The 576716-nt window shown below is 36.3% G+C and overlaps 29 protein-coding genes, 3 long non-coding RNA genes, 2 other non-coding genes and 1 pseudogene across 60 annotated transcripts in view; 17 read left to right on the top strand and 18 right to left on the bottom strand.

The window, feature by feature from the left end:
* Positions 1-36949, bottom strand: part of LOC128678573 (uncharacterized) — a 227160-nt gene extending 190211 nt beyond the window's left edge. For all 5 annotated transcript variants that reach the window (XM_053760182.1, XM_053760185.1, XM_053760183.1 and 2 more), the window contains exon 1: positions 36705-36949. The gene's annotated coding sequence lies outside the window, so the exon portion shown is untranslated. The remainder of the gene's footprint in view (positions 1-36704) is intronic.
* LOC128678574 (uncharacterized) lies at positions 32461-36395 on the top strand. The gene is made up of 2 exons (XM_053760188.1): positions 32461-32708; positions 33838-36395. Exon 2 carries the CDS (start codon positions 33928-33930, stop codon positions 36187-36189), a length of 2262 nt encoding a protein of 753 aa, XP_053616163.1. The 5' UTR covers positions 32461-32708; positions 33838-33927; the 3' UTR covers positions 36190-36395.
* A 13418-nt stretch (positions 36950-50367) lies between the features above and the next one.
* On the top strand, positions 50368-54350 carry LOC128678591 (uncharacterized). The gene is made up of 3 exons (XM_053760210.2): positions 50368-50680; positions 51463-51647; positions 53605-54350. The coding sequence occupies exons 1-3, from the start codon at positions 50512-50514 to the stop codon at positions 53947-53949; spliced, it is 699 nt and encodes a 232-aa protein (XP_053616185.1). The 5' UTR covers positions 50368-50511; the 3' UTR covers positions 53950-54350.
* A 3271-nt stretch (positions 54351-57621) lies between these two features.
* Positions 57622-59541, bottom strand: LOC128678587 (uncharacterized). The gene is made up of 2 exons (XM_053760205.2): positions 58981-59541; positions 57622-58658 (listed from the first exon to the last, which is right to left on the bottom strand). The coding sequence occupies exons 1-2, from the start codon at positions 59308-59310 to the stop codon at positions 58056-58058; spliced, it is 933 nt and encodes a 310-aa protein (XP_053616180.1). The 5' UTR covers positions 59311-59541; the 3' UTR covers positions 57622-58055.
* A 2823-nt stretch (positions 59542-62364) lies between these two features.
* Positions 62365-63923, bottom strand: LOC128678576 (uncharacterized). The gene has a single exon (XM_053760191.2). The coding sequence runs from the start codon at positions 63921-63923 to the stop codon at positions 62550-62552; it is 1374 nt and encodes a 457-aa protein (XP_053616166.1). The 3' UTR covers positions 62365-62549.
* An 8914-nt stretch (positions 63924-72837) lies between these two features.
* LOC128678593 (uncharacterized) lies at positions 72838-73757 on the bottom strand (the record flags this gene model as incomplete). Its single annotated transcript, XM_053760213.2, has 1 exon — positions 72838-73757. A coding segment is annotated over one exon (861 nt), but the record flags the coding sequence as incomplete, so codon positions are not given.
* A 2345-nt stretch (positions 73758-76102) lies between these two features.
* LOC128678580 (uncharacterized) lies at positions 76103-78433 on the top strand. The gene is made up of 2 exons (XM_053760196.1): positions 76103-76540; positions 77363-78433. The coding sequence occupies exons 1-2, from the start codon at positions 76103-76105 to the stop codon at positions 78170-78172; spliced, it is 1248 nt and encodes a 415-aa protein (XP_053616171.1). The 3' UTR covers positions 78173-78433.
* LOC128678585 (uncharacterized) lies at positions 76536-81112 on the bottom strand. The gene is made up of 3 exons (XM_053760203.2): positions 78452-81112; positions 78186-78286; positions 76536-77279 (listed from the first exon to the last, which is right to left on the bottom strand). Exons 1-3 carry the CDS (start codon positions 78732-78734, stop codon positions 76671-76673), a joined length of 993 nt encoding a protein of 330 aa, XP_053616178.1. The 5' UTR covers positions 78735-81112; the 3' UTR covers positions 76536-76670.
* A 28266-nt stretch (positions 81113-109378) lies between these two features.
* LOC135309927 (uncharacterized) lies at positions 109379-118590 on the top strand. 2 transcript variants are annotated; one of them, XR_010370190.1, is made up of 3 exons: positions 109379-109772; positions 109901-117011; positions 118391-118590. XR_010370190.1 is itself a non-coding variant. In XM_064436614.1 (2 exons), the coding sequence occupies exons 1-2, from the start codon at positions 109420-109422 to the stop codon at positions 110772-110774; spliced, it is 1227 nt and encodes a 408-aa protein (XP_064292684.1). In that variant the 5' UTR covers positions 109379-109419; the 3' UTR covers positions 110775-114630. The 2 variants fall into 2 exon arrangements, 1 of the variants encoding a protein (XP_064292684.1); XM_064436614.1 differs by lacking the exon at positions 118391-118590 and having other exon boundaries at positions 109901-114630.
* A 550-nt stretch (positions 118591-119140) lies between these two features.
* On the top strand, positions 119141-152242 carry LOC128678915 (putative nuclease HARBI1; the record flags this gene model as incomplete). The annotated part of the gene is given in 8 exon segments (XM_053760826.1): positions 119141-119170; positions 119246-119398; positions 124293-124336; positions 124400-124484; positions 124486-124533; positions 124625-124760; positions 124832-124979; positions 151624-152242. Coding segments are annotated over 8 exon segments (924 nt in total), but the record flags the coding sequence as incomplete, so codon positions are not given.
* Positions 130991-136478, bottom strand: LOC128678586 (transcription factor Adf-1-like). Its single transcript, XM_053760204.2, has 2 exons — positions 136044-136478; positions 130991-134747 (listed from the first exon to the last, which is right to left on the bottom strand). Exons 1-2 carry the CDS (start codon positions 136261-136263, stop codon positions 134035-134037), a joined length of 933 nt encoding a protein of 310 aa, XP_053616179.1. The 5' UTR covers positions 136264-136478; the 3' UTR covers positions 130991-134034.
* On the top strand, positions 139156-147600 carry LOC135309931 (uncharacterized protein). The gene is made up of 3 exons (XM_064436626.1): positions 139156-144098; positions 144189-144367; positions 147547-147600. Exons 1-3 carry the CDS (start codon positions 140099-140101, stop codon positions 147598-147600), a joined length of 4233 nt encoding a protein of 1410 aa, XP_064292696.1. The 5' UTR covers positions 139156-140098.
* A 1418-nt stretch (positions 152243-153660) lies between the features above and the next one.
* LOC128678914 (uncharacterized) lies at positions 153661-154386 on the bottom strand. Its single transcript, XM_053760825.1, has one exon. The coding sequence runs from the start codon at positions 154384-154386 to the stop codon at positions 153661-153663; it is 726 nt and encodes a 241-aa protein (XP_053616800.1).
* Positions 154387-158553: 4167 nt separating this feature from the next.
* On the top strand, positions 158554-164210 carry LOC128678913 (uncharacterized). Its single transcript, XM_053760824.2, has 2 exons — positions 158554-162169; positions 163534-164210. Exons 1-2 carry the CDS (start codon positions 161998-162000, stop codon positions 164208-164210), a joined length of 849 nt encoding a protein of 282 aa, XP_053616799.1. The 5' UTR covers positions 158554-161997.
* Positions 162126-163561, bottom strand: LOC128678588 (uncharacterized). The gene has a single exon (XM_053760207.2). It carries the CDS (start codon positions 163485-163487, stop codon positions 162585-162587), a length of 903 nt encoding a protein of 300 aa, XP_053616182.1. The 5' UTR covers positions 163488-163561; the 3' UTR covers positions 162126-162584.
* A 4558-nt stretch (positions 164211-168768) lies between the features above and the next one.
* Positions 168769-172145, bottom strand: LOC135309928 (uncharacterized). The gene is made up of 2 exons (XR_010370191.1): positions 171301-172145; positions 168769-170447 (listed from the first exon to the last, which is right to left on the bottom strand). It is a non-coding gene; the product is annotated as an uncharacterized LOC135309928 (long non-coding RNA).
* LOC128678589 (uncharacterized) lies at positions 169306-171007 on the top strand. The gene is made up of 2 exons (XR_010370192.1): positions 169306-169443; positions 170496-171007. It is a non-coding gene; the product is annotated as an uncharacterized LOC128678589 (long non-coding RNA).
* Positions 172146-195742: 23597 nt separating the features above from the next.
* On the top strand, positions 195743-197379 carry LOC128678594 (uncharacterized; annotated as a pseudogene).
* Positions 197380-202468: 5089 nt separating this feature from the next.
* Positions 202469-205572, bottom strand: LOC128678616 (uncharacterized). The gene is made up of 3 exons (XM_053760251.2): positions 205354-205572; positions 203566-203799; positions 202469-202732 (listed from the first exon to the last, which is right to left on the bottom strand). Exons 1-3 carry the CDS (start codon positions 205541-205543, stop codon positions 202539-202541), a joined length of 618 nt encoding a protein of 205 aa, XP_053616226.1. The 5' UTR covers positions 205544-205572; the 3' UTR covers positions 202469-202538.
* A 541-nt stretch (positions 205573-206113) lies between these two features.
* On the bottom strand, positions 206114-255054 carry Mtmr6 (Myotubularin related protein 6). 3 transcript variants are annotated; one of them, XM_053760249.2, is made up of 18 exons: positions 254790-255054; positions 222367-222483; positions 218847-219009; positions 218208-218365; positions 217343-217515; positions 216637-216724; positions 216036-216168; positions 215735-215810; positions 214995-215151; positions 213751-213894; positions 212711-212817; positions 211929-212057; positions 211266-211389; positions 210663-210799; positions 209864-209969; positions 208972-209106; positions 207854-208013; positions 206114-207018 (listed from the first exon to the last, which is right to left on the bottom strand). In XM_053760249.2, exons 1-18 carry the CDS (start codon positions 254811-254813, stop codon positions 206996-206998), a joined length of 2154 nt encoding a protein of 717 aa, XP_053616224.1. In that variant the 5' UTR covers positions 254814-255054; the 3' UTR covers positions 206114-206995. The 3 variants fall into 3 exon arrangements, with proteins under 3 accessions (XP_053616224.1, XP_053616223.1, XP_053616225.1); XM_053760248.2 differs by lacking the exon at positions 254790-255054 and adding an exon at positions 252348-252658; XM_053760250.2 differs by lacking the exons at positions 207854-208013; positions 254790-255054 and adding an exon at positions 252348-252657.
* Positions 255055-257122: 2068 nt separating this feature from the next.
* LOC128678812 (toll-interacting protein-like) lies at positions 257123-265307 on the top strand. Its single transcript, XM_053760635.2, has 8 exons — positions 257123-257319; positions 257890-258003; positions 258630-258705; positions 259158-259269; positions 260001-260115; positions 260881-260967; positions 261571-261747; positions 262287-265307. The coding sequence occupies exons 1-8, from the start codon at positions 257272-257274 to the stop codon at positions 262395-262397; spliced, it is 840 nt and encodes a 279-aa protein (XP_053616610.1). The 5' UTR covers positions 257123-257271; the 3' UTR covers positions 262398-265307.
* A 348-nt stretch (positions 265308-265655) lies between these two features.
* Dbp45A (DEAD box protein 45A) lies at positions 265656-274350 on the bottom strand. The gene is made up of 9 exons (XM_053760632.2): positions 274049-274350; positions 273755-273948; positions 273093-273304; positions 270420-270555; positions 269857-270032; positions 269306-269533; positions 268669-268796; positions 267357-267510; positions 265656-265989 (listed from the first exon to the last, which is right to left on the bottom strand). The coding sequence occupies exons 1-9, from the start codon at positions 274122-274124 to the stop codon at positions 265671-265673; spliced, it is 1623 nt and encodes a 540-aa protein (XP_053616607.1). The 5' UTR covers positions 274125-274350; the 3' UTR covers positions 265656-265670.
* A 5392-nt stretch (positions 274351-279742) lies between these two features.
* On the top strand, positions 279743-300779 carry l(2)k09913 (lethal (2) k09913). The gene is made up of 8 exons (XM_053760633.2): positions 279743-280104; positions 281584-281678; positions 287495-287637; positions 290778-290943; positions 293504-293634; positions 294188-294325; positions 297720-297897; positions 298471-300779. Exons 2-8 carry the CDS (start codon positions 281607-281609, stop codon positions 298609-298611), a joined length of 969 nt encoding a protein of 322 aa, XP_053616608.1. The 5' UTR covers positions 279743-280104; positions 281584-281606; the 3' UTR covers positions 298612-300779.
* A 1399-nt stretch (positions 300780-302178) lies between these two features.
* TRNAW-CCA (transfer RNA tryptophan (anticodon CCA)) lies at positions 302179-302250 on the top strand. Its single transcript has one exon. It is a non-coding gene; the product is annotated as a tRNA-Trp (tRNA).
* Positions 302251-302384: 134 nt separating this feature from the next.
* On the bottom strand, positions 302385-340879 carry Ubr1 (Ubr1 ubiquitin ligase). 3 transcript variants are annotated; one of them, XM_053760150.1, is made up of 29 exons: positions 340476-340879; positions 338340-338438; positions 328062-328210; positions 325872-326033; positions 325022-325176; positions 324590-324732; positions 323905-324001; positions 323648-323790; positions 322451-322564; positions 321514-321770; positions 320784-320962; positions 320231-320425; positions 319612-319798; positions 319079-319264; positions 318237-318385; positions 317632-317797; positions 316492-316606; positions 315903-316114; positions 315080-315246; positions 314562-314737; positions 313979-314067; positions 313235-313362; positions 312472-312582; positions 311473-311705; positions 309781-310030; positions 308749-308934; positions 306656-307657; positions 305158-305331; positions 302385-305073 (listed from the first exon to the last, which is right to left on the bottom strand). In XM_053760150.1, exons 2-29 carry the CDS (start codon positions 338426-338428, stop codon positions 304927-304929), a joined length of 5361 nt encoding a protein of 1786 aa, XP_053616125.1. In that variant the 5' UTR covers positions 338429-338438; positions 340476-340879; the 3' UTR covers positions 302385-304926. The 3 variants fall into 3 exon arrangements, with proteins under 3 accessions (XP_053616125.1, XP_053616124.1, XP_053616126.1); XM_053760149.1 differs by having other exon boundaries at positions 340481-340879; XM_053760151.1 differs by having other exon boundaries at positions 322451-322543; positions 340481-340879.
* Positions 340880-341618: 739 nt separating this feature from the next.
* On the bottom strand, positions 341619-347903 carry LOC128678799 (uncharacterized protein). 2 transcript variants are annotated; one of them, XM_053760608.2, is made up of 6 exons: positions 347389-347902; positions 346436-346576; positions 345797-345916; positions 344583-344843; positions 343982-344173; positions 341619-343233 (listed from the first exon to the last, which is right to left on the bottom strand). In XM_053760608.2, exons 1-6 carry the CDS (start codon positions 347806-347808, stop codon positions 343045-343047), a joined length of 1323 nt encoding a protein of 440 aa, XP_053616583.1. In that variant the 5' UTR covers positions 347809-347902; the 3' UTR covers positions 341619-343044. The 2 variants fall into 2 exon arrangements, with proteins under 2 accessions (XP_053616583.1, XP_053616585.1); XM_053760610.2 differs by having other exon boundaries at positions 343100-343233; positions 343954-344173; positions 347389-347903.
* A 278-nt stretch (positions 347904-348181) lies between these two features.
* LOC128678798 (uncharacterized protein) lies at positions 348182-356329 on the top strand. Its single transcript, XM_053760607.1, has 11 exons — positions 348182-348684; positions 348872-348997; positions 349300-349566; positions 350005-350172; positions 351066-351228; positions 351635-351812; positions 352867-353029; positions 353520-353625; positions 354327-354491; positions 355107-355206; positions 355617-356329. Exons 1-11 carry the CDS (start codon positions 348417-348419, stop codon positions 356181-356183), a joined length of 2271 nt encoding a protein of 756 aa, XP_053616582.1. The 5' UTR covers positions 348182-348416; the 3' UTR covers positions 356184-356329.
* A 387-nt stretch (positions 356330-356716) lies between these two features.
* On the bottom strand, positions 356717-361773 carry LOC128678800 (uncharacterized). The gene is made up of 8 exons (XM_053760611.2): positions 361545-361773; positions 360921-361012; positions 360434-360564; positions 359874-360039; positions 359581-359708; positions 358911-359048; positions 357951-358128; positions 356717-357660 (listed from the first exon to the last, which is right to left on the bottom strand). The coding sequence occupies exons 2-8, from the start codon at positions 360981-360983 to the stop codon at positions 357511-357513; spliced, it is 954 nt and encodes a 317-aa protein (XP_053616586.1). The 5' UTR covers positions 360984-361012; positions 361545-361773; the 3' UTR covers positions 356717-357510.
* A 1029-nt stretch (positions 361774-362802) lies between these two features.
* Positions 362803-426076, bottom strand: Sbf (SET domain binding factor). Its single transcript, XM_053760606.2, has 41 exons — positions 425568-426076; positions 419922-420007; positions 419194-419349; positions 402599-402715; positions 401805-402024; positions 400963-401204; positions 400314-400564; positions 399739-399930; positions 398990-399098; positions 397912-398048; positions 397125-397236; positions 396477-396661; positions 392128-392263; positions 390794-390915; positions 390056-390150; positions 389207-389369; positions 388813-388918; positions 387855-387989; positions 386232-386412; positions 385478-385620; positions 384478-384635; positions 383819-383973; positions 381712-381895; positions 380929-381060; positions 380657-380762; positions 380211-380344; positions 379452-379591; positions 378653-378750; positions 377565-377668; positions 376916-377051; positions 376252-376434; positions 375374-375544; positions 374703-374867; positions 374038-374177; positions 373492-373639; positions 372518-372718; positions 370996-371128; positions 370315-370441; positions 369710-369789; positions 369241-369323; positions 362803-368964 (listed from the first exon to the last, which is right to left on the bottom strand). Exons 1-41 carry the CDS (start codon positions 425620-425622, stop codon positions 368872-368874), a joined length of 5814 nt encoding a protein of 1937 aa, XP_053616581.1. The 5' UTR covers positions 425623-426076; the 3' UTR covers positions 362803-368871.
* On the top strand, positions 393732-395875 carry LOC128678801 (uncharacterized). 2 transcript variants are annotated; one of them, XR_010370185.1, is made up of 4 exons: positions 393732-393890; positions 394167-394322; positions 394900-395064; positions 395670-395875. It is a non-coding gene; the product is annotated as an uncharacterized LOC128678801 (long non-coding RNA). The 2 variants fall into 2 exon arrangements; XR_008405686.2 differs by having other exon boundaries at positions 393765-393894.
* Positions 426077-426422: 346 nt separating the features above from the next.
* Positions 426423-432217, top strand: LOC128678778 (ras-related protein Rab-33B-like). The gene is made up of 5 exons (XM_053760570.1): positions 426423-426723; positions 427273-427392; positions 428031-428180; positions 429490-429603; positions 429992-432217. Exons 1-5 carry the CDS (start codon positions 426529-426531, stop codon positions 430064-430066), a joined length of 654 nt encoding a protein of 217 aa, XP_053616545.1. The 5' UTR covers positions 426423-426528; the 3' UTR covers positions 430067-432217.
* TRNAT-AGU (transfer RNA threonine (anticodon AGU)) lies at positions 428631-428704 on the top strand. The gene has a single exon. It is a non-coding gene; the product is annotated as a tRNA-Thr (tRNA).
* Positions 432218-432551: 334 nt separating the features above from the next.
* On the bottom strand, positions 432552-531441 carry Synd (Syndapin). 13 transcript variants are annotated; one of them, XM_053760807.2, is made up of 13 exons: positions 531168-531441; positions 519452-519524; positions 491729-491973; positions 485292-485440; positions 467935-468123; positions 446324-446341; positions 443519-443745; positions 442869-442989; positions 438382-438483; positions 436328-436479; positions 435756-435890; positions 434938-435140; positions 432552-434463 (listed from the first exon to the last, which is right to left on the bottom strand). In XM_053760807.2, exons 3-13 carry the CDS (start codon positions 491943-491945, stop codon positions 434351-434353), a joined length of 1626 nt encoding a protein of 541 aa, XP_053616782.1. In that variant the 5' UTR covers positions 491946-491973; positions 519452-519524; positions 531168-531441; the 3' UTR covers positions 432552-434350. The 13 variants fall into 13 exon arrangements, with proteins under 13 accessions (XP_053616782.1, XP_053616783.1, XP_053616780.1 ...); XM_053760808.1 differs by lacking the exons at positions 519452-519524; positions 531168-531441 and adding an exon at positions 509776-509779; XM_053760805.2 differs by lacking the exons at positions 519452-519524; positions 531168-531441 and adding an exon at positions 504367-504606.
* Positions 531442-534661: 3220 nt separating this feature from the next.
* On the bottom strand, positions 534662-568585 carry LOC128678624 (uncharacterized protein). Its single transcript, XM_053760269.1, has 28 exons — positions 568413-568585; positions 567991-568192; positions 562018-562128; positions 560626-560703; positions 560394-560498; positions 559761-559887; positions 558503-558663; positions 557960-558113; positions 557000-557126; positions 556651-556756; positions 555504-555627; positions 554734-554825; positions 554239-554374; positions 553526-553692; positions 552428-552542; positions 550267-550401; positions 549656-549825; positions 548910-549085; positions 548226-548362; positions 547850-547987; positions 546914-547085; positions 546164-546278; positions 545476-545610; positions 541455-541589; positions 540869-541012; positions 539899-540209; positions 539011-539122; positions 534662-538112 (listed from the first exon to the last, which is right to left on the bottom strand). Exons 1-28 carry the CDS (start codon positions 568454-568456, stop codon positions 538083-538085), a joined length of 3759 nt encoding a protein of 1252 aa, XP_053616244.1. The 5' UTR covers positions 568457-568585; the 3' UTR covers positions 534662-538082.
* Positions 568586-568857: 272 nt separating this feature from the next.
* On the top strand, positions 568858-572074 carry LOC128678806 (cilia- and flagella-associated protein 97-like). 4 transcript variants are annotated; one of them, XM_053760626.2, is made up of 4 exons: positions 568858-569018; positions 569826-570274; positions 570633-570855; positions 571923-572074. In XM_053760626.2, exons 2-4 carry the CDS (start codon positions 569841-569843, stop codon positions 571977-571979), a joined length of 714 nt encoding a protein of 237 aa, XP_053616601.1. In that variant the 5' UTR covers positions 568858-569018; positions 569826-569840; the 3' UTR covers positions 571980-572074. The 4 variants fall into 4 exon arrangements, with proteins under 4 accessions (XP_053616601.1, XP_053616602.1, XP_053616600.1 ...); XM_053760627.2 differs by having other exon boundaries at positions 568858-569047; XM_053760625.1 differs by lacking the exon at positions 568858-569018 and adding an exon at positions 569056-569215.
* The last annotated feature ends 4642 nt before the right edge of the window (positions 572075-576716 follow it).

The following is a 576716-nucleotide window of genomic DNA, read 5'->3' as shown; positions in this document are numbered from 1 at the left end:
CTCATCATAATTCATTGTGTTCGCGAGGTCTATGTGCAAGAGCTACATACTATTGCTCTTTGCGCTACATTGTCCTCCGTCACGTTGACGTCTGTTGACATAAACATTGTCTGAAGTTTCGACGTAGGTACATTAACACACGTCAATATAAAAACAATGGAACTCCAACGTGCTGCGTCGTCGCAACGGAGCGCGACGTGTCAATGATGGCTCTAGTTTATACGCAGTTCATTTTATTTTTTCTATTCTGACGCGTATTTTATGCTATTAGGTACTAATGCGACGTGGAAAATTTCAATTTGAAAACTTCAAGTGACAATAGGTAGGTGAAATTTAACATGCAATATTTGATTACAGACAAACATCGAGATAGCCAAAACGTGATATCTATTGTCACATTGCTTTTTAGGGTTCCGTAACCAAATGGCAAAAACGGAGCTGTCCGTCCGTCCGTATGTTACAACCACTTTTTTTCCGAAACTATACTGTTAAAACTTGGTAAGTAGATGTATTCTGTGAACCGCATTAAGATTTTACACAAAAATAGAAAAAAAACATTAAATTTTGAGGTCCCCATTATTTTATCAAACCCATACGTGTGGGGTATCTATATGGATAGCTTGGTCTTCAAAAATGATATTGACGTTTCCAAAGTAGTAAAACGTATGTCCCCTGTAACTTCTAAAATAAGAGAATGAAAAAACTCAAAAAATATATGATGTACATTACTATGTAGACTTCCACGGAAAATTGGTTTGAACGATATCTAGTAAGTACTTTTTTTTATACGTCATAAATCGTAAACCGCAATACGGAACCCTTCACGGGCGAGTCCGACTCACACTTGGCCCCTTTTTTGTTCTTGTACTTTGCTGTATATATTGTGAATTGTGAAATTATATTTATATTTCAAATATAAAATATAAATATAATTCATTGTATAAATTCCAGTCGAAGCGTTCGCGATTTCCGACAATTTTTTTCAGCTGTAAGGGCACAGATATAAGAACATTACAAGGTAATTTAATTATTAATGTGGGTTAGGGGTGGTTTCAGGGCTTCCCCATGTAGATTCGAAAATGGATACTTCTATTTTAATTTTTCCCCAGACACCACAGGACCACACACTTCGGTTTGAACCCTATTAACCGTTGGATATGATAGAATATTTCAGTTTAGAAATTATTATTAACTAGCTTCGCCCGCGTGAATTTTTCCGGGATAAAAGGTACCATATAATATATCATTCTCTATACTTAAAACTACACGTATGGAAATATATATATATATATATATATATATATATATATACTTCTATTTTAATTTTTCCTCAGACGGTTCACTTTTACTGCCACAGGACTACACCTTATTACAATAAGGTACTTACAATACGATACATAGTGGGCCGGGTCGTGAGGTTCCCTCTATTACGGTTGAGCTACGCGATGGCTGACCCATGCGTCAACTCGTGAACGGGTACTGCCAGAGGGAACTGGCCATCTCGTTTCTCATATATTTTTATGTAAGTTAATTGTGTTTCACATCGATATATATATGTATATTATAATCATCACTCGGATCACAATCATAACCTGTTTTGATATACCTTTTGACTATGTACATTATGTACTTTTATATATTATTAGAAAAAAACATTGTAAGAAATAATAATGGTAAGCCGATCTGGCATGATAGGGACCAACACTGTTCAAATGAGTTTCTTTCGGCATTTCTTCTCAGCAGTGGTCGTTCCGAAATGCCAGTAGTTTGTAGCTTGTGAGAAATAACTATAAATATAAAATTTGACGAGAAAAAGTGCCTGCGAAGGTCTGAATTTCTGAATAAATGATTTGAATTTGAATAGGTTACATATTATATTACATAGGTTAATTACAACTAACTTATGTAACTGTTAATAAATGGAAACGAAGCTTTTAAATAAAATAAGAAATAAAATTGGAGAAAACTGTATGAATTTTTGTATTTCTTCAATGACAAGCAACAAAACAAGTGAAGGTATAAAAACCCACAAACAATTAAAAGAAAATATTAAGAAAGAGGCTAAACTTAACAGTAACGTTTTGTCTACAACTAGATATTATTAATAAAAACATTATTCTCTGATTATTTAGCATCGGAATATTTATTCTTTGTATTGTCTCATTCTTTCAATGTCAAATACTGAAAAGAGAGACGGGGCTAAAGAAAACCCACTAGAGAATTAAATGTTTATTAATAAAGCGGTTAGACCGCTGCGGCAGCGCTGACATTACAACAACAATTTTTAAAAATGACAAAGGCAAGAATTAGATTTACTATATGACTTTGAAATAATTGATCTGTACTGTGGTTGGTTATGTCGATTTTACGAATGATTCCCAAAATCATGGAAATGATAACATCCTCAACGAATAACCATCGGCGGATCGCAATGACAGCGCGGCCGCAGCTGTCGAACCACCTAAGATACTGTATATATATAATGGATGTAAATAAAAGCATTGCTCCGTTTTGATATGAAAAAGGACAAACATATTACGAACATAAACACTTTAACATTTATAATGATGATAATGTCAATGCCAATTTCAGTGGTGACGTCGACAACTTCTACGATTTGCACACATTTATATCAGTATGAATCAAATCGTTTATTCAGAAATTAGGCCTTGTGGGGGTGGTTCGCAGAGAGTTTCGACCGCTGGGGCTGCGCGGTCATTACAATCCGTAAAGTTTCTTGAGGAAATAATCATTTCCAAAATCATATAATTGACATTACTGCAGTACAGAGTAATTAATGTAAAGTAATATAGTAAAACTCATTCTTGACTTTGTTAAAATTTGAAAAATCGGTCGAAACGGTATGCGAACCACCCCAGGCACTTTTTCACGTCATATTCTAAATTAAATAATATTTATCAAAGCTACAAACAACCAGTAATATGGATAAGTATTAAGAACTATTCTTTAGAGCCGTGTGTCTCAAGTCTAAGTAAAATATTAATGCAGGACCGCATTGCGGGTGGAAGCCTTCGGACAATGCTTACAGGGACGTGATACGCTTGTGAATGGACTACAGGTTCGAATCCAAGAACCACGACCTTATTAGCTCGGTTTGAACCCACTTTCTCATCCTTCCGTGTTGCCGGTTACATTTGGAGCTGTGACGCCCCAAATCCCAGAATGTCAGTACAAAAATACCCATAAAAAAATTTAGATTTGGCTATTATTTTACAAGCGGACGCCTGCCTTACGTCAACACTCTTAAGAAATGTCTATATGTCCCTTAGTCGCCTCGTACGATATCCACGGGTGGATAAGGATTCCTATTCTAGGGCGGGACCACACACTTCGGTTTGAACCCTATTAACCGTGTTAGATATGGTAGAAGATTTCAGATGAAAAATTATTATTAACTAGCTTTTGCCCGCGGCATCGCCCGCGTAATTTTTTCCGGGATGAAATGCCCTTCTCCATACTTCAAACTACATGTATGCAAAATTTCAAAAAGATTGGATGAGTAGATAGAACGTGAAGAAGTAACAAAAAAAAACAAAATTACTATCGCTTTCATAAGTTTAGTTAGTATTAGTATAAGATATAACATTTTCAGGCGTTAGGCAAGACATCTCTATTTTCTTTTCCACTTTTCATGGTCTTCAACATCATTAGCCAGCTCCCCCAGAGACAGAATGTTGGTACATCTAGAAAACTAAAAAAATAATTTGTAACCAAAGAAAAAAAGTTATAATTCTCAAGGTTGGGTTGCTCCAGTCATTTTTATTGTCTTTAACTTTTTAACCTGCGCAGAAAAACGCAAAGTACGTAATTTTATCTAAACGTCAGCGACGCGTAGGTTAAAGTTAACGTTAACTTACACAACCCACCCAAAAACGTTACATGTATTAAAGTATTTAATCCAATTAACATAATAATCTACAAATCGATCGGTAACACGGGAAGTTTTTAAAATAAGCCTATTAAAAAAAGTTTAAGCGCTAAACTTCAACAAAGGCAATACTTACGGCCATTATACACGGGCTACTGGACAAAACTCAGATTTTCGGATATTTTTATACTTTCAAACTCGTTGTGACTGTAAAGTTTTTCGTTTAGAACGCTCAGCGGACGCGTGCTGACAAAATAATGAAAACACACAACCCTTAACTGTCAAACCTAAAAACTAAATCTTAAAATTATTATTTATTTTTTGTTCTCTTTAATAAAATGGACTTTTTACAAATGTAGTTTTACACCATGAAAAACATAATTAAAAATATATTTCCGACACTGACACAAATAAAACAAAGAATAAATTGCAGCGTTAAAACTCAAATTTAAATCATACATTTTGTCGAGCACGTCTGTCTGATCGAGACAGGGTTCGTCCAGACATTTGGCAATTTTGTTTACAGCGGTGACCATAAATATTCCCACCTGTGTCCTCCTTATTTTGTACACACAGGAAAATTCTTTGCAAAAGGTACACTTAGTAAAAACATTCAGAGGGGAAAACCCTTAGGTTTAAAGCCAAATTGAACGTAGGTAAGTATTTATAATAATTAAATAATTCCTAATTTCCACAGTGGTCAATTTTGATGTGGCAAATCAAAATTTGCAGTAGTAATTTTTATACATAACTTATAACAACGTTTAAGTCTTTAAAATAATTTATTATATGTAAAATTACAATCTTGAGGCAAGAAAAGCTACACATAATTTAAATGAATAAATATGAAGACGATTATTATGATTGGTTTTCAGATTTAAGATTAGATTAAAAATTCGGGTGCTTTTTACGGAATATATACGAACATGTCTGACAGAAAGGGCAAAGAGGATATATTCCAAAGATCCCACAACAAAGAATACAATGTTTTTTTTTTTAATTTACCATTAGTGTTGTGTACAGTCTCCATTGGATATACAAATTAAAAAGATATACAGATTTATGTTAATTAGAATGTTAAGTTCTATGTGATTGTACCTTATTAAATTAAATAAAATGAAATAAATAAAATAAAAATAAATACAATACTTATAGGTACACAACAGTGCGAACTGGAGAAACTGGAAACGCGAACCCTGGGTTCCAACGCTAGACGGCTGCAGATGAAACCGGGAGAACGTTTAAAGAAGAACGATAAATTCGTAAATAATTTCGGTCGTTCTCACAAAAAAGAGTCACGTTTTATTTTGAAAACTAAACATCTAAATTACGTGTATAATTAAGGTAGATAAAAATGCTATTTCACAAAACACACTTGGTACTTAATGAAAATAAATTGATATGATAATTATACACGAAAAATAACGAAATTACTTTAGATTACGCGTTGATTATGGTGTTGACAGATTTTGATTAATGGCTGAAAGATGAGACGGCCCTTTTAAATATACGTGTCATAGCAATATTGAGTCATTAATTACAGTAATGTGTCTCGTGTAATTCATTTTTAATCCACTAATTACTAATCTTTGACCACCATGTTGTAAAAATCGAATGGAAGCAAAGTTTTACAGGAAAGCTAACGACAACGCTTTAAATTAATTCTGAAACTAGCGGCCCCTGCCGGATTCGCCCGGTTAAAACCATAAAATATACCCCGAAACCTTCCTCAGGAATCAAACTATATATCATTGCTATAACAAAAATATATATAGTAAAGTGCTCGCCTCTGAACCGAGAGGTCCCGGGTTCGAACCCCGGTCGGGTCATGATGGAAAATGATCTTTTTCTGATTGGCCCGGGTCTTGGATGTTTATCTATATATGTATTTGTTATAAAATATAGTATCGTTGAGTTAGTAACACAACACAAGTCTCACAACAAGTCTCGAACTTACTTTAGGGCTAGTTCAATCTGTGTGATTTGTCCTAATATATTTATATTTAATGCTATTTGGGAACACACAAGTTAAGACAAAATTATTAGGTAGATATGCAAAAAGGGATAAATTATATATAATAAATCATATATTATACGAGTAAACAGTTTAAATATATAGCTTGCGACTACATGTTTAAATACATATAAAGCTGGCCACTACTTATACTTTACAATTTTTATTACGTTTAAAATTTCTCATGTAGGCGCTATCAAAATTTTAGACCACAATGATCTATTTTCCGCTGCTCGCTCACATTCGAACCTTAGACCACATCATGGCTTTGTTTTGTTTTTCTCTGCGGATTAGTATCCAGGGCCACGTCCCGTCGCAATTGGGCCTCTGTGCTATCGAAGTGGTTTTTTTTCTTTGACGTCCGACTGTTTTAAAGCCTTTTTTGATCTTTTGTTAGACTTCGGATGCGACGATACGAGGGTTAAAGCGATAGTCCGGAATCGAGAGATTGTTCCTGATACCAAATATTTATTCAGAAATTTGATATTCACTGACACTTTTTCACGTCATATTTTATATACTGGCGGTCGGTCCCGGCTTCGCTCGGATAAAAACATAATGAATTACACACCTGCCTCAGCAATTACACTATCTAAATCGATAGATTTATCGAATACAGCTTATGGAATCATAAATAATAATAATCATTATTTAATAACTTGTATTGTACTATTCGATATTTGATTGGAATCTCCATTAAAGTTAATAAAAAAAAAAAACTTATGTTTGGAGAATCCGCTCTATCACAGCTAACACTTATACGTAACTTATATATCCAAAAGCTTAATTATAGCGTATGTGCAAACTGATGTCTTATATCCGCAACTACCCACCTATCTAATAGTTTTCTCGTGTCATCCCACGCAACGTTAAAACATGTTATCATGTGACCACCGATCTCTGTCAGATTCAATACGATAAAACCGAATGAATGTCACACAAAATCTATTAGATCCCGTTGGGTGTCACTAGGCTCGTGTCCACAGATATATATCAGGATAGACGACACATGTATCGAAGTTCTCGGAAATTTCCTAGAGTGAATAGTTAGGGACAGAATTTTTCTCGAGTGAAAATTAATTAACCAATACCCCATTACCTATATAAATATTTATTTATTTTCTTTAATGGAAACACTATGTACCTACCCTACACGAGTTTTTTAAACTTTAGCGCTTTGAACACATAACTGCATATGGAACCTATATTAACGTCTGCGACATTAAATAAAAAAGGTTCGTGTTAAGTCCCGTTAATCTATACTTATATACTTATTTATACTATTATTATAAAGATCATTTGTGAGTATGCGTGACTTTGTGAGTTTGTGTGTTTGACGCGGGTAATCTCCGAAACTACCGAACCTATTTCAAAATGAAAAATAAAACTAAAATACAATGTATTGTATTGGAAAAGATTTAGTTTTATTTCAGCAAATGGCAGGAAATTGAATAAAAAAGCCTTTGAGAGAAGCAATTACACGTCACATGTAAAACACAAACGGAATAACGGAGTTGCGGGTAAAATATATTTTTTTTATATTCACTTTTTCATTAAAAAAAAATTAGTACCAAACGGGAGTAATTCTCTTCTTTGATGCAGGGATTTTCTATGTTGTTCGCTGTGCATTTTGGGTGATTAGTGAATTTTAGTTTTGGTGAGAAAAGAAGCGGTGGTGGTGTAATGGTTAAGACGCTCGCCTGTGGATCGAAAGGTCCCAGGTTCGAATCCTATTCGTGCCACACGAGTTTGTATACCAATCTGACTCATATATCGTAGTTTCATCGACCACCACTTGCTTTTGGTGAAGGAAAACATCGTAAGGAAACCTACACACTGGTTGATTCTTATAACTTGTGAAATGGAGAAGGCAATGGCAAACCACTTTATTAATAATGCTAAGAAAGGTGTTGTGTGTGCTTCATTCGACGTAATAACCACGACCCTCAGCCATGAGAAATACGACTATGAAGAAGAAGAGAAAAATACGTGTTTTCAGAATATTTCAAAATCAAAATACAAATCATTTATTCAGAAATTAGGCCTTCACAGGAAACAAGCAGACCACTGCTGAGAAGAAATGCTGAAAGAAACCCATTCAAACAGTGTTGGTCCCTATTATGCCAGAAGGGCTTACCATGTACGTTATTATATTAATAATCCATAAAGCTCGCTTTTTGGAGAGATTTGGAAACCTGAATAACCTTTTTGCAGCTGTGGAAGAAACTGAAAAAGCAAAAGAGAGATAATTTATTTTATGATGTTGCCCGGGACTTCGCTCCCGTGGGAGATAAAATATAGCCTATAACAATCTTGGATAATGTATCTTTGTAATGGTTAAAGTTTTAGAAATCTGTTCGGTAGTTTCGGCGATTACCCGATTATCAAACATAAAAACTTTCAAACTAACAAACGGTAAGCGTTGGTTATAATAATAGTATAAATATTTAACTTACTATCACAAAAGCATGTAAAAGACCGACTCGAATATTATAAATGCGAAAGTTTGTGAGGATATATCTGTGTATGTATGTTTCTTACTCTTTCACGCAAAATCTACTACACTGATTGTAACACGGGTAGAACCTGGAATAACATACAGGTTACATTTTATCCCGAAAATCCGCCCTAGTATTATAAATGCGAAAGTCTGTCTATCTGTTCCGCTTTCACGGCTAATTCGCTAAACAGATTTTGATAAAATTTGGTATGCATATAGTTAAAGACCCATTCAAACATAGGCTACCTTTTTTTCAAGAATCAATCCCCAACTTACTATAAAGTGGTGAAAGTACTTGTACTTTACTCACGCGGGCGAAGCCAGATTAGTTTAGTTCTCTATTTAAACAGATCACACACAGCCATCCACACATTTTAAAACAGATTTCTTTAGGTAAAACCCCAACGAAACCCCAACACCCTTTTAAAAGTAAAGGGCCACCACAATAAGGGCCCAATCCCTTAAGATCTAATCGAGGGCCATGCCCTGACCCGCACTATTCACCGTGCGACCCCCACATCTGGTGTTGTTAACCCTCGTAAGAAAAATTGTCATACACAACAAATAACAATTTACAATGCTTAAATACTTTTTACATTAGACTAATATCGAAATTATGTGCGTGTGGTCTGAGGGCTCACTTCTTGAAATTATATGAAATTATGCTTGGGATTTAGTGAACATTCCAAAAGAGTTGTGAAAATTGGATCTACACGCATATTCGGGGCTGTGAAGCCACGAAGCTAGGAAAATAAGGCTGAGATTTTACTACTGGTCGCCTGCCTGAGGACCAGACGTCAATACTCCCTAGGAATACTATTGGTGCCAAACAGATACTATAGATACAGAGCCAAGACTATAAATACATATATTAGGACAAATCACACAGATTGAGCCAGCCCCAAAGTAAGTTCGAGACTTGTGTTATGGGATACTAACTCGATGACTTTATATTTTATAACAAATATATAGATAAACATCCAATATCCGGGCCAATCAGAAAAAAATCATTTTCCATCATGACCCGACCGGCGATCGAACTCGGGACCTCTAGGTTCAGATTGCCTCTGTACTTTACCACTGCGTCACCGAGGTCGTCCTAAGACGATGTGTTCCTTCTATAGACCTTGCAATACCCGTAGATGTCGTGTCTCATACAACATGGAGTGGTCCTGTTTTAGGGCGGAAACCACACGTCACACTTCTATTCTAATCATAATACTACGAGCGTTATATAGAAAAGAGCTTTGTTTTGTTTGTCAAAACGACTAAACCAATTTTGTTGATATTTGGAAAAGAGACAGTATTTCTAGATCTTCAAATGTGCCTTTTTATTACTATACCGATCTATCATAAATAAATAGCTAAAAAGACTTTAAACAAAAATTGAAGACAAATCGAATATAATTATTAAATCTTGAATAAATTAATAATATTATAATATAAATCGTTACTGTAATAAAATAATAATAATAATTTTTATATAATATTTTTTAACTAATAACAACACAATCGGCCAAGTGTGAGTCGGACTCACCCACGAACGGTTCCGTATCGTTATATATATAAAAACGGCAAAAAAACTGTTAAATATTGATTTTATTCTATTTTCAGTATTTGTTGTTATAACGGCAATATAAATACATCATGTGTGAACATTTCAAATGTCTAATTATCACGAGAAACAGCCTGGTGACTGACAGACAGGCGGACAGACGGACAGCGAAGTCTTAAGTAACATGGGCCAGTTTTACCCTTTGGATATGGAGCCTTTAACTACACTATATCTAATACAGATAAGAATCCATTAAACGTAGAAAACATAAATTGAAGCCATTACTAAGTTATCACAGTGTATGGTTACAATTATTAGTAGTATAAACATCTTCCAACAGTTACGAAACTGTGCTTAAGCCGGCGTCCTAAGTGAGCGACGACACGCTATACGACGCAATGCAACGTTTTTCATGTCAAATGAAAATCATAAAATCTTTATTAAACTGAATGATATATACACTTATTACCGTGTGTCTAAGTGGTCACGGTGACAACATACATAGGCCACAAGTACCTATCTATGTATCCCTTTTTTTATTATGAAGCGTGTCTTTTCATTGGTTGTTGTTTCTTAATTATCTTCAAAGCCTTTAAAATGTCCGCGGATGAGAGATGAGAGACGAAAGTGGTCTATGAAAACCATATTTCACAGTCTGGTCAATAATTTTGCATGTACCTATTGTCCTCAACATGTCATCATATAATTTCTTACGCATCCTTGCAACGTTGGCATCCACATTAAAAATTATCTTCTAAAATAACTATGTACTATTGATATTATGATTTTAAAATATCCAAATTCCGGTTTCTAGGCCCATCTGATAGCTCCCTATTTCATTTCTGCTCTGAATAACAATCACTTTTGGTATTTTGTTGGACCTTTCTTTAAGTCACAGGCGGGATCCAACGACTAGACCTCCGCCACTTCAATAAACACACATTCTTGTACACCCACCGCGCTGCATCACGCTTTCGACGTTCAACTGGGACGCCAAGAAACGAATCGCTCGTAGCCGATCGTAATATAAACATCTGCGAGCGGCTACCAAGCTACGCCTAACAAATGTATTCATCCCAGCCATTACCGTAGCACGTGTGGCGCTTCGTAGCCGCTGCTACGATTTTAGGCGCAACGATTTGTAGCGGTTTTAAGCTTTTTTTAATAAGCGAGTGTAGCTCCTATTTGAAAAGTAAATTAATTCAAGTTAAATAAACTACTATACTAAATTCAAGTGCCCGGGTCACTGGATCAATGAGAACTTATCTGATGACATGGACAATGATAGGGAACGCAGAGCATTGTCGGTAAGGGGCAATATACTGTCCCGTAGGTTTGCACGTTGCTCACGCGAAGATCACACTTTTTAAAAACCACACGTGCAGCCTATGGTGTAAGTATACCAAAAAAGCCTACAATGCTCTGCGGGTCCAGTATAACAACAGCTTCAGGGGTCTGTTGGGGCTGCACTGGCGCTGCAGTGCCTCGGGAATGTTTGCCGAGCGCAGCACAGACGGCTTCCAAGCGGTGCTTCGTAAAAGGACTGCTTCCTTGTTGTCACGGGTAAGGTGCAGTGCCAACACACTCCTGAGGGTGTTGTCGGAAAGGTAGGATAGCCCATTTCTGAAGTACTGGTCATCCGTTTTTTTGACGTGACAACGTCTTAAATTAGGTTGCGGCTGGGAGTCACTTATGAAAAAGTGTAACGCCCGGTAACGTTACGATGAGTCACCGAACGAGAGAGAGGCCCGCCGAATGCCTTGCGTCTCTCTCCCACTCAACTATGATCGGTCTGCCGCGCGCGTAAAAAGACGTTGTCACGTAAAATCTTCGCCCGTAAAACCGACTTTACAGGCAACCATTTTTTTTTAATTTTAATTTTTACTAACATAGTTATTTAAGTCTCTTACTAATATAATATGGACTTGTATTGTACATTGTGCAGTCTGAAATAAATATTTTCATTTCATTTCATTTTGTTTTAATGTGACACATAACTAACTGCACACTAGCGCCACCATCACATTATTACCAATTTCTTTTGTTTATTAGCGAAAACTAAAAAATCTCTCTTTTTAAACATTAGATAAAGGAATTTATTGCGAAGTATTATAGTTTTCCATAACGCAATGTACTCATATTCTACTATGAAGATTTTAATGGCCACCGTTTTCGGTTTAGTGAACTGTGACAATTACGTTATAATACTTTGAAACAAATTCCTTTATCTGGTGTAGAATAATTTGGAAAGAGGATTTTTTTTTAGTTTTCGCTAATAAACAAAAGAAATTGGTAATAATGTGATGGTGGCGCTAGCGTGCAGTAATGTATCACCTTAACGTAAACTTTTTTTACAATAATACATTGTTATTGTATGTACCTTATGAATTGAAATAAATAAATAAAATAAATATATTAGCACAAATCACACAGATTGAGCTAGCCCCAAAGTAAGTTCGAGACTTGTGTTATGGGATACTAAATCAACGATACTATATTTTATAACAAATACATATATAGATAAACAACCAAGACCAATGCCAATCAGCAAAAGATCATTTTCCATCATGACCCGACCGGGTATCGAACCCAGGACCTCTCGGTTCAATGGCAAGAACTTTACCACTGCGCCACCGAGGTCGTCACTAACAATTGGACGGCTAACTGGAAGGGCTAACACGAGACTAGATCATGAGAATGGAGGCCTTTGCCCTGAATTCTACAGGAGGGAATCTTTCTGTGAGAAAAAAAAAATTAAAATAACTATTAGTTAGTACTTGTCATTAACTTGTTTCCAAGTAAGTACTTGTAATCTCTGAGCTGAACCACTGACAGAAGGACAGACATAAATAAATACTACGGAACTATTAAAAAAAGCAAGTCTTTGATCGTGCCCGATTTAATTATTTTTTTTTCATTTCATTTCAGTTCTCTCTTTCACTCAATGGTCATTGATATAATTTGCCTGCTATTATGACTTGAAAAGACGAATGACTGTTAGCGACGAGGGTGTAATAATAAAAAAAAGAAAAGGCCACAATTACAATTACGAAAAGATTTAATCTCTAAAATAAATCGTAGAATATTTCAAACTCTACTCAACATTTTGATGCAGACCTGTGAATTGGTCCCTTGCTCTCATCATTATGTAACGTAAGTAGAATGAATTATTTATTTACAGACAGACGGCACTGCTCAAAGCTAAATTTAGGAAGTTATATTTCTCTGATGTAATTTTAGGTCATTTTTGAATACATTCAATTTCAAATTTTGTATAAAGTGTATATTCCATATGTGATGTCATTTTAATAGATATTACTAACATTATTACATACAAAATTTTTATATTACATTTAAATTAAACTAAAACTAATTATTTATTTATTTCTTACTTATAAAAAAAAGGGTGGCATTTTCATATTATTATATAATTTTACTTAAGCTACATTTAAGGGTTATGAAACTATTTTTACTTTTAAAAATGCCAAAAAAACATCAAACAGAATTTAACCCAATCACAATTTATCATTGTAATATTATTACATAGAATTATTTCCAACCATTAAAGGAATGAACACAAAAGCGAAGTGAATGCAAAGGTCACCTAATCATTATCACCATATGACCTTTAAAAAAAACATCAAACATCGCACACGCATTCCAAAAACCACTTACGTCTGAAAAGAATAAGGTCCAAATTGAAAAGACATGTAATCTTGCGTAACGAGCACATACATTTGAAATTCGAATAGGTTTTATTTCTTTTTTATACCTCGCCTCGCTTAGTTGTCTTTTTGGCAGGTTGCCAGTATGCAAGAACATCTCTTTGCATGACATTATATTTTTTAACGTAAGAGAAACAATGGACATACAGCCAAATCTGATGTAGGTAGCGACTTGGGTGAGTATCAAGATTTTGTATGCTATTTTGCAGATGTGTAAATATTTTATATTTTTTAGTAAATCGAGTGTGTCACCGAATAAAATGTCTGTTTAAAAATTGAAGAAACCCTCAAGAAGTCGATTGCACCATAGATAGCTTCTATAGACAGACATACAGATACGCAGACACGCTAAACTTATAACTCCCATTCGTCTATCGTCGGGGGGTTAAAAACTATGATGTCTGCCTGACCAATGTCTTAACACAAACACACGGCGGCGTGCATGTTAAAGTTAACGTTAAAATTGACCGTTTATAGATCAACTAGTTATAGTTACCGTTGTCCCTCTATAAATTTTCTCGTCACGTACCGTGCCGTGGTCCATAACCGTAACGGTCCGATGGTTCAATCGTAAAATATTATAACCTTAAAATATTGCAGACATATTAAATGATTGCTTACGGTTATGTTACGATTCCGGTTAACGGCTTCGGTTTATGCTGGTTTCAATGCGTCGAGTTTTATCGTTAGCCAATTGAAAATCGATTAGTCATTTTTGGGGTTGCAAGATATTTTGCGCCGATCCCTAATAGTTTCATGGTTTTAATCCCAAATTCACATGTCACTTCCGATCACACATTGACATTTTTATTTTAAGGTTTCAGGGCGTCACAGCCCGCTGTCAATGACGTCCCGAAGCCAGGGTTCAGCGAAAAACAAACCTTAAAATTTGAAGATACCTGTCTGTCGCCAACCCTCTTTGAGAATGCTGTAGTGGCCTATTCGGTTTCAGGGCTTTTATCCTTCTTTAGTCACCTCGTACAAAATCAGAGGACAATGTTGTGGTCATATTCTAGGACGGGAACCACAAGCCACTATTAAGAAAATTTAGAATATTTCGTTATTTTTTTATGTAATTAAAGAAACCTTATAAGAAACATATTAAGTTTATACATTTTAACTTCTACTTTTAAAGCAAAACCACCTAGTTTTGATCGAAGCAGTTAATAACTGTGTGACTGCCAGTCATAGAATTTAAAATAACGAGACTATAGAAGTGTCATAGACACGATTTTGTAGCTTCTTGACATAAGCCATATAGCATTTCAAATTAAAAAATAAAGACAAAATCTCTCTCTCCCTTCAGATCGTTTCCCTCTCCTACTAAGCGTCGAAGCCCAGCTCAAAGGACATATTGGCATATTGAGAAACTCCCAAACTTAGTACCTTCTTCTTCAAAACGTAATGATATGGGAAGACACAATAGGTCTTTTATTAAATATACCACCTAAAACATACTGAAAATACTGAATTTCATGTGTCATAATTTAAAAAACCAGTCATGTTTACGGAATCCGCCAAAATTGAAACTGTTCGTCGACAGTGTGGAGCTGGCATAATAAAGACTTCACAACTTCTATCACACAACAAACAAGTTTATGTTAGATATTTACATTAAATAAAAGTTTGCTACCTAGCGCTTCTTTTAGCTTTAAATTACAAATTCTAAGCAGCCGACCTACATTCTTTAGGAGTAGTGGTGACTGGTACCAGCCTTGATTGGAACTGTTATGGATTTAAATATAAGTATATATTTTTTTAGATCATGGAGCTGAAAAGAAAGACAATTTATTTAATTTAAACCTTAACGAAACCCCTCACTCCGAAGTTGTTGGCATCTCATCTGCTCAGAATAGCTACCGGTTTCCAAACGGCTGTACGCACAGCCAGTATATTCTCAATTATATTATCTTTCAAATAAAAAAAAAACTAGATCAAAATCGCTTCAGCCGTTTGACTGCGCCGAAGCCACGGACGGACATACAGATACACAGACACGATAAACTTGTAAGCCATTCTGTCGACGGAGGTTAAAAAATACGCGAAGGTTGAGTTGAATCGGAGAAGTTATTTGTAAACAAATAAATAGACAATTTGATATCCTGTTCATCATCATATCAAGTGTGTTATTGCTAACACTGGTGTCAGATTTCATACAAGTCTGACATAACTTTTACGACTACTTACCGCCATCTAGTGGCAGATAGTCGCATACACACTAGGGAATTAAATTATCCTATTAGCTAACAAAAATAACCAGTCAAGTACGAGTTGAACTCGCTTGAAAATGGTTCCGTATTTTAATTATATACGTCGAGATAAGGATCCCAAAGAATACATAATCTTTGTAAATAGGTCTTTTTTTTTTCAAAGTAAATATACTTGGTACATGAAACCCTCGATAAGTGGAGCATCCCACAACATAAATATCTCGTAAAAATGACATTGAAACATATGGAGAGCACAGAAGAGACGATTTTTAGATACTGCAATTGCGTTTTATAATCTTACTTTCTACATGAATTGATTTATTTTTTTACTGATTTATTTTAAATTAAATGCATGTTAAAAGCTTGTATATTGACTGGTACGTATGAAGACTATATAGCGTGTTTTTAAAGTCTTCTCCTTTTCAGCATCACTCAAGCAAATATTTTATGTAGGCCTCCTTCAGATACCAACAGTTTTCCCTGTTCTGAGCAGTTAAGACTCAGTTGATGCCCGCTGTCTTTCTGATGTTGTCTTTCCATCTCATCGTCTTGTTGCTAAACGTGTTCTGCCCGATCGTCTCCACTCTTACTTTCGTCTGCACCACGAGTCAGCTTTTGTGGATATATGACCAGTCCCAGGTTCGAATCCTACTCATGCCACATGAGTTTGTATACCAATCTGACTCATGTATAGTAGTTTTCATCGACCACCACTTGCTTCCGGTGAAGGAAAACATCGTGAGGAAACCTGCACACTGGTTGATTATTATTAACTTGTGTGTGAAATGGAGAAGGTAATGGCAAACCACATCCTGAATAACACCAAGAAAGTTGTTGTGTGTGTTTCATTCCACGTAATGACCACGACCCTCGGCCATGAGGAATACGACTATGAAGAGAGACTATTTTAAGAGTTTTCCTCGTGATTCCCACGAAGACTGGAAAGACCTGACTTTTTACGACTTACGAAGTCGCTTCAAAAGTCAATTGTACAACATACACACATCTAAACTTTCTCATCGTACTAGTTTGTGAGGATGTATGTTTGTTACTCTTTCACGCAAAATCTACTGGACGGATTGTAATGAAATTTGGTACATGGGTAGAACATAACCTGAAATGAGATATAGAGTACGTTTTTCTAGAAATTCCCACGGGAGCGAAGCCCCGGGGCGCAACATGGGATGTGATTTCTGTAATATTTTTATTTTTATTCTTAGTTTGAGCTCTCGCCTCCTAATAATAATTTTGGTGCCCTTTATATGCCTTTGTAGTTTGTAAGCAATTTCGTAAAATTGGTGGGGCCGCTGTTGTCTTCGTATTGATGGAATAAAAGTAAGGATTTTTCGGGACAAAAATGAGGAAATTGCATGTCAACTATTTTGATAATTCCTCCTGTAGGCGGAACATGTTTCTTTTATATTTTTTCGCTACGAAAAATACAAAATTTGGTATATTCTATATATTATGCAATATGCCGAATGACGGATCAACACTATTTAATACATCAATCATATCACCTTGGACAAACAAAATATTTCGACACAGAACGCTTCAAAAATACGAAGTTTATGTCATTGAAAACATGTACATACATACATGCATACATTGCAAGTTAAATAAAAGCTTAAAAAGCAGTGGTAACCAAGTGGTTAAGACAGTCCACCTGTCTCTAGGTCTACTCAATCCAGGTATAATAGGCTAGTTGACAATTTTTTGTTTTGATAACTATTCGAAGGCCCTTATATTACGGAAAAAAAATCTGTCGTATTGTCATTACGTATCTTAGATGCTTTCGAAGATATGATTTAAAAAATCACATATTTCGTGGACACGTCCAAAAGATCCATACAAAATGACATGTAGGAGTGACGTCACAACGTGCTAAAATGTCCGCCAAGAAAGCTATGTTTGCTCGACAGCTACATTAAATATTACGTTTATGGTGACGACTTCTTAATAAAAGTTGTGATAAATATTTTACTTTTTATGATGGTTAAATTTATTTTTATAATTTCATCCTTTTGAAGCTGCATTGTTACAATCTATGAATTATCATAATGATCCTATATATATATATCTATTTTATCTAGATTATACATATTTTTTACAATTCTCTGACCTTGTCAACTAAGTACCATATTGTAAATATCACTTAAATACAATGAAGAATACAAATCGCGCCAAATATTTATTTAGTGTCAATTAATAACCCACTCCATGATCAAGTTATCTAACCGTCAAAACTGACTTGCGCTTCTGGATTTCAGAAATCGGACACTGTTTCTGCTTTCTGATTGTATAATTTTGTATCGACATCGATAAGTATCCAATGCCCAACGTTAATTAACAAAATTTTGAATCTGTTAATTGGCACTCGCTAATTGGGAATTTGGGATTACGTTATTATTTTCAATGTTGTAGTTTTAAATAGTTAAAACGTATAATTCGTCAAGGGTATATGCGTGCCAATGGTCTCACAACGGTGGTGGAGCAATTGTGCCACGCTATAAGCGTGGCACAATTGCTCCACCGTCCTCCGTTGCGTCGACGCAGCGCGTTGCCACTCCGTTGTGTTACATATATTTTGACATTGACGCACGGCGAAGCTCCATACAATGTGTGTCGACGTAGCGCAGCACGATTTTACGCAACGGAGCAATGGGCCAGGCCCTAAGCCGATGGGAAAGAGAAAAGGGAAACTGGCAGCCAATAATACCTTTTATATCATCAAATGTATTTTCGAATGCAGAATCATAAAATAAATATTTATACCTAGTTTCCAAAATCCTAATTAAAAGGCAATCTCTTTAAAATATACATATAATTCTAGCGGCTCGCTGGAAAATAAATAAATATATTAGGACGAATCACACAGATTGAGCTAGCCCCAAAGTATGTTCGAGACTTGTGTTATGGGATACTAACTTAACAATACTATATTTTATAACAAATACTATATAATCAGAAAAAGATCATTTTCCATCATGACCCGACCAGGGATCGAACCAGGGACCTCTCGGTTCAGTGGCAAGAACTTTACCACTGCGCCACCGGGGTCGTCCATAAAAAAAATATTCTACAAAATAAAATTGTCTAATCACATATAAAAACATCACAGATAAAAAGTTTTCCCTTGAAATAACGTAAAGTCATTCCGTAACAAAAATCCGAGTCACTCAACTAGTTAAACTTGTAAGTGTTAAGGGTCCTTAAAGAACAGTTAATTACAAAAGATTGGTTCCCTTCGACTTTATCGACTCCATTCCTTTGTTATTTTAAGGAATTCAAGATTTAACAAAAATAAATTGCGAGGGAGGGGCGGGGGTGGCGGGGAGTTATAATTTTAACATGTCTATACATATATCTATGTATGTATGTCCATGGCATCGTAGAGCCAAACGGGAGAACCAATATTGATCTATTTTTTTAATTTATAATCGAGTAGAAAGATTTTATAATCGAGTATTCTTAACTATGTCATATGTGTATAAGGAAATACGGGTCATAACAGAAAATCATTTTTTAAATTATTTGTTTTAAGGTTATAATCTAATCGCCATATTTTTTGACAGATCATGTCAAGATAGATAAAGAATTTTATCACATTGTCATTTTCCATTACACAACTGCTTGCTCGCCCCTGCTTCCAGTAACCAACCACTGCATGGAATTCCATCTCACGCAAATATTGTCGAATGAACGACATTATTACACCCGATTAGTTCTTGGGGCAATTGAAATTAATAAACACCCAAACAATTTCAATCTTGACGGCGGACACAAGATAGCAGCTGCGTGGAATCCAGTGGTAGCAAAAACAAAACCTCGTTTGAACACGTTTACAACACGTCTGCGTTATAGAATAAGGACACTGTCAGTGTGTATTGTGACGGTATTTGGCGGATAATTAATATGGCGGTAGAAGAAGATTCTACCGGGCAGACGTTGTCGCCGTAGCTCGCTGAGTCAGTCGCCCAGTGACCACGGACCTTTGTAACAAGCTCCGAAACGTCTGGGAAATGAAAAAAGGTATGTGCGCGTTTCATACCTGTTATTTAGTATATAATTATGCAACGCGAAAGTTTAAAAGCAGTTTCACAACACAGTAAAGGATTCCAGGAATAGAGGAAGACGTAAGAAGAAATGGATGGAGTGTATCAAGAATAGTATGAACAGGAGAGGGGTGTCAATCGATATGGCGAATGACAGAACGAAATGAAAGGACTTATATACTGTGCCGACCCCACATGAGTGGATAAGGTTAAGAAGAAGAAGACACTACACAGTTGTAAATTAAAATCGGTGGCGGCCAAATCCGTGGCGTAAGCCAAAAGTAACAAATGTATTAATAAATAATTTCCCTACTAATCAACAACTTAAGCTCCCATTTAGCGTCAAATGTTCTAATTCGATGGATAATTTGTTTTCCCCTTGAAGGAATGTTTAATTTCCACGCAAGTAGCAATGTCTTACTGTTGGTTTTCGATGTATTTTCTTTCTAATAGCATAGTATGTATGGCACCGAAAATTTACAACAAAATTCCAAATCAATATAAAAGCTTAAATTTAAATCTATTTAAAAAGCACCTCAAGTCTTTATTAACTGATAAATGTTATTATACTTTAAATGATTTCTTTAATGATAGACTCGGATAGAATTTAGGGCTAGTATAGTACATTATAGTTTGTTTTGGATTTGTAGTGGATAGCATGCTCCTCTTTATTTAATTATATTTGCATACCTATATTCGGTAAAACGTGTAGGTCTAATTCATTTTGACCATTTGTACTCATGTTTTTGGCAAATAAATGTTTTCTTTCTTTCTTTCTTTCTAGACTCGTCATTCAGTCTCTGGTCCTCTAGTTTCCTTTTCCAACGCTGGAACTTCTTTCCACTTCTTACTTTAAACCTTCGCATATTCACCAGCTCACTTTGCTATTTACATCTATCTCACCATCGAGTCTATTCGCAATGAGACGCGGCTAACCAATCACAGCGCACCATTGTGACACAACGACCACGCGGCAATTTGAATGGTTCGTTGCGTCTCCTTTCGAATCGATTCGATAGTCTGCAAACAGTGAAATGAAAACTCTCACTTCGCCCTCTGAATATTTTTTTAAGGTTTGCGCTGTCATAACTCTCGTAAGATTCTCACTTTCATCTCACTATTAAAAATCGACCAATAGTATCGACATTGTCTTACGAAAACATTTGTCAAGACGGAGGTGTGACAAGGGATAGGGTCCCAAAACAATCTAATATTTTGCACCGGTCACTTCACCGAAGTACCTTTTTATAGTACAATTTTATTAAAACGACGTCCTAGAACAAGATTGATTCTCAATTTGATTGATTCAAAAGTGTTATTCTACCCGTAGATAAAAAGTGTTATTCTACCCGTGTACTAAATTTCATAACAATCCGTAAAGTAGATTTCGCGTGAAAGACAAATACATCCTGACAAACTTTCGCATTTATAATATTAGAAGGATTAATAGGATTTTTAAACCCGTTATAAGTTTAACGTGTATATCTGTCTGTGTCGTCGTAGCTCCCAAACGGATAAACCGATTTTCGTTTAGTTTTTTTGTGTTATAGATAATTTTATCCCGGGTGTTCTTAGCCATGTTTCATGAAAATCGGTTCAACCGTTCAAAAGTTGTAGCGAAATGAATATTGAAAGTCGGGATTTGTCTAACAAATATACTTGTTAGGAATGTGACGACCATAGATAAAAGAAAACTGTAGAAAGAATACCACGGAAATAGATATACAGAAAACATAGATATCAATCAATAACTTTTCAAATTTATATAGGTATAGATGTTGCCCGGGGCTTCGCTCCCGTGGGAATTTCGAGATGAAATATATTCTATAGCAATCTTGGATATTGTATACCTTTCTAATGGTGAAAGAATTTTTGAAATCGGTTCGGTAGTTTCGGAAATTACCCGCCTCAAATATACAAACCCACAAACGCTTACCTCTTTCGAGTAATAGTATAGATTTAGCTTCCAACAAGTTTTAATAAAATACATTTTCAATTCGTTTAAATCGTCCGAAAATCGAACGCCAAAGCATACAAAAAATACACTACAGAGAATCAAACTATAACAATCGTATCTAGGATGGGAAAAGTTATATGAATCGTGACGTCACGCCATCCCGCCATTTTCGATACATATCTCATTCAAACTCAATACAGCTTATGAAATTTAACACCTCGGTCATAGATTTATGTCATCCTAGATACCGCGTGCCTTGCGATCGAAGCTTGCCCAATACTTCTACTACGCCGGCTCCACCCTGTCGTCGAACAGTATGCTAAACTTTCGCGGATTCGATATATATATACATATAATAAAAGCACTCATATTAACTACGCAATGTTCGCGCATTCGCGTCGGCATGTGTCTGAGTTCGGCGACAGTGTGGAGCTACCATTACATTTGCACATTACTAGTGCAAAATATTATATTGCTCTTAAATTTCTGTACTTTTTAATTTTATTATGTACAATAAAGTTATTTCAATTAAACAAACAGATGTGAAACCAATGGTTACCATGCCGGACTGCTACGTCTGAGGTCTCAGGTTCGATACTCGGTCAGGTTAAGATGGAAAATGATCTTTTTCTGATTGACTTCGGATTTCGTTGTTTATATATGTTACAAAATATGTACTTATAGTTAGTTGAGTTAGTATCATATAATCAATCTGTATGTTCTGTTCATATTTATTTATTTATACTTGTGCGTCAAAATTCAACTACTGCGCTTCATTTTAATATGTAGTTGCTGAAGGCCACAGTTGGGTAGTTAGGTCGCGGGTAATGTATTTAAAGACCCGAGGTCAAACGTAGGTAATCTATGTTTGACCTCGAGTCTTTAAAATTTCTATTGTTTAAAATTTCATCAAAATCGGCCCAGCGCATTTGTAATATAAGTATGGATTGTATATTTCTGTGCAATTATTACACGTGCATGGGTTCTTTGAATATGCGGTGTCTACCTTTATTTAAATCAGTGCTCAAGAGTATCGATTTCAACATGAATGAAATAGCATTGCTTTATTATGATCAAATCAAATCATTTATTGCTTCCTTAATGTATCATACAGACAGGTCTTTGTTTACAATATATAGTAACAATGAAGGAGCCTAACGGGCGCTGCAATGGGAGAAGGGCTTATATATTTTCATCAAGTGTATTTATTTATTTATTATTTATTTTAGATGTTGTCGCGTGTTTATTTCATTTTATGTATGTTTATATTTAGGTATATTATTATATTTATTTACGATATATGTGTCATAATAAGTTAGTTAATTAATAATGTCAAAAATTTTGTGAGTAACAAATATATTTTTGTTTTTTTTTTTTTGCGTTTACGATGTAAATTTGTCATCTAAATATTCATTGATTGTATAGTAACATTTATGGTCAACAATTCTTTAAGATGTTGCAGGAACAATTTAGTGTCTTCTTTATCGTATAAAGTTTTTACATGACTAGGGGGCTAGATGAATGGTGCTGATCAATATATGTTAATGCAATAGTCTAGCTAGAGACATTAATGACACACTAATAGTGTGGATATTACGTCTTCTACCATAAAACGGAGACCAGACATAGTTAAATGGGTATATATTTGAGTTCTAAAGGATCCGAACAGAATATAAAATACCTAGCTATTGCCCGTGGCTACGCACGTGTAAGTTTCCCACGGGAACATTAATTTTTCCATAATGGAAGGTACGTCCTTCCCCATACTTTAAAATACATATGTGCAAAATTTCAAGACGATCGCTTGAGCAGATAAACTGTCATAGTCGTATTCCTCATGGCTGAGGGTCGTGGTTATTACGTGGAATGAAACACATACAATAACTCTCTTGGCATTATTAATGGAGTGGTTTGCCATTGCCCTCTCCATTTCACACACAAGTTAATAAGAACCAACCAGTGTGCAGGTTTCCTCACGATGTTTTCCTTCACCGGAAGATAGTGGTGGTCGATGAAAACTACTTACTATACATGAGTCAGATTGGTATACAAACTCATGTGGCACGAGTGGGATTCTAACCTGGGACCTTTCGATCCACAGGCGGGCGTCTGAACCATTACACCACCACCGCTTCTAATAAAGTGTGAAGAAGTAACAAACATACTAACCTACTTTCGCATTTATAATATTAGTTAGGATTAAAAATATATCTGTTCCCCTAAGGTTCTTGTGGATCAGACCGGAACTGTCTGTCCGGCTGTCTATCTGACATGCTTTCGCGGTTAAAGTATTGGGCCGATTTCGATGAAATTTGGAATAGGCATAGTTAATGACTATGATTCAGTCCCGAACCGAGGACATGCGGAATAAGGGAAGAGTGAGACGATTTACATTAAAAAATGTTGACTTAGTAATAACTTTTCTTTTTGTAGGTTTTTTTTCGTAGAAATAATAAATATCGCGTCGGCAAAATCAAATCGATTCGAGTGAAAACATTTTTTTTATTGTTGCTACCCAACTGCCGTCAAATTGAGTGTATTTCGTGGCGAACCGTTTTCCGAATGCCGATTTTCCCCCCAATAAAACCTCTGAAGTGTACAAACAATAGACGTCGACGCCGACCAAAAAACGGATATTAGGTTAGAATTTTTTAAATTACATTTTCACATATGGGAGAAGGTCTGTGAGGTGCATCATGTTATTTTACAACAGTATTTTTCTCTATATTTTGACGACCTCAGTGGCGCAGTGGTAAGATTCTTGCCACTGAACCGAGAGGTCCCGGGTTCGATCCCCGGTCGGGTCATGATGGAAAATGATCTTTTTCTGATTGGCCCGGGTCTTGGATGTTTATCTATATATGTATTTATTATAAAATATAGTATCGTTGAGTTAGTATACCATAACACAAGTCTCGAACTTACTTTGGGGCTAGCGCAATCTGTGTGATTTGTCCTAATATATTTATTATTTATTATTATTATTTATATTTGTTTTATTACAGACACGGACAGCCATGCAGACACACAGACACGTTAAACTTTATAACTACTTCCTTATAACTACCCTCCTTATGTAGTCGCGGGTTAAAAAGAAAGTGTGCAGACCAACGATTAATTTCAAACCCAGATAATTTCGACCACAAGCAAAACTTCACCTCCAAGGGCCATTAAAGTTTTACAAGCCAAATTCGGTAGCATTACGCCTGTCCACACTAAATATTTTGTTACACATAACTCGGTTTAGATGTCTTGACGCACGTCTCAGTTTCGCAAAATGTAATCGTGACATTTTTGTGTTGCGGCAAATTGTATCGGGTGCGGTTGACATACATACTTTAGTAGAAATTTGAAAATAAAGTGGTCTACGTTTTATTTAACTATTTGCACAATGCACAGCCAATTCCATCAATATCGGTTTAGCTGTTTAGCTGTGAAAGCCATCAAAATCGGTCCGAAAAGTGTACCTAACACACAGGCTAAGTATCGCTTTTATAATATTAATATGAATATGGATAGTATTGGAGTATGGATAATTCGTAAAACCAAAAATTTTATGTCCTTGTAAGGATTTACTTATTAGGTATATGGGTAAAACTTAATTTTGGGACGTTATTTTGCCGTTATTTATAGACTCTGAGAAGAAATGACCAATGACATTCTGCGAAAATGACGTTTTGCGAAAGTTACACTTGCGTAAAAGACATTTTGAAGAAACTACGGAAGACGTGTGAAAATGACATTATGCAAAAGAAAAGTAATCAAACATTTTTCACCATGACATTTTGCGACAGTGATGTTTAGCGTCAAGACACTAGTCCTCAATGTTTGATGGTATCTCGTAAACTCCGAATCTACCAGGTAAGTACATAAAGCTAACCAAATTAATTGCAAATTCGCCTTTATACCCGCCACATAAAGATCAAACTTGATATACAGTTGACTCTACCAGGTTTTCACAGAATTCCATTCTTTGTGTATCTGAAATTTTTGGATTAGGCTAACTTAGTTTAAACATTGTATATTCATAGGGAATTTTATGTGAAATTTGAGCTAAATGCAGTTCCTGCGAACGGAAAGGTTCCAGGTTCGAATCCTACGTGTGTCACGTGAGTTGGTGACAATTGTACCATCTAGACAATAAAATGGGGAAAGCAACGAAAATCTATAAATATTGTCAATGAAATCGAATATATTATATATTTATATATTGGGACAAATCACACACATTGAGCTAGCTCCAAAGTAAGTTCGAGACAAACATTCAAGACCCGTGCCAATCAGAAAAAGATCATTTTCCATCATGACCCGACAGGGAATCGAACCCTGGACCTGTCAATTCAGAGGCAAGGACTTTACTACTGGGCCACGGAGGTCGTCATGATAAGCATGAACAAGATGGTGCATTCGTGACATGTCTGACATGTCAAGGGTTGTGGTCCAGAATTATGAGACGCAATAGATTCGTGTAGAGATCCGTTTGGATTTGAGAATTTCAAGTTCCCAAAAAATTTCTGAACACCTGCTAAATGTATTTAATTCCTTTTATCTTTAGAAACGCTAAGCGAAGTTAATTTTACGAATGCTAATTGCATTTTGTGTCAAAGATTTTCGGAATATTTCCTTTAGAAAGGAATCCTTTCAGCGAAAACCACGGGTATTTAACAAAGTTTCAAACGTCGGCTCGACCGGTCCATTCCCATTGGACCATCAACATTCGCCCCTTAAAGAAAAAGTGGCTCTCATTGCACCTTTATATTAGTCCCTAATGAACATTTTAAAGTATTCAGTGGATATCAGCCCTGAATGGGCACTTCAAATCGTATTCAAGGCGTGTGGTTCCCGACCTATAATGGGACGACTCCAATATCCTCCTAAAGGTTGACATAGGTACGAGGAGAGCAATGGACATAAATAAAGCCTTGATCGCTGAAGAACAACAACTACATTCCCAAAAAATGTGTATTTTAGGCAGGTCATAAAACCAAAGCGAACTTAAACTTTTTATGCTTTGTGCCTGTAGAAGCAACCAAAAACGCTAACAACAACCAATAACAAAATCTAATTATATTTTTTTCTAATCACGGTGTAGAATGAATACTTATGCTATCCAAAAGTAAGTTGAAGTGGAAAATATTACACAAACAGAAATGCATTTTTTTATGAAACTATCTGCTGCAAAACTAATGTAAAAATGGCCAATTTGAGCTGTTTATTTTTCAAGACCCTCGTTGCAGGAAACGCTGCGGTGAAGTGTATTGCGCCGCCGCTTCTTCTTCATCTGCGCTTTGACAGAGGCTGGTAGATTTAGTTTTAAGTAGGTACATTTTTGCGTCAATAAGTGATGTGTATCATAAAGAATTTTGAATTTGAAAATGGGATCAGATCTTCGTGGTCTTAGCTGAACATAATTTCGGGAATACGCAGAAAGTGAGAGTGAAAGTAATTATAAGGTCGAATTATAAAAATCTAATAAGTACAAAAGCACTTTGCATACTTAAATTGCCGTGCCTCAAGGTCGGCAAGTCCAATCAACTCTATGGTTTTTTGACAGTAATTCTTTTCAAAATGGCCGCAAAATATTTTCCCGCGTGTTACGACTCCCAATTATATTACGTTGCATGCTAATTACTTAAGTTTTCATGTCGTCACGCAAGCTATAAGGGTTTCAGTAGACGTACTAGTTTTTTTTTAAGCACAAGCAAACATTACGTAGCCTATTTAATGTGTCTCAAATAATCTGTAATTGTTAAATATTATTAAAGTGGTTCTGTAAGTTCTGTTTAGACACTATTGGTGTAAGTTTACAGCGTGTCGCCTTTTAAGAGTGTGTATTGTATACACTGAAAAAAATCTGATCTTATCAAGTGCGTTTTTGACTTGTTTAAAAAATTGTGATTACGATATTAATAAAAAAATTGTACGACTTAATAAATTCGGAATGATTCCATTTCCTAAGTACACTGATACATTTCGTTGCTTTGTTAAAAGTATTAAGATGTTTGATAACATAAATAAAATATTTGATTGAAAATTTCTTAATCATTATAGTTTTTAAAACTATCAAGTATAGATTAATATAATAATAAAATTGTTAAAGGCAATCAAATTGCTTTGATTGTATTTATTTAGTACCTTGATCCAAACAATCATTTAACTTTATTGATCTAGTCATGAAACTTTATCAATTTGATAAACTGTTTTGATAAAAAAAAAACTTAGGCTAGCAGTGTTGCCACCCCGGTTATTTAAATTCGCCAATGTTTCGAAACTGGAAAGCAGGTGATTGCGGCGGTGGCGGCACTATTATGTCTTTTACAAAAATTTCATTATTGACGCAAGCTTTGTTATTATTATCGTCATGTACTGTCGTCCAAAGTATAGTTACATTCCATATTTCATCCATAGCTTAATGTGACACTGGGATGTGGCTCCGATATGTAAGATTTGAACTACAACATATTAAAAAAATCAAATAGCTTTATTCAAGTAAAAACATAAGTACTACATACTATTATCTTCTATTTTCAAAGTACTTTTTAATAAATCAGACCAAATCTCCAAAATAAACAATTTTATCTTAATTTCTACTAATATATTCATAAAGTATACTGCCAATATAGAAATAGTTAAACTAAAAAAGTTGAACATAAATATGAAAATCAACAATATAAAACCTACCGACATTTGAAACCTTTTACTGTATATATTTTAAGAGTGCACCGAGCGCACACTAGCGCCACCATCATATTTTTATCAATTTCTTTCTAATAAAAGCAAAATTGAAAAATATATAAAAAAATTAGATAAAAAAAAAACATACTGATGGTACAACAAATATAATGAGATATATTTTATATATACTGTCAACATAGTCTATTCATGTGTAGTTTATTTGTTTATTATTATTAATTGCTGCTAATTTTTGTTGATGATATTATTAAGTTGCGATTGAACTCAAATACCTATAAAAAATATAATCTAACTGAGTTAACAATTTTACCTATTGTCTCTTGATTCTTGACAAGTTCATCAACAGATTAAGCCTGGTTATTTGGTCCATTATATGTGAACATTTAGATCACTGATAAAATGTTGTAACTATTTCAGGTTATCGGAAACTTTAATGCTTTACAAGAACAAGAAATACAAACTATAATTATACCACCAAAAATAGTTTCTCCTGGCAAACCAGAAAGAGTCCCTCTAAACAAAATTGTCACAGTTAATGTAAGTATAGAATGTAACTACAATTATTATACATCATTATATATTATATTAATACATTATTTAATTAATCAATGCAAGTAGTATATATAGGTATCATTTTTTTAAACTAGTTTAAACAACCTTTTTTTTTTTATTATTTTAGGTTGAGTTAATGCAACTATTGAAAGATAACTTTGAAGCAACATGCTTGATACAATATGTTGGGTGATGTTTACCAAATGCTAGAAACCTCTTGGCTGTGGTGATAGCCAAAAACATATTAAAATTAAACAAACAAAGAATTTGGCCATAACAGGAGCAATTTACAATAAATGGTGCGGCGACATCAAAGCTCTGTTCCCAACTGAAAGAGCAAGCACCCACTATACCTGCCTGTGTAACTGTTCAAGGAGTATCTATTCAGTTTCGAGAAAAATTAGTAATAGTAAAATAGTAGCCAAGTATTAAAAACAAGGCGCAAATAAAAAAAAAATTTGGAGTACTCGAGAAAAGATCATCTACTCCTGGTTTTTCTACATCTGAATCTAATTCAACTTCTCAATCTGAATCTGTCATACCTGAAAATTACACATCACTTGAAAGTCTTACATGGCTAGAACACAGCTCATCACCCTGGTCTCTAGTACAACTAAAATGGAATGAAACATCACAGTCTAGAGAACTATACTTAAAAGGGCCACATGAATCTATTGAAGACTATATAAAAAAATATCCTGCTTTACAAAAGCCTCAAGGTCACACTTTGGTAACTATATATATTATCGTATGATGTATTTTTTAGATATTTGCTTTAATTTGATACTAAATGTTTCTATTTCATATTTTTAGCTTTTGGATGATTTCAAGAGAATATACCCTGCACATCAGGATAATTTATATTTAAATTTCCCACTTGTAAAAGAAAGTTTAATTAAATTACTGGATGATCCAAGGACACATACCATTCTGAGACACTACAGCTATCAAAATGTGAGATTTTATTTATAATTTAAATTATATAATGATTATTGAATTTAGTAGATATCTACAAAACTGTATAGTTATAACTAGTGGCCCGTCCCGGCTTTGCTTGCGTAAAAACATAATAAATTACACACCTAAACTTACCTCAGGAATCACACTATCTATTGGTTAACACCATATGAAAATCTGTTTTAAGTTTACAGACATACGGATACGGATATACAGACAGACGCCGCCCGAGGACTTTAGGACTTTTTTTCATAATATGTAGTTTCATAAGGTTAAGGAATATATATATATATATATATATATATATATGTATATATTTCGGGTTTCGCTTGAAAAAACAGCACAAATTTGCACATCTTTACCCAGGCCCCTAATTTTATTAAAATATTTAAAGGCTGTTATTTTATCTCTAAGATTCAACAACAACCAACATATCCCAATAAAATATAATCAAATGTTTTTCTCTTTTATCAGATCGTTTTCCTAGTTACTTCCTCAGCCCTAGATCGACAGACCCAAGAGTCCACTAAGACATTCAGCATTCTTATTGGACAACATAAAAATCAGATGTTTTTTCTAAAGTCGCAAGTCGCATGTGTACAAAGTTAAGACAATATATAAAATGTTTTCTTTGCTTAAATATTTTAAACCGTCTACATTTTAATTTATTTTTTTCACAAAGAAATGTTACCTTTCAGACTGTTAAGTGCTATCCTAACAAACTGTTGAACTCTGTTCGGTTTATTTTTGTGTCATTAAGATGTTTAACGGTTTATTTTTGATTCTAGCACAAAATAAAATCGTCGGTTAAACGTTTAAATTCAAACAAACAACAATTTAAATATTCCATGTACTTATTATAATCTTTTTCTCTTTATGAGATTTCATCCTCGGTGGCGCAGTAAAGTGGTAAAGTTCTTGCCACTGAACCGAGAGGTCCCGGGTTGATCCCCGGTCGGGTCATGATGGAAAATGATCTTTTTCTGATTGGCCCGGGTCTTGGATGTTTATCTATATATGTATTTGTTATAAAATATAGTATCGTTGAGTTAGTATCCCATAACACAAGTCTCGAACTTACTTTGGAGCTAGCTCAATCTGTGTGATTTGTCCTAATATATTTATTTATTATTATTTATTTATTTATTTTCATTCTTTATAACACCACATTACTACATGCCTAGTAATAAATCAAATTCGCTTCCCGCTGTCTGTCTGTCCTTATTCTTAGATCTTTAAAACTACGCAACGGATAGTGTAGTTCCTGAAGTAGATTTATGTGTGTAATTTACTATGGTTTTACACGAGCGAAGTCTGGACGCTAGTATAATTAAAACTAAAAAGTAACCTAAAGGCCGCCTATTGTACATCTTTTTAGTTCCTTTTTCTAAATAAATTATGTCTCGTATCTCTTTTTTTTGGTGCAATGAAGTTATTTTACTTACTATGTCACTCTCCTCTCCACCCTTACAACTTCTTCTTGACCATTTTCCACTCATGTGTGATCGGCGCAGTACAATAACTTTTTATATTTAGCTCTGTCACTGTCACTTGCTACCTTCCTATTTATACTTTACTAGATTTTGTCTACAAATTTGTATACGAGTAAAAATCCGTTTCCCGTGGGAATTTCAGGAAATCCCTTCTTAATGATATGTGGGAGTGTTGGAAATAACTTTCATACACTGTCCTAGGAACCTGCACACCAAATTTCCGCTTTCCACGCCCAGTAGGTTCGGCTACGCGTTGTCTGTCAGTCAGTTAACTCAGTAACGCAAGGGTTTTATATAGATATTGACGCAATCACTTCTTGAGTTTTCTTCAAATGTCTCCGCAAAAAATCGAGTTAATTAATTGATCCGTTTTACGTGAAATACAAACAAAGCGACAAATTAATCACATTTTTAACATTACTACGGAAATATGTCTAGCACTGATAAAGTTAACAGTCGATATGTCTATGAAGAGTAACTATCTAAGTACACAAATTTGAATATTATAGCTGTCAATTCCGGTAATAGCGATACGAAAAATGAAAATAATGACTGTTCAACTCAGTAATAACCACACTCCATAAAGCTGAAAATTGTTTTAAGTGCCAACTTTTGAAACTACCGACTGTGGTGTTAGAAAACGTATGATTTTACAGCTATTTTCACACATAATACTATCAAGAAGCTAACTGACGTACCTATTCCTCAGCAAATTATAATATAATTAGGTTTGTAAAAAAATCCTTAATCGTTCTTTTAAAAATTAATAGGTCTCAATTAGTTATTTTGTTTTTGACATTAGAAAAACAACTATTTTTCTAATGTCAAAAACAAAATGTTACTTAGGGTGAATCGACCGGTTCACCGATCACCACCCGCTCTCGATCACTTTTACAAAAAACCTCTAAAATAACCGTATTACCGCGCGTGAAGTGTTAATTTTGCATATAAAGGGATGATACATCTATCCTTTTCATTTGTATCTGTTGTCTCTATAGCCAAATACGTTATTTTTCGATCAGTGAGCTGACGAAATTGATCCAGTGCGCTTGCGTGGTTGTTACCGCCAAATCTTAAGAAAAAAATAGTGGGACGTGAACATTGAATCGTGAGTAAAACATGTTTTTAATACAGTTTAAGCTTTGCTGTTATGTTTGTGGTGTTGAAATATAGTCATATTTCCTCCTTATGTAGAAATTTAACAAAAAAAGTGAATAATTTACTATAATATAAGGTGATCGCCATGAGACATTGAGAAACTAAGCTTCTTTTATTTTACGATCTGGTGATCGTAAGGGGGCGATTTTGGTCTTATCTTTATTGAGCTTTTGTAGTATCTTGCATGGTGTTGCCGGGAATATTAACATTTACTTTGTTCCATCGTAACATGTTTACTTTATAGATCAGATGGCGATCGGCTTAAAATGAAAAATAATCATAAAATTATATGCTTTTTACTAATGACAAACCAAGTGATCGAGAAACAGCCTGTTCACGATATTTTATTTTTTCTATAGGAAAATATCAGTTTTAAGTGATCGTATACTGGTCAGTTACCGTTTGGAAACAATTTTTGTTTAGTTTAGAATTATTTTTAGTGATCGACAATTGAATACTTTACGACCACTCGCAAGTACTAGCTGCACATGCGATCAAAAACAGACTGGATCGCGATCCTTACATAAACAAGGTGATCCGAAAATGGTCTGTTGTTGACTATTATTTGTTTCTTACAAAAAAAAACCTTTTTTGTGATCGTATTTCAACTGAATAGCGATCATCGTTATTTTTTAAAACAATTTTACGTTTAATTTGTAGGCGGTTATTGGAAATTCGTATTGAACGTTGCGAAATTCTGTATAAAGTTACAAGAATTTCGCACCCACTCACTTTAGTACAATTCCTGACTTTCTCGCATAGCAAATAACACTAACTTGGGTTTAATGCTTGGTGTGTATTGCATGATTTTTATGCTTATTGCAGATGGAACCAAAATCGAAATCTAAAAATATGAAGCCGAAAAGGAGAGAAAAATTGGTATGATGATTACATTAAAATCAATATTTTCAAAAATTCTATGAACATACCATTCTTTACATAAAAATTAATATCCCGTTTACAAGAGCATAAGGGCTCTAAAGACATCAATATATCATTGTCACAAGCAAAATATACTGAATTATATGTAAAATATTGGCAAAAGTGATGCTAATTTATATTCATTTTCTATTCTTTAGGTGGGTGTGTCGAAAAAAACAAACAGGCGTCTTTTTTCATACAGAGAGGAAGATCTTACAAATGCCATAGAATCTATAAAAAATAAGATAATGGGTTATAGAGAAGCCTGTCGATTTTATGGCGTGCCATTTGCCACAGTGCATGATCGTCTTAGCGGTAAAGTAGCAATCGACAAAAAACCAAAAGTTGGTCCAAATCCTGTCTTAGGAGTGGAAGGAGAGGCAAAACTCACTAAATGGATTCTGGATATGGCAAAATGTGGGTTTCCTATAAGTAAACAAGGGCTGCTAGAGAGTGTATCGAAAATTATAGCAAAAACTGGTATCAAGACTCCATTTAAATATGGAATGCCAGGAGATACTTGGTATCAAAAATTTCTTAAGCGGCATCCAGAAATAAGCATTCGTGAACCCGAAGGTATTAATAATGCAAGAGCTGCCATAACTGAGAACCGCATCAGACATTGGTTCAAAGATCTGCGAAATTACATTATGTCTATTGATGCGATGGATATATTTGAAGATCCAGATAGAATCTTCAATGGTGATGAAACAGGGTTTTCCCTATGCCCAAAAAGTGGCAAAGTTTTAGGACCAAAAGGTTACAAAAACTTATTCATAATTAAAAAAAATAATGAAAAAGAAAATATAACGGTCTTATTGGTATTTTCAGCAAGTGGAAAATTGTGCCCACCGTTAGTAATTTTTCCATATGTAAGACCCCCAAAAGCATTGGTCAACAATATGCCCGAGTCATGGGTTCTTGGTCGTTCTGAGAGTGGCTGGATGAAAAGTGATGTATTCTTTGAATACGTCACCAATGATTATAATGATTGGCTGATAAAAAATAACGTTAAGAAGCCCATTCTCTTATTTATTGATGGACATAAATCGCACATGACTTATGCTTTGAGTGAATTTTGTGAAGCAAATGATATAATTCTATACGCATTGCCACCAAATAGTACTCATATGCTCCAACCGGCTGATGTTAGTGTATTCAGACCACTAAAACAGAATTGGAAAAATATAGTTAAAAAATCAGACCAAGCTGTAACAAAATTCAATTTTTGCTCCATTTTAAATAATACCCTGTCACAAACTGAGCTAAAAGACGCTATCAGAAATGGGTTCAGAAAGTGTGGCCTATACCCGGTAAATGAAGATAATGTTGATTACACAAAATGTGTAAAGGATACACAACTAAGAGTAGAGAAAGAGAGAAGAGAGAAAAATTCAAGATCGAATAAGAAAACTACAGCGACTGCAAAAGAGTTTGATGCAGCAATGAAAGTAATATCAATAATTAAAAATGAACTGTCGGAACGTAATATAGATTCAGAAGTCGTTTTAAAAGAGATAGAAATTTCTAAAGCAACATATCTCCAAAATAGGCGTTCTAAATCAAAGACGCCTCGAAATTCTGCGGCCTCAGATCTTAGTACATCCATTCTGCCTATTGAGATGTTAGCAATGTTTGACGAACCTGAAACAAATATGGTAAAAGATGATGAAGATCCTCAAGCTGCAGCACCAAATCAACTTACAACTAATATGACAACAGACATCACTCCAGAAAACTTAAGCTTTGAAGAAACTGAAACCAAAGAAGAGCAAGGTGTTTCACAACTTTTCAAAAGTACTGATCTCGACCATTCGAATTTGCTTGCTTCTAATGAAAATATAACTTTACCTGACCCAGGTTCATATATTTCATTAAATAACATATCAGTAATCCCTCTTGATGAGATAGAGATATCTCATCAAGCGCAATCCACACAATTATTGATAACTGAAAATGAAAACCAATGCTATACATTGAACGTAACAGCAGATATTCATAATGATAACAATGAAAATAACAATGAGACACCAATGCCGATAATTGATAAACTGTTATCCTTCGATGAAGTCTTTGAGCACCACCTACATTTCCCAGAGCCAAAGGCATCCCCAAAAACAGTAATCCGTCAAGTTAAGTTGTCAAGCGCAATTTCATCACAAGCCTGGCGAGACTACTACAAAAAAAAAGATGAAGAAAAAGAAAATATTCAATTACAGAAAAAGCTTAAACAACAATTGAAGGAGGAAGAAAAGAAAAAGAAAGCAGATGAAAAGGAGAAGAAGAAGAAAAAGAAGGTTTTATCAAAAAAGAATATTAATAAAAAAGATACTTTGTTATGCAGTGAATGTGCTGAAGAATTAATTAGTGACGTTGAAGATGATTTGGAAAAAAATATAGGCTGCGATGTATGCATTCGCTGGTTCCACTTAAAATGCACAGAAATGCGCGAAAAATCTTATTTTGAAGCAGCTCTAACGACCTATAAATGTTCATTTTGTCAAAATTAATAACTTTTTTTTTCAATAAATAATACAATACGATTTCGACTTTCATTTCATTGCCCTAGAGTTCCTTTTTGAGTGGTTTTTAATGATCGTAAACAGGCGCAAACTGTTGAACGTAAACTGACGAAAAGCGATCGTGAACTAAAAAAAACACACTTTTCGATTATTTGTAAATTTAAAAATAATAGATAAATAGAATTATTTATGAAGATGGGTTTATTAAATAATTTGTAAGTTTTTTTATGCATAAAACACAATATCTAGTTTGTAATGCATCATTTTTTCAAGTTATGACGTTTTAAAATCGAAACATCGACTAACTGATCGTAAACCGGTGGATTCACCCTATATGAATTTGAAATTAAAAAGCATTTCTAAAATAATCTCGTAATTAATAAGTGATCAATTAAAGTGAGATTTGATTATTCAAATACTTTTATAAATTTTATTTTTTACCTAGTCGAATAGCCAATTCTTTTCCATAGTCACTTCAACAAATGAATTAAAAGAATACCCACCTTCAATTTCCGCAAAATCACCGTACAGTTTTACACTCACAGCACAACACTATCACGCACTTAATAATATAACAGTAGAACACCACAATCAAAATTTCAATTTAAAAAGTTAACGCCACCAACGAAAACTGTTGCCGCGTTCGAAATCCAAAATTGACTTTCCACTATTTTATTTTTTTATTTTCTACGTGACTACGGCGACGACTCGCGGAAAGCCCAGAGGAGCACGACACAACCTCCCTTCCAGCCAGCACGCAAGTTACTGCCGTAGAGATACCTACAACACGCCATCCTGTCACGCTAGGCGTATGCGAAAATACCACAATATTTTCATGGGTTAATAAAGGAAATATGCATGCATGAATACGTTGTCTAATAATGTGCCTATTGATACAAAATGTAAATATAACAGCGGAATTTAGAACCATTTTTAATTGATTACAGTTTTCGGGGATATTGGTAGTTTGGTAATTACTCTTTCAGGCTGGATGGAATAAAATTGACTTGACTGATGAAATTTAGTGATAATAAAAATAGTTAAACTTGAAAAAATATATATTTTCATGCAATTTTTTTCAGGAATGATGGCTGGGGATAAAGTGGTGCTAATTCCATAATTTTAAAAATAAAACACATTTTTTTTCTTCTTACTTGTGTTCCTCATGACTAAAGACCGTGGTCATTTATTTACGTGGAACGTAACACACACAACGACTTCCTCGGCAATATTAATGGAGTGGTATGCCATTGCGCACTCTAGCTAAATAAATCATCAACTGTAATATAGAGTGCAGGTTTCCTCACGATGTTTTCCTTCACCGGAAGCAAGTAGTGGCCTATTACAATTAATATACATACATACATACATAAGTCAAATTTGTATACAAACTTAGGTATATGACTACGAGGATTGGAACCTAGGCCCCCTCGGTTATATCACGTTCATAAACAAACCTTCCATCACTTTTTAAATTTATCAAAACGACATTGAATCGATTTCTTAAAGTCTTCATTTGTTGTCGGGTTGTTGTTAGCACTGGTGTCAGATTTTAGTCAAGTCGCCTAAATCTGTACCTACTTACTATTATTGTAAAGAGGTAAGCGTTTGTGACTTTGTGAGTTTGCATGTTTGAGATACAGGTTAAACGAACTCTCCGAAACTACCGAACCGATTTCAAAAAAATCTTTCGCCATTAGAAAGGTACATTATCCTACATTGCTATAGGCTATATTTTATCTCAAAATTCCCACGATACAAACTCAAACTCACAAACGCTTACCTCTTTATAATAATAGTATAGATAAAGTATAATATAAATTATACATAAATAAATACTTGCATGCAAAAACTGAGAGAATTCTCCTTAATCCATTTCGGTGCTTGCCCTGGGCCCAGTATATAATCGGTACGCCACTGCATGATGCCAATAATCCAAGTTTCCGAGTTCGGTCGCAGGTCAGCCCTTAGGCTAATGAACTAACTTCAGAATCTTGGCTATTGCCGACAGCTTGACCGTGTGTTAAATGCATTTTGCTGAGCAAATCTCAACTAATCAAAATCCCAATACTAATTAATATTACAAATGTGAAAGTAAGTTTGTTAGTTCGTTTGTTACCTCTCAAGCGTTATATACTCAGCCAATCGTCTTGAAATTTAGCATACATATAGTTTTAAGTACGGGGAAGGACATAGGGTACCTTTCACCCCAGAAAAATATTTTTTTCCCGTGGAATTTGAAAAAAAACTGTTTTCAATTATAGGTGGCGCAAAATGCTAATAAAATAAACTTTGCAATAAAAACACTAGATGGCGCTGTGTGTATTTTAAAAACGCTATGGATATTTTATTTAAACTATCCCAATCCCATATTAGAAGAAATAACTAGCCCCGAAAGCATAAGTTTTAGTTGCTTATATAATATATAAATAAAAAATATATTGTTAATTGACATATTTGGAGAAAAGTCTGAGGTGAAATATGTTGCGCCGCTTCTTCTTCACCTGCGCGTAGAAAGTTTTACGTAATAAACAAAACCAAACCAAGTAAATATGAGTACAAACGCTCTGACAACTTCTGTAGACAATGCGAAGTGGAGAAATTGTAGGAAATTGGACCCTGGGCTCCGACGCTCTACATCGCAGGAAGAAATCGGGATAACGCTAATATAAAAGAGGAAACCAAACGTAGCTCAAAGCCCAAAGCCAAAGTTTAGTTCTTTTTAAAGGCGAAAGAATTCAATTCTTATAGCTTACTCTTAGATTTACTAGGATTTAAATTTTGTGGGCTTAAATTTTATTCTCATTATGCTTCGCCTCTTGCACAGCACTGAATTCCACGTACGCACTAATGACCGAAGTTTGTTGGCAACTCTATAGGGTTGCCACTAAAGAATCTGATGATTTTGAAGCAAGAAAATAAAATCTTGTATCGTGTAAAATACAAATACAATTTTATTTCTTCTCTGGGAGGTAAGTACACACTTACACATATCGTGACCATACCATCTTAACGACGTACATATTATAAAAATAATTATCTTTTTATATAATTTAAATTAAATTAGGCCTTTGATTCAAATATAATAAATAGTTATTAATTGTCATTATCATATCAACTACACGTTGTGGCGTCATTGATTTTAGGACTGCTCCTAATTTTAAAAAATCCGTCCAAGAACCCAAGACAAAGACCAAGACAAGGTTCTCGAAAAAATTCTATTTTGAAAACTTGTCATCATCATCATCATCTGCAGCCCTCCGTGACCCACTGCTGGGCATAGGCCTCCTTCCGTCTCCGCCAACCATCTCTGGCCTGGGTCGTCCCCATCAGACCCCAGTTGTTGACAGCAATTTCCTTTACATCGTCGACCCATCTAGCCACCGGATGTCCTACCCTCCGTTTTCCAGTTCTGGGGTACCACTCAGTTACAGCTTTACTCCACCTTCCATCATTCCTTCTAGCCAGGTGCACAGCCCAATTCCATTTTAACGTCGCGACTCTGGAGATCACGTCTTGAACTTTCCTTCGACGACGTATCTCCAGGTTGCGAACTCGATCTTGTAATTTGATGCCGAGCATGGCTCGTTCCATGGCCCTTACACTTACTTGTCAATTACAAAAAAATTAATCCCTATGCCTGCTACACTCTATTGACGTATTCCGACGTCACTAAAATTTTGCTAACTTATAGTGTACTAGATGTAGCCCGGGGCTTCGCTACCGTGGGAATTTTGAGATCAAATATAGCCTATAGCAATCTCGGATAATGTACCTTTACTATGGTGAAATAATATTTGAAATCGTTTCGGTACTTTCGGATCTTACAAACTTACTTACCTCAAACATGCAAACTCACAAACGCTTACCTCTTTATAATAATATATAGTCTTCACTGTCAATATTTTCGGTTAGTTGGCAACCCTGGTATAGGGCCGGCTCCGTGACGTCAATTAAACGTGATAGTTCAGAACTTACGAAGCCTTTGATGCGGTAGGCCCTGCGTTTTTGTGTTTGCTATGTGTATTATGTAGGTGAAAGTGGCTCGAGATAGGATACCTGGTTCATCCCGGAAAAATAACTGTTCCTGTGCGGGAAAATCACGCGGGCAAGTAATCAATGAACCATAAAAAATAGCCACTGACACATATATTTTGTGTCCCTTATTGAAAATTTCATTATTTATTCCCAAAATAATATGAGGTTAGGAATTTACCCGCCCTCATGTTGATAATATTTTGTCTCTAAATATGGCATTTTAACGTTTCTCTCCACGGTTTGGGGTTGGCAAAGGAATTCGAGCTCGCACAGCCAGGCTGTACTCATTTTAAAGTACCCTTTGTCGAGAAACTCACATAGTGTTTACAAATTGTTATCCATATACAGACGTCTAAAATATTATACTTACATGTAAAAAACATTTCAAGTGCTTTTTGTAGTGTGGTAGGTATGTAAACTCCGGTATTTTTTTACGAGTCGTATCAATAAACAATCTTATATGTTTCTATATATTAGGTAGGACAAATCACACAGATTGAGATAGCCCCAAAATAAGTTCGAGACTTGTGATATGGGATACTAACTCAACGATACTACTTATATTTTATAATAAATACATATATAGATAAACATCCAAGTCCCGGGCCAATCAGAAAAAGATCATTTTCCATCATGACTTGACCGGGGATCGAATCCAGGACCTCTCGATTGAGAGGCAAGCACTTTTACCACTGTGCCACCGAGGTCGTCAAATTCTTACAGTATATGTTGATGAAAATAAAGAAAATATTAGTAAAAACCTATACATTATATGAAAAACATTTATTAGCCACGAAAGTAATTTTTTAAAAAGTCTATTTTAATTTGAATTGTTGTAAAATCGTAAAAAACAGACATGTAAGAAAAAAAACTGACTTTAGATAGTTCGCTCCTCAGATGGAGCCGCAGGAAACAATTAGCTAGCCTTTGGAAATAAAATTTATGTTTTCATAAAATAGGTACCTACACAAAATCAAAATAGAAAATACAACTGGCCAGTGTCTGACAGTCAAATATTTATTAATCTGAATTCAAATCTTTGTGTCTACCAATTCGTCAACGGATATTAAAAAATCGGTTATTCAATATGAGACCATACAAAGCTTATGGTCAATGGTTACAGTTTAGAAATAGTTTTTGTATTCAGCTTGAATAGAGCAGTTTTAGAATTACAGTTAAATTGAAATAACGTTTACGCTTTTATACCGCCTTCATATTACAGGAGCCATACACCCATTGATATATTCGATCGAACATCACTCTGGAATAGGGCGCAAATATTTTTATTTATTTATTTAATTTTTGAAAATGGCAAAATCTCGGCTCGGTCTAATATCAACGTCTAATGCCTGCTCCACACTTTAGTCGAACTGTTTGCCAAACTTTGTAGGATTCGTTATACATTGCTGGTTTTTCATTGCGGTAAATAAAAACACTCGTACTAACTACGCAATGTTCACGCATTCGCGTCGGCATATCTCCGAGTTAGGCGACTGTATAGAGCTGGCATAAAAAATAGAATTTACGCCACGGCAACTAGAAAATGATCTTTTTCTGATTGACCCGGGTCTTGGATGTTTATCAATATATGTATTTGTTATAAAATATAGTATCGTTGAGTTAGTATCCCATAACACAAGTCTCGAACTTACTTTGGGGCTAACTCGATCTGTGTGATTTGTCCTAATATATTTATATTTATTTTAAAGACGCTCAGTTACGAGAGAATAGTTTCCTCACGATGCTATATATGTTCAAATCCAGCAAACTCACACAAGTGTTCAGACCCGTGTGGTCTAATTTAGAATAACCCTAAAAATCGAAGCACCTAAATGCAAAACGCACGTTCGGCAAAGTATATCCCAACTCAAAATGGCAGCTATCATTTGGCCGCATTACCACGTTATCGCGCTCTTTATGTCTTCCTGTTCCGGCGATGGAGTTATACATACGGACAGATGTTGCTATCATATGCATATTGGAGATTTGGAGGTACGCTTTGTTGATTTCAGCGGTATTGGATCAGAAAATGGAAAATTACGAGGATTTTCTGAATATGCTAGTTGGCTGTATGTTTTTTACACTACTGCCCCAAAAAAGGAGTGTTATGTTTTATGTATGTAAGTGCGGTTACCTACGAGAGGTCTGGTTGATTTTACGCTGAGAAAATTAGCCTCTCTATCCAACTTGGTAATGCAGCCAGCGTACTTAGCACGATGCATGACAGGCATTTTTTAGATTTTTAATTTTAAAGATTACTTATAAAGAGGAAATTATTTGTAATTTTGTTTTTTGTTTGTAATGAATACTGGGCCGATTTTGATGAAATTTGACACGGAGTTAGACGAAACCATCCAGGGGTGACATAGGCTGCTTTTATTTTATTTTTATTTTTTACGGGTTTTACCCGAGTGAAGCCGGGGTGGGCCTCTACTTTGAGTATATGTCTGTTTAGGATTTAGCTTGGTTTGATTCGGCTTTATTAAGTAACAAAATATATTATTTGTTTATCTATTATTATGAGACACAAACAGGTTTTAACATTGACATGCATCGAGCGTGGAAAGTCCATACGTTCTTTCTTTCTTTCTTTCTTTCTTTCTTTCTTTGTCTTTGAAAAAAAAAATCCGGAATAATCGAGCTGGGCCCTAAACTTCTAGCCTGCGTTGTCGCCACAACTTACACTCTGACACAGCGTCGCATCGTGGCGGCGTGTTCACTCGCTAAGCTAGAACGCCATGATTGATTAGACTTTACCAATCGAACAGAATGTCGCAATCACCACACGAGGAATTGAGGAAACTTGCCCATTTCATCGCCAAATGAGTTTACTTTACTTAACTAAGTCGCTGACGCCTTGGCTCAGTTAATTTGATTTGTTGATAACTCTATTCTTTGTTTTGTAGTACATAGGAATTGCTAAATTTATTTTAGACAGGTAACGTAACCATGATCCCCTTCTAGAATGGGAACACTCCATATCCGTCTTACGAGGCGACTTAAGGGACACATGGCCTAGCCAAAATTAACATTCCCAGAGACAGAGCCATTCGAATCCAAGCAGACATGGATAGTACCTACTAATTCCATGGACAAGGCAGCGTGAAATTCTTCAAAATTATTTTAAAACTGTCACTTCGGTTTGAAGTGACAATTTAAACCAATTCTTCTAGAGTTTGTTTCAATTTTCACTTCAAATCATATGTAGATATTTTAGTGTGACACATTTGTAACAAAAAAAATCTTATTTAAAAAAAAAAACATTGGCATTCTAAAAAATGCCAGTAAGGCATGTTGACTTACAAAAATTAAAAACTTATTTTTTGTAAAAAAAAAATACAAAACGTTCGAAGACAACAATGTATTTGTCATAACTTTTCTGAAGTTAAAATACTACACGAGATTTCGGTGGCGATGATATAAGTAAATAAGGGATTTCCATTTCACTTCTCACTATCGAAGTGAGACAGCTCAGCGAACCACCAATCACATTGCAGTGTGGTTGTCGTTGCGTCACAATGGCGCACTGTTATTGGTTCGCTGCGTCTCACTTCGAATCGATTGGATGGTGAGAAGTGAAATGCAAACCCGCACTAAGCCCTCTGATGGTGCACCCAGGATCGGATTACAACGACTGCATATACTCTCCAACTGCATTTATTTATTTATAGCTTGTGTACAGTCGACCGCACGTCAAGTTACCCAGCCTTGTCTGCTCTCTCTCTCTTTCCTCTTTACGTTTTCCCATTCACTTCCGCCGTTTTACAGAATCGAAGCCAACTGCCCGCTTTCTTACTTTTTCGTCTCCACTTCGCACGGTCGTCGGCATCCCTAGTTGTCAGACTATTGGCACGCATATCATCCTTGATGACATCAAGCCAGCACTTCTTGGGTTTGCCCCTTCTGCCAGCCATAGACAAACATTTCGTTCCCTGCCTAATTTTCTTGTTTACGCAAGGTAAGGCCATACCCCATTTCATCGGACGACCGTCGATAATAACAATAAATAAATAATAAAATCTTTATTCAAGTATCTTAATAACTATGTTACAATAGCACATGTATAAAAACAATACAAAAATAAATGTTGCCAAAGCAAGGGTGAAAATCACCCTGTGTTTCAGGAGTTTAAAAGCTAAAACATGTGTAATAAACTAGTATGAAAATCAATAAAAATATAAACATTATTAAAGTGTAAATATATAATAAACTGATTTAAATAATAGAAAAATGTAAAAAAAATCGATGGATCAACGCTGACATAGAAATTCTATAACATGTCTCATATTCGACGTACGTCAACGTCAAAACTCAAGTCGGCCTATACAAAACAACGGAGCCACAACATGCTGCGGGGTGGCAACGGAACACGACTGAGCTTGGCCATGGCTCTATTAGCGGCGAATGGATCGATAGATTTGGATAGCTTGATGTGCTGTCGACTGTACACGAGCAATCCCGTATGACGTCTCTTCCGGAGCACTATCCTTTCTATTTTGAAGTTGGTAAAGTGATAGTTCATACCCAACGGCTTTCATCGAACGCTTCCATATTGAAAGGTGTCTGAGTAGAAATAAAAAATTCAAACTACAGTGCTAAAGCCATATTGCAAGTTAAGCACATAAAAACCGTATGTAAAGTTAAGAGAAACGTCTACTTGTACCAGCCACACGTCCGTACAAAATGAGAAAACATTTAAATATCAACCTTTAAATATCATCTTAATGATTTTTATTAAGTTATTAAACACCTTAAAATAATAGGTTTATAGGTTTTCCTTCTTTCGGGTTTTACTTAGATTTTCAAGTTTTCAAAATTTGCAACAGATTCTAATCTATTGGCAGATGAAAATCACTATTTTTACCGAAGTAGCCGTTCGTTTTTTGTGATCTTCGAAGATCCCGTTCGTATTATAAAAAAAACTATTTAAAAAAAAAACTTAAAAGCTAGCCCCAAAGTATGTCCGAGACTTGTGTTATGGGATACTATATTTTATAACAAATACATAGATAAAATCCAAGACCCGGGCCAATCAGATAAAGATCGTTTTCCATCACGAGCCGACCGGGGATCGAACCTGGGACCTCTCGATTCAATGGCAAGAACTTTACCACCGCGCCACCGAGGTCGTCTAATTGTATGTGTATTGTGAAGGTTGGCGACATATTTTATATGGTATGGTATTTTATATGGTATAAATATATGTAATTTAGCCATAGCCAGTTAGCGAAACAAATATTTTTTTTTAATGCCAAATTACACAGCATAAATAAGACACGAATGAACATTGCATAATTTGTATGAGAGCTTTTATTTAATTATTTATTTACGCCAAAATTTCGCGAGCTGTTTGCCGATAGTGTAAAGCCGGCGCGGTACTATGTGAAGTGGTTACCCTACACGCCTACAGCACGTCTCATTAGAGTACTATTGTGTGCGATAATGACGACAGGAGACGGGTGACATACTTATGTTTACAGAGCAACATATCTTTAAAGCTTACAATACCTATCCTTATATATACCTTTTGCAAGCTGAATTAGGTCTACTTTCGGTTAGCAGATAAAAATTATACATGTAGTTTCAAAATCGTTGCAATATGTAGCCTATGTTTGACCTCAGGTCATTTATTGTGTCTATTACAAACTTCATCAAAATCGGCCTAACGATTTAGCCATGAAAGCATTACAGACACATAGACTTTTCCTTTTATGATATTTATAAAAAAAATATATTAAAAAACTATATGAGAATATAGACTTTTTTATAGTATCACCCTTTTTGTCTGATACACATAGTTCCGACCAGAGACGGCGTAATAGATTACATTTGTAATCTGCTTGAAATTGTAAATCACATTAAAATTAATCAGATTAAAATAAATTGAGATTACTTTTATTCGGAAATCAGATCAAAAGTAATCTAATTACATTCAATCTAGATTTTTTCCAGAGATTACAAGATTCATTTTGAGATTTTAGATAAAGCATCGTCCTATCAAATGTCCTAATATTTTCCCTCTTGTGGTAACTGTACTTCTTATTCAATAAGAATGAAATCCCTTGTTATATATATATATACCCATTTACATTCGGCTCTCCTTCCCATAGATCACTTTGTAAAGAAATAAAGGTCGTTTCAAAGACTAATAAAAACGTATCGTGTTAATACAACATCGTAGGGTTGCCAGATGCCAGAGTCACTACGTCGCCCTCGGATACGTCGTGCGTGGCGACTAAGAGACAAAGCCTTACCGGCTGATAGGCAACAATAGCATTCTCAAAGAGGGTTGACGTCAGGCGTTGGCGGCCGGTTGTATATTCATAGACAAATCTTCCTGGGACTAGACAAATCCTTCCAGCGCTACTGGTACAACTAAGGTACACAAACATTGCCAATGGATGTAAAAAGTGCCAATTTTCAATATTGTTCCTGATTTACGATCAAACATACCTTCTACGCAATCGTAGTATGAGTTTAAAGGAAGAATTTAGTGGATTATCCTGAAAGTAATAACACTATTTTAGGTTATGTTCTGCATTATTTGGTCAACTGTGGTCATAAACGGATATAACTTGATTTTGACTGAAGATCTTACCTGTATGAAGTCAATATTTTAATAAGTCTTCACTGAAGTGTTCCGAGCTTCTTTTCGACCGTTTACTGACTCGAAAGTTTTACAGCGTGAGGCGTATTCCATAGTTTACGAAGTTTTTTTATCTTATAGAAAACGATTTTTCCCAATATTTCGGCACCCGAATATGCTACATTGTTGTATATTTTCGCAAACGAATGCTTGCATAATTAAAGGATTAATAAAGTACTCTAAAATAAACGTTTTAATCGACATAGCAAAAGGCGGCAAAGCTTCTGTGTACCTACCTAACATACAGTGCCGTACTCTGGCGGGATAAATGTGCAGTAATACTCCATACTGTATAAAAAAACTGTCATAGCGTGTGTCACACGCATTTAAGACCCCTAGAACGAAAAATATTGTTTTCATTCTATATTATTTTTATGTAAAAAAACTTACTTTTGTGTTAATTTTTGACGTTAATAAATGATGTATTATATCATCCTAATTTAATAATGATAATGACCAGATTCAACCTGGGACCTTTGCTCTGACCGCCTGCGATGATGACAAGGTCACTGGTGTCATAAAATGGCCGCTCCAATTTCTGTCCTGGGTCCTGGCAACCCTATAGCCTCGTGATTTATAGTCTGTACAAAAAATACACGGCGATATTAAATCGTAGGTTCGGTAGGTGCGGCTAAGTTGTCAACGGTACCAACTTTGGTTGGGTGATTAATAACGTGGACTTGTTGTTAAATTTGCCACGTCACGGATTATTTTGGACGAAATACAGCCTAATGATCGGACGGCGATGTGTGGCATGAGGACTAGCTGCGGTCTGGGTATGTCGATAGCTAATTTTTTGACATTTAGGTTTGAGTACCGTCAAATTTGACGTTGATTTTAAACGGCGCGCCGCTGACATTTAGACAGAATGGCGTAAGTACTTTCATTTTTCTGCGCAGGTTAAAATTAACCTTAAAACACTCTTAAATTATGCATACTTCCATATTAATCTATATCCATACTTCCATACTAATAATATAAAGAGAAAAGATTTGTTTTTTGTTTGTAATCCGATTTTGATGAATTTGGCCCAGAGGTAGACAAAACCTTCAGGAGTACTATAGACTAGGTACTTATATTTACTCGAGCGAAGCCGGAACGGAAAGCTAGTGACTTTGTAATTAATGCACAATCATCCACTTATATGTATAAAACCTACATTTGTTAATTCTTTCGTCTTTGGAGAAAATGTTGCGATGAATTTCGTTTCGCTCTGGAAGTCAGAAGTAGACTTGGTTATATGTAAATTTGTGACATCAATGAGTGATGCATATCATCCTAGAATTATGAAGAAAGTTAAATTAAATTTTAATTTAATGAACTGAACGTTCACATGCAATGCGGGCATGTGAACACACCGTGCTAAGTAATATTTTATTTATGGATTTTCGAAAAATTTATGTAGGTATGAATGAATCTGAATATTAAACACAATATATTTAGCGACTCTTGGAATCTTCAAAAAATAATGATAAAAACGTATGTAGATAGATACTATAAATACATAGTATTTTGTACAACGAACTTTACATAAATAAAATAACATCTCACCTGACATTATGACCTTTTAAATGAACCACAACGCGCGCTCAATGATCAAAGAGAAATACGCTTACTTTACTGGCTTCCTGTTCTGTTATGCTGGCTCCACACTGTCGATAAACAGTTTGCCAAACTTTGCCGGATTCAGTATACATTGCTGGTTTTTTGTTGCAGTAAATAAAATCACTCGTAGTAACTATGCAATGTCGCCTGAGGAATGTATCTGAGTTCGGCATTACACGTTTCCGTCTTATTTCGCGGAATCGCTCCTACATATTTCAGAATACATGTTATTTAAAAAGAAGATGGCGGCTATCGAAAGTAATTATAATCTCATTAATACTAGTCTCCGTGTCACAAAACTTTTTCAGCGTGTGGAAAGTCCAAAATGGACGACGACGTCGCAACGGAAACGGAAGTTATAAACCAGCGCGAGCTTTCGATAAGCTTAATGTCATGCCGCTGGTAATGCGATGTGTTACACACATACCTACATACAAACTTAAATGTGATCACTTCACATAGGTACATTATAAACTATTTTCAGAATTTTAGATTAATTAGAAGTTAGTAAATGAGCTATGATTCAAATTGTACTTATACTGAGTCTAAACACTTATTATTTATTTCGGATGAAATATATCTCATAAGTACTAATATTACATTTGCAAAACATGTGTGTGTTTGTTACTCTTTCACGCGAAATCTACTGGATTGATTGTTATGAAATTTTGTACACGAGTTTCTACTCGTACAGTACTTTTTATCCCGAAATTCCCTCGAGAACGAAGCCCCATGGCTTTATTATATGTATAGATAATAAATCTTACCATGTAGAGAAGTAGTCGTTCTTTTGTATAATATTGTTAGCGAGTTCGGCGATAATGTGGAGCCGGCGTTATTAAAAACGCCATCTACACTATTACTATGCAAACAAAACAAAGTTTGACCAACACAAAGCAGAACTAGTGCTTTCAGTGAAGCATTGTTATTTATTTACCATGTTTGATAGATGGCGGATATGACTAATTCTAATCATGGATCTAGATACTTCGAGTACACCTACTAATTCCATGATTCTAGGCAGTGTTGCCAGATCTCCTGATTTTCTCAAAAATATCTTTTCGTTTTTCGTGATTATCTTGCATTTTTTTAACTCTTTAAATAAACATGTTATTCGTACCTATGTAATATTCAATAACTGATATTCTTTTATAGTTTTTTTTTGCGTTTTATCTTAGATGAGATTTATGACTTTATTCCACAGATATTAGAATATATATGCCTTATTCGTATTATTAATAAAATTATTATAATTACATTTGAGAGTTCTGGTTTTTCTATTTACTTTATTTATAATTTTTTAGAAAAATAATTCATGTATGTTTGAATTTAAAAAATGCCAAAGATATCGAATCTAATTTATCTGAGTATCAAATCAATTCTAAGTGAGACGCAGCAAACCAATCACATTGCAGTGTGGTTGTCGTTGCGTCACAATGGTCGCGGTTACAATATAAAAACTTAAAACCTATAGAAAACAACGGAGCACGACGGAGTGGTATGTACCTACGTTGAAAAATCTTAATCAACAATTTTCTCGATACTGAAGCGACATAAATAACTTAACGGTCGAAGTTCAATTGCTTCCTAGCTCCATCAAAGAGTAAATTAATATATGAGCTCCAAACTGTCGCCGAACTCAGGCACATGCCGACGTGAATGCGTGAATATTGCATAGTTAAGAATTAGTGCTTTTATTTACTGTAATGACAAACCAGCAATGTATAACGAAACTGCCAAAGCTTGGCAAACTGTGGACAAACTGCCGCGCCGCGCCCCGTGCTGACCCTTTGTCTCCACATCCTCATCTCGATTTTTTAATATAGGATCTGGCAACACTAACTAAACAAAATGAATGACAGAAATGAATGCCAGAAAATCATTCATTCCATTCCATTCATACGTATACAATGCAATTTTTAATTTCTGTCCAATTTGTATCTAATCGTTGTTTTTACAATAAAGGACTGCTATTTTGAGTTTGCATTATCTCAGTGCTAATTGTCAAAATAAACTTGATAATGCCGCGTAGACTTTGTTATTGGACGCGTAAGTTAGAGCTGGACCTGGTCGAATTTGTTCAACAAAGAGATTTCATTTGGAGACCCCTGGGGAATACAAATCACCAAATACAACAGAAATACAAAGCGTACGCTGAATTTGCAGCTAAATTGGGTGTTGGTTACACAGGTAAATCTATCTTGACGATGTTAACAAATGGTTGTTAATCCTATTGTATGGTTGCGCCTTAGAATAGGACTCGATCCCCGGTCGGGTCATGATGGAAAATGATCTTTTTTTGATTGGTCCGGGTCTTGGATGTTTATAAAATATAGTATCGTTAAGTTAACACAACCTTACTTTAGGGCTAGCTCAATCTATGTGATTTGTCGTCCTAATATTTATTTATTGCTGAAAGGCAACAATAACGTCTCTTTGTTGTTGGTTGAGGTCAGTTGCAAAATCTTATCCGCATCCGAACCAATAAAAACATTAAAGTTAATGGTAACAGGCACTAGGGCATTACAGTCCAAACAGTAGCAGCAAAAATGGCTCACAGTTGGGAACAAATGAACATTCCATTCGTACAAGCTTTTATTCAGTTCCACCATGTCTTCTGCTTGTAGTCAAATCATGCAATAAAAGCTATGTCTAAAAAGATTTTTTTTGTAAAATTTAAAACCTTTTTTTTAACATGAATTCTATTTAAAAAAGAAACCTATTCCTAATAGCTATATAACATATATAGGGACAAATCACACAGAATATTTTATAACAAATATATATATAAATATCCAGGACATGGGCCAATCAGAAAAAGATAATTTTCCATCATGACCTGACCGGGGTTCGAACCCGGGACCTCGCGACTCAGAGGCAAGCACTTTACCATTGCACCATGGAGGTTATCAAAATCAAGTCCACTTGCAATGTTATAGGAAATAACTATTAATTCTTCTGTTTTGCTTAAGCAAGATCAGTTCGAGACCGGTGGGTGAACATACGGAGTACATTTCATCACAACCTGAGACGAGTGGAGAAATCAAAGAAAACTGCCCGTAGTCCAGCCGAAGTGTATGTCCCATCATGGCCGCTTTGGCAACCTCTGCAGTTCCTCCGAGAGGCTCCTAGGAAAGAAGAAGTCGGAAATTATGAGGTAATTTAAAAATAATAAAAATATAGTTGAATGGGTGGTTCGCAGAGCGTTTCGACTGCTGCGGCTACGCGGTCATTACAATCCGTCAATTTTGTTGACTCATTTCCAAAATCAATCATTCATAAAATTTACATTACTTCAGTACAGAGAAATTAATGTACTCATCACTAAACTCATTCTTGTCTTTGTTAAAATTTTAAAAATTGTAATGACACCGCGACCGACCCGAATATCCATATCCTCACATAATATTAAAAAAGTCCTCTCTGTCTGTGTTTTCACCAATAGATAGTGTTTCCTGAGAGAGGTGGTAATAAGTATCTATTGGTAGTAGGTAATACATACCTATATAATTTATTATGGTTTTACCCGAGTGAAGCACTTGTTTCACTATAAATATGTAAGTGGTGAATGTTTGTTCTTTTTCGACGTCATAACAGAATGTCATGTGTGTGGAGATAATTAGAAGGGTGGAGAGCGACATGGCTATTTTTAACCGCAGGCGAAGCCGCGAACAAAAGCAAGTGTAATATTATAGGGGCTATGACGCTCAAAGCCCAGTACAGCGTAAAAATAAACTTTAAAATTTTTAAGATCTTGCTATGATTTTACAGCCAGCCGCCTGCCTTACTTTAACCCTCCTTAAGAATGATATTGTTGCCTATCAGTTCCGAAGGCTTTGTGTCCCTTGGTCGCCTCGTTCTACATCCACGGGTGGACATGGAGTGGTCCTATTCTAGGGCGGGACCACACGCCACGTGTTTTTATTACTCAATGCATATTTAATACCTACATTGTCGTCAATAATTTGTATGCTCGTATTTCAAATGCTGGCTCCACACTCGTCGAACAGTTTACCAAACTTTGGAGGGATCGACATACATTGCTGGTTTTTCATTGCGTTCAATAAAATATCTCATAAAAATGACGCAATGTTCACGCATTCTGCGACATTGTGGAGCTGGGAAAAGAAACGTGAAAACAGCACATTCCGTCGAAATGTACAATCGTTCAAGTTCCATTGCATAGATCATTATACCGCGGTAATAGGAACGAATTTGCAATACATGTGGTTTGCTGTTGACAGTACACATTTACGATACGAGTCAAATCACGTAGGCACCATTTTGTTATGTAATATTTGTACCGAACGTGCAAAAAAGGAATGTTAAGTTTTCATGGTGTATTTCAACACTTTTGGATGCTAATGTTTCGTATACATAGCCTAGATCATAAATTAGAATACATATATAATTAGGTTATTGAGATTCCTAATATCATAGACAGAGAAAGTTTTTTTTTTTACAAAAATGTCTATTTTGATTGAAGCTTGTTTCGACATTTATCAGAGATCTTATTTCATTCAACATGTGACAAAAAATATGTCCGTGCAGTGAACGGTTGAGGAGTTACCTCGTCGTAAGCCGATCCCGGGTTCACCATCTGGTCATGCATTATTACTATCATTAGTATAAAATAAAGTAGCTTCCCGCTGTGTGTCTGTCCCTTATGCTTAGATCTTTAAAACTACGCAACGGATTTTGATGCGGTTTTTTTTTATAAACAGAGCGATCCAAGAGGAAGGTTTATATATGTACTAGCTGCGCCCCGGGACTTCGCTCCCGTGGGAATTTCGCGATAAAATGTACCCTATGTGTTCCTTCCAGGTCAAATGTCATAACAATCGGTCCAGTAAATAATGCGTGAATGAATAACAAACTTACTTTCGCATTTATAATATTATTAGGGATAGTTAGTTGGGATATATAACACGTCATAACATGTCGGCATTGTTAAACGAAACGCGTTGAATGAAACGAAGCTCTCTGACTGTTTTTGTAATGGTAAATTTCAATTTTTAAGTGTGTTTATGGTAAAATATGCCTATGCTCAGCAGTGGGAAGAAAAGAGCTGAGATTAGTATAATGTGTTATGGTGCATATTTAAAATGTTTCAGAATTACGGCCATCCAGAGCATTACGAAAGCAGAGTCCAGGTTAAAGAAGAATTGGCCCCAGATTCCGGAGTGCTGTGTTTACGACAGAGAGGCGAGAGGACGAACCGACCTAGGCATAAAGACCACAATAACAAAGTGAACAAGTGTAAAAGGGTACTAGATGATTTAGTAAAAGCTATGGAACCGCTAGTTAAACTTCCCAGGAGTCCTCAGGAGAGTCAACATTACTGGTTTTTCGGTAAACACGTGACGGAGAGGTTGAATTCGATGAGCGAGAGAGATGCAGAATGTGCCAGTCGTGATATTTTAATGTATTTGGATAGCTTGTCTCAAGTGCCAGAATGAATTATTATATGGAACATATGGGTCTACTCAAGTGGTGAGCGGTATATATATTTTTTTATATTACTGCAATGCTTTCACGATAACCAAGGTTTGCTTGTCAAGATGATACAGCGCCGTTGAATTGGGACGGACACAACGTACATCGCTAACTTATATGTGAGCTTTGTAACGACCCTAGGAAAAATGAGTAATGTAGCACGAATCCGAATTTTGAGTGTGCTGTTTTACCTGGCCACATGCTATGGTCAGGAATCGGTGGACAGCCAGAGTGAGATGGAATGAGCATTTATCAGCAGTGTATATCAGACAAAAGCAAATGTGAAAGCAACACAGTTCTATAATGTTTTGTTTAGTTGATAATTTAAAATTGAATATAAAAAACTCATAACAACCTTTATATATTTCAATGTATTTTTTTATTATTATTGTTGTAGCCAATTAGACATCTTCTTCATAGTCGTATTCCTCATGGCTGGGGGCCGTGGTAATTACGTGGAATGAAAAATTTCTTTGCATTATTAATGGAATGTTTGTTTGTTTGTGTGTTGGTATGCTATATATTTTGAGATAAATATTAAAGCAATAAATTAAAAACGTTAGGTCTTTCTAATTTATTATGTAATAACAATGGAATGGACATACGACAAAAAAACCCTAGCCTTTAAAAAAAATACACAGAGGGGAATAAAAATAACTACCCATATCTTTTAATTTATTGTTCCGATTTCTATTTACGAAGATAATTTTTTTTTAAGATTAAATTTGTTTCCGGAAGTGACGTAACTCGAAAAAAAAAACAGTTTGTTAAACGATGTCAGTGTCACTTTGATTAATTTTCAGAAATATATATTTATATGACTGGAATATGTGCAACGAAAACAAACAGTAAATAAAAAGTTTTACTTAAATTTCGTCAATACGATCCTCGCAAATATCCAAACTTGCCTTTGACACATCAGAGCGACCTGCTACACACCAAGCTTTACGATTCACGAAGGGAACCTTATAAAAATGTTTGGTGTCCTCGTCGATTTATTTTTACATGTTGAAACAAAGCAATATTGCAATTTCCTTTTGATTCTGATGACGGTCTAACAAAACAATTATAATTAATTTACGAAACAAACAAAAAGAGTGTTATAATAGTTGAGTTTTATTTCTCTATATTTCCCGTGGATTGACGTGACTTATTGATAAGATCATAACATACTTTCAATTACGAAATCAATTCAATACGACAAAAAATTAATGGTTAAAATAAAAATATCGTTTGTCTAAATCTACAAACGATATTTTTTATAACGATATTTTTTTTATTTCGTAATTGAAAGTGTGTTATGGTCTTATCAATAAGTCATGTCAATCAAATATTCGTGTCAATATTTATTTGAAAAATGTCGACACGATAGATGATACGATTTGCCCATCTCTAGCAACTGTCGTTCCATCCGACGTAGTATAAATAGTGCGTCATGGTGGAGGGGGTCAGTCCGCCTTTAGAAGAATTCCTTGTGTGGTGGTTTCTGTCTGTTAATATTCGAAATTTAAACTTTATTTTTTTTATCCTGCCAGTGATATTTGTGTTTTGTTTTCTGCATTGCATTGAGTGAGTTGAAAAATATTAGTTTTACAATGAATTTCTTTATACGCAAAGTCAATTAAAAGTGTCTTCAAATATTCAGTTTTGTTGTATTCAAATGGTTTGTAAACGTGATCTATAGATGACCTACATCGAATATCCAAAGAATGTGATTTATTTTTCTTGTAGTCGCTTTTTTTCGGACAGATATTACAATTTGTAATTGATTTCTGCCATTCAGTGACAAAACTTGGTTCGTTTGGATGGTGGTGGTGTCAGTCATTCTTGTCGAGTCGGAATGGCTATTTAAACTGTGTTTGACCAAATTAACTTACCATTGATAATGTGAAAGTTACTCCTTGGTGATACAGTCGTTTGATTTATCTAATTAATCCACAGGAAGTGAAAGTCTTAGTACCCAATATATTTTGGTATTTTATTCTAACTGAAAGGGTATATCGAATTTTGGAAAAATGTGAATAGACAGAAGTTGTAATTTTCTGTGGTGTACTAAGAGTTCCATTGTTTTCATATATGTATAAGAGAAAAAAAAATACCAAAAAATCTGGCATATTGGTATTTTTTGAAATGATACATTCAAAAGAATGAATTTTCTATTTATCTTCGGTATTTAGCCTTCTTGAAGTCGGTCGAGAAATATTATCCATATTCTGCAAAAAATTAAAGCGGTCTACACACCAAAGCCGCTGACCCGGCGGCACAGCCCGGCGGCTTAGTGCCGGCGGGTTAACCCGGCGGCTTCAGAATGTCCAAGCCGAACGACTTTGCCGGCGGCAATACCGGCGGCACGACAGCCGCGGCATGTGGTGTTCTAGTAATTGCCAAATAGTCGTAGAGATTGGACGTGTGTGTTGCGAATAATTCAGAAGTAGTATTTTCAGATTGACATGGAGGAGGACGATAACAGTGATTTAATAATAGCAGTTTGTGGAGTTATTATCGGTGGATCCCTCAACACACGAAAGTGTTGGGTTAGGCCAAGTTTAATGAGTCGCAATAAATACAGTACTTGTCAAAGATTAAGTGATTTAAGGGAAGACGACTTGGTTCTATACAAACCCATTTCTTTTAAGACTTTCCTGTCATTAACCAGTACCGACTTTGAATATTTACTGAATATTGTTGGACACAAAATAGCTAAACAAGACACAAATTACAGAAAAGCAGTTTCACCAGTAGAAAGATTGTCAATAACGTTAAAATACCTAAGCTCAGGAAATTCTTTTAGTAGCCTGTGCGACGTCTTTAAAGTATCTCCTCAACTAATTTCAAGCATTATTCCTGAAGTATGTGATGCTTTAGTTGAAGGACTTTCAGATTATGTGAAAATTCCAAGGAGTCAGGAAGGATGGAGAGAAATTGCAGATGAATATTTAAAAAGATGGCAAATACCCAATTGTCTTGGGTCAATGGATGGGAAACATAAAACTTCAATGTCCCCCAAAAAGTGGAAGTGATTATATAAACTATAAAAAATATTTCAGTATTGTGCTCTTTGCTTTGGTAGATGCTGATTACAACTTTTTGTACGCTAATGTGGGATGTCAGGGTCGGATTTCAGATGGTGGGGTTTTTAATAATTCAGCATTATGTCGATTGTTAAATGATAATGAATTGAATATACCACATAAAACCCCTTTACCCGGAAGGAATCTACCAGTACCGTATTTTTTTTTGGGTGATGACGCGTTTCCTCTGCAACCCCATATTATAAAGGCTTATGATGGTAATCACACAATGGGATCATCTAAGAGGGTTTTTAACTATCGCGTATGTCGAGGGCGAAGAGTAGTTGAAAACGTGTTTGGGCAGTTAACACACAAATTTAAGATTTTTCATAGACCTATTCAGCTAATCCCAGAAAAAGCTACTACTGTAACTTTGGCGTGTATACATTTATTTAATTATATCAAACGAACCGCTGCAACTCAGCAAAATGAATACGATACTGAAAATAATCAAGGAGAAATCTTTCCCGGTGAATGGCGTAGACATCTTGAAAACGACAGTTGCTTAGATAATATGTCAGGAGAGTCAGGAGAAGACAATCAAACCTCGGATACTACAGTGACCGCTGAGGATACAAGAGTGGAGTTGACTCATTATTTTCTTTCTAGTGTCGGAGGATTAGAATGGCAATATAACCAATAACTCAACTCATATAATCAATATTATTTTTAATCATTAAAGTAGTTCCATGTATTATCCATTAAATCTAAAATCGTAAATTACACAGTGAGATACACTTTTATTGTGATTCGTATAATAAAATTTTAAACAAAATAAGAAATGTGTTTTTGTAAACCAATAACATGATATTAACTATTGGTAGAAGTGTCACTAAACTAAAATTAAAACCTTGCTATTCCTTACGCACATATGTCAAGCTCTACTCGTGTGAAGGGAATAGTCAACACTAATTTTAAATTTAACTTTAATGGGGCTACCTATAGCTACCTTTATTATACCAAAAAGAAAATTAAATATTTATAACATATTTTGAAGATTACTTTATAACACTATCAGAAGGATTTAGAGCTAGGTATTCTTCAGCAAATGTTTCTAGTGACGAAGGTTGAATTGTTTGTGGATCTGAGTTTGTTTGGGCAGAGTATTCAGAAGAAGTTAAGTTATTTGTAGAAGGGCTTACAACCGCCTGTTGTAGTGAAGATGCTGTATAGTATCCTGGATGACTGTGTGAACTAGAAACACTACTTGGTCTTGCAAAATCCGTAAATGTATCGGATCTATATCCAGTTTCGGCTTCAAATATTATATTGTTGATCCGATGTCTCACAATAGCTTTCATTTGTCGATCCATTTGTCTTAACTGACCCGCAATATAATCTCCAAATAAACCATCCTCATCTTTTGTCACATTTGGTCGTTGGGAGACATTCTTCATAATATTCAATGCTTCGGATATCAACTCTTTATTAGGGTTGATTTTAGGACGTTTATTTCGTTGCCAAGTTGTATTTTCTGGCGACATCTGTGGTAAATCATTATGATTTGATTGTGAATCTCCTGGTGACATCTGTGGTAAATCATTTTGATTTGATTGTGATTCTCGTCTCGATTGTGAATCGTGGCTCGTCGACGGTGTGTCCTGCGAAAAAAGACGAAAAAGACTGACGTTTTACTTTAATTTAATAAAAAATAAATAAGTATCTCTAGTCAAAATCAACATTTATTGTGTATTTTTTTATTATGGATTTTATTAAAGGCACTGAATAAGTCTTCAACATTTCAATTACTTTTTTTTCAAACACATTTTTTTTACCTGAGTGGCAACTATTTTGCCAATGCCCGGGAAAGGGTTAAAATGTAAATACCAAGATACACTAATAAATAAACTAATATTATAATTATATGTCTATGGGGCCCTAGTTGCCTGATTATAAATAAAAAAAATATATATCTTTACTTACAGTATCGGTGGTTCCAGTAGGCACATTTTTGTTCCGCAGAAAATTTAGTGATTTGTAGGCAAACCATTTACTATGATAAATACCATCAGTACCCGCACCAGACTTATTTGAATTATCTTCTTTTTTTTTCTCTCGGTAATAATGACTAGTTAAATTTTTTATCTTTCTCTCGATTTCCGGAACATCAGTAGCAAATTCACTGGCAATTTCATTAAATGCGTCGTAACGCTTTGGCCGGCTTTTGTAGTCACGGTTTTTTGGGTTCCATAATATTTCTTTTAAATGATAGAGGTCTATTAGTTTTATAACTGTTGCATCGTCCCACTCCATATTGGTTAGTTGATAAAAATAAAAGTGCCGACACTTCACAACAACAGAGAATGAATAAGTGATACGTCACTACTCTATGAAAGCCGGCGGGCAACTGACTGAGTGAGTGGAGAGGGATGCCGTCGGCATCGGCATGCTGCCCCGCCGGCTTGCCCGCGCGGGCGCAAGCCGGCGGCATGATTGTACAAAATAAGGCCGGCGGGTTGGGCCGGCGATCCGTGCCGCCGGGTCAGCGGCTTTGGTGTGTAGACCGCTTTAAGCGAACATAAAATTAAACGTTCAAATAAACTACCGTATTTTAACAATTTCGATCGACCCTGAATTTTAATAGCTTTTTCGTCGATTTTATTTTGTTGTTTGGTGGTTTGTCGTTGTTGTGGTCTATACAGAATGTTACGAAATATTCAAATGATTTCGGTTTCTTCGATAAATACAACGATACAAACATATAGTTCAAACGCGGATTGCGCTATGTTGCCTGGTATCGAGGTGTGATCGTGTTTCTCATAGCAATTTTTGCCGAGAGGGCATTGGTTCCTAGTCTCATAGTGCTTGGAAATATAATCTTATAATCTTATAATCTGTCAAAAAAAAAAAAAAACAAAGTATGGGTAAACAATATTGCGTTAAATTAGACTCGATATTGTTTGCCCAAAAAAATTAAAAATATTTTTTTGTTTAAGAATAATCGTATGGATTCTAAAGTGAATGAATTGATGGTCAGAAAACGGAGCGAAATGTCAGATTTGGATGGATATATTGTGTTATTTGAAAGTAAGAATAAATTTTTGAATATGTAATAATTATGTTCAAAAATTAATTCGATATCAAGTTGTGGTTTATTGTTGCTGGTTCAATTGTTGTTTTATATTTTTTTTATTAGCCTATTGATGTGTCCCACTGCTGGGCAAAGGCCCCTTTTTCCACAAATCTTGTCAAGGGCAGTCTGTTGCCACACCTGCAGGAATTGTTTATAAATGTTAAAAAATAATACAAAAATACAATCAAAAAAATATTGTTTTCGAACGTTTTATTACTAAATACTAATGTTGGTAATAAGCCGTTTTGATAATAAAAAAAATGTGCAATAAAAATGGTTTTCGCATTAAAAATTGTAGGTTTTTCTGTTGTCAAAAAATATAGTAAATTATAAGGATATGCTGTATTTTATATATTGTTTTACAAGGTCCTTAATAAAATGGTCCTAGTTTCTTGTTGATTGAATGTTTTCGTTTGTCATAGAATTATTTGAAAATAAATTTGAACAATCAGTATTTTGTTGAGTGAACTAAATAAAATTGTTGAAAAACAACGGGTCCTCGGTGTTTTGACGTTTTGAATCATATTAATTTGCTCGTTCTGATGGCTCGCTGTTGATCCCATGTTGAATGTTGATGGTACGGATGTGTTGGAGAATGCGTACTGCCTCTAAGCATTTATATTTGTACCCTAAATCTTACTACAAGGCGTTGCCCTATCGGAGTTGAATTTTTTCTCTGGGAAAAAGTTATCCAAATTTCGAAAAAAATGGTAATCTGTTGGAGCAAGGTCCGGGGATTACGGTGGATGTCTTAGACATTCCAATTGAAGCTCCTCTAATTTGGTAGCCGTCTGTTGTGCAGTGTGTGGTCTAGCGTTGTCGTGAGCAGCAGTGGGCGTGGAGCGATTGACCAGCCTCTGTTGTTAGCAGCTAGCTTTTCCATCATAGTTTGCAATTGCTGACAATAGACGTCTGCCGTTGTTGAGTAGCCTTAGTCCGGAAAGTGGGACTTGTATGTAAACAACAAAGTGCGTTTTTACTTAATAGATTTCATTAAAGTTATAGGTACATATACAAAGAATTACATAATAATATAACTAAAGATGTTATTCTGTCCGCGGTCTAGGGACTACATGTAACGCTGACGTTACATCAACCCTCTTTTTTTTTTTTAAATAAACATTGTCCAAAAAACAAAATTTAAAAGAAAATTACCAAAAATAATACATATTTTCAATAAAATTATACAAAAAATATGCGTTGTGCACTGAGTGAGTAGACAACAATGCGCTGGCTTGCAATTTAACTAGGTCGACAATTCTTACGGTCAGCGAGGAGGTAATGAATGTAATACTCGTGTGAGCAAAACATTTTATAACTATATAAATAATTATTGAAATTCTTTTATTACTATGTATATGTAATAATTATTGAAATTAGTTTTGAGAAATATTTGTTACAATATGCTGATAAAATGGAGAATAACATTTTGAAGATATAAAAATACATTATCAGATAATTGGCCAATTGAGCCTTAAAAAAGTTTTTAGGTATTATTGTATACATATGAAAAATAAAATAAAATTACACTTTACCGAACACTATACACACTGATTAAACTGCACCTGTGGCTGTTGAACGGTTTTGTTCACCTGGCTCAACGTGGCCGCTTCTCTCATCTTCCTCAATAATTGAGATGGCTTCTGATCTCCGAGGTTCATTTGTGCTAGTCTTTTGTGAGCGCACCTGCGGTTCCACAACCGCAGGTGCTAGCTTCATAGCAGCTTATAAGGCGCTCCTTTATAGTGACGTATTTGTTATCGGCTGTTTATACGTCGAAGAAACGTCCGAGTGTTTCTGGTAAACAGCCGCAATAAGCTGTCTGTAGGTACCGATTGAGCTAAGTAAATTTTTTTAAAGTTTTAAATTTATTCAGATTTTTAATTTTTATCGAATTCCAAAGATCCTGTTGCGGGATATGCAACGAGACACAAAGTTGGTATAGTAGAACCGCCTAAATGAGTCCTCGCCCGCGGAGTACAAGGGGCGCGGGGGTACGACGACGAAGGGGAACGAAAGAGGTGCGGGCGGCGGTCGAGCGTAGCGTGTAATACAAGAGGCGAAATGTTACTGGACATTTCTTGAGATATGTGAAGTCATAGTGGTTAGCGGCAAACAGGTGAAGATTTTTATTAAAAAATTAATAATGGCTATACAAAATTTGAATGAAACAACTGTAAACTATACAACGTGTTCCTTTTGTTATCCCATATCTCCATGGTATCAACGAGACCACGTACATGAATTAAATAGCATAAGCATTTTTCGATTATTGTTATTTTCAAATTTTTATTTTTCATACAAAACAATTCGATAAAAATGTGATTTTATGATATATAGGTATGATATGTAGGTAAAAAAAAGGTAATAAAGTTATGTATGTAATATTTATTTATGCAAAATTTATCAAAATTATAAATCAATCACTTATGTCCATAATATCAGTATCACTGGAACTTGATTCTTCACTTTCGAAACAGCCATCATCAGAATCATCAGAATCGTCTTGCACATTAATAATAAAATCAACAACTTCATCTAGTGCTCCATCATGTTTGCAATATTCGTCTTCGATTTTAATCACGTGTTTAACACAATTCTCCCATTTCTCTTTGGGATATTCAGCAAATAATCTCTCTAATATTTCTTTTTTCTGGTCCAAATTAGAGTCGATACTTTTTTGTGCTAATTGTCCTTTGATATCACCCCAGACCAACTCAATGGGGTTCAGGTCTGGGTGATATGGAGGCAAACGCAATACTTCGTGTCCGTTTCTTTTCAATACCTCGTCAATTTTGTAAATATCTTCTGTGAAATGGCTTTTAATTAATTTATATAAGTCATCTTTTCTAAGTTTTTCATCAAAAGGCACGTTATGTCGTCGTAGCCATTCTTGCATAGTTGGCTTGGTAGAAGCCATAGTTGGCTTTTTCTCTTCTCGAACCGAATGATAAGCTGCGTTGTCCATTACTATGACAGAATTTTGCGGTATATTAGGCATGAGCTTTTCATTTATCCATTTACTGAAATTTGCGAAATTCATAGAATCGTGATAATCACCTGTTTTACATTTGGATTTGAATATCACAAGGGCTCCGTCTACAAATCCAATTTGACCTCCACAATGTACGATGATCAAACGGTCCCCTTTACCAATATGAGATAGAACGCCAAGTTCATCCTTTGATTGCCAACATTTTGAAACGTTATGAGACGCGTTTACATAAGTTTCGTCAAGGTATAAAATATGTCTTCTTTCTCTACGATATTTTTTAATAGTATTTAGGTATTTCCACCTCCACGATGTGATATTTGGCTGTTCGATAAGGAGTTTCCTTTTAGATCCGCATTTCTTAAATTTAAAACCTAGATCATGTAATAATAGCCTTAAATATTCCCTGCCGCAGTGTAATATATTCTCTTCTCTAAGTACAGCGTTCAAAGTTTTCAGAGTAGGTATTTTTTTGAAAATTGTGTAAAACTGAGTGACTTTTCTTCTTACCACTCCTTTTGTGAAATCGTCTATTTCCACTCTTTTTCTACGAACCTGTTTTGGTTTTCTTGGTGATTTAAATCTCTCGTTGTCATTTAATGCTTTCCCTTGTTGTACAATTCTAGATACAGTCTTTTCTGATAATCCAGTAACTTCTGCTACAGTTTTATTTAAAGGTATATCTTGTTTATATTCATCAGAATTTGGGTCGAGTTTCTTTTTTCTAAAATATTCATATACGTTAAACGCCATTTGTTTGCACTGACTATTAATTCTATGTCCGAAAACATTTCGACTCATCTTGAGAATGTAATCTCATGTATAACTTTCACAAGGCGTCCGCAACTGTCAACACGTGTGATCGCTAACCGCGTAGCGAGCGAACTGAGTTTTTACAAGAATGCGCCCGCCGCCCGCACCTCTCTCGGTCCCCTTTGTCGTCGTACCCCCGCGCCCCTTGTACTCCGCGGGCGAGGACTCATTTAGGCGGTTCTACTATAGATGTCTAACTTTATTTTACTTTGTACAATCTTATATACTATGTCTTATCTATCAATAACATTATCTAAAAATCTAAAATCTGTGAGGTATCTTTACTTGCTATCTTACCACGTATCGCTCACGTCTCGAGACTGTGGAGATACGCCACAGTACTCTCCCCTTAAAATAGTTTCACACTGGTTGTGTTCTTCCGTAATTATGTGATGTTTGATGGGTAGTTTGAACGATGAGAGGCTTGTTATATCAATATGTTTCTCTAGGATTCGTCTGACGTCTGAGTCCATCCCTGCGTCCAGAGTACGAATAGACTGTTGGCTTGTGCTAACACAGCGTGCGAGCGTTGTAAGCTCCGTTACTTTATCAATAAACCCGTGACCATGTACAACCCGTACGAATTAACATGAGACTCGGGCCGATGACGTCATACTCGACGTACGGTGTGCAAAAACACGCGTCACGTCACCCGTCGTTACTTATATTTATTTTTGTTTGAAATTGTCGTGATTTGAAAGAAAGTAGAGGATCTGCAGTAAATTTGGAATACTGGTTTGTGTACCCAATAAAAAATACATCAAATGGTTAGAAAATCAATAAACTTTAATAATAGAAACAGTAAATCAAAACGATCAAAAGTCTAAAACAACTGAACTGGATTTTGATAAAATTTAGCACAGAGAAATAGGTCTTCACAAGGGACATGAATATGAATAAACAACGATGAAGTCGCGGACGGCTGCTAATATAATATAAAATCTAGTGACCTCTTCTAAAATCTTGTGGCATCTTCATTCACGGTAAATAATATATATTTTTTTAATATTTCTGAATCAAACTACACCAGAATTCTATAGACGCAAACGGAAACACGTAAAAATAAAAAATGAATTTATCGCTATTTTAAATTTGAATCGTCCCAGGACAACGACGAATAAATTGAGATCAATAAAAAAAAAACCTTAAAATTTGTGGAGCGTGCAGTTTCATTTAAATGCGTTTATTTCACGGTTTGCAGACTTCGGAAAGTAGAACCTCGATTGTGGATCAGTATAGTTATACAAAAAAATTGTAGCAGAAATTTAAAAAAAAGTAAGAACATTATCAAAATTGTAATCAACCTAAAAAACTCCAAAAGCTTCATTTGACTCATATAATTATTAAGTAATAATCAGTCACAATAATCACAGATCAGTGTTAAATATGAACTTAAATTTAAAGTCTTTAAAAGTTATTAATTCTTGCAGTAATCACATATATAAATACCAGACTCATAACCACCACAATCTCCGTGAATCCACATTTCACAAATTAAGCACTTCACCAATTCTTCACCCCTTTTATCCGCACTATATTTTCCATTACAGAAAAAACACTCGGCATCCTCATCAGTTGGGACTGCAGACTAATTTCTCATTGCTATATCTGATGACTCACTTTCTGTAATATTTCTCTCATTTGTGTTTTTTGTTACATTCTTCTTGCCTTTTCCCTTAACATTACATACATAACATTTTCTGTGCTGTCTCCTCCTTTCCCGACTTTCTAAATTGTGCATTCTCAAGGTCTTTCTTATAAGGGGAAATTGAAATTATTGCAGATTTTGCTGGCTTACGGCCTCTCTCGGAGCACTCGGAGCTTCACTAATTCGCCGTAGTCCATATTCAGCACAATATAGTCGCCTAGTAGCAATATATGAACGAGAGTTCTCGTAAAATGCGACGCTTCCCGTCAAAGTAATTCATAGCGACTAAAACTTCATGAGCCCGTCAACACAACGATGTAGGCGCCCCCCCCTCGCCCGCGCTTTTCCTACCCCGCAAAAAAAGTACAACTTTATCTGCATGACCTTTTCCCCGAAGTTCAACGTCATGAGTTCCGCAATACATATGAATTTTCTGCGTTATACCATTGGTATCCGGAAGCACATATAATTTCACGCCATATTTATGTCTCTTCCCTTGTATATACACTTTTTAAACGTCCGCGCCACAAAACAACAGTTCCATCTATAGTTAAATTTTTCGGTGAAACTACAAGAAGCTTCATTAAGCTGTTAAAAAAAGAAATAATAGGCTTTGTAAATCTACTGGGATCGTTGCTATCAAAAGTCAGATTAGGATCCGTGAAACTTAAATTACGTAAAATTAACAAAAATCTATCGCGGCTCATATACTTCGCAAACGGTGCTTTGAATACGGGATTCGTATTCCAGTAATCATTAATTCTACTGATTCTAATGTGGCCCATGTGAAATAAACGTCCTAAAAAGGTATACATCTCGTCAATATTAGTTTCGTGCCACCTAAATATTCTACTTTGGAACTAATTAGTTTCCAACAAAACTTGAACGGCGTGAGTATTTATACTATTTACAAGAGTAGACATAAATGTGACGTTAAATAACAGTAATAAGGGGACGCATCTGTTCCGGCGTTGATGTGAGGCCAAGTGTTGAATGGTAAACGCGGCAACTGGCCCTCAGAGTGGATGTCCCCACCGACTTCCTCCCCCTCACTGATGAAGAACTTGCACCTTCATCCCTATGATAAATAAAAGGAATAATTGTAATTAAATAAAGCAACAAAAATATGAAAGACAGAAAAGCTACAGGAACATGAACAGATTCATATAAATGCAATTTGTGAGTCTATTTTAGACGTACTCTTGCGGCTAGATGAGGAGGAAGAAAGCATAATATATGCAAAAAAAAAGAATATTTAACTACAGACTAATGCCCCGTATTCATGGTAAACATTTGTTTAGCAACAGTTGCTAAACATTGTTGGTGAGCGGCGAGAATGTTGCTAGCAACTATGTTTAAATCAATACAGGTTGTCCACACGCCAGTCTGCCTTAAAATGTTGCCCGAGGAGGTAGTGTTGTTGTGTTCTCTGTATCAGATGTATAGAATCTCTAATAAAAAAAAGAGAAAAAGATGGTGGATTCGAAATTATCTTTTGCAAAGGGAAAATTTGATGAGTGACCTCAGAATGACAGATGGATCATTTTGTAACTTTACGAGAATGTCGAAAAGTGATTTCGAACATCTTCTAGAAATGATTGGTCCATCAATAGCCAAAAGGGAAACAAATATTCGTCAGCCAGTTTCACCTCAAACGAGGCTGGCTATTACATTACGGTATCTTGCAACCGGAGATTCATACAGTTCTCTTTCATACACATTCAGAGTATCAAAATAATTGATTAGCAAAATTATACCAGATGTATGTCAAGAACTAATTAACTCACTAGCAGGATATGTCAAGGTACAAGAACACTATTTGTGTAATCAAGTATTTTATTAATTAAAAAACACAAAAAAAACAGTGTATGCTATTGCGTTGATTCATCACTGAGATAGTTAACTAAGTTTAGTATAGCCGAATCTTCTGTTTCGTCTTGTAATGCATCTAGTCTATTTGTTTCGTGTCTCTCAATTTCCCTTATTTCAGTTTCCTGAACATTATTTGGTGTTGATGATGGATGAGAAGATGCCGTTTGATATCCATATGTATTATATCGTCCCATTTTTAATTCATACAGTATATTATTAATATGGTACTTTGCCTGTGTCACGGCTTGGTCATCTTTAACACTTCTTAATTCAGCAGCAATATATTCACCATATATATCAAATGGATCCTTCTTCTCCTTTTCATCCATCTTTTTTTAGCACTTTTCAAAACCTCTAATATTTCATTTGATTCATCTGTCTTATTTCTTTTCCTCGAAGATGTAGATGTTGTAGCATTCGGCCTTGGTGATTGAGATGGCTCTGACTCCATACCACTTTCAAGTGCATTGTTTTCATCTACCTGTAAATTATTATCTTATTATATATTTATTTATTTTTTAGGTTCCAAGTTCGGAACAAGAATGGAAACAAATAAGTCGTGAATTCGAAATACGATGGAATTTTCCACATTGCATTGGGGCCATTGATGGGAAACACGTTATGATTGTGGCGCCAAATAATTCTGGAAGTGAATACTACAATTATAAAAATCAGTTCAGCATGGTACTTATGGCAATTGCAGATGGCAATTACAACTTTATTTACGCAAATTATGGAGCTAAGGGTCGGTCGTCCGACAGTGGAATATTTCAGTAAACACCGTTTTATAATGCATTGTTAGAAAACTCACTTAAACTGCCACGGCCTGAACCAATAACACAAGGCGGAACAGAAATGCCGTATGTAATTGTAGGTGACAGTGCTTTCGCGCTAACGGAGAACATCATGAAACCATATCCTGGCATTCATGAACGTGGGACCAAAAAGCGTATATTCAATTACAGACTATCAAGAGCTAGGAGGATTATAGAAAATGTTTTTGGCATTTTATGTGTGGTGTTCCGTGTATTCACTAAACCTATTCCGTTAAAACCAGCCAATTGTGAACTCGTGGTAATTGCTTGTGTATATTTACATAACTTCTTAAGACGTAACTCAGTTTCCAGATCCATATATACACCTCCACAAACTTTTGATTTTGAAGACTCTGAAGGTAACCTATTAGAAGGTTCTTGGCGAAGGGAACTAAGTTCGTTTCCTATGATTGATTTGCAAAGACGGGGCAGGCCTGCATCACAATCAGCTCTTTGTATTAGAGAACAGTTTGCCGATTACTTTATAACTCCAGAGGGAAGAGTTCCATGGCAAAATAATGTAGCGTAATTGTAATAATTTTACAGACAATAGTATAAAACAATTATATACAAAAACAACTTACTGTTTTATTCATAGTATCCGTTTCACCAGAAGTAGTTGCACCACATAACAAAAATTCCAATGGCTCGTAATAAATCCATTTACATTTTTCTATTACGCCGCTGCCTGTAGTTTTTTTTGCCGACATCTTTTTTTTCTCTCTAGTAAATTGAGTACGCAGTACATGTATTTTAGTTTCTACGTCTTTTTTGGGTATATTTAGGACTTGAGAAATTTCTTCGAATGCATCGTTCTTTTTGTTTCTATCTTTGTATTCTTTTATAGAACAATCCCATAATAATGGTTTTGATTGAAATAATTATATTAATTGCATTATTTTATCATTGCTCCACACTACTGCCATGTTTATAAACTGTTGCAAACTCGTCCACACACGTCAACAATTGTCGCTAAACTGATGTTTACGCTTGTCGGGCGAGAGCTTGTCAACATGATGCTGTCAACTCTGCAACACGCAGTGTTGCCAGCAACTCCGCAACACGTTGATTCAACTTTGTTGCTAAACAAATGTTTACTCATGGTAAACATACATACGGGGCTTAAGTCGTGGGCGGAAAAACATCGAGTGTGCTTTTGGAATGATGACCCAAAAATTTCAAGTGTTGATGACGCCAATTAAGTAGATGCAAAAATTATGATACAATAAACAATATACAGTAGAATCCGGATATAACGACCTTCAAGGGACCGGCGATACTATGTCGTATTAACCGGATAACGCACAAAACAGTTTTCCTATTTATGTAGTTAAATAAAACATTTCATAGAAATCATAAATGCTTTATTTTGATAGTTCTTAAACATTACAAATTACAAACATAGGTATATAGACATAGGTACATAATGTACTGTAATAAAAATGCGTAAATAAAATACACAAGCACTACAGACAAAGCTCTGTGTTACGAGGGCTGCTATTTATGTATCCGGAACTGGCCAATAATTCTAGAATATTTAAAAAGTAATTACAACATTTGAAAATAGAACTCTTCGGCTAGAGAATAAATATTTTTCAAGTCCCTGTCATTTGTTTTTTTCAATTGGCGCCAATTTTGAAAATAGCTTGTCTTCATTGCCATGGATTTAACTCGTGAACATTTTCGCGCGATGATTTATTATGATTTTCGGCGTGGATTAACTCAAAAACAGTGCATCGAACAACTGATTTTAACTTTTGGAGATGAAGCACCATCGAAAACCACTGTGTATTATTGGTTTAAGGAATTTCAACGTGGACGGTCTATGCTCACGGATGAAATTAAGGAGGGTCGTCCTAAATCGGTAGTGGTACAACAAAATATTGATGCTGTGCGACAATTAGTAATGCAAGATCGTCATGTTACATACCGCGAGATAGAGGCGTCTCTGGGCATTAGTATGACGAGTATACACGCGATATTACACGAACATTTAATTGTTAAAAAAATTTGTTCGCGTTGGATTCCGCACAACTTGAGCGTAGATCAAAAACAGGATCGTGTCGACTGGTGTAAGAAAATGATAAAAAAATACAACCGTGGCACGTCAAAAGCTGTTTATAATATCTACACAGGTGACGAAACCTGGATCTATGCTTATGACCCTGAAACTAAACAGCAGTCAACGGTGTGGGTCTTTCAAGATGAACCGAATCCAACAAAAGTTGTTCGTGCGAGAAGCACTTTAAAGCAAATGGTCGCTTGTTTTTTTGGTATCAACGGACATGTAGCTACAGTGCCACTAGAGAATAGTAGGACGGTTAATTCTGAATGGTACACCACCATTTGTTTGCCAGAAGTCTTTGAAAAAATACGAAAGAACAACCCACAACGCAGAATCATACTTCATCACGACAATGCTAGCTGCCACAAGTCGGCTGAAACAAATAATTTTTTGGAGGGTCAAAAGATTGAATTGACGGGTCATCCGCCGTACAGCCCCGACCTGGCACCCAATGATTTTTATTTATTTCCAAACATTAAAAATAAATTACGTGGTCAACGTTTTTCGAGCCGCGAAGAGGCCGTTGATGCGTTCAAAACACACGTTTTGGACATACCTCAATCAGAATGGAAAAAGTGCTTTGAAAATTGGTTTCATCGTATGCAGAAGTGCATAGATCATCGCGGAGAATACTTCGAGAAACAATAAAACCATATGTAATAATATATGTTTGTTTAATTTTGTTATTCCGGATACATAAATAGCAGCCCTCGTACTAACGTAGAAAGTCTGTTATTTGAGTTTGTTTTTGACAAACTTTTGTTCGGTAGTAAGAATGTCGTACGGCATTGTGAATTCGTGACATCATTGTTTTCATAAGATCATCATCAAAGTTAGTCTGAACAAATACACTGAGTGTTTCTGCAGCCTTCAATGCTTCAGACACACTCAAAGTCGGATGAATCACCTCTGGTTCGCCATCATCACCGTCGCTATCGTTGCTATTCGCGTCGTTGGCGATGATATTTTCCACAATGTTTTCATCAGACGGTTCTTCACAAGTGGCGACAGCATCATCGACACACGCGTATTGTTCAAAGTCCTCATTTGTTATGGGTAACTGATGCAAGGAAATGAACTGAGGCAAGGAAATTTTTCCACTAGGCCCACAAATTCTATAATTTTGCCAGTATTCATCTTGAAAATTTTTTCTATGCTTCCTTTTGTTACGCCAGTACGCTACGACTATCGTAATGACACGAATACCTCACACAATACGCTGCAACACCGCATCGTGTGCGGACTTGTTTGAACATGTTCCTGCTCGTATTGCTCTCGTACTACGCGCGTTCTACGATACGCTTACGATACGACGCCGTGTGCGAAGGGGGTTACTGCAATATTTTTTATACACCATTAGTAATGTCCTTTGTATGGCGAGAAACCAGTGTTGGTTTTGAGTGTGTAATATAATTATTTTTTTTAAATTGGCTGGTCCTCCACATTTTCGTAAATTCTATAAAAAAAATTAATTGTAAAATATTGATATTCAGTACAGCTTGGTAAGAAAGAGTATGGAAAAAATGAGTTCATCCAGATATTCTACACCTGAGAAGACAGGATCTTGGGTTGACGTTCCTGCTATATCAGAATAAGAGGATTGTGATGTCTCGTCACTGCTGCTGTCATCATTGACATGAAAGACTAATCGTTCTATATCGGTGTTCAAAGTTCTGCCTCTCTCGAAATACTCTTTTTCAATTTTCATCACATGTCTGCATGAATTTGCCCAATTTTCAACTGTGATACTTTCAAATTCTTGCTGAGCTGCCATCTACCAAAAACATTTAAAACAAAATTAAAGCTAGTAATACGAGGGCTGCTATTTATGTATCCGGAATAACAAAATTAAACAAACATATATTATTACATATGGTTTTATTGTTTCTCGAAGTATTCTCCGCGATGATCTATGCACTTCTGCATACGATGAAACCAATTTTCAAAGCACTTTTTCCATTCTGATTGAGGTATGTCCAAAACGTGTGTTTTGAACGCATCAAGCCGCGGTTCCACTGCAGCGCACGCTGTGCACGGGCACGCTGCGCACGTATTCATTTGTTTAACAACGTGGGTCAACGTTTCCACCTAACTTAACCTCACGACTATGTCCGACTATAGCACAGCACAGTCTTGACTCATACGCCTTGTGGATACCACGCATTTCGTGAATCTTGTAAAATGACATTGAACTGAGTTTGTTAGACAGTTCGTCAGACGATGAATTCGAAAGTGAGATCGATGATCTATTAATAAGTGAATTGCGAAGGAAAAGAAAAAGAAAACACCGTTTTTGGATAGAAAATCATATTACATTCAGAAATAATCACGGAGAATACAAGACGTTATTTATGACACTAAGTAATGAAAAATTTGAAGATTATTATCGACTATCACGACACCATTTTCAAATTATACATGAAATGATTAAAGAAAAAATTGAAAAAATGGATACTACTTATCGAGAATGTATAAGTTCTGCTGAAAGGCTTGCCATCACCCTGAGGTAAGTCGTATCATATTTTAAAAAGTGAATTCAAACAGTTGTTAAGTGGCTGGCATCAGGCAAGGTGCTGGCTGTTATTATCGGTCAAGTGGCTGACATCATGCAAGATGCTGGCATCAGGCACGGTGCTGGCATCAGGTACGGTGCTGGCATCAGGCAGAGTGCTGGCATCAGGCAGTGTTCTGGTATCAGCCAGTGTGCTGACATCACGTAAGGTGCTGACATCGGGCAAGGGGCTAGCATCAGGTAAATTGGTGGTTTGATAATTTGTGGCACTTGTGTATCCATAAGAAGACGAGGTAGATGGCGTGGAGCAGTAGTAATTATTTACTGAGTCATAGGACAATGCTTCTTCTTCAGCACGAGTAATTGTTTCAAAAATTTCTCGTTGTACTCTCAATTGTAAATACTTTGGAAGATCGCGTGTCTTTTGACAAAGACTAGCGAATAAATCAGTTAATGCATCTCGTGGTCGATTTGAATCAATTTGTCTCATTCTTTCTTCATTTCTTTCTATTCGTCTTTGCTCTCGATTTTTCTCGCGGATCCGAAGAATCTCTGTTATTTCCGTTTGCATGCTGTTCTTCTTTTCAGATTGAATTGTAGACGATGTTGCGAGTGGAGGATCAGGAGGCGGGGCAGGCGATTCAATAGAATCGTTATTCGTATTTGTATCCGAACTGTTTTGAGTATCTTGACTTGTCTCTTGTAACTGACTTGAGTAATTTGAAGAAGTTTCGTTATTTTCTTTTTGTGTCAGTAAAAATTCCATTAAAGCCTCGTACTTCCATGGCTTCAAGTTTTGTGCTGCCTGGCCCGTGGAAGTTTTACGTCGACGCAGAGCTTCTCTATGGCTGTCTCTTAGTTTTTTCCAATGGGATTTCGCTTCTTTACCTTTAATATAAAAATATGTATGTTACAGATACATGGCAACAGGAGATTCATACCAAACCATAGCTTATAGTTACAGAATCGGTAAAACCACTGTAGGAAGGATAATCAATGAAGTTACCGATGCTATATGGGATTGTTTAAAACCATTAGTTCTAGAAGAAATTAAAGATGAACATAAGTGGAGAAAAATTTCTGAAAATTTTCAAATTTCTTGTGACTTTCCTCATTGTGTTGGAGCTATTGACGGCAAACATGTGACAATAAAAGCACCTCCAAACTGTGGTTCAGATTACTTTAACTATCTTAAAGATCACTCGATTGTGCTTTTGGCGGTTGCTGACAGCAAAAAAAAATTCATAATGATAGATATTGGATCTAAAGGAAAATTTAGTGATGGGGGAATATTACGAGAAAGCAACTTTGGACAGAAGTTATATGGTAATAATCTTAATCTTCCACCTGATGAACCACTTGTAGAAGGCGGCATCGAAGTTCCATATGTCTTTATCGGAGATGAAGCATTACCTTTAATGTGTAATTTGATGAGACCATTTCCCCGAGAAAACAATATAACACAAAACAAAAGAATTTTTAATTACCGTCTTTGTCGAGCAAGACGAGTGGTAGAAAATGCATTTGGAATTCTGAGTGTGCGTTGGAGAGTTTACAAAAGACCCTTTGAGTGCAAAGTAGATACCGTCATAAGAGTAGTTAAGGCAACTTGTGTGCTACATAATTATCTAATGGAACATGGTCTCACCTATGATTCAGTAACAAATGCAGATATAACGGCAGCTTCAATTGAAAACCAACTTTTAGACATAAGACACTCGGGGTTTAGAAGTTCCAATGACAGTTTCTTTATAAGAGAAGAATTTTGTTATTATTTTAATCATATTAATGTTTTGAGCTGGCAACAAGCCCGTGTCACAATTTAAAAAGTAATTTGTAAAATTAACTGTAAATTATTATATATTATTAAATAAAGTATTATATAATGTATGTATAATAAATATGTTACCAACTATCTGCATAATCCGGTATGCATGTAAATATTTTATTTTATTATACACAAACAAAAATTTTACTCACCATTTGCCATTTCACATTCCTTGGCTATACGTGCCCAAATCAAATCCTTTTTACCGATATCTCTGTAGGATATATCGTTCATTTTCCATAAACAGGGATGTAGTTTAACTTTTTCTATAAAGTACTCCATAATCAATCCAAAAGCTACGAATCTAAGGCTGATTAATAAAAAGGAACACGGTACTGTCAATACGTGCGTACGCAACAGAGAACAGGAATCGACAAAATGGCGCGGACGTCGCTTCCCCGCCCGTCTCGTCCCCCGCGTACCGCGTGTACAGCGTGCATGGCGTTGCCAACGTTGAGCCATTTGTTCTCACTAGTTCGATTCAGTAGTTCGATCGTCGAACTAGTGAGAATTTTTTTTCTCATTTGTTCGACCGTCGAACTAGTGAGAATGTTTGTTCTCACTAGTTCGATCCGTTAACTTATTATTATTATTAATCGAGAAACAAGAACATTAAGTACCGATATAATAGATATTGGTCACAAATACATACATTGTATAGGTAATTATAAAATGAAAATCTTTTAGGTATATTTTGTAGGTATAATTATTATTTAAGTATTATTATAATATAGTAAACGTCAAAATCACAATGTTGCATAATTAGATTATTTATTGTAAACATAATATTTAGGAACAACTATAGGTATTGTCTTTGGCCAAATACGTAGATGAAAAATATTTTTCTGTCTTGCTTATCTCAACAAGCTTAATCAGAAACTAAAAAGAAACTAAAAAAAATTTCTAAAAAGTGCCCAACACCAATTTCTCCGCATATTAATTGCATTTGCTTATCTCAACAAGCTTAATCAGAAACTAAAAAGAAACTAAAAAAATGACAAAAATGCTTCAAAATTACAAATGTACAAAATTAGGTATAGGTATAGACATAACATTCATAAACATAACTTTGATAAAATATACATGATTAAATATATTTTTCTCTGTCTTACTTATCTCAATAAGCAGAGAGCGAAAAAACTTTGAATTTGTGTATTCCACCAAAGGATATATGTATATTGAACATTATATTAGGTACATTGGTTACGAAATCAAAAAAATAATGTAATAATCAAATACTCAATAGCCGGGTCTACACCAAAAAAGATCCATCGATCCCGCGATCCGCGATCCAGGATCGCGGAGCGTGGATCGTGGATCGTGGATCGTGTTAGGCCGATCCACTTTTGGAAACTTGCGATCCCAAATATGCGCTCCAAGCGATCCTAAGGCGATCCGTGATTCAGCCAGTCTAACTCTTGTACGATATGGAGTCACACGTACAACGGCGGCGTCTTGCCGTTGCAGCAGTAACTTTTATTTTGCTTAAATGCTTGCGCAAAAAATCACAAAAAAGAAAACGACGGTTTTGGGTGAAACAAATTTACAAAAATCGCTTGGAATCTGGGAATCAGCTGTACGCAGAGTTAGTGTCAGATAAAGTTGAACACAATTTTGCAAGAATGAATGCTAATCAATTTGAGATATTGTGTTCATTATTGAATAACAAGCTAAGAAAGAATGATACAAATTATAGAGATGCCATTACTGTGAAGGAAAGATTATTACTAACATTGAGATTTTTAGCAACTGGAGATTCGTATGTCAGTTTGCAGTATCTGTTCCGCATTTCCAAACAGTCTATATCGAAAATTATTCCTGAAGTTTGTGAAGCCATCATTGACCTGTTAAATGATTATGTAAAGGTAAGTAAAACCATACTTTATTACTCAATAAAAAAGTATTGTATTACAATCATAATTTAAAGAAGTAACATGTTTACAATTATTAATTATTTTTTGAAAACATGATATAGGTATATAGGTAGGTACTTATTTAATTCGGTGATGACTGTGGAAGTGAATAATCCTGAGGTTTCTCAAACTGGGACTGCGATGAATTGGAGGCTAGATGAGCAGACGGTGATGTCTGTGGAATTGGAGCTGGATAATTTTGAGGTTGTAGAGACTGGGACTGTGATGAAGTGGATGCTATTGGTGTGCCAGGATATGAATTAGTGTAATATCCATAATTGCTATCCCCATATCTTCCTGTGTCAGCTTGAAAAATAACTTGGCATATAGCATTTTTGACATTAGCTAATGTTACTGCATCATATTTCCGCAATTCAGTAGATATATACTGCCCGAAAGCAATGTAAGAATCAGTTTCCGGTTGTGGTGGCTGAGCACATTGTTGCAGAAGTTGGAAAGCCTCTGAAAGAGTTTCATCTGATATGTCATCTGCATTATTAGAAGTAGTTTTCTTTCTTTTTTTTGTTCTTTTGTTTGTTGTTTGGACACTGGTTTGTGCATTCTGATCATTGTGCTCTCTACTCTGCTCTGTGTGGTGGTTGGCTCTCTCCGGTTGTATGTCACTACTAATGTTACTGTTCTCGTTTTCGCTCACTGTAGTATTAACCCCTTCAGTCGTATCAGATTCTACCTGTAACAACAATTATTATTACTATTTACTGCATATTCTTATTTTCAGCTTTATATTATAATTAAGATCTCCTTTATTTTCAGGTGCCGTCAACTGAAGAAGAATGGCGTACAGTTTCTCAGCAATTCGAGAATAAGTGGAATTTCCCACACGTGATAGGAGCGATGGACGGCAAACACGTCGCTATACAATCGCCTTTCAATAGTGGCAACGACTTTGATAATTACAAATTATTTCCTAGTATTGTTCTTTTTGCATTAGTAGATGCAAATTATAGGTTCTTGTATGTGAATGTTGGGACTAAAGGCAGAATATCAGATGGAGGCGTGTTCAAAAGCACAAATTTATATAAAAAACTTGAAAAAAAAGAGCTAAATATTCCTCCACCGGAGATATTGCAAGTTCCCTATAAAATTGAGGTACCCTATTATATACTAGGTGATAAAGCTTTTCAGCTTAATGATTATACTATGAAACCATACGATGGTACACGGGAAAGGGGTTCTTGTGAAAGAATTTTCAACTACCGACTGTCAAGAGCACGTAGAGTAGTTGAAAACGCGTTTGGAGTACTTAGTTCTGTCTACAGAGTCCTGCGTAAACCTATGCTTTTGGAACCAGAAACTGCGACTAAAGTCGTGCTGGCAACGGTTCATCTATATAACTACTTACGCAGTAATCCTAACTTTATATCGCCAGGAACGTTTGATACAGTACAGGAGAATGGAGATGTAATACCTGGAAGCTGGCGAAATGAACCGCCATCACAATCGCTACAACCGATGGCCGTCGTACCAAGAAGAGCAACAGAAAATGCCACTACATTACGGTCCCACTTAGCAAGACACTTTGTTACAAACCATACAATAGTTTGGCAAAATGAATATCAGTAAACTAATAGCTTACATGTTCCAATGTATCGCGTGTGGTTCCGGGTTCATTTTTATCCGCCATAAAGTCGAAGTCATCATACGCAAACCACTTTGATTTATATGTATCTTGAGCACCTGAAATAAACAAGTTACTCATTAAAATAACCACGTGTATTTCTAACAGCTTAAATGTAAAAAGTGAAATCACGTGAAATCCACAGTAAATATTATGATGTAATTACTTATACTAAAATATATAATTTTAATACCTACAGATAAAAAGTAGCTTTGTTTTCTTACCGGATCCAGTTATACGGCTTTGCTTCTCTCTGTATTTCTCCCTTCTGTAGCCTCCCGCCAGAGATCGCATTTTTTTCTTTAGGTTCTCGATCGACTTATTCCCCATTTCACGAGAAATCTGACGCCAAGCATCATCTCTAACACCTCTATTGGTGTAATTAGAATCTTTGGGATCCCATAAACATTTAAATTCTTTATAAAGCGATATCAAACGGCGACTTTCTGAGATGTCCATGGCGAGGTGGATCGCGCGAACCAACACAACCGTCCACACCGCGCGCATCACGCAACTGAGGCACCTTTGATGCTGGCACAAAAACCGACCGCACACGGATCGCGCGAGGTAGGGAGCGCGCGCTCCAATACGTGCGCATGGATCGCGCGCGGCACGTCTACACCGCCTGCATCTTTGGATCGCGCTGCTGCCGCGCGCGATCGGAGCGCGATGGATCGTCCGGTGTGGACCCGGCTAATTATTTTGTCACATTGAGTCTCAATGTAACTATAATTATCGCATCTTTTCTAAAAAGTGCCCAACACCAATTTCTCCGCATATTAATTGCATTTGAGCATCAATAATGTAATCGTCATTGAATAAATCAGTTTTTCTCCTTTTACAACGTTTGTTTGATGTTGAAGGTCTCTGAAGAATGTCATTTTGATATGAAGACAATAAGGAATCGTCCCGTAAAATATGTAATATTTGCAATAGGTTTACATGCCCTTTCGTTACAAGGTTATTTATTTTATGGTGCCATCCTTCTACTGCATTATTTGTTCGGTGGCGTTCGCCATAAACCGACCAAATTCTATGATAATCACCCTTCATCCAGTATTTATCGAAATAATCTTTAAACTTAATTATAGATTCGCAATTCTTCTTCATTTCGTTTTGAATATACGCCCATCCTGAAACAATTTCATTTTCTGGAAGCAATGCCAAGTTGGCGCATAATGAAATTATTCTTCTGTTGCGTTTGTCTTTAGTTAAACCCAGGGTTTTTGCTTTGCGCCACAAGCTGTTCACGTAATGGTAGTAGCAACCTTTGACTGTAACATTCAATGTTTTCAACGCTTTCATTGTGCCTTCTTCGAAATCTATCGTGACTTTAGCAGGCTTCCACTCTGGAATTTGGGACCCAATTAAATCAAATAAAAGTGAGTAAGCTTTTTTGGTCCTGTGACTCATGAAAGCGTACACCAAAGGGATGACATTCGTGTTATTTGTATCACTGCCGATGTCTCCGTGAATTGTAAAAAGTTGCTGAAAAGGTGTCGGACATGATTTAAAGGTCCCATCCATAAAGATGTGTTTAATTTTTTTTATAATTTCTCGGGCATCATTTGAACAAAACACTAATATTCTCATTTTTTTATGACTGTAATCAGCGAGTAAGAAATCTGAAAAAGTACTAGGAACTTCGACTTCCTCAACAGTCTTTGCATTTATTTTTTTTACGTGTGCTAACTTATTTCTCCTTCTGTAAATGCGTGACTTCATTTCACAAAATTCAGGTACACTCTTAGAAGCTAAATGCAGGCCTTGATTTTTTAATGTAATTAAAGCTCTGTTGTAGACCCTAGGAGCTGGTTCTCTTCCCGTAGCTGCTTCTTCGCAAGCATTATTTAAAATAACATTGATTGTATTTCGTGTTTCATCTGGATTACATTGACCGCAGTGGGGTTTTGATTGTAAATTATTAGTGAAGTCCTTAAACAAAAGCAATGTTTAAAAAATATAGGAATTCATGAATTATTTTGCTTGTACATTAAAACTATTACAAATAAAAATACACATACAACACCTATAATATGTAAATATACGTACAACAATTATCATTATGTACATATAAAATAACCAAGACTTACCATATTCATTGTGACGGAACCGGTACATTTTAAACTTTTATAATTTTTACACCGCCAAATGCTGTGGCCATTTTTGTATTTACGCATAGAATAATATTGATGTCCTTCTAATTGCAGAATCCTTCCACGACCGCTTTTTAATAATTTCACTTCTTTAGACATTATTCCGAAAATATAAACAGTAAAATAAACAGGCACCACGAAATAAACATTGCTACTGCAGAGCTGAACAGCGTAATACTTCCATTTTGCGAAACATCTACCCTCAAAATATAACAAAAAGCATGTACCCTCAAAATAAGACAACAGAACTATGACCACACTCTTTCTGGGGTGGGGCGTTTAGTTAAATATTTATAATACTAAACTTATTATGCACATACCTAAGTGCTATAGGCATAGATGCATTTAAGGAAATATACCAGTGGACGACTTCCGGGTGATATGACAATGATTTGTATTATGTATTTAAACTGTTTGTATTGTTTACTATTAATTTACTTGCAGTCGAATTTTGACGTTTACTATATTATAATAATACTTAAATAATAATTATACCTACAAAATATACCTAAAAGATTTTCATTTTATAATTACCTATACAATGTATGTATTTGTGACCAATATCTATTATATCGGTACTTAATGTTCTTGCTTCTCGATTAATAATAATAATAAGTTAACGGATCGAACTAGTGAGAACAAACATTCTCACTAGTTCGACGGTCGAACAAATGAGAAAAAAAATTCTCACTAGTTCGACGATCGAACTACTGAATCGAACTAGTGAGAACAAATGCGTTGAGCCACGAGCGCGCATATCCTAGCTAGCTACGCGTGTCAATTCGTGCGTAGCGTGTCCGTGGGTTGCAGTGGATACAATCACATATATTTTCTTGCAAAGCGAAGCTTGATGCACGTGCGTAGCCTCTCCGTGCGCTACAGTGGAACCGCGGCTTCATTCCTGTGCCAAACTGCGTGCGTTTTATTGCTACTAGGTTACTACTCCTTCCTTATATTTCCTACCTTCTTTCCTTTTTTTATTAAAGTTTTTTATGTTTTCCTCTTGTACTTGCTGAATTTGCTCTTTTGCTTTTTCTCTAAGTTTTTCTCTTTCTTCTGAATAGCTTTCTCTCTCTTCTTCCAGAAGTAGTTCCAGTTGGCTATCTTATGGACAAAATTTCCTTATGTCGTTTTAAAAATCCCTTCAGCCAGTATCTTCCAGCAAATCCATCCTTAAAAGCGTTTTGAATATTATTTTTTATAGCTAATTGATATGCCAACCGTCGCAAATCTATTCTGCAGGCTTACTCTCGAAATCAATCTCAATCTCAATTTAGTCTCAATGCAATTCCAATCACAATTTTGTTTGTTACTCTTGAAGTCATTACTATTGCGATTGTATTGGCATTGGGATTGTGTCGTAATTGTCGATTCCACTGTACGTCAACCTGTCAGCCACGGAAATAGAACAAATGAATTAACGAAAACTTTAATAAAAATTATAAATTTTAAGTAATTTTAAAGAAAATTATTTATATTCAGAGGTACTTTTATCAAAAATGCTTATTTCTTACTAATAACATATTTTTTAGACAAGAATGATCAAATTTAATTTTTTAATCGGCTTATTTGGCTGTATGAGTTTATTCCTGTGTCTCAACATGTGTAGAGTTTACAAAAAAACTCATAACATAAAACAACCAGCCGACGGCCGGTTACACTTACTTATTAAACCTATACAAAAAGAAATAAATCAATCAGCTGAAGCGGAAAATCCATATTGTAAGTGTTTTAAGTGCTCGGCGCTCTTAAGTTTATGGGACGAAGTTACCAAAAATGAAGTTTAAAGTTGCTACAATATTCACGGCACAACAACGTTGTTTCTTCTTTGTTTACACTCCGAAATCAAGGTACGTATTTTTATTAGTATGTATGTTGTGAATGTTTATTATTAACTAGCGATTTAATGTTGTAAAAGTGATCTTAAAGTAGAATAATATGCTGGGCTAAGGTTAGCTAGCAATGAAATACTTGAGTAAAGTTAAATATCTATCAATGGTTTTGTATTGGGCGGAAAAGAAGTCTGCCTTGAAGAAGCTGTGCAACGAGCTCAGTCCATGAGGCGCACTGGCGGTAGCTTAGATATGGTGCTAGGGCTGTCACTACTCGAACAATAATTAGTGGCAGTCATGGGTGGTGGGTGACTCTCTTGCCACAATGTACCAGAGGAATAGCTGTAGACCCCTTTCCACAAAGTAATGTGAGTAAAATAAAAAAATACATTATATTTGTTTATTCATTATAGTATTGGTCTTTCTTATGGCAAAAGGGCTTGAATTTATTTGTAACAAATGTTTATTTAAATTAAAAAAAAAATACATAAATTATAATAATGATCCGCTGAATTCAACATTGAAATAAAAGTTAAAGGAAAAAATTATAGTAAAATAACAGTAAAAAACAACTAATTCATTTTGCACACAATTGTAATATACATCTATGTGCATGATTCAGTTATGTGATATATAATAACTTCCTTTCTTTTGCAGTCTAGCCCTTCTATATTAATAGACCTGCCATCCACATCACAGGCTGCCACTGAAACCCTGGAAATAGAGCAAGAAATTGTTTTTATACTTCCTGTGAGGATATTCCCAACCAAATATTACTCATTATCACACACCACATGCTGCCCACAATTGTCGCACAAGATTTGCTCTAGCTTCTATACCCCTTTGCAGCTCTATAGAAGCTCCATCTCTTTCTTGTAGTGCAGGTTCTACATCAACAGTTAGGTCTGTATGTTATTAGGGTTCTCATCATCTTCCACTATTAAATGTGCCCGGTTACACATATTGTGGAGCATGCAGCAAGTGTTTATAATTTTTGTTGCTACAACAGGGTAATAATGTAACACTCTATATTTTATGTGTTTATGCAGAACACTCGGGCTGTTTAATGCTGCAGTCACATCCCTCAATGCTCGAGATACTGATTGCTGTGACATGGGAGTACCTAGTATCCCGCCAGTCGCAAAGAATGAAAGTGTTACTAGTATCTGTAAACCAAAACCAATTTATTAAACACAGGTTCTTTTGTGTTTCAGTATCACAAACAAACACATAATTTCAAACAAAATTACCTTGTATTTTTTACCGATATCATTTCTCGTTTTTGGAGTTTGCATCAAGGGTTCAAGTTCTTAGCACAATCCATAAAAAAATGCCTTGGTGACACAATAATTTCACTTAAACTCGTCGTAAGTCATAGCAAGGATTTTATCATTTGTTCTCACTAGTTCGATTCAGTAGTTCGATCGTCGAACTAGTGAGAATTTTTTTTCTCATTTGTTCGACCGTCGAACTAGTGAGAATGTTTGTTCTCACTAGTTCGATCCGTTAACTTATTATTATTATTAATCGAGAAACAAGAACATTAAGTACCGATATAATAGATATTGGTCACAAATACATACATTGTATAGGTAATTATAAAATGAAAATCTTTTAGGTATATTTTGTAGGTATAATTATTATTTAAGTATTATTATAATATAGTAAACGTCAAAATCACAATGTTGCATAATTAGATTATTTATTGTAAACATAATATTTAGGAACAACTATAGGTATTGTCTTTGGCCAAATACGTAGATGAAAAATATTTTTCTGTCTTGCTTATCTCAACAAGCTTAATCAGAAACTAAAAAGAAACTAAAAAAAATTTCTAAAAAGTGCCCAACACCAATTTCTCCGCATATTAATTGCATTTGCTTATCTCAACAAGCTTAATCAGAAACTAAAAAGAAACTAAAAAAATGACAAAAATGCTTCAAAATTACAAATGTACAAAATTAGGTATAGGTATAGACATAACATTCATAAACATAACTTTGATAAAATATACATGATTAAATATATTTTTCTCTGTCTTACTTATCTCAATAAGCAGAGAGCGAAAAAACTTTGAATTTGTGTATTCCACCAAAGGATATATGTATATTGAACATTATATTAGGTACATTGGTTACGAAATCAAAAAAATAATGTAATAATCAAATACTCAATTATTTTGTCACATTGAGTCTCAATGTAACTATAATTATCGCATCTTTTCTAAAAAGTGCCCAACACCAATTTCTCCGCATATTAATTGCATTTGAGCATCAATAATGTAATCGTCATTGAATAAATCAGTTTTTCTCCTTTTACAACGTTTGTTTGATGTTGAAGGTCTCTGAAGAATGTCATTTTGATATGAAGACAATAAGGAATCGTCCCGTAAAATATGTAATATTTGCAATAGGTTTACATGCCCTTTCGTTACAAGGTTATTTATTTTATGGTGCCATCCTTCTACTGCATTATTTGTTCGGTGGCGTTCGCCATAAACCGACCAAATTCTATGATAATCACCCTTCATCCAGTATTTATCGAAATAATCTTTAAACTTAATTATAGATTCGCAATTCTTCTTCATTTCGTTTTGAATATACGCCCATCCTGAAACAATTTCATTTTCTGGAAGCAATGCCAAGTTGGCGCATAATGAAATTATTCTTCTGTTGCGTTTGTCTTTAGTTAAACCCAGGGTTTTTGCTTTGCGCCACAAGCTGTTCACGTAATGGTAGTAGCAACCTTTGACTGTAACATTCAATGTTTTCAACGCTTTCATTGTGCCTTCTTCGAAATCTATCGTGACTTTAGCAGGCTTCCACTCTGGAATTTGGGACCCAATTAAATCAAATAAAAGTGAGTAAGCTTTTTTGGTCCTGTGACTCATGAAAGCGTACACCAAAGGGATGACATTCGTGTTATTTGTATCACTGCCGATGTCTCCGTGAATTGTAAAAAGTTGCTGAAAAGGTGTCGGACATGATTTAAAGGTCCCATCCATAAAGATGTGTTTAATTTTTTTTATAATTTCTCGGGCATCATTTGAACAAAACACTAATATTCTCATTTTTTTATGACTGTAATCAGCGAGTAAGAAATCTGAAAAAGTACTAGGAACTTCGACTTCCTCAACAGTCTTTGCATTTATTTTTTTTACGTGTGCTAACTTATTTCTCCTTCTGTAAATGCGTGACTTCATTTCACAAAATTCAGGTACACTCTTAGAAGCTAAATGCAGGCCTTGATTTTTTAATGTAATTAAAGCTCTGTTGTAGACCCTAGGAGCTGGTTCTCTTCCCGTAGCTGCTTCTTCGCAAGCATTATTTAAAATAACATTGATTGTATTTCGTGTTTCATCTGGATTACATTGACCGCAGTGGGGTTTTGATTGTAAATTATTAGTGAAGTCCTTAAACAAAAGCAATGTTTAAAAAATATAGGAATTCATGAATTATTTTGCTTGTACATTAAAACTATTACAAATAAAAATACACATACAACACCTATAATATGTAAATATACGTACAACAATTATCATTATGTACATATAAAATAACCAAGACTTACCATATTCATTGTGACGGAACCGGTACATTTTAAACTTTTATAATTTTTACACCGCCAAATGCTGTGGCCATTTTTGTATTTACGCATAGAATAATATTGATGTCCTTCTAATTGCAGAATCCTTCCACGACCGCTTTTTAATAATTTCACTTCTTTAGACATTATTCCGAAAATATAAACAGTAAAATAAACAGGCACCACGAAATAAACATTGCTACTGCAGAGCTGAACAGCGTAATACTTCCATTTTGCGAAACATCTACCCTCAAAATATAACAAAAAGCATGTACCCTCAAAATAAGACAACAGAACTATGACCACACTCTTTCTGGGGTGGGGCGTTTAGTTAAATATTTATAATACTAAACTTATTATGCACATACCTAAGTGCTATAGGCATAGATGCATTTAAGGAAATATACCAGTGGACGACTTCCGGGTGATATGACAATGATTTGTATTATGTATTTAAACTGTTTGTATTGTTTACTATTAATTTACTTGCAGTCGAATTTTGACGTTTACTATATTATAATAATACTTAAATAATAATTATACCTACAAAATATACCTAAAAGATTTTCATTTTATAATTACCTATACAATGTATGTATTTGTGACCAATATCTATTATATCGGTACTTAATGTTCTTGCTTCTCGATTAATAATAATAATAAGTTAACGGATCGAACTAGTGAGAACAAACATTCTCACTAGTTCGACGGTCGAACAAATGAGAAAAAAAATTCTCACTAGTTCGACGATCGAACTACTGAATCGAACTAGTGAGAACAAATGGATTTTATCGGCGTATCGAGCATTCCTACGCAAATTACGAGTTTCTCGCAAATCCTTCCTATATAGACATCACTAAGAATTACGCTTTGCAACACCAAACGAACTATTTTATGCATTTTTTAACAGCTAAAATGTTAACTCAATTCTAAAAAAGTTACTCTTTCGCTATTGTTACAATATCCAATAATAACACAATTTCAACGCAATATGGAGCTGCCAAAGTGGCTTCAAGAGTAACGATCTCAAGTTCCAATGAAATTTAGTTCACTCAATATCCGCACCAATGTGGCGCTAGTGTTAATTCAAGAGTGCCAAATGACGTTTCTTGCATTGAGATTGGGATTGTGATTCGAGAGTAAGCCTGCAGGTCAGCCCATAAAATTTATTCTCCATTGTTAATATGTACTCAACCAGCATGTTTTCAATATCTGTATCCAAAACTGGCCTTCGACCAATAACTTTATTCATTACAGATTCAGTCGAGGAGTCATTATCATTAACAAATCGAAAGAGAGTGGACCTGGGAACGTTAAAGTGTTTAGCTGCCTTCAAGTATCCCATTCTCTTTTCTCGAACAGCGATAATCGCAGCGGACATATCCTCCTTCTCCCACTTCTTTCTTTTGCTGTATTTATGGGATGTTGACATTTCTAAAAAAAAAAAACAAGAACTGATATCTTCTTACAAAAAATGTGCATAAAATTTAGAATATTCCAAATTATATTCACTTTCGGTATTTCAAATTAACAACATGACATCTTAACCTAAAATTTCATATCACATTTTTAATTTCAGAAATATTAACAAAATAAAAGTAAAACCATTAACTAACAAGGTCTAAATAACAATTACAATAAAGCTTTTATGTATTATAATAGTAAATGATTATCAATGATTGCTTTCTTACCGAAAAAAGTTTGAAATTTGACGTTTCGCTTCTACGAGGCTGGCAACTGGAATGTCAAGATGGCGGTCGGTTTTTAGTGCTCATTAGCTCCGTATGGCGTGCAACGATAAGTTTACAAGAAGAAAATACAGATGGCACTTATAAAAATAAGGTATCCAAGGTATTCCAACTTACCTGCAGTTACACAGACAGAGGTTAGAGGAACTGCAGCAAATTTGGAATAAGTTTGCTGCAGTTCCTCTAACCTCTGTTATATGACTGACTGACTAACTGTGGTCTGCCCTAAATATTTGCCCATACCAACAATTCGCAGATACGAACCAGTTGCATAAAAAGATAGAGCGCATAATACCTGTAAAAAGTAAATTCATATAGGAAAACTAGGACTTCACTGACTCATAGTGAATTTCTTTCATTATAATAATTAGCACCTTACCTTATGTTCTAAATCAACTCTTATGTTGGATCTTAAGGAGGTTTTATTTTTAGCTCAATACATATTATAATGGAATACAGCTTTAGAGAGACGATACTTCTTTATAAACTCCCTTTTGTGTAAGTCTAGGGGCTTGAAATTTCTCCCCAAATAACTTATAATTTTTATTTCTCTGGGTAAAAAAATAAAAAGCAAAAATATTTTATTTTCTTTAAATAATTATCCAAAAAAAAATTTTTACACAATTGACGAGTTACTTGATAATATAGACATTTTTTAAAGCACTGAATCACCTATTATTATTTTTTAAAATATTTTATATCACGAAGCACAACCAAAACGAGAGGTTTTATATAAGGTTAGTTAGTATTATATTATTGAGGTAAGTGATAAGTAAAACAACCAAAATGTTAAGTTCTTTTTAACTATTAAAATTTTTGATGTATATTCTTCTTATCATTTATCTAATAACTAACATAATCAATCCTCGTAATTTGACAATCTATATCCTTATTAATGTAAACTATTGATTCTTCGTACCAACTGAGTTCGTATTGCTCTGCCCCTAATCAGTAAATCCCTTCCAGTGTCTGCCCTTTCCTCTGGTGCCACAGGTCTTAAAACGTCCTCGACCTCTGAAACTTGTTCAGAATCAGACTCAGGATCAGGAACATTAAATTGAAGGGCCAAGTTGTGCAAAACATTACATGCAGTTATAATTCTTGCACATTTCTCAGGCTTATAATGCAAAGTCCGATCCTTGCTGAGACATCTCCAGCGATTTTTCAATCGTCCAAAGGTGTTTTCAATAACCACCCTTGTTCGACCATGAAAGGAGGTATATTTAGCTTCAGGACTATTCTAGGTTATAGGTGTCATCAGCCAAGGTCTTTGCGGATATCCAGAATCACCTGCAAATGAAAAAAAAATAATATGATAATTAAAATTAACTTTATGAAATCATTTTTTTATTGAAGTTATTTTACCTATATGACTATAATTAATATAATCGTCAATACGCAACTCACCTAGAAGCCATGTATGTTCAAGTCTTTGCATAAATTCATTCACGGCACTATTCTCCCAAATAAATGCATCGTATGTTGCTCCACTATAACGCGAATTAATATTTAAAATTCGCCCATCGCTGTCACATACCTGTGAAAACGTTTTACGGTGAAGCCAAACGAGCGTAATTTTGTGAGTTGTGAGTCGCGTATTTTCATTCACTTATTTTAAGTTCAACTGAATTTCTTGAGTTGAGCTGCCAGACGGACGTAATTTGTTCAGTTACTATCTAGCGTTGGTACGGGGTGTTCGTGTTATCGAATGTGATGGATCCATTAAAAATATTGTGTATTTACGAAGCATGTTCCGAAGATATTTATTCAGAAGACGACGCCAAAAAAAGAAGCTGGGTAAACCCAATTAATAGTAAGAGGCTGATATGTGGACAGTTCCATACTTTATATGAACGATTATGTGCAAATCCAGATATGTTTCAACAGTACTACCACATGCCATTACATGTTTTTCAAGAATTATTACACTATGTAAAACCTGTTATTACTAAATTAGACACTAACATGAGACTAGCCATCAGTCCAGAGGAAAGATTAATAATAACACTCAAGTAAGTTTTTAAAGTATTTTAATAATTATTTTACTTGAATTTAAAGAATTATTAAAACAAAAGGCTTTGCATCTGTTAATATGTTGCATCATGTTCATTTGTCTCATTGGGAAGACTGGCGAGTTCATGTGTTTCACTATTTGTATGTGAATGTGTTGTGTATCCTCTATTGACTGATGTCGGGTAGTATTGATTACTGCTGCTGTGGGAATCGGAAAAGGGAGATGAAAAACCAGGCCAGTTGGATTGTGTGTTCTGTTCTGGTGTGGTGTGGCGTGTAGGGGTGGTAGCGATGGTAAGAAAACACAAGGCTTGAGGACAACCTCTCGGATAAGATTACGATTCTATCTGCCTTTATTCATTATCACATATACTTATATATACTTAATACTACGTGATAGAAAGCTATCAACCTATCTGATGAATTACATACCTATCTGACAATTACTTATCTACATCTATACAGTAATGTTATCTCCACAATAATGTGACGTACGTGACATCACACCACACTGGAATTTGATATTTTACTTTATTTAATGCTTTCATAATTTCCATTCGAAATTCGAAATTTTGTTTTTCTGTCATTTTGGACATCTCCGGCAAGAAAGACAATAAAAAATATCGGTTAGGATCGTTATCATCCCTATCTAACTTATTGAGAAGAGATTCTTGAAATAATGTCAATTGTTTTTTATTTTTGGTTCGGGATGCAGATGGTTGCGATGACACTGTATGCTTTGATGTTGACGGCTGATTTTCGTATGCAGGTGTGTGCATTGACGCTGGTTGGCTAGTAGATGGTTGAGACATGGATGATTCTGCTTCTGTTGGCCCGAATTGTTCACCAGATTAATCATCGTCGTTGTTCTCAGTTATATTGCTATCGTCGTTGTCAGTGTTTGTAGGAGAAGTTACATTTGAAAAAGAGTTTCTTGAAATGTTTGGTAATTTTTAAAAACTGCAATAAATCAAAATACAAGCATGGTTTCTTTTTCTTTGCTGCGCTACCACTTTTTTCTTCATTTTCTTTTTTCTTTTCACGCATGTAATAATCTCTTACGGATTTCCATTTTTTTTTGCAGAAATTGTACTGAAAGTAAAACATCTTTTATTTATATTTCTAGATTTTATTTTATATTTTGTGTATCATAAAAAGGTAACTTGATTTTTTTTGAATTGTGTTAAATTATCATTTTTTTATTTATTTCAGGTATCTTGCTAAAGGTGTCGATTTAAATACAATAAGTGAAGACTTCTTAATTGGGCGTTCTACTGCGAGTGATATCGTCAAACATACCTGTATACAAATATGGAATATACTTCAGCCTCGTGAAATGCCAGAACCAAATGAATCTATTTGGAAATCGAATTCCAAGCTTTTTTATAAGAAAACGAATTTTCCACATTGCGTGGGGGCAATAGATGGAAAACACATAAGAATAAAATCGCCTTCACATAGTGGTTCAAATTACTATAATTATAAGAAATACTTCTCCATCGTGTTAATGGCTGTAGCAGATGCAAACTGTTGTTTTACAGCGATTAATATTGGTGATTATGGAAAAGAATCCGATAACTCTATATTTAGAAAGTCCACATTAGGTCAAAAATTTTTCAGAAACAATTTAAATTTCCCGGAAGATATTAATTTGCCTAATTATACAAATGAACCCCAACCTTTTGTTTTTGTTGGAGATGAAGCGTTTGGTTTACATAGAAATATGATGCGGCCATATCCTAACAGAAACCTAGATAGAAACAAACGTATTTTTAATTATCGTCTTAGTAGAGCGCGAAGATGTGTAGAATGTGCTTTTGGCTTATTAACAAATAAATGGAGGGCACTCCACTCATCAATGCAAATTAACCCTGATTTTGCCATTGATGTAGTTAAAGCAATATGTGTTTTGCACAATTTTGTGCGAAGGAGAGTTGGGGCTAACTTTGACGATGAGTTTCTTAGGTGTCCTTTACAATCTATTCAACCAGTTTCAACCGCAAGAAGGTCGTCGAGTTCTGCTACAGCCACCAGAGATTTTTTTAAAAATTACTTTGTTAGTGAAGTAGGAGCGTTACCCTGGCAAAATCGAATCAATTCTGTATTCTGATCCTTTTCGATCATACTGTTACGTTCAAACTATATAATTTTCAATTTACATACACCAGGTGCAAAATGAGGGGGACGCGACGCCTTCGGGGCCTTCGCCTTTCGCCTTCGGCGAAGCGGCGCCGCCAATGTGCCGATAGACACAAACAACTTTTACTATGTAACAAATTACTCCCGACTCCGAGCTCGGGCGGAGAAGGGGTGTTAGGTTTTTTTCGTAACGGAATTTCTTGATTCGGTCGCCGCGCTCAAAGCCCGCGATAGAAGCTATGCAATAGCTTAAAAACTCACTATCTAATTTTATTTCACCTAATATTTTATATCCTATAACCATCATGTGCTTTAATAACTTTTAGTTTAATGTTCATCTTATATAATTATCACTTGTCCAAATATCTTTTTATATAACGTTAATTTACCCTCAATATTAAAAATAATGTTTAAATATAATTTGTACCTACGAGTATGTAATAATATTTTTTACCCGTACATTGCATAGATCTAACAAAGAAAATTTCATACGTTTCTGCAGGGACAGGGAATCCTGTCCCTGCAGAAACAAAAAATCTGACTGTACACCCTGTACATAATATGTAGATGAATAATATTTTCACATTAATAAAAATACATAGGATAAAAATTCTCACGTTTTTTTTCTTGGTCCTCTTTTGTCAAATTATTCCAATCTTCAAAACAAATCTCACCGACCTCTTGCCATGATTTCTGTTTCAAAAACTTGTCGCTATATGATTTTTCTGATAAATTCCATAGACATGGCCGTTGTTCAACTTCAATAATCATTTTTTCCGTGTCAAACATTTTTGCGAGCGGAAAACGTGTCGACTCCTACGCACTCTGTAATGCAGTGTGTTACCCGATCCCGATCTTCACCCCTCCCCACTTCCCTCGCCCCGCCCGACCGAATTTCCGTCGCGTTTACATGTGTGAGTCGGCAGATAACTCATTTTAAGTCGTCGTTTGGCACAAACGGCCTTTTTGTATGAAACCGAATGCAGCAGAAATTTCGCAACTTATTTTCTGCGACTCATAACTCACAAAATTACGCTCGTTTGGCTTCACCCTTAAGAAAATGTGCAACCTTTGTTGCGCACATCTGCTCATCCACAGATAGCCGTTGATCCATAGGTAGTGTAGAAAACCTTGTTTTGAGGTGTTCAATAACAGGACGAATCTTGAATAATCGGTCATGATCAGCATGGCCAACAGGCTTGTGAAGATCATTGTTTTGAAAATGCAATGAAAGTTTTATTCTTTCAAATTTGTTAACTGGCATAACGCAAGAAACCGGGCCATAACCATAAACAGGATGCCAATATGATCTGGTATTTTGAAATTTTTGCACTGACATGAACAGCAATATACCAAAAAACTTTTGCATATCTAATCCTGTGTATATTATTTTGTTATTAGGATCTTTTTGCATGCCATATAAATCAGTTTCTTCTACAATTTTCTGTATGAAATCATCATTAAAAAAATATTTAAAGCATTGGTAAGGAGTTTCTAGCTGAGCTATTTCAGGTGGAAAAGCTGAGCTACCTAAGAACCTAATATTATCTTTATCAAATTCCATGTTCTTCTTCTTCCAGACAAGTTTCCTTTTATCCAATACGAAATTTAAAACATTACCACTAGGAGAACTATTTTGAATTTCTGTTTCTTCCTGTGGGTCTTCAACAAGAGGTGGGTCTTCTTCATTGACTTGCTGATCATCTTCATTATCATTTTCATCAGCTAATAGATGAAGAAGTTCATCTCTAGTATAGTGTGAATTTGATGGACCTTCTATATCTTTGTTTGCTAAGTTCGTCTAAAACAACAAAACATTTTTATTAAAAATCTAAACTTCTATGAACCAAAATTTTACCATACATCAGGAATGATGGTACTGCATAATGATGTAAAATTACATCATACTAAATCGTCATCATTTTCGACATATTTTCCATGTTTTCGTTACAATCGCAAGTAGATAATAAAATACTCACCTTTTTTCTACTCATTGTAAATATTTTCAAATACTTATGACCATAAAATACCACTAAATAACTTCTTTTTCGCACCGGTACCAACAATTATATTACCGTCCGCTGGAAACCAAATTGTCATTGTCATTTGACATTGACGTTTGTTTTTTTTTTTTCTTAATATTTACTTCCGTTGTATCCACTGATACCTTAAATAATTGCTAGACACAAAAATATCAACAGGGATTACTGATTTGTATTCTTTTTTTACCTGTGAACGGTTTGATAGAAATTTCCATCAAGATGCAATGAAGGGCTAACATAACTCATCGTTACAACTTTATCTGCATGACCTTTTCCCCGAAGTTCAACGTCATGAGTTCCGCAGTACATATATTTTCTGCGTTATACCATTGTTATCCGGAAGCACATATAATTTCACGCCATATTTATGTCTCTTCCCTTGTATATACACTTTTTAAACGTCCGCGCCACAAAACAACAGTTCCATCTATAGTTAAATTTTTCGGTGAAACTACAAGAAGCTTCGTGAACTCTTGCCTCCTGAACTTTTAGGGATGCGTTTTTTTTAATTTGGGACTGCAATCTCCTGGCGTCCTCTTTATCCTCACAGCTCAGCAGGATCTTGCTGTTCCTCGCCTTTCTTACCCTGTCCACTATGACGCCGGTATTTTTAAAGTCCAGCGTCTGTGTGATTACCTCCAGCACTTTCTCTCCCGTATTGGTTGGGTCCGTGCTAGAGATTATCAGAGTGTGGTTGGGGTTCTTTTGTGGCTTTGGTGTTTTAGCCACGGCGGCATAGTCTCTTACTAGCTGTTTGGGCATTGGAGGAGCCGTTGGGATTGCAGCGTTTTTGACTGAGGAGTTGTACCACTCCATAGTTTTTCGGCTGTTTGTGGCTATCTCCGACACCTCCGCCCTTATCGGGTTTAGCATTCCCTCAATTTGGGCAGCGGTGTCGGCGATTGCCAGTTCAGCTCCGAGTCCTGGGCCGGTATTGTTTGCAGAGTTGGAGAGAGCCACATCTTTTACCTCTTCCACACCATCGAGGATCCTCTTTACCTTGGTCATCAGGGGGGCGGTGACCTCTCGGATTTCTTCCCCGATCTCCTCTTTCGAGACTGGTCTGAGGCTTCGGATTTCTCGGAGCATACGCTGTGGTGTGGCGTGTAGGGGTGGTAGCGATGGTAAGAAAACACAAGGCTTGAGGACAACCTCTCGGATAAGATTCCGATTCTATCTGCCTTTATTCATTATCACATATACTTATATATCGATACCTCCTACGTAAAGTATCGTAACTGCATTTCGTCAACTTTACAGCACAGCCGTTTAAAGATCCGCTGCTAGTTTATCCATGATTATTCTGAAAAATGAAATCCTAACTTTTTGAAAATTTGCAAATGAATTAAGAAATGTGTAAGTAATAAACATGTGTACTAGCTTAAATAATATTTGTTCTAGTTTTTGAGAAAAATCACTTAAGACATTTTACGTGGATAATCCTAAGAAGTAAAGAATAGTATGTCGTACTTACTGTGATATAGCGGTCGATAGTCCTGAGGGATAACGGTGTCGCGGAGCTAACTGAAACGCGGGCGTACGTAACAAGCATTTATTCCGGACTGGTTTATAAAATGACATCTCACAACCAAGCTACTTAGACTACCCCCCACCATTTATTATAAACTAACCTACATACATCACATTCCCCCACATCAATCAACCCTTACGTACAAAACCCCTTTGCTACATTTAAACTAACTTAAATCTAAAATATAAAAGTAACATAAAATTTCCCTTAAACTTAATTACATTTTCCTTAACCTACACTGTCGTACAGGACGACTAGGAGGTGGTGTAGTCACCGTTGGCAAGGCGTCCTGGAACTCGGGAGACGCAGGAGCATCCCTCCTGTTCAACCCACTGACTACCGACCCTTTAAGGGGCGTCTCAGCCTTCCCGGCTTCGTCGTTTATCTCCTCCGATTGGGCCGCATCCCCCGCATCCGGCAAGGCTATCTGTGGTTCAGAATTTGTGCTAGACTCGTTTTGGCTGGTATTAAATTCTGTATCAGGGCAAGCGAGCGATGAACGTCCACCCGTCCTCCGTCTCAGTTGATCGATATGCCTATGTAAGACCTCCCCATGCTTATCCCTGATCTTATAGTTACTAGGCCCGACGCACTCGGCCACCTGGCCCGATGCCCACTTCTGTGACTTTAAGTACTGCCTATACCATACGGTTTCATTTGGCCTAAGCTCCCTATTACTTCCTTTTGCCGCTACCTTTTGACGTTGCTGCGCTTCCCTGACTTTACCCTCCCTATTCGGTTTCAGTGCATCTAATTTTGTACGTAACCGTCTGCCTAGTAACAACATAGCCGGGCTTTCCCCAGTTGTCGAGTGCTCAGTATTCCTATAATGCAACAAAAACGTACACAAGGCTTTATCTCTGTCTTGTTTCTCCGCACTAGCTTTTTTAATAACTCTTTTTAACGATTTTACAGCATTTTCCGCTAAACCGTTTGAAGCCGGATGGTACGGTGGCGAAAATATGTGCTCAATACCCTGGCTACTCACAAAATTAGCGAATTCCGCGCTAAAAAACGGCGGTCCGTTGTCTGTAACTATCTGTTTAGGTAAACCCCATCTACTGAATAATTCGCTAATCTTTCCTATAGTCCCAGTTGCCGCTGTGCTAGAAACCTGACAAACTTCTATCCATTTAGACATGGCGTCGACTAAAACCAGGTAAGTTTTGCCAAAAATTGGTCCTAGGAAATCTAAGTGAACTCTAGACCAGGGCCGGTTTGGCCAGGGCCACATTCGCGGGGTCTGGCGCGGCGGCGCGTCCGCCTGCGAGGCACACACCGCGCACTCCCGACACAACCGCTCCACGTCCTCGTCCACCCCCGGCCACCACACATAACTGCGAGCTAAAGCTTTCGATTTTACTATTCCCATATGGGGTTCGTGAATCATGCGTAGTACCCTCTCCCTACACTCGTCCGGTACTACCAGCCTATGACCCCACATAACGCACCCTAACTCTTCGTATAACCCGTCTTTACGATTAAAATACGGCTTCATACTCATAATCTCACAATCCGACGGCCATCCGTCTCGTAAATAACTCAAAACTTTAGCGAGAAGCGGATTACGCGACGTTTTACTTTTAATAACATTATAGTCTAACAATAGTTCCTGTTGAATAAAATGTAAATACGTTTGCTCGGGCGCCGGTGCATTACTAGACGCATGACTCATCTGTTTACCGCCGGCGGCCACAGGTAGCCGCGACAGCCCGTCCGCTCCGTTCTCGTCGGTGCGCACGTACTCGATATCGTACGAATAAGCCGATAATATTATTGCCCAGCGTTGCATCCGACTAGCTACCATGGTAGGTATCCCTGTATGTGGTCCGAGTATCGATACCAAAGGCTTATGGTCGGTGCGTAGGGTAAAACGACGACCGTACAAATATTGGTGGAATTTATTAACAGAAAATATAATAGCAAGTGCTTCCCTATGTATCTGAGAATAATTTCTCTCGGCATCGTTGAGCGTGCGCGATACATAGGCAACCGGGCGCTCGCGGCCGCCGCACCTACTCGGCTGCGAGAGCACGCCCCCCACGCCCCGCGCGCTCGCGTCGCAGGTCACTATGAGCGGCAGACTAGGATCATAGTGCATCAAAACTTCCGCGCTAACCAAAAGTCGTTTAACCTCTGTGAACGCTTGTTCACACTGCTGTGACCAATTCCATGTACAACCTTTTTTAAGTAATTCGTATAAGGGAACTAACTTTGTGCTCATGTTCTTAACGAACTTTGCGTAAAAATTTACTAAACCTAAAAACGAACGCAGCTCTGTTACACAGCTTGGTCGAGGTATTTTGGTAATGGCTTGAATTTTTTCTGGATCCGTTCTTATACCATCCCTATTTAAAATATAACCTAAATAACGTACTTCGTTAACTAAAAATACGCATTTATTACTTTTTAACTTTAGTCCATATTTATGCAACCTACTAAATACAGCTTCAACAGCTTGCAAGTGATCCCTTTTAGTTTGGCCCCCTATTATGACGTCATCTAAAAATACTTCGACGTTAGGGATATTATTTAATAAATTACACATTATTCGTTGAAAAATCCCGGCGCTGGATGCTAAGCCATACACCAGCCTATTATACCTATACAGACCTCTATGGGTATTCACAACGGTGAGATTTTTCGTTTCGTCTAACAAAACCTGATTATAGGCCTGAGATAAATCAATTTTTGAGAAAAACTGTGACCCACTTAACCTTACCAGCAAATCGTCTACTTTTGGCAACGGATAGCGGTCTACCACAAGCGCCGGGTTGACTGTAGCTTTGTAGTCAGCACAAATTCTCAAGGAACCATCAGCCTTGCTTACCGGTACGAGAGGTGAGGCCCACTCGGAGCAGTCGACGGGCTCGATGACGCCGTCGCGCAGCATCTGATCGAGCTGCGCGTCGACGCGGTCGCGCAGCGCGTACGGCAGCGGCCGCGCGCGGTGGAACACCGGTACCGCGCTCTCCCGAACCCTCAGAGTCGCCTTGCCCCCCGTGTATGTGCCCAAACCTCCGCTGAATAATTCCTTATATCTGTTGAACAATTTTTTCAACTCATGATCCATTTGTATATGGCTCTTATCTGCACCTATCATATTATTACAATTTGTAAACATTGGTAACTTTATTTTTAATTCTGATAACCACTGCCGTCCTAACAGTGAGGTCGTCCCTCCATCGATAATAAATAACTCTAAATTATTATGAACACCCTTATAATTCACAGTTGGTCTAATGACACCTAGTGGCTTAAGCTTAGAACCATCGTAAAAGTTTAAAATGACGTTGCTAGCCTCAATCTTTAAATGTTTTAAATATTTATTATAAGTTCCTCGGCTTATACAGGATACAGCCGTACCAGTATCCACTTCCATATAAATTGTATGACCTTCTATGACAACGGGCACACTCACCGCCTTATAATCGTTCAGGCATAAGTGGTGAAAATCCTCCCCGCAACTGTCCAGATTCTCGTCCTCTGGCTCCTCCTCTCCTGCGGCATAGTGTACAGCTGCTCTTCGCCCCTGCCTCTGGTCCGGGCACACACGCCTGAGGTGCCCCACCCGCTTGCACTTGCTACAGGTGTATTGGTTAAATCGACACTCTTCCCGATAATGGCCCACTCCCCCACAGCTATAACATTGTCCACTGTGTGTATCCCGACTGCCACTCCTCGCAATCTTGTTGCCGCTAAGGTTCGCTCCGGCGACCTCCGCCCGCTGCGCTCCCGCTCCTCCATGTGTACCGCGCCCGGCTCGGCCCGCCGCCCGTGGCTCCCGCCGCTGCTTGCCGCTGCTGACCGCCAGAGCATGCACATCCGCCGATAGCTCCCGGCTTGCGGCTCCTGTCGCGTCAACCGCAGCTGCGTCGCGTTCCGCGGCTTCTAATGAGCTGGCTAACTTCACCGCGTTAGTAAACGTGAGCGTGTCATCCTCTGCAAATAACCTCTGCCGGATGAGATCACTCCTCAAGCCGCACACGAATTGATCCCGAAGGTTTTCGTTTAATCCGTCCCCCAGCTTACAATAGCGTGTCAACTTTTTTAATTCCGCCACGTAGCTTGCCACATTCTCGTCCGCCGCTTGCCTTCTCTGCCGAAATCTGAACCGCTCTGCCAGTGCCGACGGGGTCGGTTGGAGGTGATTACGTAATAATCTGACCGCACACTCGTAGCTTAGTTCCGCTGGTTTCTTAGGGCTGGCTAGATTCGATAATAGTTCGTAAGCTTCGTCACCCATTACCGCAATTAAAGTAGGCACTTTGAGTTCATTTTTCACACTGTTCACTGTAAAGTACATCTCGAGCCTGTCCACGTAGGACGACCACGCCCCGTTCTTCACGTCGAACTCCCGCACTTTACCAATCGACATAATTGCGATGTCTAACCTGCACGCGTAAATATTGGTACTAATCCTCGTTCGCCAATGTGATATAGCGGTCGATAGTCCTGAGGGATAACGGTGTCGCGGAGCTAACTGAAACGCGGGCGTACGTAACAAGCATTTATTCCGGACTGGTTTATAAAATGACATCTCACAACCAAGCTACTTAGACTACCCCCCACCATTTATTATAAACTAACCTACATACATCACACTTACCATAATTTACTTTGGACAGTTAACAAAACTATTTCATTTAAGTTATAGATACTATATTCTACGTCGTAAAATTTTGTAAAAAAATATTGTAAATAATAGATAATATATTATACTTTGTTTAATCGGTAAATAATAATATCTTAACTTTAGCAATTTTATTGCAATGAAAGGAAAATAATAAAAGAAATATGAAATCAAACATTTTTATTGATACTATAATGATTTCTTATCATTGTGTCACAATAATTTGAGTACTCAAAGTGCTATAAAATTAAATGTGACATAATCGTTTAAACTCTTACTTTGAGATCCTTCAATACAACTTGTTTATGACCTTATTTATGTATATGAATCAGTCTTATACATTTAAGTTAGGAAATAGGCAAATACCTAATAATTCGTAAATTCTTTAAGATGCAGGAAAAACATTGAACATATTATTGTATCACTAATTTTTGTAATCTCTTACCTACTTTGAGATTCTTTAAAACTTGCTTCTTGAACTGATGTGATTCATAAAGCTCTGTTTCAAGCAATGTCGGTGAAGGTTTGTTTTTATAAATGTCGCATTTATCACATTGGTCCTTCTTAGGAATGTAAAAACTTAGCTTAAAATGTTGGTTAACGATATCACGATATTGCCTTTCAGTATGGGCTTTATCAGAGTATACGTGTTCGTCAAAGCATTCTTTGTATAAGTCAAATAAGCGACGAAAATTTTAAATCACCATCTAAATTAATTACTACTTCTACAATTTATTACTTCTACTTCGCCCGTAATGAGATTCGTAATGAGAGATGGGTTGAATGGACTTGATGTGATCACACACACTTTTAACAACGTCTTCAGTTATCAGCTTCCAAGGATTATCATGGCGTCCACGCTGGTCCATATCTATTAATCCACTAGTAACATCTAGTTTTTCCAAAGCAGTGTAGACAAATTGTTCACTAATAGAGAAAGTATTTAAAAATGTTTTCTTACAAACAATCACAAATTCGTTTTCATCACTTCTGTTTACTTTAAGTCTATAAATTAAAGTAAAATTACTCCCTTGATGTTGTATCTGTGAAAACCCTACGTTTTTCTGTTTCTGCACTAAATAAGCTACATAAGCCCATTGCTTTTCTCTGTCACCTAAATTTCAAAATTGATTAAAAATGGCAATTATTTCAACGTTACTAATTTTCCAAGAACATTTTTGTCTACACTTCTCCAAACACATCGGTTTTATTGTTTTCGCATGCCTAGTGGTACCATCTCGACTCTTATATTCTTGGCCTAAATTTCTTAACGTCTTCCGCTTATTATCAATCCAATCTGCAACATGCCGACGTACCTCGAGAAATCTTCTTTCTTTTTCTGGAACAACTTGGCGTTGATTCGGAAAATGAAGACAATGGAGTGTGACAATGAATGCTTGTGGTGTGGTTAGTAGATAGGTAGTCGGAAATGACTGATAAGGGTTCCTGTAAAGCATTCTCAATATACCAAGGACAGAAGTAATTTTCACAATCGTAGTCTAAATGGTTTGTAGCACAGTTTGGGGAAGGAATAGGTGTAATATTACTATTTGGTATTAGTTTCGGATGAATCTAAAACAATAAATTGTAAAATTAATAATTAAGCACTTATAAATAATATAATTTACTAATGCATTACCAAGGAATTGGCATAGGTTCACCTTCTTGTGCACCATTTACTTTTAAATTAATAAATGTAAGTGCGTCCTCAGGGTGTGCATCAAATTTTTTATAGATTTCCGATATAGGACCTAAAAATAAAAATAACTTAAAAAATCTTCGTTAAATATTCTTATTATAAGAACAGTCCACAAACTGCAAGAAAATGGTAAATAACAATAGGAGTACCAAAAATCAATTTGTTTAAAGAAATAACTTACTATTCCGCGATGTACATTCTTGGACGTTGTTCTCCACCTCTATGTCAGAATCTGATAAAAAACACATCATTTGCTCAATTGCATCTAAATTTATATTTAAATGCAAAGGTAAAAATGCTGAAAAAACAAAATTTGACGATTTTTTGACACGTATAATGTGGTAAGTCACATGCCTTACCGAAGTAATCTATAGGATGTAGTACATACGAAAAAAAAACAATATTAAACGCCGACGTAAAACATCGTATGTACATGTTCCGATATAATACATTTTTATTTTTCCGGTGTAAAATATTGTATGTTACATATACGACATTTATTTTCTAAGTGAAAACGACGTAAAATATACTAAGTATGAAATACTGTATTTTACATCGGCAAAGATAGAGAATTTTACTTTTATTTAAAAAAAACCATTAATTTTACTAACAAAGTACACAACTTATATAGTACAAAATACATAACTTCATTTCTTTCTGGTTCTTCAATCACAGGTGTTGTTTTAACTTGATTTTTTTTTCCGTAATTTGAATTTTCAACTGTGTCTTCATTACGTACCGCATCATTTGTTTTGTCTATTATAATAAAATCAAGGATTCTTTATTCTCTAGACGACATTTTGATTATACTTTAACGAAAAACTTGCAAATCAATGTAAAAAAGAACAATAATAATGAATTTAATTGCTGCGTGACGACCGCACACTCCTCCCGCGTACTGTATGGTAACTGAAACATACGAGGCGCCCGCGCGTGCCTTGCGTCCCCACACCCCCGCGTATTGTGTCGATAGTACAACATACGATTTTATACACGGGCAACATTTATTATACGATATTTTGTAGTCTGATTATCTAGACCTTCTAATAAAAATGTAACATTTTTTATTCTTGCAGTCATTAGTTGTTATGTTTAGAAGTACGAAAATGAAGAAAAGTTAAAAACCGCAAATTGTTGGTTACGACACTCTACGTAGGAGGTATCGATATACTTAATACTACGTGATAGAAAGCTATCAACCTATCTGATGAATTACATACCTATCTGACAATTACTTATCTACATCTATACAGTAATGTTATCTCCACAATAATGTGACGTACGTGACATCACACCACATCACCCTTCCTAATGAAAAAAAAAAATATAAATTTAAATCTTAATATTTTTTTTCATTACAATACAACTTAGTCCTATTTTTATGAATAACATCTAATTTTCCTTTACATTGAATAACAACATTTGACGATTCATCTTTTACGACTACAAATGGTCCATCATAAATACAATCAAGCTTACTACCAGTCTCCTTTCTTACTAAAATTAAATCACCTTCCTTATAATTTAATGGATTTATATTTACATCATAACATTTTTTTCTCCTTATTTTACTAGTTATTACATTTTGTTTTGCCTCGGCTTGCGCTCTTTGCAACCGATACTTAAATTCTAAAGGATAATCATCAAAATTATACAATGGTTCAACAGTCTCACCTTGTAAATTACTTGGTAACTTGCATATTTTCCCAAAAACTAATTCGTAAGGCGTATATTTGGTTACAGTATTTACAGTTGTATTATATGAAAAACACCAATACGGAATCCAGGAACTCCATGCTGATGTATTATTATTCGTCTGTATTCGCAAATATGCACCTAAAGTTTTATGAACATTGTCTAACGATCCTATGCTCTCATGATGATACGCAGTTGATACCGTTTTACTAATCCCTAAAATGTTACATAGCTCTACCATAAGTTTCGAAATAAATTCGGAACCCCTATCTGTAGCAATGATTTTTGGTACCCCATATCTCAAAATAAAATTTTCTGCCAACGCCCTTGCAACCTCCTTTGCAGATTTATTTTTTAAAGGATAAGCCTCTACAAATTTTGTAAGCTCACACTGTAGAGTCAATATGTATACGTTCCCATAGTCATCCCTATCAAGAGGTCCTACTAAATCTAGGTAGATTTTTTCAAAAGACGAAGTTGCGGTGGTTGTTATGGTCATCGGTTCCCTAACATTCCTATGATACTTTTGCTTTTGGCATTTTTTACACTTACGAACATAATTAATGACATCACGTTCTATTGATGGCCAATAAAAATACTTTTTTATATTATTCACCATTCTACGTATTCCTGTATGTCCACTCGTAGGCAGAACATGAAAATCATTCATAACAATCTTCTTCTCATCGTCGTCGTCTATTCTCCGCACACCCGATACTACACAAAATTTAAAATTCTTACTTAAAGTTTTACCGTTTTCCTTTAAATATTTCGCCATTTCCTTTATAATACGATTGTTGCAACAATTTTTTAATATCACCACTTCTTGTTTTCTAAACAAAATGTAACTATATCTTTCGACAACTCGTCTCGCGATGATGCCGATAAAGATTCATAGTTTAAATAAATACTCGAGTTTTCCGGCATATACATTAAATTGCGCGCCTTTGAAACTATTTTCTTACGAGAGCTCTCTAATAACTTTTCCCACTTATCTACACTTATTTGCAGAATTTCAACGTCATCTCCTTGTTTCTTAAAAACTTCTACGATACTAGGGTGATCAGTCCTACTAACCGCAGAGTCTTCCTCACAATTACTTGAACCTTCTAACTGTTTACATTGTGCTCGCGTCATCACAGATATGGTTTTCTCACGCATGGTCTTTAAATCTTCACTTGAAATTATAATCCTAGACAATGCATCCGCTAGCACATTTTCCTTCCCTTTCACATATTCCACAGTAAAATCGTACTCTTCCAAGCACAACCGAAACTTAGTCAACATACTCGATGGATCCGTCATGTTAAATAAATACAAAAGAGGTCGATGATCTGTTTTTACGACAAATTTTCTCCCATATAAATATGGCCTAAAATATTTAACTGACCAAACAATAGCCAACAACTCTTTCTCTATTATAGGATAATTTAATTCACTTTTATTCAAAGCTCTACTAGCATAAGCAACAGGCTTTCCGTTCCCATTGCACAAGACACTACCTACAGCAAATCCTGAACTATCGGTCTGTAATATAAAAGTGTTGTTATCAGAAAAATTTGGATAATCCAAAACTGGAGGATTCATTAATGAGTTTTTTAGTAATAAAAATGACTTCTCGCATTCATCGGTCCAGTCAAACGTCGCATACCTTCCACACATTATTCATTGGAAGAACTATCCTAGCAAAGTTTGGTATGAATTTTCTATAATAATTTGCAAATGCCACAAAACGCTTCACCTCATCACTAGTTGTGGGACGCGGGTAATCTTTTATCGCTAAAACCTTTTCTGGATCTGGTGAAATACCTTCTGATGAAATAATATGCCCCAAATAAAGTATCTGCTTTTTCAAGAACTCGCATTTTGAAGGATTTAACTTAAGGTTCATTTTTCTCAATCGCGAAAAAACTGTCATGAGGTTCCTGTTATGCTGCTCTAAACTCCGTCCAAAAATAATCAGATCGTCAAGGTAAACCAGACATTTATCGTAATTCAACCCAGACATAGCTACAGTCATCATTCTACTGAAAGAACTCGGACTAATCTTCAATCCCATCGGTAACCTACACATTTGATACTGTCCCTTGTCTGTAGTAAACGCTGTATACTTCCTACTGTCTTTTGTAAGATTGCATTGAAAATAAGATTGAGATAAATCACAATGACTAAAGTACACTGCTCCTGATAAAGAATCTAAAATTTCAGTTATATTGGGCAAAGGAAACTTATCATCTTGTATCTTGTCATTTAACTGCCTATAGTCTATAACTACACGCCACCTCTTTTCACCGCTACGATCCGCCTTCTTTGGAACGATCAACACCGGACTAGACCACTCACTAACTGTTTCTTCAACTATACCATTTTCCAGCATCTCCTGCACCTGCCTATCCACCTCTTTTTTCTGCACATATGGTATTCTATATTGCTTCCTATAGACTGGAGCGGCATTTTCTTTCAACCTTATTGACTGTTCATACACGTTTGTGACCGTCAACCTATCTCCCGGTACATGAAATATATCTGGATACTTGGCACATATCTGTTCAATGCTCAATCGCTCTTCCTCATTCAAATACTCAAGTTTAAGCAAAGAAAATATTTCCTTAACACGTTTCACGCTCATTTCCGGTTCCGCGAAACAACAATAATCGTAATCTCTTAACGGATATACTTCCACGTCTGTCATACTGCAAACAACTTCTGAGGAAGTCGTATTCAATATCCTAATGGGTATTATCCCATTCCTAGGTCTAGCTATTACATTAGCCAAAAATACACCCTTCTGCAACTCTTTTCTCACGACCACACAATCGTCCGCTCTATTCACCGGAAAACATTTTACTACTTCACAACGCGGAGGTATATTCAATGAATAACTATAATACTTAAGGGGTATTGAAATCACGCTCCCTTCACGCTCCCTTCACGCTCCCTAAGCGTTAACTTGTTTTCTGAAAAATCTATAATACCGCTATATGTTTGTAAAAAATCTTGACCTATTATACCAACTGACTTACAGGGTAAATCATCGAAAACATAAAATTTATGCAAGAATGAATATTTTCCGCATACTAATTTTAAATTAACATAACCCATAGACCGTAAATTACCACCTACACCATTAATTATTAACTCGTCCTTAACTAACTTATAACACATAGCACTTGATTTTAAGAAACCATTTTTTATGGCTGACAACGATGCCCCCGTGTCTACTAACCATTCCGAATTTATACTACCGACTACAAAGTTAACCCAGTTAATACTATTACAAGCTAAAATATGCTTAGTCTCGAAAAAACTGACTTCTGCTAGACTCGCAATACTTTGGCTTTGACATTGTGCCAGAGTCATGGCCGTCTGACGTATGATCAAAACACGCTACGTTTCTACGATTCTGCTGACCACGTCGACCGCGATATGTAGCATTCCTCACGTCACGACCTTGCGCACCGTTTCTAAAGCCTACGTTAGCATTCTTACTCCTTTGGAATGTACGTTCGACAGCTGTTTTCTGTTGTGCATGATTATTACGCGTATATGTATTGCCACGACCCCTATTACTACTTGAAAAATTATGTGGCCTATACTGACGTTGAAAAGTCATGACCTGTCCCGATGATGTACCATTTTCGTCTTCGGCTACCCTTATTGCGTCTTTTAACAACGTCAAGTTCCTTGCCGTAATAATGGTACCCAAACGTTGGTTGCGAAGTCCGTCTGAGAATTTTTTAACCGCGTATTTTTCATTCAAGGGCCGCAAGACTCTGTAGGCTTCTTGACTATCCCCTGCTTGAGAAATAGTCAAATCCACCATCAATCTCTCTATCTCTGCTCCGAAATCTGCAATAGACTTATTATCTTGCCTAGTACGAGCTAATTTAGCTTGTATCGCAACATCTGATTTTGCCGTTAGAAGATGCTTCTTCATATCAGCCAAAAGACTATCCACTGTCGCGTATTGTGAAGCTAACCGCATCCTAGCCCCCTGTGTTAGACGCGTGGTGAGCACGAACTTTATTAAGAGATCATTATCGAGCCCCTCTAACATAGAACTATACAAACTTATGGCTTCTATTAAATCTTGGGTAACAGTTTCATCACCGTTCATTTTCGGAAGCAAACTAACTGCCGTTTTTAACGAAAACTTTTCCAAATTTCGCGACTCCATCTTTGCTGGTACTTCAGTTTCGCGTTCAAACTTAATTGTTTTTACGTACAAGTCTTCTATTCTACTAATCAACAGTGTCAATTCGTCTGAAAATTTTGATACGCCCGATACTACATTTTTAAACTTGTCGTAAAGGGCCTTTGCTTGACTAAGCTTTGAGTCGAAGTTACTCCCCGTTCGTCTACTAGGTCCTAACTTAACAATAGATTCCCTAATAACCTTAAGTTGAACATAAATTGATGTTAACTCTATTTCCATTTATAACACAACAATGTCTCTATTTTATATATAGTTAACACAAGACCGCACAAAAAATATCACTTCCTTAATTATTATTGCCACTTACTGCTTGCTCATCAGGCTGTCTGCACCACTCGTTGCACTTCTCTCCGGTTCACTTCTTGTCTGATCCATTCAAGATGACATCTTCTGTACAAGTATATGATTCCACCCAATATACCAATAGCGAAACAGGTCGCTATGAACAGGACGGCCGCGCTTACCGCCGAAATATGTTCTTGTATCACCGATGCATCGTTAGACCCACCTGATGCGACTTGGGCTATGACTACCTCTTCCTTGGACGTACTTGTGCCCATGGTGTACTTCAGCAAAACTTTTCTGCGCTTAGTGGAGTCAAAATCACACCGATGTCTCGACGATACTAACCAACAGCTACGCCATCCGTCCGAATGGCAGGGTCGCCATGTGGTGTGGCGTGTAGGGGTGGTAGCGATGGTAAGAAAACACAAGGCTTGAGGACAACCTCTCGGATAAGATTCCGATTCTATCTGCCTTTATTCATTATCACATATACTTATATATACTTAATACTACGTGATAGAAAGCTATCAACCTATCTGATGAATTACATACCTATCTGACAATTACTTATCTACATCTATACAGTAATGTTATCTCCACAATAATGTGACGTACGTGACATCACACCACAACGCTCCATCTCCAGCCTCAGCTCCTTTACCTCCTCCTTTATGCCTTTGAAGGAGGGCTCATCGGTCTCTTCCTGTGTGGGAGATTGGGGAGTTACCTCACTTCGCTCCCTGATGGTGGTGGTGTCAGTCTTTAAATAGTGCACTTCGTGAACTAGTGATCCTACTGTGTTAGTAAGGTCCTGTAGCTTCTCCGACAACTTCTTAGGCTTCGCTGCCCGATTACTCCTCAGGGGGTGGCGCCTTGTAAGTCTGGCGCGTTTCGGCTTTTTGTTTGGCGCTGGTGTGGACTTTTGGCCCATTTCGAGGTGGACGGTCTTCACCGATTTGGTGACCACTCCGTCCATCTCGAAATTTAGCCAGCTCTGTACGTTCTCGATAGAGCTTTGGGTTCCTTTTAGAGATTCCAACATCTCTTTGAGCCTTGCGTCAAACGTTGCCTGTTGGTCCTGGAGGGCTTTTTGATGGGCTCTCTCTACACCCACCAGGTATTTTGTTGCCCTCGTCCGTTCCAACTCCAGGTTCAGGCGGTGCCTGCTTCTGGATTCGGCCAGGGCGAGGACAATCTCAAAGAGATTGCCCATGCACTCCACAGCGGTCGCTCTTAATTCCCTTTTCAGGGTTTTTGAGCTTTCTACCGCGTCCTTCCCCTTCTGGTAGTATGATCTGGCTGCGTCTGTTGCCATGTCTTTGGATACTCCCCTGTGTGGTCCGAGGGGGGGGAGTATGCTCTGCCTTCTTTCGGCAAACTCTTCGCCATGCCATGCCCAGCCTGCCTCTGGCCTCTCCTCCTCCCACGCCACTGGATTGCTCAGCTTCTCTTGCGATTCGCTGGCTTGGCTTGTGGTTCCGGACTCTGGCGAGTCCTCTTCCTGTGCGGAGGTGGTGGAGATCACTATCGAGTAGTGATCTTGTTTTGGGGGAGCATGAGTGGGCATTGGGGGCCAGGCCGCCGCGGCCATGGTCGCCGGTGCTTATGCAAGCGCGACATGTGGACGGCCGAAAAATTTGCAGTCGACTTCCAAGGGTGTGTCAAGATGGACGTGCAGAAGATAATCACGCTAACTGTGCTTGTGTATTTACTACGAAAACGAAAACGGAAGATTTCACGTAAAAGACAGTTTTGGGTGCATCCATTACTTTGCGAGAGAAAGACTAAAGGATTATATTATACTTATTTTTTGGATTTAAAAATGTATGAGAAGAGATTCTTTAATTACATGAGAATGTCAACGAATACTTTTAACCTGTTACTGGATACAATAAAACCAAAAATTACTGGAACTGGTAACAACTATCGGAAATGCATTCCAGCAGAAGAAAAATTAGTAATAACAATAAGGTAAGCTTTTTCTTTTTTAAATACAGAATGTTTAAAAAATACGTGATATATTTTAAAGGGTGTTTCGGAATGTTCATAACATATTACAAAACTAATATTATGTTTATTAATGTGAATTTTATTTTCAGGTATTTGGCTACTGGGTGTTCTTTATCTCATATAAGTCATGAATACCGTATAGGGCTTTCTACAGTATCGGAAATAGTATTTGATGTTTGTGAAGCAATATGGGAGATATTAAAACCAATTGTGATGCCACAATTGACCAGAGATAAGTGGATTCAAACGGCTGAAGGTTTTCAAAAATACGCCCAATTTCCTAATTGCATCGGAGCCATCGACGGCAAGCACATTAGAGTTATCAAACCACAACATTCGGGATCTCTTTATTACAATTACAAGAATTATTTTTCAATCGTGTTACTTGCAATATGTGATGTAAATTATAAATTTCTTTACGTAGATATTGGAGCATACGGCAAATGCAGTGATTCGTCAATTTACAAAGACTCTGTATTTTATCATAGGCTTTTAAATAATGATCTCGATATTCCGAGCAATAACCCCATCAAAGAAAATGGCCAATCAATGCCGTTCGTTTTAGTGGGTGATGAGGCGTTTTCACTATCGGAACATATGATGCGACCGTATGCTGGGAGAAACTTGAATAATGTAAAGACTAATTTTAATTATCGACTATCCCGTGCCCGCCGCTATATTGAATGTACATTTGGAATATTAGCCAATAAATGGCAGATTCTTCACCGACCCCTAAACGTCAAGAAAGAATTTGCAGTTGTGATTATAAAAGCTCTATGTGTGCTTCATAATTTTGTGCGAGAAAGAGACGGAAATGATTTCAAGGACACGTTAACTGTACCAGAGGCTTTATTAGAAATACCTGCATGTTTACCTAATAGAGCAAATAGAACATCAACCGAATATCGAGATATATTCGCAAACTACTTCAGTACCGATGGTCGCTTGCCCTGGCACAATTAACCAATTAATTTGTAAATATATGGGTGCGTACCTACGACGGCTGCTCAGTTTGTACGTTGAGGCACTTGCTCGCCGCGAGCCGCCATTGCGCGCCGTAAACAAAATGGCGTCGAACGCACATGCGGTATGAGTAATCTTTTTAAAAAGTTATTCCAATCATTACGAAAACCTGGGAAATTTTAGCAAATAATTGTCAAAACTCATGTGCAAAGCGAAAAATAGTAGAAATAAAATAGTTATACTTTTGACAATTACCTATTTGCTAAAATTTCTTAGATTTTGAATGAACGGAACAACTTTAAAAAAAATCACTCGTGTCACATATACGTGTCGAATGCTACTACAGCACCTGCTGCGTTTATTGTAGTTCATCGCATTATTAATTTACTTAGGCATAATAAAATAAAATACTAACCAAGTTCTGCCTTTTCTTTATCTTCCATGGATTCACCGCCAAATATATCGACCACTTCAAGCCACAACTGCCGCTTAAAATCTTTATTGGAGTAATCATTTGATGCTAAATCCCATAAACCTCTTCTATTTTCAACTTCAATTATGAACCTTTCCGTGTCGAAATTGGCCATTGTAAAATAATCACTCTGTAGCTAGCTAGCTACACGTCTGGTCGCCGCGGCCGATGCGGTAGCACTGATGAATTTTAATACAGAAGTGATGTTCTCGACGACCACGATTGGTCGCTGGTCGCGTGGCATCAAATTTGACGCCGCGGCCAACGGTGGCCGCTGGTCGCTGGCCGCTAAGTGCGTAGGGGCTATAGCGATTGCCATATAAAGTCCAGAATTCACTGGCCGCCGCGACCAGGTCGCGGCGACCATGGTCGCCAGTGCGTAGGAGGCCTTACACAAACACACAATTGGTCATATGTTAGCTCGCAGGAGAATCCAGCTGATTGTCTTAGCAGAGGTGTGACACCTCACGAGCTAGCTGATCACCCCCTCTGGTGGAGGGGACCAAAAATTTTACATTCAAGTGAGTATAAACCAAATTTTAATTTTTCAATACCACAAGAATTACCTGAGGTCAAGGACTCTTCCACACGCTTGAGCGCTATGGTTTGTGTTTCTACTTCTATTGTTTCTAAAACATTATGTCTGGATTTTCTAGATAAATTTTCGGATATCAATAAGATGCAAAGAGTGATAGCTTATGTCCTACGCTTTTGTCAAAATGTAAGGTCCAAGGGTATTAAAAATAAGCTTAATTATGTAACCAGTCAGGAACTTAACAATTCTTTGTTAATTATTTTAATGTATGAACAACAAAAGTTTCTGAAGCATGATATCCATGCTTTAATGTGTGGTAAGGCCATTGTTAAAGGCAATTTAAAATCTCTTTGTCCTTTTGTTGATGACAGTGGTTTGCTGCGGGTTGGAGGGCGATTGGTCCTTGCTTCCGGTTCTCGGATGAGTAAGAGGTGTTATCGGTGTTCCTAAGATTAAATTGAGTTTCGTGTCGACTTACCAAATATTTACGTACGGAAGGATTGTGTATTGTAACCTCAACATCACTGGATCAAGGTACGACATTGTATACTATCTCACAACGTTAATATCTCATTATAAACACTTCAACAATTTCGGCAAAGGCAATCAACGGAATTATTTAAAAATTGAATCACTTGTTTATATGAAAATAAACCAATTAGAGCAGATAAAACGGAGAAACCACAACCCACAACGCCCACAACCCTTTCGTCACAACCGGCTTTTTCTTTTCTGTCTGTCAAATAAATGAAGTGACTTTGACATATGAATGAAATTGACATAAGAAGTAACATATTGACATGGTATTATAAATATAGATGAATTAAAGAATAAAATTATACAGCCAAGTGGCATAAATGAATGAAATTGACATAAGAAGTAACATATTGACATGGTATTATAAATATAGATGAATTAAAGAATAAAATTATACAGCCAAGTGGCAATTTAATTGACATTAGAATATTTTCATAGGTATAATTACAGTTTTTGTCTTTGAAAATGGATAACATAACCATTAGAAAAAAATTACACAGATCTATATCAGAAACGGACTTAACAAAAATGACGATGGAATGTAATAGCAATATTTTAAATTCTACTATTATGGACACTACTATGTACAGCCTGCAAAATGTAACTACAAATGATACATCTTATGTTGAAGATTTAAAAACAGAATTAGAAACTGTAAGAGAGAAATTATTAATTGCAGACTTGGAAATAGAAAATTTAAATATAGAAAACATTAAAATGAAGCAAAAAATACATGAGCAGGATAAAAAAATGGAATTACTAAAAAAACTTACTATGGGAAAAAAAGCTATGGGATCAATTTTCTCTAAAATAATAGAAAAGGTCATACACAGAAAACTATATAATTTTTTGGAATCACATAATATACTTTCACCCCAACAGTATGGTTTCAGAGAAAAAAAGTCAATTAACATGGCCATTTATGACTTTTTATATAGAGTTATGGCACAGGTTGATAATAGAAAACCGAGTGTTGGTCTATTTATGGATATGTCGAAGGCATTTGATCGTGTTGTGCATGAAATTCTATTGCACAAACTGTGCACTTACGGTATCCGTGGCAACGCGCTCAAACTGATGGAGTCATATCTAAAGGACCGACAACAGATAATTCAAATTGATAAGATTTGTGACAAATCCAAAACAGAACTTAGTTACTACTCACAAGCTAGAAAAGTTACATGTGGCATACCGCAGGGGAGTGTATTAGGTCCACTATTATTTTTAGTATATATTAATGATTTACCTTCAGTAACAGAACATCATGTTACACTTTTTGCTGACGATAGTACCATTTTATTAACAGGGACTGAATCCCATAACATGGAGACTGAAATTATAAAAACATTGACATTAATAACAGAATGGCTAAATAATAATAAATTGAAAATTAACATTGAAAAGACGAAACTAATAAATTTTAAACAAAGACATAATGAAAATTCCAAACTTGACATTACATTCTTGGACCAAACTATTACCGAAACAGAGGTCAATAAATTTTTAGGTTTATATATTGACAATAAACTAAAATGGAAGACGCATCTAGATTACTTACGCAAACGGTTAAATCAATACTCATATGCACTCTCAAGACTACAAAAAATTGTAAATATAAATACTGTTCTAACAGCATATCATGCGTATGTAGTGTCATCATTAAAATATGGAGTCATATTTTGGGGGAACTCAACTGACAAAGAAATGATATTAAAAGCCCAGAAACGTTGCATTAGATCCATTTTCTATTTAAAACCAACTGACTCATGTGTACCATATTTTAAAAAGCATAAGTTGCTTACCCTGCCCTGCATATATATTATCGAATGTGCTCTTGTTGTACACACAAACAAACATTTGTTTTCACATCACACCAGCGCGCGTCATTGTACCAAAGTTATTCAATATGCATGTAAAACAAAACTAATGAGCAATAGTGTATTTGGCAAAGCCCCTTTAATATATAATAAATTGCCGAAATCGCTACAATTGACCATAGATGTGGGTAGTTTCAAAAGAAGCCTCCACGATTTGTTAGTTCAGAAATGTTATTATAATCTTAATCATTTTATGAGTGACAAATTGTAATCTTTATTAATTTAATTAGCTATTATATATTTAATTATTCTGACTGACATTTCTATGATTTAATTTTGATTTAATTTTATTTTAAATAATGTTTTCTAGATTTAATAGGTACTAATATTGACAAGATTATGTACGCCTGCCAGGCAGAAAACAGAGTTCTGTTATATTAACATTTTTATCGAGCCATTGTACCTGTTTTCACGAATAAATGAATTTTGATTTGATTTGATTTGATTTGATTTGCATAATGCTGATGTACCATATTCGCAGAATCATCCAATTATTTTGCCGCGAGATTCGCGCGTCACTAACCTAATAATTCATAGCGAGCACTTGAGGAACCTCCATGCAGGCCCTAAGCTGACTCTGTCATCACTAAGGCAAAGATTCTGGATAATACATGGTCTTAGAGAACTTAAGAAAGTTTTGTACAGGTGTACCATTTGTTTTAGATTAAAAGCAGAAGCTTCTAAGCAATTAATGGGCTCTTTGCCGCCTGATAGGGTGAAAGCATGTCTTTCAAAAAGTCGGTTTAGATTATACTGGTGCAATATCATTGAAAATTGCAAGAGTAAGAAAGCCAATAATCACAAAGGGTTGTATGTTTGCGTGTTTGTATGCTTTTTAACCAAAGCAATCCACTTAGAGCTTGCTTCAGACTTAAAAACAGAGACTTTCATTGCATGTTTTAACAGGTTTATTGCCAGAAGAGGGCTGCCTACTGCCATATACAGCGACAATGCTTCAACCTTCAGATGTGCAGGGAAGCAGTTAGATGATATGTACAAATTACATAATTCTACAGAACATCAAAGATTAGTTTCTCAATTTGCAGCTCAAAAGAGAATTGAATTTCATTACTTACCTTGTTATTCCCCAACGTTTGCCGGTTTAGCCGAAAGCGGTGTGAAAAGTTGTAAGAATTTGTTAAAAAGAGTGTTATTAAAGTCAATTTTAACCTATGAAGAATTGTATACGTAAGAGTTTTATGCCAAATTGAGGCTATCTTAAATAGTAGGCCTCTAATGCCACTATCTAATGATGTAACTGACTTTTCCTGCATTACTCCAGAGCATTTTTTGATAGGTACAGCTTTAAATACATACCCAGATGCAAATGTTACTATGATTACTAGATCTCAATTTTGGAAAATATGTAATGAGATGAAATTAGAATTCTGGAAAAGATGGAGTAAGCATTATTTGAATTTTTTACAATGTCGTCCAAAGTGGCTGACCTCTCAACCAAATGTAAAAATAGGTTCGCTTGTAATACTTAAGGATGATAATTTATCACCAATGTACTGGCCCTTAGCCAGAGTAATTAATACCTATCCTGGTGATGATGGTAGGGTTCGTGTGGTTGAAGTAAAAACTTCAAACGGCCACATACATAGAAGAGCTGTAGTGAAAATATGTGTACTACCGCTTGATAGTGATGATGGCAGCAGCTGTGCCTAGAGGTGTTCCTTACCAATCCCAAGATATGTGTTTACTATCGTAGGGCTAGGCACAGCACCAGCCTTTATGTACAATTTTGTATAAGTATTAATAGTAAATAACTCTTTTCTTATTTTAGTAGAATAAGTTACAGGTAATAGTGTTTTATACAGCAAACATAAGAATGTAAGTTTCTCAACAAAAAAAAATGTTTGCATAGTTTTTAAGACATTTAATGTTTTCAATATGTTATCAATACTGTTCCTATTTATTTAGATATCAGTTAAGTGTCTGATTAAAACCTGTACTCAATAATTTGGTTAAATTTACAATTCATAGTGTATGCGTACATACTACTATTTACAGAAAGTTAAATTGTATTCTATGTACTAAGGTTTAATGTCATTCTATAAAGTGTATATTTATAGTTTGAAAATATTCTCATTGTATCTTTTGTTTGCCCCGGCAATATGTTGGAACATCAACATTAAAAAGTTTTGTTTTTTTTTATATTTCATTTTTTGATTACGGCAACATTGTATCGATTTTTTTCTCTCTTGTTCGTTCTCCCTCCAATAAACGGTCACGTTTCTCCGTAGCTCCTGGATTTTTATTATTACCAGCCTAAAGGTGGTGATAGACGTACGAACTTAAAGTCTGCGGTTTTTAAGATCGCGAACTTACTTGGCTCGACGTCGGCGATACACGCGCCAACTTACTCATACCGTATCGCGATGTCGTCCACTGAAGAAGCTTTGTGTTATTTAGGAATTATATCGTATTACATTTCAAAAACTAAAAACAATAGACGAAGGCGAAAAGTGTGGGTTAAGAACTGGCTTACAAAAAGAGAGCGTTTATCACATGTGAATTTAGTAAGAGAGTTACGTGAAGAGAAGGAAGATTTCCAGAATTATTTCAGAATACCTGAGCCTGTGTATGAAGAACTTTTGTGTGTAGTCACACCAATTATAGCTAAACAGGATACTTGCATGAGAGAAGCTATTTCACCGCATGAACGTTTAAGTGCAACATTACGATTTTTGATAACAGGTGGAACATATAAAGATGTAATGTATTCGTCAGCGATATCGAGACAGTCATTGGGGTACATAATTCCAGAGACATGTGACGCAATCTACTCTGCACTGAAAACATATTTGAAGGTATGTATCATTTATTACATACTTTATAAATAAAATAACTCAGTACAAATAATCAGACTTTATTTTGCAATGGCACATTAACATTAATGCTTAACAAATAAATTTACTCTTGAACATATACAAATGTAACGTACTATTTTATTTATTTTTAGTTATTATTATTAAAGTTTAAATATTCAACCAGGGTGTCCGGAATACTAATAGTTTGCGAGTCTTGTGTCAAGTTAAATGCTTGTGTTTCTTGCAGCTGGACTGGAACAGCTGGCATGTGTATCAATGGTCTTTGGGGTACCTGGACTGGAACTGGATTATGTATACTTGTATTGAATGTTAATTTTTCAAACCGTCCCAAAAAAATAACTTCATTGATGAGCTTTTCAGCTATGCCTTGTTGAATAGCAGTCATGTTGCGGATTTTAATTGCGACATTTTTTCCTATAGCATCATATTCATCATCTGGGTTTTATAATCTTTTACCTATTAACGATATTGTGTCTTCAATTAGCATTGCCGTGTCGCTTACGACGTGCAGATGAAGCAGCAGATGTTGCAGGTGTCGCGGGTGATGACACGTTGAAAATGGTACTCTGTAAATAAAAATGATATCATTTATACTGAATTATGGGTTTTTTTGTTACAGTTCCCGAGTTCAGAAGAAGAATGGCTAGCAATTGCTGAAGAGTTTGAGCGTACATGGCAATTTCCAAATTGTTTAGGAGCCGTCGATGGGAAACATGTAGCTATAGTCCCTCCTGCCGGAGCCGGCTCACTTTTTTTTAATTATAAAGGGTATCACAGTATTGTACTTATGGGAATTGCAAATGCAAATTATGAATTTATTTATGTAGATATTGGAACAAATGGACGTATTTCTGATGGAGGTGTATTACAAAAAACTACATTCTTTCAAAGATTGAATTCCAAGCGCTTAAATCTTCCTAGCCCCAGAAAACCAAGCGGACATTCAGAAGAATTGCCTTATGTATTTATTGGCGACGAGGCTTTTGCTTTGAGGACAGATTTTATGAAACCGTACCCACAAAGGCAATCACAGGCTAGCTCAAGTAAGAGTATGCAGGACTAGAAGAATTATAGAAAATGTTTTTGGAATTCAGACGGCAAGATTCCACATTTTTCTATCGCCTATAAATACCAGTGTGCACAATATTAACAAAATAGTTTTGGCATGTTGTGTATTGCACAATTTTTTAAGGAAAAAAGTAAGACAAGTTTCCAGTCCACATCAGCACTTTGATAGTGAAAATCACGAAAATGGAACTATTGAATTGGGGCTGAGACCACAAAATGGAGAATTACAGTCACTACAACAAACACATCGTCGTAACCCCACTCAAAATGCAAAAATTATCAGAGAAAAGTATGAAACCTACTTTAATACTAGTGGTGCAGTGTCATGGCAACAATGAATGATATAATAATAGTATTTTTACCTGGGTATCATTTTCACTATGTTCAGCATCAAATGTATTTTCATTATCATTAGCTGTCTCCTGTTCGCTGCTGTCTATATTGTCAGTTGATTGTTCACCTGTAATTAAATAAAAACCCTCTAAATTAACTTTTGGTTTTAATGTTCAACATCACAATGTCATTATTGTAATGAAACAAAGTGCTATAATAGGTACTCTATTTTAGGTACCTACCTAATTTAGGCACAGGCATAACAAAGAATACGCACGTATAATATAATAGTGTATAGAGAAATTCTTTAATAAATAATTAAACTTACCTTGGCCTTGATCTTTGAGAAATTCAAGCTGACTGTAATACCATAATTTTGGCACGTATACCTGGTCAGTTCCTGAACCTGTCTTCTTGCTATCTTGCACTTTTTTATGTTCTTTTCGGAACCCAGCCCTTAATGAATTAATTTTTTTCTTGACGTTCTCAATCGTAGCATCTCTTTCTACCTTCCGTATAATTTCTAATAAATTATTGTATGCTTGAAGCTCCAAATTTTTGTCTTTGTAGTCGTTGCTTCTAATTTTCCAAAGACAAGGATTATTTCGGAAAGCTTCTATAAATTCGGTTAGTAGTTCATGCGAATAAGTTCGAAAATCACACATTTTGAGAAATCTCTGAATCAAAATTAACAAAAATTGCAATTTAATGTGGATGCCATAAGCCCAGAAAATAAGGTAGAAATCAGTTACCCATCCATCTACAGTGTGCATACTATACCAACTTTTAATTTATTCAATTTTAACTTCTAGGTTCTAATAGCATTAGCATTTTTTGCTACTGGCTCATATCAGACCATAACTGGCCAATGTAGGGTCCATGGAGTTTCGCAGCCGACCGTGTCACGGGCTATTAAGGAGGTGGTAGGGGTTTTAAATGTTCCTGATATTATAAATAAATATATTCCGTCCGTGACTCTGCCGAAAGCAGACGTGTTATCGTATTTAATTATTGCAAATAAATATCATACGCGCTAATATACATCGTATAGCTGCTAGTGGTCGTGTCAATTTCCTATCAAGACACCTGGCGTACTTACGCATAATAAAATCAGCACTGCACTGCGGGAGCGCCACGGCAACCTACAGCGAGTGCGGCTACCGCACCCTCACCTCCGCGAGAAGAAACGGCTGCGATTTTTCGTCCCGCTCCTACGCTGCATCGCGCGCCGCGTAGCAACTCAAGCGCGACGTAACACCTGCTACGAGCTGTGCTACGTACGAGGCTACGACGACGCGACGTCATCACCTGCCTACGCGCTGTCTACAAATTACGGTGAGCTGCGCTACGAGTGCTACGACAGTGCCCCAGCGGACTGTATCAGATGAGTTGATTTTGTATTGCTACTTGTTGACGGGAAGGTGAGCGCTATTGGCAGACAACGAGTTCTTTTTTAAAATATCATTCTACCAGATTCTACTTTGTGTCTATTTGACTTGTATGTCAGCTATGAATACCTCGATTGAAAAATCGTCTTCTGAACCCGACTTACATGTTACACCGCCGAATTTTGTTGTTAGTCGTAAAAAGAGGGCTAGAACGGATGACTATATAACTGTACCTGAATTTACCTCCTGTAAGGATGACATCATGAAGTCAATGACAGCACTTTTTGCTGCTTCCGATAAGAAGATGAACGAAATGTTAGTGAGTATTAAGGATGTTCAGGGTACTAACCGCGGCATTTTGGACTCAGTTTCCCTATTAGCGGAGCAAAATGAACAGTTAAGAAAAGAAATTGAATCACTAAAACTTCAGGGTAGAGAGGATAGGGAATATATTGCTATACTTGAAAACAAAATTGAGGACCTTCAAATGTCAAATCGTAAACAGAACTTGGAATTGAAAAATGTTCCTCGAAAAGAAAATGAATCGAAGGAGGACTTGGTAGAAATGGTTATCAACTTATCAAAAACTATTGGATGTGAAGTTTCAAAAAAAGACATAAGTGATATTTACAGAGTACGTGGTAAGAAAGATGCTCCCAAGAACTTACCAATTGTGATCGAAACAACGTCAACTTTTGTGAAGACCGACATTATGAGGATGGCGAAAAACTTTAATATAAGAAATAAAACGAAACTCACCGCTAAGCATTTGGGTTTCCGAAAAGATGAGGAAGTCCCTATCTTTATTTCCGAAAATCTGACGAGTAAAGGATCGCGATTACACTTTTTGGCGCGGGACCTAGTGAAGAGTAAAAACTATAAATTTTGTTGGACAGCGTATGGTAAAGTCTACGTCAGAAGAACTGAAAACTCTCCTATCATCATCATAAAGTCGGAAGCTCAATGTCAGGATCTTATGAATGCCACGTGACTAGTACTTATTTTTATTCTATGCTTATTTTGTTCTATTTTTATAATATTTAAATACACTTTTGATTCTGTTTTTAAAAGTAACATGCACACCCACACATACAACATACACACTTGCAACTCTGGTAAATACTATGTAGCACTTGCCACCACTAAAAATACGTCTCAATTACAATTTTTTGAATTTGCTTTGAAATTGATATTTTTTTCTGAGAACAGTCGCTTGAAAATAAAACTGATCTTGGTTAAGTATGGGCTTATTTCATATACTTTTTGTTATGGATAATCGGCTTAATACTATTTCAGATTTGGACAGTCTTGAATTTCCACCTGCTATAAATTGTAACGTCGAAGAATTTCACAATCACTTTCAAATTAAACGTAATGATTTCACTATTATCTCTCAAAATATCCGTAGTGTTTATAGTAATCTCGATGACTTTATCACTAATCTAACTCCTCTTAAATTTACACCAGACGTCATTATTCTCACAGAGTGCAGATTACAACGTGAAGTACCGATTCCAAAGGTAAATAATTATTCTGGAGAACATACTACTGCTTACATTAATCAAAACGACGGTGTAGTTGCATATACAAAAGACTCACTAAAAATGAAAGTCAGAGAAGTGAACTTACAGGACGCATCTTGTTTGCAAATCGACTATCAAAATCATATTGTCCTTGGAGTTTATAGATCTCCGTCAGTTATCAACGCTACACCATTTATTGATTCACTTAGCTCGCATTTGGAAACTATAAAAAGTAACAAAACTATTGTTGTAACTGGTGATATAAACATAGATCTAATAGAACAGGTAAATGAACCTGCTTACAAGCGAAATAATAGACATAATTACCTAAATATGCTTGCTTCTTTTGGTATAACTATGGGTCACAATTTGCCTACTAGACTTGAAGGTTGTCTCGATCACTTCATGATTAAATTAAATAACAATAGTAGTACAACAGCGCAAATTGCGGTCCTAAACACCTCTATAACTGATCATGTAATGATCGCTTTGGCTTTGTCACATATAAAAACGAATACGGTAGCTCCTACAGTTAGAAAGGTTATTGACTATAATGAAGCCCTACAAAGCCTAAAAAAGAAAGACCTTTCCAAACTCTTACTTTGTACTAATCCTAATTTGCTATTGAATCAACTTATTAAATCAATCTCTGACTCATTATTAGAAAATACAAAAACATCCCATATCCCTAAAAGTAAACGTATTCTTAAGCCCTGGATAACACCAGGTGTGCTTCGCTGCATAAGAAATAGGAACAAAATGCAACTAAAAGTTCGAAAAAATCCCAATGACGTAACACTAGCAATCATCTTCAGACGCTACAGAAATTTTTGCAACCAACTAATAAAAAAACTTAAAAGGACATACGAGAGAAACTTATTACATTCATCCGCTAAAAATCCTAAAAACCTATGGAAAAATATAGCTGAGATTACTAATCATAAACAAAACAAATCAGACAACACACATTTACTCAGCATAAAACAAGGACCTAAGGAATCAGTCGACTATATTAATAAACATTTCGCTAATATTGGAAAAGAATTGGCTTCTAGAATATCTCAAACGTCCAATAGCACAGTAGACAGAGGATCGGTTTTAACACACTTTAGTCAACCTAACTCGTTTGTGTTGATGGATACAGATACAGAGGAGGTTGAAAGTATTCTCATGAGTCTAAAATCCTCGAGTGCTCCTGGGTGGGACTCCATACCTACTCACTTTTTGAAACTAGCAAAAAATGAGATAGTACCAGTCTTGACACACATTATTAATCAGTGCTTTGCGGTTGGAGTTTTTCCTGATTCTCTCAAAAAAGCTATCGTAACTCCAGTGTTCAAGAGTGGCGACAGAGACAGTATTAGTAACTATAGGCCAATTTCAGTTTTAAGCGTATTTTCTAAAATCATTGAAAAAATTATGAATAAGCGACTTGTTAGCTATCTTAATAAATACAATATTATATCTGAACGGCAATTTGGATTTAGACAAAATAAATCGACCGAAGATGCCATTTTAACCTTGTCAACGACTTTAGTAGAACAATTAGATAAAGGCAACAAATGCCTTACGGCATTTTTAGACTTGAAAAACGCATTTGATACTGTCTCTGTCCCCATACTTTTACAAAAACTGGAACAAATTGGCATTAGAGGAATCCCTCTAAAACTATTTACAGATTATCTAACTAAACGAAGCCAATGTGTTAAAGTTGGGTTGCACATTAGTGAATCCTCCAGTATTGACTTTGGAGTTCCACAGGGGAGTGTACTTGGACCCACGCTTTTCCTAATCTATATCAACGACTTACTCAACCTTCAATTGACAAATGCCAACATTATTTCATACGCCGATGACACCGCAATCATCTTTTCTGGCAAAACATGGCAATCGGTATCTGTCGATACTCATAAAGGTCTGACAAATGTTGACACATGGCTGAAACAAAACTTATTAACTCTAAATTCTCTTAAAACTAAGTACATGTGTTACACTATTAACAAATCTACTCAACCCCCGCAAGACTTTAGTATAAGCATTCATCACCCTAACTGCACTGATTCCAACATTTTCTCTTGTACGTGTCCTAAAATAGAAAAAACATCTTCTATCAAATATCTCGGTGTGATGTTGGATCAACATCTGACTTGGCATTCACATATAGAAACAACCGCAGGTAGACTACGTAGACTAATTTGGATATTTGTTAAGCTTCGCCATGTTGCATCCAAAAGTCTTCTCAATACGATTTACATAGCTCTTGCTCAATCGGTACTTACATACTGTATTACCGTTTGGGGAGGTGCCACTAAAACAAAATTCTTAGACGTTGAAATAGCCCAAAGGGCCCTGTTAAAGGTGGCTTACTTTAAACCTAAAATGCATCCTACCACAAAACTATACTTGGATTGTAACCTACCGACTGTGCGTAAACTTTACATCCTTCATTCAATTCTAAAACTTCACAAAACACTGACTCCCAATCCATCATATCTATTAAAACGAAGAAAAGTGGCCATAGTGACTACTGGTACGGGCGTCAGGACAGTGTTTGCAAGTAGACAGTATAACAATGAATCAAAACGTATATATAATTTAGTCAATAAAGAAATAGACTTTTATTTGTTACCTAAATTTACTTGTAAGAAACTGATAACTGCTTGGTTGAAGGAAAAGGACTACGAGGAGATCGAAAAATTATTTGAACGTGTTGTGTAATAGGTTTTTGTTAATCTTACTTCCTCTCCTTCTTCTTTGCATGTTCGACTTTCTTTAACTTATTTTTGTCAAAACATTTATTTCGTTAATAGGTACTTTACTATTACTGGCTATGGAAGAGCGTGACCTCCTGATACAGGTGTTTTCACTTAATAGGAGGTCACAATAACATGTAATTGATGTACCAATTTTGTTAAAGAAATAAACATTTTTCATTTTTCATTTTCATTGTGTTCCCTTTGACTCAAGCTGGCCGGGAACAACTAAAGACCCAGTAAGTATATTGTATTATTCTTAAATATGTATGTAGGTATATCAAATAAGTGATTTGTTGCAGGTTTTATTCAAAATTCAATATCCCAGGAGTTGTGGGATGCATAGATGGGACCCATGTCTCAATAATTAAACCCACTGCAAATGAATAGGAAGTTTGTGAATAGGAAGGGTTATCACTCCTTGAATGTACAAATTGTAAGCATGGTCTCCTTACTCTTAAATATTTGTGCTCTTTTAAATGGACTGTTTTAGTCAATGAAAATTAAAATGTATATTTTTATTTCAGATTTGTGATGTGAATCTCAATATAATGAGTGTGGATGCCAGCCACCCTGGCTCAACACATGATAGTGTTATCTGGGGTCAACATCCTCTAAATAATTACATACAGAGGCAATTGGCCTTGGGTGAAAATTTTTTAGGTTTGTATATTTTGTTACAAGTATATAAATATAATTTTAAATACATATTAATTCATTATTTTATTCATCAGGAGATTCAGGCTATGCTTTAAGACCAAGCATGATGACGCCAATATTAAATGCTCTACCTGACACGCCCGAAGAGCACTACTACAACCTTCATGACACAGCTAGAAATACTGTAGAGCGATGTATTGGAGTTCTAAAAGCTCGTTTTAGGTGTGTATACTCAAATTGCTTGTTAAAGTGATTAATGAAATATGTAACGGGCGTGAAAGAAAATACAGGATCGTAGTAAGAAAATAAATATATTACAATGACCAATGCAAACTAGGCGCACTATAGTACAGTGAGCGAGTCACCGCGCGTATAGTAGTCAATACGTTGACGTTGGTATGTACAGTGCAGTGAGTGAATCACCGCGCGTGTACGCTCGCGTAGTGCGGAGTCCGGTTCTAGACTGTCCAGCCCGAAAGGTGAAGCAGCCGAGAGCGCGGTCGCAGCGATACTGGCGGCACGTAGGCAGCCGGCGATCTTTTATAGTGGAGGCGGCCGGCGATAAGGGCGTGTTCGGCGCAGCGCTACAGCGCTGCCGTTAGCAGGCGCGGGCGCTCGATGACGCTTGTTACAGGCTCCCCCTCTGTCTTGGAAGGCGTCCCGACGACAAGGCAGGAAATGGACGTCGAGTGGGTGGTGGTCTTCTTGGGTCTTCCACGTTTTCTTACAGGGTTGCCCTCACCATTGGGCTTCTTGCCTGGTTGTTTAGGGCGTCCTCTCTTTCACAATGGTTGCACAGGTGTCGGTAGTTGAGCTGAATCTCCAACGAATGGGACCAAGTCGGAGGCGTGGTACAAGCCTACTATGACATCAGGGTTTTTTGGATCAGCAACTTCGTAGGAGGCTGGACCATGTCGTTTGGTGATGACATATGGACCATCACGTCGAGGAGCAAATTTAGCACTGACTCCCCTAGAAGCGTTACTCAAAGGATGTGATTTAATCAACACAAGGCACCCAGGGAGGTATTCAGGTGCTGCACGACGATGTTGGTCGACATACTGCTTCTGTCTTTCCTCATTATATTCTTGCACTTCTCTAGCTCTTTGTAGGGTATTTGCTAAAGTTTTAAGTTTTGGGGTGATTTCGGGGATAAAATTTTCGGATAAGAGGACTTGCCGAAAATCAGTCGATACATCATCAGGAGTCCGTAATTCTCTTCCGAATGTCAGATAGGCGGGAGTGAAACTCGTAGATAGGCACTTGGCCGTATTCATCGCGAAACGAATACTGGGAAGTTTTTCAGGCCAATCTCCATGTTGATCTCCGACTAGAATAGCCAACTGAGTCTTCAGATCACGGTTTTTTCGCTCTACGGGATTAGATTCTGGGTGGTAATAAGGGGTGAAGGCATGTTTTATGTTCAACGTATAAGCAACTTGCTGCATGACTGCACTCACAAACTGCGTGCCATTGTCACTTATCATGCGGCGTGGCAATCCATATCGGAGAAATATCTCATTAATCAGTGTCATTGCGCAATTTTCTGCTGTGGCTTTCTCGAGAGCAAATAGCTCAACCCAACGTGTGGCTACGTCTTCCACGATAAAAATCCACATTTTCCCATCGGAGGACACGGGAAGAGGTCCAAAAAGGTCAAATGATATGACTTCAAACCGTTGGTTCATAATAGTGGTCTGCAACAGACCTGCTGGTTTTTGATTTGAGGGCTTGTAACGTTGGCAGTCAATACAATTCTTGGTATAACTGTCTATGTATTTTCTCATGCCACGCCAATGATATCTTTGGGCGATTCTCTGAAAGGTTTTCTCCGAACCGTAGTGGCCCGCTAAGGGATCATCATAGTAAGCTGCTAAAACATTAGCCCACTCCTGTTCCGGTACTACGAGCTGGGCGTCATCGGTATCGGCGTAAGGAGAATGTCTGTACAGAAGTCCATTGTTTACAAAATAGCCCTTATTACTCCAATACTCAGCTTCTTCGTGTTTGTCTGAATGTTCTAATGCTTTGATTATCTTATTTATCTGCTCATCTTTCACTTGTTCAGACCTGATTTCAGATGGGCTTCGTTTAGGGATATCCACTGCAACTATACAGATACTACAAGCTTGCATCGTTTCAGCAGTACACGGCGGCCTTGATAATGAGTCAGCTACTATGTTTGTCTTACCAGGTGTATACTTGACGGTTATGTTGTATGCTTGTAACTGCAGGGCCCACCGAGCGAGTCTTCCTGTAGGTGACTTTAATGACATGAGCCATCTGAGGGCTTGATGGTCGGTAACGATGGTGACGGGTAGACTTTCAATATATCCACGAAATTTAGATACAGCCCAGACGACCGCAAGTGCTTCTCTTTCGGTTGTGGAATAGTTTCGTTCCGAGGCAGTCAAGAGGCGACTGGCGTATTCGACAGGGTGCTCATCTTCACCCTCCCCCTGGACCAGAACAACTCCAATAGCATAACTACTAGCGTCAGTTTTAATGATGTATGGCTTGTTTTCATCTGCTTGTCTGAGTATAGGAGCGGAGGTGAGACGGTTCTTTAACTCATCATAAGCCTTTTGCTGTTCTTCTCCCCATACAAATGTTACACCCTTTTTTGTCAGGCGTGTGAGTGGTTCTGCAATCTTTGCAAAGTCACGGATAAATCTGCGATACCACGAACATGTTTGAAGAAAACTGGTTAGGTGTTTCAAATTGCTTGGTGGAGGGAGATTTTGAATTGCAGATGTTTTTTCAGGATCCACCTGAAGACCCTGCGGGGTGATGTAATGACCTAGGTACTTCATCGATGAACAGCAAAATCGACACTTTTCTCGATTAGCAGTTAGACCAAATTCTCTTAACCCCTCAAAAACTCTTCTTAGGTCTTGTAGGTGTAGATCAAATGTTGGAGAAAATACGGCAAGGTCATCCAAATATGCCAACAAATTTACATCGTTCAAGGTCACACGCATTCTATCGATCAAGCGTTGAAACGTGGCTGGAGCGTTGCGTAAACCAAAAGGCATACGCTTAAATTTGAAGATTCCAAAGGGCGAAATGAACGAAGTCTTGTCTTGATCTTCTTTGCGTACTCCGATCTGCCAGTAGCCTGCTTTCAGGTCAAGAAGTGACATAAACGGCGTTGGTTTTGCTTCATGTAACAGGTCATCAATTCTTGGAAGTGGATATAGATCTGGAGTAGTGATTGAGTTAAGGCGTCTGTAATCCACACAGACGCGGACCTTTCCATTTGACTTCGGAACTAGTACGACTGGCGCAGCCCATGGGGATGCACAGGGTTCAATTATCCCTTCGGCTAACATTGTATTGATTTCTTGTTTGAGGATTTCCTTGCGAGGTGGTGAAAGTCGGTACGGAGGAACTGAGATTGGCGGATGATCCCCTGTCGGTATGGAATGCTCAATATATTTGGTAGGCTTTCGTTTAAATTCAAATACATCCCGGTTTTCTTTCAGGAGTTGATCAAGTTGCTGTTTCTGTTTCATAGAGATTTCAGGCAGTACATCAATTGCATCAATCTTAATGTTCCAATCACTATGGTCAAAGAGACTAGCAGTACGAGGTGATAGTTCAACTTCTTCCCTGTGAACATTTAGTTGGGCGTCGCGAAGCATGAAGTCCAGGTAACTGGGTGAGTACCCGTCGAACAATTTTGTTTTCTTATTTGGTGGTGTACTTCGAAGATCTATAGGGGCAAGCTTATAGGTTACTCCAGAAGTTGTCAGCTGAGGGGTAGGCGTTTTCTTAGCTACTTGAGTACTGTCAACTTCCTCCAACGACACAGTCACTACGGGACCGGGCATTGGTGTGCTTGTGAGCATGGGTTCAGGCGTTTTGTGCACAGGAGACGGGGGTGGAGTTAACGCAGGCGAATCTTGACTCTCAAGCGTGATATTCATCGGAGAGACTGGACTGGGTAACTGAGTGACCTGATTTTGGAAAACGGCGAATTCTTCTGAATAAAGTTCATAAATTATCTCAGGCTCATGAATATAGTTCCAGGTGAACTGAGGTATATTCAGAATAATTCCAGCATCTTGTAAAAACCCAATGCCCAGTAGTGTTTGGTTGTGCTTGGCATCGGGTAAGACGATGAGGGTCGTAATTATTTCTCGTCCATTCAACCGTACTTTAGCTTTGAACGATAGAATCTTTTGATATTTTGTAACTCCATCCGCTAATGTTATGCTCACTGGCCGTTCCTCAAAGGTGTGACCACGTTTGTTCAATTCACAATAGAGAGAATATGATGCAACGCTGGTCTTGGCACAAGTATCCACATATGCTGTACCGTTTACTCCTTCGACATCCAGGAATACCACAGGCCGGGAGCGTGCACCAGTTTGAACATGGAACGAGCAAAATGCAATATTCTCTGGTTTCACTGGTAAGGGTGTTGGCCGACTTTTACAATTCGGGCAATTGCTACGGTAAACCCCAGGAGCGCCACACCCATAGCATGAGAATTTTGGTTGGCTTGGCGAAGGAGCTTGTGTTTGGTGTTCTGCTACATCCTTGGGGCGATCCACAGCAGCACCTTCAGCTCTCTTTTTTTTGCGACATTCCTCTACAGAGTGGCCAAGATTTTTGCAATAGCTGCAACGCACTCTTCCTCCTCTTCCAGGCTTTGCATTTCCCGATGAGGATGATTTGCCTTCATCCCTGTTCATGGCATATTCCTGTAAGGATTGCTCGATGCCGCGAGCTGTTTCTAGTAGCACATCAAAGGTAGGCACTGTATCTCTTGGAATGCGATTTCTAATGTCCAACCGAATCAAGGAGAATATCATGTCGATTTGTTGGCTTTCTGTTAAGGCTGGAGGGGGCAGAGATGAAAAAAGTGACCGTTTCTTCGCAATGAATGCTTCGGTTGTCATATTATGCTCCTGTGCCTCGTGTGTTATCTGGTGGTACACCATATAAGCAGGTCGTCTAGGGGCAAAAGTGTGCCGAAGGCTGCGTATAAAATCATCCCACCGACGTATATTATCCTTCATCCCTTGCCACCAAGTTGCAGCCTCTCCTTTCAGAAGAAGCGGGAGTCCAACAAGTGCATCAGCATCAGTGATCCTTTCCGCGGATTTGTATACCGAGATAGCTGCTACAAAGGCTTCTACGACGTCAGTGTCCCTTTCTCCACTATATGTGATGTTACACGATGCGAAGGAACCCCTCTTGCTATCCATGATGGTGGTCAAAATCCGATGAAATTGATCTTCCGACATCGCCATCCTGGGAATCCTATGTGGGAGCGTTCGAAGTCTTGCAATATAAGATCCTTTACTAGATCCTGGCCCCGCGTTGAGCGCCACGATGTAACGGGCGTGAAAGAAAATACAGGATCGTAGTAAGAAAATAAATATATTACAATGACCAATGCAAACTAGGCGCACTATAGTACAGTGAGCGAGTCACCGCGCGTATAGTAGTCAATACGTTGACGTTGGTATGTACAGTGCAGTGAGTGAATCACCGCGCGTGTACGCTCGCGTAGTGCGGAGTCCGGTTCTAGACTGTCCAGCCCGAAAGGTGAAGCAGCCGAGAGCGCGGTCGCAGCGATACTGGCGGCACGTAGGCAGCCGGCGATCTTTTATAGTGGAGGCGGCCGGCGATAAGGGCGTATTCGGCGCAGCGCTACAGCGCTGCCGTTAGCAGGCGCGGGCGCTCGATGACGCTTGTTACAAATAAAAATACAATTATTTATGTTAAGTTGTGTAATAACAACTATTTTATAATCATTTTAGCTATTTTACTTTTTGGCTCTTCTATTATAATCTCTTTTATTTTTATCTAAAATCATCTCAAGTCTTAAGAAAGAAATTTAAATCAATCTCATCTAAAGAAATTTAAATCAATAACAATAAAATCATATCTTATATGCATCTTTGAAATCACAGTTAAATTACAAATCAGTCTTATTACCTAAAGAAATATAAATCAATAACATTAACAAGCTTTTACAATGAAACATATTTTAAAATATTCATTATTACTTTTTGGTACCTCTATATCCATTGAAATCACAGTCTTATTACCAAAATCAGTCTTATTTAAATAAATTTTAAATCAATAAATTGTTATTAAGCTATGTAATATTAACATATGAAAAATATTTTAATATACTAATATAAGTATTACTTTTTGATACTTCTATTATTTATATTATGCTTGTGCAGTATTCGGGGTGCTCTTCAATAATTTCCTTTTATTAGACGATTAAAATACGTTTATTGGAAAGATTTACAGTAAAACAGAATAATTATATTAAATTTGTGCTATCTCAAGCGCGCGTGGACGAGACAGTTTTTCTAGAGAGATCTACCAGTGGTGGGGCGCGTACAACTGATGATCGATGAAAAAGTTGCCGACTTCTCACTCATAGATGGCGATAGTGGTATCATAAACATGCCCCCGGCCTTGGAAGACTCCGACTTCCAAAGTATGACGTCTTCTGGATTTATTCAACTCTCGGGCTGCAGCGGCAACGGGCAGATCTTGGAGAACGATCTTCTTATTATTCCTGTAGCCGTCCGTATGTCAGCAACACGAGAAACTCCGTCCGCACCAGGATAAGTCTTCACGATCCGTCCCAATTTCCACTTCAGAGGCGGCTGGTTATCATCCTTTATAAGGACCATGCTGTCCATGGCAATATCGTTTTTATTCGTCTTCCATTTAGTCCGCGTCTGGAGCTCAGCTATGTACTCTTTCGACCATCGTTGCCAGAAATGTAAACGAATTTGCTCGATGCGTCGATATCGGTTGAGCGCCGGAGTCGTAGATGTCGCAGCTGCTACGTCGTCGGTGCTAGCAGGAGCAGTCAACGGCCGGCCAATAAGGAAATGACCAGGCGTTAGCGGGTTGAAGTCATAAGGGTCTGAGGAAAGAGGAGACATAGGACGGGAGTTGAGGACAGCCTCGATTTGTGTCAAAACTGTGCTAAACTCCTCATAAGTTAGTTTCGCGTTGCCTACAATGCGTCTAAAATGATACTTAAATAACCTTACCCCACTTTCCCACAGCCCGCCTTGGTGGGGACTAAACGGAGCAATGTACTTAAAATTTATTCCATTACTTGTAGAATAATTTATAATTTTATCCGAATTTTCACTCAAAATTTTAGGGAATTCTTTCTCTGCACCTACAAAATTTCTCCCATTATCAGAGTAAATAGTATCAGGTTTACCTCTTCTACTAATAAAACGCTTTAGAGCTAAAATATAATCGTCAGTAGTGAGACTGGTAACAAGTTCCAAGTGTATAGCTCTAGTAAGAAAACAAATAAATAAACAAACGTACGCTTTAGTTAACTGGGCTCCTCTGCCCTTCCGGTTCAGTATGAACAGTGGCCCACAATAATCACAGCCGGTTGTAATAAATGGAAATCCACCATCCAATCGCTCAGATGGCAAATTTCCCATTATAGGAGATAACATTTTGCCTTTTATTCGCGCACACGTAACACACTCACGAACTATTTTCTTTACTAAGTTCCTAGCACTCAGTGGCCACCAACACTCGCGCAGTGAAGACAATAGCAGCTGTGGACCGGCATGAAGTAAACGTCTATGCTCGTATCTAACCAACAGTAACGTAAAATAATGTTTATTACATAACAACACTGGATGTTTCTTATCGTAGTTGAAATCAGACGAATTTGACAGCCTACCACCGACTCTAATTACTTTACGATCATCTAAAAACAAATTAAGACCTGATAAACGATTCCATTGCGATTTATTTGTTTTTACAGTCGTATTATTCAATAAATTGTCATAAACGTCCGGGAACGATTCGCGTTGTGCACACTTTACTAGCAATGCCTGTGATGCACGCAGCTCGTCCGTGGTTAGAAAACCGGTTTGTTGTTTTGAGACGCTCTGATGTCGGCTGCGAATGTTATCTATAAATCTCAAAACAAATGCACCTATGCGTAAAAGTTTAATATATGACGAATATCTTTTGAATTCAAATAAATCGTTCTCGACTGGAATGCAAACAAAGCTAACTTTAGTAGGAGGCTTTAACTCAGGCAAATCATTTAATTCTACCGACTCATTATTATCACGTATAAAATCTAAACTGAATTCACGAGACTGTAAAAAATACGGTCCGTTCCACCACAAATTATTATCAATTAATAAATTTAAATAAACGCCTCTGGACAATAAATCTGCTGGATTGTCTTTACTAGGTACATGTAGCCACTCAGACTCCTCTGTTATGTTTTTAATTTTTGCTACACGAGTTTGAACAAATGTTTTTAATAAATGTGGAGACATTTGTAACCATCCTAGTACGATAGTCGAGTCAGTCCAGAAGTAAGTTTTAGTGAAGGACAATCTCAACGAATCTACAATATGTTTATACAATTTAGCACCTACATAAGCACCACACAGCTCAAGTCTTGGGATAGTAAGTGACTTTAAAGGTCATAGCTCATTAGAGCCACCCGGCACCCACTCCGCACCGCCTCGTCGCACGGCGTCAACTCGTTGTCGACAGGTGGTCCACGGGTGGACACCGTGTTATCACCAATAAACGTCGCGCGGTCAACCAGTGGACCTCGCATCGTCACCCAGTGGACCCCGCGCTGGCCGCTGGTGGACGCCGCGTGGTCTACCACTGGAGACCGGTTAGTCCAGGAATTTTCGTGTAGTCTGTTAACAATTGGCACTACGTCTACACGTGCGCTTCATAATGTTAAATTTTACAAACCGTGAATTGGCACTCATAGCTGTAGCGCTTGATGCAGAAGAAAATGAAAGACCCAAGAGAAAAAGGAAAGCTTATTGGGTGCACGAAATGTTTAAACAAAGAAAAAAAGAGGGCGAATATTGGACAGCTCGTAGGCATTTGCTAGCCGACGAGAAAAAATTTTTTTCCTACTATCATATGCCGCAAAGTGTGTTTTATAACATACTGTCTCATATTGAAGACTCCATATCTAAGCAAAACACAAGATTCAGAGAAGCGATCACACCCGAAGAGAAATTGGCTGTGACTTTAAAGTAAGTAAATAAAGTTATTACTTTAGTTTTTTTTACCTCTTGGTATGATCCATGTGTCATTTTAATAACAATTTAGTTTTTGACCGGTATATATGTAAGTATGTATGTGTGTATAAGTAAAACAATGTAAGAGTATCTTAAATCAACCTTTATTTTCGTAATATTGACATAATTTTGTCACTAATTAAGTACTTACTAATCACATTTTTAAAAATCAGGTAAATCTTTTTCAGTATTTAAAAATGAGGTAAATTTTTTTCAGTATTAGTCAAGACTGGTGTGTTCACCTCTGTGGCATTCCTTTCTGTATCATAATTCGTTGTAGTACTGTATCCAGAAGGGCCTGCTGTTAAATAATTTCCCGAAGGTCCTGGCGTTGAATAATTATTACTGTCGTAGTAATTATTTCCTTTTTCATTGATTTCTCGGAGTTCCATTTGCGAAACAATATTAAAAATTTGAGATTTCATAATTGCTTTGTTGTATTCATTAAATTTCTTCACCGTTGCAGCTATACCATAAAAAAATTTGTCAATATCATCTTCATTTTTTTCATCTTTTTCTTTTAATATATATTTCATTAACAATGACGATGCAGAAGATCTGTCTTCGTCAAGTACTCTGGGCTTTTTTATATTTGAAAACTTGGATTTCTTTGTAGAGGACTCAGATAATGTTGGACGATCTTCTATTATTGAAATATCCGATTGGCAATCGGGAGCAGACAACTGCGAATCTTCATTGACGGTACTTTCTGTATCATCACTATCTCTGAGTAGTGAAGATACAGTTGCTCTTTCTTTATAAAAGGGTGTCAAAAAATTCATTTCATCCTCGAATTGCCATTTTTTAACTGAGACTGCTGCTTGACCGCTTTTGGTATTTTTTTTCTTAATAGCCCTACGATGAGCTTCCCTTAAATTGGACCACGTTTTCTTGCACATTGGTACTGAAAAAAATAAATAGTCAATTAAATACAATTCACTTTTTTACAGCCTATTTTGTGTAATACAAAATTAAAAACTTCTTTGTTTCAGATATTTGACGAGTGGCACTTCAGTCAGAAATTTATCTACAAGCTTTAGATTAGGCGAAACAACTATTAGGTCAATAATTAAGGAAGTGTGCAAAGCTGTTATTGACAAAATGATGAGTGTTTATATGCCAACGCCTACAGCTGAAGATTGGGAAAAAATTACGGAAGGGTTTAGTGACAGGTGGAATTTCCCAAACTGCATTGGTGCCATAGATGGCAAGCATATAAATATAATAGCTCCACCCAACAGCGGATCGCTCTACTACAACTATAAAAAACATTTTTCGATAGTTCTCTTGGCCATAGTCGATGATAAATACAGATTTACAGTTGTTGACATCGGTGCTTATGGCAAAAACAGCGACGGTGGTATTTTTGCATCTTCAAAAATTGGAAAACGAATTCAAAATAATAGGTTCAATATTCCAAGTGACAAAGCATTGCCCGGGACAAACGTAGCACTTCCACATGTTTTCGTGGGCGATGAGGCATTTCCGTTACAAAAGAACATAATGAGGCCATATTCTCGTTCTCAACAACTATCTCAGGACCAAAAAGAATTTAACAATCGCCTGTCACGCGCACGCAAAGTAGTCGAAGATGCATTCGGAATATTATACCAAAAGTTTGAAATATACAATAAAAATATTCGTTTAAATCCAGACATGGTTGATAATGTTGTTTTGACAACATGTATATTGCATAATGTAATGCGAACTTATAATATCGAAAGTAACGAAGAGTACTGTTCCAGACCCAGGCCAGCGCATCATAACCTGCATCAGGAGGCGTTCAATGATCTACGTCACATTGGTGGAATCACTACTGCTTTTAACATACGTGATTCGTTTGCTGCTTATTTCAAATCATCGGTTGGACAGCTTCCATGGAATACTTAATTTGCTTACTCGTATTATCAATTTTTTTATGAATCACTAATCATCAAATGTCATATATGTGGATCTCTAGTTAATAACGAATTATGTGGTAGTACCTTGTTTCACATAACAACGTTTGAAACAATATGGTCTCTTGTTTGATTTACATTGTAGGTTACATATCATTTTTGTCCATTACTAGCTTGCAATGTTACCAAATTAAAATTAGACTAAATGAACATTATGCAAAACAAGGGACAACCGAATTAAGCACCAATCTGTTGTACTATCTTTTATTTAATATTTTTAATACATAAATAATACCCGTTACCTGTTACCGCTAAGGTGTTGCTTATTTCTGTCCATGCTTCTTCCTTTTTTACATTGTCACTGTACTTCGAGTCACTTAGATCATATAATAAAGTATATTTACGAACTTCTTCGATAAGTTTTTCTTTATTCATTTTAAAAGTAAAAACGATACGTCCGCTTCGTTCGAAAGAAAGGCTGGGAATGAAGGGAGGGTGGGGAGCGGCGCATCGCCAACGCATCGCCCTCGAGTGAATCACTGGCAGGCAGCGCGCGGTCCACTCGTCGGCAACGCGCGATCAACGTGCGGCAAGCATGCGAGTTGCGAGTTGTCACCAAGTGGTCCACTCGCCGCCCGCGCGTGGGCAACTTGCGAGCGAGGCGATCCGGAGTTGATGTAATGAGCGTACATCCATAGAAATCCATACAAACAATATCAACCGCACTAGTTGAGGCGGTGAGGGTCGGGTGCCGGGTGGCTCTAATGAGCTATGACCTTAAAGGTGCGACCTTTGTTTTGGCACAAAGAAGTCTTACTGTGGGATTTGACGAGCCATCGCTATAGGTACGTATATAGGCACATGCACCATATGCATTCGAAGAAGCATCACAGAAAATATGGAGCTCAGTATATTGCCTATCCGTATTTAAAACGCAACGTGGAATTTTTAATTCGCTTAAGCACTTTAATGTACCGATAAAATAATTCCATGATTCGGCAATGTCCTGAGGAACTTCATCATCCCAACTTAGTTTATTAGCCCATAACTTTTGCAATAATATTTTTGCAATTATTATAGATGCTGATAATAATCCTAAGGGGTCATAAATTTGAGCTATGATGGACAACATTTGACGTTTATTCAATTTTGAATTATCTGAATTAAAATCAATTTTCGTAGTGAAGTGTAACTCATCACTATCGCTGTTCCAACCTACGCCTAATGTTTTGTTTTGAGTATGCTCGCCTTCGAAATTCTTTATCGAAGCACATCGTGTGACGTCAGAGTTGAATGTCCACTTGCGGAGTGGGAAGCATCCAGACTGCAGGACTTGGCGTGTTTTCTCACAAATGTCTAGCAAGGTTTTGTAATTATCGTGTCCCGTTATTAGATCGTCAACGAAAAAATCATCATTAATAACGCGAGCAACAAATTTATCTTCACACTCTGAGGCTAGCTGACGAATACAACGCATACTAAGGTACGGGGCTGACGCAGTACCATAAGTCACGCAAGTTAATTGGTAGACCTGTAAAGGATCAGTTGGGTTTTCACGCCAAACTATAAGTTGCAACGACCTTTGATCTGATTGAACCATGACTTGCCTAAACATTTTACAAACATTGGCACAGGCAACATACTTGTACTGACGAAATCTTAATAAAATACCGAATATATCATTTTGAAGTGCTGGACCTGGTAACTGTATATCGTTTAATGATTTATTCGAAGTAGTGACAGCACTAGCATTAAAAACAACGCGTAATTTAGTAGTCACAGCACCTTCCCTATAAACACCGTGGTGTGGTAAAAAATAATTAGGGCTTTTGGGCATATCTATGCGTTCCATATGTCCCAAAGCTTCATATTCACGCATAAATTAGACATACATACGTTTATAATCAGGAGAACGTTCTAATTTGGGACATTCTACTTTTCTACCGACAATCAGACTCGTGTTTTTCTGAATTTGATAAAAAAATTAAAGAGTATATTTTTTCACAAAATATATTTATATTTATTGTTAAGAGATCGAAGATTACAGAAACGCGTGGTGCAGTAACTTTTTATGTTAAATCTTTCATTTATTTCAAGTTTCATCAGTACAGGACCAAAAAATTGACACCTCTGTCACAAAAAGAAAATAAATGTCATTATTATTTAAAATACTTGTTTTTTAGTTTCTTTTTAAATTTGTATAACTAGAATACAAACATTTATCATAATCATACTCGATTTGTGGGATTTTTTATTACAAATACTAAAAAAATAATAATTTAATACCACTTTGTCACATTTTTGCTTTTTACAACAATACATTTTGATATTTTTTAAGTAACTTCAATACTACAATTGAAATTTTGTTAATATACATAGCGCAGACAATATGCAGTAATATAATAAAGCTATTTAGTTATAGTTTCGAATAAACTTAATCTCCATGTTACTTTGATGCTCAATTACAAGAGAGACAAAATCGTGACAGAGTGTGACAAAGTGGTAAATATGAATAAGCCAACATTAAACTTAATCCTTTAACACTTATAAAGCTTTTAAAATGATAACAAAATAAAATGCTTATCTTAAACATGATAATACTTATTACTTGGTATACTTAATCATTATTTGGTATACGTAAAATCAGACTTATCTTTTCTCTTAATCTACTTTTCAAATACTTCTATTGGTTTCTCAAATTCGTAAAAAACACGCTTTCCTCTTTTCACTTCTTTAGGACTAGGAATTATTTTAATCAAGTTTTCAAACATCACATCAGATACATCTGACTTGACTAATTTAAATATTTTTCCAGTGTCATCAACAGTTTTATAAAACATCACCCGAACATCTCCATCTTCATCCACACAACTTTTTGCAACGCCTAAGTAGGTGTAATCGACTTTGCTTTTACTGAGTACTTTTACTAACAGATGTGTACCATTTTTTATTAATAATGGGTGGATGTTGTCTTTAGATATGTCATATGAAGTGCCAGGTTTATGGTGCTTAGCTTCTTTTAAAGTGACAAGAGGCTGATCATCTTCATCTTCCGAAGTAGAAGTATAAACAGTCTCATAAAATTTTTTTGTAGGAGCTCTAATTATGTTCGTTAAATCAGTCAATGGTTCATTCAAATCTGAGGTTGGGCTTTCGTTAACTTCTATTACGCGTTCTGGCAATGGGTAGTAAGTCTTTAAATTGTAGCAATCACAAAATTTGTGGCAAAAACAACTCAATGATCGGTAGCTCAGCACTCCAGGTTCCTGAGACATTAGTTGGTGGACGTCCATAGTACCTTTCAACGGTATAATTTCAGTTGGAATTTCCATTAAAATTTGGGCAATATCGTCTTTCTCAACAAGAAACACCTTTATCTTACTTCGGTCCTTAAGTGCTTCATAAAATTCAAAAGCGTCAGTAATATCGTGTCCACTGGTGTTCAGGATTGATGTTGCACTGGCAACCAACAAAAAAAAAAAGTTTATTTTTGCATTCCTTAATTTAAAATATTTTTTCACAATGACATATACAAGGATTCCCGCCGAATGATTTTTAATATGAAAATTGACAAATTTGTTATTTTTGTTGTAAAATCCAAAAAGGCAATATAATTTCATTGAATGACTGCTACATCTTCGTTTTATTTTTTTGCTGACCAAAGATTTTGGCCATTTGGTCCTTTGAGTCGGATTAATGTTATCGGCAAAAATATGTAGTGGAACACTATTGTACGCGTAAATATAATTGTGGCAACAAATAACGTTGTCGGGCTTCAGACCGCTAATCAGAGATGGTTAAGGAAAGAACGGTCAAGAAGAGGAGCGTTACAGAGTGAGGTATTCGGCGGCCGGGAGTTCGATTCCCGGAGGAAGTAATTGGATGTACTTACGTGCGGCGCAAGGAAGCCAAACTGTTTGGATTCAAGTTTGGTTGTGAGCTGAGGTTGCAACGAGCTAAGCATTAGTGAGTGCAAGTGAAATGTTGTAAGTACAATTGATTTAAGTATTTATTTTTCAACGGAAGTCCAAGAAGTGCTAAAATTTGTAGACAAGAAGTGTTAATAATTGCTAACGTATAGCGTGTCGGATTTTGGCGTGATTTTCCATAAAAATAAACATTTGGACAAAAAAGGTGCTTGGACGTTGTATAATACTTATAAGTATTTAGTGTCTGCCTACCAATATATAATATTTTACTTTGTGTTTTGTAAGATATAGGTAGCTAGCTATAAAGCTGTCATAACTACTATTTAAATTGTATATATATAAAGTTTTTTGAGTGCATTTGTGTGTGTGCATTGCCTTTACGAACTTTAATTTGTTTTTTTATTTAATTTTACAATTTCTAAGTAAAAATGGAGTCCTTATTGGCGCTTCAAAATGATATCAAAAACAAAATCTGCAGAGGCAAAATTAATTATAAAAAAAGCCCTAAGGACCGTATCACAATACCCTACTTAGAAATCAGGTTGGAACAATTAGAGCAGCAGTGGGCACAGTTCCACAGCACACACACTAATTTAATATCTACAGTTAAGGAGTCTGAATTGCAAAATTCTGATTATTATAAAAATAGTATTTATGACGAGGTTGAGGATCAGTACATTGAATACAAAACTGAGTTAAAACAGGCATTATTTCAAATAACCCGATGTACAGGGACAATTACCCAACTAGAATGTGGCAATAGCGGTAACTCAAATACTAAGGTAAAGCTGAAGTTACCCGAAATAAAAATACCCATTTTTACGGGAAAATACACTGAGTGGCAGACGTTCCGCGACCTGTTTCTAGGACTGGTTCATAATAATAATTCCTTAGACGATGCACAGAAATTTTATTATTTAAAAGGGCATTTGAAAGGGGATGCGGAACAGCTGCTACGCAATGTACAAGTTACAGCCGACAGTTACTCCTGTAGTTGGGAAAAATTGGAACGCATGTATAATAATAAAAAATATTTAGCTAGTGGCATATTAAACCGTTTATTAAATCAGAAAGCATTAATTAATGAATCATCTTGTGATATTAAAAACTTGGTCAGTACTACATCCGATTGCTTGGCATCCATGAAAAATTTAGGTGTAGATGTAGCAAGTTGGGACATATTAGTTATACATATAATTAGTCAGAAACTCGATAAAGACACTCGGAAGGCCTGGGAATTGAAAGTGTCGTCAGATCCCTCTGATGCCCTACCTACTTATGAACAGTTTGTTGAGTTTTTGACCGGGCGTTTCCGAGGTTTAGAGTCTTTGGAGCTTAGGTCTAAACCGCAACATGTCCATAAAAGTACATCTCTTCATGTCAGAGAAATCAAAGAATTTAATTGTCCGTATTGTACTGAAAACCATAAGCTAAGTGTATGTAAAAAGTTTAGTAAAATACCTGTTGATTCTCGTCGTAATTTTGTACAGGAAAAAGGTTTTTGTTTCCGTTGTTTACGAGGAAACCACGCTGCCAAGTTTTGTAAATCTATGCATAAATGTCACATTTGTAAAAGTCGACATAATTCATTACTACACCCTAGCGTTGGTTCCGGTTCTTCTATAAATACTGCCAATATTGATACCAGTAAAGAGAAGTCATCCAAAGTAAGTACAGTCCATTGCAATGAAGGTATAATTGGTAGTAATATTGGTACTGCCCAAACAACGGATACTGCTCAGCCACTGGTTTCTTGTGTTTCAACAGGTAGTAAAAAGACAGTTTTATTAGCCACAGCAGTGGTTAAGGCTCAATCAAGAGATGGATCTTATAGATTAATTAGATCTTTAATGGATCAAGGCTCACAGGGTTCCTTTATCACCGAGGCGATGGTTCAATATTTAGGTCTGAAGAAAGTTCCTTCAGAGCACCTCATTACAGGGGTAGGTGGTGATAAAAATATTAAATCTAAGTGTACTGTTACACTTGTGATTCATTCGAGGATTGATCCTAATTTTGAAGTGAAGATTAATGCTCATGTACTCCAGTCTATTACATCATTACTTCCAGTTACAACAGTAACGAAGCTTGAATGGATTAATTGTATTAAGGTAGAATTGGCAGATCCCGATTATTATAAACCAAACAAAATTGACTTATTATTAGGAGCTGAGATATATAGTCAAGTTCTTAAAGATGGTGTGAAGCGAAGTCCTGATGGATCACTAGTAGCTCAGGACACTTCCTTCGGGTGGATTTTATCAGGTTTAATAAATACTGATACCAGTTCAAATATTATTTCACATATTGCTGTTATGCATTCAAATGTTGAAACTGAAGATATTCTAAAGAAATTTTGGGAACTGGAAGCAGAACCTGCAAAAAAGAAGATATTTTCAGAGGAAGAAGTAAAATGTGAAGAATTATTTACAAACACTACACGGCGCGACAGTAATGGTCGTTATATAGTTCGTTTACCTTTTCGAAATTCTGATCCAGTTTGCAAGTATGGGGAATCTAGGTTGATAGCACTGAAGCGGTTGAACAATTTAGAATGTAAACTTTCAAAGAATAAGAAATTGAAGGACGAGTATACTAAAGTTATCCATGAATATTTAGAACTGGGACATATGCAGAAAGTGCCTAAAGAAGATGAAAATAATAAGAATGCAGTTTACTTGCCTCATCATGCAGTAGTCAGGGAGGATAAGGACACTTCAAAGGTAAGGGTTGTGTATGACGCGTCCTGCAAAGGAAGAAATGGAGTATCGCTAAATGATGAATTGATGGTTGGTCCACAGTTACAAGCCGAGCTTCGCCATTTGATAATGCGTTGGAGAATGCATAAGATAAGCATAGTTGCAGATATAATTAAGATGTATCGGCAAGTTTTAGTAGACAGAAGAGATACAGTCTTTCAACGTATACTCTGGAGGGATAAGCCTAACAATGACCTAGAAGAATATGAGCTGATTACAGTTACCTTTGGAACTGCTTCAGCGCCATTTTTAGCAGTACGTGTGTTGCATCAGGTAGCTGACGATGAAGCCATGAATAATGCTATAGCCTTAAAAATAAAAAATGATTTTTATATGGATGATTTAATGACTGGTGCCGAAAATGTAAATAATTGTTACGAGATTTATGAACAAATGAAAGATGTTTTAGGAAAGGCCGGATTTCAATTGCAAAAATGGATTAGTAATAGTGAAGAATTGTTAAATAGAATGAGAAAAGTAAAACAGAATACAGATGAAGAATTAAAAATTAAGGCAGACAATATAGTTAAAATTTTAGGACTTACCTGGGTTCCACGTGCAGATATATTTCAGTATTCAGTTGATCTTCCTCCATTAACCGAACCACTCACAAAAAGAAAGGTTATATCGGATATTTCTCGTCTATTCGATCCTTTGGGATGGTTAGCACCCAGTATTATATTAGCAAAAGTATTGATACAAAAGCTGTGGTTAGCGGGTATTGATTGGGATCAGGCGGTCCCAAAAGATTTATTATCAGAATGGATAACTTATCGTAATAATTTGAATTCATTAAGCGATATTAAGATTCCTCGTTGGATTGCAACAATTTCGAGCAATGACAATGTAGAATTGCATGGTTTTTCGGACGCTTCCAAAATCGCATATGCTGCAGTAGTGTATACAAGAGTGACAAATTCAGCTGGCGAAATTAATGTCCATTTAGTTGCTTCAAAGACGAAGGTAGCGCCTATAAAACAAGTGTCAATACCTAGGTTAGAATTGTGTGGAGCGACACTCTTGGCCAAATTGTTAACAGAAGTTGCAGAAGTTATGAATATACCACATGCTAATATACATGCTTGGACTGATTCAGAAGTTGTGCTTGCATGGCTAAATAGTTACCCATGCCGATGGAAAACATTCGTGGCCAATAGGGTATCGGAGATCTTAGTTACATTGGACACGCATCATTGGTCACACGTTTCGTCGAAGGAAAACCCAGCAGATTGCGCATCAAGAGGAGTATCTCCTGTTGAACTAGGAAAAAATGAGATGTGGTTTCATGGACCTAGATTTCTTAAAGAACTTACGATAAAATATAGAAAACCTGATACTTCTACTAACTTAGAGGAGATCAAAACACACACAACGACATTTGATTCTGATTTGTGGAACAAATATTCGTCATTGACTAGATTGCTTCGAGTAATAGCTTACTGCAGAAGATTTTTATATCTTCGCAAGGGGAATAAACATCCAGATAGTCAACATCTTTCAACCGGTGAATTAGAAGAAGCGCTAGAGATATGTATTAAAAGAAGTCAAGAAGAAGGTTTTCCTGAAGAAAAGGGATATTTAAAAATGAATAAAGAATTTAAACCAAATAAGAGGAATATTAAATCACTGAACCTATTTATAGATTCCAAGGACATTATACGAGTTGGCGGTAGGTTAGAAATGTCGCAACTACAATACAATAAAAAACATCCAATTCTTATGTCAAAGGATTCATTTTTGACTAAACTTTTGATTCAAGATGCACATCAAAAAACATTACACGGTGGTCCTCAATTAATGCTGGCTTATTTGAGAACTAAATATTGGATTTTGGGTGTTAAACATTTAGTCAAGGCTTGTGTAAGAAATTGTGTAAAGTGTATTCGATATTCTGCTAAGGCTAGAACCCAGCTGATGGGGCAGTTACCATCTTCTCGGGTAACTCCAAATCTGAAACCTTTCCTTAAAAGTGGCCTCGATTATGCTGGGCCAATAAACATAAGAGTTTCAAAGGGTCGAGGCAACAAATCCTACAAGGGCTATATCGCATTATTTATTTGCATGGCTACGCGTGCTGTGCACTTGGAAGCGGTTAGTGATTTGACATCGAAGGGATTTTTAGCTGCCTTTAAGAGATTTATTGCTCGACGTGGTCGGTGTACTGAATTGTATAGTGATAACGGCACAAATTTTGTTGGTGCGTCTCGTGAGCTTCGTAGCATGGTCGAAGACGAGATTTCACGCTTAATACCTGAAATATCTGAGTCTCTCGCAAACAACGGAACTATATGGCACTTTATACCACCTAGAGCGCCTAATTTTGGCGGGTTATGGGAGGCTGGAATAAAGGCAACTAAGTATCACATGAAGCGGGTTATCGGAAATTCTACATTAACCTTTGAGGAAATGAGTACGGTACTGACTCAAATTGAGCCAAACAAGCCGTTTGTACTAACCCCAGGGCATTTTTTGGTCGGGGAACCACTGGTTTTGGCACCGGATTATGATTATGCAAAATCAAATGTACAAACATTAAGGAGATGGCAATTGACACAAAAAATGTTACAAAATTACTGGCAACAATGGTCAAAAGATTATTTAAATCAGTTTTTGCAGCGCTACAAATGGCGCAATCATAATCCCGAACCAACGGTAGGTGATGTGGTACTAATAAAGGAGGATGACATGCCTCCAGGAAGATGGCTTCTTGGGAAGGTAGAACACAAACATCCTGGTCCTGATGGTATTACACGTGTGATTACTATACGTACTCAAAGCAACCTTATAAAAAGACCTACTTCTAAAATATGTGTGTTACCTATAACTTCTTAATTTTTGTTTAGAATATATGTTATTTTATGATACTAGAATTGCTAGAATGCTAGTTAAGCAATATTGATATAAGCATTATATAGTTTTTAGTGTTTGAGTTGAGAACAGTTCAGAGTTTTCAAAATGTGTAAATATAATGCATTTCAATAAGTTTATCAAAAAGTTGTAAGATATAAAAAGTAACATTAATTTGATTTAATTATTTACTTGATAAAATAAGATATCATTTACTTAATCAAATTGCATTTCTCAGCAGTATATTTAGTTTGAATTCAGAAAACAAAAGTTGATAAAAAATCGAAGACATTTTTATAATATAGTCTAAATTAAACTTATAAGAAGATTCTTATATATAATAAGAGTATTGCAGCTATAGATTCTAATATTTTATTTTAATATCCAGTTTAATGTAAAATAACTGTCTACTAAAACTGTTTTTATATATTTTCACATTATGCATATTTGTGTATGTCCTTGCATGGTGGGCGGTAATTAAGGACATTCCTTCAGGATGTCCTTGGTGGGCGGTATGTTCAGGATTGATGTTGCACTGGCAACCAACAAAAAAAAAAAGTTTATTTTTGCATTCCTTAATTTAAAATATTTTTTCACAATGACATATACAAGGATTCCCGCCGAATGATTTTTAATATGAAAATTGACAAATTTGTTATTTTTGTTGTAAAATCCAAAAAGGCAATATAATTTCATTGAATGACTGCTACATCTTCGTTTTATTTTTTTGCTGACCAAAGATTTTGGCCAACTGGCGACAAAATTGTCAGCTAAACGTTTAATAGAGCCTCCTATACCGTCAGCAGCTCCCTTGCCGTGACCGGATTCAAAAAAATTCCAGGTTAAGCTTTCAAATCGGTACTGTTCAAAAAATCTTGTTGCAAGAAGATAAAAATTATTTTTTTGTTTGTATTGTGTTGCTGGTCCATCAGAAAAAAAGTGGACTGTTTTAATTAGGGGTAATTCTTTTTGAACCCAATCAAGTACCAAATGCAGGTGTGCCCAAATAGCTGCAGGACCATGATTAAGATCAGAAGACACAGTACAAAAAGAAGTGATACGCTTGTCACTAGTAGAAGTCAAGTAATACATTACTGCGGTATGTAAAGTCACTTGGTTTCGTGAAAAATGCACTGATTGAATTTCCTCGTGGTACTTACAGGTGTAATTTTCGCTGAAATCTATATGTAAAGCAATTTCAGTTTCAGTCAATCCAGTTATACATTGTCGATATGATTTGTACTGATTTCTAATATTGAATACGTGAGATTTAAAAACTGTTAAATTTTCTTCAAATTTCTTAATCAAAATTGTAATCGTAACTTGTTCAGTCCGTTTTATATTTTTACTGATTTTGATTTTCTTTCCGTTCTTCTCAATGATATCTGCTTTTCTAACCCATTGTACCAATTCAACCAATTTCTCCTGGTCGATCATATTACAATAATAGAGTTTCTTTGTTTTACATTCTGTGCATTTTCCTTTCATACATGTTATTGAATTTACATCGCATACAGTTTGTGAGATTATTAGATTCATATCGTTGGTTTTAATAACTTTGTTTTTATAAAGAACAAATTTCATAAAAGTAATATTTGCGTGCAGCTTGCACATGCAAGTTTCGCGGCCATCAATACGAGCTGGTACGACGTAAAACGGTTTATGTTTCGCAAAATAGCTGTAGTAACATTTAACGTCGGGATTCTCTTTTCGAAATGATATGTATAGATTTTTTCTAGTGTCCAGTAAAATCCGTTTTTGCATCTTTTTTTTATGTAAAGTTACAGTCTCGTTTTTCCCAGCTGTAGCTCGTGACACATCATCCCTGAGATAAAAAGAATGAATTTTAGAGATCAATGAAATAATTCTTGGTCGCAATGTATACTTTTTTGATTTTCTTTTTATTCCTAAAGTTTCCTGAAACAGTTTAAGTTTTAGTCCCGAACGGTTAATTACTCTATCTTCTAGGATGGTTTTAAAGCAGTGTCTTGTTTTAAAGTCTTTAATGTTTTTATAACGTTCCTTAATGGCGTTTGTTAAAATACAATATTTTATTTTTTCTTCGTCGGCGCTGACAATCTTATCTTGTTGACTTTTTCTAGTTTTAGTTATATTCTTGTTTTTTTCTTTATTTTTTTGACGTTGAAGTCTTTTCTTGTATTTTCGTATTTTTTTCTGTAATTCTTTTAACTGCTCCTGTAGTTTCAAATTTTGTCTATAAATTTTAGATCTGTCACGTCTTACTTTTCCTCTTCCCCTTTCTCTCGTAGTGGATGAGGCTGGAGTCAATGAACGAGATCGAGGACTTAGAGGAAGTGACCTAGGGCTCGAAGGAACAGGTGTGGAAGCCGGAGTATACATCAGAATGTTCTTCAAAGATTTTTGTATTTCTCTTCTTTTCTTGTTTCTAACTTGCCATTTTCTTTTCATTTGTCTGTGTTCTCTTGGTGTCATATCTTTGACTAGCTTTTTGTGAGCATGATATCTTGCTAAGTCTTTTCGTTTTACTTCTGCAAGTTTTTCGGGATCTTGTTTCCTTTTTTCGCGACATCTTCGCTGCCTCTCTGCCGCAGATAAAACCATTTCTAAATAAATCCTATGATGATGTCACCTTAAATGAATAACATAAATAAATTAATATAAAGAACAAAAAAAACATTGATTAAGAATTGTAGAAACTAAAAAAAGCAAGTTTTTGACGAAGTTTACCCCTCCGTCACGAGTTATACCACTCTGTCACATTATTTTTGTGACAGAGGTGTTTCGTGACAGAGGTGTAAAACAACAGTGTTATTGGACCTCAGCGTTAAACCAATTACGTAACACTCGTAAAAGTAGGTGAATATAAAAAGATACTAGAAAACAATATAATTACCTATATAAATACTAATAAAAATGAGATTTCAAAGTAGTGACTTACGTTACAGAGCGGACGCCGAATAAACACACGCACCTAGTTTCACTAGCGGCGGGCGACTAACTCTGCTCGCGGCCGAATGCGGCGTAAACGCGTGAGGCCGAGAGGGGAGGGGTAACTACTTTGTCGTTTAGCGTTGAAGGTCAAACGGCTACGGCGCGGTTTTTGATTTGTGAAATGCGTGACGGAAGACAGCAACAAAAAACATTACACCTGAACCCAACCCAATATATATTTTTTTTGTTTAATATTATGATCCTTTAAGCATATGATATTCTGATTGGTTTAATGATAATGTATCAGAAGTGCAATTAATAATTTTATATTAAAGGGTTCTATATATTTTTTTTAAGGGAGAGCATGAAGTAACATTACGTAACGCAAAGAGACACATATTATTTGTATGTAAAACACCTCCGTCACATATTTTGTCTACTATGTCACAATAATTTTATAAGAAGTAAAAACACAATAAATAACGGATTTTAGTTTATTAAAATGACTATACGGTCCAGACAAAATGTGTGAAAATAAATTTTGAGGGTCTATAATTTACGACGAATATTGATTTTTTTTTCGAAGGAGACACCTCATTGTCGGTAGAAAAGTAGAACACCCCATTTACGTTCTAATGAAAAAAATCTATTTTTTGCTAACGTATAAGAATCGCCTAACGAGTCAGCTGATTCTTTAAGCGGGATACGTACCGAGAATCTACCGTCAGCCATTCGAATAGTAGTTTTAACAAACAAATCCTCACACAAACGCTCGTCGTTAGTCAGAGGACTACCTGACTGAGGCATTTCTTCTATTTCCCAAAATCGCGTAAGTTGTTCGCTCAGAGTTTGTGACAAATGACAATGTACTTGATTGGTATACAAAATTTTATTGTTGTTTATAGGACCAGAAATAAGCCAACCTAACTTCGAATTTTGTAAGCAGGGACCATTCGATAATTGAATCCTATTTTCGCATAACAAACTCCAAAATAAATCTGCACCAATCAATAAATCGATATCTGAAGGAACACAGAAAGACGGATCAGCAAGCTGAATATTATTTGGCATTCGTATGAGGGCTTCATCAATGCATGTCGTGGGCAAACCGTTTGTTATGCGCTGCAAGACAATACATCTGGCCTTCGCCGTATAATCGCATATTTTTAATTTAAAAGTAATTTCGCATAAATGATTAGAGTGCGACACTGATTGTCCGACACCCGAAATTCGAATAGTGGACTGTATAAGAGGCGCATTAAGACGTTTTCTTAATCTATCTAAAATAAAACTATGTTGACTCCCAGAGTCTAACAGCGCTCGGGCTGTATGCATACGATCATCTTTATCAATCACATCCACTAATGCCGTGCATAACAAAACAGGTTGCAGTGGTAGATCGCCTGCGCATGTGTATGTATTCGAATAGAAGGGATCACCGCCTACTGATAACAGCGCAGCGGTCGGCATTGAGGTAGCCTGGGGAGAACTGGACATGGCGTCACTGTTAACACTGTTTTTATTAGAACTATTAAAGTGGAGTAGACTATTATGTTTGCCCTGACATTGCTTGCATGGGCCAAACGTGCAATCTGAAAGTACATGTCCAGATCGCAAACAATTGCGACATAAATTATTTTTATCTACGAATAAGGACCTGTCTTGTACAGATAAATTCAAAAAATTATAACACATATACAAAGCATGATTACCGTTACATGAAGGACATTTATGACGTTTATTATTATTACTAGTGAATTTATTTTTTGGAATTACTATTATTTGTTGAGACATAACTATGAACTTTATTATTGGCCTGATTGGTTGCATTATTTGTTGGTTTCGATTGCAACTTGTTATGATTAGCACTGATCATGTCCAACATATCCGCTTTATTCCTAAGAAACCTTAGCAAATCATCTAATTTCAACTTTCGTGACGAATTTAAAACAAGAGTGCCCTTATGTTTTTCCCAGTCACTCTCCGTAGCTAAATCGAGCTTCGACACAATTAAATAAATTAATAAGGTATCCCATGTGTCCACAGGCTCCTCTAGTGTCTTCAATGCACGGAGGTTGCGTAACACAGTATCAATAAGTTTGCGAATTAGTGAGGCCGATTCTTGTTTTATATTGGAAAGAGAAAATAACGATTTTATGTGATTATGAACTAGGAGTCTCGCATTATGAAATCTGTTTTCTAGTAACTCCCACGCATGTTGGTAGTTAGACGCAGTAAATTCCAATGCACTAATAACTTGCAAGGCACTTCCACTGAGTGAAGAACGTAAGTAATGAAATTTTTGAATCGCATCTAAATCTGTACGTTTGTGGATCATTGTAATATAGGAATTTCTATATTCAAGCCACTGATCATACTGCCCGTCGAAGGTAGGCAACTTTATCTCGGGAAGTTTAACATGCGCGCGAGGTTTACTCGTATTCGAACTAGACCTAAAATCACTAGAACTGTCCCCAGTCTCATCACTTTCGATTAAGCATTCAGCATTAGCTAAAGCGCTAAAATATAACGACTCAAATGACTCGACATATTCGTTATCGACTGACTCATCTGATAAGCAAAGAATTTCACTATTGATTTTATTAAAATTTTGATAAATATCTATCGCCGCCTGCATTCTAAACTTTATTTCTTTGATTTGAAGCTTAGATGGGCTATTATTTTCAAATAAATCTAAGTATTTAGAAAATTGAGTCAATCTACCTCTCAAGACACCTCTTTGTTTTTTGAGGTCAGAAATATTTGAATTAATCGCTTTTCTTGAGGGAGAAACTGATCGTGCTGAAGGCACAGCTAAATTATCATCACCAGGCATTTTGTGGGCTTGGAAAATAGGGTAAAGTACTCACGATTTAAGCGGGACTGGAACGGCAATCACCCGACACGTCACTAACCGATTCTGAAATTAGCACAAATAACACAGTTTTAACACAATTCGATTGGGGAGGGAAAGATATTCAGAAGGAAACCTAACCGTTTAACTGCTGATCTGGTTCACACGTAGACGTATAGCGTTGACTAGGAGGTCCACGACGTATAGTATTCGCATCGACGTGGTCTTCTCACGATTGAAGAATCCTCTTCGTCATCCGGCCGCAGGATCAATTTTGTGCAGTATTCGGGGTGCTCTTCAATAATTTCCTTTTATTAGACGATTAAAATACGTTTATTGGAAAGATTTACAGTAAAACAGAATAATTATATTAAATTTGTGCTATCTCAAGCGCGCGTGGACGAGACAGTTTTTCTAGAGAGATCTACCAGTGGTGGGGCGCGTACAACTGATGATCGATGAAAAAGTTGCCGACTTCTCACTCATAGATGGCGATAGTGGTATCATAAACAATGCTTCTTTGAAATCACAGTTAAATTACGGATCCTGTATCAATAAATTCTTATCATTAATATTGTAGATGCCTGTTATCTGCTCGTCAACTTCACTACGATACCATCTCAGCCGCGCGCATAGTGAATGCATGTTGTGTTTTACACAATATAGCAAACAAGGCACGCTTGAATGTCCATCCATTGAACAATGACGAAATAGCAGCTGAACTTGCTGCTAATGTTGAGGTGCGCAGGCTTGAAGCAAGGACTGACAGCAACAGGAATCAAAATCAGGAACTTTTAGAAGGCAGGGCAGTCCAACAATCGCTCGTGAACCGTCTGTGTAAAGAGAAACAAAGACGTTAATTAAAAACCTAATTGGTAGTGTACTCACCTGACAATAATTTTATTAAATTTTATCATCATCATAATATTTACCTTTCATTATGCCCTCTAGTTACTACTAATGGTCACTCTCATCACTCGAATCAATTCTAGGTCTCTGAAAAAAAAGTTATGATTAAAAAAACTGGGAACGTGCCCGATGATATATTATAATTAAAATAAAATCAAAGTATATGTAAAGGCAGTTATATATTATACCAAAAAAGATTCTTACTTTTTGAGTATGACGCCCATGCTGTAGTGTAGATGAGCCTGCAGGATCAAATGTAGATGACACTGCATCTGCTAGCTTGTTTATAGCTAGTGCTATTTGCTGCAATGCCTCTACCTTTTTAATCTCTATCTCCATTTGTTTGGTTTGGGCTGCAAGCTTTGCTTCCTCAAGCCTAACAAATGCAGCTCGTGACTCATCCAATGACTCTTCTACTTGTTGCGCTAAAACAAACATTAAAATAATATTTGGAAGTTTTAAGGAAAATTTTGCTAAATAAATTATAATTGTTACTTACTCAACAAGGACCTACGTCTAGCATGAACTCTAGGCCTGTGTCCAGAACGGTGAGGCCTGGGGCCTGGGCTCTGATTGTGTAGGCTCAAGTTGGGGTGTTGAGTCTTGTGGTGTATCATGGTCATGTGGTATATCAGTGCCAGACATTTTATTGACACAGGAAGGTCTGAAGATAGGAATTTGCTCCGTCATATCCTGCTCGTACCTGTATAAAGCAATCTCAGATTCTGAAGTGCGAACGTTAGCGGTTTGTGGTCGGTGAATACTATTAGATCTCTTCCTTCGAATGTTTTTCTAAAGTGCTTCATGGCCGTGTATATGGACAGTAGTTCCCGCTCGTAAGTGCTGTACTTCACTTGAGCGTCGCTGAACTTTTTGGAGAAAAATCCCAAGGACTGCCATTTGCCATTAATTCTTTGCTGTAATACAGCTCCGGCACATGTATCTGAAGCGTCGGTCATCAATGCGAATGATACGTCATTAGAAAAGTACTGCGTTTTTGATGTATTCTTTACATTGGTTGAATGCTTCTATAGCTTCTTCAGTCCAATTAATTTTCGACTTGTCATTCTTCTTTGATTGATGTAAATATTGATTTAATAGTCTTTGATGATCGGCGGCGTTGGGAATATTTTGACGATAAAAATTTATCATCCCCAAAAATCTCCTCAGTTCCTGGACAGTAGTTGGACGAGGATACTTGGTGATAGCTTCAACCTTCTCATTTGGTGGCTTAATTCCATCTGAAGAGACTGAGTAGCCGAGAAAATCAATATTTTCTTGACCAAAAATACATTTTCAACGTTCAACTGCAGGCCATGTTTTTCCAGTCGTTGAAATACTTCTTCCAGGTCTTGCCGATGAGATTCTTCATTTTCTGAAGCCACTAATACGTCATCCAAAAATGAGAATACTGAAAGGCCTCTGAGTACGGAATCGATGTGCCGTTGGAAGGTTTGACCAGAATTAAGTAGGCCAAAACACATTCTTGTAAATTCATAAAGGCCGAAGGTTGTAATTATCGCTGTTTTCTTAATATCTTCTTCATGAATCCTTAGTTGAAAATATGCTTTTTGAAGGCCTAATTTGGAAAATATCTTCTTCCCTTCCAGGTTGTAAGTAAAATCATGCAGACGTGGTATTGGGTAGCGATCTGGTATTGTAATCGCGTTCATCTCCGGTAATCTCCACATGGTCTATATTCTCCGTTTTACTTTGGTGCCATATGGAGTGGACTAGACCATGGACTGCTAGAAGGACGACAGATCTCTTGTTCTATCATCTGCTGGAATTCCTCTTTACCTGGCTTCAGTTTGTGTGGAGGCAACGGTCTTGATTTGGGAAATACTGGTGGTCCATTAGTTTCGATGTGATGTTCAACTTCACTGTTAGAAAGTATCTTCAGAGTGGGTCTAGTAATATCAGGATACTTTGCAAGTAAGTCGTGATATGGCTTGTTCGTGTCGATTGTCCTCAAGCTTCCTTGTGATGCACTATGAATGCTTCCTTGTATGCATAGGTTAGTTTTCCCGTCAATTAATTTCTTCCCTGTCAAGTCGACCATTAAATTATGATGATGAAGAAAGTCTGCGCCCAGTATTGGTCTCTGGACGGCAGCGATGACGAAAGTCCATTTATATGGTCGGCGTAGTCCAAGGTTGAGCAGTACAATTCGTTCACCGTAGGCAGGTATCGACGAACCGTTTGCTGCGTAGAAGTAATTGGTCGGAACATGTTGTTTCTTATCCAACTTGCGGGCAGGTAGTACAGATACATTTGCTCCAGTATCGATGAGAAAGTTGAGTCCCGTTGTACGATCTTTGATAAATAGACGGAAACTTGTTATTTCGTTGACTCCGGATTCCGTCGTAGCCAGAGTCGATGTTAGTTTTCCGATTTTTTTTGAATTCGCACGGCTTCTGACAGCGGTAAGCATCTTTGCCAAATTTTCGGTGAAAGTAGCAAAGTGTATCTACACATTATGACAATCTTTATTCAAAATTTATTTCATTTATTTTGTTTCAATTTAGGAGTGGTAATGAATCACTCATGAAAGTATTGGACAAATTGAAGAGTGAGAGTAAATTGTATTTTGATCAAGTGAAAAAAATACAACACAAACTGGAGGAGGGCCATCGATCATAAAATTTGACCCCGTGCTAGAACAAGTGTGTTCGTGGCTGCACTGGCATCATTGGTATATCTGATTGTGATGCTGACACTGGTACTGAAGTATTTGAGACACCAAAGGTCATATGCATTCAAGATGACAGTAATATATGAGATATCTAGAACTCAGAGATAGATAGAACTCAGAAAGTAGAAATTAATAGAGCAGCCTCTAACAGCGCTCCAGTGCACATGGGCGTGCCTCAATTATTATTGGTCCTTTTCTATTTCTAGTTTATATATATGATCTTCCTTGTCTTGCCCAACAATTGTGTGACCTAATTTTATTTGCTGACGACACGTCACTACTGTTTAAAGTTGATAGAAAAAGTAGAAATTATAACAATGTAGGCAATATTATGTCACTTGTGCTTGAATGGTTTACTAATAACCTGGCTTTAAACACAGACAAGACCAAGTGTATTAAGTTCTCTCTTTCAAACGCACCCCAACTTGATATTCCTTTAGTAGTTAATGGTAAAGTATTAGAATGGGTACACAGTGCCAAGTTCTTGGGCATTACTGTGGATAGTAAGTTTAAGTGGGATAAACATATTGAAATCACGGCCAAAAAACTTAGTTCGGCAGCTTTTGCAGTGAGAAGGATCAGACAGTGTACAAACATCGAAACAGCTAGGCTCGTGTATTACAGCTACTTTCATAGCATAATGTCTGACGGATTATTGTTATGCAGCTGATATAGGAAAAAAATTTGTTTTACAGAAACGAGCAATTCGTTTTATTTATGGGCTTAAGCCACGGGATTCCTTGCGAGAATTATTCAAATCGATAAATATTATGACTGTTGCATCTCAGTACATCTTCGACGTACTTATTTTTGTTAAATCTAACTTACACCTGTATAAAATATTGAGCGATGTTAACAGTGTAATCACTCGTAATAGGCATAAACTTTGTATGAACAGATTCCGACCTAAAAAGGTTAGGCGGTCTTTCGTGGGTCAAAGTGTAAAATTGTTCAATAAACTCCCTGTAGAGGCTATTAACTTGCCAATGCCAAAATTTAAATCATATATTAAAAATGCTTTAATGGCTAATGCTTATTACACAATTAGCGACTATTTAAATGATAAAAAACCTTGGACCCTTCCTAAAACTTCAACCTCTCACACTTGATCTTACTTTTTTATTATTATTTATATATTTTCTTGACATGTTTATTACATATATTTTGACATTCACTTGTAAAACATATACGTGATTTGTGATCTTCAAGTGTCTGAAAGTAACATAGGTATCTATTATGTTAGATTATGGAGATCGAGTATGTCATGCACATTCAAATGGTCAAACCGGTAGCGGCGTCGTGGATCGGGTCGGGAGGTTCCCTCTATTGTGGTTGAGCTTCGCGATGGCTGACTCACGCGTCAACTCGTGAACGGGTGCTGCCGGGGGAACTGGTCAGCTCGATCTTTTATTAAAAGTTTTTGTTTGGTTAATTATATTATATATATATATATATATATATATATATATATATATATATATATATATATATATATATATATATATATATATAAATATATATTGAACTGAAAATAAGAATTTTCTTCTTTTAAAGAATTTTCTTTTTTATTCTTTCAAAGAAACGCAATCCAAATATTTCACTCAGAGCTCTAGAACCGACATCAGCTGCTAGAGCAAGAGCCTTCAATAAACCCCAAGTGATGAAGTTCTTTTCTCTTTTGGAAAAATAAGTGACAGACAATGGGATTCTGCTTCATAGAATTTATAACATGGATGAGTCTGGCCTGAACACCGTTCAGAAGCCCCAAAAGTATTTGCATCTAAAGGGAAAAAGCAGGTCGGTGCTGTGACTAGTGCTGAACGCGGTGAACATTTCACAGTTGTTGCTTGTGCTAAAACGCCATCGGAAATTTTGTTCCGCCCGCATTCATTATTCCGAGAAAGAACCAAAATCAAATCATTTATTCAGAAATTAGGCCTTCACAGGCACTTTTTCACGTCATATTCTAAATTAAATGATGTTTACCAAAGCTACAAACTACTAGCATTTCGGAACGACCACTGCTGAGAAGAAATGCTGAAAGAAACTCATTTGGTCTCTATTATGCCAGAAGGGCTTACCATTTTTTAAATATAAATTTATGTATAATTTTTTATCAGTAATATAACAATGTAAGTACACAATAAAGTACATGGTCAAAAGGTATACTGAAACATATTATGATTGTGATCAAGTGCTGATGATAGGAAAATATATATACCTATATATATATATATATATATATTTATATATATATATATATATATATATATATATATATATATATATATATATATATATATATATATATATATATATATATATATATATATATATATATATATATATAACTGAAAAAAATTATCAACTTTTAGAAATAGAAAAGAAGAAGCTTGAGATTCTTCAGAGGGAAAGTGTCAAAGAAAAAAGCGATGATTTATTGTTTTTTGAGAGTCTTTGCCATATATGGAAAATATTCCATTAAGGCGTAAACTAAGGTTAAGATCGAAGATTCAAGAATTAATTTTGACTGAAATTGAAGCTGTGGAAAATAATATTCAACAATCAGTACCAGTAATGCATATTCCTGTACCGAATACAAATTCTCAATAATCAGTGGAATATGAATTACATATCCCGAATTCATCTGAACAAAATTTAATTCACAATATACTCATGCAAATGGAGAACGATTCTGTTTTGATTAGTTACATAAACAATTACAAATCAAATAATTAAATGCAGAATTGTTTTTTTCCATCTTTCATTACATTTATTGTAAGTATTGAAATAAATAAAAATTATATGTATTTAGTGTTTCACTTACCTTAATATCACGACTAGACGTTCCTCAGCTGATATGCTTTTTCTAAGATGAGTATCCAAATGAGTTAATTTTCCTTTAACTTTGCTGAGAAGTTGATCAAATGTTTCCCTTGTCATACGCAAATATTCGTAAAATTTTTCGTCATAATTACGCAAATGTTTATATAGGAAATTAAACTCCCCGTGACTTGACCGCGACTTATTTATGTCGTGGACCTAACATGATGGATAAGACCGTGATATGGTATATTTTAAAGATGAATTTTCTATAAGCAGCAATTTAAAAGCTTATTTTGAAAGTGACATCTCGTCAACGTGCCGACAAACAAATGACCAACGTGCCTAGCGAACCACCACGCCAACCACCTTCAGTGCGGCCACCATGTATCCTAACAAGTAGCCAGTTAGCAAGCCACTACGCTATAGTTAATTTACTCTTTGCACTACGCTTTGCGTCAAGCAAGCCCCCTGCCTGTGCGGACGTAGCTTTAATGGAGTTTGATTGACATTTGGTTTGACAGAAGTCGTGCCGCGCATCGTCGTCGCTCGTCAATTCGTTTAAACGTAGATTGTATTATTTGGTTCGTTGGCTTTGTTTATCAATAGAATAGTTTCTTTTCATAAAATCAACACATGCGTAGCGTGGTGATTTTGTTCATCATTACGGACTGCAACCGACTGCAAGTCACACCAATTTGTAATACCAGTGTTGAATCGACGATGGCCGAAAAAAGGAAACGCGGGCAAAACATTTCTCTCGAAGAGAAGGATAAACTTGTAAAATTGTTACTTCTCCACAAAGATACAATCTTAAATAAAAAAACCGATGGAGCTACAAATGAAGCAAAGTGTGAAGCTTGGACAGCGGTTACAAATTCATTCAACTCGTCATCTAATATACTCGTATACAGGTACATATATATTTTTGTGTGATAACTACTGGGATATTTCAAAGTTCCATTGGTACCTTTAAATAATTATAATTTTAAGAATGCTTTCAAAGTCATGAAATATATTCATACAACAGTCTTGTAGATAGTACCTATCTACACATTATGACAATCTTTATTCAAAATTTATTTCATTTATTTTGTTTCAATTTAGGAGTGGTAAAGAATCACTCATGAAAGTATTGGACAAATTGAAGAGTGAGAGTAAATTGTATTTTGGTCAAGTGAAAAGAAATACAACACAAACTGGAGGAGGGCCATCGATCATAAAATTTGACCCCGTGCTGGAACAAGTGTGTTCGTGGCTGCACTGGCATCATTGGTATATATGATTGTGATGCTGACACTGGTACTGAAGTATTTGAGACACCAAAGGTCATATGCATTCAAGATGACAGTAATATATGAAAGACATTTGAGGATGTGGATTTAGAAATAAAAATGGACAACTGTCAGGATTTCACTGATACTCCTGTCGTGATTTCTTATTTTTGTTAGTATTTTTAATAATTATACTGGCAACTCCAATAAAATTCAGTAGTAATTACATTTATAATAATGGCAATACAAACTATCACAATGACATGACATGACAGATGTACTGAAATCTACCAATCACAGACTGACGTATTCTCTAAAACAACCAATCGAGAATAATTAGATTCTGATTTTTGGAGGGAAAGTTGTTGTCAAAAGATTAGAGATGGTGCGACGTGATAAAAGTTTTCTAGCCCTCTTTTAGCTCGATTATTGGAGTCATTAGAAATTGTGTACAGTTATAAATCGAATGTTTTGCTTTTGTATATAAGGCGTCGTAAATATTGTGCAATTGTAGAAAATGTATTGACATTAAATGTATTGAGTGCATCTCTTGCGTATCTTTGATAATCTTCGTAATTGTATCGTTTGATATGGTATATCCGTAGTAAAACCCACCTACGTTTGAGTATGTATGTGTTACACTGTTTATAGATCCCTAGCTTTGGAATTCGCAAAACTCCAAAAGAAATTTTGACCGAAGAAAGTGAAGTAAGTTGAAAATTCTTATTGTTGGTGTAGACTTTTCTATATCATCATAGTTCCATATAAAATTATAATAATATTTTCACACTAGCATTTGCCTACAAATTGGTGTGGATGTATAATACTAGCTGTGACACACAGCTCCAAATATACTTTAAAAAGTAGCCTATACTACTCCTGAAGGTTTATTTTTTATATGTGCCAAATATCATCATAATCGGTCACATAGTTTTTGAGTTTATTCATTACAAACATACAAAAATACATTTTTTTTTCTTTTATTAATAGTGTGGATAAGCAGCTTATACTATATAGAATTATAGCTACATATAAATAAACTGTATAGCTGATCCCTGAAGCATTATTTATTAATGAATAATGCTGCATTCATATTTTATTTTTCAGGCGCCAAAATATTTCCACGAGTCCCAGATTAAAAAAAACCCATTGTGGTCACGGAGACGGCCACATATATCAAATTGTAATGAGCGGACTGAAGCTTCGACTTTAGTTTCTTCAAGTATAAGAGATGTATATAAAAAAAAGAAAATATTGAGGATTTAAAAGAACAATTGTTGAGGGAGGAGTTACATTTAAAAAAAAACGCGTGTCAAACTAAAAACTAAACGCAGCTCGGGGAAGGTACGCGGGGAAGGTGCGTCCCGCGCACGCATCCGCCCAGCGACGCGGCCGCAGCTCGCTCTCCCAGACAGAGCCCATCAAGCCGTCGCGTCGGCGCATGTACGCGTTACGTCTGATATTGTATTTATATTAACTATATTGTATTTATATTAACTACTGAAGTATTTACAGGATTAGAACAAAAATTTTAAAAAAGATGGCCTTGTCTGTCCCGCAACCCCGCAACGCACCACCACCCCGCCCCAGTCTTATTCGCGACGCCGACGCACAGCGGATGTAAAGGTTTCGCTCGCTCCGTTCGCTCTGCCCGATCAGTGTTGTTTAAGTTGCGTATCACAATCAAATCACGAAAATGACTGAAGCGTATACCAACCACGAGTTGGTGGAAATGGTGCGCTTGTATGCCATATGTGGTGACAGTTTGCGGCAAGCCGTGAATATGTTTGCGGAAATGTTTCCAAATCAAAGGAGGCCGACCCGCCAGGTTATGCTTGCGGCCACACAGCGATTGAGAGACTTTCGTCAGTTTGACGTCCCAAGACACGCGCAAGCTCGAGGCAGTGTAGGGCTTACTGTAGAGTTGCAGGAATTAATTCTAGACTACTTCGAAGTAGAGCCCCGTGCCAGTACCCGTGAGACAGGACGACACTTCCATGTGAGCCACGTGACAGTGTGGAGACTATTGAAAAGTGAACAGAAACACCCGTTTCACTTAAGAAAAGTACAAGATCTGCTCCCACAGGATAATAATGCACGAATCACATTATGTCGCTGGCTGTTAGACAACCGAAACGCCAACATTTTGTGGACAGACGAAAGTTTGTTCACAAGAGTTGGTGTATTCAATATCCATAATGAGCACTGGTGGAATCGGGATGAAAACCCCAGAAAGATAAAAAGACACTCTTTTCAACACCGATTTGGTTTAAATGTCTGGGCTGGCATAATAGACGGCCATTAAAACTCGGACCTTATTTTATTGAGGGCCATCTTACCGGCTCAACGTACCTGGAGTTGCTGGATCACGTTATAAACGAGATGCTGGATGACGTTCCTCTCGCTTCCCTGCAAAACTTTTATTATCAACAGGATGGTGCTCCTCCACATTTTGCAATCCAAGTGCGTGAATACCTGACCCGCAAGTTCGGTAATAACTGGATCGGGCGTGAAGGTCCAGTAAACTGGCCAGCACGGGCCCCAGACCTAACTCCATTAGATTATTATTTGTGGGGTGATGTTAAACGTTTGGTGTACACTGAAGAAATCAACAGTGTTGAAGTGTTACGCGAACGAATTGTTTCAGCATTCGATAAACTGAAACAGGATTTGTACGTTTTACGAAAACTAAAACGAAATTCTTTACGCCGTGCAAGACTGTGCATTCGTGAAAAAAGTGAGCACTTCGAACAATTACTTAGAAAGATTTTTTTTACTTAGATTAATTTAGTGTTGTAAATAGATGAATCAATTGTAAATAGGATGATTTCAGCTTTTTAACTACGCCAAAAATACCTAATTTATCAAAACAAAAATAAGTTTTAACTTTTTGATCTCTGAAGAAATGAGGGATAATGTAATAAAAAAATAAAACTAATTAATTAAAAATAGGTATTTCTGTCGGTCCTAAGCCCGTAAGGCCTCCTACGCACTGGCGACCATGGTCGCCGCGACCTGGTCGCGGCGGCCAGTGAATTCTGGACTTTATATGGCAATCGCTATAGCCCCTACGCACTTAGCGGCCAGCGACTAGCGGCCACCGTTGGCCGCGGCGTCAAATTTGATGCCACGCGACCAGCGACCAATCGTGGTCGTCGAGAACATCACTTCTGTATTAAAATTCATCAGTGCTACCGCATCGGCCGCGGCGACCAGACGTGTAGCTAGCTAGCTACAGAGTGATTATTTTACAATGGCCAATTTCGACACGGAAAGGTTCATAATTGAAGTTGAAAATAGAAGAGGTTTATGGGATTTTGCATCAAATGATTACTCCAATAAAGATTTTAAGCGGCAGTTGTGGCTTGAAGTGGTCGATATATTTGGCGGTGAATCCATGGAAGATAAAGAAAAGGCAGAACTTGGTTAGTATTTTATTTTATTATGCCTAAGTAAATTAATAATGCGATGAACTACAATAAACGCAGCAGGTGCTGTAGTAGCATTCGACACGTATATGTGACACGAGTGATTTTTTTTAAAGTTGTTCCGTTCATTCAAAATCTAAGAAATTTTAGCAAATAGGTAATTGTCAAAAGTATAACTATTTTATTTCTACTATTTTTCGCTTTGCACATGAGTTTTGACAATTATTTGCTAAAATTTCCCAGGTTTTCGTAATGATTGGAATAACTTTTTAAAAAGATTACTCATACCGCATGTGCGTTCGACGCCATTTTGTTTACGGCGCGCAATGGCGGCTCGCGGCGAGCAAGTGCCTCAACGCACAAACTGAGCAGCCGTCGTAGGTACGCACCCATATATTTACAAATTAATTGGTTAATTGTGCCAGGGCAAGCGACCATCGGTACTGAAGTAGTTTGCGAATATATCTCGATATTCGGTTGATGTTCTATTTGCTCTATTAGGTAAACATGCAGGTATTTCTAATAAAGCCTCTGGTACAGTTAACGTGTCCTTGAAATCATATCCGTCTCTTTCTCGCACAAAATTATGAAGCACACATAGAGCTTTTATAATCACAACTGCAAATTCTTTCTTGACGTTTAGGGGTCGGTGAAGAATCTGCCATTTATTGGCTAATATTCCAAATGTACATTCAATATAGCGGCGGGCACGGGATAGTCGATAATTAAAATTAGTCTTTACATTATTCAAGTTTCTCCCAGCATACGGTCGCATCATATGTTCCGATAGTGAAAACGCCTCATCACCCACTAAAACGAACGGCATTGATTGGCCATTTTCTTTGATGGGGTTATTGCTCGGAATATCGAGATCATTATTTAAAAGCCTATGATAAAATACAGAGTCTTTGTAAATTGACGAATCACTGCATTTGCCGTATGCTCCAATATTTACGTAAAGAAATTTATAATTTACATCACATATTGCAAGTAACACGATTGAAAAATAATTCTTGTAATTGTAATAAAGACATCCCGAATGTTGTGGTTTGATAACTCTAATATGCTTGCCGTCGATGGCTCCGATGCAATTAGGAAATTGGGCGTATTTTTGAAAACCTTCAGCCGTTTGAATCCACTTATCTCTGGTCAATTGTGGCATCACAATTGGTTTTAATATCTCCCATATTGCTTCACAAACATCAAATACTATTTCCGATACTGTAGAAAGCCCTATACGGTATTCATGACTTATATGAGATAAAGAACACCCAGTAGCCAAATACCTGAAAATAAAATTCACATTAATAAACATAATATTAGTTTTGTAATATGTACTACATTTATTTATTGATTTACAGGCATTACTCTCCAAAAAAGATGGAAAAACCTTAGAGACTGTTTCACAAGAGAGCTGCGCCGTCTTAAAGATGTCAAAAGTGGTTCTGCTGCAAAACGTAAATCACAATACACCTATTTCAACCAATTACTGTTTTTGAAATCAGTGCTGGACACAAACGCAACAGAAAATAGTCTCGAAGAGGCAAGTCAAGAAAATGAAAGTGCAAGATCTTCTGATGTTGAGACTCAACAGTCTGCATCAAAGTCGCTTAGAACAAAAAGGAAGAAAAAAATGCCAAACGAAGAATCCGATACAGACCCTCTAATTTCAGTTCTGCATAAGACCATAGCGACTACACAGAATGATTCAAATTGTGACAGACTGTTTCTTTTATCCCTCCTCGAAAGATTTCAAACAATCCCTGCTGCAATGAAGACCAAATCGAAAATGGAAATCATGGAAATTATAGAAAAATACCAACCGAACTGTACACCTACAACAGCGCGCATAAACTATTCAAGTAATTTCAATACTCGTAACGACCAAGAATATGACCCGCATCGACCGAGTTATTCAGGTTATTCTACTACCAACAGGATATCAGATGATTCAAATTACAGCGATACTCATACTCATTATTCTGATATTTCTCAAAATTCAGAAATGATAGACCTATTTCCCAATTTGGATGATTAATTGTTCACAGTTGCCATTTTTTAAGTTATGAAAATACAAATAATTTGATTATCTACTTCAGTTTTTTAATATTTAAAAACATGTTATAAGCAAGCCCTTTTCCTCTCCTTTTCAAAGTCGTAAAGTAGAATACTACTGAACAAATAGTTCATAAATCTTTTAAAGTGGCAAAACCTTGGTCAATGAATTATACAGGTTGTTATGAACATTCCGAAACACCCTTTAAAATATATCACGTATTTTTTAAACATTCTGTATTTAAAAAAGAAAAAGCTTACCTTATTGTTATTACTAATTTTTCTTCTGCTGGAATGCATTTCCCATAGTTGTTACCAGTTCCAGTAATTTTTGGTTTTATTGTATCCAGTAACAGGTTAAAAGTATTCGTTGACATTCTCATGTAATTAAAGAATCTCTTCTCATACATTTTTAAATCCAAAAAATAAGTATAATATAATCCTTTAGTCTTTCTCTCGCAAAGTAATGGATGCACCCAAAACTGTCTTTTACGTGAAATCTTCCGTTTTCGTTTTCGTAGTAAATACACAAGCACAGTTAGCGTGATTATCTTCTGCACGTCCATCTTGACACACCCTTGGAAGTCGACTGCAAATTTTTCGGCCGTCCACATGTCGCGCTTGCATAAGCACCGGCGACCATGGCCGCGGCGGCCTGGCCGCGTCTATGGTCGCCAGTGCGTAGGCAGCCTAAAGTAGGAAGGGAAATCTGATATTATTCATTTACATGCGCTGTTTCGGGTGATTTCGGCCGTGCCAGACTAGAAAAAACTGACATAGCTCTCAAGAGAGAAAAATATCTCAAAATTATTATGGACAACAGAAATTTGCCAGAGGAACTGAGAAAAAATATTATATACTCGTATTTAGATGAGAGCTATTCCATGCCTTAAATAAACTTAAAAAATGCTGGCAGTCAATGGATGTTGGTGGAGTAAAAGAAAATGTGAGCAAAGGCAAGCGGTACATTATTGTACATGCTGGCAGTGAGAAGGGATTTGTTCCGAATGCCTTATTGATTTTCAGCGGGAATAATCAGAATGAGGACCACCACTCTGAAATGAACCATTCCAATTTAGAGAAATTAATCCCAAACCTCACTGAGGCAAGTATTATAGTCATGGACAATGCGCCCTACCACTCAGTGATATTAAATAAGGCACCAACAAGCGCAACAAAAGTTGCAGAAATAAAAGTATGGCTTGAAGACAATGGCGTGCCGTTTGAAGATTCATTGCGCAAGCCGGAGCTTTTAACATTAGTAAAACGCCATAAACAGGCGCCTCTATATGAAATAGATGAGATTTTAGGAGAACATGGTCACACCCATGATTTAAACACATTTGTATTAATTCGGGGGATCGCGAAGCATAAAATCGCATCAAATAAGTAAAGTGTGCTCAACTGATATAAAGGTAAAGGTTCTCTAATTAGCTTTTATTCAGAATATTATTAATTTATTATATGTATTGATATGATTATTTTGTTTTAAATGTTTTTTGTAGATGGCAGCTCAGCAAGAATTTGAGAGTATCACAGTTGCAAATTGGGCAAATTCAGAATGCAGACATGTGATGAAAATTGAAAAAGAGTATTTCGAGAGAGGCAGAACTTTGAACACCGATATAGAACGATTAGTCTTTGATGTCAATGATGACAGCAGCAGTGACGAGACATCACAATCCTCTTATTCTGATATAGCAGGAACGTCAACCCAAGATCCTGTCTTCTCAGGTGTAGAATATCTGGATGAACTCATTTTTTCCATACTCTTTCTTGCCAAGCTGTACTAAATATCAATATTTTACAATTATTTTTTTATAGAATTTACGAAAATGTGGAGGACCAGCCAATTTAAAAAATTTAATTATATTACACACTCAAAACCAATACTGGTTTCTCGCCATACAAAGGACATTACTAATGGTGTATAAAAAATATTGCAGTAACCCCCTTCGCACACGGCGTCGTATCGTAAGCGTATCGTAGAACGCGCGTAGTACGAGAGCAATACGAGCAGGAACATGTTCAAACAAGTCCGCACACGATGCGGTGTTGCAGCGTATTGTGTGAGGTATTCGTGTCATTACGATAGTCGTAGCGTACTGGCGTAACAAAAGGAAGCATAGAAAAATTTTTCAAGATGAATACTGGCAAAATTATAGAATTTGTGGGCCTAGTGGAAAAATTTCCTTGCCGCAGTTCATTTCCTTGCATCAGTTACCCATAACAAATGAGGACTTTGAACAATACGCGTGTGTCGATGATGCTGTCGCCACTTGTGAAGAACCGTCTGATGAAAACATTGTGGAAAATTGTATCATCGCCAACGACGCGAATAGCAACGATAGCGACGGTGATGATGGCGAACCACAGGAGATTCATCCGACTTTGAGTGTGTCTGAAGCATTGAAGGCTGCAGAAACACTCAGTGTATTTGTTCAGACTAACTTTGATGATGATCTTATGAAAACAATGATGTCACGAATTCACAATGCCGTACGACATTCTTACTACCGAACAAAAGTTTGTCAAAAACAAACTCAAATAACAGACTTTCTACGTTAGTAACACAGAGCTTTGTCTGTAGTGCTTGTGTATTTTATTTACGCATTTTTATTACAGTACATTATGTACCTATGTTTGTAACAAACAACCATATTCTGCGGCATCTTTAACTATGACTTCTGATCAGGAGGATGAGCCATTAGTGGCATCACCTCTTGATTACAGAACTGGCAGAGATGATAGTCAACTAAGCAATGACTTGAATGTAAATGAGTAGACTCAGTATAATTGGAATGACAATACAGAATAAATTACGTCTAAAGTTAACCCTACAAACACGTGTACGTACATGTGCTTAGTTATTAGTGGTTCTTATTTTGTCATTTATAATTTTTTCAATAAATAAATATTAAAAATGTTGTAGTTTTACTTACCGTAGAGTTATCATGATTCGCTCTTCTGGGGGTACAGCCTCTCTCATGTTAGTATCATTTTTTAAAAATATTATAGGTGTGGTCCCAAAATATTTCGAAATATTGAAAAGGTATCCTTCCTCATTCGATAAAAACTGCGGAATTTATTATCATTTTCTGACAGTTCACGAGCAGCAACAAACAATCTTTTCTTGTAATTATTTTCTATGTATGGATGGATCCAAAGAGCACGTCGCTTTCTACTTCTAACGAAATCATAAAACAAGAAATCCTCTTCGTCTGAAGAAAAGGTAAGGTCGTCTATAAATTCCTCAAACACATCTGGTACGCTTGACGCCATGATTTCAACTGAGATATTACAAAACGATACGTCTACGCTACGATTCGTTTGCAGAACACTCCGCGTCTCGTACACGTAGCGTAATTACGATACGCGCACGAGACAACTACGCTTACGACCCGTGTGCGAAAAGCCTAAGTTTACTGTCTGTCTTCTTCGAAAGAGAAAGGTCTGCTGAGTACATACAAATCTTATTTCTTTTATCAATTTCCATTTAAGTGAAATATATTATTTGTCTCTCATCAGAACACAAGAATTCTGTTGTCCTACCACAGGGCTTTAGATTCGCTGTATCCACCAGCGGCTGCATGTGGGTGTGGCTACGTAAGGATGTGGTCGGCATATATCCGAGTTCGGCGATATTGTACGAGTACAGCCGGCGTAATACAAAAATAAATACATAAACCTTAGGTATTTATAAAAAGTCCCTGTGGCGTCTGTCTGTCTATATGAACGCAATTGACTCAAAAACTACCGACCGATTATTGTACGGTTTTCGCCAACAAAGTGTGAGTAAAGTTTAGGTGTATAATTTATGGTTTTAGCCAAGGGGATGGGTTGCTAGTATATACAGGGTGATTTTTTATCCAGTGTCCAAATTTTTTCTAGGTATTAAGTACCATTAATACATTGATTATTTGAAAAAAAAAAAACAATATGAAAAATTTCAAATTAGAAATAATTTTCTTGTACAGTAAACGGGCCGGCACTCTTGGATCATGGCCACTCGAGAGGAGGTGGCAGACCGGCATTGGCTCTGGAAATTGAAAACGATATTATAGAGTTTTTTGAAGCTGATCCCAGGGCAAGTACGCGAGATGCCGCACGGCGTTTTGTCCTGAGTCAGTCTTTAGTGTGGAAAGTGCTGAACAGAGTTGGACTATATCCGTACCATTTTCAAAAACTACAGGCTTTATTGCCACCAGACGCCGCACGCCGTCGTACTTTCTGTGAGTGGATACTCTCGCACTCTGAAGCCATAATTTTATGGACAGACGAGGCAATGTTTACCCGTGTTGGTATTTATAATCAACACAACGAGCACTGGTGGTCGTATAACAATGAACATAAAATTAAAGAAAATCACCTCCAACATCGTTTTAGCGTAAATGTGTGAGCCGGGATATTAGGCGACCAGATACTCGGGCCTTACTTCATCGAGGGGCGGCTTACGGGTGGTACATACCTAGATATGCTGCAAGGTGTTATACCGGAGCTAATGGAGGACGTGCCGCTCGCCGTTTTGCATCACAGAGACTTTTATTTCCAGCAGGACGGTGATAAACTAAACGACGACGGTAAAAGTGATAAACTACAAAAGAAGACCAGAGCGTCAACTTCAGGACAAGAAGATAGCGTACCCCACATACGGGGCAAGATGGTTTTTTTTATTTGTCCTTAAAAATATATTATTACAGTAGAATTCATATATAACGACTTCGCTTATAACAACTAATCGGTTTTAGCGACGATAATGTTCACTCAAGTTAGGCCTATAACGCACTAGCGGTTGGCCGCCATGCGGCGTGCCGTTGCGGTAGGCCGCACATCGATTAGTACATGAAACCGCACGATAACGACGCACTGATTTGCGGCCAGCCGTCAACCGCTCCGGTTGTTCCGGAGCTGCGACGAGCCGCGCCGGTTGAATGATGCGGCGCACCGCATCCCCACCACGCACTCGGCGCGGTAGTCGCAAACGCCGCGTCCCGCCCGCCAGTCCGTCGTCGCTTGTTTCACGCGCTAGACGCTACTCGTGCGCGTCATGGATTTTGATACAGAAAAGTTCATTTTAGAAATAAAAGAACGCCCCGCAATATGGGATAGCAAATGCGCTGATTATGCAGACAGAAATAAAAAGTTAAAATGTTGGGAGGAAATGATTAATATATATGCAAAGGAAGATGATACATCGGAAGAAAAGAAAGAACTCGGTAAGTTACGTTATTTATTAATCATGGTTACAATGTTACAATCATCATACCTACTTTTTATTCGCAATTTCCTGCGATTTTGCGGATTAATGCCATTATATTTACTTATATATATTTTTCTTGCCATTCCAATTTACCTTCATGTTCAAAATACTGAGCGAAAGAGTCACGAATTCTTTCAGCGATATTATTACCTATTCGATTATATGTTCTCGGAGTTTCTGGTACATCAGGCGACATGTAACATGTTAAAGTATCTTCATAGTTATAACCGTCTCTGTCTCGAACGTAGTTATGCAAAATGCAACATGCTTTGATGATATCAGTAGCCAAACTAATATCCACATTTAAAGGTCTATGGAATATACGCCACTTATTGCTCAGTATTCCAAACGAACATTCGACATATCGCCGTGCTCTACTATGCCGATAATTATATATTCTCTTAGTAGTGTTTAAATTAGAATTTTTTGGTTTTGCATAAGGTCGCATTAAGTTGGTGGATAAGGGAAAGGCTTCATCGCCTACTAAAACATATGGCATTGGAATAGTATTTACTTGTGATATGGGTACTGATTCTGGTATCTCAAGTTCTCCTGCTATCATTTTTTTGTAAAAGTTAGTGTTGATAAACTGCTGAGTCTCCAAATTTGCCACAAGCACCGACATCTATTGTTATGAATTTGTAGTTACTGTCGCATATAGCCATAAGTATAATGGAAAAGAACTGCTTATAATTGTAGTACATGGATCCACTATGGCACGGCTTTATTACCCGTATGTGTTTCCCATCTATAGCCCCAATGCAATTCGGAAAATTAGCTCTTGTAGAGAAACCCTTTGCAATATCTAGCCATCTTTGTTGAGATGGCTTCGGTAAACAAGATTCTTTTAACAGTAACCATATTGCCGAACATACTTCACGAACAAATTCAGCTATTGTACTCGCACCAATTCGAAATGTGTAATGTAGTTCAGCGAATGTACATCCGGTTGCCAAATATCTAAAAACATAATTATTTTTTTATTAATTTAAATGGTTATTGTTACAGGTAAAGTACTTATGAAAAAATGGCGGAATATTAAAGATAGTTTTGTAAAAGCTTCGAAAAATATGAAAAACATGAAAAGCGGTTCAGGTGCCAAACATAAAAGCCCATATACCTATTATAATATTTTATTATTCTTAAAGGACTCTACTATGGTAAATGAGACAGAGTCAGACATTGCCAACAATCTTTCCCAAGACCATGATGGCCCATATGAAACATCACAGAATTTAGTTAGTCAGAAAAAAAAGAAAAAAAGTAATAATGAAGACGTTATTGGACAACAATTAGTAGCAGTATTGAACAAAAACTTGGAGTATAAAAAAGAAATGGAAAATGACGAAGACAAGTTGTTTTTGTTATCCCTTTTAAGAGAGTTCAAAAAAATTCCAGAATCCAATAAATTGGAAGCGAGATGTGAAATCATAAGAGCTATTAGAAATGCTCAACAACCATCATTTCATTATAGTACGCAATTTGATCGAGGGTATCGAAACCATATGTATGAAAGTGAATATGCTGGAAGAGGATATCAAACACTTGATAGTGACTACACTGGCCGAGGGTATGAGAGTAGACTCAATAATAGAGAACCCACAACTACAGGTTACCAACACCGTCAAAATCTACCAGGTACATCCACGCACTCAATGGATACAACTGAAGAGGCAACTCAGGAATCTGCTAGCCAAGACGACGCTTCGTTGATGTCTGAATTGTTTAATTCACCGTAGATTTTTTGTTAATGTGATTCTATTTCTATGTGCCTTAAATAAATGTGATTCAACTTAATATATTGTTTTCTTACCTGATGGTTATAATGAGCTTTTCTTCCGGGGATATAGATATCCGAAATCGTGTATCCTGGCCACGAATATTTAAATATAGTTTTGTTAATAATTCTTCATACGATTTTACTGACATCCTAGTGTATCCAAAGAACTTATCTTCAAATTTCTTTAGGTTTGAAATAAAAATATTAAACTCTTTGCCGTCATGTCGTGTCACCAATAGAGGATGTATCCAAAATCTATGTTTATTTTTTTGACGATATTTTCTACGATGATATAAATAAATGACTGCCGCAACTTCCTCAACGTCCATCATGTGCAAAATTTCTAGAAGCACTGACGATTGCGGCAGACCGCAGTGAGCCAAGACCATACGGTTAGCCGGAATACGGCGTGCCGTTACGGCTGACCGTATATGCTGCGGCCTGCCGCATCGGCATACCGCATCGCGGCAGGCCGCTAGTGCGTTTTAGCCCTTAGGTTTCGTAGATAGGTACTAAGAGAATATAACCGTTTAGTGCGACTCCGGTTTAAGCGACCAACTGCTTATAGCGACCATTATTTATGATAATACGTCTGGTTAAAACGACACTCGAGCAATGTTTTATTTACCTACGTACTCGCACCCCCGCCCCGCGCGTTTCATCTCTCCTTATTGGCGCACGTAAATCACAGTTAGTGTTTGTCACCTGTTATGATAAGTTCATAAAGCTCGACAAAATGAGTTCAGTGAAGCGAAAGTGTTTTACAATTGAAGAAAAAAGTGCAATATTACACCGATTGGAAGCCGGTGAATCAAATGCAACCATCGCAAAGGAGTTTGGCGTATCTCATTCTACAATATCCACAATAAAAAAGAATAAAGATAAGATTGAGCCGCTCTTTAATGCCAATGTTTTGAAATGCAAACGTGTAAGGACGTGTACTCATGAGCAGGTGGATAAGGCATTGTTACAGTGGTTCAAGCTTCAGCGCGACCGGGGAATACCTGTTAATGGACCCTTGCTACAAGAGAAAGCAAACTTTTTTGCTAGACAGTTAGACGTGCAAAATTTCACGTGTTCCATGAGTTGGATAAACCGTTTTAAAGTAAGACACAATATCGTTAGTGGTAAGATTGCTGGCGAATCTTTGTCAGTTCAACAAAGTGATGTAATCGATTGGCTAGAAAAAGTTTGGCCTACTCTACGTGCACAATTTACAGATGAATAAATTTTTAATGCAGATGAGACCGGGCTGTTTTATAAATTAACGCCGGACAAGACTTTGAAATTTAAAGGTGAAAAATGTAAAGGAGGAAAATTATCAAAGGAAAGAATAACTGTGATGGTGGCAACCAACAGTTAAAAAAAACTTATCATGAACTTACAAAAAAAAAACAAGAAAATCCTGCTGTTAGTTGACAACTGGTTGCTCATCCCCACATAGCAGACTTGAAAAGCATAACTCTGGTGTTTCTGCCTCCAAACACAACATCAGTGTTGCAACCCATGGATCAAGGGATTATTCGAGCTTTGAAAACACATTTTCGTAAAAATCTTGTCCTTAAAATGATCCAGTTTCTAGACGGCTGTCGAAGCGCTAGTTTTGAGAACCCAAAGATTACTGTTCTTGATGCTATTCTAATGATTCAAGATGCCTGGACCCAACTCAAGCAAGGTACGATTTTTAACTGTTACAAACACGCTGGTTTTGTCCGAAGCAACATAGAATGTACCATAACTTCAAACGCAGATGATTTTAACAAAGAAGACGACGTATCGCTAAGTGTTTGGGCAAGGGCTATTGATAGGCATCAGTTACCCATAACAAATGAGGACTTTGAACAATACGCGTGTGTCGATGATGCTGTCGCCACTTGTGAAGAACCGTCTGATGAAAACATTGTGGAAAATTGTATCATCGCCAACGACGCGAATAGCAACGATAGCGACGGTGATGATGGCGAACCAGAGGAGGAGACAGAGGCCTCTTGCCGCCGGGCTCTTGTCGCGTACAGTCGTGTGTCACCCATGTACAACTTAAATCAATATTCAAAATTTGTGATTGGTTAATTCTCAAAATTTCAATTCCTGCTTCCTCTTACGGGCCCTAAGTGCATTGACCCCTCCCTCTGGGCGTGTCGCGAGTGAGATAGTTACAGTTTAACAAGATATCTTAAAAAGTCAGGAGAGGTGTGAAGACCGATTGGTGCTAAACTCGAACCTGGAACGCGCGGGCTGCGCGTGAGAATATCGACCGCTATTCCATCAATACACTGAGTCCGACGTGCGAAATTTGCGTATACTAGTATCTGCTACGAAATCAGCAAGATTTTTACGTCACAGCGCCTACGACACGTCGTCCCCACCACGCTCCGCCGCTACGCCGCGCTACGACACCGTGCTACACATGACGACCATTGCTACGAGCCGCTAGCTGTCTACGACGCGACATTCAAAGACCGCATAGTACATTGTACCTGAGAGTGTGAGCTTTAAGACTGATATTTCTTTGTTGATTCTTTGTTTACTCTCGCACGTCTTGATATTACCTATTTGAAAATGCCGCTTAAACGTACACCTCCAGCCTCCCGCGCTCTCTCGCAGTCCGACCCGGACATTTCGGGCCTTGAGAATAATACTGTATTGGAATGTAATATTACATCTAGAACCAAACGGTTTAGGGCGGAATCTTCATCTCCGGGCATCGAACAAAACAATTTTAAAAGGGAAATGAATGAAGGGAAATCCTTTCATAACAATCAATTGACTTTATTTAATAAAGTTTGTGAAGATATAAAAGAAATTAAGAAGCAAAATCAAAAAATACAATTTACCAATTCAGAAATAATCAAGAACATTGAAGCTATTAGAGAAAGTCAGGAAGGATTGACTCGAAGGGTAGAGTTAATGGAAAAAGAGAAGCAAGATATGGTTATGACCATCGAACAATTGCGAACAGAAGTCAGGGACCTCCAGCTCACCTCCAGACCATCTACTGTCGAGATCAGAAACGTCCCCTGCTCTGAAAATGAAACGACACAAGATATTTTTACTCATATCATCAAGGTCGGTGAGGTGGCTTGTACCAACACCCAGCTGTCTGACATACGGGATGCTTATCGTCTGCCAGCGAAACCAGGCAAACCTAAAACAATCGTCGCTGAATTTTCCACGGTCCCACACAAGAATAATTTTCTGTCGGCCGTTCGTAAGTTTAATCAGTCTCGTGTAAATGAAGAAAAGCTGAATACGTCATTAATAGGCTTGGATGCTAAAAATAGCCCAATTTATGTATCAGATTTCATTGCTGGCAGCAAGCGAAAATTATATTATATATGTCGCGAATTTGCAAAAACCCACAATTACAAATTTTGTTGGGCAGTGAATAATAAAATCTTTTTGCGTAAAAATGAACACGCACATGCTATCAAAATAGACTCTGAAATGAATCTGAAAGATATTGAGATGCAGTGACTAGGCTGCCCCATGTGTGAACTATCTTGTACTTTTTCTGTTTTCTTTTTTATTTTTAAAACATTGTTGTTAGTTTTTCATTATCTACTCTCGGCTTCTGACTCTCTGCTTTTTTGTATTTTTACATGTAATTACACTCATTCAGGTAACTTCACCACACTTACACACACACTATACTTGCACATAAATCACACAACTAATGTACTGTCAATAAATTATAACTGTGAAATCTTGGGTATAACAAATTTGGGTGTAGTTTTCTTCTTGTGTCGAATATACTCATGTCGGTCTTTCGCCTATCCGACTAGTACCTTCCTTGGGCAAGATCACTCTAGTTTCCAGAAACCTTTCTACTGTATTTGTTTATTTACTTTTAATTATGATTTTAGATAATATCAATATTTTATCTTCGGAACTGGAGAACCTTGCCGTATCGAAGGCCTTCACTTGTCGCCCGGAGGAATGTGTTAATTATTTACAACGTGATAATAAAATCATTAGCGTAGTTCATTTAAATATTCGCAGCATAAATCACAATTTCGATGAATTTCAAGCTTTGTTAGCGGCTATGGACATGCCAACAGAAATCATTATTTTGACCGAGTGTTGGCTACCCACAGCACCCTATCTCCCAGATCTTAGTGGCTACAATGCACATCATACCCATAAAAACTTTAATCAAAATAGCGGAATCGTAATATATATAAAAAATAACCTTGACTGTAAGATCTATGAGCCGGATTGCATCAAGGAAGCTAACTGCCTGGTCTGCGAAATCGGTGGGGAAATTGCAATTGTAAGTATATACCGATCGCCATCATATACCAATGCTGATGTCTTTCTAAATAGTCTGAACAACCTGTTCTTGACTCTGTCTCGTTTTCAGATACTTAGCCTCATTGGTGACATAAATATAGATATTAAACAAGACTCAGAAGACTCACATCTGGACGAGTATTTGGATCTTAATGCTAGCCATGGTCTCTTACCCGCCCACAACTTCATCACCAGAGGCATAAAGTGCCTGGATCACGTGATGTTAAGGTCAAAGTTTCCCTCCACTACACTAGTAGTTGATTCACATTTGACCGATCACAAACCTACCATACTTATGGCGAACCTAAAACGAAAACTTTCAGTAATTCCTAACACTCGAATTAAAATAGATCACGATTCCATTAAGGCGGCTATTATGAACACAAATTTTTCACACATTTTTTGCATGCATGACGTTAATGTAGCTGTGAATAGCCTCATAAGCACAATCTCGGCTATTATTAAAACAAATACACGAACAATTAAATTAACACGAACCACCAAAAATATTAAACCCTGGATAACACCTGGCGTCATTAGATGTATCCGTAATCGCGACAGAATGCACAGAAAATTGCAGCGAAACCCCGAAAATGTTATACTCAAGACCACATACACAAGATATAGAAATTTCATAAATAAACTACTCAAAAACTTAAAGACAAATTACTATACACAATTATTGAGCAACACAAAGAACAATATAAAAACAACTTGGAACGCTATCAAAACTATAACGAACACTAAATCTATTAACTCAAACTCAAGACCACTTCTTAATTTGGATGAAAACCCAAATGCTTCTGTTAATCTGGTAAATAACTTTTTTATTAACGCTGGTAAAGATTTGGCCCAAGCTATACAAAATCGTAGTAAACCCTCAAATCCGAGTCATATTCTTCAGTCTGAACGTGACTCCCTTTTTCTTTATGACGTCGACGAAAATGAAATAGACTCAATAATAACCAGCCTCCGCAGTGATTGTGCTGTAGGCTGGGATGGAATATCCGCACGTATCATTCAGTCCTCTCGTAAAATTTTTGTTCCAATCCTTACCCATATATGCCAGTTGGCACTGTCGACAGGTATCTTTCCTGATGCCCTTAAAAAAGCCTTAGTTCACCCGATCCTTAAAACCGGAGATAAACACGTAGTTACTAACTACAGGCCTATATCCATCCTAACTGCATTATCCAAAATCCTTGAAAAGGTACTTAATAAGCGCTTAGTTGCCTTTTTAGAGTCTAAAAAGATAATTGCGGGGAACCAATTCGGATTTAGGAAGGGTGTTAGCACCGAAGATGCTGTCAACTCTCTGCTGGAAACGGTAGTGCAGGGCCTGGATGATAAGGACAGATGCGTCGGACTGTTCCTTGATTTCTCGAAAGCATTCGACACTGTCTCGATTCCATTGCTTTTGAACAAACTGGAGAGGATCGGGGTTCGCGGGCTGGCTTTGTCCATCTTCAGGGATTACTTGCAAGATCGTTTCCAGCAAGTTAAAATAGGAGATTATGTTAGTGACGAGAAGGAGCTGGTTTATGGAGTTCCGCAGGGCTCAATTTTAGGACCAACTCTATTTATAATTTATGTAAATGATCTCTGTAAACTTAATATTCCTTACTGCAATATATTTACTTATGCCGACGACACTGCGTTAATTATTAAGGGTCCAAATTGGAAAGTGGCTTTCGCACGAGCGGAGGAGGCCTTAACTACTATAATGTCCTGGCTTGATGAAAATCTATTAACCCTCAATGTAAGCAAAACTATGTGTATTACTTTTGCCATAAATTCATCTACGCTACCCTCGGTTGAGGAAACTATCATTAAGGCTCATACTTGTGGTGGTCACTCCTCCCACTGCTCTTGTCCTGTTGTAGCTAGAAATGAAGCAATTAAATATTTGGGTGTTTATATAGACCAATTTTTAAACTGGGGAAAACATATTAAAACACTTATACCCAAAATAAGAAAACTTGTATATATATTTCATAAACTCAATATATGTGCTGACAAGAGAACTTTAAAATTGGTTTATTTTGCCTTATGTCAATCGATACTATCTTATTGCATCACGGCATGGGGAGGAGCAGCGAAAACTATATTATTACCGCTGGGGCGTGCACAAAGAGCAGTGCTTAAGGTTATGACTAAAAAATCTTATCGCTACTCTACAAGTCAACTTTACGCCGATACTTTGGTCTTAACCGTGAGACAACTCTTCATCAAACTGACATTGCTCCGCAAACACTCGCTACTTACTTATGACCCATCGCTTCGTACTCGAAAACGTAGACATGACCGTGTTTGCACCATTCTCAAACACAGAACTGCCCTAGCGGCGCGACACTTTAAAGTATTGAGTGGTCGAATCTACAATAAAGCCAACAAGAAGTTAAAATTGTACCCTTGTACCAAACGGGAATGTAAATCTAAAATTCACCAATGGCTATTAACTTTAAATTATCAAGAAACTGAAAACCTTTTGGCAACAGACATTTAACTCACACACACCTAACCTAACCAAACATAATAATAGATTTAAACATACAATTACATGACACAACAGACATATACACTTACACGCATACACATCTCGTATTTATTATTTTAAATGTGAACTGGCAGCTGAGAGCATTTTTGTAGGAATAGTTATATACATTCTTATAATTTTTCTTATTTTTATCTTGTTTAATACTATTGCACGGATTCCCAAAGCACAGAGCAATCTAGATTGGGAATTATTGTACCATATTAAGATATCTTTTTTAAGTTTCTTTTATATACCATGGAACATTTATTACGCTGCTCGCCAATCGAGACACAGGCCCATGCCTAGTTCGATGGCGGGTTTGCTGAAAAATGTCTACCGGTGCTCTTATTTAATTTATTTTGTAACGTAATGTAAGAAACTGACAATAAATACTTTTTATTATTTATTATTATTTATTAAGATTCATCCGACTTTGAGTGTCTGAAGCATTGAAGGCTGCAGAAACACTCAGTGTATTTGTTCAGACTAACTTTGATGATGATCTTATGAAAACAATGATGTCACGAATTCACAATGCCGTACGACATTCTTACTACCGAACAAAAGTTTGTCAAAAACAAACTCAAATAACAGACTTTCTACGTTAGTAACACAGAGCTTTGTCTGTAGTGCTTGTGTATTTTATTTACGCATTGTTATTACAGTACATTATGTACCTATGTTTATATACCTATGTTTGTAATTTGTAATGTTTAAGAACTATCAAAATAAAGCATTTGTGATTTCTATGAAATGTTTTAACTACATAAATAAGAAAACTGTTTTGTGCGTCATCCGGTTAATATGACATAGTAAGGTCGTTATATCCGGATTCTACTGTATACATAAGTTGTAGTTGTTTTTTACACTGAATTTAAAATTTGTCTTGAAAACTTAATTCTCTTTGACAAACTCTATTTATTGCATTTTATTTTTTTTTAAAGACTTTCTTCTATTCTTATCATTTCTTGTTTTTTTTTTTTTGAGACTTGTATATGGTTATTATTTATTAACATTATTTTTAAAACTCAGTCCCTGTCACATAGAATAATGCTAATCTATACTAATTATTATAAAGCTGAAGAGTTTGTTTGAACGCAATTATCTCAGCAACTACCGGACCGATTTCAAAAATTCTTTCACCAATGGATAGCTAAGATCTCCCTGAGTGCTCTAGGCTATGTTTGTACCATGGGCGAAGCCGGGGTGGACCGCTAGTCTTGAAATATTCCTTTACAGACATGTCTAGGGATTCACAATCAAGGTCGTAGCCTTCGTTTCTGGTAATTGTATGATTTTATTAAAAGCAGGTGTAACCAACCTTTTCAGATGCTTAAAATTGCAATTTAATAATACCTAGGCTACATGACTCAATTTTGTTTTGTTTAAATATGGAAACACCTCTAAAAATAAGCCCACTAGTAAAAGAAATACCATGATTACTGAAGAACTCTTTGACATAAAGTCACACTTTTTTGGCGAGTCCAAAACGTTCCATAGAGAAGGCTACCTAGGTGTGACGTCACTTCTAAATAATATGTATTTCGTAGGACACGTGCGTGAACTTTATATGATAACTATGTAAAATATTGTGTTTATGGTATAGGCCTCATAATAAAAGTTGCTTTGATTTTAATAAGTTACCTTATGATAATACAATTTTTTGCTTTTTCTATAGTTTTAAAATGGACTTGCCCAACTAACTTCAAATAATCTTTAATATAAAAATAAATCGCTAAATGTGTTGGTAAGCGCATAACTCAAGAACGCCTGGACCAATTTGGCCAATTCTTTTTTTTTAATATTCTTCGTAGCTCAAGGATGGTTTTTACGGCGAGAAAATGTATGTACCTCGGGCGAAGCCGGGGCGAGCAGCTAGTAGTTACAAAATTAAAAGTGTGATTATTAGTTTCGGTTAGGTAAAAATTTATGTATTATGAAACATTATTTCCAAAACTCTACTCCTGTCATGTAGCCTATTAGTTATGGAAAAATACCACGTGCGGTTCAATATGGCTAATATGAGTCTTATTGCACACGACACTTCATGTCCTAAACAATGGAGGATCCCTGCCGGAGAGATAACAAGTTGCATGTCCCTACGAAGTACCAACAATGTAAAATGACCAGTACGTTTTGTACAATATGGTCCATTTTTGCGTGGACAGATAAGAAAAAGGTCCTAAAAAATTCGAAGGTGAATGTTTTCTTATCTTTTGTGAATTAGTTCTGTTTTGCTATCCTTGGTGATCAGATCTGCGTGCGTATCGATGACATTGAGATCGTATATCTGGGCTTTCGACATTTGTGTTGTGAGGACTGTGTTACTGTGCTCTGATCTTCGTAAAAAAACGACTGCTGCTTGTATAACTGGACTCCGTGATCTGCCAATGTGACGACTCAGCCTGTGTACATAAATCTCTGCTTGCCGTAAACTTCATGGTAACTTATTGGGTAAGTTACTCTTATTGGTACTCTTTTGAACTCCTATAAGAGCACACTATAAGGTAGGTACTCTTTTGAACAGAGTAAACTTTGTTCAAAAGAGTACCTATCTATGTATCCAATGGAGGGATCCTGTTTGTTCTCATGATTAAATTTATCATAATATGGTTTGTCATAAGGCCTTTCTCATAATTTTTCTAACATAATAATTGATTCACATAAAGTTTATTGCTATAATGCTTGTGTAGGCATAATGTTAGTTTATAATAATGAGTTTTGCTGTAAAATAGTATATCATAATGGGTTTGTCATAACAGTTATAGTCATAATCATAGTTTATTATAATTTATTTAGTTCATAAATTCTATTCTAACTCTATTTTAAACCCTTATAAGTGGCTAAAATTTGAATAAGTTTTTTCATAAGATTTTCTAACGAGAAAACGAGAGAATTTTGTTGATGGTTTCCTGAACCTGAAAATGTAAGACATTAACATTTCAATAAGTATTTTCACTTTAAATTACTTAAAAACACTAGTATAGGTTAAGGTGCGGCGGCCCTTGGGCCACCCCTTAGCCGCGAACATAAATAAACTAAATCACTTTAACTTATCACATTCTTCTTATTAACATAGGTAAAAACTTAAATGTTATATGTTATATACTTAATATTATTTTTTTTTTTTTTATTGGATTAAAACAGAATGATTTGGATTAAAACTTTAAGTCTTTTCGAACTCTTCGGAGCCGCCATCCGCCATGGATCCTTTGAATCCAAGTATTAATCTGCCAAGTTCGCCAAAACCTGGACCATCATCGGGTATAAATCCTTTGGAAGCTTGCAGTTCGCCGCAATTCGGTACATCAACTTCTCTGGATCCTTTGAATCCGTATATGATTCTTCCAAGTTCACCAACACCTGGACCATCATCAGCTATAGATCCTTTGGAAGCTTGCAGTTCGCCGCAATTCGGTACATTAACTTCACTGGATCCTTTGAATCCATATATGATTCTTCCAAGTTCACCAACACCTGGACCATCATCCGCTATAGACCCTTTGGAAGCTCGGAGTTCGCCGCAATTCGGTACACCAACCGCATTAGATCCCTTAACCGTAGAATTAGGAAGAATGATGTCTCCACAAGAAACTATGCCATTATACGATATGGAAGGCTTAGATTTTATTGGTGACGAAGAACTATACGGGATTTTGACCGGCAATAACGACGACACATTGGATGAACTTAATAGTGCAGATCCGAACGAAGAAACAAATATTAGCAATTCTTACGAAAATCAACAGGCCGAAGAGGAAGAAGATACTTCTCCAGAAGAGACGACCGGGTGGTATCCGGGTAATCCTACAAATATGTCCAATATAATCTTTACAGGGACAAGTGGTATGTTGCCGCCACATGATGTAAACGTCAAAAGTCCTTTGGACTATTTCTTTTTATTCTTTAATTCTCACTTTATAAATTTAATTCTGGAGTGTACTAATAAGTACGGTAACAAACTAAAAGCAACAGCGACTACTCCACGCGCTCGTTTTCGCAAGTGGACTGATGTAAGTGTAGCCGAATTCAAAACTTTTCTCGGTCTACTATTGCTGATGGGGACAATTAAGCTAAATAGACTAACAGACTATTGGTCAACTCATTATTTGTTTCGTCTATGTGTACGTCAATTTATGTCGAGAGATAGATTTTTTTTAATTTTAAGAGCTTTAAACGTGCAAAATAATGAGAGAACCCAAAGTATATTTAAAATAAAGTCGTTAATTGATTTGTTCAATGACACGATTGATTCGGTATATTATCCATTGAGAGAATTAACTATTGATGAATCTCTTATTTTATGGAAAGGAAGACTTCGTTTTCGTCAATATATTACAGGTAAAGCCCATAGATACGGCATCAAGTTGTACATTTTAGCCGACGCTAACGGAATTATTTTAAAAATTCACGTGTACGCAGGGTCTCAAGATACACAAGTAGGCGGTAAAAATCATATTAAAAAAGTTGTACATCTTCTTATGAAAAAATATATTGAAAAGGGACATTCCTTATATTTAGATAACTTTTATACCAGCGTGGGGTTATCTGAGGAGTTATTGTGTAAAAATACATACGTAACTGGTACCTTAAGAGCAAACCGTATTGGTAATCCAACGGTAGTAAAAAATATAAAATTAAAACCAGGAGAATCGTGTATAGTACACAACTGGAAAAAAATTGTAGTAACCAAATGGCAAGATAAACGGGAGATATTGTTCATAAGTTCGGAACACACAAGTCAATATAAAGCGACTACTAGTCGCCGTGTACGCACCGTCAAATACAAACCGGCCGTACAAATAAAATATAATAAATACATGCGGGCAATAGACCGACATGATCAGATGTTAAGTTATTATTGCTGTGAGCATAAGACCCTGCGCTGGTACAAAAAAGTTATTATACATATAATACAAATATGTCTAGTAAATGGCTTTTTGCTTTTTAACGCAAGAAACAAAGGAAATGAAACAACTTTGTACAAATTTAGAATGGACATAATGGAGAAATTACTGCCAATGCCAAATAGAACAGAACTTTCTCGGTCTCTATCAGAAGGAAAAATACATTTACCTGCCAACTTGCCAAAGAAAAATGGCAATACCCTAAGAAAAAGATGCAGAGTGTGTTATTTGAAAACCAAAAAAAGAGTTTCTGTTTTATTTGGCTGTCCTGATTGCCCCGGATTTCCGGGTCTATGTATTGATAAATGTTTTAGAGAATTTCACAAATATTAGCATACTGTATTGTGATTGTTAAAAATTACAAATTGTGTTATAGAAGATTTTTTAGGTTTTTATAATACTTAACTTGATTGGCAAGAGGCTACTCACTATAATTTGATTTTGCTGATTTTCAAATTTAAAAGTTTAATTAAAAAAAAATACGATCAGTCAGGTACTTATTTTAAAAATACTACTGACAGTACATACTGGTTGTCTACGGACTTCTGAACTATTTTTGTAATCACATGTTCAGTTTACTTTTATAAGAAATGGTCAATAATAATAGAGCAAAATTTGTGAAACACCATTTTTTTTTTGTAAAGGATATTGATTAAAAACTGAATAGGTACTGATTAAAAAAAAAACTTCTTAATCATAAAAATCAATCTGGCACTTTACTTAAAATATCAGTCTCCAGTCTCCTTTAAATGATATACAATCAGTCTTATAATTTAAGAACAATGTCAGTAGAAAAGATTAAGATGATCCGATTTGCATTGAGCGGGATGGCGGGATAGTGTTAAAAATATTGACCATAACTCAATTGTATACGGTTTCATTTAGGTTACTGCAAAAATGTCTGTTACTGAACGAAAACTACATTGATCTATGTATTTCAGTTCGCCAAATGCAAAAATACTTGGAAATATTATTGTGTACTTAAATTTCCCGCTCAAATTGATCGAACCGGCATATGTAACTTTTTTTAAATATATGGTTTTCATTTAAAACCTAGTTTCATTAAAAACTCTTTTCTAATTTTTTTTATATTGTACCTACTTACTAAAATTATTTTCTTATCATATCCAAAATTTGCTGCATTTTTATATTTCTGTCATATGGCTTGAAGCGCAGCAATTCATTTGAAACCAACTGGCCAAAATATTTACATCCATGGATGTCCAAGATAGTTGGGACCTGATCCTCATCTTCCTTATTTTTTTCTATATCCTTTGCACTGCCCGCCATTGTATTTTCTGTGCAAATTGCTCTATCCACCATTACTTTTTCTGTACATGTTGCACTATGTACCATATTTTTTTCTGGGCACATAAAAATATCCTTTGTTTTTATATTTTGTGTAAATTCGAAGTTGTCCCTGTGTAGTAAATACTTTTGCGAATTTGGCTCGAAAATTTCGTCATCAGATTCGCACTGAGTTTCAGTTTCTGTCTCGGGAATGTACTTTCTTTTTCGCCGTAATTCTTAAACAATAATAGGCAATAGGTAATTAGAGTATAATGGCAATATTAAGCAAATTAGGATTTTGAATGACTGAGATTGAAGGCACCCGTCTATTTACTCTTTTTCTTAAAATGTAAAAATCTTATTCCATAGTGCCCTAGTAAACGACTCATAGTATTTTTGGTACTTACATATAAGTTTGATAATTTTTCCTTTGGTAAATTCAGAGAAAAATTGATTACCGCCGAAAGTGGCCACTTTTGGCGGTAATCAATTTCCCTCGGCGGTTTTGAAAGGAAAAAATATGAAACTGCGAAAAATACTATGTGTTATTTACTATGACACTATGGGATTAGATTTTTAAAATATGATACGGAATTTATAGACGAGTGGCGGTAGTTTCGCTGCACTAGTCGTCTTAATGACTTAATGTATCATATGACAACCATACTAGTAGTATTATAAATGCGGAAGTTATCATGCTTGTAATTTTGTGAATTTGGATGTTTGTTCTCAATCACGCTGAAACGGCTGAACTGATTTGGATGAAATTCTGAACGGGAATAGTACAATCAACTTAAGCTTAGACAATGTATTAATTTGAACGCGGGCGAATTGCGGGAAAAAAGCTAGTATTTTTAATAAATATATACCTATTAAGTACTAAATCAAACTTGACAGTTTATCATTACGTAGTGTAAATAAGTTGAAATTTCTTGTGAGCAAAACCAAAACAATAATTACAGAACTAACTTAAAACCTCATTTAGTCAAGCCCACATTCCTATAAAACTATTCAAACCATTAGGACTTAAAAATAAGTTCAAAAGGTTTTGCACACCTTCATTAGAAATGTCACTTACCTTCCATTTTCAAAAATACACTTGTTATGCCACTTATAATCACTTGAAACAACGTTTCTGTATGTTCGCGTTAGATTTCGAATGTCAACTAAAAGTATGTAAGCCTAAAACATGTAAAAACTGGTTGAAATACTGTATTCTTTTCCACATGGCTGAAGACACAGGAGGCGTGTCATGTAATCGTATGGCGCTTGACCCGGCAGCCGTGTCACATAGTTTTTGTTGAACGCCATTAGTAAAAGTTTGCAAAATTAGGCATCGCAATGAATCGGTTCATTAGGTATCTACCTAACAATCAAAGAACAAGGATTTGAATTAGAATTTTTTTCATGAGTGATGTGCTAATAACCCGTCACTATATGTATATGATTTGCAACTCCAAGAAGTCCACTTTTATCTTTATACATTTCTGCGCATTTTTTATACATTTCTGCGCATACATTTATTAATCACATATTCTTTGCTTTGATTCAATACAGAACAGTACAAATTTAATGCAAAAAAAATTGAGATTAATTGTGAATAATCTTTATTTCAGATCAAAATTACAAAGCTGATGTACTTGTGGAACATAATCACAGTGCTGCTACCAAAATTACAAGGAAGAGATTAGCACGAAGTAATTTTTGTATGTATATAGTAATAATGCTTTCACATATTTAATGTTCCGATTTGTATGTTCCATAAATATATTTATTCTACCATTTTTTGACAAAACTTGATAAATACAATAAGCGTATTCTGGTTTTGATTATCCTACCATAAAATTCTAAAATTTGTTTCATTAATTAATTAAAGGACAAATTCACGCGCGTTCAGCAGCGTTCCAAACATTTGACTGAAAAATTACATTTATATTTATTTTTGTATGAATGCAAAAACTAACTTTCAAAAGTAGTAGGACAAAAGTTGTTGTTTATAACAATAAGCTAGTCCCTTGAAGTGGTTTGTAAAATAAAAATAACCTTGTATACAGTGTGGCTATTCAAAGACCAGTACGTCATCCTCTAGAGGATATGAAGTAGTTTATTCTAGGGAGGAAATCACTCTCTGCAAAATAAATATGTAAATAAAATATCAAGTATTGTAGGAAATCATTGATCCCAATTTTTAATGTTGTTTTTTTTTGTCAGGTACTTTTGGGAAGACAACTTTCTCCATTCATACTCATCATCTCCGGAAGAAAGTGCGAAATCTACAAAATGAAATAAGCCGTTTGCGCAAAAAGGGCCAATTATTTAAAGATCGTTTAGCTAATGCAACTAAATTGTCAACCAATATTGAATTTCAACAATTTGTCAAATCTATGACCAAACCTGCCCAATTGCTTTTGAATATGCAAAAACAAACTGGGAAAAATCCAAAAGGAAGAAGATTCTCCATTGAAGAAAAAATCTTAAGTTTGTCTTTATATAAAAAAAGCCCTAAGTGCTATAGACTGCTCAGTAAATACTTTTCACTGCCTTCAAGCAGAACTATGAAGCGCTTAATGAGCCAGATTAAATTAGGCCCTGGCATAAATAATATTTTATTCGAAAAAATAAAGAAAAGTATTACTAATAAGGATATTCCTGATCGTCTCTGTAGCTTAATATTTGACGAAATGGCAATTACGCCAGAAATATTTTATTCGGCGCATAAAGATCAATTAGAAGGTTTTTCAATCAATTCAAATGAAATGTTTACAGACCATGTATTGATCTTTATGATAAAAGGTCTGAAAAGTAATTTTAAACAGCCCATAGCTTACTACTTCACAAATAGTTTAAATAAAAATGAACTAAAACAATGTTTAAAAACAGTTATAGAACATTGTCTTAGATCTAATATTTTAGTAATAAGTACTGTATGTGATCAATGTCCAGTAAATGTTGGTGCTATAACTGAAATGGTTAATGAAACCAAGGCAATGTATTTACGCCATGGAGAAGAATTGCGTCACGATATTATTAGAGTAATGGGCCATAATATCGTTCCACTTCACTTATGACACACACACTTATGACACTCCTCACCTTATTAAGGGCCTAAGAAATAATTTATTATAAAGATTTAATATATGTGACCAATGGTGAGGAAAAAACTATAAAGTGGAACTAATACCAGATGATTAAAGAACCCGACAAATCGTGCGGAGAGCTGCGACTTTTAGATAAAATTACAGAAGAACACATAAATCCCGAAAAAATTAACAAAATGCGCGTTAAATCAGCTACACAGCTTTTCAGCCACAGTGTCGCTGTTGTAGCTGAGCATTTGACCGCGAGGGGAATGTTGCCCATAGAATGTCGTCAAGTTATCGACTTTACGTTATTGATCGATAACTTGTTTGACTCTTTAAATGTCAGCAGTTTCTCCGTACCGAACGGCAAAATCTTTAAAGGTCCTATCAGACGCAATTCAGTTCATCATAAATTATGGAAAAAAGCAAAAATTATATTAAGAACTATGAAGTTTATTAAAAAAGTAAAAGTCGGCCTTGACGTTATTACTTTAATCAGGACCCTTTAGAAAATTTCTTCGGAAATATCAGAAGCTATGGAGTAAGAAATATTGCGCCAAACACTGTCGCGTTTGAAGGTGCCTTCAAGGCCTTGTTAATTAATAATTATAGTACTCCTCACTCTGGAAGAGCAAACTGTGAGGAGGACTTTAACGAGTGCCTTGAAACGTTAGATTTTTTTTTGAAAGAAAAAACTACTAATTCTGCTATTTCCGAAGAAGAAGAAAAAATAATTTTACCACCCGAAATTTGCCTTGACCAAACATATATAAATGATGCAGGTCAAGGCAATTACGTTTGCGGTTGGGTCCTGACTAAATGTTGTAAAAGGTTGTCTGAATTGTAAAAATAAATTGGTAGACTACAGTTCCTCAAATCAGAATAATTCATTTATTAATGCTAAAGCATATAGTGGAAAGATGTGGCTATGTTACCCTAGTAAATCATTAGAAAAATATTTTAAGGATATACAAAACATGGCCACTTATTTCCTTAAAAACGAAGTGCCCAAAAATTGTACAAAAAAACAAATTATTTCGTTATTATTGAATTATTAATAGACGATGACCCATTTACTTGTCCTACACATCAAGATAATTTAAAAAATTGTAACACAACAAGCCCGCCTCAATGACGTCAGCGAGCCGGTTGACCAGCAGCGCGCCGCCAGTGAGACACCACCGCCCCGCCGCACACGTCGCCGAGTAGCCACGCGCATATAAATAGAAATTCTGCGCGTAGCTCGCCAGTCTGCGTTGGCGTGCAATCGGGACGGTTCTCGCATCGACTTAGGTCGGTCACTTACTTGCCCGTTCGTGCGCTCAACATAGGCTGCCCGCGTATGATCGACTGATGTGTTGGTTCGCTAGCGAACTGCATAGCGGGCGATTGTATGCGAAAACTCTAAGACTCCCTATCTTGATAAATTGTTGTATCCCCTTTTCGTAACTTACATTCATATTACACATTGTTAAATAATTTCTTTGTCCTAATAAATGTCTGTTGTTTTATCGTGGGTTTAAGTTAAATATCTCCCCTATTTAGTTTACCCCTCTTACATCTGGCGTCCCAACTGGGGCTTGACTTTGTTGTCACTTTTTTTCCTCTACCCTATTGTAATTTTTTTTTTCTCTTTTCTATTCCTCCGATATAAGTACTTTCTTTTAGTCTTATTTACTTTCTTTCTTTTATTACTTTGTGTAAATATATTTTGCACACATTATTTATTTAACTACCCACATAGATACTTTTGTTTCCAAAATTGATAAAAACTTTTATAATATTTTACCAAGACGAAGTCCTCGTCTTATTTCTAATATGGCTAACGTAAGCTTTTCCGACGGACAGTTCCGTGAACTCCTTGGGGTTTTAGCTACTAGAAATGATCTTACAAGTAGCCCTAAGGGTGGTAGCTTCGCATCGTCCACTGCCCGTTATGATGGTACTCGTGATGCTGCTACAGTCGAAGCTTTTCTTTCTACGATAAGCACCTACAAGAAAATCGAGTCCATATCTGACCAAAGCGCCATTGAAGGACTTACACTCCTATTAGTAGGAGAGGCCGCTGTATGGTGGCTTGGAGTTAAAGACGATATTACCTCTTGGACAGAGGCTATAGCATTGATTCGCACAACGTTTGCACCGAAACGGCCAGCGTATAAGGTGTATGAGGAAATCGTCAGCGTGAAGCAGGAGAACCCAAGAGGCATAGAGTTCTTCGTTGCCAAGAAGAGAGCCCTTATGTCCGAATTGCCGAAGCCAAGCCTTACTTCATCGCAATGCCTAGACCTTCTATATACATCCCTGCACATTGTCATAAGAGACCGTATTCCTAGGGATTCGGTCAACTCATTTGACGAGTTTTTGGTGAAAGCTCGGCAAGTCGAAGAAACTCTCTCTGAACGGTCAAGAGGCAAGCCAAATTTTACTGCACCGCAAACAGGGAAGAGGCCTAGATGCACATATTGCCGATCATATGGTCACTTGGAGAATGTCTGCCGTAAGAAGGAAGCAACCAAAGAAACTTCATCAGAAACGACGACGTCTAAGCAAGAACCGACAGCTAGTTCTTCTAATAAGCCGCTCAATAAAATAACGTGTTACGGATGTGGTGCACCAGGAGTCGTGAGAAGTCGTTGCCAGACCTGTAACAAGAACAAGGTTGGAGCCGTCGATGTCGGATTTTATGCAGTAAATCCCAGCCTGGTTGCAATATCGAGACTGCGACCTACAGTCAATATCAGCATTTGTGGTATTCAAGGACGAGCACATCTAGACTCCGGAGCTAAATTAAGTGTTGCATCGACAACTCTGCATCGAGTGCTAGAGAAGAACGGCGTCAAGTTCATGCTCGAAACAGCCAACATCACACTAGCAGATGGGTTGCGAAGGCGACAAAAGATACGGCGGGCAACGGTTCCGGTAACTTTGGAAGGGCGCACCATTGACACCACCTTTATTGTACTTCCCGAGTCAGCAGACAATAGAACACTCTTAGGAGTTGATTTTATCCAAGATGCAAACATTGTGCTAAACCTGCCACAGTTACTATTTCACTTTTTAGAAAACCCTGGAAAGAAATATAACCTCCTAAATGAGGATGAGGATGTTGCAGCAGTATCTACCGTAGAAGCAGATGTGAACTCAACTGAATCCGTGTTGTCAAAACTCGCTGAGATGACATCATTAGAAAAGATGGTGAGCCCCATGATAATGACTCCATCCCCGACGAAAATCCCGGAAGAGGAAACCGCCATGGCTGACTCATATGGACCTCTTTTCCTAATCAACTCTACTCCTCCGAGTACACCACCAAGATCGTCTGCTACACTCAATGGGTACTCGCCAAGATTCGTCGGATCGCTATTTCGAGATGCACAGATGAATATTAATAACGCCGAAGTAGAATTATCACCACGTAGTAGAAATATGTTTGGTCCGAGCATTGACCTTGCTATGGTTGGGGTAGAAGGTATGAGAAGTCTTACTGAAGACCAAAACATGAAGTTAAACGACCTTCTGCAAAAACATACAGCCGTTTTCACTCCCAACGGACAGCCAGCCAGTTTAGTCGAGCATAGCATTAACACAGGAGATCACAGACCAATAGCAACAGCACCATATCGACTATCAGCTCAACGCAAGGAGATTTTGCGCAAAGAGATCGAGCAAATGCTGGATGAAGGTATTATCACGCCATCAAAATCCCCGTGGGCGGCACCAGTTGTGATGGTCCCCAAGAAGAATGGAGAAGTAAGAGTGTGCGTAGATTATCGCCAGTTAAATAGTGTAACTGTAGCAGATGCATACCCATTACCCAGAATCGATGATTTGCTGCATGAAGCCAAACCTACTCCATACATGTCGTCCTTAGATTTAAAGGCGGGATACTGGCAGATTAAATTAAGAGATGAAGATCAGGAGAAGACTGCCTTCGTGACTCCGTTTGGCCTTTACGAATTTAAAAGAATGCCTTTCGGATTGCGCAATGCTCCCGCTACGTTTCAAAGGTTTATCGACAGATTAAAACTACAATTAGATGGAGTAAATTTACTTGCTTATGACATAATTCTTCTGTCACCCTTCTTTGATCAACATATGCAAGATCTCAACGCCCTGTTTCAGCTTCTGAAAGAACATAATGTCGTCGTCAATAGGAAGAAATGTCGGTTTTGTCAGAACCAAATCACATACCTTGGACATATAATTACGGAAAATGGCTTAAGCACTGACCCGACAAAAATATCAGCCATAACAGAATTACCACCACCAAAGAACGTGCGACAAGTGCAGTCGTTTCTACAAACTTGTTCATGGTATCGCCGATTTGTAGCAAACTTCGCGAAAATTGCTTATCCTCTCACTCAACTGACGAAAAAGGATGCAGCCTGGGTATGGAACGCTGAACAAGAGAACGCTTTTACTGAATTAAAGGAACGTCTAACAAGTGCGCCTATTCTACAACAAGCAGATATCACTAAACCTTTTGTAGTGAAAACAGATGCCAGCGCTTATGCCATTGGGGCTGTTCTGGTCCAGGGGGAGGGACCAGAAGAACACCCGGTAGAATACGCCAGTAGACTGCTGACCAAGGCGGAGAGAAACTATTCTACTACTGAACGAGAAGCATTGGCAGTAGTATGGGCGATATCAAAATTTAGAGGCTACATAGAAGGATCTTCGCTGGTGGTAGCGACTGACCATCAAGCTCTGAGATGGTTAATGTCCATCAAGTCTCCTACAGGGCGACTGGCACGATGGGCCTTACAACTTCAGCCTTATAACCTGAAAATAGAATATGTGCCAGGAAAAACCAATGTTGTCGCCGATAGCCTGTCCAGACCTCCGTGCTCTGAAGAAGTTGAAAATGTGCAGGTCTGCGTGGTCTCTGTTGACTTACCTCGGCGATCGGGAGCAGATATAAGGCTGGAACAACGGAAAGATCCCGAGCTAAAGAAAATCCTGGACGCGCTTGAAAAACCCAAACAAGATGAAGATGGAATATATTGGTCTAACAAGGGATATTTTGTGAATAGCGGCATGTTACATCGCTATCTACAAGACAATGATAAAGACACCGCCCAGTTAGTCATACCTCAGCATGAAACATCGGCTATATTAAAACATTACCACGACCATCCGACAGCTGGTCATTATGGAGCGGAGAAAACTTTTCAACGTATATCTGCAAGATATTACTGGAAAGGAATGAGAAAGGAAATAGAGAAACATGTTAAAAACTGCATCAAATGTTTACGGTATAAACCAAGCAATCTGAAACCTGCCGGTTTATTACAAACCACTCCTATGAACCAAAGATTTGAGACACTATCTTTCGACCTATTTGGACCACTCCCACCTACTACAGACAATATGACTTGGATTTTCATTGTTGAAGATTTTGCTACTCGATGGGTGGAACTATTTGCCTTAGAACAGGCAACGGCCGACGCTTGTGCCACGGTGCTGCTAAATGAAATATTCCTGCGTTACGGAATACCACGACGACTAATTAGTGATAATGGAACACAATTCGTTAGCTCTGTAATGCAAAAACTAACCTTTTGTCTCGATATCAACCATGCATTCATACCAGTTTACCATCCAGAGACAAACCCAGTCGAGAGACGGAATCGAGATTTAAAGACACAGCTTGCAATTCTTGTTGAAGATGATCATCGCTCATGGGCAGAGAAACTTCCTAACATACGTTTTGCCATGAACACGGCAAACTGTCTTAGTACCGGACATACACCCGCATACCTTACCTTCGGTAGGGAATTAAGAACAACAGATGATATCACTCACGATGTCCGCCAAATAGCTTTAAATGAAAACTTCGTTCCCGAAATAACACCTAAACTAATTCTGTTAATAGATGTGTTAAGAAAAGCCAGAGAAGTACAAGAAAACCAGGAAGAACGAAGAAAGAAGTTCACCGATGAACATCGGCGACCAGCCCCTGCGTACCAGCCTGGTGACTTGGTGATGGTGGCTACCAACTTCCTGAGCAACGCAGCGCGCTACCAATCTGCAAAGTTCGCACCGCGAAGGGATGGTCCATACGTCATTCTGCGTCAAAATGGGCCCTGTTCTTATGAAGTCGCTCAACCAACAGAACGTAAACCTCTGGGTATTTATCATGCTTCTGCGCTGAGCCCCTATCAAGGCTCAGCCTCTCCTTTACCTAATCCTGAAAGACCTTTGCGCAGACGGGGCCGCCCGAGAAAGCAAGCCACTACAGCCGAAACAGCAACTGGTCCTCGTGTCGGGCCGCCTACAGGACCAGAGGGGGAGACTGTAACACAACAAGCCCGCCTCAATGACGTCAGCGAGCCGGTTGACCAGCAGCGCGCCGCCAGTGAGACACCACCGCCCCGCCGCACACGTCGCCGAGTAGCCACGCGCATATAAATAGAAATTCTGCGCGTAGCTCGCCAGTCTGCGTTGGCGTGCAATCGGGACGGTTCTCGCATCGACTTAGGTCGGTCACTTACTTGCCCGTTCGTGCGCTCAACATAGGCTGCCCGCGTATGATCGACTGATGTGTTGGTTCGCTAGCGAACTGCATAGCGGGCGATTGTATGCGAAAACTCTAAGACTCCCTATCTTGATAAATTGTTGTATCCCCTTTTCGTAACTTACATTCATATTACACATTGTTAAATAATTTCTTTGTCCTAATAAATGTCTGTTGTTTTATCGTGGGTTTAAGTTAAATATCTCCCCTATTTAGTTTACCCCTCTTACAAAATATATTTCTGAACACCACACTCAATGTAATAATATATAGTTGGTGTCGCAGCGTCAATCGAATTTTGTCCGGAAAATTAAAATATAATGGTGACGATGTAACAAAGACGGCAGCGCAAAAATATTATAACAAACATAAAAATTATAAAAATAGAAAATAAAATTAATTCTGTTTAAATCTGGTTTTTTATTTTACATCTGTAAAGTCTTACTATGCACCTATTCTATTTTTTACCATCATTGTGTTATATTGTTATATGTATTTAACTTGTTTTTAATTTATTAAATCGAAAACAAGGGAAATACCTATAACAATTTAACAATCATATCTCTGGTTATGAAAAGCAAGAAAACATCGTGCTTGTAGTAGTATATTAAATGTATACATACACACACGCACACATACGCATAAAATTAGTTCCCACTCCAAATACCAGATGACGTTAAATCACGTATCAATTCCGTCCTACTTGAATATCCCGCAAGAGGGCTCTCTTTTCCCATATAGTTTTTAATTTACTCTTTGTGTCATATTGAAGCTAAAAACACACTTTGAAACACGTTCCTAAACTGACAGTTCAAGGACTCGGTCAACCTTTCGATATTTTAAACTAAAATCAAGGAAGTATTTAAGACTATCCTTGAATATATGACCCAAATATTTATTTTGCTATTATAGAAATAGACTTGGGTATTTAAGGTCATGATAACCACTTCACAGTACAGGGCCCATGGAAGGTATCTGCTGATATAAACATAACATACCAAAAGATTCAAGGGCTCGCCATGGTGGGAGATATTTCTATACAACTATAAATTTCTTTGGTATGAACATGAGAACCATAGTCAACGTCTATGCAATATCTGTTCCTCTTGAAATATGTTTTTGACAAATCTAAAAACAATATTAGTATCATCTTCACTTATCCTTCTTTTTGGGTGGCCAATTTAACGTCAGAGATTTAAGGACAGCCAGTCAGTAATGCAGATACTCAGATTATTCTTTACAGATAGTTCAACTCAGTTGTGCGCGCGGCCCTATGAGTGCGTGCGCTTGTAAATATACAACTTTTATTCGTGTGGCAGTGACGCGTCAGTCGTCGTCCGAGCAAGACGTGTTCTTATCGGTTTTTCTTACGGGTACAGTCGTTTAGGACAATGTCTAGTTCTTCACGGAGAAAATATTTAAAGAGTCAGGTAAATATTTTCAAAATTTAGATGTAATTAATATTTATTATGATTCTATATACGAAAAATACATCCTTGTTGACGTTTACGTATTACTGTTTAAGACTCGAGAAACTATTGCCAAGGTATACGAATTTCTGAAAATAGATGCGAGAGATATATTGGAACTAGTAAGTGATCCAGTTTGCAGTGCAAGTCCAATTTTGATATCGAAATAAAGTACACATTTAAATAGCGTACTTCGCATTTATAATATTATGGGAGTATGGATATGGATTATTTCAATAGATCTTTCGAGACTGGGCAAGTTGTTTTTTTAAGGCTCAGGTACAAAAATGTTTTATGATAAAATGCTTAATTTGTATATTTTGTTTAAGGTATTTAGCAAAATCCCTGCCAATAAGAAAATATTTCTCTAAAAATGAGTTAAACATGTTTTTGACACTTTTTATGCACAACCAGATAAACTGAAGCAAGATGCTATTTTATTAAAACTTTGCACACCGGTTGCTGTAAAGCGTCGCCGTCGTAATGGTAATTCGAACAATGCGAACCAATTATTTCAAACTAAATTTTACATTTATAGCAAATCAGAAAAGAAGAAGTTACAAGTTTGTCAACGCTATATTTTGACCATTTTCCAAATTACAAAGTACCGGGTACAAAGTATTATGAAAGAGTATTTCCATAATGGAAAACTATTAACCGAAAAAAGAGGAGGCGATCGAGTTTCCATGAAATTCACGGCCAAACGAGAGGCAATTATGGGCTTTATCAATAAAATACCGTGTAAAGAACCACATTATTGTCGCGGAAATACAAAGAGGTGCTATCTTTCTTCAAAGTTATCAATCAATAAGTTATGGAAGAAGTATAATTCTGAAACCGCGTCTGACTTACAGGTAAAAAAATCATATTTCCGAAGAATTTTCACCACAAAATATAATCTTTCGTTTGGCACTCCAAGAACCGATGTATGCGCCACTTGCTTGAAATTCTCTGAGAAAATCAATGTTGAAAAAGACGACAAAGCACGCCTGGACTTAATGGTTGCTCAAAGATTACATAAATTAAAAGCTAAGACATTCTTCGAAAAGGTTAAAGAAGAAAGGATAGGTCTTAAAACATAAAAACCTCAACTTACTTAAAGTTCCAGATCAGCATTATTGCATATTACTTGCGAAATGTCTACCTTTATAATTTCACCGTTACAGTAGGTTCCTCAAAATGCAAGTTACTTCCTGAAAATGTTTTCGCTTATTGTTGAACTGAAGAGAGTTATCCAAAAGTTGCAAATGAAATAGCGTCAGCCATGTACCATCGGCTACAAAATACAGATTGGTCTGGTATCACAAAAGTGCGTTTAATTTCGGATGGGTGTGCGGGCCAAAATAAGAATACTATAATGCTTGCAATGTTATAAAAGTGGTTAACCGAAGCACCACAAAACGTTAAAGAAATAGAGTTCGTATTTCCAGTAGTGGGACATTCCTACGAGGGCTGCTATTTATGTATCCGGAACTGGCCAATAATTCTAGAATATTTAAAAAGTAATTACAACATTTGAAAATAGAACTCTTCGGCTAGAGAATAAATATTTTTCATGTCCCTGTCATTTGTTTTTTTCAATTGGCGCCAATTTTGAAAATAGCTTGTCTTCATTGCCATGGATTTAACTCGTGAACATTTTCGCGCGATGATTTATTATGATTTTCGGCGTGGATTAACTCAAAAACAGTGCATCGAACAACTGATTTTAACTTTTGGAGATGAAGCACCATCGAAAACCACTGTGTATTATTGGTTTAAGGAATTTCAACGTGGACGGTCTATGCTCACGGATGAAATTAAGGAGGGTCGTCCTAAATCGGTAGTGGTACAACAAAATATTGATGCTGTGCGACAATTAGTAATGCAAGATCGTCATGTTACATACCGCGAGATAGAGGCGTCTCTGGGCATTAGTATGACGAGTATACACGCGATATTACACGAACATTTAATTGTTAAAAAAATTTGTTCGCGTTGGATTCCGCACAACTTGAGCGTAGATCAAAAACAGGCTCGTGTCGACTGGTGTAAGAAAATTATAAAAAAATACAACCGTGGCACGTCAAAAGCTGTTTATAATATCTACACAGGTGACGAAACCTGGATCTATGCTTATGACCCTGAAACTAAACAGCAGTCAACGGTGTGGGTCTTTCAAGATGAACCGAATCCAACAAAAGTTGTTCGTGCGAGAAGCACTTTAAAGCAAATGGTCGCTTGTTTTTTTGGTATCAACGGACATGTAGCTACAGTGCCACTAGAGAATAGTAGGACGGTTAATTCTGAATGGTACACCACCATTTGTTTGCCAGAAGTCTTTGAAAAAATACGAAAGAACAACCCACAACGCAGAATCATACTTCATCACGACAATGCTAGCTGCCACAAGTCGGCTGAAACAAATAATTTTTTGGAGGGTCAAAAGATTGAATTGACGGGTCATCCGCCGTACAGCCCCGACCTGGCACCCAATGATTTTTATTTATTTCCAAACATTAAAAATAAATTACGTGGTCAACGTTTTTCGAGCCGCGAAGAGGCCGTTGATGCGTTCAAAACACACGTTTTGGACATACCTCAATCAGAATGGAAAAAGTGCTTTGAAAATTGGTTTCATCGTATGCAGAAGTGCATAGATCATCGCGGAGAATACTTCGAGAAACAATAAAACCATATGTAATAATATATGTTTGTTTAATTTTGTTATTCCGGATACATAAATAGCTCGTATATACCTCCCGATAGTTTTTGCTCAAATTGAAAAGGAAGTAAGACAATAAGTATTTGGATATAATATCTCAATTTAGCACTGTCACTATGCTAAATTGTAATATATAAATCCGGAGCTAATTGTGAAGTTTTTGACTGGAAGACAGCTGCACAAGAAGTGTTTAAGCTTGTTGGAAACTGGCACTTAGTTTAAACTATGCAAACGCTTCATTCTCAGGCGTTCTAAAAGAGCCGGGAATGTATTGATTGGTGGACATCTTCATTATAAGACTGATGATGGAGTGTGTAAAAATGATTGTAAAATAGGGAAAACAACATCCATGCTAAATCCATCTAAAATTAGCCCAACATGTGTTATATCAGATTCAAAAGATATTTTAACACTTTTAAAAAGCTATTGGGGTGACGACTGGCAGAAAAATTAAGAATTATCGTATTTTAAGTTTATGTTAAATGAGTCTACAACTACTGATGAAGAAAGAGAAGTGTGTGAATGTGAGCAATAGAAGACATGAATGTGTGAAAATTACATAATGTTCCACGTTTGTCATCTCTTATTTTTTTATTACTATTTTAAGTTGCATCTCAACATTTTTATTATGTTCCTATTACTTGTCATTTGAAATTAAATACTTTATAACATTAAGTTATTACATTTTATTACCTACGTAGCATTCGTAAATATTTTGCAAAGTATCAAAATATTTATAGTTCATCTACCTAAAAACCAAGCACTGCAAGAACAGCAACATCCATAACGAGTTAAAGCAAAAACAGCAAGATTCAGATATGGGCGCAAAAACAGCAACATCCATAATTAATTGCTATTTATTTCAATTTTTTGACTTTATAATGAAATACCATTGTATTTTTCAACATTTTATACTTATTATTTAACTGCAATGATATACGATTTAAGCATAATAATGGCAATATTCGAACTATTCGAATAATTTCATTCATCGTAATTTTCCAAAACTGGATGTTGCTGCCTTTGCTTTTATATGACTCATTTTGTTAATTTTAGCAGTTCTATGCCACGAAAATATAAAAGGAAGGAATGAGTGTATGTTCTTGGACTAGATAAGACTTAGAGTCAGCTTTCGATGAAACGGCCAAAAAAACAATGGGGATAAACCAAATATCCCGACAATTTGGGATATTTGGTTTATCCCTAAAAATACAACAAGTTAACATTGGGTATGTATTAAAGATGCAATAAACCTGGAAAAGTCGTAGCAAAAAAAGGAGCAAAACTCGTCAACCCAGTCACAGCTGCCGAGAAACGAGAAACTATGACGATCGTTGGGTGTTACAATGCTATTGGTAATTTTCTTCCACCAGTTATTATAATAAAAGGTGTGAATAAAAAACCTGAATTTGAGGATTGACTTCCAATAGGCTAAGTCTTCATGAAAAAAAAGTCAGCTTATATAAACAATGAGCTTTTCTATAAATGATTAACAGAACATTTCATACCTCTTAAGCCACATGGCAGGATTCTACTGATTTTAGATGGACACTCGTCCGTCATAAATAAAAAAAGTACAACACCACCTCTATCCAGACCTTAAACGCAAAACCGCCTTTATGCATATTTCATTAATAAATAAAGAATGAAATATTTGTAATATTTAAAACTGTTTGAACTGAAGCAAAATAAGACACAAATGTTGTCAAATTTCATAAAATACAATATTATACAGTGAATGAATTTCTCAAAGAAGTTTTTGTCCTTTGGTGAAAAGTTAACAAAACCCGATAGTGTATAATTAGCATTTAGTCACCTCCTTTTTACTAACCTTTATGCATTTTTACTATTACTTACATAAACTAGACTCTAACAAGCCCTTTAAGAAAGAACTATGGTCAAAAATATCCCACATCACTTCAACAATAAAAATATCTTGAGCCCTCCGCATCACACCAACCATAACCATTATTGCACTTTCAAACCTCACCACACTACATCTAATCATTGAAGAATGAGATCTATTTTATAAAACACACCACAAGATTAGACATTAATTTGTGAAAAAAGACCAAAACCTAAATCCATCCTGCATATTGCCAAAAATAGATCAGATATCACAGGATGCAGAAATCCGGATATACACAAAGCAAGCATGAAAATGGTGATACCAGCGCTAGCGCCATAATCTATTTGCCTAGTAACAAGATCATCACCCGAAAAGTTAAATTGAATAGTACAACAAAGGATATCAAAGTTTTAGTTTTTTTATATTTGTGTCTTATGTATGTTGTTATTTTGTTTGTATTTATTGCAAATAACTTGTGTGTGTTTTAGTTTACTTCAAATTATTTTATAGTATTCATCACTGAGCTTAGCACTTTATAGACGAGAACCCAAAACACATTGCCAACCCACTGACCATGATCACTGGTCACTGTTGCAGTCAAACCTCTCATCCAATCAAAAACACTTAACAAACGAAATTATTGAATAAAGATTTTCAGTTAAAACTAATTTTGACCAAGTAGTTTTGACTGGAGATCTTTATTCAATAGGGGTTTTGACTGTAAATTAATTTGTAGTTAAAATTATTTTTGACTAATACCTTTAGTCAAAAATATTATTATACTTTATAATTATTTTTTTACACTTTCAAACAAAAGACAATGTTTGCATGATGTAAATGAGTAGTGTTATTCCATCTACTAATTAGGAGTGAAGATAATTAAAGAACACAATTTGGCTGACACAGGGACACCACATTACCAATTATCTTACACCATAAGATCGAAGTGTCGTAAAAGGAACTAACAACACATTTACTTCAAATTAAACTAACACCACGCTACACAATATTATAAGAAAACCTCACTAAAGACCAATTTTTCACTATAACATGGTTATGTTCTTTTCGCAAATCCAAAACGAATTTGGCAACGCCTGGCCATAAAATACGCTTTTATAGATGAATGGGATGCTGAGTTCAATTACTAATGCATGCCACTGCAAACGCATATCTAGCGTTATTGATATCAGACTACCTAGGTATCGCGTGTAGGTTACCTATAAGGTGCTTACAAAATGAAAACGTCTACTTCGACTTTCGACTGTCATGAGTGGCACATTAAATATATCCACAGATTTACAAACATAAGTATATCTGTGAACATATCTCAGACAGATAATTAAAAAAGTATTATGTAGGTACCACATGGAAAATAAAAACAATTCACAAAATTGGATAGAGTAGCTGTAAACCAAACCAAGCACGACACACAATTCGTTGGGTATTCACAAACACAAAAACTCCGAGTAATGTGCACAGAAACAAATGCAACGAGAATCTAATCACTATGTTTCATTATTGCTATTTACAAGAGTAATATCTAAAAAGCATGTAGGTAGCCAAACTAAGCTGCGAGGGAGGCCCTTTTATTTTAATCCATCTATGGCCGAGCCGGCTGGCGCCGCCGGAAAAGTTATGAGAGTGTTGCCATGCCAACAAACAAAAAATATTTATCCCTATATTAGTATAGCTAAGAGCAAGAAGAATAAAAAACGCATTTTACACATTTCGGTAGTTCAAAATGTACCTTCATAAAAGCGGTGAATTCGTACTCTATTCTAGACACAGATTCATATACTAATCTAATTGATGCAAACTCATGCTGCATACACACGCATTTATGTACTTATGCACGTCTTTAAATTAAGTTTGGAACAATTTCTGCCTCCAGGGAAAGAGACGTAATCACTACTCACTGTCATACAAAAATTCGAATTTGGAAAAAAGGAACTAACACTGATATTTATTATTATTTTATACTATATATTACTATTTTTTTTTGTAGTCATAAATATATTCAACTTGATATTAATTATTTGTTCATTTACAATTTATTGTCTATAATATTATGATCTGAAAACGAAATAAACAACTAAGTTAAATTTGAATCTTTGAAAAAAACCTTTCCCATCTCAGACTTTCACCTCTCACACTAATTTTCTTCCTAAATCTGTGAGAAGCCCTAAGTTGGCAACATAATTTTAACATGATTGCAACAATGTTGCAACATGACGACATGTTGATATTACTCACCCATAGACAAGTCGTTTTTTATATTTATTTCATAGGTTTAGAAAGGGTCCTGCGCGCGGATTTATTTATTTGCATTTTAATTTTTATTCCATTATTTATTTCAAGAAAAAGTTTTTCAAAGAATTTATAATTTTGATCTATGTAATTTTGTTAAGTTCAGTATTTCCACAGATATAAAAACACTAGTTACTGTAATGTTCTTATTTACCTATCTGTAAGTATTTCACTTAAGTAGATAGGTATTTATAATGTGATGAGTGGAATACCATGGATTACAAGTAGGTATGGTATAAAATAAGTGTACACAGAACATATATTTTATTTTGACTTGTACTATGTATATATTAATATTCTTGTAAAATGAAGTTTAAAATCAGAAATTAATTGTTAATTTCCGCTTGTTGTGAATCATCAGATCGTTCGTGCAGTCGTTAAGTTTTGCTGCCATCGCACATTCTTCCTCCGCCTGTACACTTATTTCAATACAACGATCCAGATTTTTTTCAAGCTTCTTTATCATAGTGTGGTCCTTTTCGAAAAACTTCTTCACTAAACTTATAAGGTTCTCTGAAAAGTATATAATATGTGCGCATATCATAGATAAGAGAAAAATATTAATTTTATCTATGGTGCATATATAAAACATGACATGAACGACAAAGCACTCATCCAGTTTTTTATCATGTAATATTGCTATGTCTTTCCCAAAAAGAGATAGGTACTACTGAATCTTTGACTTCTTTTGTCTATATTTACTAAAAGTAATAATGATAAAAATAATTGCCACCTTAAAAAAAGAATTACATCCCACTAATATTAAATAAAGGCGAGAGTTAGTGATTGTTTCTTATTTCTGAAATTTGGTATTGTGCTAGGTAACTGATAACACTGTAGAGGGCGTACTTAGTGGGCGAGTAAGTACTATCCGCCTTTCCCTCTACTAATATGAATTGACTCCTACTGGGATCTTGATCAATTATATATGCTTTCCAAGACGACGTATTTGTTTCACATTCACACAATATAGTCACAAATGTCACAGTTTACGTAAAAAAGTTTACAATCATACTGCAATGGAGGACTACGAACGACGTGTGTCGTATGAGGTCCCGTGACGACTGGTGCTCTAGTCGCACGCTAAACCGGACCGCGATACATTATTGCCGACATTACAAATGTGTCCCTACAACACATTACGTGTTCCTCGCTTACTTTCATAAAAAGTACCGGTACCATACGGTACTTTTTATCCCTAAAATAGGTACGCGATTCCCGTAGGATTTGGTCAAAGAGTCTGTATAGGCAATACTGTGCATAAAATAGTATTTTTTAAATATAATTACGAGTGTACATAACACCGCAGGGTACAGCTAGAACTAAAATAAAATTTAGATACTGACCTTTACGGATTTTCTTATTTTCAATAACACCATTGCGTTTCAACACGCACGCAATCAGACACTCGCCGTGTATAGGAGAATCCTTGATAGGAGACAATGGTTTTACTTTGCGTTTGTCCTTCTGTTGGATTTCTTTGAGGCATTCGCTCATGTTCCTCTTGAAGTCCGTCACGTAGCTGCTGAGAACTGATGGTATCGCGTTGTAGGACCAGTCAGGGTCCCTGTTTTGTTCGGCTGAAATATTATATGGGATATGCCTGGTAAGGAGGATATATATAAGTATGCGAATGCCCTGAGGCAAAAATAAACTGGGGCCCCCCATAAAATGTATTCGACGCGCTCCAGATTCGTAATAATCCAGATCCTAACTAATATTATAAATGCGAAAGTAAGTTTGTTTCCTCTTCACGCTCTATCTACTCAACTCATCTTTTTGGAATTTTGCATACATTTAATTTGAGGTATGGAGAAAGACATAGTAGACCTTTAATCTCGGAAAATTAACGCGTGCGAAGCCGTGGGCTAAAGCTAGTTATCAATAAAAGTCAAAATATACGCCCCCTGAGCTTGAGGGGGAAATTTATATAAACACATTCCCAGACCAATGCTTTCCTACTAATATTAGGATGCGAAAATTTTTGAGGGTGTATGTGTGTATGTTTGTTTCTCTTTCTCGCAAAATCGACTGCACAGATTATTATGAAATGTGGTAGACGGGTAGAATATAACCTGGAATACTAACACATAAGGTACTTTTTCTCATGAAAATCCCACGGAAGCGAAGCCCCAGGGCGCAGCTAGTATAATATATACGCATAGCTGATGGCATGGACGGTTATCTTTATACCTAAGCTTTATACTTGAAATGCGCTTTACGCTACGATACGATACGCTTTCTGAGAAATGCTATGTTTGATAATGTGAACGTATAGTACCTATATGTGAGCAATGTTTGTTACTCGATCTCGCAGGATCTATTGGACGGATTACGATGAAACGTAAACACGAGTTGAATATAAAACTTCCTCCGAAATTCCCATAGCGAATGTCCCTTTTAGTGTTAAATATTGTAACTAATATTTTTTGTATAAAAAAGAGTAGCGATAACTTGAAAACCTACTTTTCTAAGTCTAAAATCAAAATCACGCATTGAAATATTTTCTTGTCAATTTTATTTAATGCCGGCCCCACACTATCGCGGAACAGCTCGCCATACTTTGGCGGATTCTGTATACATTGTTGGTTTTTCATTGCGGTAAATAAAAGCACTCATACTAACTACGAAATGTTTGTGCATTCGCGTCGGCAAGCGGCAATTGTCCGCGTACGACGATAGCGTGGAGCCGGCATCAAAAGCATAGTGATACATATCTACCTAATATATCATCAATTTATGTAATACTAGTGTTTAGTGGTGAGTCGTTGAAATTTTCGAGCCAACGAAACTCAACTGTTTTTGTTCAAGGAGCAACTAGTTACTAAACACTAAACCAGTTGGTGTTGTCAACTGGTTTGATATAACAACGTGGCTTTGTTTTTTCATTTGATTCGTAGCGTTTTTGGCTCAAGGCATTGCACGTAGGTAAAACAGTTGAGAACAATAACTTAGAAAAAAATTGCTTTTTTTTTTTTTTCACACTACAGTTCTACGTTCGGTTGTTTCCGTGGCGCGCCATGTCTCGCGCCGCGCGTCACTACGTTAGAAGCGAACTAATTGGGCATTAGTGTTTCCTTCGAACAATAAAGAGTCTACAAACTTACCTATATTTCACAATTAAATATACTTGCCCTTTTTCGCCAGATTCCGTTGCTCGACCTTATTGTGTGAAATAATTGTATTTCTGTCGATCTTCATGTCATGCACCGTCTCTATGCCCAACATCTTATCTTTGATCACGTCGGCTACATCCACGTCCCTTTTCTTAACCGCGTAAGCATTCGCGACAAAAAATAACAATACGAACGTCAATAGATCCATTTTAACGGCAAATGGCAAGAAAAGTTTTCACGTTGAAAACTAACAGTTTAAATTTAATTGTTCTCGTTATTACCCAGTTAAGTTAATTGGAGTAACAATAAAAGTTAAGAGTTTAACAACTTCTGCGATTTGATTAACGCCTAGTGTTTTTTAAACTAAATATCTGCCGCAAATCCAAGTAACAGAAGTTTTTGCCATAATAGGAAAAGGCTGGGATAAAATTAGGCTTGTACCTATTTAAAAAAAACGTTAAACTTACGCTAAAAACTATAAAGAAATATCACAGGAGATAGGTATATGACATTTTACTACTACCTACGGCCATTTAGTGGCAGGGCATATACACACTAGTGAACTTAACTGTCCACCAATGTGCAGCTTTCCTCACGATGTTTTCCTTCACCTTCTTCACAAGTGGTGGTCTAACTGGTCTATGAATTAGTCTACATATTGGTACACAAACTCATGTGGCACGACTAGGATTTGAACCCGGGACCTTTCGATAAGAGGCGGACGGCAACAACCACTGAGCCACCACCGCTTCAAATTTTATCAATTAAAAAACAAACAGGCAGATATACATATATTTATTTTTACACTTTAATTGGTTGCTACTTATTTATATGTCAATATTTACATAAATCACGAATAAAACAAAATCAAACTAATTATCCGAAATGTTACTAGATTTGAATAGTTTTAAATCGGAATAAAAATAGGTAATACAGATAGAATTTTAAGTAGATAATTGATTGGAGTTTGTAGGTCGCACCGTCAACATATAAAAAATGCAATTTATCACAGAAGTAAGTGGAAAAATTAAACAAGTCGCATTAATAAAAACTATCAGCCCGTCCCGGCTTCGCTCGTGTAAAAACATAATAAATTATCCACCTAAACCTTCCTCTGGAATCACACAGTGAAAACCGCATGAAAATCCATGCATAAGTTTTTGAGTTTATCGCGAGCAAACAGACAGACAGACGCGGCAGTTGACTTTTATTTTATAATACGTAAGGATTACAACAATATTTAAAGAGAAATAGCGTTCTTTTCTTGTGTAAATATTTCTAATTAGAATGTAATGATACTATGGCAATATTTATTATTTAATTGTGGTGAAAACTATATGTAATTGTGCGACTATATGTACACGGGACTAAATAGTCTTTCATTTAAATTTGAACGATTAATCTGAGCACACTAGCGCCACTTGGAAAACTATAATGATTTCTACCAAAATTTTACTTACGTTATCTAGTGTGTGACATAAACTGTTAATATATATATATTTTCGCTAAGAAATAAACGAAGTTAATAAAAATGTGAGGTGGTGCTGGTGTGCGTCTAGTAATCGTGATGCTAATTACAAACATAATATAAATCTTATGATTTTTTTTTCAATCAAATAATATAGACTCTTCAGCTGCTATCTACAATATTGTTCATTCATTAATTTGTCGAAGTTACGAGATCTGAAAAGGTAAGGCATAATTAATTCTTCGATAGTGGCATCGTTCCTGTTTAAAAAAGTAGGAATATTTTTATCGTATCAGTATAACATATTATATATTATTTAATGCAAATAAATGATATTTATTCTGTGACGATAATCATTTATGATGAGAAAAGGGGAAAAGGAATCTTAATAGAAAAAAATTAAGATTCCTTTTCCCTCATCACATTTTGATGCGGCGGAGCACCACGTCCTTTCTCTCAAAGGTGACAAAAGTGGCGGAAATCTCGCTACCTAGGGATACTAGGTTCGATACAAAGCGAGGGAAATTATCTATGCTCACAGATATTTGTCTGCGGTTCGGGATTTTTTGTTTATATGTCAATCGGACTGGTGTGTGTTGCTCTTTTTCCGTGTCAGTCGAACCCGCGATTTAAGCTTAAAGTGGGCTGTAGTGTTGCACATTTATCATTATAAACCGGCTTCGTTCGGGTGAAATTAATAAGAAAGTAGCATATGTTAATCTTGAAGGTTTCGTCTATCAATGTGCCAATCGGCCCAAAATTTTTGAGTTTATCAATCACAAACAAATCACTTTATAACATCTTTACAATATTAGTATCGACGAACACCCTAACGTTTTAATCGACGTCTTTGGAGAAAAGGCTGCGGTGAAGTTGCGCCGCTTCTTCACCTGCGCAAAAAAAAAATACTTAAAGTAAGACTTAGTTTAAGTAATTTTTTCGACATGAATCGGCTGTGAACTTTATAATTTTTTTGACGTGAATAAGGTGATGTATATTATCGTCCACTTTATATATTTTTCACGTGAATAAGTGTTGTATATCGTCCACCTGTGTGCGGGGAGTGGAGGGAGGCGGGTGAGGCGGGTGAGGAGGGCGAGGCGCAGACGGCGCAGAGCGGCGCAGCGCGAGGTGACGCTAGCGCCGGCAGCGCAGCGCGGCGCGGGACGCAGCGCGTGCACACGCAGCGGCCGCAGCCCCAGCAGTGGTGCTACACACGACACGACATATATTCTTCCTTAGTTCGGGATGTGATGCCTACTTTGGAACGCCTCGCCCGTTAACGCCCAACTCAAAAAGGCCAAATAATACTCAAATGCGTTTAACTTTATAAAGTACTGTGCGCGCATATTAGATCTGTGAACTGTCGGTCTTAATGAAATGATATTTGTATTTTAATTGTTTGAAAACTTTATTGCACAAAATTACAAGAATTATGTACAAAAGGTTGACTTAACGCCAAATTACGGCATTCTCTAGCAGAACTCATTAGACCAAACAGATATAACAAGACGATGTCCAAAAGTGCAACTAAAAAAAAACTATAATACAACTGATGTTGGCCGGAACTTCGCTCCCGTGAGAATTTTAAGATAAAATATAGCCTAAAGCAAACTTGGATAATGTACTTTTCTGATGATGGAAGAATTTTTGAAATCGGTTCGGTAGTTTCGGAGATTACCCGACTCAAACATAGAAACTCACAAACGCTTACATTCTTATAATAATTACGTATGTTACTTATATCAAACGCAAAACCACCTAAAGACTACTTGGATACATCAAAACAAGCAACATTTATTCTACGACTTTTCGGGATTAGTCCTTTTAATTTTCATATAAAAAAAAATTGCAATCTACCTTGCGATTCTACACATCTTAACTCTATGTAATACCAAGCAACACGAGACAGTACAGTAGCGTTATGTAACGGAATCGAACATAGAGTTAACGTTTTATAGAAACGACATTAAAAGGGAAAAAAAAGGAAAATGTTTGAATTTATTACGTTTAGACAAAAGTCGTAAAACGAAATATGTCAATCTCTATGTACCTTATTCGCCTTTGGAAGGTTATACGTTAGAACCCTGTATATATAAATGTATATATTTATAATTTCCCGCCAAAATCGTGACCACAGGCGACAGTAATCATTGATAAACACCTACCTTTCTGCTAAAGTGGTCTAGGGGCGTGGAACAGCTGCATTCGGTAACATTCTTTATGCTCTTCCAGTCCAAGGCTACTGTGTTCACTTCCCGCTCCAAGGCTGACAGGTTCACTGGTATACTGTCGTCTGCCTTCTGCAATAAATCAAATATTATTTTAGACTGTCAACTAGCGGCCGATCCCGGCTTCGCTTGAGGAAAAACATAATAATTGATACGCCTAAACCTTCCCCAGGTGAAAACCGCATCAAAATCTGTGCAGTAGTTTTTGAGTTTATCGCGAACAGACAGACAGACGCGGCAGTAGACTTTGTTTTATAATATGTAAGGATATTACATAGAATAATTAAAATATTCCTACTATATTTCACATTTTATTTTATATCCTTGAAAGAAAACGTCAAACATTGATGAAAAAAATTGTATTCTGTAACTTTAAATAATCAATTTGACGTCAAAAAGAATGTATAATGACCATCTTCATAGTCGTATTCCTCATGGCTGAGGGTCGTGGTCGTTACGTGGAATGTAACACACATAACGACTTTCTTGTCACTATTAATGGAGTGGTTTGCCTATGCCTTCTCCATTTCACACACATGTAAGTAATCAACCAGTCACAAATCAACCAAGGTACAGGTTTCCTCACGATGTTTTTCTTCACCAGAAGCAAGTGGTGGTCTATTAAAACTACTACACATGAGTCAGATTCGGTGAAGGAAAAACATCGTGAGGAAACCTGTACCTTGATTGATTTATTTAGTGTGAAATGGAGAACGCAATGGCAAACTACTCCATTAATAGTGCCAAGAAAGTTGTTGTGTGTTTAATTCCACGTAATGACCGTCAGCCACGAGGAATAAGACTATGAAGAAGAAGAAGGATGTCTCACCTCTGTAATAAGCGGTATTTTTCCAGGTTTGACCTTATCCTTCAGCGGGTGATCGTGGTTAGCGCACTCTAGCTCCGAGAGAGTGGCACCAGATTCGTACAGCAATCTGAAGAAAAAAAAATATCACGTCGATGCAATACGATAATGGCGACATCTACCACGCCACATACACAACGCCGCAGATACGAAAAGCCGACCAAACGCAACCTATATACAAGACCAACGGATGATCCACGACATCTACGGACAGATGGCGCTAAGGTCGACTCACTATAGAAGCTAACAAGCCTAGACCGCGCAGACAGTGCGTTTTCGATTGGAAGCATACATACAACCTCCGACACGACGCCCTCTGACCCGGCGCTGCGCTGGCGGCGGGAATGAGAAGCCTCGCTCCCGCTACATGATAGTGAGTGTGGACTGACAACTAGGGATGCCGACGGCCGTGCGAAGTGGTGACGAAAAAGTAGTAAAGCGGGGGACCCTGGGCTCCGATGCTCAACGGCTGATGAAGGAACTGAGAACACGCTCAGATAGAGAGAGAGTCAAAGAAAAGTATATATAGAGTAGAACATAAAAGTCGGTTCCACTGGAAGTGATTTGTTTAGAAGAAATAAGTACCACCCGTGTATATAATTTTTGTCATGTAATCTATAATAAATAAGATTTATATGAACCTAAATAGATAGATAGATCAAGAAGATAGAGCGTGAAGAGGTGACAAACAAACAAACTTACTTTCGCATTTATAATATTAGTTAGTAAGAAATAATTTTGTAACACGCTTTATATAACTTACTTGTTATCGATCTGCAACGCTTCAGTCCTGGTCTCGATCTCAACGGCGTCCGCACTGCCGTTCTGATAGTTCACCACAGCTGTTTCTGAACTCTTCTCCTTCTTCCCCGACAGCAGGTTCTTGAAGGTCGCTATCCTCTGCAAGATAAATAACTTGAGGTCTACGCATTACGTGTTTTATGTCTATTTTTTAGCAGCACTTGATCATAGTAATAATATGTTTTTTCTGTATACCTTTTGACCATGTAAACAATGTGCATGTTATGTGCATTATATAATGCATATGTTCATATAATTTGTTATACTATTCGAAAATTAATTATGTAAGAAAAAATATTGTTAAAAATTTTGACATGTACTCGCCACTCTCATGAGTTTAAACGCTTATATCTCACAAACTAATTGTAAGATTTGGATGATTCTTTTTTGTCTGATAACTACATTAATTACCTATCTCATACCTTAGTACAGCATGGCTCAATCGGAGCGGGCAGCAGTCGCCGTTGTCATTAGTTAGTTTGAACGCGAATATCTCACAAAGTAATAATCAGATTTAGACAATTATTTTCTCATCTGATAGCTACATTAATAACCTATCTCGTACCTTAGTTAGATATCCGATGTGGTGGTCGAGAGCTGAGCAATGCTCGACCGCAGCCGGCAGTAAGTCGCCGAGTGGTTCGCGCGGGTGAACACTTTCATGGCGACAGTACATGCCGCGCCAGAATCTAAAATTTAACAAATACTAAATAAATATAAAGAAATAACACTAATTAAATTAAATTTAGTTAGTAATATATTATTTCTTTATTTATTTATCAATTTATGTACGCAAAAAAAACTTAAAATATAAATTACATTATAAAAATGAATACAAGGGTGATACTTATTTCAAATGAAATCTCTTCCAGTAGACCCGTGAGAGATATGGTACATAAAGGCTGACTGGCGTGTGCATAAAATACAAAAAGAAAAAAAAAACAAAAAAGAAAAGAAAACGGAAGTTTAAATTCAAAAATAAAATACACATACATACAAATATTATACATAAATACTTATATACATACATATAAGAATAATACCTTTATATAGTATAAAGTTTTCGTTCAGTTCTGATTTTGGAACAATACACAATGTGTGCTCTCCGTTACAAGGTTACATTTATGAATTCTGACGAAGTGTCGAATTAACAAATGTTCAATTGGTCCTACTGACAGGACTAGGGTCAATTGAATAGGTCAGGTTCTACGTTGTACGTTGGAATTACCTTATACTTTGCGCGCTCAAGTCCGGCTTCAAGATATCGGGGTGGGCTTTGGGATTGTATAGCGGATTTTTGTACTCATTCAAATGGTTCGCCATATACCCCCATAGAGAAAATGTGCGCTCCGATAGCCTGTAACAGATAATATATATATATATAAATACTAGCTGCGCCCCGGGGCTTCGCTTCCGTGAGAATTTCGCGATAAAAAGTACCCTATGTGTTATTCCAGGTTATATTCTACCCGTATACCAAATTTCATAACAATCTGTCCAGTGGGTTTTGCGTAAAAGAGTAGCAAACATTTACAACACTTACTACAAACTTTCGCATTTATAATATTTAATATGATAAAAGGAAAGTTCGAGACTTGTGTTATGATAAGAATTTATTAATTAATGCTGGCGTCTACAGACTACGGTGACCACTTCCCATGAGGTGGGCCATGTCTGTTTGCTTGCTGTTTATACTAAACAAAATAATCCATAATTCCGGTAAATTTAGTATAGTATAGTTATGTACTTTTCCGATTGGTTGAATACTTGGTCTGCTTTATCAATTTTTTTTCAAATTACTACTACATTTATTTCCTTAACGATCTGACCACTTTAACGATTCTCCGGCTTTGAGGCATCACATCCGCCTATACATACATCACCTGAATTCACGGCCGGCGGTTCTGGGATACAACAGTCGACGACCAGTAAAATCAATCTAGGTTAATAGGTCAACATCTAGGTCAATATATCCCCGGCTTCGAGGCTCCACAGCCGCGTATGCATCACCTGAGGTCTCGGCGGTCCTTCTGGCAGTTGCCGACGAAGGTGCCGTACTGACACGCGTGCGCGTGCTCGTGCAGCGTGAGCAGGAAGCGCTCGTTGAACTGGAACGCCTGCCACGACAATAACAATAGGCTAGTTGACTAATTTTTGTCTTGATGACAATTCGAAGGACCACAAACGAAACCACAGTATTTTGTTTCACTGCGGTTTCTATTAATATAAGGATATTAATAGAAACTGCATTAATTAAAATACTGTGGTCATCATCATCATATCGAGTGTGTTATTGCTAACACTGGTGTCAGATTTAATTCAATTCGCCTAAAGCCATCTGACACGACTTTTACGACTACTTACCGCCATCTAGCGGCAGGTAGTCGCATACACACTAGTGAACTAAACTGTCCACCAGTGTGCAGGTTTCCTCACGATGTTTTCCTTCACCGGAAGCAAGTGGTGGTCTATGAAAACTACTATATGAGCCAGATTGGTATACAGACTCATGTGGCACGAGTAGGGATACGAACCTGAGATATAAATATAAATAAATATATTAGGACAAATCACACAGACTGAGCTAGCCCCAAAGTAAGTTCGAGACTTGTGTTATGAGATACTAACTCAACGATACTATCTTTTATAACAAATACATACATAGACAAACATCCAAGAAAAAGATCATTTTCCGTCATGACCCGACCGGAGATTGAACCCGGGACCTCTCGGTTCAAAGGCAAGCACTTTACCACTGCGCCACCGAGGTCGTCAAAATCTTTCGATCCACAGGCGGGCGTCTTAACCATTACACCACCACCGCTTCGATACTATGGTAATGACAATGCTTTCAAATATATGACAAAAATAAAATCACACATTTTCGGACTCGTCCAAACGCTCCGTACTAAATGACACGTAGAAGTGACGTCACAGCGTTTGTTTACTTTCGCAGAATAACTCACGCGGTCGAAGCCACGAGCAAAAGTTAATTAGATGTTAACTTTGTTATACCAAATAAAATTTGATTGATTTCTGTCTTCACTCACTTCAGGAGCTTGTCTCAGCAATTGCCACGTACAATCTAACAGTTGCGTAAACACAGGGGATATCTCTCGTCCGTCGCAGGCGATGTGCCCGCACCGGGCACTGAACTTGTGACCGAACGACAGCCAGTCCTTCTCTATTAGTGCCTGGGGACAATTGGTTAAATAAATCTATACTATTATTACAAAGAGGTAAGCGTTTCTGAGATTGTATGTTTGAGGCGGATAATCTCCGAAACCATGGAAACGATTTGAAAAATTTTTTCACCATTTATCCAAGATTGTTATAGGCAATATTTTATCTCAAAACTCTCACGGGAGCGAAGCCCCGGGCAACATCTAGTATTATAGATTAAACGGCACTTAGATTTTTTTTTAAGTATGTGCGCATTTTATATTTGTTTCTTATCCTACCTAATTAACTTTTTTTTACATGACATACCTTTTCGTATAATACATAATTATGCGACGCGAAAGTTTAGGGTAGTAAATTTTTTTTCTTACAAAAATGTAATTTTTGAAACAAGCTTCCGCAAGAAGTAAAATGTATAAAGAATTGTTATGTACTTAAATTTTATGCATACATAAAATTTAAGTACATAACATTACATATTGATTGAAGCTTTCATTACGTAACATCAAAGATTTTTTTTTTATATTGAACGAGTGACAAAAAATGTCCGCTGAGCAATTCCCTTGTCGAGAATTAATCTCCACCATGTGGTCATGCTTATCATAGTAATGCATGGTCATTAAAACTAAACGTGTGTATGTGTAATGTGTACAATTTTGCCAAATTGGTTGAAGATATCTGCTTCAAAATTGAGTTGTAATATTCAACACGAACGAACTCATATACCATCATACAATGCAAGTTAAATAAAGCTTGTCAAATCACAGAACATCAGCATTTGTTCGGTGGAACATGAGTGATCTGGTTGTGATGTACAGTAACGTGCGGCACGAATCTTGTACGTAAGAAAATCAAAACTCAATTATCGGTGCGTTAACCAAATGCGTGTACGACGCACACGCACAATACCTGATAACCGTTGAGAATCCTGTAGTGCGACTCGTCTGTCGGAGTCGCAGTCGCTGCTGTGCACGCACACGCATATTACCATATAACCCTTGAGAATCCTGTAGTGCAACTCCTACAGCAGTCGCTCTGCCGTGCACGCACACGTACATTACTTGATAACCGTTGAGAATTCTGTAGTGCGACGCCGACAGACAGCAATCGTTACCTGGTAACCGTTGATAGTCCTGTAGTGCGGCTCCAGACAGACGGCCGCCAGCGAACACACTTGCGCGGTCCTGTCCCAGCCGTCGCTGCAGTGGACGCACACGCTGACGCCGCTGTCTATTGCGCATGCGATCCACCACGATGTGTCTAGGATGGATCTGGGAAGAAAGAAAATCTTTATACGGCAATATCTAAACGCATTTACCGTCAAGTGTGTGAAGAAAGCGGATTTTTGGCGAACTAAAATTTTTTTGCCATTGCAAAACAAAATAGAATAGTAAGACTATTGGTTGTTAAACCAGTGTTGCCAACAAAACACCTTTCTTAACAGACTATACATGTTAAAATAATTATTAATCTGAAAGAATAATTGATTGCTGATTATTAATAATAATAATAAAAAATAATTAATCTGAAAAAATTTGCTGATTATTAATAATAATAATAAATAATAAACAAAAAACACAATTTTACGAAAATATGAAATGTTATTGTTGTATAAAAAAATGGTTGCCTGTAAAGTCGGTTTTACGGGCGAAGATTTTACGTGACAACGTCTTTTTACGCGCGCGGCAGACCGATCATAGTTGAGTGGGAGAGAGACGCAAGGCATTCGGCGGGCCTCTCTCTCGTTCGGTGACTCATCGTAACGTTACCGGGCGTTACACTTTTTCATAAGTGACTCCCAGCCGCAACCTAATTTAAGACGTTGTCACGTCAAAAACTTTTTTCAATGCTTACTTGATATGTTTCAGCCAACCAGAGGACTCTAATCCGCTCAAGAAGGAGGACATAGTAGGCGTATTTTGTTCGCAAGCTGCAAAACAATAAAGGAATATATTTTGTAAATTCCATGATGGTCGCGGTAATGTATACGTATATATAAAATTTTATTGTATACGTAAGACTTTTTACAAATTGCCTATCAACAGTCAAGACTATGTGTCCCTTAGTCACCTCGTACAACATCAACGGGAGGATATGGAGCAGCGGACCCACAAGCCCATTACTAAAACAATGAATGACTTTCTATTAGACTTACTCTCGACCAATTTTTGCAAACTCTTCCTCATGACGTGTATGTTCCCTATACCGCTAAATTGGAACTTTATGTTCTCGTAGAAAGCCTCATTCTCGTACCCTTTGCCGGCGGCGCGGTTCACCATTGCGTTGATCTGAAAAAAAAAGTTGAGATAAAAAAAAATTCTATACAACAGTGAAAATCGCTGCAACATATGGCCAATTCGGCGATACAAGAGTTGTGACAATACTGTGCTGGAAGTGCACTCACGATAGCGTAAGGAACTCGCGCATTCGCGAAAAAGAAAACGCAAAAAAAAACTCCCACAGAGCTAGTACGGCCATGTACTGCGTAAAGCATCAATTTACGTAGATAACAAATGTATATGCCGCTGGATATGCCGCTTCAACCTGGCCCGAGCAGAAGGGGCAAACACGAGAAGCGCTGTATATATATATATATAGCATGCAATGTCTGCAGCTTCACCTGCGGTAACCTTATCCCGGGCCGGGTCATATGCTATATCAATTTAAAAACAAAATCGTCCAGCGGTTTAGCGGTGAAAGAAAGACAGACAATTTTTCGCATTCATGATAATTAATATATGGATTAAAATATTCACCCTCGGTCTAGTATCGACGACATACATGTAGCCGCAGTTCGGATTCGCTCGCCGTATCAGGTCTAGCATTTGTTCGTCTTCCATACACCTGAAAAATGACTTTAAATTTTTGCAAATCAAAAATTTTTGGTACATGATTATCGTTGTCGTCATGATACATTAAATGTGTGACAAAGAAAACCTATCTGAACAGTTAACCCTTAAAGAGTTAGCTCAACGAAAACAGGTGCAGAATTATCAGGTTAAGCTTTTATTTACTACCAAACAAGCATACATGATAAAGCTGGTGAATTTTATCAATTTATTAAGGTACACACACAGACAAATTACAAAATTTGCATTTTTATACTTCATAGCTATACATTACTGAACAAGTAAAGTGCCCAAATTTAGTGTACACAGCGTGATCATTTAAAATGAGTCATTAACAGAATTTAATTTAAAAAAGTAAGTTGATCTATGGAAGATAGTAGCTTGTACAAAGTATTAGGAGAAGCTAAAACAATTGTAAAGCAAACGCTTGGAGAACAGCTTAATTATAGAATTTCGGAATTGTCTAATCCTTTGGCCAAAGATATCTAAGCCATTAATACATATTACTGACTGCGGATTGTTGAAGGAGATATTTCTGAATTGGCAGAGAACCGGTTAAAACCCACCACTTGATTGACTTGGTCTGACTGATGATGTTCTAATGAAGATATACCTGGCTGAGAATCCGCTGAGTGGCTGGCTGCAGCGTGCTATAGCTGCTTTATTGTGGTGGAGGTACGCAAGGGCTGGCAGCCTTCCTCTGGATCTGAAACTGGCACTGCCCAGGAGTACCGCTGTAGACGCTTTAGCCGGTACGTAGATCTCGCTTGGATATGTATCGCAGAGCTGAAGAAGAAAAGGCTAGTTGACAAATTTTTGTTTTGATGACTATTCGAAGGATCTAATATTAATAGAAATACTGTGATAATGACATTGCTTTCAAAGATATGACAAAAATAAAATCACACATTCAATCATCATTGTTAGACTCGTCCAAACGCTCCATACTAAACATGTAGGAGTGACGTCACAACGTGCTAAAATGTCCGCCAAGAAAGCTATGTTTGCTCGACAGCTACATTAAATATTACGTTTATGGTGACGACTTCTTAATAAAAGTTGTTACCAAGTTTTTGTTTTTTATGATTGTTAAATTTTATTTTTATAATTTTATATTCTATGAAAATGGACTGTCCAACCAAATAATTCTTCGTATTTAGATCCAGCTGCATTGTTACAGTCTATGAATTTACAGTTTTACAGTCTCGTAATATACTATGAATGATCGTAATATAGTCCATGAATTATCGTAATATACATACTTTTTACAATTTTCTGACCTTGTCAACTACCCTATTACACTAGTAATGCCAAGAAAGCCACGGTGCATTAATCAGTCTACTAAATATATCCTGGAAATGGCATTGACACGCCAAGAAAAAGAAGAATCAGTACACATAAACACAACTGTGAAATTGTCCCTCTAGTGAGGAACTAGACATACCAGCTATGAGGTGAGGAACAAGTGAAGTTATTACCTCATAATCCTTATTAGCGGTGCAGAGAACCCACTGTTCGTTGGGGACGTTCATCCTCTGAAACTCTGTCGGGATGTCGAAGAAGTTCCAACCGGCAGACTTCGGTAAGTCGTCCGGAGTTGATTTGTAGTGGAAGCAGTACAACTCGTCGATGTGAACTGTTGTTATGGACAGAAATCAGATAGAATCAGAAAGTTATACACAATGGGGACATGGCAACTCTCAATACACATCAATGCAGTGTCGATAATGGTATGTAGTTCGTTATATAGCTTGACATTAAGGCACTAGATTATGGCACTCGAATATAGTTACACATAGACTGTTATTACAGTGAGCGAAAGAATTTCGAGTTAGTTATCACGGTGGAACATCGGTAAGTTTAGCTGTGATGTACAGTTGTGTGCTAAGTACGGATGGACCTTTTTTTTTTCGTATAAACAGTATTGCACACAACAAAATACAAAAAAATATATAGAAATCAAAGAGAAAACTTAAAGGCAACGACAAAAGGTAAGCGAAAAGGTATATAGAACAAGAACCTTGTTATACACTACACCTTAGACACGCAAAGAAGGATTATATTTATATCACACATATATATTTAATATCACAGAAAAATATTTCGTCAGTCATTACCTGGTTGACTGAGCCTGAGCAACGTCTGGTGCATCTCGTGGCAGTCTCGCTCTCTGGGGATCACGAAGAACACCGACTGGAAGGTCTTGGTGCGAACCAGCAGCGGCGACCCGGTGGTTGTGATTGGTAGCCGCTCCACTGACGATATGTGCATTAGCAGGATCTGGTGGATAAAGAACGAAATACAATGTATATTTAGTACTTTTTTCTTATTATATTAAGAATTCTTATGAATCAAAATTAAAGGAAAAGGAAGGATTATCCTATGGCAATATATATAACTCTGTATAAATCATAGGCGTACCTCTTGATAAGAATGAAAAAACAGCGCCGAACCAAATTAAGAATTAACGAAACTTTTTAAGATGCCATTTTGCGAAAGCGATATCCATCATAATGAGCGAGGCAGCCCAATCCATACATTTATTAAAATTTCAAGAGAAAGACCAAAATAGAATCGTAAAGTTTCCAAAAATCGAGGAAAATGTGTCACAAAAACTGCTAAAGATTTCAAAGAATGACAAGGGTAAAAGTAGGACAGCACTTAAACAAAACAGATAAAAGACAGACATTTACCTCAAAGATATTCTGAGAGCACAGAAATTAGAATTTATAGGTAATACAACACGAAATGACATATCTACTCTTATGAAATAATCTATTGCGCACAACGTAATTTTTTTTAGTCTTACGTTGGGTTGCAGTCAACTTTGACTTTAAACTGCGCGCCGACTTCCGACCGCAATAAGTCAAAAATGGCGTACTTCGCGTTGTTATAAGCAGATCAAAATTGTCAAAGTTGACTGGTGGTGGTGGGTTGCACCCACTCTTAATGGTAACCCACTAAAATCGCAATTAAAAAAAACGTCTTGATATTTCTGTATATGAGTAACGTTGCATAAAAGAAAATTCAAATTCGAAATCATGACGACACGACATCAGAATCCAAAGGCGCTTTATCAGGAAGCGGTGAGTTCCTGAGTAATGTTTCCGATATAATATATTCTTTAAAGTATGGCAAGTAAATTTTGTTCCAACTAAAAATTAGTATAGCTTTTTAATAAAATATAATGTTAAGTTTACTTAAACTGATTCATTTCAATTAAAGATTTGATAAGTGCTTGTTTTTTATTTATCGTGAGTGTACTTGTAATTTTGCCCGTCCAGTGATTTTGAAATGTGGTTGATTAACAATACAGCCATTTAGATAACCAGTCGTTTTGCTAACTTGTACATTTTAAACAAAGACTTCTTACAGTCTTGGTCGTTTTCAGATGTAGTCATTCCAGCGATTAGGTGAATTGATGGACTTAGTTATCATGATGATACTAACCCGTCAATAATACATTCATGTCCCTTCTACATTGTTACGTATTATATAATCTGTGACATTATTCAAATGTCTGTGTCACAGAATGACCCTTTTTGAAGATAGTTTTTCGTAATAATTTAACAAATATTTCACGACTCGAGGAAGACGCGACCCTAGTCAGTGCTGTGCTGTTGGGTATATTCTATGTATATGTATCAAATTGCAGGTGCTTAAAAATAAATTTTGAACTCTTTGTAACTTCACTAGCGGCCCGCCACGGCTTCGCTCAGATAAAAACGTAATAAAAAAGTATGTTAATCCTGAAGATTTCGTCAATCTCTGTGCCAAATTTCATCAAAATGTCTCAGTTATCTCAGCCGAAAGTACATTACTCGACGGTAAGTTTTTAAGCGTTTTCCGATAATTTCAAACGTAGACAGAAAAAGCTATAGACCCCGTCATATCTTCCATTTCGCTCATACAAGAAAGAGATATGCGTATTAGAAATACATGAGAATAAACTAGACAGAACTTTAACATCTTTTGATCGCTCAACACGTGCCAATCTGCCACTTTATATGAGACTAGATGTTGCCCGGGCCTTCGCTCCCGTGGGAATTTTGAGATACAATATAGCCTATTAACAATGTTGGATAATGTACGTTTCTAATGGTGAAAGAATTTTTGAAATAAGTTCGGTAGTCTCGGAAGATTACCCGCCTCAAACATACAAACTCACAAAGTCACAAACGCTTACCTTTTTATAATAATAGAATAGATTAGCCCTAGTACCTACTAATTACATGGATTAGCCGAATTAGCTCTTATTATATTATTATTATCTGTGGGAATTAATTAAATAAATAAATATATTAGGACAAATTACACAGATTGAGCTAGCCCCAAAGTAAGTTCTATACTTGTGTTATGGGATACTAACTCAACGATACTATATTTTATAACAAATACATATATAGACAAACATCCAAGACCCGGGCCAATAAGAAAAAGATCATTTTCCATCATGACCCGACCGGGGATCGAACCCGGGACCTCTCGGTTCAGAGGCAAGCACTTTACCACTGCGCCACCGAGGGAATTGCATAAAAATCTATCTCATTGATACACTCAACACTCGAGGTGAATTTCACGACTGTTTGAACGCGGCGTATAGCGTTTCATTAGTGTCGCACCGCACATTTTTTTTAAAATAATGAATCATTTTTTTTTAAATTAAACATTTATAAAACTAACACTGTACCAGTACTTTACTTATTTATAAAATAGGATAATAACATTGATTACTGTGTATGGTACAATTTTATAAACACTAGTAATAGCCAGATTCAAAATGCTGGTGAAATTCACCCATTGTTTCTTTGATCTGAAGTCTGCAGACTGATTCGATCATAAAGTTTGTAATAACACCGCGATAACGATACACGTTCCGCTGGTGTTACAACTTTCGGGGCTCCATTTACAAGACGAAATTATCGCTCAATCGATAGACTAATCTGATTGTTGTATTTTATCTTGTCTTGTTACGAATAAATGGTCTGATTGTTTGCATAGTTTACATGATAATACGGTAATCATAAATACATGTTTTAGTCATTTTCAGAGCATTTTAATTTTGGCAGTAGAGAAAATGAATTCAAACATTTTTTCAGTTTAGTAAATTAATACGGAAATCTCAACGCTTTTAAATAAATAAATAAATACATAGGGACAAATCACACAGATTGAGTTAGCCCCAACGTAAGTTCGAAACGTGTTATGGGATACTAACTCAAAGATACTATATGTCTATAACATATACATATATAGATAAACGTTCAAGACCCAGGTCAATCTGAAAAATATCATTTTCCATGTTGACCTGACCGGGGATCGAACCCGGGACCTCCAGTGCAGCAGTCCAGCATGATGACCATTAGGCCACAAAGGTCGTCATTTGTTTCATTACAACTAGTGATCCAAGAGATACTTTCTTTGCTCAGGGTATAAGACTCGCATATTGAACGGGCAAATGCTGCCGGCATTCCGGATACATTAACTCAATGCGCCGCGTACGCGAAAACATTTTATTTAGAAGACTCATGCATAAATCGAAAACAGATGTAAATTGTATTCAATAAAGATTTACAATTGAAAACAAAATCATCAACAGATTCACAGTCGATTTTCTGGTAAAAACAAGTTACATACCCATGTCTCCTTCCTCATCTCATGATCCACGAAAATTAGGTGTGTGGTCGCGAAGTACAGCGTGCCTTTCGATGGGTTTCGTAAGTTATACTTGTCCAGTAGCTGCACATTCTCCAACTGTAACAAAATAAATTCATTGAAAAATATATATATTGTAATTTGTAATACCTATACTAACTAGACCATATAATGAAATAGATTCCTTCACCGAAAACATCGTAAAATACCGGACAAATAGCTAGACATACCGCTTCCACCTGGACGAAGGTAAAAACAATCCGTCCAGTAGATTTTGCGTGTGAATGAGTAGCAAACATACCTTATATCCTGCCTGACAACCTTCTACCCCTACATGGGATAAATCCGCTACATTATACAATGTATCTTTCTTGTATTAATTTTGATTAATGTACTTATTTTCGTGAATTAAGTTATTACAAACAAACAAGTTTCGCATTTATAATACTAGCTGCGTGCCCCGGGGCCTCGCTCCTGTGGGAATGATTAATATACTTATTTTCGTGAATTAAGTTATTACAAACAAACAACTTTCGCATTTATAATACTAGCTGCGTGCCCCGGGGCCTCGCTCCTGTGTGAATTTGGGATAAAAAGTACCCCATGTGTTATTCCAGGTTATATTCTACCCGTGTACCAAATTTCATAACAATCCGCCCAGTAGATTTTGCGTGAAAGAGTAACAAACATACATACTCACAAACTTTCGCATTTATAAAATTACTAGGATATATTGCTTTTGTTTGGTCCGTTCCCTCGGCTAGAACTTCACGAGCTATTTTCGGTGCGATACGAAACCACATATTAAATTGCACACGACCAACTTTTAGGAAGGTTGAGGTTAGAGATTGTTACAGATTTGTGTCAGCACCTAACATAGTTGTGAGGTGAGAAGCTATGTATACATATATCAACTTCAAAGCTGGTTTCGGTGCTCAAATTTATTATAGACTAGTGGCCCGCCCCGGCTTTGCTCGGGCAAAACCGTAGTAATAACCTATATTACTCCTGATCTCCTGATTCATAATAAAAAAAAGTAGCCATGTTACCCCTGAATGTTCCGTCTATCTCTGTGTCAAATTTCATCAAAATTTTAACGTCGTCTCTCTAAGAACTCTCGGGCAGCTAAGACGAATGTAACGATACATCAATTATGTAAATCCGTTCAGAGATATGAGGTGATAAAGAATATTATACATATAAGATACGCGCGAAAACAATAACCTTCCTTTGCAGTCGTTTAAAAAAAACGGTCGAGATTCAGCCAATGGATGTCTATATTGTCTATACATTGGAATTAACTCAAGTAATCCTTCTTCGGAAAAAAATACTCTAAATCGATACAAGTGCCACAAAAAAGATTGTTTGTTTGCAATAAAAACGATGGAAAGAAAACACACGAAAAGGCTTAATCAAAACGTTTAAACGACCCGAGTTGTTTACTCTGCCTTACCTAAAACCTTTGCCGTTGTTGATTGAGCCGAATTGGACTCTCCCTCTCATCTCCGCAAGTTCCCGGTTGGGTTCAGGGATGTAACGTCACGGAGCCCCGTGTTGGTGTAAAAGATAACTTTCAATTTTTGAAGTCCTGTTCTAGGGCGGACCCACACGCCGCTGTGCCGAGTTGGCCATCATTATCATTTACACATTAACATAAAACAAAGTCGCTTCCCGCTGTCTGACTGTCCCTACGTTTACTTAGAGAGGGTTGGCACTGTCTACTTTGACGTTAACTTTAACGGAAAGTAAGCCATTTTGTCTGAACATCAGCGGTACGCACGTTTTAATCAACGTCAATGTTGACGGTCCAACTAAATTTTTAAAACTACGCAACGAATTTTTATACGGGTTTTCGAGCGAAGACGGGTCGGGTCGCTTGTAATTAATATTTTTGAAAACTTAATCCACGTTTCCCGAATGCGGGCCCTTAATTAATGGTAATTGAGATTACACTGCGTATACTTTTACAAAAGGAAGAAAAAACTCATTATATTTTTTTCAAATTAGTTTAAAAACATGTTCAGAGACAAAGGAGATGAAATATGATTTAGTTCTCGTTTTAAATTATAACTTTTGACTGCGGCTTCGCCCGCGTGTGTGGCAGCAACCATTTTTCCGGGATGAAAGGTACCCTGTGTCCTTCTCCATACTTCAAACTACATGTATACAAAATTTCAAGAAAATTGGTTGAGTAGATAGAGCCTGAAGAGATAACAAACAATCAAACAAACTTACGTTCGCATTCATAATATTAGTTAGGATTAGGATTAAGACAACTCGCTCGGTTAAACCAATACACCTAAACCTTGCCCATTCGTTTAAAAGTATATATGCATAAGAATGTCAAACCAGATTTTTCGATCAAACAGCGTTTTCGGCAATAGACACGTCAAGACAAAGGATCTTGTATTATTCCCTTGGCATAACGTATTTTCCCGAGGCCTATATCAATCAAGCGCAGTCAACGTATTTCAGACAACGCCTGGAAACATTCTACGCAGACTTTCTGACAAGTTTCATGTTAATATTCAATATCATAATGAATATTAATAGATCTATGAGACAGGGGAATATGATAGATGTGACGAAGTAAGCTCGCAGCAACAATAATTAATTACTAAATATTTCTTTCAACGTTGTACACCACAAAAACAATTCGTGCAATTTTGACAAAAGGTTTTAATTAGAATTGGGCAGGACATGTTTGCCGCATGCCACCAGAGAGGCTGGCTATCATAGTACCAAAAGGGCGTAGGGGTAGGTGGGGCAGTAAACCGCTGAGGAGTTCCCTCAATTGGAGCCGATACGATCAGGACTTGATTAACGTAATAATGCATTCATAGTAGCTGGACTGGCTGTGGGTGAAATTATCCCAGGATACCCATCCTGTTCTGTCTAATGTCTAATGTCTAATGTCTAATGTCTAATGCTTGCGTCCCCCACCAAGAAAATGTACCAATCATCTGGCAGTTTGGGGAAACCGACCAATTAATCAAAATAGACCAAACGGGAAAGTGGACTGATCTTTCCTTAGGGAGGAAAATGTAGGAAAGCAGACCCTGGGCTCCGACGCGCAACGGCTGCGGAAGAAACGTGGAAAACGCTCTGATAAGAGAGCGAGAGAGGTCGGACAACTTAGGATACACCGGAGACCGTGCAAAATTGAGGACAAAAAGTAGGAAAGCATATTCTGGACTCCGATGTCCCGGCTGGGGATGCGACCGGGATAACGCTCAGATACGAGAAACACAGAAAAGAAACAACGGCAAAGCTCAGATAAGAGAGGTAAAGAAAATATCGTTTTCTCTTTCGCAAAAAAGACATTCCATTCAGGATAAAACCTACTTAAATAACAGAATTAAGGGCGCATTAATTAGAGCGGACAATTATCCTGGCCCACTAATTAATTCAAATGAAAGGCCTTAGGCCCCATTGTCTCTGGTAGAGAAATTGTACAAATCTAAAATTATTTCAAGTTGTTATGGCAGCTATGTAATTAATTTTCAGTCCGCGTCACTGGTTTTTGGTATCTCAAAAAACGCGACACCACCGCTTTGATGTTTTTGCAATTTATGAATTTGTCTGATCTGAATTGACAACCTGAAATTTCACAACAATTCGAACATGGCGGAACGAATAAAAACAAGCAGAATGTGAGCGATTCCTTGTACTGACATAGACAAATGTCTGGATTAGTTTGCGGTCCAAACGGTCCAAAGTACGTGCTTTTCCGTCATGCCCTTTTAAATTCATATTTTCAGTACCCCAATAAAATAATATGATCAACCCTTCTCCGCTCATATCATGACTGTAGGTCACAACCGACTATTTTGTGTCCCACCGTGTTGACGCAAACTTGGTGTACGTACTGATAAACGTACGTATAAAATGAACAAATATTTTTTGATATATTAATAAGCTGAAAAGTTTGTATATTTGTTTATCTCTGAAGGGTCCGATAAAAAATGTGTATGGCATAGCATTCGTGAGCGGAAGTGTGAGGAAGTGTGGCTACGTGGCAAAGTTTATACGTAGCTAAAATATTCGTAAATAAGTTTTAGGAAAACATCACCAAAGCTTATGTCTTGTGGCACACAACCAAAGTCAGATTCAGGCAAGGCAGTCTGCGATAAGCCGCCATTTCTATTCCTAGCAATCACCTTCGTTGAAAGTGTTAGCCCTTAAATATATGAATGTATATGTAAATTAGGCCATTCGACCCTCAGGTCAGGATTACAGCTAACTTGATGTATAGGTGAATTTGGGATAGGTGATTTGGGTAGGTTTGTAATGTTTAAAAGCACCCGGGGGTTTGTGAGAAACATATATACTATCTCTATCCTGTTTACTTATATCGAGGAATAATATGTATATTGTTGTTTGTAACGAACATACTGAATTACTGGACTTTTCAGAAGTTACATGAGAGATTACAGGAGTAACATGGGCTTTGGGAAAAAGGAAAAAAACGCGGATTTATTCGCGGAGGTTAACTTTGTATTACAATTAGAATGGTCAACTCGACGAAGAAGAACGTATTTTAGCGTTTATTACTGGTAGAGAAAAATCTGAAAAAACACTCGGTAATATACTTTTTATTCCGAAATCTCCACAGGAGCAAAGTAAAAGAAATAACATCTTAGGTACTCTCACGTATCAGACACCCATACTTTTGACTGTTAGTTCAAAACTGTTAAAAGTAGCAAAAACACTTGCTGCACTTCTGAACTCGCAGTACTTTAACAATCATATTTTCCTTATCGCTCCCCAGGCGCGACACGTAATGACCCATAAATTCCTGTCGGATGCTCAGCCTCAAGGTTGAGATAAAGGAATACCATTAATATTTATCAGGGAACCGTCCAGGTGGTAATGATTTTTCAATTGTTGCGTTTGTTTCAATGTGTCTTCCCTCCGCCGTGGTTTTCTATTTGCACTGATTACGTGACTAAATTTATTTAATACACAATGTTGGCCTCAACATCAACCTACCCTTATCCCACTTTATACGGGCTCGGTACAGCATGTCAGTCTCCTCCACTTCTCCCTGATGTTAACAATGTTGTTCTATACAGCGTTCATGTTTGGTGTTTATAATTCAACTCAAACCATTTACAGAAAGAACAAATTATAACTCGGTATTCAAACATAAAAAGCACAACGGTGGACTTATCACAAAATCAATTTCCTCCAGCCAATCTGGGATGGAAATAGAAAGAAACGAACCAAAGACGGCGTTGTAATAGTGTATAATAAGATAAATAAATACACTATAATTTTCACGGATACTATTCTAAACTTAATAGTATCTAGAACAGCAAATGATATAGCCGCATTTGGTGAGTCGTAAGCAACTGAATACTCGGTTTCAACACTATATCCATTTTGCGGTTTTCCATTAGCTTTATGTATGAGTATTACTGTCACCGCTTCAGGCCTTTTTCCTTAACAAAATATCAATAAAGGCATAATGTACAAACAATATTCGTATGTATTTCCGTTTTATCGGCGCAGCGACCTTCATATAGACGGATGCCGGAAATTCGAACGTGGGTAGAGCGACGGGAATGAAATGCTGAAATATTTCACGAGGTATTCTCGGTCAAAATCAAATCAAAATCAAATCATTTATTCAGAAATTAGGCCTTCACAGGCACTTTTTCACGTCATAATCTAAATTAAATGATGTTTACCAAAGCTACAAACTACTAGCATTTCGGAACGACCACTGCTGAGAAGAAATGCCGAAAGAAACTCATTCAAACAGTGTTGGTCCCTATTATGCCAGAAGGGCTTACCATTTTTTATATATAAATTTATGTATAATTTTTTATCAGTAATATAACATTAAGTACATAATAAAGTACATGGTCAAAAGGTATACTGAAACATATTATGATTGTGATCAAGTGCTGATGAAAGGAAAATATATATATACTTATAAAATCAAAATCAAAAAATCAAATCATTTATTCAGAAATTAGGCCTTCACAGGCACTTTTTCACGTCATAATCTAAATTAAATGATGTTTACCAAAGCTACAAACTACTAGCATTTCGGAACGACCACTGCTGAGAAGAAATGCCGAAAGAAACTCATTCAAACAGTGTTGGTCCCTATTATGCCAGAAGGGCTTACCATTTTTTATATATAAATTTATGTATAATTTTTTATCAGTAATATAACATTAAGTACATAATAAAGTACATGGTCAAAAGGTATACTGAAACATATTATGATTGTGATCAAGTGCTGATGAAAGGAAAATATATATATATACTTATATATATATGTATAATTAACCAAACAAAAAAAAAAAACTTTTAATAAAAGATCGAGCTGACCAGTTCCCCCGGCAGCACCCGTTCACGAGTTGACGCGTGAGTCAGCCATCGCGAAGCTCAACCACAATAGAGGGAACCTCCCGACCCGATCCACGATGCCGCTACCGGTTTGACCATTTGAATGTGCATGACATACTCGATCTCCATAATCTAACATAATAGATACCTATGTTACTTTCAGACACTTGGAGATCACAAATCACGTATATGTTTTACAATAAATGTCAAAATATATGTAATAAACATGTCAAGAAAATATATAAATAATAATAAAAAAAAAAATTAAAATCAAGTGTGAGAGGTGGAAGTTTTAGGAAGGGTCCAAGGTTTTTTATCATTTAAATAGTCGCTAATCGTGTAATAAGCATTAGCCATTAAAGCATTTTTAATATATGATTTAAATTTTGGCATTGGCAAGTTAATAGCCTCTACAGGGAGTTTATTGAACAATTTAACACTTTGACCCACGAAAGACCGCCTAACCTTTTTAAGTCGGAATCTGTTCATACAAAGTTTATGCCTATTACGAGTGACTACACTGTTAACATCGCTCAATGTTTTATACAGGTGTAAGTTAGATTTAACAAAAATAAGTACGTCGAAGATGTACTGAGATGCAACAGTCATAATATTTATCGATTTGAATAATTCTCGCAAGGAATCCCGTGGCTTAAGCCCATAAATAAAACGAATTGCTCGTTTCTGTAAAACAAAAATTTTTCCTATGTCAGCTGCATTACCCCATAACAATAATCGATGTTTGTACACTGTCTGATCCTTCTCACTGCAAAAGCTGCCGAACTAAGTTTTTTGGCCGTGATTTCAATATGTTTATCCCACTTAAACTTACTATCCACAGTAATGCCCAAGAACTTGGCACTGTGTACCCATTCTAATACTTTACCATTAACTACTAAAGGAATATCAAGTTGGGGTGCGTTTGAAAGAGAGAACTTAATACACTTGGTCTTGTCTGTGTTTAAAGCCAGGTTATTAGTTGTAAACCATTCAAGCACAAGTGACATAATGTTGCTTCTGTCAGCGAAAGAACAAAAAATTTATAAAATCTGGTTTGAGGGTAACATTTCAAGTACTGGAGGACGAGTGGGTTTGTTTATTGCTCACATATTTGTACCCTATCCTAATTTGAAATCTCCAAATCAAATTTATATCGGTGTACTAAATCCAGATGATCAGAGTATGAATACAGCAATTCGCTCACTAGATCTTAGGAGTGAGACTGCTGAATCGTCTATCCAAGGCGCAAATATCTTTTTCTTTCTAAAATACATTGAAGAGAGATAAAACACAAAACCCATCAACATGAGAGGACAAATATAATCTTCTTAAACGCTCCATTTCACGCCACATATAAGTATGTAGAGGGTAACACGTTCGCAGGATATTTGATACAATATACACAACATCCATTCTTTAAGGATCACATTGGAAGTTTCCATTGTCCACACGATGAAAGTGCAAAATAGCGAAAGTGATTAAGTATTCTGAGTGAGACAAAAGTTTTATATCTTAACAATTACAATTATTCATCCAACGTGATCTAATGGTCAGCTGTAATATATTAAAGGTTCATGGGTTTAATTATAATTTCCTCCCTTTGGGCCCGTGAAAATTGTGATTTTATTAAAAATAATGACCAGAAAAAAGAACCTATACTTAATTTCATTTTTACTAAGCTAGTTACCTATAAGATGTAGGTAGGTGTCATGTTAGTGACAATTATTGCTTTAATGCAAACAGGAACACTCCTATATCACATCAAGTATATGAAGTGTATTGAGTATTGTGCTGCAACGTTTAAATGCAAAGTTAATTGTATATAAAACTAGGTATATCTTGCATTTGATTTCTATAAATGTATTGACGACCTCGGTGGTGCAGTGGTAAAGTTCTTGCCACTGAACCTAGAGGTCCCGGGTTCCATCCCCGGTCGGGTCATGATGGAAAATGATCTTTTTCTGATTGACCCGGGTCTTGGATGTTTTAGATAAACATATATGTATTTGTTAAAAAATATAGTATCGTTGAGTTAGTATCACATAACACAAGTCTCGAGCTTACTTTGGGGCTAGCTCAATCTGTGTGATTTGTCCTAATGTATTTATTTATTTATTGTGGGAGTGTGTAAAAGTCTTGAATGTAGCCACTCCTATCTGCTTCTTAATTTGTGATCAAAGGCATTAGTGAAGGTCTAAATAGTGATTTAACAAGTACAATCGACAGCACATCCAGTAATCCAAAATCAATAAAAATACGATACTATTCCCGCCGCGTAGAGTTCCATGCGGGGTAATTTAACCTTAACATGCGGTTAATTGTACTGTTCACATACATTTAATACTTAACTTTCTCAAATTATTTCTAAGATAAATATAGCAGAACATTTATCTCAATACAAACTAGACGTATGTGACGGAGATCAGAATTCCGATTCCGAAGAATTCCGGGATAGCACACAGCCAGCTGTACATGCTATTACAAGTTTTATACTCAACAGATAATGTAGTGTAACTCTGTTTGGGAGAATAGGGACAAACAACCGCCGCCACTGACATACAATAGTCACTAGTATAGATGTTGTTATAATTTCTGAATAAATGATTTGATTTTGATTGATTATGATTTCGAACTATAGGTACCGTTTTAATTTTAGTTAATCTTTACACAATAGGATTACTATGATGTTATCAGAGAGAGACAGATAATTACCAAACGAGACATTATGAGGACTTGAAACATTGGTTTTATAACAAAACCCACTAATTAGCTAAGTGGGCTGCACCTATTAGCCAGAGACAATTGGAAGACTAACGAGAATGCCAGGGGTGGGCGATTGAAATATATGTCCTAATGTACTTGACAGACGATTTTAAATATTTATTTATTCAAAAAATTCGACAAGGAGTGGCAAGAGAACACAAAGGATAGGAATGCGTGGAGGAAGTTAGGGGAGGCTTTTGCCCAGCAGTGGGGCTTTTGACCAAACAGCTAATAAAAAAAATATTTTAACAAAAACCTATAGTAATTATTCAACATTATTACACATAAAACGTTACCAATAACAGGTCTTCGCTATTAATGGCAAATATCATACAAAGTCATACAAAGTTACTATTGCTAAACGATTCTATAATTTTATTTTTTAGGTTCAACTTCTCTTTATTACGAATTTCGATGCAGTTATCACTATAATAACACACAAAACAATCAGTGAAGCTAAGTTAGCTTGTAAGCATGGTGGGAAGCCGTATAGTACCTGGGAAGTGACATACAGTCTCGATAGATTAGAGCACGGGGCCTAGTGTAAGTTTGAGCTAATTGCTTCAATATAGTTACACTTTTTTGTTACGTAACTGAATTTGAGTTCACATCACAAAGTTATACACAGGCATACGTATTGATTTCATGAAATATGATATCATCCCACTGAATAGGGTTGATAGGGCTGTAACTTGTGATAATGGGTTATGGATTAATATATTAGCACAGATTATATTACAGTCACTTTGTGAAACGCTGTTTCCATATATACTCCCAGGTAAGGTAGCGAAAACAAAAATAACGCTCAAAAATTCCTGTAAAACTTTAAAACTATTATATTTTACGACTTTGACAATGCACAGCGAAACCTGCTGAGAGTAGAAATAATAAATTCGGGGAGCGTATGGAGGAAACATTGAGAGTATTTCTCGAAATTCCCACAGGGATGGGAAAATGCGGAATATTTTCGTTTATGAGTCGCGAGCACGAGTTAGTTACTAAATTAATAAAGCTGTATTTGTTCGAGCGCTCTGATCTCGAGAACAATTTGAGATAATCCATCCTTTCCTATAATAATACCTTGAAGTCCTCATTCTTCAATGATCGATCAGTCCATTATTTGATATCTGAAGCTCGGGAGATCTCTCGGCAAATAGATTAACAGGATTAATTCCAGCCTACTCGACAACACATATGAGTTACCTATATTTTCTTTGAAGTTTTTGATCACAGACACGAAGTGGGAGGGAGGCAGATATATATATATATATATGTATTTTGGGGGATAAATAAATTATTTTTTTATATAGCAATATTTAAATAGTATATTTTATTTAAGAATAAGAATATTTATTTGTGAGACATAGATAGGTACCTTAAATAATACAGTTGAAATAAATTTATTATTTTCATTGGATTGTTTATTGCTTTTGGAAGGTAAAATTAACAAAATACGTATATTTCAACTCGTGGTTAAACAAAACAAATTACATAAATATCCACAAAACGGTTTTGAAAACATGACATACCTTTCGCGATGCTATTAGTCATTCTGTGGGGTTCTATAGCCACCAGTTCTATATACCACGACCATTATTAAGACTTATTATCACTCACATGAAGACGTGGATTAACATATGTAGCATGTCGACCACATAGAAATATGACCCCCCTAATTTGAAAGACAAACTTCGCAAAGGATTTTATGCCTTTACGAAGGAATTTTTTTTTTTGAAAGAATTTTTTGCCTATCGAATGTTACTGTTGATTTACAATGCGACGACTAATTTGTAAAGATGTCGATGTAAAATTATTAAAGTATTTGAAATTTTTATCCCGAAATTCCCAAGAAATTATAACAAAATTTTGAAGAGTCCTTGACCTTAGGATCGGCTATTCCAAGTTTGTTCCCAATTAATTAGAACTCAGTTTCTATTTCCTCGTCCGTTTTCATTATAGATGTATAACAGACCAGATACCGACAGAAAACAATCGTTACATATTATAAAACAAGAACCTTTGTTTTATAATATGTAACGATGCCACGTCTGTCTGTGTGTCAGTTTGTTCGCGATAAACTACTGAACGGATTCTCATGCGGTTTTCACCAATAGACAGTGTGATTCCTATGGAAGGTTTAGGTGTATAATTTATTATGTTTTACCCGAGCGAAGTTGGGACGGGCCGCTAGTAAAACAATAAAACAAAGAGGCACTTAAATATCCTGTTTTTTTAAAATCATGTACGTGAGTTAGTTTATTTAATAATTTCTAGACTCATCATTACAAGGTAACATAGGTTCTATGACCTCTTGGACTGTTGTCTTGGTGTTATAAGTTAGTTACTCGATAACCATTTCATATAATAGCGGGTGAATTTGCGAGCGATTTGAACGCAGTCATTATCCCTCTTCAAAATAAAGAATAATTTTGAAAATCTTAAAAATCAAATGTTATTTAAATTTTACAATCTTAAAAATTTACACTACCCCCAACACAGATTTCTATTTATAAATTAGGGTATTAAAAAGTTTCTTGTCTTTGTTGAAATTTGAAGAAAAGGGTTAATGATGGCGGTCAAAACGCTCGAAAATTCACCCAGCGTGCTTACGGGGAGTTTTGTTTTTAATTGATATTGTGGAATATGATTACGTTTTATTTATTAGTAAGCACTGACACGCATTTACTTTAACTATTGCTCTCTGGATCCACAGACAGGGATCTACTATGAATCAAAGGATATTTTTAAGGACATAAGGATTTTTTCCTTTGTGACACTAGCTCTATTTTCTATTGAAGTCGAAATTGCAATCGCGATTCACGAAGCCAACACTAACGTGACAAAGTGGATTGACAGCCCTATCCTTGATTCTTTAGTTTGTGCTGCATAGAAAACAAAAATTCGCAAATAAATAAGAGCACGGTCACTTGCGCAGCGGCATGTGGTGTCTAGACTGTTATAAATCAACGGTCATCCTCGTTCAAAGTCTTCCAATTATATTCGGAGACGTTCTCGGCAAATAAATGAGGGATCCACTTTAAGCCTCTTTATGGAAGCGATGAGCTTAGTGTCTGTAAATATGACTCATGATTGTGACTTGTGACGATTTTGATATTGGCCCTGAATTTTCGGGGATAGCTGGAAACCTGGATAATAACTAAAGGCACCTCTATCATCAGATAGTATCAGCTATGTCTTTATCCATTTCAAACAACACAATCGGTCCAGAGCTGTTTAGCTGTGAAATCGAGACGAGAAACATAACAAACATACTTTCGCATTAATCCCAATCCCAACTAATATTATAAATTCGAAACTAAGTTTGTTTGTTACCTCTTCACGCATTATCTACTGGACCGAATGTATATGAAATTTGGTACACGAATAGAAAATAACCTGGGATAACACATAGGGTTTTTATCCCGAAATTCCCACAAAAGTGAAGACCCGCGGCGCGGCTCGTATATGAATAAGTACTCGTATGTTCTGTATAAGGGTTCTGTGGTCAAAATATTTACTCATTTGGTAACTACAGTCTAATTATTCACCGCAGTTTAATATCCATTTGTATATAATACATACACATATTCTACATATTACATTATGCTCACGTTTCATAAAGGCAACTTAGGGAGTAAATCTTCATAAAGGTTTCATTTACTTATGAATGCTCTGTGGTTAGGGTTACCACATACATATATATGTATATGCGATGTTTAATTAGGCCTTTATTTCTGTCATGATTAAAAATGTGTACTGAAAAATTTTCGTTATAGATTTTTTTTTACTGAAACTGACGCAGATTTCTTAGGAAAATATTAGTTTAGAACATGAAAATGGTAAATTGCACAAAGACGACGTCGCGGAAAAAATATAGTAGTAGATGCGCGATATATTATGTATGAAGGGTCGCCAGTAGTTACTATTGTGAGAAATTACTATTTAATATACAAAATTGACGTAGAAAAGTGCCTGTAGAGGTCTAATTTCTGAATGAATGATTTGAAATTTTGAAATTTGGTTCCATAAACAGACTGTCTGAAATTACTTCAAGTGAACTAAACTAATAGGCATTGTACTACAAAATCCTTGGTATCGTTCATAAGCTTTTACGTGTTTAATATCAGATGGATGCAACTATTAACAATTTTACTAATATTACTTGATTTATTTAGTCGTAATGGCATGTGACGCTCTTACACTGATAACTATGATTAATGTAGATCTAACCTCTTCACCCATTGGATACTTAATGGACTAACTCTAAATGATAGACCTACATCTGAGAAAACAACTAACAAACCTTAAGACGTAGGTGTTTTTATCAATATTCCATTAATCAATAAGGCAACCTTTCGTACAACTTCGTCTGCCTTTCGCACGGTCTTCGACATCCAACATCACTGATGCATTCTCGATCAAAACAACAAAAACTTTTGGTAACCCTATCATCACTTCCTCGGTTCTGGAATGATATACAATATACCTTATACCATACATACTTTCACATTCAGGGTTACCATTGCATAATACATTTGAAGATCCAACGAGATTACTGACACGTTCCTGGGATTCAGACATTTTGGGTAATGCTTGTGCAAAATTTAGAATACCGATCGTAATCTTACTCTTGTTTATTAAATAAAGGTCCCGTGGGAATATAACGCTTTCTGGACATAGGCATGTATAACGATCACATGAACTATATTGGTGTAAACATGTAGTAAAAACTAATTATATATCACACAAAATCAAATTTCTGTGGACAGTAATGTTATACGTAGTAAATCTATCTTGTTTCCTATGCATAGAGCATCTCCAACCTTTAGTTGACAACATTGGGACTATTAATAATTCCTATGAATTCTACGATATGCAATACGATAGTCCTCGTCATCAAATCCCATATTTTATGGAACAATAATTTGTATTTATTTCCAACTGGAGGCTCCTTAACATATCTTAATGCGATTTGGTTTAGAACCTAAATTCATCTTGCATTCATTTCGGTTCCCAAAATGTGCACTACATTTGAAACGTTCCGTACAAGTTGATGGTAAACCTTCTACAGTTTAATGATGTTGTGAGCACAGCTATACGATAATACACTTTAAGCCAGCAACAATCTAGAAAAGTAACATCCCTAATGAAGGCCGGCTAAGGGTCGAAGGAGCATATTTTCCCAGTAGCGGATAAAATTACATTAATCCGTAATTAACGACACACTTCTTACGCCTCGTGTGCTCCTATCCATAAATAAGTAAACCAGGGTTTGCCCGTATCTCGGAAACAATATTCTAGGCGAATCATAGATTTAGTAAAATCAAGATGTGAAATTTAAAGTGCAAATCAGGGGTATGGAGAATACTCCAAGGACAAGAGAATGCTAGTTAAGAGCGATTTTCAAAAACAAATTGAGTACTGATTTCCTTATAATTTTAGAAGTTACTTTCAAATCTAAAGGCTTATGCTTCAGGTATCATTACGTGGAATGTTACCCACATACACATCAGCTAAAGAACATGTCGATTTTTAAATGAATTATCAAATTCAAACAGATAACAACACTGTGCTGTTATCGACGATTACGATATTAAAATGAAAGGTCATCGAAAAACGCTATTTCCCGTCTCTATACAAAGTTAAGGATAAATTCGACATACGTTTCTGGTTTTCCCTTGCGATAAATACTATCATACAAACTACGTAATGTACGTGCATTCGCATTGGCGTTTATCAGAGTTCAGCGGTAGTGTGAAGCCGGCATTATAGTGTGTAGTCGGAATTATTTCCACGGGAGCGAAGACGCAGGGCGAAGCTAGTCCTATATATATCGGGTCCATCCATAACACGGCTCGTATGAGAAACCTGAGGCATTCGGCCGTAAAATCTCCAAGGGGCACTTGGCTCCGCCACAAATCGACGTGTAAGAAACGTTTACCAAGGTTGTAGATGATCACTAAATATTATAAAAACCACAGATATAAGAAAAAGTAAATATATATTTTTTATCTATGATAAAAACAAAGTCACTTCACGCTGTGTTGTATGGTTAGAACAGCGCAACAGATTCAGTTTGATTCGTTTTTTTTAATCCTGAGGTAGGGCCGGGCCACTAGTTATGTATAGACAGCGTTTCTCAAAGTGTGCTCCACGAAACCCTGGGCAAAGCATCATCAAAGCGTAAGTTTTTTTTAAAGGTCAAAGAAAACCTATAAATTATCACCACTTTTGAGCCTGAGCATTTACCATGGGAAAAAAAGTTTGGTAGTATAAACGTAGAAGAAGTATATCAAATAAATTTTATATATACACGCATGTACTAATTATATTTTAATGGATACCTTTCTATGCCCGCCATATTTTGATGGCCGGAGATAAAATGACGCGAGAAATGAATTTGATACAGTCGACATTGAGGGCAATTTCACAAGTTTTGTATGTCACGAAGTATGCTATATTTATAACCCGCGACTTCGCCTGCGTGAATCTAATTCCTCCACATTGGTATCATCATCATCATTTGGTCTTGTGTTGGAGCTGCCTCCATTTACATATATTATATCGATTTTATCCTCCCTATACGATATACTTGTTTACTACGTCTGGTTTAAATACATATTTAATCACTATTACGTAGGAAATTAGTTCTTTATTATCCGAAATATCTATATTCGTTAATTTTTACAATACTTGGCTAGCATTTCATGTAACAATTATTAAAAAAATAGAACATTTTTAGAAAAAAAAATAATAATATATAATATAGAAATCCCTTCTATGAAAAAATCCTAAAAGCCACTTAGATACTGTCTTCGCTAGTGACAGCTAAAGACAGATATCTTAAAGACGTACAGTCAACTACACGTTGAGTTGCCCTACATGGTCTCCTATGCCCTTGTAATAGCGGCGAGCTTTCAACGGTGTTACTTTGGTAGTTTGAAGTTCAGAATATACGAGAGAAAACAGCGTAAATAAAGAATCAAATTATTTTATGGCCTTGATAAAATATCGTTAATAAAAATGTCTACTTTTTCTTGGACGTCGGCGTCGCTTTTCGTTTGTCGGCACTACCTTTCGTTTTGATGACTTCCTCAATGGCCTTCTGAATAGGGGCTAGCGTCTGGTCTGCCGCGGCTAACAATTGTATTCGTCGCTGATTCAAAGTGTCCATTGTACGAGTCATAGCTGTTTCAAGGGTATCAGCCACTCTCGTCAAAGCCACAGACACCCTGATCGCCTCTTGTGGTGCATACCTCCCGCCCTGGCTAAACAACTGAAGCTGTGCCATAAACCTCACGTTGGACACCCTCGCTTCTTGTACTTTGCACTCTGCTTTCCATTTACATGCGTCTGCCGCCAAGTCTAAAGAATCCTCAAACTGTTTCTTATGTTTTACGATCCGTGCTGCGTAACTTTGCATTTTTAGTTTTTTCATCTCAGGATCTAGCGGGTCTTGTGCTAGTAGCTGATCCAAATCAGCTTGCATCCGTTCAATCCATTCATAAAATGGATAGACATCCGAAGAGTCAGGTGTCAAACATTCTGCCGTTTCCACCGGCAGACGGTCTATCAAGTCGTTGATTGCCTGTAAATGCGATTCCAGACGAGCTTCATGGTGACGTAGTTCAGCTAAACGCATGTCCCGTGCTGCTTTTAGGCGCTCCAATCGAATACTATGAGAAACCATCTTGAGTGAATATCGCATGGTTAGAGAAGCCGATTTCTCATCAACCCAGTTACGAGCTTGACGCACCAATTCATCAGGCACCAAAGAAATGTTATTATCGAAGGTTTCTAGAAAACCATTCTTCCAATTCTGCAATGATATCTCATTGAGGCGCGTTTGATATATCGCGCGAGGAAGCGGTCCCGAAATACTAGGAATAATACTTTGTCTCTTTACTGTTAAGGATTCAGTGCTTAACCCGCTTTCGTTAACTTGGTTGGATGATCTCGGATATTTTTCTAAAAAGCAGTGGAATTCCGACATCAAAATATTGGCTTTTATAACTGGAAAGATCATATATTGCTCCAGACGATCACACTCTATCTGGTTATGGTTTTGATACATATCGGCAATCCGATTAAGCTGATCGACCACGGAATCATAATGACTTTGAAGTTTATCAGCGTCTGCCATACATCTTAATTGTTCCAATGCAATATTAAAATTCAACTCATTAGCTAATTCAACAGCGTCGTGGCTAGTGAGAAGATCTTCAACTGCTGCAAGAGTCAGCTTTTGAGCGTAAGCTGTCCTAATCATATGAGCGTCCCAAAGATGACCAGCATCATGCAGCACTGTATAAGTATCACGGAGACATTCACCCAAAGAAACCAAACTTTTTTGCATCTCAAATAGTTCATTATTTGTACAACTCTGACTACGAACATGAGTAGATAATCTACGCATTACATGTTCAATCATGCCTTGAAAATCCGATATCTCCGCTATATGACGGTTTTTTTTTATAAAATCGAAACTTCCAAGTCGTCCGTGCAAATCGCGTAATTTGCAATGGAAACCAGTGATAACTTTATAGACAGCTGAACGATAGGCATCAACTAAGTGTGACACATAAACATCTAATTGCTCTGCGTTCTCAATCGTATTTATTATGGGTTGAGAGGGTCTGGTTCTGTCAATTGACCCAGTGGCAGCCCTTCTTCTCGGACACGGAGTAAATTCATCCCGCCAAGTTAAAGCGCTACGTCTCCTTTGCGATAGAGCAACCCCCAAGCAAAGTTGATTCAGACAGGATTTAGCACGTACCAGTCCATCGTCACCTTGCATACGTAACTGTGCTTCAAGTTCCACGTACACCCTACAATTACTCAAAAGCTGCTGATTAATTTCGTACAGCATATCGTCAAACTTGTGTAACAATTGTTTTGGAGACTGGTGACCGACATATATGAGATTTTGAAATTCATCACGTAGTATTTCCTTCAATCCATCTGCACGTTCCCGCTCCAACGCTTGAGCATCTAGTCTAAAAGCCGTAATATCTTTCACTCTCTGGTCAAACAAATCTCTCACTTGTTTCAAAGCTGCATTTCTATCTTCAGGGGATAATGGTCCTTGCGTGCTACCGCAATTGTCTACAATGAAATCGATATTCTTTTCATTTAGCCTAATGTGGGCAAGTAGTTCTTCGGATATCGCCCGAACTTTAGCATTTATGTCTTCATTGACTTTGGCAGCTTCTTTGCGTAGATCTTGGAAGGTATAGTTGTGATTTTGTTGGCGGGTTTTTAAATAGTTAGCTAGAGTTGCGCCACCTCGCTTCGGGACCCAGTCCTGGGGCATGGACGCCACAGCGGCATCGTCGTCTGCGCAACCAGCTGATGCCACCAGCTTAATTTTCTTTGAAGGCATACAGCCACAATTCTTTTCAGTCCCAAAGCAAAACATGATTTATAAAATACTATAAAATCATAAATAAATACTTTGACCATTAAGCTTGTCAAACTTCAAAAATCGGTGGCGAACGAAATGTCAACGGAACCAGAGAGTATAAATCATTTATCTTCATAAAAAGATTTCAAATCAAAATTAAACCGAAGTGAGATATGAGATATCCAAAAGTAAGATTATTCTTATTATTGTAGACAATATTTCATTAAGACTTCACTTGTCGAAGATTTCAGCAATAAAATTAATATTGTTTTTTTGTGTTTGTCTAATCCTTGAAGGAGAGTCAGAAGACGGATCGCGTCTTTATAAAATAGCCGTAGTATATAACTGCAAAGTGAAGCTGGAATAAATCGGAAATCACGTACAATCTGCTCTACGTGACCCGACAGAAACACGCCACGTGTGGTTAAAATGAGGGTTTTATAGAAATAAGCTTTAACAAAAATGTAATTTCTCTCACAAGTTATTGTCATTGTCATCCGTACAGTAAAACCGTTCAGGAGTTTCTTCGTTGGCAGCCGATCATGGAAGCACCATCAGGTTGACCAGATGGTGCATCCAGGATCGGCTTCCAACGAAGAACGATAAGGATGAGTTTATAATAAAGCATTGTCATGGAAACTGAAGCGACCGACGTGAAATATTTTAACTCACATCGGGCTAAATAAAAGCTTGTACGATGTCAAGATTCCAATTCAATACAGTGAAAATTTGAAAGAAAATTAAATGTCTTTCTTTCGTATTCTCCTTAAGTCGTAGCCATATCTACCACAACTCGAATGCTAGTAGTTTGTAGCTTTGGTAAATATCATTTAATTTAGAAGATGACGTACGCCTGTGAAGGGCTAAATTCTAAATGATTTTATTTTGATTTGATTCAACCTGGCTGAACGCAAAGTAGCAATTTTACAAAATGGCGCCGTTTTACAAAATGGCTGTGACATTTATATATATAGTCATATTAGCTGTTATCAGCTTTCTTCTTTTCAATGAAACAAAGTTATGAACAAAGATCACAAGCGTACAAAGAAGAACCAGGAAGTACAAAGCACTTTGACTCAATTAACTCCGTAAAAAAATAACCAATAGAATAAGTAAATTTATTTGGACAAAAATGTTTGTAACGAAGACTTTTGTTTGTTCTAAAAAACATCTTTAAAACCGTTCTCCAAAATTCTCTTTTACAAAAGACATAATAATATTATTTATTTGAAGAATTTTCTCGAAAATTCTCATTAATTTCACAAAGTAATAAATAACAAGGGTCGTTGTTAAGGTACATTAATATAAAACAAATATTACATTTTCATAGCTTGTTCATATTGAATAAACATACAATGTTACTTACTAGCGTAGCTTACTTGCTGTACTTGCTAGCTTATATAGTTGATGAATTTATGGAATTATAAGTAAAATATGATGGTAACTTAATCGTTACTTATGTAAATCTGGATTCTGGACGCAAATACATATCTTCGGAACCCTCTAGCTTTGTGCGTGTTCCGACACACAATTGACCAGTTATTCTGACTTGGTTAAGTTCTTCGATAATTATATATTTAATTACACATATGTATAAAACGAGAAATATAGAACCTACATAGGTCCAGGTTTCTATATTTCTCGTCTCCGAGTGAACCATAAAAACTTGATGTCGCGTCAAGCTCAAGCATGTTATGTATGCTCAAGAAAATTGGGCATCGTAAAACGTACTTCAAGTATTATGAACTAGCTTCTCGGCCTCAGGCTAACTCTACATACAAATGTATATTCTATCTAGCTATTAAAGTTACGAAGCTGAGTTGGATATGTGATCCAACCGGGATTCAGAGTTTATTTGGAGTAAATTGAATTAGTTTCAGAGTCTCTCTGACTACGTTTGACACTAAACTAACATACATAGGAGTGGTAGTGTAAATAAGATCGGGAGTTGAGACACTTGGTTTAATTACACTGTGCAAACAATGATCGTTTCCATAGGCAAACCAGCTTCCAATTCAATAAAAAAATTCTTTATCATCTTTGCAACTCATATCCGACCAAAATACAAATCATTTCTCTTTATAATATTACTATGGATATTGTGGATTATTCAGACAAGTTCATTTGTTAGACAAATTAAAAAAACTTTCTATGTTCATTTCGCTACAACGTTTGAACGGCTGAACCGATTTTGATCGAACATATCTAAAAACCACCGCATAACAATTAGCCGCCAAAGAAAAAATAAATCGCATCCAAATCGGTTCATCCGGCAGCTACGGTACACTTGCGGTCAAACTTATGACACCCCTCTCTTTGCGTCAGGGGTTAATTAAAAACGGGCTGTAAAGTACCTACATTTATCAACAAACAAAGAGAAAGCGAAGGCAAAAATAATCTACGTTCTTGAATAAGGAAAATTCTGGAACATTCGTAAAAATTCCCGTTTACCTGAATCAGAAATACACACGGATTTTAGTCCCTTTTGAATTCAGTTTCCTTTGTCCCGCCGCCGTTCGTTCATTTAGATCAAAGCTGGGATGACACACATACAAAACACAAACCTTTTCTTGCAGTTCAACTCTCTCGTATCTGAGCGTTTTCTTCCTCAGTCAGAGAGTCATAGACTAGGGTCCGATTTCTCAGTTTTTTTCACTTCGCTCGCACTGTCTTGAAGAGGAAGAAGTGCGGATTTGCATTTCAGTTCTCACCTTCGACTCGAAGTGATACGCAGCGAACCAATCACATCGCGGCGTGGTTGTCGTTGCGTCACTATTGGCGCGCTATGATTGTTTAACTGCGTCTCATTGCGAATCGATTCGATGGTGAGATGTAAATAGCAAAGTTGCAATACGCACATGTCCTGTTGTCAAATCCGACCCGCTATTCTTCCATTGTCAAAAAAGGTAGCTCATCGTTAGCGATCTACTAACTCCTAACGTTTTCGTTTTGTTACAACCGCTATTAAAAAAGTAAATCTCTCGTCAGAAAATGCCTGCTAGACTGGTGCTGCAAACAACAGCGAAAAGAGTTTCCTCACATTTTACGTTGTATATATTTTAGAAAATCAGAAGAAATGTATATATATATATATATATATATATATATATATAATATATATAAAATTATATTGAGTAAAATTATATATATAAAATTACTTGAACTTATCTGATATATTTATTTTTGTTGCAAATTGAAAAACTTGAACAGTAACAATAATAAATAAAAAAGGAAAAGAAAACAAACAAAAAAATGTGTATGTTACGTACAGTAAATACACGTACCGCTTTATTAATAAAAAATTTGTTCCCTGATTAGGCTTGGAGTAGTTTTTCTTTGTGTTGTCCCTCTCTCTCTTGTCAGTATTAGACATTGAAAGAACGAGACAATACAAAGAATAACTATTCCGAGGCTAATCAGAGGATAACGTTTTTATTAATAAGGGGCAAAGGTATATTTGAAAAAATAGTTTATTAGGGCGATGTAGGAACTGTAATAGAATAAGAATTAGAAAAAAACCATACGTATCCTTGTTTGTCTGTATATCTACCGTACACGCTAGTCTCTGCGCTGATTTTGCAACTTTTTTGTTGTATAGCTTTCGAACCTGGGCAACATATTTAGGCTATATTTTATCTCGAAATTTCCACGGGAGCAAAGCCCCGGGCAACTTATAGTAATAAATAAGTATGTAGGAAGAATTCACTCAGATTAGTGTACCACAAGTGTTTCAGTTGTCGAAATGTTCAATTAAACATATTGACAAGAGAAACACCCGTGGAAATTTTGAGATAAAATATAGCCTATAGCAATCTTGGATAATGTACCTTTCGGATGGTGAAAGAATTTTTGAAAACGGCTCGGTAGTTTCGGAGATTATCCGAGAAAAGGAGCAGGCAGATTGTAGTACATAAATCACTGTGCTGTCATATGTCAAGGTCGTAACAGAAAAAGGGTACAAAGTAAAAAAATACATTTCTAGGGTTCTCTACCTAAAAAGGTAAATGGAGCCCTTATAGAATCACGTTGTCCATCTGTCAAGACCCTTTTAGTTAGAGGTATCAAGTTATGTAGGTATTCATACAAATATTGAAAATGCGAAAGTCTGTCTGTCTCTCTTTCTGTCTGGTTCGCTTTCACGGCTAAAGCGCTAGACAGAGTTTGATGAAATTTAGTATGCATGTAGTTAAAGACCCCCGTTCGACTATAATGGGGGGTGAAAGTTTGTATGAAAACGCTTTCGTAGGTAAATTAAAAAATTATATATTTAATTATAAAGGCAAAAGCTAGTATCAAATATAATAGTAGAGTCTAAAACATTCTGTTAGTGTGTGAAATTGCATATTTTGCTATTTCATAAGGGAATCAAAACCTTAGGGTAGGTACTTAATCTTTACTTGAATTTTGGAAAAAAGTAAAGGCTTTACAATTACAATACAGATAAAGGATCAGAAAACCGTATATAATTATGTAAATATACGAGTTTATAGATATAACAAAAAATGAGAGGAATTTCACGAAATTCTACGTGCGCGAATCCAATTCGCAAATTTTTACCGTTATTTGCCGTTCCATTTACATAACGTCGAGAATAATAATATATTTTACAGTCCTAAAATAAAATGTTGTAGATACAATATAATATAGGCACTCCTCGTGCAACAGGATACATTCATAAAATATGACAATGAAAATTCATTCATTTCCATTAAATTTATCATCATCAGTATATATGGGGTATGATATTGATTAAACGTCGGTAATCGTGAGGAAACCTGTACAATGGTCCACAGCTTTACTTGCCTGAGGTAGGTAACCTTAAAAGTTGTGTCAGATGCTTTTAGGCGGATTGAATAAAACTTGACATCAGTTAACAATTAACATACTCGAACGCAAGAAGATGCCAAATGCCAGACGAAATAGAGCCTACTGCCCCTGCCCTGACCTTATTGTGGTGACGAGCCAAGTACCCTTGGCAAGAATTCCTGTATTTTAATAACTTTTTTATTAACTGTTAAGCAATGGAATGTCAAGAACTTTTTAAAATCTGACGCATAAGTATCCGATGATTCACGTGTACAAGTACAAGTGATTAAAATTTAATCCCAATTGTCTAACGACACAGTTTTCTTTCTCACTCATCCCCGCATGTTCCCGGCTCCATTCGACGCTGTGACGCTGCGAAGCCCGGTTCAGCGTGAAAAATACCCTTAACGTTTTGAATTATCACTTGGGATTTTACAACCGCCCGCCTGCGAGACGCTAACTCTGGATATGTTGCCCATCCGCTGCCTAAGCACGAAACGACTAAGGGACACACGTGTCCCTTAATCGCCTCATACGACATCCATGGGATAATATAGAGTGGCCCTTTTTAGGGCTGAACCCTGAACCGCAGGCCAAAGTTTACCAACACAATTTTTAATGATAAATTAAATTACTCACTCAGTTGGAAAATATATATAGGTAAATAAAATTATAGATTGAATACCCCCTGAAAATTTTATTCTTGACTCCCTGCCGTGCACATACAATGCAAACTTATCAGACCTCTGGTTATGTATGATAGAGAACTATGTAGGTAGTAGTTCCGACACTAAAGAAATCTTCGCTGAACTAAGCGAATTCAACGTACATCTCTGGTATTTCCATGCGGTGATAAAAATCTCACATACAAAATACGCAATGTAAATTGATTCACGTCCGCCTCCGTGTCCGCTATTTGATATAGTGTATTTTCTAGATACATCGAAAACACAAAGCGTAAGCGATATGGCTTTAAAATTGAAACCATTGATACTGACAAATAATATTTCCGCTCGAACTATAAAACAGCGAGATTATAGAATGTTAGCATTGTAGAGTTTTTTGGCCAATATTTACAAGGCTAGCGGGTGGGTTGCACTAGTCAACTTTGACATTAACTTTAACCTTTAACTTTTGTCAGCTGACTGGTGCCACTCACCCTTAGAATTCAGACTCTCGATTTCAATTATGGCGTGTAAAGATACGAACAGGTTCGGGACACGCGCATGTAACAACTCCTTGTGTTGAAGATGTCCATAAGCTACGGTAACCACCAGGTCAAATTCAAGTTCGAAATTCTTTATTAAACTTAGGATGATACAGATCACTTATTGACGTCAAAAATTTACTTAAAACTTCGCAAGCATTTCTCCAAAGACGACGAATTGATGTTTGTTACATACAATTCCATAGAATGTCGAACGTCATTGATACACACACATATGGAAGCGATGTTTCAAACATTCAAACTTCCTACTACCAGAACCCCCACATGAAAAGAACGAATGAAAATTCTGTTCATTCCATTTCCTCGAAGCAGACTCGTACATCACAATTTGTGCGACACGTGATCCGAATTGCAGCGTGCAAACGTGTGCGGTGCATTCTAAGCTACAACAGTTTTGCTTTCAAAGGTTACATTTACTTATTGTACTAATCTGGGGACTAAAGTACAGTCAGTAAAGTACAGTCGACCGCATATTAAATACTTGTCTCTTTCTCTCTCATCTCTCGGTTGTGGTTTAGATGACAACGCGATGCCCAGGGTCGTGAAAAATAACCGTAAAATTTTGAAGTTGCCGACTACTTGATGTCAACCCTTCCATTCCCTAGAAGTTATCAGTTTGTTCCTTATCAGCTACTTTACAGTACTACCTTTTGCCCGCGGCTTCGCCCGCGTAAATCTCCCACGGGAGCTGTAATTTTTCCGGGACGAAACGTAGCCTATGTCCTTCTCCGTACTTTAAACTACATGCATGCAAATTTTCAAGAAAATTGGTCGATTAGATAGAGTGTGGCGTAAACAAACTTACTTTGGCGTTTATAATATTAGTTTAGTTAGGAATAAGATTGTAGTTAGTATCCCAAGTCTCGAACTTACTTTGGGGCTAGCTCAATCTGTGATTTATCTTTATTTTTTTTTCACACATTTCACAAGATATACAGCATTTTTTTTTCATACTGATGAATACACTGATGACTACATAGAAAGTTATATGATGACGTTATTATATAATGCAAAGTATCCTATTATTATCTAACTTCGTTTCAACGCCCCGGGCAACGTTGTTAATATTTATAAAACATCCTTGGAGATTCGTCCAATTATCTCAGGACAGTAAAAGGGAAGAGACAGAAAATTCAGGGCTAGCGATGAAAGTATAATAAGGATAATTTAACATACATCAAATAACACACAGTTCAAAGATTAATCCAAGAAATTAATCTTAGGGATCTTCAAGACAAGAATAGACAATTGAGCTTGGGTGTAACACCATAGACCTCTTCTCTGCTTCCCATCAAGCTCATGAGGTCAAACGCACTCGAATTGTAATAATAATAAAAAAAAAAATATTAAATTTACTTCTTTTTGTATTTGCTTATCCAGATTAACAGTTACAGGTTATCACATTAACAAAAAATCGCCAAACTGTAAACCTGTTTGTCGGCGTAAAACAAATGCACTCACTTTTGACATAACCTAATATTATATTAAACTAAGATTTTTCTATTATTACAAGTATATACTTATTTACTATATCTATCTATTTAGTCACGGTTCCAAGCAAACTTTTCTTTAACTTTCTTTTAAAAATATTTTATACTTTTATAATCTTCTTACTTTAACAACTTATTCTGACGTATGCTTGACAATAGGTATTCGTTATTTCTCCGTAAAAATTATTAGCACTAGGTACTACGTACATTTTCATACTTGTCGCTCTTAAATTCACATTATACTTTCTTGGGATTACATATTTGGGACAATGATAAAAATTTTGACGATGCAATTAAATAACTCGTTTTATCATGAATAATTTACTTTGGGGCTAGCTCAATCTGTGTGATTTGTCCTAATATATTTATTTAATATTTATTTATTTACTTATTAACTTACGAATAATTAAAATTTAATTACATATTATAAAACAAAGTCGTCCAACTCGACCGCTTCATTTTCCGCTGAGACGTACGTGGCGTGCTTTAAGCTTGTCTGTCTGTATGTTTGTTCGCGCAACACGCAAATACTACTGAGTAGAATTTGATGTGGTTTTTACACTTGCATAGCGGAATTTCTAACTAAAAATCTGATATAGGTTGAATGAGGATAAGAACCCGAGATATCGATAATAATAAATTATGAGCGGACGCATGAAATAAACACGGGCGAAGTTGCGGGCAAAAGCTATAAATAAAATAAATATATTAGGACAAATCACACAGAAGTTAGTGTTCAATAATGGCATTTATGTGCAAAAAAATTGCTATTAATTCATAAAAATCTATAACTCAGTAGTGGAGATTTCTGAGGTTGTGTAGGTAGTTTGCAAAGCCGCCACAGACTGGAAGATCACAGTTGGTTAACTAAATAACCTACAGCGGTTTGATTACAGTCCAGTGAACTGACTAAACACGTCACTTCTGGAATGTCATGGGTCCACAATATCGCCAAACTTAGACGGCGCGAATGAAAACACTACATCGCGTAGATTGTAGTTTTGTTTGTTACCGCAAGGATAAGCCAACAATGTACGTCGAAACCGCTAAAGTTCGGCGAACTGTTTGTCGAGTAAAGCCTCCATGAGATTAACTAGCTTTTGAGAGTCGATAGGGGTCGATTGTAAGTAGTTTGTTCTTGAATCTAGAGACATATGCCCCACTCAGTAGTGCGAAGAAATGGTTTGAAAATCACATATACATATAATAAAAAGAAGTCCTGTCTGTATGAAATGTACGCGATTAAACTCAAAATCTACCGGACGGATTTTTTTATTATCACAAATAGATAACGTGATTCCTGAGGAAAGTTTTATTATGGTTTTACACGAGCGAAACGAGTACGGGCCGCTAGTAAAATATACATCTCAAATATTGTCTTTTAAAACGTATATGTATATCAAAAAATCTTGAGTCAAGTACAGTCAACAACACATGGAGTTACCCTGTATGATACTGCTACAGCGGCGAGTTTGCAATGAAATTGTATACTCTGATGTGCTGTTGACCGTACTTTATAAAGGGGAAGTACAATTCAATACACATTTTGGTTTGGAAACAAGTCATCATCATATCGAGTGTGTTATTGTTACCACAGGTGCCAGATTTTATTCAAGTCGCCTAAAGGCGTCTGACATGTCTTTACGACTATTTACCTCCATCATGTGGCAGGTAATCGCATAAACACTAGGGAACTAAACTGTCAACCAGTGTGCAGGTTTCCTCACGATGTTTTCCTTCACCGAAAGCTAGTAGTGGTCGATGAAATCTACTATATATGAGTCAGATTGGTATACAGACTCATGTGGCACGAGTAGGATACGAACCTGAGAACTTTCGATCCACAGGCGGGCGTCTTAACAATTACACCACCACTAATTCAACAAACTTCAATTGGAAACACATGAAAACGTAAAGGCGATGGCTTTACCCAATCGTGAAATATAACACCAATTATAAGCCAAGGAGAATTCTTAGAGTATTCCATTGAAAGCCGAAAAAATAAAGGACGAGAAAAAGGATGGAAATAATGGACCACTTTAGGACCATTCGCTGAACCCTTGATCGATCGAAGCATGATAAATCGTAGTTTGTAACATCCGGGTTGATTCTACAATGTTGAGTCAGAATCGTGTCTCAATGGTTTTTCAATAGTAGAAGTAGTCATTCTTTTTTTTTTAATCTATTTTTTACCGAGGCTTCAGTTGCTTGCGACTATGCCAGCCTCATGGGGAAATTCCATTTTATTTGGTATTATGTCTGCCTTTCCATCGTCACCCCTCTCCAGAATGTATAAATACATCTGGCCTCCCGAGACAACGGTTTGTTCAACGTAATGTTGATCTCACTATTGCCCAAAGAGAGATCTCGCAGGAGTTCGGTTCTTAAGATTGAGTACTGGTCACATTCCAAAAAAACATGATTAAGTCATTCTTTACTTGTACTATTTTTTTTTCAATTCAAATAATTTATTGCTTTTTACATTGTACAGTAAGGTAATTCAGAAACTTAGTCACCTCAGTCATTATAATCTAGATACAATGTAAACCCTGTCGGGCATTGCAATTTAAAATACAAATTAGATTAAAATGAAGAATATCAAATTATGAATTACAAAATTTAAAAAATCGAAATAAAATTCATTAAGACACCATTATGACAACCTTCGAAGAATAGACACCCAGGCAAAACTTTACGACAATATCGATCTAAGGAAATCGTGCTTAACCTTGAGTCTGATCATAAGTCTCATGAATGATTTATTGTAAAACTAGGGCGCAGTAGCCTGTTTACCCGAGTCATATTCCAAATTTCATCGAAATCGGACAAGCGGATTAGCCGTGAAACCGTGACAGACGGACTTTCACATTTAATATTGTTAAAGGCATGGATATGCAAGTACAATAGAATCTTAGCGCGGGTAAACAATTGTACTTCAGAATACAAATATTTGTCTGTTTTTTTCGGCAAGCTTGTATGGGCCGTTGAGTGGTATTCACATGTTATTTATCCGTTGTAAATTTAGGTCTGCATCTAGTTCCTACTACGATTTCAAGTGGCTACAATCAAGAGGACATTGGCCGATATAAATCGGCTATTTATTGTTAAGATAACGCGAAGTAGGTAGGTGTACGTGTTTGCATTTAACTTCTTACTATCGAATCGATTCGAAGTGAGACGTAGCGAACCAATCACATTGCGTTGTGTTTGTCGTTGCGTCACAATGGCGCACTGTGATTGGTTGGCTGCGTCTCACTGTGAATCGACTCGATGGCGATGATTACGAGTCCTCTTAACACGTAAACAATCTTCACAATACTTACTATTTAATTTTGTTGAAAATAAATCTAATATTATTTCAAACTTCAAAACTATACATTCTAAAGTAAAACATTTATTAACCACAAAAACTATTTCCTAAAAAGTGGATTTTAATTTATATTACTGTAAAATCATAATACGACATGGTAAAATTGTTTAAAATGTATTTTTTATTCATCATCATGGGGTGCCATCTTCGAATTGAAGTTTGGAGGTCAGCATACGGAAACCCTCGCGGCTTTGGTCCGCTATTTTTCACTATATTATTTTATTTCTATTTTTTTATTATTTTGTTAAAAATGTATTTTTGCCCCAAGTAGAATGTTAAACATCGCTCCGCTTCACTCGCTCGGTCAATAAGATATTTGAGAGACCGATTTTGATTAAATTTGGTATACGTGTAGAATATTTATTACCTGGAATAGTACATAGAGAACTTTTTATCCCAAAATTCCTACGTGGCGCAGCAACTAAATAAGCATTTAATGTAATAATGAAATTCTAGACATCCTCTTGGTCCCTTGGTAAAATACAGTTTTGTTAGTTGAAGGGTTTAGGTTCTGTCTACCCCGTATTATAAAAAGCTCACCTTCTCCGTAACAGCCAGACCGGCATATTCTTCAGAAGAGAGACAGTCTCCTCTTAACCAGTTCGCCAACCGGCCGAGCTCGCCGAGCATGCTTGACGGAGTCAATGAACTAAGCGCCATTTTCAAATTAACCAACTTTATTCATTCACTGACCAAAATTATCACACCAAAACGCATAAAGCTCGAAAAAGAAATTCACATTGAGAATGGTGCGGAAAAAATATAGTTTAGATTTAAAAAAAAGAAAGTAAAATGTGGTTTAAATTAAATATCTTTTTCGATACGCGGCGGTGTGGACGAAATCTGCAATGCTTAACGTCTACTCCTCTCGCGTCACAAACATATACTGACTTTTACAGCAGCAGTTTCAACCCTCTACTAAATATCCACAATATCCACATTTTTAAACGTGGAACTCTGAAACTATGAACCCCTGCAGCGTAATTATCAATATCAAGCTCTATTACCTACGTAATACGTCCTATTTTGCAATAGTAATGGGCGGGGCTGATTTTTCAGCGGACATGCGCGCCAAATGGAGAAGGCTGTATTGTTTTACAGAGGGAATGAAAGGGACAATCATGTTTCCAAATTCGCTATTCTACAATCCTCACGTGTTTGTAACCACTGTGACGTAACTTGGATACAAACAGAATAATATAAAAATTTGAGTATGTAGTGGAATGTAAATAAAAATTATAAATGTTGAAGTAGCAAAAACACAAGGCAGACTTAAAATATTAAATAATAACATGTTCTTATCTGTCACTTGAGCGTTTCCTCTACTTTGCAAGGTCTTCAGCATGCTGAGGAGGAGCATTGACAACAACAAGCCAGCACTTTTTGGGGTTTGCCCCTTCTGTCAGACCCGGCTGGATCAGCATGGTTACATTGGTCACAAATGACATCAATCAGTTAGCTAATGTAAATGGACTAGATACAAACTCCATTGTGCGCGTTTGGGAAATAGATCATATTTATGTACTCAGGTTATATGTTTCTTGCCAAATTTGAAAGTGAAGAACCATATCAGTTTTGATTCAGTTGTGAAATAACAAATATGCAACATAAATTGTCATTTCCTTTGATGACATCGACTTCCAAGTTTTTTCTCAATTAAGAGAGTATTTGATGTTAATTTCAACTTGATACTTTACCTGTTCCTGACATTATCTCAAAAGGGTCTTGACTGACTGACAGATAGATTATGAAGTGATAGCAGATCAATTTTAACCCTTTAGAGGACCCGAAATATTCAGCCATCTTCATTACACATTCCAAATGTAAATGAGTAAGTGTATTGATCTAATTGTAGTGTAGCCAAAATGTGATTTTAAATTATATTACTAGCTTTTTATTTTTTGGAATACACAAACATGAGTCCCACCACTTGATGTCTCCAACACATGTGTATTGGCAACTATATTTAAATGTGAGATTGTGCACACAACTATCTATACATACTAATATACTAATAATATTATAAAGAGAAAAGATTACACTTAAAAATTACTATGCCGATTTTGGCACAGAGATAGGTGAAACCTTCAAGAGTGACATCTTCTTCAAAGTTGTATACCTCATGACTGAGGGTTGTGTTCATTACATGGAATGAAACACACATAACAACTTTCTTGGCATTATCAATGTTGTGGTTTGCCATTGTCTTCTCCATTTCACACACAAGTTAATAATCAACAAGTGTGCAGGTTTCCTCACAATGTTTTTCCTTCACCGGAAGCAAGTGGTGACCGATGAAAACTACTTCAAGGAGTGACATAGGCTACTTTTTATTACATGGTTTTAACCAAGCGAAGCCGGGATGTGCTGCTAGTTTATACTAAAATTGCACAGAATACAATTTGTAAAAGTACTATAGGCAGACTTAATGCTAAGAGCAATGAAAACAGAGAATGCTATGTGAATGCAAAAAATATATTTACTGACATAGTTATGGTTCTGTTATCTACTTAAAGTGACACGATGAACGTCATGGGAATTCTGCACAAAAAGTAAATTTTCTTGTTTAATGTCAAGCACAGGGATTAGAAAGAAAATTGAACAAATGCTACTGAACTGTAAGCCTTAATAGCAATATTTAATGTATTTCTAAACCAAAAAATTTAAATAGTAATTTCTAGTAAAACTTAATCTATGATTAATGTATTACATGGCTATAATACATTAATCATAGATTAATCATGACTATTTCAATTTTTTGGTTTACACAAAATATTTAAATATTTGATAAAAACTTGATTAATTACAATATTGAAAACGCAAACTGAATTAACTACATTTTAATAATAAAAATAGTGGGCAGGGACTGTACCGTACACTTCATTTTATGGAAGATGATGAAGTCTCAATTGTATTCAGAATTTCAAGAGATATAGATAGCATAGTGTTATATACACTGCAAGCGAATAAATTTTATCTTACCTTTGGAGTTTTGATGATATCCATAATATAACACTAAAAATCGATATTATAACCACAGTCACTTCAGGTTTAACATATGCACCATAGTTAAACTTAGAAAACTAACTTTTATGTACAAATATGTACATTCAACAAATAATAAAGTGTTAGTAAAATAATAAAATCACTTTTTAAGGAAGATAAAAATATAGAAACATTTAGTGAAAAACATAAAAAATCAGCAAAAACTTTGGTTTGATGTCCATTCATTTATTTTGACATTTCTATTTTTTCAAGTCAGCCTACTGCTGTCTATTTTTTTTTTTCAGAAAGACCCAGCTACTTAACTCCATAGTGCCTAGTCATTATTGAAAGATTTCATTAAATACTAGCTTTTGCAAGCGGCTTCGTCCGCTTTTTTTATTGGGTACTCTGTAAGTCTGGTAAATATATATGATTCAAATTCGAATTTTTCCTCATCTTTAGTTCAATATCCTGTTTCCCGCTGCGTGCCTCGTCCCGCAAACTTGTCCAATCCCGATTCCTGCTATGTAATGTAAAGTAGATATCCCGTACCGTTTCCTACATATTGTGCCATCATGTATTTTGCAATGTGTCCCATCCCGTTTCCCACAACGTGTCTCCTTCCTATTTCCCGCTCGGACTCCCACTCCCGCTTTCTGCAACGTGTGCCGTCCCATTTTCCATGACGTTTTACGTCCCAGTTTTTTATTAACCACAAACTTAAATTAAACATTTTTTGTATTTACTACAAAAAGTGAGTGTGCCAATTTTCAGCTTTTTATCTTGAAAATTGTATTAAGTCCCATACAATCTTTCACCCCCCTTTTGTAGGGGTTGAGGGTTAATTTTCAGAAAAAAATTAAACACGTATTCATTACTTTGTTGTAAACAACCAAAATCCATTTTCAAGTCCATCCTTCCATCAATTTTTAAGTCGCACTTTTATGGGCAATAAATATATGTTGCATTTTGTTTGGTAGTTTCGGAGATTACCCGACTCAAACATACAAACTCACAAACGCGTACCTCTTTATAATATTAGTATGGATTTGTGAGAGAGACACCATAGCGTGATTTAGAGATTTAAAAGTTTTAGTGGCGAGAATAGAGATTTAAAAGTTGTAGTGATTTATTTCGGAAGTACAATATATCATTTTGCCTGCCTGAGCGAAACCATAGCGCGTTTTAAAAGTCTTGGTGGCGCCATCAAATATAACAAAATTAAATTGTAAATTGATACCTTCCAATTATATGACATTCATCGATAAAAAAAAATATTTATATTCTGTTTACACCTTTCTACAAAATTTTAAAGTAAATCGGCTCCGTGGATTGTAATTTTAATTTTCCTACAGGACCCTCCTCATTTTCCGGGATGAAATGTCTATAAGATTCTAACCCGGGATTCTGAGGCATTTATGTTTCATAATTAGTTTTCAATTATCCTACGGAAATCTGACCATTTACCGGGATAAAATGTATCTAAGATGTATAAGGTACGTACATACCAAATTTCACACAAATCGGTCCAGTAGATTTCGAGTGATGCGCCTTGAGATTGATGCGATTTCAGACAGTCAGACAGGCAAAAATTTCCAAAACTATATTTTCGTCATCTATATCAGTAACTAAGTATATTCAATGAAGAATTTAAAAAAATATCCAATGTACAAATTTGGCCTTTCTTCAATTTTATTATATGTATTGATTTCCAACCAACAAAGGACCGAGGAGCAGTCTCATCTTTTATTTTTACAAACTATTGACGCCACAGACGTTATCCACCGTGTTTAAAGATCTATTTGGATGATTTAGACTCAGACAAAATACAGATAATAACAGTTTTATAATACACTGCGGCACTGACAAATATTACAATAGGTCTAGATAATACGGACGGCGGAGCTGCTTTATGCAGCTACTCTATCATCCGCATTGCGTGGGAGTATTTTTTAGTATTTCTTCATTTGCAAGAACGGCCCGAGCGTTTTAACGCGGCGTGTAGCGTTTCATTCGTGTACGACTTTTTTTTTAAACAAAGAATATATATTTTTAAATAAACATTTATAACATTAACATTATACCAGTACTTTACTTATATATAAAATAGGATAATTAAATTGATTACTGCGTATCGTACAATTTAATAAACACTAATGAGAGCCCGCAGCGGCTCAAAACGCTCGTGAAATTCACCCGGCTATCTTCTTGATCTTGTCTTGCGTTGCGTGCCTACAAATAAAACAAAAAATAGTACTGTCTTTGCTTATGTCATTGTTTTGATCTTTGATAGGTATTGGTTTTGACTTTTGATAGATTTGTGTTTGTCATTCAAGTCAGTCATTCGATTTCCATTGTGCGAAGTTTGCTTTGCTTGTATGTTTGTTATCTTTTTCAAAGATATCTGGGTATTTAAAATTGAAAAAAAAATAGAAATAAAACATTCAAAATTCCTATTATATTTGCAAATTTACTGAAAATGGCTTCAACTGCGTCTGATGATAGAAATGAAGAGCGTCGTCGCCGGGTGAGTTTCACAAATTCTATATAATTTGGGACAAGACAACAGCGGTGAATCATTCTTGTGTAGGTATTGCGTTTATTATCTAGAAATCAGAGTACCTATGTAAATGTAAACAACTTCCTTGACCGGTTTTGTTTTGTAGATGAAATTAGGCGATACTTATATATAAATGAGTTGCCAAGACTATTGATTATTATGAGCTAGAGTTAAAGACGGAATTTTCCAGAGCAGGTTATAGCCACAACTCAGCACATTACAACTACGACATCTGATCCATTTGTTATTAGATCTGTAACAAAAATCAATTCCACAAATGAATAGGTTTTTCACATGAGTGAGTATTAAAAAATGGATGTATTTGAAAATATTCACATATTTTTATGATTAAAGTCAAGCCCAAAGGCCCAAGACAGATACATAAACATATAAAATAAAAAATTGTTCATCCATTGTGTCTTGATTCTTCACGATTAAGGCATTTTTATACTATGTTTCCAAGAAATCTGTGTGTTACAAATCACCAAGCCATCTATATACATGTATATAGCACATTTTAAAAATTGGTAACCTCAGGTTCTCTTGGGACCACTGCCGTCTGGGTTTCTGAGGACGGATGGAGCTCCAGATCCAGTAGATGCAGACTACCAGGCTGCATTGGCATTACAACAACAACTCTGTGGATCTACGGTAATAAAATTATAGCTTTTTTTTACAAAAACAAATAATTTGTTGTCATTATTGTTTTAATTTCTAAAGTTACCACCATTTTGCCTTTTCTTTTTGATCCCAAGATTTGACTGGCAGATAATGTCTTATTTATGGCATAAAGTGCACCTATTATTTGTAAAGTTGTGCCGTAAATTTTCAATAAATGAACAACAAAATCATGGGTTTATATTATTTCCAATGTCGTGTTAAAAGAAAACTTAATCCTACACTGTTTATCTAAATTGATTGTATGCTATCATAACAAAAAACAGTAACACACAAAGTTTATACTATTTACATTCATTTTTGTCTGAGTTTATCATTAAAGAAATTATTTAAATTATATTAACATACATCAATTAATATATTAATTATTTATTGCAAATTAATTAAATTTCTTGGAAGGAACATGTGAGGATGAGAGAGAGAAAACATAAAGATATAACCCCCTTTCCTTTCACAAAACGATTGGAGTGACGAATAAAATGTGACAAATAAAAGTAACATTATTTTTTGTGGCATTTTAACAGATAATGTAACTATTTAATCTTTATCAGATGCGAGTCATTTAGCCTAAAGATAATGTTTTTTTTTTATCTGTGCAGGTGCCACCTGCTGGGCCTCCACTGACGGCCAGACTTAGCATCACAATAGCACAAGCGAAACTTGTCAAAAACTATGGTGAGTTTGATAGACTTTTCTACCCTGACAGGGTCTCAGGCAACGGGCTAATAATAACGTCTAAAAGTTATCCCTATAGTTAATAGTTTTTATTTTCAATACGACAATGGAATATTCAAGAAACGAGTATAACAGCCGAGAATACAACTTCTGGATAGGCAGTTTTTTCTGAACAGTGGTAAACACTGTCTGGTGACCAATTTGGTGTCGAAAAGGTTGTGGGATAACTGAAAGGATCGCTGAAAGCAATTTATCCCACAATTTAGGCCCCCTTTTGCACAATATATCTATTTCATTATGTTATGCTATGTGTATTACATTTTGTACTTATGTAAATAATTTGTGCAAATCAAATTATAATAAAAAAAAACACAAAAAATATTTGTGGAAGTATTATTGTATTGTCTTATACCATAAAAGAAAGGTATGGTCTTATTTACTTACTTTCTAAGGCCTCACCCGCATGGACCCATACGTGCGCCTGCGCGTCGGCCATTGCATCTACGAAACTCACACCGACCCCAGTGGGGGGAAGACCCCCAGATGGAACAAAGTTATACAATGGTAAGTGATTTGAATACATAACTTTAATTAATATTGGGAACACATGGCAATGAATACCCAAGATAGAAACCTATGGAAGACAAAAAGAGGTCTTTGTCCAGCAGTGGGACCATAGAACAACAAAAAGAAAAAAGAACACCCGGATTGGGGACATCAAAAAAGCCAAGTGCGAGTCGGTCTCGCGCACCAAGGGTTCCGTACGATTTTTTATAAAAATGGGAAATTAATCACATGTTTAAAAAATAAAATAGAAATGTTTGTTTGGGGGAACCCATTGAATATTTTACCGTTTTAAAAAACATAATAGAAAAATCTCTTGTATGGCATAAATTTTTCAAGATCATTTTTATTTTTCATTAAGACAGTGATAAAAAGAGGATGGTGTCGCGGCTAGATAGGGTCTTACGGTCTGTCTGAAAAGTGCTGAAAATGAATGTGCTGTCTCCTGTTGGCTGACAACACCGTGTGTTTATCAACCAATCTTCAGACCATTATTTGGTATTGCAATGGCAAAAAAATTGATTTGACATAAATCCGTTTTCTTCATTGTAAGTGTGACTTCCTTGTATAATGGAACGAGTTATATGTCAATCAAATGATGTCACTGATGAGATGTCAGAAAAAGACAAAATGTCTCCAATTCTGTGTACAATATAACTGGCGCATGGTTTTTGAGAGTAATTGCCACTCCTCCTTATGACCTTGACAATGTAATATAATTTTCTCTCCAGCCTACTGCCCCCTGGCGTCAGCTCTGTGTACTTGGAGATCTTCGATGAGTGCTCGTTCACGATGGACGAGCTAATAGCCTGGGCTCACATCACTATACCACCGGCTGTCCTCAACGTGAGTTACATTAATGTCCCACAGGAACAGTACTATGTTTCTAGATAGACCAGCGGCCCGTCCCGGCATCGCTCGCACGCATGAAAATCCGTTCATTAGTTTTTCAGTTTATCGCGAACAGACAGACAGATGCGGTAGAGGACTTTTATGTTATGTAAGGACAATTCTTTTCCCTACCCCTGATGGGTAATTTTTTTTTACAATGCACACATTTTCATCTGCCATTTTTGTCCCCACTGTTGGATGGATAAGGAGCACCACGCTGGCCCAATGAAGATTGGTTGTTTAATGGAAAGGCAGATGTGGATTATTGATAATAAATTTATTTATTTCAAGTAATCATACAACTCAGATTCATACAATTAAATTAGTAAACACTTAGAAGTTGTGTTAGTCAGTCAATTACTTAATTAAATTACATCATTAATAAATAAATCGATTGCCATGTTATAACCGCGTCAACCCGCTAGATATGGCACAGCAACGATTTACGTAAGCGCTGTCCAGTCTGCTCGCGAACATGCTCAGGATGCTGTATGTGTCGCGCCCGCGCACTCTGCGCGCGGGGACACGCATTGTCGCACAAACAAACAGTGTATGCGTGCTTCAGCGAATATCCCTGATGCATCACAAGAGCGACGTAACCCCAACAACACCCTGTATGCATTAAACTGAGTTGGTTTCTAAAAAAAATATGTCAGTAAATAACTGAAAAATGTCTTTCCTTTGCATGCTTGGTAGTGTAAAAAAAAATTTTTTTTTCAGGGCGAGACTCACGAAGACTGGTACCCACTGAATGGGAAGCAAGGAGACGGTTTGGAGGGAATGATCAACCTTGTCCTCAGTTATTCAGTAAGTCACTAATACAATATTTATTTTTAGGGTTCTGTACCACAAAAGGTAAATACGAAACCCCTACAGAATCCCTTCGTAGTAGTCCATCTGTCAAGAACTTTTTTTCTCAAAGTGGCAATGTTTAAAAGTATCAAGTCGAAATGTATGTCATACATTCAGTTTTATAGTCCTTTGGCGATCTTTGTGTAACCTAATGATCGTTATGCTGTACTGTTTCACTGGAAGTCCCAGGTTCGATTTCCGGTTGAGAGAAATGTCATGTGAAACAGACCGGTTAACATCAGACAGGCTAATATGATCGGCTACTCGATTGGGTATAAAATAAAATGCATTATATAGGTATTTAAATTACCAAGTACAATCATTCAATGTCACTTTAATTTATCAGTTTAATAAATTACGAAGTTTATTTTTTTTTTTGGTCTCGTTTAAAGTATATTAGAAATGCTTTTTGACTCCAAACTCCGTGACGTCACAATACATTAATGCCATACAAGCTCGATATATATAAAATTTTGTTTTTGACATTAGAAAAAAAAAACTGACTTATTATTGTAGCCAAATTGTAATGTGTGAAAAAAAAAATGCCTACCACCGTAGGTGGGCCCCGCAGCGGTGGCCGCCTTCCCCCCGATGGTCGTAGTGCCGAGCACGGGCATGGGCTACGCGGCCATGCCGGTGTATCCGCAGCACTACTACACGCAGCGCCCGCCGCAGCCGCCGCAGCCGCCGCAGCCGCCCCAGCCGGCGCCGGTCACCGAGGAACAGTTGCAACAGGTATTTTAAATCTCTCTCTCTCTCTTTCTCTGTTGTGTGTTTCTTCCTCAGCCGGTTACCGTGGAAAGCCAGGGACCGCTTTCCTAATCTTTCGCACGGTCATCGGCATCAATATTTTCTACTCTATTCAACATGGACCGATACAAAAGTTAAACATAAAAAAAACCAAAAAAATTAAGTAAGCGACATGACTCCATAAAACAACAACGACTAAAAATTAAGAAAAAAATTAACAAAGGAATAATGAGAAATAATTATTGAAGAAAAATATTATTCAAGATTTATTTACCTTTTGTCTCAACTCAGATGAATATGATGACGTTGAGTTAGTATCCCATAACACAAGTCTCGAACTTACTTTGGGGCTGGTTCAATCTGTGTTATTTGTCCCAATATAATTATTTAATTTATATAGTAGACCGGGAAAGGTATTGCTATTATGATTCGAACTTGGGACCTTTCGGTTCACAGGCGGGCGTCTTAACCATTACACCACCACCGCTTCTTAAATTGATTGATTGATTGATTGATAATTACAGATCCAAGAGATGTTCCCGAGTATGGAAAAGGAAGTTATCAAATCAGTATTGGAGGCGAACGGAGGTAATAAAGATGCGGCCATTAATTCATTGCTTCAGATGTCTGAATAATCGCTGTACTAGATCCGCGCCGCGAAGCAAGTCGCTGACAATAACAACGTGGCCATAGGACAGACAAAACTATTAACTTAATTGTGACAATGACAAAGGAAACTGATACAACGTGATTTTGTTACCAAAGTGGGCAGCTGTTATTCATAAAACAGTTAATACTCTAAGCTAAAATGTTTTGTCACTATCGCACTTGTTATATATGAGATTGACAGAAGGAGACAAAACATATTTTAGCTTAGAGTATGTCTTAACTTTTTTATGAATAATGACTTAAGTTTGCTAAAAGTTGAATTATTCTTAGTCTTTGGCCTATATATTATCGATATTTCCAACATGGCGGAAAATCTTTCGCGGAGCGAACATTTTGGTTGCGTTTAAGAGCATAATTTTGAAAGTGAATATAAAATGATAGAAAATTGACAAAATTATCAGATTAAAAACTGACAGTGGCACCTAGGAACGGCTCCAGACGTGGGAACTCCTCGACGGTTTACTGCACGTACATGATTTTTTTCTCACACATTGAATGCAATAAGATCTCTCTGACTACAATAAAGGCTTGTGTCAAAATGAGATTTTCGTAAAAAAATTATTAAACGTTGTGCTCTTTTAATCGTAATGTCAAGACATTCTCAACTTTTTGGTGTGCCGTCTTTAATTACATATTATACCCCTAAATGTGGGCGCGGTAACCGCTTGCCATCAGGTATACCGTGATTTTAACATTGTATTATAATAAACATAAAAGTCTCCTAGATTATGTGCAAATTTTCCAATCAAAACACTGTTAGTTTAGTGAGGAAACGCAAGTAGGTAAACACGTTATTTACTCATAAGAAATGAGTTAACCGATAAAATAATATTATATATGAACTGTGTCACTTTTTAGTCATAAAAAAATTAAGAGCTAATTTTTTGGTCAAACAAAACCAAATATAATGATATCTCGAAAAACAAATCGAAAATAATAATTAGAATACTTGTTTTCTTATACCATTGACAACAATTGGTTAGTTTCATTAAAGACCGATGGGCGAAGTGCACAGCGAACCAATCACATTGCAGTTTGGTTGTCGTTGCGTCACAATGGCGCAATGTGATTGGTTCGCTGCGTCTCACTTCGAATCGATACGATTGTGAGAAGTGAATTGCAAACCCGCACTAACCCCCAGGTTTAGACTGAATGCATATGCATTAAGCATATATATGCGCTAGCATTCGTATCAGTGAAGTTGTGTTGTACAGAACCAAATGAGACTTGCCACACTGGTTTTGATGCGTATGCGTGCATATAATTCCAAATTATCAACGTAGCTGGTCGGTACGCATATTACGCAACAAACTTCGTGCATACGCATTAGGTCCGAACCGACCTTAAAAGGAATAGTTCGGGATCAAAAAATTGCATATCTTTTGATAAAACATTTTAAAAAAATTAACAGCGAATGACACATAACTTAAAAGAAAATTTTGTTCTCTTTGACGTATCTTCATAATCTGATATCAATGACTTTATAAATGTATAGTATTAATTGCCAGATTAAAAAAAGTATATTATTTATTTTTAAATGTAAATAGTAGCCAACATAACTTGACTTCATATTATTATTTTTTGTTTTATTTGCTCAAATGTTAATTTTTCGATTGGCAACACGGAGTTTAATTAACATTGTTATTCCATTAAGTGATATTACATTTTAATATATTATCTGTAGAGGAATCGTTATGGGCATACTTAGATTTTATATTATTATAGTCTCATAGCGGTATAGCATGTTTAAATGTGTCACTTTTTAAATGAGATTATTCAATGGTGCAACAACTAGTAAGATAAATGTTTATTATCAAGTGTAAATTTTGACAAAAGTAATGAGATCTTCTTTCTTGACTTCTGTTATTTGCTTACAGTCGTGTCAGATTTTAACCAAGTCGCCTTAATGCATCTGACATGGCTTATCTGAAACGCATAGTCATAAAATGTTATTATGGAAGTACAAATCAAATCGTATAAAACAAAATTTACACTTGAAATTTATTGTTTTTGGTGGACAGACCAAATAGTTTTTGTTTGTATAGGTGCTCAAAACGAATATAAAACCAAAATAAAAATTGTCCTATGTTTCAAAAGTATCAGTCTGTCTATATACAGAAGAGAAACGGTTTTTTTTTTAATGAATTATATTTTTGGTCATTGCAATACCAAATGTTGCCAGCCAAGAGAAAACAGAACTCTCGTTTATTTTCTACTCTTTATAGAAAGATTGTACTTGTACAAATTGTTTTATGCATTTCAATGATAAATAAATATATATATATAAATGTATGGTCTGTCCTTCTGCACTTGGCACGTAGCTAGCATAATAGGGATAGGTCACGAAAAATTGAATATTTTTCATTTAAAAACTATATTTTTCCTTTTGATTAATGCATTACCAAAATATTCTACGGTGTTTTAGTTCTTCATTGTTTTAATTAAAGAATGTAAAAGCGTCGAAAATTGCTTATTTCAAACTTTATTTGCATACTGAACTTTATGCCGTAAACTTTAAGGATCAAAATCATTTGCTATCCATGATTTCTGTCAGTTGAAAGAAAATAATTGAAAGTGGCGGTTCTTCTACTTATCTCTCGTTCACATTTATAGTGTGCGAGCGAGAGGCGGATAGAAAAGCTATAGTCATGGTTTCATATAACATTATACTCTATCACGTGCAATAATGGCGCTTGTAGCAAGCTAAAAATTAAGCTATCGAAGACAAAACTGAATACATTCGAAACAGCTTTGCGGCTAAATTTTGTGCCAAATTATTTGCCATCGATACTAACTTCGCTTACGAAAATATTGTTATGTACTTTATATTTATTTGTAATTTTACAAATGTATAAATAAATTATTATCTACTTAAACATTCTTTTATTTTTATCCATGACTAGCGGCCCGTCCCCGCTTCGCTCGGATAAAAACATTATAAATTATGCACCTAAACCATCCTCGGGAACCACACCACCTATTGGTGAAAACCGCATGAAAATCCGTGCAGTAGTTTTTGAGTTTATCGCGAACAGACAGACGCAGCAGAGGTCTTTTTTAAAATAATATATAAGGATTCTCTACTATGGACAATGATTTCCAAAAGTCTAAACATTATAGTGAATAATTAGATAAAATCTGTGAAAACACAATGTCATGTTAAAAAACTAATTAGTCCAGGGTAATACGAAAAAAAAAATGTATGTAGGAAAATAAAAACAAACTTTGCAATTATAAATTCATTTATTCCCAATAATTTTCTTCTTTTTCCTAGGCAAATTCTCAGTTTTGACTTCCTTAACACTTTCTGCCTTCCGTTTGATATTACTTATTTTTCCAATCACATTTTTAAACCTAACATCTTTTTTCATCAAACTCTTGTTGACTCTCTTGAGGCCATCTTTGATGGAAGCGTCGATATCTTCCGTCTCTGTCGGCTGCAGTCGATTTTCCTCAATCTGTCCCGCTTCATTCTTCAACTGTGACTGTAGTTGTTTTATTTTCGCTAGTTTCGCTTTCTTCGCCGCTTTTATCCTTTTCCGACGCATCTCCTCCAATCTGAAATTAATACAATATATGATCATTATCACGATGAAACACTAAGGACAAAGAAAACTATTTTAAATGTCATTTCTGACGCAAGCTTTTATCGTAGTGAGTGAGATCTTGCATTTTAACACGTAGAAACTCTTTGTTTTCACAGACCTCCACTTCCTTCTAGTGAAGGAAAACATCGTGAGGAAGCCTGCAATGAATGACTATCTAGCTAGTGTCACAGATTAAATAATACCCCAGTACTAGTGTGTATGCAATTGCACGATGCCGGTAAGTAGTCGTAAAGTAATGTCAGATGCCCTCTAGCCGACTTGTATAACAAAACAATTGACACCAGTTTTAGGAATAACACGTTCGAAAAGATGGCACGTGAAAATAAATCATGTTCGCTTGAAAGTCAAGTCAGATGCCTTTAGTCGCCTCGAATTAAATCTGACAACAGTTTTGAATGAATGATTTAGTTTAGTTTGAACAGTAACACGCGCGATAATTGGGTTATAACTAACGGGACATATCACGAACCCTTTTAAAATATAGCTGACGTTAATAATTTCCCTCTTAACATTATTTGATAGCACTGCACCTATTGTGGCCATGGCTGAAAATCAGAGCTATGACCATTTCGTATTGCTACAGCACACATACACATTACCTTATATGTGATTATCTGTGCTCTTAACTATTGTACCTGTGTTATATTTCTTTTTGTGTGTGTGTTCTGTTGCTGCGAATAAAGTTTTTTATCCATCTATCAATCAATACATATAATAAAACAGTAGAAAAAAAATCCTGTATATTTTCATATATTTACATAAAAACAAAATTAGGCGACAGAGTCATAGTAACAGAGAAAGGATTTGAAAAAAAAAACTGTATGTCTGTCTGTATGTACACGCTAATCTTCGGAACTACTGGATGGATTTGAATGAAACTTTTTTTGTTATATAGCTATTAAGCCTATTAAGCAAAATATAGGGTATAAATGATTTTGAAAATTGGAACACCTGATGGAGAACAATGATGGTCCAGCGGAACTATAGGTAATATAGAAATGACGCCTTAACAAAAGATGTTCAGCCTGATGAGCATTGCCTGTTGATGTATAAAAATCGAAGATCTGGAACACCTAAAGAAGAGTCACGATATTCCAGCTAAACTATAGGAAATAGTTTAGCTGGATAGGAAATAGTTTAGCTTCAGTCGTCTGAGCATCTTCTGTATAGGTATCGTTACGCTTTGTCTGTATAATTAAATTTCTCTAATATTTTGACTCCTTACCAAACATTGTTCGGCCACGCGAACAAAGTCGCGGACATCAGCTAGTCTATAATAAAAGCTTGTAAAACATGATTGATGTGATGACGACTCACCCCTCCTCCATATCGTCTGGGTCCACGCCCGCCTGTATCCAGCGTTTGATGCGGTAGTTCTTCTTCCTCTGCTCAAACTCCTCGTTGTCCAATTGGGCTTCTTGTTCGCGGCGGGTCACGCTCACTGTGGTGAACACTTTCACTGCTTCATCATCTGAAATGACGCATCATTTCAATTATAATAAATAAATATATTAGGACAAATCACACAAAAAAATAGTATACTAACTCAACGATACTATATTTTATAACAAATACATATATAGATAAACATCCAAGACACGGGCCAATCGAAAAAAGGTTTCCATCATGACCCGTCCGGGGATCGAACTCGGGACCTCTCGGTTCAGTGGCAAGAACTTTACTACTGCGCCACCGAGGTCGTCGAACGTATGCGAGCGACGGTGATGGTTTATGGTTAAAACGCCTGTGAAACTAGTCTCAGGTTCGTATCCTACTCGTGCCACATGTATACCAATCTGACACATATATAGTAGTTTTCATAGACCACCACTTGCTTCCGGTGAAGGAAAACATCGTGAGGAAACCTGCACACTGGTGGACAGTTTAGTTCACTAGTGTGTATGCGACTACCTGCCACTAGATGGCGGTAAGTAGTCGTAAAAATAATGTCAGATGCCTTTAGGCGACTTGAATAAAATCTGACACCAGTGTTAGCAATAACACACTCGATATGATGATAAACACATGATTTTATTAATGCAAACAAATTATCTATTTATTTATTAAGGTATACATATATATAACAAAAGTTATGAGCCAGACTGTGACCTAAAAGCGTGTGCACACAACATGACAAACATATGAAAACATAGCTCCACCAAGCAACAAAGTGTTAAGCAAACAATTTTTCACAAGCACTTTTTCACGTCATATTCTAAATTAAATGATGTTTACCAAAGCTACAAACTACTAGCATTTCGGAACGACCACTGCTGAGAAGAAATGCCGAAAGAAACTTATTCAAACAGTGTTGGTCCCTATTATGCCAGAAGGGCTTACCAATATTTAAATATAAATTTATGTATATTTTTTATCAGTAATATAACAATTAAATGACTATAATCGTTTGCCATAAAAAAACTTTGAGCTAATATAAGTTTCAACAAAAAATCATAATAACATATTATCATTTATCTTAGGAATAAAATCAATTTATCTTGCTTAACATACTCGTTCTGCGGTGTGGCGCTAGTGTGCGATTTGGCTAGTCTTAATTTGAAATAATCTACGTAACCACGGCCCTCAGCCATGAGGAATACGTCTATGAGGAAGAATTTGAGACACTTACCGTCAATTTTGTACTCCGTGAGTTTGGTCTTGATCTCATCTTCAATTTCCCCGAGCCTCAGGATATCGTACGGTGTTATGAGAGATATCGCCATCCCGCTCCTGCCGGCGCGCGCTGTCCTGCCCACTCTGTTTAACAAAAACAAAGGAAGATTATTTATTACACTGACGCAATAATGAAAAAAGATTACAAACACGAAAGGTTTGTATTTTTCGATTAGACAAATTAAATTTGGTATAGAGATAAACATTCAAGAGTAACAACAACAAACTATAACATGCGATGATCGTTTTGGCGCAAAATGTCCTTTTCTCGAAATGTCCTTTCTCAAAATGTCCTTTTCTCAAAATGTCATTTTAATAAAAAAAACTGTTTTAATCAGTTGCTTATCTAAATTATCATCAAAAACACACGAAGATATTTTGAGAAAAATACATTATGAGAAAAATACATTTTGAGAAAAGGACATTTTGAGAAATGGACATTATGAGAAAGGAATCGTGAGAAAAGGACATTTTGCGCCAAGACGGCGAAGATGAGATAGATGTCGTACGTGGCGCCTAAGGGATATAAAACCTTAACAGCTGATACACACATTTGAGGTAGAAAACTGCATTATATTGAGATTACTTCTCACCTGTGAATATATTCCTTAGGCTCCAACGGCAGCTTATGATTGACCACAAGATCGACCGTAGGTATGTCCAGTCCCCTGGCAGCCACGTTGGTGGCCACCAAGGTGCATTTGAGGTTACTCCTGAACTGTGTCAGGGCTGCCACCCGCTCCTTCTGCCTCATGAAGCCGTGGAGACACACGTTGTCCATATCGATCGCGTTCAGCATCATTGATAGGACTTGGCATTCTCTGGAACAAGTAACTTATATGATTTTACTATATTATAAACCTGGGAGTGTCCTTTATTTATAACATTTTTGGAAATAAATATTCCTAATTCCTACTTATTACCAAAAAATTTTTTTTTTTTTTTAATAAGTAAAGTTGCATAAGTTACTTTTTGCCGCGGGCGCTGTCGCGCGCAATAGCTAGTGTGAAATTATTTTAAGGACCACGATCTTCTTCACGATCACGACCACGGTCCATATAAATGGTGAAAATTGGTAAAAAGAACTTCGATTGTGTGACTGTTTGGTATTATAAAAAAATAAATCGTCAAGACGCCTACTCACTTCTTAGTGTCAGTGAAGACGATGACGTGCGCATGCGCACCGGGCCTGGCGTCGCGGTACTGGCGCAGCGTCTGCACGAGGTACACGTCGCGCGCGTACGCGGGACACACCACGTAGTGCTGCGTCAGCGTGCTCACCGTCAGCTGCGGGTCCGACTCCTTCCATGTGTGCACTCGCTGGTGGGGACAAGTGATAATCATTTGTTATTACTGACGTAGCGTGAGTATCCAGTTTCACAGCTGATCCCTATAATCGCATTTCGAACGCCTCCACGTAATGTAATCGTAAAAAATTGTATATAAAAAATAGTACCTATATTTTGTGACAACCCTAACTGTGGAGAGGGCAGAACCACACTATTCTCACATGTTAAGAAACATGAATACATACAAATTGGTGTTAAAAGTAAAAAACTAAGATTATATGATATATTGACTGTGGGTATGGAAAAATAAATTAATATCAAGGCGTTTTGTTCCTCAGTAATCTCATATTACATTCACGTAACTACGGCGGACACCACACACTACACACGTTTGAAAAGGATATAATAATACACTTACATCTTTGTCCAATGGCAACAACTTAGATTCTCTGACATCCTCGGTGATTGTGGCAGAGAACAGGAGATTCTGCCTTGTCTTTGGCAATGAATCGAATATTGTCTCTAGATCCTCCTGGAACGACTCGCTGAACAATCTGCAAGAAAAAAAATCTCAATTTTACTGATACAATATCAAATAGTTCAAATCCTATTCGTGCCACATGAGTTTGTATACCAATCTGATATACTCATGTCTAGTAGTTATCATAGATCATCTTTTTCACTCTGGTTGTTAATTTAGTTCACTAGTGTTTATGCCAGTGTTATACTGAACATCTTTTTTTTTTCTTCTAAATTTTTGACAAGGCTTCAGTGCACTTTGTCTGACTATGTCAGCCTTTTGAACATCTTCTATGTGTGATTTCCATTTTATGTAGTCGTTATGTATGTCGTGTTGTCAGTTTGTCAATATGTGTATGTTCAGGTGGAATCTTTCAACTCAATTTTGAAGTCGATATCATCAACCTCTATCATTTGAGCATTTCGGTATCTTCTGTAGCCATTGAGCGTCGAAGCCCAAAATCCGCTTCTTACCATAGCTTTAAAGTCATATCAGGCAACATTAACATTATTTTAAATTTTTTGCATTATTATTGTCAAACTAGGAATATTTTTAGTGTAGTATAGCACGGCCACAGTGTATTTATTATTATTGTTTTTATTTGTTTTATTTTATTTACACAACAGTGTACACAACATAACAGTGTAAATATAAAACTTACAAATAGGAAACTAAGTACAAAGGTACTACTTATTTATATAGAAATTTCTTCCAGTAGACCCGCGAAAGAAGAATGGGAAAAAAATAGGTATTGGCGTGTACAAAACAGAAAATTACAATAAACTTAAATATTTTATATAATGCATAATATAATATAATGTATAAAACATGTATGAGAACTACATATAGTAAATAAACTATAATAGTAAATACAAATAATATATACATATATACTTATATATATTAGGATCAAACAGAAAGGAGATGTTCCCTTTTCTTAAAGACCGAAATTGTTTTTGACTCCTGTATATTAATTGGAAGTAGATGCCATAACCTGACTGCTTCAACAGAAAAGGAATGAGAGTATGAGGTAGAATTATGAAGAGGGAATTTCAAAAGGAGTCGAATGTGAGATCTACAAGGGGCTTCAGAGGAATATAAGAAGGAAAAGCGTTCCCGCAAGTAGGAAGGGTAATTAGGATTAAATAAAACATTGAAAAGGAGAAAGAGAACTCTAGATTTCCTTCGAGATCGTATAGAAAGCCAGTTAAGTTGCTCGCGAAACTCCGTAACATGATCAAATTTTCTCAAACCAAAGATGAAACGAATACATAGGTTTTGAAGACGTTCTAGCCTATTAAGTAGTTCTTCAGTAATGTCGAGAAAGCAAGCATCTGTCATAGTCAAGTAAAGGAAGTATGAGAGATTGACACAAGGAGATTTTAGTTCGTACAGGCAAAAAACTTTGTACGACACTTGAGCGAGTGGAGCGAATAATAAATATTACGGCTAGTTTCAGAAATATGAGCAGTCCAATTTAAATAGGAGTCCAGTGTAACACCTAAATTTTTAGCTGTCTCCGTGTACGCAATTACAGAACCGTCAAGACATAAAGGAGAAATGTTAGCAAAGTCAACGCATCTACGCATAAAATTGCTTCCAATTATCATAGCCTGTGATTTTTTGGGGTTGACTTTAAGACCAAACCACATGGCCCATTCACTCACTCGAGCAAGATTTTTATTCATAGCACAAAAAGCTGCATCGATATCTGAAATAGGAAAATGTTGATAGAGCTGTAAATCATCAGCATAAAAGTGATAGCTACAGGAAAGAGCATGTGTAACACAGAATTGATGAAAACGGAAAATAGGAGAGGAGAGAGTACGCCACCCTGGGGCAAACCAGAACTGAGTACTGGTGTGTACTCAGTTCTGGTGTGCCCCAGGGTGGCGTACTCGTAGTACGTAGTACGTAGTGGCATCTGAGAGTGACTCACCAAGGCGAAAGCGTTGCGAACGACCACGGAGATAGGAATCGAACCAAACTAAAGCGGGACAAGAAACAGACCGTAGGATGCCAAGGAGTACATCAAAATCAACTGAGGTAAAAGTACTACTGAAGTCAAGGTGAACAAGTAAGGTAAGTGATTTATTTTCAATGGCCCACCGGATATCATCAGTAACATTCACTAGAGTAGTCACAGTACTGTGCCCCGATCGAAAGCCTGATTGGAATTTGCTTAAAAGATTTTATTTTACTTTTTTATCATGGTGAAGACCAGCCTTGTGATATATTCCACAACAAATGCTGAAGGTGGACCATTTTGGTACACAAAATTGTTATTAAATGTTTATTTGTAAGGTTTTTTTGTACCAAGTTAATTAAACATGGAGACCTGGACAAGGAAGGAATACTTTATTTATAATTACACTAACTTATATACTAAAAATAACTATACATACAATAATGGGGGAAGGTCACTGTTTTAGGAATATGTACCGTTTGGATAATGTAAAATTAGCATATTAAAATACTTCCTACAGGCATGTTACTTTCTTATTCTTAAGGTTGCTATATTAACAATAACACACATGTTAAGCAAGAACAAATAGAGAAAAATAATCGTACCGGTCAGCTTCATCCAAAACAAGATATTTGATCTTTTTCAATGAGAACGTATCACAGCCAGTTATATGGTCCGCGAGGCGTCCCGGCATGGCTACCACAATGTGTGGTTTCTTTGCCAGTTTCAGAGACTCCTCAAGTTGGTCTGACCCACCAGTTACTATACATACTCGGAGTTTTAAAGGTTGTCCGAGAATGCTAAATTGATCCGCAATCTGTAATTAGAGAAATTAATAATTAATCGAGTTTTTATAGGAATTTTTGTAGCCAATTGCTACAGACTACAGACACTTAACACTTTATGACCCTTGTAATTTTGCAGGGGATTTTAGTCACATTCACAAAATGCCTGCCCTATGCCAAAAATTTTTTCTAAAAACTTTCATTATGTAAACAATCTTACCATATCTATTTATAATTTTATTGAAATATAAATTAAAATAGACTTTTTTAAAAATCACTTTCTTAGTGACTACAGTTTTAGTTTAGAGTGCATAGGTTTTAACTAATATTTAATTTATTTCCAATAGTTGTATGTTATAAATCGTAAGAAAAAACATGTTTTATGTGAGGAGTACCTCTTTTTATTCTCAACCCAGAATGGCTATTATATAATTTACAATCAGTATGTGGTTAAATTATTTCTCTATAGTTACTTATTGTACCTGGTATGCCAATTCATGTGTTGGGGTTAGCACTAATGCAAATATGCCATAAGGATCCTCTGCCAAATGTTGCAATATTGGCAATGCAAACGCAAATGTTTTTCCGGAGCCCGTCTTAGCCGCTCCGATGCAGTCCTGACCCGCTAGTATTTCAGATATGCAGCCTTTTTGGATGGGCGTTGGGGTTCTTATTCCTGAAAAAACCAGATATAACGTGTAACATTGCACTATATTGGAGGCACGACAAATGACACACCACTAAATGAGATAATACTTAATGAATGTGGACCTTACCTAAAGAAAATAGTTGTTTGATAAGCCATGATTTGATTCCAAGTTCAGCAAATTCTTTGCCATCATTCGCATCCATTTAGACGAACCGCAATATTATAGTGTTACTGTTTTACACAGTTTTAGCGATAAACACTGATTGCTAGGCCGCGTAAAAACGATTATAGTGACAGAATTACAAAATATAAACAATGACGTGAACGGACGGACGTTATAGCACTACGGTAGGACTATGGATTTAGTAAGTGGTAGGTAAGTACTTCGTAGTACAGCATGGTACATCATGGGTAGGAGGACCCAAGAAGACCATGTGTAGTTGACAATATTGACATTGACATTTGATTTTTTTTAATATGCTAATTAAGCTAAGCTTTAGAAGAATAAATATTTGGAGATTTATTTTACAGACCCACAGCAAAAATTCCATCATAGAAAAGGTCTATCAAATATACGAAACTAAATGATGTGAATGTGGTGGAACCTCTTTCGCCAACTCTACTTGCACTTCAAGATGGACTTGAGGGGAAGGAATGGAAATAGATTCAAAATTACTTCTGCCGGCACTCCCGGAGTGCAACCAGTTTTTTTTTTTCTTGAATGTTTCTCATACATTAAATGAGATTAAATGAGAGAATTGGAAGAGGCGCGCATCTACCTTAAGTTGCCGCGTGATTATAAATTGAAAACCAGTAGATATATCTCTCGTTCCGATACTAAACAGTGATAGTTACAAAATATAGACACCATCTAATAAAATTGTGAAAACAGACGTTAAAAAAGTGTCCAAACTGTGGAAATATCAAGCAAATTATTAATAAAAACCGTTGGTGTTAGCTGTGTTCCTGACCTACGACAACCCGCGGCTCGCTCACAGGCGTGAGTCACCCCTGTCGGCTCGCTGAGCTGTGTCATCGTCAGAACAAAACTCCGCGGCAGTAAATAGCGATAAGTATTATGCCCGATATTAAGATCTTCATTTAGCAACAAGATAGAAAATTTTAATATGTCTTCACAGTGCGCTGGATGCAAGCAAAAATTACCTAAGAGAGAATATCTTACTTGTGCTTATTGTGATAACCAATATGATTTAGAATGTGCAAATGTATCAATTGCGCGTTTCAATAACACCATGACTGAAGCACATAAACATTCATGGAAATGCCCAGACTGCCAATGCAAAACACCAAAAACAGGAAATAATGATAACACACCAGTTTGCGAGGCAAAAAAGCCAAGCAAAGTGCACCAAGTTTTACAATGTCAGACCCAAACAAACGTAACACAGAGAAAGAAAAATCCATCAATAAGACAGGACGAAACAACCTCCTTAGAGGATTTAAGTATAATTGAAGATACTGCTTACCAACAAAACCTTGACAGCACACAAAGAAATATAAGTACAGAAATAACCGTACAAATGTTAAGTGACGTTATCGTCCAAAAGCTCCAGGAAAATAATACGAGTATTATAGCACAGATACAAAACACAATCCAGACCGAAGTACATAAAGCTGTTAATGAATTAAAAAATGAATTAAGAAATGAATTTAAAAAGGATACAGAATACTTAAAGACGGAAAACAAAAATAGGAAAATTGAAATAGATCAACTTCAGGGAAAAATTGAAACACTAACACAGGAATGCATATTACTAAAAAACGAAATGAGCAAATTAGAAGTAAAAATCGTTCCTACAGGAGAATACACATCTGAAAACAACTGTAAAAAATTTGTTTTATACGGACTTGCGGAATACTACAAAGAACCAGAACATAGCCTGCATGATAGAATACACAGAGTGTTTCAAGACTTGCTACATGTCAACCTGACCGGCTATATCGAAGAAACACGCAGAATCGGCAGATATAGGTAATGGAAACGGAAATCGCCCACTTGTAGTAGAATTAATAAGTAAACGTATGGTCAAATATATACTGGACAACAACCACTACTTTCAAGGCACAGGTCTATCAGTTTCGGATTATCTGGACAATAATAAGAGGAAAGAGCGAAAACTCATGCGTGAAGAAATGATGCTAGCCCGACAAAGGGGATCTCATGCTATAATACGAAACAACGAACTATTTATAGATGGCGAAAAAATAAACCTTGAACATAGACTTCACACAAATCTTAACGCCAAGGAAAGTACCTCAGCTACCCTGAAAATACGAACGGAAAAAGAAGGAATAGATCAAAAGAAACATCAGCATAAAAACAACAACGACGACAACCTTCCGTCTCAAATCTATAGCAATAGTTCCTTTCGCAAATACCAATCTACCTCTTCAAATTATCTATCAGAATATGCAGAGCGTCTGCAATAAGCAAGAACAACTAGAAGCTTTCATAGACAGTAACTCGACCTACCAAGCAATATGTATATCGGAATCATGGATAACCCAAGAAAAACAAGACCTAATACACTTCACCGGGTATAAAATGGCAGGATCTTTTATAAGGAAAAACCAAGCAGGAGGAGGAGTATGCATACTGCTGCAAGATCATATTGAATACAAAGAAAAGCGAGATATCACAAATCTGTCTCTTCAGTATCGAGTGGAAGTATGCGCAGTCGAACTTGTAAAGGAAAATTTAATTATAATTCTTTTATATTGGAATGGATTAGATGAGGCCGCGTTTTACAGTCGCTTAAAGTTAATACTTAATCTTATAAATAAAAAATACTCTAAGTATAATATAGTCGTCGGCGGGGACTTTAACATAAATATTCTAAAGCGTAACAATAAATGTCTCAAACTTTTAAATCTAATGTCAGAATATAATTTTAAACAACACATCAACAAACCAACGCGTATAACAAAGACAACTTCACGCTGTCTAGATCACATATATACCAACTTCGACGATAAATTTATTATTCAAACCTCTGTAGAAGAGTTAGGTTTTTGTGACCACGCATCTACAAGTATAAATCTAAAAATTCCACAGCAAAATATAAATAACAAAACATGCTGGTATACCAAAAAACGGTTATATAATAATAAGAAAAACATATCAAATTTTAGACAAAAATTGAGTTCGATCGAGTGGAAGAACGTATTAAAACCTAATGTAAATATAAATACCAACTATGAAATATTCCATAATATATTAGATAAATTACTTAACGAAAATATACCAAAAATAAAAATAAAACTAAGAACAAACTTTAACAAATATTGGATAACAAAAGGTATAAAAATATCTTGCAAAAATAAAAGGTTATTAAAAATACTCACTCAAAAAACGAATAGTCCTATTTTAAACCAACATTACAAATCATACGAAAAAACATTAAAAAAATGTATTACTTACTCTAAAAAGTTGCATTATATAAATAGAATTAAATTAGCAAACAATAAGACGAAAGCAATGTGGAATATAATAAAAGAGCGAACGAATAAAAATAAATCTAAAGAGAAAGTAAACATTAAATTAAAAATCAATAACGCGGAATTTTCAGATCCACAACAAGTATCAAATTCTTTTAATAATTTCTTCGCGAGTATAGGCGACCCTGACCATACACCAGGCAGCAGCCGCCCGCGCCCGTGCGGTCGCTCAGTTATAAGTCCATCCGAAAATAGCATGTTCCTCGCCCCAGTAACTCCGCAAGAGGTACAAAAGGCCATAAAGAACTTAAAAAACAAAAAAAGTTTCGGAATTGATGAAATACCACCTTGTTTAAATAAATAAATAAATAAATAAATAAATATATTAGGACAAATCACACAGATTGAGCTAGCCCCAAAGTAAGTTCGAGACTTGTGTTATGGGATACTAACTCAACGATACTATATTTTATAACAAATACATATATAGATAAACATCCAAGACCCGGGCCAATCAGAAAAAGATCATTTTCCATCATGACCCGACCGGGGATCGAACCCGGGACCTCTCGGTTCAGTGGCAAGAATCTTACCACTATGCCACCGAGGTCGTCAAAGAATGCTATGAAGAATTAACTCAACCACTAACATTACTTATAAACCAATCTTATAGCGAAGGTATCTTTCCTAGCCTTCTAAAACAAACAATCATTAGGCCAATTCATAAAAAGGACAAAAAAAACGACCTAAATAACTATCGTCCGATAGCCCTTCTTCCAACCGCTTCGAAAATATTCGAAAAAATTATCTGCGATCGTGTTTATAAATTTTGTGAGAAATACAAATTATTTGATGAGTGCCAAAATGGTTTTCGCAAAAATCGGTCCACCACTTTGGCTGTATACAAGTATATGCGGGAAATAATAAAGATTTTAGAAAATAAACAATACGGCATTGGAATACTATTGGACATGACTAAGGCATATGATAAAGTCCAGCATAACATACTATTGAATAAATTATACGGAATAGGAATTCGCGGTACTGCACTAAACTGGTTTGCATCCTACCTACAAGACAGACAGCAGTACGTAGAAATCGAGTACTATGACTATAACACGAAGGAAATACAAACAATTCGTTCAGAAAGTAAAACTGTGAATGCATCTATCCCTCAGGGAAGTGTAGTCGGATGTCTTTTGTTTCTCATTTACATAAACGACCTACCAAAAGTTATAAAAGAACCGTGCGTCCTTTTTGCAGACGATATCTCTTTGCTCACGTCATGTAAAAATGGGACTAATATTCACAATAAATTACATTCCATACTTACCAATACTTCAAAATGGCTGAACGAACATAACTTGGATATTAACTTCAAAAAAACAAAAATTATGTGCTTCCACCCTCACCAAAAAAAGCCACTAAATATAAACTTTGAATTTAATGGAACTAAAATTGAATGCGTAAATAATTTCACTTTGCTCGGTTTAGATATAGACAATCACGTAACATGGAAAACACATATAAAAAAAAATCATTCCAAATTATCCAGTTTTGCGTACGCCCTTCGTGAAGTAAAGAAAACAACTAATATCGATGCATCTTTAACGATGTACTATGCTTATGCCTATGCCTGGCTTAATTACGGTATTATTCTTTGGGGAAACAGTCCAGACGCGCACACCCTACTCACCATGCAAAAGAAATTAATAAGAATACTTGCAAATATCCCACAATATGAAAGCTGTAAATCATATTTCCAAAAATATAATGTGCTAACAGTACCTAGTGTGTATATATTTGAAATAGCTAAATTTGTTAGGAATTATCCGGAATATTTTACAAAACTAGGTGACCTAGAAAGCAGATACCCACAACGACATAAAAATAAATTAGTAATGCTAATAAACCGTCTTCGATTAAATTCAACAAGTACGTTAATAATGTCTATAAAAATTTATAATAAATTGCCTAAACAACTGACAGAGGAAAAAAAGGATAAATTATTTTTGAACAAATTAAAACAATACCTTATAAATAAAGCATATTATAGCGTCAATGAATTTTTAAATGAAAAATTATAAACAAATATGTAGGTTCGATATATAAAATTATTTATTTACTTATTTAATTATAATATCAAATGAAATATAAGATAAATACTGAAATAATTATTTAATTTAATATTATTATTTGAGTGCGACCTCCTCTTTTCTAACCATTTGCTGTGCCCGACAGGGTCCATAAATGTTCTAAAATGTATTGTTGTGATCTTATGTACTTTATGGTTCGCAATAAAGTATTGAGTATTGAGTATTGAAATGACTGAAAGAAAGGTCAACCAACTTTACACACAGACAGACCATAAACACAACGTACATACATACGTGTGTACGTATGTATGTACCTACCTTACCTACCACAGTACCTACGCACCCACACACAGTACAATCACGCAGCTGACGAGTGGTTGCTTTTTGCTGCACAACACCAAAGCAAAATCGGTGTTCGATATTGGTTGGTAGCTAAATAGTCATGTTTTTGGAGTGTTTGAATGGTTAAATAAAACAATTTCTTCCATTTTAAGCTCATATCCAAAAACAATACCAAAACAGTGTTTCTTTCACAAGTTTATAACTCAAATACGAATAGTATATCGGTCTAATTTCAAGTGAAAATTGACTACATTCCATTGCATTCTTACGGAACTTTTTAACAAAGGTAAGTTCAACCTATTTTGATATTGTATATCCACCATCCATGGATTCTATTGTGGATATAGGTATGTACACAATAAATATTGATAATTAACCAAGCAATTAGGTTATCGATTTCCATTTTTTTGCTTCTATAAAGATATTTATTTTATTACATATTGGATGAATTCATCATTTACAAGGTTTCAACTCAATATAATGGTTGATTAGCCTCTTTGCAATTAATCATCAATAATAATTTTTGTTTGGTGTAGATATTGTATGTAATTATAGATAGCTCTGAGAATTGGATTCAGAGTTTCAGATGTATGTATGTATTTACTCTATTATGCACTAGCGGCCCGTCCCGGCTTCGCTCGTATAAAACCATAATAAATTATTCACCGAAACTCTTACACTCCATTAACTACACATGACAATAAAATTAAAACTAAATTAAAATTTATTCTTAATCTATTGTTCAGATGTTGTACAGGGCGACTAAGGGGCACATAGCCCTGGCAGCTGTAGGCAACAAGAGCATTCATATGGAGAGTTAATGTCAGAGGGCCTGCTGTTATAGTACAGCTAAGTCGTAAAAATGTACATATATATTTATATTGGCTCAGCAGTATCACAGAACTGAATGAAAGAAGGAACACAAGTTCATAGTTTCGGTTTCAATCAATAATTGATGCCAATTCTTTCAATCCACTGAAACAAGTTTTTTTATATCAATAGTTGTCTTCAGGGTGAAAAAAATATTTTTATTTATTTATTTTATTTATACACTAGCAGCTCATTAAGCTGATGCATGTCATGTTGTTCTGATGTGTTTTTCTTTGTTAAAAAGTAAGCAACTGAAAGTTTTCATGAAGATGCCATAATAATAATATAATAAGACCTGCTCATAGGCATACCATTTCATTGGTATATCCGGGAGTGGGTTTTGGCAGTAGACCTACATACAACATTAAAACTCTCCAAAGGGTCTCTACGTGTAGGATCCATATCCCAACGCAAGGACCGTAAAGGACCTACTTAGTGCTGTGAATTCCAAATGAGGAGAAATAATAATAATACATTTTTATTCAGACTTTTGTCAAGTGCACTCAAGCCTAAAAATTAAAAAAAAAAAAAAAGACTTGTCCATTTTTGTTACTTTTACAAATATAAGTTAAATAACTTAACCTATTGTTAGTAACATATTTTAAAACACATAGTACAATACAATGCAAAATAATATTTAATCACTTGGTGTACCATCCCATGTGAGATAGCACAACAGTGGTTAACTTATATGCAGTCTAGTCTGCTGGCCACCAATCTCTGGATGCTGTTGGGGCTGTCCTGCACCCTCCGCACCAGTGAATAGTTTCACCTGAAGTGGGACTCTACACTATATTATTACTAATGTTTAAAATTACATTTGCAATTTTTAAAGCCTCAACTGTTATGAGATATACTGCTTGACTGTTAAGTATATTTTAATCTGTGTTTTTAGGTGGTGTCACAACCTAGATCAAGATGGGCGTGATGAAAACCATGGTCTCTCTGGCTGTCAGCCACGGCAAGGTTGGATTGAGGACTGCCAAAAATGTAAGTATTATAATATATTTCCCCTTATCCTTTCATATTAATACCATAATTTATACACCTCAACCGTCCTCAAAAATCACACTGTCTATTGATGAAAAATGTCCAATTGTTTTGAGCGTGTTAATAGTATCAATTGTATATCTAACTAGCTGTGGCCCGGGGCTTCGCTCTCGTGGGGATTTTGGGATAAAAATTACCCTATATGTTATACCAGGTTATATTCTACCCGTGTACTAAGTTTCTGAACAAGTCCAGTAGATTTTGCGTGGAAGAGTAAAAAACATACACACGCACGATGGCTATGATAGTCAAGCAATCCATTGTTTCGGCAACACTACTACTGAAGTACTGACCCAGCCCCTTACGACACATAACGTCTCATTATTAGAAAATAATGATAAATGAAAACATTGTCTTTGTTCAGGGTGTCAAGGTCGACAATCTTTGTGTCACAAATGATAAAATTGTTCACTGGAATATAGCCAATTTTAACAGAAAAACACTCTTGTCGCACTTAGGTACCTATAAATGAATATGTATATAGGGACAAATCACACAGATTGAGATAGCCCCTAAGTAAGTTCGAAACTTGTTGTACAAGCGACTAGTCGTGGCTTCGCTCGGGTATAACCATGATAAATTATACATCTAAATCTTCTACAAGAATCACATTATGTATTTGTGAAAACCATACAAAAATCTGCCCGGGTTTTGAGTTTATTGCGTTCATACAGACAGACAAAAAGACGCGACAAGGGGGTTTCTTCTAATGCCAGTTCCACACGGTCACCGAACTCTGACACATGCCGACAAAATCAGCAATGTATACGGAATCCGCCAATTTGGCAAATTGTTCGACGAAAGTGTGGAGCCAGCATAATATGTAAGGATAAACTCCTTTCCTTACTTCAGCACGGTTTTGTGTAGGGATGTTCCTACTATTAGACTTTAAGTCTAATGATGCTTTTGATAACACAGATTTCTCAAAAGCATTCGATAAAATAAATGATTCACTTCCCATAAGGAATCTTTCTCGAATATATTTCTATAATATAGATTCGTGAATTTCGTAAATTCACGGATCTCTATTGCGATCTACATTTTTAATCGAAGTCTGAGTCAATAGTTTCATGTCTGATCCAATACATGTTACATCTGGCGTACCTCAAGGTTCGATTTTAGAACCCTTGCACTTCTTTATAAAATATTGTATGCCGACGATCTACAAATTTTTCATTCAATTTCTGATCTCAATTATTATAGTAGACTGCAAAATGATATTGGCGATGTACGTCAGTATATATATATATATATATATATATATATATATATATATATATATATATATAAGGCGATGTACGTCAGTATATATATATATATATATTTAAATTATATACTTTAATTATATATATATATTTAAATTACATTATAATATAATTATATTTCACTCAGTCTATCAGCTGTTATATGACTCTTAGTCGCCTCGTACGACATCCACTTGAGTATTTAGAGTGGTCCTATTCTAGGGCGAGACCACCCGGCTCGCAATTATTTAATCACAGTTTACTAAAGTTTAGTAACCTAACCGGTGGTAAACTACCGTGCGTAATCGCAAGAGTTCTGACGAATAGCAAACTTAAAATAGTTAACCTCTATGTATAGTACACAGAGTTACCACATCTATACATATATCTGAGTTGTTGGCAGGCCGCATTATAGTCTAAGATCACGGCATCAGATAAATCTGACTTATGAATGTACTAGATTATGCGCGCGGTTTCGCCCGCGATTTTTTTTAGTTTTGTATTCGAACAACAGCAATATAGACCTGAGTGCCAGCCGCCATAAGGTCCCTTTTGATTTGATACAATTAATTAAATGTGCTTTAATTGTCGCGATACATATTCGCGTTCACATCTGAATTCGGCGACACATGTAAAATACGGAATCGCTAAATAAATATGGTAGTCCAAACCCACTTAGGCCTTTATTGCCGTTGTTCGAATACAAAATGGCGTTATTTATTTATGCCTTCGTGTATTTACTTCAACTGATCACCAAAAAGTATTATAGTGTAAGAGATTTCTACATCCTTGAGGATCGACGATATCATGTTGGGGCAAATTAAACTATTAGTGGATCCCAGACTAGCTCGTAATCCTAACTAATATTATAAATGCGAAAGTAAGTTTGTTTGTTACCTCTTCACGCTTTACCTGCTCAACCAATCTTCTTGAAATTTTGCATACACGTAGTTTGAAGTACGGAGAAGGACATAGGGTACTTTTTGTCCCAAATATCCCACTGGAGCGAAGTCCCGGGGCGCAGCTAGTTAAGTCATACAAGCGAATGTATGTAAATATTCATATTGCGGCTAGTTCACAATATTGTAAGGCATAATTTTAGTTAGCACGTGACATATATTCATAGAATGGCATGATACAACGTCACGGATGCTCTTCCAATCATGTCATTAGCTTCGTCTGTTGTGCTAATGGAGATACAAAGCCACTCTTAGCCACTTATGCAGCAAAATAGTTATCAGTATTTTTAAATTGAATTTTTGAATTTTACTCATCACTAGTTGCGCCTCGGGGCTTTGCTCCCGTAAGAATTTTGTGAAAAAAGTACCCTATGTTTTATTCCAGGTTATTTTCTACCCGTGTACCAAATTTTATTACAATCGGTCTGGTAGATAATGCGTGAGATAGTGCGTGAAGTAACAAACAAACAAACTTACTTTCGCATTTATAATATTAGTTGGGACTAGCTTTTGCCTATGTTAAACCTCGTGTCATTAACTACATCTATTCCAAATTTCATCACAATCGGCCCAGCAGTTTAATTGCTGGGCCGATTGTGATGAGTCAGTCAGACTTACGAATTTGTATTACTTATGAGTATGGAATTGACTCGTTTTTGTAAGTGTAATAAAATTATTCTTACAAAGAAGTCCCCCCCGTCGTGTCTGTCTGTCTACCCGTCCTGTACCTATGAACCCGTAAAACTGCCAGACGGATTTTTATCGGTTTCAACCAATAGATAGTGTGATGGAGATTCAGAAGTATAATTTATTATGGTTTTACCCAAGCGATGCAGGCACTCATTGATATAGTATTTCTCAAAAAGCTACAAAGTATTACTAATAACAGTACATCGGCCTATCAAGCACTTTTAATTTTTCCCATTGCAGTAGCAAAGACATAAATTTATTTTGTTCACACATCAAATGTTGAGTATGAAACCTTGCTATACTCCTGTGTATTATCGCGTGCAAGCTAAAATAGACTTTAACACTAGATGCTAAGTGCTGCAATAGCCTGACTCGAATATATACAATTGTTAGTAACCGTTCCTTGTACAATTGCATCGGATATTAAACTCAATGCCAAGTCAATAATGACTAATTTTGAATGAGTTGATTAATTAACCTGCTCGGTCTTCTATTGTATTCATATCTACATATTTATTTGTACTAAAACAGACAGCAAATAGCATTACAGATTTAAAAACATTAAAAATTTTCAGGATAAATACCTAACTGTGATGTATAGGATTGTTAGGTTAGCTTGTCCCACTAAACCGAAAACGATGGCCAACAAAATCTTCATAGTAGACTGTGTCTACATCGTGTAATGGAAAACTATAATACTTCGCAATAAATTCCTTTATCTAGTGTAGAATAATTTGGAAAGAGGATTTTTTAGTTTTCGCTAATAAACAAAAGAAATTGGTAAAAATGTTGGCGCTAGTGTGCAGTTATGTGTCACCTTAAGGATAACGTGGATAAACTTCGTTAACAATAACGAAGGATTCATAGCGTAAAAAATTACAAAATAAACTTCTTTTTTTTTCAATAAAAATGTCTATTGAACCGATTCTATTTGAGCAACAGAATTGTCATTGACAAATATTATCATGTAGTACCGAACTCCAAAGTTCAACATTTATATTACCGATGTAGTGTGGAATCGTACGATACACGTAGAATAGTGTTTCGATGGTTTCGCCTGTTGCGAATGTCACGCGACTCAGACTAGGGTATGGCCGCACCGTTTTATTAATAGATTATGTGTACACAAGAGTACACGATTACATGGTTAAGTCTGTCTGCTTAAGGCGTTTTAGATGGTTTTAACGTTGATAACGAAGTTGTCTTAGAAAAGATAGAAAGACAATTTAATATTCTTTAGTAAAATAAAGTTGTAGCGGGAGCTAGGTGATTATGCTCGACCGCCACAAAGGGAAGATCTTCCCGCCAGGCTAGGTGTAGCGCCGGGGAACCGCACGCGACAGACGGTGTAATGTCGGAGGTTGTATTTATGCTTCCAATCGAAAACGCACTGTCTGCGCGGTCTAGGCTTGTTAGCTGTCCATAGTGAGTCGACCGTCGTGCCATCTGTCCGTAGTGTCCTGGATCACTTGTGTGGCTTGTTATTCGTTACGTTTGGTCGGATTTTTACATCTGCGCCGTTGTGTATGTGGCGTGGTAGATGTCGCCACAAAGTTAACAATTTATCCTGTTATTAATAAAAAAGTTAAAGTATCAGTTAAGCTTTATGTTTTGTCACTATCGCACTTTTATTAGGAACTACAGATTTGGCATGGACAGAACGAGACAGAACATACTTAGACAGTAGTTTCAAGTGTTCTTTTTGTTTTTATGAAACAAGGTTAAAATCTACAGCGAATTTGATCCAAATGTCAATCATCACTAATTACATACCCGTTCCATTTTAGGTACAGTCTCGTTCATCCCAGGGTCTCAATGTACCGGTGCGTTTATATTAAACAGATTTTGAATTATGAAGAGGTGAAAAGTGGTCCAAATTGATTCGCGTAATATTAAAGAACGTGCTGCTTGCCACTACGTTGCTTGAACTTGGCTGTGACACGCTACCGCGTGTCTAGATCTCATTTTTCTATGCTAGATCGCTGTATATCTATAGTTTTTTTTTTTGTTGTGGAAAAAGTTGTGGAAAATATAAAATAAATAGGCTCTATAGCGGTTTTTTTTTTACTATGTAATCATTTATTGATTGCAAATGCAGATTTCCATTGCAGATGTTTTTTTTTAACATACTATAGTACATTTGTTTTCGCATTAAATCATGATATCCTTGATAACCTTGATGAACATGATAAACTTGATAAGGGAAGAACAATGATGAAATACCAGATTTCATTTTTATATATTCCTGCGTAACGTGTTAACATGTCTCATTTGTAGTTTCTCCCAATGACCACATGTGCGCAAGAGATAGAATGTGCGTTAATCTGACGTGGATTTAATCTAATATCGGATTTTAGGTGGCCATAGAAACTCAAGAGTCGATAAACGTTATATTTGCAGCCAAAGTTTAACTTGCTACGTATAGTAGTTGGTACTTGTTGATTAATTACTATTTAATATAAAAATTGACGTGAAAAATTGCCTGTGAAGGTTTAATTTCTGAATAAATGATTTGATTTGATTTATAGTAACTGAAAATAGTATAGTAGTAGTATTTGCCAAAGTGGTATACCCACGGGCCAAATATAGATAAGAAAAGGACCTGCTCTATCAAATTAATAGTTACAATGAACAGTCGTTACGTATAGACGTAACGTCTGTTCATTGTGACTAATAATTTGATGACCAAGCCTTATTTCATTTCTTGTTGTCGATAGGTATATGAATTTCGGAAATTTCATGGGCTATATGTCGGTGTCGCGTACCCCACTCTTCTGACTTCCGCCCCGTGTACCGTTAGACAACTTTTTTTAGGGAGTCTCGTCTTTGTTTTTGCTTTCTTAAATAAAAGTTTTTGTTCCAGTCTCCGTTCCGGCCGTTGCTGTCTTGCGCGCCGGTCGCCATGGTGACGATGGACCGCGGTGCGCACACGCAGGACATCACCAAGAACATTCAGTACATCAGCAACGATAAGATCAAAATTAGCGCCGACCCCGCCACAATGAAGTGAGTTTTTGAGAACATAATTATCACTACATAGTACAAAACAAAGTATTGCTTCCCGCTGTCTCTCTGTCTCTATGTATGCTTAGATCTTAGAAACCACACAACGGATTTTGATGCGGGTTTTTTAAAATAGATGTGTGATTCTTGAGAAAGGTTTAGTTGTATAATTTAATCCGAGCGAAGCCGGATGAGCCGCTAGTGTTAATGTGAAAAGTATAACATATTAAAAATTTCTAAATGCGGATCAACATAATTAAGTTAACACACATTTCGCTTCAATTTCAATAGTTGCGTGATTTAAAATATGTAAATGATTTTGTTAATTGGCCATTATTTACTAATAGGAGCTCTAATTATTGTTCGTAAACAATAATGAAAAAAAAAAAACGAATTCGAATAGAAGTTATACTAATATCTCATAAACTACCTCCAAAAATGTCGCGATTGTGCCTTGTTTTGCTCTCACTCAACTCGGCGGACACTACCGTGCACTCAGTACACATTTAATCACTAGTACATACAATTTGAGAAAAATTGTTTATTATTGAGGATGTGTGTTAATGATATCTCTTGATAATGAAGACATTTTGTAAACATGTACATATTTAAAGACCTGAGTTCAAACATGGGTTTATTTTCCAATTTCCAATAACAGAAAATGGAGGGTGAGAGTTTACATTTCCAAAGCGCGTTTATAGAATATGTTAAATCACAGCCGAATCCTCAAAATTTAATAGTTAACTTTTTCCGCGAACCGGCGGCTTTAGGGCGTCACAGCTCCGAATGTAAACGGGAACGCGCTAAGATGGCGTCCTGCAAAATTCTTCGTTCCATTGCCCTGTTAAGTGCGTCATCGTAATCCGGTTGTATCACGCAGTCGGCGCGTGTGCGCAGTTTTTTGCCATTCGCCGCTGATACCAAACGCCTCAATCTGTCCGCTTTTAGCCAGGCAAAGTCCATTCTCACACGGACATGTGTGCTTTCAAATAAATATAAATGATGCCTAACGTCGGGTAGGGCGGGACCACACGCCACACGGACGACTACCATTTAAACTTATTCAGCCCAACGTCTTGCACGATGAAGCACATATAGACGGGAGTGCCATTACCGTAGCCACATATTGGTCGATAATTATAGTATAATAGCCGACTCGACAAGAAGAAAAAAGTGTAAATAAACTGGTGGTCCGTCCCAGCTTCGCTCGAGTAAAACCATAATAAATTATACACCTTCCTTAGGATTCCATCATCTATTAAAAAAACCAGCATCAAAATCCGTTCCGTAGTTTTAAAGATCTAAGCATACATAGGACAGACAGACTGAGGGGTGCGACTTTGTTTTGTACTATGTAGTTGATACAAAGCTTCAAAGCTGGTTTGAAAGCGAAAGAAACAGAATGTGTCAACTATCGAGCAGATTGTATAAGTCAATCAAGGGAAAGGGCTGTCTTAAAGATCTCCAGTTTGGAGATTATTATAGGTAGGCTTGCAACTTGTCACTATTTAATCTCATTTCCATCAATATGCCCACTACAGCTAGACGTGGCATCGTGTTTCGAAACTCTCGACTCTGTCTAACCCGTTAGGCATGGAGACGTGATACCTATTGAAAACTTATGATGGGCTATATAATTTTTTCTCCAAAAATGTATAGTCATTCAATTTCAAAGTAATCAATTTCATGTCAAGGTAAGCGAATTAGGCACCACGATGTATGGGTCGATTGACCACTGTGAGAACGATGGACTTAACGAGGAACTAAATTAAACTGTAAATAGCATAAAATATAACTTTATTTTATCCAATGTTACGTTTAATAAGTCAGCTTAACTTCCTTTGTATAAAATACTAGATGTTGCCAGGGCTTCGCTCTCGTGGGAGTTTTGAGAAAAAATATAGCCTATAGCGATCTTGTATAATGTACCTTTCTAATGGTGAAAGAATTGTTGAAATCGGTCTGATATTAACCGCCTCAAACATACTTAAACTCACAAACGCTTACCTCTTTATAATATTAGTATATGGATAAGTACTTACACACAATTAATATGCTCAATTTTACGCAATGAGAATCGCTAATAACGTCTCGAGTTAAATACTCAGTGACCTCTTAATAAAAAGTTGAATATTCAACACCTTTAAATTGATCGAATCGCGTGGAAACAGAGAAGTAGGGACCTTTTTTAGGTAACATAACATCGCTTAACATAACATCGCTATCCGTCTTATCATCTTCGTGCGGTTTCATTCGCAGCTGCGGCTTCCAGAAGCCCGGGGTTCTCTTGAACTAAACTCTTTAAAGATTTGCCTGTTAGTTTACAACCGGTAATGCTGTTGTTTCCATCCAACTGTCAAGTGTTTTTGCTAGTATAATAATATTATGTAGGTACTACTTATATCGAGAGGGTTACAATTGAATGATGAACCACGAGCAACACCGCGGAATACAGCTACTAACTAAATAGAGGTTGTTGCAAAAAAAAAACTTACAAACTGTAATTTATAGCTTAAAATGTTGAGTTTCGAAAGCAAAGTGGACATATTGGCAATATTCAAGATTTAGTTACAAAATATAGCATTTGATGTGTTGCAAAGTGACATATGTAATAGGTACCTTTATCTTGGAGTTTGTTTGCATTTTATCCGTTCGATGATCGGACAGATGCCGATGCGAGTGTAAACATTGCGTGGTCTGGTACGTGTGCTTTTATTTACCGCAATTAAAAAACAAACAATGTATGCCGAACCGCCAAGCTCGACGTACTGGTCCGCGGTAGTGTGGAGACCGCTTTAAGTATCGGCGTCTGATGCTGTCTTGTAGTTGGATGAATGAATGAATGATGTGTTTATTCAATTTGGCGTACCGAGCTGACCCAGTTAAATTTTTATTATTTATTTATATCCATAAACACAATTCTTATAACAAAATCACAAAATCTGTCCATGTAGTTAACCGTTTAGGAGTTCCCTAGTCGGGAGCCCATCCTGGATGCACCATCAGGTTATATACCATTAATAATGCACTGTCACTCAAACTAAACCGGTATACAGATTGTCAAAATTGAGTTTCAAGATTCGATTACACATAACATTTAATTAAGTACATTCAAGTTAAATAAATAAATTGTTTTTGACCAGACTGGACAAACTCCCGAACAAGCCGATCTGTATCATGATCAACTGGCTGTTGGCGCGACAGAAGCACGTGATGAAGTACGCCACTCTCTACCTGGAGCAGGGCTTCGACGTGATCTCCGTGTCCTGCACGCCCTGGCAACTCATGTGGCCGCAGAAGGGATCACAGGTAGGTACAATACGTTTTTTGTATATAACATTTTTTCCACATGCTGCATTAAGGTGTTGAGATTGTCAATTTTATTAAAAACTAGATGTTCGCCGCGAATTTGGACCTCGCGAACCGGGAAACAGGACGGGACACATTGCGAAAAACATGATGGCACAATATATAGGAAAATGTACGGGATATCTACATTACATAGCAGGAAGCGGGATTGGACAAGTTTGCGGGACGAGACACGCAGCGGGAAACAGGGAATAGAACTAAAGATTTTTTTACAAAAGTGAAAAAAAGTTCAAAAAAGATTTGAGGTCGAATTTCACGAGCATTTTGAACGCCGTGCATTCGTGTTTGTTGAACGATATTTTATATTAAATTTACATTAATTTGTACCATACACAGTTTATAAATAAGTAAAGTACTGGTATAATGTTAAACGAAATATTCTTATTAAAAAATATGTGCGACACTAATGAAACGCTACACTCCGCGTTCAAATCAAACAGTCGTGAAATTCACCCTTACCGATTTTATTACACTTTAAAATCAGACCAACAACGGTTCGAAAGTTATCGCTTTACAAACATACAAACAAAAAATGTATTTTGACCCAAAGTTGATTTGATTGACCAAAAGATGTGCTCTCTTTTCAATGTAATTAATAATCGTGAGTTCTTTCGGAAAAATAAATCTAGGAGCTCAAAAAGTACCTACACTAGTGTTAATGATGTAGTAAAACAAGATAGTAGGTAGAAGGTGGATATAAGTAGGTGTATTACGGGGAATACTGTGTTAATTATTTAAATATTTGTAAATATTTGAACATATCTTTACATAAGTACCCTTATCATGACTTCTGTGTCAGAAGATTACGACATTACATACAAAAAACAAATCGATAATATTATAAATGTGTAAGTATATCCGTTTGTCCCTCTTTTACGTCAAAACAGGGCATTGGATTGAGATTATTTTTGGTGTGGAGATATTTCATTATATGTATACTAGTTTTTTCCCACAACTTCGTGTGTGAGTAAAAATCTGTTTCCCGTGATAGTTTCAGGAAATCCCTTCTTAGTGCTCCTCTACACTGTCCTAGGATCCTATACACCAAATTTCAGCTTTCTACGCCCAGTAGTTTCGGTGGTGCGTTGTCAGTCAGTCACTCTGTAACGCAAGAGTTTTGTATATATAGATTAGCCGTTCCTAGAAGAATAGGTAGCATATGTCACTCTCCAGCTATCTCTCCCACACCTTCACACACCGCGGCTGCGATTTGACAACCGGTCGTCAACCCTTTATGGCAATGTTGTTATTATCTGTAAGCTACCAAAGATATGTTTCCCATCGCCGTCGCCTCGTAAGAAATTCACGCGAATGGTGCAATATTGACTAGGCTAGAAACGACAAGCCATATTCATGTTTGCTAGATCCTATTAGATGAAATGTGCCCCGAGATTCGCATGTGTGTGTCACCTGTGCGTGTTTGTGTGTTCTGTATATGTATGTAGTGAGTGTACTCTGTGTCTCTTTATCACGTAACAACGGACGGTGGTCATTTATGTATGATCCAAGGTCTCGAGACATGCATAGTTGTATAGATTATAATGTCACGTCAGTTTTTTTATTTACCCAAACTTGTGTATTTTTTTAATTACTTCTCTGGCTCAGCGACCCAGAGGATCTCGGCGTCCGATGCTCCTTCCTATATTGCATTCACGCAATGTTTGGTTTACAAAGTATTGATAGTTGTCAGCCGCTTTTTAAACAACATAAAATTCTAACACTTCCTTCTGTTATGTTGATGTTGTGTTAAGAAATCATCGGGATAATTATAGACTATGTTTACACCCTTCTAAAACGGCATCACTCAGTAAAAGTATTGTATGTATGGCACCTAAAATATTTAACAAAATTCCACAACAAGTTAAAAATCAGAATTTAAATTTATTTAAAAAGCACCTTGCTGATTGATAAATGTTATTATAATTGGAACTATTTTAACGAAATATTTTTTCTAAATTTGCAAGAAATCGCCGTGAATAGAAGTCCACGTTTTAATTTTTACTTAAAGAGTAACGTCTTTATATGTATAAACATTGTTTATAATTATTATTAAAAAATAAATATATCCCCAACACGCTTCGTCAATAAATGTACATACAGACATAAATCCGCCACTTGCTTCATCAATATTGAGCAATTTCATATCATTTCATTTCAAAAATGTAATTTCATTCACCACCACCTGGCTCACGGGTGCCCGGAGTTAGCGTTGAAAATAACCTTAAATTGAAGATTCGGACACCAGCCCTCCCTGGGAATGCTATTGTCACATATCAGTGAGCCACTTTAGTTTTATTTTAATTTATTCGTATACTGACATAGTTTTTAAGCTATACTAACAAAATGAGTATTTGTTACTTTAAATATAAATAAATATATTCATTCATTCATTCATTCTTCAGGCTATGTGTTAATTAGTCGCCTCGCTCGACATCCACAGGAGGATATGGAGTGGTACTATTATAGGATGGTTCCTCCCTAAATAAATGTATCGTTCCAGTTGGTGGCTCGGGACATGATCAAGCTGATGGCTGAGAATGACAACGGTCAGCCGCTGACGATCCACGGGTTCTCGGTGGCCGGTTACATGATGGGCGAAATCTGTGTCGAGGTCATGAAGGACAAGGAGAGGCGAGTGCTTTAATTAATGGCTTTAACTTTGTTTCACTTTGTCCCGATGTAAATGAGTGAGTGAGTAAAATTTTAAACCCCGACGCAAAAAGAGGGGTGTTGTAAGTTTAACGTGTCTGTCTGTGTATCTGTCTGTGGCATCGTAGCTACCCAAACGGATGAACCGATTTTCGTTTAGTTTCTTTTTGTGTCATAGATAATTTTATTCCGAGTGTTCTAACACGTTGAAACAGGAAGCAAAAGACCAGAGTGATTTATCCTAACTAATATTACAAATGCCAAATCAAGTTTGTTTGTTACCTCTTCACGCTCTAACTACTCAATCAATCTTCTTGAAATTTTACATACATGTAGTTTGAAGTATAAAGAACGACATAGGGATACCTTTTATGCCGGAAAATTAACGCGGGCGAAGCCGCGGACAAAAGCATTTTTTATTTTTTTTTCATTAAAACCACATTATATATTCTTAAGCCTAAACTTATTATATAAGTTTAGGCTTAAGAACCACAAGGCCGCAAGTAACCTATATATATTTTGCGATTTATAACAGATACCAGCCGACGCTTGACCGCGTGGTGGCCCAGGTGTGGGACTCCGCCGCCGACATCAGTGAGCTCACCATCGGAGTCCCGGCCGCCGTCTTCCCCAAGAACAAGATCATGCAAAACACCCTCCGAGCTTATATGGAGTGAGTCCTATCCTTGTCTTTGAATGAGAATTTCGGCTACGATCATTATTATTACGTTAATCTAAATAATATGTATACCTACTCTATCCATACTAATATTATAAAGAGGTAAGCGTTTGTGAGTTTGTGACTTTGTATGTTTGAGGCGCGTAATCTCCAAAACTACCGAACCGATTTCAAAAATTCGTCATTAGAGTGGTACATTATCCAAGATTGCTATAGGCTATATTTTTTCTCAAAATTCCTACGGGAGCGAAGCCCCGGGCAACATCTAGTACATACAATAAAACTGTAAGTGGGCTATGATTGTTTGCGCAAAACGTAAAAACTACTTGATGGAATTTGATGCGGTTGTCTAAGTTGTATAGCGGATGGTATAGGTCGCGATATATTGCTTAGAACCCGAAATATTGACAATCATAAGTTACGAGCGGAAAAGCATGAATAAACGCGCGCAAAAGCTAGTTCAAAATAAAATTTATATATAAAAAAAATCAATGTGTTCAATTTTACACTAGTTAATATAAAAATAAGTCGCCCTGTAGCGTCTGTCCGAGTGGACGCGATCACTCAAAAACTACGGGCCGTGAATAGCGGAAATTTCATTATTTTGAACGGAACCAAATATGAAAGAAAAGTAGGTAGGTATTTTTTAGTTTCACTTCTTCTTTCTTTGACATTGTCTATTTTATATAACTAATTGTTCGCCGCGAACTTAAACCTCGCGAACACATTATTTTTTTACAAAATTGTGAATATTTCAAAAACTACTTAACCGATTTTGTTGTCCCACAAACTTAAAAATTCTATTGACAGATCCTAGTTATATATACCTTTTAAATTTCAACAAAATCAGATCAACGGTTTGAAAGTTATCACGTTACAAACTTGTACATGGGTACAATCATCTCGTACATACAAAAAATGTAGGTATTTTTGCTCCATGTTGATTCGTAGACCTCGCTCACTCGGTCAACAACCGACAGACAGTTAATTTAAGACAAGAAACCAAAATATTAGTTAGTGATAAATGTGATTAGATAATTCAGGTACTTACAGATATAAAAATTGGAGCACTTTTGCCATGTTCTTTCTTCAGACGAGATAAGGCACATACAGATAAATTATAATGGAAAGTATCTAATTCTAGAAGTAACACCATAGGAATGTTTTACATACCCAGTTCGACACGGTTTATTTAAAAAAATAATAATAAACTGACACAAAGGTGTAAAGATCGGTTGACGATTTATATAAAATAAACCAATTTTTCTTCATTTCTTATTGTCTCCAACCTCATTTTCCATGTCTATAACATGTGACGTTACACGGTAAAGGGCAAGCCGATAGTTCCGTGTGGTAGATTTTTAGTTACGCATTTTTGTTATCTGCTCAAACACTATTCAGCTCAAACATACAAAAAAACCATATAGTATCTTAGTGTGTTTCCAGGATTTTTATATATTATTAGAAAAAAAAAACATTGTAAGAAACAATAATGGCAAGCCGATCTGGCATGATAGGGACCAACGCTGTTCAAATGAGTTTCTTTCGGCATTTCTTCTCAGCAGTGGTCGTTCCTAAATGCCAGTAGTTTGTAGCTTGTGAGAAATAACTATAAATATAAAAATTGACGAGAAAAAGTGCCTGTGAAGGTCTAATTTCTGAATAAATGATTTGAATTTTAATTTGATTCAGGAGTAGTCCTTTCGTGCCTTCCAAACCACGAAGCAGCGCATATAATAAATTTTTGGTTACCATCCAACGACCAACCATTGCGAAAGTCACTTGACCACCACTATCGCCATCGAGTTATTATTATATAAGTTTATTTATTTATCTATTAATCAATATGCTTATCGCTCTTCGTTTGTGTATGAGGTTGATTGTGCGTTTCTTTCCTACGAATTATTTATCAGTTGCAGACAGCTTTTTTCAACGTTCCATTATCGCGAATCTTCAGACTTTAGACATTACTTTATAAGCATTATTCACTGTTTTCTTAGACATGTTTTTTTTTTGTTACATCAACATAATATTTTCCAATAAAGCTGTTACAAATAACTATATACATATGTATATGGCCATATAGGATAGACAGGGACGTAGGTTTAGTTCCCGCTGGATTCCAGAATAGTTTTCCTCTTGTTATTGTTTTCAAAATAAAAAGTGGTAAAAACATGTTTTTAGTTAAACGGTTTTATTGTAAACAAACATACGAATGTTGCAGATAAATGTACTAAAAACTAAAAAATAATTAAATAAATACAGTCATGGGTATACATTGTTACATTTTCGAAATAAAGTAACTAATAACCTACTCACTTTGTGGAAATATCTATGTTCACATAAATTCCTAAAAATGCAGTGTATTATAGATTAATGTAAGTAAATATGTCAAAAGATGATGTTTGTTTGTAATAACTTTATTGCACGAAAATAAGTACATTAATCAAAATTAATGCAAGAAAGATACATTGTACAACGGCGGACTTATCCCATGTAGGGATCTCTTACAGTCAACCGGCGATAGGTTGAGAGGACGTGTATAGTACAGGTTTTTAAAATATACAAATTTTAAACATATGCATTGATTAGACTAAAATAAAACCGTGGCGCACGTCAAATATTTACAATCTTCGATTCAAATGTTCGTTTTTTTGTCACACGGTGATAATGACAACGAATTTACATCGTTGTTTTGTAGCGGCGGCCATATTGAATTTACAATAACATTGAATATATATAATTATATTATCACCAGATCCAAAGGCGTATACCAAATTTCAGATCAATCGGTTGACAGGAAGAGGGTGAAATTTCAATTACAAAATTTGACCCAAGAAAAGAATAAAACAAACGGGCTGAGCTAAATAAAACGGTTTAATTAAGTTAAAAAGCGTGTGTGACATGTATAACAAAACCATGTAAATAACTGTATATAGGTACATATACGAGGTGAAAAGATTAATTGTGAAAAAATAATTATACACCTAAATCTTCCCAAAATTTCCCTGTTTGATTTGTTACATTTAGACTTGGTAACTTCATCAGCAAGCTGTGTTACAGGCAAATCAAAATCAATCAAAAATTAGACCCTTTTCACGAGTTATATTCTAAACTAGCTTTTGCCCACAACTTCGTATGCAAGTAAAAATCCGTTACCCGTGGGAATTTCAAAAAATCCCTTCTTAGTACTCCCCTACACTGTCCTAGGAAACTACACACCAAATTTCAGTAAATTTCTACGCCCAGTAGTTTCGGCTGTGCGTTGTCTGTCAGTCACTCAGTAACGGAAGAGTTTTATAAGTAGAAGAGTTATATAGTAATGATTAAATAGCATTTACAAAAGCTACAAACTACTGGGCGTTTAAAATGCAATCTTATGTGGCAGATACCACCTGAAGACTTTCCACACTGTGGCGACGATCCACTACATCCGATCGTCGCAGATGTTCCACACGACGCTGTGCCGTGCGCCGGCGCTGTTCCTGCTCTCCAAGAGTGACCCCGTCGGCGCCGAGGCCAGCAACAAGAGCGTGCACGATAGCTGGGTCGAGATGGGCATCAAGGTGATAAGAAAAAATAAGTTACGTGTGATTCCACCGTGACGTGTGATTCCGGCCTAGAAAAGGACCACACCATCTTCCGGTGAATGTCGTACGTGGCGACTAAGGGACACAAAGCCTAGGCAACAATAGCTCAAGGAGAGTTAACTTAACCCAGGCGGCCGGTTGTTGTTAGCCAAATCTTCAAAACGTAGTTTTATTTTTACGTTGATCTTGGGCTTCGCCACGTCATAGCCCCGAATCCAACCGTGAACACGCGAAGATGACAGAGTGATTGCAATTAATTAAGGAGTAAGAATCTGTTTTTTTTACAGTTTTATTTAGCTTTCAATTCAATTTGGCGACCACTTACCATCAAGAGTGAGCCGCACGCTTCTTTGCATTTTTGCCAGTGTATAAAAAAATCGAATTACAAGCTTGTTCTTTACAAAAATGTCTTATTTTTGCCACAAGCTGTTCAGAGTAGATAGTTAGGATTCGTATATATATATATATATATATATACACATATATATATATATATATATATATATATCTATTTTTTCCCTATATATAAAGGTGTTTTCGTTCCCGCAGTGCACGTGGAAGTGCTGGGAGCGCTCCCCGCACGTGCAGCACTACAACAAGCACCCGCAGGAGTACGTCGCCGCGCTCTACTCCCACCTCGACTCCCACGGGCTCGTCTCCCAGCCCGAGAAGATGCGGAGCAGGTTATAAAATGGGACGTATGAACACATTTCATGTTACATTATAAATTTTCTCTGGAGATTTTGGAGTACGATGTTAAATTGTGAACGAAATCGGGAAGTTTTATGTTTTGAAATGTAATTTTCTTGTAGTTCTACAGTCTGTCTGTAAAGAGTATAAAACAAATAAGGGAGCTGTGTTCACTTAGCTGGCAATACTGTTTTTCAACCAATCGCAATCATCCGATTTGTTATTGCAATGATGAAATATTGTAGTGCGTCAAAAAATCGTCTTCTATTATTTAATGACAGATTGTATTAAAATGACAATGTGTTACAATCTCACAATAGTCTGGACCTCATCGACCGAAAAATCGTTAGAAAACTCACTAAAGACCTGTTTTTACGACTTGCGGATAACTCTAATGGCCTATATGTAACATATCTAACAGATAGCGTAAAAATTGTGTTTCACAAGTATTGAACAGGGCTAACTGGCAAATAACTTCAGGAAGATTTATCTAGCAGTTAGTTATCTGTCAAATTGCAATACGATGTTTTATCAGAAACAGGTGAAACAGGCCTGTGCTGTAATATTCAAATTATTGAGTCATTGAGTGGCATTTGTTTGTACGTAATCGTTCGTCCGATTTTTGTAGTTCTGTGAAACTAAAAGTCTTGTGTAACCCTATCCTTTCCTGCCTGGCTTTTATGAAGTGATAATATGTTTTCGGTGCCTTTCGAAGCGGTTATGGTGTCATGGTTAAGACGCCCGCCCGTGGATCGAAAGGTCCCAGGTTCGAATCCTACTCGTGCCACATGAGTTTGTATACCAATCTGACTCATGGATAGTAGTTTTTATCGACTACCACTTGCTTCCTGTGAAGGAAAACATCGTGAGGAAACCTGCACACTGGTTGATTATATTAACTTGTGTGTGAAATGGAGAAGGCAATGGCAAACCACTCCATTACTAATGTCAAGAAAGTTGTTGTGTATGTTTATTTCCACGTAATGACCACGACCCTCAGCCATGAGGAATACGATTATGATAAGTTTTCATAGAAAACTGAGCCTTATGACATGGCAATAAGGCTAATGTTTGCGACACAATTACTTTAAAATTCTTGAGGGAGGGCCAGTGCTCCCTGTAAAAAAGTAAGGCTAGGAGCAGTTCCTATCTTTATTTTATTTCTCTCTAAATATGCTGCCTTATAAAGAAAACTTTAGACGTTAAACTTTTTTTTGGTTTATTGTACTGTGATTTTCGACGACTGTTTTTCTACGCTATAACGATTTGAAAATATCTTATAACCACTTTTACGAAGACCACATAGCTATCAATTAATGTCTTAATGTTGATTTATAGACATTAAAAGCGATTTCAAATTGTAATACATAATTTAGTCTTGGTGTGTCTAATTCTTAAGTTGAACATTTTTCATACACTTTATTGTTTGTATTCAAGTTTAAGTTATGATAAATATTTACATACATATATAACAAGCTTTGAACTGTTTTAACCCTTTCATCGCGACACTTTACATGAATCGAAAATAAATATGTACAATAGGAATGTGCAACATTTTATATCACCTTTTTTTTTCATGCAGTGGTTTCTCGTCGGATATATACGACATTCGCGAAGTGGGCACGAAAATGTTGGTCGGATTAATCTGACGTTAGCTGTGAAAGGGTTAAACACTCCGTTTATATATACGCTGAGTTAAATTATAACTTTTACATAAAGTCAATGCAAAAGTTAGTTAATTTAAAATTCAATAATTATACGAAGTTTGGTTACATTTACATAGTTATTACATTAACCCGTTTTAAAATTGATCTCTTAAATTGGGTGGAACAAAATATCAAGTTTTATACAGGGAGGGTGTTAGATTAAACATAGTTAACATTAAAATATAGTTTCAACATGAGTAAAGTAATATTTTTTTAAAATAAATTTTTCATTGATTGTTATTTCTCATCTACGTTATAGAAAAATCGTATGAAGTCTAACATCCTGTATGTATATTAGTTTTTATTAAAAACATAATTAGGTAGAAATTGTGCTCGAACATTTGGTGTCATTTTCGGGTAATTAAGATGTTTTTGTAAGATTTTTTTTTATATTACAGTTAAGATGTACGCACTATTTTAGATTATTATGATGTATTTCATGAATAAAATATTTGAAATATATTTTCAATTTTTTTATTGATTTTCCGTAATCAATATTCATTCAATTTTCATAACCACGTGCAGACTCAGTTTCAAGAAGCTTTCTTTCTCTCTCATCTGAGCGTTTTCCCTGTTTCTTCCTCAGTCGTCGTGAACAGAAGAGCCCAGATTCCTATTATTTCGTCTCCATCCCTAGTTGACAGATCATTTGCACGCATATCATCCATGACGACATCAAGCCAGCGCTTCTTGGGTATAACCTGACAACAAATATATAACGGCATTACCAGACATTTGTTACCCACCTACGTAGGTAGTTGAAAGAAGCACTATTCTGACGTTATGAAAATTCCGCATAGCACAATAGAACTGAAAAATACGCGGGACCGCCATGAAATGTCTGTGGGAACCGTAAAATTCTTTGTAATTTAAAAAATGGTATTTAAGCAATTCAGAGCTAAATTAGTTGCTGCTTAGTTATTATTTATTTATATCAATGATATATACGAGTAATATTTTTTACGACATAAGACAATGCACAGTGGTTAGGATTACGACGTTTTGTAACATCTTTGCATTGGCAAGGATGTTGCTATGTACAGTTTGAAAATTATCTATATAGTAGCCAGCGATACCCGTGACTACCTTGACCGACCTTTCTTTCCACTGGAGCAAACCCACGTCTCTCAGGCCTTATAGAAATTATGGAACCCCATTTACTTGAAAATTAATAATTATTATTATTCATTTAACTACTGCAACACTCGTAGGCCAAATTGAAAATTTTGTAGGCATTAATTAATATAACGACACGATATAGTTATTAGTAGTACTGGAAGTATTATATAAATCTGTGGTAGTGATACTGTGACGATACTGACGATGTTGGTATATTACGTTATACACCATAAATTATTAATTAATGCCAAAAACATAAAGGCTTAATATTAAAGACACATGTGACTAATCAAAATTTAATATTATCGTTTATCACCAAAGTTATTGCGGTTTGCGTTTATCCCAAAATATCCATAGATATATGTACGTAGTTTGAAACTCCATTATTCCAATTCCTAGTTTATCGTGTTCTCTCGCTCTCGGGTGCGATGACCCTGGCACAGGCAAATATTAAATAAATAAAAAAGAATTGCCAGAATTTATCAATGAAAATCGACTTTGTGTGCACTTTAGTGCAGTCACATAAATTCGATTTAACCTTTACTATGAAGCGTAGTAGTCAGCTGGCACGTTCTTAAGTATATAACCAATGATTATAGATTTTTCTGGATAAATTTTGGATTTCGATTTTTTATGTTTTGACTATGCATATATTATCAGTAATGATAGCCCCATTTTATTTTTTTGGCACAATTAAAAATTTATGGTGTATGTATAGTGTATTTTCAACACTTTCTTTAACGACTCCGTGGCGCAACGGTAGCGCGTCTGACTCCAGATCAGAAGGTTGCGTGTTCAAATCACGTCGGGGTCAACAATTTCTTTTTATAAATAAATATTCAAAGCCAAAATTAATAGTTTAAAATAACTGCCATAAAATACGATGAGATATATTTTGTAGGTTATTCTTCCTTGTGTCTCAAACCACAAAATAATTTAAAAGAAACATTTATTTTACAAACTAGTTTATTTGCTAACATTACAATTAGTAAACACACGTGATCGAAAACAAACATAATATTTAGGATTGCACAAAAGTATTAAACAGAATATGTAGTTACATTTTTAATATCAGACGAAATAAAGACTATAGTGAACAAATTTGTAATCTGACTAGCTTTTACCCGCGTTATGTTTCCACGGGAACAGTACAAAGATGAAATGTATGTCCTTTCTGTAGTAATATAATTCCGTTATACGTTACTATGTATGGGAAATATCAAAAAACATTGCTTGAGTAAGAGTGAAGAAGTAACAAATACAAACTCACTTTCGCATTTATTATTAGTTTGAATAAGCGTAAAGCATCGTAATTTATATTAATTTGCGAATTTTTTGTAATAGAAGTTTCAATATCATGTTTTTATTCACTACAGTCATTAACAATCACAGGCACAGAGCCAGCCACCGCGGTATAATATTACATTAGTCTATGTACATACGAAAAACAGATTATACACAGCCGCAAAGTTGCGAGCTCCTCGACTACATAGTCCAGGAGCTGGCAAGAATTACTGAAAACTAATACCAGTAAACCAATAAAGTTTCACAGTGTTTGCTAATCTCTGATTCTTGCTATTATATTAAAGAAGTTTTAAACAAAAATAATTTAACAATAGTTAGGTTTTTCAACTAGTTTCAAACATATCTACAATTTAAGTCAGACCTTCCGAGATTTAGTTCACTCTTATTCAATAATAAAAATGTGCGTACTAAAAATCCGACACGGTCATATGGAGGTCAATCAAAATATATAACAATATTGCAATATGTTAAATAGGGAACAGTAATTAAAAATAAATCCGTAATATATTTTTTTACGTTGATAAAATTGTTGCTAGCTGCCAATTTTTTTACCACATTATTTTTAATGACATAAACATATTCCAGTGTTGCCATATTAAGACATTACAAGTACATTTTCTTTGAGAAATGTGACTGTTTATTATATAGAATATAATCAAATTAAAGATCTTATTGATTTTTCATTTCAGAACTTTTGAATGCACATAATTGAGACCAGCTCACTCTTCTCACAAGGGTAAATACAAGATTTTTTCCACATATCTAACGCACAAGAGTAAATATTTAAAATCTGACCTAAACAAAACCTATCTATAACAACAATATATTCAAATTCGAATAAAATATGTTATTTATCAATTCATAAAAACCACAGCGGGAATTGCGCGTATTTTTAAATTGCCATTCGTACGTATTTTTTCAAGCTCAAATGGATATTATAATTATAAAAATTTTCATCCATAAAAAGTTTATTTTGTTAAATTATGTTTTATCCCTCTCTTTTTCTGGAGTTTTTTCTAGTTCTTTCTGAGCTGCAAAGAGTCTGAGCCCAGGATTCACTTTGCTACTATCACCATCTACCTCCTCAATATTTGACCATGTAATAAGTAGATATCTTTTTTCTAAAATACGTTGCGTTCCATCACTTTTTATTACTATGACTGAAAAGAAATGACGAATTCGACATAATATTTCCGCGCGCCCATTATATGCCGCTCAAAATCCTCTTCAATTTATTGCAAGAATTCTTGCTGTATTTTGTCAACGTTTTACCAAATTCTTTGCGCGTGATTTTTGCCATATGAACTTTCCATTCTTACATTTCTGTATTCGACTATAACAAATGGGTGTTAATCTATAGAACATTAAGATCTATATAATAATTAATTTTATTCTCTAATATTTTATTTCTAAATGATTATATAATTAAATCTATTATTGAAAGGTAGGGTAAACAGCGTAAGGCATATTTCGGGCAGTTATGGTTCGTGTATTTGGTGATGTTTTCACTAAAGCATGTTATTACAATATTGTCTAACTTTTCGTACGACATTCGGTTTATTATCAACAATATTTTTGTTCAATTTGTGCTACGTAAACATCAATTCAGTTTTTCTACAAAACAATGTATAAAATTAAACATTTTTAAAATTATTTGGAATAAAAAATACTGACAATTAGGAAATGTGATTCAAAAACGTGACTTCTTAATATGGGAAAATAATGTGTTTAACAAAGTTTTTAGTTTAGACATAGTTTTGCAGTAAGACTGCATGGTGTCCATAATCGTGATATTTATTATTAATTTGTCGAAATAAAATGTTTTATCCTAAATTTAGGGGATTAAATGTGAATTATTATGTATGTGAACATCTAGATGGTAGGATCGATATGCAATGAACATTTAAGACGGCAAGTCACTATCTAGGTGTCAGGATCTAGTCAGGTCACAATTTAGTGAACGTCAAGGCAGGAACGCATTGTAGTGAACGTCAAGATGGCAGGAACGCGTTGTAGTGAACGTCAAGATGGCAGGAATGCGTTGTAGTGAATGTCAAGATGGTAGGATTCCGTTGTAGTGAACGTCAAGATGGTAGGATCACGTTGGAGTGACCGTCTAGATGGCAGGAACGCGTTGTATTGAACGTTTAGATGGTAGGTCAGTGTGCGTGGGGCAGGCCGGTGATCACATGTTTTGCCAGGGCGGCGTCACGAGCATGCTGGCGTCGAGCGCGCGCGCGATGTGTTCGTATACGCCGTGGCTGAGCCACAACATGCGGAGTTTTTCGTACCTCTCCTGGCACAGGTGCAGGGGATTGCCGCGACGGAGTCCCTGGAATTCAGAACATTTAGAAAATAAAATTGACGACATATTCTGTTTGTTTAATTTCACTGAATGATCACGAGTGTAAGGTACCTGGTCGGTCTCCCCGTAGCGGTCGAGATAGGGCGCGGGCAGCAGCGCGCCGCGCGCGGGCGCCGCAAGCAACACGAGCTCCGCGTCGCGCGCGCGCACGAACACGCTCGCGCCCGCGCCGCACGACAGCGCGTGCGCCACGCCCGCGCCCACGTGCTCCGTGCCGCCGCCCGGCTGCGACCACACAACAAACACACAAATAAACATTTTTATTTTTCTTTGCAACCTGTGTGTCTACGCCAGTACACCACGACACTAGGCACGTCCCGCCCGCGACCCCTCGCGCGGTAGCCAATGGCTATCGAACACGACAATGTAAATTTTATTCCTGCGTGCGCACTACAAATCTAGTCGTTCCTATTGTTTTTTTTCACAACAAAGAAAAATATAATTATCTAATTCTTAGCTCCAAATATTTTATTTCAACTAACTATTAATTCCGTAACGAACACTATGGACACATACAAGACTATTCGTTTCGCGTGGAGACTACTCATAAGCGCAATGCTACACGCTTTCACTGATCTCACTCAACACAGAGACTAATGAATGGGCATTATATAATTTGTATGAGAGTTTTTATTTTCCACACTGTATACAGAGCCCGTCACAGTTCGGCGCACTGTTAAGACTGCACCGAGCGCACACTAGCATCACCATCAAGTTTTTATCAATTTCTATTAAACGGAAGCAAATTTTAAAAATCTGGCTCGGACTAATTATATTTTCTTAGATAAAGGATTGCATTAAAAAGTATTATAAATTTCTATTGGACACAGTTGCCACAATCTACTAAACGGAAAACGGTGACCGCTAAAGTCCGTTTAGTAAATTGTGACTACATACATATATAAAACTACCTACTACATACATATATAAAATTTGTTCTCAGCAGTGGTCGTTCCGAAATGCCAGTAGTTTGTAGCTTATGAGAAATAACTATAAATATAAAAATTGACGATTGAAAAAGTGCCTGTGAAGGTCTAGTTTCTGAATTAATGATTTGAATTTAAATTTACCTATATAACTTTTTAATTAAGTTCTTTATATAATGTAGCAAAATTTGTCCTAGAGCTCTATACTTCTTAAAGTTAAAGCGGTTAAAACGCCTGTTGTTGTGACTATAATCCAACTGGTAAAACGTCTATCTGTGAACCGAAAGGTCCCAGATTCGAATTCGTCCACATGAGTTTGCATACTAGTCTGAAATATTTTTTGTAGTTTTAATTCTTTTACTCGCCAAAGTCACAATGGTTATTTAAAACCTCCATCTTAAGTAAATTAACGCATGCATATTTTTGAAAATAATAGTGAGATGAAACATTCTGGAATCGAGCGGGAATTGAACCCGCGCCCCTGTCTATCCCGGACAGTGTGTAGAGTAGTGGACAATTTCAAAAATAAGTTAAAAAGCATTTATGACATGTATAACAAATCCATTTAAATTAAAATAACACAGTAAAATGTACTAAAACCTCGTTATAATAAACAATCTCACCTTCCGAATCTCCGTCTGGCAACAATAACTCTGCGAACACAGTATCTGGCTGCACACGAGACACATGGTCGGGTACTTGCTGTCCTCCCGCTCAGAATTAGGGCACGAGAACTCCGACACCACATTCATCAGCTCGGAGAAGTCATCAGGCAGCGGTATCAGTCTCGGCGGCTCATTCGGCTCGGTCACCACATGACTAGGTATCTCGTTGTTGAACCACTCCGTCGACATGTCCGACCATTCTTTCGCTTTTTTTCTAGCTAAAGGATTGTCTAAAAGCTCTTTGAACGTCAATGGCATGTCTAAATATCCGCACATAGTGTCCCACGTGTCGCCGTCGACCACCGTCAGCTCCGTTGGCGGTATTATATCGCTCAAGAAATGGTAGAACAAGCAACAACATCTTAAAAACGTCTTGCACTGACTTTTAACCTTCTCCCACACATCGATTGGATTTAATACATCAATATCCAAATTCCCCCTGCGCAACTCCTTCGCGATCGTCAGTAGGTTTTCCAAATCTGTGTTTTTGTCTTGTTCCTCGTCCATGGGCACGGTATTGCAGTTGGACACGTCGATGACTATCAAAGCTCGCGTAATAGTAGCTCTTAAAGCTTGTAGAGTTATCTGTCTCGCTAGATGCGTGGGTCTTGCCGGGCCGGCTGGTTTCGAAAATAGCGATGGCACCGTTAGCACTAGGGCTATTAAAGTGCCGAAAGGTTCGTGGTTTAAAGGGGAAGTTGCTTCTAAAGTGTTAAGGGAGCTTAGAGCGTGGTGTGCCAAGTGTTTAGGTTGTGACCACAGAGCAGGTATGGCCGCAGCTAGCCGAATCAACACTTGCAAGGCGTCGCGGTGCCTCGCCGGTATTTCCCCGAGTAGGGGCCGCGATTCCGCTTGCAGGACCGCGTTCGTGCTGAGTATTGTGTACGCTGTGGCGCGGTACAGCGCCGCGATTGACACCATGCCACCCGTTTCTGACAGGCCGCACAGCCCGGGTAATTTCTGCAATATATTCAAATTCAAAATTCTTTATTCGATTTAGCTTGATATACGTCACTTATTGACGTCAAAAATTAATGTCTACTGCCGACTTCCAAAGCGCAGGTGAAGAAGAAACGGCGCAACAAACTTCACTGCAGCCTTTTCTCCAAGGACGTCAATTAACAAATGTAGGTCTTATACATTATATTAAAAAAAAAAAAAAGACGACGAGTTTACATCATTATTAAAAATGTCAAAATTTAAATAAATAAAAAAAGTTGTATTTTCGATAAAATTATTGAAAATTATCACAAGTTAAAAAATATATACATATTATATTGTGTTAGGTCAGTGCAAAATACATATGTGGCCGTTCAAATCAAAAGGGACCTTATGGCGGCTGGCACTTAGGTCTTTATTGCCGTTGTTCGAATACAAAACAACGGACAAACAAATACACTGGATTACGGTGATTTTTAGTGTGGAGAGGTGATTTTTAGACTGATGAGTGGCGTGTTGTCCCCGCCCTAGAATAAGACTACTCTATATCCTCCCGAGGCTGACGTACGAGACGACTAAGGGACACAAAGCTAAATAGCAGCATTAAGCGGCCGGTTGTAATATCATAGCCAAACTTTCAAAATTTTATGGTTATTTTTTTATTTTTCGCGAACCCTGGGATTTGGGACGCCATAGCTACGAATATAACCGAGAACACGGAAAGATGAGTGCCACACGGGGAACGTGGCTAGCGCGACAACTGTTTTAAATTTTATCGCACTTCCCGCGTTGTCAACTTTGCGAGCATGGGTTTTATACATTGGTTTTAATTTTGCAATCGACCTGTCAACTTAGACCGCGATAATTTGTCTCAAGTGCGAGCATAGCTACAAAATGGCTGCCGTGTTTTGAAAATAAATTATCGACTTTTGACAGTTTAGTGGCTTAAATTTAACAGCGATTTTAGAGTCCCTGATAAAACCCGAGCTCGCATATTGGATAGAAATGGCGTGAGTTTAAAAAGTTTAAGCGCCGCGACTCTTATCTGGCGAAAAAGAAAACACAACAGCCAACCACTAGTAACCTAGATTTTACATTAAAAAAAAACTCACGCTAGCGAAGTTCTCGATGAGCGATTTCGTCATATCATTATACTTGGGGATATCTCCCTGGAAGTGGACCAGGAACTCCTGCGGCAGGAGGTTCTCGGAGTGAGTGGACACGTACACCTCGCACTCTTCCACCGGTTCTTCTTCCTCCATGTCGGAAGACATCGCGCCTACGCTTTTGGCGCGAGCCTGGTATGAGATGAAAACTAAATTGAAAATTCCACCTTGTCTACCTCGGTGGCGCGGCGGTGGTAAAGTGCTTGCCTCTGAACCGAGAGGTCCCGGGTTCGATCCCCGGTCGGGTCATGATGGAAACTGATCTTTTTCTGACTGGCCCGGGTCTTGGATGTTTATCTATATATGTATTTGTTATAAAATATAGTATCGTTGAGTTAGTATCACATAACACAAGTCTCAAACTTACTTATATATATATATATATATATTTATTTATTTATTTATTAATCTAGAATTGCTGTGAGATAAAAACTAAAAAATCCCTAAAAAATGGTAGATGACTGAGAGATTCCGAAATTTTCAATTTAGATTTTATCTCACAGCAATTCTGGATAGAATTTTCATGTTATTAGGATTCCAAAGGGCTGAACACACTATTTCCAAACACTATTTCCCTTTCAACTATTATCACTATCTTTTAAATTACTGTCTGTCGTGGGGGGTTAAAAGCACAGTAAATTATAGATGACGCCAACCGAATCCGGGACGGATCTATAGACAAGACAAATGATATTATAAATGAGAAAGTTTGTGAGGATGTATGTTTGTTACTCTTTCAAAATGAACATTATTCAACATTACATATGCATTGTTATGAAATTTGGTTGGGAAATTTTTATTCCGGGTTGTATTCTACCCGTGTACCAAATTTTATAACAATCGGTCCAGTAGATAATGCGTGAAGGGGTAATAAACTTACTTTCACATTTATAATATTGGGATTTACCGTACTGTTAACCTTACTAGTTTCAAGCCATAGGTACCTACAACAGTTTCACAAGATACCTGACACCATACCTGGCAATGCATCTCCTCACAAAACTCCGTGCAGACGTGAACCGCTTCAGAATACACCTGGTGCTTCATCTTCAGAATGACGCTGACGGACTCCGCGTACACTTCCTCGGAGAGGGGGGGCGGGGTGCCCGGCGGGAGAGGGGGGGCGGGCAGCAGCGGTAACGCAGTGTTACACAGCCGCTCACAGAGTGGACACAGGTACTCTTTCTTTTCCACGTCAAAAGCCGCCGGTTGACGGAGACGGTATAATCTGTGGAGAGAACAATTCGAGCAATCATTTTGTTTGTGCCTAAAGACATCTAATATGACTTTTACGACTGCCTAAGGGCATTTGACATGAATTTCATAATCTAAAGTCCTATAAAGTCATTCATTCATTCGAAGGTCAATACGACGCGATTGATACACATGCTACGGCCAGATTCGGAGGCGAGGATTCGTGTTCAAGTCACGATAAAAGTTCGTTTTCGATCCGTGATGAAATGCTTGACAACAGCAAAAAAAAAAACTTGACTACGTCGCGATAATTCATTTCGCGGGAAACGTAAAAGAGGCACGTGGTAGCTAATAAATAATTTGCTGCGGTTACATAAAACTGGTTTAGATTCATAATTTTGTATAAATTTTGAAATCCTTTCATTACTCCAATCCATGTCTAACAAGTTCCATCAAACACATTAAAACCGCTCGACGTCTCGTAATTACTAAAGCGTGCGAAGTGTAGCCAATCGCACGAACTTTACACTCTTTGAGGTGCGAAGAAAAAATGACGAATATTTTTGCCGCCGGACGTTTAGCGACAACACGAATCTTCACGTAATCTCATTATGGACCCAAGACGTGAAATAGATTCTGTTTTTTCTACTTTGTTTACACAAAAATATACTCGAAACTCATTTATGTACCGTTCCACCACCATGTATAGTAATTTAATACTTCTCTTAATAGTTTTAAATTTCAAATTAAATGTCATCTCTGTCTCGTGTCAAAGTAAAATAAAATCGAGCATCTATTGAATTATTTTTAACGTTAACTTGAATTGTATACCTGTTTGCGCAGTTTTTGTGTAATATTTTTATTTAGTTCCTGTCATGTGATCTAACATTTTTTATTATATAAACATAGACATTTACGGTATTGTAGGTATCTATAAATTGTATATAAGTTACTATTTTGTACATGACTGTTGTCTTCATAAAGATAAATCAAATAAAATAAAAAATTGTCGCGATAGTGTTATGATATTCTGGACGCTGCGATACAAGCATCGCTTAGTGCCGAGTCCACAGTCCAACTATTACCTTCTAAAATGATTCTGTCAAACTATCATACTTTTTTTGGTGAATAAAGTTATTATTATTTATATTTAACTTCTTTAAGTTCTCAGTCGAGACTGGTATTTTAATGGTAGACACGGGCCATGACCAAGTGGCTATTATTTTTAGGTTAGATTAAGGGGGTCAGTCCGTGTGTCGTTGGTATTTGTTGTAGGTGTCAGTGTCTGTAGAGTCCATAAACTTCATAACTATTCGACAGGTTTTAAGGATTGCTGCTTTCTGCATATTAATATATGTAAGGGGTTTGAGATTGAGTAGCTTGAGGGAATTATGCAAATGCTTTGGAATGACACCAGGTGTGGACAATACAATGGGAACTATGAAAACTTTATCTTGATTCCATGTGTGCACTGACCTCCTGTTCTCTTTATCCAGCACGTTGTCGAGGTACTTCCTCCAGCAGCGCGCGTGCAGCGCGTGGCCGCACCCGGACACGTGCGGCTGCGCGCCGCCGCCGGCCGGCAGCCAGGCCGCGCGCCACGCGCCCGGCAGCACGCCACGCGCGCCCGCACGCGCACGGTTCAGCACGCTGGACTGCTGCGCGAACGCTACCAGCACCAGCGGGCTGCCGGCCGCTTCTACCCGCGCCTAAACCGAACGGTGCGCTCGTTTACAATTTCATAATAATTTATTCCTAGATAACTATAAAACACACACAGGTTATTTACAAAAAGTACGACACGACGACATTGGAATTAAATTTTGCACTAAGACGTGTGTTGCAGCTGTTCGAAAAGATCGTGACTCAGTTCTTACTTTACTTGACGTGAATCAAAGCACTGATATTCTGCCACAACCGGTGGGCGAAGTGCGAGTTAGCATTTCACAATTGAATCGATTCGAAATGAAACACAGCGAACCAATCACATTGCGCAATTGTGACGTAACGACAACCACACTGCAATGTGATTGGTTCACTGCGTCTTACTTGGAATCGATTCGATGCTGAGAAGTGAAATGCTAACCCGCACTAACCCCTCTGATAGACGACCGACGATTAATATTACCATCAAACAAAACAAATTTCAACAAACAAAACAACGCTACACATAAAATTTATTAAAGATCGTTAATCTACTCTCCGAATATGTGAGCAATGCTCACAGTTCCAAAATGTTAGTAATTTGTAGTACTTCAATATTCAGAATATAGCGTTAAAAAGTGCGTACGAAGGTTAAAAAGTGTGCTAATTTCATGATGACACAATGTTCGGCGATCTAATCTAATCGATTTCAATATCATAAATCGAGTCAATAAAACGTGCAAAGCAAGTTTTTTTTTTTATATAACTTGCCATGTGTGTAAAACATATGTAAACAATCGTATGTCTTTTTGAAAAGAATAAAATAGTCACCTCCTCCTGGCACATGATGCAGGTCCGCGAGGGCTCCGGCACGCCGCCGCCCCACACGCCCAGCGCTGCGCCGCGGTACAGCGGACGCAGTTCTTGTTCTTCTCCGGTCACCTGCAACGTACCATACCAATCGGATATCTGTTATCGGTAAAGCTGACGAAATTTTTGTTCTTCTCCGATTTTATTCATTATTTAGTAAAATTTATTTTACAATGCTTAATAATAAATAAAGTTAAAATTGTTTATCGGTAAAGCAAATGCGATTCTTGTTCTTCACCGGTCACTAACAAGATAAAGTTTTATTTAGTGCATACCTAACATTTTTTTAAGATTAAATGTTTAATTATAAATTAAGTTAAAATCGTTTATCGGAAAGCGAGCGCAATTCTTATTCTTCTCCGGTCCTACAAGAAGTATAATTCATAATTGTTTACTCAAACTTGTACTATTGATATGTACTATTGTATGTACTAGTGATCTAGAAGATTCTAGATCTGCCTCTAGAAGTGTAAGCATTTTTTTAAATAAAAAAAAAACTATTTAGATTTAGTAATTAGTGGACGGATTTCTAATTATATTATTGTCATTATTTATTTCGGTTTCCCATATAATGTTAGTAACAGGTTTGTCTTAAGGTCTAGGTTAGTATAATATTACGATTTAAATTAATTCATTAAAAAATAATAGAAATTAATTTAAATAATTTAATTAAAAGTATCAGGCGCATCTTTTATCTATATAATGGCAGAATATATCACGTTACCTCAGTAGTGGTCTCCTCAAACAGTGTAGCATTGTTTGATATGAAGTTGTTCATCTGTGCCTTCATCTGCGCCATCAGTTTCGCGCGGCGTTCTGCTGCCAACCTCGCTCGCCGCGCTTTTTCTGCCTCTGAAAGACATTGTGAAATTAGCGCTCACTTTCGCGTACTAAAGTGTTCCTTGTTTCATTCTCGGTTGTGGAATTCACAGGGCCAGGGTTCGCGTAAATGATTATAAATTTAAGACTGTGATTTTACGACCAAACGTTAAATCTACTTTGGGAATGCTTTTCATGCATATCAGTACACCACAATAATAATATTTAGAAAATAAATTCTAGAGTCGAGAGGGTATTGAACCCACGCCCCTGTCTATCCGGGAACAATGCTCTTAACCACTGAGCTATCGAGACCGTGCCAGTTCGGCTGTATTAATTCATCTCTTTATAGATTTGGTTAGACAGGCATTCAACTCCCACTCGTCTCCAGAATTTTTAAACTTCATTATATTTTCAAAATTTGTTATAAATGATGTGTGACAATATATGTCATTTTTTGTATACAACAAATCCGTTTAAATATATTTACATTGTCAAAAAGTCTTGCATGTTTTATATTATCAAACTAGCTGCGCCCCGGGACGTGGCTGCCGTGGGAATTTCGGGATAAAAAAGTACCAACAAATAAACAAACTTACTTTCGCATTTGTAATATTATTAGTTGGGATGGGATAGGAAACTCATATACCTGCAGATTCCGCGGCCGCCGGCTTTTCTTCCTGGTCTGTCTCCATATTCTCACCATCATCATTTTCGTCGCTTTGGCCCAGTAGTTTTCTACGAATTTAAATCGACGATCACTAATTGTTTCTATCGCGAATATATGTATTTATACATGTATCTATATGTAGTATGTATTTGTTATAAAATATAGTTTCCCATAACACAAGTCTCGAACTTATTTTAGGGCTAGCTCAAGTGTGATTTATCCTAATATGTATATATATTTATTTATTTATATAAATATATATTTTTTTATTTATTATTTTAAGAATTCTCATCTGGGGTACTTTCAATTCCGTATGAAGGTGTTACGCAAGGCTCTATACTAGACCCCTTCTACAATTATGATTTCTTTTTTCAACATACTATAGATAGATGTATTCTATTGGAGTTCCACAGGGCTATAAAAAAAATTGTGGTAATGAAACTTTTTGATAAATAAAAACTTTTAGTTTTTAAGATTTTTTTACTAACGATTTTATGTATGAGTGTCAGATTCTGAAAATAATTATTATATTCTAAATTTTTATTATTTTATTTTTACATACCTCATCTTCTGAAGTACCCAACGAGCTAAGTGCCTATGCGCTTCGACTCTGGGGCTGTTGACCAGCTGCTGGAGTAAAGCTAGCAATCCACTGCGCGCGGCGCTCTCCGCGAACGCTACGAATTCATAATGGCCGCTTTCTTCGTCGCGGAGGGCGTAGCCCATTAAGTGGAGTGCCTGTGATCGGAATTATTAATTATTCGTAGACAAAAATAGCACGATCAACTTCCAAAGAATTTCAAGAATGCTAGCGTAAGTAGCTAAATATTGTATTTATATATAACTAGCTTTCGCCCGCGGTTTTAGCCGCGTTAATTTTCCGGGATGAAAGGTACCCTATGTCCTTCTCCATACTCCAAAATACATGTATGTAAAATTTCAAGAAGATCGCTCGAGTAGATCGAGCGTGAAGAGATAACTAACAAACAAACTTCCTTTCGCATTAATAGTATCGGTTAGGATAAAATCCAAAATAATAACTAGACGCCTTGACTAGGAAATTGTCTGGCGTGAACTGACCTTGTGCACTTGAGTCTCGGAGAAGGTGCGCGCGCGCAGGTCGAGCGCGCGACGCAGCACCAGCGACAGCACGTGCAGCGCGGCGTCGCTCTGCAGCGCGCTCGCCAGCAGCGCGAACGGCCGCGACAGCTTCGGCAGCGGCGGCGGCGGGCAGCACTCCGCCAGCCCTGGGTTATTTATTTATTACTATTTAGGAAGACTTACAGCTAAGTAACAAAAACATAGAAATAAGAGTAGGGGAAACAAAGTGCCAATTAATTCTCCACGCAGAGAAATCCAAACAAAAGGACAAAGCGTCACAAAAAATACGCTAGCCAGAAGTTATATATATATACTAGACACTGCATAGTAATTGTTAAGAAGGAAAAAAGAAACAGAGTATTAAAATGTCAAAATAGAAAATACTGAGTAATCAATTAGCTCCTATCAAAAATCTACACTAATCTAGATCAGAAAAATAATCATTGGCTAATTCACACCGTACCTTATTAATACTAGCTGTGAATAAATCAAGGTCGAGGACATTGCTTAAACTGTTAAATATATTCACCATCGTGGCAGGTAGTCGCGTACACATTAGTGAACTAAACTGTCCACCAGTGTGCAGGTTTCCTCACGATGTTTTCCTTCACCGAAAGCTAGTGGTGGTCGATGAAAACTACTATATATGAGTCAGATTGGTATACAGACTCATGTGGCACGAGTAGGGATACGAACCTGAGACCTTTAGGTTCACAGGCACAGGCATAGTTCACAGGGGGCGTCTTATCCATTACACCACCATCGCTTCAATTCAGATTCAGATGACAGAAAGATGGCTCACCAGCAGCCTTCCTCCTATTCCTCTGCTCCTCCTCACTCCTCGACAGCTCCTCCCTGGTGTAGTGATAGAAGAACGTGTCGTATTCGTCGTATAGATGCGGCTTCAGCTTGTACAGGCCGCGGTTGTTCCCGCTGGTGGGTTTGATGAAGTCGGCCACCTCGTGTATCACCGCTTCGAGTCCCGTCTCGTGTAGTTGGTCTTCAGGGAGGGACCTGTAGAATTAATATGTCGGGAGTTTCGCATTGTGATGAGGGAAGACAAATAGTTTCAATAGGTATAGTAATTTTTTTTTTCATTCCTCACGCTCACTTTGATATTATGATTGAATGGAAGCAGAAAATTTAATTTTAAACTCTACAGCATAAAGTAAAAACTTCGTCTATAAAATGAAAAGAGCATAAAATAAAATCTCATACAAAAGTAAAATGTTCGTCTAATCACCTTATAAGTGGCATTACTGTGCTGTATCTTTTATAATAAATAAATAAATACATATATAAATAAATAAGAATCATAGTGACCTACACAAAATTCATTCATCCACTATGAAAATAATGATCACAAATGTGAGTTCAGGAGTAACATTGACCTGTTGAGCTCCGAGTGCGGCATGGGCTTGACGCACAGCATCTGTATGATCTCCTTCTTGGTGCGATCTTCGGCGGTCACCTCGCCCACGCCTGGCACGTAGCGGGAACCAACGACTGTCGCAGATAAATCTATGTTTAACACTGTCGTGATCGACGAGACACAAAAGAAGTTTTAATTGTTACGAATGCTATAGCAGTCGTGCGAAACTGTTAACCAGTTATTTATTATGTTATATTTTATTTAAAAAATAATTATTTATTTCTTCATCATAATGTTTCATTCAAGACTGGAGAAATATTTTATACTGTGTTTTTTTAAATCATTTATGGATGGACAAATGATCTTTCATCTATGCCAGTGGTTGTAGCAAATTCAAATTCAAAATTCTTTATTTAATTTAGGATGATATACATCACTTATTGACGTCAATTAAATTACTTAAACTAAGTCTACTGCCTGCCTGACTTTGGAAGCCGGCAGTAGACTTAGTTTAAGTAATTTTTTTGACGTCAATAAGTGATGTACACCATCCTAAATTGAATAAAGAATTTTGAATTTGAATTTGAAATTTGATTGCCGACTTCCAAAGCGCAGGTGAAGAAGAAGCGGCGCAACGAACTTCACCGCAGCCTTTTCTCCAAGGACGCCAATTAACAAATATAGGTCTTATACATATATTAAATATTACGAGGACGAATTTACATCATTATTAAAAATGTCAGTGCTTGTAGCTTGTGTGTAATTACTATATAATATAAAATTTGACGTGGAAAAGTGCGTGTGAAGGTCTAATTTCTGAATATCAATGATTTGATTTGATATATTTGTACTTCCCAATGGTGCTACCACGGAATTAAATCAGGTGAACTCTAGTTAATTTCTTCTTCAACAACTAATTCAGATAACTGAATTAGTAGAAAAAAGATTAACATTGGGGTTATTTTCAATTAAAAAGATATAGGTTTATACCTTTAGAATCTTTTTTCAAGTGTCGAAAAATTACACATGTCAGAATTCCGTAGAATTAATAAGGAGGGTGTCGCATCTCATCGTCCTTCACTCTCCTGCTCCACTACGTCGTTACACACAGCTAGCTCTGTCTGCCACGCAAGGCACACAGACGTGGCACCGTACTCACTGGTGATAAGCAGCCCGAGGAACTCCTCAACCATGCTGATCGTGTATCGCAGCTCATCGTCCTCCACCCTGATATTCTCGAAATCCACCTTGGCCCACTCGAGGAGACTGAATTTGTTTAACACGTGTATAATGAACTCGTTGCTTTCGATAAGGGACGCGCCGATCTGTTGACAATATGAATCATTAATTAAATAAATAATAAATAAATACAATATTAGAACAAATCGCAAAGATTGAGCTAGACCCAAAGTATGTTCGAGACTTGTGTTATGGAATACTACTTACAGTATAACGAGGTCCCTGCCTTACACTTGACGTTGTGGTTTAAATACAACTGGTTCAACAAAGCGAAGCAGTTTCTTTCAATGGTAAAGTGGCTTGAATTTGCTCCATATCAGACCTAGTGTCACAACAGTAATCACGCGACAATAGCCCGTATTACCTGCAGCACAACGACGTCCCTGACATACACTTGACATTGTGGTTTAAATACAATTGGTTCAACAAAGTGAAGCCGTTACTTTTCATAGTAAAATGGCTTGAATGTGCTTCATATGTGATCTGGCATTACGACTGTAATCAAGCGAAAACAGCCCGTATTACCTGTAGCATAACGATGTCCCTGTCCAGCATCTCAGCACGACACTTGACGTTGTGGTAGAAGTACAGCTGGTTCAACAAAGCGAAGCCGTTCCGCCGCCACATGCCGGCGTGGACTTGAGCTATCATAGCCATGGTTTGGAGTACTGGCTCTGTGGAAGAGTTATTTTCTCTTTAAAGCTGCGTACGCGCCGAGAAGGTCCCAATTTTCCCGTTCCCATGAGAATTTCAGTAAATCCTGACTTTGTGTTCTGCCATTTTGAAATTATAATGAGCTGATGAAATTCTGGAATCGAGCGGGGAAGTTCGGAATGGAATGAAAAAATTATTTGCCGCCATCGAGCGGGAATAATAATGAGATCTTTGGTATCGACCAGCGAGTTTTTTCATCTAATTATTATATTAAAATGTTAGTTAAAAGCATGTATAACAAATCCATTTAAATTTGTGTTCTACACTTCCCAAGGAACCTAAAAGCCACATTTATGTATTCTACGCACAGTGATGTCGACTGTGCATTGTTTATTTCTATATAAAATGTATGGTGTTCTTATGGACTAAGTAATTTTAGGAAATAGTTCTTTTTCGTGGACTTGGTTGATGATTAACATGGAATCTTTGATCTCTCGGTAAAATATGAGGGAGCTTTAATTTCTCATTTTGTTTTTTTTTTTTTTATTTCAGACAGATGACACTGTTGTTTATAGTGCACTAAAGCAATGAATTTGTAATATTGAGGATTTTTTTTATCGGAATGTTTTATAAGAAAACCGACTTTTCACCTAGTGCTTCTAATGAAAAGCAAATCTTATTGACAAGTATTAAGTATACAATAATGGTCTTACCAATTAGTTGTTCAGGCGAGGGTTTAGGCTTGTCGGGGCGGTCGAACTCCCTGCTGTGGTAGGACAAACCGTGTCGGTGCAGTTGTAAATGTAATCCCGCTATGAATCGTGATAACGGCCGATGGATTGAAACAGGCTCGCCCGATACATCGTAGGGGATGACTAATGCACTCTTGTTGCCTAATTCTGTGGAGAAAATGTGAAATATACGTTTAAAACACTAAATACCCAAATGAGAACATTTCTATACAACTTCTAGGCCCATCTCATACGAAGCGGCAGAATGAGTATTATGGGTCAAAAATCTTAAAAGTTATTTCTAATATATATTTCTGTTTATTGTATGAACGAAACGAAAGATATCACGAGACAAAGATACATCAAAACTATAGAAAACAAAACATTATTGCACTTATTAATGAAAAATTGTGTTTTGTCGTTACTTCGCGATGAGAAACGAGCAATAAGTCCTGTTAGTGTTTAACCTAATAGGTTTCTCACTACTGTTCACTGAGAAACATATGAAATCCTACCTTTCAAAACTGTATCCGGGAACTGAGCAGTGTCCACGTATCGTCGCAGCGCCATTCTATACGCGGCTGCGGCTAAAGCCCTTTCAGCGGAACACCACTCCAAGGATAATGTGATGCTGTGGGCCAGTTTCACGTGGAGATTGAATGCCGATTCCCATTCCGGCTCGTATTCCATATGTTGTCCGACCTGAGAAATTAATATAAAATGAAAATTATCAATTCATCAACTCTTAGAATTAAGAAACTTAATAACTTCGCCACGACTTGGGCATAGATGTTGAGAAATCCCGACCAAATCGGAAGCTGTAGTCCATTTATTTATTTTAATGCTCAAAATCATATTTTATACTATTATCTCTTCGCGCTTTATCTACTAAATCTTCTTGAAATTCTTCCAACCATGTAGTTTGAAGTACGGAGAAGGACATAGGTCATACCGGATAAATAATCCTGTTCACGCGGTAAATTTCTATAGTAACCCATTCTATTATTCAGAGTCAAAAATCTTGTCTATACTTTTTTAAGCGTTGGCAGACAGATTATAAAATATTTGGCATTATTTTTAAAAAGATTTTTGACGTGTGAAAACAGGATTGACAAAAATAAAATGATGTATTACCTGTCTGACGACAGAGTCCATTCCCTGCATCATGACCAGCAGATTCAACAGTAGCGACAGCCCATGTAAGAAGCCCTTCCTCAAGTCATCGTCAAACGATGCGGGGACAGAGCTTAGCAGATATTTCACATCGTACAGAATGAATTGAGCGCGTTTGAACCCTGTAGGGACGTTGCGGTCGAACTCGAGACGGCCCTGTGGAGGAAAGTACATAATGAAATATTATCAATTATTGAATATAATAATTGAAGACGTATTTGTCTCTACGAATACGTCTTCAGTAAGTGTACTAAAAACAATTTATATATATGCTGTCTTAACACACATTGACACACAGACGTTTATATTTTTTACTTTTGCCAGATTTCATATATGCACACGTTTCAATATGATTATAACAATATTCAAAAAATATATTCGCGTTTCGACAGAAACCAACGATATCTGATTATCGGCGTTGCGTACATTTGTACTGATAGCGAAAATATAGAGAACTAATAGTAGAATACTCGTGAACACCAGCGCCACCTAGTGAGAAACACGGGGAACTCACCTTATTGTTGCACCTTCTATTGCACTCACTGACAAACGTATTGATGACTACGAACAAAGCATCATGCCTCGCGATGAGATGGTGCGCTAGAGTCGGCGTCGTGTACAGTTGCACTGATAGCGAAGATATGGAGAAGGAGTGGTCGTGGTCGTCACGGATGAAGTCCTTTAGAATCGATCCTGTGGGGTAAACGATATTGTTTGATTTAAGCTTGAATGAAGTCTGACACCAATGTTAGCAATAACACACTAGATAAATAAATAAATTGATCAATTAAACAAGCGACATATTTAATTATCATGTTAAGTATATTTTTTTTTATCCGGGCAACGAACGAAAATTTCTTGTTTATGGTAGCTGTGTTTGCTTAGAATATGTCCTGAGGATTTTCTAGACTTGATGCTTCATAAAAAAATCGCAAGTAAAATGAACCTAAGTTCCTAAAATAATATAATAAAACTAGTTTTCAAGTAATTCCGCGGGAAAAGAAAATTTTAGGTGTTTTTTATTTGCGCTACTTTCGAGGTACTTACGTACCCTGTCTAACAATAACGTAGCGTAGTATAATAACGTACTCGATCGTCAGCAAACACGGTTACCACAACGAGAACAAGAGATTATCCTGCTCTGGTTACTGAGATGACTCACCATTATTTAGCTTTGAGGACGCCATGAGCATGATCAGTCCTCCTATAATACCATATAAGACCATTTCACCGAGAAGACTCACCATAATTTCTGGTGAAGAGTATCGCCATAGCCCTTTTAGTGCTGCAGTCCATGAGGGTGGTGGCGATGAGCAGGCGGTGCCAGGCGGTCCGGGCCGCCTTCCACATGCGGAAGTCGTTCTGCATGACCGCCCCCGCCACCCCGCCCCCGCACAGCGTCCCGCCCCCGCCCCCGCCCCCGCCCCACACCTCCGCGCCCAGCGCCACCTGGCTCACCGTCAGCCGGAGGCTCGGCTCTTGGCTTACGAAGTTCTGTAGCCTGTTAGAGTATTCGTGATAATGTTCTTTGTCAGTTGTATATATTTAGATGATTCCATGAGAATTAGAACCACGTGTAGCTAATCGCAAAAGGTATGCACGGAGACATTTTTTCAAAGACATAGAGAAAACAATTTGCGTCTGAGTCTAGCACTGAATAAGACCATAATATCAGACATGGAAATCAAATTAACCGAGCTATCTTAACTGTAAAAAACTTTACTTACAATGTTTCACAATGGGATTTCAACGTCATTCAACTTGTTGATAAATGACAAACGAAAGAACACCGAATTCGTTGCGTGAAAATGCCAATGGTCAATTTTTATTACACAAATACATGTGAAAGTGTGTTTCCTTCTTTCACGTCAAAACGGAGCTTAAGGCGATTTCTGGAGAGCTGGATAGTGATAAGAATATTTTTGTGTCAGGATGTTTGTTACTCAAGCACACAAAATTTGCTGGACGGATTTCGATTAAATTTGGTACATAGGTTGAATTTTATTATTAGATAGCACAAAATATATTTTATCCCGCATTTTTGACGGAGGCGACAATAAACCTGATCAATTAAATTGACATTGTGTTTGCCTATTTAAATATATTTATGTATACATTTTTTTAACCAAGTAGCAAAATGTGTGTAAAATATAAAATAAATAATGACAACGTGGTACTGACCAGGTGAGCAGCTTCATGGCGAAGTGCTGGTGCGCGATGACGTGCGCGTGCATCACCAGCACCTTGAGACTGGGGCCGAGCCGCGACGTGAACCTTTCGAACATCGCCGTACATCTACATTCATTATCCGTTTACTACACACCCCCACCGATATACATTTTTGATTGATATTAAGTTTATATATAAATAATATATATATATATAAATAAATAAATGAATAAATAAATATTGCACCAGATATGGAAGTAATCAAAAAATCTTGTCGTTTAAATTTTATTTGTAAAACGTGTATTTGTAGTATGTGTGATTGTAGTATGTGTTATATTAGAAAAGAAAAATCATTCTGGCATGATATAGGGACCAACACTTTTTAAATGAGTATCTTTCGGCATTTCTTCTCAGCAGCGGTCGTTTCGAAATGTCAGTAGTTTGTAGATTTTTAAATTACTATATGTTATATAGAATTTGAGGTGACAAAGTGCCTGCGAAGATCTAATTTCTGAATAAATGACTTTATTTGAATGATTTCCACTCATTTTACCAAATTACATATACACAGTTTAGAGTTGTCATGAGCTGAGAAAAATAGATCCTACAGTGAGAAACACAAAAGTTTGTTAAGTAGACGGATGTGAAAATTCTGTAGCATTATCTAGTTGCATATACACTCTTGTTCTTTGAAGTTTTCAAATGTTTCTCGCAATATGATATGCTCTTTCACTCATTCCACCAAATATTATTTCATCAGCAGGTTTATTAAATAATCAATAAAGATTAAAACCGATGTGGGAGAAATATCTATAAATGTCTAGAAAACTGGCAACTTTTCATTTTATTCTCACTCACGTTGCGAGCGAGAAATACTTTATGCATTTTCACTCATTTCACTAAATTAAATAAAGGTTTACATAATAAATATAGTTTAAAAAATATATGGGGGAAGTATCTCAAATATCTAGAAAAATGGCAATTTTCACTTCTTCTCTTTTGTGTTTCTCACTCCCAATGTGAGCGAGAAGTTTCGCGAGAAGTTTCACTCAATTCTATTGCAAGGCTAGTAAAGCAGATCAATATATTAATTTATGTTTTTAACAAGGACAGATTGTTAGTTTAAAATAATGTTACGATAATAAAACAAATATAAACAACACAAAATGAAAATCAAATAAATAAATAAAAATATGCAAAGATACTCACGCCTCGATATCCGTCTTCAGTTTATCACAAACTTGGAAGGAGTTACACTTGACGAGAGCTCGACCTTCGCGGTCGATGAGGGTCACAAGTTCAACAGAATCTCTATGGTTGCACTTCAACACGCGGTTCAGGGTTGTTATCACCTGAGAAAAGTATATGACACAGTGAGAAACACGAAAGTTTGTAGATGGATATGTGTGTACTTTAAGCAGAATTTAAAATAAGTCCCATGTTAAAAATATCCCAAAAATGACAACCTGTTCAAACGTGTGAGTTTCGTCGTTATACAAAACGGTGCAGTAACAATCTGGCTGGTCCAATATTTGCAATAGATCACGTTCGTTGTCCTTCAATCTATAAACAAAAAAAAAAAATAATATTAATTTAATATGACGTAAATTATATGCTTTTTACATTTAACCACCGCAATATACCTACTTCCGCTTGTCCTACAGAATGGAAATTCTCTACGTCGCTTCATTTTCGATGTCAATGCATTATTATGATAAGCATGAGGTAACTCCTCAACGGTTTAAAGCAAGGACATAATATTTTTGTCATACTTTGAATGCATCAAGATTTCCCTGACAAGTGTCATTAATTTTTTTTTCACATGATTTTTTTTTTCATGTCTTTTTTCACAGATAATGTATACCTGTAATCATTGGACAAAAGTGTCAGCGAAGGTTAAATTTCTGAATAAATAATTTTATTTGAATGTTTTCACTCATTTTAGCAAATTTTAAATAGATATTCAACACGCGGTTTAGAGTTGTCGTGAGCTGAGAAAAGTGTATCCTACAGTGAGAAACACTAAATATTGTAAATTAGACGCATGTGACAGATCTTTAAGCATAAACTGCGTGAAGAAAATTGGCAACCAGTATGGAAGTTAACTCAAATGTTCATAAAAATGGCACAGGAATATAGAAGTATATATACCTGAGATCATTGGGCAAGCCCGGGGCGTGGTCGTGGGTCAGCAGCCGCAGACAGTACGAGAGGATGACTGACGATACAATCTTCATGCGTTCCAACACTTCTTCACTTATGTGCGTGTGGGGTTGAGACTCTTCTCTCGGCGCCTGCAATTGGTTTATATTTTAAAGGAGAAGCAACAGCATACAATCTTAATACTAGCCAAAGACAAGATTATAATAAGTCAATTTAGGGCATTCACCTTTGACGTGAAAAAGTGCTTGTGATTGTTCAATTTCCGAATAATTTTCAGTTTTAATAATAACTATTTATTAAAAGTCAAATTTATATTCCGGCCTCCGTGTCTTTCCTCCTCCATGCCCCCTCCAAGGCCTCCGTGTCGCCGCCATCTTGTGACGCGCCAGTACCACACTATGTCACAGCTGCGGCCCTCACCTTGTGTAGTTCGCAGAAGGGCTCCCGCTTCCAGGCCTCCGTGTCGCCGCAGTCGCAGCAGCCGCCGCCGCCCGACTGCCCCATCTTGTACTTGTGGTGGCGGTGGGCGGACACCTTGAAGCACTCCACGCATAGCACGCAAGTGTTGTCCATGCCTGCGAATATTTCCATAGATTTATTACATATCGAGCTAGTTTGTGTCAGAGAATTAATAAATAATAGATAAATATATAAGGACAAAATACACAGATTGGGCTAGCCTTAAAACTTAGCTTAGCTTATAACTTACTTTGGAAGTTAGAAACTTGTGTTGTGGGATACTAACTCAACGATACTATATTTTATAACATATACATATATAGATAAACATCCAAGAACTGGGCCAATTCAAATTCAAATTCAAATCATTTATTCAGAAATAAGACCTTCACAGGCACTTTTTCCCGTCAATTTTTATATTAAATAGTTATTTCTCACAAGCTACAAACTACTGGCATTTCGGAATAACACAATCGGAAAAAGATAATTTTCCATCATGACCCGACCGGGATCGAACCCAGTACCTCTCGGTTCTGTGTGGCAAGCATTTTGCCACTGCGCCAAATATAAATAAAGGTTGCCTGGAAGAAATTGCATTAGCGATAAGTCCGCCATTGCACTCATTATGTTTGAATATCTTGTTGTAATGTTGTAACTTATAACTCCTTTGTGGACGGTTGCACCGTCACCGTAAAGAGTTTATCTATCTATCTATTAATATCAAAGAGAATAAATATTAAATTCATAATAAATATCAAATTAATTGTGACAAGGACAGCGGTGACACGAGTGGGACAGCATCATAACATACCGCACTCTCTGCAGCTGTAAGCGGGCTCTCCCTGCTTGAACACTTTCCCGCAGAGCGTGGAGCGCCGCGGCGGCGGCTGGGTGCCCTCGCTGGAGCCCCACACGAACTGTTCCATTGGCTGGATCAGCAGCTTCGACGCTAGCTCCTCGTCGAAGGACCAATCTGAATAATATGGATACAATAAGTGATGTATGTCATCCGAAATTGAATAAAGAATTTTGAATTTGAAATACAATGAGCAACGAAAATAGTCGTTAATTTAGATTTTATTTAAGTGTCTTACAAGGAGGATCAAAAGGATGGCTGTAGAAGCAGACATGGAAGTCATCACAACGACAAAAACAATTCTTAAATTAAAAATATGCATTCGGTATTAGACCTAAATCATTGCAATACTAATCTTATAACTAATGTTATAAATGAAAAAAGTAAGTTTATTTGTTTGTTACATCTTTATCTCATATACCGATCTCCTTGAAATTTTGCTTACATATACATATGAATAATATATAATGCAATTAAGATAACAGAAAAGTATACAAGTTATCTTTAATCTCTGAAAAAACGCACTGTTACCGTGCCAAAATCACGCAGACGAAGCCGCGGGCAAAAGCTATTTTAATATTATAAGTATAAATGCAAAGAAAACAATAAAAGGCAGCAGGTTCTTTTAAAAAAAGTTAAGAAGCTCAAATAGGAGGTGAAAGATTTTATGAAAACAATAAATTGTTATTTATTAAACTAAATTACAAAAAGGATGGATTGGCATTGAACGCCAGCAATCAATAACATTGCGTGCAGTACAATCACATTTTCAAAACTAATTATTTCATTAATTATTGGCATTTATCTTCCATTCAAACAAACAGGAAAGAAAGTTGAATCACTTAAAATTAACTATAAAGATTCTAACAATATTATATCCTTAAACATATTATACAAATGTCCTCCTGTCGCGTCTGTCTGTCTGTATGAATGCGAAAAACTACCGGACAGATTTTTGTACGGTTCCCACTAATAGATAGTGTGATTACTGGGAGGGTTTAGTTGTAAACAAATATTATGGTACTATCCGAGCGAAGCCGGGACGGGCCGCTAGTTTATAATAATACTATTGAGAAATCATTAAGATACCATTTTGATTTTAACCTCAGCAGAATCGACACCACCGAGTGAAAGTAATTTTAATTACAGATTACACTAATGTAAGTACATAATAACTATTTGTCTGCGCCAGTGACTGAGCGTAATCTAATTATATTGTCTGTGATATTTAAACTGGGTCAAGCCTTTTATGGATATAGGACCTTACCTTCCCGCTTGTGATTCAATTAAGCTACTATTTATTGAAACTTGATTGCACTTTAAGTGTAGTACATTTTAAAGCATGGGTCGCAAAACCATAATAAATATTTCTCAGAAATCACCCTATATATACATATAGATAATCAGATTTAATTAAAAATAATTGAAGTTCAGGATTCGAACCATCAACAGTAACAACGTGAATTCAATGGTGTTTACCGCTGAGCTGTCTACTCATATATTTGATTGACGAAATTTTAAATGGGATTATTCGTTATTTCTTTTCACCCTCATTTAACTAAAGGTGAAATTTTAAGAAATCCTGTAACACGAGTTTCATTATTTTTGTTGCACAGCATTTATAATTTTCAAGTAGATCGGTAAAGATTTTAGTTATATTTTCATACAAACGTTTACCCTTTTGGGGGTCGAATTTTTAAAATTCGTTTCCTTTCTGAGCACCAGGTAATAACTTAAAGATGCTGCCCAAATTTGGCGTTTATAGCTTCTATGGTTTAGGCCGGGCGTTGATTAGTAAAAAACGCGTGTTCTTTTATATATATAGATAGACATTATCTGTATAATTTTTGACGCTGTTGCTTTTTCAGTGTTACTGGAAATTATTATTATTCACTAGCTCTTGCCCGTGGCTCCGTCCGCGTTAATTTTCCGGGATGAAAGGTACCCTATGTCCTTCTCCATACTTTAAACTACATGTATATAAAATTTCAGTTGAGTAGATAGAGCGTAACGAGGTAACAAACAAATAAACAAACAAACTTACTTTCGCATTTATAATATTAGTTAGGATTAGGATACACCGAATATGAAGTGAACATGGCTTGACTCCCTTTCGCCTACTCAGAGTGAGAAATAGAAGCTCACCCAAGCAAGTCCTGTTCGGCTGCGGCGAGTATATCCTGGGCACGGTGACTCGCCAGTGGTCCTGAAAGTGTGAAGTCGCGAGCACCCCCTCCGCCACCTTGGATCGCCATAGCTCGACCACGGCGTCTGCGCGCGCCGGCAACGTGAACCTGGCGGCGATCGTACGGTTTTCACACATTTATTTCACTTGACAGTTTGAGAAACACTGGCTTAACAATACAACTGTAATGGTTTGGTATTTTTTTTATATTAAACTTGAAGAAAAAAGTTGTTTTATTGTTAATTAAAAGAGTTCTTGTCAACTGACATAAAAGCTACGATGTATATTATGTAGGTATAGTCAGAAGTATTAATACAATGGAGTAGTAATTGGTAAATTTTCCTTTAGTTCACAAGAAAATTCTTATCGCAAGTGTTATTTGCACTCCAATTACTTCATTATGTCACTTCAATTAAAATATGTATGACGGATTAATTATTTCTGCTGTAACCGAATTAATGAGAAACTTTCGCTGTTTAAAATTTAAATTTAAACAATAATAAAACACTATTTTAAGAAATACAAAAACACGAAGTCACTATGACCTTATACACAAGACTGTTTAGGACAAAAACATTTATAAATATAGACTTTCAAAATCAAGTTTATATCGTGTTTCCGCATACTAGTAGTTTACAATGAGATTCTATATTGACATCATACTATATTGATTCCTTGATAGTTTTAAAGGATATAGTATATTAAACTTTAAAACTCGATCTAAATACGTAAGTTGTATTACAACGCGCGCATCTCACAATAACATTAGATTCTTTTTAAACATTCCATGTTCGAATATGATTTAAAAATCGCGCGTTTATAATTTTTATTTTTCACAACTAACGCATCGGCCAGTAAACAACATACTGGCCGAAATTCCGTTTGGCGCGAAGCCATATTGAGAACACATACATCTATTTATAAAAAAAAAATGCACGGGGGAAGTGAACTCTAAGATTTTTTACGACAAAAGGTACCATTAAGGATGGGCACTAACCTCACATCAGACCATTACCTTGCACACCAGTAAAACTGGTATCACCAGTATTATTATTGCACATTCATTTGGTGCATCTTAATATATTGCACACATTTGTGACACCCTAAAAAAACAAAATTGTGTTTTTCTTGGATGGCTATTTTAAGCCAATTTTTTTTTTCGTTAGATAAGTACCAATGATGCAACTCAAAGATTAATTATGAATAATTATCGAATGATATCATTATGTGTCGGGTATAATAATAGATGCCAAAAACCGGTCTTACTCAATGATAAGACAGGCTGAAGCCAACCAGATCAATTATCATCGCATTTTTTTTTCTTTTTCAAATTTATGACATTTTAAATCCGTAGTGGATCATTAGACTATAATTAAGCAGAATTGGCACAGGCATTAACCTCTCATGCGAATCTCAATTTGTAAAGAACATCATAATTCATTGCTGCTATTTGGGCTGAAGATATTACTCCCATTTCGCCGCAGTCGGGAAAGCTAAACGCATAGAATATTTTTGTGTGTGGGACGTTCCCACCCACGTTCGTCGTTTAACGCCGTTATATACGAAAATAAACTGATTTTAAACAAATTTGCACGCCGTCATTTCGTGTCTATCTATTTCTTATATTATTTGTGAAGAACAATTCGCACATTATTTTTTTATCGATTGAGTTATTGCTAATACTTGATCATGGATTTAGTAAGTACTTTACTAATTCCATGTACACGACACAAGTTGACACATTACTACCTACCGCCATCTAGCGGTGGAAGCAGGGAATTTTCCCAATTTGGTTTTTATTGTTGGTTTACGCTATTCCATTGATCTTTGCCTCTAAGCGTTGTCTGGATTATCGCTTTAATTAAAATACAAAATTTGAAATTTTGCCTGTGATTTAACAACCACCAACATTTATCTGATGTTAACCCTCTCCTGGAATGCTGATGTTGCCCATACGGAAATGGCCTACATCAAGTATTTTCCAAATTCCTTCCCAAAGTCCTACAAATAGATACCTAATTAACTTTTTGGGACCGGGAAAATTCAAGGCATAAATCCGTTCATATGTTTATCAGCTGTCAAATATCATATCGCAGTCTTTCTTATAAAAAAAAATTACGTTGTCAAAATCATGATTTTGGTGAACGAGGGGGCCGTAACACAAGAAAAATTAAGAGTGTAATTGCTAACACTAGTGTCAGTGACACATTTTATCAAATCGTCTTAAAGCATCAGCATTTATCTTATTTATTTATTTTTGTTATTGAAATACAACGGTAAATGTGTATTCTTTTACAGTATTTATAAAAGGAAGAAAAAAATCTTATAACAAAATTACATTAAAACATTTAAAAAGAAATATAAAAAACATTATTTTAGCATTTTTGTAGCATGTCGCAGTGTGTAATGGCGACCTTACGTGTGACATTGAACTCTTTACGCAAGGTCTCTTCTAGGGGAAGAGTGACTTGATGTCTCTTCTTGTCAACAAAACTGGAGATTTGCCAGCGTCCGTTCTCAATGTGCATGGGAAACATTTCTTTTAGTCTCTATTATTGTAGTATAAGTCACGTCTAGTGACATGTCCATTGATATAATTAATTAGGTGCAAATTATTGATTTGAAGAATATTATTAAAAATATAAAATTTTAATCTGACTGAATTTTAGTACGGAACACCTAATACGATTTATTCAATGAAATACAATAATAATTCTAGATTTTTAAATCATGGTATAAAAAATATTTTATATTACGCTCTATGTTACTACTACGTCGATGTTTAAGTACATATGCAATAGTATATGTACTTAATAATATATATATAATATATATTATAATGTATATAAGTACATGTACAATATCCGATCTCTGTTCATGTCAGATGCTTCAAGGAGACATGAATAAAATCTGACACCAGTGTCAGCAATAATGCACTCGTAATGAAAGAAGACTGTAAAACAGTTTTTTGTCAGCATGGCAGCTGATAGGCGACAGTGTCATTCCTAAAGTGGGTTGACGTCACGAAGACAGCCGGTCGTAAAATTACAGCCAAATTTTCAAAATGGTACGGTTATTTTCTGGCGGTGACCCTGGACTTCACAGCCTAACAGCCTGGAACGTAGTCGGGAGAACGAGAGAGGCAAACGAGCTGGCGGGTTTGACGGTAAGCAAACACATCCTTAGATGCCAGAAACCTGATAACAGTCACTGATGCGGTGCCCAGTTCGTGGCCTAGGGTCATTTGCCGCAGTGCCCTGTAATCACACCGCCTCTCTCACCCTTCAAACCGGAACACAACAATGCTAGCAGCTATTTGTCGGCTGAAATGGATGAGAGTGAGGTACCCATGCAGACGACCTTGGCACCAATTGTTAAAAAATCTTGTTTGTTTTAATCCCGAGTTCAATAAAATTGCCACATTTTTTTTTTCCATTATTTTTGTTACCGCGTGATAATTTTGTATAAGTGGAAAGATTTGTACGAATCAAAATTTTAACGCAGGCATAAAATACAAATTCCTCGCTGTTATATCTCAAAAACTGTTGAACAAACAAAAAAGAAAGTTTTATTTGACTTTTTGAGAAAAAAAAAACTGAGAAATCTCAACAACCATCGTAATTTTGAAAGACATATCTAATCTATGTACATTTTGCACTATTATTACAATAAATAAAGATTCAATGTATGTCATAAGCCTAAATAGGGTCTTAATAAGGGTCCGCTGCGCCGTGTTTTGAACAGAACATTGCTCTAAAACATAAACAGGAAACAACAATTTCACAACGATAAAACACCTTCGGTCACGCCCCTTTTTTATGTTTTTGAACAGAACATTGTTCAGAAACAATTTTATCGTTGTAATTTATGTTTTTGAACAGAAAATTCTGTTCAAAACATCGCGCAGCGGACCCGGCTTAATATATAGACAAACAGCAGTCCTACCATCAACTTTTACAGAACGATTCCAATGCAACTCAGTTCAATTTAGGCACCTAAAATGAATCGCATTCAGACTAAAAATTTAGTCGATGGTACGAATTTGCGATGCAATTCAGTTTAGGTCGTAAAGTGTGTCGCGTTAAGAGAGAGAAACGTGTGTGGCTATCATTTCGCGATTGATATCATACTGATTTATCAGTACCGCATTAATTAGTGTAATAATAGAACCTATAGATAAGGGCAGATTACATAAAAGTAATTATCATCTAATCAATAAATTCTAATTCAATGGTAGATAAACATTTGGCACGCTTCGATGTATACTTATATAATATCGACTAGCGTCTCGTGTCCCGGCTTCGTTCGGGAAAAATCATTATAAAACAAGTAGCCTATGTTACTACTGAACTTTTCATCTCTGTGTCAAATTTCATCAAAATCGGTCAAGTAGTTTTTGAGTATATTTGTTACAAGCGCAAAAACATTTTTTTTTCTCTTTATAATATTAGTATGCACGTACGGACCGCCACCTAATCTGGCAGTTTCGGAGACTTATTGGAATTTATAACCACACTAGCTTCGCCTCAAGGCTTCGCTCCCGTGGGAATTTCAGAATAAAAGGTACCCTATGTGTTATTCCAGGTTATATTCTACCCGTGTACCAAATTTAATAACAATCAGTCCAGTAGATTTTGCGTGAAAGGGTAACAAACATACACACATACATCCTCACAAACTTACGCATTTATAATATTAGTAGAATTGTATAAACGTGACTATGCCAATAATGCATTCGATCGATATGAAGATTCATGTCTTTGAATATTTTATTTAAATAGCTATAAATAGTGTTAATATCGGTTTTAACCAATAAACTCATTTTACGCAATTTCATTCAGTAATCTAATCTTCAGGAATAATTACACTAAGAGTCCATTTATATTTCAAAAATAACAAAAGACACTTTGATGCTCCCTGTTTCGTTCAGGGCTGTGACGTCGCCAGGTCCAGGAGTCATAGACGTGTGCCACTGCATCGTCACTACACGTGTAAGGCGTTGACATTGTACCGCCTTATCTGCGATGGAACGTGGCGGTGTTTCCTGATCACCAATATGGTAATATGGTTGGCGATTTATTATTTATTAGCTGTTTACTCCCGGCTTCACCCTCTCACGAAGTTATTGTTCCGCAATGAAAGGTTATGACCTTCTCCATAGTTCAAACTACATATATGCAAAATTTCAACAAGATTGCTTGAGTAGATAACGCGTGAAGAGGTAACAACAAACAAAACAAACTTACTTTCGCATTTATAATATTAGTTGAGACTAAGAATTTTTGCGGCCTGTGCAGTCTTCGCGGTCAAAATCATAATATTAGGTACACACAAACAGTCAAAAGTCAAAAACACATAAACCTACGCAAATTCATTGCAAACTCGCTGCTTTTACCGCGACATAGAGGTATATTTAGACAGGCAGGGTAACTTGATGTGCTGTCGACTGTACTTATAGCTAAACCTATCTCGGGAATCACAATATCTATTTGTAAAAACCATACAAAAAACAGGTTTTTTAGGTTATATAGACACGCAGACGCGACTTCTATTTACAAATGTTAGTATTTGATAGTTTTTCTAATTTTAGGTAATAATGACTATATATTTATTCTTACTCTTTTTAAAAACTAGATTACTAAATAATTGGGCGGTAAGTTGTCGTATGTCATGTCAGGTGCCTAAAAGCAACTTCAGAAAGTCAACACCAGTGTTAGCAAAATAAGTCTGCAAACAGGTAATCAATATTATATAAAACACAATATATTATTTTACATGCAAATGGGCTATTTTACTCCTTGCTTTTGATTTTTTAATTTTGATAATCCTAACCTAGACAACATGATTGGTAAAATGCTTCAAAGACATCCTTGGTACATTGACCTCGCCAATAGATGTCAACAAGAAAAAACGAACAATGTCTTTACGGTATCTTTAAGTACATAAATTATTGCATTTAGTCTGAACCAACAGTTCAGATTTTTAATTTTTTACCTTCATTCCTAAACTCAAACATCTTTATTGCTGTAACTGTGTAGTACAAGGTATAGATGTCACTCACAATACAACAGTTTCAACAGTTTACCCTTACAGCCATGCAATATTTACACGCGTTAAGTTACACTTATAACACATACTACGTTCTACATATAGGTATGTACAATAGGTACTTACAAATGAAACTGTTTGAACAACTTATAAGTGATTTGTCTTAATTGCACACGATATAATTATTTATGGAATACATACCTACTTATTTACTCTCGTAAGGTACAAGTACCTATTATACTCATAGTATTCATCCTAATTGTTGAACACATGGTCTAATAACCAGGCCTTAAGCTTAAGTTTGAATAAGTGACTATTTTGGATACATTTGATATTTACAGGTAAATGGTTAAATACATTTATTCCAGAAATATAGGCACCTTTTTTATACACTTCATTATTTACAATGGGAAGATACAAATCATCTTTATTTTATATAAATTCTTTGGTTATACCGGAGATCCATTTTTTTTGAAAGTATAACTTATTATTTCGAACAAATATACATAATTCAAGTATATAGATATTAGTTAATGTTAAATAGCATAGACATTCGACATTCCTATGTTCGAAACATAGGAAAACATCGTATTGTTCAAGAGATAAAAATCATATTTATGATAAATTTCACATTATATTTCATCCGAAATTGCGGGTTTGTAGGAATTATTTTCAATATTCAGGAATCACTATCAACAGTATAACAAAAAGTCGCTTGCCGCTGTTTACGCCTATGCTTGTAACTTTAAAACTACACAACAGATTTTGATATGGAATTTTTATATCTAGCGTGATTCTTGAAGAGGGTTTAGGTAAATATTTGTTATGTCTAGTTAAAATAATTCCCGAAAATTAATACATACCAATATTTGGTTACCTACCACACAGTAAGCAATATTAATTTTCATCACAAGTACAATAAAAACAGGATATTTTAATCCATTGTTTGGGAAATAACAAGAGTTGTTTAAACCAAAGCCTTTTCATGTAAAATATTAATGAGAATCTTATAAAACGGCGCACATTTGTTGAAGATTGATTACTATACAAATACGATACAAAACCATTCAACAGTTTCGATTGTCTCATAGGTAATAATATTATGGATAGCATTATCACATTTATTTTTATTTGCAAACAGCCTTCATTTAATATGTCTATACATCCTACTAATATCTATGCGAAGGTTCGAATGTGTGTGAATGAATATGTTTAACACATAATTATGCAAAATCTACTAGACAGTTTTGGATGAAAGATACTAAGGCTTACATAAATTGTAATAGCAAATAGTAAGTACTTGTCATCTCGATTTTTTTACTGTAGTTTGACTCAGAATGCAGTTGGTACATACAAATAATATAAATCAGCTATAGTCTTCAGCTCCGCCCGGCGGCGGTAGCTATGTTTGACCTCTGATCATTTACTATATCTATGCCAAATTCAATCAAAATCGGCCCAGTGGTTTAGCCGTGACAGCATAACTGACAGACTTTAGAAGGGATATGGATGTGAAATTGTTTTCGTCCTTCTGTCACGTCAAAACGAGAACATTGGTCTGAGGTGAATTTTTGTGTGGAGATAGTTGAAGAGCTGGAGAGTGACATGGCTAATTTTGCGTGCAGAGTCGCGGTCATCAGTTAGTCCTACTAACATATAAATGTGAAAGTTTGTGAGGATGTATATTTGTTACTATTTAAACGCAAAATCTACTGTACAGATTGTTTTGAAATTTGGTACACGGGTAGAATATAACCTGAAACAACACATGGGGTACTTATTATCGCGAAATATCCACGGCAGCGAAGCCCCCAGGCGCAGTTTGTAATAAACAAATCCAACACAGATTTAGTTAGTTGTGGAATAATAAAATTAAAAGAACATATCAGTCACGATGTTTAATTAATTTAGTCTAGAGGTCATATTAGTATATTTTGAGAGTTTACGTGACAATATCATACGATACGGTCGGTCATTGTGCCAATTAAATGTTATCTTATTTCTTACTAATATGATTATGCGAAAGCGTGTGAGGATAGTTAGATGGTTAGTTGCTTAGAGGTTCTGTTAATAGAGCCTAAATAACTATTCCAACTGAACCGACAGAAAACACTAATCCTTTATTCATATAGTTTAAGCCACGGACTAATGAACTCTACAAGCTTTAAGCTAAAGTATATTTTGTTGCTAAAGTATATAGTTTGTTGTTCTCAGGTTATATTACCGGGTCATGTCGCAAAATGCGCACTAGGGTCAACGCCAAATGAAATGAAACGGCAATGTGTGGAACTATCATCAGTTAATGTATGATTTTTGATAGAACAGAATTCTGTGGAATTGTTTAGAATTATGGAACTATTCATCAATTTTCTTAAGGAGTCATTTCCAATATCAATCATTCATGTAATTGACATTACCACAGTACAGATTAATTATAATAAAGTCAGATAGTAAAATTAATTGTTGTCTTTGTTAAAATTTAAAAAATGGCAATGACACCGCAGCCGCAGCGGTCGAAACCCTCTGAGAAACACCCTCCTATACCCATCAGTGGGTTCATGTAGGCTGAATATGATGATGGTGTTGAACTATCAATACCAGTTCGGCCACATTGATGTTGTCAGCGATTGTGGCGTCTCATTTAAGAGGAAATTCTGGTTGATGGATTGTTTCATTGAAGACAGCCACAATGGTATTCCATTGTTTGTCGCTAGTTAAAGATAATTGTTTTGGGTTTTGAACAAAGCGAAGGTCAGTATCGGCGTTACGATAGGGCACGGTTGGGCGATCACCCAGGGCAATGGGTATAAAGGGGCGCCGCATATGTTGGCGCGGTTGCAGTCTGAATTTCGGGATACTTTTTTCTTTCTAATCTAACACTTTCTATTCTGACTAACACTGGTCTCAGTTCTCTTTCAAGACGCCTAAAGGCATCTGACATATTATGGGTCACATCATAAATGCTCTTCCGAATACGCTTTTGTACAACGAAGTAGATCATTTCGGACAGCATCAGGTCTCAAAAAATCCGACTTCAAATTAAACATAGAGGGCGCTTTAGAAATCACGTCGCGGGCTCCTGTAGTGCTAAAGCCGACACTCAATAATTTCAATAATTTGTAACTTTACTAAACGAGAATCGCAGTATTTATCTAAGAAAATACTTAATGCAAATGCATCTGAGCTCGTCAATGAGCTAATGTTCAGTTCAAAGGTTCAAACGGCTCATACACTGTATGAAACACACATCAAGTTACCCTTCATGATCCTCTATTGCGCGATAATAGCGGCGAGTTTGCAATGAATTTGGGTAGGTTGTGCTGTTGACTGTACTACCTATATACTCCTACTAATCTTATAAATGTGAAAGTTTGCGAGGATGTGTGTTTGTTACTGTTTCACGCAAAATCGACTGAATTTTTATGAAATTTGCTAAACCTGGAATAACACATAGGGTACCATTTATCCCGAAATTCTCACAGGAGCGAACTCCCGAGGCGAAGCTAGTTATTCATAAAGTGGTGTTACAAGCGTTCATAGGTCGCGGTGACCACTTCCCATCAGATGGGCCTATAGGCCTGTTAACTTGCTTAATATAATAATTAACGTACAAATATATGATTGAAATCGGTCATCGAATCGAAGTGAGACGCAGCGAACCAATCACATTGCTCCATTGTGACGCAACGACAACCACACCGCGCCTTTTAATAAGGCGAAAATAGTTTTACATCTAATGAGAGTAACTAGTTGATAACAATTTCTAAATTCTCGATTTATTGCATCCGACGCAGTACAAAATGTGATAAAAACGTTAGAGAAACTTGCGGCGCACGCGCATACTTCTTTATGCCTTGTATGCAATAAAGTTACATAAGTACCGATTCACTGAGAACAATGACTAACACTACACTGGTAGAAATCAAATTGAATCGAATCACGTCATATGATTTAGATGTAAAATGTCATTTCCAATAGAAAATTTTAACATAATATTAGATTGAATTTTGATTTTTTTTATTTGATTATCTGTGACTTATCATAGAGAGACCTCATTATTAGAGTACTATGCTCTGGTGTATAAATAAATAAATGATTGATTGGAACTTTGAAAGTATATATTATTTGAAAGTCTAAACTTTCTTGTCAAACTTAGCCTTGTCAAACCTAGCTACGCCCACGTGCCGTACCTGTCAGCTGGCAGCATGTCAGGCGCGTCGTCCTCCATAGACTCGTCACCCACCTCCACTTCCAGCTGCACGGGCGGCGGCGAGCTCATCTCCGGTCACCTGGAACAAACATCGTCATGATAAACATTGAAGGGATCAACACTGTTCAAATGAGTTTCTTTCGGCATTTCTTCTCAGCAGTGGTCGTTGCGAAATGCCAGTAGTTTGTAGCTTGTGAGAAATAACTATTTGATATAAAAATTGAAATGAAAAAGTGCCTGTAAAGGTCTAATTTCTCAATAAATTATTTGAATTTGAAACACACTATTGGCAAACAGTATTTTTTATTCTACCAAGCAGGCAAACTGTTTGCCAAACTTTTATCATTTCTACATACAGTCAACAGCACATCAAGCTACCCAAATTCATTGCAAATTCGACTCTATTAAAGCGGCATAAGGGTCCATAAATTATTACTTGATGCGGGGCCGACATTACTGGTATATTTTCATCTTTTTTTATTATAATCGTTAAATTTTCTGTTCCTCAATGTCATTAATTTTAGTAAGTCTGTATATAACAAGAATATTTGTCACTTGTTTTGAATGTGATTCATTTCATTTGTCAGCATCAGCAATACCTGGTAATTACGGTTAAAATCTTACTGATTGCTAATTTTCCTGCTATTTTATTAAGTACCAAATTAAAATTTAAACAATGTGGCTGTGACATGAGAAACTATAAGAGTATATCCGTATTTGCCATTTGGCTAAGAAACCCTGAAATATTGATTGGCAGCAAGTATAATTTTTGATTTGTTTTGTTGTTATCAATGGGTTATAGTTGCCAGATAAGACCTAATTAACAATTAATATGCAACATTATAACAAAAATACCATTGTTTGCCAACAATATAAGTATTCTATAACATCCTATTTTATTGATATTACAAATATATTTATATGTCTCAGATAGTCTGTGCTGCAACCATTATGTGTATTATAAAATAAAACAAATATTTTAAAATTATTTCAGTCTTCCAGCTTCATAAACTGGATTACTAACCTTATGCCTGTAGAAATAAATCAACGACATTACAAACCAGACTGAAATATTCAGGTTTCTACAACATATAAGTTTTCCTAATATGAACACTTTTAAAAATAGACTTGATGAATATTTGAAGACACAAGTGCAGTGATATACACACATCAGCTTTAAGCTGCTAGTGTATCAAATAAATAATAATAATAATATTTTTTATATTACATATTCCTAGATTAATCATCAATCAAATTCAACATATATAAAAAAAGTTGTGGAAACAACAATTCTAAAGGCTGATTTACATAAAGTTAGTAACACGGTCGGAGACTCACTCTATTCCCATTCTGCCTGTCAAACCAATGGCTAGAAACTTCCTTTATATAAATATGTCTTAATATATGATTTGAATATGCCTGATATGCTATGCCAAATTCTATTAATTAATGAGAATGACTCAATTAAATAGATAACAATAAACAGGTCATCAATCACACTGTTCTTTGGACTACAAAGAAAATTAAATAGAAATATGTAATAATATAAACCGGGAACTGGGAGCAAACGAGAAATACATGAAAATTTAGTCACGATAGTTTTGGATTAGTAAAAATATTGACGAATTGATAAATACAAATAAAAAAGAAATCTTATTGGAATTTCTTGATGATGCGTAGAATCTTAAATATGAATAAGGTACATATCTAAATAACATATACCTATAAAAAGTAATAACACTTATATTCAAATAGTAGTAATATAGCTACCTACCTTTAGTTTTAGAGAAATCCTTTTGTTTTTGTTTTCTGGGAATTGATTACTTTGTTTTTTTTTTTCTACACCAAACAGGAAATTAAAATGCTAATTTATACTTTCAAATTTCACCAATATATTTTATGTAAACTTCCAATTGTTTGTCCTGCTCATAAGAGTCTGGACAGCAGGCTCATTGTAAAAATGGGATACATGGAGGAGGGTCTACCTATATCCAGCTTAAGTGAAATCAGATGTTTCAGGTAATTGTAGAAAAATGTAACCTTACTAAACGTGGTGATCAATTTCGATGATTACACGTGCGACGAAATATAAATATAGGTAACAAAAGAAACACACCTCACCTTCACTCTTCAAAAACGTTAACTCATCCAATACACTTTGTGTGGAAACTCCGATGCGATACGGAAACACACTCAAGACTATGTATGGGCTCCAACAGCTGGATAGGTACCATCAGTTTTCATGTGCAAAATAATCACGAATGTAAATTTTCACAATTTTCACATTGGCATAGATCCACGGAAAAAATGACATTTCATCACAACGTGATTGTTTCGTGAAACATGAAATATGTGAAAGTCATCGAATTTAACAAAGAAAAAAGTCGTTAAATAATAAAATTGCAATAGATTGTTTGTTTAATTGTTATTTTCGTGGAATTTTTGAAGAACAAAAATAAAAATACGCAATCTACAAGCAGATGATCGACTGCGCAGTGCACAGATTAAAAACTTTTCTTTTCTGGAGGGAGAGAGCACGGCTGAATGGAAGGTGCAGGCTTGTTAACGTTACACTTGTAACGTTAAATAAAAGTAAACGTATTATACGTTATAACTAGAAACGTTGCAAATGAATTATATTATTATAGAATTATTCAAAGAAAAGTCAAAACATATGTGGCGATTTTCAATATAATAAGATTTACCACACATACATTAATATACACATATACATAAGCTACACAGCTAAAAATAGTGTTAACGATATTTTATCGGTCAAGGTTTTTATTTTCTTGTGTTATGGCTCCATCGTTCCCCAAAACCACAGGATAAGAACATTGCATAATTTCTATATCTGTGGCCATAGCAATGATTTTTACTATGTCAAGGTTGAGTTCTGAGAGGTTGAGAATATTTAGCACGGTATACCTAGTAAAAAGGTATTAGAATAATAATTTTAACAAAATATTAGAGTTAGACAGTTTGCCATGTAACTGAAAAACCGTACGTGTCATGTCCGCAAACGCACTGTCTGCGCGTTCTAGGCTTGTTAGTTTCTCTCGTGAGTCGATCATAGCGCCATCTGTCCATTTGATTTTTATTTAATGTGGCTGACGTTTCAACGACCTTGTAGCTACATTACTCATTAAAAGGTTCGTGCGAATGTACAAAATATATAAAAGATGTATATAATATTATGTACAAAATAGTTACTAAAAATATATCCATGGGAAACTGAGAATTAATAAAATGTAAAAGATGTAACAAAACATTGATTTATTCGTAACAAGTAATTCAACTACTAACATTAATAATAATTACAATTTGATTGTTTAATTAAAGTATATTAGCAAAGAATGATCTTCGAAACTTTAGGTTGATGTTGGAACTCCATGCATTTTCTCTCTTCTCTTTTCTATTGCGTTAATTCGGGTCAGATTTTATTCATGTCGCCCAAAGGCATCTGACATGACTTTTACGACTACAGCTACAGTATGTTTTTGTCTCTTTCTGTCAATGGCAAATATTATAAAACGCTAATTATGTTTTGTCACTATTACACTTTATAATTGTTGCTAGATGATAATAGTCAATGGCTATTGATAGTCTGAAAGAATCGATAACGAAAAATTATCAATACGTCAGGATGAGGCAAAACTATCGATTGTTTTGCCTCATATCGATAGTTTCATACAAAATCTTTACATAATATAAAACAAGGTCCTCCGCGGCGTCTGTGTCAGCGGTTTTCACTAATACATGCGTGATTCCTGATATATAAATAGGAGCGACATTGCCTTTTTCTTTAAACAACCAAGTTATAACTATACCGTACACTTTATGATCATCACATGTCTCCTAAGGACCGACATTCCACTCACCTTTCGCTCAGAAAACTGCTAATGATACGAGAAACATCAGAATTACGATTATCTATCAGCACTAGATAATCGTCTTTGAAAAACTCATCTAGAACCTCGATGTTAATTTTCATGGTCGACCATCCATAGAAAATCTATCGACTTTTTACAACACTAGCAACTTGATGAAAGGTATATTGTAAAGGCTGAGTTACACCAAGCGAACGAGTACTCATTCTATTACTGCTCTGGTGGGCGAAGTGCGGGTTTGCATTTCACTTCTTACCATCCAATCGATTCGAAATGAGACGCAATGAACTAATCACATTGCGCCATTGTGACGCAACGACAACCACACTGCATTGTGATTGATCCGCAGCGATTCACTTCGATTCTACGGTGAGAAGTGAAATGCAAGCATGCACTTCGCTAATGGTTGTCCAAGCCTTAAGTGTAATGGCACCTTGAGGGAGCTCCCTGCTCACTAGCGCCACTATCGAATTTTCATCAATTTATTTATATTAATTTGCCGAAACTAAATAAATACCACAGGTATGACTATGATACACTAGATAGATTAAAATAAATTGGTAAAAATGTGATTGTGGCGCTAGAATTCGAATTGACCTATAGAAACACTTATATAAACGCAATGTACAGTCAACAACACATCGAGTTGCGCTGCATGAAACCCTATGGCGCGGTAATAGCGAAGAGTTCGCAATTAATTCGGGTAGGTTGATGTGCTGTCGACTGTACTGTACACGCATTCGCGTCGGCGTTCGGCGTTAATGTCGTGTCGGCATTAAATCATATTTATTATAACTATGACTCGGGAGGCGGTGCAGTTGAGAAGCCCAGCGGTGGGTATTTCTCCAGGATGGACCCCATCGTGGAGGGGTAGTAGGCCATGAACTTAAACCTGTCGCCCATCTTCTTCGGGTCTACTAACATCTCGTACGCACTCTTGAGCAATTCTTTGGCTTCTTCTGTCTTGGCGTGATTGAGTAAGACCTGAAATTTGACACTATTACTAATATTCTACCCTAATCCCTAACGTACTTAAACCTGTAATAGGTACATTTGAATAAGCTAGAATATAACATAATAAATAAATATTAGGACAAATACACACAGATTGAGCTAGCCACAAAGTTCGAGAATTGTGTTATGGCCATGAGATACTAACTCAACGATACTATATTTTATAACATATACCTACATTATATAGATAAACATCCAAGTCCCGGGCCAATAAGAAAAAGATTGTTTTCCATCATGACCCGACCGGGGATCGAACCCGGGACCTCTCGGTTCAGTGGCAAGCACTTTACCACTGCGCCACGGAGGTCGACAAAATTGAAGAAGAAATAAATTGGCTTAAATTGACAACGTTGGTTTATTCAGTTCATTGTTCCAAGAATCTCTCATAAAATTTTTGCGATGCCATAACGGTAAAAAATCGAACGATCAAGACTCAACTGCAATCCAGCTGAAGTTATTAGTGCGATTTTTTCTATCATTATCTGTTGTTATAAACGTACTAATTTACCAGCCCCCCCACAGATAATGCTGTGCGATCAAAACGGTTAAAAAAATGGAACGATTAAAATTCAACTGCAATCCAGCTGGAGCTACTAGCGCGATATTTTCTATGATTGTCTATGGCGATCATAATCCTACTATTTTATTAGATTATGCAATATCAACCAGTGACGTCAAACTGATCCTCACAACTTCAGCCGAGACAGGATTGTCTGACCTGCAACCTGAGTTCAGCTTGACACCTCTTCAGGAAATCCATCTGCTTGACAGGCCCCATGACGATGGCGTAGTTCTCAGCCGTGGGCGTCCTGGAGGCCGCTATCCGCAGCTGCTTAAAATCCACGTCGGCCGTCAGGTCGCTGGCGCCGGGGTCTTCTAACGGGTCTACCACTTTGTGCTTATGGAAAGCCTGGAACCACATTTATTTGTTTACTAGCTTTTGCCCGCGGCTTCGCCCGCGTAAATTTCCCACGGGAACCGTTATATATTCTTCTCCGTAATCTATGTCCTTCTTCAAAAAGTCAACTTATCATGTATGGATCTGTAGCCCTCTATATCAGCGAATTTATTAATTTGGGTAACTTGATGTGTTGCTGACTGTACACAATGATCTACTATTATTATAATGCGAAAGTTTGTGAGGGAGTGTGTATGTATGTACGTTACTCTTTGACGCAAAATCTACTGGACCGGATGTTATTAAATTTGGTAAACGAGTAGAATATAACCTGGAATAACACATAGGGTACTTTTTATCCCAAAATTCCCACGGGAGCGAAGCCACGGGGCGCAGCTAGGAAAAATAAAGAAAAAATTACCCTAAACGTATCTCCCTTCTCGCCTTCATGTCCATAATCAGCAATCAACGCTATTCCACCGAACTCGTCGACCCTCTGAGCCAGCTGGCGCGCGAGGCCCAGCGCCCGGCCGCTGACCTCCGCGTGAGTGCGCGCGCCGGTCTCCAGCGGCGGCCTGATGAGGGTCTTCACTGCGCTGGTCTCCTCGGCAGATATCCTGTACCGCAGTTTGCCTACTGAATCTAAGTCTATTAGGACTTCTCGCCAACCGTTTTCTGTTTTCTGAAAAGACACACTTTGTAGCTGGGCCGGAGTCTTCGCTTGAGAATTTCGGCATAAAAAGTAAGTTCTATTCATTCCGTCTGCTAAGTATCACAGGCAACAAAATGATTCATAATTCCTACAGTTGAATTTCGTTTGCACCCCCCGCACCTCAGTCCGCAGTGGAGTACGCAAGGCGTGAGGTGCGGGGTGAGAGGGCCTCTCTAATTATACAATCTCATTAAAGTGAATGGTGTATTTCACGACTGTTTGAACGCGGCGTTTCATTAGAGTCGCATACTTTTTTTAAATAAAGAATTTTTTTATATTAAACATTTATAAAATTAACACTGTACCAGTACTTTACTTATTTATAAAATAGGATAATGAAATTGATTACTGTGTATGGTACAATTTAATAAACACTAATGATAACCCGCGGCGGCGTTCAAAACGCTCGTGAAATTCACCCTAAACTGTTTATTACATATTCTGTGTCGTATCATTTATTCCAACCATGTCATGACCAGATGGTTTTAAACATGATGGTTTTAGCATAAATAGCAACTGACCCAATATTATTTGTCTAATATTATTGCTATCTCTTTCATCTTTTGTAACATTAGCAAAAGACAACAATATTATTAGATAAAGAAATAGGATGGATGGACTGCGCCATGGATCATGAGCTAGATGGCGCAGAGATTGTGCAGTAGTGGCAGTTACGTACCTTCACGACCTTCAGACCAAAAATATATTATCTCAAGCCATCTCCGCGCTTCGGAAGTCATGCTATTAGTCCTTATAACTCCCCAATACTCATTAGAAATGTTTTTAAATTTCCTAACCTAACCTAAAAGTTAATTATGCCACATTTACTCGTATGCCAAATTTCAATTACGCCTTTGATCTATTATGCCAAAATATTTTATGCTAAAACCGAAACTAACAGGTAAATTTTAAATAAATTTTACCTCAAACTTGTGTATAGGCATAACGTCAAAGAACTCATGTGCGATGTACCAGGAAAAGTTGTTGGGGACCTTTTTTAGATCATTGTACCAGTACACTTTCATTCCACTTACTGTTTCACCCTGAAAATTAAAAAAAATAATTTTGAATCGGACAATCTTTATAAAATGAATGTTGCGTTCGAGGCTGTGATTTATTTACTTTTCGGGGACGCCTGTGCGAGCACTAAACGGGTGATCAGTCCTCCCATAGTGGGACTATTTCACCCTCACTCTCACTCGGGGCACTCGGGCTGTGATACTGTGGAGTCCAGGGTCAGTGTAATAATAACCTAGAAATTTTGAAGTTTCTGATGTGATTTTACAATGTTATTGTTGTACATATCAGCTACCTAGGCTGTATCCATTATACAATGTCCACGGAGAAAAATGGAGTGGTCCTATTCTAAACCAAAACTACACTCCACAATTTAAATATTTTAAGCTATCAGTAATTTAGTATATTTTTTTGATCATGAGAGAAATGGCGTGGTCCTACCCTAGGCTGTAAGTACACTACACTGTAAGTACACTCCACAATTTAAGTATTTTAAGCTATCACTATATTTTCTTGTCCGTACAAAAAAAATTAGAGTTTCTTACTTCATAATGATAAGGTGAGTCTAATTCTGTAGGTCTGTGTGATATACACAGTCGGGTTGCCTGAAGCATCTGCATCGTCTCCGAAATCTCAACCAAGTGGAGGCTAAGGTTGGTTGCATCGTATCCCACACGGCTGAGTACCTGAAATTTTTAGATAGAATTACTTAGGAGAGTGCACACCCGCAATAAATGACCACCATCTGATTTATATCGATTAATTTTATAAGTAAACATAACAAATTATATAAACATACTTGAAATTAATTTAAGTAATATAGGTATCATAAAAGTTATTTGTCATTTTATTAGATTCATCAAATATAAGGTTATTCAAAGACAAAGACAAAGATTATTTATTTGCAAAAACATGAGTTTAAATTTTTTTACAATGTGATGTTAAAAGAAGAACTTAATTCCTTAATCTACAAGTTTCATGTCCATGGGTATGCGAATTTAAACGGAGCATGCTATCATCCCACAAAACAAAATCAAATAAATAAAAGCAACCAAAATTAACTATATTTTTATCTGAGTCTATCATTAAAAAAAAATCTTTCAAATTATAATAACATTTATCAATCAGTAAGGACCTGGGGTGCTTTTTAATTTAAATTCTGATCTTTATATTGTTGTGGAAATTTGTTTTAAATTTTGGGTGCCATACATACAAACTTTTACTGAGTAATGCCATTTTAGAAGGGTGTAAACATAGTCTATAATTATCCTGATGATTTCTTAACACAACATCACAAAGGCGTGGGAATAAATGAGCATTACATTTAACAAATATTGCAACCTCAAGTATGTAGAGAAAAAAATATGTGGTATATCTACTTTCCTGTGATTTTAATTAATGCTGTTCAATAAATATGTTGGTTCACTAGGGAATAAACTGCTGAGAATAAATCCTATCATCTCAAGAATAAAGAATCTGCATCATGAAACCTACTCACCCTTAACATATCAACCAAAAGAGTCGCTTTTCCAGGTCCCAGTTCAACAATCTGCAGAGGCTTGCCAGGTCCCATCTTCTGGGTCTCTGAATAGAACCAAATACCAAGAATCTCACCAAATAGCTGAGTAATTTCGGGTGATGTTATGAAGTCACCCGCACCTCCTATAACCTCTTTCTTCAAGTAATATCCCTCAGTAGGATTCGTTATAACAATGTGCATATACTCCGCGACAGTCATAGGACCATTCAAACGAATCTTTTCCTTTATAATATCCATTATTTTGGGTGCAGTTCCTGGTGCCGGCATTTTCAAAGTTTTCGGATCAGGACGTTTGATAATTTTATAAGTACCGATACCTCTAGTGAATAGAGGCGGTAATAATTTATTACAGGCGCGAAATATGTTATGCGAATTCATATTTCAATGTTATTTATTTTCAGATTTTTTGTAAGCAATATTATTTCGATTTCAGTCTTTTGATTTGACTTTGAAGGAAAGAAAAGAACAGATGTTTCATATGTCAAAGTCAAAAACAGCTGATGATGTGATTGACATTTTTAAAATTTTTGATAAAATCTGGGGATAGGCAATTTATATTAAAAAGTTTAAAGCGGCACTATTTCTTTTATGGTTGAATTGGATCTTGAGGACAGCAGGCTGGGCATGCACTGACTGAATCACGGAATAATAAACTTTATTTTTACGTGCACTGAACTAAGGCGGAATGAACTATGGTGGAAAGGCGAACGCTCATGCCTGTTGATCAGATAAATCAAACCGTCAATGTCAAAACTATATGTATTTTATGATTGAATACTATCTAGCATGGTAGGCAGAAGTCGAATTTTTAGAAAATAAAATATAAATATTTTTAATTTAGTACATACATACTTTATGAAATCGTAATATTATTATAGTATCAAATACTAAGTGCATAAAAAAATTGAGCACCTACTGAAGCGCTTTTCGAACATTTGAGGTTATATTTTCCATAATCCACATCCTGCTCCACATGTGTTGATGCAATGGCTCCAGACAGTATGGAGGTAGACTCAGATAATACAAAATATAAAGATGGAGTCAATAGAAACGCTCGATTGATTGTGAGGAACATATCCTTTAAAGCTACAGAGGAATCATTGAAGAAGCATTTTAGTCAGTATGGGACTATTGAAGAAGTTAAATTGTTGCGAAAGCCTGATGGGAAGCTAGTGGGATGCGGGTTCATTCATTACACACATGTACCAATGGCAAATAAAGCCATAGCTGCTACTAACAAGAAGCCGTTTTTGGGTAACATTATAACATTTCATTTCATATTTTCTTGTTTAATTTACAGAAGTATATAAATATCACAGAAACAGTTGATGAAAAGTAAATAGTATAAGGCTGTAGCAATTCATATTATCTTAGAATATAACTATTTTATTTTTGAAGTGAAGATGATTGGTATAAAAAGTCCCAAGTTTTTATTTTACAGATCGTCCAATCCATGTCTCATGGGCTGTCCCAAAGCATAAGTACACAGAGCAAGAAGGCCAACATGCGCCAGAGAAGGAACAAAAGAGATTTGATAGTGCCTCTGATGAGAAGGAGAGTATCAAAAGTAAGTAAAGTTAATGGGTATTACTCATAAACTTTGTGCCCTGTCTTTATTCCAGGGTCAAATCTTACTTGAGACATGAGTTTGTATACCAGTCTGACTTATGTATAGTAGTTTTAGAAAACCTTTAGTTTGAGAAAACCTACACTCTGGTTGATTTCTAACATATGTGTGAAATGGAGAAGGCAATTGCATACCACTTCATTAATAGTGCCAATTTTAATTCCATTTTGATTCCAGTATTTAATTCCAATTTGTTACAGAATTTTTCACTATTCATACAAATATATTGAAATCTCTTTCAGATGAAGAAAACATTAACTTCAAACCAGCAAAAGATGATAAAAATAAAGTGAGAATCAACCGTAACGCCCGTCTCATCATACGTAATGTGTCTTTCAAAGCAACGGAAGAATCTCTGAGAGAGCATTTTGAACCTTATGGCACAGTATTAGAGGTGAAATTGCTGAAAAAACCGGACGGGAAATTGGTTGGGTGTGCTTTTGTGCATTTCAAGAATGTACCAATGGCAAAGAAGGCTCTTTTGAGTACTAATATGAAGCCATATTTAGGTAAGTTTCTACAATCAAGGCACATACTAGTGCCACCCTCGCATTTTCATCGTTACATTATACGATTTATTAAATAATAGGAAATCATGTAATTAGTACAACTGATAAATTAAAGTGAGTTAATTTCAAAAAAATACAATTATTTTGTCACATCAAATTGGCGTGTGTTTGTCATACAAACTTTCACTTGCTTTGTTTGAAAACTGGAACAACTTACGCCTTATTCTAATGGATCATCAAAACTATAAGAGATATCGAAATGACCAGCTACGCTATAACGGCAAAAGTTGTACAGTACAATAAGTATTTTTATTTTTACTAACAGACTGACGACTGATACTTTTGTCAAGCAAGCCTGTTACGTTACGTGCACACATATTAGTGTGGATGATTTATGCTATTGTATTGTATCCTATAAAATAACCATTCAAATTCCAGGGCGTCCCATATCAGTGGATTGGGCGGTGGCCAAAGACAAGTACATGCAGCACATTGTGAACCAGCAGGTGGATATGCAGGACGCGGTCAAGAAGGAGGAGTCTGACAGCGATGACGATGACACCAAGCCTATAAACTTGTCTGGGGAGCTTAAACAGGAGATCAAAAGTAATTATAATTTTTTGTCTCTCTTATAACATGGATATATAACATGGATCACCATGTTGCATTTGTGATAAAGACAAAAAAGCCTTTAAATTTAAAAATAAATTGCTTTTTCGTCTGGCCACCTGCTGGACGACATCTTGCCTCTTTGGGAAAGCAGTTTTTGCATCATCCGCATTTTGTCTTATTTCTTTTCGGACTATAGTCGCCAAACTCTAAACAACAAAAAAGACAACACACGAAGTGACTAATAATATGCGAATATGAAGTTGTAGTTGGAGTTTACCCGCTATTATCATTGTCGTACCGCTTTGGCAGCAGCTCGTTAGGCAACATGTAAACTGTCCTATTATGAATCATTCACAAAATCCTAGTCACCAAATCAAAATCGAAACGTAATTCTCGATATCATAATTCACTTTATGAAATCGAGCGTTGGAAGCACTAACTTTATGAAAACGGAACGTCATCAGACATTTTACGTATAGCGTTATTTTCTCACTGGCAAAGGAACAAAGAACTATGCGTACAAAATGTGAGGTTATTCTGAAATAAGTGTTATTTTCCCGCCATTGTGTGTTTTTAAAGGACGGGTGAGACGACCGGCACGCGAAGCTAGACTGCTTACTGTACCAATTTCTTGAAAACTTGCTTCTGCATTTAGGATAATAATATTAATCAAAATTTTGCATTATTATTTAACTTTTAATATCTCACCTTGGAGTTTTCCCGGTGTACTTCTCAGTCATTGAGTGTCTAAGCCCAGAGTTCGCTTTCCTACGTTTTCTTCTTAATTTTCTACGATCTTAGGCATTCTTGGATTTGCCCCTTCTGCCAGGGCCAAAAGGAGAATTTATTTTAATGATTATTATTGACTATATTAAAATTTGTTTTAGGTGAATCGGATAATTCCGATAAAGAAGGAAGTGATTCTGAAAGCGAACGCTCCGGAGAGGAAAGTGATGATGAAGAGGAGGAAGACGATGATGATGAGCAAGACATTGATGATGATGAACAAGACAGACTTAGTGAGACCAGCGCACAGCCAGCCAGGCAACGGTTAGTTATTTCAGCATTATTGTGTTCAAAAGATAACTCTTCGTTTTTTTGAGAGTGTTAATGCTAATAGCCTTAAGGAGACTTGGATAAAATCTGAGGCCGGTCTCAGTAATAACACACTCGCAAATGAAGAAGGAAGATAGAAGACTATGACTAAAATAATCTTTTTGATGGCTTCATCACAAATTATGTGGCAAAAATGGCATGTTTGTAAAAAACGGTGTGTACAGGTTTTTTATATATATATACCGACACACAGCTTCACAGCTCCGAACACAACCAGGAACATGAGAGAGAGAGAGAGTGAGAGAGAGTAGGATTCGATCCTGGGACCTTTCGATCGTAGGACAGTCTTAACCACGGAACCACCACCGCTTCTTATATACTATGTGTATGTAAATTTTAGTATAAAGCTGAACGACGCCGAGGACGGCTGCACGGTGTTCCTCACCAACGTCCCGTTCTCGGTGGACCACGACCAGCTCAGGCTGTTCGCGGAGAGTGTCGCGCCCGTCAAGTATGCGTTGGTCTGTGTCGACAGAATGACTGAACATTCCAAAGGATCCGGATTTGTCAAGTTCACTGTGAGTTCTCGTGTTTTTTTTATTTTTACACGCTTTAAGGCACACTAGCGCACTTCGCATCACTACATAGTATAAAACAAAGTCGCTTCCCACTGTCTGTACCTATGTATGCTTAGTTCTTTAAAAGTACGCAACGGATTTTGATGGTGGGTTTTTTAAATAGATAATGTGGTACCCGAGCAGGGTTTACCGGAACGAAGCCAGGACGGGCAAGTAGTTTTTATTACTATCTTTTAATTCTTAGTGAAAATTAAAAAATATATTTGTATATAATATGCCACATTATATAAAGAATTTTTGTAGAAAATATTATACTTATCCATTGCATACTGGAGTCACGTCTCATTTCGTGCACTTTTAATATATCCTGCGCAAATGACTTCGCTCTGACAACGGACTCTGACGAGCTCACGAACGTTCGTCTCAGTAGCCAGATACCAAGTCGCTGTGGCCGAAATCGGTCTGGATATATACATATATACTGTACTCACAGTTGACTAAATCGAAAACTGTGGCCACTAAATGCAATTTAGTCTACTCTGTCACCACATTATATTATAGAAAACTGTAATACTTTTTACTAAATGTCTTTATGTAGTGTGGCATAATCTGTTAATTTTATTTTTTAATTTTCGCTAAGGAATATAGGATATTATTAAATGTGACGTAGCGCTAGTGTGCAAGGAATACTCGTATGTTTGAAAGTAACTATGTTCAAATGAATTCAGATGACATTTTGTATACACGTTTGATAACAATAGATGATAAGCATTGACCTGATGGTGCATCCAGGGTCGCCTCTTGACGAGGGAACTCCTCAACGGTTTACTGCACAGAAATGATTTTTTGTCACGTGTTGAATACAAGAATATTTCTTTAATGATAACAAAAAAAATACATTTTTTATATTAGTAAGGACTATTAGCTTTTGCCCGCAATTCCGCGCGCGTGAATTTCCCACGGGAACAGTTCTTTTCTCCATAATGAATGGTACTCTATGTCCTTCTCCGTACTCATAACGATATGTATAAAACAAATGGAATATTCTCCATAGAGCAAAGAAGATGCAGATAAGTTTCTCAGTCTTCCTCAAGACCAGCTGCGCTTGGAAGGTCAAGTGCTGGTGGTGAAGCCGGCCTTGAAGAGGGAAAACCTCTCGAAGGATAACAAGAAACAACCTAAGGATAACAGAAATCTTTATCTGGTTAAGGAAGGAGGTAAAAATTATAAAGACGTGACACATAATACTGTATGAATGTAAAATATATGATTAATTTCGTTCCATTTAATAGAGAGTGAATGGATGTTATCTACATACATAAAATACAGCGCGTTAGTATCCCATAACACAAGTCTCGAACTTACTCTGAGGCTAACTCAATCTGTGTGATGTGTCCATATGTATTTATTAATAACATCATTATTCATAATTTTAAACATTTAACATCAATTTGTTTATTTGTACTCATGTTTTTGGCCAATATTTTTTTCCTTTTTTCTTTCTGTATTTTTTTCTTTATTTCTCGATTTCGCTCGAATAAAACGTAATACATTATATACCTAACCATTCCTCAGGAATCACACTATCTATTGTTGACAACCGCATGAAAATCCGTGCTGTAGTTTGTTCGGTTTATCGCGAACAGACAGACAGACGCGTCAGAGGAGTTTGTTGAAGAATATGTAAAGATTAATGAATGTTTCAAGTGGTGGTGGCGGGCACTAAGGCGGCCGAGGGCGTGTCGACGTCGGACATGGCCCGGCGACTGGCGCTGGAGCGCAGCAAGACGCAGATGTTGAAGAACCTCAATAGGTGAGCCATCCATCCATCCATACTATCCATAATCCCAATACCAACTAATATTATAAATACGAGAGTATATTTGTTATCTCTTCGCGCTTTATCTACTAAAACAATCATTTTGAATTTAGCACACATGTAGTTTGTATGGAGAAGGACATAGGATACCTTTCATCCCGGAAAAATAAATGTTCCCGTGGGAAATTCACGCGGACGAAGCCGCGGGCAAAAGCTAGTAATATTATAAATGCAAAAGTCTGTCTGTCTGTCCCGCTTTTACAGCTAAACCGCTGGTTAATTGGATAAAACGTATGCATGTAGTTAAATAAGATCAAAAGTGGCTTTTATCTCTTCACGTCTACCTTATGAACTGGTGCAAATGCGCAGGTGAAAAAAATCGTTTATCTATTGTGTTTCGACTCTGCGCGATCGACGGTTTGAAATATTTACCGATATGATTTTTTAATCTCCGACGCAAAAAGAAGGGTGTTATAATTTTTGACCGCTAAGTGTGTCTGTCTGTGTACGTGGTACGGCCGTAACTCGTCAACGAGTGAAACGATTTAAATGCGAAATTTTTATGCGGTGGTCCTTAGATATGTTTGATGAAAATCGGTTAAGCCGTTCAAAAGTTGTAGCGAAATGAATATTGAAAGTCGGGATATTTTTTTTTATTTGTCTAACAAATCAACTTGTTTTGTAATTTGTCACAGATTCGTGTCCCGCTACCGATTGGTTGTGTCCAACCTGCCAGCCAACTACGACGACAGTTCGCTGCGGAACATCTGTGTGTCGGCCGCGGGGCGCAGCGCCGCCGTCACCGAGGCCCGCGTTATGAGGGACCTCAGGGCCGCGCCCGACAGGAACGGGAAACATCCGTAAGTTATATACACTAGCTGCGCCCCGGGGCTTCGTTACCGTGGGAATTTCGGGGTAAAAATTACCCTATGTGTTTTTCCAGGTTGTGTTCTAACCGTGTACCAACTTTCATAACAATCCGTCCAGTAATTTCGCATGAAAGTGTAAGAAATATAAATGTGATTCTTTATATTTACTTTATATTATACTCTTTCACGCGAAAGAGTATATATCTAATGCTGAAAACCGTAAAAAATTCCGTTCGGTAGTTTTTGTGTTTATCGCGTTCTTACAGACTGACGCGACTGGGGTTCTTACCTTTATAATATGTAACGATTTTGACCAGATAATTAGAACGCCGTCTCTGTCACGCAATCCCATACAAAAGAAAAGGACGCCAAATGGTCAGTGGTCGGCGAAAGTCCAAAATAAAATCAAGTCAAAAACAGTTTAAGACATTTTTTTTTGCGTTTTTTTAATTTTTATGTAGATATATTTTTGCGTTTAATGTAGACATTTTGTCAGGTTCGTGGCGAGTTCCGAGTGTCTGGTCTCTATCAACCCTAATGGGAAGAAGTAGTAATAATTTGTATGTATGTTTTTGTTGACGTGACTAAAAATAAACATTGTTACAGATCAAAAGGCTTCGGTTTCGTGATGTTCACGCGACACGAAGACGCGCTCGCGTGTTTGAGGAAACTCAACAACAATCCGGACGTGTTCGACAAGAATAACGTAAGTCATTTAACCGTAGACAAAGAAAATTATAGACATTGCCATATATTTGTTGAAGTTTGTTGCGCCGTTGCTCTTTACCGCAAATCTTAGGCCCTGCTCACTACATAGTATACAAAAAAGTCGCTTCCCTCTGTCTGCCTGTTTCTGTGTATGCTTAGATCCTACAAACTACGCAACTTATTTTGATGCGGGTTTTTTTATAGATAGTGTAAGGCTTGAGAAAGGTTTTTGTGTACCTATAATTTGCCCGACGGTTTTACCCGAGCGAAGCCGGAACGAGCCGCTAGTGATTAATATTTCCAAAAACGGACCATGCGTGTCGGTTCGTATAACACGTTAGGCGTGTTTTATTACCTAAAAATATTGTTTTATTCTCGTATCGTTGATTTTTTTTTATTATATTACAGAGGCCAATCGTATCCTTCTCCATAGAAGACAGAACCGCCCTCAACGCGAGGAAGAAACGTCTCGAAAAGTCTATCGCCAACAACCCACTTGCCAAAAAAGAGGTTCCCGACAAGCAAGATAACCAAGCAGAAGGAAACAAGAGAATTAGGAACAGAAAGAGAAAGCAGCAGTCGACACCGGATGAAAGCTACGTCAAAAAGCGGAAATTTGACAAAAACAATGATAGTTCATTACAAAAAAATAAGTTCCAAAGTAATAATGAGCAAAAGCAAAATGTTATAGGGCAGTTTGTGAGAAGGCCGGTAGATGATGAATACACAGGTTTGACAGCGAAAGAGGGTAGTCAGCATAAAATGAGGAGTAATTTCAAAATGCGCGCCCAAGCTGACGTGCACAGACAAAATGTCAAAATGGAGAAGAAGAAGAGTTGGCGCGCGCAGAAAATGAAGAAGGCAATGAGGGAAAGAGTGAAGCAGCCGAAACAGAAGGTGAATAAGGACGGAGGGAAGAAAAGGAGGAAGAAGGCTCCACATCATAAGACTGGAACGAGGAATAATATACACTAACTTGCTTTTGCCCGAGAGTTCGCAGGGGAATTATTATAATTGTTTAAGTCGACGTTTTTTAATTAAAGACTCGCGCACATGTTAAAAATAACTATGTGTAAATGCACATCTTTTTGTTAATAATAAAAGCAAATGTAAAAAATACATTTTGATTTTCATTTGAACTATATATAAGGTATATATATTTGTATACTTATCCAAGAGTAAATTAGCCAAATAAATGTCCACCTCTAATAATATTATGATACCACTACATAGTAAAAAGCAAACTACTCCACCGCATCTGAATTAGTTTCTAAGCTACACGTGTTTTGATGTTTTAGACAGTTTAAAAACGAAGGTTTATACATACAAAATAGCGTGATAGACCGTGCGTAGCCGGGCCGGGTCGCTTGTAATAATATAATAATAATAAATTCAAAAGAGTTAGATACATCTACAATAATGACTGACTTCATAAATAGAAAAGGTAATCATGGTACCTGAGCTACGATGGAAAGCATCCTGTGTTTATAATAACTAAAACAAGGAAGGATTTTAGAAGGATTTTTCTATTCAGTGAAATAAGTACAAAAATATAACAAACATCAAGTGTGTGTATTACTTAACTTAACTACTCAAAAATACAATTATGCACTTTGTACAAACGTAGTACGTATATATAATGTTATTAACAGGCATGTATGAAATATGGATTAGCGAAAATGTGCCAAGTGTGTTGTACCACACGAACTCAAAAACACGCGAGGCGATTTTCCCCCGTAATGTTTTATTTTCCCCGTAAACAATGGAGGAGTACTAAACTTAGCATACGTGAGCACTTGCTTCACCATAATATGTTTATATTTTAGCCTTTTAGTCTACACATATTTTTAGACTATTCTAACTTTGGTTTCATTGCCACCCTGAATGCAATGCAAAACAAAATGTGTGTAATATTGTAAAACACGAAAGAAAACGTGTACACATTTATACATAACGAAACGAATTCGTCTGGGATTAACATTTTTACTTACTATTTCTTACTTGATAAAATTATTGCCAAGTATTCTATTGCCTAATATCATGGAAAACTATAAGGGCCGCTTGCTTATGAAGCTTCTGACAGCATGTGCGTGTGGTCTGAGGGCCCACTTAGCCTATATGTACGTAAGATATCAAATTGTGTATCATAAGTGTTGGATATTACTAACTGGCAAAATCCTTCAGTTTATCTAGCAGTTAATATATTTTTTTAGTTGATATTTTAGAAAGTGATGAAACAGGCCCTAATAGTTTCTGATAAACTTTCGGGTTAATAGAATAGTGGTTTTAAACATAAATCCTTTTAACATTTAGATAGCCGTTCCCTCATCTTGTTCGGCTGTGAGATCAGTCCGTATTTGTCCAGGTGTGCATATAAAGAAGCGAGGTATTCCTTCGGATGGTGGATGTAGTGTTGGACGTGTGGAGATTTGTCCCAGCATTGCCAAGTACACTGGAATCAAAATGGAATATTTATTTATCTTACCTTTTCTCCAACGCTGGTAACAAGACGCCTACTTTATCGCTCCGAGAATTTGCATTACCATCCAAAGTGGGAAAGCAGCCAGCGTTCTTGGTACACCATGGACATTCTTTAGATTGTTGTTTTAGTTTTATTCATTTGTTAATTGTTCTACTTTAGTATAATTTATGTTCATTTTTTTCATCTGTTATTTTGTTTTCCATAAACGTTAAAATTTTCTAATTTCTGATTCAAAATTACGAGCGTCAACTATGATGTACCTTGATCCCCATCCGCACCCAGCAGTCACAAACATCCTGGTTACTCCGCTCGGTGCCCACGGGGTCGGTGCGAGACAGGAGGAACAGCGCCGGAGCCCCACACGGCGGCTGGTGGAAGGTCTGCGACCCTAGTTCGTAATGGCGCGTCGCGGTTTTGTAGAATGTCTTCATGTGGTATCTTTAAATAGCAGGTAGGTTAGATATAAATATACTAACGGCCCGTCCCGGCTTCGTTCGGGTAAAAACATACCTAATGAATCATACACCTATAAACCTTCCTCAGGAACCACACTATCTATTGGTGAAAACCACATGAAAAAGATTATCGCGAACAGACAGACAGATGCGACAGAAGACTTTGTTTTATAATATGTAAAGATAAGGATGTAGGACATTTTTGGCGAATATTTTTCATGCACAATCTCAATTTGGCATATATAACATACTAGCTGCGCTCCGGGGCTTCGCTCCCGTGGGAGTTTCGGGATAAAAGTACCCTATGTGTTATTCCAGGTTATATTCTACCCGTGCACCAAATTTCTTAACAAGCCGTCCAGTAGATTTTGCGTGAAATAACACATTCTCACAAACATTCGCATTTACAATACTAGTAGGAAGATATAATATTAATAAGTATAAGGAAGATTTTTGTACTTAGTTTTACAATAGAAAGTTTTTTATATTTACACTTTTATGTTATGTACATAAATAAATATCTATGTACATAATAAGGAATCTACTTGTATTATAGCTTCATCGTGTTTGTCCTAGCGTGCATTTAATGCAACATCCTGATATTTCTACAAGTCAATGGTGTAAAAAAGCGCAATTATCAATTATTATTTTATCATGTAAATGTGTCAGAATATATAAGTTATGGTACCTAACCACATGTTAAGTATATGTAGGTATTCCTTTAACCTTTCCGAGAATCGCTGTTATAGAGAAATAGAAACTTACCGAATATAAGCCCTAAAAGTGTTCTGCAAGAACTTATTATTAGGGAACACGGCTGCGGGGAATCCCACGGGGATTTCGGTGATGTCGGCGGCGGAGTCCCACGTCTGGGCCACCACGCGGTCCAGCATCGGCTGGTAACTGGGAATTATAAGTACCCAGGTCGGTAACCCCCGCCATATTGGCATGTAGGAATCTGACCAAGCCAGAGGTCAGCTTAAAAAATACACTTAAAATTTTGAAAATTTGGCAGTGATTTTACGACCAGCCTGATGTCAACTTGGGAATGCTATTGTTGACTGCCTATGTGCCTTGGCTATGTGTCCCTTAGGCACCTCGTACGACCTCGTGCAGTTTCTTATCGTTCCAAGGCGCGAACGTTCCTGGGTACACCAACAGGTCATGTTTATCAAAATAATGCATTGTCATCCAAATTTGTATACAAAATTTCAGCTCAATTGGTTGAAATAAGTATTAAACTTGACTTGTAAGATTTCACCCGAGACATAGGGACATAACGACGCATACAAATGACTTTACATTGCAAGTCAATCATGATGTCACATAGTAGGTACAGAGCGGGAAAATCTATGACAAGATGACAGTACGAGTGACATTTAGACAGGCGCGAACGTTGTAAAAATGTTAACAGTTAGGTATATGTGTAACTCACGTGTGCTTGTCCTTCATTGCAAACACCAGTCCTTCAGACCAGACGTAAGCTCCAACGGAGAACCCGTGCACCACTAGAGGACTGTGGCTGTTCGCTTGCATAAACTTCATTAGGTTTGCACCTACCACCTGAAATTGTTAAATATATAAATATGGGTAACATCAACAGCCATTTAAACGTCCTCACTGTTGGGATTCTGGGGTCATATTGGGGCCTTCCTTACGGATGGCTAAGGAGTTTGGGCCATAACCCACCACGCGGGCCCATTGCAGATTTCAACCTAGTATACCTACCTGTGATCCCTTCTGCGGCCACATGAGTTGCCAGGGCGTGCAGGACACGGAGATCACGTCGAAGCCCTGCTCCAGGTAGAGAGTGGCGTACTTCATCACGTGGGATGGACGTTGCAACATCCAATTCATTATTATGCATAGTGGCCGTGCTATATCTTTGTCTAACCTGAAAAAAAATGCACCAACTTAATAATTGAAATCGCTAATTTTTTTCAACCCCTTTCCATTTGACAGCTTATTTTTTTCCCCATCTTTGTAGTCATAATCATTTTCTTTCTTTATTTTCTTAATATCTGCACAAATTCAAGACAAGTGTAAAAAAATAAAATAAAAATGTTTGTTGGGTAAGTAATTAAATTTACAGTAAACACATGTGTTGTAAAACATATGCTGAGCGGAGACCATTTTGTTTCAAGCATTACATTTGTTTTTATTTGCATTGTGCAGTATGTTTGAGTAAATAAACGTTTTTTTTTCTGAGACTCCTTATAAGCAGGTTGTGCTTGAGCCAGTCTCCGCTCTTTCATAACATAAATAATTGAAGTAGAAAAAACATTTACTTCATAGTGTGAGGGTCTACAGCAAGTTTAAGCCGCTCATTGCTGATGTAGGTCATATTCTTGGTGATGTTCTGCGAGTGGGCATCGCGTTGGGGCGCCATCGCCACTGAGGCGAAAGATAGCAGCGAGATCTGAAAGATTTGTACATTTATTGTTACCTATCTTTTTCTCTCTCACTCTCTCAATCTCGTCACGTGTATCCGAACCAGTATTCGTAGGATTCCAATTCCGCCTTTAGATCAAAGCTTGATAGAAGGGACAAACCAATAAGTATTACCAAGGATGCCAAAGACCATGCGAAGTTGATTAGAAAACGCAGGAACGGGGGGGGGCGCTGGGATCCGACACTTTACGACTGGGAAGCTAAGGAAAGCGTCACAAGTGATTGTACCTCGTACCATGGGCGAAGTAATTTAGGGGGGAGAATAAATGAAGACTGATTTTTTATACATTAAACTTAGGAACATGAAATATTGTAAAAACTTACGCGATCATGTCCACATCTAGGTAATCCTCGATTGATGTTAAATAATCTTCTAAAAACATCCATACTTAGTTGGTTTACTTGCAAATGAGGACCTGAAATTAGGTCATAGCTACTAAAAAAATCAAACATAATAAACTTTTTAGAAGAAAAACCCAAATCATTGAGACACGTAATAAGATGTTTGGCCATTAAAATCTACATTCAATTTATTCAACTAGATTCGATTACGACATTTATTTGAACTAGTGACCTGTGTTCTATTTGTATGCAAATAAATAATCATATACCTATTTTAAGAAAACAATAGCTTAGGTAAAAACCCACACTATTGACCAATGTTACAAAATATAGGTCCATAAAAGTATTCACCAAAGTCTGTCCAAAAGTTTTAGCTTGAAAAGTAATTCGTTGTTCTTTTTGAAATTCGCGGCACTTTTTATCAGTGCCATTCAAGTCAACGAGTTACTGTTTTAATCTCAACAAACAGTATCTGTCTGTATAAATATTTCGATTACCGGATCGTTAAATGTTTACGACATAGTTAAAAGGTCATATTTTGATTTAGGTACAATTTGACAGTACCAATTTAGGCACTAATAAAATTAGCAAAATATTGCAACTTACCAAATCACATTCTATAATTTGTCAGACTTATTTGTATATTGCTTTTTAAATAGCACAATATTTCGCTTTTATAAACACTGAAACTGAACGAACAAAATCACCGTGCCGACACACCCACTGCAAAAACAGAACTAAATTTATATGATACGAAACAAAATCAAATGTACCTACTTAGTTGCACTGTTTTCACTTTTCGCCGGTAGTGCGGGGCCCGCCGCGTTTCAAATAACACAATGAACGTTCGCTCTAATTTAATGTAATTTAGGTACAGAGCAAAAATCTTATTTGGCGCCCCTTATAGTTTTTTTGCTCATCCAATTTGAGGGTTCAGCCAGCCAATGTTTTTGGCTAAAAAATGTTCCATGTGATATAGCGGTTCACCGTGTATCTCATAGAATTTTTCAAGAATTAAGCTATTGCGTTTATAATTTTAGTGCAATTTTAATTTTTTCATCAAACACGCGTAAAATTACGGTACCAGCTCCACGCTGTCGACGAATTCAGACACATGTCAAAGCGAATGCGTGAACATTGCGTAGTTAGTATGAGAGCTTTTATTTACTAGCTATGTATACCGAATCCGCCAAACAAATATGCAAATATGAGGCAAATATTTAGCCCCCCTCAAGATACGCCCAGGGGAGCGTTCCCCTAGGTCCGTATAGGGCTTCGACCGGCGCGACATGACTTGTAATTGGGGTCATTCGGCGGGGGGCGATCACGCACTTTTGTCTGAATGTCCTTTCTATTGGGGAGCGTAATATGCTATTATATAATACATTAATTATACACATATATTCATTCATTCATTCACTGTTATCTATATTAAGATTAACTTCACCTGTTTTTATGAATGTCTTTATATAATTCTTACGGCATTTTCAGCAACAGTAGTCGTTCGAAAATGCTAGGATTTTTTTGAGATATTATAAAATTCCGCCCTAGAATTGGACCACCCCGTGGATGTGGTACGAAGCGACTAAGGGACACACAGTCTATAGGCAGCTGATAGGCAACAGTAGCATTGCTAAGGAGGATTGACGTCAGACAGGCGGCCAGTTGTAAAATCACAGCCGAATCTTCAGAATTTAAGGGGTTTTTAACGCTGCTTTACAACCCCGAGCGCAATCGGGCATATGCATATATGAGAGAGATAAAATTTGACGTGAAACAATTTGAAAGTAGAAAAATGTTTTGATTCTGCTTATAAACATTAAAAACACTTGAGGGAGACATACACAAGGAATTAAAACACTAGTTTATAGTTTAAAAATCTCTTTATTTGATGTTATACGATGCATTGTTATACTGATGAATACAACTACTGTTCACAGCGACGTTGTGTACGTCTGATCCAAATCTCGGTATTTTACGGTAAATTTTGATGGTGACCATAGGACCAGGGCAGAGGGAAGGATCTCAAAATTATTATCTGGTATAGTCCATTCTAATATTATAAATGCGAAAGTCATGCTCTCATGGCTAAACAGAATAAAAATATGAATCTGGAAATAAGAAGAATCATGAATTTGAAATAAATATAGCTAATAGTATTAGTTTAAACATTTACCGCGGGCGAATCTGCGGGCTACACCTAATTTTACCGTATCATAACATATATATTAACTAACGGCGTTTACAAAAGGATACAATACAAATTCTTATTCAATAATAAGGCCAATAAAAGATTTCTCTCACTATTACAATAATATAGTCGATTGATACAGGTGAACAAATGAAAATACAATACAATATTTCAGAAAGAATGAAAAAAAATGAATGAATATCGCATATTTCACGTTCCATATTCGAATCCGAAATAAAAAACAACAATTTTGGAACTGGTAATTTTGGAATTTTTGAAACTAATGTTTGCGTTTCATTTCGGAGGTAGTAATTTGTCCGCTCGACTTCTGAATGTTTTAATCTCATTATTCTTTTTAACATTCGTTAAAACAACATTGTGTCGCATTTTGTGTTTAGCCAATATACTTATTTCATATTTAATACTCTTCTTGCTGCTTTGCATTCTTTAGTCGCATAAAGTCTACTATAAAAAAATGTGCCCTGTATCATGATACGTTGCATGAAAATGTTCTAACACTTTGGTTATGCTAGCTCTTTGTCTTTAGTTTTTGTGTCGTTGGAAGAAACAGTACCCCATCATAAAACATCAGATCCATAGATTCAGAATATATTTTTTTTAATGTCTACGCTGGTCCTTAGGTTTTACATTAGTTTACATAATAATGCTTAAGCGAAGCTAATTCTACATTGAAAAGTTTACTGTGAGGTATTACCAAAATGAGCGTATATTTGAAGTAATTTCGCGATTTTATCGACATTTTTTTCAATTAACTCAAATATTATCTGACCATATACGAGTGTATATATTTGTTACTATATTTTTCTAACCATATGATATAACACATCTTTTTCCTTTACAGAATAGACACAAAAAGTTATTGAACTTGATGTAGATTAATAGCTTTAAGTCATAATGATGAAAAAAAATTTGACGTTCAACACAAATCCATCGTTTTTACATTACGAAAAAATTTGAAAGTATTTTAAAACCAGCGACATCTGTAGTACCACACAGCAAACTAGTGTCGAACACCAAGCGTACTCGCAAACAATAAGGCAAATTATATATTGCTCGTATCGTATAACTAACATGCTCACCAACATGTCTGGGGGCTAGCACGAACATTTTCGATAACGTAAAAATTTATAAGGAAAATTAGAAAAAAATAATCAAAAATATTTTTCAAATTAAGAGTTTCAGAGGCGCTGTTTATTTCCTATATACATTTTGTCGATAAGATTATGCACTCGCAAAAACTCGTGCTAGCACTTGAACAATGTTAGCGCGCACAGTGTTTTTTTTGGCACGAACTCCATATAGTTCAATATTCTTATATTAACACTTTCGCCGAAACAAGAATGCTAATGCAGTAACTGTTAAAATTATTGTTATGTGTTACATCGAGCGTCCGCGAAATTGTCAAGCGATAGAAAATCGGACAGCTTTTTGACGCCCTTTTTGAGAAACTCACAATAAGGAGAAAATTTGCAGTATAATGATAGAATACATATGATTAAACACATTTTGCTACTTTACAGCCTGAGTATAGTTTATTATCGATCAAACTTTATAAGTCTATTTCGCGTATTGTATAACTAGCTCTTGCCCGCGGCTTCCCCCGCGTGAATTTTTCCGGGATGAAAGTTACTCTATGTCCTTCTCTATACTTCAAACTACATGTATTCAAAATTTCAAGAAGATTAGTTGTATAGATAGAGCGTGAAGAAGTAACAAACAACTTTTGCATTTATAATATTAGTTAGGATTAGAAAGGGACGTTGTTGTTTAAATATATCCCAAAAATGTGTAAACTCAAGGTGAAAAGTCGTACATGTGATTGTATTTTAAATCATAATATTGCATATTTTTCTTTTCTTATTCTCGTACATTGTTCAGTTCTCTATGTCACTAAATATTATGACATTTATTTATATATTCGGCACATAGTATTGGTGCACGGATTGAGCATTTCAAGTTTTAGTTTTGATTTTGACACGTTAAAAATTATGTGGAACCAAAATTTATTTATTTTTTACTTGACTTTGTTTTTATGTTTTGATGGAGAAATGGACCTAGATATGGGACTTATTGTATGTTAAAATGAATAACTTTTTCTATGTCACCATGGAAAATATGGGTCCTAAAGAGACGAAAGAAATATCGCGAGATCAGTATCATTTATATTTACATAGAATATAACTGATCGATTTGATATTAAGAAATTCACTATCAGAGGCGTCAGCACGAATTTTTCCGAGAACGTAACCGTATAAACTTATATGAAAAATAACAGCGCCTCTATCGTACACAAAATGAACTATTTAAAATGCTGACCAGACTTGCAAAAACTCATGCTAACAGCACAGAAGCGAACTAATTTTGTAATGCACTGCGCAGTATACACATCCACACACCAACGCCGCCCGGCGCCGCGGTACAAGATATATACAATGGACACACACTGATATGTCAAACAAAATAGCAATCACTTATTTACAAAACGTACAAAATCAATGAGTTTGTAACAATAAAATTAGGGCTCGTACGAGATTCCGTAGTAAAAATAATATCTTTGATATATAACTGTCTCTTTCATAAAAAATTATACCCGCTACTGAGGTGTTAAGTATAATCCGAATCGTTTGAGATGGACGCTCTTTGAACGCTCGCATCCATAGACAAAGAAAATGATAGATACATACTGTATTGAAGTATGGATAAGTTCATATTATTATAAATGCAAAAGTCTGTCTGTCTGTTTGTTCCCCTTTCACAGTTAAACCGCTGGATTTGATGAAATTTGGTATGCATGCAGCTGTATGTGTCGAGACTGCAGTGGTCTACGGATGTGGTGGATGTCGTAGACTACGTGCTGAAGAAGTCCAACTTCACTCTTCGAGTCGAGCGTTTGGCATCTCGCCACATAGTGAACTTCAATTCGTTTGCGGTTAGGGTGCCGTCACATCACCTGGAGAAATTTATGAAAGAGGACTTCTGGTCGCAAGGAATCGTGTTCCGGAGGTTCCGAGGACGACTGCCTGCTGACCCAGCGCGCCACAAGTTCAGAGTTCCCTGTTCAGATTTTTTTTTATCAATAAAGATTTAAAATACCAAAGGATTATAACTGAGGCAAAATCTAGTATTTCATAAATTGACATAGTCACACGGTTTTGTGTTTAATATGAATTAAATGCCTAACAATTTTTGTTTGATTTCTTTATCTTGACAGTGTGATTTTTTGTCCCTCATCGTGTGCCAGTTTTTACTACGTCCAGCCTACCACGATCTGCCGGGAAGGCATTGAATAGCCTATCTCATGTGACTATGCTAAACCAGCATCTATAGTTTTCTGTGTCTTTGCTGGCAACAATTCAAAGCCATTCTAAATTATTCGGATTATACTTCGGCTGTACAATTGCGAAATCATTATTTTATTTTTACGAATAAGACTTAAGAATATTAATGTATATTTAAAACTAAACGTTTGTATGCGTAAGGCCACGCTAAAACACACAATAAGTTTTGTATAAGTATAACAACGGAAACACATCAACACGTTTATATCTAGCGGATAAATACTATATTCATTATTAGTCCGTGTACCCGTTGCTTAATTATATACGTCGTACCACATTATTATGAAACAGGTATTTTCATTATGATTCGTTTAAGTAGTTTATCTTTTACTATGTTCGTTATTTTGAACCAAATTGTTTTCATTTTTATAGCTCAGGTAAATTGTTAATATTATTATAGTATTCGTTTCATAGTGAGCTTTGTGCACAGATGACTGAAATCAGGAAATATATACTGATTTACTAGTTAGTATCAGTGGAAACTCACTAAACAATATTTAGATCTTTATCATATTCAGATAATCGGTTTCTAACCTTCGGGTATAAATTGAGTGTAAACTGGATAAAAATCCGTTGCGTGCTTTAAAAAAAGAAAACCAAGAAACATACGGACGCGGTTTGCGACTTTGTCATATACTATGTAGTGATAAGATGACGTAGGTAATTACGCACAGGACTCTTTGTTTATACGCGACGCAATGGAATAGTTACAATACAACTACATTACAATATAAATTTAAATATAAAAAAAATATACGTACAGGAACGAAAAATATATATAAACGAACAAAAGTCTTTACACAACAGTTAAGATAAAATATTTACATGTATTCCAACGTAACAATATTTTAAATCTATTTTGTAGATAGTATTATTAGTGTTAGGAATAGGCAGAGTATGTTTACTTTAACACAAAACAATTTTATTTTTCATAATAATATTGCACAATTTCTAATAAAATGACTGTGACATACGGATATGACGAAACTATAAGGGTTCCGATGCCATTTGGCTACGGAACCCTAAAAACAGTCAATACACAATGTAACGTATATACAGAGGGTATAATAAAGTCAAGTATGTAATGATCAATTTACTGGTAAATATGGTATACTAGCTAAGCCCGGGGCTTCGCTCCCGTGGGAATTTCGGAACAAAAAGTACCCTATGTCCTTCTCCGTACATGAAACTACGTGTATGGAAAATTTCAAGAAGATTGGTTGAGCATGTAAAGAGTGTAGAGGTAAACAAACAAACGCACAAACTTACTTTCGCATTCATAATATTAGTTTGGATATTACGAGAAGTCGACAAGTGTCACTTAAAACGTCGATTGATCTCTGTGACAGATGACAAATAGTATGAAAACAATACATCTGTCTCTGTCGGTCACATTTCGAATGTTTCGGTTCAATCTGCTGTCACAGGGATCAAGCTACGTTGTACACACTATAGTGCCTTACTATTTCGAATACGTTGAAAAATTTCATAGTTTAAGTAAATATAGTTTGCCTAATCCTTGAATTAGCCTAAGATATAAATATGATTCAATGGATTTCTAAGCTAAATCCATCGCTTACTTCGAGTAGAGATCGTAGTTTATGACACTTTCGGAAATTTAAGTCCCATTCAGGCATAAATCAGTCACTTTAAAAAAAATTGAATTTATTTTTTTAACTATTTTTGTTAATATTTCGTCCTGTATTTTATGTAACATAACGCCACATCAAAGATGGCGTGTCAAAAGAGCCTCGCGGCAATATGTGGGACTCAATAATAGATTGGCCACGTTGTTGTTGTCAGCGACTGTAGCGTCCAGTGTCTTTTTTGCGCGGCTACTAGTTATTTTTTCTTTTGACATTTAATACTAATGTCTAACTTTAAACACAATTTGTCGGAAACAATATCACACGAAATATAAATAAAAAAATATGTTTAACATCTCATTTTGTGACTGGTCAGATCACTACGTAATATGTGTATGTATTACTTGTATGTACTTGTATGTACACACAACACAATGACATATAAGCAAAGATCACAGACATATTTGTAAACATACTATCAAATATGTCGATCTGTGAAACATATCGATTTTTCGATCGATTCGATGATACAGTTCTGTTTATTTTCCTTCTCAATTGAGAATTTTTCAAACGTTGATTACCTTTTGAAGTATCTCAACAAACACAGTTTTGGCATATTTCAAGGATTATTAGTGATTATAATTATAAGTACCCATTCATTACCCGCGGGCGAATCAGCAGGTAAAAGCTATGTAGTTTATATATATTGAATACAATTAGTGTCACTCCCTGCAACAGAATACGTCAAGAATATACACGACCATAACTCTGAAGACTACGTGAAGTAGGGTGTCGCCTCACTGCAGACAGGCCTGCAGCTTCTCGATCCACTCCTGCGCAGAGTTGGCGTCGCTCGCGCAGAAGTTGTACGTGCGCCGGCTCGTGCGCAACTGAATGGGAGAATATACGAGATTCTATATTATCTGTGCAAAAGTTTTCTTTTCACGTCAACTATCTAATGGAATAAAAAATAGTATCAGTACAATAAAATAGAAATAAAATTAATCATTCAAATTTAATTTTAATGTTATACTTTTCTCTCGTGTCTTTAAATCTCTATTTTTTTGCGAAACATTATGCTATTAAGCCGTTTTAAGTTATACAACTTTATATATATTCATTCCTCTTTAAATTTATCTATAACTTGCCATTAACAAAAGACTCACATCAAAAAAGGATCGATCGTCGCATTTCTTCGGCGGCCCCGGCGCGGGCGCTGCTTGGCTCACAGTTATCACTTCACCTAGATCTGTAATCCGTAAATAATGAACTGGTCATCGATTCTCATATATTTTGTTGATTTTTCTATATTTTTCTAGTAATAATAAATAAATAATATATTAGGACAAATCACACAGATTGAGCTAGCCCCAAAGTAAGTTCTAGACTTGTGTTATGGGATACTAACTCGACGATACTATATTTTATAACAAATACATATATAGACAAACATCCTAGACTCGGGCCAATCAGAAAAAGATAATTTTCCATCATGACCCGACCGAGGATGGAACTCAGGACCTCTCGGTTTAGAGGCAAGCACTTAACCACTGCGCCACCGAGGTCATCAAACATATACAATATACATAAATATAAACAATATTGACAGGAACAAGTGAAATACAATACACATACCAATGAATCCTTTGCAGTGGGAGTCCTCCATAGCATCATAATACCTCAACTGGTGCTTTATGGAGTCCAGAACGAACCATCTGCAGCAAAAACCAGTTTAAAGGCATCTGACATTACGTTTACGAACAACGCCATCTACTGGCGAATAGTCGCATAAATAAAAGAACAAGTAATCATCAGAAACGATTATTATTTATTTGCGCTCCTGGCTTCGCTCAAGTAGGAATTTTGATTTATATTCACAGTTATTACATAATATATTGAAGAGGCAGCTCAGCATAAGCAGTTCAGTTCAGTTCCACGTCTGTCTGTCAGTTCACGATAAACTAAAAAGCTACTGCACGGATTTTCATGCAGTTTTCACAAATATATGGTGTGGTTCCTGAGGAAGGTTTAGGTGTATAATTTATAATATTTTTAGCCGAGCGAAGCCGGAACGGGCCGCTAATAGTTACGTATAAAAATCTAAGATCTGGAACATCTTATTTAAAATCTAACAGCTGCGCACTATGCTAACATACATGGTGGTACGTATTTAAAAAAAAACGCCGGAGTCACCACGCGAACGAAGTCGCGGTCATCACAGCCAGTAAGACAATAAATACCTCTGTTTCCATCCTTTGAGCAACGCGCCCCTCTTATAAAGATGTCCCTCGTGTGTTCGATTCTCGGCGACGTTTGAGGAAAACTGCTCGTAGTACTGCTGCGACGAGGACTGCAGGGTCGTCACGCCTTTGGGAAATCGATTAACGATTACAGTCTCCTCACGAAAGTGAAATAAATCAATGTGGGCGCTGTTTCCTGTGTGCAGGCAACACTGGATGTTTCGTCAACCAATCTCGACCGTTGTATTAGGTATTGCAATGGCGATAATAACAATTTTCCTCACTTTCTTGACAGACTATAAGTCTCGCTATTTAGCGAGTGCACGTGGTTAATCCATGTTTCTTCACAATCATCTACGGATGTTCCCAATTGTGATCGGCGTTGTGGAGCCGCGAAGCCCGAGGTCGACGTAATAAAATATTTAAAATTTTATATTTAGCCTTTTCTTTTTAAAGGCTAAATACAAAATTTGTATGATGTGGTTTTACAACCCCTGCCTGATGTCAACCCTCTTTGGGAATACTATTGTTGCCGAACAGCTGAATATCTTTGTGTCTCTTAACGACATCCACCTGAAGATATGGAGTGGTCTTATTCTAAGGCGGAACCACACGCCACATAACGAACATTATAATAATATATATATATGTATATATGTAAATCATGTCAGATTTACTTACTGTTGGTCTGTTGTCTGTGTTCCAACGCACGATCGGGCGGCGGCGGCGCTTTGTATTTGGTGCACGGCAACGCGAAAGATTCAGCGCAACGCTCGTGACACGCAGCACCGCAGTCCACGCATCTCACGCCAGTCTGGGTGACAGAGACGGAGGAAATTATAGACAACGTTATATCTTTCGTTCCGCACATACAAGTATACGAAATACACAAGAAACGAGACAGAATGCGAATATCTATTGTACCTCTACGTGTGCCCAATTTTACGAGGCATATTTATTTTAAATTTTATTCCACAACTTAAATAAAATAAATAAATAAACATATTGGGACAAATCACACAGATTGAGCTAGTCCCAAAGTAAGTTCGAGACTTGTGTTATGGGATACTAACTCAACGATACTATATTTTATAACAAATACATATATAAATAAACATCCAAGACCCGGGCCAATCAGAAAAAGATCATTTTCCATCATGACCCGACCGGGGATCGAACCCGGGACCTCTCAGTTCAGTGGCAAGAACCTTACCACTGCGCCACCGAGGTTGTCTTTAAAAGTTAACAATAGATTACATATTAATATTTTTATTGAAAATTTGAGTGCGTTTCACCTCAATCTAACCTAGACGGGAAGCAAAGATAATTAAGATCCAGGTGTTATATGCAAGCTCAAAAAAATGCCTATTTACCTTATTCCTTGCCTTTTATTATCATATTCTTTTAATGAGATAATATTTTTCATCGACTTTTCAATAAGTAAATAAGTGATAAAAACAATTGATGTAGGTAACGCGCAAATTGTTCAAATACAAATTAAAATTTAAAATTCTTTATTCAATTTAGGATGATAGAGGTCTCTTGGGAGCGGACAATATTACAGTTTCACGTAGGAGAAAGGATCACTCGCTTCCGGTGAAGGTAAACATTGTGAGGAAACCGCATTCTAGTCAACTTGTGTGTGAAGTGGAGAAGGCAATGGCAAACCACTCCATCAATAGTGCCAAGAACGTGGTTGTGTGAGTTTCATTGGACGTACTGAGCGCGACAACGATGGATGGAAAAGACCAGAAACAGGGATACATAGAGAGTAAGTGCCATGATAGAGCTACTTCAAACCGGTCGGGTCATGATGGGAAATGATATTTTTCTGATTGGCCCGGGTCTTGGATGTTTATCTATATGTGTATTTGTTATAAAATATAGTATCGTCGAGTTAGTATTCTATAATGTGTTATGGAATACTAACTAGTCTCGAACTTACTTTGGGGCTAGCTCAATCTGTGTGATTTGTCCTAATATATATATATTTATATTTTAAAAAATGAGCACGACCCTCAGCCATGAGGAATACGACTAAGAAGATGGAGAAGCATTGCAGGAAGACCCTTGAGCGGGGTCCACAGCAGGTCCTGGCACTGGCAGTGGTCGCAGCGCTAGAAGGAGAAGCGTCACCTTGAGCGGGGTCCACAGCAGGTCCTGGCACTGGCAGTGGTCGCAGCGCTAGAAGGAGAAGCGTCACCTTGAGCGGGGTCCACAGCAGGTCCTGGCAGTGGTCGCAGCGCTGGGGCGCGGCGGTGGCGGCGGGGCTCCAGCGGTGCTGCGGCGCGGCGGGCAGCGGCGCCGCGGCCAGGCGTCCCGACACCAGCAGCTCCAGCGTGCCGCGCTTGTGGCACGCCAGCGTGGCGCGCCGGACTACGCCCGATGACATGGACGCGTTGCGCTGACGGACATCGTTTCAGTATTAGAAAGGATGGCAGGATGATATTGACGGTTTACTACAAGGCTGCCCTCGGCAGAGATTTGTGGAAAAATTAGGTCTTTGTCCAGAAGTGGGAAATGGCGATAGGGTAATTGTTAGAAAATATTGATAGAAATCTATCATGTTTCAATCTTTTAATATAGGTTTTTAACTACCTTAGTACTAGAGTGGAATGGAACAAAACAATGAGCTAGTGAATAAATGTTTCTCACTTAAACTGAGAAAACTACAGACATTGTCATATCTTGAAAATAATGAAATGAAAAAAATTTTTTGAGAGAATTTTACATCTCATAATTATTTTCGAAATTTGTTAAAAAAAGCTTATGTGACATGTATAAAAAAAACAATGTAAATCTTGTTTCGCTTAGGAGAAACGCTATAAAGAAATACACTTCCAAAAGCTTAAAAGAGAAACGCTTTTAAGAAATACACTTCCATGTGCCTTCTCTATTCTTACAATCTTATTATAAAGAGATAAGCGTTTGTGACTTTGTATGTTTGAGACGGATAGGAATCCAAAACTACCGAACCGATATCAAAAATTCTTTCACCATTAGAAAGGTGCTATATCCAAGATTGTATAGGCTATATTTCATCTCAAAATTATCACGGGAGCGAAGCCCCGGACAACATCTAATCTTTACATAATTACTCTTAGCACCACCATTCATATCTCCTTTCCTAAAAAAAGCCTATAAGAAATATGTCCTTAAGATTCTCAGGTTTCTCACCTGCAGCTCCAAGGTGTTGGGGAGCTCCAGCTGGTCCCACCGCACGCGCCACTTCTGCGGCAGGTGGCCCAGCTCCAGCTCCAGCTGTCGGATGCGCTCGAGCAGACCGGAAAACGCGTCCGGCATACTGCGGGATATACTGTCGTAGCTGTGAAACAAATTGTTTTTTTATTCTTTAGGCATTTCTTCTCAACTGTGGACGTTCGGAAATGCTTGTAGTTTGTAGCTTTGGAAATGTTATTTCATTTAGAATATGACATGAAAAAGTGCTTGTGAAGGTCTAATTTCTGAATAAATGATATGATTTGATATTCTGTGATCTCAAACTATGGCGTGATGCCATTTATAAGTTGGGTTTTCATTGTAATCGAGTGCCGATATAAAAAAATATATATTCTGGAAAAAATAGTCACCTAGATAGTTAAAAACTGCTGATAGTTTCGTTAGTATCGATAGCGAGGCGACTATCGAAAAAAATATCCAAATTGAATTTCGAGATCAACTATCGATAGTTTCGTTATCGATAATTTGTCATGACCCACTCACCCGGCAGCCAACACAGTGGGGCAGGGCTCCGGCGCCGGCGGCAGGGCTTCCAGATCGTAGGGCGCTCCGTGAGACAGCTCCTCGCTCACGTAGTAGCCCCACACCTCCAGGCAATTTATGGTCGACACAGGCCTAAGCACCTGACAATCGAATTCAAAAATATTGTAAAATCCACATAAATAAAATATTTTTAAAGAAGAAATTTTGCACAGAGATAGAGATACCTTCAGGAGTAACATACTCTTTCAAGGCCCAAGTGAAGCCGGGGCTGGCCGCTAGTATTAATATAAAGGCAAGCCGAATATGCAATGGTCCATACTAATATTACAAAGAGAAAAGATTCGTATTTTTATTATTATTTTTTTTTTGGAATGAATAAACTCAAAAACTACTGGGCACATCTTGATGAAATTTGGCACAGAGATAGACGAATCATTAGTAATAACATAGGCTACTTTGTATAGTTTTATCCGTACGAAGCCGGGGCTAATATTTATAAATAAATAGAATTTCGCAAGGCAAGCCCAAGATACGATGGCAAGGCAAGGCAAACTCAAGATAATGACAACAACTGGCGTTGATTGACATTTACGATTACGGCTAAATTGGCTGGTACATTATATGTTTTTCTCATAGTTTCCGTACCAGCATCCGCAGTCGCTTACCGGATTGTCAAGGTCAGGCGTGTACAGAAAATTGTAGAAGATGGGCTGTTTCTGATGCTGTTTGTCGATGTAGTCGAACAGCGACTGGCCGAGCTGCTGGCGGGGTGAGTGACCGCCGTACGCGCCCCCCGCCTCCTCCTCCGACCCCGCGCCCGTCTCTACTCCCTGCGGTGAGACGACCGATATTTTGTACCTTGGTGATTTTAGTTTAAAACGGTATATCTTCGTTTTAATGTAAGGGTAATGTTTAATTCAGTGCACTTCACAATATCCTACCAAATTTCAACCTTATATTACGCATAGTCTCCGAATAAAATAACTGTGACATACAGACAGACGGATAGACAGACTTGACGAAACTATAAAGGTACCGTTTTTCCATTTGGCTACGGAACCCTAAAAAAAGACACTCCCGTCTCATGTCCGATCCAAAGGTTCCCAAAACCTCCGCAGCATTGCCCCTTTTATTGGCCAAAGAAATCCTTTAATCAAATATGAATCGGAACGATGATCACATCCATTTAAAAATAAAAAGTCAACTCAATTAATCGATGAAATCTATTGCTTCTTAATGTTTTAAATATTATTTAATGTAGAATTTGAAAATGACGTGAAAAAGTCCGTGAAGATCTAATTTCTGAATGCTTTGACTGTATAATGTCCAAACCAACCAATCTGGTTGTATCCGCCCTCTTGTCATCCGCGGCTGTGATGCCCAGCTCGGCCCTCTGCGCCTCGCAGTCTAGCAGGAAGCTGCGGAAGCGGCACGACACGCTGTGGTATGCGATGAAGCGAAGATAATAGTCGTTGAATTCGAACGCTAACGGGAATTGCTTTTGGAGCTGTCAACAAAAAAATTGAGATTCAAGTTACAGTCTATAAATTAAAGCGTAGAAAATAATTGAGTGGCATTGTGCCCACTTGACTGGCAACACTTCTATAATTAGGATCTCCATCAAATTTACACCTATGGTTACTGCATTCGACTGATAATAATTCCAACCTTCCGTATAAATTAACTGATGAATCTGAACTGTACAGTATAGTCTGTCAAGAAAGTGAAGAAAAGAAATAAGGATGCTGTCGCCTCTTGGCTGGCAACACCGGGTGTTTATCAACCAATTTGACCTTCTTTTGGTATTGCAATGGCAAAAAAATATGCTTCGTCAAAAATTCGTTTTTTTTTTTCACTTTCTTGACAGACTAGATATATAGGTTACCTGATCCATCGCGTCGAGAAACATGTGAAATGTAAGTGTTAACCTGGTTGACTACATATATTAAAATTATACTCTAACTTTGTTGCAGTCAGGTAAAATGTGGTGTTTTCTAAAATTCATCTGATGACCAGCACCGAGAAACATATGAAATATAAGGTTTAACGTAGTCTTGTAACCATACGTTATAGTGGAATTTTCTACAACTCATCTGATGTACACAGTTGAGGAACATGAGAAACGTATGGTTAAACTTGGTTTTGTAACTACATCTTTAAAAATTATATTACTATCGTAAGAATCGAGTAAAAGGTGGATTTTCTCAAACATACCTGATGAACGGCGTCGAGAAACATGATAAACGTGGGGGTAAATCCTTGCTGAGGTGTGGCGCCGACGTTACAGCGCTGCTGGAATTTGTGACCGAGCGCCAACCACTCCTTTTCCACCAATAAGCGAAAGCCCTCAAGTGTTCGATAGTACGGCTCCAAGCAAACTTGGGCGAGGGATGAGATCTGTGGGAATTAATCGTAATTAATTTTCGAATGCTCGAGTGTTGAGATTTTGAAGCTATTATAATGTAACTAGTTCGCGGCAGAAAGTATTTTAGAGGTTTTTATACAAGACAGGAAATGGATTTTTTAAATAAAATATTCCAAATTCAAATTTAAGAATTGGTCACGTGGTTTAATCGTGAAAGTGTGACAGATGGGCGACTATCGAATTCATATTATTTGTAAGGATTTTAGTATTTAATAATCTTTTTTAAATAAAAATAGAACATTGGAATTATTAATATGGTTTGTTTTTCTTATTAATTTTAGTAGGACACTTTACCGCAGGCGCTGGACCGGAGACAGTGGAGTTCTTGTTCTGGAGACAAAGACTCATTTCGGGGCACTGAGTCTCATTGTAAGTAAGATAAGCTTAACACGCCATTTATATCAAATATGTTATTACACAAAACAACACTGAGTTGGTCGATTGATCGATTACCTGCGCAGTGGCGTCCCAGCCGTCTTCGAGTGAGATCAGCACGGAGGACCCCTGAAGGTCCAGCAAGTCCACCACAGCCCCCGACAGCTGGAACAATTGCCGGAGTTGCCATAGCCAACCGGAGTCTTCTATAAGTCTGTGGAAATAAAAATGTATGAGAAATGCTAAACGCAATAAAGAATAATTGCATTGCGTAACGTTACTGAAAGTAATAAAAATCGCTTTTGAAACTATTGATAAACACAGACAAATCACACAGATTGAGCCCCAAAGTAAGTTGGAGACTTGTGTTATGGGATACTAACTCGACGATACTATATTTTATAAAAAATACATATATAGATAAACATCCAAGACCCGGGCCAATCAGAAAAAGATCATTTTCCATCATGACCCGACCGGGGATCGACCTCTCGGTTCAGTGGCAAGAATCTTACCATTGCGCCACCGAGATCGTCAAACTGATAGATACAACATTTTTTGAGAAAGTCTATATATACATAACATAAACTCTGTTATTTGCTGGACCGATATCGATGAAATTCTAGAGAACCTACATGAACGCCTCGCTGCAGGTGGAAAAACGCTTAATCAATGCTATCATTAGCGTATGTGAACGCTTTCTGGTAAATGATTAGGATGAACGTACTTGTAGAAGCCGGGGTCGTGGGGCGCGGGCGCCGCGGAGGGCGCGGCCGCACGCAACAGCTTCTTGAACGCGTGCTTCGTGTGCCGCGACTCCGGGTACTCCACCTGCAGGCGCACACTTCCGATACAATAGAGGGGCAATTACAATACTTTTAAATTAAGTGAAAACTTGAATATTAACGTTGTGCATTTTTGACGTCTTACGAATTTTTTATCACGTATCCTGACACGAGCTTAAATTAATTTTTTAAAATAGAGATTAAAGAAGTTTTCACTTCAAAAAACTTAATATAAAAAATTAAAAATTACCTATTTAACGTAAATTAAAACAATAATTATTTATTTTATATGTGACGATACGTAAAATAACTATAATAGATTTATAATAAATATGTGTGACATTAGTGAAAGATGTAACAGAGAGTGAAGTGCGGGTTTACATTTCACTTCTCACTATCGAATCGATTCGAAGTGAGACGCAGCGGACTATCACAATGCGGTGTGGTCGTTGCGTCACAACGGCGCACTGTGATTGGCTAGCTGCGAATCGACTCGATGATATAAATATCAAAGTCGCACTACGTACACAATAGTACAAACGATATATCTTAACACCACAAATTTTCAATTATGTCAAAAATTAAAATGGGGCTATCAGTACTTATTATGTGCACAGTCAAAACATAAAAAATCGAAATTCAAAATTTATCCAAAAAAATCTATAATAATTGGTTATAATACTTAGAGTGTGCCACCTGAATACTATGCTTCATAGTAAAGGCAATAGATCAGTGCAAATAGTGCAGCGACACACAGTCGATTTTCATTGATACATTCTGACAATTCTTTTCTGCCAATTTATTTATTTTTTTGCCAGGGTCATTGCACGAGCGAGAGAACACGATAAACTAGGAATTGGAATAATGGAGTTTCAAACTACGTACGTATACATCTATCGATATTTTGGGATAAACGCAAACCGCAATAACTTTGGTAATAAACGATAATATTAAATTTGGATTACTCATATGTAATTAATAGGGTCTTTAATATTTAAAAATGTATGACGTATATGGTAGGCATACATACCGGCACGAGCTCGACGCCGGCGCAGCCGCCGCCGCCGCCGAGCCCCTTCTCCGCCACCACGTACAGCGCGGCGCGGCGCGGGCCCGTCTCGCCGCACACTGCGGCACCGGGGATTATACTCCATTTCATACAAACACTCCAAATTTTATCATACTTTCAAGGTATAAACTTAGGTCCTCTTTTTGACGGCCTTTAGACGATCTTTTATATTGTGCAATACGAACGAACAGAAAGGGTTTCTGGCCCGGTGAAAAAGTTGGTGTCACTGTTTAAGTTTGACAAGAAATTGGTATTTTTCAATTTGGTCAGGCATCCTTGTCATTCGTTCGTATGTACAAAGTCTTTTAAAAGCTTTTATTTAACACTGAGCCCCGGCGCTTCGCTCCCGTGGGAATTTCGGGTTAAAAAGTACCCTATGTGTTATTCCAGGATATATTCTACCCGTATACCAAATTTCATAACAATAAGGTAAGGAGTACTTATGTGTTTACTCCACTAAGTTACATAGAATTAATGTCGCCGATACATAGGAAAGTAGAAGACCACAATTATTTGTTATTCCAGCAGCTATTCGTGTACCAAATTTCATAACAATCGGTCCAGAAGATTTTGCGTGAAAGAGTAACAAACATACACACATACATCCTCACAAATTTTCGCATTTATAATATTAGTAAGATGCAAAGTAAGTATTTTCAGTTTAGATGACAATGTTCAGCTCGGATATGATTTTTTTGTCACGAATTTACTATCTGACCACAATAAAATCTTTCAAAAATCTATTAATTTAGTCTCTCACCAGAATCAACATCAGCCGTAGATAGTCTATGTCTTGGAGCATACAGTTCTAAATGTGAGGGCTGTCGCCGGTCCTTCAGTGACCCCCATCGGCCGAAGTGCCTGACCCCCCCTTTGCCTCCGCTGTTACGGCCCAGGACACTGTTGAAAAGAATAATAATGATAAATCAACAATATTTCACTGTCTACATTCCGCCGTACTTTAACAATTTAACGACTCAATCAAATTATGATTTTTGGTAATAAGCGATCCAAGTTTGGTCGGTCATCATCTTATCGAGTGTGTTATTGCTAACACTGGTATCAGACTACTCTGTCCGCCAGAATACAGGTTTCCTCACGATGTTTTCCTCCACCGGAAGCAAATGGACCACCAATGAAAACTACCATATATGAATCAGACTGGTATACAAACTCATGTGGCACTACGTGTAGGGATACGAACCGTTTGGTTGGTAAAGTTTGATGAATATTGCACACCGTTGTAAATTTGAAGAACTCGACATTCTGTGAATCGGACATTTTGCTACCACGTGACATTTTGCGAATTCGAAATTTTGTACCTAAACGTTTGCAACCTAGCCTCATCTTTACATGTTCCATGGGTTGGAGTTTCGTGATCTGTGACGCTAAAAAGCCTGGAGTCAACTGAAAAAATTCCATCAAATTTTAAAGATTCGCCTGTGCGACCGGCCGCCTGCCTGACGCCAGCCCTCCTTGGGAATGTAGTTTGATCAGTGGAGCCCACATAGGTGCTTACCCTAGCGTGCCGGTAGATTTGTTCATGAGCGGCGTGTGCTGGCCGTCGTCGTACAGCAACAGCGAGTCCAGGCTGAGGCTGGAGTCGGCCAGCGACGCCGGGGTGCACGACACTAGTGTTGCTAAGTATCGCTCCTGTAAAAAAAAATATTTTTTTATATAATTTTATTACAAAAACATGTGAATGGCGGACTTAAAGCCTTATTACATTACAGTTAAAAACAGCGATTCTCGCATCGGCGCGAATCTCATCTGTCCATATGAAAAAAAATGTTTAAAACTTGGAACGCATCTGTCATCATCAACCATCAAAAATCTACTGGACCGACTGTTATGAAATTTGGTGCACGGGTAGAATATAACCTGGAAGTAATTCCAGGTTATATTCTACTAAGAAATTCCCACGGGAGCGAAGCCCCGGGGCGCAGCGAGTAATATATAAATGACCTGTTCTAAACTGGACGTAGTTTCAGTGCCGCTCTGCGCCGCGGCTGGCGTCTGGTGACTCACTTTCAGCATCCCCATCACTCCTTTGTGATGTGGCGCCGCGGATCTGAACAAAAAAGTATTTTAGATTGTGGCTGTAGGTAGTCGTAAAAGTTATATCAGTGTGCGTAGTAGTGCGGCTTTGCTTTTTACATCTCACAAATGAAATCTTGTTTATTTCTAATTAATAATCGTTATTTTTTCCCGGCTGATATGATGAAGAGTTTCCTTACCTGGACAACAAAGCGTGTGTTCTCGGATGTCGCCACGTGACCACTGGTATCCTGCCTTGTCTGTAGCACCGCGCCATCCGCCTCAAAGAGTCATCGCTTATGTTCTCGGGCACCGGGAACACTGCCGGGTAACTGCGGACAGGGGAGAAAGTCTAGTGCTAGTAGTTTGTAGCATTGAGTATTATGAAACTGGCGACGTGTCCCGGATTTAGGGTCATTTATGTCTAATTGTCTAAATACAGTGAATAAATAATAGTAAAAAACAGTAAAATCCGTTGCGAGGTTTAAAAGATGAAAGCTTAACAATAGCTTTCTGATAAAATATCATATAGTTATCTGACAGATACACCATCAGCTAGATAAATCTACCTAATCTGATTGCCCTATACAAAAATTGTGAAACACAACCTTTGACGCTTTTGATTATCGGATAGTTACAAGATTATCCGATACTTTATCAGCAAGCGGTGAAACAGGCCCATAGATTTATAAAACACTTGACAGTTAAAAAACAATCAACCCTACATAGTTCTTAATTTAGTCCTTTCTTTATATTTAATTATTCTGTGTTAACAATTGGTCTTAAAATAAAGCTAAAGCTTTATTAATAATAATGTTGGATCCATATCCCCACGCAAGCCTCTCAAAGGACCGGACTAAGTGCTGTGAATCCCAAAAGGAGATACAAATATAATAATAATTAACTAAAAAAATTACTATTTAAAAATATAATAAGTTATTATAATATTATTATTAAACAACAAAAACACTTGAAAAACTTACCTCCTACACAGCGTATAGAGGGCGTTAGCGTGCGAGGTGCGGAAGGGAGTGGAACATAGTCCCACTCTACTCCAGTCCCTCACATACCCTCTCTCTCTCACTCGCTCCAGCGTTCTGGTTCCGCGGCCGTCATCCGTAGTTCCGGTTCCGGTGCCGCCGGCTTCTACTGCTTCTAGCTCTTCCACTTGAGAAAAAAAATACAATAACACATTATTTTTGGAGGCATTTGCCCAGCCGTGGGACATGTAACATGTTGTAATTGTAGCTATTTAAAAAATATATATTACACAAACTAATTCGTGTGATGACATTTTGTACGTACTATGTAATTGTGTGATACATATTACATAGTATGTACTATATATCACACAATGACTGTGAATACAAAATAAATTTAAATAATTAGATCAAAATATTCACGGTGATTTTTTTAAATATATTGGTAAGTATATCATGTTTGACATGACACGCTTAAACCATTATATAACAAATAGAAGAATCACTCATGAAGATTCAGTGGTACGTGGTTCCGCCCTAGATTTGGACCTCTCCATAACTTACTAGGATACACGGTCTCTTCATCCACTCCGAGAATGGCTCAATAACTCTTTGTTTTTATTTGTACTGTGCTTTATGTACTAATATGTTTGAGCAAATAAACGTTTTTTCTTTCTTTCTTACATAAAAAAGAGAAGATATTTATTTTCTTCTCTTTCTTGACATAATAATAATAAATCTTTATTTTCTTCTTTCACATAGAAACAATTTAAGTACATGTGAAAATACTACAAACTAAACTAGTGCCTAGGTATTACGTGAACTATGTGAATCACGCAGTTTCTTTAAAATATACTCCATGTGAGGGACTGGTGTCTGTACTAGGAAGACCTTATTACAGATTACCAGCATCTCCAAGTCTAAACCGGGTGTGTCCTTTTGCATGTATTGGCGCAACGCATATATGATAATATACTTGATTGTCAGTGTGTACATAATGATAAGAAATAGAAGATACAAGTATTTAAAAATAGCAATCATCTTAACAAGAACAAGCAAAGTAGGTTCCTATCATAAGATAAGAGACATTGAAGAGATACGGGTGAGAGGTAAGTGTGAATATATTTTTATTTACAGTTGGACGTACTTAATATATATTATATTAAGCGGGAATTTCTAGTAAGTGTTCAGTGACTTAAGGCTATGGCTATACACTATTTGAATGGTATTTACATCAGAAATGTGGCAACGGTTTTTAAAGATACAAATTAATTTGCGAACTTACTGATAAGTGTGTTGTAGTGGTTTTAGTGCTTGATTTGTTTATTTTGTTTGATTCATTAGTTAATAAAGAAGTAGCTTTATTTGCATCTGCAGCCTGTACAAAGGGGTTTATGTCTAGAGAGTTCATGTCTTTGTCAAGTCGATCATAGTAAATCTTTTTAACTCGAAACAAATAATTTTTAATGTTTGTACGATGTTGATAATTGAGAGATAAAAATATACAGTCACGGTCAGTTATTGAGGTATCAGATACGTAACAATCGGAAGTGAGTTTTGTTTTTAACATTATGTGATCCAAACAGTAATGAGTATCACGAGTACAATTTACAGTATATCAAATTAAAATTTATTCAGATTTTAGACCTTCACAGGCACTTTTTCTCGTCTATTTTTATATTTATAGTTATTTCTCACAAGCTACAAACTACTGGCATTTCGGAACAACCACTGCTGAGAAGAAATGCCGAAAGGAACTCATTTTAACAGTGTTGGTCCCTATCATGCCAGAAGGGCTTACCATTATTGTTTCTTACAATGTGTTTTTCTAATAATATATAAAAGTACATAATGTACATAGTCAAAAGGTATATCAAAACAGGTTATAATTGTGATCCGAGTACTGATTATAATATATATATATATATATCGATGTCAAACAAAAATATATGAGAAACGAGAGGACCAGTTCCCTCTGGCAGCACCCGTTCACGAGTTGACGCATGGGTCAGCCATCGCGTAGCTCAACCATAATAGAGGGAACCTCACGACCCGGCCCACGACAGATATCACAGATAGTAGATTATGAGTTACTACGTATAGTACTTACAAGACAAAGTGTCAGCTGATAACGAAGACATGAGCGGCGGCGAGGTCAATGACCGCGCGTCCGCTGAGGGCAGCACATATTTCTGTCTCTTTGACGGTTTCGGCTTCAGGCCTGCTTTCCGCGCAGTCTTCAGTAGAGTTTTCTTCGCGAATCCTCTGTGAAAGTGTATAATATATATATATAATTCCTTTCCAAATACAAAATCGGCCAAATGCAATGTCATAATCATGCAAGAAGTGTTTTATACCATCATATTGTCTACTAGTCGTTCGTACCGGCTTCGCTCGTGTAAAAACATAATTTAAAGTCTATGTTACTTCTGATTTTTTTTTCTGTCTCTGTGCCAAATTTCGTCAAAGTCGGTCAAATCAATTTTATTAATTACAAACAAACATGCATTTGTTTTCTCTTTATAATATTAGTGGATAGAGGATAAGAATAATATGAAATAAGCAAAAAAAAAATTGCACGTTTGTTAAAATAAAAATATCACGGTTCGTGTTTGGAGGTCTCGGTAATTTAATATTTTTCCCTTTGGGATTAAATCAGAAATTTAGGAGAATTCCACTATCAGGATCGCTGAGCCAGCGAAGCAATTAAATTATTATTAGTCCAAGTCACAAGGGACAAGAGTGTAGTAGTTTAGTAGTGAGCCTGACTTGAGCGTGTGGTGTTTGATCTGGTGCTTGTGATGCGTCTCGCGCGCGCGGCTGGCCAGCGCGAAGTGCAGCGCCGGGGTCGCGGGGTGCCGCAGCCGCGACAGCAGCCGCCGGAACGACTCCGCTTGCTCGCTGCTCACTTCCTCGTCCAGCGCCACCTGGGACCATTGTTATTGTACCGACTGGGTACTGCGCAGGAACACATGTATACCCTATGTCGTTCTCCATACATATATGCAAAAATTCAAGAAAAACGGTTCAGTTTGACGACCTCGGTGGCGCAGTGGTAAAGTGCATGCCTCTGAACCGGGGACCTCTCGGTTCAATTCCCGGTCGGGTTATGATGGAAAATGATCTTTTTCTAATTGGCCCGGGTCTTCGATGTTTATCTATATATGTATTTATTATAATATATAGTATCGTTGAGTTAGTATCCCATAACACAAGACTCGAACTTACTTTGAGGCTAGCTCAGTCTGTTATTTATTTATTTATTAAGTAAACAAATTTACTTCCACATTTATACATAATAACAGTGATATATAATTATAAATTACATTGAATTTTAATTTATAATATAAGAAATATGTACGTCGATTCGTCTTAAGTGTGCGTAAAAACCACCTTACAAAAAGAAATGGGTCTTATTTTCCTAGTTTGTTCGCAAACAGTCCGGCGCAAAGCCATTAAACTAGTTAGCTTGCACCTGACTTTTTGTTCATATGCAGTTCTTAGTGCTAGTTCGCAAGTCATCTTTCACTATCTAATCATTTTTTCAGTAAGACTCAGATAGATATGCCGTCAACACGCAAAGAAGAAGTGAGACGCAACAGCTCTTACAAAAAAATTAATATTACTTAGTCTTAACACTCGCACGATATCTAGGCTTTTCGCGTAAACAACTGCCTCTCAGAGAGAGAGAGAGAGAGAGAGAGAGTTGAGAGAGAGAGAGAGAGAGAGAGAGAGAGAGAGAGAGAGAGGTCTACCAGACACCACTGACCTTGATGAGTTGGAAGGTGGCGGAGCGCAGCTGCAGCCCCTCCTGCGGCGACTGCTCCAGGTGCGGCAGGTGGTGCGCGCGCACCGGCTTCTCTCGCGTCAGCGAACACAGCGGGAACGAACGCACCACTGTTTGTTCACAGGCTGCAACAAGGAAAAAAAAAATATATATATAGAAAAATAACACAGACTGAGTTAGCTCTAATGTTAGTTCGAGACTTATGGGATACTAACTCAACTATATTTGATAACATGCTTTAATACATCGCAGACACAAGTCATCATCATATCGAGTGTGTTATTGCTAACACTGGTGTCAGATTTCATTCAAGTCGCCTAAAAGCATCTGACATGACCTTTACAACTACTTACCGCCATTTAGTGGCAGGTAGTCGCACTAGTGAACTGAACTGTCAATGTCAATTGTGCAGGTTTCCTCACGACACAAGTTGGTAAGGAATAGAACACCATATACAGGCAGTAACGCAGCTGTCCCCTAGCATTACCTGTGTAGCGCTATTTCGTTGACAAACAAAATCAAATACATTATAAGAATGGCTAAATATATAAGTGAAAAATCATCAAAAGGATTAGCAGGCGAGCCTTTGAAGATAATTCTGCAGTTGGTGAAGAACAGGGCGCCACCTGCCGGCAGCAACGCAGCGACAGCTTCATGGCCTGTCACGTCTGGCGCTAGTGAGCTTCTTTTCTTTTCAGAAGACGAAGAAGAAGTAAATGAATAACCTAAAACTCACCAAAAGGATCAGCTGGTGCGCCTTTGAAGATAATTCTGTAGTTGGTAAGGAATAAAGCGCCATCTGCCGGCAGTAACGCAGCGGCAGCTCCGTGACCTCTCCCGTCTGGCGCTAGTGAGCACCTCAACGCACAGCCCACTAGCGCTTCACCGGGGATTAGTAGCGGCGGTGCTATCCGAGGCTAGAAAACAAAATTGTTGTAAATTAGGTGCCCAAAATGAAAGCAAACAATGTTTATTGATTGGAATTTTCAAATATATATAAATTTGTTAAAAACCTAAGCACTTTTTTCTGGCTTATATATTTAGATAAAATGCTATTTGTCAAAATACAATGGGCGGTACGGATCTTATTTAGGGTTAAGTCCAGGTGTTAAGTACGCAGTCTGGACATGCATTAGTGCGAGTCCAAGTATTTTTACTTAACACCTGCACTTAATATTCTCACGTATAATAATCTAAGGGTTAGTGCGAAACGTATCTAACAGTCAACCGTTGGTTCATACTCGTACAGAGCTATGCGCTTAGCTAAGTTTAAATTACTCATACGCAATTTCTATCGCAATTATTATGAAGATTATAGAATATAGCTCTAAAGCTATATTTAAGGCCCATGAAGAACGATATGGCATTGTAATCACACCATATGCAACTGCAGCGTATGCAACTCAAGCCAGCCATGATTCCATACAATAAACGCGCATTGGGTCTGCATCGGTCTTTAATATTCTTTGATGTCTGAGTTTTATGTTTGTAGTAATTTATAATATTTTTTTGGATTTAGATTGATGTCACCGTCCTCGGCACGTTGTAACATAAATACTCCCTTAGAGGGCGGCCTCATTGCTCCGTTGCATCGACGAAGAGCGTTGACTCTCGGTTATTTACGCGCAGACATGTGCTGCTGAACCATACAATACTGTGTTGATACATTGATGAAGCGCATCCGAGCAGTGAGGCTTCGTTGTTATACAGACAGTGTCTATGAGGGCACTAAAGAGAATATACCTCAAAAAAGTAAGCGTATGATGTAATTTACCTTTTCTCCTTGAATTCAACGAGAAAAACTAAACTTTTAATTAAAAGCTCGATAACTTACTATCTCGTAATTTTCTTTTATCCCTAAAATTTCTTCGAGCAGAATATAATGAAACTAATTTACATATAGGTATATCTTGTATGTATCTACATATCTTAGATCAGAATCTTAGCCAAAATATCGAACATATCTCTCTCTCTCTCTGAGTTAGACTTACCATTACCATTAAATTAGAACATGATTTTTACTACAAATTGTGAAGTGAAAAAAGGGAAGTGTTAAGTCCGATTTATTTATTACATTTGTGAGTTGCCTTGCAACGATGTTTTTAATTCATAAAGATTTTTTTTTGCGACTGAACCAGATTTATTTTTTTTTAAATTATGACCAACACACAATCATCTGTAAAATAATCTGTGTCATTTCAATAAAAAAAAATAAACAAGAAAGAGTAACAAAAAAGCAGAATTTATTCAATAACAAAAAAGGCTAGGAACAAAAAGGAAAATCGAGCGTGAAGTGAAAGACACTGTGGCGTGCCTCCGGGAGGCTACCTGGGTCCGTTACGTTTTCTTCGTACAATACCTTCTGGACTGGTGGTAATCTTCTGCTCTCTCTGGCCACAGCGTCCAAGGTCTCCAGGTGCATGTGGACCACACCAGGGATCATTTGGTGGAGGCATCTCACGTGTTCGGCTGTCACCCCACCTTCTGTGCACACCTATGATAAAACGTTTAGTGAGAATGACAATTATCTCATAAATTACATTATTCCCATCAGACAATAAGTGGATCGTTGGTGTTAAGAATTAAAAATAGTGCATCTGTTTTATTTGGTTGAAATCCATACTTATAAATGCAAAAGTGTGTATGTATGTCACGTTTTCATGGCTAAACCGCTGGGCCGATTTTGATGAAATTGGAATACTCAATGACCTGACGTCAAATAAAAGCTAGGTCCTGAAATAACAGTGATATATAATTATAAATTATATTCAATTTTAATGACAAAAGTACTGTTCCCTTGTGATAATAGCGCGGGTAAAGCATCAGAATAAAAGCTATATATATCTCAGTTAACCGCGCGTGTTTCCCGTTACATTCGAGGCTGTGACGCCCCAAAGTTCGAGGTCAGCGCAAAAACAACCATTACAATTTTGAAGATTCGACTTTCAAGATTCAAAATTATTCAATTTAGGATGATGTACATCACTTATTGACGTCAAAAAATTATTTAAACTAAGTCTACTGCCGGCTTGCAAAGCGCAGGTGAAGAAGAAGCGGCGCAACAAACTTCACCGCAGCCTTTTCTCCAAGGACGTCAATTAAAAAATATAGGTCTTGTACATTATTAAAAATTAAGAGGACTGTGATTATAACAACTGGCCGCCTGTCTGACATCGACCTTCCTTGGAAATGCTATCGTTGCCTATTAACTATTGGTAGTTAAGCCTATGAGTGTAGTGTTCCTTAATATCCTATGAGTGTATTCTGGGGGGGTGCACACGCTAGAGGAATCATGGAGTTCAATTAAATTACAGTACCTTATCCACGAATCTGGAGACCATTTTGATGACGTTGTTCCCGGCTTCGCCAGGGTCCGCCTCTTCGAACCCTGACTCCGCATCAGCACTATCAGATTCCGCCACACTGTTGAAAATACCATTCAGTTGACGCGGTTTAGCAATACGGCTGTGTGTACCTATGACTCTAAGATAACGTTTGTTTTCACTATCCACACATTAAAAACGCAAAAGTATGTATGTCTTTCTGTGTTGACATTGGCACATAATGATATCACCTTGTATCCACCTTGACGACATCATGGGGCGTAAATCCAAGTGCTGGCACTTGGATTTACGCCCCTTCTACCAAGTCCGAGAGGAAAAGGCACAGTTAGACAATGTCGAACAAGTTCGTACACTGTCTACTCCGCACCTGTTGGTGATGCTGTTGCTGGCGCGGTCGTCGTCCCCCCGCGCCTCGGCCCTCCGCCCCGCGCCCTCTAGCGGTAGCAGCAGGTAAACCATTCGATTCGCGTAGTGAATCGCTTGACTGTATAGTGTTGACTCCTCGCTCGCTATTATTTCTCTTTGCTTCTCTGTAAAGAGGTTTTGCAAAAATTTAAAAGTATATACCCTATATCTATATACCTGCATTCCATACGCTTTCAATATGTAAAAGTTTACTTTGCTGTAGCATCGAACGAGCATGTTTGTCTGGAAAGTTCAGCTACTCCACGCTAGATGGCAATGCCGGTAGTAATAAGACAAAAAACTTTCGATGAGATTCAGTATAATTTTTTACGGAAAACTATTTTCCCGTTATTCTGTGTTGGTGTGAAAGACCTCAATTAATATTTATTTTTCTACTATCATTTTTGAAACTTAAAACTGATAAATACTCGTAGTGAAACTATACAAAACAAAGGCCGACGCAAGACAATCGTTTTATACAGTGACAAGGCGCCTGTAAGCCGAATGTTGACACGCGTGCCATGCCTACTTCACATTTCCTTTGTTTTTTTTCTCTCTTCTGTGATTTTAAAGTAGGCTGCTTACTTATTTATTTATTAATATAATAACTTTTACCCGCGACTTCGCCCGCGTTTGTTTCGTGCGTCACAACATATTATTGTCAATATCTCGGTTTCTAAGCAACGTATCCGCTGTACAAGTGTGAAAACCACATCAAATTCCAACCAGTAGTCTTTACGTCTTGCGCGAACAAACAGAGCCCACTTACAGTTTCATTATATGTATAGATATAGATAATACATTCAATTACCTGGTGGTAAACTGGGCCACAGTCTCATCTGTTCAGCTGCGATTTCCAGTGCACTCGGCTCTTGCGCTTTCTTCAATATATAATCATCGTCGTCTCTAAGAAATACAAATTGACTTTCAAATTAATGTTCTCTGTGATAGGTTCTATTATAACATTTCAGGCCTAAGTGCTTCGCTGCTGCGAGGTGACGACAAAAAACGTTGGTGTCGAAATCGAATTTTTGGATAAATGTGATTTGATTGACTTTTGAATGAAATCAAATAATCTATTCAGAAATTAGACAGTTCTTTACGTCCAGTTTTTCACGTCATATTCTAAATCCCACTTCCCACTAATATTATAAAGGCCAAAGTTAGAGATGAACACGCGTTAAGAGGGTTACGTACAATATATAGAATTCTTTCTTTTCATGTAATTTACAAGCAATGAATTTATTACTGTTTTTATTTCAAAATTTTAAGCTCAGCAGTTTTTCCTTATTCACGATCAAATAGCTGGGTAAATTTGTATAAAATTTAGTAATTAGGTAGCTGACTTATGATTAATACTTAGGGTACTATTTATTTCGAAAATACGCGATTCCCGCATGATTTGATCAAAAAGTCTGATAGTCAAAAGTGCTGTATAAAGTAGATGGCGCTGCCGTGCATAAAAGCGTAAGTAATGATCACCGGGTCAAGTATCGTAACATGAAAGGGGGCCTAAAAGCATCTCTGGTGCAGAGACAATACCGCATACCTGATGCTAGACGTGGGCTGGTGGAGCGCCGGGCTGGGCAGGTACAGGGCCTTGATGTCTCTCTGCACGTCCTGATAGAACGCCGCCTCCCAGAACTGCTGGCTCGTCCACACCTGGTGCTCCTGGGGTACACACACGCCAACATTTGCCCATTTCATAAAAAATAAATAAATAAAGGGACAAAACACACAGATTGAGCTAGCCCCAAAGTAAGTTCGAAACTTGTGATATGGGATACTAACTCAATGATACTATATTCTATCTATAACATATACATACATACACATATAGATTACATTATATTGCGAAAAAGGATCACATTAATTTATTTATATCTTCTCTGTATTGTCTCCATACATAAGGTTACTTAGGGAATGTAAAGTGATTTAAAGGAAGACGTATGAGTTTGGAATCCTTTCATTGCAAATTATAAAACAGAAGTATTTATATAAAACTAGTCTTTCCCGCGGGTTTTCGTGAATTTCTCTGCGAAAGCGGAACAAACATGATTTTCATACAAACTATTAATAGGTTTCCTCACGGGAAGCAAGTGGTGATCGATGCAAACTAACTTGAGTCAGATTGGTATACAAACTCACGTGGCAAGAGTTAGGATTCGAACCTGGGACCTTCCGATCTACAGGTCTTAACCATTACATCACCACCGGTTCATTAATATATTTCTATATAAAGAACGTTTTCTACTAATTACGCTATACACGCGAAATTTGGGGAGTAGCTTTAGCTTATTATCTAGTGCTCGGATAAGAAAGGAATATATATAGGGGTAAAAATTGCGGGTAAAGTTTGTATGAAAAATAACGATCCAAGACCCAGGTCAATCTGAAAAAGATAATTTTTCATGGTGACCAGACAGGCGATCGAACCCGGGACCTCCAGTGTGGCAGCCCGGCATGATGACCATTTAGGCGATGGAGGTCGTCTGATAATAAGGTCAATAATACATACTAGCACAGTACTAAACTAACCCAATATCGACCTAGTCTCAAATATTTCATTTCATAAGAATTGTTTCTATAATTTTCATTATCTAAGTTTCATCAAAACAAGCCCAGAAGTGTAGATATGACAAACAGAAGGACAGACTGATAAATGTTCACATTTATTAGTGCAATAAAATATTGAGTAGTATGGATTGTTAAAAAAATAAATATATAGGCAATTACTTTTACTTGTAATCACAGATATTTGCGGTTCTAGTTGTATTGTGCCCGTTTCTCTGTTTGTCACCATCAGAGCCACGATACAAGCTTAGTGCTAAGTGTGGGCCGTTGAGTGTTGTCAATGTGTTTATTATAATGTTCAGAATTTACCTGTATACACATATACGCATACTGTATGACGCCCGTGCACAGCTTCCGACAGAAGGCGGTCGCCAGCGGCAACATGGCCGCCGCTATCGAATGCTCGTCCAGCGGTGTCGTCGATTGCAGCGCGCAGTTCATTAGCCTGCAAACAAAATATATTGTTTTTAATTCTTCATCACTCTTAAATGGATTTATTATACACAATAATCTTATAGATATTTAAATATATTTATAATGACATACATTAGTAAATTTATTCACCTCAATGTAGATGTCACAGAGAATAAAAAAGCAATTAAATAGTGTTAGGTACTTGGAATAGAAAAGTCCACTTAGTGCAATAACATGATCCAATTAGATACAATGTGGTCTGTTCCATGAAATCAAAATCAAATAATTTATCCATAAATTAGGCCCTCACAGGCAATTTTCATGTCATATTCTAAATTAAATAATATTTACCAAAGCTAAAAACTATTAGCATTTCGGAACGACCGCTGCTGAGAAGAAATGCCGAAAGAAACTCATTCAAACAGGGTTGGTCCCTATCATGCCAGAAGGGCTTACCAATTTTTTAAATATAATTTTATATATAACTTTTTCATGTTATAAGGAAATTGTTGACTATTGGTTGTATAAATTGTTGTAAAATATTATTATTATAATAAGTGCATCGAACACACTATTATATATTAAGTATTTATATATTGTTGTTTGCAACAAAATGGATAGTGTGTCATACAAACTTTCAGTCTCATAATCGGACACTAGGGGTAGAAATCCATACTAATATTATAAATGCAAAAGTCTGTTTGTTCTCCTTTCACGGCGAAACCGCTGGACCAATTTTGATTAAATTTGGTATGCATGTAGTTATATATATGCATGTAGTGAAAGTTTGTATAAAAATCGTCTGTTCCGCTTTCGCAGACAAATTCACACGGGCGAAGCCGCGGTCAAAAGTTAGTTTCACATAAATAGTAACCAGTGTTTGAACTCGAGTTTTTTAACTATATGCATATCAAATTTCATTCAAATAGGTTCAACGGTTTAGCTGTGAAAGCATAAAACAGACAGTCAGCTATAATATTGCATTTATAATATTGTAAAGAAGAACTGTTCCCATGGGAAATATACACGGGCGGAGCCGCGGGCAAAAGTTAGTAACATTAAAATAAAACTTCAACAAACAACCGACAAGTTATTTTGATATATAACATCAAACAGAGGCGCCGGTCATGTATGACATGCACGCGAATATATGACAAATGTATGTATATTAACAAATATTATTTGGGGTTCCATCGTAACAATATATTTCTATTTATCCTGCTCATATACTAAACGTGACGATTCAGCGTGCAGTTCGATCTTCAGTTTAATATCATCTGGGGAGACTAGAGATAAAAAGCTTTGATGAACGACAGGCAATAAAAGTATACCCGATCGTAAAATAACAGCATCACAATATAAAGATTTATATTTTAAGCGGATCCGGGGCTCCAAGGCAGGCTTCATTATAATTATTCAATATGGCATTACATAATTATATTTACATGGTTCTATCTCATTACAGATCCCTAAAGATTGTTATGGATAACCAACCATGTCATAATAGATCAGATTCATAGATCTCACTGCGACTCAACACGTAGGGTATTTATGGCAACAGATCCTGGCGATAAACGTTTGTCACATCTGTCACTATGTTAAAAGCGGTTGTATGTCTGTCTATATTTCTAGCTGTGAAGGCCGAAGAATCATTTATTGTGCGTGAGTTTCCATATATTCAATTTTATTTCTCTCTCTGGTCTGAGCTTTTTCCGTCTTTCTTCCTCAGCCGTAGGAGCCCTTCCTTACTTTTTTGTTTCAACTTCACACGGTTTTTGGCTTCCACAAATTTAGCTCACATGCTAGATACAAAATATTGTATTTTATCTACACTGTAGCATAATCCCCTGAAGTAATTTTCTAGTTTTCGCTTTAAAAATTGTATGTTTCAAGTCAGCCGGAGAGACCTCTTGAACATAAATATTTACTTTCAGTCCAAAGGCCAGTGGTTGTTGGAATCAATAGGAGAATGCGATAGAGCGGACATGTACGAAATCCAGTTCAACATAACTAGATACAGGTGGACGCGAGGTGTTGACGCCGTGAACGCGACGTTTGACCTATCTCGCGATGTAACTATACATCACAGTGTAAGTAGCAATTATTCTTATTAATCTTTAGATTCGCTCGGGCAAATTATCTATTTTTTTTCTCTCACTATCTATTAAAATAGGTCTGTTGCGTCGTTTTAAACAACTAACATAAATAGGGACTGACAGCGGAAAGCTACTTTGTTCTATAACTATGTAGTAATTATTCAATTGATTAAAAAATACGCGTGAATTATTGACGGAAAAGTAGACTATAGTTTCTATCTAGTATAAATCTACATTTATTAAACAATTAGATGTTGCCCGGAGCTTCGCTCTCGTGGGAATTTTGAGATAAAATATAGCCTATATAAATCTTGGATAATGTACCTTTCTAATGGTGAAAGAATTTTTGAAATCGGTTCGGTAGTTTCGCAGATTACCTGACTAAAACATACAAACTAACAAACACTTATCTCTTTATAATAATAGTGCAGATGTTTATTTCTCATGTTGGTTTTAATGACTAACTGGACTGTAATGTAAATGTTCAACGCATCATGCGATTGAATATATAACAAATGGAAATTTCCGATGACGACGAATTTTACTTACATATTTTTTTTACCCGAAACAGTTTGAGATAAACGTAGAGAAGATGACAAACGGTGGTTGGAAGAACTACCAGATAATCAAGCACCATAGTTTTCTACAATTCATAAGGAACAATACCGGAGAAAATTTCGATAGATTGATGAATCACATGAACTTAGAGTACTCAGATCCGGACCCAATACCAAAAGTATGTATTTTTATTTTAATAATAATCTTTCTTACCAGTGATGAAGTTCTTGCCACTGAACCGAGAGTTCCCGGGTTCGATCCCCGGTCGAGTCATGATGGAAAATGATTTTTTCTGACTGGCCCGGGTCTTGTATGTTTATCTATATATGTATTTGTTATAAAATATAGTATCGTTGAGTTAGTATCCCATAACACAAGTCTCGAACTTATTTTGGGGCTAGTTCAATCAGTGTGATTTGTCCTAATATATTATATTAATATATTATTATTTTAATACATATATATAGGAAAGGAAAATGATGAGGTAAGGAAGACCTTACCTCATCCATTTATCTGGAATAGCAATATGTCTGTTCTTTTCACGATTCCCTATTTCTAGTTCTTACATCTACCCCCAACATTCTCATATGATCCCATGCAACTTTTTTAGGTTGTTCTCCCATTATAACAATCCACTTTCATATTTAATGCCTGGACTTACTATTAAATATAGCCGAGAAAACTATAGACGAATTGTGAGCGTAGCCACATGAGATGGAAATAGTTAATACGTTTCGTTACTTGTTTTCGGACAAAAAAAATAATGAATAATTTGTTTTTCAGAATAAATATATAATACATTTGTTTATTATTGATATATGCCAGCTCCCTGAAGAAGGTATCATAGGAGAGTACAGGGCAACGACATACCTTTTCGACGAAACAGGCGTTATCATAAGTTGCGCGATTGCGTACGTTACTTTCACAGAGGAAGGCGACATTTGTGGGAGGAAGACAGAAGATGAAGATAAATAAATAAATAAATGTTATATGCTGCTTTGATTTTTTGGCTGTATTTGCAGTCGTTGTAACCCATCAATAGACATGCGTGATAATACAAATAAATGAGAGCTTTTTTGTCGACCTCGGTGGCGCGGTGGTAAAGTGCTTGCCCCTGAACCGAGAGGTCCCGGGTTCGATCCCCGGTAGGGTCACGATGGGAAATGATCTTTTTTCTGATTGGCCCGGGTCTTGGATGTTTATCTATATATAGTATCGTTGAGTTAGTATCCCATCACACAAGTCTAAAACTTACTTTGGGGCTAGCTCAATCTATGTGATTTGTACTAATATATTTATTTTTGTATTCGATCATATGACATTAAAAAGAAAATGTTTACATACGATATACATTTGTGCGAAATACATAACTCGTTTCTTGGTGCTCAGGTAAAAATACCCGTTCAGTATTTTTATAACGTTATTTTTTTTTAATGTCTCGTACATCTATACTATTATTACAAAGAGGTAAGCGTTTATTGGTTTGCATGTTTGAGCGGGTAATCTCCGAAACTACTGAACCGATTTCAAAAATAATTTCAGGCACATTATCCTCGATCCCTAAGGTATAGGTGTGGTCGCGGCGCGTACCTGACCAGCAGCTCGAACTGATGATGATGCAGCAGCAGCTTGTTGCTGGGCAGCCGGCGCGCCAGCTCGGCCGCCAGCGCCGCGCGCGCCGGCGCCGCGCGCAGCGCACGCAGCACGCCCGGGAACGACTTGCGTCCGTCCGCGTAGCGGGACTCGAATATTGCTGCTACGCACGATCGTAACACCTGCGAAAAATTATATAGATTCTTCTATAATTATATACATTATATATAATAATAATGTAGCTAGAAAAGCCCTAGGGCGGTAAGTAATTTAAAAAAAACACTTCACTCTTTCAAAAAGTTCGCGTACATCTAACCATCATACTGGCAATAGACATCATGGATTCAACCCAATGACCAAAGAGGTCGCTTCGCTATTCAGCCTTGTCTTCGTATGAGTATAAATCATCAATTTCAAATATGGAACGGTGAAACTCAATATCGCAATTTCGTTCTTGAAAAAGAAAAAGTTCATTACTTGGTTCTTTTTAATGAAAAAAGGCGGGAATAGAAAACTTATAAATTTTAACTAGATAATAAAATGTCTTCCAAAAAAAATGTATTTCACTCGAAAAACCGATTGTCACTAAGACTATGCTCGCCGGCGTTAACATCACAATAGACCAAGGCGCACGGGTGTACTGACCTCGAGCCGGCGCGCAGAGTTGGTCAGCAACACGAGCTCGTGGTCGGCCGCGCCCACCGGTGGGGCAGACACTGGGACTATTCGTGGCGCTGGCGCTCGACCTAATAATACTCTGCAATGAGACACAATGGGTTAACAATAAATAAATTCCACTACTGACTGTGCAACTGGTCCATTGATAGATGAATTAAGAAAATATTATTTACATTAATTAAGCAAACACCTGGATTCTATATACATTCTATCTTTTTAAAGAAATTGTAACAAAGAAATACATGATAGTGCGTAAAAAAGCCTTAGTATTTTGTAATTGAACTTAAGTTTCTCATGAATGTTAATATTATTTTTTAATTACGTTGTATACGTTTCTCATGTATTTTTACATAATTCTTTATTTTTATTTTCTTATCATATATATGTATAATAACCAAGAATAATGTGTGTCATGTATGTCATGTAGGTATCTACATGAGAAATATAACAATTTATTATTGAATGTTTCTCATGTAAATTTACATTGTTCTTGAATTAGGTATATTCATGTATATTATACTCATTTACCGAAATAAAATCGAATTGTAAAAGGGTATTAAAATATATACAATTACGAGACTGGAAAATCTAATCAAATTAACACTTGTTAGAATTTTGTTGTTCGAGAACTATAATTATTTTTCTTTGATTGTCAACATATAAAATGTTCAAAAAAGTGATTGTTTATGTGAATGGACACTATGATCACATAAACAATTTCGCTATAAACGTGTAGTATGGAATCCACACTGACTTGGTGTTGGCGCTGTGTCGCGCGAGCCCCTCGCGGACGACGTCGGCGACGCGCGCGGCGTCCAGCGCCGGCAGCGGCGGCTGGTGGATGCGCCCCGACGCGCCCTCCGGCGGCCGGAGGATCCGCTGCTGGAACGCCTGCCAGGCGACCGATTATATTTTGCATCTCTCATATTCGGTAAGTAGGTCCTTATTACCCCCAAATGGGGCTTGTAGGTGACCAATTAGCGCTCTAGGATAATAATGTAGCTAGAAAAGCACTAGGGCGGTAAGTAATAAAAAAAACACTTCGCTCTTTCAAAAAGTTCGCGTACATCTAACCATCACACTGGCAATAGACATCATTCATTTAGCCCAATGACCAAAGAGGTCGCTTCGCTATTCAGCCTTGTCTTCGTATAAATATAATAGTTATCAATTTTAAATAGGTATCGAACGGCGAAGCTTAATTTCATCCTCGAAAAAAAAAAATTCTTTACTTGGTTTGCAATTGATAGCCCTTGGCTACTACTATTGTTTGTATGGAATAAGTTCACATATTAACATTAATATGACAAAAATACATGTACAATGCCGAATTTATCACATGCACCGTATTATAAAACGACTTATATTTTATATAATACTAGCGGACCGTCCCGTCTTCGCTCAGGTAAAAACATAAAAACTTATACAACTAAACCTTTCACAGGAATCACTCTAATCTCAATAGATTAGAGTGATTCCTGAGAAAGGTTTACCAATGTGAAAAACGCATGAAAACTCGCGCAGTAGTTTTTGAATTTATCGCGGACAGACAACCAGACAGACGCGTTAGAGGATTTCGTTTTCTAATATGTAAGGATTATTTTATATAATTTTTAATATGGACGGAAAAATTAGGTTCTAAAAGATCTATGGAGCGTTAAGAGTAGACTGCTGGTGAAAAAGTGTCCAAGAAACGGTGTGACCTTTTATCAGAAAAGCCAAGATCCGCTCTTGGTCGCTGCGCCGCTGTAGTATTAAGTAATTTGTAAAGTTCAGAGAATGCAACTGAAACGCTCAAATGGCAGGGAAACATATAGTTTTACATTACGTACCTGTGGATTAGGATTTTCGTTGAGATGCAACTGCATAGCTAAATCTTTTATGTGTACTAATTGTAATTCTGGATTCAGAGACTCTAGCCTCAGTTGCTCTGGTAAATTTCTGAAACAAAAAGTTTAAGCTATCATTAAACATATCACGAACATATTAACAGGAATACACAAAAATTAAAGACTCAGGAAATAGCGTATAACATTAATGATTCACCGCTGGTAGAATAGTGAGAAACACAAATAGGCTTTTGTGTTTCTCACTATTCTACCAACGGTGAATTTATCATCATCATATCTGTGAATCCAAATGCGAAAAAATGAGAAACTACAATCTTTGTCTCCCCGAATTGCAACTAATTACATACACACATATTTTTAAGTGAAAACTGTCAGGACCAACGTATTACTTGTGATCATAAGATCTCTCAACGTTTGAATGAGGATTTGAAGACCTCGGTGGCGCAGTGCTAAGTGCTTGCCTTTGAACAGAGAGGTCCCGGGTTCGATCCCCGGTCAGGTCATGATGGAAAATGATCTTTTTCTAATTTATCTATATATGTATTTGTTATAAAAGATAGTATCGATGAGTTAGTATCCCATAACACAAGTCTCGAACTTACTTTGGGGCTAGCTCAATCTGTGTGATTTGTCCTAATATATTTATTTATTTTTATACAACGTGAAACAAAATTAGGGAGAAACGATCTACAAGTGTGTATTTCTCGTGACAACTTGAGTTATTTACTCACTGCAGCAACTCGTCCCATATATCCGTAGGCCTCCAAGGCGGGCCGCGTTCAGCCACGAGTCCGTTGAAGAACATGGAGTCCAAGAGCCTCACCGCGAACGGACACGCGGACAGGCCCCGGGAACCCAGGAACCCTAGCTTGTGGAAAGTTAGCACGGGTGATGGGTGTATGCGGATTATCGTCAGGCAGTGTCTGCAATGAGAAACATCAACATTACGAATTAGATTCAAGTTTGACAAATGAACAAATAATTCTAGATTTCAAAGGTTCCACCTTTGAAATCTAGAATTAGGTCCTTTATGTTGGCCTCCCGTCCGTACGAAGTTCCCCGAATTTTCATGGTTTTAAGGGCGTCCGGAGGCCACAGATGTGGGGATATTTTTAAGAACAAAAATGAACACTCAAAATGATTGTTCTATAGCTGGCTATGACTCAATTACGGCGAAAAAACCGAGAAAAATCTCAGATGAGACAGAGAGAGAGCCAAATGATTAGCGTATTGCCGCGTAGCTTGTCCACTATTAGCAAAAGCTTCATCTGATGAAAGTTAGAAAGAGGCAAAAAGTTTAACTTACCGGTATCCCTGTAGAAGTTTAGCCAACGTCCTCATAAAAACAGCCCTGATCTCCTTATCCAGCATGTGAGGGGGCGACGAGTTCGGGGGAGGAGGGGCGAACGCCGAGTCACACGATTTTAACTCCGGCTGCAGCACCAGGGCTAGGGAGTGTTGGAGCGACGAGAGGAGCTTCCCCTCAGGTCGGGGGATGTTCACCCCGGCGGGAATGTGGAGGGAACCCACATCTAGGTCTGCTACTATTACGTCCAGCTGAAATGGTAATTTAAGATTAATACTTCTTACTAGCGGCCCGTCCCAGCTTCGCTCGGGTAAAAGCATAATCTTATACACCCAAACCTCCCTCAGGAATCTCACTATCTATTGGAAAAACTATATGAAAATCCATGTAATAATCATTGAGTTTATCGCGAATATACGCGGCAGAGGTCTTTGTTTTATAAGACGAGAATATAATTCCCATTTTATATTTACAAAGATAACTATCTACCCAGAAATAAAATATGTATCGTGCTTATTTATCCTAATCCTAACTAATATTATAAATGCGAAAGTAAGTTTTACGCAGGCGAAGCCGCGGCCAAGAGCTAGTATTACATATATGTCCTATAACAAAATATGTATAATGCCATATAAAAATAAACGCTCACCAATTCGGACACCTCCTCCTTCAAGCTCGAATGAACACCGATGAGAAACGGCGTGGGCGTCGCCAACACCTCAGCCAACCCGCACGGCAGCAGCGGTATGTACACGTGCGCGTATCGGAACGGGAACATCAGAGCCGCTAGCGCTCTGCACGCCGCTGCTAAGCGCGCAGCCGCGAGGGAGACTAGCAGGACTTTGTGCTCGCTCATCACTGCACACCAGAGGGTTACGGAGTTGTGTATACCTAGATGAGAGAAACATTGATTGAGAAACTATTTCATTGTTTGAAACAACTTGCACACCACAAAAATGTACAGATACTTAGAAAATTGCAACAGCGAACTTGTCACAGATATTACTTTAATTTGTTACGCAGCGGAATCTACACGTACGCGTAACTCAGCGGAAATATTAATGCCACTACCACTGTACAATCTAAGCAAGAGATACTGAAATGTGAATGCTTTGTTACTTTTTCACCACCACTCCACACATCGGTTGGTACGCATATACTCCTTTACGATATGACATGATGGATTTGGCGCTTCTGATACGGTCAGGTTGAAACGGAATATCCAGGCATTTGTTCCAAAGTAATTTTCCGGTCTAATTAAGACGTGGTCATACCAGCGCAGGCGGCACTCTTGGGGTTTATCTGCTATGTCATGCTGGCTCCACCCTGTCGTCGAACAGTTTGCCAAACTTTAGCGGATTAAGTATACATTATTGATTTTTAATTGCGGTAAATAAAGTTCGTATTCGCGTCGGCACGTGTCCGAGTTCGGCGACAGTGTGGAGCTGGCATCACTGACATGAAGTGTGCAGATGATATTTCAGCACTCACCCAGCAACCTGAGCAGCATATGCACCGCGGTGGCGGTGGTAGGCATGGGCGGCGCTGCGGGCGGCTGCAGTGCTTGCCGGTCGCCGGCGCCGATGCTGAAGCGCACCTGCGGCCCGCCCGCGCCCGGCACCAGCACGCAGCCCAGCAGGTTACCCACCAGCGTCTCCAGTGGCACGCCCAGGTTCTCCACCCACACTGTGTAGATTATGCCGAGGCAATTCTGGAAAGAGAGATTGTTTATGATATAAAATAAGTTTTTTAAAGTGAAAACTTCTTTAGCGGCGTTGTGCACTTTTTGTGATGTGTAAAAAATGTTAAACTTACATCAGGACACGTGACCCTGATCGAAAATTCGTAAGATGTCAAAAATGCACAATGTTAATATTCAAGTTTTCACTTCCGCCGGCACTCCCGGATTACCACCCGGTATTTTTTTACAAAAACGTCATTTTTGACACAAACTTTTTTGACGGCAATAAAACTTGTGGCTAAAATGAAAAAGCATTCAACAGGTGACCGTACAGTAGGTAAACCGCTAAGAACGCTTACGTTCACGCTTACTAATAATGGAATGTCACGGAAATGGAGGCGACGTAAATTATTTCAACTATATACAGGACAAGCGGAAGTAGACGAAATTTAACTTGATGGTCAGGTCAGACCTGACTACGTGTGATTGTTTGTGATTTGATTACAGACAAACAAACAAATAAGACAGGTGAAACTGAATAATGGCTTGTGTTAATTTAATCTAACAACACTTAGATAAGAGACAGTGCATTGTATCTACTTACTCTGAAGGTGTCGATGTAGTCCTGTCTGGAGACGATGACGAGGCATTTGGGCGCGTACATGATGCTGTGGTGGGTGATGTTGGACACTGGTCTGCTGGACTCCAGGGATTCCTCGTCCTGGGGACAAAATTTACATAACAATTTAGTATGTCTTTTTAGGAGAAATGTTATGGGCGTGACATAAAATAGGTAAATATGTTTTAATTTTTTCAAACCACATTAACTATAGCTTGCATTTTTTATTTATTTAAAACATGTTATCCACAAACCGGGAGCAGTCCACCTTCGAACTAGATGTTAGTCCGCATCTCAGAGGCGGTTTGCCACCGGAATGGCGTAAGGATTATAACTACTTGTAATAAAAAGATTTTGACCTAGATGACGACCGCCTGTGATCGAATGGTGCCATTTGTACACAAATCTGACATGTATACTCGTATGTATCATTCAGACCACCACTTTCCGGTGAAGGCAAACATCGGTGAGGAAACCTACATACTATATAGTAGCCGTAACTCACGTCGAATACCTTTAGGTGGCTAATAACACAGTTGACAATTAAAGCAGCGTCATGGCAAGACGAAAATTCACCTAATAAATAAACAAATTAATTTGCCTGTACTATCAATAAACACATTAAGTCATCATGACAAGCCGTAAATCCGACTAATAAAATAGTCAAATGAGCAGGTCACATGACGCGGCACGATTTCGCATAGGGGTTGAAGGGGTAGGGGGTGGTAACGTGACCGTATCCAGCAACAACGACCCCGAATGACCTCGGGTAAATAACGCAGACACATCTGTTGGAAATTTCCAACTAAAGGTTACACACAACCAATTGATGAAATAATTTCAAAGGGGGGGACTCGAAATATAGGTTCTAAAGTCGGTAGTGGAAATACAGAGCGTAAAAAAGTACCAAATATGAATTACAATAATATATTTCCTAATATTATAAAAGTTTAACACATAGAAACAAAAACAGAAATCGTGACAGCAACGGCGGACTTGTCCTGTTAGTTTGTCCGTCGTCCACGTCAAAAAAAAAAAAGATTTTAGTAGTGGAAATAGTCGGAGAGTGCATGCAAATCAAATCATTTATTTGTCAGAATACAGAATTACTATCAGGTGGTCATGATATAGATAGAACATGCATTCTGCCTTATAGGCGTACAAATATTTAAGTGTCAATTAATAAAATTGTCAATAATACCATAAAAATTTATAATATAATAACAATATCAAGAATACCTCAAATAATATAAAATCAATTTAAAATTAAAGTATCAATAATAATAATTTCTCAATCAATTTAAATCAAAAATCAAATTAAAATGTATATAATACCCATTTAGATTTGATTATACCAAAAACTTTATCGAGACCTTACTGGTGCCTCCATTGCAGATACTCATCGACAGAATAGAAACATTTTTCTTTGATCCACAACTGCAGTGTTTTCACGAACTTTTTTATCGGAAGTATTTTAATATTGTTCGGAAGCGCATTGAATAATTTACCACACATGGCGTAACAGCTTTTGTAGTAAGAGGTTGTTCTTGGTACTATCGGTAACATTATTTTATCCGGGTTTCTTGTATGTCTAGGATAAATGTCTTTAGCTTTCACAAAAAAGTCCCAGTTTGTTTTAACAAATTTACAGATTTCAAAAATATACAAACATGGCAGAGTCATAAGGTCTCTAGATCTTTAAATAAAGGTCGACATGAATGCCAAGGAGCTTTGCCACATTGCTCTAATATACTTTAATTGTGCTATGAATGCTCTATCAACTTCAGTGGAATTACCCCACAATATAAGACCATACTTTAGAACTGAGGAGACATATCCATGGTATGCTGTCAAGACTGTACCCTTTGTTGATTGCTCTGTCAGTGTCCATAGAACATACACAAATCTATAAAGTTTTTTGCAAACTTGGTCTACATGAGCCTTCAAATTAATATTTTCATCCAATACAATACCAAGAAAGGTTGTTTTGCTAATGTCAGAGAGTATATGATTATTATAATTTATATTGAATTTGTCAACATTTTTCTGAAAATACTGAAATTGCATTATATTAGTTTTTGTCAAATTTATTTGTAGATGCTTCTTTTAGTCGCAGAATAAAACTAGTAACTACACAAGATTGTGTAGTTACTAGTTTTATAGATATACAAATTCTGAAAACATATTTGGTAATATCCAAAATATATAGTTTATATGTAGATATTTGTGTGTTTTTGTTGAATGTTTCAAAAACCTTTCGCTCGAGACCTGGCTTTACAGACGCAGACCGTTAAATGCCAGGGAAGCAAGCTAGGCTATTTCCGCCGGCGCCGCGCGTGCCTCGAACGAATAATGATTAGGCTGCTACACTTGCTGCATTCATTAACTTGTCTACTGGCTGCGACGTCTGGTGTCCAGGAATTTCGGAATCCATATTATAAAACAAAATCCTTTGCCGCGTATATCTTTTTGTTTATATAAGAATATAAACAGACAGAAATATTTGTATTTTTGTTTTTTGTTTGTAATGAATAAACTCAAAAAATACTACTACTAAAAGGCGGATTTTGATGAAATTTGGCACAGAGATAGGAGACACCTTCAGGAGTGACACAGTCTACTTTTTATTATGGTTTTACCACATGACAGAAAAATCCAAAAATCAAGCACTTATTCTGTTTTAACATTTTAAATCTCGTTGTAGTAGAAATTAATCCGTTGCATTAGCATTCGACTCGGGAATGTTAACATTCATTTTATCCCAACTGCCAAGTAATTTCGGATCAAGTTTCCCGTCCCGTCTGGCAACAACATTTGAACCTTAATACTTCCGAATAAGAAAAAAAAATGAGTACAGATATCATGTTGATTTTGATCTGCAAGTTTGAAACTAAACTCTAGGTAAATAGGGTAGAAATTTGCTTAACTTTATAGATGCCTGGCGCTTACTTCGATCAAAGGACCGTTTACACAAGAACTTAAAGTTGTGTACACACAGACAGTTGATGAAATAGTGAACATGGATTTACGAGTTTACTTAGAGGAAGTTGCGGACAGGATAACATAACCAATGAATCAAACACTTTTGTCTGTTTTGAAATCGTGTGAACCATTTTTTAAAATGTATTTTCTTTAAAATCAATCACTTTTACATGGATGAATACATAGTTTGTACGGATTACGTGTAGGTAAGTTCTTAGTTCTTTTGTCTTATTTTTTAGAAGTAAGTAAGTACATTATTTTTTAGTTATATCTCGCTTAGTCCTCAAATAGTAAGCTACATTGTCTTATAGGAATCAATTTTGCATGTTGTAATAAAACGGGCTCCATGAAAATATTTGTCTTATTGAAAAATAAGTGTTTATTTAAATTTGTAATTTACGGGTTGGTAAAAAGATTTTAATAAGATTTAATTAATTTCGCAAAGATGCCATTTAAAACTGTTGAGAAGCGCTGTTTTAAATCCTTACATATTATGAAACAAAGTTCTCTGCCGCGTCTGTCTGTTCGCGATAAACTCTAAAGCTACTGCATGGATTTTTATACGGTTTTCACCGATACATAGTGTGGTTCCTAAGGAAGGTTTAAGTGTATAATTAATTATGTTCTAACCGAGCGAAGCCGGGCCTTTAGTTGATGATAAAAATGTAATATTACGGTTTTATTGTCACAATTCATTAAGAAGCAGCTAATATATATTTTTTAAGAAGAAAAAATGCTGTTGCCCACTGTAAATATCGAACAGCAAATTTTGAAAATATGATCATCAGTCCAACTAATTATCAAGCAACACAAAATCTTATTGGGCTCAATAATAACAAGCCAACCAATGGGGATAGAGAATAACTATAAGTGGACCAAAATTGGTATTTGGCATCGCCTTTGATAAAAGGCCTCAAGCATCGCAGTACGAACGCTCCAATTAACTATGGCACATGGAAGTATGATATCTTTTGGATAGGGCATTTTATAAATCTCTATGAAACCCAAACCGTTGATTTTTTTTTTGACATTTTGGACGTTGTTATGTAAATAGACTGCATCCAATACAAAACCATCCAACGAAAAATAGATAAAATATAGGGAATCAACAAAATGAAAAATGTTATTAAATGCCTATATTAAAAAAAAAAACTAAGTAGTCATTGGTCATAATAATGATCTGCGCCTATCTCAATGTTGTGTCTAGAGAATGCAATTCAATCTAACATTGATATGGATGAGGTAAACAACCTTAAGGTTCACTTCCTTATCGCCATTGAACTATGTAAACAATGACGACGATCACAAAGTATGGATACAACAGAGAGTAAGCACTGTTGTCAAACAAAGCGTCAAACAGAAATACAAAGCTAGACCGGGAGGGTGTGAGTGAAAGAGAAAAAGTACAGAAAACACTAGTTGAGAAATCGTAGTCACGTTTAGCCGTGTACTCGTACAGTCTGTCACAGAGAAATCTGACCCCCCGCGATTTGAACACCATCTCTTAGGGGGTCAGATTTCGAGATCTGTGGCAGACTGTACGCGCGCGATTCTCGCATGTCTGTATTTGTCGCAAAATGTGATTTGTAATTTCTATTGAACATATGGCACTATAAAAATATGCGCTATACCTATGTTCAATATTAATAATTATATTATATAGTGTGTATTTTAAATGTAGTGTTTTGTTAATTATCACTTAACAAAACACTTAAAACACCTATCACGTTTTGCATATATACATATTAAAATTATCTGATAATGAATTACCTTATCAGATTATAAGAGCTTTTACGACTAAGTGGAAAAGCGATTTATAAGTTGCTAAACATAATTCCATAGTGGATTAAACAACTGCAGAGCTGTTCTTCTGTACCTACTCTATTTTGTGATTTGGAGACGAACAAAATGGAATTACATCGTGGGAATTAGCTTATAGCCTTGAATGCTGAGTGCTGATTATAAAACGAGTTTACTTGCTATTGGAACATTATGTCACCGGTTTTTGTGAATATGACTGCTTTCTACACCTATATTGTACCTCTGTGTAATAAAAAAGTGTTATCCTAGAAATTTTAAAATATTAGGAAATGTTGCCTTTGTGATATGAGTAAGCACCGCAAGCATACAATTCAACAAAATAACTAATTTGAAAAATATTTACCATAAAATTTTGCGTGAAAGAGTAACAAACATACATCCTCACAAACTTTCGCATTTACTCGTATAATATTAGTAGGATTAATAAATATGTTTTAAACATTTTTGTGGAATTTAAATTTACTTGTTCCATATTTTCTTATCATTTCTATTATAAATTATTATAAGTATAGTATACATATTGCGATATAATTGGTATACCGGCCACCGCATCCACCCAAACCCAATTCTGACATCTAATCATTAAATCCATCAAACAAGGTCGTCGACACGAACGGCGATGTATGTACAAGATGCGTAGAGTATCCACACGTTTCATATACAAAGGGACTATACCATCGTATGGTCAAATAATAATATAGTCCCGATATGTTGGAATACGGTTTTTTTTTAATTTAATAATTTGGATGCATTTGGCCCAAATCTAACCTGATGGGAAGCGAAGATGAGGCCTAGGGTGCTACACGTCAGCTCAAAAAATGCCTATCCTCTCTTGAAGATCCCTAAATTGTAGGTTTCGGGAATGTCAACCCGCGAAGGGGATTCAGTCGCGTAAAAATATCATTCGCAAAAATTTACCAACTCTGTTGTCTTGAAAGAATAAAAAAAGCGTAATTCGAAAATACTTCAGCATTTTCATTTTACCCAAATGTCCCATATTTAATCAGAAGCCATGGCTACCCTAAAGTTAGGAGAAAATAATGTTGGACGCCGACAAATTTATCGTTAACTTCTGAAAACCATCAACTTTACTCAATCTCTAACGCAAATCGTCTGAATGGACGGGGTATTGCCCGCGGTGTACAGGAATTCACACTGATTGATGAAACAAAATACTCAAGAAATGATACTTCTACAGTTTTTACTATAAACCGCGCTATGTATAGTAGTAAGCAAAGCGTAATTTAAATATCTTACTTTTATAGCGGTCATACATTTTTTACTGAGGTGAGAAGCGGTGGTAGTGGTTAAGACGCCCGCCTGTGGATCGAAAGGTCCGAGGTTCGATTCCTACTGGTGCCACATGAGTTTGTATACTAATCTGACTCATGTATGTGTTTTCACCAATTACCAACTGCTTGCGGTGAAGGAAAAATCGTGAGGAAACCTACACACTAGATTATTAACTCGTGTGTGAAATGGGGTAAAGCAATGGCAAACCACTCCATTAATAGTGCCAAAAAAGTTGTTGTATTGTAGGAATAGGGCATGAAGAAGACCAGTTTTAACAGTAAAAAAAAATAAAAGAGCTTATGAAATAAAAAAAAATAAACTTGGTCATTGACTCATAATGACGACAAAATGACTACATCGTGGGACAATCAGATTGTTATTCATGCATCATCATAGACTTATAAAATAAATGCATAATGCAGTTCTGTTCTGCGTTCTGCGTTGTCGATTAGTGCATCGCACCGGAAGCGGGCCATCAGATGCGACCGATGGGGGCAGGGGCAGGTGCATTTGCATTAGATTTTTTTAAAGTTCCGTGCGAGGGTGCTACGGATGACGTGATCTTCAATTATTATTATTTCCAACGAAAGTTATACAATTATAACCTTTCTTAAAACTCCAATATTATTTTTTACTTCTATTAGGTATCACATACTAACATTTTGCGTGCCGATGGCTAAATTTTCTTGCCAGAACAAACCCATTTTAATGGCTTCATCAGAAGCTGCCATCAATACAGCCTGAGTACAATAATTGTCAGTTTGTCCTTCTCTCACATCAAAATGGAGCATTGGATTTGGGTGATTTTGGGTGATGGAGAGTGACATAAGCTATGCTATTTACCCAAGCAATAGATATGCTATCTCACTTAATGACTATTATGTAAAATCGACGTTATCTTAAAGAAGGAAGAGTTAGTTCACCGATAATTACATGGTATAATTAATTGGTTACATGGCTTTTTTCTGCAACAATTGTGTACAATCATCGCAATCGCACCATCTAAAGACTAGAATCTTCAGTACCACGTGGTGCCACTTGTAAGTATATTATTAATTATTTCAGCATTTTTATAAGTACTTATAGAACCTCTCGCTATTAAAACAACGCAGTCATATAATCACAACAAAGTATTTTCTACGCAACTATTTAATTATGTAAATTGTCTTTCGACGGTACGCGACGGTGCGTGACTCCTGTGTGCGGTGCGTGTCTTTTTTTATCTGGGTATCAAAATTTCGTTGTATATTATAGATTCGGTTATGCTGTTGATTTCTAGGAATCCGTAAAATAAGCAGGTACTCAAAAACCACGTAATACGTGTAACTCCATCATAATTTTGATGTCGTCAATGACGATATGCGTGCCAATGGTCTGAAGACCTGCGAAGTGGAGACGAAATTATAGCAAAGCGGTGCCTGGGAAGTGCGGAAAGTGGAAATGGAAGAAACCGGGGAAACACTCAGATGAGAGACAGAGAAGTATAAAATAACACATTTCTTACCAAATTCAGCACATAAAACTATCCAAATTCACTGCAAAGTGATCAAAGTGATTACTTACGCATGAGTTTCCTTGCTTGATATGTAGTTGACTGTACATAGAAAAAACCCTAGCTCCTCAATTAAATACAGACATGATGCCACAATGACATTTTTTCATTCCATCATAGTATTCACAGAAGAATACTTTAAATGCAGTGATGTCATCAGCATGCAATGTTTGTAGGCTTGTTCTCTCGGAATATACCTAATTTTAAAATAGTTTTTGATGGAAAACATGTGTTACGTTTACGTGGTTACATGTCCGCTAAATATATAAGTACCTTAAATAAATGAATGGACACATGAACACATGGACGAATCGCACAAATTGAATTAGTCAGTAATTTAATTCATGACATGGGACACTAACTAAAAGATTCAACTTAAATTTTAAATATTCAGCTATGATCGACCAGTATGACCAGAAGCTTTGAAGGCTATACGACATCCACGGAACGATAATAGTGTTCCTATTCTAGGGCGGGAGCCATAAGCTACAATGAAAAAATGTAACAATCACACAGAATATTGTTAATGTTATAAGATAAACATGTACATATTTCATTTCCCGAATTCCCAAGAGAACGAAGCAATGAGAAAAGACAAGTTTACATAATAAAGACATAATATGAGGGACAATACTACAAGATACAATGACACTTTTAAATGTCACTTTATATATTTGCATATGTGTATACATACTTACCAGTTTTTAACAAAAATAATATTTTACCACAAGCTTTTATTGTCGTCAGTGAGATCTTATTTACTAGTCAAGTCCGTGCAGTGAACAATTGAGGATTTCCCTCGTTGGGAGGCGAACCTAGGTGCACCATCATGTTTATCAGAATAATGCGATGGGATCATGAAAATTAAAATTTTGTAGCACAAGCGGAGGTACATGATATTTAACTTACAACATTTGATTTCTGACAAACATCGGAAAAGATAAAATAAAGTTTCGATGCTCTATTATGCAGCAGTGGGACACATGAAGAGCCTATAAAAGGAAAAAATATTTAATCTATCACTAGTTTGAATTTAATGTCCTGTACAAAATAAAACACAAACAATTACATAATATTCAATATCAAGTAACTTGACACTCGATTACATCATAATGCGGCAATCTAACTGATTGCTACCGACAACCCTCATCATGACGTATAGCAGACCACAACTACGCAGTGACGGAAGCGCGTCGCATACTCGCTCGATACAATCTATTAAAGTTGGTTAGTGGTCTTGTAATAGCTTTTAAAGCTTTTTGTCACTGTTTTTTACCATTATTACACTAGCTTGCTCGCGTAATTAGAAAAATCAACCTAGTACGCTAGAATTAAAATTTAACAAATTCAACAAGAATCAATTCAATATGTTTGTGTAAGGTGTGTTCTAATTTATGACAAATCGCATACTTATACTTAATTTCTAACTAATTGTTCAATGAACTATAGGAAAATTTCATTAATATTGTTTTAAGTGATCTTCATGAAGCATTTGAATTCGTAGTTCATAAAAAAGCTAAGGAACTAATGACCACATATTTAAATTAAGTTTACCAATTTTATATTATCTCAATAGAATCCAAGGTAAAACTAATAAACAATAACAATAATGGTCACCAGAGGATAATAATTACAAAAAATCATAAATAGTGTTAGGTGTTCCGCAAGGACCTATATTAGGTCCATTTTGTATATGCAATTATACATATCGTTGTGTGCACACAGTGCGTGACCGTAATACAATGCTGCCTCCGTAACATGAGAGTTATGAGTAAGTTATTTTTGCGCAGCGGCTTTAACGACTTTAATTTTGAAACTAGATTTGAAAGCAACCATGTTAAATTACTTCAAAAACTAAAACCTCCGCCTGCGTCTCTCTATCTCTAGTGCAAAATTCATCAAAATCGGACCAGTAGTTTTTGAGCTTATTGATTACAAACAAAAATACAAAAAAAAAAATCTAAATAATATTAGTATGGGTTGAAATCCTGCGAGGACAAGGACCGACCCTTTCACAGACCAGTGAACAAATGGTAATCGACGGAACCAATCAGCTCATATTTCCGGCAATGGACGACATTGTTCCGGATGTTCTGCCATGTTAAATTCGTTGCTAACCCAATTTTTATAACACTGTACTATTACTATCTAATACATATAATAAAACTGTAAGCGCGCTATGTTTGTACATAGGAGATATTAAAGAATAATAGGGTTATTTATAGGACAAATAGAAGCCATGACATTTTTTGCCTGTCTTTATGTTTATTTGCGCTAAAACTACTGTATGGAATTTGATGCGGTTTTCACAGTTGTATAGTAGATGGTCAAACTAAAATCTGGAATAGGTTTCATCACGATATGTTGCTTAGTACCCGAGACATTGAGAATAATAAGTTATGAGCGGATGCTAAATAGAGTAGTGATTATTTCTTCACGACCATTATTTATATTCAGAATATTCATGAATGAATCGCATCTACATCTAATATATACTGTATTAATAGTTTATAGGTGCAGCAACACCCATCAATAAATCCACATAATGACCAGATCACATAAATATTAGCTCTAACTCCAGAAAACAAAACAAACGCCGGAAGCTGTCCATAAAACTTTAGTTTACATTCAAAGAAAGCCTCGCCATGAAATAATGAGACTACAGAACTGTGCTAAATTACGTACCAAACCCTTGTTAAAACCACAGTTGAAGCCAGCCAGGCTTAGAGACGTCACAGTGGGGAATGCAATCGAGAACACGCTCAGATAAGAGTGATAGCTTACGTCGATCCCCCGGACAATGAGACGTCACAGCCGAAAACTTAAAACACGATGAGATGAGATAAGATGAGAGCGAGAGCTAACCTAATAATGACTTTCCTATGAAGCGTAACTTTATCCTCTTTATTCTTGGTAAGTCGTAAAAGTCCAGAGTATAAATATAAATACCCACTACACTGTTAGTTTAGACTTTGCTCGTTCAAATTAAAACATTGTTTGAATTGTTTCCATGACCAACGGTTATTGTTCTTTGAACGCCTATCAGCGTTTAGTGTTGTAATAAATTCCTATATGGAAAAAGAGCAGAAAAGGAAAGCACGATATGTTGCGCGTCAATCGGCTGCTACGGGCTATATTTTAGCATTAAGATAAAATATAGCCTATAACAATATTGGATTATGTACCTTTCTAATGGTGAAAGACTTTTTGGAATCGGTTCGGTAGTTTATAGTTTTTCATTGTATTATAATTTTTCATTACACAATGTAGTCACAGTCCACTATGACTGTGAACTTTGCAGATTATAAAAAGGGATAGCCAAATCAAATGTAACGTGTATACAAATCAGAAATATCGTCAATCAATATATCAATACATATCATAAAACAGTACAAAAAAAAACCTGTACATTGAAAAAAAATCTCGTTTGTTTGTCTGTATGTCTGTCTGTTTGTACACGCTAGTCTTCGGAACTACTGGACGGATTTGAATGAAACTTTTTGTTATATAGCTATTAAGCCTGGGCAACATATAGGGTATAAATGATTTTGAAAACTGGAACACCGATGGAGAACAATGATGGTACAGATAAACTATAGGAAATATAGAAATTATTCCTTAACAAAAGTTGTTCAGCCTGATGAGCATTTTCTGTTGAGATATAAAAATCGAAGATCTGGAACACCTGATGTAGACCCATGATGGTACGGCTAAACTATAGGAAATATAGAAATGACGCCCTGACAAAAGTTGTTAAGTCTGATGAGCATTTTCTGTTGAGGTATAAAAATTTAAGCTCTAGAACACCTGAAGCAGACCCAGGTTAGTCCAACGGAACTATAGGAAATAAAGAAATGACGCCTTAACCAAAATTGTTCAGCCTGATGAGCATTTCCTGTTGATGTATAAAAATCGAAGATCTGAAACACCTGAAGAAGAGTCATAATGGTCCAGCTAAACTATAGGAAACATCCAGTCGTATGAGCATCTTCTGTAATAGGTATCATTACGCTTTGTCTACTGTACTACAGTTAAATTTCTCTAATAATTCTGACTCCTTACCAAAAATTGCTCGGCCACGCGAACGAAGTCGCGGGCATCAGCTAGTTTAATAATAAAAAAACAATCATGGTGTTGTGGTAAATCAAAAAAATGTATAAAGTTTTATTGTGACCACGAAGCAAAAGTGAAGAGAAGACACCTAATTCATTGTCAATTCTCAAAAGCTGTGTGACGATAAGCGGTGCTGAGGAGTGGTGTTGAGGAGTGGTGCTGAGGAGTGGTGCTGAGGAGTGGTGCTGAGGAGTGGTGCTGAGGAGTGAAGAAGCGGTGCCACGGCTCCGCAGCTTTATGTGACGTCTGTGCAAGTCCATCTCTATATTTGGTCCGTGATCGTAACATAATAACACCATAGAATGAGAACCGGCTCCCTTATTTCCTAGCGTAATTTTCACTCAAGTATTTCCATTATTTTCTTGTTCGTCTCAGGAAAACATCTAACAACCAGTCTGGGTAACTTGCGAAACTTGTTAAGGAATCCCTTTTGCAGAAAGCAAGTTTTAAACTGTAAAGTGTCAGATTACAGAAAGATACTTCATGTGTGGTGTACACATGAAGTATCTTTCTGTAATTCTTTTTATATACATATAAATAATTTTTGTGACTACCAAACTTCTCAAAATAACGGTTGGTTTTTTTATATAACTCGTAATCTTTATGTGTACTCTCATATAAAATTGTTAAATCATTTTAACGAGGTATATGAAGTTGTAACAGGAGTTCATATAAATACAGTTCGATTGGCTTATACGTGCTTATTAGACTTGGCCAATGAGCGTGTAAGGCTCTCTCTCTCTCTCATTTGCTATCTCTCTCTCAAATCCTTTGATTCACGGACATGAAACAGTATAAAATTACTTTATAATTTAAAGACACACAGGCTGTGATTTTACAACCGACCGCAAGCGAGACGTCTATCATGCAGGTGCCTATCCTGCCTCTAATGCTTTTTATCCCTTACTCACCTAATACAACATAAACGGAAGAATATCAATTGATCCTACTTCCCACACGCCGCAAGCTAGCTAAAGCTACTAAACATTTTAAATTCCCTTTAATTTGTCAGTTGTTGATATATGAATAATGGTATATATAGATATTTTAATCAGTCGATATTTTCATAACGCTGATAAGCAATGTGTGACGAATCGATTACATTATATAGACGTAATCTCGTATCAATAATTTCGAAAAGCACGTAACAAAATCGTTTTATGAATACAACCAATAGGTACAACATTGATTTAAAACATTACATGGTCTCCCGAAATGCCAAGCCATATTATAAAGGCGAAAGTTTGTATGTTTGTTCGTTTTTCACACTCAAACGGCTGCGCTACTATTTATCAAGTTTGGTATTGAGGTAGCTGATACATGATGAAAAGTTTAAGGTGATATAGGTATCTTTATCCCGAAAGTAGGCTACTTTTTAACGCTGTATCAACAGCTAATTATTAAAAAAACACTAATAGAAAGTCGCAGCGAGAATGACTTAATCTACGTCTCTGGGCATAAATAAATAACGGTACAATGTCGATTGCCGATCATTATGTTAGTATTTAGCCAAACGACATTGACCATTACGCAATCACCAGTACCCACCAGCGGGACATCCGGGGAGATAGTCCACATTGAAGGTTATATGTTTACTGATAGCATAACCTAGTTTTCAGACAGATTTAAATGTCATTAAGACCAGCCGTTTAAATTTCCCCCTGCTGGGGCCTTCCTTTTGGATGGATCAGGCAGGAGTTATCAAAATCAAATGAAATCATTTATTCAGAAATTAGGCCTTTACAGGCACTTTTTCACGTCATATTCTAAATTAAATGATATTTACCAAAGCTACAAACTACTAGCATTTCGGAACGACCACTGCTGAGAATAAATGCCGAAAAAAACTCATTTAAACAGTGTTGGTCCCTATTATGCCAGAAGGGCTTACCATTTTTTAAATATAAATTTATGTATAATTTTTTATCAGTAATATAACAATGTAAGTACACAATAAAGTACATGGTCAAAAGGTATACTGAAACATATTATGATTGTGATCAAGTGCTGATGAAAGGAAAAAAATATATATATGTATAATTAACCAAACAAAAAAAAACTTTTAATAAAAGATCGAGCTGACCCCCGGCAGCACACGTTCACGAGTTGACGCGTGAGTCAGCCATCGCGAAGCTCAACCACAATAGATGGAACCTCCCGACACGAACCACGACGGCCGCCACCGGTTTGACCATTTGAGTGTGCATGACATACTCGATCTCCATAATCTATCATAATAGATACCTATGTATTCAGACACTTGAAGATCACAAATCACGTATATGTTTTATAAGTAAATGTCAAAATGATGCAGTAAACATGTCAAAAAAATATATAAATAATTATGGGGCATGATTCATCATGCGGGCCCAATGATGTATATTGGTGGGTTTTAACGACTGTCTTTCGGGACCAATTGGTTAAATGCCTTCCGAAGCACGGAAGAGCTCGAGATAATACATTTTTGTTCACCCATCCAATGAGCGAGCGTAGAGAAAGTGACTAAACTGCTACCATCGCAGATCGAGCGCTAACCACCGTGACACTATGTCACAGAATCACTATTGTTTTGACGTGAAATCACGTAAATTACACCGGTGAAAGGTAAATTGGTACTGCGGTTAGGTTATTAGCGGATATGATGATCTCATTATTCATTATATATGTAACATTTATTTTTGCAGGATGAAAGGTACCCTATGTCCTTCTCCGTACTTTAATCTACATGTATGCAAAATTTTAAGTGGATTGGTTATGCAGATAAAGCGTGAAGAGGTAACAAACAAATTTACTTTTGCATTTACAATATTAGTTAGTATTACCGCGTACCGCGTTCATAGCGGCGAATTCGTAATGTGTTTAGTTCGTTCGATGTGCTGTCCAATGTATTGTAGCTGGCAGAAATAATTACATACGTTAATTGTGACGCGATGCGTCAGAAAAACGCACTGACGCGTTATAATGACCGCCTTTGTTACTCAGCCCGACTACTCGGGCTGAGTAACAAAGGCGGTCAGAAGAACACTGATAATATTGATAACGTTCAGACAAACCAATAACAGGTAGGTATAGTGTAGTGATTGACGTTTGAAAGAGTGACTGCGCATGGTGTAGGAATACTACGATACCGGCTTTTGTTGTCATGTATTAATTATGGCATTTCATTCGTTTTAATTATAATTTAATAAAACGTTGCAATTTTTTTACGTTGCAATGTTTAGGTACGTACATTTGTATTAGCGCCATCTACTTGAGTAACGAGTAACTATCGGACTTTTTGACCAAATCATACGGGAATTTATCGTATTTTCTGGACATACCCTGTGTGTTAATACAAGACATCAGCTTGAAGTTGTTTGAGCGTGAAGAAGTGACAAATATACAAACTTTAGTATGTGATATGATACTAGTGTGATATTAAAGTGAAGGTGCACGTCCGCCTGTAAACTGTTAGCCCTGTAAGGTCGCCAGTTCGAATGAACCTAACCTATATACTTTATGATTAATAAATCAAAAACATAACAAATATGAGACTAAAAACTGTTTTCTATTTAATTCAAATCTGGCGATAAATTTTGGGACATCCTATCATAACTATCATGTCGTGATCATTTTTTTATCGATGCGTTTACGCAAAATCTATAAAACCGATTTCGATGTTTGATATACTGGTACAATTAAAGCTAGGAAAACGCATAGGGTACTTTTGACCCTAAAATCCTACGGGACGAAGGCCAAGGAAGGCGGAAGGAAGGTCTATACAGAACATTCAAAGTTATCAACCTGAATACATGAGAAACATGTTTGAACAATATTGCCATTACTAAGAAAAAACGCATACACATAACGTTCATTTGTTTTATGATCTGGTCTATAAAATAGAAGGAATGGCGCCTTACGCTCAGGAAGCAATAAATTAAATGGAAAAGTATTTCGGAAGCATACGACTGTTAGGCCCTGTCTACACACCGATATTTCATCTTACAATTGACGTTGCATTTCAATTCAAAAGACTATGGGCACATAGTTCGTTCGTTTAAACTTAGCGGCTTCGATGTACATTGCTGGACATATAAGATTACCTACCGTTGGTATCTGCATGATATTGTTTTATAATGTAATAAATGTAATGACACAAACCTATTAAATAAATTTTGTATGCCTATTGGCGGAATATAGATAAAACAGCTCTTGTAACGCCATCTGTCTCAGTTGACGCTAGGAGCCATAAGATTCAAGAACTCGAATGCGTCCGCAGCTTTTTGCTACAAGATTATATGGGATTCTGTAACGCATGTGTGTATACATACGCGCGTGCACACGTGCATTCCAAACAATACACATCTTGCCGCCTTGCCGTCAATGTGCTAGTGTTAGAAAAAACTTTGCAGCGAAATATCACAGTGTGGACAAGGCCTAATGTTGGAATTTATGGAAGGAGGACCGCGATCAAAGGAGATATTCTTTACTTGCACTCGTTTGAAATAATACTGAGGTTTATGTTAACAGAAAATGATAACAATGCAGAGCAGAACAGAGCTTTGAACGCAGATGCAATTAAAAGTATAGCGCCAGATGATTTACTTCACTTCTGAATGTCGACTCCCAAAGGAATAATTCAGTGGAAATACATAATTAATGTTTCAAGAACTGTTTTCAAAACATATTTCTACAAAACAATCAATGTGGAAAGTGTGGGGACAGCAATTCCCGATCTTGATATCTGTGATAATTTATTTCAACTTAGCAACAAACCAGACACCTTAGTACCTTTTATATATAGGTACATATAGATGTGTATGTCGAGACAAATACTGACCTCGTCTGCTCGCTTGGTGGGAGTGATAGCAACAGTCTCGTTGAAGCAGAGACACGCGCAGTAGTGCCGGTTCGCATCCACGTCCGTTAGCACGGACACGTAGAACTGTGGCTCCGAGCGCTCGCTCGACAGCGCCCATCCTTGCGGCTGGCAGAACTGTTGGAGTGGACATGGACAAATCATTATTATGCCGGCTACACACTGTAACGGTGCAATTTGCCGAAATTTGCTGATTAGAGCTCTCCCGTACACAAATAAAAGCTCTCATACAAACTATTTGTTTTATAATTGTTCTAGCATTCGTGTAGGCATCTGTCTTGAGTTCGACATTAGACGAAGCTTTAAGTCTAATTTTGATTACGATAGTAATGTGGCATGAAATTTATTTCGTTTAAAAAATTTCGCGCGTAAATATCAAACTTTACATTATTGATGTATGGCGTCAATCCTATAATATATTATAGGGAATGCTATTCTCACCCATCAGCTGTCGCCTTATACGATATTTATAGGAGGATATATGGAGAGATCCTATTTTAGGGCGGAATCTCGTGCCTCCTCAATATATGGAGCACGTATCGTGCCCTTACATCCTGCACTTGGAAAGATCTAATCCTGGCCACCGACAAAACTTAAAAAAAGAAAAAAAAAGCCGTTCTTTTTTTTTCGTTGTCGATTATCGATATGCAAAGGATCTGGCAGTTCTGATGTCATCCTGTCATATTTACCCATTCGATGCCGTCGTGGAATGGTGTGTCGTCCCAGTTGGTCTCCGGGAAACGCTGGAGGATGACGCCGCTGCTCAGGCCGCCACCTGACAGAAAACAACATTTTTATTGTATGACAGTAATAAAATGTTATCCAACGTAATGTAGTATTTTTTTTTGTATTTGAGGTAAAATTTATGTTAGTCATTTAATCTAACACACATTATAAAATAAGTCCTCCTGTCGCGTCTGTTTGTCTGTACATGTATAAAAGCGATAAACTCAAAAACTACCGGAAGTATTTTTGTACGGTTTTCACCATGGATGTTGTGATTCTTGAAGAAAGTTTAGGTGTCATTTAATTTCTTATGGTTTTACTCGAATGAAGCCGTGATGGGCTGTTATTATAAAAGTACATTATACGAGTACATTATACATATACAATGTGATGTCACATTGATGTGAAATTTTTGAAGTGTTTAACTATCTGAATAAATGAACTTATAAATAATACTTAATTGTTTATAAGAAATCCCAAAAATACCCATGAGAGCTAAGCCGCGGGACGCGGCTTGTATATTTCAATATACTAGCCGGTGAAATGGTATGTTTGAAATAACATTATTGCACGCAACAAAGCACAAAAATTAAAAAGAACTATATAACTAAGAAATAAGTAGTAATATTGTACTTAGTTTCTAAACAGTGTATGTATAAAACTCAGTTATGTAAGTTTTATACATATATTGTTATGTTGTGTACATAAACAAATAAATATAGAAAAGTTTATGACAAGGCCATGTCTTTCATTCGCAAGACCGCAAACTTACGTTTGTCTATTTGCGGTTACTGCACGCGTGATACAATACATGCGGTTGGCCTACATTGATTGTATGCAACATGTATGCAATGCTCCCGTATCCTCAAGTACCAAATAACAAGTACCTAAATAGTCCTGCGATAGACTGAACGCAGATGGTACAGATGTCTTTTGTGGATTTGTGATATTTGCTTTTCACTACACTATTCCACATAACCGTGTTTTGGTCGTAATCCAATCACAATGTCACACTGTTGATTGACTGTGTAAGAGATTTTAAGGGCAGTATAATTAAGAACTTCACGCGGACAAGCCTATTAATGACGGTCAATCCGGTGACATAATTGTCTAATCTCTCTCTCTCATTATCATCTTAGCGTTTTAGGCTTCTTCCGCCGCCATAGAGCGTCGGAGCCAAGCATTACCTAACTGGTACAACGATTGCGCGGATGCAACAACCTGACGGTGCATTCGGCCTCCAAGGTGCCGGTGCACCAGTTTACCTTCTAATCAATTGCACAATCTCGAACATGGCTGCATCCACGGCAATCCATCACGTGCTAGCTACAAATAGATTAATTAATAGCCTATACTACTATAGATTTTATCATTATTTTTTTAAATGGGGACGCTAAGGCACCAGACGGGTGATCAAATCCTCATCCTCAAATTCTGGGACAATTCTGGTGGGGTGCTGGTTAACTAATAACCCTAAGTTGGTAACGGTCAACTAAATATACCTGTACCTTTGCAGAACATCAGTAACTGCCCTAGTCGAACTGTCGATGATTGACTGTTGATTTCAATGTCAATTTACATTGAAATCAATTAGGATATCGATAAGACCTCGACTCGACAGCGTAGCGACTATCAAGACGCAATACTATCTCGCCTATTTCAAGACATCAATTGCATATAGTTAGTATCGCTACATCTAATCTATCGATATACCGATAGTCCAACAGGCATTTCTACTATTGGCGAACTATCGATAACACGTCTTTTCCACGAACACGTTTCTCGCCACCGCGACTAAAAACATAAGGAAAAAACGTCTGTCGAACGTATGTCGCGCATGGAGTGCCAGTGCCCGACAGAAGGGGCTAACCCAAAAAGCGCTGGCTTTATGTCGTCAAGGAGGATATGTGTGCCAATAGACTGACAACTAAAGATGCCGACCATGCGAAGTAGAGGAGAAAAAATAGTAAAGCGAAACCTGAGCATACGGAAGCAATAACATGAATGAGATATAATATGATCATGTGGTTTGCTACAATAATAAGTGGAAAGCAAATAGTATTAAAACTATATTGACCACTCATTCACAAGATAACTCATCACTAACAAACAGTAAATAATGACAAAAAAGTAATGCAACAAGCGTTTAAAAAAAAAAAAAATAACAGTGAGAATTTCAAGCTTGACCCCGACCCAATCACCTTTAAAAATGTTTAGTGAAAAATTTCGCCAACGACATTTCTCGGTGAAGCGCATCAAAAATAGCTGATGAGCTCCCTACGTGATTGACCTGGTTTCCACCCCGGCGGGCCCAATTAGGGCTGCGCCCCTCGGGGCTTAATTTACAAGCATTTTTACGCCGCAACCTTCATTAGCAGTCTATCATCTTTACATGCGATATGACTATAAACGTAAAGGTGCTTTACAATTTTTAATATATTAGGCTAAGCCCCAAAGGGATTTCGGGACAGAAGTTAATTTGAATTAACTACAATGGTATATCTTCGCACCTAATAGGATTTTCAAAGCACTAATGTGAAAAGACATTTTATGAGTTCGCGTACACCACCGGGTGGTACCCAGAGAGCTCGACCGCTGCAGTCGCGCTATCATTAAATTTTTTTAAATTTTAACAAAGACAAGAATAAAGTATTAGTGTTCTGTAGTACTTATAACAATTTTATGAATGATTGATTTTTTTGCTGTTACTGAGACCAATGTCTGTTGTGTATACCTTAATAAATAAATAAATAGATAAATTGATTGAAAATCGACGCATTGTAATGACAGCGCGGCTGCAGCGGTCGTAACACTCTAAAAACCACTGTGAGTCTGAGGTCCACTGCATACACTCAAATTCATACTTACTAATATTATTAACGTGAAAGTGCGTATAAACGTACAAGATTGGGATGATTTTTGGAGTGAGAAAAACATAGGCTACTATTTGCCGCGGTCGGAGCCGCTAGGGCAAGAGCTAGTCAACATCTGTGACACCAGACTTCTGTCCCCTGGGAATTTCGGGATTCAGGTCGGGAATTCCAGATATTAGCGCGTCTTCTGCTTTGTTACACGAGACGCCAAAGTTTATAAACAATATCTATTATTGCCATATTATGACCCAATATATACATACAATAACATATTTTTTTAAAGAAATCCAGAATACTTAATTAGAAACTATTGATTATTAAAAAATTAATTTTAAAAGACTATGGCATCGGTGCTTAGCAACCAATAATAAAAATGATCTTTTGAGAATTCTTACAACATATATTTAATTTTATTCCCTTAACCACTGCCCAATTTAAGTAATTTAAGTGAAACAAAGAATCCCGAACATTTGGGACTAAAGCCGCAAGCACAGTTTGTAAACACACGCTATCTACTAACTCCTAATCTAGAGCTACCAAATAATTTATCAACAACGTCACTTGCGCAGACAAGTCAATGACATAGAAAACAAATCCTAGAATCAATAAAAACCGACAAATCAGTTTAATGATAGCGACAAGTGGCTGGCGGCTGCTAAATTGGAACATAATTCATACGGCCTTGACGATTGACGATCAGCTCCTTAAATAGAGCTGGTACTATTCTGATCTCATTCCGAAGATTTGTTGCTCAGTAACTTTGTAAGGCAACACCAGTGAATTAGTGTTTCAAGACTATTTTTATTTATTTTCACATTAATTTTGATGTGTCATCAATAGGTAAATAAAAATCTCAGGCACTATGCCCAGAATACTAGCAGCTTTGAAAATGCCTTTTGAAGAATATTGTAATGACTAAGACGAAGGGTATCTATAACTGAGGCACCGAGTCCTACAAATCCTAGAAATGCCAATACTTATCCACCTGTGGAATGTCATAGGAGGCGACAAAGGAAAAAAATCCATGATAACTAAAATGCGACAACAGCCTGCATTCCTATGTATAAGATTCCCTGATGGCCAGGGAATCTTGATAACCAATATTCCAATTGGTTAATCAGCTGATTGGACTTAGTATGAATGGGAATTTAAAATGTTCGTCATGAATACAATAACTTCCAAAAGTAAAAGTAATTAATCATGTCTTTTAGAAGATGTTCTACTCTAGTAAATTTCAGAAACACAGGGCTATTATGAAAGTGTAGTGAATAAAATAAATTGCCCTGTTAAATAAATTATAGTTCTATTTTCAAGGCTCAAGTCTGTCAATTAGCCTATAAAAATGCAGTAGTCACAATAAAATCATTAATAAGCGCGATATATGCTATCAAAGGAATGCCAGCTGTGAGGCGATTACTAAGCAGGGCACAGATAGGGTGACCCTGGCCGTGTCATTGACCTCTTGATGATGAACTTCATAACAGTTCTAATTTGGGCATGGGGGCCTGTTGTAAGATTCCAAATTAAAATGGAATAGACTGATAAACAATTGGGCTGTAGCCTAGTTATAAAAACAAAAAATGCTAAAATTATTGTATTCATTCACAATATCTAATATTATTAGGCATATGAATTAGTTTTTTTTAATACTGAAGTGAAATAGAATGCTTTTTCACTCCAATAAATATGAAATCACTTGCTGTCACTGTCATACAAGATTCATATAACTAATTTTGTTTTTTGCATTTAGAAAAAAAACAATCAGATGTGACTTGTGGGCAACTATTATGTTTGGCTGAAGATGTTACAGAATGGTACAGTCTTTATCCCAGGAGCTCTTATTTTTGCATAAAATCATGTTTTTCCTTGAATAGAATAGAAATCATTTATTCCAATGTATATGGTGATATAAATAGGTGACAACAATCAAAAGTACAATAGTACTAGTACTAGTATGTGGGTGTTTCTCCGAGCATTTCGACTGCTATGTCTGCACTGTCATTACCATTTTGCAAATTTTAACAAAGACAACAATTAGTTTTACTATGTGACTTTAAAATCATTAATCTGTACTGTGGTAATGTCAATTTCATGAATGAAAATGATTCCTTCTTTAAGAAAATTGACAGATGACTGCGCGGTCGGAGCAGTCGAAACACCCATGCACATTGGCTAAGATGAATCGAAAGAAAAAAGTTCTATCTTAATAGGTATCCTATAATGAGAATGTTGTTACTGCCACCTTCAGTCAACAGATCTGATAAAATCAGCAAACTTCAAGACACACTCTCATCAGTGTGTGTGTGTGTTAAGTGTGTTATGTCAATAAATTAAGATAAAATCTTTATTCATTATGCATCAAAATGTTTTGTTTGAAATAATCTTTTAGGCAAATTATGTCTATGCTTAAACATATCACTCTTCCATATCATTTGACTAATTAAAAGTTTTCATAACTTAAAACATCAAGTTCATTCAAAAGTTTGTTATTGGAATATGTAACAAGTAATTTAATTACTTCCATGGTAAGAGGTGCACTTGTAAGCTTTGGACAATAATGAACAAAATAGGATTATCTCACCAAAGAGAATGGGAATAAGTATTGTTTCTTATCACTACTGATAAGGCAGTCATATGGTATTCAGTCATTTAGTACAAACTTTTATCAAGAACTTTATGAGATGTCACAGAGAAAAAATATGTGGTTAGAACATAATAGGCAGATGATGTACTCACTTTCCTTCTCGTGGTCGAATCCCACGATCACAAAGTAATCGACAAGCCTGGACATCGCAATCCTACGGCAGCACACGAACACACACACCACAAAACCTATTTGTAATTAAATTACACAGTTTCACACACATTTTATACACAAAACCAACGGCTTCCACATATTCACTGTTTCCTATATTTCACTAATAAGATATCGCGATATTTGCGATGCCAGAAGAGCATACACCGTGCACTTCACGGAATTTAAACAACACTTTCATTTAACGCAACCAGAAGAATTTTTACTTCAATTACAAGCAATACAAGTACAAGGGAATTGATTGCTCTTACTTGAGGTTATCCATAGTACACTTTAATATAGCTTTAAAGAAAAATAATACTTATCGCGATTATACTTAACGAGGTTGTTGGTGTGCGCAAAATTTAACAATAAAATTCTAGATTATAAAATAATTCCGTTATTTATCATTACAATCGTCACTACACCTCACTCATTCGACATTCCCGAAAATACTACTAAATAATTCTACTTATTCTACCATTACCATATACAGTCCTACCTATATCACCATATAAATTTCTTCTACTACGATGTTGCCTTATGATAAAAAAAATATATAAAAAAAACATTATTTTTTCTGATTCTACAGAAGAAAATTATGTTTTTTTGCGAGCGAGAGTTCGAAAGTGTACTGTGTACTTGTGAATCAAATATACAAGGCAGAGTACTATATAAATTGGTAATAGAAATACACAAATTACTTATATACTTATATAAATTTTTTGATGGTAGAAAAAATCTACCACCTTGTTATCATTGGATGAGGATTGAGCATTACGATTGAGTACTAAGATGACATCTTGATGACGATGACATTGACATTTAAAATCCACTTTGATTTGATATCAAAATATTGATGTTGTGTTAGTTTTACGATTCGTGTGATTTTAAATCCATAAAATGTCTAAAACCCAGACAATACCTGGATTAACGCAAAAGAAAGTATTTAAGATAATAGTTCTAGGTGATTCTGGCGTTGGGAAGACTTGCTTAACGTACAGATTCTGTGAACAGAAATTCTTAGAGACATCGGAAGCCACTATAGGTGTGGATTTCAGGGAAAGAATCATACGTATTAATAATGAAGACATAAAAGTAAGTGCATTTCTGTAATAAAAGTCACGTACATACTACTACTCTTTAATTTATGAATGTTATCAAAACATACGTTGTGTACCTTCACGTCTTCTTAGCACTCGTATTGTTATCTTTTTAACCCAGTCCTTCGTGAATCGATTTACTGATATTACGGGTATGTGTCAAATCCATACTTCCATAGTATTCTAAGTCTGTCTCTGTCTGTCACACTTTTATATCTGCTTAGCCTATTTTGATGAAATTTGGAAAATACAGTTTGATGAGCTGAAATCAAATACTACTGAAAACAATAATTTATATGAATAGAACTTTGAGGTGGGAGTGAGTCATTATTTCAAAGTCAAAAAGCCTTACTTCAGCAACTGCAAAAAAATAGTATCACCTGCACTGTTAGTCATAAAAACGATAAAGCATGCTTTCTCTTCTATAAATCTATTTTATGAATAACGAACCGAATTAATAAAATTGTCTTGTTTTGTCATTTAAATATCAAAATACATTTTATTTGAAAAATACCTTATCATAAACTTTGTGTGACTACTGCAGCTCCAGCTATGGGACACAGCAGGACAGGAGAGGTTCCGGAAGTCTATGGTGCAGCATTACTACAGGAATGTTCATGCCGTGGTCATAGTGTACGACATTACCAAGCCTGAGACTTTTCATGTGAGATTTCCTACTATTTATCAACAACTGTATTTTGATAGGCTCCTGAACTTTACTAACTTTCCCTTAGTATAGTATCTCCTATTCGGGCATGAAATTTTTCATACAAAATGAGTCCCTCAAAAATGAATGACCTTAAGTAGGTAATCAAATGGATTGTGCCTGATTTGGCATTAAATCTATTCACTAATATTATGATATTATATCAAATACAACACCTGGCTGCTTGTCTTACTTACTTTTTCAATTTATAAAGATGGTTAATTATAGCAGAATTTTCAAAATTTAAGTTTTATTTTTTATGCAGACCCTGGGCTTTGCGACGTCATATCTCAGAATGACACAGACAACACATAACTATAACAGAGACTTTTTAGCATTTGATAACAGCTAGTTTACATTGTAATATAGTAGGACCCATCCCTGCTTTGTTTGGGTAAAATCAAAATACATTATACACCTAACTCTTCTCTTTATTAAAATACCGTTGCCTAGTTTTGAAAATATATAATCTACATAAATATATAGGAACAGAAAGACAGTGGAAAGCTACTATGTTATGTGGTCTGTCTATCAATGACACACAAACATATGCATTTTCATTTAAAACTAAAGTTATGCTAATGAATGACTTCCAGTCAATAGTGAGTTGGATGGACGAGGTAGAAGCGCATAGCCTTATGAACTCTCCACGAGTGCTGGTCGGCAACAAGTGCGACTGTGGCACTCCAGAGTCCAGGCTGGCCACCACATACGCTCAGCGGCTTGCTGATAAATATGGCATGCCGGTTAGTTATGATTTCCATACTAGATGAGTATGTCTTCAGTGTCTTATCCTTTTACTGGCGGCCCGTCCCGGCTTCGCTCGAGTAAAACCATAATAAAATATACACCTAAATCATCCTCAGAAACCTCACTATCTATTAGTGAAAACTACACAAAAATCTGTCTTGTAGATTTTGAGTTTATTGCTACAATGAGTCATTATTTTTGTGGAGAAAAATTCAACATTTTTTATATCAAAATTCATTCAAATCATTTCGTCCGAAATTAGCTAATATTTAATACCTTGAAATACCTGCCCCTTATATCACCAATTTTATCATAATTGGTGATATAGAACTAATTACAGATAAATATGATACTGTTATGATTAATATAATTGACGTGAGTACTAGAAATGTTTACGATTATATAGCCTTTATCTTCTGACGCGTATTTTCGTCATTGACGTTCACGGCGCCGTGGCTTAGTTGGTTAAAGCGCCTGTCTAGTAAACAGGAGATCACGAGTTCGAATCTCGTCGGGGCCTACGTACTGTGCACATTCTTTTTTAAATTTCCTCATTTGAAAGTTTGAGTGAGGCAAGCCAAAACGTTGCAAAAATATACCCATGTGTTTCAGTTAAATCCTCTATTCCTCTCCTAGCGCCATTTTTATCCATTTTCAAATAGCGAAACCTAAAAAAATACCATAGGAGATTATGTTACTTGAGTTGAAAATTTTATGAGATAATATTGTAACTTATAAATTTATAACAAGGATTTTGGAAGCCACTGTTTTCTTTTGAAAATCAAAATCAAATCATTTATTCAGAAATTAGGCCTTCACATGCACATTTTCATAAGACGATATTCCAAATTAAATGATAATTATCAAAGCTACAAACTACTAGTTTTAGCTAACTTTAAATGACAACTATGTAAAGGAAATAATTATCAGTGTAACATGTACAGTGTAGTGTGTGTACTTTTTAGTTTTCTTAATAATTAAAATGAATTGATGAAAATTTGCTGGTGGCGCTAGTGTGCAGATTGGCCCGAATCATAGCGCCCTCGATAGACTTTTACAAGCTGTGCGGAAAAGAAGAAATTTTCACAAGCTATGTTTTTCGAGTGGCGGCGTTGCACTAGACTTGCATCCAGCTCGACAAGGATACTAGTATTAATTATCGTGTTTAATACTAACATAGAATTTAAGTTTTTGTATTACTAACATTATGGGCTATGCCTGAAATAAACGCATTTTATTTTATTTTTATTTATTTATTTTCCTCCGCATCCAGAACATTTACGTATTTTAACAATTATTTCGCAGTTGTTCGAGACCTCAGCCCTGTTAGACTCTGAATGTGACAACGTGGAGTCGATCTTCATGACTTTAGCACACAAGTTGTACTCCAAACAGCCACTTAGGGTCATCAGTGTTGAGGTAAATGGTATAATTTTTATCATCATATATTGAAATGAAATTTTGTTATAAAAATTAAATTTTTGACACAAGCTTTTGTTGTCATCAGAGACACTATTCTTACTCTTATTATTCAACGCCAAACTTAAAATGTATCTCACGCTTTCACGGTCGAACCACTGGGCGTATTTCGATGAAATTTGGAATAGAATAGTTAATGACCCAAGGTCAAAAACAGGCTACCGTGAACAGGGCTCCAGGCAACATTTAGTATAAAATTAATATGGCTTCCCTACTATTGCTAGCCTCTCAACGTTTTTAAGCTAAGTTTGGATGACATGAAGGCGACGGGGTAGACTTTTGCCCAGCAGTGGGATAATAGAGGTTAATAAAAAAAATGTTATTCCAGGGAGAGAACATGGTGAATTTGCGACGTCAGAAACGGCAAGCGCAGCCGGGAGACAGCTCGTGTCTATGTAGTTAGGTTTTACAGGTCAATCGTCCCGTATGTCCTGGTGTCCAAAGCATAAACCGTCTGACGTGTCATTTGTGTGTAGTAGGTTAGCTCTGTCCAGCTTCATGTTTGCATTTCAATATTGAATAGATTGGTAGTTAGATGCAGCGAACCAATCACATGCGGTGTGGTTGTCGTTGCGTTACGATAGCGCACTGTGATTGGTTAACTGCATGTCACTGCGAATCGACTCGATGGTGAGATGTGAAATGTAAATAATGACGTAATATGAGTTAAATCCAGATGGGATCATGTTATGTCCAATATACAATGTAAATAGAATATTATAATGAAGACTCCACTGCCAAGGTTATTATTATGTTACTCCTTCGTCAAAAGCAGTGAATCATGTGATTTTCGGTCGATTTCGAATGCCTTTCTGTCATTGCATTTCTGTAAAAATTTACATTTCTTTGATATAGAAATAAGGCGCCTATACACCAGTAAATGATTACGTAAGATTTAAATCTGTGAGAAACCTAAGATTATTGAGGTTACCTCAAGAAATGGTTTGGTTTGAAAATGAAATGGAATTGTTGAAAGGTTACTCACAGGAAGTAACTTATTTGTTCATACAAAAATTGGCTACCCTAAATTCTTAGGTAAAACTTCGCAATGAATTACTGATGTAGATGCCGCCTAACATTGAGTCGCGATATATAATAAACATATGAATATTTAATATTAGGAACAAGTCATATAATAATAATAATGCGTTTATTTCAGGCAACAAAACAAAATACATTTATGGCCCACATTAAACATTAATTATTAGGACTTAGTCCTTTCCTTTACATATATTTTTTATATATTCATATATGTCTTGACGTCGTCTTTACTTGCCAAAATTGTAGGCTAGATAACAATGGGTAAAGAATACTCCCTCCACGGGTAGACACGAGACTAACCGCAATTAGTTGATTGCTTCATTCGATTCAGAAATCGTAGCAAAGACAAAAGTGACCATTTTTAATTCTCTTGTTTGAAAAAAAAAAACGAAATTGAGACACCCTTACATACACCGTTTGAGTTATTTAAAAAATTATAGTCAATATTTATTTTTATTAACATTCAATAGTGTCCTGAATATTATTCTAAAATAATTATCTTATTGCCATAAATAACGTTTGCAAAATTTGTATTATTGTGCCCGCGACTTCGCCCGCGTTAATTTCGTGCGTCCGCTAATAACTTATATTTGTCTATATCCCGGGCTCTAAGTCCAAGAAAGGAGGACGTTATCTATAACGTAATAAATAAATATAATGTAACGTAAGTTTGTTCACGATCTTAACAATCACTTGAATCTATTCAAGTGATTGTCAAGATCGTGAACAAACTTATAAATCCTAAATTAACGGGGTGTCGTTACATATATCGTGAAAGCCTTCACATTTAATCGTATATTTTGATACCTACCTACAGTGTACAGAAAATTATGTAGTCTAAGTGAGTTATTTCTAAAATATTAATAAACATTTGCAATATTAGTCCATCTTACTCAACTACTAATGCATGTGAATTGTTCATATTTATTAATATTTTGGGAATATTCTGTCAAATTACGTTAATAAAAAAATATTTTTGTATTTTCATCAATGCTCTTCTATTTTATAGAATTTATGTCAAAAGATTAATTGCATTTTATGCCCTAGTCTAGGTTGTATTTAATGATCTCTGTAATATAATTTTTACAAATTCTAAGTGATTTATTTATCATTATGTGATGTCTATTTATTTTCTAGTTGTTGAAACGTGTAATCCAATAATTCAATCTGTTGTACACGTATTGTAATTAGTGCAATCAAGTATATAAAAAAATGTAATGTTCGGTTCGAAGTGAAAGATTGTAGTTTTATTACGGAAAAAAATAAACGAATTTATCTTATTCTATCTAGTAATTAGAGTTGAAGCGATTGATTATACCGTGCAAGGCCTATTTATTTGATAAATTTTATTGCACTAAATAGTACCTATATGAATTCGTAATTTAATTTTCTGCTGTCAACATTATGTCCTATTAAAACAGTGAATTAGGTAATATTTCTAATTTTTTGTCTCTATTGTAAGCGATAATATTTAAAATGAGATACAGATTATAATATACTTTATTGTTGATGATCGTTTTATTTTTTTTACTCAGAAAAAGAAGGAGTTACTTACTCTTGGAGTAATATTGTAGCCTGTTTTAATTGCTGCAACACACAAATCCATAGTTTTATTGCCCTTGATACATAAGTACGTAGTGTTCGAACCCCGGGTACGGAAACCAAAAAAATCTTACACACTGTATCCCTCACATCACCTCAGTCGCACCAGCCTTTATTTGTAACTATGTAGTTACAAATAAAGGCTCCAACTGAAAATCTGTTTATTGCTCTCTACCTACAATTGAATTATTGGCTTTCGGGAACTGCTAATCGGTTTTATTCCTTATTTGAATAATACAAACGAATCATATGTAACAATTTTATTTTACCAATATTAATAATATATTAACATATGTGGTCCGATGCCACCTTCTCTCTGATAATAATATAATACAAAGAATTTGCACAAGGTCTTAACCCATAACAAAGAAAAACAAGAAATACGACTAAAGTGAATTCCAGTCCGTTTCACAAGTCAAGTGGTAAAATGCAACCTCGACTAATGACTTCCCGACTAAATTACATGTACAACAATATCAGAACGAGGTAAAAAATGAAAAATAAGGTAAACATTATCGGGACATATAATAATTATTATTCTAACCTAACAACGAAGGGGCGCTTAACGTACAACGGAATGTAGCCATCGCGCGCTTCTTTTTTTTCAATTTTTGGTTATAATATCCAGGCCTTGAAAATAGTTTTTGAAAATGCAAAAAAGCGCGAGCAATGGCCTTGACATGTGATTTTCGATGACTTACAATTTTTATATACAACATTTGGCTTCTTTGGTCGAAGCCCAACACTGAACTAATCTGGCACAAGTGTAGGTGTAGCACCTCTACAAAAAATCTACGCTAATACAGGTGACTTAAAATGGGCGTTAAAAAAATTAGGCCCGACATCAGATCGAAGCAAGCGCCCGGCCCCGTTATATGCGTTATAACATGATACATTATATACAATGGGAAATAAATATCCTATACGACGAAAACATACAATCGTGTATATGTACATAACCACTCCTACTTGCAGTGACAACCAGCCACATATATATCACAAATCCCATTGCCACTAGTTTGGTTGCCTATACTATATATTGGCGTACACTTTTTGGCTTAGCTAGGTTACCCCCCCAATAGATTTCGCGCGTCGTCTACTACTGACATGTATGAGACTTTAGATAATACCCATTTAGGCCTGAGAAATAGACAATCGGCTAGTTTTTGCCTTAATTTTTTTCCAAGACCAATAAACCGAAGTTCTACTTCATTACTTGAATAAAAGAGACGGCAATATAGAAAACAGAAACCGTTTAACCTTGCAGGTATTATCTATGGTCGGAATAAGTATACCATCGTGTTGCCAACGTCAAATATCATTACATTTTTTTTCAAATTTCAAACACTGATGTAGAAAGAAACGTTTGCAACACGACGGTGAAAAAAATCGATATAAATGTAAAACCACATTGTAAAAAGTCACTAATACAAATTAACATTTTTGGTTTTCACATTGTACCTACAATTTCATCCAAAAATAGCCTGAACTTAATTCCGCCTCACTCATATGTTGTCTAGAATATCCAATCAAAAAATCTCTTTAGAAATGTACAAAAATTTGGGTCCAAAATTTTGCAAAATGCGATGTCGACAATTAAAAACGTCAAAAAGACTTGAATTTTTTTCGATGGACTTTCACACGGAGACAAAAAGATCATAAGACATTTGTTTCTGCGACATCTAAATTTGGGGTTATCGATGTACTTAATAAATCATTCATTCAAATATCGCGACTGGCACACATAAAACGAAATTTTCATTCACCAGTAAACCGACCACAACAGGAAGAAAACTCATAATTTTCATAAAAAAATATATGGCATGATTTTGATTTTTCAACAAAACGAAACGTCTCGACTCGACTCGCTTGGTTTTTGGTTATGACAAAGATTACAAAAGGCAATCTTCGTATACCAATGGGATTAAATGAACATACAAAAAAAAGTTGTGGAATCGTGAAACGAAAATCGGTGTGCGCGTCAGGTGTACTGCGTCGCGATGTCGCTGCGATGTCGTCGCGATGTCGTTACGATGTCGTAGCGTTAATGTCCGACCGGCTCAACGTAGTTGGCGGGGTAGAGGCCGACGCGCCCGTCTTTCCGTCCCTTACACCAGCCCTGCTCGTCTTCATCTTCCAGCTTTTCGAATAAATCACCTGGAAAAATTAAAAAGACTTTGTAAACTTCCTGAGAGTGATTATGCTTTTAATTTAAAAAAATGCGTTCGGCTCGTAAATTGTAGTTAATTTCGTAGAAAATCCTTCTCTCTCTCTCCTTCTCTTCTCATACTTATCATTAAAGGAAAGCACAACTTTTACAATTCACCTAATCAATTTCGTCCACATTTATGTCCAACTCTACCCCTCTCTTTTTCACATAATTCAATCAATTCAAATCAATGTTTCACCACCAACCGTCTCTTTTCGTAATCGTTTGATTTAAGCAATAATTAAATTAATTTCATCCCATGATTTCGCAAACTGACCCCCCAAACCCTGTAAATCATACTTTGCTTCATACTCCATTCGTAACTCCATTCACTGGTATCACAATTCTGTCACAATTGTGACAACTCTGTATGTCATACCCGATATTTCAAACTCACCCCCCACTGGTCCCCTAGTGTTTACCTTGTCTAAAGCTCAGTTCATCGCTCTCTGCCCCCGTATAATCATACAGCGCCCGCACAGGCACCCCAGGCTCGCCGGTGTCAGTTAGGGCTCCGGCGGACTCCTCGTCCCACTCGTCCTCTTCGAATGGATTTTCAGCCCCTTTCGCGGACTCCTTCGCGGGGGAACTCTTGTTCGATTTCGGCGCTGATGCCGTGCCGTTTCTAGAATATTACAATTACAAGGAGCTTATAAGTGTAAATAAATTACATTTCATCTAGAGAACAGTGTCAATGTCAAAAAATGTCCACTGTAGATTTCTCTTCGTAGAAGAAAAATAAGGTAATCATGATAAATTAGAATAATTCTCTATTTTCAGTTAATTGTTACTAATATACTATACTAATGGACAGATACTGCAGAATCGCAATTAGAAAGGGCATTCTGCAGGGCGTCACGCCAACAACTTACGCTGAATTGCAATTGAATCTCGATAATTCCGGCGTTGCTAAACGTTTTGGTTATAAGATTCGCTTTGATATTAGTTGGTTTGTCAACGACAACATTAGGGGTCTTGCCGTAGAAAGCTTAAATAATTCTAGCTGGGGCTTATTCTACAAACTGCCTTAGACAATCGCCTGCGCAGGGGAATCCTAGACTTTTTATTAATTAATCTTCACATCACCAGTAGAAGATTCTGGATGAATCATTCCACAAATTCTCTTCTCTTATATTATTTCTGTTCAGGGGATTTGTAGACTTTTTAAATGTTACTTGATAACGAAATAAGAAAAATAAAATATATGTGCAAAAGCTATAATAAAAATTAAAATTCTAACTCCAAGGCGAACTCGGTCATATCAGTGATGGTGTAACAACTCCTACTGGACTCCGGTCTCAGCGTCATGCGGAGGTAGGATGGACATGGACGGTAGTTGGATGGCACGCAGTTGTAGATCTCCAGGTGGTTGATGCTGGGGTAGGATGGGTTAGGATGGGATCAGGACGAATTTCCACTGAATATGTTGATTGACTAATATAATTTTGTTAGATGAAAAACTAGCAGGATTTGTTATCGTTAAGGGAACATTATGGAAGTGAGTGAATATTTCGCGACAATAGTGTGAGTGTGGACAGAGAAAACCATAGTCATCGTCACATTTTCCATTTCGATCATGCAAAAAAAAAAGAAACGCGTATTTATACACACGGAGATAAGGGGCAGAGCGCTAATATATTTTGTCCCTCATCGTATGGCTTTTAGTAGGTAACATCTGTACAAAATATTTCTATGTCATGTGGCTACGTTATCTCCTTGTCTGTAGTTTTTGCGGTCTACGGGAAAAAGTCAGAAATCAGAAAAAGTAAAAATGTTTGTACTTATTTTCAACAAACAAATAATAAAACTTACGTGACAGCAATGGGCGCACTAATGGTCTTCTTGTCAATGGTATTGTTAGCAGTGGAATTGTTCGTGTTGTTGACTACAGTCGTCGGCGCGGGCGCATCCGTGTGGTTGGCGGCCTTGCCGCTGGACTTGTTGTTCGTTATTGGTGGCAGCTCCTATATTTTATTCATGAAGGTTGTATTTTTTTATTATCTATAAGAAATTGTAGTGAAAAATCGCTTTTAAAATAACCAAAATGTTTTTTATTCAATTTAGATATATATGTAGCGATCCAATCAAATGGAGCGCGAGGGGCGTTTTTTCTTGACGGTTTCTCGTCGATATATTGTAAAGTATCGAAAAATTTCCCGCGGAAATAAATTACTATTCCGAAGGGATTCATCTGATATCTTATTCACTTTCCGTTCTATAAATATTTAACAATATATAAAATTTGGTTATTTTAAAACACCACATTATATCATAAAAGAAACTTCTTAACATACAGATTGCTTGGATTTTAACCTTTATTATAGGAGGATTTATATACTCATATATTCATATTTTAATACTTGTAAATTACTTATATATTTGTTGTATATTGAAATATACTATATACTTATTTAAAATACGTGTTATTATTAATTCCATGCGTATATGCATCGAGGGTAAAGCAACATTCATCATGCAACATCGATAAAAAATATATATATATATATAAAATAAAATAATAAATAAGCACACTTACACTATTTTAAATTTAAGATCGAAATGAGAATGACCTTATCCCCATTTCAAAACTACGATCACTGTCCTCTTTCATGCTCTATAAATTAGAAGATCTATGCATTCTCATTTTAATCTAAGAAGGGCCTAAGCACAGTACGTACCAAATTAAACTCGAATATTTGAAGTATCTGTATTCTGAAGAGGCGGCCATGTTTGTATTTTTGTTTTGTTTTTGTTGTGTTTAGACCCCTCCCCGTTTTACCTTGCATATTGCAGGGCTGTGTCTTCCTGTATAGATTAATTTGAATGACAATTTATGATTAAAATAATATAATATTGTATGTACTTGTAAATTGTCATTCATTTTTTGAGACATGTCGACATATGCATTAAACTTGAGAAAATTTTCTTTTAAAGCGTTTACAGAATATTCAACAGGTCAAAAATATGTAAGGAATAAACACAATCTAACTTATCTAGCGCTGACTGAATAACTGTGGGACTGTGGGTACATAAAATGGCCAATAAAATAAAATATTTTTTTCTTAATTGTAATTTAGTATCTTTATCCCTTACGGGTCAGGCAGAGCCAAGAATTGCTAAACTAGAAGGCTACGTTTAGCTTTAGCGGGATTTTTGGTGAAATTGAAATTAAACAGATTTGAGAGAAGTTGATTTTTAACAGACCAATTTTTTCAGTGACAGAACCTCGCAAATGATATTATAGCGTAGAAAAATTATCTCAAGTGTAATGCAAAGGTCGCTATGCAGGGTAGCTTATTAAACGCCCGCCAAATTTTCACAAAAGGTTTAGATGGAGTAGGTATCCAAAAAAATTACATTTTCTTCCTTTTTCTTACAAATTATGTGAACAGTTGATTGAACTTAGTAAGTACATGTTACCGAGCAGGCAAATAGGCATCCAGCCCGTGTGATGGTGCGTGGACATTGCAGCCTGTGGACTGAATGAACATATCTTCACTACTACACTTTAACTTTAAAAGTGTCATTGTACCACCAGGTCTATGGGCAGAGGTGCCGCGGATCCCACGGCATCTTTTCACGCACCTTTTAAAAAACTCCATGTTTTCGGGCTTGTTTCACCGCTTGCTTGAATTCGATCTAATAGGGCATAGGGCTAACTGATAAATGACTTACAGATGCAGATTTATTTAGCGATTACTTCATCTGTCAGACTAAAATATTATATCTTATCAACAAGCCGTGAAACAGGTATTTTTTTTACAATATTTTTTTGGATATTGAATGGACGCGACATGTTTTGGATATGTCTATTGCTTGTGTAAATTTGGCAGTTGTTTAAGAAGCGAGCCGGTAACGTGACGTACGTCTTCGCTGACGGGCCGCTGGTTGAGCAAGGTGATGGGGCCGGTGGGCAGGCTCTCCTTGGACTTGCCCTTGGCGATGTCCCGGAACTCCTCCGTGTACTCCTGACGGGGCAGAGGCATCAGCACGACGCGTTGGGACGGACGGAATATTTATTTTTTTATTTTTACGATCTGGCTTCGACCAATATTAAAATTGGATGAGTATTTTTTCTTACTATTTTTAGGTGTTTATGGCAACATTCCGCTACCTCTGATTGGCCCGTCGACTAGTAAAAAAAAATGTTGACCTTACTTATTTATTAATCCTCATATCTAGTTAAGAATTATATTTCAAAGGAATTTGGCACCGAATTTATTTCAAAGCTTTTTCTCTTTTAATTCAATTCAGGAGTATTCATTATTGATTTGTAAAATGTACAAGTGGAAATAATTTCAAGGAAAAGCGTAGTATTCTATGTTAATAATTTTAGGATTGGAGATTGTCCGATAATAAATATTTTTATTAATTCAAATAGATCCATAAAAATGTATCAACTAAGGTTGATACATTCATATACTGAGACGATTCATTTAAAACTGATAAACAAGAAATATGAACATGACACTTTAGGAGTAAACCGGATAATATGGTCGAAGTTAGATCTGATCCATGTATCATTCAATAGCAAAAAGTCCCAACGCCTCGTTGTACGCAAATGCAAACTCAAAGTAAAAAAAAAAAAAACGTAAATTAATAGAAATAAAATTGTATCACGTCCAATCAAAGCCGGTGTTGTTAACTAGTCAAGCGACGCAACGACAATGCTTCACTAAGGCACGTGGGAGCATTATGGATCCAAGCATTGTGGTATAACGTAAAAAAAAAATACAAAAAAAATATGTTAGTTGATAAGTCAGATGGAGAAACTATTATTGATCTAAGTTAATTTTTGTTCAATTAGAAATATGCAACGATTTCAGTTTCAAAAGATTTTAGCAAAAATTCGGCAAAATACATTACATTTTTATAAGTTAAATTCTTATTAGTGCGTACATAATACTTCTTGCTTCTTCGTAAAAGTCATTTGAAATTTCTTCAAGTGAGTTGAATAAAATTAGCAATAACATACTCGATATGAACAAATAATTCCATAATCCATTGTTCCGACTGAAGTAGAAACCAATTAAGGCATCATATCAGAAGATACCTACCATAATTATTTATATTTGATTGTATTCATTGATTATATAAAAAATACGATATACCAGAATAATGCTATATACCAGAATGCTTCGACAATAAAACCATGCGATTAACCACTAGAATAGAACCAATAGGAGGCATAGCACAACTGACTAATAGAATGCAAACTATGAAGAATTCGGCATATTAAGTTTTAGGGAAACATCAAGTCGAGATAAATTGGACACTCCGACCTAAATCCTAAGGTTGAATTTAGCTTGACGCAATTTCGCACGCGGCTCGGTAAGACAGTTTCAACTTGAGAATGTTTCAATCACGTAATTCCAGTTAATTTTTATCTTTTGCATCAATAATAATAAAATATTAAGTTGGTTGCTCTAAAGAGGATGCATTACTACCTATGTGATAGAAAAAGTTGTACAACCCTAAATTATGAATGGTCGGACAACTGTCATAATGTAAAACGTCAGATTTGACATTTCGTTGGTATAAATCATCTGGAAAGTGCCATAATTTGCTTCCAAAACCGAACTTTTTTGTGATATATTTGGTGATATATTTTTTAAATTTAAAATAATATTCCAAAATTGATTGCTTTCTGTGAGGATGAGAGTGAACGTGAGAGTGCAAGTTGCCAGTGATTGCGACTAACACAAGCGAAATTGCACTCTATTGTCAATCATCACGGTGTATGTTTGTGTGGCATGACCCTGTCCTATGAGACATTTTCGGTAGAATTTAAATATATTGCTATTTTTCCGTACTTGTTTAAATTTTGCTCTAAAATAACAGAACAAGTGAGTATTTTACCTTTTTAATATGATAATTAAATCAAACTGATTAATTTTATATTTCTATGCGACAAATGTTACCAATCTTGTGAATATCTTCGGTGACGGATGTGAACCAAAAGATATGATTTTTTCCTGAAGCCTTTCACCATGTGGAGTTTCATGAATTTTGTGATCATCACTTCAATAACGTATTGCATTGGAGTCATATTAAATGCGAGTTTCAATGGACTAGAAAGTGCCATCAAAACGCACTTAATAAGGGTGCTATGTGATTCCGTGCATTTTTGTCCATGTAATATGTCCATAAATTGACCCATTATAACAAAAAATGTCGCCATAGTAAGAGTATAAGTGCTCAGAGCGCGGGATTTGGCTATCACTGAACTTATTCTGAGGAATACGTACAGTGGGAGTCAAAAGCCAACGTTTGAAATAAAGAAGACTTACTGTCAGCTCTAAAAACCTCATAAGTTATTCATTGAAGTATTCAAAATTAAACAAAAAATTATGCGCTAAAATTAGGTATCTGCAAAATATAAAAAAAATATTTTATATGTAATTCATATTTAATGAAATAATGTTTAATTTGATTGGACATTTCAATATCATTTAAACATAAAGATTAAATTCAATAGTAGACGCTTGTAATATTAGCAATATTGGTTGTAAAAAAACCAAGTCATTAATGGAAATATTTATTATGTTGTGTATACTGCAAGCTACAAATCCTAACTTTCAAGAGCTGACGGCACACCTTCAATCTCCCATGTCTCATAACCTCACAAAACCCCTACACCGTGACAGCGTACCGGGTTGGCATAGAATCGGCTGCTTCCGTAGCCGACGCTAGAGGGCGCCACCTGGCTCGACTTCGTTGACCTCTCATCCCCGAAGCAGAAAGTCGGCAACCTTCGGCGGAGGTGTCTGGAGGCCCTCGCCCACCATAGAGGCCACGGTTCTACAGCGCTGGATAGCATGGCCGACGCGGCCGCGGGTAGGTATTTGTATTTGGTCGGAGTGGCCGCCGGTTCGACCTTTTAAACGTGGACGGGTTAACGCAGACCGAGGGAAGCGAAATCGGAACATTTTTGATGTACACTGATAAATACAATAAATTCAACATTGGCAGTTAATCATCTTATTTTAACATGTTCTCGGAACGATCTTCGCTTTCCTCCATTTGTATTTGACTTAACGCTTCGCCATTTATTACACTGAATTTACGACATTGAAATTTTCCAAATAATCTATATTTATTGCATAATTAACACAAACCGATAATTTTAATCTACAATGTTAATACGACAATAAGTAATACGACATTAGTTCGGCTGCGATAAATACTAGAGATCGAAATAGTAGCATGAATTCTATTCATGCACGCGTTCTACAGATTCATAGCTATTCTAAATCTGAAAATTCCTTGTAACTGGCAACACAGTTTAAAAATAAATGCAGAAAATAATCTACGTGCGTGAATGCTTGCTAGTTTTCAGAACAGGTGTGAATATCGTCCGTTATCACATTTCGCTCGGTATGCGGAGGTCCGGAATGTTTATACAACTATATCAAATACAGCTCAGCAAATACTGGGGGCTACGGTACTACGCATAGTTCATACTGAACAGAAGGTTATGTTTAATGTAGTGATGCTGATATATTGACTCATGTCAATATTTTCGTAATTTGATTATAATTTTAAATGCTAAATAGGATTTTAAATTAATCATTCCCATGAATGGATCTGAATAGAGAATATGTGTTATCAACAAAATTCTGTAGAGCGTCGATTGCGCTACTTATAAAATTACTACTTTAAATTCTCACAACAAACCTATCAAACAATAATAATAATTACACATTAAAATTTAAAAGTACGACAATTTATCATCAAAAATAATAAAATATAATATGCTTTCAAAATTAATGTTACGGAAAAAAATTGAATTTATACGTTCTTAACCTTCTGTTCATTTGCATTTACTATGCCTCAAGCATTGTATCTACTGAAAGAAGAGGACAGAACATGCTCGTTCAATTGAATATCTGTATGAAGCGTAGAGTTAAAACGACGCATAGTACATAGGGATATCACATCTTCAGATCAAGTGGAAAAGTTGAGACGGAGTGCGGCGAAGAACCTTGAAGGATACGATGAAAAGAAAAAGAGGATAAAATTTAAAATGTGTAAGCATTTTTAAGATAAAACAAAAAAGTAGCGTAAAAATAATAAAATCCATTTTCAAAATGACATTTAATGACATTTAAATTTAAGTACCAACTCTCTTTTTATACAATGGTAGCACACATAATATTGGTAGCGACAACAATTTATGTGGCACTTTTTCAATAATTTGTTTAGATAAATCTAACTGCAGCTTAATTTTATAAAAAGTATTGTTTTTCTATGAAAAAATATTAATTAACTGTCTCACCGCGCTCCGTCTTTACTACACAATTTGCCTCGGCCATAGAGTAAACAACGTGTAGAATGTGCGTTCTCATGTTACCTCGAACTGGGGCCACGCCATCGCCATATTGATCCCGTGGTTGTTCGCCCACCACTTAAGGTCCTTCTGATGGTCAGCGTTGTTGATCGTGTGGTGGAACTCCTCATATATCTGTGGTAATCTGGAATTTTTATGATATCCATTTTAGAATATGTGTTTTGAGTGTAAATATTTTAATTACCTTCGATGATAGAACAATGGGGACCTGAATCAGGTCCAAATTCTTCTGAACAAATATTATGTTGTAATCTGACAGATAAAACTGCTAGATAAATCCGCTTGTTGTGATTGGCCTGTCAGCCATTTCCAACATATATTAAGTACTAGCCGCCGCCGGGGCTTCGCTTCCTTATGAATTTGGGGATAAAAAGTACCCTATGTGTTATTCCAGCTTATATTGTCTACCCGTGTACCAAATTTCATGACAATCCGTCCAGTAGATTCTGCATGAAATAGTAACAACGATCAACGTTAAGAGTTTGATATATAATTAGAAAAAAAATTGTAAGAAACAATAATGAGTTTCTTTCGGCTTTTCTTCTCAGCAGTGGTCGTTCCGAAATGCCAGTAGTTTGTAGCTTGTGAGAAATAACTATTTGACTTGAGAAAATTATTTGAATTTGAGAGGTGCACAATTGCACATTACTCACTGTGGCTCCTGACTGATGTTGAGACACTTGTGGAAGCTGAACAGCACGTCCTTGAAGAAGGTCAGCCGCTGCGCCTCCATCTGCTGGCACCGCTCGAACACACCCGTCATGTCCTCGATGTAGCGGGGGTTGTACGCCGTGATCTCGGCGAGGGCCGCCTGATACTTCTCCCGGTTCTTCGCGACTTCCTCGCGGCATTTGGAGACCCTTTCCGCCATTTTCTTCACCTGTAAATAACAAAGTTAAACGTGAGCAATGTGTAAGTAATAAAAAATGTGTAAATGCTGGGGGTAAATTACACAAGGCATAATAGAATTAGATAAATCAGCTGATTTTATGCCAATGGTCTGACAACTAGGGATGCCGACGGCCTTGTGGAAATCGAGATGAAAAAAAAAAGGAAAACGGACCCCGGGTTGAAGAGGAAACCGGGAGAACGCTCAGATAAGACAGCGAAATCAGCTGATTTTAAAGATATACATTAATTCAAATTAAAAACAATCTCTTGGATAAATCAAATTTAAGTACAGTCCTTCAGACATCCGCACATCAGGCAATCATTAGAACAATAAAGCCAATTATTAAAAAAGTAACTTAGTAAAACTTTAAATAAAAAAAAAATACATAACACAATATTATTATTTTTTTTATAACTTAGCCCTCGCACCTACATTGACGGCAATAACTGAAAATCAGTGTTTTTGTACTAATGTGCAGAAAGTTCACTGAGTTATAGCCTTTTTACCTTGCTGCAGCACACTAATTCTTTTAGCATTACGCTTGTATGTACGTGTAATATCAATATTGTTTTAATGCTTTATATGTTATTATTTTTAGTGTCTGTATCGACACAAATAAACGTTTTTATATCTATATCTATGTCATAAAAAACAAATGATACAATCAAAACTCAAAATATTCATTATCTAAAAGGATCAAAGCGTGAAAGGAATAACAAAAAAAAAATCTTACATCAACAAAGAAAGCAAAAAGAAATGTAATATAAGTAATAATAATAATAATGTCGGCAGATAACCGATGTCTCGAGAAAAACCGTTCCGTTTCACGCAAGCAGCAATAACAAGCGTTGCGCTGGGGACAAACGATCTGTCGAGAACTTGGATCGTTAGCGCGAGTTGCAATCGTAGAAATTTAAATATTGAACCAAATAGAAGTTACATTGATAGTTTACAGCTTTATGAAAAATAGTATATATATAAGTATAATTAATTTAAAGTTAACGTGAAAAAGTGGCCTAATTTCTGAATTTGTTTTTATTTTTGCCTCCTGGAAACAGAGTATACATTTTAGAAAGTAAGTAGGAAATGCTTCTTTTGATTTTTGAAATTTAAATAAATCATCTGATTTGATAAAGCCTATTAAAAATGTAAATATGTATTAATGTCATAACATAGTAGGCGTCACAAATTTAAATTATAAGCACTATTTGTAATTACTTTAAGATCATTGTAACACTTGTTTGGAGAATAAATAATATGAATATGAAAGAAAATTCAAATTCAACAGAAATTCGATTCAGGTGAGCTCATATAAACTTCATTCTATACAGCTCATGTCAAATTTATTTAGCTTTTATAGTCCCTGTTCCTGCCTGCGTCGCCAAAATAACGCGTCCATGCCACTTCTATTTAGTTTACATAATTAAAACTCTGTGCTTGCACTCCAAGAAAAATTGTCATATCTCATTTAATTTAGTTTGACGTTTGTTCGCCCATCACGGGTGCTGTGAGATCTTTAATGCTCACAGGCGTCTGCAGTGGATTACTATAATTGTCGACGATTAGGAATAGAAACGTTTCATTTTACACAACTGTTGGAGAAAAATTATTAGAATTTCTATAAGAGCAATATAAAAAAATGTGACTGAGTATTTTGCAACACGAAATTTCCCCCCACTATTGTTTTTTGTGATGATGCCAATTTCGTCCAACCACGTCCAGTTTACGCCAAGGCATGAACCAATCTAAAGTACGGTTTTACAACCCGAGCAATATCATCGATAGGAAGCAGATTACTGTTTAATTGTAATTACTGTAGTGACTTGAATAAAACCTAGCTCAAATCCCAGATTCCAGCTCAAAATTCCATGATTCTACTTATTATGAATGACCTTGATAGTTTTTTATTTAACAATATATTATAGTTTTTTACATTATACAACTAAAATAAATTAAAACTAATAAAAACAAATTATTTAATAGAATGTAATTATTTACAAAAATGTCAGTCCCTGCAATAGTTCAGTTTGCTGTTTTTTTTTTATTTGTGAATGAAAATTTGTGATCGTAATTGTTTTACTAATAAAAGGTACCAAATAATACAATCGATAGTATTAATGGTAGTTTAGTCATAATTATATTTCTAAATTCGAGTAAATAAACCTACCTTTTTAAAATATATTTCGGTATTTTAAAATGTGGTTACCTATCGATTCGATTGCTGTAGGTATACTTGATTAAAAGTTACTATGGTGTAATAAGTATCTTCTAAACATCTCGCAAAAATACAATTAAATTAGAAGAATAATATTTTTTGACATTTGGCAAGCGTATATTAATTTTACAAAAGTGCAAGCACTAATATCACGTAATAATTACAACATAAAAATTTTGCACGCTAGTTGAATCATAACAGTAAGCAGCATTCAAACAAACTTGTTAAAACAAAATATGTTATTGCATAGCTTAACACATTCATTGTCAAGGGTAAAGAGGATAAAGGCGCGTTCACACTACAAGCTGACAACAACAACATACAACATTACAGGGATCAAACAACACGTACGCTTACCGACGCCGCCCGCTGTGGTACCAGAAAAAAAAGATGGTGAATTAAATATAAATATTAATAAAATGCAAAAGTGAGATTAGTAATTAAAATTTAAAGAAGATGCAATTTGTAGCGTACTTTTGTTTTATTTTTTACATCGATCCTTTTACGAGAATCGAGACATTTATACAGGTCACAAACAGAAATATTAACATTTCATATCTTTCTTCTTTTCTTTCTTATCGAGTGTGCTATTGCTACCAATCGGATTTTGTTCAAGTCGCCTAAAGGCACCCGACATGACTTTTACAACAACCCACCGCCGTGTAGGGGCAACACACTAGTGAACTGAACTGTCCATCAATGTGCAGGCTTCCTCACGATGATATCCAGCACCGGAAGCAAGTTGATGGTCTACGAATCATACATGAGTCAGATTGGTATACAAAATGTGTCAAGGGTAGGATTCGAACCTGGCACCTTTCGTTCACAAGCGGACGGGCTAAATCACTGGGCCACCACCGCTTCGAAGTGTCACAAAAACAACAATTATTTTATGACCTGTTGGAGCAACTTTTGGGCTATTTTTACATTTTAAAATACGCTAAAATTGCACAGCCTTCAAATACATAAGACCTACTTACACTTAAATATATATATACCTTCTAACATACAACAAAACGTGCAGCATACACGCATGGAACCGTTTATTATCATCATCGGAGCAGACGTCAAAGTTAAGGTCTGGGGGAAGATTGTAATAACAGTGTGAACAAGTAATTATATTCAGCGTATCATAATTGCCCAATATCTGTTCCACTATATCCAAAAAATATATACAAAAATATTCTAAGAAATCTAATCTATGAATATAATATAGCACAATATATACATATGTATAAGATTTAAAAAATTGAAAAAAATTGTCTTCAATGCTAGTCAGAGAATGAAAGAAAAACATGAATGCACCATCTTCCAATCCACCACCTCCTCCCGCGCAGATTGTAAAAGTCAATCAAGGGATATGTATATATACTGGAGATAGTTCTTCTTCATAGTCGTATTCCTCATGGTTGAGGGTCGTGGTCATTACGTAGAATGAAACACACACAACAACTTTCTTGGCATTATTAATGGAGTGGTTTGCCATTGCCTTCTCCATTTCACACGCAAGTTAATAATAATCAACCAATGTGCAGGTTTCCTCAAGATGTTTTCCTTCACCGGTAGCAAGTGGTGGTCGATGAAAACTACTATATGAGTCAAATTGGTATACAAACTCATGTGGCACGAGTAGGATTTGAACCTGGGACCTTTCGATCCACAGGCGGACGTCTTAACCATTACACCACCACCGCTAGATAGTTCTAGCAACAGAGCTTTTTTTATTCCCTTAATTCCGGCAATAAATCCGTTATCTAGTTACACGTGGCTTTCCGAACTACTTGGTCTCTGTCTACTCCGTAAGGGAAGATAAAGACGTGATATTACATAAGTGTATGTTTACAGAAGACATGTATGTAATTAACACAAATAGCTCAAAGAGCACTAAATTCAAGAAGGCATCAAGAAGAATAAATTTAAAATGTATCAGTACAGTCAAAAGCATACCCATTGAAATTTCACCCCTATTTAAATAAAGCATAAAGATCCATGCACGATAACTTGACATGCGGTCGATTGTACAATATATTACTTTGATATTCTGCTCCGTATCTAAATGTTCTTGAACAATCAAAATATTCAATTTGCCAGTTAAAGGTCACAGGTTAAAAACGACAACTGTAATTAATCAAATTGATTTGTAATCGTCAGTGGTTATCGTGTAATATTAAAATTCTTGTGACTTTTATCATTAGCCGAATAAGGCCGCTGTCACACATGCCGCGAACAGTATGAGGGACAAATCATTTTTTGATTTTGATTGACTTATTTAGACCCGAGGTAAGTTCGTAAAACTTGCGGGCGAGTCGGCTCAAGAAAACCACAAAAAATTTAAGATTCGGCTGTATTTTTATGATCGGTTGCCTGCCTGGCTATCAATATCAAAGTGAGGAAAGCATGTGGTTCTACCTTAGAATAGGGTTACTTAATCTACCCGTGGATGTCGTACAATGTGACTAAGGGACGCATAGTCTAGGCAGCTGATAGCCAACAATAGAATTTCCACAGAGAATTAACGTCTGGCAGGCAAAGGCAAAATGTGAATTAACAAATGAATTTTTTTATATATAATATTGAGCAAGCAATCAGGCATGTCGCCCATCTGTGGTCACCGAAGCCTATGGACGCTTGCACCATTAGGGGTGTCACGACGCTGCGCTTCGTAGCGGCACAGCCGCGAATACAACCGGGAACACGCGAAGATTACATATAGTAGCGATTTTAATGCAGTTGCACTCCAAAATAATTTCCAAAACCCCTCTACCAATGTGACAGCTCCCTAACACAAGTTCAAGCGACTATTAACCTACATCGATAATTACGATATTGTTTAATGTTCATTAATAAGTTCATAACAATTAAGCAACGACTTGTCTTGTATCTGTTATTTATTATGTAATATCGTACGTCCTCGATTGTTTTACAAATCCTCGTAATGGAAGTATTTCTCTCTTACAGAATAGAACAGAAGGAATAAGTTTATTTAAATTTTTATAATCACACATCCTACTGTCAATTGTGCCTGACCTACATGTAAACAATATTGATATGCCGAAATATATAGATGTTGATACGCATCAGTGTTTCAATTGGATTAGAAAAGTCATCCCTCACGGTTGTCGACTCATCTGAAGACGAGTAGGGTTACTTCAGAAACGTAACTTGTATGTACAACATTTCAGCTCAATCGGTTGAAAATATAAACTTCAAAATCGAGTTGCAAGATTCCACTCGAATAAACATATTCACCGTAATACATTGAAGACTCTTTCAAATAAATAAATAAAAATAGATCAAAATCGGTACAGCCGTTTGGCTGCTACAGTGCCACAGACAGACATACAAATACATACGTTAAACTTAGAACACTTCTGTCGTCGGAGTTAAAAACTCCGTAAAACCGAAACTATTGTCACACACGGGTGTAATGTTTGTCAGCCCTACGATTGACTTACTAAGCCACTTCCCTAGATAGACTGCGCAAATTCAATCGAGCGACGAAAGTAATCCCTTCCCACCTCGAGAATCAAGTAAGTAAACTCATGTGGAGTTACACAAAGTAGATCTCTTATGTATCGGTAATAAGGGCGAGTTTGCAATTAATTTGTATAGGTTGATGTGCTGTTCATTGTATTACACATAAAATCGTTTCAGCACGGTTTACAGACTGGAAAATATTCATATTGATATATTCATAAAGACAGGTCAGGATATGTCACTAGTTCAGATATGTAGGATTTATGAATACAGAGTGAGTATAAAATGTATTTGGCATCAGAATTCTAGATACGTATCCTTAAGAGCCCGTGAGACGGAAAATATAAGTACTCGTACTTGGATAGCGCTAGATCAGATTGAGAAGTTTGAATGCCACAGAACAGGACCAGTCCATAACATCCCGTGGAAGTCGTATCGTACGAGGAGACTAAGGGTCTGTTTCACCACTTTCTGATATAATACCATATTGTAATCTAACAGATAAACTAATCTGGCTGATGTGATTGGCAAGTTAATCCTGTAATGTATGTTATAAAACACAGTATGCTGAGTTAGTATCCAACATACGAGTATAACACAAGTCTCGAACTTGCTTTGGAGCTAACTTAATCCTACTAATATTATGTATGTGTGTATGTTTGTTAACCTTTCACGCAAAATCTACTGGACCGATTGTTATGAAATTTGGTACACGGATAGAATATAACCTGGAATAACACATAGGGTACTTTTATCCCGAAATTCCCACGGGGGCATAGCGAGTCTGATACATACCTAATATTATTTAATTTTTTTAAAACACTATTTATTTAATTATTTTTAAACACGCATTGTACCCTTTTTAAATATTAAGTATAATTCAAGAATGTAATTTGCATAAAGTTCTTCTGGCCGTATGTTTCTTTCGTAAACTCTTACAAAACCCTGGAGATTCGGCCATTTTTAGAGAGGCCACATCTGTCACATGAATACATGATAGCACCCAGCTAACAAAACGTGCTAAATTTTTTATGACGTTCTAAAATGTATGCCTCGATAAGCTTTACGAAAATCGTTACACGAAGTAGGTATAATAGTTATATATTTATTATCATATAAAAAAATATCTTTTTGGTACCTATAAATGATTTCTGAATCTCAGTTACACCTAGTTTCATAAGTCTACTACTTGCTGGCTGACTTTGTCTATCCTGTAAGAGATAAATGTGTGATTTTGCCAAAGAATATATTTCCAAAAAAAAACAATACGTACTAAAATATTATAAATGCAAAAGTCTGTTTCGCTTTCAAGGCTAAACCGCTAGACTGATTTTGATAAAATTTGGTATGCAAGTAGTTAAAGACCCACGTTCAAACATAGGCTACTTTTTTTTTCAAAAATCAACAACAAAAAGATAGTATTAATACAATGTAATAGATAATTCAGGATCTGTCTTTCGTTACAAAATTATGTTTATGATTATAACTGTATTTATTTAAATAAATACTGATACTTGATTGATATCCATCAAATTCCCTCATTTATTTCTATTGTAATGATAACGTCCAATATCAGCGATAAACTGATGAACTAATAACCCAATACTGAAGGCTTCTGATGGCTATCTCATATCTTATCTGCACCTTGAGGGAAACAATGGCTGTTTGCAAATTTTCCTTCATTTATCATAGCGTGGAATAAAATATAACGTACTAGCTTTTGCCCGCGGTTTCGCCCGCGTGAATTACCCACGGCAACAGTTATTTTTCCGGAATGAAAGGTAACCCTATGTCATTCTCCACTTCAAATTACATGTATGCGAAACAAACTTACTTTCGCATTTATAATATTAGTTAAGATATACGTCCATAGCGAAAGGGGTTCACTTACCATCATCTCTTAACGGGACCTAAACTGAGAGGTTAGTGCAGGATTGCATTTCAATTCTCACCACCTGATTTGCATCGCGAATTTGTACCATCGAGTTATTTTTTAGTATGAACTAGCTTTTGCACGCAACTTTGCCTGCGTTTTTCGTGCGTCCGCTAATAACATATCATTGTCAATATCTCGGGTTCTAAGCAACGTATCGCGTTTAAACCTACACCAGATTTTAAGTTAGACCATCCGCATTATACAACTGTGAAAACCACATCGAATTCCATCTAGTAGTTTACGTTCAGTTACAGTTTTACGCGAACAAACATACAGACAAAAATTCTAATAAACTTTTACATAGGTATAGGGTACTGTGGCAAAAGACCTTAGGTCACGGTTGACATTGCAAAAAGCATGCATATCAGACATACTTTTTTTAAACTAAATTTAAATAACAAGATGAAAAAAATCCCATGACTGATTCTATTGCGCGGTGTGGAAGCTCCGATTACGATTAGCTAGCTATATAATAAGTGAGATTCCAAAATAGCTATATGGAACAAGAGGAGACGTCTCACAAACTCGTAACCTATCGAGCAGGTTTTGCATCCACGTTTAGACTTCACCATTTAATTGTATATTCGCTGTTGACTCCTGATCCCGGTGAAATCGACACTGCATTAATAATATTATCAGATTTTCTATAATTTGCAAATGTCGCCAAGATTTATAAGTGAAAACTTATCTGTTAATGGCGATAATTATTTAAATTACGCGAATGTACAATTAAAAAGATAAGACTGACTGCGTTGGTAGAAAATTAAATTTCAATTCCTGTAATTAAATTAAAGTATATTCCCAATATCCTAATGCATGTTATTTGAATTCAGTTTATCCTGGGTTTATTTAAAAAAATTACTTACAAAAATACAAAATTGTACAGATTTGGTTTCTTGCAATTTATTTGTTTACTAAGCTCATGCCCGCATTAATTTTCCGAGATGAAAGGTTCCCTATGTCCTTCTCCATACTTCAAACTACATGCGTATGCAAAATTTCAAGAAGATTGATTTAGTAGATAGAGCGTGAAGATGTAACAAACTTTCGCATTTATAATATTATATTAGTTATCATAGGATTAGGATTCAAACTTTAATTACCAAATTGATACAAAAGGGACTTGAGACCTAGAAGAAATGGAACCTCGTGTGTCTGTGGTTTGCCTGCGCAGGAGACAATTAATTAACAGGCCATTTGTCTATTGCGCAGGCAAACTATAGACACGTCAGGTCCCAACTCTCGTGGAATACATACATCCGCCTACCAGCTTGACAGCTTCTCAGTATCCTCCACTTCTCCAAAACACAGTCAAGGAAAACAGTTGACACAGCGAGAGAAGAGACGTTGAACATGACATTCAATTTCCTAGCCTATGTCGGCCAATGCCAGGCGCTGCGGTCGCCGTAATGACACGGTACAGTATACCGCACGTCGACCAATGCAAATTCGTGGCGTATTGGCTGTTATTACTGAAGCATAGAGGCCGATGAGCACCGCGATTGCGGTAATGACGTGATACGGACAGCTTCAACCTGAAACGCAATATCGAGAAAATATGCCGAAATGAAGAACTATAGAAGAAAAATAAATGCGAAACGCATTGTTGAATAATATTAGGTATAGTATATAGATAACTAGGGATAGACGATGCTAGATAGTTCCTTTAACAAACTTTTCTTTAACTTGCAATGTCATGACGGTTAATATGATAGTTCGAGTGAAATCTTGCAACTCAATGTATCAAGTATACATCTTCAACCGATTGTGCTCATATTTTGTATACATACACGTTTAGTTTGGATGACAATAAATTATGATAAGTATGACTAGTTGGAGCACCAATGGAGGCACTCCTCACTTTAATTTAGTCCACGGACAGGATGTTTTTATCACTGCGTGTTATGTAACAAGATTTCGTTGACAATAATAAAAGCTATGTCATTTTTACATATTTTAAAAGGAAGTCAATGCAAATTCGAAATTAAAAAAAACCCGGTCGAAGCCAGCCGGCGCGTTATTACCGGCGATTTGACTAATTATAGTAACAGGAGTGCATGGGGGCGCCAATGCCTTTAACCTTCCCTCCGAAGCTTTAGTGGGATTTGCCCTGTATTGAATTTTAAAGAGGCCAGGGCTTTTTCTGTGTGGCAATTATTTCTTATGAGGCTTACTGTGTTGCAATTATTTCCTATATGGATTTTTTAAAACGTAAATTAAATGTGACATGAGTTAATAAATAATCTTTTATTTGAGCATGTCTGATGGAATTGATGTCTGAACTAATAGTTCAGAAATTGCAGATTTATATAACACTACTTTTACATAGAAATTCAGTATTGAATGTGTCAAATGAAAGTCAAAGATTCCACAATTTTGGTACAATTTTACAAGTAACCATGCGTCCGTACACAGACTTCCATCGTACCGTGCAAAATTTATTAAGAATTCCTAATCACAAAGCAGTGAGGGGCTTACACAAAATATGCAAATGGCGGTCGGGAAATGACACAAGCCCAGAAATGGGTTTACGCCCGGGCATAAACCAGGCGTGAAAGGTTTTCCCCGCCGGCAAACATAAATTTGCAGAGAGCAACTATGCCCGAAAATTGTGGCAGTCATGTTTATCATAACTGTGCCCATAAACCTCTTCTTTTTTATTAAAACTCTATAAGGTCTTAGCGGTCAAATAATGAGCAATAGACACGGAAATAACAATAATAGCGTAAGTGCAATAGTTTTAAATAAATAATAAAATATAGAAGGGATCTTGGCGCTATTCGACTACAGGCGTACCACTTCAATGTGCTGACATTGAATTGAAGTATCGTAGGGGCTGCCCTACGATACTTCATTATTCAAAATTAATAAGACTGAAACTAAACCTTTGAAACGCCCATTTTCGTCCGGGATTTTCCCACTCCGCTCAAGCCCCTTCCGGGTAACAAAGCCGCAGAAGCGCCGGTTTTCACGCTACACCGATCCCCAACCCTATTATGGTCTAGGGATGACCTCAAAGTCCCTAAAGATGTTGGATAATATCACCTTTTAGCCGGTTTTTTGGGAGACACATAATTTGTAAAGAATTTGTGTTAGGCGTCTTAAAATTTGTAAAGCCTGAAGTCTTGCAACTAATAGCTTTGTTTTTATGGAGATTTCCTCCTTACATTTCCTATGCTATTCTTTATCTAGCTATCATATAAATAAGGATTTTTTTCCCAGGATAGAACAAAAATTTTTAAAAGATAATACGCGAAGAGAGGTCTACGCTTAACAGTGGGCAGAAAAGACCTGGCATGTTTGATTGATAAGATAAAAAAGTTGAGATTGTATATTCTAATAAGAGTTTAAACATTTCTAGATTCAATACAAGATGTTTGCATACATAATCAACTTCTCGCCTTAAACACACATATATTCAGACATGTGTAAAAAAATATGTAAATGAAATAACTAAGATTGATAATCGTACGCCTACTTTTGAGTGTATACAAACAACTCCATGTAATGACATACATGTCATTTTCACGAACCTCTACGAGGGAGTAATAATTTACAATGGATCTGTGTTGGTCGATGTGCACTCGCTGTCACATCTGATACGATTTATTTGACACAGTGAGAACCATTCCGAAGCTGCGGGTTATCTTCCATCAACTTATTTGCATAGTAAACCGCAGTGATTGCCAGAAGACTTGGGCACAACCGGATCAATATACCGTTTCTAATACGATAGACCTAAACATTTCACAATATTTGAGTAGTTCGATTCTATTTTTGGCCTACCATAAATTACGTCAGACGAATTTCACAATTTCTTTTACCTCTGCCCCGTTCTTCTTAACGTTAGTCCTATGTGAACCTCCCCGCTTACCATAGCTAACTATATATCACATACTGAGACGCACCTGTTAAATATTGCCGGGGATGAAACTGCGGGCACAGCTAGAACATTAACGGCTATATGAGGTTTAGTCGAGAGCAGTGCTTTTTGGTGCTATTAAAGACCTATGAAATCTTAAGTAGATGTATCTTATAGAACAATATAAATATTAGAAACGTATTCATTTGTATATTGGGCTGAAACTGATTGAAAATGCCCATTATAGTCCAAGGCTGGGACTCGAACCGGCAAATGAGTGCGTTGAAGAAAGCTGTGTCGGAACTGTGCTATCGGTACAATGTCATGGGAACGCTATGGTAGGAAATATGCAAGCATTTGCGGCGTGGCTTGCCAACTGTACTAACTGCGGGTTGTGAAGACAAAATATTATTTTATTACCAAGGGGTGCAATATTATGCATGTTATATGTATATATTAAAATCATCTTCTTCTCAGTCTATCTTTTAAAAAAACTCGCATCAAAATCGAAACATACATATATAATCTGTCTGATTATAACTACTGTGTTTTATACTTTGTAAAGATATTGATGAAGACAAAAATATGCAATAATAGTAAGCCCTTCTGGGATGACCAACACTGGTTAAATTGGTTTCATTCGGCATTTCTTCTCAGCAGTGGTCGTTCCGAATAGCCAGCAGTTTGTAGCACTTTGAGAAATAATGTATAATTTAAAATTTGACGTGAAAAAGTGCCTGTAAAGGTTGAAGTTGTAAAGGTTGCCTGTTTGAAGAAATCCTTTTACTTTATTGTGTGACAGTGATACTAGATGTGAAGCGAGACAGATAAGGTGTTTGTTGCTTTTCCGTATATTTTTCTCCTGTACTGGTACAATAAGTGTATGGTGTTATGTTACGTAATGTCGTGCAACGCTATGTGGGACACCAGACAGCGAGACATGTTTTCCCGTACCCAGCAAACGTGCAATTATGTATAGATAAATGAACTCTTTATTGCACCATATATTTACGTATGAATCATATACTAAAACTAGGTATTAAAAGACATGTATGATTGAGCCGAAAGGTGGACTTATCGCAATAATGTAGGCAAAAACGTTGTATAGTTCGTATGAGTGCTTTTATTTACCGCAATGCAGCAATGTATACCGAATCTGCCAGTTTGGCGAACTGTTCGCGGATAGTGTGGAGCCGGCATCAGACGCGATTATAAAAACTGACAGTTTGGAATGAAAAAACTTGATATTATAAAATTAGATTACGACGAAGCCTATCATAAAGGAAAGAGGTGCATGCAAAACTTAATTAGATTGTGAGATTATATCACGTTATCACACGTGATAAGGAAATTCTCGTAAAAATGATGTAATGGTAATACAATGTAATAATCATTGAAAACATGACACAGATTGAACTAGCCCCAAAGTAAGTTATATATATATATATATATAGAGTTAGTATCGCATAACACAAGTCTCGAACTTACTTTGGGGCTAGTTCAATCTGTGTCATTCGTCCTAATATATTTATTTATATCATCCTAAATTGAATAGAATCGAATTTTGAATTTGAATCGATACGTGTTCGATTTCGAGTAAATGGATCTACGAAAGGCTGTCAGCCGATGATAATGCGACACAGAGCGACGTTATCGGTATGCGATACCGTCAAACGTGACACTCTTATCAATCGAACGGATTGTCCACACGACCAAGATGAGTTTTTCAACAGTTTTTAGGCTAGCTTGATATAACGTCCGAAGTATCGATAAAAAAAAAAAATTCTTCTATTTTTATCCATTTTCCATAAATTAGTGATACAATTATTCAAAACTTCGTGACAAATAGACATATTATAAATTTCAAATAACGATAACTTTATACATAGCATATGACTCTATAAAAGTATACATAGCATATAGCTCTATAAAAGTAATTCTATGAGTTTTATTCCACTCTATAGACACTTGGATAGTTTCATTCCAAAATCAAAATCTGAAATGCAAAAAATGTCGTATCGTAAAAGCGGTCATCACATCATTGTTGTCAGCCTTTTAAATATCCCCGTTATTGTGGTACTGGTACATTTTTAGGTTTATCTTTTACCCGGGTTTCGAGAGGCCCGAATGCAATTTGGACGCAAAATCCTAATACAGCGACAGAAGTTACTTTTCGATGATATTGCTACTATTGGTAGTAACCGTATAGTTTAAATTATGAATGTCACTATATGAGGTACTGTGACCTCAGCTACTCAACACTTTAGGATCCAACGTGATAATTCTCATTGTTCCATTACAATCGATACTTACAGTAAACAATAACCATTGTTTATGTGTGTATGTCTGTACCTTTGCATATACGATAAATTGTGTTACTATATGGACTCTGACGATGACAAGACTGGTCATAGTAGGTATAATAAAAAGTTCTAGTGTATGGTACGGCCACTCCCTACCCCCGCTGTAATCGGACCCTTCTACTTTCAGTCCTCTAAAAGTTCTGAACGCATAAGTTTTCGAAGATCTTTAGAATATGGATCAAAACATATGTAGATAAGTCCTATACGTGAGTGAGGCATTAGATAGATTCTATTTACTAGAGGTTAACGACCTAACTGAACTAACAACATAAAATATTCTTATTTCCATTTATCATAGCCCATTGATAATTGTCAAAAACAGATATAAATAGTATCAATTAATAAAAAACTCGATATCACGATTGTACAGTTAACTGTAAATCATACGGACATCTATGCCGCGGTGATAAAGGTGAATTCGCAATGAATTTGTTATGAATCGATTGTGTTGTTGACTGTATGCGATTGGAATCTCGTTAAAAAGGGAACGCAATTCTAACACTCGATTAATCATTCGATTGACGAAACGAGTCGTAGTCGTAGCCGATTGCTTAGCAATTAGGAACAATTTCGATATTCAATGGTTTGGTATCGAATAAAAGTTTGTTTCAATCGAATAAAGCTATTGTTAATTTTATTATCGAAAATATTATCGAACTATGAGAGATTAATTAATGTACATTTGAAATACATGTACATTAATGATGGACATGAAGAATTGTGAGAGGAACAAGTAAATCATGGCAAGGATCAAGATATAAAACGTATATGGAAGATCGATATGATTTACCAAACTAAAAAAAACTTAAGATTCAGTACAAACCTTATATCATTTTTTTTACCGTAGCAAAACCTGCCAGTTTTATTCGAACATAGATATATGTACGTCGAATTCAACAATATTTTTGTAATTCGACCTTGGAAGCTAGACCTCATCCATCACGCCTACTGCTCTTCACAAACACTATATAGTCTGTGACAAAGGCCACAGCTGCGCAGTTCCCTCGTATCCAAGGACAAGGGTGAGACAGGCCTCCGACCTTCAGGATATCAATGGCGGATAACTTGACAAGGACGAAATCAAACAAAAAATAGTTTGGCGAAGGCTTTTGTTTTATAAAAACTGAAAAAAGTTACCATTAGTTAAAGTTAGTAGTAAACAATGCCACGTATGGTTCCCGCCCTACAATAGGACCGGTCCATATTCTCTCGTGGGTGTCATACTAGGCAACCAAGGAATAAATATAATATCTTAATCATCATCACGTCATCAAACACATCATCAAAGGTTAAAGGCATATTTTTCAAGCAAGCAACAAGCTCAGATGAGAGAGAGAGAGAGATAAGACAACGAGACTATATGAATAGACGTCAAGTTGGTCTGCTTCGACCCATTCATTCCAAAACTGGTCCAGATATTCCCCCTCAGTCAAAACTAGAGGGGCGTTTGGTTAATGGTTGAGTAATTCACAAAGAACAGCCGGCAATTGCTTTGTCAGCTAGAGGGATTTGTGATGCTTAATTGAATGTTAACTTTGTTGGAAATTAACGACTCTTTATTTATTTGGTTACTACAAGTAACCGAATATATGAAAATAAGCCGGGAAAACTATAATAAAACCCGGCAAAATTGAAAGACAAGCTTTCAGAAGGCAGCGAGATAACTGGCATCAAACGATTTAAATATACTTCATAGTAAAATAAAAGAGAATATGTATACGTTCACGAGAATGGCTATCCAGAAACCAGAAATTCTCTTCGAGGTGAGGCCGGGCCACATTTATTAAGCATACGTATCCTTTCCTTACATATTATACAAAAAGGCGTATACGAATAAAAGTGAAGAAAGTGATTATGATCGACTTTCATATAAAGTATGTAGAATTAGATGAGAGGTAGGCAAAATATCCAGAGATAAGACACCGCTGCTAAAGTTATGTACCGCTGAGTTAATTATTATAATTGTGGATTTACAATTAGACAATAATATGTGTGAAACAATGTGTGACAGGTCGTCGACTGTTGGATAATTGGACAAAGGAGACGTTCAAATGGGAAGGTTAAACAAACATTAATTACGTGTATTTTAGATGGCTAAACAAATGGACAAGGGAGGAATAGTAGTCTTTTTTTTTTTTAATTTATTTGACACAAACAGAGTTTTCCGAATTAAATCATCACTTAATGTATAAGTTTAGCAATATCGTTTTTAAGTTACAATTGTTTTATTAACACTTTGGATGCAAATCTGAAATAAAAAGCTTTTATGTTATTAATAATAACATTTATATATATATTAACACCTTAAAGTGTAAAAGTGTTCCAACCATCAATACCAAATACGAAGTCCACACAGGTCTGATTTGAAAGGGAAGAAATATGATGACCACAAACTCGAGGCTCTTAAATGTAGTAACTTCTGAAAAGATTCACTATCGAATCTTCAATCAACACAACGAATACACACTACACAAAAGAATACGTCAAGACCAATTGTATAAAAATTATAAACCAAAAAGCAATGGTTTACTTTTAGCATAGCAACTTATGACTGCATCATCTATATAAAGCACACATGACTATCCGTGTAAACATTAGGCACGCACGAGCATTACTCCACTGACCATACACAAGATCAAAGCAGAAAGGAAGCCATTATAGGAGCAGACAATGGCCTAAGAAACCGTGACAGGTCTGCCGCTCGTTAGAATGGTAATGTTTGTCGACAGTTTTTGTTGATGATTGTCTGAGCATGGATTGAGATGATAATTTGTGAATGACGAACGATAATGAGTACGTTATTTGTTATTTGAATTAAGTTTAGCATACGCTTAATTCAAATTCTACCATGACCACACCTAATTTCAATTCATTCCAAATTAAAACAACTCTTAGAATTCCTACATGCGATAACATTAATCCATGGTCTTTTCTATGGATGCAATCGAAATGCTTGACATGTTCTAATTTGGTTAACAATTCAAAACGGTCCACGGTCTATATATATCGTCATTTTTTTCCGTCGGATAGGTATGTTTTTCTTGTCGACTTTTAGTTCTCTCATCTGTTTAATGGATAAGACACGTTATCTGTATACCAAGCAGTATTTGCCACTTGTCTGTCTACTTATTCATGTACAAGTAAGAATGTAGGTAGTTCACTAACAAGTTAACAAATCACGGAACTAATATACATGAAAGCCTTCAATTTGTTACTTAATCAATATTCGTTAGCCAAAATAGACAAGCCATTTACTTGCAAGGAAATTTTGATATACCTTTACCAACCCACGTCTAAGAGATTCACGAGAAGGTGTATTCATGTTTTGACATCAATAACACGAGGTTTTATATAACATGGAAAATTTACACAAAACAAGGTGTTACACAATATTTTTTATTTGAATCACACTGAAGTACTTCAACCAATCATTGTCCTTTTTTTATATTTGCGTTTCATTCTTTTACATCAGACCAATGATTGCGCTGTTTTATCTTAGTTCCATCATTCAAATATCTTTAATTCAATTATTCAAATATCTATTATTTTTTATAAAATTTACCTGTGAAGCCACACAATAGATTACCTATCCGCGCTCACATTTCATTCAATCAGCCATGTGGTAAAACGAACGAAAGTATTTCCGTAGTCCACGGGAATAGATACGTGTGACGTCACGGTTGAAGTGTTTTATTTCGGGATTTCGCGTTGCGCCTATTTATTTACATAATGATTTATGTAAAGTCTACATATCTTTTCTTTCATATATTGAAGGTATTTTAGCCTCTAAAATCAGAACTTAAGTAGGTTGGTGTACTGTTGTCAGGAGTTTCCATTATGGAAATTTTGAGGAATATTATTATTTGCAAACGGATTCTGTATAAGCTATGTAGAAGTGCTAGTGGGTTGTCTAACTTTAATGTTAACCTAATCTTGAATTTGTTTCCATTATTTGATCATTCAATTAAGCTTAATAACGACGCAATAAATAACTTCGCCTTATTCCGTTCTGTTTACATATTTACACGACATACATCAAAGTTATTTTTCATAGAAAATCTAATAAAATATTCAAAGTCAAGCTACGTCGTATGCCAGTGCGAATACTCGGTAAATATTAAAATATACAATAGTAATGTAGTCAGCAGGCTATTTAAAGCCGCTACTTAATGTCTGAATCAATGGCTGTCGATGCATTGGTGTCACGAGCTCAGGGCTGGGTCTTCGTGATGCGCGAACGCACGCTTGTTGACGTTAAGTATATTTTCATTGTTATGAGGTATTTTGGGTGAATTTGTCGGTACCTATAAGCTTAATAAAACTCCTCGCGCCATCAATTTCGGATCGAAAAATACAGCTGGATTGCGTCAAAGACTAGGAAAAAATTCATAGTAAAATAGAGATGTAATCAAAGATATTCTAAAGATAAGGAAATAATATTGTGTTTTAATGTGACAATGGCAAAGGAACAGGAGATTATCCGAGTCCTCAGATTCGAAACAATAAGGTCGTTTTGTTTCACATCTTTAAGTTAGGGGCCGAATTGATTTCATTCACTATCTGACTTGCATAGCGTGCCTTGTTCGAGTTTCTGCTTATAATCTCGTACATGCGCGGGTAAAATACAGCGAAGTAATTATTATCGGCTTATCCCAACTTCATTAAAAGCATCCATGAAGCTAATCCATTTCTGACCAGAAAAGTTAATTGAATTTCGAAACTGAATAACGCGCTCCCAATTACTCTCTATCGACTGTGAAGCCTCAAAGCCCAAAAGTCTGCATGAAAAATAAACATTAAAATTTTTGAAGATACAACCGGACCGTTGTTGCTTCGATGAAGTTTGTATAACGTGATTAGCGTATACAATTACTATCGAATCTTGTAGAGACAGACCTAATCCTCAATTGCAGAAACATTTCACTCATATTTTTAGGATTCTAAATCTTTCAGCGCCTTATACTTATCGTGTTGACTCGGCGCTCTTAGGATTAGACGCCACTGATACAGCACTAGCTGTAGCATAATACAGGTATTTCAGAGTACACGTGGTAGTACGCGCAGGGCAAGAGGTGTCATGGTTTTGCTTCAACGCTAAGCGTTAGTGAATATAGTCCACAAAATCTGGGTTATAAACAAACATCGTAGATCGGTATACTAAATGTATGGCGTGGCGCGATAGTATCGATCCTTAGAGAAGTTCTTTGACTCGGCCCACTTACACTATGTCGAATTATTAACGTCCTATTCTGAGGATACACGTTCTTTACAATATCTATCATTTTATGAATCAATCACACAACTATTGTTACCAGCAACCTGTGGTTGCTTATCAGCTTATTTCCGAAAAGCCTAAGCATAAGCGAAATTGCCAAACTTGAACGCTATTTTCACTGAATACGACAGAAAATTCTGGAAATTTCTTGGATCCATTGTGCTCGGGCGGTGTAAAGTTCCCGCCAATTAACGATGTAAATTCCAAACAGACTACCCTGTTACATAATAGTTTTCAACAGAGAATGATGTTCAAAACTTGTTCATGTTATTAATTTTATTATTAGATATGGTTTGTCTATGTACTTTTGTTTTATGTGCAACGTGCATTGCACTATTAGACTGTATGTATATGTATGTATCTATTGCATCTAGACGGCGGTAGTTTAAACTCTCGGATGTTTGACAGACTTGAACAAAATGAGACACTAGTGTTAGCAATAAAACAGTCGTCAAGAAAGAAAGAGACGTCACATACATGTTTATAACTGTTTGGCTTAAAATGGATTAACAAAAAGATCAAGCACGAATAAGAAATGGATAGATGATACAGTGAATGAACAGAACATAATGGAGAATACTAATACTAATGCAACGAAAACAAATAAATGAAATACTGCCCCGATGACCTTATAAAAAGTAAAAATATCCAAACTATAACAAAATTATTTTTATTAACTTCCTTTAAACAAACAAGCCTACAATTAATACAAACTACTAGACTTCAAACCTACAATTTTCTAGCCATAAATATTTAATTCAAACTCGAGAATCAATATCGTATAAATAACATTTTCACGTCGACTTCTCAAGTAAATATATAATCGAGACTAAACTGGAACATGAAAATACTAACTATGCCCCTGGGCTTTGCTCCAATGAGAACATTGGGATAAGAAATACATATCTACATGATAAATTGATAGTCCACTTTGTACTCTACGAACCAGCTTATCACATTCCCATATTAGTAACCGTAAAATAGCAGAGAATTGACAGGGCTAAAATTAATCACCATAAATTTGAGATATCCTCAAAGTAGCCTGGACGACCTCAGTGGCGCAGTGGCAAAGTGCTTGCCTCTGAGCCGAGAGGTCCCGGGTCCCCGGTCGAGTCATAATGGAAAATGATCTTTTTCTGATTGGCCCGGGTCTTGGATGTTTATATGTATTTGTTATAAACTAGGCTAGCTCAATCTGTGTGATTTCTCCATATTTATGTATTAAGTAAGTACATTGCACAAGCGGTATTAAGCATCTTTCTAGTTGTCCCATTGTTTAAATTGCGTTGTTTCTAGTGTACTAAAGCGTTTTACTTACTTAACCTCACCTAAGACTCTCAAACCTTGTAATCTTATCATTAGCATAAAAAATCATGTAGGAGATTTATCTCCCTCATCAAGTACAAGACAATACTGTGTATGTATTATACTAGATTCAGGAGCTTCGGACGATACTGTTGGAATTCGATGATTCAGAAGCGGAACGTTCTCAGTCCGACCCGAATTCCGAGCTACGTCATCAGACACTTTCATACCTAAAACGAGGAATGTGCTGTCATCGACTAATTCATCCATCTTTAGTGCAAAATATAGCAACCGTTCAAAATTCAGTCGCCCGTTTGCGTACAATACAATAAAAAATGTTTAACTATAAAATTAGATGCTTGCGGTAAAAAGTAGCGTTCACTTTCCAACTCTTGGACCATGTCCATACAAAAATCACCTCAATTCAATGCTCCATTTCGACGTTAAAGAAGGATAAACAAACACTTTTACATAAATTATTATTGCATAGATTTGAATAGCATGGATATCCCATATTTAGCTTTCTGTATGTAAAATAGTAATATTAGGTGCTGATTCGTCACCAAGGGAGTTAAACCTTTATCATATATGGCATACGTTTTTGACCATATCATCCGCCCATCTTATAGAATCACACATGACCACTTTACATAGCGTAGGTGTCGATATCACGATGAGAAAAGCCTCAAAACATCCGAAAAATATATTTATAAAGTCCGCAGTAGTGCTGCTTTGCAATTCACTTTTAATATCGAAATTTTCGCAGTGAGACGCAGCCAAACAGTCACATTGGAGTAGTATTGCTCGTCGCGCGTCACAATCAGCCAATCACGGTGTGATGTTACTAGGTTATATTCTACCCAACCAAATTTCGTATAAGTCCAAGTAGAGTTTGCGTGAAAGAGTAACACATTTTCTCATTTAATATTAGTATGATATCGATACCGATGGATTGGGCGAGTTTGATCCTTAGTCGGTGTTTTGTAAATGAAGGAGGCACAAAGAGTATAAAGGTAAGTGAAGGGAACGAAGGTTCTAAAAAAATTTAAGTATAAAAAATGGGAATCAGGTTTGCAAAGTCAATCTCCCATTTCGGAATAAGAAATAATTGATAATTTTGGTAATAATTTCGATGACAGCTGGAATTCGGATTAGTATTGTGCCCCTCTGTCGTCAATCAGTAGATAGATGATACGCGTTGATACGCGTGATAATGATAACATAATTGTACATTGAAGAGGATATTATCATGTTAAATGTAAGTTTTGGTCTTTCTGTTAGAAGTAGAATGAATAAAAAAACATTGATCAAAACAAAATCAAATTCATTAGCTTGTTTATCGCGGACCCCTACTGGTTACACACTTCCATGCCTTCACGTAAGAAGCAAGAAAGAGAGAGCGCAAAGATTTTACGCGTAAAAATAATATAATTCTTGGAATTATGTTTATGTTTTACGAAGACTCGGATCAAAGGTTTATATTTAAGAGAACGGGAATCAGGTTTGAAAAGCTAATCTCCCGTTTCTGAATAGGAAATTAGCTAGAGAATTTCCCAAGAGGTTTTACAGATACTGTTTATTTTTACACGCTTCTATTTGATTTCATCTTTCACATCTATATACTTTTAATATTAGTACATATTTATTAGTTTTGTAGCTAAGCTCGCGCCGTCATACACGCATGAAATACCGTTTTTACCATTCTCGTGGAAATTTCAGCCGGCTATACAATATTGTAAAGCAGTAGTAAGCTCGCCTACATCAAATTGTGAATATTTTTTTCCTGGAATATTTTTTCCTACCTTAAAACAGGTGTGTAGGCGCAATATGAAGGTATAAGTAGTTAAAATAACCACACCCCCTACCTTCGCACACGGGGTTGCCACCCTGAGGTAATTGACTTAGTCGTTGATAAATTCCCGACCAGAATTAGGTTATCTCCAGCCCACCAGATTAGGGGCTCCACCCGAGGGATCTCTGTATGTACAAGTTTTATTGTTTCACCAACTAGCCAAGTTTCTGATACCTACGGTTTACAACTTTTACTCTTGTAGACTTGTATTTAGTGTAACTTTCATGTAGTCTGAGGCGGAAAAACAGATATCAATCAATTACTTAATACAACAGATACATAAAACGTATGTTTGTTAGAGAGAATTTGAAGAAAGCAAATAAGGTAATGGTAAATATACACATAATATCACCCAGAGGGGTGATACACTGGTTTTCAGATGTGATCCGAATAGGTGTGCGAAACGGTACTTTAATATAACCAGAAATATAGTTATAGAATAGCATCACGTCTTTATCCCTTACGGGGCAGACTGAACTACGATTCGCGACAACGTTTAGCAGGATACAGACAGGCTTATTGGTGCATTGAGATTCAGGTGTAATGAGAAATGATTTTCATAGGTCCATTGCCCAAAGTCAGCACGTAAAACAAATGTAAAGAAACAAATATATGAACATATAACTGGCCGTATTGTGGGACGCGGAATCTGTAAGACAATAAACCGATATAGGTACATTGTCTAGTTGTTTTTCTCTGCGTAAAGCTCACATTGAATCTACCTAAGCAAAGCACGTCAAAAAACCGCGAAAACAGCCGAGGTTGTTTTTATTAGACTGTTTACATGTTTACGGCCGATAGTTGCTGATGTAACGTTTGATTTTGACGTGACAACGTCTTAAATTAGGTTGCGGCTGAGAGTCACTTATGAAAAAGTGTAACGCCCGGTAACGTTACGATGAGTCACCGAACGAGAGAGAGGCCCGCCGAATGCCTTGCGTCTCTCTCCCACTCAACTATGATCGGTCTGCCGCGCGCGTAAAAAGACGTTGTCACGTAAAATCTTCGCCCGTAAAACCGACTTTACAGGCAACCATTTTTATATAGGACCCCCAGGCTTGAAACACAGCAGTGTATAGGTCCATAAATAAAGAAAAAAAACATGAGCGTACAATAAAAGTATCATACAAAAAGTTCAATTTAACTTTTAATCGTATAATTGCTCTGTGAATAGGAAATAATTAAGCGTCGCCTTTATAACGACTCGCGCCGTATTCAGGTCGTATAAAAGTTTCCGGCCGGACGGTTTTAAGTCTATATAGCCTTATAAACGTATAGACGTTCCGATCCATTGGACGCGAACAAATGCGAGGGATTTAGGGTTTAACAATCCTTGAATGCTATTGCAAATTGGGATCGTAAACACGCTGTGATAACAACGATTTCCTGTTGGATGAAATGGTGCGAAAGTAGATGGCAGAAGAATCTGAATTAAATAATATCAACATGTATTATCAAAAAACTGATTTGGAATCAAATAGGAATTTAAAATAAGACGTGTACTGTACACTTTTTAAGGAGTTTAATGTCATTTCGTCACATATTTGTAAGTTCCATTCCAAAGTTAACTTACCCCACCCAATCCATTTTTATGACAAATTGATTGTTGTGTCTCATTTTCATAATGTTCCTAGACTAGAGGCATTAACATAGTTTCGATTGTTAAAAATTTCACTTAAAGTTTAACAATGCATGCATTTAAAATTAATGTCATAAAACTATTTCTGCGCCACTATCGTATTCGTGAAAATTGAAACTTTAATCTTCGCTTCAAATTATTGATTGGTAAGCAAAGCACCTCCGTCTATAGTATGTCTCCTTTCCACTCCTCCTGCAGGAGTTTGGGCTTTATGAGCTACAATTAGGAGCATTAGGGCTACAATTCCACTGACCTGGTCAGGACTCAGCGAACTGTCCCCACTGGCGTTCCTCTCCTGGTTCTGCGCTGTTCTCTCCTGCTTACAGGCCGTGTGGTACTCCAACCGCGTCCTCTCCACTTTCTGTAGGAGTTTGGCCCATGGCTTCTGCGCCTTTTTGAACGCCTCATCCATTTCTTTGCGCTCTTTCAGCTGAATCATTGACTGGGAACAAAAAGAGAGACATTTATCAATTTTAAAATCCAATAACAACTTCATAAACTTATAATTATAAGGTTTTTTACCAAATGGTTTATTGTCATTTGACCATATTATTTTTGGCCTTCCTCTTTTTCGATAGAAGAAATTGGGGGAAGCTTTTGCGTGTGGAGTGTTACCTACATTGCATATTTACTTTCTAGATATGCATGTTACTTTTAACATGTATTCTTTGTGCAATAAAGATATTACAAACAAATGCTAAAAGCTAGAAAAAGAACTGATCCATAACAAACATTATTTGATTTGAGGGTGTGCCACAAACTTCCTTAACGAACCCAATGTCGAAAACGACTGCAAATACAGCCGGAACTAACGGCTTACGTTCAGACGATGAACCAAATGCATAAGGGCCCTACTACTAAGGATGCCAAAGATCAGGCTAACTGAGGAAGGCTGATCCTTGGCTCCAAAGCTTAACAACGGTTTTAGATATAAAAAAATACAACATAGGTATACGAATCAGAGGTGTGTGGTGTGACTATTGATCGCGTCATATCGACCTAGACCTGCTTTGTCTAATCCCCGCCGGATTACCCAAGTTATCTCTTACTAAGCTAATGTATATCGCTACCAACTTTGATAAATGAAGTAGTTATCTACACGACTACATGTCGGTTACACGGGGTGTGTTTAATGGAATTGTAATTACGGTATTTCGTGATCTTAATATATATATTAATGAACTTCTGGATAAGGAGAAACAGAAGGGTATGCACGTTTTTCATAGAAAAGGAAGACATGCTTCACATTCTTGTCCTGCATGCCTTTCTGTATAACCCTAACACTTTTATATGTTTCAATCAATCAATATATTTATTGTTTAAGTTTATACTACCCTAGTCGATGACTTCGGCTGCGCCCGCGGCATAAAGTAGGCACAACGTATGTCACTTCTCCCTTGAAGGTTTACGCCTAGTAATTTCTCAGTTTCTTCCCAAAAAGGCAGGCGCAAACCCAACAGTTGGTACAAGTTGGTAGGTTTTACGATTTACGCCCAGTTTTTCCAGTTTCTGCTGCCATTTCGCCTCTCCAAAAACCACCTCAGTCCAATTCTCCATTCCGACGTGAAATACATTTGTAGTTAAAAGAAATGCATACATTTAAGATTACGGAGAAGGACAAAGGGTAATTACCATTAATTCTGAAAAGAAACTGTCCCCGTGGTTAATCCACGCGGGCGCAGTCTTCAATACTTCTCCTATTTATAGTCACAAAGACAGCATATCCATAACTCCGTTCGACAGTATCCAAACCAAATATCTTCAAGTTTACTCGAAGCGGAGGTATCGTAACGGAGCGATAAAGTATTAAAAATGGCTGACTTGGCATCTGATACTAAAGGACTTACTACTCTTGAAATAACTGAATTTGGAAGAACCCAACCTGGAAGATACGCCACATAAAGTGGTGACTACTATGTGGGAGACTGTTAAATAACTTATTCTGTTACAAATTGGATGTTGTCCATTAAAGTAGACGTACAAACTCATATGGCACGAGTAGGATTCGAATCTGAGATGCTTTGGCTTTAAACACTACCATTTCCATTTATCCTAGATACGCATACTAATATACTCAACGCATGCAGCATCACGTACGCGCGTCGCGTGCGACGCAACTGCGGAATTGTGCATCGTTGCATAAGCACACGTTAGCAGTTCGCATGACGGGTGATAGCGCACGTTTTATTCTGCTGTTAATTATGGTGGTTCGCTTTCGCTTGACTTTCGATTGTTTTATCACCAGACATATTATGACATCGTCAATATAACATATTGTCTACAGACATTGCGATCTCTAGGCTCTGAACAGATTAGTAATTTTGTCGACCTCCTCCGTAGCCTAATGGTTATCATGCCGCTATACTGGAGGTCTCTGGTTCGATCCCAGGTCGATTGACCTGGGTCTTGGATAATTATCTATATAATTATGTATATGACATCGTTGAGTTAGTATCCCATAACACAGGTTTCGAACTTACTTTGGGGCTAACTCAATCTGTGTGATTTGTCCATAGGGCAACCTATATAGAAAAGTATTAGGAGTTAGGTATAATGCATCTTGGTCCTAACGTTTCGGAAGGTCTGTTTTATGGTTCAGAGCTTTGGTTTATAATGCTGTAAGCTAAATGAATGAATACTAAAACATTTGCTTTTATAAGCGCGATGTGATAGGTATAACTTTGTCGGAGTGAAAGATAAAGTAATTTAAATATAATTTTCAACGCTAGTCTGCATCAAAGTGTGAATACGAGAGAATTATCACAAAGTATTTCCAACGAACGAAGTGTCAGTTTCCACTATGTGACAAGTCGACTGTACTAATATTGGTCGGAATTTACTGGAAAATGCAATAGCCTGTCTGTATTTGCGTTTGATCAAACGGTTTTAATATTAACAGAAAATAAAATGTATGCTCAAGGATTTGTATATTACAGCCGAATCTTCAAAACTTTAGGGTTTATTTTTTAATTGACACCGGCCTTCGCGGCATCACAGCCCCGAATGCAACTGGGAATTCAGTTTTAGTAATAGTTTAGTTTAGTAGTAGTAGTATTTAGTGTAGTTAGAGTTTAAGTTTTCCCAAATAAAGACTTTAATTTAGAGAAGCCATTAGATTTTTTAATTATTAGCCTATGGTGTCCCATGGCTGGTAAATTATGTAAGGGCTATGGCGCTAATGCCTGGCCCTGATAGAAATAGCAAATGATATGCGTGTCAATGGTCTAACAACTAGGGATGCCGACGACCGCGCGAAGTGTAGACGAAAAAGTAGGCAAGCAGACCCTGGCCTTCGACGCTCAACGGCTAAGGATAAAGGATAAACTGCTAAAGAAACACTTGGCTTCAAAGGTTTAGCTCTCATTATACGTCCGGTAAATATAACGCAACTAACACGTAATAAAATTAAAGTATATACCTACTTCCAGAACAAATCATGATCTACAATCTATATCGTTGGATCAATCTTAAAGCCGTTGCACGTAATAGATAAGATTGGTGCATCACGCTGCCGTCAATATCAAGATTAGACAGGTACCAGAGCGATAACAATTTTCCGTTGACTTTATATGACTTATGTACAGTCAACAGCACATTAAGCTATCCAAAATCATTGCAACTTCACCGCTATTGCCGCTGCATATAACTCTCTGCCTGGTAGCTTGAGGTGCGCACAACAATATCCTGAAACTATTTATCTTAATTCCATGGGAAACGGAATGCACTATGTTTTTAATACAATAATCGACTAGTGTGTTATTATTTTAGTGGCTTTGTAATATGAAATATCAGACCACAATTCACGCACTAAATCCTAACTGGTGTGACGTCATTTTATATTTGCCGTGAGATTATAGTCTGTTTGCGCTGATAGTGCGTATGTATCCGCATTTTTGTGCTACGATATCTCTACAACTATTAACATTAAACTTACATGCCTAGTCTTTTTAGTTTTATAGCAAACATTACGACATTAGCGACAAACTGCCGCATTAATAACCCGGATACTGTATTTTCATTAATTAAAATATTTGTAGTGATTAGTATTTTATTGGCACTAGAACCTGACGCAAACAGTGTAACTAAATGGTGAATTGGAATATTTTAGATTTTTTTGAAAAAAACTGTATCGATCAGTTGGGTGGAGACATTTAAATAGGGCAAAGCAAGCAAAAAGACAGAAACATGGGAAGACAAGAAAGACAGGTAAATATTGAGAAATTTGAAGGTCGTTACCCAAATGACAGCTGAAACTTTAGCGACTTAGTAAAAGACTACATTGAAATAACGAGCGAAGATATTATTGATGATACAGCAAAACTGTCTTCTCAAACGCATTTCTACAAATATAGTGATGCCGATGATCTCATACGCGCTCCTCATCTTAAAACTACTATAAATAGTTTACGTAGCCAATTTTCGCGGCAAATCTTTGTGCACATTAAGGGAATGTAAGGCTGTTACGGGGTAGACAGAGCCGAGAGTTGCCAGGCCACTATCAGTGTGTAGTGTGCTTATTGGTAAAATTTATCTATAGTTGTTGGTAGTAGATGAAACACATCTCTAGTTGGACATATTTTAGTTCGTTGAGTTGGACAATAAGACATCTCTCTAACATTTTATTCTACACGTACAAGGTATAAAGCACCTGTCACAACTTCTTTTTCCAGTCGTATTGAAAGGTTTTAGGTGCGCACAGCTGGCGCGGCGCCAACCTACCATTGAATAATGTAGCGGGGACACTCATGGCACCAAGTGGGCAAAAAGTAACGACGCCATGTTGGCAGCCATTTTAAAATATATACCCGATATTCTAAACTGTATTCTTCTTTCTTTCTTTTCGAGTGTGTTAATTGTTATCGCTAACACTGGTGTCAGATTTTACTCAAGTCGCCTAAAAGCATCTGACATGACTTTTGCAACTATCTACCGACATCTAGTGGCAAGTAGTCGCATACCTACTGTATTAAATTACTACACACTGTATTAAAATTTACTTCTATTAGGTTTGGGACGTCTACTCAAAATGATTTAATTTTAACGCGTAAGAGTCTAGATACTAAATTATCTAATTCAAAACCTTTTTGGGGATCATTCAAATTTGTATTGACGATACATAAACAATCTGACAATTGTCATATATAATACAAAATATTCAGATAAGAATAAATCGAGCCGGATGCTCGTAATAAAATTTACAAAATTATTAAATTAATTTAATTGAAACGTCAATGAAAGATGGCGGTTACTGACTGACTGGTTTATTCAATAATGAACGTACAAATATAAATATACCCTACATTAATAATTTAACATAATTTTGTAAAGATTCTTTCAATGTGCACTTCGAATTTCTATACAGAAAGAACAATATCAGATGGACAAAAAAATGCTGTATTAGTTGTTTACAACGCACTCTGCCTCAAGTTTTCTCGGTCTGAGAGACACGTTGGACACTCCAGACCAGACATCAGAATGACCCTTTCTATTCTATTCTTGAAGTGAAGACTTCCCTTTTATTACAAACTTAATTTATTATTATATAAAAGCGAGCTGTGTAGAAGTTTTTGTGATTTTTAAAACAGCTCTTGTTGTTTTGTCATTTTTCATTCCAGAGAGTCAAGTAGGTAGGGGAGCGAGGGGCTAGTTGTAACAGGGGTAAGTAGTAACAGTGATTTTTCACTAGGAATTTAAACTTTATTAACGTATTTTTTTGACTCAATATGGTCGTTATAACCCCCCGCATCACGTCATCACAGTCAGTGTCCCGCCAGGAGGCGCAATGAGTGGGTGTGCGAAAGCGTTCCTTTGTCGGCAGGTAACATATTATTTTACGTTCGTAATTTTTTGGTTGAGTTTATTACTATCAACTAATTGGAGTTTTCTGTACTTGATTTTGTGTTATAATTTATGCATACATGATGTGATGTAGCGATTTTCGAGATTTCTAAGTTGATTTAATAGTGAAAGTAATAAATATTAAAAACTATGCCTTGGGGTTAGTTGTAACAAAATCTTGGGGCAAGTTGTAACATGTTACAACTTGCCCCTATATTGTATTTTTTTTAATGTAGTATATATTGTTATATAATATATTGTCGTGTTATTTATAATGTAATTTGTATTGTTATGTATGCTGATGTATGTTATTTATAAATTAATGTAATTTAATATAACTTTTTTTTAGAATGAGGGAGTATAAAAGAAAAACAGAGCGTGCAACACAAAGTCAGGACGTATATGAGTTAGCTGCCGCTGCAGTTGCAGAAAACGAGTGTAGTCTTCGGCAGGCGAGTAAGGATTTCGGTCTATGTCACGTATCTCTTTACAGATACATTAAAAAAAAGAAGAATAATGAAAATCCAAAAGTTGGTTATGTCAGTTGTAGACAAGTATTCAGTGGAGAAGAAGAATGTAAATTGTCTTCATATATCCTCAAGTGCGCTGAAATATATTTTGGATTACTTCCTACGGAAATAAGAAAACTAGCTTACCAGTGTGCTGTACATCTTAATGCTAAAAATACTCCCAGTTCTTGGAAAAAAAATAACAGTGCTGGTCCGGACTGGTTCCAAAATTTTATGCGCAGAAATCCTCATCTATCTTTAAGGACTCCAGAAGCAACATCAATGAGCCGAGCAACATCATTTAATAAGACTAACGTTGCTTCTTTTTTTGAAGTATATAAACGCCTTCTAGAGAAAAATCAATTTAGCGCTTCTCGAATATGGAACATAGACGAAACCGGGGTCACAACCGTTCAAAAACCTAAAAAAATTGTTGCTGCACGAGGACAAAAACAAGTTGGCGCTATCACATCAGCTGAGAGAGGAACACTGGTAACACTTGCCTGTGCCGCTAACGCTGCAGGTAATTTTATTCCGCCGATGTTCATTTTTCCAAGGCTTAAATACTCTGAGATGTTTATACGAGGTGGACCTCCAGATTGCATCGGAGCTGGAAATTCTTCTGGGTGGATGACAGAGAAAGAATTTTTAGTTTTTATGGACCATTTTATCAAACACGCGAAACCCACTAAGGAAGAGCCAGTTCTATTACTACTCGATAATCATTGCTCACATGTGAATATTGCAATTGTTGAAAAAGCCAAAGAAAACAATGTCGTCATGTTATCCTTTCCCCCTCATTGCTCCCACAATTTACAACCTATGGACGTCGGAGTCTATGGCCCTTTTAAAAATTACGTGAATAGGGCACAGACAGCATGGATGCATAATAATCCCGGGAAAACCATGACAATATATGACATCCCAGGTATAGTGAAGGAGTCGTTACCACTTGCCTTGAACCCTGCAAATATTATGAGTGGTTTTAAAGCTTCCGGTGTTTGGCCTTTGAATGTTGATATTTTCCAAGATAGTGACTTTGCGCCTTCTTTTGTCACTGATCGTCCAGCTCCTACTGAACAATCAGAAAATGCTATAAATGTGAGTGAAAATTTATCGTTGAATCTCGAACACCCAGAACTGTTAGATTCGGTTCCTGAATTAGATATCAGCACGTCTGAAATAATACGTCACATTGAAACTGCAAACCAACCAACTCCGAGTTGCTCTGGTCTAAACCAATTTTCCCCAACTAAGATTAGACCATTACCAAAGGCACCACCCAGGAAAACGAATATGAATACCAGGCGCAAGAGAAAGTCCGCTGTTTTGACAGACACACCAGAAAAAGAAGCTTTGAGAATGGAATATGAAGAAAAGATGAAGAAAAAGCAGAAAAAAGACGATAAAGGTAAAGAAAAGGGTAAAGGAAAACAAAAAGGCAAAAGCAAAGGTAAAAAATCTGCAAAAAATAAGGATGAAATAGAAAGAGTTAAGAAAAGGGTTTTAAGTTCGGGTTCTTCAGATTCGGATTCAGAATCTGAAGAGTGGTATTGTCTAGTTTGCAGCGAAGAATATAGTCAGTCAAAAGGTAATTGGGTACAATGTACAGTATGTAAGATGTGGGCACATGTAGGATGTGTCGGAGGAAATACTTTTTCTTTTGTTTGTATTAACTGTAACTCAGATGATGACTAAATTCTTTGATTAAGAGGGTTATTAAAAGGCTGATCATTATAAGATGTAGAACTAAGAGATAATTAGGTAGAAGACTTAAATTGGGGTTTTAACTTGCATTATTTTAATCAAACTTACTGTGATTTTGACGTGCCAAGTAGACGTATAAGTACCTACGGTAGTATTTAAGTACAAAACATTATTAATAGTTAAAAACTAAAAGCTTAAGTTTGTTGATTACTTATAGAAAAGTGTATTTCAGTTAATTATTTAGTAGAAGAAACTATTTACAGAAGTATTTTGTTATTTTTGTTAATTACTTAATTATTTGTTGAAAATAAATCAAAATGTGAAAAGAATACTCGTTAATGAGTAAAAATTTAAAATTAAATGAAGTGTTTTATTCTTGTTACAACATGCCCCAATAGCTAACTAAAAAATGGGAAGTGTTACAACTTACCCCGTGCTTGGGGTTAGTTGTAACACTTCCCATTTTTTACAAAAATCAAAATTTTGAAAGAATGACTTATAAATTTGATATTTTTTCGTTTAGACCTTATAGAAGAATGATTAGAGTATCAATCAAAATGTAGTTAGTGATAATTTAACCAATACATTTCAAGATATATCGTTTTTTTTTTAAATTGTTACAACTAGCCCCTCGCTCCCCTACTTACTTATCACTACATAGTATAAAACAAAACTCGTTTCCCGCTGTCTGTCCGTATGTACCTATGTTTAGATCTTCAAACTAGGCAACGGATTTTGATTCAAGATGCACGTTTAGGGGCATAATTTATGGTTTTATCCGAGCGAAGCCGGAACGGGATAGTCTTGGATAAATGTCATTTTTATCCGCAAAAAAAACGCTAACGGTACTAGAAATTGATACGCCAAAATAAAAAATTGTAAACATAAAATCTGAAGTCGTCTCTTCACACCGTTTGGCACAGCTCCAAGTGAGCTCTCGTCGATGTAAGTGTCACAGACCCACTTGGTATATTCCGGATTATGACGACATGGCTATAAAAAAGTTTACGTCGCGCGAAGTCGCCGACTCAGCGACTACGTTTATGTCTTTCGTAGATTGTTTAATGAAACTATTGTGTAAAACAAGTTATTTTATAAAAACTGAACACTTATTTGTTCATATTGATCGAACATTTTGGTGAAATGGACAATTTGATGCAGTGGTCATGCAGTGGATAATGATTGTATCCAATTATTGTATTTTAAATTTTGTCAAAACTAGCTGTGTCCCCGGGCTTCGCACCTGTAGGAATTTCGGTATAATTCTACCCGTATACTAAATTCTGTCGTATCCTCCGCTCAGAAGAATTAGCGTGATGGAGTATCATTAACATTCATTTCACATTCAAACTTACGCTATAAATAATATTAGTGTGATTACACGTATTATTTTCCGATTCTACAAATGTTTTAATAATTTTTTTTAATGAGCGAAAGAGTTCATCACATACAGCCACAATCTTGACATGCAAACGTCAATAAACCGCATTCGAATCACGTTAACCGATGCAAAATGTCGTGTCTGCAATCGATATGGAGCTGCAATTAAACTCAATTAATTGCATGCGATGTTCCGTGATTCTGTTTGACGCAGTTTCGTTTATTGCTGTTTGTAACTGATACAGGATCACATCACTTCATTTATTTGACCGCTTAATTTCTCTGCGAACATACAAACTTTCATCCCACATAATAGTTATTTAGGGGTTGATAAAAAAAAATGTTGCCTATGTTTAACTACATCCATACAAAATTACTTTAAAATCGGTCCAGCGGCTTAGCCGTGAAAGCGAAACAGACAGACAGGTAGACAGACAGACATATGTATAATATTAGTATGGAACTTCCATTACTTACTAGTTTCATCTTGGAGCACATAGTTTCTTATGGAAATTTTGGAGTAAAAAAATACAATACCCTTTTTCTCTCTCATAATGGCGTCCTGTGACGCTCAGAATACGAAGTCATCGTAAAAAAATATTTTTAAAACTTTTGAAGATTCGGCTAAAAATCACGCCGTCAGAACTTGACGTCAACCCTCTTCGGAAACGCTGTTGGCCGCGTTCTATACTTACCAGTTTCTTGTTTACGCTTACCACCGAAAAGCGTTATAAACCAACTAATATAAATATATTTTATTCTATAAACCGAGGCTGTTGCGGATGTGTGTTCTATATTCGGGGGGGGGCTATATTTTACAGAAATAATGGCGCGTACGTGCCTTCATTTCGGCGGCAAGGAGGCTGTCTACGACAAGGGTAAATATACTATGTTATTTTACTAAGCATTATGTTAGTTAACTAATTAGAACTTCTAGGGTCTGTTTCGCCGCTTGCAGATAAAGTGTTAGATAGCCAGAATGTAAAATGTCATACAGATAGCGTTAAAATTCGTGTTTCACAAGTGTTAGCCCTAGCTAACTGGGCAATCATCATCACCGTCACCATCATATCTATCTAGAAGTTAGTGTATCTGTCAGATTACAATATGATATTTTAAGAGAAACCGGTGAAACTGGTCACTAGAATAATTATATTTGAACGAATATATTATTTATTTAATTACATAATGGATATTTAGAACACAACTCAACGTGCCTTCGTTTTGAAAGAATATGGGAATGTATTACATGGGGCTGCATAATAGGCGGGAGACACCAAAGGTCCACTTGCACGTGCATTGGTAAGCGAATCTCAATTTTTATATGTGTACTATAGTAATATTACAAATGGGGAAGTCCGTCTGTCTGTAACGCTTTCATCTTTATACCGCCGGACCGATTGAGATTTAATTTGATATTTATTATAATATGGAGTAAAAGTTTGTATGGAAAACACACTAGATACTTTTTGTAGCGGGCATCAGTTGTCATACATAAAATCGCCATAAATCTCCACGGCGATACATTATCATGTGATGCTGTCTCACTATCAGTTACAATAAAAATGTACAGTGATGTTGATTACAACATGGACAGACAGACACACTGACCTCCTGATTGAAACACCGTCAGTCTTGTTACACAACTATATTTATAGCATACATGACACTAAGGACTATGGCTATGTAGTGTTTATATAGTTCTTTTGTAACCGATGTTAAAGGTGACTTGTAGAAATATTTGTTATCGTGGGAAAATTATTTATGATGCATATTTTGTATAAACATTTCCGTGCTGGTCTGAGAGCGAAATAGAAACATAATGTGCCAGTTTCTTCTCCTCCTGCGCAGATTGTAAAATACAATTAAGGGAAATGGCTATGAACAGGTGATTCTACTAATAGGCGATGGGCTGTCCCTGTCACTGTTTAATCTCAATTCGACCAAAGCTAAACTTGACCTTACAAATTCACAATTCTAGGCTCTGTCTACCCCGTGTGGGATAAAATCGTGATGATACAATTTGTTTTTGTTGGATGCCAACGACCGCGAGAAATGGAGACAAAAACGCAGAAAAGCGGATTTTGGGCTCCAACGTTCAACGGCTGAGGAAGTAATCGGGAAAACGCTTAAAGTGTAAACTACCGGGTACAAATCTAACTTAGTGAGTGAATACAGAGCCGAAAAATTATTTACTAGTTGTTCGCCGCGTCTTAGACTTCGCGAACACAATATTTTTTTACAAAATTGTGAATATTTCAAAAACGGCTTAACTGATTTTATTGCCCCCTCAAACTTAAAAATTATATTGACAGATCCTACATACCTTTTAAATTTCATCAAAATCGGACCAACGGTTCGAAAGTGCAATTACAAATGTTGTAATTGCCCCAAGTATAAACAAAATTAAAACAATCCAAAAAATTAATTTTTGCCCAAGTAGAATTGTACACCTCTCTCGCTTCTTAAATATTCTATTCTTAAATATCAGTTTTTCGATGAAACTAAAGTGTTTCATAATACAATAATGAGGTAACAACGTAAACACAGATGTTAAAACCGCTAACAGTGTATGCTAGCACCATCTGCCGCAAACCTGTTACGATCATAGAATATGTAAAAAACGTAGACAGGTGTTTATATTCTAATAAATGTATACCGGAGTTCGCTCCTTTGGAAATTTCGGGATAAAAGTATGTGCTATTCCAGGATATATTCTACCCGTGTACAACATTACATCGTAATGCGTCTTGTAAATTCTCAGCAAACTTTGACATAACTGCGCCCGGTGCTTCACTTGCCTTAGAAGTTTCTAGATAAAATTACCCTATGTGCTAATGCTATCACAGATATATTTTGTCGTGTTCCAAAAATCCATTTAGTGGATTTTGCGTGATTGACAAACAGCCAGACATCTGAACTTTGAACAGTAGTATTTCCGTAATTAGTGTAGTTTTGAGAAATATCATTTAAATTCGATAATGACGTGAAAAAGTGCTTTTAGAGGTCTAATCTACTATTTCCATTATAATTGTGTAATGTGTGTTTGTTTGTCCTTCTTTCACGTCAAAACAGTGCATTGGATTGAAGTGATTTGTGGAGTGGAGATAGTTGAAGACCTGGAGAGTAAGATATTGTACTTTTCGGCGCAGTATAAATGGTTGGCCCTTGAGATCAGTATACACTATACGATTATTTACCCGGTTATGCGCCGTTGCATGTTGCATCGACAATACAATAGTATAAGTTAACTCGTCAAATTACATTGCGCTTGCGATTGCTTTGCAAACAATGAACGGTGATTCATCTTTGTAAACCCGAGTTTGTATAAATATTTGAGAATTTAAAAAATATCGACATATATAAGAATATATTGCTAGATTAAAGATAAAAGTACGAAATATATATTTAAAAAAAACTTGAAGCACATATGACGATCATCATTCAGCTATAACAAATGATAATGAATTTCTATCAGAAGATATTTCTTTAACTCTTTACACAACACTTAACATAAAAAGACGTTATTTTGTGTCTGGGGTTGTGTCCGTGAAAGGGTTAAACATAAATAATTCGAAGCATTGATTTCGTAACATTCAGTAAGATTGCGTTCAACGGAATTAAACTAACTGTCAAACTAAACTTTCCATTTAGGTATTACCGACCAGTTATTCATGGAAAAATACTTGAATAAACAGAAAGAATAGAAACTATCATTATTTAACAGAGTATTACATAAGAATTATTATTTATTATTCAATAACGTAACTAATTTATTTATAATTTAAATAACGTCGTAGTTATAAATGGCCAATTACAAAAATTAAAGCAATCCAAAGCGGAGCCAGAAAATAGAAAAAGCAATATTTGGTAGAAGATGAAATTTTTTGCATGAAAAATTGATACGTGATTAAACTTGCCATTGAAATCTTTTTTTAGAAGACTAAGTAGGCAAACAGGTATGGAAAATTTTTGTAATAATAAAGTTGCCTTAATTGCCTTTGTTTAGCGATATATTGTGTTGGGCGTGTTCCTAAATCTCGTGCCGACATATTACAACAACTATTAATTACAAATCATTTGTCTTAAATAATAATGTGAAGAAGAAAAAATCTTCTCATGATCAATACGACCATAACTCAATGATAGGGCTATTTATATAAAAGAAAAATCGTATATTTGGATAATATTATTATATCCTTTAGCGGTATTTCAATCATATCCGTAAGTGTGAACAGGCCTTAGGCGCATCAAACAATACAAGTAGTCGCATCCTTTTAATATTAATCTCCTCAGCCTTGAGCATGTCTCACAAATACGACGCTCCAACATAATAATTATATGCTAACTAATTTATTATAAAAATCATTAATATCGTTATTATCGTATAATATGACACTGAAATTATATCTGATATAACACAACGCTGTATTTTATTTCAATAAATAAAAAAAGAGATGTCCATTTTCGAAGCATACGATCGATTTAGATTTACATATTTTGTCCGTCTAAATGGTTTTAAGTGAATTCAGCCCGGGGCTGTATTTCCATGAAAAAGCCTTGTCTTCTTCAATGACAAATAGGTATCGTAATGATTTAAAAAATCAAATACATCATTCAAATATAAACAATACAACTGGCCAAGCACTAACAACCTAACCTTACCTTATCATCCTGCAACATTGCACAGTTATTATTATACACAAAATTAAATAATTGCACGACCTAGAACAAAATAATGCAGGCTGCACACATACGCGATCTCAAACAGATGCCGAGGCTAATCAACGTACATTGCGTTACTTTGTGCGTGAGACTTTTTTACCGCAACAAAAAACCAGCAATGTACGCTGAAATAGCAAAGTTCGGCGAACTGTTCGCCGATATTGTATAGCCGGTATAAGGTGGAGACGTGCGTCTGTCACGGACGGGCAAGTCGCTGGACTTGAAGGAGGGCGTCCAATGTTTAATTCATGAGATCGCCATATTTGTTTATGGAATTAATCACGTGATCTTGTATTATGTTTTGTACATATCAATTTGTTTTTGCTTGTTGGGATTTTTAGAAAAACTCCATAGTATTTTTATTTTAATTCTTTGGGAATTTCGACATTCTAGAATGTGAATATGGCTACCGCACAAAATGATATTTTCAAATCGGATAAGGTCCAGATTTGCAATTTCAAACAACAATTATTACTATAGTGTGTAAATACGTGTATAATAGTGCTTATGTACAGTCAACAGCACATCAATTTATCCTAAATTAATTGCTAACTCGTCGCTATTACAGCGCCGTAGAGTTTCTTGCAGAGTAACTTGATGTACTGTTGACTGTACACACACAATATAGTACGTAATAAGAACTAATACTGAAAATACAATATTACTTCTAGACCAGAATAAACACCCAGGTCAGCCATGCAAAATTTGTTGACTATGCAGATACAGATCGCATACAGATAACTAGAAAACTTTTATTTATTTACGTACATCCATTAGACTGCGAAAGTCAATTGCATGTGCCCGATGCGGATTACATAGCAAGAATCAACTAGTATATAAACAAGGAATTTCGCTCATTACAATACGAATGGCCGGAGAATATTTTAATATGAATTGACCTGAGAATTTACTGCACAGTGGTTGTCATTTAAATCTGTTAGAAATGTGATTTAATTCTTTTAAAAATAAATTACTTTTTCAGCTCTATCATAATGAGTTTTATTTATTTATATTCATAACTAGCAACACGGCCCGGTTAGACCTAGACATTTATTTCAATGGGGTTACCATTTCTTGGGTCATCGAGTGATATAACGTCCTTATGGCTGACATTTAAAAAAGAAAAGATCAAATTTTCCTTGGACATGGAACTTTCGCTACACTAGCGCCCCTTCGCATTCAACCGCGCTAGTCTTCATTGCAAATCGCTACCTATCTATATCACAGAGCTGGGTTGGTAATTCAACTGTTAGCTGTACAAGACCGAATAGCATTCATTAAGTCGTCTAGTCTTTAGAGCCACTACATTAATTTCGTCCTTTGTCACGTACATGCTCACTCGAAAATAACCCTTATCCTAGTCCAAGAGCTAGACTATAGTCTAGCATATCTTAAGCTACCTTCATAAAGCTAGACGTAAATTATACGATGATTGTAATCACAAGCTTTAATATCCTGTAATAGATAACGTGTCTAACAGATCTGCAACATGCTAGTTGTGTTCACTGGTTCGACGACCGCGGTGGCGCAGTGGTAAAGTTCTTGCCACTGAACCGAGAGGTCCCGGGTTCGATTCCAGGTCGGGTCACGATGGAAAATGATCTTTTTCTGATTGGGCCCGGGTGTTGGATGTTTATCTATATATGTATTTGTTATAAAATATAGTACCATTCAGTTAGTATCCCATAACACAAGTCTCCAACTTTGGGGCTATCTCAATCTGTGTGATTTGTCCCAATATATTTATTTATTTTATTTAAAGTTGATAGTAATTAAATTCTTATGGTATCCATCCATCTAAATAATTATGTTCCAACTAATCATTACAAATTAAAAAGAAAGCAGAAAAATAACATTAATGGATAACTTAGCATTATGAGAATCTGCAATAAAATTATTACAAACCAACAAACAATTATTATAAATCTAAGAATAAAGAATATAAAAACTTGGTACGATTTCATCAAAACCCCATCAATAAATATTAAAGTGGCTGCAACTGCAAATGATTAGTATTCAGTAGCTTGTTCTGTGCACGTCAGAACCACGACTTGGCACCGTGCCAATGGTTGTCTGGAACCAGTAACTATGTGTGCTGTTGCATTATCATATAATGGTTTTGCATGTTAGATAATAACTTGTGCTAGCAGTATTAATGCTAACGAGTTTTTGCGAGTTATAATATCACAATCGACTAAATTTGTACAGTAAAGTATCCGTGCTAGCCCCACTTTCGATTCAAGAGACAGCAACACGCGACGATTCACTGTCACAATAAATCTAGTGTTAACAGGTTACGGATATAAAATTATTTATGTCCTACCACTAGGGTTTACAATGATTAACTTTTGATTGAAATTAGACAACTTTAGCCAACAATGATATACATAGTACTAGATGCACCCCGGGGCTATATATATATATATATATATACATTATTTCTAATAGCTAATAGCATCCAACTAATTAAATCCCGTTCCTTCTCGTACATTTCTAACATACTCTTTCATGTATAGACGGGCGAAACGAAAAATATTACGAAAACTATAGCTTTCTCTGTCTACATGATGCCCGATATTTATTATGTATTTCTTATGACGACACTTTCAATGCACAGTGGTCTAAAATTTCGTTTTTATTTGGCATCATTTAATAGAAATCAATTACACCATTGCGTGTAACAATGATTGATGCTTATGGACTGTGCAAACTGTGCATCAGCGGTGTTACGATAAGTACGGACGGCTATCGACGTATGATTGATGGCCAGGCTGTCACGGTAAATCATATGTATTACGAAGGTAATGTTTGTGTTAGTGCAATTATAATTTAATTTACGCGAGGAAAAAATGTTCCAATTATTAATAACGCCTTCTACTTTGTCAGTTATTAATTTAAAAAAAGTATAATTTAATTACTCTTTTTAAATGTGATCAATGTCAGGTGTTATTTGGTCTTTCCGTAATAATAGTATTTGATATACCTATATTATGATGTTTGTTATGTCCGTTTGCGTGTCTTGTTTATTAAATACTGTCAGTTTCAATGACAACACCGTTTTTTTTGTACGAAATCATATTTTATATTCACGACACGGTCAATGCACATGCACGCACTCGAATATGTACTTTGTATTTAAAAATTAAAATCAGAATAATCACCTAATAAAATTATCTATGTTTTTAATAGCGGTTGCCCGTGGCTCCAATTTCGCGCTCAAAAAATACAACTTTCCACACTTCCAACGACCTCCACCCAAAAAATAGTATTTAGTTAGCCATCGACAGGAAAAGAAAAAGAAGACGGTATTCTGTAAAAAAATGTATCGTTCAAATTCTATTTTTATAGTTATTTTTTTGTACAATAAAGTATACAAACACACCAATGCGTAGTTCATTAGCTGGTTATTTTATGAATTGAGCCTTGCTGATTTTTTCACAATATCCCTTACCTTGTGATAGGTGTCCTTCTGCCAGTTCTTAATTTGCGCTATGACGTCGTTGACCAGTCTGTCCCGCACGCTGAGGTGCAGGTCTGAGAGCCTCTCCGCTTCCACCATCCCGCCTTTCCACGCTGCTTCCATTGTGCCGTATTCGGGACCTGGAGAGGGGACAGAAGATCAGTATTTTTATATACTAGCTGTGCTCCGTGGCTTCGCTCCTGTGGCAATTTCGGTATAAAAAGTACCCATGTGTTATTCCAGGTTATTTTCTACCCGTGTACCAAATTTCATAACAATCGGTTCAATAGATGATGGATGCATAGGTAACAAACTTATTTTCGCATTAATAATATTATATTTGGGATTGCTACGTATGTTTTTGGAGACGATGCTTGATTTTGCTTGATGCTACTCTTAAACTTTCACGTTGCATAATTATATGTATACTAAACGACAGGTATTGAACGCGCACATGACAAACGTGGTCGACCATTGACAGGAAGATCAGATCAGAACATAGACAGGAAGAAGTGGAGGCTGAGACGCTGTACCGACACCACATAAAATGGATAAGGGTAGGCGGATGATGAGATCTATATTGCTGCGATTTATTTTTGCACAAACAGTCATAACAATAAAAAAAAATATTATAAAACAGTATAGTATATAACACCAAACAGGTGCCGACTATGTATAATTATTATAGTTTAAAACCATGCGTGTTAACGAACTACGTGATATCTAAATTAGCACAATGGAATTTAGGCGATTTGTGAAATACTCGTACTTTTCAATCAAACATCTGTCTAAGAAATTCCGCAGACAAAAATTCTATTCATCTCTCTCTCATCTGAGCATTTTCTCGGTTCCTTCTTCAGCCGTTGAGCGTCGGAACCCAGGGTCCGATTCACCACCAGTTTGTATTCTGTAAACGGGCATGGGTATTAGGCAACTGTCCACAGACCGGTTCGCCTCAACAGCTATCTCGGTAAACACAATCATATTGCGTAATATAGCTGTAAAATGGACAAAAATTTACACGTACAGTCGACAGAATAATTCATAGAAATAATGACATCTGTCGTAATTATATTATACTAGCAATCCGTCCCGGCTTAAAACGTTACGTCTATGTTACTCCGGAATGTTTCGTGTGTATCTGTGTAAAATTTCATCGAAATCGGTCAAGTAGTTTTTGAGTTTATCCGTAACAAACAAAAATACCAATCTTTTCGCTTATAGATTCATATTTCAGATCATTCGTAGACATTCTTACAAGAAAGGAAAAAATAATTTCAACAAGGAAAAAAAAATTAAATATGTCCTTTACTAAGACTAACAGACAGATGTAACCATCAGATGCTGCATGTACCTAGGTTTAATCATGATGATAACGCCTAAACCTAAGTCTACCCGAAGGCTCCACCTAGCTGTCCACCCAAGCCAAAATTATACTGTCTGAGACTCCATTCCCGTCGCTTGCATGAAAAAACTCGTCGACTGTACTGTTACACGCAACAGCATATATTCTATACAAATTTATAGCAATTTGGCAACTGTGACAATATAAATGTTGGCCTGAACGTTGCGCCATGGGACGTGTACTGGAATAATGTTGTAAATACGAAATATTATTTTAGGTTATATGTGGCAATAAATGTAATGTTAAAACATCCATTTATATTATGAATAATCTGTACATTTAAAATTCTATATGCTGTTACATTTATAATTTATCAACTAAAAACGCCGAAGGCCATGCGAAAACGAGAAAAAAAGCGGGAAAGCTGGTCCTGGGTTCCGATCCGACGCTTAATGGCTGAGGAAGAAACCGGCAAACGTTTTGATAAGAGAGCAAAATACAAAACAGTATCAATAAAGCTATAGACACGATGCTGAATAAGAAACAACAAAATAATTGCTCTATTTCTTCATAGTCGTATTCCTCATGGCTGAGGGTCGTGGTCATTACGTGGAATCAAACACACACAACAACTTTCTTGGCGCTATTCATGGAGTGGTTTGCCATTGCCTTCTCCATTTCACACACAAGTTAATAATCAACCATTGTGCAGGTTTCCTCACGATGTTTTCCTTCACCGGAAAAATTAATCCGAATTACTCTACTACACAAACCCACAAACCAATCTAACGCTCCGCCATTCATTAAAAAAACACGAGTGACAGAAAACAAATGATTCGTTAAAATAAACAGATAAATCGAAGAGAAGATAAGAGAAGGTAGACCTTACTCACATTACATCACGCGATGCAAGGTGCAGGCAGATCTGACATAATTAAACTCCATAATAAACAATATAGCACAGAGAAAACAGAATGTCGACTCAGTGCAATGGGTAAAATTAAGGTTTTAATTTCAATATGTTTTATGTCATTAACATTTTCTTTTTTAAATAATAGTCTTATAAATCAAAACATACAGGTAAAGTAAAATTAAATTATATTGAGTGATTGGTTCATTTTATTACCACCAAAATATTAAATAATAGTATACGTAATTGTTTTTGTCATTTAGGTAATATTCCAATAATATTCTGTCGCGTTCAGAAACTGCGTTCATCTAAAACACACATACATATGTGTGTTTTAGATGAACGCAGTTTCTGACGCGCGAATAACGTAATCACTTTCCGCATACATATGCGGAAAGTGATTACGTTATTAAGATATCATTATATATAATCATGATAATATTATACTAATATTATAAAGATATGAAACGCGAAAAAAAAAAACAGGGCAGACAGTTCTGGCTCCGTAAAACGAGGAGGGATTACCCCAACTAAATTGGAAATGGGCGTCGTAAAAGAAGACACAATAATATTATAAAAAGAACAACCAAAACAATTCGCGCAATGTTTATACAACTTGTTCCTATCACAGAACAAAGTGTTTGTGATTATGCACAATACGTTATATACCCGATACAAGTAAGAATCAATGATGTACCACTATGTCCCGGAGTTAGCCTTCTGTATCAATATTTACGCTGCACTGGCATCAGTTGTTGCAACGGTACTTTCACAACTCGATTAGCACTCGACACTCGCCAACGCGACGTAACAAGTGCGAGTCGATTCGGATGCCATGCGGCGCTCAATTTTATCGATTATTCGATACTTTCGATTTCCGCGGTATGCAAGGTGCATTGTAATAGGGTTGCTAAAATTACTTTTCTTGCTCGTTTGTAAGTAATTCTGTCACGTCTAATTGTCGATTTGGCACTCCGGTGTGTTGAATAACATTTTTGTTGAATGATTTAAGTCGCATTTTTTTACTTATTTCTAAATAAGAAATGTTACCTCATTGATTGGACTTCGCAATCAAAGAAATTGTGAATAAACAAACCCACTAAGATCTGAAACTTAATCGTATTTGTATATATTCTTTGCAATATTTTAATGCCAACTTCTAGCTAAGGACTGAAACGAGAAGTAAGACATTCAATTCATACTATTTTACGACGGGTTGGACTATATATGGATCTACCAGTCAAGTAAGTATGACTGTAGAGAAACTATGTACCTCAAAAAAATTTTGAAGACAAATACATATGTAGGATAAGCAATCTAGTCCACAAATTCTGCATAACACTAAGAGATCAACTGATCCAGACAGCAAGAGATCTTAATACAAATAGATCAACTAAGTAAAAGGACTAAATCACGTGACTAAACACATGTAAATTACTATCGAATTGCCAGAGCAAATTAGTATTCACAGTGCAGAATTAAACAGACAACCCCTCCAAAAACACGACACACGTATATAGAGGAGTAATTGCGGGACGCACCCGTGAACCGAATACATTATCGATTACAGAATACTCGATTACCTTTCGTTTTCGAACGCGAAAGAGTTGCATTCGATTGCGTAATGGTGAAAAATGTACGAACAAGTGAAACTCGCTGCGTTTACTTTATAGTAGGATATTGTGATACTGGCCGCAATAAATACTGAGATCTTCCTTGATTTTTTTTTACATTTAATTTACGCTTCATTAAACTTTTAGTAATATTACATTTATAGTCTTAACGCATTGTTTCCCTAGTAAAAAACGTAATTTCATTTGCTACGCTATAATAATAGCGACAGACACTGATCCATATGTTGGGCCTGTAATATCGTAGATCATCACTTTTTCTTCCTCATTAGGATAATTTAAACTTTCTCCATAGCTGGCGGTTATGAGTAGTCTTTGGGTGAGTATCATTTCTATTCTACCACTACTACAAGTTTTTGTCTACCTAAACATGAACATATAATTACTTATCCAAAAATAGAAAAAGAGCAAAATTGATACCTACAGCCTAATTTATGTGGTTCGAGAATTTTACTGGTCGTGTGGTCCGCTAGTCTCCTCATGACTTGCCCTTACTATCGCATTCGTGTTTCTGTTAAAGGTTTAAATCTATTCTTATTTAGTGTACCTTCAATAGGTCTAACTTCAAATTTAGTTATATTTTTCTGTAACGTAAACATTCGAAAAAAATTCAATAAGTTCCATTGTAAATTACTAAAATATGTATAATGGAATTTTTCATCGTGTTTTCGTCGCCGTGGTCGGTCAGTACAACGCTTTAGTCAAAGGCAAATATTCCGTGCGATGAATTTTTATTTTGTGATTGTAATATTTTGATTATATTAGCAATCGAAACCTTCAAAGAGTCACCTTAACGTTGACCGTAAATAATGAATCCGACAATTCGCACACAGGTTGTTCGACTTTTGTTAATGATGTTGCATATTCGCGCAGTGTGGTAACGATTGTCCAACGAACCGGTAAATCGGTTGGTCAAGACGCCGTTCAGATCACAGATCACAGATACACAATCGATGTATGTCTTGCAAGTCAGCACTGACATCTGACACACAACCTAAGATTATTGTGTGTCGATTGCCATTATCATTGTAGACATCACTATTTTTAATAGTTTCGGGTTTTAAATCGACGAAAAACTGCGTAAGAGATTGATGTTTTGACAAAGCAACTTTGAAAATCTTAACTCTGTAAGACCAGCGGAAGTGGGCGATTTTTAATTATAAGATTTGAGAGACCCAGCCACATGACAGGAGAAACTAAATAAAAGCTTAACAAATGCTATTTGTTGTTGATCTTGTAATATCACCTGTCAATGATTTTGTAATACTTTTAAAGTCTTAAAAGATATTACAAATTAGATTTAAAATACCAAAATTAAACATACTTCGATGATGTTAATAACATATTAAATAAATAATAAATATATTAAGACAAATCACACAGATTGAGCTAGCCCCAAAGTATGTTTGAGACTTGTGTTATGGGATACTAACTCAACGATACTATATTTTATAATAAATACATATATAGATAAACATCCAAGACCCGGGCCAATCAGAAAAAGATCATTTTCCATCATGACCCGACCGTGGATCGAATCCGGGACCTCTCGATTCAGTGGCAAGAATCTTACCACTGCGCCACCGAGGTCGTCAAATTATAGAATATATCAATATTATAGAATATTCAGCAACATTTATTTAAAAACATCAACGACCCCAACTATATTTGTGAGCAAAGGGACGTTTACAATCGCGACAAGACTAGATAGAATCTCTCTGGCCTACTCGTTGTGCCGTAATTTGCGTGTTAACATCCTCGGCATGACGATGGTTATCTGATCTTTATTGTCTGCTCTGGTGTACTTGTAAATAGCTATCGGATTAGTTGGAACAATAAAGGTCTTTGCATTTTTAAAGATATTAAAATAAAATGATTCAACTATAGACAACTGACAGTAAGAAAATTTTACCAGTGGTAATTTTCATTCGCGAAGAGAAGAAGCTACTTTCGATTCGATTTCTACTTCCATAACCGCTAAAAATATTTGACAATACTACTGTATCTACGCCTTTCGGAGACTCTACGCCTTTCGGAGACTACACAACTTGACCAAGACTCAAAACATCCGTAAGTTTATATCAGTTGTAAACACTTCACCCATTAGAATCTTCCTCAATTCAAAGGGACTATTAGCAGACATCGACATCCATATTCATGTACCGGTAAGTACCTCATACAATGAGTTGATCGGTCCTTTCAACACAGTTCAATGGTAGCAAAGCTTGGTGAATAAACTTCCCGTTGTCAATAGCGCTTTAAAATTATGACATGTCATTGAATAAGACAAAGCTAGGAATTAAAATATGAAATATTGTGTTTTGTTTTTAATTTCTTGAATATCATTTAGTTTTCTGAGATTTAATTACTGGCAAAGAGTAAATAATTGGTACATCTGCATAAAAATACACGGAATCCATGCGAGTCTAATGAAACTGACGGAAGACCAGCAAAAATACCAACCATTCTTTAAAAAATCACTCTGTCTTCTGTTTCTTTAACACTTAAGTCCAAATGTCATCAAATCAGCCATAAGACTAACCTTTCTCAATAAGATCGTTCCATTTCTTCGCCCATCCTCTCAGACTCTTCGCGTATGTCTTCTCAATGTCCGCCCTCTCCTGCACCAGCGCTTGCAGCTCGCTGCACAGTCTGTGTCCGTCGTCTACCCTCCTGGTGGTCCGCTTATAGTTCCCCGGCTCCCAGAACGAGTCTGACGTGACGCTGAGCAGCGCCTGCTCGTCGCTGTGGTGAGACATAGCGGTGCGACACTCACACACCGCCCCTCTGAAACAATAGATAAATCATTTGTAACTTCTTTTATTGGCACAATGCTTGAACAATTCTTATCTGGTAGCCGGCTACCGGCCTATTAGGCGACGGGTTAAAGGAGTTTTCAAAGCCATGAAGTAGCTACGTATATAGTGTTTGGATACTGAGTTTATAAGAACATTGCATTATGTGTCAGGTTGATGTCCTGTCGACCGTACCAGTATTAAATTCTACTTTTTAATTTATCACAGGATTTGAATGAGTTCAAAGTCGAGGATCGAAAATTCGTTCCTTTTTCAGACTTGAATGAGATAAATTGTTCTGCTTTTATTTTTCTTCCTGAGCTGTTGATCGTCCTATAAAGTAAAATTTAAAAAAAATATCAATTAACAGTTATTGGGCAATCAAAACAAGTGAAAAGAGAGGAAACATTACGTATACGAATCCAATTAGACTGAAACTCGAATTAGCATGTGATTGAATACACGTAATGTGAACACAGTAATCGTTGCTGCAAAGTTGCAACATTACTTAATAGATTCATTTGATTAATTCACTTAATTACGGCGCGCCTAATGACTTAACTGTATTTTTTAGACTATGAGGTAAATCTAGATTAGATAACTTATTCGGCGAACACAGACAGATGGCGATGCGAATGAGCGTACATTACGTAGCTTGTGTGTAAGGTTTTTTAACCGCAAGAAAAAACTAACAATGTACGTCACAACCGTCAAAGCTTGTCGTCGATAGTGTGAAGCCGGTATTAAAGTCACAGTAATACAGCTCTAGCTTTATTTATTTACCCAGCTTTGGCCCGCGGCTTCGCCCGCGTTATATTATTGCATTGAACAAATCATTATCTTCACGATACGGCACCTTAAAATGAATAAAAGTGACTATATTTACTTTCTTTCCACAGGACAAGTTAAAATTGTGGGTCATCCCATTAGAAGTACAAACAAACATATCAGATTTCTCTTCCAATACAAAATGACATTCCAATACCTTTGTATTGGGGCAAAAAAAAAATCTTGCGGTTCAATCAGCCTATCACTCTGCAGGGAACTAGTCTGTGCCACGAAAGACGCGCGGCAATATATGTATAACGTTCTAAGAGAAAAAATATCGTATGGAGAGCGTATTACGCGCATGCGCATAACCATATAGCATCCTTGATCTGGGCTGGAGCTTCGCTCCCCTGGGAGTTTTGAGATAAAATATAGCCTATAGCAATCTTGGATAATGTACCTTTCTAATGGTGAAAGAATTTTTGAAATCGGTTCGGTAGTTTCGGAGATTACCCGCCTCAAACACACAAACTCATAAACTCACAAAGTCAGAAACTCACAAACGCTTACCTCTTTATAATCATTGTACAGATGTAACTAAATAGTATATGTAATGTAGTCGCTGTTTGTCTGTCCCTATGTACGCTTTGATCTTTAAAACTACGCAACGCATTTTGACGGTGGGTTTTTTAAATAGATACAGTGATTCAAGAAAATGGTTTATATTGTATAATTTATTATGGTTTCACCCGAGCGAAGCTGCGACGGACCGCTAGTCTAATAAAGCATGTTGCGCAAGCGCATAGTAAATTATGCTGCAAATTACTATGATATTAAGCATGACCAGACGAATGTTGTAATAATAATAAGATTAAATCACACATACATATGAAATTTTAACCAAATATTTTAAAAGATAATTAGCGCGTTTCTGTCGAAATTGGATACGTTAAAATTGCCCAATGAATGCTAATTTCAGACGATATTAATCCAATTGCATATTTTTATTATTATAGTTGAATCAGAACAATATTTTGAAACAAGTTTATCAAAATCACTTCATTGTATAAAACAATCGCGTTCCGCGTCTGTGTAAGCTTTCTTCAACGGATTTTAATGCAGTTTCCTGTTATTTAGACAATTTATTCCAAGCGGTGATGGTGTAATGGTTAAGACGCCCGCCTGTGGATCGAAAGGTCCCAGGTTCGAATCCTACTCGTGCCACATGAGTTTGTATACCATGATTATGTATAGTTGTTTTTATCGACCACCACTTGCTTCCGGTGAAGGAAAATATCGTGAGGAAACCTGCACACTGGTTGATTATTAACTTGTTGTGTGTATAATTCCACGTAATGACCACGACCCTCAGCCATGCCAATTAAGATTGATTTGTTGTTAAGCTGTCTTTCTTACATCTGAGCGTTTTACCGGCTCCTTCCTCAGCCGTAGAGCGTCGGAGCCCAAGGTCCGCTTTCCAACTTATTCGTCACGCACGGTCGTCGGTATACCTAGTTGTCAGACCATTGCGTCTACTCAATCGGCCGCAATTGCAAATACATAAGCGCAGGAGTTACGAAATCGGTGTGCACTAGCCTTTAGACTTAAACATCACGTGAATTCTCCCAATGATACGCAGTACTCATAAATGAAGCCAGATCCTAATGTAAATGGCATTAGCATCACAGCCAGTTATATAAATATTTATATATACTAGAAACTGGTAGAATGTGCCTTGAACTTAAAGCAGAGCATCATTATAATAAGTCATAGAGTTTATTTATGAGTCATGGACATATTCTAATAAATAAGTTTTAGATTACACAATCAAAGTCGCTTACCATTCCATAGATAGGCCATCTATGGAGTGGTAAGCGTTTACTTTAGTCTTTGGTTGTGCACTGGTTACATGAGATTATTCGGCTGTCGAGCAAACAATGGCATTCGGCATCTAAGTACGCTGATAGTGTATAGGAGCCATAATGAAGAGTATTAGCGACTCCCTGTCCCGCTAAACACTACAGTCAATAAATCTAAAACCTTAAAAAAATGGAGTAAATCTATGAAATAAATTGAATTTTGACGACCTCGGTGGCGCAGTGGTAAAAGTTCTTGCCACTCAACCGAGAGGTCCCGGGTTCGATCCCCGGTCGGGTTATGATGGAAAATGAACTTTTTCTGATTGACCCGGGTCTTGGATGTTTATCTATATATGTATTAGTTATAAAATATAGTATCGTTAAGTTAGTATTCCATAACACAAGTCTCGAACTTACTTTGGGGCTAGCTCAATCTGTGTGATTTGTCCTAATGTATTTATATATTTATTTATAAATTGCTTTAAATTGGCCTAGTCGTATCCCAGCAATGGGCCGCCGTATTGCGATTTTTCTACGCGAACTAATCACATTGCGGTGTGGTTGTCGTCGCGTCACAATGCTACATTGTTATTGGTTCGCTGCGTCTCACTTTGAAAACTTTCGACGATCGATATCGAAAGACAAAGTCGCACTGCGCGGCCTCTGACATAAGGTTGGGATTGCCAGCCTGTTTATCGCCACCATGTCTCCTAACTTTGGGATCATGATGAAGATAACCATTGGATGTGTTGCCAACCTTGAACACTCAGCCTTGAAGTAATATTAGGTGATTATGAATTCTCTGCAGGTCCCTGTAATCCATACAAACAATGGCGTCATTCCAGCATCATCGACCGAAAATGCCGATCGATGTAATGAGCAAACGGTTAATTAAAATGATAATCAAGGGATTAATTTTAATAAATTTATTTTTAATTTACAAATTACGAACTTTTCTAACGTTAGATTTCACATACTCTTGAAAAAAAAAATTAACCACCTAATTAAAAAAATTGGTGCATTAAATCATTTGAAATATTATATTTTGCTGACATTTTGCGAAAGTGACATTATGCGTCAAGAACATTCTCGTAATTCCCAGTGTCGGCCGCATAACTGGCGCGCTTGCAAATGTCAAGTTCAATGCCGGCGCGGCTGACTAATTAAGTTGATGGCAAACCACTGCAATGGACCATGAACTATGTAACATTAATTGTGAAAAGTAATTATTTTTTACAGTTTCACTTCACTTTGAGTTTTGATACGATTTCTCTATAATCTATATACTATAAATATATAATTTCACAATTAGAATAAATATTTATTTTACAGTTACTTACAGGTAAAAAGTAAAGTATATTATGTGTTATCAAAAACACCTCTTTACAACCTACCTACCTACTAAAACGTATAAAAAATATTGTAAAAAAATTACCCAAAAAAATGCAGCATATGATACAGCTTGCCCTTACACCGACCTCTTCGACGTCTTCTATTCCTTTGGTATGTCATGTCTCCACCACACACTCACTTATTCAACTATGGTTCATAAACAACAATTATTTCCTCTAAGCCTGGTACACTCGTAATCCCGATAAAAAAATATATTTATTACTTCTAAACCTGGCACATTCCTGAACTGGATAAAAAAGTTAAATTAGTATTGTGCATTTTATGTTTCGAATACGGGATGTTACGGATGTTACCTGCCAGGAGCAGGCTATTACGGCAACTGGTACGCGTATCCAGTCTCACCGCATTAGATCATCAAGTTCAGAGTTTCCTCCCACGGCCACGGTGATATTATCACTGTGATACCACAGTAAATAAACAACGCTGTTCTATTCATAGACGCGAATTGGTGAGCGTATCCAACCGCTAATCGTTTTTTTTTTTAGTATTTCACGTTTTTCTGACGCGTTCGAAATATGAATGTGTTTGAATGTAAATTAGTTTTGCTGTAATATGGAGAAACAAGTTTTTAATTAATGACGAATTTAGTAAAAAACATTGTAGGACGGCGATTTATTTTCGAATGATATATTTTTATCTACAATTTTACAAAGTATTTGAATATGACAACATTAACAGACATTACAATACATTTAAAACTCATAATAAGGCCTTCACAATCCAGCAATTTCAGTTGAAATAAACCATTTAAACTTGACATTGACAGCAGCAAAAACATTAACAAAACGGCTCACCGAGCCGTCTTTTGCCGCCAATTTAGTTGTCAGAATGTGTTGTAAAATTCCGAGATGCTTAATGAAATACGCTGCGCATAAGCAATTTGAATGGAATGCGCCGCTGAAACGAATGAATCTAACGACCTCAATTATTTAATTACACTTACGTTATTGGTAAAATTGGTGACCGGTGCCCATATTATAGAACTGTTAATACGGGTTTACCCCCTGTGTGGGTGACCTGTTCGATCGAACATGAGACTGAGGGCGAAGTGCGGGTTTACATTTCACTTCTCACTATCGAATCGATTCGAAGTGAGAAGTAGCGAACCAATCACATTGCGGTATGGTTGTCGTTGCGTCACAATGGCGCAATGTGATTGGTTAGCTGCGTCTCACTGCGAGTCGACTCGATATGGTGAGATATAAATAGCAAAGTCGCACTACGCACACTGGAATATTTTTATAGATGTACAATGTGATTTCGACGTGTTTATTCTAGAGAGTGATGTTCGATCAAATAAGTACCCTCTGAGCATTAAATACATTTTAAGATTTGTACGTGATGAGATTAAGTATACTGGAAAATTCTAGTATCTGAGACCAAGACTTACTTTTGGTCGCTGAGCCAGCGTAATCATTATAATAATTTTCTAAATTAAAATACAAAATTGTTTTTGTATGTAGTCGCTCCCGTAGGAATTTCGGGACAAAAAGTACCCAATATCCTTCTCCGTACTTCAAACTACGTGTATGCAAAATTTCAAGAAGATTGGTTGAGCAGGTAAAGCGTGAAGAGGTATTGTTACCTCACAAATTTACTTTCGCATTTATAATATTAGGAAGTTAGGATTAGGATTTAAATTATCTCAGTTCCCAATCTTATAATCCAAGTTTTTTTCGTTTGTGGATTTGCAATCGACTCGCAATGAAGATATTATATACTAAACGTATTATGTTTTAAACGCGCACTTACGCAAAGAAGAAAAATTCGCCTAAAAATCCTGAAAAAAGACCAACACAAGTAATTATATATTTCGAGAGATGAATGAAAAACAAATACATTTTGCATGCAGTTCTCAACGGCGGCGGGGTCGACTAGGAAGTGACATTCAGAAACAAGTAAACACAGTTGTGTCATCATGTCAGGCTTGCTGACATTCTTCACGATGACGTCATAACACCTAATCGCGAATAGTCCTTTCATTTGTTTTTAATTTTATGAATTTGACGAATCGTGTGGCGATTTTATTTCTGTACGAAGTTGAGGAAGCGTGTTGCAGATTTTTTTATAAAATATAACGTTATTTAAAATAAATAACGAGTCTTGGAAAAAATATCGAATTAATCACTAATGTAAAATTAAATAATAATCTAATTAAATAACCTCAGCTATGAGGAATACGACTGTAAGGAGAAGGAATAAAATGTTTATAACTAGCTCCATCTCGGGCTTCGCTTCACTGGGAATATCGGAATAAAGGGTATAATATCACACAATAATGTTATAGTTCGTATTGGGGAAATAATTTTGAAAATAACGGGAACATTATACTAAAGTTGGTTGGAACTCAACCATCATAAAAAACTAAAATTTTGTAACAAGTTTGGAATGCACTCGATTAGAAATGATCTGCATTCGTATGTCATGAACAAAATTACTTCTATTCAAGTAATCAATTGGAAAACTCACATACAGTTAACAATAGCACAAAATCTGATGACTATAAATAACTGCGTTTAAATTTCACACAGAAATACTTTTGATTTTAAATACAGTCTCTCACGAAAATTTCATTCACTATTGTATTGTTATGTGAGCTTGCTTCAAACACCCATCAAAATATTTATATATTTTGAATATTTATGTAATTAATTATAGTAATGTTCCGCCTAAAACACAATACAGTTAAATGTGGTTGATGTGGCCTTCGAGTTTCGCAGCGCTTAGCTCTGTCTCCCCTGTAAGCAATAAAGATGTGATACTGTATATATGTATATATGTTACGGCTAAACCTCGAAGTGCGGCTGTTTAGGTAACCTATTGGGAATTACCCGGCAAGACCTAGGTGCATACGGTCTTCGTCGGTTACACCTGGGTATATCGTATTTATCCTCGGCTATCTAGTGGTTCACGCTCAGACCAAAGAACTAAATCTTAAAACTACACACTGAGCAATACCACCGTAATATGTGATCAATCACAATTCAGACTAAAAGAACCAAGTCGACAAATTAGTCCTTAACAACATACGTTTTAGAGAAGTTTTCCTGTGATCCACCTTAATTAGCTGGTTATAAGCAAACCGACCTTGCAATGGATACTACTGATTCATACATTAACATATCGAGTGTTGGAACCTATTGTATTACCTAATTGTACGGATATAACGGTTGTATGCTGATTGGTGTGACGGCGATCTATATCAACTACTAGCTGCGCCCCGGGGCTTCCTTCCCGTGGGAATTTCGGAATAAAAAGTACCCTATGTGTTATTCCACATTATATTCTACCCGTGTACCAAATTTCATAACAATCCGTCCAGTAGATTCTGCGTGAAAGAGACAAACATACATACACACCCTCCAAACTTTCGCATTTATAATATTAGTTTAGTAGGACGTATGTCATGTCTTTACGGGGAGGACAGAGCCAGGAGTTGCAAAAATTTGAGGCAACATTTAGCTGTATGGCGGGTTTGTTGGTGGAGTTGAGATTCAATAATGGTAGATTGCTAGCCTATCGCTTATGAGAAAAATCTCCAATTTACAGCCTTATCGCTATAAAGTCATTAAAATTTCATTAGTGATATCACTCTTTGAAATGAAATATATATTAAACGCCTCAATAAGTTAAATTTTATAGCAAATTTTCAGAAATAAAATGTTTTTTGATTATAAATAAAAAAAAACAAACTAAAAATTTACTCAAAACCTAGAAAAAAATTGTCCAGTTTTCGGACTTAAATAATAAAAGTGAACCACAAAACTTTTCACTGTGTGAACGTAAATGTCAAAACCATAGACAAAGTGAAAGAATTACACAACAGTCGTTATAGTGATTAAAACTATGTGGAAAATAGACTATGTGGAGAATAACACTATTACGATATCGTTCCAACATATGTTTATGCAGCTGCAATTCACACATCACTTAGTGTAGTTGATTGTTTATAATTGAAATTGTATTTACGGTTATAATTATAACTAGCGGCCCGTCCTGGCTTCGCTCGGGTAAAAGCATAATAAATTATACACGTAAACCTCAGGAACGACACTATCAATTGGTGAAAACCGCATGAAAATCCGTGCAGTAGTTTTTCGAGTTTATCGCGGACAGACAGACGCGGCAAAGGACTTAATTTTATTACATGTAAGGATGTTTATATCATTTGTAGGATTAATTATGAAGATATTGTTGTTGAATTATTTCGAAAAAATAACGTTATAATAAGAGAGGTAAGAACGACTATGGAGAGAAATACAAAATTAAATACATCTGGCCTCTACTATTATCAAGTGTATACGTCTTATAAAATTAATATCAAAATTATGTTCGATCGAATATGTGCATCTAGGAACCGGAAAGTGAATTTAGAAGTTAATTTAAAGTTCATCAAATTCCTTCGGTATTATTGTCAAGAACTTATCGACTATAAATAAATATAAATATATTAGAACAAATTACACAGATTGAGCTAGCCCCAAAGTAAGTTCTAGACTTGTGTTATGGGATACTAACTCAACGGTACTATATTTTATAACATATACATATATAAATAAACATCCAAGACCCGAGCCAATCAGAAAAAGATCATTTTCCATCATGTCCCGACCCGATCGAACCCGGGACCTCTCGGTTCAGAGGCAAGCACTTTACCACTGCGCCACCGAGGTCGTCAAACATGTCGACTGACATGAAAGTAAGATAATCGTATTTATTTATTTATTTATTTATTGCAAACACGCCGCTATTACCTCGACATAGAGGTGTATGCAGGGTAACATGATGTGCTGTCGACTGTACATATGTATGAAAAAAGTAAAGTACATAGAATTTCCTATGTTCGGGTGGAATCTTGCACCAACATATTGAAGCAGATATCTTCAACCCAATATGTTCAATGTTAGTTTGGATAATTTTATTAAGAAGTCTCATAATAACCGTTTCGGCCACAGAGAGTCCATTGCTGGTGCTGCTGCATAGGACGGATATTATTTATGGATATTTGTTAGGCGTTAAATGCGAAATTATCTCTCTGACGACAATAAAAGCTTGCGGCAAAAATTACATTTTTATTTTTGTAAAAAAACCTGTAATTTCAGTAAAATATGTCTACATGTCTTTGCCTGTTAGTAAACAGCAGATCTTGCACATCATATGCAAGAATCGATTCTCACGAGATCGCCTGCGCAACATTACCGGACTGAAAAAAGATTGTGCGATAACGCCGACTCTTTCCCACTGTAAATAAAAACTATGGAGCGACAGAGTAAACTAGTAATGACTCGGTGCAGTGGTTCACAAACTGTAGAGATTCATTTTGGGAGTATGAATCAACGTTGCCAGATGTCCCGGTTTAAGTGGAACGACCCGACTTATACTATGTTGTAATATGAAATTCTGCCGTATCTTGTTTATAACCCGACAGTCCGACATTGTTCATTCATTTATATAGATGGACATATAGGAGTTCCATTCAACTTTGACAGTATATGAAACGCAATAAATGAATGTAATTGAATGAAAATCATGCCGACAATTTTGCATATATAAGCACCAATAAAGCGGGTCGTTATTACGTCAAAACGTTATTATATAAATTTGAACATGATATAGAGATATATACCTATATCCTTGAAGATTTTGCTAATTGTTTCATGTAACCGTAATGCCAACTCCACACTCCCGCCGAACTCAAACATATGCCGATGCGAATGCACGAGCATTGCTTAGTTAGTATGAATGCATTTATTTACCGCAATGAAAAATCAGCAATGATTGGCAATCTGTTCTACGACAACGTGGAGCCGGCATAAAAGTTTGAGAAAGACGTCGAGCATTGAGAATTGTTACGCTCTAGACAGGAAATGTGAAATGATACAAATCAATTTCATTCATACATTGGTACTAGTAGTACTCCTCATTTGTGAGTTTCATTTTGGGTTTCGAAGTACTCAATACGTGATTTCACACAAGTTTCGAATTGCAGTAGTGTTTATAGTTAAGTTAGTCTCGTGACAGTAAAGATTTAGAACATTAAAGTAAAGTAAAAGTAAAATATCATTTATTTTCTCCAACAATCGTTGACAAGTAATACTTAAAAATAGTACAGTTAATTATTGATACCAGCACCGATTGAAGGAGACTGGAAACCGATGAAGGCAGGCCTGTGTTACAGTACTCCAGAGTTAAACAATCTGACAGTAAGATTTACATTCTCCGTTTAATACAAATGAGATAATTGTCATAAAACATCAGGATGTATGTATGCCAACATACAACACACAAACAAGAGAAGAATTCCATAAAACTGCAACTGCTGATATTGAATTTCCACGCCGTTTCATTTGCGCTGTTTATATCAATCTATCTCATTTTACGAGTATACATAGGCTGCTATTTATGTATCCGGAATAACAAAATTAAACAAACATATATTATTACATATGGTTTTATTGTTTCTCGAAGTATTCTCCGCGATGATCTATGCACTTCTGCATACGATGAAACCAATTTTCAAAGCACTTTTTCCATTCTGATTGAGGTATGTCCAAAACGTGTGTTTTGAACGCATCAACGGCCTCTTCGCGGCTCGAAAAACGTTGACCACGTAATTTATTTTTAATGTTTGGAAATAAATAAAAATCATTGGGTGCCAGGTCGGGGCTGTACGGCGGATGACCCGTCAATTCAATCTTTTGACCCTCCAAAAAATTATTTGTTTCAGCCGACTTGTGGCAGCTAGCATTGTCGTGATGAAGTATGATTCTGCGTTGTGGGTTGTTCTTTCGTATTTTTTCAAAGACTTCTGGCAAACAAATGGTGGTGTACCATTCAGAATTAACAGTCCTACTATTCTCTAGTGGCACTGTAGCTACATGTCCGTTGATACCAAAAAAACAAGCGACCATTTGCTTTAAAGTGCTTCTCGCACGAACAACTTTTGTTGGATTCGGTTCATCTTGAAAGACCCACACCGTTGACTGCTGTTTAGTTTCAGGATCATAAGCATAGATCCAGGTTTCGTCACCTGTGTAGATATTATAAACAGCTTTTGACGTGCCACGGTTGTATTTTTTTATCATTTTCTTACACCAGTCGACACGAGCCTGTTTTTGATCTACGCTCAAGTTGTGCGGAATCCAACGCGAACAAATTTTTTTAACAATTAAATGTTCGTGTAATATCGCGTGTATACTCGTCATACTAATGCCCAGAGACGCCTCTATCTCGCGGTATGTAACATGACGATCTTGCATTACTAATTGTCCCACAGCATCAATATTTTGTTGTACCACTACCGATTTAGGACGACCCTCCTTAATTTCATCCGTGAGCATAGACCGTCCACGTTGAAATTCCTTAAACCAATAATACACAGTGGTTTTCGATGGTGCTTCATCTCCAAAAGTTAAAATCAGTTGTTCGATGCACTGTTTTTGAGTTAATCCACGCCGAAAATCATAATAAATCATCGCGCGAAAATGTTCACGAGTTAAATCCATGGCAATGAAGACAAGCTATTTTCAAAATTGGCGCCAATTGAAAAAAACAAATGACAGGGACATGAAAAATATTTATTCTCTAGCCGAAGAGTTCTATTTTCAAATGTTGTAATTACTTTTTAAATATTCTAGAATTATTGGCCAGTTCCGGATACATAAATAGCAGCCCTCGTATGAGAGAGCGGTCACATTATTATTATAGTTTTTAGTTTCATTTGCCGTAATTATAGCCAAAGTATAAGGAAAAATAATGTATATAAATAAATTTTGAAGGGTCAAAGACAGATTGAAGAGAAATATTGCAAAGTTAAGTACGTAATGTTAAAGAAAACATTTTATTTGTTTCCCGATGATTTTACGTATAATTTTCCAATTACAAAGCAAACTGAACTATTTATAGTCCGTGAGGCAAGTGCAAGTTTATGCGCTCGTTTATCTGACTTGTTCAATTATCCCGCAGTCTAGTTACGGCACTGGACATCGCAAGCTGGACCGGTTTCTGATACAGAGCAATCTTATCTTACGTGCTTCGAAAATATGTTGGCCTGTGATATCGATAGATGGCAGCCGTTGGAAGTGAGAAATAAGTGACCAATAAATAAAAGAAGATAGAAAAACACTATAGGTTATCTAGTCTATACTAGAAATCTAATGTGTAATGCTTTAAAATGTACTCAACATGCGGTGTCTGTGTCATTTTGTAGTTATATGCTGCCGGAGAAACCATTATTAGGTATGAGATTTTTGGCAAAAAAATATAATATAATAATAGAATAACGTGTTTTTATATTATACACGTAGTTATGCAAAAAAACCTCAAGCAAAGTTCAAAATACTCACAATTCTTTATCAGGTATTTTCATCCTATTATGGCAATTTTAAACGCTCTTCAATCACACGACACGACACAGCACAAATCCACAAAAATGCAACACAAATCACAAACCACAATTCAAATAAAGAATACAAAACGAGCAACGTACAACAGGACGAACGAGTACAAAATACTATCGGACGCAAAAGCAGCGGGTTCAATGGTGAAACTAGAGAACGGAACGGTTCCGCCGGGCGCCCGCGCACTAATGCGATTTCACGTGAACGGAACGCAATTATGTATGTAATCTGTGGTAATAACAAACGCCGAAATAAGGATGGAGCGTTTTCCCTCGCCTTGGGTGCGCGTTGTATCCTGGACTAAAAAGTTTGAGAAGGACGGCCACTGTTGTAATGTACTATGATTGCAACATATAAATTTCAATAGCTAATTAGGCCAAAAAAAAAAAGAAAAATCTTTACTTTTTTACTATTAACAGTTAGAATTCCAATTGGAAGATCTCATTTAGTTATATAGCAGTTATATTGGGGAAATGAATAGGACAGGGTTGCCTTCGTATCTAAATAAATTAGATGATTTCTCAGTGGACAACCCTTTTTCTTGATTGTATTTTAAAATAATATGATTTATCAATATCAATTTATGTTGAGAAATAAACGAAACCTAATGTATATTGATTTTCACAAAACTAAATATAAATGTTAATAATTATGTTCTTGTGTCACTTTGAATAAAATCATATAGCAATATACTCACAAGAAGTTGTACAATATTATTAAATTTTCCTATCAATATTTATTTATTTTCCACGTCTATTCTTTTATAATAAGAATCTTAATTATATGTACTTGGTATATAAAAGTTCGCTCAACCTACAGGCTACACCAGTTGAATATTGACCGAGTATGAATGATAGGGTAATATGTTTAATGGCAATTTTAAATGCATTTCAAAGAACGAAATAAATATAGTATAAATAATGTAACATTTAAAAAATTATAGTCTACGCACATAAACATGATCGGATTTGGGATCTCCCCTAAAATGTTTCGGTTCATTAAAAAAAAAAGATATCATATTTCACGCGGTTATTTTTAACTTTCTATTATTCTGAGACACGAAAGCCTATTGGAAACACAAAAGAGCAAAGATGTAGCACTATATACACATAAAAAGAGTGAGAAAGCTAGATATTACGCATAAATGGAATAGGTAAATGCATTGCATACTACCGATACCATTTTTTTTTATTTTTCATACAACTTTGAAACTTTGAAACCGAAACATGTTTCGGTTCTGAGTTTCGAGATCAATCCTATTAATGAATGTTATAAATGCGAAAGTTTGTGTTTGTTATGTATGTTTGTTACTCTTTCACACAAAATCCACTGGACCGATTGTTGTGAAATTTAGTACACGGGTAGAAGGATTAAACGAGATAAGAAGTATAAATAAGTGGAAATTCCCAAAGGAGCGACGCCCCGGCGCGAAGTTAGTAATACATACTTTAATCAAATGTTACATTTCTGTAAACCCCTACAATTTGTGTCGCGTGCACCTTTATTTATGGGAATGGCCGCCTGTTCTGATGTAGAGGTTAGTGCGGACGGTGGAATGCGCCCGACCTGCCTCAAGGAAGGACTTGCGGGGTAAAGTTGCGGCCACACTGACGCGCAACCGTCAATATATACATTTTTGTGTTTGTAATGTCTATACACAATATACAGCGATGATTTTATTATCAATGAGTAATTCAATATGAAAACTAATAAAAGTTACTCAATACGTTAACACGTCAAGATCAATACATTGAAATGAACATGAGCATTAATAAAAAATAATAATAATTTATAACATTATTAGTTTTTTTGGAAGTTAAACATAATATTTTTTATAATAATATTTATGGTTACTATCTTACACACCTACCGTTTATTACAACGAAATTAAAAAAAAACAAGTTATTAGCGATTCTTTATTTATATTACAATTAAGTACCATGTCCACCTGTGTTACCTATGTTCACAAAATAAATGAATTTGAAGTAATCATTTAAATATTTAATTATAATTTTCGAAAAAGATGTGATCTACTACGTGCGCGTCAATTCAATCTTAGCTTTATCCAGCCCCCCGGAACATATTTATGGCGCTCCCGGTGCACCCCACGGACCAGTAATGGGACAGCTCCGGTTTTGTACGCCTCTTTAATGCGTCGGCTTTTTGCTTACCATCAGTATTTATGAAGACTGTGACTGTATAACAGATGTAATTTAAATAAAGTAGTCGTTTTGCCGCTTTTAAATCTTATTTATTCAAAGAGCTCAGTGCTCTTTAGGGTTCCGTAAGTTTCAATAGTTCTCATAAAAAGTGGCTGTGACATACGGACGGACGGACGGACAGACAGACAGACATGACGAATCTGTAAGGGTTCCTTTTTGGTAGACTATGCAACGGTTCTTGGAGCAAAATGAATTATACAAAAAAGGGCATTGTATTTTGCTGAAATGTGTATACTCTCTTGTATCATTAACATCTATCTCCTTATTCTATATATAGGGCATTTTGACGTAACAGGTGATCATAGGCCGATCATTCACCATCACTAAGGGATTCGAAAGGTTTATTCGCCACATGAGTTTGTATCAGACTGATGTGTTTTTAACCCCCGACGCAAAAAGAGGGGTGTTATAAGTTTAAAGTGTCTGTCTGTGGCATCGTAGCTCCCAAACGGATGAACCGATTTTCGTTTAGTTTTTTTTTTGTGTCATAGATAATTTTATCCCGAGTGTTCGTAGCCATGTTTCATGAAAATCGGTTCAGGCGTTCAAAAGTTGTAGGGAAATTGTATATTGAAAGTCGGGGGTAAGGGCTAAACTTGTATAGTAGTTTTAATTGACCCCCACTGAAAGAAAAAAAATATTTATCTGTTCGCCAATAGTTATTGCCGGTTTAGGTTTACGTTTGAAATTGTTTATTGTATTTAAATAAATAAGCGTCTACTTGGCCAGTGTTCCCAAAATGGAGTTAAACTATTCATCAGTTTGACTTATTTCCGCGTCGGTAGGAGAAATTCAAGCGAAGTCAATATCTAAAACATGTTATTATCCACACAAGTACAACGGTACAGCCAACGGCGTGTAGAGTCACGCCTAAAGACCTTTATGCAGTGGTAATAGCGGTGAATTTCCTATGAATTGGGTGGGTCGATGTGCTGACGAACACAGAAAGTCTTATAATTATAGGTCTCGAAACTTTCTTTGGGGATCGCATGTGGGACCGACATTAAGATATTTGGAACGACGCGTGTCTTGTGAATATTTTACTAAGTACCATAGTTTTATGACGTTGGTAACTTAATTGTCAGTGATCGTATAATTTTTCCCGTTCAATGAGCATCGATTTGATTAAATCAGACTCCAGTTAGCTTGTATTAGAGTACCATTCTTAGAAAACAAATATTGATTTGAGCTCTAAGTGGAATACATAGGCGCTATTGGAATCGGCGCTAGAGGAGAAGCTCTTTCATGGGTATGTTAGTAAGGTGAAGGGCCCAATCAGGAGGTCTAACTGAGAATAAAAGTCCTTGAATGAAATAAAATGTAAATTATGGCAATGGATAGTCTATATAAAACTAGCGGGCCGTGCCGGCTTCGCTCGAGTGAAAACATAATAAATTATACACAAAAACCTTCCTCAGGAACGACACTATCTATTGGTGAAAACCGCATGAAAATCCGTGCTGAGTTTTTGAGTTTATCACGAACAGACAGACGCGGCAGAGGATTTCGAATTGTAACGATTCATAGGGCGTGCTGTCACGTGTTTTATAAAAACAATTTTACAAGCTATCCTTCTATAAAGGTGCATGAGTGCATAACGGACAATGTAAATAAACAGTAAACAATGGTCTTGTAACGACGCGAGCGCAGGGCCCCGCCCTTTTATTGTATTTCACTGATAGCTAAACTCAATAAACAATACATAGCCGTAGAAAAACTATTGTAAAATACAATCTAATTAATGAAATTGTTTAGATTGTTTGTCCAGATTAGCTCGACACAGACTGCAGACCAGATTATATGACAAGAGAATGTGAGGTGATAAATAACACAGACAAAATAAGGCAGAAAATGAAGATAGTTTAGGATAATGAGTATCACGAACTTCATGTAGTCTTCCAAATGGCATTAACTTGCGCACTGTGGCAAACCGTGGTTTGTATACAGCATGTTTAGTGCTACTATATGCGTAAAGGTGTGTTGTGTAGTATTCCCTCAGAGATGAGAGAAAGAAAGTATTATATCAATAGAAGATGCGTAGTACAAAGTAATAAAACTGCGACTGTGTTCCGAGTTGCCATTGTTTAGACGCGTGCGCTGGTTAACCGTTACGCCTATTGTTTGTCGTTGTGGTTAGGACTGGGTGGTGGCAACAGAGATTAAAAAATAATCACTATTTCAGTTTCGAACTGCATTCTCTTGAGGTGTGGATGAATAGGGACAATCGACTAGTGTATTTTTTGAATAGTGTTTAGATAACGTGTCCCACTGCTGGGCAAAGGTCTCCCGTCTCTGACCACGGTAAAAACTGAGCATTGTTTTGAATATTTTTGTCAATTTTTTATCGTATGTTGCATTGTGACAATAAGTATTTATTGTACAATTATTTTAAGAAACATTGAACAAAATAAGATTTTCCCAGCAACTGCTCTTTTTCTCATATCTGAGCGAATTCCTGCTTCATTATTCGGCAATATAGGGTCGGAGTCGGAACCCAGGATCCGCTTTACCGTATTTTCTTCTCCGCTTTTAGGTATGCCTCCTCCTTTTGTCAGGGACCAAGCGCAAGTGTGTTTTCTCCGCCCGCTACGGTTATGCACAATAAACACAACCTAACTTAACAAGGGTTTACGTTTGTGCGTCGCTAAAAGAATTACCTTGGCGGCTAACGAGATTATACCTTAGCCTTTCGCTTGGAAAACAATCATTATCACATCGGAGGCACACTTTCTTCTATTGAAACGGTAAATAATGACTGTTTATGAGCAAACTTTAAATTCCTTGGTTTGAATAATCTGTGATTTTTTTACATTTACACCCGCTAATATGGGAATACTGGGATTTGCTCGTCTAGCTGTGTTTTACTCCATCGGATCTACAAATGAAGCTTAATGTGGCAAATTTTTATCATTAGAAAATATTTCGTTGATCTGAACTAATTTTACAAATAGGAAAATATTTATTTTTAGGTCCTTATTGCTGACATCATTTATGTTATTCAATAAATTATTTATTTCAATCTCCTCTCAAAACCTAGAAAATCAACAAAAAATATGCAAAGAGCGAAGACACGGGCAACATTTAGTAAAAAAAAAATTAAACAAAACTGTATGAAACAATCCCCTTATATTAGAAGTTAGCAAGTGCCTACTTAATAGTCCAATAGAAAACAATTATATTCTAGAATGAAAACCTTTGTGTAGTCAAACATTTCCATATATTTTCAAAGCTTTAGCTAAATAGAAGAAATTGATAAAATATGATGAGAGCGCTAGCGCGGGTACGCGTCCTCTCAAGAGAAACTAATTTATGTATTAAGTTATAAAAGATACCATGGAAAATACCAGAGATAGTAATGCGTGGAAAAAGAGTATAGGCTTTTGCCCAGCAGTGGGGTATGTTGTAGCTATTAAAAAATAAAATGAAAAGGAAAATATCATACTTACCTGAAATCATTTCCCAGTTGCAAAATCAATATCACCATTGAGAAACTCCACAGACAGACAGACGACAGTTTTTGTAAAAAACGCGTATTTGCTTATTCGTCAATTTTTCCATGGCATTGTTCTATTTTGTTCTTTTTAACACGCTCCATTGGCCAAGGTCGTTAGAATTCACACTACAAAAGACCATGCACCTGAATAATGGAATTCGGCGAACAAAAATATGTATTGCCAGTGAAATCTTATAATAAATCGGTTCTAAATAAGAGCCATTGACATTGAATGTCATTCACGCGAGTTTTTGACGAAATAGTTGATACTTTCGTAATATAATAATAAATATGTATTTTGTAAATTAGCCAATGACAAAGACGAAATTAAACTTGATTTTTCCTTAATTTTAATTATATTCGTTTAAAGTGTGAAAGTACATCATTGTCGATATTCAGTTGGAGATATTTCTGTATTTGTAGTATTCAAAAAATATTCCGATCAAAAGTAAAAACAAATTCAAAAAAACTGTCCATAAGGAACTTTTACTTTACCTAACGTGGAACGTCAAATTTTTTCTATAATAAACATTTATTTACATTCTTGATGATGAGATTGCCAGCATAACAAAATAAGCATTCAAAACCGTGAATTTAATGATTTCTACAAGACGAGTTTTCCGACAGACCGACTCACAAATTAACATACAATCCGAAGGGCGGGTCTCACTCACTTTCATTGGAAATTTCCATTATTTATTTGCTATTTGACAGTTTTATGAGTCACTCCAATAAGATTACGACGCCTACAATGTCGATTTTGTTAGGATATAAATTCCTCTTCTTCTTCGTCGAGTCGACCATTTTAATTACAATACTTGAAAATAATTTTATAAAATATACATTTTCGTTACAATTTATAAATTTATATAGTGTATGTAATAATGTATGTAAATGGTATGTGATAATGTATATAGTAGTAACATATTTTATTATCCAAATAGCTTTTGCCTGTGGCTTCGCCAGCGTGAATTTCTCAGCGTAAGCGGAACAGACAGACACGATTTTCATACAAACTTTCACCCCCCATTATAGTCATTTGGGGGGTTGATTTTTGATAAGTAAGTGCCTCTGTTTGATTCGGTTGTCTTTAACTATATGAAAATATTTCAAAAACAAAATTGGTCCAGCGGTTAAGTCGTGGAAACGAACAGACAGACAGACAGAGAGAGAGAGAGAGACAGACAGACTTTCGCATTTATAATATTAATACTATGGATATAACACAGTAGTGTTGATGCATTCTGCATTCTAGCAGTGAAAGTGGTGAGTTTCTATTTTCAGATGATTGCAGCTAGAATTTAATATAGCTAACTCTAGGTATATTATACTTTTTTATTTGATAACTTTTTTGCACGAAATTAAAAAAAAATATGCCATATATGGCAATATAACACATATCATATTCATTTTTAAACTAAACTCTACACGCAGTTTCGCCCGCCTTAATTTTCCACGGGAAGAGTACTGTTTTCCTGGACGAAAATAGCCTATATCCTTCTCTATAATCTTAATTCTTGTACGCGAAATTTCAATACGATAGAGTAGAAGTAACAAAATAGGCTTGAACTGTGATAGAAATGTCCTATTTGAACTTAAGTACTTATTACTTATCCTATTATTATAATATTATAAATGCGAAAGTTTGTGAGGATGTATGTGTGTATGTTTGTTACTCTTTCACGCAAAATCTACTGGACAGATTGTTATAAAATTTAGATAAACGGGTAGAATAACACATAGGGTACTTTTTATCCCGATATTTCCACAGGATCAAAGCCGCGGGGCGCAACTAGTAAATCATAAAATAATATTCAATAATACCAAAATACTAATAAATCTTATTAGGAATATTGATATCCAAATTTACCTCTGTACAACTACCAGCTTTTACATACCTCAATCAACTAACACTCAACAACCGTTAAAGTTACTGACATACCAGAATTAAGCATCTAATTGGCCAATCAGAAACGAAGGGTCAAACGATTGCGTCTATCGAATATCGATTAACATTCTGGTAATCGAAAACGGACAGGTCCGATGCACTTTCTTCAACGCCCACATTGTGACACACAAACCCACTTGTTAAAATACATTATTGAACAAACAAACACATACATCATACATATTCAGTTTTTTTTATAATGTAAATAACTTACAATATTTGTATAAGAGTTTAAACTACAAAATTCATTGCTGCTTTTTCCTTATGCTGATAAATATGCGTTCATCTGAGTTCGGCGATATTCAAGCAGTGGTAAGAGTGGAATGTTATGCCGCTAACATACCATGCCATTTATCGAATAGTGTAATCCAGAGTTTATTATTTATCATACCAATATTTATATTCCATGCACTAAATATCTTTAGTAATCGAGGTCGACCAAGGTTAAAGACCAGCTGACCGCAGGCTCGCCGCAAACTAAACGTTATCACGCATTCAGGGTTGTTACCGTATGTAGAACGTTTTAACTTCTTTTAACTTTAACTATTATGGTAAATCATCAATGTCTTTCTGTCTGTTACACTTTCATGCAAAATCTACTGGACGGATCGTTATGAAATTTGGTATACGGGAGGAATATTATAACCTGGAATAACACATAGGGTACTTTATATCCCGAAATTCCCACGTGACCGAGACCCCGGGGCGAAGTTAGAAATTATATATATTTGCAAAAACCTATTAATTTCAAGGGATGGGCAAAAGTTTGTAATTTAGGGCAGGCAACAGTTAGTTCTTCTTTTTGTTAACGTGTCGCCTAGGCAGATAGCTAGTTGTTATTGTTTTCGAATTTGTTAACGAAAAATGAGAAACAGTTTTATCTTAAAACATGTTTCAGACAATCTTTATTACCCAAAGCTTGACGGTGGTCGTTACGAAATGCTAGGAGTCTGTAGTTGTGATAAATATATTACTTTATTCATTAACTTTTTGAATAATTTGACATTGATTTTGAATTTAATTTGAATTTTAAGTTGTAAATTGTTTAAAACAAGCCAGCGGCTAAGATTTGTTTTGTACAGTCAACTGCACGTCAAATTACCACGCACGGAATTCTACGCTGTGGTATTCAATTTGAACAGATTGATGTGCTGGTCTGGCGACGATACATACATTAAAATGAAGATTTTTTATTTGTATATTATGACAGATCAAAAATATTCCTCGTATCAACAGCCCTATGACAGAACATTCCACGGCACAACTAACGGTGCTATTGCTATAAAGATTGGTAGTGCTGTCTGATTTGCGGTTGATAAGGCCGTGCGCTTCCGATTAGCTGCGCCTGCGACTGATTACATTCGTTTAGTCTGGGGCCGTCCATTAATCACGTGATGTTTTTAAGCATTTTCACCCATTTTTATGGATTGATTTTTGGAAAAAAAATTGGCCATCAAAATGTAACAGACAGACTTTTGCATTTATAATTTAAATATTAACAAATATTTAATATTGACATATTAGTTATGGACGTTTGGACTTGACCACCTTTTCCTACTTTTTCGTCTGGACTCCGCGCACAGTCGCCATGATAATTTGGATAATAATATTGTTTTTACAAGAAGCGGTAGTGGCGTAATGGTTAAGACGCCCGCCTGTGGATCGAAAGGTCCCAAGTTCGAATCCTACTCGTGTCACATGAGTTTGTATACCAATCTGACTCATGTATAGTAGTTTTCATCGACCACCACTTGCTTCCGGTGAAGGAAAACATCGTGAGGAAACCTGCACACTGGTTGATTCTTATTAACTTGTATGTGGAATGGAGAAGGCAATGGCAATCCACTCCATTAATAATGCCAAGAAAGTTGTTGTGTTTGTTACATTCCACGTAATAACCACGACCCTCAGCCATGAGGAATACGACTATGAAGAAGGATTGTTTTTACAAATATGTAATAAATCCACTTCAGAAAGTAATAATCAAAGAATCCTTATTATAGCGCAGTTTAGGTTATTTATTAAACAATACTGTAAACAATAATGAATATCATTGGAGGAAAACAACCAAGCTTTATCCCGATTCCATTATGCTATTACCGCTTTATTAATAAACATTTAATTCTCTGATTAGTCTTGGGAGTAGTATTTTTTGTTTTGTCCCTCTCTCTCTTTTCAGTATTTGACATTGAAAGAACGAGACCAATACAAAGAGTTGTATTCCGAGGCTAATCAGAGAATAATGTTTTTATTAATAAGGGGGTTAGTCACAGCGCAAGTAAATCGTACTAATTTTATAAATGCGAAAGTTTACGAGATTGTTTTTGTACGTATGTTTGTTATCCTTTCTACTGGACCGATTGTTATGAAATTTGGCACACGGGTAGAATATAACCTGGAATAACACATAGGGTAGTTTGTATCCCGGAATTTCCGCGGTAACGAAACCCCGGGGCGCAGCTAGTATTATATAATATTACAACCTGTTGTTGGTGTTACGTGGGAATAACAGCCGAACTGGTGAAGCGAGTCATATTTACATTAAAAAAAACAATTACAATTTAACCATTTACTGTATAATAAAGAAAACTTATTTGATCAAACAATTAGGTAACTAACTATGATCAATGCAATGATGATGTCATACACCACAACTGTTATGGAAAGCCAATCGAAAACAGTTAAAATTAACTTTAACTATCCGGTTTTACTGATGCGTTATGATTTTTTCAATTTTGCCATTAAAACAATATATAGTTCTCTTCCCGCGTAGACTGTAAAAGTCGATCAAGGGGAATTAATGAAAAGTGCAAATCCTTTTCGTATACAACCCGCTTGAATTTCACACGGTAACAGTTATTTTTCCGAGTTGGAAGGTCCCCTGTGTCCTTCTTCGTACTTCAATCTACATATATGCAAATTATCAAGAAGATTGGTTAAGCAGATAAAGCGTGAAGGGGTAAAAACAAACAAACACTTACTTTCGCATTTCTAATATTAGTTAGGATATATAGGTAAGGTAGATATATATATATATATATATATATATATATATATATATATATATATATATATATATATATATATATATATATATATATATATATATATATATATATATATATATATATATATATATATATATATATATATATATATATATATATATATATATATATATATATATATATATATGTGTAATAGTATATATATGTAATATATATATATATATATATAAAATATAAAAAATCATATTGCAGTGCCTAGGGGAAATATCAAATCAACCATAGCATTAATAAATCGCTACAAGAATTGTGGTCATTATGAAAATTATCTTAAAACTATTTGTGTAACACATAACCGCGAGAATTTCTTGACCAACTTTCGTAGTAAACTTCACTTACACCGCGAAAGTAACGTCGATTCAATAAATAATCATACAAATATTACGAAATTCATGTATCCTACTAATAATTATAAATGCGAAAGTTTGTGAGGATTATTGTGTGTATATATGTTTGTTTCTCTTTCACGCAAAATATATTAAACGGATTGTTATGAAATTTGATACACGGGAAATACATAGGGTACTTTTTATCCCGAAATTCCCATGGGAGGAAAGCCGCATGGGAGCAACCCACAGGCGCAGCTAGTATTAGCGATATAAATATTACTCAAATGACCGTTCACACGAGCGTTAATTTGCCGTCGCGTGCAAACGACCTCTCAGATTCAACTTTTGAAATATCTTCAGTAATTACAATGCAATTTTGTAAACAGTATTTTCTGTAGTTATTGCTTAAAATGAGTACAATAGTAATGCAAAATAAATTATGTAGTTTAAATATATATACTTATTTAAAAAATATTTAAACACCTCCTTTATTTACACATTTTATTATTATTTTTGATTACTCATCTTTATCGGAAAATACAAGTTCGTTATACAAAAAATACATATATAATTACATGTGTATGAGTCACTTGTGATATTGGGAAATTGCGATACGACATCGGAATGAAGGGTTATTCGCTATTAGACCAACCAATGTGAACGAGACGCGTGTGGTAAAATGATTAAAATCGAAACAAATATTTTTTGCATTCACCTTGGGACCATCCGCAATATTGACGTGTTTTGACTCATGTGTATTGGTTTTGATTAGGGTACTTCATGACATAAAATTTGGCGAAAAGTAACGGCTTCCAGTACAGATTAAGGAAACATCCAAAAACCGGCGCGCGTGTCCAACTCACACTTCAAAACTTCTTGAGCGCAGGTGAAGAAGAAGCGGCGTAACAAACTTCACCGCAGCCTTTTCTCCAAAGAGTAACACACTGTCAAAATTTTCTTAGTGAAACATTCATTTTAAGTTTATAATAATGTAGTATATAGTTATAGCAGTATCATAACAAAATATTTTATTGCATTCACGATTTGACCACACAAATGAATATTTTGTCGAATTATTTGAACACACGTATGGTCAGCTACATGTATGTGGTCTTATAGTGAATAACCCAATTGCGATACGGCAATGGTTGGTACGGTATGAATAGTGAGCGATACACATCTGTTTTGTAACTCGGATTAAAACAGGTGTGATTGAAACAGATTAGTTCAAGTATGTGTGTCAGTATGATAACATTTAAAATGGTAATTGTGCAAGACCATTACTTTCACAGTATTAATTATTTAATAACAATTATACAAATAATAATTATTCCGCCATATTGATTTTATAATGACGTCACATAGCCTATTTCAACTGGGGTAATATAAAAACTTGAACGCTTCACACATCAGTATCTGATAACGTGTTTAAGAGTACCTATAGTGAATAAATAAACTCGCATACAAACAAGAACCCTGAAAACATAACACCCCATTTTTGGCGTGAAAGAGAGGTTGTGAGGAGAGAACTTAGGGGAAAAAAAGACATATATATATAGTACAGTCAACAGCACATCAAGTTATGCTGCATGGGCTTCTATGGCGCGGTAATAGCGGCGATTTTGCAATGAATTTGGGTAGGTTAATGTGCTGTTGACTGTACAAACACGCATTCGTCTATTTGGCACACATAAACACAACTTAGGACAGACTGCCCTTGACGCTTTTTCAAGAGCGTCTTTGTTTCTGCATAACAGCGAAATGGCTGGCATTAAGTAGAGCGTCACATACGACATTGTTACGTGGAGGTGAGCACCACGCTCGCATAATTCACCGGTTATATCATTTTAACAATTAGCACATGAGCCTTCAATGTCAGGATGGCCTTGGAGATTCAATCGCGAGATGAGGCAAAAAATAACCTTAAAATTTTACCGCAGAAGAAGACATATTAAGAAAATTACGTTATGAGAAGGAAGGGGAACAACGTTCGAAGAAGGGCCCATTTAAAGAGAATGGAAAAATAAGTAGAGACAGGCCTAAGAAGAGATGGACGGAGTGCGTTAGGCAGGATATGGCTAAAAAGGAAGTAACAGATCGGTTAACATCAGACAGGGAGAAGTGGAGGAGACTGACATGCTGTACCGACTCCACATAAAGTGGGATAAGGGTAGGAGCAAAAACTGGTCTTGTGCTCACTGTACTTTCAAGCTTATCTACTTGGTTAGGACATATTCGACCTGTTATCAAAAAGATGGTACAGTATTGACAGGTTCCATTAACCATGTTATGTTTTTTTAACATTTTTAAAATTTAGAGATGAAATGGAAACAAGAGCTAGATTTTGAGTTAAAATATATAAATGAAAATCAAATTGTGTTTATAGTTTTTGATATGCAAAGCTGAAAACTAACTGTAGAGGTAGTAATAAAATCTTGTTTGCATACAAATTCCAAACATTTTAGCACGAGGGAGTATAAAATTTTATTACTCGTCAAGGCGTATAATAACGCGTAAAGTAATCAAAACTTCGATATTGTATCGTAAAACGTAATTTTCGTAAGACGCGAAAATTGTCAGTGGGCGTTGTGCTAACTTTATGACTGATTTAATTTCTTTCAGATTCGAGTACTTTAGATGATAAACGTCTAATTGGAACTGCCAGTTGTTTCGAAAAAATTATCTGTATTCTAAGAAGGATTTTCTGAGATGATGCAAATGTCTCGAGTAAAGATGGATATACGCTCAGGATTTTCTCAGTGTCCCCCCAAACACAACGACCGACGCAAACCCACTTACTATTTGGGTTTACGCCAAACTTTTTGGGAAGAAATTGGGAAAATACTTAAACCCATCTCTGATCTCGAGAACAAGTAGTTCTTATTTACATGCAGTTAGAATTGCTATATTGAACGTATTAAAACGCAAGTTGGATTGTATTGATTCAAAGAGCAGAATCGACACCGATTTAACACCCTTCTGCTCCCAGAATGTCACGGAAGACTACATTACAAACAAAAAGTTCCACACTTCGATGGCACGCTAATTCGCCGGTGCCATTCGCACGCAGACGCGAAGTTAGGAAGTCACACCTCGGCTTAACGGTACGTGTCCAGTCCGTAAACGAGTTATGTCAAGTTGACAGCGACACGGGGCAAAGACCTAATTTCATTATCATATTATTATAGACTTCAGCTATGTGAAGCTAGGTAGGGGGAAATGCCGTGAAATGTGGATATTTTTTAAGCAGATCAAAAAGAAGTTGACACTGAAGAGGACGAAAAGCATCTGATTGACATTTGGAGAAGCTGACAAGACGAACTGGGACATACGCTGATAAGAACATTCAGGACGGTCTTATTTCCGACAATTACTCCCAGGGAACCAAGGTGGAGCGACTTATAATGCAACTAAAGATGTCAAAGCTCGTGCGAAGTCAAAAAAAGTGCTATGAAAGAGAAGTCGTTAATATCAAATATTTTATTGTGGCAAAAGGCATTTATAACCAAACCTAGCTTATAAGTAAACCTTGGCCCAACACAAGAATGCCTGTCCTGTGGGAATATTTGAAAATTTAAGTTACAATTAAGTCAACCTACCTTAAATAGGATACCGTAGATCCTGGAATCGTCTCAGATGAAATAAATAATTTCGACGCAACAAAATCTGTTACGTCTGCCTCTATTGCAATTCACAGTTGCATCTTTTAGCAACACGAGACGAGCTAAACAGATTACATTGCGGTGCAACGACCCTGTTCATTGAATGATTGGCTTTGGCCACGGCCGTCTGAGTAACGCCAGCGTGATAAGGATTTCCGAGCATATATCCCTTATTTTTGCTTAGTTTCATCCGGGGCTGTGACATCGCAAAGACTATTTCTAGTTTGAATCTGACCGATTTTCTATTAGCAGAAAGGATCCAAGATTTCATGGAAGATATTAAGCACAAGTAGTAATTACCAATGAACTTACAAGTTAGCAACCGCGGCGTGGCCACGCTTGGTCTAACGGCTTCTCATCGATGACACTGCACTTGTCGATGACTCTGCAACAAACGAAACACCGTTTTAGATTCAAAGCAGTCGATTATTTCCAGGTTTAAATGATGAAATCCTGTTGCTTGAAAAGGACATGCAAAGCTTGTCACAAGTACCTACGCGCTGGTCTTTTTAAAATTTGCATAAAAAATAAAAGTGCATTAACACGGTGCCGTCTGGATGAGATTACCGTGAAGATCGCATCTTTACTGCAGCCACAGATTTATGTTAGGCTAGATAGCTTATAAATAGGTAAAATATAGTCGAGTAATTAAGACTTGAGGGTCTAATAGTCCCAGGTTCTGAATTAACTCGTGCCTGAGATTTTCATATTATGAAAAACTATTTATTATTTATCTTACATACATAGTAGCAATAAATAATGGCTGAAATCTTCTTTTAAGTATACAATACCTGTGTGTAGCAGAGTCTCCTAGACTCCCCTTTTCCGTGAGTTATGGATGTTTGCAGTAAGTAGACTAATGTGACGTATACGTTTTTCACACTGCTTGCTTCGTCGTGTAAGAGGAAACAGCTACACACTATTTGGTGACTAATATACTAGTATGTGAAATGGGGAAGGCAAATGACAAAACTGCTTCTCAAATGTGGCATCTAGTATTGTATAAATCTGTGTCTGCAGCAAAATATAAGGTTTACGAGGTTAAACCGCGACTCACGAACAAATATGAGAGTTGAGATATTTACATTTTATACGTGTAGTTAAAATGAGTCCACGAATACGAGAAACCATCAACATAACAATTTATGACTTTTGTTTTTTAGGGCATCACGGCCGAAAACGCCCGTTTGCAAAAATCTCGAATCAAAATCTGAGGTGTTCCAGCCAGGTGCCATTAAAATTGAGGAGGAATACTTGTACTGGTGCTTGGAGAAATACTTCCAAAATCTCGGCAGCATTCCCAAACAGCATTCCATCATAGAGTATGTAATATGACCCACAAACTCATAGCGAATACGTAATATGTTACATAACGCATACGAGTTCATCTCGCCACCGGATCTGCACAATAGGCGTCCTTGGCCAGTCCCCGGCAACCATTCATATTTCCCCTTTATCATCAGGTTGTGAGCAAAAAGCCGCTTTAAATTTCAGACAGTAAGACGCAGTTTCGAGATTAAAATCTAACTACATTGGCCGTTTTGCAAATGTGCAAAGAGGAATGATTAAAAAATACCAAGCCCTGATTTAACACTGGCCGGATTTTCTTTTTAAAAGAAAGTTTTGTACTTGTAGCGTTTTGTGCACTGATAAAATTGGCCAATCGTATCGAAAGCACGTCTCATCTTTTCTATTTCAGGGTTTGATCTGTAAAGATAAATTTTCATGACGAAACTAGCGATACGTATATGGCAAAAGGGCAAACTTAAAAAGGAGCTGACTGACGTCAAGAGATAGGATATACATGCTAATGGGCTGACAACTATGGATGCTGTAGACCGGACGAAATGTAGGAAAGCAAACCTTGGACTCCAATCCCCGTAGTAACCGGGAAAACGCTTACATAAGACAGGATGAGGAGCACGTACGACAATAATACCTTTGGAATAACATATACCCATGAACCAATATTGTGTATAATCGTCGGAAGTCCTAACAACAGTTGTGAACTGACAACCGGCTGATGGACGTCGCCCGCTATTCTGGCCATAATGACCCCCTGGCTGAGATGGATTGTACTTTTTCAAAGCGTCTAGTTTTATGCCTATTTGTACCAATACACTCTTTTGCATGTTGTGGTATTACTTGTCCTAGATGTGTAAGTATATTAATATTCCATAGATTTTTTTTTGTCGTATAGTGATACGCCTTTTTTATTTATAATGTTTTATTGGTAGGTGCGAATTACAAGGGTGCAGAACAAAAGGTATTCTATTGATTAGAAGGAAACACTACAATCGCGTAAGATTTGTGAATTAGGTTTAAAGAATTTATTTCTAAAAAGAATATAAGTATAGATATTTACTTACATAGAAACTTAATATTATTACAAACGATTATATTAGTACATTACGAGTATAACGTGTTATTCAGGTTATTTTACTAAAAACATGTACGGCAGTCGGCATTGTGTACCAAACCCCATAAAGTCAAGCTGTTTTAGGTCAACCCTCTTCAGGGGACTTGACAGGTTTACAGTCACACACGTCTTCTGATGGTTAGAGTCCAGATTCGGTCGGGCCTTGCCCTCCATGTTGTGCTGGCCAATGGTCGGTAGCACGCGATGCTTTCCATTGTCTATGATTCAGGGAGCTATATACGTAATTACTTTTTAATTTCATTCGGCCTCGTTGCTATGATGTTTGAATAACTGAGATGTTTTTTTATCAAAAGATTTGTTTTATTTCATTGGTCTGGCGTCCACGACCTTTCCCATTCATTTGTGAGTACAACAGAAGTTTTATACAAAATTAGGAACCTGATGGCAGTATTAATGTTAAGGACTGATTCTGGTCGAGGTTATGGCGATAGTAGATCAATGGATTTTTCTGGAAATAAGTAGGGCAAAATTTGTAAACTTGATCGAATTGAAATTGAAAACTCTGCTGTCGTGTAGAAACGATTGTCAGGGAGAGAAATCAATTTAAGGAATCAGTCAAGTGCGAGTTGGACTCGCGCACTGAGGGTTCCGTACAGTTCGCGATTTTATATACGTAAGTACATGTACATATTTGCTGTTTTCTTATACATTCCAAAACATTTGCTGTAAGACAACTCTTGTAACTAAATTTCATTATTTTAGCTGGGTCAAAGGGAAGCGCCCTATAGAATTTGATTTCTCTGTCATATCTATTGTTCACGTTGGCTCAAAAATTAAATTTGTTCACAGCAGAGAGACTACGTACCCGAGTATTTTGATATAAATTCCAATTTGATACCTCAACGCGTTCCTAAGAAAAAAGGTCTTGAAAGACGTCCGTCTTTCTGATGATGACCTGATGATCGTCTTAATGATGTGATCCTATGGTTTCCGTTTTGAGGTAATTATGGAACCCTAAAAATAAATTAAAACCAACAAGAATTCAATTAGCCAATGACCTCTGTTGGGTCTGAGCGGGGACAGTGACCATAGGGGGCGCTGGCGATCTGATAAAGGGCAGCCGAGGTTGGAGATGTGTATCTGGCCTTAGCGAGTAAAAGGCGAGTGCTACTGGCTATTGGGAATGGCAAAGTTACATAGATACCTACTCTATTTGCTCAGAGATTTTGAGAGGTGTCGTTGAGGTAGTTGTCGTTACTAAATCCACGGGATATGGCGAGATCCAATTCTAGGGCGGAACCGCATGTCATAAACACTATATATTCCTACCACTACCAGTCATTGTCCTTTCATTATTCTGTCCTCGGATATGAAGTAATTGCAATGTCCGCGAATGGCTTCCAGCCCTAATGCTATTACAGGATTGCGGCCAATAGGCGCTTAAGCTTTACCTCAGAAAGATTTAAAAAAACAACAGGTAAATCTTCTAGATACGGTATGAATAGCAAGTAAATATAATGGTTGACGTGACGAAAAACAAGAATATTAACAATTTCCTCTAAAAAGTTTTCAAACATATACGACCGTATACCTCAATGTAACAAGATTTGATTTAAGACTGCCATAGCGGATATAGGATGCAGATATCTTAAGCAAAAAAAAAGCATGACCTGCTGGTGCACCCAAGATCGGCTCTCAACGAAAGAACTCAACGGTTTCCTGCATGGATATTATTCTTTGTCACGCGTTGAATGCAACAAGATCTCTCTGACGTCAATAAAAGCTTGAGTCAAAAATGTCAATAAAAGGGTTTTATTAAAAGATTAACTATAGGGTATTGTGAAAACTTGCTCGTTTGCCAGAAATCTACAAAAACAGATAAAAACTGAAGTTAAAAACCTTTACAGCTTCATTAAATCACTACAGAACACCTACAAACGTCTCTCTCCTTATTAGAAACAAATAAATATGTAAAATGTTTGCCGGCGGTATGGTGCTATTAACTCCACATCCGCGTTTAGTATAAAACCTGCTATTATATAAATACTTTACATGACTCTGTTATTACGCGCCGGTATTATTTACTGCATTCGATGATGCAAACTGCACTTATGCTGCTGCTGCTGTTAAATTGGTAATATTCAAATTGTAATTTACTCTGTCGCAATTTTTTTTGTGAAAATGAAACAATAGTTGCCGTGTTAGTAAGCAAATATTTCGAGATTAAATAAATTTTACCTACATAGGATAGGCCTACTTGCAGGACCGTATCCCAACCCAACTCCTCAATGATTTACGAACCTATATTTTCAGCAATTAAAACGCACGACCATCCCTCACCAAAATAAATTTTTACTAAATATTTTTTTCAGATTTTATTATATTTTCAACAAAAAATATTATTTATAGAATTAAAATATTCTATTTTATACATATACGGATTGTAGGAGGTGTGTGTGTACTGGACGAATTTCGATGATAATAATAAAATGTTACACAGGTATAACGGTAACTCTAAAAAAAAAGTAGCTCTAGCTTCAGCTACTTTTTTTTTAACAGTAAAATACCTACATTATTTTGCTAGGTTTTTACGACAGTTTTCTAATGGACAATCTCGATCGCATGGTAAATAAAGGCATATTCTGAGGTCAAGACTGTGTGTAGACTTTCTAATCTTTAATATAATATTGAAATTAACTTGGCTGCTTTATATTAAGTTATAATTATAACGTTAATGAGTACTTAGTTGGTCGGTACTTTAGAACCGACCACATATATGCCCTCAACAACATTTTAATGTACTGTCGCTGCGATCAGCGATTTTTAATCCTCGACATCGTGAGGAACACACTGCTTGACAGTTTAAATTGACTAGTGCGCATGTAGAAAAACCATATCAGATGGCTTTACGCGACTTCAATAAAGTCTGATACAAGTGTCAGCTATAACACACTCGAAAAGAAGAAGAATCCTCGACGCAAAATAAGGGGTGTTTAACTTACTTGCCTGTGTCTGTAATCGAATGTCCCAAACGTATCAAACAATTTCAATTTAGTTTTTTAAGGTTCTGTGTTTCTCATAAGGAAGAAGGTCTTTGGCCTCTGAATGATTGTCTCCTATATTCTACAAAAAAAAATGCCAACCCTAGTTAGTGAAACGATTCTCAAAATGACTCACTATTATTTGATCTCCAGAATGTCAACTTAAAAATCAAATCTTTATTTGCCAACAATATACAAAATAACAACTACTTTTACATGGTAACATTTATCTTTTAGTTCTGAAATCTTCTGGAGTTAAGCTATATCAAGTCTCGTTAAAATTAAATTAGGGCTCGCGACATCTGTTCCGGGATCATTGAACCCGAAGATTTTAATTAACCGGGGACAGAATGTTTGTGATTGTTAATTACTTGTTTCGGATTGATCCGAGAGTTTGGGAGTTGTGTTTGGTTAATTACTCAATTGGTATGTAAGTATTTTTTTTATTTGTCGCGCACAGAATTAAAGACTACTTGAAAATAAACCTTTCAATAATGAAGATTCTGTTTTTATTTTGCGAATGACCTTACCTGGTCAACATTCTTTGGGAATGCTGTTGCATAATCAGCTGTCAAGGTTTTTTTCTTCCATAGTCATATTGTCGTACAATATGTGTGTTCTCTCTCTCTCTAACAAGTGGTTCCAGGGCGAGAACACATTCCAAATATTATAATTTTTAAGTAGTGTATTTTTTGATAATCATAAGGAACTGTTTACAAACAAAAATGCGCAGGCGCAGGCCCGGATGCACCGCTCAGTGCATGTTTATCAGTTTATAGCATAACAAGGAAGTACAAGGTTATTGGGATACTAGTCATTAAATTTAAACATTCTATGTAATTGAAATTTAAATATAAACAAGAGAATTCAACAATTTTCTGCATACCAGCCAACTATAGGCTGATGGCCTTTAGATAACAAGCTGCGCTCGGGGCATCGCTCCCGTGGGAATTTCGGGATAAAAAGTACCCTATGTGTTATTCCAGGTTATTTTGATTCCAAGTTTCATAACAAGCTGTCCAGTAAATAATGCGTGAAGAGGTAACAAACATACTTTCGCATTTATAATATTAGTTGGGATTGTAACCAGTTAAGAAATGTCCATCTCCTCATTGGGATTTTCTATTTAGCAGAGCTTGCTTCTACACAGTAGACTCCACTGCACGGGTAGACAGGGGACTAGACTACCTGAAGAGGTATGTCTTTTATACAAATAGTAGTACCATAGTAGTGTACAACATCTGATTTTTAGTCAATTCACGTATCCATAAAATAAAATTCTCTTGGATCCTCAAGAGTTTTGTTAAAAATTTCATAGTTATCAGCCATAAACACAATTGTTGTGTTATACAATATTTTGCTAATCCTGCCAAAACTGAAACATATTCGTATGCGCTTGCGCTTTCCGGACGATGTGGCAATAACGCGCAGTGGAGCGTGTTTCCAGTGTTCGCCGAAATTGTTTCGTCAAGGCCGATCCGGGAGGCCGATGAATGACACCGCTCAAAGGCCTAACTACAAGAGATTTTAAATACGTACGAAAGTTTTTGATAATGTACTTATTATTATTATAAGCGTTTGTGAGTTTGTATGCTTAAGGCGGGTAATCTCCGAAACTACCGAACCGACATTATCCAAGATTGCCATAGGCTATATTTTATATCAAGATTCCCAAGGGAGCGAAGGACAACATCTAGTGTACTATATTTCTGTTTCATTCAAGGCAAACTTTTCAAGCAATTCGACAATTTTATTAATCCATCAGCAGTTTACCTTAGGTCCACCTAATGAGTTATAGCTGAATAATCCTCCAGGATTGTCTCCATTAATAAACAAAACAAAATGCATACCGCAGCAAGACCAGATTCTGATCTGATTATTTCGCTGCCATCTTGCCTTCATAAATTAGGTACAACACGCTTTCTTTCTATGCTCTTAATTTTTTGCGGGCATCAGTAAATTTTGTACGTCTGCAGCGGTGTCCTTGCACGAATCATTAAATGTCCATCAGCCATCATGGCTCATGCCTGCGGTCAATGCCCATATTTCTTTAACGGCCACTGAGCCCACAGCGAACAAGTTTATTTGTTGGACAAATTAAAAAAACCCCAACTTTCATTATTCATTTCGCTACAACTTTTGAACGGCTGAACTGGTTTTGATCAAACATATCTAAGAACCACCGCATAAAAATTAGTTATCGAATAAAAATAACCACATCCAAATCGGATCACCCGTTGATGAGCTACGGTGCCACATACACAGACAGACCTAAGTGTGTCTGTGTACGTGGTGTTGTAAGTCAAACTTATAACACCCCTCTTTTTGCGTTGGGGGTTAATTAATAAAATATAGTTGAGTAGATTATGCTCATTATTACAAAATACACAACTTTAACTTACTACCTACACTATGATTAAACGTGTTTGATCAGCTGTTTATAAATATGTAACGTTAATATTGTACCCTCTCCATTTTATACAATGATCATAGTATTGCTCAATGCTCGCATAGCAATGTGCCTAATTGACTGGTCCGCAAATTATGCAAGCCATCAGCGATCTAGTTCGGTATTCAATTAGAATGCGACCAGTTAGTCATCACAATGCTGCTTAATTAATGTAATAGGTATTACTCCATTTTCTGTTTATTTTCAACTGACTTATGTAAAATATAACTTGAGTCAATATATGACAGCGGGATTAACCGATACTTTCGAAGTGAGAGCGACGGAGAAAAATGTATTATTTTCATACTACATCTGTCATTATGATCAAGTTTTATTTCACAAAGTATAAAAAAGTTATCACAATGATTCATTTGTAATTACGCTGGTAGTGGTACGTCTTGCATTAACCAGCCAATTACGTAGGGAACAAATGTTTGGCTGTACGTGTTAGTCCTGGAAGAAGTTGCAAACACGAGGCTTGATGTCGTCAAGGATGATATATGCCAATGTACTTAGTGGAGAAGAAAAAAATGCTAAAGCGGAGAAAATAATATTAAAGCGGACTCTGGGCTCCGACAATGGCTGAGAAACCAACTAAGAAAGGGCTCAAACGAGAGCATCATGTTTGTAGGTAGTTAGCGTACTAGGAATATTAAACTTGTTTTTTTTTAATAGTATTTCCCAAATCTAGCAGCTGGGTTCTGAGAAATTCGTTGTTATTACCGCCACATAGTGCTCCATGCAGGGTAAACATGATGACTTGTGGTTTACTGTACCTCTGGGTAAAATGTAATCTGTGGCATTACCGGAATTTGAGAATTGGCGCGGCTGCGACAAGGTCGCCTCGCCTGTCGCCGGTCACCTATTGTAACTGTATATAGATTAGGTACTGCAGGTTTGCTGTCTATCAGTATAAAGATTACGATGCATTTCGATCTAACCTGTGTCCATAAGGCTCATTGAAATGGTTTCAAAATATTAGCAGTAAAAGATGGTGGAATGACGAATAAATATCACGGCCTCCAACTATAAGGGTAGGGGTCATCTGGCCCCACTGGGACAAACCTAATTCTGAAAGTTACAGCATATTATTTTTTATCATTGGACTCGTGTATAACAACACATCCTCCTTATCCATCGGCATCCAAAGTCGATAATGGAATTTTCTAAATTCTGTTTTAAGCCTTTATCTTGTTATCTAATTTTATTTGAATTTCTTGAACTATTTTCTATCTCACCTGAGCGTGTCACTCGGTTATATTCGCGGCTATAACGCCGCGAGACAAGTGGACATGGTAAAAAAATAAACCATAAAATTAAGATTCAGCTGATCGCTTCGTAAATAAACAGCTAATAAGAACCACGCAGTATTTAACTGCGATATTTTGCTTGCTTTCTTCCAAAAGTATGCGACGATAATTAAAATAACGAGCTCTTAACTTAAAATTTAACAGCTTATTACGAGGTTAAATAAAAACGGCGCTGTTTATGAGACATGGCGGGCTGCCAAATGGGTTACGGTCTATGTGCTGGGGAGACCTGAGACTGAGCCGGTCAATACACTGCAAGTTTATTTGGTTTCTTATTGAACTCCTGTCAGATTACTTTAATTGTTAGTTCCCCATGTAGAAGCTTTGTTAACTTCTTTATTAACGGTTCCGCCCTAGAATAGGACCACTCCATCTCGTTTATATCGTACGAGGCGACTAAAGGACACATAGCTTTGGCAGCTGATATGCAACAATAGCATTCCTAAGTCCCCGTCGGGCAGGTGACCGGTCATAAAATCACAGCCGTATCTTCAAAATGTTAAGGTTTATTTTTTACACTGACTTCGGGCTTCGCGTCGTTACAGCCGCGAATATAACCGAGTGACACGCTCAGGCGAGATAGAAAATAGTTCAAGAAATTCAAACAAAATTAGATAACAAAATAGAGGATTAAAACAGAATTTAGAAAATTCCATTATCGACTTTCCAATTACTCGCGTGTTGCACCAGATTTCTCGATTCACACTGGTAAAGAGACCAAAATATCTGCGGTATTCCCCACAAATTGGGAAAGAGCTTGGAACACGGAGCAACATAGCAGCTATGCAAACACGCGAGATATTTTACGCATAACTGGAATATCCATATCGCGTTTGATGAGAAATGTGTAACTTTGTGTAACAAGATTTATGCGCTGCATCATTTACGATCGAATAAAGATACAGAGATTAGTTACATAGATCATTTATTCGCCTGCAACAAACACACAAACAGGAAAATAGCATATGCTAAAATATCAAAACTAATACAGACATTTGTGTGAACTCATAGACATTTGTAGCACTGGCGAAACAATACGAATAGTGAGAGAAAAGTAAGACTTGAAATTTGAATCAAGTGTTTTATTTATGTAAACTTTATTTAGTCATAGTCCTTGTTACATTTTTAAATCACTGTATGATAAAGAACCATCATAGATGATAATAAACACTAGACCTTCGCGATACCATATCAACATTGCAAAATGTGTGCATAGTAAACATTTTATAAATTCCTTAGTATGTGTACTTACTACCTAAATGAACAAAATAGAAAATAAAAAACTGTCTTTATATATGATTTTAGTATACATTTTGTAGTTTGGAAACAGAAAATCGAGGCTTTTGCTTAATGTAATGTAACTATTTAATTTCTTAATGATCAAATTCATTTCATCTAAATTTATATTTTTCCAATAGGATTTTAAGTACCTAGTATAGTAATCAATGCTTTTCTGTAACTATGAAAATATTAAGTCAAACTTAATATAACATGGCATTGAAACAGTGTGCATCATGTGGGCAGGATTAAACACATTTGTAATGATTTATCAGTCATGTCTATTATTATCTATGTATTCATATGTATTAAATATTTAAATTGCACACATGATCCAACCAATCATAACTTAATTATGTTAAAGTTGTTTTCAATGAGCTCATCTTTGTGTAATCTTTTACTTAATGTTCTAATGTGGGGCCGGGTGTTCGATCAATTTTAACTAGACAAGAATTTTAAAAAATCATGTGGGGGGTAAATTTGTATGTTCTCTGGGCTCTCATCTTTGCATGTTCTTGGTGGTATTAGGAACAGAGACATCCCAAAGTCCAGGGTTATAACAAAAATATCCATTAAATTTTGAAGATTCAGCTAATATTATACAACCAGATGCCACGATGTCAAACTCTATGGAAATCCTGTTGTTGCCTATCAGCTGTTAAGGCTATATGTTCCTTAGTCACCTTGTACAACATCCATTGAAGGAAACAGAGTTGTTCTTGTTGTATTCTAAGGCAGGACCGCAAGCCGTTCTCTGGGCTCATGTATGTGGACAATGTCTATTCACATTATGCTATCTTGACTTATTTATTCTGTCATGGCAATTGGCTTGTTTAAGATAAAGAGAGTGTCAATATAATTCTTATTTTAAAATACAGGACCAGATTTTCATATTATTTTCTTATTACTTAAAAACTAGTATACCTTTGTTGATAAAGTATTGTCCATCTCTCAATATTCTCGACTTTACATTTCAGATCTTGATACAAAATTAAACTCGGCTAACTTGTATCACAGTATTAAATTGGTTGATTTCAATTTGGTGTAAATTGAATCAAATAAAGACAATTTTGATTCACACTTCATACTAATTACATTGTAATGATCAAGTTAATGAAATAAAACATTTGCTTTCTGGTTTATGATTAGCTGGGCACTTTAGAAAATTCAAATGGTTTTTTATGACTCACAAACTAAATGCACCATGCAAAATGACAACAAGACATGTTAACGCCTCTCACTTAGATTTCTCGATAATAAAGTTTTTTAAAAGGAAACAGAGCATAAAATAACAAGGAATATACTTGAGTAATTTGTTTTGGAAAATACGACAGTAGATAATAATAAATAACTATCGTATGAGGAGCCCTAGGAATGTGGAAACCTTTCAATGTCGCAAGGAATGGAATGTTATCAGAATCCGTGCAATCTTTTCTAATCTGCCGTTATCTCACCAAAGCCCGGCCGCTTTGCAACTGCGACTCATCACGCTAGCGGTCGTGGCAAAAACCAGTCCCGCAAACACGGGCTGCTACCAAAATTACCATCTAAAAACTACAAACCACCTTACCTATAGTCCACAACAATTAAATAAGCAGAGCAGCAGAACAGTAATCCAATAGATATATTGACCACAATCCTATTACAGTAAGGACACAACAATAATTCTTCTCGCGTTCACACAATTTAGTCACCACGTTACACACAGTTCTTTTATTTTTATTAAATTCACTGTAAAACACCGAATTAGCAAATATTGGTTACTTCAACACTAAAATTCAGAAATGCTTTCCAGCATCCTTTCCAACTGAAATATCGGCCATCACTAAAAATGTTGCCAGTATGTATTTTAAGTCACGTTATTACGAACTCACGTGTATTGGTACTGCTAGTATCGTCTTAATATTTTCCCTATTTTTTTCGATGAACGAAATTTTAAATGAATATAAGATCATTACACTTCAATGTATATATAATATTCTTATATCTGTACAACGTTCGTATTTACAAAAGGAATATTCCGTTATTTACGATACCGATATTTATATTTGAGTCAAATCCTGTTGCATAAATATAACTTTCTAGCTGTAGTAATAAAATTACTATCATAGAAATAGAGTCACAGGTTGAGTGAGCAAATTATTGCGTCGATGAGCTGCATGGAGTGGAGCCATTACGAATAACTTAATGAATCCGTTATTTAACCAGGTGAGGAAAATACCGGTTTCGAGCCCTGAAAAGAAGTAGTATAGATTCAATAGAAGAACACATTACATTACACGTATATTGAAAGTTAGTATTACTATATTGAATGTATGATTTTTCATGCTCGCGAACAAAAACTTTTACTTTCGACAACCATATTTCATCATATAATACTTCATACTAATAATATAAAGAGAGAAAAAAATATTTGTCTTTATATTTTTTTGTAACACAAGTTTAAAACAAATTGTAATAAATTTAAAAACTGCTGAACCGATTTTGATGAAATTTGACCCAGAGTTAGAGAAAACGTTTAGGAGTAACATAGTTTACTTTTGTTATTATGTTTTTACCCAAGTGAAGCCGGGACGGGTCGCTAGTATTTAATATACAAAATGCGATTATAAGAAATCTGTCGCGTTTTCATAGCTAAATCGATGTGCAGATTTTGATAAAATTAGCTTTAAGTATAAATAGTTCATGACCCGAAGTCAAACATTGGCTACCACGGGTAGAGCTGAAAATAATAACTTGAGTTTAATAATCTTTGATTCGAGGTTTTAATTCAATCAAGTTATGTATTCTCAAAAGTGAATAATTATTAACATGCGAATATTTTTTTCTTACTTTCACTAAAACTATTTTTCACAGTTTTTGATTAAATTTAAATGAAAATGGCAATGGCAAAAATTATTCTTCCCATTATAACAAATTAAAATTTCTAATGGCAACATTAGTGCCTTATGTCATTATATGTTCTTAAATGTCAAAATGTAATATGCCTTGGACATCAATCTATTTACAGCCAAACAAATTACACAGAAGTCAATCTAGATTATTATGATTCGTTCTAGAACCTCTAGAACGAATCTCTATATCTTTAAGGATTTACTGTGATTTAGCAATCTTTAAGGATCAGCAATGTTAGGCAGCCTTCTCAAAAGAGAGTTACGTAGATAGGTAATCCATCAATCACAATAATTTTGTGATATAGCCTGTGGATTCAAAACGCATCTTCGTAACTTAGCATTAGTAGAAACGATAACACAGCACCGGTGGAAAAACAGCCTTCGACAGAAGCACGAGTTTGAATATAGTATCGTTGAGTTAGTATCCCATAACACAAGTTTGGCACTTACTTTTAGACTAACTCAATCTGTGTGACTTGTCCTTATATATATTTATAATGAAATCTACTTTTTTTAAGGAAGAGTTCAAATAAGTGAATCTAAACAGCATCAACCGCTATTTCGGAATAAAAAGTCAGTATAAGAATAATTGGATTTATTTTTAACAATTCCTTTGCAGCTAGACAATTTGCAACAACGATTTCATACACATCTTTAAAAACGAGCTATGTTATGTAGTATGTATTGAAGATAGATTCGACGTAATATATATTAATACATGATGAAACATTTTTATGGAAACTTTATAAACATTGTGTTTATAGAATTGGTTACAGTGACAACCGACTTGTACAGTCTGGAGTCAGTGTTTCTGAACCGCCTAACTGCTTCTCTTTGGCTAATAACTTTAGTAGGTACAATGTTATTTTTACGACATGCGATTGTTGTCCAAGTTACCTATTCACGAATCTCTTCTCATTCCATACCCAAAAAGATAAACGACATCCCGTTTTCGTGTATTTCAATATAACTGTGTAAAAAAATATAAGCAATACAACCATAAAATTTATACAACCACAAGGATAAAATCAAATTATTAATACAAGATCGACTCAAGCCTCGAGCACCTGTGAAACCACATTTGCGAATCTACAAAATGAATTCAACTTTTATGGTAAATAATAAAATTGTGTCACACATACAAGCTCCATATAATTTTTTGTTTTTGACTTTACGACAGAGGACCCTGATTCACCCATATTAGACTTATCAAAAGTCTGATCTGCGTGAATTTCACGAGCGTTTTAAACTCCGCCGCGGGCTGTCATTAGTGTTTATTAAATTGTAGCATACACAGTAACATACAATACAGTAGTATAAAACTTAATTATCCTATTATATAAAAAAGTAAAGTACTGGTACAATGTTAATTTTGTGTGTAATTAAAAAAAACACTAATGAAACTACACGTCGCGTTCAAACGGTCGTGAAATTCACCCAAATAGCCTATTTGCCGATGAGATTTCTCGTCTCATCTGTTCTCCTTTTTTTCTTAATCTTAATTAACTTCAAAAAAAGGAGGTTCTAATTTTGTCATGAACTTTTGTCTTCTTTGTTCTCTTGTATATTTCATACATCACTTGCAAACACGTTTTTCAGAAATAGTACTTATTATTTAAATTGGATTATTCTGAAAGATAAAACGATTTAACTTTCTAAAGTTCTGCACAAATCCGCAACGCCGCCGTCATAAGCATAAACATCGAATATTGTTTTCAAAATCCGATATAAAAATGCTGGGTATAACTAGATTTTGAAAAAATGTTGAATTATTATCCTCTATGCTCTGATTGTGGTTAACCTCGGGGCCGGAACCTAGAGTCTATATAATAATATGAATTATCATACAAAGTATATAGCAGTTATACGCAAATTCAGTATATAGATTTGCAAACTCACAGTATCGTATATGGAATGTATGTGTATATGCAATTTTATTTAGAAAGTATGAAAAGTACACTGTACTGGATGGATATGTAACACGCTACGGGTAAACGTACCTTATAACAAGGCCATAAGAGCCAAGCCCCGTTTCTCAGTCGCACTCCGTTGCGATGTCGTTGTTTTTTATATGTTCTGACACTGACATGCGTTACCCGCCAAAAAATTACATTAATTCATAATGGTCGTTAGGTATAAGGTAAGGGATATTGAAAATAAAAATCTGCTATGTCATTCAAAGCTACACTGTTATTATTATGTGGTTTCCGTAGACTTCAACAATACATTTTAACAGAAAAATTTCAATACATGATACATACAAAACACTGGAGTCTGCAAAACTATAAGTACCTAACTAATAATACAGGCACACTTGTCAGTAATCCTAACATATATATATAGTAAAAATTGGATAAATATAACTGTACATACTATATTTTAGTTCATAGCTACACAAAATGCAATACATTGCAATTTCATAACAAGTGAATCAATGCACACACATTTATATTTCAAAATCTTTAAAAAGACATATCTAAAAATCTCACTAAATTTTACAACTATCACTAAACACTAGATACACGAGAAAATAAACTATTTTGCATAAAAAAAATGAAAATTATAAAAAAAATATATACAAAATCGCTTTTAAAAATAGAACTTTAAAAATTTAAAAAATTATTTACTTTTAAAAAATTATTTACTTTAAAAATTATTTACAGTCAGCCCTTTATTTATACAAAAGGTTAAAGGATAATTTAATTTAAAGTATGTTTTGTCACTTTCGCACTTTATAATATTTGACTATGGCAAAAAGAGACAAAATATCTTTAAATTAAAGTATGCTTCAACGTTTTTATTAATAACAGGGATATATTTTAAAACCAGTCTGTAATTTTGGCACAAAAATAATGATGGAAATTTAAAGAATCAAATAAATTTGATTATCAAATAAATATGATATTAAAATTTTCCAATAATAAATAGATAAGATTTGATTTGATTTTTAAATCGCAAAAACTAACAGCAACATCCAACAAAAGATTATGAAAAAGGACATTTCTTTATGTTGGATAAATATTTGTTTTAAAATACTTAATTACACAAATCCATAGACAATTCAATATCGAATACGACACACAGAGCAAGTTGTTTTATATACAATTTGAATATATAACATCATATGGCAACGGATTATGTAAAAATATGTATATATTACATTGTTTCTTAGGTCTAAAATGTACCAGGGGCCTTTGAATATTCTACATATATGTTGATTTGAAGACACTTTATATATTTCTTCTCAAACACAATAAAATCTGACATATTTCTCTATGTTATAGGAATGGGTGGTTGTGAAAGGGCCAAGAGATAAATATAGAACTTTTTAGTTTATGCAATTTTAAAAGTCATTTTACCACGCATGTTTATATAAATTTGGGGCAATTTGGCTGAATAGTATTTCGATAGACTATCGATAGTTAAAGATAGCAACAGACACGGGCTGACGAAATCGATAGGTCAAAGAGACAATATTATGGATACTTTTTAAATTCTTGCAACACACAATACAGTCGCTAGCACTATCAATATTCTATTCAATACATCACAGACCTATACAACGCCCCAGACAATGCTTTAGCGAGGTCTTTATAAATTTGAACGCCCGAGTCGATTCCCTAAGAAGATATTCTAATTGATATTAAAGATCGATAGTTTTGTTTTGATGTTAACTTTTTGTCTATCTACGGAATACTCACGCTATTCCAAATAATTAACTAAATTTTTCATTGTTTTCTGTACATTCAAAGGCCCAGGCATTTAAATACAATAGAAAATTTTGGTGTTAAACGACGATATACAATCAACTTGCGCATGCGCACTGTCAATTATTATTAGGCTAATAATAAAATATACGAGATTACTGGGACTCTCATTTCATTTCAAGGGATTAACGTGTACTTGTCTAATTTATTTCTTTAGAGGCAACATATTCATATTTGAAAGGGCTTTTTAAATAGTAGAATATTTTTAGAATACATAGACACCAGCCTATGGCACTTGCAATCGAATATGCACTTTCAAATCCTATACCTAACATAAATTTTACAGTGACAAAATCGGATGATAAATAGGAAGTGTGCGTGTCAATGTAAAATATATCTTTTGTCCATGAATTTAAAGCCCATATTATTATTTACGAATACGCAGCCTTCAAATTCCTAACCCGATATGTCATCAGCTGATTCAAATGTTATGCACAATTAAAAGTTATGTAATATATTTTCGAATTCATTAAATGCATTCAATAAGTACTTTATGATGTAACAAAATCACAATTCCCAATATATTTTGGGCTTATAATAAATTTATTCAGTACTACTTCATTTCATCGTGTTAATTTTAAATAACGTATTAATTAAAAAATTTTCTGTATTGCTCTTTAAATGCCAAATATTGTACACTAAAATGAGGACAAAACATTATCTGATATGATTTTACATTTGTGTTGCGCCAAAAAACCTTCTTGACCGATTTTGATTAAATTTAGCACAGAGTTAGACCAGAAGGCCTACCATCAACTTTTACAGAACGATTCCAATGCAACTCAATACAATTTAGGCACCTAAAATGAATCGCATTCATACAAAAAATTAAGTCGATGGTACGAATTTGCGATGCAGTTCAGCTTAGGTCGTAAACTGGATCGCGTTATGAGATGATGGTGAGCCCCCAGACCTTTAGGAGTAAAACAGGCTGTCTCATCACTAAACGCAATCACAGGCGGACGCCGGTTTTGAACGAAATAGGTCTTAATTTTCTTTCGAATAAAAGGAAAAATTATTCAACTCTTCTCTAGTCACTATAGCTCCCGAGCCGAGTTAGTCTGATACATTAGACTATTTCTCAATACATGAAAATCAATAGTCGATCGACAATGATATCTTGATTCATTTCTACCTACAAAATCGTGGTGTTTTTAGTTTAACCAAGCAATATGCTACATTAGATACATTTAAGACTTTTCTTTACATTTCTCGAATATTTCTCAGTACATGGACAGCAACAAATCACCATCCACGATAGACTCGTGTGTACCTGTGTACCAATAATGTCATTCAGTCTAGTAGCATTGGGATCAATCTCGAGACCTAACTTCAGAAGGCTATTGCTTAATTTTCTTACACACTGAGAAATACTAAGAAACTTGTGTAGCTTGCAACAGTTAAAGATTATATTTACCATATGACCATTTTGTTAAGTTTTATCTACATTTGTATAGGTTTCTCGTAGTTTCTCAGCATTAGTCGGTCGTCCACGCTACACAGACCGAGGGCTCGGTACAATTAGTGAGTGTCCGCAGCACGCAGTGCAGTCAAGCCAACGCTTTTAATGTTTATTGCTTAAGTTTCTCAGTATTTCTTAATATGACTCTAGAAACAGTCCAAGTAACACATCTACCTACAAATATCATCGTTTTGATAAGTTTTTTTTTTAGATAGATTTCTCGTAGTTTCTCAGCGTCGGTCCGTCGTCCACGCTACGCAGACTGATGGCTGGGTACAATTAGTTAAGTGTGTGCAAGTCTAGTCCTGCCGGTGTCCGCAGCACGCGGTGCAGTCGAGGCATTGCTGCCCGCTGCGGGACCGCTATCTCTTGCCGCGGCATCCTAGTTGTTCCTTAAACATTATTTTTATTACAATTATTTATTTTGATTTATTTGCTTGCACACTGAGTGAGTTCACAAGACATATAAACTTACATATGTAATATGTTACAAGGTGTAATATTTAAGCTGCACTATCGCAATAGTTTGTAACTGTAATGGTAGTATTTAAATGAAATAAATAAATAAAATTAAATATGATAATTCATTGACTACTTTGCAATGTTAAGGACTAGTTTTACAACTTTCTGATAAAATATCATATTGTATATCAGGCAGATAATTGACTGTTAGATAGATCTGTGATGTGATAGGCCAGTTAGCCCTATCCAACACTTGCGGAAGACACTTGCCACAGGGCAAAATTAATTTGTAATATATTTTTCAACATGCCTTTGTGTTTAAATTGTGTAATCTTGTGTAATTTACTAACTATCCTTTCTGTGCATTTTGTATTGTATAATAACCAATAGTGGCAACTACTTGACTAAAGTAATATGTGGGATACGTAATTATCACTTAATATAACTTTTAATGTAACTGTTTGTCGTTCCTTAATAAATAAAATAAAATATGTTACAAATTATTCACTACTACCATTACACGACCACGCACTTGGACAAGACACGACACTACATAACAAGTATTTATTAAGTATCATATTTTGGAAAACTGCGCAGGCACATATTTCGGTTAGCTTTAGTACATCTTTTTCAATTTTCCTCAATTTTCTTTCATTTGTTTTATGCAAATTTACAAACGAAAAATTTCGATCGATCCATGCGTTCGCCCGATCTTTTTGACGTTGATTTTTAAAAAAATGCAGAAACTGTAGCAGAACCTTCAGAAAAAAAATGAAGAAAACTGAACTGAAGTGAACTTCGATTGCGTGAGAATCGGACCCCAGTTACCTGCAGAAGCCGCATGTGCTCCAGCAGCTGCTGCTTGTCGCTGAGCAGCGCGGCCGCCTCCGCCTGCGCCGCGTGCACGCATTGCCGCAACACTGACGCCTCTTCCACTCTCCTACGAAATATTATCCAATGTTGTAGATTGCAGCAACAAAAAAGTTATTGATGGAATTAAAAGTTTCCATATACAGGGCTACTGGTATCTAACGCATAACCTACCAAAGGCGCATAAGGTACACGAGAACATCTTTGGTTCTACGACTTTTGTCTAAACATAACAAATACAAAATTTTTCCTTTTTTTAGTTTCAATGTCGTTTCTATAAAACGTTAACTCTATGTTCTATTCCGCTACATAATGCTACTGTACTGTCTCGAGTTGCTCGGCTATTACATAGAGTTAAGATTTGTAGAATCGCAAATTAGATTGTATTTTTTTTAATATGAAAAACAAACTACGAATCACGAAAAGTAGTAAAATAAAAGTTGCTTGTTTTGATGTACCCAAGTAGTCTTTTTTTAAGAGGTTTTGCGTTTGATACCAGTAACCCTGTATATATTAAGGGGGACACTGAATGACTGACTGACATCAACGCACAGCCCAAACCGGGTCTAGAAACTTATGATGTTACAAACTACCTCAATCCTTTTTCATTTATATATTAAGGAACTACATTTATACAGTATGACATCTCTATCTTATACGGGGTAGACAGCCGAGAGTTGTGAAACTAGGAACACGTGAGAATGAGACAGACAGATATGATAAAAGAAGGACATTATTATTCCTACTTTTAAAGGTAAAACTAAACTTACGCTTGTAGAAATTAGTACTGAATTTTAATAACGAAACAAAATGAGTTTCTTTTATAACGAAAATAATACTACTCACGCTCTCAATTCTCTATTATCTTCCGCTATCCTTGCCAAGGTAACCAATCTCTTCCTCAACTCCTCATTCTCCTTATTCAGTCTATCTATCTGCACTCTCGCTTCATCTAACTCCGGTTGCGGTTGCGGGGTGGCTGGAGACGCCACAGTGGAGGGGGTCGACACGGGCGGTCCTAAACTAACCACGCCGGCGGTGTCGCGGGTCAGTCTGAGGGTGGTTAAGTCGATATCTAGGGGTTGTGGCGGCGGGGAGGATATGGAACGGGTGGGTCGGTCTTCTATTAAATGGAGTTTTACGTTGTCTATTAGTACCTGGAAATTAAGATAGTGTAGTAAATAACTTGATGGTGGATTATTATTGTCATTGTGTTTAAATAAGTACCTAGTACTACAAATCAACTTAAAAAAAAAATATTTTTTTTGTATGTATGTAATTTTAAGTTTCTCATGCGATAACTTTCGAGCCGTTGGTCTGATTTTGATGAAATTTAAATGGTATGTAGGATCTGTTAATAGAATTGTTAAGTTCGTGGTGTAACAAAATCGGTTAAGTCGTTTTTTAGAAATATCCACAGTTTTGTGAAAACTCATCAAATAAATATTGTGTTCGCGAGGTTTAAGTTCGCGGCGAACAACTAGCTTTAATTACTACTAATCGATTAAATGCCAATTATATATGCACAATAGTTAACAATTGAATTTTAAATAAATTTCATAAGTGTGTCTTGAAAAAAATAATTAAAATTTATGTATTTACTTGTTATAAACGAGAAATATTCAGACACGAAAATGTGTCACACTGCTGCCCGTCTCATTCACATGTCTTATATACGAAAGAGATCGAATCAAATCGGAATCAGTCGCTGGTCATTTCACACGTAAGACTTGCGCCAGAGACGGACAGAACTGCCAGGACACCAGCCAAAAGCAGTTCGCCTTAGTGTTTTAATGTAACTTTAAGATATACATACTTCTAAAGGCATAGGTGGCACCACAACTTCATCCTCAATGAATTCTGCTAGCGCTAACGCGGTACTCATATTGAGGGATATGCTCAACTCCCGCACTCGTGCTTCTAGAAGCTCGTCGAAGGGAGCCAGGCCTGTTGGTTCCCCCTAAAAAAATAGCTTTATTTTTCATTCTTATTCTCTAAATGTTATCAGGCTGGATTTGTTTATTTGGTAAGTTTATTAGGTACCTACGGATATGTTTTAAAATATAATATTGTTGAGTTAGTATGTATATAGTATCATAACACAAATCTAAAATTTACTTTGTGGCTAACTAGATGTTAACTAGATTAGACCATATATATTTATTTACGCGAGGCTTATACATAAAGCTTAGCCGTTTTCGGCTATGGCGACTGACAAATTAATCTTCTCGACATGGCGCACGGCTTCGTTGGTTTAAACAAAAATTAAAACTCAACGATACAAAATGTTATAATATATAAATATATAGATAAACATCCAAGACCCAGTTCAATCTGAAAATTATCATTTTCCATCTTGACCTTGATCGAACTCACACAGTTAAAGATGATATTCCACTAACCTTATCATCAAGCAACCTCGGAAGCTGTGTCCTCACGAGCCTAGCTGCGACCTTCGGCGTCTCTCGCGGCGTCAACTCGTCACTCTCATCCAACAACGGCTCGGAGAACGCGCGCGCACGCATCGAGAATTTGTTCTGTATTTTACAATTGTTGTTTCAGATTTTAGATATGAATGTTGCGTTGGAGTTGATGGAATCGATACGGTTAAAGTGATCCGTTTCAGTTTAAAAGACAAAGTGTCTTTTAAGAGTAGATTTAAAATAATTTAAAAATACGGGCCACTCACGTGTCTATCATTCGCAATAGTTTGAATAAAATAGTATATCTAATGTTAAAATCGACTGATTTATATTTCAGACTCGATTAAATGTAAATGAAGACTTCTTGATGTAATAAAGATTTATTTGTTGACATTTGCCCAATTCTTTTCAACAAGATAACAAAATCTAATTAAATACGATAAATATTCTAATTGTAGCGAATCCATCAACGTGTATATATAAGCTTAACACAAGTGTTCTTGTCCTAAATGTTGTATCTAAACCGATCGTGTACTGTACAGCCTCCATACACACACAAGCCAATATCCCGACACCGCATGTATTTGTGTTTAGTATTAGTATTAATTGGGCAATGTTTTTGTCTATGGCACAACCTGTCCACAATACATAGAGCATATATGACATGCTGTAACGTAATCTTAGCGAAAATATAGATAAGTATTGTTTGATCAGGAAAAAAAAAAACACCAGAAAAAAACAAATTACTGGAGTTAAGGCGCAATTTTACTTCCTTGTTAACCGACTTCAAAAAAGGAGGTTCTCAATTCGTCGCCACCATTTATTTATTTTACATTGCGCATATCATTTGAGTTGCGCGGTTAACATTGCCTAATCAATAAGAGATGGTGTCATAGAAGTATATAAACTAACATAAATTTACATGCGTGCAATGTGGTGAAAGTGTGACACATACACGCTCACATAATTTGCAGGCAATAAATTAAAAAAATACATTATGTAGCAAAATTAAGGTAATATAATATGTATATGAAGCAGACATCATGCCATATATATAAATAACCATTGTTTTCCGTGTGTTAGTTATAAATATATTTGTATAAACCTATCCTGTTTTGTTTGTCAGTAATAATTCAATCTAATCATTGTTTATTATTTAATCAAAATTATATCTGTATAAATATTTAACTACAATTCTATGCGTAAATCTTGTTATGAAATCTTCAACATTTATCTTGTCAAAAAAAAAAAAGATTCTTACAAAGATTCCGGTTTAAAGAAATTTCAATTCGTATTTTGACTATCATACAATACCTGTGTAGGCTTCGGATGGCATGGTGAAGCTAAAGTGATAGGTTAGAAATCATACAAGGGAAATAGAAAGCAATTTTCAAAGATATTTCCAGTCACATTTGCATCAATAACATATTAAGTAGATATATCCAAATTATTGATTTTCATTCAGTTACCATTCATTTTACAAAAATGAAACAATTTTCGTTTTGTTTTTATTAACATTTTTTATTACTCATGCGCATGCATTTATTGATACGTTGTATCGTTGAATGAAAATCATTAGAAACTATCGATTTTGACCACTATGTCCTTAGAGATAAGATTCAGTTTCACTTACACGATCTTCGTCCTGACATTGCAAAACATTTTCTAATAAAATATTATAGTATGATATTAATTGTAAATGTAAATAAAGTAAAACACTGTTTAACTACGAATTCATTAAGGGACAAACGTCTCCACTTAAGGCCCATAAAATTAACTTTGTGTTTCTCGCTTATACTAAAATATATATCGCGAGAAACTAACGTCGAACAAGGTTTTATTCACTATGGCTGACATTGATATTGAACACGCACATGCGCACAAAAAGAAACATTTACATTTGCCGCCCAGCGTCGATTTTAATTACCTTAATTTGTTTACTACGATATTTACATTTAGTTCGATCATATTTGCTATGTCAGCGCGGTGTCGTGTAAGAAAGTGACGGAAATACCCCCAACTCATCCACTCACACAACCAAACCCCCTTGGCTACGACACAAACCTCTACATCTAGCACGTAACAACTACTCGTGGAAAGCGACCAGGTCGCGCTAGTAATACCTTGAGTCGGTTCTTTCGGTCACGATAGCCGAGCGGGCGAAGAGTCATAGAGAACACAGACACGGAGTTAAAAACGGATGCATAGACAATTGTGGCGGGCGGCCGGTCAAGGCGCTTCTTGGAAATTGAATGCAATGGTATTTTAAAAGATACCGAGAAAACAATGCTCACTAAACCAACATTTTGTGAGAAACTTGAATAAATATAATGAAACTTATAAAATACTAATATATAAAAACAAATTATAAATGTAAATAAAAATTATAATTATTTGTTGTTATGGAATTTACTTTCAGAAAATCAATATGAAAGAAAATGTTTTTTTAGGAAATCGAAATAATGAGATCAGGGCAAAAATTTCGTGAAATCAAATAATTTCAATTGAATTTTTGATTTATTTTTTGACTGTACACAAACATACAAGTATCTGAAGCGCCTTCACCCGCCACTAACTTTATCGATGTAAACAGCTGTAAATCTTAGGGGTATTACGATGGATTGTGACGTGATACGGTGGCACAGTCATGCAGAAAGAGCCTTTACCATGATATCATTGTCTTCGATTAGTCTTCTTAAAGAAAAAACACTAACGGGAAAAAATCATATTATTTTATTTTTTATTTTCTTAGTTATTTTGGGATAACTTACAGTGCTCCACTCCACTCCAAAAGTAACTTAAACACAATATTTCAATTTTTTTATCCCCCGTGGTTTCGATTTAATTCGGGGCTCAAGGACTAAACACGATAATGATGTTAAAAAAAGAAACTTCTTACGTCTATGTTTCGAATAATTATATATTACAAACGCTAATTCAGTTGAAACACTTGCAACACAAAGTAAATAGTAATACATCCATGGTAAAGGCTTGTCGTCTGAATAAGGATTATGTTATCGTATTAAAAAATAAATACTGATCGACAAATGTTAGACATGCCATAGGAAAGTTAGCTGTCACTCTGGACATCTTTATGTATGAATTTAAATTATATTTGTGTGTTAAACAATATTAGATTTTTGAAAGCCAGTGATTGACAAATATTTGAGGAAAAACTGACATTTTAAACATTATTTAGTAGAAATATAAAATTGCTGTGTAAAACAATTATAATATAAAATTTATCAATAACGGGCTATATAGAACAATGATGTAAACGTTAATGTAGATGATGGAATGTAGGTGAAATATTGTATTTACTTTTGTTTAAGTAAGAGTTGTTAAATGACAGGTATTTTAAATTTCATTGTGAAATAAAGTCCTTGCGTACGTATTTCACGTTTACAAAGTACACAAACTTGTGACAGAAAAACTGCAAGGTAACTGATAGGTAGAATATTGTAATATATTCTAAAGTTTGTGACTAAGTGGGTTGGAGGATATATTCTCAAATATTCACGTTTTAAATGAATGATTAAAACTAAGCAATACGTAAGCAAAAACATTAAGGAAATTAATGTTTCTCGCCTGTCTATTTTATTAAAATCGAGTAACATTCTACCTTTCCATCAATATAAACATTATTGAATAAAAAAATATTATAAAAGTATTTTACGCCTGATAATCACGTATGAAATGTTTGTTAAAACTCAAGTTAAAATAATTGATATATAAATTATATGAGAAACATACTGAAGTATACGTTGAACTTCCACGTAAACCATTTTTCGTATAGTTTATTACAAATATTTCAAAGTTTGATGGAAAGATAGTAGAAAAGGAAAAAACAACATTTATCCAACGAGAAAAACATTGGATAGGTTAATTTATTGAGTAAATGATTCTCTTTTGCTTTTCATCAGGCTGATTGAGGTCAAACGTACTCAAATTATTAACAAAAAACGCATCAAGACAAAACACAATCTACAGCCGGTTTTACCTGGAATTCGTCCCAGGGTATGGCGCCGCACTCGTCGGTGCGGAGATCGTCCGCCGCGAGTCTCGTGCTCGAGCGCCCGGACGCGCTCTGGTGGATGATGTGGATGTTGTTCAGACGCCATGTGCACGTTGATATCTGTACAGTTTGGAGAAGTAAGTTTTGAAGCCAAGAATACACTAGGGCAACATTACATTTCAAGTGCAACGTATCGTTCTTTCCTTTTACTGTCAAATCTGCAATATAATTAACACGAGTGAAATCTGAGCGTTTAGTGTGAGCTTTATGTAATAAATATAAAATTCAAGTGTACGTGGCAGGCATAATGACCATTAAGCCACATAGGTAATATTTTGCGAAATCAGCTGTTTGGCTGGGTAAATACAATGTATGAAGGTATTTCAATAAATCTATTTAGATAATGCCACTTTAGATTCACTATATTTTTCTTCCGAACAAAGTATTATTGAATATGTATAAAATGTTTTTGATGAATAATTTTTGAGTACAAAATTCTTTATTCAATACAGGATGATATACATCACTTATGGACGTCAAAATATAACAACATATAACACCACCATTTGACATTAGAAAAAAATAAAAATATCTAATTTGACTAGTGGCCTATTAAACCTATTAAAACCGATCTCGCGTCATATAAGTGGTACAACATTAAGTGATGGCATACCACGTCTCTTCTCCGACAGGAGCTGGTGACAGAATGGTCGCTGGGTGACGATGATCGTTCTACTACTTCGGCCGCCACTTCCACTCCGCTTGACGCTCGGCCGTGTTCGAATTCCCTGAAAATGTTATATCAAGTGATCGATAAGATGATAGTTTGTTGATGGTTGATGGTAGAGAAAAAAATAATACTAATAGACAAGTGAGATATAACATTTCCATACAACCCGCTCCTTCCATACAAAGCGGCTAACTAGCGTTATAAAACCACGCACAAGATGAAGGACAAAATATTTCTTGCTTGATTGCTCTGTCCTGTTTATTCTCATGTATTGCTAAAACTCCTTTATTTGTTTAAATCTTACTGCACTAAAATTCAATTAGTAAAAATACTTCACGCTAGAAGCATTATCTAACAGTCAACCTAAACTAAGTATCATCAGCGTTTCACTTTTTTATTTATAAAAAAAAAAACTTACAAATACGAAACAAAATACAAAAGTTCTCGGTGGCCATCAAGCCGGACTGCTACGGAGGAAAATAATCATTTTCAGAACGACCTGGGTCTTGGATGTTTATCTATATGTGTATATGTTATAGAATACAGCATCGTCGAGTTAGTATCCCATAACAAAAGTTTCGAACTTACTTTGGGGCTAATCGATCTGTGTGATTTGTTCCTATATGTGTTCCTATTTGTATATTCTACGGCGAAGTCTCTAAGGTTTGTCAGTGTCCTGCGCACGAGCATCACCTGAAGGCAACGTCAGCATCGTCGGGCGACTCGGCCGCCAGCCCCACCAGCACGTAGCGGTCGCTGTCGGAGCTGGCGGTGGACGCCGCGTCGCTGCGGCCGTCGTCTCTGGCCAGGGCGCTGTCTATGGACGTCACTAGCGAGTTGAAGCCGCGGCGCATTGATGAGAAACCTAAGGTGAGTATTGTTTATGCTCATTCTTTGCTATTTAAATTAGTAGCTGCGCCCCGGGATTACCTTGGGAATTTTAAGGATAAAAAGTACCCTATGTGTTATTACAGGTTTTATTCTACCCACGTACATGCCACATAACAATTCGTTCAGTAGATTTTGCCGGAAAGAGTAACACATACACACATACATCCTCACAAACTTTCGCATTTATAATATTAATAAGATGACTAGCGGCGTACATGCTTCGCTCGGGTAATACCGTAATAAATTACGTATCTAAACCTCCCTCAGAAATCACATTACCTATTAAGATACCCGCATCGAAAGCGTAGTTTTAAAGGTCGAAGCATACTTAGGGACAGACAGCCGGAAGCGGCTATCCTTTGTACTATTTTATACTGATTGACGTCTTCGGAGAACAGGCTGTGGTAAAGTTTGTTGCGCCGCTTCTTCACCTGCGCTTTAAAAAATCGGCAGTAGACTTACTTTGTTGAGGATAATAAGTCATACATATCACGCTAAGTTGAATAAAGAATTTTATACTAAGCAAGCAAACAGCCCACCTCATGATAAGTGGTCACCACAGCCTATGGACGCTGCAACACCAGGGTGTCACGTGCCAGGCCTGAATGAATCTTTTCACGCACTTTTTGAAAAACTCCTTGTTGTACTACTACTACTACTCCTTGTTGACTTTAGCAAAATCATGATGTTCACAAGCCATTCCCTAGAAGAAAAACCATGGTTTTTATGTAAACTTACCGCCGAAACCGAGTCCAGGACTAGGTGGATGGACTTCGTCGGCTGGAAGGGGCTGCGCCGTGAACACTTCCACCGAAGCGGTGGCCATTACCCCGCTGTCGCGGTCTTGCACAGATGGCGCCATTGTCGCTTCGGAACCTGCGCGAAAAACATCCATTAATGACTTTAAGTTGCAAATATTTTGGATTGATGTAATTTTATGACAACCAAGTTTTTTAGAAAAAAAGAAAAAGCTTTTACTGTCCTCAAGAGAGATATGTACCTTTTAATATCTTGTCACGCGTCGAATGCTACAAGATGTGTCTGACGTAAATAAAAGCAAGTCTCAAAAATTTCATTTTATTAAAAAAATATATGTTTTAATAATTCATCTAACCCATCTTCATATCCTGCAGGCTGGAGGAGTCGAGAGGCACGCTGTCGAGGTCCCGCGAGGACTCCTGCCCCGGACAGGTGGATGGCAGCACCAATGTCAACTCTACTGCCGGGACCACTAATCCTACTACTATTGCTCTGAAAAAGAAAAAAAAAATACATTTTACCGGTTTCGATGATAATTTTCTCACCAATCATTAGAGCAAAATTAAATTTGTCTTCTCTTTATCCTTATAAATATAAATACTAAATAAACTCAGGTAATTGATTTTTCAAGCTGATACTATGAATTTAGATTAAATTTAGCACAGCGCAGCAACAAAATATGACACATTTTTTATCCTGAAATTATGGGTTCTTCGTGTCCCTTCGTCTGGTCCCCAAGACGTGGGGGACACAAAGAAGGACTCGAAATCAACACCCGAATTTTCACATAAATACACACTTCTACGAAAGCTATAAAACTAAGTAAGTACTAAACCTATTTCTCATCAATGAGATCCCCATTCCTACAGGATCCTGGTTTACAGAATCAGACGAAATTTGCCATACCGTCAGAACAAAACTCTGAGCAGTATATGAGATATTTTCTGAATTTACCACTAGAAGTACGGACGACACTATCGTCGGAAGTAGTAAACACCTAAAATACATATGTTTCTCACATGACAACCCCGTTTCTCACCCCTGTTTGTCAGCCGGCTGGCGGTCAGCATCGTGCGCCAGCCACGCGGCCATGTCGGCGATGCGCTCCAGCTGCCGCAGCAGGAACAGCATCTGGTAGTGGTTGAGCTGCAGCCCCGCCAGTCCTGACGCTCGACCCACGATCGATATTTGCGATAAATCATCGTCAAAGCATATCTGTAATGGAAGGAAAAGTTGAAGTCGAAAATTTAGCTTCAAAATAGATCTACTCCTATGGATGGATGTCGTACTAGGTGAGTAAAGGTTATGCAGTCTTAATGATTGATAAGCGACAATAACATTCTCAAAGAGGGTTGACATTAGTCAGGTGGTTGTAAAATCACAGACAAATTTTTAAACTTTAATGGCTAATTTTTTCACGCTAACCTTGGGTTTTGGAGCGTCACAACTACAATCGTGACCCGGAAAATGCGAAGATGCGAGAGAGAAGAACATTGATGACGAATTAGCAACGCCGCTTCGTTACCGTGTACAATCAACAGCACATCAAGTTACCCTGCATGAACCTCTATGGCGCGGTAATAGCGGCGAGTTTGCAATAAATTTAGGTAGGTTCATGTGCTGTTGATTGTACATCGTTTTCTGTTTGTTTCTTTTTTAATTTATATGCGTGTGTGTGATTGTGGTAACAAAATAAATGAACTTATATATCTATCTCCGGTACCGGTGAGTCTCTAGTTTTTACAGCGAGAAACTGTAATAATAGAAATATTTGTGTATGATCACCCAAGCGGTAGCGGGCGTGGCGTCCAGCAGCGGCGCGGGCCGGAGCGCGAGCGCGCGCGCGCCGCTGCAGTCCGCCCACAGCGGCTCTGCGCGCGCGCACCACACGCTGCGGCTCTCGCGCCACGTCAGCTCCGGGGATATCGCTGTGCCTCTGTCGATGTCGTCCAAATCTAACATTTGTAGAAAAAATATTTTTCATTACAATTATGATGTTTCATAGCCGAAGTCCTTTGATTATAAAACATGTTTTGATATATTGAATACTAGCCGCGTCCTGCGGCTTCGCTCCCGTGGGGATTTCGGCATAAAAGTATAGGGTACTTTTACTCGAGGTTGTTATTCCAGGTTATATTCTACCCGTGAACTGAATTGCATAACAATCCGTCAAATAGAATTTACATGAAAGAGTTTTATTTAATATAAAATTTATTTATATTTACATCAAAATCCGATAAAAGCTTAGAAACAGACAAACGCGACTTTGTATTAAACTATGTATCATTTTCAAAGTTACAAACTACCTACATTTCGGAACGTTTAATGCTGAGAAGAAATGCCGCAATCATCAAAATTCCACACACACAAAAAATAAAATAAATGGAAGCACTCACTATTGGCATGAAGTATAAACTGTTCATGTATAGGGTCCAAGTCGTCCGCGGAGCAAGGGAATTGTCCGCGAGGTGGCGCTGTTCTCCTCAACGCTGACAATATAGACGCTAGGTCCGCTCGGGTGCCGGCGCCGGCTGCGGGGAAAAATAAACAAATATATACAGACTAGAGTGGTGAGAAACAAATAAGGATAATGTGAGATATAAGCAATAGAGAACATTGACTAAAAAAAAATATCAGATAATCTTTTTTTTGTTTGTCATTTATTGTCCGCAAAAGGGTTAAAAACCAGCCATAAAGAATATTTCTTGAGTTCAAAGTTTTAAGTTCACAGATAGAAACTACTACCCGGGTGACGCCGTCCGTGCCTAGATATAGTTGTACGACGCTGCCGAGACGCCACTGCATGGGAGGTAGGTTGTCTTCCTTTAGAATGACTAGATCTCCAACATTAAGTTCAATGTTCTTTATACGCCACTTAGTACGCTATTGACGCTCTGCTAGAAGTTCCTTACTCCAGCGCTACGAAACGTGTTGTTTTATTTTTTCTATTCTCTCATATCTCGGTATAGTGCTGGAAGATGTTGGAACTAGTGAGGGGTCTTCCGATAAGGTGCCCTGAAGTTAAGGGACTGAGATCGCTAGGGTCGGATGATAAAGGAGATAAAGATTGTGAGTTTAAACTTGCCTCTATGTGAGCAAATAACGCATATAATTCCTCGAACGTTAAGCTAACATTTCAATAATATTTAGCAGACTTAATACCTTCTGATAGACCATTAAAGTTAGGAGAATAATGGGGCTGGCTGAAAGCGAATTTAATACCCTCACTCGCACCGTATTCGGTCAACGACTGCTGGCTGGATCGAACAATTTTGCATATTTAATTGTTTGCCCCCTATAAAATTGCCATTGTGACACAAAACGACGTAAACACTGAAGGAATGCTTGCGTATTTAACTCAATAATTCCAGGTGAACCGCCTTTGAAGTGAGACAAACAAATAAACATAGGTAACATTTGGTAGTACGACTGCCTCTGCCTTTACGGCTAGAAATATGAAATGGTCCACCATAATCGGTTCCACAATAATTAAATGGCAAGGCAGGAGCATTTCTCTCAGCAGGTAAATTTTCCACAATAGGTTGAATATGTTTGCCACGAAATCGCTTACAAATGACACATTGTTTTCTTGTATGGCGAGCTAAATTTCTACCTAATATTGGCCAAAATATTTCACGAATCGATGCTAGAATTAATTGTGAGCCTGCATGAAATAATCGGAAATGCTCATATTTCATAATTAATTTACATAATGTTCTGAATCTAAAGTCATAGGATGTTTATTGTCATAGACATAATCTGAGTTTGTGATACGTTCTCCTGCGCTTAAAATACCATTAGAATCTAGAAATGTGTTCAGAGATAATAATTTTGACGATCTATGTAATTGTCCTTTACTTGTTCATCTCATTTTGAAATGACTCTGCTTGACTACACTTGACTAATAGATGTATAGATTCATTAATTTCCTCAGTATCCAGAGGACCTGTGTTTTTACTAGAATTTTTCTTACAATTATTTATAAATCTTAAAATATATGCATATACCTTAAGCAATTTATAATAACTAGAATAATTATTGAATTTAATCAATTTGTCACCATCATTAATATGTAAATGACATTGTAATGTACTTTCTTTATTTTTAAGTTCAGGCAACTCATTAAATGTGACAGAGATATCATCATACAAACAAGCGGACTTGCTCTCATAAACAAGAACAGAGCCCGTCAACTCGGCGGCGCATGTACGCGTCGCGTCTTACATATTTTATTTTTGTATTTTATGAACTGAAATAAACACAGTTATTTTGCCAACAATATTTGGTATTTTTACTGGCTCTCACACATTAACAAAAGCAATGAAGCATATAGAAGAAGAATTATTTGGATAGTATTATTTATCATCGTCATGTAATTTAAGAGTGAGGCTCTTGTCTCTTTAAGAGAATGTAATTTAAGAGGTCTCTTGTGGTGGAGTTGCTTCCACTGTTCTCTCTCCAAAGCAAACTCCTTCACTTCTTGTTACGACAGGACACCTACTTTTTCTTTAATTAGTCTGGTGTAACGTATTATTTATAGATAGACAAGAATCTTACTGGTTCTCGCCGATTCCCGCACGTTTGTGAGAGTAGCTCTGGCGGTACAAATGTGCAACTCCTTCGGTCTGTCTCTTTGTTGAGAGACATGTTCTAAACCGGCTTCTAAAACTATCTGAAAGGAAAAAATTAAATTGTACAAAATGGCAGGTAAAACACACGGTAACGTTGTGGCGTGTGGTTCCGCCTTAGACTAGGACCACTTCACGTCATTCCGTGGATGTCGTATGAGGCGACTAAGGGACACATCGCCTAGGCAGCTGATCATGTCCATCCTTCTTGGGAATCTATTGTTACTGCAGCTATTAAGGTTCTGTGCCCCTCAGTCGCCTAGTCTGTTTCATATTCCAGGAATGGTTTTCTATTTTAGAGCAGGAACCGCACACCACATATTATATAGTAAGAGATGTAAATTAAAAAAAAAAACATATTGCGCGGGCTGTCGTATAGTCTTACTCCACTCATTCATTCATTCAAACCACTCCATTAATATTGCCAAGAAAGTCGAGTCGAAAATGTGTGTGTCATTCCACTCAATGGCCAGGACCCTTAGACACGAGGAGTACGACATATGGAGGAATGAATGAATGAATGATTTATTTATAAATTTACACGTATACAAAAATAACCTGGAAAACGAAATTGGGAAACCGAAATAAATGATTTCTAATTGTTGTTTATCCAAAAGGCATTCTCAGGTCGAGCCTGGTACATTTGGTGAATAAACACGGGCATTTTTCCAAGTGCAAACACACATTATTGTTTTCTATGAGGATGATGAGGAGATCAATGAATTTTCTTAATCTAATTGTAGGAATTTTGGCAAGTATTCGGCAAGTATTTAAAATATTGAAAATATCTGAAGGTCTAACGCATGCGGTGGAGACAATAATAGGAACTATTGATACAAATCCTAACTAATATTATAAATGCGAAAGTATGTTTATTCGTATGTTCCTTCAGGCTTCACCTGCTCAACCAATCTTCTTGAAATTTTGCATACACATAGTTTGAAGTATGGAGAAGGACATAGGGTACTTTCTATCCTGAAATTCCCACGTGAGCGAAGCCCCAGGCAACATGTAGTATATGAGTAACCTTGGGCATGATGGCCTCACAGCGGACGTCGACGTAGGCCCGCGGGCCCGCAGCGCCCCGCAGCGCGGCGGCCGCGTGCGGCAGGAAGGCGCCCAGCCACACCACGCTGTTGCTGTCCAGCGCTATTCTCACCGGAGATAATTGCACGTACAGTTTTGGCGCCGGCACTGGAAAAGAAATGTCGTAGTGAAAATAATTTGGTTACGGCAAAATACAAGCAATTTTTCCATGAATATGTTGGAATATCTTCCATGAGAGGATAAAGAAAATTACATGTTTTTTTTTTTGGTTAACTAGCAAATATGTTTTAATTGACCATTCTCGAACTAGTCAAATCAAATATCAAAAATTTAAATCAAAAACTAAACTTATATATGAAGCATATATGACAGTAATGTATTGTAACGTCACGGATTTTGGAGTGAAATAGCATTTAGATTATACTTTAATGAGACCAAAATTTTCGAAGTATATATATTGACGTATTTCGAAGAAATTTAGTGAACGATTATAATATAACCAGGAATAGCACATAAGGTATTTTTCATTAATTCAAGAATATAAAAAAAAATTGATTATAAAAAGACCCACATCATATATATTGTGCCAATAAATTTGAAAATTGGATGTCATTGGTGTTTCTCGGTTCTACTCTTTCTTCTACTCTGTTTCTCACTGCACTCATATGTTTCTCGCCTAGCAGATATACATACCAGGAAAACACACATCTCCAGGATAATAGAAGAAGGTAAGTTCTGCATGCAGTAATCCCGCGTCTCCTGGTAAAGTGGCTTTCTCAGCGCTGATCAGTGGCCGTGGAGCCTCCCTCGATTTCGATCCAGTCGACACCTGTAACAAGTATAACAAAAAATGACATTTTTGCCACAAGCTTTTTGTCACCGCGTGTCTAAAATTCATGTCCATACAGTAAACCGCTGAGGTGTTCCCCCCTCGTTGATACTGGGTGCACCATCAGGTCATTCTTATCATAAGAATATATTGTCTTGGCAATTGAAGCGATGTGGAAATTTTTAATTATATAGACTTCCGTCTATATAATTAAAAATTTCTAGGTAAATGGAATCTAAAGAGATTATGATTATGAAAATTTTGCTTCGTTATATCTTCACAAATCTATATCTTACCGATATGGATTTGTGAAGATATAACGACATGCTTCGTCAAAAGAAAAAAAAAAATAGCATCACCTTATAAACAGTAAAATCGTCTACTCTAAGCACGAGGCACGTGGTCATGAGTTTCCCTAGTTGCTCTAAGATGCGCGTGCGCGTTGGTGACGCTGGAAGAAAAAAGAAAAATAAATGAGAAAATAATACACTAGTCTCTATTCAACTTTCAAGACAATGCGCCGTGTCAATTTTTTGTAAAAATATAATTGTTGTCTCAATTAAGATAAAAGTTTATCGTCTAAACTTCGCACGATCGTTGGAATCCCTAATTGTGAGACCATTCGCGCTCATATCATCATGCGACGATATACGAAACTGTGCATTTCGATAGGTGAAACGTAATTAAACTAGTGGTCTCTCTTGGCTTCGCTTGGGTAAAACCATAATAGAAAAAGGGGGTCATGTAAGCTCCTAAAGGTTTCGTCTGTACCTGTAACAAATTTCAATAAAATCGGTACAGTAGTAGTTTTTGAGTTTGTCCATTACAAACAAAAACACAAATCCTTTCTCTTTGTAATATTATTATGGATAAATATATTTTGACAAATCACACAGATTGCGTTAGCGCCAAAGTAAGTTCGAGACTTCCTTACATTTATAAAACAAAGCTCCCTGCTGCGTCTGTCTGTCTGTTTGCGACAAACTCAAAAACCACTGCACAAATTTTCATGCAGTTTTAACTAGGACAGTGTGATTCCTGAATTAGGTATAGTTGTATAATTTGTTATGTTTCCATCCGAGCGAAGACGGGACGGGCCGTTAGTGAGACTATAGTATATAAGACTGACCTTGAGAATGTGAGGTAGTGGTGTTAGCAGACGGAGTACTGGAAGCACTTGGTTGATTATGGTTGATGCCGTTGGACAACGGCTCTTCTGACTTCTCTTTCTTATTGTCAGGTTGACACGGCGGCTGATGAAGTAGAATAGAAAAATCACTTTAAAATTCCCATCTTCAATTTTTTCAAAAAAATTTTTTTATTTTTTTCCATTATAAAACACCTTATAATAACTTAGAATAATTTGGGTTTAAAGACATTTATTCTCATATAGACATATTTCACATCACTTACATGAGAAAACAAAATACAAGAAATATTATATTCGCCGTCACACTAATAAACTGAACACATCAGACAAGGTTCAGTAAATAGAAATTATATGTTTGGCGTCGTGTTGTATAGGGAGGTGTAATCGATGGCTGAGGAGAGAATGAGATGGAAAATGCTCCACCGACAAGAACAAATTTCTTAAATTAATTGATGATGATGATGTTTGGCTAATTGTTTCTTGAATACATCATTTTCTATATTTTAGTCTTTGTCTAAATCTTGTTTGGTGCAATAAAGTGTTTTTACTTAATTACTTATTTACATCACTTAATAATATACTTGAATAATTTTATTTAGCAATGACACAAGTACAGTAAAAAAATTATATTAATACCAAAGACATATTATATATATATTGCTAAATAAAATTATATATTAATACCAAAGACATTATATATTGCTAAATAAAATTATATATCAAACATAAACTAATATTATAAATACGAAAGTTTGTGGGTGTGTATGTTTGTTACTTTTATGTTTTAGGTTACACACTGAACCGTCTTTCATATATCATTACAACATATCATATTCCGTGTCTATCTCAACCTTGACGTTGGCAAAATCATCGTTTTGGCGAACGATGGAGCCATGAAATGAAAAAAAAAAACTTACTGGACGGACTGTTTTGAAATTTGGTATGCGGGTAGAATATAACCTGGAATAACAGATAGTTTAATTCCCATGACAGCGAAGCCCCTGGGCGCAGCTAGTAAAATATAAATACCATAAAAACCATATCTGACCTATTTTTTCTCATTGTGATGATTTCTTTTCATAGCAAATAAATCTCTTAATACCATACCATTTATTGGGAACCTTACCTTATTACTAGGCGTCAAAGGTCGAGGGTCCAAAGTATCCAATAGGGTTGTACAAAATGAGGACAACGCTTGTGACAACCATTGGCTGTGCGGTGTTGCAGCTTCCCTTTAAGATAACAAGATTTTTCGTTCTCAAAACAAAGAATTGAACCCCTATAAAATCACTTGTGCGTCTGTCTGAGTTTCTCAGCTAATTCGCTCAAATATACTGAACCAATTGAGTAGAAATTTAATACACATATGTTAATATATGATAAATACAAATTCCATCAAAATCCACACAGTAGTTTTTTTTTTACAAACAAAAATACAAATCTTTTCTTTTTACAATGTTAGTATTGATGGTTACCTGTATCCCCTCCAATGTCTCCTGTCATTGGTAGCCTTATGGTACGGGAATAGATCCGCTTGCATACTAACTAGAGTCACTTGCAACGCGCCGCCGTTTGATAACGAAGGCTTCTCTGATCGACCCACTGGGGAAATTATATTTATTACTTTTGTTGAAGGTAAGGAAACCTGTAGGATTTAACCTACACTAACTCATTTTGTCCCACTTGCACGTCTGAACGTAATGCAACAACCATATCTGGTCCGGTGTGGGCGCCGCTACTCTTGAATAAAATTACTTAAAAAAAATAAATTACTTGACTTTGGATAGTTTCAAATTTTGCGTCGTCAAAAATCGGGGAAGCGCCACACAACATATTGTTTGACATTGACAAATTATGGTATAATACAGGAAACATACGAGCGGGTCTAACAGGGGAAGTTAAGTAAAATCTTATAAAAAAGTAAAGCTCAATTCAATCAATTCGATGCTAAATGAACTGGAACGAATTAAAACGACTGGGACGTTTCCGGTAAAGGTACGTTTTAACATAATAGAGTAACAAAAAAAAGTATTTATAATATTAGTATGTCGCAGAGACACAGAAGAGAAAATCTAAATAGTAATATGGCTGACTTCGCAGGCCTGTGAGGAAATCTCGGCATGGGATCCCAACCTACCCACGTCAAGGTTAAATGTCCCACCTCGCACGAACTGTACGTCGCAACCAGCTTATCTACTAATGATGTCCTATGTATGGGACTAACCAGTCTACATTCATTGATTTATCCTAAACAACTGTCATAATCACAGAAGAACATCAACAAAGTGACATAATATATTAATAAATATTTCACGTTTAATTACAAAGAAACCTGAACAAAGTAACGCCACAATGTTTTCACACGGTCCACACAATCACTTAATTTATGATCATAATAGATAAATTGGAACATTAAGATATTTGGCTGTACTCACGCCCAGGGTCATCGTATAGATGCAAGTCTATCCTCGGCGCTAGGAGGTGGTATGACGTTTCTCGCACGTCGTGTTTGGCGAACATGCGGGCCAACATGTCTCGATCACCGCCCGTTGACGCCCTACTTTGGATCTGTTCCCGCGGTTCTTCGATCTGAATATAGATAATTCGCATATATTGTTTCTCTCAGTCGAAATCATTAAGCCTACTTAGGCTAAGACTGGAGCCAGAATTTCCAAGAACTATATTGTTATCTCGTTCATCGGTATCCCGAGTTTTCTTTCTTATACCTTTTTAGTTATACCTAGTTATACCTTTCAGCGCGCAAGAATGACAGGGACAGCTATACATGTACTTGACATGAAATATCATGTTCAAATGACAATCTATTCATAAATTTTAATTGGCTACTTGTATTCTGTGAAAAACAAAATTTTATATGGAACTTGTGTGACAGTCATTATGACGTCACAGATTTTGGAGTTGGGGGGGAGGATTATCTGAAGAACAGGAGCACCTATCTTTACACAAGGCATAGCTACCTTCCTGACAGCCTTGGCCCTGGTATTGGCGGCGGTGGCGCGGCGCGCGGGCGAGGACAGTGCGCCGGCGCACGCCAGCGCCGCGCGCAGCTGTCCGTCCGTCAGCGTCCAGCACACCGGCTCCGGTCGGATGGCCAAGCGTGAGCCTAACACCGCGCAATCTATGGGGACAATCCATCATCAAGCATTTAAGTCGTTCTTGCCGGTGGAGCAGCTTCCATTGCTGCTATCGATTTTATATTTCTACATATTTACAGTCGTTGCGCGCAAGGTAACCGTAAATCGGTATAGTGAAACGTGAACATGCAAGGGTTTGTCGTGTCGTATAGGGAAGATTCATAATGATTCCAAATTTAAAGTTACTTACACAAGGTAAGAGAAATTGTATGGAGAACATTATATACTTATCATATCATATCAATGTGAGAATATTTCAGAAATGATCAATAACTGTATCGTAAACAAGACAGATGTACGTATTAGTGTCACATGTCTTTGTCATTTATACGTTTGAAGCGAGTGTTTGAAGTAATCTCCGAAACTACCGAATCGACTTCAAAAATTCTTTCACCATTAGAAAGGTACATTATCCAAGATTGCTATAGGCTATATTTTATCTCTAAATTCCCACATTAGCGAATCCCCGGGCAACATATAGTGGTATATAAAAGTGGACACCAACGTATCACGGTTTTCCGATAAATATGAGTAATTTTGTCTGAAGAAAAAACACTGAATTTAAATTTTTTTCGATCAGTGAACAGTGGGGTGTAGTCCCGCCCTAGAATAGGACCACTCAATATCTTATAAGATGTCGTACGAAGCGACTAAGCGACACAGCCTTGTCACGTGGTAGGCATTCTCAAGGACAAGGTTAACGTGTCGGGGTTTTATCGTGGGTTAGATAGTAAATAGGCACTAGGCAGTAGGTAGTAAAGTAAGTTTATTATAAAACTTAAGGTAAGACCCTTATTGGGTCTGTTCTTATTATTTTATTTAATGTTTATAAATTTATCACGGCCACCCTCTTGCCTCGCTAGCTTGATCGTAATGTTTACGCGTCAAAGTGTTCGAGCGGATTTAGAATTTTAAAATTTATGACAGTAGATCCAAACGTGCCAGCGCAGGCGAAATACATCGAAAGAGATTCCAAACGTAAAGCGTAGCTGCGTTACAAACGTCACGCAGACAACCGGTTGTCAAGCCGTAACAAAAAATGTCTAAATCCTGTAAAGTCACATCCTAATAGTTAACATACCTGACAATCTCTTTTTGATGACAATTCTGCAGTGGGTGTTGCCTAACAGCAAGCGCAGTGGCGGTAAGTTGGCGCCCAGCGACCCATGCGCCTTGGCTTCTATACGAGCGCTCTGCCATTCTAGTTCCTAGATAAATAGAATTGAAAATATCTTTACTAAATAGCCATCAGGTTCGCATTAAAGGACAAAGCAATAAAATCTGAGAACCAGGAAATCTGTTTTATTTATTATATATTATAACATGAACAATTTGACTAAAACAAATCAAGATTAGTTCTATCATACTAATATTATAAATGCAGAAGTTTGTGAGGATGTATGTGTATACCTACGTATGTTTGTTACTCTTTCACGCAAAACCTACTGTGCGATTTGTTATGAAATCTGGTACACGGGTAGAATATAACATGGAGTTAACACGTATGGTACTTATTATCCCGAAATTCCCATGGGAGCGAAGCCCCGGGCGCAACTAGTCTTATTATAAAGTTAATCATCAAGAAAGGAATTTTCAATATATTTTAAATTGTACAGCTGTAACATAAAAAAAAGACGTGGTAAAATTGTTTAAAACTTGTAAAACAAAACTGAGTTTAAGTACACAAAAAATGACTCGCTACCAGTGGACTAACCTTAAAAATTAGTAGCTGTCCTGTGTCGGGCGATTTGAGTCTAGTCAATCTTAGGTCTCCCTTTCGACCGTCAGGTGTCCGGGACTCCACTGTCACTCTTGAGATCTGCAAAGAAAAAATTACACAGCTGTAACACGCGACCTGACTTACATTTGAAGAATTTTATATGAAATTTGCAATCATTGATTGATTTATATAACGTTACGCTAGATTACCAATAAAAACAAAATACCTGAACACTGCTGGTGAAAGCGTCACAATTAAAGTCTATTTGCACTTGGTTCACAGCCACTGATATCCCATCGATCACCTGTCACAGAACAACATACACATTTTTTAATCACGTAGATAAACAATGCACGCATTATACATATTACGACACACATTATAAATTAGCAATGTTATATACACTTAAATCTTCCTCACCAATAACACAATTTGAAATAAATAAAGAAAAAATATTTCTTTGGTACATGCATATACAATATATAATATATTGGGGGGTCTTTAACCTTTTTAGATTTATTATTTCTCTATTTATTGGTGAAAACTGTACGAAAATTCATGAGGTACTTTTTGAATAATAAATTCATTTTTACCGACAAGCGCGACAGGGGGACTCCTTTTCATAAATATAAGCATAAGGATGTTATTCATCGATAGTTCAGTTATCAGTTGATAACTGAGATTATGACAACGAATTAACTCTTCACATGAATTATGCTCTTAAAAAAACTATATAGGATCTTTGTAGCTTAACGGTCATGATAACGATTCAATATTGTCATGATGACCGTTAAGCTACTGACCCCCCAGGTCAAGATGAAAAAATATATTTTCAGATTGACCTATGGACCTTTAAATGCAGTATCATTGTCCCATAACACAAGTCTCGAACTTACTTTGGGGCTAGCTCAATGTGTGTGATTTGTAATCATTACAATCCAATACAGTAAATACAGAAATAACATTTAAATGTAATTAGTATTTCAATATACAGGCTATTTATTCATTTTAATTAGATCACTCCACGCACAAGAGCGCCACCTCACATTGTAATTAATTTCTTAGCGAAAATTTTAAAAAATATATTTTAACATATTATGGTACACTAGATAAAGAATTTTAGTAGAAAGTATTATAGTTTTCCATTGCATAATGTAGTCATCCAGTAGGAGTAATCGCTTTAACTACGAATTTTTCAATTTTGTTGATGAATCATTGTCAAAAATTATGATAACTAGTATGGACTAGTATAATAAATCATGGGATTTATCTCATTCCTTTACAATATGTTATTCATATGTTATCAGGTAATATGAGGCTAAGTAGATGACAGTACATATATACATATATATTTGTATACACAGTTGTTGTATGTTCATAAAAACACGTTTGGAGGTCGTTAGATAAGCTGAGTTCCGCACGTCTTTTGCGCACGTATTTTAATTTTATATTAAGTATTGATTACTGTCTCTTTTTATGAATTAGGCTAGCAAGGCATCCATAATTCTATGCTAAAATATGTTTTGTCACTATCGCACTTTGTAATATGTGCCATTGACAGAAAGAGACAAACATATTTTGGCGTATGCTTTAATTTTTTATGATATGGTTTTGTTACCTTGTGGATATAGCTATATTTCCCTGGTATAGGAGCGTCGCCGGCCGCCATTGGATTCACTACGCGAGGCTCCGCACATACCTCTAGCGCTATGTGCACCTCGTCCAAATTCTGTAACAATGCAAATAATGGATTTGTTACACATGTCACACACGCTTTTTAACTTATTTTTGAAAATAATAATGAGATGAAAAAATTCTGGAATCGAGCGGGAATTGAACCCGCGCCCCTGTCTATCGAGACCATACCATCATTTTCAAAAATGCAAATATCAACCAATAAATAAATTAATACATACTATGTGAAAGTGTGTTTATAAATAAACTAGCGACCCATCCCGGCTTCGCTTGGGTAAAACAACAATAAATATATACTGAAACAGAGTCATATTATCTATTAAAAAAACCCGCATTAAAAATTTTAAATCCGCCGTAGTTTATCTAAGCATACATAAAGACAGAGACAGACAGCGGGAAACGACTATGTTTTATACTATGTAAGCTTGTAATGCGGGTCCGATTGACACAAACACAAAAACGGACACAACACATCCAGAATCGTAAACAAATATGTGTGAATATTTTATCGACACTGAGAATCGAACCCAGTACTAGTGTGGTGACCACTACGACACAGGGTCATCTTCTGTGTTTGTTCTTCTTTCAAGTTCAAACGGACGTATTGAATTGTGGTGTGGAAATAGTTGGAGAACAGGACAGTGACATTACTAATTTTTGGCAACGGAGCTGAGGGCAATAACTAGTCAATATACTGAATGGCAGAAAACGTACACACGAAACTAATGGAAGAAGAAAGCTGGTATTTGGTATGTAGGATCCTTGGGAAGTGTAGGTAAGCTTTAAGAGTTTAACTTTCGATATAATTGTTAGAATTTAATTGTATAGCAAGATAGATTAGGTCTAGTACTGAAACAGTAAATGAAGTTTTAATATTAAGCAAGATAATAACAATAAATTAATAAAATTAATTATAAAACTGATATATAAAAGTGACTTTTAATCACTGTGTTTCAATATTTAAATACATAGCATTATGTTTTATACCCAGTCAAATAGCCAACTAAACTAACTCAAGACATAATATATCCCTCCTTTTATTGGGTCAGCAATTAAGAAATTCAGGACATCACTTAACAATACAAGGAAATAGAACAACATAAAAATCCATTAAACACTAAACATTTATACAGCATTATCCTCATCTCCGATGAAAGATCAAGGCTGGAAAAACAATGAATTCGGCAGACCGTGACCAATCAAAACTGAAATCGGAACTAAACTTGCATATGAATCACTGATAGGCTTCATTGTTTAATTATTTGACTGAGAATTGAGTAATGCTATTGGATTTTGTCTTTATCATAGTTTGTTATTTAAATGGTGGATGAACCTAACTTAAGTACGGATATCTCGAGAAAAAACATTGATATTTAAAAAAATGTTAAACAAAAACATTCTTATTAAAAATCCAGAATGGCTGGGAACTCAACAGTTTACTGCACGAACATGATTATTTTTTCACACATTGAATGCATTAAGATTACTAAAAGCTTGTGTAATTTTTTTGTAAAACACAGTTTTGGACCTCAAATTATAACATTCTAAAAGGTAAAATCAACTTAGTACTTGTTGCTATATTTATATCTAAAAGATAAATTTAGTCGCAGAATTACATTTCCAGTTCATTGATTCTTTATCAATGTGTACAGAAATGGAAAATAATTAAGTACACAGAGTACTCCCAATGTAGATATTGATAAACACCAAGCATTGGACCCTATTTAAATGTCACTTCTACTGCTTTGAGCTGTTGCCCACAGCTTAGTCCATTTTTGACCTTGGATTATTAAAATGTAGCTATTCCAAATTTCATCAAAAGTTCACCTGCACCTTATTTGAGTAGAAAGAAAATCTATTCTTAGGAAGTGTTCAACTTGTTTGAAATCTTTTTGTAGTTTTGTTAGGCCCTGTTTCACAAATTACTGAGAAAATGTCATTGTAATCTGACAGATAAATTAACATGCAAGATGTATCTGCCTGAAAGATTGGCTAGTTAGCCCAATCATTAGGTTAGGGCTAACTAGCCAATTACTTCAACAACAGTTACAATTACGGTAACATTTTTAACATTTTTTATCGCAACTTGTTTGATTGTTACGGGCATTTCTCTGTAAGCTCGTACAGGTCCCATATAAATGCTGTCCTGGCAATTATGTTTAAAATTTGCCAAAAAATCAGGTCGTATTTCGAAGAAAATTAACTATTATCTTAGTTCGATAAGGGGGCCCACTGAATTTATGCGTATTTTTCGAGTTATTAACGATTTTCCAAAAAATCATGACAGAGGACTGTTTGAGCCATCAGGGGACTGTTTTTAACATAACAGGGAACTGTTAAATGAGACAGAGGACTATTATACTTAAAAAAAGTAATTTTACATTAATGATTCATTTATTATTTTTATGACATATTTTCGTTTCAATAATCTTTATAAAAGATTAACAAAAAAAACTTTTTTTAAACATACATATCAGCTAAAAACATTTTGTACTCACAGAGATCAACATTAGTCTTATTATTATAATATCAATTATTAAATGCTTTATGCAGTCTTATTAGTCAAATACTATTATTAATATAATTATTAGGAAGTATTTACTCTTAAAGTAATATATTCTGAGACTTTTCTCAATCAAATAAGGCACACAGTAATGTTTAATTATCACAATGATCTTAACATTTTAACAAGATAGCACTCGAAAACCTGTGCTTGAGTAGAAAACTGATAAAATATTCTCTTTCCTTTTAAAATCAAGTCAATATTATCCAACTTTTGGATTACTTGATCAAATGACACATCTGCAACATCATTATCATCTATTCTAAACATCTGCATTTTTTGATCACAAATCTTGAGGAAAGTAACACGTAACTCAATTTCATCGTTATCAATATCATTAATTACGGCAGCATAACGATATTCTATATTTTTAGCTGGATATTTCACAAGAACGTAATCTCCAGTATTCCGGTTCGGACTCAGTAAACACTTTTTCTACTGTCCATCTAGGTTTTTGAGCATAGTTAATACTGCCAATCTTATAATGCTCACAAGATCCGCTGTTGCAAAAGCAACTGAGACTTTTCATTGTAAGTGTTATACGTTTAGTTGGAATGCCTAGGATGGAGCTGGAATAAATACCTGCAACCTGATGCACATTCAAAGTGCCTTTAAAACCCTTCTGATCGACCGCTTCCTCTTTAACTTTATCGACCAATGCTTGGATGACATCGCTCTCGGATTACTTTAACACACTGATCAATATTATTGATGTCGCCTCCAGAATTAACAACAAAATCAGCTGTTCTTTTGCACGTTGCTCCGATACCATCCGGTGCACCTTTTCCATGGCCACTTTCGGTGTAGTTCCATGTAAAGTTTTCAATATCGGGTATTCTACATCGTTTAGCTACAGGTACATCTAAGCCATTGAGATTTGATTTTTTCCGGGCCTAGGCAACGACTTAATTTCTCTAGGTCTTTCAGTAACAACTTTTTAAAAGATCGGTCTCTCTTTTGTAAGTTTCAGTGTAGTATAATTTTCCTTTAACTGGTTACTAATGACGTCGCCAAACAACGCTTTCTTAAGTACTTCTTTTCTTTGATCAGGCTCATCTAACATTTTCAAAATCTTTGTCTTAGGTGTATCTTCAACGTTCTTTTTGTTTTTAATTTTGAATCTCTCTAATCTCTTTTTGTACTTTTCAAGTTTTTTCTCTAAACGTACGATCTTTTCGTTCCTTTCCTAGTTAAACTTCTTTCGTCGCTTTGTGGCTTCTTTTTTTCTTTGCTGGAGACTAGCAAATGGAAATATTTGATCTGGAACTGGAGTGGCGGGTCTTGTAAACGGAGTACCTGCTTCTGAATCTGATAATGGCATATTTTCTCTAACAAAAGTTTTAGTGATGTTTTTCAGTCTTAGTCTTTTGGCTCGATATACAGTACAATGTTCTTTCCCCTTCTTTAAAGCCGATCTATGTTCACGAGATGTCATGTCCTTCTAGTGAAGGACTTCCGCAAACCTTTTTCTTTCTTCTTTTGTACTTTAACTTCTCCTTTTCTCGCATTTCTTCTCTCTTTTGAGAGTCATTTTTCTTTTTTTGGTATCGTAGTCGCTCTGCTTCTCTCTTTTTCTGTAGTAATTCCTCTCAGGACAACTTTTTCATTTTAGGAGTCATATCATCTGTGTTCGATCGCCCTGTGTAAAAAAATACAAGTTTATGAAATAAAATAACGCTAAGTAATGATGCTTTGATGATTCTTATATTAATAAAGCAGACTAGTTGATAAATTTACACATATAATATATAAAAACAATAAACAATACATAAAATACACAGTCCCCTATTGTGTAAAACAATACCCTGTTGCATTTTCTGACAGGGAACTGTTGCCAGGGAACTGTGTTTTTCGGTTAAATTTCTCAATATTTCCAAAACTGATATAAACTGTTTTTTTCAGAACCTATCAATAAATTTAGACACAAATAATACAACAATAAGCTATATTCAGAGATAATTAATGTAATTAACATAAATACCATTACTTACCAGAGGACTGTTTGTGGTGGCGGATCAAACGCATGTCCTACTCACAAATGACACTCTAACACTAAATTAAATGGTGATGTGTCGCCGCATTCGGCAAGGTTGTAAAGTTCACGATAATCTGCGTTCCGTTTCACTAAGAAAATGTTTGAAAATATTACAGTTTTTTTTAAATATGGATTTACATTCTTGGCAGGGGACTGTATAGAAATTTTGGGGACAAAATTTACATGTGTTTACTAAATATAATAAAATTCATAAGAGACCCTGTTTTACGAAAATAACATAATTTAATTATTATTCTTTGCCATGGTAACTGCCAAATGTGTGTAGTTTCAATGAGTTCTTCATAAATATTATTGTTAGGCGGCAATACAGTGATGGGGACAGCCAAGGGACTGTCTTTTTATAACTTCTTTCACGTCTAGAAAACAAGTTAAAATAGTTATGGTCCTAAAAACAATGTGCCCGTAAAGTTTCAGGGTTAAAGTTTCATTAGGAGTGATTTTTTTATAAATAATGAAATTACTTTTGGAAAAAATCGGTTGGGACAGCCGATTACGAGGTTACAGAGAATCACCCTTACATATTGTAGACTATCAGATACTTCATCACCAGCAGTGATAAAGGCCTGTGTGTTTGATTGAACATTAATTTACGTATAAAATAAAGTATTTCTGTACTCTCAGTATTTTTGTTTCAGAGTTCAGAGCATTATGATAAATATTCATCAGTACCGTTCAATCAGACTTCACATTTGCAATTCAAATTAACAATTTGTGAATATGATTCAGTGAATATTAACTAATTTTGTTATACTTCTGTCTTATTGCTATATATTTTTGTTCATATGTATAGTACTATATAGTACCGAATAACTTTTAATCCACTGTAAATGGATGTAAGTGTTTAAACATACCAATCTCTGGAATTACTAATGAGTAGTACCAGGTAGCAAGTAGTGCAAAGTAGTAATAAATAAGTAAACACTACTTACAGGAAGAATCACTTTTGTATTATGATAGCTAGACCCCACAATAGTAGTCTACAGTTAGGGTTCTTGAAATTTAAAAATCCACAAAAACTCGGAACCGGGTCGCAAATCACATAATTCACAATCCAGCTACTACTTTTCCAAGAAAATGAGACTTAGGAGGATAGAATATAAAATTCTCACATCAAAATCATTAATTTAATATGATTCCATAGCTGATTGACAGCCGTAGCCTATAGGAATGGGGGAAAACAAGCTAGTTAAAAATTAAGTTGGATAAAATACAATTTTAAAACTTAAATGTTGATGGTGCATGAAATTTCTTCTGTATTTCAGTCTGACTAGACCTACCAGTACTATAGGAACTGTCTTGAGCTTAGTCCATTGGATCCTGAAGGAGGCTCTGTTGCACTTAGCTGAAGTGAGCCGCACCCAGCCAGGTAATTCTAGAAGGTCAGTCAGAAGATCCTCATCTAGTGTCAGGTCCTGGAGCTCCCCAGAGCCCCTAAGAGCCGACAGAGAGATCTGTTCCGGTGATAAGTTTTTCGTATACCTATGTTGAATAAAAAAACAAAGGCTCATGTCAGACAAAGAAATCGTCTATTTCTATTATTATATATGATAAAAATAGTACGAAATCTGACTCAGTAGCAGTGTAAATATAATTGATAGCATTGCGCGATTAATCGTGTTAGATTAATTAATAACACTGTGTAAATTAATTCCATTAAACAGCAAGTTAAAAGAGCGTAATAAGTTGACTGCGAACTTGCCTGGATAGATGTTTCAGCAACTGATTTTTTATTATAGTAACCATTTTTTCAGTTCAATTTGTTGTTTCTAACTAATTTAACATTGTAGTTTGTCAAATAATCATTATCAGACAAGCGAATTTCCCATCCAAAGGTTTTTCTTTTTGTGAATGAAATGAGTGAGAAGAATGACGGTGGATGAATGATAGCCTAACGTCAATGTCAAAGTCATTGATCGGGTTGGTATTCTCAGCATAATTAAGGCTCATTACACACCACACGACCACACCACAGAACATTGCAATAAATACTGAGAATACTGAGATCAATCATAAAATAATGTAAGCTCTTAGTACCAATTCAGACGTGGAATTTTGGACTTAGATTTATGATACCATTTTCATATTTTCATCAGTGGATCCATTAGTGATAACAAAACGCAACACAAACGCGCGTTATTTGTTTGAGTGGTTGCTAGGAACTTGGTTCTTGCTGGAAAAATTATTGATTTCGACTATTATTTATTGTTGTTTTGAAGAGATCAACTGTTTTTGTAAAATTATATGATTAAAGTGTAGTTGCTGTTACTGGCAGCATATTGCAGATAAAGTATTCTCCAAAATTCTTGTAAGATTAAAAAAAAATACATTGTCATTGTAAGATTTCCAAGTTTAGTGTTGTTTTCGAAGATTTCGTTTATTCTTGTATATTTTCTTTGTGGCAATCATTTTTGTAACAAGGCAGCATACTTATTTTCTGTAAACCTTTTGAGTCACTCTATAAAACTCTACGTCATAGTTTCGGTTACGGAATCTTTCACTAAAGTTAGTTTTGTGTTTGTATTTGATTTTGGTATAGAATGGGCACCTCTGTCTACTTTTATATTATTATATCTATGTTAATTATTTATCTACCCACATAAGTAGATAGCTTGTAGATCCTGCTGAAACTTTACATTGATAGGTAGGCTACTCAGCTATGCATCACTTTACTCACGGTTCCACGGATATATTGTTCATGTTGAAAATAATATTGCTTTAAAAGTGTAATAATGGTTTAGTTTTGGACAATCCAGTTATGTCAGTCTCAGTAACATTATTTGAAATTAAAGCTCCTAGCAATAGTTCTCAGATACAACCAATTTCTATTTCTCCCATCATTTGCCGAAGCGAAATCTTCAAAAATGTTTGGGAAAAGTTGACCTAGGCTCTAGGTCAACTTTTCACAAACTTGAGTCTAGATCCTAAAATGATGACAAGCTGAAACGAATGTATATGTTTCCAAATAAAGAAATCCAAATAAATAATTTCTACTCAATTTTTACACCAATAGATCATCCCTTAATTCACAATATAATAAGGTACTAAGTAGATCTGATAAAGTAGACGTATTTAATTAGACATTAATGAAGTAGAGCAACATTTTATTTGCCAGCACGCTTGCCGCACCATGGCACGCAGGGACAGCCACATAGAAGTGACTGGCTACATTGACGCACAGTACTCTTCAGGCGACTCTAACAGAAATACAAAATGCCAGGAGGAAAATAACAATGACGTTGATGAACTGTCGAAATGCGTGAGTGACGTGGCCATTGAAGAAATGGGCTGTATAGTTGACGCCGTCAAAAGACCCCCGAACATTTGCGTCGAAACTTGTGTGTACGAATCGTCTGACGATGAAAAAGAAACGAAAACTGATGACAAAGAAGACGTGTATTCCGATGAATTTGAGGAAGATAAGTCTGATGGAGAGTCGGAAAAAACTGAGGAAAAGACTGTGACAGGAAGTGTGAGCAAAGACAGTCAGTCAACCAAGGTGTCTAAAAGCCAAATGTCTGTGTCCAGTAAGGCGCCTTCGATCTCGGGAAAAACAGATTTTGGGTGAGTATTAATAGATATTTTTTTATTAAAGAGATTTTCCTTCATCATGCCGTGTTCCCAGTTTCTTTAGCGGCTGTGACTCCGTGACGCCTGGTAAACGACCCGTCGTAAAATCGCATCTCTTGAATCTTACATTTTTTTAGTGTTTATTTTTCCTATATTGTCCGTAGTCTGATCGCCAGATCTACTGGTCGGTCCACGGGCAATTTTTTAGATGGTGTCCTTGCTTCAAAACTTCACAGCCGAGAATAAAATCGGAATTCTTGAGGACGAGAGAGAGAGAAAGAGTAAGAAACCGTGATAAGTAGTATTCTGTGATATGGCTAGTGAAAAAACATCGTAATCCGGACTATTTTAGATCGTCATCAATACACACAACTCGTCGTGTCAACATGTCGTTCACCAACGACCGATTGCGGGAGATTGAGCGTCACAACCACATCCTCCTCACTAAGATCCTCAGTGCGAGGAATCAGAGGAAGTCCTCCATCCCTCCAAGGGAACCGCCAATAAGGAAGCCGATGTCCTCCGCGGCCGTGATGAGGAAGAAGCAGCAGAGGCAGATAGACCATGACAACATGGTGAGAATATTATATTTTACATGTACCTATACCTGGATGGAATTTTGTTACTCAATTTTGAAGTAGATACGAGTAATCTTAGTTAATGTAGTGTGAAGATTGTGAACGTAAAATCTGGCGATAATATTATTTTTTCTCTAACAAAATCTTGTTTTTACTTATTTAAATTGACGCGTGTACAATGAAAAGCTAAAAAAAAAGGTCGATATGTTTAGTCTTAGGTCTAGGGTCTCCCAAGTTTGGGGGACCTGGCATAACGGTACCAAGGCACTATATAGGTACCGTATCTTATTAGTTCCTGCTCACGGCACCTAAGGCTACGCTGGGTACATCTTAATGCTAATGAAGTCGTTTGAAGGCGCCACTAATAATAAACGAACCAGGATCTAATTGTTTTTCAGTTTTTCACGCTAATGTATTTTTCAACGACGCCATAAGATTTGATAAACACAATCCCGGAAGCCGAATACTCGATTAAGACAACATAAACAAACACAAAAGATCAAAGGGTTTAAAAATTAGAAGCTATAAGAGTAGTGGAGTATCAAATGTTTCGTAAACACTGAAGGATTTTGAGTGCGCAATCACTCATTTTAAATCTTAATTAATTAATGGATTGGTGTGTTACATACAGCAATTTATTTTCGGGTTTTCAACACTATTTTGTTTACTTTTTATGTCAAGTGTTAAGCCCCGTTATAAATATACGTATATAACGTTTTAATATAAGTGGTTATTTTTATTTTGTTTGGCGGACGAGTACAACCACGGCCTTTAATATGACGAGATATTAATTCCTTTTTCGTTCGCCCGTTGTTGTATGTCGGTTATACAATGTCGTTCGTAAATCTTGGCGGGATTGACGTACATTGCTGGTTTATCCTTGCGTTAAATAAAAGATACACGCGTTAAAACACGCGTAAAGGTATTCGCGTCGGCATCTGCCTAAGTTCGGCGGTGTATATCTGGGGCATGATGTTAAAGTAACTATGCTCTTAGAAATACATAACATTTCTGAAATGGCTATTAATTTTATTTTATATTAATTAAAATATTGTTATTGTCAGATTCTGCTTAAGAAGATCCAGCGCGCCAAATCGTCATCGTACAGCCTGCGCCGTTGATACAGAGATGGCGCTCGACGCGCGGGCGCACCCTACTGCCATAGTACCTGTCCACATCTTCCTATTGTTAATAAATTTATTGCTACTTTTATAAATATCATGGTTTTATTTTCATCGTGACCTCAATTTTCCGTAGGAAAACATAAATGGAAAAGTTTTCCTTCTACAATTTTTTGATTTTTACAATTGTCAGCTGAGGTGATTAGTTACAGGACTAGCGTTTTTTAACTATTTATCCCTCTTCAAGCGTTATCATCTCAACCAATATTTGGAATTTAATATCGGAAAAAGGTACAGTTCCCATGGGAAATTCACGTGAGCGAAGCGCCATGCAAAATTTACTAGTTTTAGTTTAGTCTACTATGTTTCAGAATATTTAAGTTTTTCCAATTCATTCACACATCCGCTTATTGCAACATACAGTTTTCTACATTGTTATCAGTTAATAAACAATGTAAAGATCGCTGGAGGCGGCCAGGGTCATAATTGATAATAATAACGTATTCGACCCAACCTACTTGACTTGCTGATAAAGTAAGTGTAGGTAACTTACCTATTTTTGGTACACAGTAACAGGAAAACAAAAAAAAAATTGAAAGCTGTTCGTCTTGTTCTTTACCTTTTACTTGTAATCACAACACTGAATCAAGTATTTTACAAGCCAAGAGACGGGGAACTCAATGTTTAGATGGACCATGTGTGGAATTGAGATTCTGAAATAGTGTCACTTTATAGCCCTTTCCTTGATCGACTTTTACAACCTACGCGGTAGGAAAAGCAACTGGCACATTCTGTTTGTTTTCTAACTCGCCTGGACGTGCCAAGTATTTTGGCCACTTATTTTACAAGTCAAATTAAAGGCCATCGCTCTTGGGTTCACAAGAGCGTAATGCCGTTATTTTATTCTGGGATTGTTTTGGACTCAATTTCAATCAAGGCCCAAAATTCGGGTTCAATATCACGAGAAGAGGTATGCATGTATCCTAACTAATATTGTAAATGCGAAAGTAAATTTGTTTGTTATATCTTCACGCTCTAACTATTCAACCAATCTTCCTGATGCTTTGCATATAATACCTATGTAGTTTGAAGTATGGAGAAGGACATAGGGCACCTTTCGTCCCGGAGAAATATTTATTCCCGTAAATTACGAAAATTACGCAGGCGAAGCCGCGGGCAAAAGCTATTACCAACTAATATTATAAATGCGAAAGTAACATGTAAGTGAATACCTATTTAAGTGACCGTGAGAGCAACCTTATCATATAAATAGATTTGTCAGATTCCAATTGTATTTGTTTTATAATAATCAGATTTCTTTGCAGTGACTTACACACATACCGGCAAAGTTTACTGCTCTTTAATTTCATAGTGTGTGAGTTTATGACATGGAGAACAATCATTAGGGAATTACATGACTCATACAAAACATCTGCCTTGTTATTACGTAAAGTAATAAAGATGATTCAATCTTAGAGCGACTCAATGAATGTAGATTCATTTGCAAACCAAACAGTGTGTGAATTCAAAAAGCGGCTATCGACAACGTGTTATCAATACCACAAGCCACTGTTACATACCTACACGTAACGTCCACTTAGCTAGATAACTAGTATATATTTTTGTCACATAAGTAAGTAGGTATGATTATTCACCGTATACGATAAATCTATCTAGCTCCGTCCCAGGCTTCGCTCCCGTGCATATATCAGGTCAGGACAAAAGTACCTTGTGTCGTCCAGGAATAATGTAGCTTTCCAACTGGTGAAAGGATATTGGAAATCGATGGAGTCAAGTGAAGATTTCCATGGAATATTGAACCAATGATTACTTATTACATTATTAGCATTAGGGTAGTAGATTTTCCAATATTTCCGATTAGTTTTTACGGTCGTACGAGGCGAGTAAGGGTCAGCGCGAAAAATAAACCTATTTTTTTTTATGTAGCTGTGATTTTGCAATCAGACTCTTGCCTGACGTTAACCTTCTTTGGTGATGCTATTATTGCCTCAGTTGTAAGTACTTCATATCCCGTCGGCTCGTACGATATCCACGAAGTCGTGGAGTAATCCTATTTTAGTGTGGGAACCATACTGCATAAGCCCTGTGTGTAACTAGGACTGGCTAACAATACGTGGTGTTGTGAGTTGAGACAGGTGTTTCTCCCATACATTTCCAGTCACGTTGGGCTAAACACGATGGCAGCATGTGAGCTGAGGTGATGTTTTCCTCACGTGTCCAAACTTTCGATGCTCGTATGACGTGGGTATCTAGCTAAACGTGACCTTCAAGTTTTGCGACTGTTGGTTACACCTTCCTGTAAAGGTAAATATGCACAGTTGATGATTTATCAGCTAGTGTGTGAAATGGAGACGTTAATGGCCATCTACTCCGTAAATATTATCCAGGAAGTGGTTGTGTGTTATATGGAATACCACATAATGACCACGAACCTCAGCCATGAAGAATACCTACGGCTATTTTCTCCACTTTGCACAGTCTTCACCATCCTCAGTTGTCACACAATTGAAACGCATATCATCCTTGAAAGACGACGTCAATAACTAGAACACACAAACAAAATGGTAGGCAGAAGCGGCATAGTTATTTTTGAGACAAAATAAAGATTATTTTTATTTTTCATTACTTAATAAAAAGTTACTTAAACGCAATCAGTTACAAAAGGTATGTTATGGTTGTAAATCTTGGTCAGATTAAAAAAATAAGTATTTTATTAAGAACTAACTTAGAAAAATTGCCCAATATGGGAATTATTCTCATTGAGTCATGAGTACAAAAAAAAATTAATATAGCCTGATCACGTCTAAAAATAGCTAGAATGAAGAGGTTCGGTAGAGTTATTAGAATCGTTATCTGTACGATTAATTTATTATTAGATAGGTACTGATATGTAAACTATGTTTATCGGATCGACCTCAATGCATTGTCATACAGTAACCATGAGCGAAGTAGCACATCTGAATGAGGTGAAAATACAATTATGGATCTTGATCCATATACCTATATATAGGTACCTAAGGTACCTATTTTATTTTTATTACAACTTGTGCTAAATTGAAAAGAGTGAAATAAAAACGTTTGTGCAAAAATATTGAACCGACTTTCAAGATGCAAAATCGTTTTATAATAAAACAAGCGGCCCTTTTCGGCTTCGCTCTCGTAAACATATTGAAAACTAAATCTTCCTCAGGAATTACCTATCTATTGGTGAAAACATTACAAAAATCTGTCCGGTAGTTTTTTAATTTATAGCATTAATATAGACACAGAGGCGCGACAGGGGGACTTATTTTTAAGTAAGGATAAGGGATGGGCCAATAATGCTAGAGTGGAAGTCGGTGCTAAATTAAAAACGACTAAAATGCCTAACTAGCCATATGTACAGTCAACAGCATACCAAGTCTCCCTGCATGAGTGTGAACTATTGCAGAATTATGAATAGAAGTATTGGTCTATAGAATGAAATTTGGATGGACTGAAGACGGGCTATTGTAAAAGGTTCGGACACCTGCCATAATCATGCTTACTGATTATTAAGCGGCAGGTGGTGACTCGCCGCTCACTGGATGGGCCCCTCAAATCAGTCGCCGTGATTGGCGACAAAGGGGTAACATTGACGTGGGCGGCTCAGGGTGTAGAGAGGTGAGTCTGCGGGGCGCGAAATCATGGTGATCCAGTCAGACGCCCCCGGCGTTATGACATTTTACACTTCCACCCTTCGAGCATATAGCTCTCGCGACTCCACTCTGGCCGGCCGGTCAAGGCAAGCCAGAGGTAATATTATTATTATTATTTTTATTAATTAATTAAAAATATTAATAGTATTTCGCTTGAGGAGCGTTCAGTGTTCCTTCGTCCAAGCTGTGCACATACATTTGTATTGATTTTTTTTCTATTACTTATATGATTTAAAAATATAGTATGTATAGCTTTTTTGCTACCATTTTGTATGTGTTGGCTGTGTCCCGCGTAAACCAAAGTCCCGTATCGAGCTGGGAAATCCCGGAAATGCGTTTTTTTTTTAGTTGGCATGCCTAGGGATGAGCTACACTACTAGAATGGAAGACGTACAAATCAGCCTACTATATTCATTGCAAACTCGCCGCTATTACCGCGCCATAGAGGTTCCCGCCGAGACCTGCTCATGGGTATATCATTTCATGTCTTGGCGGGAGACCTACACAACATCAAAATTCTCCAAAGGGCCTCTACGTGTTGGATCTATATCCCCACGCAAGCCTCTCAAAGGACCGGACTATGTGCCGTGAATCCCAAAAGGAGATACAAATATTAATGATCACTGAGTTCCGGGACAAAAGCCACCAAAAGGCACCAAAATTGACCCAGTAGCGGGACGTCCCGGAAAATCCGGGACGGTTGTAAAGCCTACTCATCCTTCTCACGATTTTGTATGTTGTAACTCTAAATTCGGTGGTTGGAAGTCGCCTAAATTATTTGCGTCTCTCTTATAAATTGATTACAATCAACTTAAAACATTTAATTTATTATGGCTATGACTGAGTAGGTATAATTATAGTAATCAGACCACACAGTACTTGTTTGTTTCAGACTGTTGATAATTAACTACGTGGCATACATAACTGTCTGATAAGAAATATGCATAAGTATAATTGAATTATATAAAGTAAATAGTACATAATCTATTTTAATGTCTCATTGACCTGTGTCGCGCTCCGGGCTCTTGTAGCTGTGGGT

This window comes from Plodia interpunctella, chromosome 20, assembly GCF_027563975.2.
Source record: "Plodia interpunctella isolate USDA-ARS_2022_Savannah chromosome 20, ilPloInte3.2, whole genome shotgun sequence".
NCBI lineage: Eukaryota > Metazoa > Arthropoda > Insecta > Lepidoptera > Pyralidae > Plodia > Plodia interpunctella.
The sequence above is the reverse complement of the archived record's forward strand: the minus strand, read 5'-3'. Positions and strand labels throughout refer to the sequence as shown.

Bases quoted from the DNA above. Each gene is read 5' to 3' on its own strand.
- Ubr1 (XM_053760150.1), bottom strand. From the start codon at position 338,428: ATGAGCTCGCCGCCGCCCGTGCAGCTGGAAGTGGAGGTGGGTGACGAG. The intron at 314,738-315,079 runs GTCAGTTCACGC...TTCCGATCACAG, and splicing joins CCGAGACTCAAGTGCACAAG to GCACTCCACTTAATGGGCTA. The intron at 311,706-312,471 runs GTGACTATTTTA...CGTTCGGTTTAG, and splicing joins GCATCATGTGCCAGGAGGAG to GCGCGGGTAGAAGCGGCCGG.
- LOC128678616 (XM_053760251.2), bottom strand. From the start codon at position 205,543: ATGGATCTATTGACGTTCGTATTGTTATTTTTTGTCGCGAATGCTTAC. The intron at 203,800-205,353 runs GCAAGTATATTT...ATAATATTTCAG, and splicing joins ACGGAATCTGGCGAAAAAGG to CCGAACAAAACAGGGACCCT. The intron at 202,733-203,565 runs GTCAGTATCTAA...TATACTTTTCAG, and splicing joins AAATAAGAAAATCCGTAAAG to AGAACCTTATAAGTTTAGTG.
- LOC128678576 (XM_053760191.2), bottom strand. From the start codon at position 63,923: ATGAGTCGAAATGTTTTCGGACATAGAATTAATAGTCAGTGCAAACAA.
- LOC128678800 (XM_053760611.2), bottom strand. From the start codon at position 360,983: ATGGATGTTTTTAGAAGATTATTTAACATCAATCGAGGATTACCTAGA. The intron at 360,040-360,433 runs GTAAATGTTTTT...ATTTTTTTTCAG, and splicing joins GTAGACCCTCACACTATGAA to GTTAGACAAAGATATAGCAC. The intron at 358,129-358,910 runs GTAAGTTTCTAT...TGCTATTTAAAG, and splicing joins ACTTTTAGGGCTTATATTCG to ATACCACATGAAGACATTCT.
- LOC128678913 (XM_053760824.2), top strand. From the start codon at position 161,998: ATGGCCAATTTCGACACGGAAAGGTTCATAATTGAAGTTGAAAATAGA. The intron at 162,170-163,533 runs GTTAGTATTTTA...ATTGATTTACAG, and splicing joins TAAAGAAAAGGCAGAACTTG to GCATTACTCTCCAAAAAAGA.
- LOC128678574 (XM_053760188.1), top strand. From the start codon at position 33,928: ATGGGTTATAGAGAAGCCTGTCGATTTTATGGCGTGCCATTTGCCACA.
- LOC128678914 (XM_053760825.1), bottom strand. From the start codon at position 154,386: ATGCTTACCGCTGTCAGAAGCCGTGCGAATTCAAAAAAAATCGGAAAA.
- LOC128678587 (XM_053760205.2), bottom strand. From the start codon at position 59,310: ATGGAGTGGGACGATGCAACAGTTATAAAACTAATAGACCTCTATCAT. The intron at 58,659-58,980 runs GTAAGTAAAGAT...CTTTTTTCGCAG, and splicing joins CTACTGGAACCACCGATACT to GACACACCGTCGACGAGCCA.
- LOC135309927 (XM_064436614.1), top strand. From the start codon at position 109,420: ATGTGGACGGCCGAAAAATTTGCAGTCGACTTCCAAGGGTGTGTCAAG. The intron at 109,773-109,900 runs GTAAGCTTTTTC...TTTTATTTTCAG, and splicing joins AAATTAGTAATAACAATAAG to GTATTTGGCTACTGGGTGTT.
- LOC128678624 (XM_053760269.1), bottom strand. From the start codon at position 568,456: ATGGTTACTATAATAAAAAATCAGTTGCTGAAACATCTATCCAG. The intron at 555,628-556,650 runs GTAAGGTTCCCA...CTACTTCATCAG, and splicing joins CTTTGACGCCTAGTAATAAG to CCGCCGTGTCAACCTGACAA. The intron at 541,590-545,475 runs GTAAAACCGGCT...TGTAAAATACAG, and splicing joins TACCCTGGGACGAATTCCAG to AACAAATTCTCGATGCGTGC.
- Mtmr6 (XM_053760248.2), bottom strand. From the start codon at position 252,467: ATGGCGCTTAGTTCATTGACTCCGTCAAGCATGCTCGGCGAGCTCGGC. The intron at 212,058-212,710 runs GTGATGCATACG...TATCTGTTACAG, and splicing joins AAGGACCGCCGAGACCTCAG to GCTATCGGAGCGCACATTTT. The intron at 211,390-211,928 runs GTAATTCCAACG...GTTAAATTTTAG, and splicing joins TTGAGCGCGCAAAGTATAAG to ATTCTGGCGCGGCATGTACT.
- LOC135309931 (XM_064436626.1), top strand. From the start codon at position 140,099: ATGGAGTCCTTATTGGCGCTTCAAAATGATATCAAAAACAAAATCTGC. The intron at 144,099-144,188 runs GTAGGTTAGAAA...TTTTGATTCAAG, and splicing joins GGACATTATACGAGTTGGCG to ATGCACATCAAAAAACATTA. The intron at 144,368-147,546 runs GTAACTCCAAAT...TTTCTCTCGTAG, and splicing joins GGCAGTTACCATCTTCTCGG to TGGATGAGGCTGGAGTCAAT.
- LOC128678799 (XM_053760608.2), bottom strand. From the start codon at position 347,808: ATGAATTCGCATAACATATTTCGCGCCTGTAATAAATTATTACCGCCT. The intron at 345,917-346,435 runs GTAAGAAACTCT...TTTAATTTTCAG, and splicing joins ACTCACCTTATCATTATGAA to GGTGAAACAGTAAGTGGAAT. The intron at 344,844-345,796 runs GTAAAATTTATT...GTGTCTTTTCAG, and splicing joins TGCCTATACACAAGTTTGAG to AAAACAGAAAACGGTTGGCG.
- LOC128678588 (XM_053760207.2), bottom strand. From the start codon at position 163,487: ATGTTTATTAATGTGAATTTTATTTTCAGGTATTTGGCTACTGGGTGT.
- Synd (XM_053760801.1), bottom strand. From the start codon at position 496,120: ATGACATACCAAAGGAATAGAAGACGTCGAAGAGGTCGGTGTAAGGGC. The intron at 485,441-491,728 runs GTTAGTCTTATG...TCCCCTCTCCAG, and splicing joins GAACGATCTTATTGAGAAAG to GTCCCGAATACGGCACAATG. The intron at 436,480-438,381 runs GTACGTCACGTT...AATAAAATATAG, and splicing joins AGCGGCCCGTCAGCGAAGAC to GAGCTGCCACCAATAACGAA.
- Sbf (XM_053760606.2), bottom strand. From the start codon at position 425,622: ATGTCCAGGCTTGTCGATTACTTTGTGATCGTGGGATTCGACCACGAG. The intron at 390,916-392,127 runs GTAAATTCTGAA...TGTGTACCCCAG, and splicing joins ATGCGTATATGTGTATACAG to GAGCACCAGGTGTGGACGAG. The intron at 374,178-374,702 runs GTAAGCGACTGC...TTCGATTGTCAG, and splicing joins CGCCTGACCTTGACAATCCG to GTGCTTAGGCCTGTGTCGAC.
- LOC128678586 (XM_053760204.2), bottom strand. From the start codon at position 136,263: ATGCGTTGGCGATGCGCCGCTCCCCACCCTCCCTTCATTCCCAGCCTT. The intron at 134,748-136,043 runs GTAACGGGTATT...TATTTTTTTCAG, and splicing joins CAACACCTTAGCGGTAACAG to TACCAATGTGCAAGAAAACG.
- LOC128678580 (XM_053760196.1), top strand. From the start codon at position 76,103: ATGGAGTCACACGTACAACGGCGGCGTCTTGCCGTTGCAGCAGTAACT. The intron at 76,541-77,362 runs GTAAGTAAAACC...CTTTATTTTCAG, and splicing joins TGTTAAATGATTATGTAAAG to GTGCCGTCAACTGAAGAAGA.
- LOC128678812 (XM_053760635.2), top strand. From the start codon at position 257,272: ATGGCTTCAACTGCGTCTGATGATAGAAATGAAGAGCGTCGTCGCCGG. The intron at 259,270-260,000 runs GTAAGTGATTTG...TTTTCTCTCCAG, and splicing joins TGGAACAAAGTTATACAATG to CCTACTGCCCCCTGGCGTCA. The intron at 260,968-261,570 runs GTAAGTCACTAA...CTACCACCGTAG, and splicing joins ACCTTGTCCTCAGTTATTCA to GTGGGCCCCGCAGCGGTGGC.
- LOC128678585 (XM_053760203.2), bottom strand. From the start codon at position 78,734: ATGCGCGCGGTGTGGACGGTTGTGTTGGTTCGCGCGATCCACCTCGCC. The intron at 78,287-78,451 runs GTAAGAAAACAA...TGTTTATTTCAG, and splicing joins AAGCCGTATAACTGGATCCG to GTGCTCAAGATACATATAAA. The intron at 77,280-78,185 runs GTAAGCTATTAG...TTGTTGTTACAG, and splicing joins CACGCGATACATTGGAACAT to GTAGAATCTGATACGACTGA.
- LOC128678778 (XM_053760570.1), top strand. From the start codon at position 426,529: ATGTCTAAAACCCAGACAATACCTGGATTAACGCAAAAGAAAGTATTT. The intron at 428,181-429,489 runs GTTAGTTATGAT...ATTATTTCGCAG, and splicing joins CTGATAAATATGGCATGCCG to TTGTTCGAGACCTCAGCCCT. The intron at 429,604-429,991 runs GTAAATGGTATA...ATGTTATTCCAG, and splicing joins TTAGGGTCATCAGTGTTGAG to GGAGAGAACATGGTGAATTT.
- LOC128678591 (XM_053760210.2), top strand. From the start codon at position 50,512: ATGCCGCGTAGACTTTGTTATTGGACGCGTAAGTTAGAGCTGGACCTG. The intron at 50,681-51,462 runs GTAAATCTATCT...GTTTTGCTTAAG, and splicing joins ATTGGGTGTTGGTTACACAG to CAAGATCAGTTCGAGACCGG. The intron at 51,648-53,604 runs GTAATTTAAAAA...AAAATGTTTCAG, and splicing joins AAGAAGTCGGAAATTATGAG to AATTACGGCCATCCAGAGCA.
- LOC128678806 (XM_053760626.2), top strand. From the start codon at position 569,841: ATGGCACGCAGGGACAGCCACATAGAAGTGACTGGCTACATTGACGCA. The intron at 570,275-570,632 runs GTGAGTATTAAT...GGACTATTTTAG, and splicing joins TCGGGAAAAACAGATTTTGG to ATCGTCATCAATACACACAA. The intron at 570,856-571,922 runs GTGAGAATATTA...TGTTATTGTCAG, and splicing joins AGATAGACCATGACAACATG to ATTCTGCTTAAGAAGATCCA.
- Dbp45A (XM_053760632.2), bottom strand. From the start codon at position 274,124: ATGGATGCGAATGATGGCAAAGAATTTGCTGAACTTGGAATCAAATCA. The intron at 273,305-273,754 runs GTACAATAAGTA...CTCTAATTACAG, and splicing joins CACATGAATTGGCATACCAG to ATTGCGGATCAATTTAGCAT. The intron at 270,033-270,419 runs GTAAGTGTATTA...TGTCCCCACCAG, and splicing joins TGTTGCCATTGGACAAAGAT to CGAGTGCACACATGGAAGGA.
- LOC128678798 (XM_053760607.1), top strand. From the start codon at position 348,417: ATGGCTCCAGACAGTATGGAGGTAGACTCAGATAATACAAAATATAAA. The intron at 351,229-351,634 runs GTTAGTTATTTC...TGTAAATTTTAG, and splicing joins GCACAGCCAGCCAGGCAACG to TATAAAGCTGAACGACGCCG. The intron at 353,626-354,326 runs GTGAGCCATCCA...AATTTGTCACAG, and splicing joins ATGTTGAAGAACCTCAATAG to ATTCGTGTCCCGCTACCGAT.